At 37.8% G+C, this 576,716-nt stretch overlaps 3 protein-coding genes and 1 non-coding gene across 15 annotated transcripts; all 4 read right to left on the bottom strand.

Annotated features, from left to right (window-relative positions):
- Positions 1-84,392: 84,392 nt before the first annotated feature.
- On the bottom strand, positions 84,393-115,202 carry Tnfsf11 (TNF superfamily member 11). Its single transcript, XM_003477463.3, has 5 exons — positions 114,817-115,202; positions 109,673-109,840; positions 90,528-90,573; positions 90,350-90,448; positions 84,393-85,913 (listed from the first exon to the last, which is right to left on the bottom strand). The coding sequence occupies exons 1-5, from the start codon at positions 115,027-115,029 to the stop codon at positions 85,492-85,494; spliced, it is 948 nt and encodes a 315-aa protein (XP_003477511.1). The 5' UTR covers positions 115,030-115,202; the 3' UTR covers positions 84,393-85,491.
- A 145,174-nt stretch (positions 115,203-260,376) lies between these two features.
- LOC111753717 (small nucleolar RNA SNORA2/SNORA34 family) lies at positions 260,377-260,513 on the bottom strand. Its single transcript, XR_002788511.1, has one exon. It is a non-coding gene; the product is annotated as a small nucleolar RNA SNORA2/SNORA34 family (small nucleolar RNA).
- A 71,170-nt stretch (positions 260,514-331,683) lies between these two features.
- Positions 331,684-381,599, bottom strand: Akap11 (A-kinase anchoring protein 11). 3 transcript variants are annotated; one of them, XM_005007060.4, is made up of 12 exons: positions 381,470-381,599; positions 370,634-370,743; positions 367,391-367,507; positions 362,162-362,209; positions 360,377-360,511; positions 358,470-358,740; positions 353,451-357,906; positions 347,012-347,167; positions 343,059-343,145; positions 342,264-342,310; positions 339,180-339,340; positions 331,684-335,551 (listed from the first exon to the last, which is right to left on the bottom strand). In XM_005007060.4, exons 2-12 carry the CDS (start codon positions 370,691-370,693, stop codon positions 335,411-335,413), a joined length of 5,679 nt encoding a protein of 1,892 aa, XP_005007117.1. In that variant the 5' UTR covers positions 370,694-370,743; positions 381,470-381,599; the 3' UTR covers positions 331,684-335,410. The 3 variants fall into 3 exon arrangements, with proteins under 3 accessions (XP_005007117.1, XP_003477510.1, XP_012996489.1); XM_003477462.5 differs by having other exon boundaries at positions 343,059-343,142; XM_013141035.3 differs by lacking the exon at positions 343,059-343,145.
- Positions 381,600-401,491: 19,892 nt separating this feature from the next.
- On the bottom strand, positions 401,492-575,371 carry Dgkh (diacylglycerol kinase eta). 10 transcript variants are annotated; one of them, XM_063232725.1, is made up of 30 exons: positions 574,545-575,371; positions 502,847-502,957; positions 500,749-500,829; positions 476,687-476,791; positions 476,283-476,415; positions 471,844-471,950; positions 470,969-471,094; positions 468,129-468,231; positions 466,631-466,790; positions 464,480-464,588; positions 464,231-464,370; positions 460,170-460,254; positions 455,898-455,983; positions 449,126-449,225; positions 447,282-447,555; positions 446,072-446,158; positions 442,300-442,446; positions 440,361-440,478; positions 439,326-439,436; positions 439,090-439,186; positions 431,230-431,337; positions 429,124-429,237; positions 428,736-428,870; positions 427,570-427,733; positions 425,751-425,856; positions 423,990-424,082; positions 421,470-421,592; positions 421,019-421,127; positions 419,499-419,629; positions 401,492-413,987 (listed from the first exon to the last, which is right to left on the bottom strand). In XM_063232725.1, exons 1-30 carry the CDS (start codon positions 575,088-575,090, stop codon positions 413,898-413,900), a joined length of 3,999 nt encoding a protein of 1,332 aa, XP_063088795.1. In that variant the 5' UTR covers positions 575,091-575,371; the 3' UTR covers positions 401,492-413,897. The 10 variants fall into 10 exon arrangements, 9 of the variants coding, with proteins under 9 accessions (XP_063088795.1, XP_012996607.1, XP_063088796.1 ...); XM_013141153.2 differs by having other exon boundaries at positions 421,470-421,589; positions 574,545-575,370; XM_063232727.1 differs by lacking the exon at positions 401,492-413,987 and having other exon boundaries at positions 414,002-419,629; positions 574,545-574,724; positions 575,318-575,365.
- Between the last annotated feature and the right edge of the window lie 1,345 nt (positions 575,372-576,716).

Raw genomic sequence — 576,716 nt, 5'->3', positions numbered from 1 at the left:
GGCAACTGTGCCAAAGGATGCTAATGTTAATCTGAGAAGTAAAACCATAGGATGCTTCTTGATGCTTGCTAGGTACCTATAATCCTCACATGGATAGTATTATCATCACATTTGATTGACAAGTGAACTGTGTGGACCAAAGAGGAAAATACACCCCATCCTGCCCTTATGAGATGGCATCTACTTCACCATTCACTGTTACTCAAAAAACTAGATGATGTGCACCCAGGAGACTATCAGAAACAGGCCCTCCTTGCTGCCTTTCAGATCGGAGTTCTACCATTTGCCAGGCCTGTGCATGTATCTGAGGAAATCTGAAAACATACCTTGCGCCTTTCTCTTTGTAAATCCCAAATTTTTGAATTATACTATTTTAGCATTTTCTTTCTTCATAAAGAAATTTTCGGTAGAATGTCTTTTAAGGCAGTTCCACTAGCAACAAATTATTTTAATTTTTATTTGTTTTAGAAAGTCTTTATTTCTCTTCTACCTTTGAAGAATAGCACAGGGTACAGATTGCATGCTCTCAGTTTCTCTGTTTTTCTCTGTCTCTCTGGTTCTCTTCTCTACTATAAATATTCTAAGCCCACTCTCCTTGCTTGTATAATCTCTGAGAAGTCAGATATAATTTTTAACTTTCCCCTTCTATTGGAGGAGTTGTTTTCCATCTTCTTTTATAAATTTTTTAAATTTTTTACCATTAATTTTCTACTGTTTGAAATATACATCTATATGTAGTTTTGTTCTATTTTATTGTGCTATGTGGTCTTTGAACTTCCTGGATGTATATGTGGGTTAGTATCCAATATTACTTAGGGGGAAATTCTCAGTCATTGCTGTCTCATATATTTTTTCTCTTTCTTCTCCTCGATGTTACCATTATTTGTATGTTATGCCTTTCAGCATTGTCTTGAATATGACACTCTCTTTTTTCCCCCTCTTCTTTCAGGTTGTTTTGCTTTGTTCTTCAGTTTTGGAGACTTCTACTTACATATGAAGCTAAGATTATTTCATTCAGTTTTGTCCATCTAAACTAATAAACTTATCAAGGGCATCCTACATTTTTGTTATGTTATTTTGTCCTCCCTCTTGTTGATTTAACTTTAAGAGCTGGAGATCCAGCCTCTTAAAAAATATTAAGCATAAACACATTACTGTTGACTATAGGTACAGTGCTGTGGAGCAGATCTCTAGAGCTTATTCAACCTTCTTACCCAAAAATTTATGCCCATTCATTAGTCATCCCCACTTCACTCCTGTCCTTAGTCTCTGTCTTTCTACTGTTTGATGCCATCAGATTATGTCACGTAAGAGGAGTCATGCACTGGTTGTCACTGTGTTTTTGACCTTTAGCACACTGCTTTTTGGTTCTTTCTTAGAATTGCCATCTCTCTGTTTACACTGACCATCCGCTCATATAGACAGTCTAATTTAGGCATTAAAGTCCATGGCATATTAATCATAGCTGCTTTAACTCCTATTCTAATACTTCCAGCAGCTCTAGCATATCTGAAACTGATTCTGGTGCTTTCTTTCCCTTTAAGCTGTGTTTTGGCCTCTTAGTATGCCTTGTATTTTTTTTCTTGGTAGCTAGACATGATTTATTGGTAAAAGGATAGACTATAGGTAAATAGGCCTTTAATAATCTACTGGTAAAGATTAAGGTGTGGGGATGGATAGGAGAGAAAAATGTTTTAAAGTCCCATGATTACTTCTTTTTTTGTGAGCCCATGCCTTAGGGTTATGAACCTCCAAAGTGCTTCTCAGTTCTTTACACACACACATGCACACACACAGACACAGGCACGTGCGTGCACACACACCCATCCCCTTAAATGGAATGAGATGCCTACATATACTAGAGTTGAGGATCTGTCCCTTGCATAAACATAGTTAGACGCTGATAAAACCCAGGTTAGACTCTTGTTTAATAATTTTTCCTGAGGATAGATGTTAACAGAATTCCCACATATTTTAAAATATTCCTTCTTTTTAAATTTTCCTTGTTGTAAACCTGAAGGAATCTTTCTCTGATGTTCACTATAAAAACCAACTTCAGTTCCTAGAGATAAACTATCAAAACTGTGTAAATCTCCTATAATTGAGGGCTTTTTTTCACCTTTTTGATTGAAAAAGGTAAAAAAAAATTCTTAACAAAACAATAGGAGAATAATAATGCTTAGTACATTGTATATTATCATCTTCAAAGTAGTTACTCAGATTACAAGATATGGCCATAAAAATTCTCCAAAGAATATTAACACAAACCTCCTTTTTCAATGAACGAAGAGACATTAATAGTATAATTCCCTTTCATTGTTCTGCATTTTTCCATTCTTCCTTTCCCCTTTCCTACATCCTACTTTCTTTTTCCTTTGAAGCATTATTTCACATTTTACAATATCTACATTCTAGACAATATTTGCTCTTTCAGTTTCTCACACCAGGAAGATAATATGATATTTACATGTGTGAATATGATTTATTTCACTTCTGAATATGGTCTCGAGTTGCTTCCATTTACCTATAAAATTCTCAAGTTTTTCCATTTTATGGCTGAATAGTATTCCACTACACAAAGATAACACATTTTTAAAAGCTATTTCTTGGTTAATGGGCATTTGGGGTTTTCCCAACACCTAGCTGTTACAAATTGTGCTGCTATAAACATGGGTGCACATATATCACTATGGTATGATGACTTTAATCATTCTGGGAAGACATCCAGAAGTAGCTAAGTCAAATGGGACTTGTAATCCTGGCTTTTTCCACAGATTTCCACTGTGACTGTACCATTCTTCAGTCCCACAAACAGTGGAGAAGCATAAGTGAGATGGATTCTCAGTGTTGTTTTAATTTGTATCTCTCCAATGATCAATGATGTTAAATATTTTTTCATATATTTATTTGCCACTTGTATTTTTTCATCTGAAAACTATATATTCATCTCAGGTGCCCATTTTTGAAATGGATCTTTGAATTTGGTGGGGTGGTCTGGTTTTTTTTCAGTTATTTATATGTTCTAGATAAAAGTCTTTTGTCTCAGGTACAATTGGCTAAAATTTTTTCCCACTCATTGGCTTGTGTTTTCAGACTTCTGATGATTTCTTTTGATGTGTAAAAGCTTTTTTAACAAGATGAGATCCCAGTTGCTCATTCTTTGAAATTTTTCCCATGCAGTTTGGGTTTTGTTTATGAACTCTCTTCTTACACCTATGTCTTCAAGATTTCTATTTAATTTCTCTTCCAAAACATTCATTGTTTCCATTTTAATATTTAGAACTTTGATACATGTTGACACTAGTTTAGTGCACGGTGATAGATATGGGTCTAAATTTAGCATGTAGAGAGCCAGTATTTCCGGCACCATTTATTAAAAAGCTATCTTTATGTTTGGCCTCTTTGTTAAAGAAAAGGTGGCTGAGTGTGTTTCCAGTTGTGTCTGTATCTTCTAATCTGTTCCACTGATCTTTAGGTCTGTTTTGTTGTTTGTTTTTTTTTTTTTTTTTTTTTTTTTTTTTGTCTTTTTCGTTTTTACCGGTACCAGGGATCGAACTCACGACTGCCTGCTTACAAGGCAGGTGCTTATGCCGCTGAGCTAAATCCCCAGCCCCTGTTTTTTTGTTTTGTTTGGTTTGCCAGTACTATGCTGATTTTATCATGGTAGCTTTGTAGTATAATTTTAAGTCAGGGCTTATGATGCCCCATGCCTTACCTTTGTTTCCCAGGATTCATTTTGCTCTTCCACAATTTTTCTATTTCCAAGTGAATTTTAGGAATGTTTTCTATAATTCTGTGAGTTGTACTAATGATACTTTGATCAGGATTGCATTAAATCTGTAATAAGTTTGGGAATATGGCCCTTTTCATAATTTAATTCTTCTTATCCATGAACAAGGGATATCTTTTCATTTTCTGATATACTGTTTGGTCTCTATTTTCAGAGAACTGTGATTATCAGTATACAAATCCTTTATTTCCTTTGTTAGATTGATTCCTATGTATTTCATTTTTTTGGATGTTACTGTGAAGTGTGTGGTGTCACTAATTTCTCTCTCAGTGAGTTTGCTTGTGTACAGGAATGTTGTTGATTTTTGAGTGTTGACTTTGTATCCAGCTGTGTTACTGAGTTTGCTTATTAAATCTGAAAGTCTCCTGGTGGAGTTTTGGGGATGTTCTATGTTGTCATCTGTGAATAATGATAATTTGACTTCTTCTTGTCCCTGTCCATATTCCTTTTATTTCTCTGTCTTGTCTAGTTGCTCTGGTTAATGTTTCCATGCATCTACCCCCAAGCACAATGCTGGTTCACCTAACTTACTACCTGTTGGCTCATACTGTTAACATTGCTTCAGATTTTTGTATCCTGCCAAGTTCTCCCTATCTATCATGTGAGCCCTTGTGAGGATCCTTCTGTCTGGCTGGTGTTTCTCTGGTCTCCCAGTTCCACAGATTTGGTGTGGGAGGGAGGAGCCAGTCAGTTGGATTCCTCCTACTAGGCCATTCGCCAGGTCCCAGATTCTTCCCAGGCATAACTAAGATTTAATCTTCATTCTAATCTGCTGTGAGCCTCCAGAAACGTGTCAGTTACAGTTAAGGATTTCCTAGCCCAGAAGAGATCCTTGTGGAGGTTTTCATCCTGGGTTGCTCCTCTGGCAATCTATACTTCTCTGTATTTACCTCTCTCTCCAGTTTCTGGTCATCAGTTTGTCTGTGACCTCATAGATTTTTATAGGTTGGATCATGAATATCTCCCAGAGGCTTTGTGTTGAAGACTTAATCATCAGTTCACGATGAAACTTTTTTTAAAATGAGACCTAGTGGAAGCATTTTGTTGATAAGGATTTTACAAACTCTATTTTAATAATATAGCAGACTTCTATTGTCAAATCTTTATAATTCAAATAAGCTGAAAAAAATTGACTTTTGCCTTACAATATGATTATTGTTATAATGTACTTAAGCAAGTTGAGTAGGTGTGAAAGAATTAATAAACAAAGTTTTGGATTTTAAAAAGCTTTATTTTGAATATCAGGTCTTTTCCAGCTAGTTACTATGGTCAGGGTTGCAGCTTCTCTAAACTTCAGTTTCTCAGCTACATTGTGAACAAACTAAGGATTCTCCTTACACATGGAGGTTCTCACCATCATCAGGATCATCATCACCAACACTACCATCATTAAAGGTTTATTAAGAAGGTAGTTTGTTAAAGGAGGAGGAGGTAATTGATAGAATGATACCCTTGAAGGAATAAGAAAGAGTGAAACCCAAAATACACATGGAGAAGTTTCCCTGGGGCAGGAGGAAAGACACCTCTTCCCCTTGGAATCAATATTACGGGGGTAACTGATGGGTACAAACATAGGCTGAAATTGACCAGTATTGGCAGTAAAAGACAAATTTTCTTTCTCTTTTCTTGAAAGAAAATGATAAGATGATTTTCTATGTGGATTTCCTAGTCACAGTGTGTGCTAAACATCACATGCATTCCCTGAGCTGGTTCTTTAACATATAATTATAGAGACTGGACTCCACTAGAGTTCCACGTGTCATGGTTAGAGCACTTGTGTCTAAATTTAAGAGCTTGTTTACACGTGTTAGATATCATTGCATGTCCACACTCGCAGATTTGTATCATCATTCAAGTATTAGCATTTGGGACTCTGTGTTGGAATTTGATATCATATGCTCTGATTCTAAAGAAGTAATACAAAATTTTAACTTAAGGCAGCATAAGGCAGGAGTATCTATTTAAAGATGGCAGTTATTCTGCATATTGGCTTTATTTCATATAGCAATTATATACTGCTCAGGCTCAGAGCATATAAATAACCAGGGTTAGTCCTGTCCCTCACCAAGAGCATTGTAAGGAATTTCACTTTATTTAATAGGTCAGACATTGGATTAGAGTTCTCCAGATAAATAAAAGCAATAGAATGGGGAGACAGCATAAACAAAGAAATTGATTTGAATTTGTTCATATAATTATAGTGACTGATCATATTAAGATTTATAGGGTAGACCGGAAAGCTTAAAGCTCAGACATGTGTTGCTTCAATTTTCACTCAATTTTTTCCTTTTTTGTACCAGGATCAAACTCACAACCTCACACCTGCCAGGCGGGCTCTTGTGCCTCTGAGCTAAACCCCTAACCCCAATTTTTTCTTCTATTTCTTCAGGAAACCTCAGTGTTTGCTCTTATAATCTTGACTGATTGAATGAGGCTTACTTACACAAAAAGATAACTGTTTTTTACTTAAATTAAACTAGTTGTTGATGTTAACCACATATACAACATATTTTCACACCGAGATAACTATTTGATTTAATAACTGGGTACTATGTCTTAGCTTTCTATGCACATAAAACTAAACCTCATAAGCATGCAAATGGCTTATAGACAGGAGCACTTGTTAGACTAATTAGCTAATAATAATGCAGGAAAATTCCACCAAGCTCTTGTCTTGATTACTTCTCTCTCACTGCTGAGACAAAATAGCCAATGCTCAAAATTAAGAAAGAAAAGGTTGATTCAGCTCACAGTTTTAGAGGTTTCAGTCCACGATCAGCTGGAATCTAAGGAAGAGTGGCCTGGCAGAGGGGCAGTAGTTCTTGGTGGCAGAAGATAGCAAACGTTGTAAGAGCAAAAGGTGCCAGGGGATAAGTAGCCTCTTTTCCTCCCTTATGTTATATGCAGCCCCCCCCACCCCGCCCCAGGGACAGGTGTAGCCCTCACATCATCTCCTTGGCCTCCTCTTGCACAGGATGAGAATGTTTGCCAGTGTGGACCCTGGCCCCTGATGGACCTTTTAGTTACACTTCTAAACTCCTCAAATTGATATAATAAATAACATCCTAGAGAAGTAAGCAACTTTCTTCTATACACTAGAATGTAGAACTGCTATGTTAGTTAGTTAAGCTTCTAGAGTTCTCAAGTTGACACAATGTATCAACTGTTGCTGCCAGATAATCATAGACCTGGGCATTGTACTACCTCCTTAAATAACCTGAAAATATATCCTTTAAACTTTTTGAGCCTCAGTTTTTCAGGTAAAGCGTGATGATATTTTTTCAAATTGATTTATAAGATTATGTATTAGTCAGCTCTCCATTGCTGGGACAAAATGCCAAAGATAAACAATTTAAATGAAGGAAAGATTTACTTTGGTTTATGGTTTCAGAAGTTTCTGTTCATGGTTATTGTGCCTGTTGCTTGGGGCCTGTGGCAGGGCAGGATATCATGACAGGGACTGCTTGACAGAACAAAGCCTGTCACCTCACGGAAGCTGCAAGGTGGAGAGAGAGGAAAAGGGGGCCAGGTCCCAATATCTCCATCAAGAACAAGCCCCCGGTGACCTAACTTGCTCCAATTATGCCTCCCAGTAGCACTGTCAGATGGGAACCAATCATGCAACAATTGAGTTTTTGGGAGACATCTGGGAGACCATAGTAGATTTATGACATTTTGTAGAGAAGGAAACTAAAGTTTAGAGTGGTTAAATGATTTGGGGATGGCCCTATAAAAGAAACGAGGAGCTAGAATTCGAACTGAGGTATGTTAGTTTCAAAGCCTATGATTGAACTTCTTTATTCAAACATAATAATATTTGTTATGCATTCATGCTCACTATCTAGGAAATGGATGATCATATTCACTTTAAAATGCAGTATACAAGGTATCACACAGTTGTCACTTGATATGCAGCGTCAGGAACATCAAATGTTCAAGGCTATCAATGCATGTATGTGCACAATCTTTTAGGGAACAAGTCTATCCATGCTACTGTCATAGGTTTTCAGTATTTCTTCCCATCTAAGTGGTTTGCCTATGTCAGTGAATCCTATCTTTGTTTCCTTGGTATCAGTTCTTTTCTTTTTTTTTTTTTGTACCAGGTATCAAACTCACGACCTCACGCTTGCCAGGGAAGGCACTTATGCCACTAAGCTAAACCCCCAGCCCTTGCCGTCAGTTCTTTAGGAAATAGGAAATGTGAACAGATAACTCCAATGTAAGTTATTATACTGAAGCCACTTAGAGAATGTTATAAAGTGTTACAGTTTCAGAAAGAAGCAAGAGATAAAGACATAGACAAACACATAGACACAAACTTTCTGACACTTTTTCTCATAAAATTTCAGTATTATTAAATATACATAAAAGGAATCTTTACTGCTTCTTTGGTAATTATTTGCTACAAAACATGTAGCAGTCAACTCCCTTGCCACTCTTTTACATTGTGAAAATAATTGACATATTTCAAATGCTACCTACCATAATAAAAACCTCAATACTATTTGCTTTCTTCTGGAGTCACAAAGGAACTAGTTGTCTGAACATAGTTTTTTGCATAAAAGAAAAATGTTTTCCAATCTATAAGGCTCTTTTCTAGCCTTAGCTGTAAATGGCTTTGTAGGCGTGGGAGTAAAAGCTTTCCCTCCCACCTGGGTACGTGCATTAACGCATATGCACTGTCATTTCCTCATAACAACTCTTTGCTATTAGGAAGAGATTTTTGTCAAGACGTTTCTTTATTCCCATGGCTGTCGGTTCCCGCCTCCCTCAATCCTTGATGAAGCCATTCACTGGGTTTTGCTTCTAGGTCTATGCAGACCACACCCTAAATTTTAGCTAATAGGACTAATTAAACTAAACATTTGGTTTTCCTCCCTTTCCAGGAACATGGTAGCCCTGCACTTCCTTGCCTCATTTGGTTTAGGATTGCCATTTAACTTCTTCTGATCAATGGACTGTGAATGGAAGTGACTAAAGAATGGGAGAGGCAAACACATGCTGGTAAAATTATATAAGAAGGGCACCTAAAAAGGCCAACTGTCATGATGCCCTACTCCCTTATAGAATAATCTCTACCATCTCTTGGGATTATACAGTGTTATCAGAACTAGTTTCCTATTTGCCCAAAGAAAGTTACTTTTAACACTTCCACTTTTTGCTTCACAATTAATTTGAAAAACCAACACTTTTTAAAGTAACTGTTTACATCTGTTTTATTGAACTATAATTTGTATGTAATATATTAATCTGAATTCAAAAGCAATGCTTTCTCACAGTAAATGACCTGCAACTATCAGGGGTGCTTCCTGTGTAGTCACATTTAAAAGATCGTAAGTACTCACATTTAAGAATCTAGCTTTTTAAAATCAAAGTTAAATATGTCTCAATCACCCTTCTGCATTTTAATGATGTAAAAAGTGTTCCATAATCTCCCTTAAGATAAAAAATAAGTACTGAATAAGTAAAAGTTTTGCTGACATTGTAGTTATTATATATAACAGTTTAGGCATATTCCTTTGCTGAAAAACAATTTGAAGAGTTTGAAGAAGCCTATAATAAAGTGGCGGTTTGATTTGTGTTGAGGATGATATCGCTGCTCCATCTTAATTTAGTTCATTAATGTGCCCAGATAGTATAACGTTTGCAATTAAACATGATCGAAACACAAACAGTGCCATCTTTTGGACGATGCTTAAATTCAATGCATATATACAGATGTACAAGCTTATGTCAGGCTGTGTACTCAGTACCCCCAAGCATCCATCGTAAATGCGTGGCAGGTCCTGTTTTAAACATTAGTAAATTTCCAGGGTATAAAAGCTTTTACTGATGCCAGGGGAATGCAAACCACTATAGCTAAAATTAGTGTGCACTTGCACCTGTCCAACCTCCATGGACTAGTATGTTCACATTGATTTTTCAACATCTCCATGGAAATGTTACAGTGGTCATGTGCTTATTTTCTTTTCTGAGCATCTGAGTACATTTTTCCAATTTAAGACCCTTTCTAAATCTAGGATGAAAAGTATCTGCCTCAGATGTCATGTTTCAAAAAGCAGATGAGTAGACGTCATGTATAAAAATAGAAAAGCTATTGCTGTTGTGCGCATAACTGTTATTCATGACTGAAGTAGGAGAAGAGACAACATAAACCTGTATCACTAAAACTCATTTTCTGTTGAATATTGCAGATTAGTTCAGCATTGGGCAATATGAATAGGATGACCTGTACCTAAAGATGTATTTTGAAAGGAGCTCTAAATTATCATTCTAGTCCAGCTACCTAGTACCACTGTGAGAGCTAGTCCTGAAATAGTCTTATGGCCCCTAAAATTATTGAGACAATTATGGTTTAAGGACATAAGATAAAAAATATAAATGATGGCTATAAAAGGAAATAATTTTGATAAAGATCATGAGGCGTACAGCTAGCATTTATGGACATTTGCCATGTGCTAGACACAGGTAAATATTTTCATTTTGCATATACAAACTTGCTTAACCTTCATGAGGATTTAATGAAGTTATAGTTTCACTTATAATCTTCATTTATAGAAGGGGAAATCGAGAGACAGAGATATCTAATGGCATGTCCAATGTCATTTAGTTAGTGGCTACTTATTAGAAAAATCTCATGCCTAAAAAAATTGTTTTAATGTGTTTAATGTGTTTTTCCATGATGAAGAAGTAATGGGTCAAAGCCAGAATAAAAACATAAATAGCAAATTCACTCACTCATTCATAAAAAACAACTGTTTGAGCACCTATTCTAACCCTGGTGCTGTGTCAGAGATAAGGCCTGAAGAAAACAAAACTCCCTGACATCATGAAACTGACTTACACGGAGCGAATACTGCACAGAAGCTTGTTATAATGTCTTCTGAGCAGGAAGAAAGCAGGACGTAGCTAATGAACTCTTGGGGACTCTGTATTTGTGCAAATGACTATAAAGTGAGATACTGTAATTGACTCCTACCCCCAAAGCACTTTGATTCTAATGAAGAGCACAGATAGCCTGAGTGTAAAAATATGACGTGACGCATGCTACGGCACAGTAAGCATACAGGGACCCTCATCTATACTGAAGTGGAGTTTCCAAAGCTGATTTTTCAGAAATAGTCACTACATCCCTACTACATCTACATTCCTATTACAAGATGAATAGAATTAAATGTAAGGACATTTAAAGAAATAATCACAAAATTTAAATACTGTGTAAGATCTTGTAGCTAAATTTGGAACTCCTTTCAAAATACAGCTTTTAGCTGGGAATTTAGCTCAGTAGCACAAGCGCTTGCCTGGCAAGTACGAGGTCTTGAGTTCCGTTCCCCGGTACCCCAAAAAAGAAACAAAATTCATCTTTATGTACAGATCATCTCCAGAGAGCTCCATAGAGAATCTTAGAAGATGTGTAAGAAAGCAGCTGAAAACAGGGGTCTGGAAAGTCGAATAATGTCTACCAGGTCTCATGCCCTGAGGTGAAGTGGATACTAACCCTGCAGGTGTTACGGCGGGGACAGTGAGTCCCTGATGGGCAGTGATGTGACAGATTGCATTTTCTGCACAGAGCACTCCAGCAATGATAGAAGTAACGGGCTGGAGGCAGTCAAGACAAAAGCAGGAGACTGAGGATGGAACCTGTGTCTGCAACCTAAGAGAGAGATGAGAATCTTGAAAAGATTAATGTTGTTTGCAAAGCTTGGGTTTGAAGGCAAACAGAAAAAAGTTCAGGTCACTTCTCTGGGAAGATGTGTCATTCACAAAGAGAAAGAATGCAAAAGGAGAGAGAGATGGAAACCTTGAGGGCCTAAACACTGCTAGAAATTCCTACCATGCCAAACATCACTGCTTCTTTATCAAGTACACCACAATCTCTGTCTCCTCCAGGCATTTGGGAAGTCTGCAGCTCATGCATGTTTTCCATGACCTCCTGCTCCTGATCAGCTTCCAGGTAATCCTCCCTCATACCTCAGTTTCTAACTCCCACTCTTTCCTTCCTGGCCTTTACCACCCCACGCAGGATGGTTTCCCACTTTGTGCACCCTTAGCTACAGTTCTCTCGCAAGCGTATTCAAGTTTCTTTTCACTTGTCTCTTCTCTAAACTCAACAATAAACTCTGAACTCATTGCTACCCCGTGTTGCCTCATGGCACACCTTCCAGCAATACATAGATGCCTATATGAATGAGTATTCTGCCAACTGTAGATTTATGGGAGCTAACCTTGAAAGAGGGATCTGAAATTAGAGATATGGATTTGGGCGTCACCAACTGGCAGAAGCAATTTCCCTTCAATTGATGATCTCACAGCCCTAGGAGAGGGAAGTGTTTTTTCAACATCTTTCTGAAGGACTCTGTGTGTGTGTGTGTGTGTGTGTGTGTGTGTGTAATTTCCACCCCCCCCCAACACCTTACATGTTCTCTCTTTGGGTACTTCCTATTTTCCCAGAGAAGTAGATTATATTGTCTATTCATTTACCTTCTTTGTCTTTCTGTTTCCTTTCAGTTCAAATAAAAGATTTTCACATTAACAGCAAAAATAACATAGACACTGTGAAATTAAGCATAAATAAAAAGGTCTTTCCCCTCAATCTCAGGGAGTGACTTTCCTTTGAGGACAGAAGTAGAAGCAATCCTCTTTTTTCCCTTCTAAGTGCTCTTCCATCTCTGAGGCTCTTCATGTCTCTGTAGTGTTCCATTCCTGGGATCCACCGGGCCTGTTCCTCTTTAAGAACATTCAACCTGGCCCAGCTTAGCTGAGGACCCGAGGCCCCTGCTTGTGGAGCAGGATTCAGCACCGATGTCATGGCATCATTTCCCTACCAAATTCCTCCACCACGGTGAAGAGATGCAGCCTTCTGAATGAGGTTAATGGAGACACTGTTTCCGTGCACACCTTGTGTTTGGTGCCTGATCAAGATGCAGCCTGGTATGCTAATGAGTGCTAATTAGGGTGGGATATGGCATGGCCATCTGTCACATCAGTTTATATCATTGCACCCCTATGCTGGGAAAAGAATTATACTTTCCTACTCCTGTGGAGATTATTTAAATTCACTGTACAATAAGAAGGGGTTTTTTTCTCCTCAATTCATATCTCAGTAATCATTATTGCATACATTTATTTTGTGCCTTTTTCTATAGCCCCTAGATGGTTGAACATTGTACTCTCACAGGATGTGAAGAATAGTTTACGACTAATTAATAAAGATTAAATACATGCACAAAAGAAATATATACTCTTACACAGATATACAATTAAGTACATATGAGATCTTCCTGAAATGCTTTGCTGCAGTTCCTTTGAAAGACTCCTGAGTTGCTCGATACTATTTTTAAAATAATATATACTATAATATTTTTAGGAAAACTGTGTAATTTTTTTGTCAGAGGGTTATATAACTCAAAAACCTTTGCAAAATTATTACAATAGAAATTTTCAGACTCTGTAATAGAAGATTTTCTTTGTTAAAAAAGACACTTCATATGTAGTAGTGGAGCTCTCCCAATGATTGAAGGAAGGATTTCAGTGTAGACTGAAATGATTTTGCCAGGGTGCTGGCATGAGTCTCTTCCCAGTTCAGGTAGTACAGTAGGAGGCAGATCGTCTTACCTGTAGAATTTCAGTGTCTTGAGCATACCTCATTGACTTTCAACTAGAAAGGATATTAACAGGAAGCTTTTCCAGTAATTTCATTGAACAGAACTTTTGCTATGCAGATTCTCCTCTGCTCTGTCTCTCAGCTCTCTAAGAGGACTGAGGAGGACTGCATCTTACATCATGTCTGATTAGAGACTTTCCGGAAGCTACATAAAGTGTATTAAGCATGAGGACCAATGCCTGGCCCATGGCGGGGAAACCCAAGTTACCTGTGATAACAGGACAGTGATGGGCATGTCACTTTATAACAGGCTTGTTATGGCCCATATCACTGGATTCCAAGGGCAAAAGACCTGTGAGTTCATGAATGTTGTTCAGACTAGAGCTGGACCAGGGGAAAGACAGGGTAATCGTGAGGTCAGTGTTTCCCAAAAGTAATCAGAGTTAGTCAAGGAAATTTCAGTGTGTATGTAAGGCTTGCCGTAAGCCTTCAGCACAATGTTTACACTTTAGAAATCCAAGCTCTTTCTTTAACACATGTATAAACTACAGCCCAGTGAGTGATTTCTTCCACATGGAAAAAGATTTACAAAACACAACATCCAGCAGAATTACATCTAAAAAGTCTGGATAGGTTTCCCATCTGTTAAAGCAAACCAAATCTAAACCAACACATGCTGGCAACTTTCAATAAGCATCTTTGTGTTTGCAGGTCTGTTTGATTATCTTTCAGCAAAGGTCTTGGCACAGCCTCACAGAGTTGAATGGACAAAGGCCTAACTTACCGCTGGCTCAGGATGCCTCGGTAACTGACAATGATGGATTCATTCTCTTTCTACATTTGTGATGGATGGAGAAGAAGCAACAGCTGCTAAGCCCAGCTTTTAGCCCTGAATGCCGAAAGAAATCTGATTGAAGTGGAATGAAATAGAAGGTGAGAAATTATGACTCCTTGCACCATTTCAAGTCCTTCCCTTCCTGACACAACAAAACTTATTTATGCCCCATGAGAGGATGCATTATGTCTTTTCCCAGTCAATAAGAAAGAACTAGAAAGGCAAAACAATCAAAGCCACAGTGACCACTCGAAATTTCCAGATTTTGAAATAACAAGTTTCCAAAAGAATGGAAAATCGTATTTTGATACCTACACATGGATACATCTTATTTTGTGCAAGCTTACTATGATCTGGATCAGTTTTGCAGAAATATCCAAAGACTTAAAATTCATAGATTCATTCCTAGGGCATTTAAAAAATATTTCGATATATTTTCCTTCTATGTCAAAATCTTTAGATATGAAACATAGATCCCCTAAGTCTGCAGACTACCGTTCTGTTCTCTAATAAATAGCAAAGAGTTGTCAGAGGAGTATAGAAATCTGATTTTTCAAGAATACTATTATTTATAGGCAACAGACCTCAGAATAGATAAGTTTTTTTAAATTCTAAGTATTAATTATGAAGGATTTTAAAGATAATTAAAAAAACAGAATTTTCCTCACCTAGTGACCAGTCTACTTCACCATGTCCTGCAGCCTTTTCCTGTAGTCTAATGAGGCTTGTTTTAGACTCACTGCTAAAAATGTCCCTGCAGTGCATGGAGGCAGTTGCAGAGATGTTGGTCAAAGTCTATGAAATTTCAGGTAGACAAGAAGAATAAGATCAAGACGCCTATTGTACAACACACAGACTTTAGTTTATAAAAATGTAACATAATTGAAAATTACTCAGGTTACCTTATAAGTGTTCTTATCGCAAATAAATGAAAAATATATGCTATAATTTGGATCTAGAATGCTCCCAAAATGGCCAATTGTTAAAGTCTTGTTCCCCAGACCAGTATAATTGGAAGAATATGGAACCTTTAAGAGGTAAAGCCCAGAAAAAATACTTTTTTTTTTGTTTATGTACATAGGTGTAGTACATAAGTTTTACATTCCTTGTGGGGAGATGTTACGTGTGCATAACACATCTTAATTCCTTTTTTATTTAAAAAAAGATTAAGATAAAAGAGGACATAACATCACAGGTTAGAACAGAACAATTTTTTTTTTTTTGTCTTTTTCCTTTTTATCGGTACCGGGGATCGAACTCACGACTGCCTGCTTTCAAGGCAGGCACTATGCCGCTGAGCTAAACCCCCAGCCCCAGGACAGAACAATTTAAGCAACATAGTGTTTCACCACAAAACAATCCAAAATAACAGTAGCTACCATATTGTCTCTTTCCTTGAAATATTTGAGTATAATTTCGTGTACTATAGCATCAAACATATCAAGACATTGTGAAACTATTCAAGAGAATGAAAGTATTACAGGGTATTCAGAAACAACTAGCAGAAAATGAACAATGGTTTCTATATTATCTCCTTGTCTATAAAAATTTTTGTTTATACTATCACATATAATAAAATCTAATAAGACACAACATGATAAAACTGATGGAGACAGAAGAATAAAAGGTTGGTAGGACTTCAAAACAAGATAATATTAAATCAGCACTAGCTATTATGTTTTCTTTTCTTCAAAATAGCTGTTCATACCATCACAGACAATAAAATCAAACAACCCAGAATAAAACTATTCCAACTAATGAATGAAAACATTATAAGGCTTCAAAGCAATATAACGGGGAATCATGATTACCACATACTTTTATGTATTCTTACCATTTCTTACACTAGGGAAACTATTTGGTATTTATACATGTGAGTTTGATTTACTTCACTTATCAGTTATGATCTCAAGCTGCATCCATTTATTTATAAATATCTTGATGTGATCATTCTTTATAGCTGAGTAGTACTCCATTGTATAAAAATACCACATCTTTTTTTTATCCATTCTTCGGTTGATAGACACTTAGGTTGTTTCCAAGATTGGCTGTTACAAATTGTGCTGCTATAAACATGGGTACACATATATCACTGTGGTATATGTTTTCAGTCCTTCTAGAAATATGCCAAGAAGTGGACACTTTTTCAGGTATTTGTTTACCATTTGTATTTCTTCAGCTGAGAATTGTGTATTCATCTCAGATACCCATTTTTGGATTGGGCCTTTGAACTTAGGGGGTCTGATTTTCTTTAATTCTTTATATGTTTTAGACAAGAGTCCTTTGTCTGAGGGACAGTTCACTAAGACTTTTTCCCAGTTTGTGGATTTTCTTTTCACTATGCTGGAGATTTCTTTTGATATGAAGAAACTTTTTAATAAGACGTGATCCCAGTTATTTATTCTGGGAAGTATTTCCCGTGCAGTTTGAGTCCTGTTCATGAATTCTCTTCCTACCCCTATGTCATCAATGTTTCTACCTAATTTGTTTTCCAATAGATTTAGTGTTTCTGTTTTAATATTCAGATCTTTGATCCATTTAGATTTTAACTTAGTACATAGTGATAGGCAATACTGCAAAAATTCCACGAACACATGGAAACTGAATAACACATTCTTGAGTAATCAGTGGAATTACTGAATTTATTTATTATATCTAGGAGTCTTTCAATGGAGTTTTGGGGGTCTTCTATATAGAGTATCATGTCGTCCACAAGTAATGATAGTTTAACTTCTTCTTTTCCTATCTTTACCCCTTTTATTTCTCTTGCTTGTCTAATTGCTCTGGCTAATATTTTCAGTACTATATTAAATAGGAGTGGTGATAAGGGACATCCTTAATTGATACTTGATCCTTGTGCCTGATTTTAGGGTAAAGGCCTTCAGTTTTTGGCTATTTAGTATGATACTGGCTGTTGGTTTGTCATAAATGGCCTTTATTATATTGAGGCAAAGACCATCTATTCCAATTTTCTGTAAGGTTCTAATCATGAATGAATGTTGGACCTTATCAAAAGCTTTTTCTGCATCTATAGAAATGATCATGTAATTCTTACTTTTGGCTTTATTGATATGGTGGATTACATTTATTGATTCACGTATGTTAAACCATCCCTGCATGTCTGGGATGAATCCCACTTGGTCATGGTGTATAATCTTCTTGATGATTTGCTGCATCCTATTTGCTTTTTTATTGAGGATTTTTGCATCTGTGTTCATTAGGGAGATTAGCCTGTAGTTCTCTTTTTTAGTTGGATCTTTCTCAGGATTTGGTACTAGAATAATATTTGCTTCCAGGAATGACTGAGGCAGAACTGCTTCCCTTTCAATTTCATTGAAGAGTTTGAGGAGTTGTCAGCATTAAGTCTTCTTTGTATTTCTTATAGAATTCCGTGGTGAATATGTCTGGGCCTGGGCTCTTCTTCGTAGGTAAGGACTTAATTACATTTTCAGTTTCATTAATAGAGATTAATTGGGTTATCCAGCAGTTTTACATCTTCTTGACCAAGCTTTGGTACTTCATATGTTTCTAGGAATCTGTCTATTTTTTTCTGTGTTATCAAACCTATGAGAGTAGAGGTTTTTGAAATAAGTGTTGATGATCTTCTGTATTTCTACAGAGTCTGTAATGATTTCACCTTTTTCATTCCTTATTGCATGAATTTGAGCTTTTTCTTCCCTTTTTTAAAATAAGGTTGGCTAGGGGCTTATTAACTTGATTTATTTTTTCAAAGAACCAACTCTTTGATTCATAGATTCTTTGCATTGTTTTCTTAATCTCTATTGCATTAATTTCTGCTCTGATTTTTATAATTTCCTCTCTTCTTTTGGCTTTGGGCTTAAATTATTCTTCTTTTTCTAGATGTTTGAGGTGTAGCATCAGGTTATATATTTGTATTCATTCTTTTTTCCTGATGTGGAAACTCAGTGCAATAAATTTTCCTCTGAGGACAGCTTTCATTGCATCCCACAGATTCCGGTAAGTTGTATTTGTATTTTTGTTTTCTTGCAGGTATTGTTTAATTTCTTCCTTAATTTTCCCTTCTTTAATTTTCCCCTTCTTTAATTTTCCACTGATTACTCAAGAGTGTGTTATTGAGTTTCCATGTGTTCGTGGGATTTTTGCAGTATCTTTTATCATTAATTTCTAGTTTCATGGTGCTATGATCTGATAACATGCATGGGATAATTTCTACTCTTCTGCATTTATTTAAATATTTTCTTTGGTCTAGCATATGGTCTATTTTAGAGAATGACCCATGTACTGCTGAGAAGAATGTGTATTCTGATGTTGTTGGATGGAACACTGCATATGTCTATCATGCCCATTTGTTCACAGGTGTGATTCAGTTCTGTTATTTCTTTGCTCATTTTCTGTCTGGTTGATCTGTCTTTTGGTGTCAATGGTGTGTTAAGGTCTCCTGTTGTAACTGTGTTATTCCTTATTTGGTTTTTCATTTCTATTAATACTTGCTTTATATAACTGGATGCTCTGGAATTAGATACATATTTATTTAAGATTCTTACCTCTTCCTCTTGAAGTTTTCCCCTAAACAGTATGTAATAATGACCTTCTTTATGTCTTCTGCTCATTTTTGGTTTGAAGTTCACATTGTCTGCAAATAGAACAGCTACCCCTGCTTTTTTGGGGGGTTCCTGTTGCACGAAGTATTCTTTTCCATCCTTTGATTTTTAGTCTGTGAGTATCTTTTTGAGTTAAGTGGGTTTTCTGTTGACAGCATATGGTTGGATGTTATGTCTTGATCCATTCTGCCAGTCTGTTTCTTGTGATTGGTGCATTGAGACCATTTACATTAATGGTTATAACTATTATATTTTGGTTTATTGTTGACATGCTATCTTTCTGCTGTTGCATCTTTATCTTTCCATTCTGTTTAATTGTTCTGCTTTGCTTAGTGGTTTTTTCCTAAGTTTATCTAAACTGTCTTTCAGTATTCTTTGTAGGGTTGGCTTGGTGATCATGAAGTTCTTCAGCTGTTCTTTGTCATGGAAGTATCTTATTTCTCCATCCATTTTGAAGGACAGTTTTGCAGAGTACATCAGTCTAAGTTGGAAATCATCTTCCTTTAGGATCTGAAATACTTTTCTCCATGCTTTTCTTGACTTTATTTTTTGTGCTGAGAAGTCTGCTGTGTTTCTGATGTTTTCCTTTACAGGTGATCTGTGTTTTCTCTCTGACAGCTTTTAATATTCTATTCTTGTGTTGAATTTCTGGGATGGTGATTATTATATGTCTGGGTGTAGTTTTATTTTGGTTATGGCTATTTGGAGATCTATATGCTTCACTGATCCTGATGTCAGTTTCCGTTCTCATGTTTGGGAGATTTTCAGCTATTACTTCTCTAAATACCCTCTTGACATCCTTTATGTTGTCCCCTTCTTTTTCATTTATCCCTATCAATATTACGTTGTTTTTCTTTGCATTATCTTGCAGCTGTTGAATTGTTATTTCCTGATTCCTTGTTATTTTTAAAAGATCTTTCCTTTCCTGTTCACTAGTTGCAATCTTGTCTTCAAGGTCTGAAAGTCTATCTTCACTTTCATTGAGGTGGTTTTTACAGCTTTCAATGGAATTTTTGATTTTCTGTATATCTCTTTGCATTTGCTTTACGTATTCTGTTTCTTATATTGTTCATCCAGGGATTCTATCATTTTGTTTAGTTCTTCTAATTTTTAAACTGTGTCTTCTTTCAATATGTTCAGCATCTCTTTCATTTTTTTTTATCATTTCTTCTTTTACCTGGGAGATTATTTCTAGTCTGAATAGCTTTAAAGCGTCCCAGAGTTGCTTCTTTATTTTAGTTGCTATTATTTCAGGTATTTCAGGTGTATGGCATATATTTTCTTCTATGTACATAGCTCCTAAGGTTTCTTGGGATGGGCTAGAGGCTTGAGATTGTATTTTGGTCTTTTGTTTTGTCATTTTCCTATATTTCCGTGTTTCAAGTATTATTCCAAGGCTTCCCCTGGCCCTGTTGGAAATCCTCTTCTATGCCCTCCGCTCCTGGGTCTCTGGCCTCCCAGTTCCGTGGAGTGAGAGAGGGTCACTGCAGGTGGAACAGGCAAAGTGTGGCAGGAATCTGTGAAGTTCCTTGGCTGGTAGGAGCAATGATCCTAAACTTCTGGGCTCAGGATCATGCAGGGACACTCACCTCAGGCCACCCAGTTTCCAGACTTGAGGGCACAGGCAGGCCCAAGATCCCTGGAGCCAGCCGAGCATGGCAGGAAGTAGGAAAATTGGTACAGGCACGCCCAAGACCTGCTGAGCCAGTCCAGTGTGGCAGGAAGCCATGAAGTTACCTGGCTGGTGGGAGCAATGATCTTAAATTTCTGGGGCTCAGGATGTTGCAGGGACACTCATCCCAGGCTGCCTAGTCTCCAGAATTGAGGGTGCAGGCAGGCCCAAATTCCCAGAGCTTGCCAAGCCCTTAATTCCTTTTTAAATCCTTTTCCTTCCCTTCCTCCCCTCTTTACCACTCTCTGATCCTCTTCCTGTTTTCTTTGTACATGTTTACTGTACATAGTTTAATTTCTTATGTGGAGTTGGTACATATGCACACCACATCCCAACTCCTTTTTTCCTCTCTTACTCTTTCCCTCTCCCTCATCTCTTGATCCTCTTACCTTTGAGAATGATCTATCTCCCCACTTACTGTTATTTGTCTTTAATTTGCTCTTAATTTTTACTCTGAGTTTCTCATATAAGAGAAATCACATCATATTTAAACTCTGAGTCTGGTTTATTTCATTTAACATTATGATTCCAAGGTACATCCATTTTCCATGAATAAGTCAAGTTTATCTTTCTTTATGGCAGAGAAGTACTCCATTGTGTATAAATATCATGTTTTCTTTATCCATTTATCTGTTGATGGGTGGATGGACTGCTTCTAAAAGTTAGTTATTAGGAATTTTGTTGCTATAAACATGGATATATGTGTATCACTGTAATATATCTTTAACTCTTTTGGGAAGATACCTATAAGGGGAATACCTGGGTCAAATAGATTTCTAGTTTCATTATTTTGAGAAAAACTCATGTTGACTTCCATAGTGATGGTACTAATTTACATCCCCACCAACAGTGTGGAAGGATTCCTTTTGTCTCACGGCCTCTCAAGCATTTGTTACTGTTTGATTCCTTGATGGTTGCCATTCTTTCTGGGGTGAATGAAATCTTAGTGCTGTTTGTTTTTACTTTTGCTTTGTTTTCTTATTTTAAAAACAAAAAGAACACAAAGGAGGATACAGAATTTCAAAACAAAATATTAGGAGGGGGTCAGCAATGTTGAGCATTTCTTCATCTATCTGTTGGTCCTTTGTACATCTTCTATGAATCATCCATGCCCTTTACTTGCCTATTTTTTGATAGGGTCTTTTATTTGAGGAGGAAGGCTTTTTTAAAAATTCTTTATACGTTCTCCATATGAAATCCATCTCTGAGGAATCACTGGCAAAATGTTTTGCCATTCTGAAGACTGTCTTTTCACTCTGTTGGTTGTTTCATTTACTGTGAAGAAGCTTTTTAATTTGATTCAATCCTATTTCTTGATTCTCATAACTATTTTCTGTGCAGTTGGGGTTCTGTTCACAAAGTCTTTGTCTATGCCTATGGCTTCAAGAATTTTATCTATTTTGTATTTCAGCAGGTCATTCTGGTTAAACATTTAGTTCTTTGATCCATTTTCGTTTTAGTGTGGTAGATGGTGAGAGGTATGGGTCTAGATTCAATCTGCTACATGTTGATAGCCAGTTTTCCCAGTGCCATTTATTAAAGGGGCTATCTTTAGGAGCTATTTTTCCTCCAGTGTGTGTTTTGGTCCCTTTGTCAAATATCATTTGAATATACTAGGGGTTGTTTCTCCTCTATTCTGTTCCTTTGGTCCTCACATCTATTTTACAATGTTTTTTTTTTTTTTAACCATTGTAGCTCTGTAATATAACTTCAAGTCGGGATTGTGATGCTTCCCACTTTGGTCTTTTTGCTCAGGATTGTTTTTGTTATACTGGGTCTGTTCTGGTTCCATAAGATTTTAGGATTGTTTTCTCCAATTCTATGAAAAATGCTGTTGGAATTTTGATTGGGATTTTTAAATCTGTCTATCAATTTTGGAAGTATGGACATTTTGGAAGGCAGCTATACTCTCCACTATACCACCAACATGGGCAGTATGGGCACTTTGACTGTATTGGGTCTGCCTATCCAGAAAGAGGGGGTATCTTTCCATTTTATGATGTCCTCTTCAATTTCCATTTTCCATGTACTACAGTTTTCATTTAGAGGTCTTTTACTTCCTTAGGCTAATTCTTAAGTATTTAATTTTTCTTGGTGCTATGTTGAATGATTTTTTTCCTTAATTTCTTTCTCAGTGGGGTCATTGTTAGAGTACAGAAATACTATTGAGTTTTGTCTGTTGGTTTTTTTTTTTTTTTGGTTTTTTATTTTTGTAATGCTACATTACTGAATCTGGTTAAGGCTAAAAGTGTTTTGATGAATTTTTTGGAGGGGATCTTCTACATAGATCATGTCATTTGCAGATAATGATAATTTGACTTCTTTCATTTCTTTACATACCCCTTTTATTTCTTTTCCTTGCCTAATTACTCTTGCTATGTTTGAGTACTATGTTGAACAAGAGTGATGATACAAGATATTCTTATCTTGTTCTTCATTTTAGAGGGAAAGCTTGCAGTTTTCCAATTAACATGTTCATGATGGGGCTGGAACTCACGTCTTGCTGCTTGACGATTCTGATTTAATTTCCACATCTGGCTGCCGGGTGGCTCTGATTTGAATTCAATTCTTGGATATTATATACATAAATTGTGTACATATTTTTAATATAAAATGCTAAAATAAAAGTCTTTGTTATTTCATGGCAGGATTATTCATTCCTTGATGACTCTCATTCTCACTTAGGATTTTTGTTTGTAAGTAATATATAATTTTTGTGTACAACAGCAATTTTTCAGTTTTGAGGGTATTTCACTTTTGTGACTATTCAAATTCAAACAACTAATTGTATTTAGTTCATTTATATATTTTTAAAAATATCAATAAAAGTTATTAGACCCATTTGTATTACCAATGGTACAAGCCACCCAGTGAGACAGTCATGCATGTACCACTTGCATGGCTCAAGCTGGTGAAAGGATGTTGGTTTTTGTCAAAGGCTCTTTCTAAATCTATTGAGATGGTCAAGTGGTTTTTGTCCTTTTCTATTTCTGAGTGTATAAAATTTATTGCTTTGTATATGTTGAACCATCATTGCATCCCTGGAATGGAGTCTGCTTAGTCATAATGTAGGATTTGTTTTTTCCTTTCTTTTTTTTTTTTTTTTTTTTTTTTTTTGTCTTTTTCCTTTTTATTGGTACCAGGGATCAAACTCATGACTGCTTGCTTGCAAGGCAGGCGCTTATGCCGCTGAGCTAAATCCCCAGTCCCTTTCTTTTTTTCTTTCTTTTTGATGATTCATTGCATTCTGTTTGCCAATAACTTGTAAAGATTTTTGCATCTATACCGATTACAGAGTCACCAATCATCAATCTATACTGATTAAAGAGATTCTCCTTTTGTTGGAACCATGTCTAGTTTTTGAATCAGAATTTGGCTTCCTTTTCAATTTTATTAAAAAATTTGAGGACTATTGGTTTTAGAGCTTTCCTGAAGTTTTTGTAGAATTCAGCAATGAGCCCTTCTGGTTATAGGCTTTTCTTCTTATATGTCACTTTGAGTTTAGTGCCTGTTAGTGGATTGTCAGGGCTTCAAAATCCTTTTTGTTCAATATTGATGGTTAATACATATCTAGGAATCTATTTATTTGTACTGAATTTTCCAGTTTATTGGTATATAGGTGTGTGAGTACTTGTTAATAACTTTTTTTTTCTCAGCAGCATCTGTTGTGATTTTACCTTTTTCATTCTAGTTGCATTGATTTGAGTCTTTTCTTTCCTTTTTTTCATTAGATATACTAAGAGTTTGTCTAGTAGGTTTGTTTATTGTTTTGAAGAACTAATTGTTAGATTCATTAATTCTTTCCAAGCGGTGGTCTCAATTTCATGCATTTTTGCTCTAATCCTTATAATTGCCTTCCTTTTTAAGCTTTGGATTTGATTTTTTCTAATTTTTCTAGGATCTTAAGGTAGATCATCTAAGTAATTTATTTGGGTTACTCTTTTTGGGGGAATATATAGCTAGAAATATAAAGTTTATAACTTCCCTCGTAGGATTGCTTTCATTGTGTCCCATAATTCTGGCATGTCGTACTGGCATTATCATTCTAGACGTCATCTTATTTCTCCATTTATTTTGTAATTCAATGTTCAGTTTAAAATGTATTGTTTAGTTTTGATGCATTTGCCTAATTTTTGTTTTCTTTTGTCATTGATTTCCAGTTTCATTGCACTATGGTCTAATAATATGCATGGTATAATTCCAATTATTTTAGATTTTCTTAAGACTGGTTTACTGGCTACTATGTGGTCTGTTTTGGAGAAAGTTCCATGTGCTGCTGAAAAGAATGTGTATTCTGTTGGGTGGAATATTCTGTGGATAGCTACTAAGTCCATTTATTTAAAGATTTTGTTCAACTCCAGTATTTCTTAGTTGATGTCTTTTCTAGTCAATCTATTTGTGAAAGTCAGTATTGAAATGCTTCACTAAAATTGTGTTTTTGTCTATCTGATCTTTTATGTCCAATAATATTTGTTTCACGAATTTGGATGCACTGTTGTTCCATGCATATATGTTAATAATTGTTACCTCTTCCTGTTTGATTTTTTTCCTTACCCAATATTTAGTGACCTTCTTTACCTCTTTGATCAGTTTTATCTTGAGGTCCACTTTGTCTAAATATAAAGTAGGTAGACCTTCTTTTTTTCAGGATCCTGTTGCATGGAATACTATTTTCCACCCTTTGATCTTTAGTCTGAGTTCATTTTGGGTTCAGTATATTTCTTGTATACAGCAGATTGTTGGATTTATTTCTTGCTCCATTATGCCCCTCTATGTCTTTTGTTTGAAGAATTGAGACCATTTACATTGAGAGTATTACACGTAAATCTTGACTTATTGTATTACTTTCTTTTGTTGATTCCTTATCTTGTCCTTCTATGTAACTGCTCACCTTACCTGGTATATTCATTCTATTAGATGTTTGCCATTGTTAGTTTCATTGCCTTTAGTGTATCCTTGAGAATTTTTTTGGAGTACTAGTTTGGTGGTCACAAATTTCCTTAGGTGCTCTTTATAGTAATAGTGTCTTTGTTTTCATCAATTTAAAAAATAGTTTTTCAGGATATATCAGCCTGGGTTAGAATTTGTTTTTTGTTTTGTTTTGTTTTTGTTTTTGTTTTTGGTACCAAGGATCAAACTCACCACTGCACACTTGCAAGGCAGGCGTTAATGCCACTGAGCTAAATCCTTGGCCTGGGATTTGTTTTCTTTGAGGGCTTGAGACACTCACTGCAAACTATCCTGGCCGGTAAGTTTCATATGAAATCTGTTATAATTCTAATGTTTTTCTTTATAGGTGATTTGTTGCTTTTCTCTGACATTTCTTGTGTTGGACTTCCAGAATTTTGACTGTGATGTGTTGTGGAGAGGTTCTTTTCTGACTGTGGCTATTTGGAGTTCTATAACTCACTTATCAGTATGTTAAATCCTTTTACTTTATTTGGAAAGATTTCAGCTACTATTTTAGTAGATGAAGTAAGTTTTTTATGCCTTTGTATTATCTTCTGATTTTTCATTGACTTCAGTTAATCTTAGATTAATCTTTTCTGCAACAACTAGGAGGTGTTGGATCCGTTTTCATGTTCTCTTACGGTTTTTAAGATGCCTGCCATTAATTGGTCACTGACAATCACACTCCTTTCTAGTTGAAACTTTGTACTCACATTGGTCACTTCTGCTAATATTTTCAACTTCTTGAATTTCTATTTGAAACCCTTTATGGACTCTAATTGTTGTCTATGATAGTCATACATGTCTTGTATCATTTTATTTAGCTCTTTTTTTATTAGTGTCTTCTTTAGAGTTACTGATGATTTTTAATAGGTCCAATATGTTGTTACTAATATCTTTTGTGATCTTGCCAGTAACATCCTGTACTACTTTGTAATCTCCTCTGATACTATTTTTGAATAGTTCAGATGTGAGGTTTTTGGTTTCCTACCCTTTGATACCCCTTTGATCAGTTTTGGAGGAGTTGGAAGTTTGTGGAGGCATTTTCTTGGCTTGTCTTATGGTTCTATTTCTGTTTGTTTGTGCTGAGGATTATAGATTTACTGTAGTGGAGAGTTTTGTTTCCAGTATTGAGACCTCTTTAGTTAATGTCTTTTCAGTGGTGTCTTCTGGGTGCAGCTAACTACTGACTTTTGTGTCTATCCCAGGATCCAAAATCCAGTCACTACTGTTTACTTGAGATGGGATGTTACATTATGCTGGGAACAGTATGCAGTTCACCTGGAATTGATCACAGCATTGTTAGTGACCCCTAAGCAATCTAGATATAGATATCACAAAAAAACAATTAATAGTAAAAGCTATAATATCATACCTTGACTACAGTATTAAAGTCATCTTCAGTTATAGCTAAATATAAAGCAAAGATTGACAAACCTTAAGGACCAATAATGTACCAACTTTGTCCATAGAAATAAGATCTATAATTGTATATGACCACTAAGATAAGTGAAATATTGGCTTACTATTGATCCTCAGTAAATATCTACTAAGTAGAACAATTTTACCTCTACTAACAATAGCAGAGTACTCAAAAGCAGTTGTGTGAAGTTAACTGCTCATCTAGAAACTCAGAAAGCTTTGTAGACATTCCAGTCTTCTCCTTTCCCCCTTTTTACTTCCTGACCACAAGGATCCATCCCAGCATCATATGCTTCCTTACCTTAGACCAAAGCAAATAGGGTCAAGGGACCATGGACTGGAACCCCCCAAAACTGTGAGCCAAAATAAACTTTTTGGGGGGGCAGGGGTACCAGGGATTGAACTCATGACCTTGTGCTTGGCAGGTGAGTACTTATGCTGCTGAACTAAATCCCCAGCCCCCACAATAAACTTTTTCTAAGTTGATTTTTTTATTTTTTTATGGGAACAGAAAACTAATGGTAAGTGAGGTAAAGCATATGCTAAATAACTATTCATAGTATATGAAAATAATGAAACATCTTGTTGTACACCATAAATATATACAATTTTTATTTATAAATTTTTTTGTTTTTTTGAGACAGTCTCACTATGCAGTTCAAGCTGGCATTGGGCTCACTTTGTAGCCCAGGCTGGTTCAAACTTGCAAATGATTCTCCTGTGTCAGCCTCCCAAGTGCTGGGCTTACAGATATGCACCACCATGCCCAGCTTTCAAGATAAATTAATAAAGAAATATTTTAGGAATTAAAAATAAAATTTCACCTCCTTTTATGGTCGCTTGTTTTTCTCCCTCCTCCCTGGTTATTTCTTTATCAATTTCACGAAATGCATTTCTTTTTACTTATTATACTCTAAGATATTGTTTTACAGAAAGAAGACTCCTGTTCCTTTCACTCAGAGTTGATCAGATTAACCTCAGGGGTACATACTCTATGACTTGTTTCTCATCAATTTCTTCTCTAGACAGTGATCACATTAACCGTTACTTAAATTTTTGCAAGATCAGACCAGATTCACATTGTCAAGAACAGTAATAGATATTCTCAATCAGATTGTGTATTGTGCTGTCCCCTAGTTTGTTTCTTTTCTTTAAGCACAACAGAAATTCATGCAGATAGGTAAGCTCTTGCCTGCAGTATGATTTATTACTCAGTCCTTGAAGGATTTCCTACATTTTATTTGAATATTTGCAATCACATGCATGTTGTGCCTAATGCTCTGTATCTTGAATGCAAGACTCTTTGTAGTACTAACTAAGACATATTATTCACTGTCGAAGAGGTAGCAGAAGGATTGATTTATTCAGGTACATATTGCTCACCCAGCAGCTGTTGGAATCAAAATCATTTGCTTAGAAAATCCATCAGAATTAAAGAGCAAATTTCAAAATAAATTGTTACCATTTTTAACTGCAGCCTGGTTGCATATATTCGTCAGGTACAAAAGACCTCTGTGCCTAACCATTTCTTTGTACTTCTTGGTAACAGTTATGAAAACAACTGCCTCAGGAATTTTCCTGGTGACAACAGCCAGTGTTTGAGCCTGAGTTGTGGAGGTGGACTTTCAATTTCATGTAATAATAGCGAGATGCCTCATAAAATGAGTCAGAATGTTTGAATCACAGAGGCTTTCTCCTCTCAGAGGAAGCCAACAACCTAGCCACAGAAAATGGCTGCTCACCTATCCTGTTGAATGTTGACAGAAGTAAAACCCAGTGTTCTGTTCCACAGAGTGAGGCAGGCCTACTGTGAAACGTTCACCGGTGATTGGATGAGTCTTACTAGAAATGTCGATTGGCTCTTCTGCCTTCCCCCATTCAGCTTGTGTATCTCCCCCAGAGTATCTGACAAGGTGATTCTGGTTGTCTTACCTATTCACAGGGAGAGTCCAAAACACAGAAAGTCAAATTCAGAAATAGCGTGGTCAATACAAAATTAAATTGTCAGAACTGTGCTTACTGCAAAACTGTTACTACCTGATAGCAAATCGCTTTGTCTCTTGCTATAATATGCATCTTATGAGGTTTGAGTAAGTGCTCTAAGTGCTGGAAGAATGGTTCCTACAAGAGGAAGTGGGACCTTCAGAGTTAGATCCAAGAGGGGGCTCACTGAGTCCGGGGGGGGCATGCTTTCAGTGTAGATTAGGATAGCTTCTATGGGACAGAGACCTGCTTTTCACAGAAGTAAACTGTCACAGTAAGACACTTTCTTACACTTTGGATTCCTATCTTGCCATGTGGTCTCTCTATCGTGCACATCTTTTCTTTGATGCTCACCATCAGCAGATGATAGAGCCAGGTGATCCTTACCATAGACAGATCTGTTTAGACTCTGAATTCCATGGCTGAGCTAAATAAACTTTTCTTTATAAGTTATCCAGACGTAGGTGTTAAGTTATACTAATGAAACATAGACCAGACTTTAATCAGGACTCCAAGATCACCTGCTCCCATCGTTTAGATAAATGTAAGCAATGTTGTCTAGGGGTTAAGGGCTTTGGAATGCGAAGGCCCAAATAAATTTCTAGTTCACTAGTTGCCAACTACATGACCTTCATATGTTATCAGGAATATGAACCATCTGAGATATGAAATTGCCATGATAGGTCAAATAATCAAATATTAGCAATTTTTTATGCTTGAATTTCATTTCTCTACACAAGTTTCTTACTTTGGAAAAAGAGACAAAGTAAAAGAACAAACATTATGGAAATCAAGTGAGATGATGCCCGACAAGACTTAGTTATAATGACTGGTATTTTGAGAATGTAGCTGTTTTTTAATGGCCAAGAGAGACACTAACTCGGAGCCATACTTCAGGTGTACCTGACCTCAGATGAGTCTGTTCAAGCAGCCACTGTGCCAGATTTTAGTGTTCCAGAATATTGTGCAATTTTTTATATGTAAGTATTCTTTTGGAATGTTAGTAACATGTTAAAAATCTGTAACCTAAGTTACAAACTACACCTAGAGTGTTGAACACTGAGTTAAATTTTTAAATCTAGCAAAACTGCCATCATTGAGAAACCATTCTTACAACATCCTTCTCATTTAAAACCATGCAAAATAACTTACTGTTGTTTTAATTTCCATTTGCTGGACTTGTTGATGTTGGGTGTTTTTCTGTTTTTTTTTTTTTTGTTTTTTTTTTTGTTTTTTTTTTTTTTTTTTTGGTTTTGGCTTTTTTTTTTTTGACTCTTTGGTACCAGGAATCAAACTCAGGACTGCACATTTATCAGGCAAGTGCAGTGCTACTGAGCCATACCTTCAGCCTTGTTTTTCTGAATTCTTTTTGATTATTTGTATTGCAGCCAAACTCCATGCAGAAATAGGAGAGAGAAGGGAGTCTCTGGCTATTTTGCAAACATTCTGGAAAGTTCGCCTTCTCTACCCTTTTAAGGACGTTCTTTCTGCTCTGCTGCATCCTGCTCCCCACCGAGGAGCTGATCCAAGCTCACAGAGCCAAACTCCCTCCTTAAATAATTCACTTGTACTGAGGTCTTCTTGAATCAACATAATAGGTGAGACTCCCACTGACAGGCCAAGAAGTCTTGGTTCCAGAGCTTGGCTCTTTTCAGGTAGTGCATCATTAAAGAAGCAGGACAGCAGACCAAGGTGACCATATCTCATTTTAAAAATGATAGTGTGAAGCAAAATAAATTCCAGATTAACTCAGTGTTCTCATTTTGCACCACTATTGAACTAATGGATAGGGATTCTCATAAGGTCCACATTTTAATACAATCAACAATTGGTAAGTATCCACAAGTTCCTTCCCCAGCCTCAAAAAAATACCATAGCCCCTCTTTCCTTTAGAGGTTATTCTTTACTGGTAATAATCACTGTGTTGCATGACATTTATGTCAGCCATGGCCTTAAACATTGATTTCAGGCAACATAAATAGATAAACTAGTGAGTGCTACACTAGTGGTTGGTGGTGAAACCTTTAAAAATGCCTATTTATCTTAAAGCACATTAAAACTCTCAACCTGGGATTTCAGGACTCCGATTCCCTAGTTTATTCTCCTTGTGACAGTGAAGTTCCAAGCTCAGGGCTCTAATCCAAACAGCTCTCTGAAGGAAACCAGAATGTGTCACTCCAAAGTTTGCCTTTTTTGACATAAATATTTTTGAGCTTAAGAGAAGAAGCAATAAATGGAAGAAGAGCTTTTTCAATCCTCCCCGCCAACCCTGCTCAAAGCAGTATATAAATTCTCCTCTACTAGAGAAAACTCTTAGCAGCTCAGAGATGGCACCGGAAGAATCAGCAAACTTTCTCGACCAGCTTAATATCATGCAGCTGCTTTTCAAAGAAGCCTAAAACTTCTTTCCTTTATTGTGTCACTTCTTTAAATTTTAGTGTTTTAGGAAGTTAATAAACCAGAGTTTTAAGCCACTGCTCTGAGAAAACAAAGTCTTCACTTGTATGACGTGCAATGTACATGTTAATAATACATGTACTTATTTTTTTCTTGTTATTTGGTCTTTCATTACAGGAGTTTGTCCCAACTACAAACTTTGAGAGCTGAGGAGGAATTGCATTCCTGCCCCAATACATCATTGCTTCACCCACTCGGCATCTCGTGTTCTTAAGTCTGAGCCTCCTACTAACCTCTGGTCCTTCTATATGGTGTTTCTCCTCTTTTTCCTCTTCTTTCTGTTAATCTCCCTCTTCCTCATCTGCTGCTTCTCCTTTTCTACCTTTCTCTCCCTCTCTTCTCCCAGCAAGTTTCCACATTTCTGCCTAACCCCTGTAACTCCTACCTGCCCACCTCAAATAGGTAACAAATAGAAAAATTGTGACCCTTAAGTACTACTGTGTTTTGGTGAGATAGATCGAGTTCTTCTTTCATTTCCTTTCTTATAGAGTTTCATTTCTGTGCTGACTGCCTCAGTAAATCTAAAGCTCTTCAAGAGCAGAAGCTGTGTCTTCTCTGTGCTCTGATGCTCCCATGGAGCTCAATGCTCCGTACACAGTAGGTGCCCCAGAGTTTGCCGCTGACAGATGGATGTAATGAAAACTTGAACTACTTCATGAACCAATGGACCACAGAGTGGTGTCATCATGCTGCTGTTTGTCTCAACTTCCAAGGTCTGGGCAGAAAGCCAAAGCCCACCCAAGACGTAATGGCCTTATAACGACACAATATTTGTTTACCAGCCCTCTTAAGAGAAAGTCAGTTTGTAGCATCTAAAACCTTCTAGACATATTGTCTTATTAGCCCTCCTATCGTGGTTTGAGAGTGATACAGCCCTCTATAGAAAAGGAACAGCCACAAAGGAAATAGATATCACATTGCATGTGTTTTTAATGACATTCACAAGACAACTGATTGAAAAATCTTTGGTTCTCCTACTGTTTGATTTCCTTGTCCCATGGTGACTATTTCATAGTTTTAAACTCCTGTACTGTGCTGTCTGGAGTATACAAATATGTCTTTGGTATTTATAGCAATGAATAAACAATACTGGCCTATAACAATGACTGATGATAGTGAAGAAGTGAGTAAAAGATTTCTGTTATTTATGCCCTGAGGCAGAGGTCACAAGACACCTTTTCTTTTTAGTTTACCTAAAATGGGACAGTGATTAGAAAGCAATGATTCCTGTCCTTGGTCAACAATAGAAAACTGAGATGACATAAGTGCATTCCTCTTTAGGTCTGCACTGCTAGTTCTCCTCTGTTTTCCTTTGCAAATGGATATTAGCTACACTGAAACATGAAAAGTCTCAGTTCATTGGGTAGTGATGATATTAAAGTACTTAACTTGTTTTCACAGATCTGGTATGTTTCCATGGAAATAACAGTTGGAAGCCAGCAAGTGAAAAGTAAGAATTCTGATTTGTCCTCAGCTCTTAGCTGCTGACAGAAAGCCAGATATTCAAAAAACGTGAAAAGGCTCAGAATGTTTGCTCTGGAACTATACCATTTACTTTATTAAAACGATCGTCCATAGTATTTTTTGCAATCTTCTATTCACTTCATGCTCGTAAGCAATATTTAGGTCAACCTACAGAGCCAGTTTTGGGCCCACTATAGTAAAAGAAATAGTCCTAGTATATAATCATCAGAATACCTAGCTTTAAATCTATAAATTTCAGCAGTGGAAGTGTGAACAAATTATCTTCAAAATTCCCATTCTTCCTTAGAGAAATAGTAAATTGCTATTTTCAGAGTGATTATGACATTAAATGAAAGAAAGTACATGATGGATTCGGCACAGGGTACATAGTAATTAGTAGTCAATTAGTGTCCATTGGACCTTCAAGAAGAGACAGAAAAGCCAAATATTTATGTCTGTTTCTGCCTCTCCCATATTCATCAGTGATCTCACTAGGCTGATGAGGCTGAGAGGTAGCACACTCCTCTAATAGCATGCTGTAAGCCCTGACTCCTGTGAATTTCTTGACAGAGATTAGTCTCTTCTTGCTGCAACAAATTACCACAAACCTATGGCTAAAAACTGCATAAATTTATTACCTTCCTATTTCAGTAGGTGAGAAACTTAACACTCTAGTGGCTAGATTCTCTCTCAGGGTCACATGGCTGAAGTGGGCAGCTGGAGCTCAGTTCAATCCCTAGATGAGTGTCTTTATCCAACCTCACTGGCTGCCAGCAGGATTTCTTTTCCTCTCATACTTTCCACATGGCTCCCTCTATCTGCAAGTCAGCATTAACACATCAAATTCTTCTCATGCTCAGAATTTCTCTGACTTCTGCATTGAGCTAGGAGAAAGCTCTGTTTTAAGGTCTCATGCAAATGCATAGAATCCAACCAGAAAAATTAGCGCAATTTCTCATATCAAAATCAGCTGATTAGTAATTTAACTATATATATAAAGTCCCTTTTACGAGATAATACCTTTACAGTGTACATAATAGTGTAACACAAAGTTATGAAGTTTACAGAAGCTGAATTTCTGCTGAGCACATGATGTGTCATGGAGAAAGAAAATATAGGTTCTCTTTTTTGTCTGTTTTCAATGGAGAATCAGAAAAAAATATTGAAGTAACATTGTTCACCCAACAATGCAAGAGCTGAACCACGATAACTCAAGTTTCCTTTGATTATTTCTAATACCCTTGGGCTATTCATGCAAAGCTATTTCTATCTACTACCCCCTGAGGCTTACTCTTCAAGCATATTTCCACCCTCAGTGTCAGCCACATGCTTTATCAACTACAGTTTAGTTTTTCTTAGTTGTAAGAAAAATAAAATTCATAAAATGAAAATGAAGATAACTCCATTATTTTCTTAAATTTGATCATGTGACATAAGAATAAAATCTGAAAGTACAGTTATTTTCTCTTTGGAGAAACTCACAAGGAAAACAAATTTCAAAGGTACGACTGGTCCCATAGTAGACAGGCTTCCCAGGACACTCCTCATGAAAATGTCTTCAGAGAACCACATATTCTCTGTATTATTTTCCAAAGGTCATGAAGACTGTAAAGTTCCATTTTTGATTCTCTGATCTAAAAAGAGCAGTATGTTACCACTGTTCAACAAATAAGAGGACTGGGACTGGAGAAAATCTATTATCAGATGAAAAGGAAAAGATCTCAGCTAAGCCTATAAGGTCAAAGAACCTCAGCTCTTGCAATAAACCATCCATATGATGTATATGGGTGGGTGCCAGCAGATATTCTGAAGGTGGTGATATTTAATTATTTATAAGAAATCATCTGTATGGAAGAAACAAAAAATATGAGAAGAGGAAACAACAAGAAAAGGTCCCCAGTCCCCCATCCTGAGAACATCAATCCAGGAAAGGTAAATACAAAGGAGATTGAGGACAGCAAACATGCAATATCAGACATGCCACCAGTGGACATAAAGAGATATCTTCGGGACCTCATAGATGAGTTCAAAAGTGAAATATTTAACTAAGTAGAGCAAAATATAAATAGGTTAATAAAAGAAATGCTAAGCACCTCTCAGGAAGACACAGATGGAAGAATGGAGGAAAACAAAAAAGGAGAGAATCATTTGATGAAGAATATAAAGAAAACATAGAATACATGAAGCAGATTCAAAGAGATTACCAAGAAATTAAAAACTCCACTGAAAGCTGGCAAATCTGCTTGAAAGAAACTAAGGATAAATTATCCAAACTGGAGGACAAGTTTGCAATATGAGATTATGAAAGGAAAACTTCTTAAAAATAACAAGGAAACAAGCAATAACAATCCAAAGGCTAAAAGATGACAAGAGGATCTATAACTTGAGAATAAGAATGGAATAAAGAAGCAGGGGCACAAACAAAGGAACTACAAAGGCTATTCACAGAAATAATTAAGGAAACATAGGAAAAGGAACTGATACTCAGATGTATGAGGCATACAGAAATCCAGTCACCTACAAACCAAAACAGAGTCACACTCAGGCATATAATAATCAAGATCCCAGAAATTTAATATAAGAACAGAATATTAAAAGTGGTTAGAGACAAGAAACAAATCACCTATAAAGGAAGACCCACCAGAATTACGGCAGACTTCTTGACACAGACCATCAAGTCAAGAGCCTGGAGCAAAATATTCTAAGCCCTGAAAGAAAATAACCTCTAGATATACCCTGCTAAACTGTCTCTAGAAGTTAATGGAGAAACAAGATGCTTCCAAGACAAAGAGGAACTGGGGAAATTTGCGACCACCAATCCAACTCTACAGAGAATACTGCAAGACATTCTAGAAAGAGAGAAAAGTACCAGGATTCCAGGAACAGTGGCAAACAGGCCTCAATGAATGAAGCAGAAAGCAGACTGAAGAAGTCAAGCAGACAACTAATAGCAGGAAAAGATCACAAAAGAAACGAGGCAGAGAAAGTTGGTTATAATCTCTAATATAGATGGCCTAGACACACTTAATTAAAAAAAAGAGAATCACAGGTAGAGTAGATCAGGAGGTAAGGTCCACTGAGATACTCTTTATACGAAATATAATTAACCTAAAAAAGGGTATATGGACTGAAAATCAAATATGGGAAAACAACGCTCTATGTGACAAGGAACCAGAGAGTAATAGGGGCAACTAGACCAGTATTTGTGGATAGGTTGAAAAGACAGGCTTTAGTGGGTAAGAGAATACAACTAGAGGTCAAGTCCAGGAGGGAGAAGGTTCGGAACCAGTTAGGTAAATAACAGATTGCCCCCTTAATTTAAAACCAGGGGAATTGGTGAGACCCAAAAATGCACAGTGCACCCTGGGGAAGTGAAAAGGGAGGAATAGTCTTTAAAAAGATGGCAGAAGATATTGTTAACAGTGTATCAAGAATTAAAGCCCATATTACTCACACTGCTCTGCTTAGATAGATTTTATTCTGTTCCAGTTTGTCTACTTGCATTAAATTTGAGGGCACAAACAGCTATCCCCAAAACATCAGAATATTGCACAGTAATCATCTTTAATTCCCTATTAACTTAATCTGGAGCCCTGTATGACTTACACTGTTTTATCATGCCCGATCTTAGTTAAATCAGGTTTGTTTGATTGCTGCTTGGTATCGACAGATTTTATTCAAAACTGTTATGATTAATAGTATCAAGTCTGAGAGTATAGGAAACTACACTGAAGATGACAAGACTCACTACGATATCCATTTTGGTTTGATTACTACCTGTTTTTGACACTATTTACAAAGCTGAATTTTTATTAATACTGGAATGTACTGATATATTCAATTATACTATGTCTGATGATACAGCCAATTCTATTGAAGATAACAAGAGACAACACAGTAACCATGATAGAACTCCTTGTACAGTGATTTTATATGTCTTTTTCATTTCATGTGTTTATAGGAATGTTTTGTTTTGTCTTGCTTTGTTTGTTTCTCTCTCTAATATAGAAAAGATAGAAATACATGTTAAGACTTATGCATGCATAGAACCTATTAACAGTTTATGAGAACTGATCTTATGACACATGATGAAATGAACACATACTTTGAAGAAAAAGAGACACTACAGTACCCAGTGATGATCCCAGAATGTCATGATGTGAAACCCAGCAATGCTATTATTCTTTGTTCAGAGTGATTTTAGCCAAACTTGGGTTTGTTTAATCTCAACATAATTTAAGATTTGGATAACTGCATATATGTTTAAATGTATAAGATTGATAGCCATATTACTAAGTTTTTGTTGGATAGTTGAACAGAACAATTTGCAGTCTCGCTGTTTGAATTCCCACTTTATATGTTCCACTTTTGTATCTTGAATAACTATTTGTAAGAGGATGATATGTAAACATCAAATAGTGATTTCTTACTGTTTATTTTTTCTTTGAAAGTACATATTATTTCTACCCATATTCTGTTTTGTTTAGTCTCTTTTTAAATAAAATTTTAAAAAATTATCTATGAGAGGAAAAATGCCTCTTTTAGCTTTGTGCTTCCTGAAAATAAGTGGGTTAGGATAAGGTTTTCCAAGACATTGTGAATAAGGTTATAGTCAAATATAAACTTTCTCAGAAGTGGTTACCTGATTTTCTCTAGATAGGTCAGAAAACAAGACCTAAATTGAAAACATGACCTATTTCAGAGGAAACATCCCCTGAAGTCCCAGCACTGAGCCCTGAACACCCGCTTTGAACACTGATGCTATAAAGCAAGCTGTCTGGGATTGTAAATCTCCTTAATTGTGACTCCCTGTGAAGGTGCATTTACTTCTTTGCCACTCAGATTGTATTCCATCCTAATGGGCAGGAAACTAGAGTTCATTTTTTAAACACTACTTTATTGGCCTGGATAAAATGTATCAGCATTATCGAAAACCCCAAAAGCGTTTGCATCTTGGTCTACAATATTGTATAGTCACTAGGGAATACTCTTGTGCCCTATACATATATTTACAATGACTCAGAAACACCTGTCTCTAGAGAAAATGCCTTCACTTGGGGGTATTCCTGGAGTATTACAGATTAATCACAACATCAAGAGAGATCTGTGCTTACCCACCTAATTTAACAGAGAAGAGCGAGAAACAGAGGGAAAGGGAGAGAGAGAGAGAGAGAGAGAGAGAGAAATACAGACAGAAACAGAAACAGAGACAGGGAGAAAAAGACAATTTGAATTTACAGAAACAGAGTTAGTGATACTTCATGAACCTGGAGATTATATGAGTCAATTTTGGGTTAACAGTTATGACCCAAAACCAGTGACATTCCCATCTATCTGATTCTCATAATTCCCTCAATCCTCAATATTTTATCAATCAACTGATAGATGGAAAAAAGAAGTGAATTATGGAGTCCTGGGAGCTGAATGTGCACGAGCTGATTCCCAGGGCATGGGGGAAGTTGTGGAATGTTGCTCGCAGCTGGTAAGACCACACCCAACATCCTAAATTACCGGAGGACACACAGGAGATCCCTACAGGCATAACTTGGTCATGCCCACTGACCTCCAAGTGGCTAGTAGGGGGATGAATCCAGTCCTGGGAGCCTAACATGTGTGACCTGACTCCCAGCACATGGAGGAAGCCTTGGAACATCAATGACAGCCAGTAAGACCATGCGTAGAGTCCCAAATCACGTGAGGACTCAGGAGAGGTCCCTGTGGGCCTAACTGGGCCACACTCAATGACCTCTAAGTGGCTAGCCGGGGCCTGCATTCAGTCCTGGGAGCCAAAAGTGGGCCAGGTGATTCCCAGCACACAGAGGAAGCTTTGGAACATCATTTGAAACCCCCAAATATAGGAAAATGACAAAACAAAAGAACAAAATGTAATCTCAAACTTCCACCCAACCATAGCAAGCCTAAGAGACATGGACATAGAAGAAAATGCAAGCCATACACCTGAAATTCCTGAAATGATAACAACAGAAGTAAAGAAACAACTCCAGGAAGCTATAAAAGAACTCAGATCAGAAATAGTCCCACAGGTAAAAGAAGAAATAATAAACATAATGAAAGAAATGCCAAACACATCTAAAGAAAACATAGGTAAAAAATTAGAGGAACCATGCAAAAAGATGGAAATCCTGAATGAACAATGGAAGGAACAAATAGAATACATGAATCAGATTCAAAGAGATATACAGAAATCAAAAGTTACATCAAAAGTTGGCAAAACCACCTCAGCAAAAGTGAAGATAGAATGTCAGACACCGAGGACAAGATTGCAGCTAGTGAACAGGAAAGGAAAGATCTTTAAAAATAACTAGGAATCAGGAAATAATAATTCAACAGCTGCAAGATGATGCAAAGAAAAACAACATATGGTTGATAGGTGTAAATTTAAAAAATGGTGACAACACAAATGATATCAATAGGCTACTTACAGAAGTAATAGCTGAAAATGTTCAAAACATGAGAATGGAAACTGACATATAGATCAGTGAAGCATATAGAATTCAAAATAACCATAATCAAAATAAAACTACACCCAGACATATAATAATCAAGATCTCAGAAATCCAGCATGAGAACAGAATATCAAAACCTGCTAGAGAGAAGAAACAGATCACCTATAAAGGAAAGCCTATCCAAATCACAGCAGACTTCTCAACACAAACAATGAAGTCAAGAAGAGCATGGAGTGAAGTATTTCAGATCCTAAAGGAAAATGACTTCTAACCTAGACTGATGTACTCTGCAGAACTGTTCTTCAAATGGATGGAGAAATAAGATACTTCCACGACAAAGAACAGCTGAAGAACTTCATGATCACCAAACCAACCCTGCAGAAAAATACTGAAAGATACTCTAGATAGACACAGGAAAAAACCACTAAGCAAGAAAGACAATTAAACAGAGTGGAAAGGTAAAGAATCAATAGCAGAAAGATATCATGTCAAAAGTAAAACCATATATATTATATATGTATATCAGTTGTAACCATTAATATAAATGGCCTCAATTCACAAACTGGCAGAATAGATCAAGAAACAACATCCAACCATATGCTGTGTACAAGAAATTCATGTAACCATAAGGGAAACTCATAGATTGAAAGTCAAAGGAAGGAAAACAATACTTCATGCAACAAGAATCCCCCAAAAAGCAGGAGTATCTATTCTGTTTGCAGACAATGTGAACTTCAACAATGATTCAAAGAGATAAAGAAGGTCACTAAATACTAGTTAGGGGAAAACTTCAAGAAGAGATAATAATCTTAAATATATATGCACCAAACTTGGGACCACCTAGCTATACAAAACAAATATTAACAGAAATGACAAATCAAATAAGCAATAACACAATTATAACAAGAGACCTTAACAGGCCATTGACACAAAGGGACAGATCAATTAGACAAAAATCACCAAAGAAATAACAGAACTGAATCGCATCTGTGAACAAATGGACTTGGTGGACACATACAGAATGTTCCACCCAACAACATCAGAATACACGTTCTTCTCAGCAGCACATGGAACATTGTCTAAAATAGATCATATACTCTAGCCCTCATAACATGCTTAAGTAAATGCAAAAGAATTGAAATTATCCCATGCTGTTATTTGATCATAGCACCATGAAATTAGAAATTAATGCAAAAGAAACTGCAAAAACCTCACAAACACATGAAAATTGAATAATACACTCCTGAGCAATCAGTGGGTAATAGAAGAAATTAAAGAAGAAATTAAAAATATCTACTAGCAAACAAAAATGCAAATACATCTTACCAGAACCTGTGGATGCAATGAAAGCAGTCCTCAGAGGAAAATTTATTGTAGTGAATTGTCAATCAGGAAAACAGAATGAACACAAATAAACAACCTGATGCTACATGTCAAACATCTAGAAAAATAAGAGCAAGTTAAACCCAGAGCCAAAAGAAGGGAGGAAATTATAAAGATCAGAGCAGAAATAAATGCAAAGGAGATTAAGAAAACAATATGAAGAATCAATGAATCAAAAAGTTGATCCTTTGAAAGAATAAAATTGATAAACTCCTAGCCAACCTTATTTTTAAAAAGGAAAGAAAAACTCAAATTCATTCAATAAGGAATGAAAAGGTTGAAATCACTACAGAGCCTGTAGAAATACAGAAAATCATCAATACGTATTTTGAAAGTCTCTACTCTCATAGGCTTGATAAGAAATGGACAGATGGATTCACTGCAGAATTCTATAAGAAATTCAAAGAAGATTTAACGCCAACACTCCTCAAACTCTTCAATGAAATTGAAAGGGAAACAATTCTCTCTAACTCATTCCTGAAAGGAAATATCACTCTAGTACCAAAACCTGAGAAAGACACAACCAAAAAAGAGAACTACAGGCCAATCTCCCTAATGAACATAGATGCAAAAATTCTCAATAAAATTTTGACAAACAGAATTCAGCAAATCATCAAGAAGGTTATACACTATGATCAAGTAGGATTCATCCCAGAAATGCAGGGATGGTTCATTACACACAAATCAATAAATGTAATCTACCATATCAATAGAGCCAAAAATAAAAATCACATGAGCATTTCTATAGATGCAGAAAAAGCTTTTGGTAAGGTGCAACACTTACTTATGATAAGACCCTTCCAGAAAATTTGAATAGATGGTTTTTACCTCAATATGATAAAAGCCATATGTGACAAACCAATAGCCAGTATCATACTAAATGGCCAAAAACTAAAAGCCTTTACCCTAAACAGGGACAAGACAAGGATATCCATTATCACTACTCCTACTCAATATAGTGCTGGAAATACTACCCAGAGCAATTAGACAAGAAAGAGAAATAAAAGGAGTAAGGGTAGGAAGAGAAGAAGTTAAATTATCATTATTTGCAGAAGACATGATATTCTACATAGAAGACCCCCAAAAGTCCATTGAAAGACTCCTAGATATAATAAATAAATTCAGTAATGTAGCTGGATACAAAGTCAACACTCAAAAATCAGTAGCATTCCTGTACATTAACATCAAAATCACTGAGAGGGAAATAAGAGAAACCACACCCTTCACAATAGCACCCCCCCCCAAAAAGAAATACTTAGGAATTCATCTAACAAAAGAAGCAAAAATCTATTCAGGGAAAATTATAATACCCTTAGAAAAGAAATCTAAGAGGACTTCAGAAAATGGAAAGACATCCCTTGTTCATGGATAGGAAGAAAAGCCATTGTGAAAATGACCATTCTCCCAAAATCATTATATATATATATATATTTAATGCAATATCAATCAAAATATCACTAGCACACCTCATAGATTTAGAGAAATCACTCCTAAAATTTATCTGGAACCAGAAAAAACCTAGAATACCAAAGGCAATTCTAAGCAGCAAAGGCAAGGCAGGAGGCATCACAATCCCTGACTTGAAGTTATACTACAAAGCTACTGTAATAAAATCAGCATGGTACTGGAATAAAAACAGACCCAAAGATTAATGGAATAGATTAGAGGATACAGCTGCAACTGAAAACATACTCAGACACCTTATCTTTGACAAAAGGCCAAACACGTCCACTGGAAGGAAGATAGTCTCTTTAATAAATCATGCTGGAAAAATTAGCTTTCCATATGCTGAAAACTAAAACTAGACCCATACTAGTCTAAATATTAAATCTAAATATTAAAACAGAAACACTAAATCTGTTGGAAGACAAAGGTAGAAATCTTGAAGACACAGGGGTAGGTAGAGAATTCATGAACAAGAATCAAACTGCACATGAAATACTTTACAGAATCAATAACTGGGACCATGTCCTATTAAAGAGTTTCTGCATGTCAAAAGAAGTTTCCAGCATAGTCAAAAGAAAACCCACAAATTGGGAAAAAAATCTTAGTGAACTGTCCCTCAGACAAAGGACTGTCTAAAACATATAAAGAAAAAAATCAGACATCCAAAATTCAAAGACTCAATCTAAAAATGGACATTTGAGATGAATACACAGTTCTCAGATGAAGAAATATAAATGGCAAATAAATACATAAAAATATTCATCATTATTGGTCATTAGAGAAATGCAAATTAAAACCACACTGGAATTCCATCTCACTCCAGAAAGAATGTCCAGGATCAAGAAAACTACCAACAACAAATGCTAAAGAGGTTGGGGCGGGGGGAGGAACTCTTCTGCACTGTTGGTGGGAATACAGACTGGTGCAAACATTGTGGAGTTCAGTGTGGAGATTCCTCAAAAAGCTGGGATTGGAAAACCCATTTGACCCAGCTATTCCACTTCTGGGCATATTCCCAGAAGAACTGAAAACATCATACCATAGTGATATATGTGCACCCATGTTTATAGCAGCACAATTGGTAATAGCCAGATCTTGAAACAACCTAAGTGCCCATCAAATGAGGAATGGATAAAAAAAGATGTGGTATTTTTATACATGGAGTACTACTCAGCTAAAAAGAATGATCACATGAGATATTTATAAGTAAATGGATGCAATTCAAGACCATACTCATAAGTGAAATCAATCAAACTCAGATGTGTAAATACCATATAGTCCCCCTAGTGTAGGAAATGGTAAGAGTACATAACATACAAAATACTCCATAAATACAGCGAAAGGGTAAGAATTTGCTTATAGGGAAAAAAATAACAGGTAAAATGAAGAAAAAAAGAAAAAGGAAGAGAAAAGAAAAAATATCTAAAATCACATAAACACACTTAGGATAGCTAAGATGATTGTGCTACAAATTCTATGTTTTTGGAATGAAAAGTTAACATTTATAGGATTGGAACAATTGTGCATATTATTGTATAGTGATCTGAGGAACTCTTGAAGATCATTATGTAAAATAACAACCCTAGGGGCTGGGGATTTAGCTCAGCGGCATAAGCACCTGCCTTGCAAGCAGGCAGTCGTGAGTTCGATCCCTGGTACCGATAAAAAAAAAAAAAAAAAAAAAAAAAAAAAACAAACAAAAAAAACAAAAAAACCTAGTTATACTCCTACCACCTTGTTTGGAAGGCCAATATTGTCAGTGATTTGGGCTCTTTGCTATTGTTCTTTGTCTTTTTTGTTTCGTGTTTTCCTAGGAATTTGTTTTGTTTTATTTTTCCTCTAATACAAAAAGGATAGTTATACATATAGAGGCTCAAAATGTATAGAACTTCTCCTAAACAGTTTATGAGAATCCATTTTACAATGCATGATGAAATGAACAGCTACTTTGAAGAAAAAGAGTCACTATGATAATCCAGTGCTGATTCTGTAGCACCATCCTGTGAAATCTAGCAATACTATTATTCTTTTTACTTTGTCCTCAGGGCAAATGACCATCATCCAAGACATAATCTTAAACGCCTACTGCACTGATTTTAGTCTATTTTGTATTGTTTAATTTCAACATACATGAAGGTATGGGCAGCTATTTTAAATAGAACGAGAGACATTATGTCAGCCACAGTTGATTTCCCTATTGTCTGGTTTTGAAAGCCTATAATGCCTTCACCATTCTGTTCTGATCAGTTTAATACTATTTTGTTTTGTATGAATTCATTTTATGTGAAGATATGGACAACTATTTAGAAGAAAACGAGAGACAGTGTGATAGCCAGTGATGATCTCCTACTTACATTGTTTTCTTCTGATCTGCTTTGTTCTGTTTTATGTTTAGTTTTACTCTCTTTAAAATAAAATTTTAAAAAATGAAAAAAAAAATAAATGAATTATGGTTTCTAAATTACACCTCAAGCCACTCTGGGTGCTGCAGAGAATCCACAGGGGAGTCCAAAGACACCCTACATTTTATCATGGAAATCCAATAATATTCAACAACTGCTGGATTCTGAAAAACTGCTAGTAACATAGGTTTTAATTTCATCATTTAGTCATATTGCACTAATTTTGATAATGCTATATCTTTTGAATCTGGGTTTATAGCTATTGCTGGGGTAAATGGTGTCACATGAAAGCCATATGCAACAAGAAATGATGGTAGATATGTCCATGCTGATTCCAAATTTAAGCACTTATGCATGGCTAAACAGGCATACACTTCTTTCTAGTAAGTAACTGTGATTATTTAAGAACCTAATAAGGGGCTGAGGATTTAGCTCAGTGGCATAAGTGGCTGCCTGGCAATTGCAAGGTCATGAGTTTGACCCCCAGTACCAAAAAAAAATAAAATATCATTTGTGTTTTATTCACATGCACTCTTTTTAGAAGCACACAATTATTAGAACATAAATACTTGTTATGTTATTTAGACCTAAATACTTTGCAAATGGAACTGTTAGGTAGCTTTCTGGCTAAGAAGTACCAGAAAAAAATTCATTGATTTTCTGGAAGCATGATAGTCTGAGACTATATATTGTGCTGAAAAATACTGGAGGTCATGCTCAGAGGTACTATGTACATCTTCCTCCCATTCTACTGTCCAGAATCCACTCAAATATCTAGCAGCAAGTGTAGATGGGAATTGTAGACTAACCAAATGGATGGGAGAAAAGGGAAAATAATTTCATGAAAAACTTGTCATTTTCCACTGCAGCAATGAAAATGAGGGGCACAAAATTATCCCCCATCCCTAGTCTGCCTTGCACTGAAAACTGGTACAATCACTTATGTAATGTCTCAGAACGAACTCAGTCTTTAGAAAAAGCAAAGCACTGTAAAACAATGACTTCATTTATTCCTTAGAACTTCATAAGCCGGTCAAGGCAAGGATTGTCTTCCTCTCTATTGATAAAGAAATAAATTTCAAGCATTACCTCATTTTAAGACTTAGATTGTGTATTAATAATAGTCCCAAGTTTTAATCTGAAGAGTTATTTCTACCACAGTCAACAACCAGACCAGTGGAATTTCAGTGGGCAGGTGCAGGTCTTGGTGTTCAATGAGGGGGGGATAATCTGTTTGGCAGGAGGCTGGAAGAAGTAACAGGCTTTATAAGCAGAAGATGGTCATGCGCTGAAAACAACTTTGTCCTCAGGGAAAATGACCATCATCCAAGATATAATATTTTTTAAAAATTTTTTAAATTTTATTTTGAAAGTAGTAAGATAGAACAGAACAAGACAGAATAAAGCCAACTGAGACCGTGTAGTGAAATTGGTACAGAACTTCACAGCAGGTTACTGGGATAATAGTAATAGGTATCACAGTATATTTCATTATCTTTACAATAGTTGTTCTTTTAATCATGTATATCAAAAGAAAATGAAGTACAGAACATTATAGAACTTATCAAAACAGAATATTGAATAGAGCAGTACCACTAAACAGAATAAAGCAAAACAGTAATAAAAGTATTTGCCTTCAAAGAGATGGTAGCAGGAAATCTCCCTTATTTGCTACGGTCAGCCTCCCAAGAGATGCTCAGATTTCTGGTTCCCATTTGTTAATGAGGGGACAAGGAAAGGTGGTAGGGAAAATGGGATGTTTGATTCTAGGCTGTGCACCAGTAGGTTCACTATTATTTAGCAGGGAAGTAGGCTGGTTGCTTGGTTTCCCAGCATCCTAAGTTCCAACATGGCGCGGATCTCAGGAGACACTGGTGGTTCTCCCCCTGGAAGGGCCGCAGTCTGCACCAAGATATAATTTTAAACTCCTACTGCCCTGATTATGTGTCTACCATGTGCTTAGCTATCCATCCCCCAGTTCTGCCACTCATACGTTCTTCTACAGCCCGCTTTCCAATTCAGGAACAGGTCAGGATCTTATCTATCAATCGAGTGCCTTCTGGTGTTAGAAAATTTGTGATGATGACATTTTTCTAACATAATCTAGCTATATAAAAAGTGATCTCTCTCTTCTTTAAACTCATCATTATTAATGGAAAGAAGGAGGCTGGTCAAAAGCAGAGAAATTTTTTTCTGGGATTTAGGATCTGCCAGTGATAACCCACAACACGAGCAAGCCTTATGTGGTATGTCTAATAGAAGCAGCTGCTCAGCCTCTTAAATTCTCTTCTGCTCCAGTAAACAAGTAGCATAAAGCCGGAAGCACTGAACCTGAAGTTGCAATCTACAGTTTTCCTGCGTGGCATAGTGGGCATGTGGTGAGGGACGACTGAGCTATTGAGGACAGTTGAAAAGGAATTCTCTTGCATGGCCAATCTTTATGTTACTGTATTTTCTGTTTACATTTATTTTCTTCCTCGAGCTCTAAATGAAAGTCCTTAGAGGCAGAGATTTCATCACAGGGTGCAGGTCAGAGGCCAACTTGCTTTCTGATAGGTTCTTTTTTTTCAACAGTCAGCCAAAATATGCCCATTTGCGGACAGATGTAAGAGACAAGGCTCTAGAAAGAAATCTGAGTTCCCTGGTGCTCATCAATGATTTATTGCTGCTTCAAGCAGAGCTAGCTTGCCTGCAAAGCTATACTTACAGCCAAACCAATTGAGTCTGACAGGGCAGAAGCTAAAATTATTGATGAAAGTGCTCAGAACCCACATTTGAGAAGTTTATTCCTTGGATGTGATTTCCAGATGTGCACACAAGTGACACATTCCAACATTTATACCCTGCAGCTTTCTCTAGTGCAAAACACCAGAGCTCTGCGCCCCTATAAGGGGTACAGCATAAAAATCCCAGTTTTCTTTCCTGCCACTAACGAGAAATCTTGTGGACATTTTGTTCTTATAAAGTACATTCAGAGCAATTCAATATGTGCTCCTCGTAATCCATTCCACTCATAGGGATTACCGGAGCCAGCAGAACAGCATGACCCTTGTTTCTAAGTGTAGAAGAAAAAATTCTAAAGTTTTCAGTGACTGCATGAATTAATTTAATTAGAAAGAGATGTTAACAAACAAGGCCCCTGAGTTTTTACACCCTAAACAGAGCTTGCCACTGCATGAGTTTTACCTGGCCCTAGCTTACCACATTGCATTCATTCTCCCACTCAGCTCTTGGTCTAGAGATTTTCTAGGGCTTCCATAACAAAATACCAGAGTTGGGGGTGGCTTAAGCAATTACCTTTTCAGTTGTGGATCCTGGAAGTTTGAGATCAAGGTCCCAACAGGATTGCTGTTGAGATCTTTATTCCTAGCCTGAGATGGTCACCTTCACATTGTGTCCTTACAAGGCCTTTTCTCCATGCATATATCCTCAAATCTTTTACTCTTCTATTAAAGACCCTGCTCTGATTAGATCAGGCCTCACCTTTACCACATCATTTATCCTTAATGATCTCCATAAAGGCCCTGTTTCCAAGGTCAGCCACATGAAGCAGTGGTTAGAGATTCAGTGTATGAATGTGAGGAGACACAGTTCAGTTCATATCACCCCATCATCAATACTTTTTGAGAACTAACATTTACTAGGTGACAAATAAGATTCTTGGTATCATTGAATGCTCATATCAACATGAAAAGATGGATGTAGATGAAATCTATGCTGAGCACAGAGAGCAGATGAAAGAAAAGCTGTTTGACTCCAAAATCTATACTCCAGACCAGCATAATGAATAGCTCATTTTATCAGGCCGAAATAGCAACTTTCTATTCGTTTGATATTTGTGATGTTTTCTCAAATAAACTAAGTAGATCTTAAATTTAAAAAATTTATTGTCAATAATCATCAGATAAAATCAGTGTTAGGTTATTGCACCATCTCATAGATTTCAATAAAACTACTCATAGTTTCCCCAGTATTTACCTCATGCCTGTTCAGCCTTGCATCACTGTTTAAGCAGAATTATTGCTGTCCTGAACAACAACCACTAGAATTTCTCTGCTGTACCTTGTGTCTCTTAACCGGAGTAAATTGTGCCATGCCCTGTACCCAGCTATCCAACTGGGGTGATACCGTGTTCTAAACACATCACTGGTACCATAAGACTTGTCTTTAATTCAATAAGATGAAACATTCTACATGGATGGAATTTGGCATCTCACTTGCAAAGGTACAAATTTTCTGTCACAGACAAACTGAGGATCTGAGCTTAGGTAGAACTGGATACAATCTGGTTGAGTCCTGCTTCTGTGATTCACTGTGCAAACTACTCAGTGAAAAGCTCAACTACTTTTTATTTCAACATGCCTTCATCAAAGCAATGGCCTTACCAAATACAAAAGCACAAGTTCAATAATTGAGTTTGCTCAGTGGAGAGGAGAGAGGGATGTATGCCCTTTCTTCATGGATAGTCTTATAGTATAGTGTGTGTAGCTGTGTTCACAATATTCATACACCGTGCCAACAGGCACTTATGCCAATGTGTTCTTTACACAAATCTTTTGTCTGTAAAGTAATCTCGTCACCTCACAGAGAAGACATGAAATGCCTTCATTTCTTTAGCATCTTCCTTCCACCCTCTCATCCCACCCATGACTTGTAATTCTGTGATCCCTGTTGTGAGTTTTACATAACTATGCTCTTGTTACTGAAGATTTAACAATGTCTCTAAAGACAGCTCCACACAGTGGAATGGTAAAGGTGTAAAGAAATACACAGTCCTTTAATAGAACTTCAAAATTGGGAATAGGAGTCTTATACAAATTATTTACTCTCTTTAAGATTCAGTTTCACTGCTTTAAAAAAATAGGGAGAACAATGTCTTCCTGACCATCAGTTGGTTAATGCTCTACAAGTAACTGAGGCAATATTTGACTGAATAAAGTATGATGGTCTATATCAGACAAAACTGTCATGCATTGTATAGTTTTATTACTATCTCTTCTAAACTAGAAAAATTCAAAAAAATAATAGAAAACCTCAAGATTTTTATTTTCCACACTTAAAACAAAGCCTATTTTGTTTCTTTGACTTCCTATGATTCTTTAGGGATGGAATGGCTTGTATATAACATACAGAATTCTTGTCAAAGAACCATAGCTGACCATAGCCCTGCTCCCAGCATATGATAGCAGTTCTGTTACTGTCATCATTGAGTGAGGCTGTTCCTTGGTGAGAACATCTCTGGGTTGAGAGTCGATACCTAAGACAGTAAAAAATATTTATTGGATGAAATATTTGAGTTTGTGTTTTGTATAAAGCAATGAGAAAATACCAAAGACCCTTGGTAATCAGCAACATTACTGAACCCCTGATATCTACCAAGGCTCTAGATTCAACATGGAAACTGTATAAAAGAAATAAAGATCATAAAGACTTTGAACGGTCATCAAAAATATAAAGTGCTCCTAAACTTACCATTAGGTAGTACCTGTCAAGGGCCTTGTGGCATTTATTCAGTGAAGTTTGTTGAGTTATTATGTGGCAGATGCCATGCTACTCAGCTGAGGCACAGCAATAACAAGGAACAGTTCATCACTGACCTCAGTGAGCCCAGAGTCTAGTGCCCAACACAGGGGAGTGCACATCTTTAGTTCAGGACAATACATGCTATGCTAGTGGTAGACCAGAATGCCGCAGAAGCACATAGAAGATATTCCTAACTGCTGCTAACCAGGGTAGAAAAAACTTCCTGGAGTGATTTCCAGGCTGCTCCTGAAAAGTTAATAGGAGTTACTACCATAAGCAAGGACAAAACCATGTTCAAGGATGTTGGGGTGGCACATTTAGAGGTTCTGGGATGAGAGATTCAACTAAGGAACATCTGAAGAAGCAAAGGCATTCAGTCTACACAAAAGGCTGCTCACAAATGTTAATAGCAACTTTACTTATAATTACCCCAGAACAACAACAAAAAACCAAGATGTATTTCAGTAGGGAAACTGCACACTGTGGTACATCCATACGCTGCTATTATTTAGTGATGAGACTTGAGCTATCAAGTTGTGACTACACATGGAGAAATCTCAGATTGACTTTAGAGTGACAGAAATGGTCTGAAAATGTTCCATACTCCAAGACTCCCCCTATCGGATAATATAGGAAGTCAAAATTATAGGCACAACAAAAGATCAATGCCTCATTGGAACTGGAGGAGGAAAAGGGAATGAAGAAATAAATAGATAATGTAGGGGATGTCAGAGCTGTGAATTTATTCTGTATAGTACTATGATGGTAAACACATGTCATAACACATTTGTTGAAAGTCATGGAATGCATAGTACTAAGACTGAACCCTAATGTAAACTACAGATTTTAGTTAATAATAGTGTATCAATATTAGCTGATCATCAGTAATAATCAGTAACATCTTGCCACATAATGCAAGACGTTAACACTAGGAGAAGTGTAAGGGGTGAGAGTATGTGATAAGCTCTCCATCATTTTTCAGTAACTCTATTCTAAAGGTAAAGTCTATTAATAAATAGCTACATAAAAACATTCTGTTTGGCAGGACCACAGATTACCTGGCTGGGCGTAATAATGTCTGAAGAGGAGATGGGAGAGGTTGGCATTGAAGAGCGTGTGAGTCAGTGGCCAATCCCTTACGAATGACAGAAAACCATTCCCTAGAGCAGTGACAAAATCAGATATACCTTTTTAAAGGATGACAGGCTGCAGGGCATAAGCTTCATTAAAAGGAAGAAAGATGAGAGGCAAGTGCTCTGCAATCATCACAAAAGATAAAAGTAAATCGTGGTAATGAGGACACTCAGAAAGAGACAGAGTAGAAATGCTTTAATCTGCAACTGATGGATTTAGTGGATGTAGAAAGCGAGAAAGTAGGTTCTAAGCATGTTGGGAAAATGCGTTTTAAAAAATAATCATAAAAGCAACATGCAAAATACGTTTGCCAGAGGCTTTTGAAGAGAAAGACAAGCTGTGCTCCCGTGACCAACTGCCTGCTCTGTGGGCCAGCCAGCCTGCGTGTGTAGGTGTATAAAGGCCTTGGAAAACCAGTGGTAATCAGCTGGCAAGTGTTCATCCAGTTCTTCGTGAACGTTGTGGTGTTTTAGTAGATGCAACCAACTGTTGGTTGGATCTTGTGACATTAAAAGATAAGAAAAAGCATGTAGTGCTTCTTTGGAGAATTTATTTGGTTTGATGCTCCCAGCTTTGAAAAAGGGTAGAGTCAAAGCAAATATCAGTAAGCAAGTGTGAGCAGGAGAAATGAGGAATTTATGGCTGTTTATCTTTTTAAAATAGCATATATTGGTACCTGTTTATAAAAATAATATGTATGCAAAGCAAAAAGTAGAAAATATGAATACAAAAATATATATTATTCATATGATCAATAACCAGAAACGAATGATTTTATACTTAGCTTTTCCAGGTTTTTTTATGAAAATATATTTTTTTTAATTTTTGAAATTGTGACATATATCTTGAGTGTTTTGTTCTCTCAGTAGTAGTTATCGGGGAAGACTGAGTTTTAGAAGAGGTAACTGTCATAAAGACACACATATGTGTATATAGTTCCAACAATATTTAAGATTTCTGTTCTGTGATATAGATATTTCCACTTATGACCTGCCTGCCACTCAGGCTTACAAGCCATCCTTTTTTCTTTTTTGTACAGTTCTGCACATCTTGTTTTAGAGCTTCAGTGTCCTTTTTGGTATAGCAGGCCTCATACTTATAGTACTGCGATTTTGGCTGATGGTACTGTACAATCCAGATACTGTAGCTTTATTCTCTTATTCATTACAGTATCACATGCAAGAATTACTCATATATAAGCAATATCATCAAATTAGGTTCTCCTTTGACCATTTCTGTGTTCTGGATATTGTAATGTACATACCATATACAATTTCTCATCTAGCAACTGATTGATTTGTGAACAGAACCTGGTCATTGAATGAGGAATGCCTGGATAGGAAGGCAGTGGTGATCGGGTGTTCCAGGGTGCATAGGCAGCTCTGCCCCTGCAGTTGCCTAGATACCCAAGTCTTTATGTCCTTACCCCTTACCCTCAAGTTCCATACTCATGTATTCAACCAACTGTGCATCAAAAAATATTTAAAGAAAATTTTGGCAATGAACATGTGTAGGCTTTTCTGTCATTTATTTGCCTTAAAATACAGTATAACAACTACTAATACAATATTTACATTGTGTTAAATATTAGAAATAGTGTAGAGGCCAGATATAGTGACACATGCCTATAATCCCAGTACTCAGGGTGCCGAGGAAGGAGGATTGTTGTGAGTTTGAGGCCAACTTGGACCATAAAGTGAGGGCAAGGCCTGAACTGCATAGTGAAAACTTGTCTCAAAAAGATGAAATGATAATAATAATAATAATAATAATAATGCAGAGATCATGTAAAGTACACTGAAGGAGGTATACAGGTTATATGCAAATACTGTGCCATGTAAAGGGGTCTCGATGACTGGAGATTTGCTATCTTCAAGGGTTCCTGGAACCAACACCTACTGAGGGATGAGCGCACTGTCTTGTTCCAAATTTCCTGAATGTTGCTGTGTATCTGATGACAGAAGAAGGACTCCACACTCTATCTGTCAAAGGAGGAGAACACTGAGGAAATGGAAGACAAAATGCTTCTTCTTTTAAGTATGTGCTCTGGTATTTGCATACTTCTTTTCTGTCCACTTACCATCTGTCAAAATTAAATTACATGCTTACCCTTAGCTAGAAAGGAGACTGGGACAAGTTGATCACCCACTGCACAAGCCTAGATTTTGCAAAACTATGCGTTTATTTCTAAATGTAAAGGGGAAATGGATACTGAGCAAGATGGTCAGCCTCTTCCTCACACTAATACTTATTCCTGTGTACAGTTTTTAACCACGTGGGACATACTGTACTCACCTCTGCCCCAAGGGAAAAAGCCTAAAGAATCACCTGGTTATGCTTCCACTCAAAGTCTAAGATTTCTCAATGATGTAAAGTTTCTCCACCAGGGCTAGAGGTGGCCAGCTCTGGAGACTTATAAACTAATAGGCATTATTTTTCCTGACACCTTTCTCAAATTTAGGGTTCAGTAATAATCAGGCAGGATGGCTGCCTTTAAATCTTTCAACTGGAAAAGGGTGAATGTGAAACAGAATTATGTTTCTTAAGAATGATGAAATCTTACAGGGAAGAATTGTAGCAGGTCTTAGCTAGTGCAGAGGATTCCTGGGGCTATAGATGCTGGTCCTCCTCTTTGAAAGAAACTTTTTTGTCCACTGACCTCTTAGAAACTCTGCTTGTCCATTAACTTCTGTGCCCACAACTAAAGTAAATGTAGGAGAATAGGCCTTCCTTAGAGACCCACAGCTTTCCTAGGGGTTGCTTTGAGGAGCAGAAAATTATAGCTTTTGTGAGCCAGGTTAGTGGTTTCTTTGATCACATAATTTTTTTCAAAATTCTTAGCAGTTTTCCGGACTATTTGCTTCCAGTCATTTCTATGCATTTCCAAAGATCTTGTCTATTCAATCTTAAGTTTCTAGACACTTGTTTATTTATTTCTCTCTGAACTTGGACTATTTTCTCTCCAGCAGCAACTTTGAGGCCATCCGAAATAACAGGCTTATATGAGACAACAGTATGCTTAATTCTATATTTGCCATTGGATTGGCTCCTATGAGTCCATTAACAACAGGTCCCGGAGAAAGGCTCATAGACATGGTATTATTATTTTCTGTTTATGCTACTGAAGCAGTACAATTTTCCATCTCCATGACGCCTAAATTACTGGACTGTTAGTCTATTCATATTGCAGTCCCAAGCACAGGGGACATCCCCATCAACTCTGTATTTCCTTCCATTTTTGCTTGCAAACTGACAACTTTTTGCCAAAATTAATTTCCCTTATTAAAAGTAGCAAGAAGCAACCAATAGGAACTAGCTTTCTGATTGTGTCTCACTGTTCCCCCTGGAGTTCCAGGCTTTCCAAAAGGTAACCTGAATGCAGAGTTACCAAACTTTTACTAAATGTTTTACCTTGACTTGACTTCCAGTCTGGAATATCTTGCTTCCTGGCTGCACATCACACAATTATCAAACGATAGTGATATATTTGTAATGCATCTGTTAACCCTCAAAAATACTACTTCTGATATTGACTTATGTTTAGTTATGATTCAAGCTAATTTGCTTTTATAAAAGATTCAAAATGCAACATTCCAAAATGACGTAGTTCTCTCACAAAACAAAAAGTTAGAGGGCTGAAAATGTCTTTATTTATGAGGTCATCCAGGGACCCAGATCGCTTCTATCTTACTTATCTTTCACCTGCTAGGATACCTCCCTAGATGCTTGAGCTTAACTTCCACACAATTAGAATGCACAGTACACATGTGCATTCCAGCCAGGGTAAGCGGAAAGCAAGCAGTTCCTTTCTTTTGATAGGTGTTACTTTCAAATTGTTCATGTCACTTCTCTATTTCAAGGCAGATGGGAGACCACAAACCTTTGCAGTTTGGTGGAAATGGCTGTCTATTACTAAATTCAATGGTTGCTAAACAGATGGTCACTAGAAACAAGGAAAGCCTTTCCATACCAAGGAATGATGAATATTTTCCAATGATTAAGCCAACAAAATATTTTTATCATATCATCTTTCACTAGACATTGTTATCTGACTTGGGATGTGAGGATAGTGCTTTATTGAACATCTTTAATTAGTAATTTTTATATACATCTCTGGATCACTTAAGAGAGACAGATACCTGAGCACAGAAATGTTATGCAAGAGCATTTTAAATGATGTCTAATTACCTTTTAGGGTTGCAATAATTTTACTTCTAGCTACAATATTTAAATCTACTTCCTTTCTGTGTAATCTCCAATAGTTAATATTTTTATATGTTAAAATTCTTCCTCAATTTAATAGCTTTATATTTAAAGATGCTTTTCATTTTATGAAATAAAATCATTAACCACAAATATTTATTGACCCACTTATATAAATGATTCTTCTAAAAGACCTGTGTAAATAGAATGATTTCAAAAAGGCTTTACTTATTTTAAGAAAGTATTTGAGCAGTGGCAGGTTGGCAAATAGTCAAACTGAAACTAAACAGATTTTAAAATATACATGTTTGTATGTGAAAATTATTTTCAAATTTAAAAAATAAATACAGACTCCTGAGAAATTCAGAAAAAAAGAATAATGTAAAGAAAGCCAAAATAACCTCTAATTATCCGAGAATAAAAGAATCATCATTTAATATTTCATCATTTAATAGAATAGTACTTATTCTTCTTCCTAAATATATATATTTATATTTACACCTTTTTGTGTGTAGGAGTTTTAGTTTTAAACGTTTTCCCATATTTTTATTACTGCATATTGGTTATGCAGATCAGTGGGTTTCTTTTTAGCACATTTGTATATAGTTTAACCATTTCCCACCCCTGTTACCCCCTTCCCCTGGCCTCCTAGCTTCACATGTTTTGGGGGTATTTCAAATATATAATATATTTTGACCACATTTATGCCTTTTATTATCCATCTTTGTATCCCTCCTGTTCCCTTCTCCTTTCTCTTTTGCCTAATAATTACGTGTCATCTCTTTTAGGTTTCACATATTAAGAAAACATGATATTTGTCTCCCTGTCTGTTTTATTTTATGCAACATGGTGATTTCCAGATCTATTAATTTTTCTGTAAGTGACAAACTTCTGTTCTCAGTTTTCATATATATCTCACATTTTTTACTCATTTATACATTTTACAAACTTGATTTTTGAAGTACATAGCATTCATGTCATTTTCATTTACAGACATACTTTGTTTATTTCCTACAAATCCTTCAAAAACTTAATTTTTAGGGATCACAATTCTATCACTACGACATACACTAATGTAAGTGAAACTAGTACTTATTAAACACTTATTAAAATAGCAACCACTGAATCTAATCCTTTGAAATACAATTATATTACAACATCAATCATCAATAATATTGTAACCCCATCATTGTTCCTAATTCTTCACACACACACATGCACATACATATGAGCACACACATGCATACATACATACCCATAAAGCAGGGGCCAATTCTATGCATTTGACAGTGCCTGGAGACATTTTTGGCTGCTATACTCTGAGAATGCTTTACACAGTTGGTGTTAGAAAAAGCACAGGGATGTTGATGCACATCTGACAATACACTTGTCTTCTGCATCCCTCTCCTTGCATTCAGCCAATCACAGATTGACAATATTCATGGAAATCAGTGTAGAGTTTCCTCAAAAAGCTGGGATTGGACATTCCATTTGATCCAGCTATCTCACTTCTGGGAATAATCCCAGAAGGATTGAAAACATCATATCACAGTGATATATATGACCCATGTTTGTAGCAGGACAACTTATAATAGCTAAATCTTGGAAACAACCCAAATGCCCATCAACTGAGGAATGGACAGAAAAGATGTATTTGTAGGCAATGGAATATTACTCAGCTATAAAGAAAGAAGGATCACATTGAAGCTTTTATAGGGAAATGGATGCAATTTCAGATCATATTCATAAGTGAACTAAATGAAACTCACATGTGTAAATGCCATATTGTCTCCCTAGTGTAAGAAATTGAAAGCGTAAATAAAATACAAAATCTTCAATAAATATTGTGAAAGGGTAAGAAACTGTTCCGGGGAGAAATAATTCAGATAGGGAAAAGGAGAAAAAAGGAAAGGAAAAGAAAAAAGATAAATTTTTATATATACACTCTATATATACAGCTAAGATGATTATACTACTAATTCTATTAGTTCTTGGAACAAAACAGTTAGCATTCACAGGATTAGATCAATTTTCCATGTCTATAGCTGGTAATCTGAGTAACTCTTTTGAAGGTAACTGTGCAAAATAACAGCCTAAGTTATATTTCTACCACCTTATATTTGAAGTCTATATTGTTACTGTTTAGGAGTTTTTTGTTATTATTGCTTATTTGTCTCTTTTGTAACTTGTTTGTCTTGTTTTTGTTTGGTTTTATTTTGTTTTTTCCTCTTTAAAATAAAATTTAAAAATAAAATATTCAGGTAAAATTATATCTCTCTTAGTAAGTACTGCTTTTTGGGAGGTCAATATTCTCTAAACAACACAGGATAATAATTATGTAACATAGTACTTACAGGAATTAGGTATTATAAACTATCTAGAGATTATGTAAAGTATGTAGGAGGATACATGTAGGTCATATGCAAATATTACAGTATTTTCTACAAGGAGCTTGAGTATCCACAGGCTTTTGGTGTCTTGGCGTCATGGTAGTAACATGCTCTGCCCAAAGTCCCCCACAGATACCCAGAGACAACTGGCCTGTCTTTCTCTTACCATTATTTATATACCCTTCTTTTGTTGTATACCTAGGTTGTTGTCTGTATTTTACAGTTGCCAATAATGTTGTGGTAAATATTTTCTACACAAGTGTTTTCCATTTAGATTTCTGTGATAGAATTTTTTCATAAAAGGATATGGTCTTTTTTAAGAAACTAGATGCATTTTTCCTGCATAATTTTTAAGAGATTTGATTCATTCAAATAATTCTATTAATTAAGAAAATTATCATTAAATAACTGAATTTAATATGTTCCATAGCTAAGAATATAATTTTAGATCATGCATCAGAAATGTCCTCTTATGCAACATTTATAAAATTATAAACTGCTTGTGCAACTCATGTACCACAAATGGCCATGAGATTTTATGATAGTGCAACTTGTTGGTGCTTTTGTGTTATACGTCACTGGCTGCATCTACAGTCAGATATGCATTCTTCCTTGTGTCTGAAAGAATGCAGTTGACTTCTGTAGCAATTCATATGGGAAGCTACTTTTAGGAACGTTAGAGGAAGGAGCTGAAGATGGCAGAATAGTAAGCAGCAAAATAGGAAGCCTCTCTGAAAGAGACAGCTCAGATGCCAGAATAAAATATCCTGGATAAGCCCAGATGGAGGGAGGTGGATTCTCTCGACCCAAGAAGAAACTAAAGGAAAAGGAAGCAGTCACACTCGTGGGGGCGGCACTCTTGCTAGAGCCGCTCAGATCTGCGGTCACAGCGTTCTCACCACTGGAGCCACAGTTGCACTGAAGTCAGGGGTTGGCAAGCCCAACAGAGAATAGAATCAGTGTGGAGACCTGCACTAACCTGCGGTGAGTGCTCAGAATTTGACCCTCCCATGAGAAAAGGGCGACCAACTAGACGACATACTGATATTGTGCAGGACGGGCCTGAACAAGGAACAGCAAGCAGTGACTTCAGTTAGTTGCTCCCTGCCCAGAGAAGATTGGTGGGATCTGCTTGGGCTGGGTCATGCCCATGGCTGGGACCCAGTAGCCAGGGACAAAGTTGTCCCCAAAGTTGTCCTGAACCAGTTCCATCTGGGCAGCACACACTAACGTGGTAAAGGCCGCACTGATTGACGGGCTTGGAGGGGAGGGACCAGCCTACACAAACCCCGCTTGCACCTCAATGACCAACAGCAAACTGGAGAGGTCAGAAATCCCTAGCCAGTGCACTTCAGAAGAGTCATAACCAATAAAGAAAGGGAATGGGACCTCCACCATTTACCTGTATGGAAGAAATCAGAAACATGACAAGAAAAAGAAAAAAAAAAAAACCCTCCAGCCCCCAGTTAAGGGAAAATGGGTCCAGGAGTGGTAAATACAGAAGAGATTGAGGTCAGAAAACACGCAATATCAGACACAGCATCAGCTGACATAAAGAAATATCTTTGTGACATTATAGATAAACTCAAAACTAAAATTCTAATATAAGTAAAGAAGATATAAGAGGATTAATATAAGAAATGCTAAGCACCTCTCAAGAAGACACAGACAGAAGAGTGGAGGAACACAGGAAAAGGAGAAAAACATTTGATGAAGAATATAAAAATAACCTAGAATACATGAAACAGATTCAAAGAGATCACCAGGAAATTAAAAACTCCATTGAAAGCTGGAAAATTGCCAGAAAGAAACTAGAAATAGATTTTAAAAAAACTTGAAGACAGGTTTGCAATGTTTGAAAAGAAAGATCTCTTAAAAATAAAAAGAAAATAGGCATTAACAATACAAAGGCTAAAAGATGACAAAAGGATCTATAACTTTAGTATAAAAAATGTGAGTGAAGAAGCAGGGGTAAACACAAAGGAAATACAAAGGCTATTCCCAGAAATAATTAAGGAAAACTTCCCAAGCATAGGAAAAGGCAATGATATTCAGATGTATGAGGCATACAGAACTCCAGCCACCTACAACCAAAACAGAGCTATACCCAGACATATAATAATCAAGATCCCAGATATTCATCACAATAACAGAATATTAAAAGCTATTAGAGAAAAGAAACAGATCACCTGTAAAGGAAAACCCATCAAAATCATGACAGACTTCTGGACACAAACCATCAAATCAAGAAGAGCTCGGAGCAAAGTATTCCAAGCCCTGAAAGAAAGTAGCCTCCAACCCAGATTGATGTACCCTGAAAAACTGTCTCTCAAAATTAATGGAGAAACAAGATGCTTCCATGACAAAGAGGAACTAGGGAAGCTCATGACCACCAATCCAACCCTACAAAAAATACTGACGGACGTTCTAGAGAGAAAGAAAAAAACACCAGGATTTCAGGAATAGTGGCAGAGAGGCCTCAATGAATGGGGCAGACAGTGTAATGAAGGAGAAAAGTAGACAACCAATTGCAAAAAAAAAAAAATAGCATAGCAGAAATGAGGCAGAGAAGACTGATTATAATTTGTAACATAGATGGCCTTGATACACTAACAAAAAGAAACACAGGCAGAATAGATCAGGAGATAGGATCCACTGAGATGCTTTGTATAGGAAATATACTCAACCTGAAAGAGGGTTTATGGACCAAAAGTCAAATACGAGAAAACAATGCTCTATGTGACAGGGAACCAGAGAGAAATGGGGGCAACTTGTCCAGCACCTGCAGATAGGTTGGAAAAAACAGGATACTTTTGTGCAGTAGAGAACTACTCAGCTATAACGAAGGAAAACCTCCTGGCTTTTGTAGTTAAAGGAACACAATTTAAGACTAAGCCCAGGGGTTAAAAGGTTCAGAACCACTTAGGTAAATAGCAGGTTGCCTCTCTAATCTAAAAACTAAGGGAGTTAGTGGGACCCAAAACGTACAGTGCACCCTGTGAAAGTGAAAGAAGAACTGCCTAAAAAAGGAAGGCAGAGGACATTGTTAATAGTGTATCAGGATTTAAAATCCACATTATTCTCACTGTTCTGTTTAGTTTGATTATATTCTGTTCTAGTTTGTCTACTTGTAGATTCGAGCGCACTGACGGCTATCCCCAAAATAGCAAGATATATTATGGTAACCACCCTTAATTTCCTATTAACTTACTCTGAAACTCTGTATAACTTACATTGTCTTATTATGACTGATCTTTTGAATCTTGTTTGTTAGATCACTGTCTTTTATTGACTGATTTTATCTGAATCTGTTATGATTGATAGTACGAAGTCTAAGAGTATAGGCAACTACTCTGAAGATGACAAGATTCACTAGGATACCCACTCTGGTTTGACTATTACCTGCTTTGGAAGCCAATGTTTTGTTTTTATTAATATTGTTATGAACTGCTATGTTCAGTTATACTGTGCCTGATGATATAGACAATCCTATTGAAGATGACAAGAGACATCACAGTAACCACTGTAGATCACCTTGTATTGTGGTTTTATATGACTTTTTTCATGTTTTTCTAGGAATTTGTTTTGTCGTGTCTTGATTTGTTTTATTTTCCCCACTAATACAGAAAGGATAGAAATACATGTAGAGACTCATGCATGCTTAGAACTTCTTAACAGTTTATGAGAACTGATTATATAATTCATGATGAAATGAACAAGTACTTTGATGAAAAAGAGACACTACAGTACCCAGTGCTGATTCCGTAGTGTCATGATGTAAAATCGAGCAATACTATTATTCTTTGTTCAGAGTGATTTTAGTCTGTTTTGTTTGTTTAATTTCAACATATGTGAAGGTATGGACAGCTATTTTGAAGAGAATGAGAGACACTATGACAGTCATTTCTGTTTTCCCTATTGTCTGGTCTTGAAGACCTAAAATGCCTTCATCATCCTGCTCAAATTAGTTTTATGCTATGTTGTTTTGTATAAATTCACTCTATGTGAAGATATGGACAACTATTTGGAAGAAAATAAGAGAATATGACAAATAGTGAAGATCTGTGGTTGTCTTGTTTTGAAATCTGTGTCGCTGACATTGTTTTCTTATGTTGTTTTCTTCTGTTTAATTTTATCTTTTTTAAAATAAAATTTAAAAAAAGAAAAAAAAGCATGAGACCCAGTGAACCTGTCTAAACAAAACATTCACTTGAAGGTGAAATTAACAGCCATTGGGAAGCAGCAGAGGGGTTAAGGCTGGTTAGAGAGTGATGGGCTTTAGAGTGCTGAGGTCTAATGAAATGCATGCCTAAGAGTGACATATGAATAATGTTACTTTGCCAAAATAAGCCTCAGCAAAAAATAGAAATGTAAATGGTTCCCCAGAGCCAGCATGTGACCCCAGTGCAGACGACAGGATTTATTTTGTTTATTTTCACTTAGCATAACCACTTGTATCCACAGAACATCACTGTCAAACCTCTCCTCCCAATGGGTGGTGGTCAGCGGAAAACAGCACAAAATATTATCCAGCTTCCCTAAAGCAGGTAGATCTGAGTCAGGGGCTCTGTGTTTTAAAACATGTATTGTTGCCCTGAAAAGACAGCAAGGTCTGAGTCAGTCCCATCTCCTCCACCAAACTGCCTTCCCCATGAGCATCCAGCACTGTGAGTTCCCAGAATACTACAGAAGCCTGAAACCATGTATAAAGCAGACCCCTAAGCTTAGAACTTAAGGCTGTACCTCAGATGATTTAAAATTATTGCAAATTTGGTCTTTAATCTGTGTTTTACAATGTAAGACAGACAGGGGCTTGGAAATGATGAAATGAACAAGTACTGAGGAAAAAGAGACACTACAGTACCCAGTATGCCCCATTCCTGTGACCAATGCAGCCCCCACCCAAAGTGATCACTCTTCTTCCTCCTTCCCTTCCTTCCTTCTTCCTCCTCCCCTTCCCCCTCCTCCTCCTCCTTTTCCTCCTCATCCATCTCCTCCTCCTCCTCTTCTTCCTCCTCCTCCTTGGACAGCTACCAGTGACCAATCACTCTGTTGGGTATCATTTACACTGATTTGAGCAGTACAGAATCCCAATATTAATGAGGAAGCAAATAGGTAAGTAATAATTACAATTCAGACAGTAAGGCTGAACCAACGTGCCACAGGGAACCACATGTAGGACTGACAACCTGGTCGCCATGAGAACAAAGAAAGGTTCCCAGGGAAGGTGAGGTGTGAGGGCTCCTCAGATGATGAGGCAGAGGAAGAGGAAAGGCCGCACAATCGCAGAGACATGAAAACCATAAATGGTTCATGGGCAGCCCATGGTCTGGGATAGTATACACAGCTCTGCCAGAAGACAGAGATTTCAGAAGAAAAACTTACGAAAAGAGCTTGATGCCAGCAGATGTCTGTGCTTATTCCGTTGACATGGAGGAATGATGTGAGCTTTGGATAAGAGTGACAAGATTATGACACCATTTTAGAAAATTATCCTGTCAGATTCAGTGAAGGCAAATTTGGAGGTACAGAGAAGCAGGAGTCAGGCAGGAAGAGCAGACCAGGGCTCAGCTGCATCAGCTGCTGACATAAAATAGACTTGTTCAGTGGGAACATGTTTCTCAGTGATTTTATTGACCAATTTCTGTAGTCATTTGAACCAGTGGTACAGTTGATCCAAAGTAGTTGTTAAGTCATCTAGGAACCCGAAATGATTATTGGTATTTTTCTGAGCAGTCAAAAAAATTTACAAAAACAAGCCTTCAATAAGCTCTGTCAGACCAAGGATCTGAAGTGTGGGGGAAGGTAATTTTGAGGAAGAAAAGGAGAAGTTTTATTAGTGCATCTTTGTAGTACATAATGTTTACATTCCTTTGGTATGTGGGCATCTTAATTCCCTTTTTCATTCTCTTTTCCTTCCTTCCCTCTCCCCCCACCCATCTCTTGATCCTGTTCCCTTTTTTACTGAGTGTGTTTATATTACATAGCATTTATATTACTTATGTGAAGTTGGCATGTATGCATAATATAGCTTAAGGAATGTAGTTTTTATCCTAGATTCTCAGTGGATTGCCTAATAAGGAAATTTTAAAAGGCATTTCTGATTTCAAAATAATGTGCATGTACTAGAAATTCAGCCCCAAAAGCATCACTGGTAACCAAGTAAACAGGAGGAAAAGTTTAGGTGAAGGGTACACAATTGGGAGAGAATTAGTACTCGCTGGGCTTTATTGCAGAGAAACCTTCCAATTTGTGTTCTGCACACAAAAGTGGCATCAAAGTCCTTATCATTATAGTTTTCCATAAGTTAATCATGTTCCCAACTGCCTCTGCTCACCTTTGTTATCTTGACAAAAGATTGGTTTGTGAGAATTGCAATGCATTCTTGTCACCACTGGGAATCTCCAAGGGCACTGGTCCAGCAAGGGCTATTGTGCTCATGATGACTAACCATAAAGGGAAGTTTTCAAATCCAAGGAAAGAGGCAGTCTTTCTGTGTCTTTCCAACTGGGACCAGTCACTCTGCAACAACAAAAAACCAAAAAATGCAAAACAAAGATTTGCTTTTTATTCAGGCTTATGTGCCTCTCAGTTATTAGAGGGAGTCTCTGCCTCACATCATTCTTAAATTATAGAAGTGGGCTGGTTTTGTCCACTGCCCAATATGTCAATCCCCAAAAGGACAAGGTTTGAAAAGGCAAATATGAAGAGGGAGAGCCCCTGACTCAAACTCACCTTCCAGAGGGCAGGGTATGAGGCATTCATGGGATGAGGAAAACACAAGGATCTGAAGTGTGGGGGAAGGTAATTTTGAGGAAGAAAAGGAAACAGTCTACATATGTGTGAGATTTCACCATGGCTCTTCATAGGATGTGCCCGCAGGAACTGGCAGCTTTGAGGTGACCTGAGGGTGAGTTTCTGATCTTCTGAAACCAAACACCCATTGGTCAGCTGTACCAGCCTAAGTGCAAGGTCAGTGATCTCAGCCAGCTGGAAATAACCAAAAGCAACCTCTGAGCTTCTGAAAAACTACTTACCCAGCTGTTACCATAGTGACCGTGTTTCAGAAGTGTTACTGATAGCAAAACTAATTGGGAGCATCCTGCTTAACTTTGCAACCTCTAACTCTGGGGAGAAGAGCAAGTGGCTAAAAACAAGTGAAGCTAGAGAGTTTATTCAGGATTTCCCTTGCTTTCACTTACCGTAGGATCCAAGATGTTGGACGCTACTGACTTAGCTAACAAAGGAAAGAGATCACTACAGGGTTTTGCACCTGGAGTTAAATGATCTTGCCTACATGTCACTTAGCCTATTATTCATGATCTAGAACTAGTTATGAAGCTGGAAAGAGGAGAATGGAATGTTCGTGAAGACAAGTATCTGCTATCACACCTTGCAAAAACAGATATAGGCACCACTGAGCTACACCCCAACCATGCTTGCATGAAAAGAAACAGTCCGTGGAGGGGCTGGAATCAAACTGTCTCAGATGTGACAACTCCAATTAGTGAGCTGCTCCTTCCAGACCTCATTCTCAGTTTCTTCAAGAGCACACATTTCACTTTCTGCCAAGAAACAAGGCAAGTTTAAAAAATCCATAATTCAGGGGAATACTGGTGTAGACTCCACTTTTGACTGTTAAGTAGCTTGCAGGACTGCTCTGTGCTAAGACAAAAAATGATCAGGGAACACCAAGAACCTCAGCTTAGTTCTTATTCCTTGGGTGCATGTCTCTCTGTACCCCTTCTTCTCTACTACACTGCCGTTGGGGCTGCTTTCAGCTACCTAATGATTCTGTATTTTTTAACCTGTCACTTTTGCCACTTAAGCTCTACTCTCCATCCCTTCTCTTTCCGATCCTTCAGCTGCTTAACTCTCCTGCGATTTAAGCCTTGTCTTTCCTAAACGCTTTTCTCAATTTCCTGTTAGGCACTGTGCTCTTTTTCTGGGTTCCCCAGGCCTCAAGTGTACATTTCTATTGTAACACTTTTTAGGTTACATGGCAACGTACAGTCATGGACTCAGTTTCCAGAAGTCAAGAACTCTGTCATTCTTCCTTTCATTCCTACTGCCTGTCTGGCACTAATGGGTGCTGAATAAGTAGAGGGCTGAATTGCCCCTAAGCCTCTTGGCTCAAGATGGTGCCCACAGAGGTTCTGTGGGGGCCCCTCTTGTGCATTCTTCTGCATGGAAATTTCAAGCATCTCATAGTCATGTGCTGTAAACCTGACAAAGCTGTGGCGTTACCAAGAGCTAACAATTTATCACTAATAATAGAATGAGCACTGGGTAGCAGGTGAGTTTCTGAGCCAGGAAGAGCATTCTGGTCATGAGATTTGGAAGTTTTCTGAACAGTATCAAAACATTTACAGTTAATAACAACTCACCATGTGGTAAAGGAAAAGGGCAGAGGAAAGGAGAACGGAGAGCCTTGACCACCTTCAAATGCATCTTCAATTGCTGTGAACCCACGTGTTCTGCCCATGCACAGAGTTAAAAAATGAGAAGAATAAGAAAGGCATATGCACTCTCAGAAGAGGTGATATGTCCTAGTTTAAGGCATGCAGCTATGGTCTGGAAAACAAACAGAGCCCTGCCCCCTCCATCCCCCACATCACCCAGTCACATTGGAGTGACAGGCACTTCCCACTGGGGATTTAATCCGTGCCCTATCAAGTTTCCATAGGTTCTTTCACTGCCTAAGGAAGCCACCATCGAGTTTCGTATAAATCAACAGTTTATTGCTTGCAGCAGACCAAAAATGACAATATTTAAAATAAGAAGGACATGCATGCATTAAAGGAGTTACTCTATTCTAAAACAAGACATGTGCCAACTGTCCCAAAACCCAGAAACTTTCCTATTCTAAAGTAAAACAAAAATGGAAATTGTGCTGATTCTCTGAACAGATGGTAATGTGTTTCTTTTTTCATAGTAAACTTATACTATATGACCCTTGTACCATATGTTTGCCTTTGAAGTGTGTGTGTGCTTGTGTGTGTGTGTGTGTGTGTGTGTGTGTGTGTGTGTGTGTGATTTACCAGTTTCTCACTGAAAAATTAGTGGACTAAGGAGAATTGCCTGCAACTTCCACTGTGTAGAGATCCCATGCTCTGGGTCTCTCTGGAACTCAAAAATACAAAGAGCCTCCCACTCATAATCCCACTTGCACCAATGTCTTCAGACTTAGTTGAAGAATTTGTAGGACCCAAGACTCGGGATCGGCTGTCTGGTATCTGTCAAAGCTGAAGACAGGATATGTGCTACTTGTGAGCATGCTACTAGGATGAGACGTTGGAATTTTCTGCTCACTGAATGCTTCACATTCTCAATTTAGAATGAGGACATGCCGAACCTGAGACATGCAAAACTTTGGACAGAGAAATAACTTTAGGTTTTTGGGTTTTCATGGCAAAGACTTTAAGAAATGTTTATCTTTGGGTGCTTTTGCTTTGAAATGTGACATGTTACTAGGGTAAGACTAGCCACAATAACAAATAAATGCCAAATTATCAGTGGCTTAATCCAGTCAAAGTTTGCTTCTCACTCAGGTGGCAAATATTACTAACAAGGAAATGGTTTTCCTCCACATGCTTTTTCAGGGATCCAGAGTCCTTCCATCTTGTGCTTCTGTGGTTCCTTAGACCATGAAAGTCTTCTGTTTCAGACTACATACAAAGGAAAGAACACTTCGGAACCCCCTTATCTGGAGGGGATTTTGTTGTTGTTGTTGTTTTGCTTCTGCTCACATTCCCCGAGACGGACATTAGGACATGTAGTCCCTGGCAGGGCAATCACTTCCCAACAACAACCCAAAAGGAAAAATTGCACATTCCTGATGGACACATAGCTATTTGCAGCCTGGGTTGCAAATCTGAAAATCTTTTAAAATTCAGTCCCCACTTAAAGCTCTCAAACTTTCAAATTATTTACTAAAAGGGTTCAAGGATATCCAAGTGGAGTATGTTGCCTTTAAAATCCAAATTGATTACCACCTAGGAAGAGAAAGGATCAGTCCTTTTTTTTCTTTTACTGTTGGTATATCTAGTTTTGACAACCAGAACTGCAGGGACATCTTTTCTGCTCTCACAAGGGTAAAAACAAAACATGAAGAACAGAGCAGAAAACAAAAAAAGGGAGATCTGAAGCATGACATACTGCATCAGTAGCCAGGTCTACTGCTGGGTTTGTTATGTCACAAAACAAACTTACTAATTTTCTGACTGCTGAAACCACTTTAAGTAGAAGTCATCTGTAGTTAGAAAAGCACCTAAATTAAACCTCCTAAATACTCATGAACAACCACAGGTTCACATGCGTGCACACACACACACACACACACACACACACACACACACACACTAAATCTCTCAAATCAGTCCTTGCTGTCTAGAAGATTGCTCAGTAGATCATTCGTTTCACTGGAGAGTTTTCTTTTTGCCATAATGCACATATTTCTCATAGGTTCTTTGAAGTCTTTTTTTTTGAAGTGAATTTAAATTTTGTTTAGCAGGTTATTTAGTTCTTTCCAAATATTAAGACTCCAGGCTGGGATAATTATACACTAAGAAAAGGTCCAATAAATGGGGTGATCATCTTTATTTATAAATAAGGCAATAATTTACTTTTTTACAAATGAGAATAAATATATAGGCCACCATCTTCTTGGACTCCCTCGTTTTCATCATAAATTTCCTGCAGACTGATCAGATCCACCAGCAAGAAAGAAAAAGCAAAAAGTGCTTAGTGTAAAGGGAAAAGAAGATGAATTTGGCCCTGAGACTCTAAAGCATTGCTGCTTGGAGGACACTTTCACTTTGCTTGTTGGAAGAGAAAGTGATCCATCGCAACTGTGATTTAAGTGTACTTCCTCTCCACCTTCCCCTTCTCTTCTGCTTTAGAAAAAGAAAGATCAGAAGAGATGAACTCATTCTTGGGATAGAACAACAGGAAAACAAATCTGAATGTCAACTCAAAGTAGAATTAATTTTTATGTTATAGATTTTTAATTAACAGATAACATTGTATCTCTTTATCATGCACACCTTGATTTTTTAAATTATATATACATTGTAGAATGGTTAAATTTGCATAATTAACAGATGCATTACTTCAGTGCATCAATTTAGTGTGTGGCGAGAACACTTGACACCCACAGCTGAGAATATAATTTATTGTCACAAAGTATGGTAACCATGATATCAATGAGTCTTCTAACTATCATTATATACCCTTTGATCAATCAACACTTCGAATACTTGAGTCTTCAGAGAGATCAGAGCAAGACTTGACCACACTGATCCCTCAACTATTCTCTGGAATGATTGCTGGTTCAAGAGATGGCACCACATCCTTAGAAGTGATTACTCAACACACTTGCTGATCCAATGACTGTTGTTTCAGTGATTGCCGTGGGGTGCAAAAGAGCAGATGGAGAACTGCAGGTCAGGAAAGCACCTCGTTGTTTACTCAGTCAAATAATAATGTCACAAATGAAGGCTCTTAAATTCCTGTTGTGTTTTATTTTTTATGATGTGTTTCTTTTTTCTTTATTGTTTGTTTTTTATGGTGCTAGACACTGAATCCAGGGCCTTATACATGCTAGGTAAGAGCTCTACCTAGTTAATGACATGTTTGCACATTTTTGCTTTACATGAGATCTCAACAACTCAAGAAAGGTGATGTGACTATTATTATTTCAATTTTTTTAATAAAGCAGTGAAGTTACAGAGCAGTTAAATGTTTTGTCTGAAGTATGAAATGATCACTGAAGACACAGGGCTAGACCTCTCATCTCTCAACATCAAGATCAATCCTCTTCCTGCTCACTACATATCCTTGCCCTGGGATTCCCTGTAAGGGTGACACCCCTGAAAATGCTCTCAGTGTGAACATGGCTCTTGGATTTCATCCTCATCCTGCTACTCACTCAATCCTTTCTGTCCCTGGCAAGAAATTAGGTTTAGAATTCCAAAAGTCCTTAAGTGCCACACAACAAAAATTGAACTGTGGATGCTCACGACTGGCAGGGAACAGAGGCAAACCATCGCTCATGCACCTGAGGAGCCTGTGCTGTGTTTTTCTCTGCTCTGTTATGGCACAGAGCACCTTTGGGAACAGATCAGAAACAGAGAACAGGTTCCTCTATACTAAAGCATTTGTATCCTTTTGAGAGAAAGACTTAAACTCAGGAAATACTTAGAGGTAGTAGCAGACAAGACATAACCTAGCCTTAAATTTTACTGTTAAAACACAAAATACAACAGGAGCTCACCATAGGGAAAAAAAAAATCACTGCTGGATTCACTGGGTGGGGTAGGGCTAAGGTCCTCAACGATATGGAAGCTAGTCAGATGAGAACCTGGCCAGGTGAGAAGGTGGACATTTCAGGTAGAAAAGCCTAATCATTCATGTTGTTGGTAACAGAAAGACTACATTTAAATCCCAAACACAGCCCCCACTCAACACACTCATTCCAGAGGTCATCTGACACTTATGACTCTGTGAAGTTGAAAAATAGCTGATACCCACTGCCTAGAAATGTACCGAGAGGGAAAGAGCATGCGTGAGAAGAGCCTAGGATGATGCTCAGTGCACAGGTGATTCTCAGTACCCTTCAGATAATCTGAAAAATTTTAACCAATAGACATGTTGCCGTGGCTCTCCAGAATGGGAAGAAACAAGTTCAGATAGTTCTTAGCCCTGATTCAGGCAAATACAGCTGAATGAAAATTAGTTATTAGATTACGGATAATATTTGACAGTTTGATGTAAAATAGTTCTCAAGTCCTTTTTAGTGATGAGCTAGGAAACTGTTTTTTTTTTTGTTTGTTTGTTTGTTTCTAGATAACTGATGATTACCATCTTACCTTCAACAGAGACAACAGAGTGACCTACAAAAGTGGATGCCTGGGGTGCCAAAATGTAAGAATATGGAGGTAGAGAGAATATATATTATATATTTTATATAATATATAATATAGTTATATAATATATATTCTATACAACAGGAACTCACAAAAGGAGAATATATTTGTGTGTACTTTTATTATATATATGCTTTCCTATATACTAGAAAAAAGTTGATTTTTAGCTCATAGGGATATCCATATGGTGAACCTCCTGAGGGGATGCATGGGGGAAAAATAATAACCCCTACATGTGAAGAGACGAAGAAAGCTCGTTCCATCTGCTGCTTCCCCTCCCCTTCTCCCTTCAAATCCAACTAGGTTAAGTTTTAACTTCCTAAAGGCCATAAAACAAAGGCCTGAGGTACTAGCTCCTGACATCCTGGGTCTTTCCTATCTGGTAGCCCCGTCACAAATTGTGTTAATTGCATCAGATTGTATTAGATTGTACATTCTTCACAGAAATAGCTTCGTTTATATCATAGTAATACCTGTAACTGTAAATGTGTGTCTTTCTTTTTCCCTGGGTAAAAGATTGATATGTTAATCAATGCTCTCTTCTGTAAAGAATTATAAAATCTTACCCAATTGATATGTTAACCATTGTTGCCCTCTACAAATAGAAAGGTTGTGGTGCTAAAGTAAGGTAATTATGTCAGGAAACTCAGAGATAAAGTCTGCTGACTATGCTAATCAAGATTGGGAAGTATGTCAGAACCAAGCCACACAGGAGCTAGGTGACCTAAAAATAAGCTGTGCAAAACAAGACAGTTAATCAACTCTGACCCACTGGTCGCCCTGTTCTGCTCTAACTGCTATGATTGGCTTCTGTAACAATGCTTGCTTACTTTGCGGTTTTCATCCTTAAAAACACCAGCCTTGCCCCAACTCAGGGTTCTCTGTTTCCACCTGTTTGGAGGACCCCGTGTACACGGAATAATAAAAACCCCATTGTTTTTACATGAGAGCGAGGCCCTTGGAGTCTTCCTCGCGACACCGGTCTAACATTTTGGAGGCCCTAGCGAGATCAAACTGAGATCAGACCTCCTCGCAGAGGGAGACCCCAACGGCACCTCTCTGGGGTAAGTAGTACGGCCAGTTTTTGTTTACTTTCATTTTGGATCGATCCGCCATTTCCTTTCGCCCCAGGCCGAACTCCGGCTCTACTTCACGGGCAAATTCTGTTCTTGGGTGACCGGGGGACGCCCCACACGGTTTTCCGTGACTCACCGTCTGCGATAGGATTTTCCTATCGGTCTGGGGAATTTCATTCCCAATCTGTGGTCCGTCTGGGCCAATCTGGGGAATTTCATTCCCAATCTGTGGTCCATCCGGGCCAATCTGGAGGCACCCCCTAAGGTGACTCGTTTGATGTGAAACTAATGCGTGAAAGTGAGGTGGCCGGCCTGTTTGTCCTGTGTGTTGTGACTGTTGTGAACGGTTATTTGTTGTGTCGTGCGTACGCTAACCACTCTTTGTCTTCAGAACATCATGGGCCAGACGACATCGTCCCCATTGTCCCTCAGCCTCGACCATTGGTCGGAGGTTCGAGAGAGGGCTCACAATCTCTCCTTATAGGTTAAAAAAGTAAATGGCAGACTTTCTGCTCGTCTAAGTGGCCCACATTCTCCGTGGGTTGGCCACCGGAGGGGACTTTCCACCTTCCCCTCATCTTAGCAGTTAAGAACATCATCTTCTGCCCTGGACGAGAGGGCCACCCCGACCGGATCACCTACATCTTGGTATGGCAGGACCTCAGGGAGGAGCCCCCACCGTGGGTAAAACCCTTCCTTCCTCCGCCCTCTCCTTGGTTGCCTGTTTAAACTTGTTACTAACTTAGGGGCTTGTTGCCCATTTCTGTTGCAGGATCCATATGGCTTATTAGATTCAAGGTTCATGATAAAAAAAATTATTTCCTTTAGCTGACCAAACTATGCAAGAAGCTCCCTTTGTTTGTGTCTTTAATGTTGTGGCACCTTGTTTAATATGTAAGACTTCAATTGATTGCTTGCAACCTCAGCATGCCTTTTAAAAGGAGTATTTTTTTCCCTCTGGTGAAAATGTAAACATGTGCACATATATATGTATATCTATGGTTGTTAAGAGTCATGTCAACTTTGCCAAGTAAAAACCAGGTGGTACTATATTTGAGCCAGTTAAAAGGTTACAGTTTTGTTTTTAAAATACAACATTTTTATGTGGTAAAAAGACATAAAATAAGTATGTTTTAGACTACTAGAAGGTGACTTCAAGGGTTTTGTTGAGAGTTTTGATGTTGTCTGAGAAGTGAGAAAAAAGGTAATTGACTGGTAATAGTAAAAAGAGGGACAAAGAGAGTGGTCTTCAAGTAAAGGTGTCTGGCTATGCCAGAATGTAGAAAAAGATTAAAGCTTAGTTTGAGAGGTATTATTATAAGTTGTAGAAGGCTCAAGAGGATGTGAATTTTATTTGTCTTGGTTTATAGTACTACAAATAACAGGTTTGACAAAAAGTAAATGTGTTCAGAATTTGACAGTATTAGATCAGTTTTGGTAAAAGTATACATAAGATTGTACTTTGCTGCAAAATGTTTTCATTAAAATGAGATTATAGGTGATATTAAAAATAAGATACAAGTTCTTACATGTGCTGTGAACATCTGGGAGATTATACAGCACAATTTTGTTACCTATGAAAAAGCCCTTTTTGTTAAGAATATAATTTTAATAAAATGATGGCCTGTCACGTGACACCCTTGGACAAAAAGCAGTGTGCCATCCAGATGAAGCCGGCTCTCTGATCCGGAATGCCAAAACCATGTTCTCCTTTTGTGCCACCCTGACTGAACATCCAGAGGTAAGGAGGTTTCCCAATATCGCCAGTTGTACTCTTTGTAACTCAGTTGGCCCCACATGTTAGACAAAAATTACAAAGGTTTGAGAGGTTTAAGAAAATGCCCCTCAGCCAGTTAATAGAGATAGCACAAAAAGGTCTTTTGAGAACTAAAAAAATTTACAAAAAGATAGCCAAGATGTTAAAATTGCTCTACAAGAGAAAACTTTTAAAAAACAGACGAGCCTTTCTGGAGACAGTTGGATACTGTAGGCTAAATTTTACTAAAAAGCTTGCCTCTATATGACTCCCATAAGGGAGAAACTCAAAATTCGCTGAACTGGACTGATAAATGTAAACAGGCCTTCCAACAGCTCAAGCGGGCCTTGACAGAGGCCCCAGCCCTGGGACTCCCTGACGTTACCAAGCCTTTCATCTTGTTCATAGATAAACTCAGGGACATTGCCAAAGGAGTCCTAACTCAGGACATTGGCCCTTAAAAGAGGCCTATAGCCTACCTCTCCAAAAGACTTGATCCAGTAACAGGAGTATGGCCCCCTGCCTAAGAATACTAGCTACTGTGACAATGTTACTTAAGGAGACAAAGAAACTCGCTTTGGGCAAGTGATTTCTGTGGTAACCTCTCACAGTTTAGAGACTCTTATCAAAACCCCTCCTAAAAAAAGGCTCTCAAATGCCAGAATTCTACTGTCAAGCCCTGCTTCTAGACCCAGAGTTAATGATATTCAAGACTTCTTCAGCTTTAAACCCAGCCACCCTTATGCCTGATGATGATCCGGAGGAACAAAGGACACCTCTCCATGAGTGTGCTGACATCCTCGAACTGCAGCAGAACCTACAGGCTGATCTTACTGACCAGCTTTTGGGAAATGCCGACAACTGTTCGATGAAAGCAGCTTCATCCAAAACGGCAAACGAGTGGCCGGGGCAACAGTGACCGCCGAAAAGGAGGTACTCTGGGTTAAGCGGGTAGAGTCTGGCACTTCTGCCCAAAAGGCGGAGCTTGTTGCTTTGACTGAGAGGCTAAAACTAGCCACGAAAAAGAGGGTAAACATTTTTTTACTAAAGACATCCCTTTGCTACTGTACATATACGGGAAAGCCATCTAAAAATGCTCCACAGATTCTAGATTTTCTGGCAGCTGTCTGGCTGCCTCAATGGGTTGCTATTCCTTACAAGGCTCACCCAACCAGAGATGAAAAATAGCAACCACATCAGAGGGGTCAACCAAGAAAGTAACTGCTCTGATACTAGTCCTCTGACCTTGTCAGAACTAGTCTACACAAAGAAAGACCTACAGTTGACATCTCAACTTGGAATAAAGTCTCCCACCCCAAGGGGCTAATACCAGTTACCTGATAAACAAGTACTGTTACTGGAGGCACTAGGGTGGGAGCTGTTTCACCTTGCAGAATTGTTCAGAACTCAGTATTTTATTCCAAAACTCTACAAACTGACCACCTCTTCGAGCTCCAGATGCCCACAGTGCTTGTTAGTCAACTCAGCCAAGAGCTCTGCGTTGGAGACCACCCGACATCAAGAAATTGTTCCAGGAGAACATTGGGAAATAGACTTCATAGACATGGTAAAACTTAATTTACAGGGACACCGCTATCTCTTGGTATTAATAAACATTTTTACTGGCTGGGTAGAGGCTTTCCCTACTAAGTCTGAGTCAGCCTTAGTGGTAGTTAAAAGGCTATCACATGAGATCATACCTTGATTTGGCCTCCCACTATCAATGGGGTCCGATAATGTCCTGGCTTTCATAGCCCGAGTCACCCAAAAGTTAGCCCAGGCATTAAAGATTAATTAAAACTCCACTGTGCCTATCAGCCACAAAGCTCAAGGCAAGTAGAATGTATAAACCAAAGTCTCAAGGACATTTTAGATAAGCTGTTTTCAAAAAAACTGGCGATAATTGGATGAGCCTTCTTCCCTTTACACTGTTAAGAGCTAGATATACCCCATATGTTTCCAAAATTTCCCCCTTTAAAGCCATGTTTGGGAGGCCCCCGCCATTGGTTCCAAGATTGTCAGAAGACAAATTAGCTAAAATTACTAATTGAGATCTTAAGTCCCTGCAGACACTCCAACCTGTGTTGGCCTGGATCCACCAGCTGTTTAGACAAAAACACCTAAACCCGCCTTCAGAGACCCCTCTCAAGGCCCCAAGGACTCCAGCCTTGGTTCGATGTCATCACCATGACTCCCTCGAACCCCACTGGGAAGGACCTTTCACCGTGATGCTCAGTACCCCCACTGCCATCAAGGTAGCAGGAAAAACTGCGCGGATTCACTACACTCATGTAAAGCCACTGGAAACAGCAGACAACGAGGGACATACTCAGTGGACTACACAACAGACTGGTAACCCTTAAAGTTAAAAATTGACTAAAACATAGTTAGATTATGCTGGTCATGAACTGTTTTAGCTTGCTTGTTTTGATTTTAATAACATTGATGCCGACCTTACATGGCGGCTTTGGTCCCCCTGTAAGCAAAAAAAAACAATTGTTAAAGATCTTTGTATGGGAGCCCCCTTTAAAAAATGTAAAACGGAATTCTCCCCTATCTCCTTCCCTTGATAAGACCATTAGTGACCTTAATCCTAATCCTAGCCATTGTCCCTTGCCTCATTAACTGGATTACCCAATTCATAAGGGGACAAGTCTCTCAGGTCAAATTAATGGTCATACGTCACCAATATGAACCCCTAGCTACAACAAACCTCTAAGATTAGAGGTCATCCAAAAAAAAAAAAAAAAAGGGGGGGAATGAAGAGACGAAGAAAGCTCGTTCCATCTGCTGCTTCCCTTCCCCTTCTCCCTTCAAATCCAACTAGGTTAAGTTTTAACTTCCTAAAGGCCATAAAACAAAGGCCTGAGGTATTAGCTCCTGACATCCTGGGTCTTTCCTATCTGGTAGCCCCGTCACAAATTGTGTTAATTGCATCAGATTGTATTAGATTGTACATTCTTCACAGAAATAGCTTCGTTTATATCATAGTAATACCTGTAACTGTAAATGTGTGTCTTCCTTTTTCCCTGGGTAAAAGATTGATATGTTAATCAATGCTCTCTTCTGTAAAGAATTATAAAATCTTACCCAATTGATATGTTAACCATTGTTGCCCTCTACAAATAGAAAGGTTGTGGTGCTAAAGTAAGGTAATTATGTCAGGAAACTCAGAGATAAAGTCTGCTGACTATGCTAATCAAGATTGGGAAGTATGTCAGAACCAAGCCACACAGGAGCTAGGTGACCTAAAAATAAGCTGTGCAAAACAAGACAGTTAATCAACTCTGACCCACTGGTCGCCCCTCATGATCTGACCAATCACAAATGGACAAATCACCAACTGTTCTGCTCTAACTGCTATGATTGGCTTCTGTAACAATGCTTGCTTACTTTGCGGTTTTCATCCTTAAAAACACCAGCCTTGCCCCAACTCAGGGTTCTCCGTTTCCACCTGTTTGGAGGACCCCGTGTACACGGAATAATAAAAACCCCATTGTTTTTACATGAGAGCGAGGCCCTTGGAGTCTTCCTCGCGACACCGGTCTAACACATGTTTTTAGTTAAAATAGATCCCTATTATAAAAAAAGTTAATGAGAGAAAAGCTACATCCTTTATTCATGTGTGCATTTCATTTGTATTAGGAAGATACCTGGAAATTAATCTTCAAAGAAGCAGCTTTGAATTCCAACTTAGAATCTTCACCACTCAAAACAAATAGCAAATTTTTAGAGAATTGATAATGTTACAGGCAGCAGAGTAAGATAGAAATATTATAGGCAGTGAGACAGGATTAGGCCCTGGAGCCAGGGCAGAAGACGAGATACTTTGCAATTGTAAGGGAGAGAGTCACCTATGCTGTGGGCCAGACCTCAAGACAAAAGATAAATATACCCACATACTTCCTAAGGATAAATCGCAGCAGGAGTTGATATTCTAAATAGGTCTGTGTCAATAACCCAGCCTCCTACTGGAAGAGAGCCTGCTCTATATGCGTGCCTGCTTGCTATGTGATTTGCTTCCCCATTTGTCTCTGATTTAATCAACTTTACTTGAGCAATTAATCCTATTGGTTAGCTATAGTTCTGTCCCACCTTGTGCCAGCCTTGTGAGTTCCCGTGTTTTCTCCTCTTCAGACCTGCCTAGTATGTGGTTTTACTCAATAAAAGTCCCTAAAAAATAGTCTTTGGCAACCTGCTCGGGACCCCTCTGTCTCTCTCTCAGAGAGCAGCTTTGTTTCTCTCAATAAATATGTTCTGCTCTTAACTTCTATTGTTCCTAAAATTCATTCTTCTATTTTAGAGAACAGAAACTCATACCAGACAGTTAGTAGGTGTCCCTATATCAATAAGACAAAGGAACAGGAATTTCCATCTGTGTAGTCAGCAGCTAGGAGGGGGAAAATAAAAAAGAGATAAAGGTAGGCAGTAAAGTTTATAATGTAGATTTCTGTACCATCTCCAGGCTGTTGAATGCCTGAAATTATCTTCAGTGGTTACCTTTTGCTGTCCTTGGTAGAAGTAGACATCTTTTGTTCTTGCAAATTAATTTATATTCTGCTTTTAGTCACACTGAGTTCCCAAGCATCTTCATTAATTACATTCGGTTCAGTAATCCTTAGTATACTGGGGAGGTGTATTCAGGTCTATCATGGTGTTTTCCTCTGACCAGAAGGGCTGTCCCACTATCTTATTTTACTGGTGCTATACATGACTTTGGGCCAGCTCTGAACTGCTCAGGAGAGCTAAAAGGAGGCTTAATTCAGCTAACAGTGTTCTCTGCTCTGGACAGACATAGGGGATGAAATTTAACCTACTAGATGTCGCAATACAAGTTCATGTTCTCTAACATAGAACAATGAATTTTAGGAACAATGGAAGTTAAGAGCATAACATATTTACTGAGCAAAAGAAAGCTTCTGTCTGAGAGGGAGACCGAAGGCGTCCCGAGCAGGTTGCCAAAGACTCTGTCTTTTCCAGCAACTTTTATAGAGTAAAACCAAGAAGTAATGCAGGTCCAAGGTGAGGAAAACCAGAGAACTTGCAAGGTGGGCATGAGGTGGGACAGAACTGTGGCCAACCAATAATTAATTGCTCAGGCAAAATAGATTAAATCGGAGACAATGGGGTAACAGTCACATAGCAAGTGGGCATTCATAAATAGCAGTGACACTTTCTGTAGGGGGTTAGGATGGCGACTGCTGGCTTCCTGGGGTGATAGAGCTGTTCAGACTATCAGTCCTTAGTAGGTGGGTGTGTTTGCTTGATCTTTTGGTTTGAGATCTGGCCCACAGCAGGAGGTGCCAATCTAATCTCCTCCAAACTCACAAGACATTTGTTCCTCTGGGTTGGCTCCCTCTGGGGCCCAAACTTGTCTGACTGCCTATAACATCTCACTTAACTCAGCTCCCTATAACACTTTCATATACAACACTCATCTCTCCTAAACAAATCTTGAACAGACTGTTCAAAATATCCACTTAAGGAAGATTAAAATGGTCTGCACCTGTGATTCAGGATCCACATTCTGGTAGACCTGAGTTATTAAATGGCTTGTTTCTTCCAAGGATGCCAAAAAACATTTTTGAAAAACTCCAAATTCCTTGTAAAAAAAATTATGTCATAAAAATTGCTTATTTTAACAATGCATAGATTATAGACATTAGTGCGAATAGCATCCAATAAATTTGAAAGGTTTTTATTGTGAAGAGTAAATAAGAAAAGTTTTCTGAACTGTGTTTGCTTATTTCCTTCCCTGTTATGATTCATTTTAGGTGCAGATTTGGCTGCACTGAGAAATACCTATTTAGAGAATTGTTAGGGCTTTGTTGGGGTGTCTGTCTCTCTGGATGTGGTCCACAGAGGTCTCCAAAGAGGAGATGGGAAACTTACCTACCTCACCCCAACCACAGAGTAGTTTGTAGATTTCATAATGGAAAAAAGTTCAAAGACACATCAGTGAAAAGCACAGAGTTTTATTAGGCAGGAAGAAACATTGACTCAGAGGAGAGTGCAGACATTCAAAAGAAGGGTGCATTACAGTCCGGAATTGTGGGTTCTATGTGGTTTGAGGATGATTTTAAAGTGAGTTATCTAAGTTGTATATTCATGCTTACTGGCAGCCAGACTCTCCCAAGTCTGTCTGATGGGTTAAGTTAGAATGCAAACCATGTACTCATGCTTAAAGATTAGAGCTATGCTGCCCACTTAATAGTGATGCTTCCTTAGGATAGAAGGAAGAGCAATTTACAAGTGAAAAGCATGAGTGCTTCCAATTTATAGGTTTATTGTATCTTTAAGACCTTTAGGGATGTTTTTAGAATGAATTTTCTATAAGGGCAAAAAGAATTGTAACCGTGGGTAACTTTTGGGTCCTGCAACCCAATTTTTAAATTAAAATTTTCCTTGTTTCCTTTTTATCCTTTTTTTTTTTTCCCTATCCAACCTCATGTCTGTGAGTGTGTTTCCAGAGGAGATGAATATGTGCATGTGTGAAGGGAATAAGTACAGAAGACGGCCCTCAATGTGGGAAGGTAAGCTCCAGCTGTACTGGGCCAGATAGAACAAAAGCAAAGCAAATCGCTCTTTCCATGTCTCTGTCTTCCCCTCTCTCTGCCTCTGTGTCTGTCTTTGTCTCTGTCTCTGTCTCTCTGTCTCCTGGAGCTGAAATACACTCTTCTCCTGCCCTTGGATGTCAAATCTTCAGGTTCTCCAGTGTTTAGACTCCAGGACTTATCCCGACTTTCTCCCCAGTTCTCACGGACTGAGACTACTGGTATCCCGAGGCCCCCAGTTTGCAGATAGCCTGTCTTAGAACCTCTCAGCCTCCATATTGACATGAAACTATTCCCCTAGTAAGTCCCCTCTCAGAGAGAGAGAGAGAGAGAGAGACAGAGACAGAGAGACAGAGACAGAGACAGAGAGACAGAGAGAGAGGAGATAGGATAAATTATAGATAAAGATGATAAATAAACATACAGATAGACACCCACGACAGATAATGGATAGATTCTATTGGTTCTGTCTGTCTGGAGAATCTTGGCTAACACACTCTCTTTAACCAGCATCTACTGATGAAACATGAAAATTCTCACAATACTTTTCAGCCAGAAGCCTAACCCTCTTCGCAGGCCACAGAATGCATTGCAGACATCCACAGCCTGCTGTGCTACACTTCAGACTTTGGGAAACTAAGGATTCTATTTTGAAATGAAGCTTTTCTCACATGCTCTTTTTGTATCACACACACAAAAAATATACATCTGACTTTAAGTTCCTTTTAACACTTCACTAAAAAGCATACACACCTGATTAAATAGCCATCCCACAAAGATACCATCTTTACCTAAGCAGTTCACATGCTCAGGGAACATTTTGACTAATTTATCTCTCTTTGTTATGCTTATTCTCTTGTGGGTTTTTTGTTTTTTATTTTTTGTTTGTTTTGGTACCAGGATCAAACTGGCAACCTCACACTTGCCAGGCAGATGCTTATGTCACTGAGCTAAATCCCTGACCTGCTCTATTCTCTTGTTAATAGCAAAAAACAGGTTTTCAAGTTATTTTAAAAAATGAATTCAAAGACTTTTAAGTTTTTTTTTGTTTTGTTTTGTTTTTAAGGCATTTAGAAAACCAGTCACCTTCTTTCAGACTGCCCTGCTTCCTTCTCTTGTCTTCTAGATTCAGGAATAAAAGAGAGAAGGGGAAAATTAGAAGGGTATTTTGGCATGCTGGATGCTAAGCCTGGTTCCTGTAGGGATTTTAGCCTCCTAGATGCTTATATAATTCTTAGCAATGGTGTGAATAGTAAAAGACAGCTCTTGGGGAGGTGACTTCTTTCTCTACTAAAGAGCTGGCTCCTGACTCTTCCAGTTGATGTGGTTTTTCCCCAGACTCCCAGGGCAGTCCATTCAAAAGCCCACAGGCCCACAGCTCTGAGCCTGGATCCACTTACTACCAAATACCGCAGTCTCTTTTCTCTATTGAAAAGATCGGTTTCAATGCTTTTTACCATTGAATTCAAAGCTGCACACCAACAGTAGGGAAATTTTGAAAAGAAAATGTCTCTATTCCCTCCCATCCAACACAGTAACTTGCTTATGTTTATTTACCCTGAGGGTTGTCTATGCTATTCAAATTTTCTGAAATTTACAGCTCAAAGCATTTGAATCATTCTATATTTTACTTATGAATTTTCGCGATCTCAGTCTCTTCCCCTTCAGGAGCTATGGTGCCAAATGGGATGATGGCAAGTGACTGGATCCTCAACAGTTGAGAATGCGAGACTATACCACCAGAATGGGCCACCCAAAGATGGTGTACCATCTTGTTGGTGTACAATATCTTGGAGAATATTCCACCCAGAATGGCAGCCCCCAAAAGATGTCTATGTCCTAAACCCTATACCTTATATGACCTTTTCTAAAATGTAATTATAATTTATTGTAATTAATTATAAAATATTATAAATATATTATAACATATCGTGATATAGTTAAGAGTCTTGAGATGAGCTCATCCTGGTTTATCAGAATAGACCCTAAAACCAAAGTTTCTGTTCTTAAAGAAACAAGAGCAGCAAACACACAAAGATAAGTGAAGGTCATATAAGACAAAAGCAGAGATGGGAGTGGGGCAGTCACAAGGAAATCTCAGAGCTACCAGAACCCTGAAGAAGCAAAGGCCTCCTTTCTAAAGGAAAGGACCCTGCCAATGCCTTGATTTTAGACTTCTGACTCCAGATCTGAGAAAATACAATTTTATATTATTTTACACCTCAAAGGTTATGGTGATTTGTTATGGCAGCCCTAGTGAAATAATATGAAGCATAAAAATTTTTCAGAGTGTCAAGGACAGCCTTCCATAGAACTTTCCAGAATTGGCCCCTCAGAAGAGCCTGTCTGTCTGGCTCTTTCTGCCCAGAGATCACGGGCACCTGGGGTTTTCTCTTATGCCTGGGGCTTCCCTAATACCTTGACAGGAGAAGTACTCCCTGTATCCCTAGCTATCTGAAGTCTGGGTCACTTCTGGGGATTCTGCCTGTCTTCTTCCAGAGCTGAATCCCTGTTCTTAATCTGTTTGCCATGCAGTAAAATTATATCTTAATTCAAATACTAATATGTAGTTCTCATGCCTGAACTGAGATAGACTCCCACCTCCAAGTTGCAATCCCATCTAGTTCCTAAAGGCCAAACACCCCTTATTTGTATTCCTGACCTCCCTTAGAATCTACTTTTTAGATGTGTCACCTATGTTTACAGCTTCGATGAGGGGAATGAAAGTTGCTTTAAATGTCTCGGTGCATATCTGATGTTGTCAGGTCTTTCTCCTGCTAACTTTATGTGTCAACTTGATTGGGTTAAGAGATGCCCAGAATGGTAGCACAAAGCTTCTAGGGTGTATCTAGAAGACATTAGCATTTGAATGCTATCATCAGTGTGAGTGGGCATCACTCAAACCACTGAGGGTTTAGATAGAACAAAAAGAGGATGCAAGAGCTAATTCACACTCTGCTTGAACAGCACATCTGTCATAGGTCCTTGGACACAGAGATTTTTGTTACAAATAAATCACTGGTCAAGATGCGATGGTGGCACGCCTCGCAAAGACAATCTGTCAACAAGAAAGGGGCGAGGGAAGGGAACGGGAGATAACTAAAAAGTAGAATTGTTAAGTTACAAGAACAGAAAAGTAAAGGTATCATAAAAATGTTATTAATCAAAAGGATAGTTTTGTTTTATAGCTAAAAATCTAATACTGTGTTGCATAGTTTTTTATTATAGAAAGTGACACAAGGCTAAATCATAATAATGTGAATCAATAACTAATTAGCATTTATAAATGCAGCTATAAGAAACATATTTCAATTTCATAGCAAGGAATCTGGATAATCAATTAGCAAAGCCAAAAGTGAAGCAAATACATGCACTGTGTGCCCCTCCTGGTACTGTAAGCTAGAAGTAGGATTTCCTGTTTGAGTAAAAGATGTTTCACCTAAAGGACAAAGATAACTTGACACCATTACCTCAAACCAAGTCAACATCCAGGCACAGAAAGAGAAAGCACAAGGCATGAGAGGCCCAGCTTTGCACCGAAGCCACCCAGGAAATAAATCGTCTTTAGGTATTTTTCAAGAGGACTTAATGGGGTGAATGAGACACAAGGGAAAACATGGGAAGCAGAATACTAAACAAGAATCACTGCACACAATGCTTTGGAAAGATACAAGGACATACGGTACTGTATAGTTGTAAAACCTGATTTAAAATGACAGGTAACTTCAAATTTGACACTAGTATATCCACAGACTGCAGTAGTCTACCTCAGACTTGCTAAGTTCTAAAAAAATAATAGGCATAGTCTTTTGGCCAATGACTGAATCCCACACCATTACAGTTCTGCTGTTTATCATTTAGAGTTTCTTCTTTGTAACATCTGCTATTCCTTCTCTCCATCCACCCTGTCAAAACCATCGAGAAACATTTATCCACAAATGGCAAGTGCCTTAAATGATGGCCTCCTGTGTCTTCCCAAGCTGCTTGTTTGCTCGAATTTCCTTCACACAAATGACCAACTGGGATAGACAACTTGCCCGCATAAATTTTCATGAGGCCACTCTTTATCCTTCTTTACCATGGTAAGTGAAAATGTCCAAGTATTCCTCCAAGGGACATGTCTTTTTTTTTTTTTTTTCATAATATAAACTTTTCTGAACAAGAACATCCATTTTCTACCTGGTTACATCCTTGCATACAAATTCCTTGCAAATGATTTTTCAAATATCAAGGTTCATTAATTTAATTGAATCTGTTCCTAGTTTTTAATTAAATCTGCATTTCTCCCAGTAACCTTTGAAAAAAAGATAGAAGCCATATTATCACATTGGAAAGAATAGGACCACAAAGGGATGTACAAAATCACAGGCATATTTCATATAAATTTATTTTTGTACCAAAAGTTAACATTCAAAGGCAAAATTTTTATTGTACAGTATAAAATAACTTCTACTACATTACAAATTGGATTGCTTTCTGCTGATAAACCACTAGCAAGTTTTCTGTTTAAAAAAATTTACAATTTGCAGCACGTGTAGAAAAAAGACACCTGTTCAATAATTATATAAATACTCCTGACAGATTTCAGTAGCCTACTTTGTATCTTTTTTGGTTATGTCAGCTTTCTGAAGTCAATTAGTTTCTAAATTTGAAAGGTGCCTGGTGGCCAATATCCTGCTTGCTTTTCAAGGTATCCATTTTATTTATTTATTTATTTTGCACAAGCCTGACAAATCTGAAAATCTATTAAGTTAAAAAAGAATGAAGATATACACTACATTTGATATTAGGAAACAGTATTTCCCCTCCTTAGCTGCAAGTTTTCCCTAGGGAATTTACAAAGTGCACCAGTTAAATATGTCTGTACATTTAAAACATTAAATATGCCAACAGTGAGACATTTTTAAATACTTTGAATCAAATACTATAGCACAAATATAATTTACAATATTTTGCAAAGAAAACATTACATCTGAAATATAAATTTAGATATTATATAAAAATACATATTATTTTCTCTTCTATTAGAAAAAGTATTTGTTTGCAGGTTCCAGCATGATGTAACAATTCAACAGAACTTAACCCTTTAGATGATCATTCATTGTGATGACACCCTCCTCTTGAAGTGCATAGTGGCATACAACCACGGTTTAGACCCAGAGAATTAACCCCTGTCATGGCCCGTATGTAGATTTTCATGAGGGCAGTCATACTTGCTCTAATCTCGTTTAATCCTAGGAATTCATTACAAAATTGTAAAACCATTGTATAATACACCAGGAGTCCAACATCTCTCACTGACCGTAAATATACATGCTTTCAAACAATCTCAAGAATACAGATGAATTCTGTACCATTGTGAGCCATGCCTCTTAGTAGTCTTAAACACTTATATACATCCTTCTTGGCTTGTCTAAAACAGAATTTCCAAACATTTAGGAAATATTTGGTAAAGCTCCACAAAATGACTCTCAGTCTATATCACGAACTTTAAAAGCCCCAAAGTATGTTGCATCTTGATCTGGATCAAGCAGGGAAGGATTGGATACTTCAATGCTGATTTCTTCACCAGATCGTAGTTTAAAAAATCCTCCAACATTTATGGAATAAAAATGGAATTCAGAATTCCCTGACCAGTATTTGGTGCTTCCTCCTTTCATCAGAGTATGAGAACTCGGAATTTTGATGCTGCTTTTGGTGACATACACCATCAGTTGAAGATACTTCGTAGCTAATCCTCCTGATGTCTCATGATGTCGAAAGCAAATGTTGGCATACAGGTAATAAAAGCCGTCTTGATTAACCATTAGTTTTCCATTGCTCAAAGTCATGTTGGAGATCTTGGCCCAGCCCCGGTTATGGTACCAAGAAGACAGACTCACTTTATGGGAACCTGTGGAGAGGAAAGGTATGTGATTTAAATGAGAACATTCTCAATTCTGTGAGGTTAGAAAAAAAACAGAATAGTAGTCATTATTCCAATGGGGAATAACTTCTCGGAATTCGTTTTCTATGCATTCAGATATATTTACTGTGAGGCACATTTGAAGGTACAAAGACAAACACTCCCTCCTCCTGCTTCTCAGGAAGCTCCAGGACACCAGGGGTAAGTAACTAGCTCAGTTCAGATAATAAGCAAAGAGTATAGAAAAGACCTGTGTGTATAACTGCTTTGGGAATTCAAAGGATACAGAGATAATTTCCGCCCACAGAGATCAAAAATGACTTTGTCCAGTTGCTATTAGGCTTGAGAACTTAAAAAAAGGAATAGGATTCACTCACACAGACAGAAGCAGAGAGGTCATTTTAGGTTGAAGGAGAATTAGCCAAAGCCTAATGAGACAGGAAAGCCAAAAATGAATGTAGGAAGAGAGTTTCCATGTTTCAGACGTCTCAACCTTCTCTTTTGTTTCATGAAGAGGAATATGTAAAAGGAATATGTAAAAATATGAAAATCTGGGTCACAGTAACTTTGGGCAAACGCCAACCCCCAAAACTCAATTTTTATCACGATAGGCTCCAATGGCTCATAGGTCTCCAGGTTCACACACCTGGAAAACTACCCTCAGACAAATCCAAAAATTGTCAGCATTGCACTATCCACCTTAAAAACTTCACACAAGGGGCCAGGGATTTAGCTCAGCAGCATGAGCACCTGCCTGGCAAGCACCAGGTCATGAGTTTGACCCCTGGTACAAAAAAAAATAAAAATAAAAATAAAAATTTCACACAATTCACTGTGACCAAAAAGAAAATCTTTCCTGAATGAATTTTCATTTGGCGCCTTCTCATTCCTGAAATGAGGTGACAACTGATCCTTGTATTAGTATTTCTGGAGCACTGAACATTTTTAAAGAATATTCTAAATCAGCAAATGTGTCCAGTGATTTTTGTATTTCAGATCTTTAGCGTATTTTACTAGATCTTTAAAAACTGATGATAGCAAATGACTGGTGAAATAGCTCAATGGTAAGCACTTGCCTAATACCAGTGGTCCGTCAGTTCATGGCTCTATTCTTTCTACGATTCTGTTTGCAAACTGAGTCAGATGAGATCAGAATCAAATTCCAAAGTTAGGTTCAGTGGTGACTTTATGAAGAAATTTGATTCAATCGCATATAGTTCTTTTTCCAACTAGAATAATGGAGAAAATTGAGTTCATAAAGCGAGGCATCACTGTGTGTATGAGGCCCTGAGTCAATACCTAGTACCACCATCAAAACAAAATTAAACACTGAAAAAGACAACATGAGACTACAAGAGCCTATTCAGTGAATCGTCACTCCAGGCTGCTAAATAGTCACCGGACCCATAGACAAGGCTAATGAAACTGAAGGTGTTTCCTAGCTCAAGTTATATGTTGTTCTCCTCCTTATTCTACTGCTGTGGTGTAATCAATCTTTCATTTCGTGCAATAAATCATCTTATAGTTATGTCTTAACAGAGAGAAGCAGAGCGACTGAAATGAAGTCTACCCTTTAAATGGGATGACTGCCTCCTGTCTGAGCAACATGTGGCCAGGGCAGGCCACAAAGGGATACAGAATAGAACGGAGGACACAGAACTCCAACTGATCCTACCACCATGGCAGGCAACTCAGGTGGAAGAAGAAGTGTGTTTATTTCCTGTGAAGATCTCTATTTTTGTCCATTAAAGAAACAGATAAAGAATTCAAGTATCCACTGCTTCGTTCTGTTCATCTGGCTTAAAATACTGGTGTGGCGCTTTCCATGGCCATTCACATCCCTGTGATTAAGAATAATATCAAGCAGTATTAGCCTCATGATACCACTAAGAGTGGAGAAAAACAGAAATATGCATAACAAATATAACATTTTCATTTTTGCCACGAGATGACATGTAGACATTCAGTAATAAGAAACTGCCAATAAAAAACTACCCAACTTCAGGAGAGCTAGGCTCCATGAGGGGGACAGAGGAGCCAGAGGACAGAGGACTCGTGACAAATTCGGACACTTTGAGAAAAGGGAAACCCTGCAGGTGAGGAATCCACCTGAAGGAGTGGACCACACACGGCACCCAGGGCCGCAGTGCGCAAGCCAGACAGTGTGACTAGAAGTTGTGGAAGTAGAGAGCAGTGTCAAAAGAGTCAAGAGAAACATGCTGCGATCAGGCTGGAGGGCCTGATGTGGCAGCTGGGTTTCCATCACCAGTGAGCCACGCCATTGCTCTCCTCTGCAGCCTACACAGCCTCCCCTGCCCTGTGCTATGGTCCCCGCTTCCAATACCAGAAAAGAGACCTCTGTAATTATTTATTTTGAGCATCTCCCTAAACAAAGCCATATGTCTGACCCCGTATAACAGTTCTCAATGCATTTTATTCAAAAAGCTTTGAAAATGCACAAAGTAACTGTCTGTATAAGGCAGATTTTGCTTTATTATGTGTGGATTAACATAAAATAGAGCCCCAAAATGAAAACACAAAATTAAAGCTATCTTCTTATGATGCATCCAAATACTGGTTACCACTGGAGACTGGGCTCAAGGAGCTGTTGGTTCAGTTCTATTTTCTTAACCAGAAGCATACACTAACTCATTTCCCTGCCTCACAAACCCAATAACTGTCAGAAAATAACCAGAATTTTGCCTTGTTTTTTGGCGATGATTTGATTCTAGGTGCATGCAGAGAGAGCTTTATAATTGAAACATGCTTTCTATTGCCAAACAGACTTTGGCACACAGTCTAATGCAGTATTTATCATATGCCATTTAAAATAAACTGAAAAGATAAATGTAGGGTACATTCATAGCACACACAGCTGATGCACCAGCATTAATTTGATTGCCTTTGCTACCATGCAAAATACCACTCAGAGAAAATAAGTATAGTTCTGCCAGAAGGCACACACAGACAAAGAGAGAAAATCTGTTTATGAAGAGAGTAACTGGAATAGGATAGGTAGTTTAGAAAATTCCTCAAAAACCCAAGAGTTGGTTTCTCAATTTACATGTTTTCTATGAGAGACAGAAGGGGAAAAAAAAAAAAAAAAAAAACCTTTCCCATATCCTGTGTTGATAAATGACTCTGAAAGTATTTTCTAAAATTTGGACTATTTTTAACTCAAAACAAAACTTGCCTGAAGATATTTGTAAAATGAAGTGGAATAGATACGGTCATTGAATGAAGCTCAAATAATAAAAATAAACCTCACTCTCCGAGTGCTTGCATGCAAGAATGCAAGCACATGACCTGCCTCAGTCTTCACGGCTGGCACACAGGAAGGCACGATCACTGTGCACGTCTTAGATATGGTGAAGTGGCCCAGATTCCAGTAACCTGCGCATGGTCACAGAGCCACAAAGAGAGTAGCAGCAGTCAGCTTATAGAGTCCCTGCCATTAGACACTCTACTAATTTACTTTTTACAGGAAAAGAGAATACAAAAGAATTATTTCCTTCTGAAAAAGCCAACTTACCCCCATGCCACCTACTAGCCCGCTTATAGGGTAATGGAAGCATACAAAGCTTAGATTTGGGAATTAACCAGATTGGAAGTCAACTTGTGATACTGCCACCACTGTGACCTTGAACAAAGGACAAACTGTAGAAATCTTTGTGTCACCATCTGCAAAATATGAATAACTACCTAGGGACAATGAATATAGAGCAAAATGCCTGATCCATTGCAGATATTCAGTAAGTGGCACCATAAGGACAATAACGTTCAGCCGCACTCTATCCTAAATATTTGTTGTTATTTCTTGGATCCTCACCTAGCCCAAGGTGATAACTGGCAGGGTTATCTCATGTAGTACCTGGCACATTAAGACGGCTGCAGATCCGGAGCTCTGTGTTCTCTTGTTCTCAAAAGGGAACCAGGTCTCTGTTCTACTGAACTAAACGCACACAGGAAATGATAAGCTCCTAAAGGCGAGGGACAATGTCTCATTTTTCACAGGACTACTGTCTTTTAAGGATCACTCTGCTGAGTCCCTACCTGGAATTTGGCAGGAGAGCACTTAGTATCTGACTACCTAGATAAATTCATCCACCTCAGAGGTCAGCAGTGGGGAAGTATCCGCATTTGTAGAGGAAAAATAGATAAGAGACCATCCTTTCTATCCATATGACCCGGGAAGTCATGTAAAATTAGCACCCATTGTGTTGCGCTGAAAAGAAATCTAATGGTTTCAAGGCTAAGACTGTTTCCAGGATGCATATCAACTGAAGACTGATGAACTTTCTTCTGGTTTAGGTGTAAGAGCTCTCAAAAACCTCAGTAACAGTATGATAATAGGCCTGAGTATTTAAATGGGCTGCTGAGGGACTTTTGAAATATTTTTGAAGCTAGTTACAAATAGAACTCACCTGATGGGATGTTGGTGGCATTAATAGTGAGGTGAGCAAAAGGCTGAGTTTCCAGCTTGCCTCTCCTGACCGGCTCAAACCACGAGCTTTCCACCGTAGCTAGAAACAAAGGAAACCACATTAGCCCAAAGACCAGTGGCCCACGGGATTTCAAATAGTCATAAAGATTTGTGATTACCTTTCTCTGCTCTGATATGTTGTGACCCAACAATATGTTGTAATTCCTGAAATAAAAAGGAGAAATAATTGCATTTATAAAGTCATTCCTTCTGAAAAGCAGTACGAATATTTAAGACCCTTACATAGGCAGTAAATTAACCCCTTTCCTTCAAAAGGTGTCTGAAGTGAAGAGGCAGTGAACTTCCTGGATGTTTTAGTCAGCTATCAAAAGAAGTTCATCCCAAAGAACTGGATGTTGATATGCTTAAAAAAAAAAAAAACCAACCATATATATACCACAAAACAAACTCTTTGGACAATCACAGGACGTAAAAGACAAGGTAAATTATAAGACATGAAATAACTGAATATAATTAAAAATCTATAGCAGGTACACAAATGGAGATGAAGTTAACTAGGAAAATAACAATTAGACAGAATATATGACTCTCTTAAATCTTCAGGGAGGTGGTTTTTATGTCTCTTTCATTAGTGAATTCTGTTCCAGCACTGAAGCACAGCCCACAGGCAAGAGAATGATGCCTGGCTCCCAGTGGTTAATTTTTTACTTTAACGTCACAGCATATTTAAAGTACTATATGGGAGTCTAAGAGCTTTTAGAGTACCAATAATTAAGTTAAAATATTGCTGCAAATGGAAGTCTAGAAGCACAAGCCAGAAAAAGAATGAACGTTGAGTACTAGAAGGTAGGTAACTGCACATCTCAATTTGAGCCTGAGGATAAAGGCTCCAAAAGTAAGTCACATCCCCACCTACACCCAAACACTAGCTAAGGCTAAAGTGAACCACCAGGAGACGTACGTGGAGTGGCTGAAAGCTCAGGGTTTCACCACAGCTCAAATGCCTTCTAAACGCAGAGCATTAACAGCACTTCTGTCAGGTGGTGGTGAAGAAGATTAAAAGGTAATACAGGTAAGCACTTAGCTGAGTTCCAGTAAATTCAGATATCTAGATACTAGGGTCTCTCGAAAGATTAATTTCTCTGTTACTAGGACGACGATTCATGTTAACCATGTAAGCCATGGTGTTTAAAAGGTAGACCATATAGTTAAGTTTTCTACATTCTGGAGAGGAGAGCTATGAATTGATTAGATAGATCGATAGGTAGGTAGGTAGACAGATAGATAGATAGATAGATAGATAGATAGATAGATAGATAGATAGATATAGATAGATAGACGCAATAACGTAATTTCAACCACTAAGAGCTTGAAGGGTTCTAGAGATAACATTTGTTCTTTTCTGTGTCTTCAGGACTCCCAAGAGAGATGAGAGCCTATTCTATTTTTAATGACCCTTGGAGGACACTGCACAGCTGTCTTCACAGTTAACTATTTTAAAATCCTGAAGTCACAATGCGGCTGAATTCTTCAGAAACCTTAGGGATAAATCAAAAGTCACCCTCTGCTCTGTCCAGGCCCAGGGCACTGAACAGCCCCGGGAGATCCGTCTGTGGGATTTTCTAGGCAAATCGTGGTCTCTTTTGCACTAAACAACCCAGTAATCCCGTTGGGTTTCATTCTCCTCCCCTCCCCTGCTCGCGCTGTCTCCCAAGAGTTTTCTTAAGATTTTTGGATTCTCAATGGTGTCGCAATTTCTAAAACTTCCTGAATTGGGTTCCCCTGATAATTTTATGTATTTATATATAGACTATTTGTCTTAATCCATTGTGTGTATCTCATTATTACAGGAAGCTGAGTTAGTTAGAAATATTACAGGCAGTCAGATAGGGCTGGCCCTTAAAGGAGCCGGAGCACAAGTTCAGACACCTTGCAGTCTTGGAAAAGACAATCAGCTGCTGCGGACCAGATCTGAAGACAAAAGGCAGAACAAATACACCCACATCCTAAGGATCTGCGGTCCAGATAGTCCTCCATCACCCTGAGGAAGCTAGGAGGCAGCATCCCACCCCCTACAGGAAGGCTCACTGCTGTGAAGCATGCCGCTTACTACCAACGAGACTTGCTCTCTCATTTACTCCTAATTTAGTCAATTTTACCTGAACTTACTGGTTGACCAAAGTTCTGACCCACCTCATGCCTGTCTACTTTGCTAGTTCCCGGTTTTCCCCACTTTAGATCCACCTCACCTCGGTCTATAAAAATCCTGAGAAAATACAGAATCTTTGGCAACCCAGCGGGACCCTTTGTGTCTCTCAGACCGAAGCTTTCTTTCTCTCAATAAAAACATTCCACTCTTAACCTCCATTGTTCCTAAAATTCTTTCTTCGATTTTAGAGAACACGAGCTCATACCAGACATACAGTAGTTCAGGAATTTCATTCACCTATACCATCATGACATATTTATATGTATACAATATATCTCTACCTGATTACTAGCTCTCAGATATTGGAATAGGAACCCTGCAGATAGTAATTCAATGATTCGAGGCTACTCCCTCATCTGCAGCTCTTACCTGCCTACAGGGGAGAAGGAAGCACATAAGTGTGGCTTCTGTTTACAAATGCCCATTTCATGATTTTCTATGTAAACTCTTATTAACTAGAAAAGCAAGGATCATGCTTTTGTCGCTGCTTACTGATTCCCAAACCTGAATGTATGATAACCTTCAGGAGGGCCAGACCAGAGTTTCTGATCCCAGACATCTGAGCTGGGGCTCAAGAACTGCATTTCTAATAGGTAAGCTGGTGCTGCTGGCCTGGAACCTCATTTAAGAATGACAATTCCCTTGGCATCTGCAAGGATTCACAGACGGGCAAATGAAGGTGTTGTCTTGGAGCTTGAGATGAAGGCCAGAGCAGCAGCAGGTGCCAGCCACTATTACACGGGCAGAGGAGGGCCTCTCACTCTCCCCTGGGGATGAACTCTCTTGCCCATTTAATCAGTAGATTTGAGGTCAGAGCCAGTTAGTTATAAGAAAATTCAATAAGTGGCACCTCTCGGGAGCACTTTCAATGCCTTCTCTAAGGAAGGGGGGGGAGCATCATGTTCTTAAATCTCTGGTAAGGGACCATGAGGTGACATTGCTCTCAGGTGTCTAAAACCTTCAATTCCCCTCAGAAATTCTAAGGAAATGTGGAGGACCATGGGGAGGACTCACCTTGAACAGAGAGCAATTATCTCCATTTTGGCTAAACCTGGCCCTGACCCATGTACTGATATGTACAGAGCTGGCTAGGACATTTCCTTGTACCTTCAATTACATCTAAGCCATGTAAACAGGGCTAGCTGGAGTGCTGAATATTCACTGTTTCACCTTTCCAAGGCTCCCAAAACATAGTTTGGGGGACAAGGAGGGGGAATGGAGAGCCGCCCCCCAGGTTGTCAACTGGGATGAGCTTTGACCTAAAAGGTTATGATTTCCCAGGCAGAAAAGTTTGCACATCAGAGATGAAGTACCTGCCCCAAAACATTAAATGCCACCTTAACTGTGTTATGCAGATTGGTCTTTCTCTCTTTCTTTCTGCATAATGCAGAGGTGCCCAGCTCACAGTACTCAAGCATGCCCCACCATTCTCACAGTAACTCATCCTCAAGTCACTCCCTTCTTCACAAATTAATAAAATTCAGGGCGGGTCCCCGGTAAGGGCATTAGTTCCAATGAACCACTATCAAGGTAGATTTAGGACCTCATTGGCCCCATAATTATAAACATTATGTTTATGTGTGTTAATGTCTTTATTCTTGCCGTGGGTTGCACTGGAAGTGACAGATTGGAATTAACTCACTAGAATTCCATGACTTTCCCATGAGATTACAAATATAAATGTCTCAGACTGTGACGAGGACCAGGAAAGGCTCCCGATAAGGACAGTTTTAGTGTAAAAAAGAAGCTGACACTTAGTGACCTCAAATTACAAAAAAATGTATTCCAAATATGTGTATCTCCACCCCAACTTTTTGAACTTGAAAATCATTGTTACATATATGAATTCATAAACATAACGTTCTACCACTATATTTTAGGGTGTCTTTGGATTTGGGGACTATAAATGAGTCTTTTGTGGACAGACTTTGATGCACCCCAGTAGGAAAGCTGACTGCACTTAAAGGGAAGCCTCAGGGTTGCCTCAGTCCTGCCCACAGCAAATCTAATTGGATTAGTCTTAATGACTTGATATTTTTAAAAAGATGCTCCTAACCCCGTGTGGTGTGCCCTCAGGAGGCTGAGTCAGGAGAATTTTGCCGTGAGATTGAGGCCAGCCTAGGTTACAAGGTGAGTTCAAGGCCTGGCTAAACTGAATAGCAAGATCCTCCCCCATCCCCTGCAAAAAAATAAAAGGAAAAAGAAAACAAAATGCTCTCTGGTGATTCTGATATGCAGCAAGTGTTGAGAAACATTATTGCTAACTGGTATTCCCGTGAATGTTGGTGATACTTTCATTTAGTCAAAGGTTTTTTATATTCTCACCAGTTCTATTTCTTTTCTATGTACTGAAAAGTAAATACCTTTTGCATTTGTATCCAATCTACTGTTTTCCTTGAATCTCCTGGACTCTAACTGGCAACCTGGACAATGTATTTTTCAGACTTAGAAATGGGAGGCAGAAAGAGAGCATGAGCTCACATAACAAAGCTGAACCTCTATTATTAGATGCTCTGTCTAATGATTGTTAGGGCTGGTTCCATCCCTGAAGGAGTAACTGGAAAAGAAGGCATGCCTCGACAAGTACCTAGCTTCCGTGGAACTAGGGATCTCACAAAAGAGCTTAAAACACCAGGAAATATGATCTCGGATTTCCCAGAGGCTTCAAAAACACACAACCCCCGCGCCCCCAAAACACACAACTAGCTCAAAACTGGCCAAGACATGCTCTAGGCTAGACTGGTGAATCCCCCAAACTAAGGCCTACGGCCCAAATAACAAGGAGCAGTGCCACCCCCCCAAACAGCACACCAGAGACTCCACCGCACTGGGCACAGCCCTTCTGCTTTGCAATTTCCTCCCTGATCAGATGCTCTTCTGTGTGCATCCCAAACACAGATCTTACTTGAATGTCTCAATATTTTTCACTGTTGAGATTACAGACACCTTTCTGAAGGGGCACCCAATTTTCACACCAACTGACAATACCATTTGTGTACTATGCTTCACATTTACACTGATTTTTATCCACGTTTGTCTTCTACCTCTCTCAAGTTAATGACAGCATTTTAAAATCTGGAGAGTTCTTTATTCCAAATCTATCCTAACTCCTTTTTAAAGCAAAGTTATTCAGATAAAAGAGATCTTTACATTTTTTGCATGTGTTTTATCTTATTTTAAGCCAACTGCGTATTAATAAAAACTCTCTAGATAAACATATAGTGCAACCATATGTTACCTATACTACCATACCACGCAGATTTGCATAACTAAATGCAAGCAGCTTTGACACATTTCCCAGTAAACAGCCTGAAGAAGCAGCCAGAAGCAGGTTTCAGTGGGAGGAAGCTGGACAGTGGCACTTCCTACCTCCCGGCCACCAGCCACTGCGGAGTATCTTCAACAGAATCTAATGTTCTGCCCCCAGGAAGATCAGAGATCTGCCTTCTCAAAATACATCTATTTACCACCTGCTACATGCAAAGGGCCAAGAGAATTGCCTCTTGGTTTCTATAAACTACGACCATTATCTACAAGTTACTATGAAAATTGATACGAATGAAGAACTTGCTTATGATCAAACGATAACAAGTAGCCTTTTCATCAAATTCATCTGCTTTTGCATAAGAATAATCTAGGCCTAAATTATTCCCTTTAACCCTTCAAAATAGAACAAAAAAGGAAAACTCTACTGGAAACAGCCAAAGACATCACTGCCAATGCGAAGATAAAATAAACGCTCTGACACACTGCCACCTAGTGGACATTGCGCAAAACCGACATGCTTAGGACGCCACCTCAGACAGGCTTTGTAGATCTGGAGCTGTCTAAAACCAGGAGAAGAGGGAGTTTCACAACATTTAAGAACCTTTTTCATTGTGGGATCTTTTTATTTAGACTGCAGTAACTTTTCGTTTTGTCTGTCAGAGTGTATTTAAACAAACAGCGAAACAACCAATATGATTTCTTTTTCTTTTCTAAATCTCAACTTCCATTTTAACTCACAGAAAAAAACAATGTTGGGATTTCACAATTTCTCCTCCAGGAAACAAAGAACGCAAAAGATCAGTGTGATTGTGTAACCGTGGTCTCTAGCGCTGCCCTTCTTCAACCTCTCCTGAACTCAACATCCAAGAAGTGCAACTCCCAGGAGCATGATAAGGAAAACACCCCAGTCTTACCACCGGGCTCCCTTCAGACCCTTAAACATCTTTTAAAACGTTTTAGGACCATTTCCCAAATACAAGGCGCAAGGAGACATCCCAAAGCTGGCTCTGCCTTAGTAAGCTAGGCCTGCTTAGGAGAGGCTGTACTGGATAAAAGCAAACCTAAACACACTGTTACAGGCAGCTGAGTGAGACAGAAATATTACAGGCAGTCAGATAGGGCTGGGTCCTCAAAAAAGCCAGTGCAGAAGACCTTGCAACTTGGGGGAGACAGGCATCTCCACTGTGGGCCAGACCTTAAGACAAAAGATCAAACAAATATACCCACATCAGGATTGATACTCTAAATAGGTCTCCATCACCCTGAGGAAGCCAGGAGTCATTAACTCAACCCCCTACAAGAAGATCCCCTGCCCTATGTGTAGGCCCACTTGCTATGTGACTCAGTGCCATTTGTCTCTGATTTAATCAGTTTTACCTGAGCAATTAATCTCATTGGTTGGCCATAGTTCTGTCCCGCCTAATGCCCACCTTGGAAGTTCCCACGCTTTTAATACCCTGGACCCACCTCACCTTGGGGTTTTACTCTATAAAATTCTTAGAAAAGACAGGATCCTTGGCAACTCACTTGAGATCCCTTCTATCTCTCTTAGACAGAAGCTTTTTTTTTTCTCAATAAATATATTCTGCTCTTATCCTTCATTATTCTTAAAATTCATTCTTTGATTTTAGGGACTATGAACTCGTACCAGATATCCAGTAGTTTGGGGGTGTCTTTCTTCTATATTGTTATGAATACTTTCAAGTTCCTGGATAAGTTATATGAGTTTTGCTTCAGGTAATTTCAATATTTATGGCAAATAGTAAGCCCCCTTGGCAAATTATAACTGCCCCAAACATGACTGTGATAGCATTTCACTTCAGAAGTGAGTGTTATTAAGTTGGGCTTAAATTTCCCTTGATTGCAATACACTTCTTTTTTCCTTCATCCCACAAAATAATATAAATAGGTCTAGGTTCCAAGTGAGGACATTTCCCGCTGCAATGATTCTCTGGAAAGGTCAAGTTGCTGGAGTCTGGGATTATCAGACGGAAAACCCCACCTGTGCACTGCAATGTGAATCATGTGATCCACGTGGTACCTGTCAATCAGAGCACAGAAGAAGCAATTTGTACAGCCAGATGCTTCAGGAGCCACTGGCACCAGCTCGGAGCCGAGGTCTCAGGTGGCTGTCTCCCTCTGTAACGCCAGCAACAGCTGCAGGGACATCTGGCTGGTTGAACAAGGATTTAACACCCCGTTTGCCAGATATAATACAGGGTTCACACTCTTGTTAACATATGTAATGCATTCATTTTAACATCTTAATGATACCCATCATGTAATTCTTCTCCAACCTAGTTCCAATAGTGCATTCATCAGCAAGTGAGCACATGAATGCCACGCGAGTTGTCTCTGAGAGTGAATAGCCAGGTTTCTATTCCCGCAGAGATGTCCTGCAGACTTCCACCTTGCAAATAGCTCAGAAGCTCAGCCCTCTTCTTCAGTGGGTACGAATGCCTTCCTTACAACTTTCACTGCTTCTCACTGGGATTACAGTAACGGCTCTGCTCTACTTCCTCTCCCTGTGTCTGCCCTCCTCAAACTCGCCCATCTGCCAGGAGGTGTACCCTAAGGTTCAAGCAGGAACACGTCTCTTCTCTCCCTATAATGTTTCAGGAGCTGCTTGCAGATTTAAGAACAAGTCTATGGGCTTACGAGGCCCTGCATGACTAGGCTTGTGTGATATTGTGATATAAAAAGAAATAAGTAATTGGTCTTCATCCCAACCCCTGAACAGAGCTCTTAAAATTTTTGGAATTTCTTGAATGATAACAGTGGGATAGAAGCATCTTTTGTTTATTCATAAGATTTTTCTAACCAGACTTTAATTTATATTTGGAAGACAGGGTTAATTACCAGAGGATCCAACTACATCATTAGAGGATTGGAGTTTTTACCCTATCTCCTGACCTCTAGGAAGGGGGAGAGGCAGGGACTGAGTTTGATAATCAACAGCCAGTAGTTTGATCAATCATGCCTACATGACAGATTTTTTCTAAATAACAGCATTTGGGGAGCTTCTGAGCCAGTAAACACACCAAGGGGCCAGAAGGTGGCACTCCATGAACTGCCCTCCCATCCATTACCCTAGGCCTCTTATCCACTGGGCTCTTCCTGAGTTGTGTCCTCCATAATAAATGGGTGACAGTAAGTAACCACCTGTATGTGAGCTGTTGAAGCAAATTACTGAACGAGGTCCTGGGGGCCCTGATTGCAGCTGGTTGGTGAGAAGTGCAGGTCACAATCTGGGTCTTGTCACTGGGATCATAATTGACCAAGGTGTTGCTGTAGATTTACAAACTACTTAAGGTAAGGAAAAGGTTGGAACATGTGGTGTCAAAAGTGTTGTGAATGTCGGGAACACAGTACCTTTCATGTGGCCCTGTCACCCAGCAGGCTCTCCTGCTGCTCCTCCCCTGTGCCCAAACCATACTCCCGTGCAAGGATGCTCTGGGATGTCCTGGGGTCCAGCACAGGAAGTTAGTGACAGTTCTAACAGCAAGTACCTCACTCTCTGTTCATGCAACGTTGACACATGCTGCTTCCTCCTCCCTTAGGGAGGCACCGTAGCATTTCACCAACAGTGTCTCGTCTTCAACTGCAGAGCTTTCATGGCATTCTTGGCTCACAAGGTACAGAAATAACAGCAGCCAGGTATTGTGCAAGTAAAAGATGCGAGTCAGAATCTGTCTCAGCTTCTCTTCCCCCTCGGAAGCTTATCTGGATCTTTAAATCCACTTTGGCCCGAGGAGACACTTTATATGTTCTGGAGGGAGCTAGTGACCCTTAGTCCTTATGAAGAGTCAGTGGTGACCGCCGAAAGACTGTTTAATCTTCATGATTTAAACAAGGAAGCTTCTGCTGCAGATCTCCGCGGGCTTTCACAAAGGAGCCTTATGCTGGGAGAGTGGCTCAGTGTCAGACTGCACCAGGCCTGCGGCTCCATCCCAGCAGGGAAGGCAGGAGTGTGCAAAACAAAGAACTTTTAAGAGTGAAATCCATACAGCACAGGTGAGAGATAGCTCAGTGGCACAGTGCCTGCCTGCCAACTGCAAGTTTGATTCCCGGTACCAAAAAAAGAAGAATTCCATAGAATCTGTTGCTTAAATACACGCAGAGTGGCAACAGTTTGTGAGCCCAGGTCCCTTAGAGCAGAGCCCTGTAAGAGCAGTCAGGGGCACCAGTGAAGGGAAGAGGCAGCTCCTCGCTATGCTCAGGGGGAAAAGAATGAAAAGTGAGTAGTTTATCCATTAAGCAAGCAGAGGGGAAGGGGAAGGGAACCAGGGTACAGACTCCACTAACCCTGAAGGCAAGAGCTATCTCTGATGTAAATCTGTAAATTCACACTTTGATTCTAAAATTCTTTACTTTTTAAACATAGAATTACTGACTAAAAAAAGCATTCTCCAGAGCAAAGCCTCCCCAGCATGGATTCTACCACCTCCTCGGTGACCCCATTCTTCACCTCCTGATCTCTCCCCCTTCCTACCCACCATCAACACCACCCCACCAATATCTGTACAGATCGCCATTGAGGAATCTGACCAAGATGTAGCTTGGCTTCCTCTTCCCAGCCTGAATGAGACCACTTGGGTACCATTTCTGCCAAAAGAAGTCTGCTGAGTGAAGAGAAACATCTTAGCAAACAGCTAATGGACGCTACCCACCAAAGGACTGAGGCACAGCGTGTCTTTGTTTTCATAAAGCAAAGTGATCCTTTTCCTGGCAGTACGATGGGTATGCTGGGAATAGAAAATTAGTTTTTATTGTTTAACCTTCATGGTTTAAATGAGGGAGCTTCTGCTACAGTTAAAGGTCCCCGTGGGTTTTCATAAAGTAGCCTTATGACAGCAATATTAGTCTTCATAAAGAGCCCAATTTTAAAATGTCTTACACTATGCTACTCGTTAAAGCACTTTAATCTAGGGGCTTGGCAGGGAGGCTGCAGTGTGGTACCCTAGGCCCTCTGTGCTATTTACCACATCTCTACTTTCCTCTGCCACTTGAAAAATAATAGTGCCATTGAAAAATAATAGTTACATTGGCTGCGCTTTCTACATCTGCAAGGCCTCAGCTCCTCTGAAAAAGGCTTACTGTCACACACTCTCCCAATGTGTTTTTGGCCACTAAGAAGGAGAGTTAAAGGGGACCAGAAGTGCCAGGCCAGCCACTAGGACAGTGCAGTGGAGAAGGGCCCCAGCCTCCATGCCCCTGCTCATGCTCCTAAGAAAGAAGAAGCTCCTCTCTCAAAGAAGCAAGATAACGCCAGGCTTGGGAGTGACCACCATTCCTTAATGTATCTTATGAATGTCCCATGTGACTAGCTTCTGACAATAAAGTACAACTAGATGGCTGATCATACCCATAATAAGAATGGGCACAGAATATTCCGCCTTTAAATTTCTTCTTCAAATTTTCATTAAGCTGCCACTAGAGATAGATCACTGGCCCTACTTTTGGAAAGCCACATTTGGGCGAGCCAACCCCTAAGCCCATATGATCAGTGCTACGACAAGAAGTCCTGAGTGTGCTCAGAAGGTGGCCAGGCATCAGTGGTGGGCTTGGGGGGTCACTTTGAAAAATACTCCCCAACTTGGATTTTGAGAGATTAGAAAAAAAGACTGAAGAAAAAGGGCAGAGTGGCATGCATACAGCTTCTGATTCATCTATTCATCCATCTACTCTATAAAGTTCAGTGACGGCAAGAGGTCAGCCTCTTATGGGTCGCTAAGAATTCTGAGTTCACAGAAGAAATATCCCTGTCCTTGTTGTGCTTAGGTGGCAGCGATGTGGAGAGATAAAAGGATACAGCCAGGAAAAAATTTCAAGCACTGCAGTATGGTGGCACTACTGGGTACAAGCTGGGATGACATGAAGAAATAAGAATAGCCAAGATAATGAGCCTGAAAACGTAAGGGCTGGATGAAGGTTTCAGAACACAGAAGACTTTATGTTACATGTACAGCAGCTCAGGTTTTATCCTGACTACAGGAATCTACCACAAGATACTTTGGGTAGGAAAGCAAGTGACATTCGGACTTGCATTTTAGAAGTCACGGTTATGGAGAGGATGAGAAGAAGCAATGAGACCATGGACAGGATAGCCAGTTGCCATGATCCAGACAAGAAATAATGATGGACTCTATTCACAGGCTCACTATAGTGAACAGAATAAAGGAGTCCCTAAAGGGTTTGTAAAAAGAGAGGGAGGAGGGAAGAGAGGGAGAGAGTGAGAGAGAGAGAGAGACAGAGACAGAGACAGAGAGAAAGAGAGAGAGAATCATAGGATAGGGAGAGGGGAAGAGTTAGTTTGTAAGTCCATAAGACCATCTTCTGGGCTCTGGTCTGGTGTGACCAAGATGATGGTATCCCATTCACCATGGAAGGGTGTCAGATGAAGAGGCACTCTGGGTATGACAAGAGGTCCAAGTTACCAAAACTTTCTGATGACATAACAACCTTCTATCACTTTCAAGCCTACCTTTTCTAAACAACACAGATCTGATTCTATGTCACAAATATAATCCTCTCATTCACAAATGGCTTCTCTATCCACCAGTGGGTATTACCTCTTAGTATCCATTAAAGAAGTCACAGCAAATCAGAATTTGCTAGCCTGCCAAACTGGAATCTCTAATAATGGATCTAGGTGCCCTCTTAAAAACAACAACAACAACAAAAAAACAAGGATTCAAACTGAGCCTTAAGGTCTACCGCGTTTAGGAACACTGCTCTGGAGCATAGGTTTTTCTCTGGTTATGTGGGCAGGCTGTCTGGAAAGATGTGCCAGCCCTGGCAAAAGGCTATGAATTGTCCCTGACCCCTACTGTCCAATGAAGGACCATCAGCTCCACTAACTTCTGGAATCTGCTCAACGCCTCAGACCACGTAACAAATGTTCCTCTTTCAGACACATCCTGTCAGTCTGTTTCTTTACAGATGCTTCCTCACAATATGCTTTCTTCTATTCTGCTTGTAACACAAAATAGGCCCCACTCCGACCCACTTACTGATGCCGGTTGTAAACCTCCAAGCTCCTGTTTTCTCCTCTGGGTCTCCCTTGCAACTGACCACACTGTCAGTAGCTTACTGTTGGGCGAAAGGCAGTAGATGATCTTGGTTTTGTAGGAAAACTCTGTGGGTCTTACTTCAGATTTCCCATAAAGACAGATTTTATAAGTGCTAAATATGATTGGGGTTGAACTGCACTTTCCAAAACTATTATGACAAAGAGAAATGAAATTCTATTGGAAAACCACTACATGACTAACATCTTGATTTGGGAAGATTGGTGCCTCAAAACTCAAGTTTCTCTGTGGGTTTATGAGAAAGTTTCCTGAGACACATATTCTTGTATATAAAGGCAAAGAGACAATAAATGAGGTTTAATTTCTCCCTTTCCTTTTTTTAAGCAAAAAAATCAAATGAGAAATAATGGCTATATAATAACTCCAGTGAAGGGTCAAGGATAGAGCTCTGCGGTGTAAGTGCCTGCCTAGCAAGCACAAGGTCCTGAGTTTGCTTCCCAGTACAGGGTGGGGGGGAATTCAATGACTGCAGTTTCACAAGCAGATGCAACCTATTTAAATTTTAATTGTTTCTTATTTATTTTAAAATTGAGAATAGGGCCAGGGGATTTAGCTCAGTGGCCTAAGCACCTGGCAAGTGCGAGGTCGTGAGTTTGATCCCTGGTACCAAAGACAAAACAAAAAAATTGCGAATAGGCTTCTCATAATAATAAAGATTCTGAAGGGTTGATTTTACATCTGGGGAAAACACAATCACATAATCTGATGAGCTTTCGGATTTTATATAAGTGCTCCAAAATCTAGCAATGAACAGAAAAATGACAATAAAAGTTTAACTGACCTCACAGACACGTATGTCTAAGTAGATCTCTGAAACTTTCTCAAATGAGATGAATGCTGTTAAATCTAGTTCTATGTTTCTCTCATAGTCAAAATAATCCTCAAGTATTTGCACCTTTAAAAGTAAAATACTGACCATTATTTTTTTCATAGCTCTGTGTATTCTCAGAGTGTATTCTATTTTCTAACAGGCCAGGACACAAAGCTTATTGCACCCTCCCATCCATCCTCTCCTCTTTCCTGTTAGTTTTAGCCCACCTCCTTTTTCAAGCTTTATGGTCTCTCTCAGTGGGAGACCATGTCGTCCAGTCTCTCTTGCAGAGGAGAGTAACTCCTGGCCAACAGGATCATCCTGGTAATGATATCTCAAGTCTGAGATACTGCTCTGGCTTTTTCTATCACCCTTTTCCTCTCTAGAAATGACAATAAATGAAGAAATCAACTTGGACACACCCAATGGCGCATCTCTTAATTATTATGCAAAAAAGAAAAAAACTCTATGGGTCACTTTGTTACTACTTTGTTTAGACACCAAAAAACAGTGACTGTTTCATCAAGGACCAAAGCACTGAGAATCTTTGGGTTCTTATTACCAAAGGTGAGGTCGTGTTTACATTACGCATCCTAATTCACATTATGCACCCTAAAGAAGAGGCCAAATAGATACTGATCCCCTGGGCAATAGAAAAGAACTCCAGGTGAAAATGAGCTGTTAAATAACTATGGCTTTTGGATCTTGTTCCCCATTTGCCAGTAGGTTGATAGAGGGTGACAACCTTACACTTCAGATATACTAAGGAAGTCATTAGACTTAGTGGTAGTCATGAGAGAATTTAAAAACTTGCACTAATCTAAGGAGCCAGTATCATGTTTTTGGTTTGCATTACTGGCCTGCCTTTATATAGTGAACAGGCTACCAACAGTCAAACAAAAATAAGGAATATGTGACAAAAGTGAGGAATTTAGCAGCAGATAACTTCTAATGAATAGTACACTAACAATGATTGCATTAAAGCTTTATTGTCACAGTCACTAACTGCATAGTTATCGATTGTAACAATGATAAGGTCACATAGGAATCAGGTTTATAATATTTTTTTCTTTTCATTTTGAAACAGGGTCATGCTATGTAGTTCAGGCTGCCCTTGAGTTCACTATGTAGCCAAGAGTGGCCTCAAACTCGCAGCAACTTTTCTGCCTCAGTCTGCTGGGATTCTAGGTATGCACCACCACTGCCAGCTTATAATTTTCTTAAATAAATTGATCACATTTCATTCAAAAATATTAGTTTACAGACTTCAATAGTTCATCCCTCATTCACCTGTTCTTTTTTCCATTCATTTCTGAAAACAAATTAGCATGCAATATTTTCAAATATGTAGAAACTGACAATCCTTTTTTTTTTTTGATAAATCTTGAAACTTAACATTTCTAATTGTGCAGTTCTATCAAGGAAAATTTTTTAATTCCCTCAAGCATGCATATTTATTTACTAAATATTAAATAAAAATAAAAATACTCACAAATATTACAAAACATTCACAATTTGAATGCCATTTTTAAAAGGTAATACTAAAAAATAAACAAGCAAAGAAGTCCTCATGTTTCCTTCCTATCTCCTAGGGGATCATCTTGCATGCATCACACATCTCATTTCCAAGAACAGGGTGATTTATGCATTTTTTATTAATCTCTCTCCTGTATTAATTCTTTCAAACACTTCTTGAAAGTAAGTTTCAGAGAGTTTTTCACAAACAAATATCCAGGAGGGAATCAGTGACCTGGCACACTGCAATCCAGAAGAGCCGCAGTCACGAGCATTAAGGATGCGCTGTGAGTGCAGAGGCAGATACTGGCTCTCCACTGAGACTGACCGGGCGCTCTGAGGCCCAGGGTCCTCCTGCCACGCAGGACAGTCCTCGCTTAGGCCTGAGCTCACCACTCTTCCCACCCCCATGTGGCTGGCAGAGGCCAGGGAAGCTGCCAAAACTGGAAACTAGAATCACTTTACTAATCAGACACCATATTTGTACTAGTGTTTTCTTTATTGTCATAGACTGTTTTGATAGACTTTATAAACTGCGGTTGGTAGAGCTGGATCATTGAGAGGCTTTCAGAGTTCTGTGCTAAAGGGGAAAAAAAGCCAAGAAAACCTAGCCACAAACAAAAAAAAGAGGGAAAAACAGCATTACTTGTCTGACCAGAGACGGGCTGGGTAAACACCACTTTCTGCACACATATAATGTGATATTGTGCTTATGTCTGGTATTTACCACTGGATGGTTGATCTCTCAATAATGATTGCAGCCACACATGTAATTCTGTTTTATGGACTCACTCAATATCTATCTTAGAACTAAAACTAAGAAACAAACCTACTTACGTGTGCCTAGTCCATCCTTCCTATTTATATATCCATCCTATTTTCAGCACTGGCAAGAGAAATAAAAAATCTAATTTTTTTGGCAAATTGTACCGAATGTCACAGCAAAGTTTAACACATTTGGCAATTCATTAATTTGTTTGGGAGCAGAGACGAGCAGAGCCTTGGGTATAGCAAAGTGCCTAGAACAGTATGCACAGTTAATGGATGTTTGCTGATTCATTCTAATGACAAAGTATGGATAACACTCATTTTCCTAAAGATCTGATCTGGGGAGAAAATGACATCTCTTACTTCTGGAACAGATTGCTATATTATGATAACTGGTGCATTATACTAACAGACATGGCTGCATGATAACCGCTCCTTATTCTTTAGAAGGAATCACCTATATATTTTATTGTCCATGCAAAAAAGCTAACATCCTATGGTAAAATAAAAACAAATGTGAAACTAATGAAATAAAGTTCTACTTATCCTGTGAGCCATAAAACATCGATGTATAACTAGACTAGGTGCTTTTGTAAAAGCAGTTGATTGTTCTTGCTGCACAAAAATCTTCCTCCTTTGGGTGCTAAATCTCTCAATGTTAGTGTCACTGAGTCGGCATGAGGCATCATAGCTCCAAAAGCTGCTAAAACAGCCAAAATGCTACCATTACTGCTTATAAACATCTTTAATACAAATTGGTGGGTGATACCATCTAAGCAATCATTTAGAAATCTCAGAGGAAATGGAGCATTGGACAGGCAAGTTCTGATGAGGCACAAAGTGGAAGAAAAGTTCACTGAACGACAGAGCACGTTGGTGGGCTGTACTGTCCAGGATTCGCTTTCCTTAAAACATGATTGAAGGAAATAACATTTTAAAGATAATAAATTTTTCTAAATACCATTGCTTTAATAACCCAAAGTATGCTACCTGACTTCATTTTATGTTAAATCATATGCATGTGTATTACATTGCAATAAGTACTGTGATTTTACAGTTTTGTCTTTGTATCATCCAATTCTACATTTAAAATGTCTCTAAAGTTTTCTCATTTTATTCCTATAAGCCTTGAACATTTTTTGTTCTATTTCGTTTTAGAACTTTATTTTGCAAATTATGAACGTACTCTCTCATTCATGTTTTCTAGTGATTGTTGGAAATGAGGGGGACTAACTTTTATAAACTTATTTACTTTATTTTGCCTGTAGCCTTTCAGTTTCTGTTGAATTTTCCTAAGTATACAATCATATCACACGCAAATTATGCCTTCTCCTTTTCTCTAAATAATTTTTCTCATTTCACTGCCTAGTGCCATCACATTCGCCAGCACTGTCAGAACAATGCTAATAATGTAGGGACCATGGACATCTTCATTACATTCCTGACTTTTAGAGAAATACTCTAATTTTCATCATTAGTTAACTTTTAATTTGAGATATTTGTGGTAATACTAAAAATCTGTCTAACTGTATATTTTCCAATGGATCTTAAACATCAGAAATAATAGATGAAATTTTTTTCAATTACTTCTCAGGTTCTACGAGATGATAGAACATTTTTCTCTCTTGACCAATTAAGACTACTATTTCTTGCATTCTCATAAATAAATGTTAATGTTATCTGTCATTGTTTATTTTCAATAAACATCAATAAAATTAGAAGTTTATTCCTTCATTTTAAGAGGACACAAAGTGGGCCAGTCCAAACAGCAAATCAGGACACAATCATTTACCTACCCAGATGAATTTTTTACTATCTTAGTAAAAGATTCAGCTTTGGACTAATAGAGTAATCCCTGGTATCTGTAAATAATTGTTTATAGACAGATTATTCTGTATGTGAGAGGTAAGTTTACAAATGGGGTAAAAATTTGACTAATGATACACAAACAGAGCAATGAAAATGAATAGATTAGCAGAATCTTTGCCGTTACAGTTCAAAAATCATAATGTAAAAGAATCAATAAACTGAAAACCACATTTTATACATCAACCATATGAAGTAAAAGTGTCTTCTCACTAATTATATTGAAAAGATGATTTTCATAATTATACATAATAGAATATGTACCTTATTGATTCTATGATGCACTTATTTTTACAATGTAGAATTCTTGAAATTAAGATGCAAGCAGGATCTATTATGATCATGTTTAATTTTTCTTTCTACATTTTTAAGTAAACTAGGAATCAAACTAAGGATTTTGTACTTGCCAGGCAAGTGCTTTGCCATTAAGCTATATTATAGGCTCCTTTTTCTATCTTAGTGGTATGCAGCATAATGAAATAAGTCAAAACTTACTATCTTTGATTTGATAAAATACACCAAATCTTAACCTCATGGGTGTAAGACATTACATTTAATAGTTTTACAGAATAGCTTCATCTCCCTACCTCTACCTGTGACTGAAACATTCTTTTTTTTATTAAATTTTAATTTTTATTGGTACATATTTGCACCCTTTAAATAATACACCATGTGGATTTTTAGTGAACAAAATTTAGATCTAACGGCTTTGAGAACTTCACAGTGTACTCTGAAATGATAAGATAGGACACCAGGAGCTACAAAACAGGTTAGATATACAGCACAAACACATGTAAATATGCATACAGATATGCATTGCAAATGGGCATTCTACACTGGAATCAATGAGTTTCTACCCAGTTTTTTGATAAAATCAGTAAAAACAAAGTATCTACTTGTTAATTATATTGAAAAGGTGATTTTCATAAATAATGCCCCTTTCTTATACATATTAGAATATGTATTTTATTGATTCTATGACACACAATTTTTTTTTTGTCTTTTTCCTTTTTTATCAGTATCAGGGATCAAACTCACGACTGCCTGCTTGCAAGGCAGGCGCTTATGCCGCTGAGCTAAACCTCCAGCCCCTTATGACACACATTTTTACAATGTCAAATAATCCTAAATTTGCAAAATTTTCAGGTGGCTTTATTCAAGAAAAGAAAATAAGCAGTTAAATAGTGTTTCTCAACTGAAGCTACTAGTAAAATCATTTGGTCTTCTTTGTTCCCATCTCCTCTCTTGTAAGCCAACTCTCCCAGAAAATGAAAAGATAGACGCAGAATTTCCACCTCACGAGCAACATTTCCTGCTGCGCGTGCTTAATTTCTCACCACACAAGATAACGAAGGACCAGTTAGAATAGATTTTCATCAGAGCTACGGATCACATATGTGAAACCAAACACAAAACCAAATGTAAAGGAAAGGACTCCCAGAAAGTCCTGTGAACCAACCTAAGGAACAGTTTCTCTGTTTAAGGAATTCAAACTATCCATTGATGCATCTACTAAATACAAGCCACTTCTGTCCTCTTTCCAAGTGTGAATTTAAATACCATCTCTCAAAAAGAAAAGAATGTCTGCATAAATGTCTCTGGATGCCATAGCCAACTTCAAAAGAATTCTGCCAATATTTTTAAGACATTCTCTTCAGCTCTTTTACAAATTATTCAAAGAAAAAGGACAGAGTCAATAGCACTTAGCAGGTGTTAATATTGAATAACCACGGAGTCAGCAAGGTCCTTGACTTAGCAGCGTCAGTGTGGACTTACCTTTTGCACAGCTCCTTGAAAGGCCTGTTTAATTCTCCTACACGAGTCCGGTATTAACTTTGTGTCTTCACTCTTCAGAGCTGGGTCTTGCAAATCTGCATTTTCATGGAGTCTCAAAATTCTATAAATGCAGTGAGTACTGTCTTCTGATATTCTATTAAGATCCATCTGGGGGTGAGGGACAGACATTAGAGTGGTAATTAGTACTTATTCAGTAAAGTGTAATTTGAGAATGAAAAGTTCACTTTTACAATTAATAGCTAATATAATCCCCTTCCAGGGAATAAAATGTTGATTTCTAATTCATTTTGATAAGAAGCTGACTATCATCCATACAAAAAGGCACGGTTCTTCAGCAGATTTTCAACAGTGATGTACATGAAACTTTGGAGAACAGCCTGACAACCTGACAGTTCTCATATAGGGAGGGGCACCAGAGAAATCACACGTGACCTGTGCAGGTACAAAGCTTTTCATCCTTATGATACACAACATTGCTAGATGTCAGTTGTCCTGACATTTCTGCACAAACCATGAAGCCTACATTAATCAGGTAAAATTAACCTCATCTCTAATGTCTGCCTGGTCTTGTTCTTTATCAATGAATATCTAATCAATGAAAGCAAAGGAAGAGAAAGTCATTTCCTAGTTCAAAGCAAAATCTTAACTCAGGAGCATAAATTTTCTTTTAGGAGAACCTCTCATCAGTGTTTCTCAACCTGGAGTGTTTTGGAACACGTGTGAGTGATACTCAATGTCACATTAGGGTGGCCAAAATGTTGAGTGTGTAAGAGAGGGATTGTCCCACCTTATAGGTCTCCCTTGGACTTATCTGCTGACAGCCTGATGTAAACAAGCATAAAGGCATCCTTTTGCACCACTCTACATGTCTGCCTGCTCTTGCCAGGGCTCTGGAAATTTCCACCGAGGCATCAAGGGTAGCAATCATTAGCTACGGGCTGTGCTGATAACAATAGTTTAATCTTTTCTTTTTACCAAAAATTCAAAATACTTCATAGCATTTGCGTATTAAGATACAAACAGGGCAAAAAAGAAAAAAAATGACAAAGACAGGAAGAAAAGAAGGGTGGAAGGGAAGGAGGGAGCGGGAAAGAAAGAAAGCAAAGATACATAAGTTTACAATAACCAAAGTCACGATCAATACTAAGTCTTTCTTGTTCTGATTTAGTTAGATTTTTAAGTGTAATAAGAAAAATGTGCAGATTAACCAATCACCAAACTAGGAGGTACGCTACCCATATCTGAAATTGTCAAAATGAAACAATACCCTTTTAACAAATGTGCATTCCTTAATTTAAATGTTCTTAGCCTAGTGTTGAAAATACAATGATGATTTATAATCACAGAGATATTCCACTATGAAGCAAAGGTATCTGTAATTTGTATTTATTCCTCTACTATTCTTCAGAATAACTATAATTACTCAGAATATGTGAGTGTATAAGAAGTACAGCTTCCAATACAGTCTTTATTTTTTTTAAAAAAAGTACCTTATGCTAATTAATAAGTATGTCACTAAACCAAAAATGTCTGGACAGGTGACTTTAAAGGTCACTGGGTTCAGACTTCAGAAAAGCAGATTCATGCAAAGGCTTCAGTCAGCTCACAAATCATCTTGGAAGTTAGGGTCCATGTGGCTAAAAATTGAACCATCTTAGCTACTAGTGAGATAATTTACATATTATAAGTTAGAAATGGTCATAGATGTAGTGTTGCTAATCACTGAAAGATCTTTTCAGTCCATTAAACACGCCAAGAACTGTTCTACATGTTGTGAAAAAAGACATTGAGCAAAACAGGCAGTCTCCCAACTTCTGGACGTTACAAGTCAACAGAGGAACAGAGAATTCCTCAAAAGAACACAGCAACGTTAGCAACAGATGAGATCATAGGCATATCTGAAAATATGAAATCTCGAATAGTTGATTTAAAATGGATTTTTAAAATACATTCATCAGATAACGCCTGTGAAATGTTTTTTTTTTTAACTTCCTTGAAACGTAATCATTAGTAGGGTTAAATGAGGCAGGATGCTTGGTATCTGTGCTACTTCACTCTCTGTGTTTTCATACAGGAAGCCCTCACATCTTGGCATCAGGCTTTCAGCAGTGACTCCTATGCTGGTTGAAAGGCAGCCAGAGAGGCTGGTATGTGCACCTGAAGAGACCCAGAGGAGCTAAAAAGGGCAAAGAGCTTATCTTATTGGTAAACTTTGAATATGGTTATAGAGATGTTACACACACACACATTTTACAAGCAACTTTTTGGATAGCTTTTTTTTCCTTTTGTAAACCCAAGTATGAATGTTATGTGGTAAATACATAGCACAAGCCACACAGTATTTTCTTTGTGGCAGGGTTAGTAAGGAAAAGCCAATCTTCAGATTCAGATCTAGTACATACATATATTTTAAAAAATTTAATCCCAGGCAATCTGAAACATTCATTGTTAAATATCAAAACATGAATTAAGAAAAAAGAAATTAAGAAAATATTTCAATAATTTTACACTAGTATGTGCGTTCATCTAAATGCATTCAAAATAAACTGCTTTTTCTGGAAAATGTGCATAGCTTCTTTTCCCTATCTTTAAGCTAAAACAATTATACTGGTTTCTTTTATCATTTTTTTTTACTATACAGTGTAAATATTTTCACGGATGGTTTTATTTTTACTGAAATGCATCAGACTCTGCAAGTATTTGATCCACAACTTTAAAACAACTCCATTATGTGGGACCAAATTATAATTCATAAAGTCAATATAAGCAAAAATGCTAAATCAATGATAAGCCAAATTCTCTTAACTAGAATTATGAAAGAAAGTACTTAAATGTAAAAATCTGGGAAGTGTTGTAGATTAAAGTCCATGTACCCATAACCCAACTTCTGCAATTACCATCTCACAGCCAATCTTGTTTCTTCTACAAACAACATTGTCTCTATTCCTTCCCATCAATTATTTTCAAATAAATTCCAAACAACCTAACATGACATTCATAAAGACTCCAAAATCTGTTGGTAAATGATTTGACTCCTTTAGGTATCACAAGTAGGTAACCTTGCTGAGTAAAATATAGTCAGATCTCCTGGAATATTCATATAGACACATTACTTCTACACTACTACTTTACTAAAAGAGATGATCTTTTAAAAATGCAGCACAGAATTAGGTTCCGAATAACGATTAAAATGTTTTGCATCCATTTTAGAGAAAACAAATCTTTAAGGCTATTAGGAACAGTGTACCCAGATATCTAACTCTCCAAATGAAGATTGCCCAGTTAAGCTTATTAAATCACACATTTAATCTGGGAAAAGCTTTTGAGTATCTCTTTACTCCTGTGCCATCCAAACTGCTGGTAGCGTCAGAAGGACAGACCTCTCAGTGCCCTGGGCCACTGGAATGCCTTCCAGAAAGCTACAACAGAAACACAGCGGGTCACTCTTTCCTATGTGGTCATGCCAACGTCCATGATTCCTGGCAAAATAAATTGTCATGGTCCCTAGAACTTGTGCATTCCAGTGTTCTTTCTACACTACACACTTACTTCATTATCACTATTAAAAAAAACATCATAAAAGGTGTTTTAAAAAGATATAAAGCAGAGAACTACTGCATCTTTGGTCCTGAATGGTGCTCGGATCTTGGGCTAAGAATTCTAATTGCCTTTTGTTGTGGGCATCTTCAGTTAGCTGGCAACATGCGCAGAGTAAGTGGACACAGCGGATAGAATGATTCTTAAGTCACTCCATAACAGTTAAGAACCAGGCCCAGCGCAAGCTGTCAGTTGTAAACACTCAGAGGGGTTGTTAGCAAAATACTGCATGGGAAATAAATGGGCAAACCATTCATTCTTGACTGCAACATATTGCAATGAAAGAAGAAAGTTTAACCACTTTCATAGAATTGCGTAATCCATGCTGCAAAAAGATTGTCTTAGAAAAAAACATTCTCCCAAAAGGTAATAGCTGAGTTTATCAATGTACAAACACAAACTTTCTAAAGTAGTGTTCGTAGTATTTCTATTTTTGTTAAATTGATAACCACACTAGTGTTATAAAATGCAAGCTAGTAGATAATGAATACTTAACAAAAAGCCAATGGTTGAAACAAGCAGGCATTCAAGACCCGAGCCCTCCTCAAAAACCCTCCAGGCCAAGAAGTTCCATGTTTTCATGCGTCCAGTCTGGGCAGTAATCACCTCTGAATCTGAAAACCAATGAAGTCCAATTCCAACTTTATTTTCCCATAAAAAAAAACTGCACAGTCAGCCCCCCACTTCCTCTGAGAAAGAGTTCAAGCACCAGACAAGAATATTTGAATGAATCCAACCAACTGCAATTTCCAAGAACACCCAGAGCATAAACCACCAGAAAGCCTATTACACATTCACCCCTTCCTTTCTACTGCCGCCCTGCAGTTCTGTGTCTTCTGCAGAGCCTCTTCATCTTTTCAAAGGCCGGTGACTCCCGGAGCCAGGCAGGCAGTGCGGGTGCACACACCTCGCTTCCTTCCTCCGCCCACCTCGCCGGCAGGCACGTGGGCCGCTCCCTCTTCCTTCGCCCCTCGGCGGGTCTGGAGCCCGGGCGCCTCCGGCAGCGCCGTCCTTCCGCCCATCGTTCTGCCCACCTGGGCACCTGGGCACCTGGGCATGGGCACAGCCTCCGCGCGCCGTGCGCCGCCCCAGTACTGCGGCCCCAGGAAGGGAACCAGGGCCACCGAGTGATGGGCGGGAAGGGAAAGGCTCGATGCCCACATGCGGGCGCTCAGTTACTCAATTTATTGTCCCCTGAGTGGTCCTAAATTGGTTCTTAACTCTCGGAGAAAAATGGGAAGGGAGAAAGTGTGCGACTACCTCCAGAGGGGGGGAGCAGCCAGTGCTGTTTCCGGGACAGGATTCACCCCAGCGTGGCCCGGGCAGCCCAGCCTCGGTGCGCAAAGGTGCCACGCGGGAAGAGGGCGAGCGCGCCCTGCGCCCTGCGCCCCGCAGCCCCGCGCCGGGCACGCCGGGTGCGCGCCCGCTCTGCCTCCGTCTCTGTCCCTTTTCCTTCCCGAGCAGTCCCGATCCGCGCGGCCGGACTCAGTTTCCCCGGCAGGAGCCGGGCGGGAGCCCACACTCACCTGCGCCCGGAAGTACAGGAAGAGGGCCACGCTGCAGACCACCTGGCCCAGCCCGAGCCCCAGCAGGGCGGCGAGCACGCAGCGCGAGGCCGCGGGCGGCGGGGGCGGCGCGGCGTGCAGGGGGCCCTCGTGCGGGCCGCCCGGGACCCCGCCGCCGCCCATCTCCTCCGAGCCGCGCAGGTACTTGGTGCAGTCGCGGCTGGCGCGGCGCATGGCCTGGCCCTCGCTCCCTCGCTGCCCCCTTCCCCGCGGCCGGGGACCTCGGCGGACCTCGACGGGCGCGGGCGGAGGCCGGCGGTGGCTCCTGGGCAGGGCGCTCCGGGCAGCCCGATTCTTATAAACCGCGGCTGGAGGGCTGGCCCGGGAGCCAATCAGCCCCGCGAGGCTGACTCTTCCACTCCCACCTCGGGCTCCCCTTCCTTCCTCTCGCCACCCCCTCTTCCTCGCTCTCCCCGAACCGCTTCCTCCCCGGCCAGGGCCCAGGAGGAGGAGGAGAGGCTGCAGGTGGGTCAGCTCAGGGGCCCCCAGCTACCGGGGGAGATCCGAGGTGGAGATCCCAGGGTGGCCCAGGAAGCTGTAGGTGAATTCTTTCGGAAAGGGCAAGGGCTGCATGGCAGACTTTCCTCTGAGCCCTGAGCCTCTCTGGGCCCCAGGCCCCATAAGATTTAAAAAGCTAAAAATGGTGGGCTCTGAAGACCCTTCCTTGAGAATCCTTAGGATTCGATCTCTACCAGGATTCCAAATGTATTTTGGAAAACAGAAAATTCCACGAGTCTCTAGTTCTGCCTGTGCCAAGTGGTTTCGCATAAGGTAAGTCTGAAGGTAGCAGCCTGAATCTATAGACACCAACAGTGTCCCATGAGAAAAAGGAAAATTGTGTAGAAAAGGGGGTAAGGAATACAAAACCAGAAGCAGCCAACCTGGAGGACTCAGCAGCACTCAAGAAAGCGCCTACTCGAAGCTGATGAGAGTTAAAAGTTAGTTTGATTGTAAAGAAAACTTTCGAAGGCTTTTTAAATGCCTCTATTCAAGAATTGTGCCTCTTGGTGAGAAAATGAAAATATTAGCGTAGGACACACGTTCTTGTCTTCAGGGAGACGAGTTGCTGGCTGATTTAAACACCTACAAAACTAGAATATATATGATCAAAATACAGCATTATGCATGCCTGGATGAAACCTACTATCTGTATAATTAGTATGCACTAATACGAAAAGAACTCGGACATTTCCACCTTTTTAATAATACTTGCTTCTTTTACCTCTTCTCTGCCTAGCGTAAATGACATGTTTCTGAGTTATTAAAATACATCTTAATTGAACACTTTGACCTCACTACATGTTGAAGAAGAGTGACCAGGTTGGAATTAAAAGTAAATAAACCCATACAAACGAAATGATGTACTGAAATTCAAAAAAGCTTTATATGTGAAAGTTTAATAGGGAAAGAAAAGCATTTTCAGATTACAACAGACAAGCAATTAACATTAAGCTTCTATTCCACTCAGATCCTCTATTTATTTATTTAGAGTCAGGTCTTGTAGTGCAGGCTGGTCTTCAATTCAGTGATCCTCCTGCCTCAGCCTCCCAAGTGCTGGGATTACAGGTTTGTGCCACCAAGTTTAGCTATTCCATTTAGTTCTTGTCCTAGTCCTACCTTGCTAACTTTGGAAAGCAAGTTTGTCACCTTTCTTTTTTCTTTTTTCTCCTTGTTCTCTTCCTTTTTCCCTCATTTGGGAAATAATTTTACTTTCCCATTTCATATAAATCTTTATTAAGATCAAAGACTTTTAAAATATGTTATAACTAACCTGAAAATGGCTTGCCCTTCCATTCTGTTTGAGTTTTCACATAACAATATTTTATCTCTCTTTTTCTTTCCTCGAAATCATGGTCTTCAGGTTACAGGACAGTTCCTCAGATTTCTGAATCTCCTAGGTGACTTCATCTGTGAACTTTATATCTAGGACACTATATTACATTCCTAAGAGTTTTTCTTTGGACTTTCATAGTGCTTGGCAATTATTTTCCAAGAGTACACAAAAGATGTCAAACTATTGTACTCTGGTTTCCACAAGCTAAATTAGAAGCTCCATTTTTATCTACTGGCTGCACCTTCCAAGGTAATGTGTGGTTTTTGGCTATTTACGTATTCATTTGTCAGCATTTCACGCTCCAATTAATAGGGCAGCCCATATTCTCCAGGATCTTTTCTGCATCATTCCCTTCTGTAATGTTCACCAATCTAGAGTATCGCTCTGTATGGTAAGGACACAGTAGCTACTTGTTGAATAAAAAGACTGAAGGCGTATTCAAAACCTCTGCCACTCCTCCACCGAATTAGTCACATTTCCACACCTGTCCTACCCTCCTCACTTACCCCTGAACAGTTCTTGGTCATTGATCAGTCCTGTTTTTAAAAAACTAAACTGTATATCATTCCCATACCCAGAATGGCTTCTAATTGTTCCTGCTACGAAGTCCAAACCCTTGAGATTAAAACCCACCAGTATGAACAGTTATTTTGAAGAAAACAAGACAATATAATAGCTAGTGCTGATTTAATATCATCTGGTTTTGAAGTCCCATGAAGCTTTTGTTCTTCTGTCTCCATTGGTTTATCTTGTTGTATCTTACTGGATTTTATTATATGCGATAGTACAAACAAAACTTTTTATAGACAAGGGGATAATATAGAAACCATTGTTATCTGTTAGTTGGTTCTAAATACCCTGTAATACTTTCATTCTCTTGAATGGTTTTACACTGTCATGTTGTGTTTGATGCTATAATATACCTAGTTATACTCAACTATTTCAAGGAAAGAGACATTATGGTAGCTACTGTTATGTTAGGTTATCTTATGGTGAAACACTATGTTGCTTAAATTGTTCTGTTCTGACCTGTGTTATTGTGTTGTTATGTCCTCTTTTATCTTAATCTCCTTCCTTTTAAAAATTTTTTTAATAAAAAAAAAAAAAACCTGCCAGTGGTCCACCTTAAGCTGGCTCACACCCCTTCCACGTTAGCGCCAGCATCGCATGCTGCCTCGGCTGAAGTGTCCTCTCCGCCCCCACACCTGGGTGACTCTCCTCTCCTTCCTCTTCCAGCTCAAGTGCATTTCCTCAGGAATCCTTCTTTGCTGCCCTGACCCAGAGTGGCTCCCTCTGTCTCCCTGCTTCTGCGCACCTTAGCTTCTCTTAGGAGGCTCAGGCACTCATCATTCCGTCTACAGATAGTTAGAAGCCACTGTACTCCAAAGAACATGAGACCTTAGGGCATCCACGCTGGTGAAAAGGCAGTACTGAGCAAATAGTACACACACAAAAATTTTAAACAGGGTTTCTTTATGTAGATTATTAGTCAGTGTGAATTCAGTATGCAGCCCAGGCTGGCCTCAAACTCACTGGTATCTTCATCTCCCGCCTCCTGAGTGCACCACCACATCTGACTCGTGCAAATAATTAACAAAACTCCTAGGAGTACTTCAAAGACATACAAGTACAGGGACAACTTTATAATGATTGTAGGATCTAAGCTTTCTAGAGAGCCAGAGAAGGTTCTTAGATGAAGATAATGGTTGTAATTAATCCTAGAGCTGAGGTTTAGCTCTGCAGAATAAGCGTCCTGCATGGCAAGCGTGAAGTGGAGAGTTTGATCCTTGATACCAAAAAAAGGAAATAATCCTAGAATAACAACGACTGAGAAAAAGAAGAAACTGGTGCCTAATGTAAGCAGAGAACAGATATATTACTTGTTTAATATGTCTTCCCAATTGAATATGTCTGTTGTATTTACCAGGAATTCATAAATATACCATGTTAGTACATCATCTAATGATTACCTTATCAAACTAATGAAGTATTTAAGTCACAAATGATAGATATTAACAGATTTAGAACTAGAATGTAATTGAAAATGCAAAGCATATGTCAATACTCAACTACAAGCCATATAAATATTAGATCAACGTTTCTGTATATTTCCTGATATTCAAGTATATTAAATCCAGATTCTTATGGATTCAAGAGACAATTTATTGGTTCATGTAGTTGAAAAATATAAGATTAGGTCTACATCAGACTCTAGATATAGGCCTACATCCAGTGCCTTTTTCTTGAGCTAGAAGATTAAGAAAATCAAATGGCCAATGGACAGAAAAGAGATTGGAGGTAGTTCTCAAAGGAAAACTAAGCATAGATATAAGAAAGATGAGGAATTGATGCTGCGTTGCTGGGGAGACAAAACTAATAGTTGTCTACTCTCAGTAGTTTAACTAGATCAGCAATTTTCAGATGTTTTGGTCTCTGTATCTCTTTTCATTCTTAAAAATTATTGAGGACCCCAAAGAGCTTTTGTTTATATCAGTCATAGATATAATGAGAATATTAGTAATCCACAGAAAATTTAGCACATTGACATGTTAACATAATTTTATTTTTGAAAATCCAGGATTTTAAAATGTAAGAACAATGGTGTTATTTTACATTTCTTTCAGATCTTTGCCATTTGGCTTAGTAGAGTCTGATAGCCACTTCTGCACTTAACCTATTATAATGGTGCATATCATGCAGTCTCCACAGAATGCCACTGTACACTACTGAGAAAATGAGAATGAAAAAGAAAATATCTTATGTAGGGAGCGGCGCGACAGCCCCATTGCTGCCTCCCCATCTCTCTCTCCTATGGGCACATAATGCACCTGCCTACATTAACCATAATCCTCTCCTGCTTATGTCACATACCCGGATGTGACGATGACCCTGTTGTATTCATCCCCATAGCCTCTTCCTGTTCCACCAGCCCGCCCTTGGCCTATAAAAGATGTGATCACTTCCTGGCTTGATCAGATTCTCTCAACTTGCTTCAATCTCTCTTTGTCTCCCCCCTGTTTTATTTCATCCCCGTTCCCCTCCAGGTATATACCCCATGGATTGATCCGCGGGCCAGATCAATCTTATAAAGTACTTTGGGCTTTGCAAAAACTTTTGAAAGGGTCTCAGAGATTTACGGATTCCCTATCACACTTGGAAACTGTCTGGGAACACAACTTGCTCCTGGAGAGTTTATGCACACTGATCAGGCTTTTCACTGATGCTGGATGCTCATCTAAGAGAAGAGGCAGCTCCACGGCCAAGTTAGCTTTGAAAGCATTGTGTTAAAATTACTATGTTTAATGTGTAATGCATATCTTATTACTGGGGGCTTATATACAAAAATAAATCATAAATTTCTAGAACTTTCCAAACATCCTCTAATCTCTTTTTCCCTAGATGTATCAAAGGTTTCTAGAACAAGATATGGCTTTAGAAAAAAATTAGATGACATATATCTATGAGACATAGATAGATGATAAAACACAGGTGACCCAAACGTGAGTAAAATAATCAGTGGTCAGGGGACACACAGGAAGAAAAAAAGAAACAAAGTCATGAAGAATGTTGAAGACTGAAATTTATTTATTTGTTAGTTTTTGGTACCAGGGACTGAACTCATGACCTTGCACTTACCAGGCAAGTACCTGAACCACTGAGCTCAATTCCCAACCCCAAGTCTGAAAAATTGAAGAAAAGCATTCAAATTCTATTCTAAGCCTTGCACTGGCCACACCAAACATTTCCACACACCTTCAGTTTACAGTTTGTCCCAGTGCTTCGGGAACCCTTCAACACATTCACGATGGGGCTGTAATTTGTGTCTCACTGGCAGGTGGCTTGAGCTACTCATGGGACATGCATGACCATCCCATCAGGCAGCTTGTTTCATTGGTGGTACAAATGGGTCTTATCAGTCTTTTTATTGATATTTTTACTAATAATAGCTGCCTGATGGGACTGGCATTTCAGGCCAGTGGCAACATGTTAAACAACATTGGCCCATCAGACTCTAAAGCTCCACAGCATGGCATAGGTCATTCTGTAGTTCCTGGTCCTTTTACCACCTCATTTGTCCTCTCCAGCTCAGTTTTTAACATACACACCCTCTTTCCTCCCCCTTCCATCAACACGCAACTACTTGTACCATCCCCTTCCTTACCTCTGTTACCTTTAACCGTTCAGTCTTTTTTTATCTTCATATATTCAGTTAAGGCCATTTGTCTTTCATTTTTTGCCACCCTTTCCTAGGTTGGACACTACTTCTCCATGATTCTGCATTGCACCATGTGTTTATTTTTATTGTAGCTCTGACACTTCATTTTATTCTCTGTGATTGACTTCTTTATTTACTCTATCAAACCATAAAGTCTTTGCGAGCAGTACTATGATTTGGATATGGAAAAATTAGTTCCCAGTCTGTGGTATTATTGGAAGGCTGTAGAAACTTTAAGAGGTGGGGCCTAGTGGGAGAAAGTTAGATGGTTGGGAGTGGGCCCTTGAGGAGGATATTGGGACTCCCTTGTGCCTGACTCTGTTTCTCTCTCTTCCTCTCCATCTCTCATGCTGCCTGGCTACAATGAGATAAGAGATTTTGTTCTATCAAGTGCTCCTTCCATGATTTTCTATCCCACCACAAACCCAAAAGCAACAAAAATCATCTAACCATTGACTCTAAACCCATGAAATAAACTTTTCCTCTTTTTAATGTATTTATGTAAGAAATCTTGTCACAGTAACAGAAATCTGAGTAACACAGGCAATTGTTATTTTATTTTCCTATTATATAAACAGTGTTAAATGAGTATTAGTAAAATGAGTACATGAGTTTGAAAAATAAAATACAAAAACATTTATGGAATTCCTGCAGGTATCCTGGACCTGGGGAAGATAAAGTGTTAGAGGAGAGTGCTAAAGGAGTTCCAGGACACAGGCCCCCAGCAAGCCAAATGATACCACTGCCTCAGGCAGCGGGACAATGTATCCCAAGAGGTCCAACAAAACGTGCAGTTGGTAAGTGAGGTAAAGCAGTGCTGTGCTTCTGCACACAGATAAGCGGAACCAAAGTAGATGGAACAGAAATGCCATTTTACTACACAGGGAACTGGGTGAACCTTAGCCTGGGTTGCTTCACTGCCAAAGCACTGGAGTAAAATAAGGGATGAGCCATCCCAGCATAATAAATTGCTGGCAGTGGGGAAGCAGACTTGGGGGAATCTTCTGAGAGGTAAGAATTGGGAACACCCAGACTCCATTCAGGTGGGTACTAAAAGTCACTCTTAGCCCTCAATACAAAGGACCAGAAATACCCTTCCGGTCTGGGACCAACAGAACAACCCTAACATAACAGCACAAGCAGGCAGACCCATTTATCCTACTTAGTAGGACAAGGGCATTCCCCTGCCCTATGATCAGCACGTAAGTGGAGCTAAGGGTTGAACAGAGGAAGTAGGCAACTGTACAGAGCTCTGAGAGAAATCCCTATGTTACAGTCGGGGTTTGTAAGCGGAATAATTTAACACAGGACACATAATTTTTAGGATTATTTTGTACTAGTCACCCAAAATTTCAAATACAAAGGAGTGCAGGAAATCAGTCCACACACCAGAGACCCAAAGAATCTAGCTGAGTACCTGGTACCCACAGCAATGCTCTGTGTGAGTCTAGCTGAAGACCGACCTAGAGACCATGACAAAGTCCCCACAAGTCCAACTGGAGACTTAGAGCCCACAACAATGTCTCCTGAAAGTCTGTTTCACGGATCTGTAGTGGGAAAGCCCAGAGGTCTGTGGTGGACGCTAGGAAGTCTATGCCAGTGGAGTGAAGAATCTGCAGAAGCAAAGTTGAGAGATTTGCCCTGGAGCCAGGAAGTGATGCTCAAAGTAAGGACCAGAGCTTTCCTGAAAATATCACAGCCATCCTCAGCAACAGCAAAGTCCCAGGCTTCTCCATTGATGAGCTGAGTCCATATCAGGAAATCCAGAGTAACAAGCTTATCCAGGAGACTGAACAACAAACCATCTTCCCCTCTGGAGCCAGGAAGCAATGCTGGAAGAACCAGAGCTCCCCCCAAAAGCACCACAATCACCCTGAGTGACAATGAGGTCCTGAGCTCCTCCAGTGGTGGAAAGTCAGTTCATATCAGGAAAACCAGCCCAACAAGCTTCTTCAGGAAGGCCAGAACACATCAAAATAGAGAAAATCGGAGGTCACACATTGGATCTCTCTAAAATGATGGCAGAAGAAATGAAAAAATAAATGGATGTGGCTATAAAAAGATCTCTCAGGTAAAAAAAGAAATAATGCTCAAAATGAAAGGCCCACCTAATAAATCTATAGTGGACACATATAAGAAAATACAGGAGCTTAGGCAAATGATGGAAACCATAAATGTCCGATATAGAGAAGAAATGAAAACCATGAAAGAGATCCACATAGATATCTGGGAAACTAAAAATTCTATTGAAAGTATACACAATAGATTGCATGCAAGCAAAGTTATAAAAACCAGGTCTAGAAGATGATATTGCAGTTAGTGACCATGAAAAGAGCAATATCTTAAAAACAGCAAAGGACCATGGAAAATCAATCCAACAGCTGCAAGATAAAGGAAAGAAGAACAAAATAAAACTGATAGGAGTTAACAAGAAAGCTGGAGATAGGTCAAATGCCATGAGAAAACTTTTTCACAAAAGTAATGGCAGAAAACTTTCCACACAAGTGAGGCTTACACAACTCCAAATAGCCATGATCAAAATAAATCTATACTAAGGCATATAATAATCAACATCCCAGAAATTTAGCACAAGAACAGACTATTAAAAGGTATTAGAGAAAAAAAAACAGATTGCCTAAAAAAGGAAAGTCCATCAGAATCACATCAGACAATTCAATATAAATCCTCAAGTCAAAAAAAGATTGGAGGGAAGTATTTTAAATCCTGAAAGAAAACAACTTCCAACCCAGATTGATATACCCTGCAAAAACTATCTTTCAAAGTTCATGGAGTTATAAGATACTTATATGACAAAGAACAGCTGAAGAAATTCATGACTACCAAACCACCTTTCCAAAATGCTCTGAAGGATATTTTGGAAAAAGATAAGGAAGACTAAAATTCCTAAAATACCAACAGAAAGAAACAATCAAGCAGGGATAACAATTAAACAGAAAGGAAAGGCAGGGTACCAGCAGCAGAAAAATAAAGAGGAAATGCCAACATATATCAGTTATAATCATCAATGTCTCAATTCACCAATCAAAAGGAACAGACTGGCAGAATGATTCAAGAAGCAAGACCCAACAATATGCTGCAAAGAAGAAACACATTCAACCTCAAAAAGAAATTCACAGACTAAAAGTCAAACGATGGGAAACAATACTCCATGTAACAAGAAGGGATATCTATTCCATTTTCAGATAATGTAAACTTTAAGCCAAGACTGATTAAAAGACATAAAGAAGGTCACTATATAATTGTTAAGGGAAAACTCCAAGAAGAAGAAAAAACAATCATAAATATATATGGACCAAATATAGGTGCATTCAACTAAATAAAACAAATATTAACAGACATGAAAAATCAAATAAGCACCAACACAGTTATGATGGGGATCTTAACATTGCACTGTTACAAATAGACAGATCAACTAGTCAAAAAATCAACACAGAAATATCAGAACTAAACCAAATCTGTGAGCAAATGAACTTAGTAAATGTTTACAGAGTATCCTACCCTACAACATCAGAATACACATTCTTCTCAGTTGCATATGGGATATTCTCCAAAAGAGATCACATACTAGCCCATACAACCTGCTTAAATAAATGCAAAGGAATTGAAAATATCCTCTATGCATTATTTGACAATAGTGCAATGAAATTGGAAATCAACAGTAAAAGAAATCACAAAGCTACATAAATACCTGGAAAGTAAATTATACCCTCCTGAACAGCCAGTGGGTCACAGATGAAATTAAAGAAGAAATTAGACAGTTAAATGAGCCTGTAGAAATCTACAGTTAAATGATAATGTTGATCCAACATAAAGGAACTTTTGGGACACGATGAAAGCAGTCCTAGGATGGAAATTTGCATCAATGAACTGTCACATCAGGAAAATAGAACAAGCTCAAATAAATAATCTAATGTTGAATTTCAAACTTCTAAAAAAAAGAAGAGTACATTAAATCCAAAGCTCAAAAAAGGGAGGAGAATACAAATATAAGAGCAGAAATTAATGTAATTGAGACTAAGTAAACTATACAAAGAATCAATGAACCACAGTGTTGGTTCTTTAAAAGATTAAATAAAGTTAATAAAACCTTAGACAACTTTACCACAAAGAAGAAAAAATCCATGCAATGAAGAATGAAAAACATGAAATCACAATAAATCCTGTAGAAATCTAGAAGAATATCAATACTTATTTCAAGAACCTGTACTCCAGTAAAATGAAAAAACAGAAGATATGTATGTCTGAGGTATGTATGACTTGCCAAAATTTCATCAGTCAATGAAATTGAAAATGTAATTAAAAGCTTACCAACAACAACAACAAAGGTCCTGATGGATTCACTGCTAAATTCTACAAGAAATTTAGAGAAGATTTAATGCCACCAATGATGAAATTCCAATTGAAACTGAAAGGAAAGCAATACTCCCTAACTCATTCCTGGAAGCAAATATTACCCTGATACCAAAACCAGAAAAAGACCCAACCAAATAAGAGAACTACAGGCCAATCTTCATAATGAACGTAAGTATAAAAATTCTTAATAAGATACTGGCAAATGCAGCAAATCAGCAAGATGGTTATATACCAAGTAGGATTAATCCCAGGGATGCAGCAATGGTTCAGCATACACAAATCACCAAGTGAAATACACCATAACAGAGTCAAAGACAAAATCATATGGTTATATCAATATACACAGAAAAAGCATTCGACATAGTCCAAAACCCATTCATAATTTAAAAACCTACAGAAAAATGGAATAGGTGGTCTTTATCTCAATCTGATAAAAGGCATTTATGACAAACCAAAAGTCAACATCAATGACCAAAAACTGAAAGCTTTTACTCTAAAATCAGGAACAGCAAAAGCATGTCCACTATCACCACTTATATTCAATAGAGTGCTGGAAATACTTAGACAAGGCAGAGAGCAATTAGACAAGGCAGAGAAATAAAAGGAATAAGGCTAGGAAAAGAAAAAGTTAAATTATCATTATTTGCAGATGACGTGATACTCTACATGGAAGACCCCAAAAACTCCACTAAAAGACTATTAATAACCGAATTCAGTAATGCACCTGTATATACAGTCAACACTCAAATATCCGTAGTATTTCTGTACACTGACTACAAACATACTGAGAGAAAAATTATGGAAATCACACATTTTACAATAACATCTCTGAATATATTAATATCCTGATTTAAGAAAAAAAACATACAGGAAACTTAAGAATATAATATGCCCAGGAAATAAGGAGAAATAAATCTGTGTATTTTCAGTGCTAGTTTTGTAAAATTTAAAAACCAAGCTATAAAACTTAAGAAAATGTAAATTCTAGTGAACTTTATACTTTATGTAATTACTTGTAGTAGTAGTTCTCAAACTTTTAAGTGTCGGGACCTCTTGAATCTTTAAAAAATAGGGATCCCAAGCCAGATATGAGGGTGCACACCTGTAATCCCAGCACTTGAGAGGCCAAGACAAGAGGATTGCTGTGAGTTCAAGGCCAACGTGAGGTGCACGATGAGTTTAAGACCAGCCTGATCTACATGGCAAGAACTTGTCTCAAATAAAACAAAACATGACATTAATTTACAGTATTAGAAATTCAAACAAATGTTTCTTATTTGAAGTAACTGTTAATGAAAAATAACTCTTGAAAAATAAAACTATTAGTGAAATTAGTGAGTTGTAATCTCCTTTATAAGAGAACATTTCTATTTCATCTGCCTCTGTACTCAATCATAATACATTGTTTTTCTAGAAAAGTATAAAAATTTAGCCTCGCCAGGATTACAGGTCAGTGGTACAATGCCTGCCTGACAAGTGCAAGGTCCTGAGTTTGATTCTCAGTACAAAAAAATTTAGCTTCACATGTTATTAGACACATTAGAAGTTAGAAAAGTAAAGAATATTTATTACCTTTCCAGGTACCTGGAGTTCTTCTTTATGACTACACTCAAATTCAGCAGTGCCAATTTGTTAACTGTTAGTTGCCCTGCAAAACCTAAAACCATCAGTGATGTTTTCCTATTCTGTTATAACACCACCCACTTTCTACTTTTCTTTTTGAATGAATCTTTTATCCAAGGATAATTTATAATATCCAGCATTGGTTATTTAGAAAATATTGTTACAATCAGAAGTTGGAAGTAGAGAGAAGAGAGATGGGAAAATGAATTAATATGTATTATGTGCAGGTACCAAATCCACACAAGAAATATAAGTATTATGTACTGCAAACATGTACTAATAAAGAAATTAAAATAAAATAACTTTATGCAAAAAATACTGGTTCAAAGAGTTCTAAAGATTTTCCAAATACTGACACACTGTATTACACAATGCGGAAAAAAAACTGTATTTATGTATATCACCCTTGGTTTCATCAGGAAATACTTTAGTATAGAGTAACTAAGTTTACGGTGACAGAAGTTTCCCAAAGTTTTCATTTTCCCTTGAAAGTTTGAATTATTTCATTGGGAAAAAACTGCTAGCTGTTTCACTTAAATGGATGGGTTCACTTTGTTCATCTTCCAGACAATGTCCTCCAACTGTCCAAGTGTGAAAAATATAGTTTATGTCTTTTTTTCAGCTTGCAAATCAGTCACAAGGGCTTCCTCTTGAAACCCACCACACTTAGTCACTGAGAAGAAATGTTTTAATGCATGCTTCCTATGTTGCTCTACAGGACCTTTTATCAAAATATGTACTGAAATGTTTTAAGTGGAACTAGACTTTCTTGACTATTAAATGTGTATCAGTGATGAACATAACAGCTCTATCATTTTACCATCAATGCAAACATCCACAGAGGTTTTTCAAAAAGCAAATCATGCTCTTACTACTACTCTAAAGATAACTTTGATCTTGAGATTTCCCTGAGTGGGTCTCAAGAATCCCAAGTATGCCATAACCACATCTGGAGAACCATTGATCTTTGGATGGAGACACCTTTGGGCAAAGCTGTGCAGTGTTAAATGTTCAGTCAGAAACAAAGGGTCTTAGAATCATTAAAATGTAGAGATTTGAAGCAAGAAAGAAAGTTCTGTAACTCAGAGAAATGAAATAGACTGAAGAAACAAAAGGAGTGTTAAAATCAAGAAACACTGACCATCAGGCCACTGCTAGGAATCTTTCCCTATAATCAGATCTACATTCCTTAGTAACCAGTTGTGTCAGTCTACATTAGCCTCTAGGATTGGTTCTCCCCCAGCTATCTGGTGCTGCAACCAGTAGCCCAGTTTTCTATGTACCTCCTATGCTGCTTTCAAAGCTGAAGTGAGTGATTCATCAGAGCCACGGAACCATCACAAGGACAGATGCTAGTATGCAAGGCCCTATTTCAATCCAAACCAGCCAAGTTACATCTTTTATAAATTGTACTTCCTACTAGACTTGCATTTCAAGAAATTTACCAGAATTTTATATTACCAAAATCAACAAGCACTCAAATAAACATATTATGTGTAGCAACACCAAAAATAAATACAACTTGTAAATAAAAAGCCACTGTTGGATTTGAAAGTTGTATTAGATGGGCAAGCTAAATATATCACTGTGGGCATTGAGCTGAGTTTAGATTTGAGACGTGTCTGGCTGCAGGCAGGTAGACCTTCTAGGTATAAGCATCTGGCTCAGGGATGGTGATTGTTAGCCGGGCAGGAAGGAAAGATCCCTGATACTAGAGGCCTGTGGCCCAAGGCAAGACAGCCAAATGTACTGTTAACTATTGACCGGTGCCAATTGGTTTAAGCTCAACCTTGCTAGTTATCCAACCAGGTATAATTTATTTTACCTCTCTCAGCTCCCATTTATAAAACATGGAAGAAGTTTGGATTATCCACATCATAGCATTATGGTAAGAACTAAATAAGTTGATCTAGATAATGTGCTCAGAGCAGCACTTAGAGAGAGTGACTACAGTATTAGTGATTACTATATAAAACAGGAAAAACTTCATGAGTAGACAAGAAATGCAGAAAGTGAGAGAGTTAACATTTAAGCCTTTGACTTGAGTAGCTGGCAAGATCTTCTATATATATTTTTAATGTATTGCATATAATTACATACACATATAGTTTTAGTGATAAAGTATAAACAAATATGTAAACACAAATCCATGTGGAAAGAGAGAGATTAGATAGTAAGGATTTGGGAGTCACAAGGACCGAGGCTGAGAAGTCCTATATCACCATCTCTACAAGCTGCAACTCTATGAAAAAAGTTTCTGTTAGATGCTTTCAGTGAGGACCCTATACATTCATATTTAACACATTCAACATGGAATTTTAACCATAATATCTAAATTTAAATTTGTTATACCATTATGTGAAATCGATGCCTAGGTTTAGAACTCTGTGGCAATTAAAACCTATTGGAAGTCTCCAAATAGCAGAGGCCATGTGATACTTTTTACGCTATACACTATTGAAATTATACACTAATGACTTATGTGGTGTATTATTTATCTGAGTTTTTGATTTGGGAATAGTGATTTCTGGTTTAAGAAGAAAAAAATAATAATTGCTCAACTCTAATAAGTGGACAAAGATGATACAAATCTTTTCTATATAAAATAGTATCTAAATAAGTGTTGTTACAATTACATGAATGACACAACTCAAGAATCTTGCTCTTCTGTTTATTCTCTATTTGCCCAACTTGCTTTTCACCACCAGACCCATCCTTAGCCCCTCTCAACTCTTCTCTGAGCTCCCGAGACTCATCTCTGCTGCTTGTATCACTTGAGACCCTCCGGTTTTATTGCTATATCAGTTCAGCTAGGGGAAGGCATTGGCAGAGACCTAATGGAGAGAAGAGAGAGATCAAGATCTTGACTGTCTTCATTCCAAACTCCAGGCTGACTGAGATTCCATATATGCCTGTCTTTCTTTGTGGGCACAGCTCCCATCTGGTCCATCCTCCTCCACAGCTCTATCTCTTTCTAGGCTCTGATAACTGTTTTCTCTCTTATCCCTTTGGCCAAGCAGTATGCATTAGCTTCTTACTGATGATGTAACAATTCATCACAGATTTAGTGAGTTAAAACAGTACAAAAATATTATGTTACAGTTCTGGAAGTTAGCCATTTCAAAATGTGTCTACAAGACTGTTGTTTGGGAAGGTGTGTTTTTGTTGTTGTTTTGGCATCTATGGGGTGGGAGGAATTTGTTGCTTTTCCATTTTCTGCCTTCTAGAAGTTCCTTGCATTCCTTGGCTAAGAGTCCCATCCCTTGTCTTCAAGCTCATCATTCCAATCTCTGGCTCTCTTTGTATCCTTACATCTCTCTGACCTCACTCTACTGTCTTTCTCTTATAAGGAGCATTGTGATAGCACTTACCCTCTCAGACAATCCAAGATCATTTCTTCATTTCAGTATCCTTAACTTTAAAGCATGCATAGAGCAAATGATGCTATATAAAGCACCATATTTATGGGCTCTAAGGTTTAAAGTTGAGGAGATGTTTAGGAAGGCATTAGTCAGTCTCCTACAGTCTGAGAAAAATATCCTGCTTCTGCTAGTCTCTGGGTTCTTTGCCATTTCTTGTTAATTTACTTAGCCCTGACCACAACTCCTCAAAGTAACTCCATTTAAATTATTTGACTTTGCCATTTATGTCCTGCCAGGACCTGATGTAATATATTGCCATCCTTCTGCATCCATGTTTTTTGCATCCACGCATTCACTTGACCAGGGTTGAAGAAATATTCAGGAAAAAAATTCTAGAAAATTACGAAAAGCAATACTTGATTTTGACACTCACTAAGTACTATGCTGTATTTATGTGAACAAAGAGATACACAGGCTTTGTAACAGGTATTGTAAGTAATCTAGAGATGATTTAAAGTATATGGGAGAATATGCATAGGCTTTATGCAAATACCATACCAATTTTTTGAGATTTGAACCTTTATGGATATTGATATATGATTGTGCTTGCTAAATCTGAAACCAATTAATATATCAGCATGGATATTATAAAATACAGATGTATCTCTTCATGTTGATTTTCTAAATGTGTACTATTGTGATAAGTAGTAAGCACAAATGATAAGTAGTAAGTGCCAGCAGGAAGTATCAGAGACTCAACCAAACAACCCGTGAAGCTGGAATACTTTGTCTTCTGGACTTGATCTCTTCCATTATCCTCTGAGTGTTCCTGCCTGAGTGCTCCTTTTGATTTCAGGTGCAGGCTGAAGACTCAGTGAAATTTCTCACCTAAACCTTGACTTCTTCTGACTGTAAACCAGCACACCCATTCCCTTTTTACAGGAGCCTATTCCCCTCTCATTCCTTTCAGCTAACAAATGAACTAGCAAACCATAACAAACTAACATTGACTTCTTCCAGTGGACGATGGAACTAAAGTTTTGTATTGGCATCTCTGGAGATACACTGCCTTACTCCTGAGTACATGTCTAATAAAACATTCTTAGTCATCAGAGGATACTGCATGGTGAAATGGAGGAGAGAAAAACGTCATGGTCAAATTTGAATGAAGTGCACCTGTTCACAGGTGGAAAGCTCTTCTGTTCACAATGCTAGAAGAAATTGAGAGTCATTTTTACATTAGCCTTCTGGAAAGGAATTATGATCTGTTTTTAATTAATTAGAACTAGTTCAAACTTTTTCCCAAAATTATGTCATCCAAACTATTATATTTTTGAAATAAATTTCTAGAAAATATATAAATTAGTCAGATTACAGTTGTTACTGAACACATAATTGAGTAATTTTAAAAGGTCTTGTTTTTATTTCTGAAATTATTCTGACTCCTTTTCCACTTTAGTTGTGCTCTGGAAATAACTTTTTATTATATTTTTATTTCCCTTCTTGAAACTTTTATTTGCATCATATTAGATGTTCCATAAGTCACACTGTTTGACTTGTAGCTTTCATGTATTTTAAGTTATGTTTTCAACATGAGTATGTTCCTTCACTTGATCTTTGGATAATGTAGAAAAACGTAGGAGAAATAAATTCCATGTGAAAAACAATCTTTTTTGGGTGAGAAATGATCAACAGCCACATTCTCTCCCGGGAGGAGCTGTCAAGCACAAAAACACAAGCAGATGTATTGGTAGGTTTGCTGTCAGCAGAGAGATATTACTGGACAAGATAGAGCAAATTGACATCTGGAAGAACTACAAATGCCCAAACATTTTTTTTTCCAACTACTGATTTTCCCCCTCACAGGACTTTTGCTGCATATTGAGCTGCTGAGAGGCTAGGGAACTGGATTTGGAAAGCAGAGATCCTCCAGTGTGCAATACAGTATTTTTCTGGAGAAAGAAATTTGAAAAAAAACACAGAACAGGTATATCCTTTAAGAGATTTAAACTGAGAGTTGTCTTGAAACTAATTAAAACTATAATCCACTTCAATTCATTATTGGATGAACTCCTCATCTTCTTGGTTGTAAAACAAAGATCTATATTAGTTTTTTTTTAGTTTGTACTGGTACAGTGTCTGATACTCAATTTAAAAAAGTACATAATGTGATAAGCTGAAGTGTGTGATTCACAATGAAGAGGGAACTAACACCCAACAGAAACAGACCAAATGTTGGATACAGTAGGCAATAATTTGAAAGTAACTATTGGAAGTATGATAAATAAGACAGAGGAAAAGAGAAGTAATGTGGTTTTAAAGTAGGGAATATCAGCAGAAATATTGAATACTGAAAAATAATTATATGGATATTCTAAAAGAGAAAAATCAAATACAGTAGTCCCCCTTATCTGTAGAGAATATAATTCAAGCTCCTTGGTGAATGCCTGAAACCTTGGCTAGCACAAAAACACAAATATAGCCGGGGGTATAGCTCAGTAGCACAATGCCTGCCTGGAAAACGTAAGGTTATGAGTTCAATCCCTGGTACATACACACACACACACACACACACACACACACACACACATACATATGCATATTTTAAAAAAAAAAAAATATATATATATATATATATATATACACACAATTTTACCTATGTTGAAATGTGTAATTGTTACTGTAAATAAGAGAGGAAAAGAAAGTGCTCTAAAGGACACAACTGCAAGTGTGTTTAGGTGGGTTAGATGACCATATTACTAAGTTTTTGCTGGATCATTGAATACAACTGTTTGCAATCTCACTGTTTGAATGTCTACTTTGTATGCTTTAATTTTGCAACTTGAACAACTATTTCTAAGATGACAATATGTAATCTATTAACTAGTGATTTCTTACTGTTTTTTTTAAATTTTGTATTACTTGTACTCTTTTACTGTTTTGTTTTGGTTTTTTTCTTTAAATAAAAATTTAAAAAAATACCTATGTTGAAGCTTTATTTGTAGATTAGATGCAATATGAGCTACCAATTACAACTAATAAAAATAATGTAGCAATATACTATGATAAAATTATGCAAATGTTCTCTTTCTCTCAGGTGTCTTATTATATATGCTTTACTCAGCCTTCTTGATACAATGACTATGTAATAAGATTAAACATGGTGAATGACTTAGGTATCATGATGTAGTGTTAGGTTACTGTGTAAGAATTACTTGAACACAAGAACTGCGAAATCTAATTTTATAATTCAGACAGCAACTAAGAGACAAACGAGCACGTAACATATACACCCTAGATATGCTGAATAAAAGAATATTTCACACTCTAGCTCTCTTAAGATTTCATCCTGCTACTTATAACAGTACACAATTAAAAACTTATGAGTCACTTATTTATGAAATTTTCCATTTCATTTCTAGTTACTGCAGTTAATGGAAGGAAAGCAGAACCATAAGTTAGGGAACCAATGTATCTGAAATAAAAAGCCCACTGAACAAGCATAAAAACAGATTGGATATTACAATGAATTCAAAGGAGATCAATGAATTCAAAGACACTTCAAAAGAAGACCTCAAAACTGAGACATATAGCAGAAAAATAGATTTAAAATAAAAGAAAATGCAAAGCGTAGTAGGGGTGAACCTGTGGCATATGTGTTACTCAGGAATGCAGAACTGTCTCTGTCAGCATGTGAACCAATTCAGCGAACCAGCAGCCAAGCATCAGATAACGTTTTTTGTTTTGTTTTGTTCTAAACTAAAATCTCAGTATTTAGGTTTAATTGCAGTGTTAGCACTTTTCAGTAAATAAGTAGGTTTTGGATTACTTCTTGGGCACTTTGTTTCTAAAAGGTACAGAGCATTTCAAATGGTCTAACATATGTGTAATTGGAGTTTCCGAAGGAAAGACGAAAGACAGAAGGAACAACATCTGGGGATATCACAATGTGAATTTTCAAAACTGATTAAACACTTCAAATCATGAATTCAAAGGTCAGAAAATCCTAAATATGCATTCAGCATGTGGGCACACCATATGCAAATATCCCTCTACTAAATAACCCATATTTTTTCATTTAATTGGCATTTCATTAATTGGCATTCTCATGCTGGTGTCATAATTTCTTTGCTCACTTTTAGTCTTCACAGTACACTCAGGTCAATAATTGAAAGAAAACATCTAGTTAAATAATAAAACATTAATTCTATTTAAAGTTGAATGTTCTTCCCATCCATAATTCAGAATTGTTAATTGAGAAAATGTATGTGTTGTGGCAGTGCTGGGTAAGAACTTACAAAATATCAGAAAGGGCCTGTTTGAATGTTAAATTTATAATCTGGTTGATTCCTTCTGGATTTGGTAAAAATGTTCAAAGTTAAGTCTTTCAAGGATAACTTGAATCTTTCCTTGAAGTGTTTTTTCCTAGAAATATCTGACTGAAGCTCTTTGATAGCTTACAATTTCTCTCCTCCCTCTCAATTTCTATTCTAATAGTATATTATCTTCTCTTTTTCTCTGACCATAAACCTGCCTCCGATGGAAAGCAGCCTGCCTCCAGACTTGCTTTTTTGGATGGGGTCACTGTAAAGTTTGTCTTCAGTCTGACCCCTTCCAGCTCGTCTATGTCATGTCCCTGGTACACACTTCAGCCCGGTTGTCAAGAAAAGCAGCTTGTTTTCACTGTGTGCAGATTCATCTTAGCTCTACCACCAGACAGGCAGCTTCAGCCCACAACAATTCACATTTGAACTTCTTAGTCATGAGACAAATCACAGCCTCTTTGTTATCTCAGACTTCCCAATGAATTTCAACCTTTCCATCAGCTTATTTTAAAACTCCTTTCAAAGTATTTTCTGATTACATATGAAATTCTATACATACCTTAGCCTAACTTATAGACTCCCTCTTTGGAAGAAACTTCCCTTAAAAGTTTTTGCCACCTCCTATTTAATTTCCCTTTTAATATGTGGTTACACAAACAAACAGCCATTTGCTATATTGTGTAATTAATAAAATGTATCTTGGAAGCACATAAGAGTTCTTAACCTAGATTTGAAAGTACAGAAAAGACTTCTTGGAGGAAGCCATACTTAAAGTGAGACTTATGGGAGAAGAAAGGCTAGAAGCAACACAGGCCGTATTCAAGTAGCTGAAAGCTTAGAATAGCTCAGCCAGAGTGTGAGAAGAGAATGGTAGATAAGACTTGAAAATGGACAATAATAGAGTAGTAAATCCTTGTATCTCCTAAAGGAAATGTCTGTTTTATACTGAGAAGAATGAAGAGTCACCAAAAGATCCTGCTCCCTGATCCCCATCCTGAAAATGAAAGGTTTGCGGTTTTGAATGTGCTGGGCTGCACTGTGCAGGATGGGACTGGAGAGGGTGGTGGTAAGAGATGGGCAGAGCGAGCCTGGCCAGAAGGTCCATCATGAGGCCACTGAAAACTCAGGCAAGGAGCAGTCACAGTGGGCAGAAGTGGTGGGGAGCTCGGGTTGTCTCAGAGTCACTTAGGCCTGGAATGGATTTGGCTGGATGAATGGCTGGTCATGGGAACACAAGAAAAAGGAAGGAGTCAAAGATGCCACATAGGTTGGTGCCATTCTCTGAAAAATGAACATCTAGAAGGAAGAGCTGAGTGGACAAGACTCTGTCACTTGAGGTCTGAGAAGACTGTGAAGTCTTTCCTGTTTCTGTTTTTAAAATTTTCTATTTAGACTTTAGTCTCAGTCCAAATCATATCTCTTAGCTTTTCTCAAATCCCAAGATTTTTCCAACTATCTTTCCTTTTCTTTCCAACCTCTTTTATCCTATCACTTTCTTCATTAGCAGGGCCTTAATGAGTTATACAAATAGCTCCTCCAGTAGAGAGTAAGAACATGGAGAACTGAATCTGTATTATTCTTTGTGTGTACCCTCATCACCTATCAAAATTCCTGGTAAATAATAAGCATTTCTTCAGTGTTACTGAATAGAGTGGATCCCTCTGCATATTGAAATAATTAAACAACAGTACAGATGCAAAAATATTTGTGATGAGGTATTTCTGAGCAATCACATTTCAGGAATAACCAACATGGCAATCATTTTCACAAAAACAAACATGTGTTGTGTGCTCAACTCAGACAAGGCCCTAATAGCCTTCTACAAAATGTAAAAGATTAAAAACTGAGATATTCAAGTAAGTCTTTGTTCAAAAACATGTATTGAATGTCTGAGAAAATGTCCTTTCAGTGCTGACTATGGATTTCATGTTCTTACTGCAGTTACAAGTTATTTCTTAAAGAATAGCATACAAGAGAAGCCGTGGTGACCTGTTACCCCAACTGGAGGACCTTGGTGGCCTGGTAAGGGCCACAGGGATCCCTCTCCCTACAAAAAAAGGAGCTCTGAAGACTGGTGGGAGCCTTAGTGACCCCTCTCCTTGCCTGGAAGACCTCAACAACTGACAAGAGTCCAGTTGAGCCCTCCTTCCATCTGGAGGACCTTAGCAAGCTGGCTAGAGAATGAGCGAGCCTTCCTTCCACCCAGAAGACCTCAGCAGACTGGCTAAAGAATCTGTGAGCCCTCCCTTCACACAAAGGAACCTGAGAGGGCCCGTGAGAGTGCCAGTGAGAACTTGCACCCGAAGGAACCTAGGTATGCCTGCAAGATGCCCAGTGATACAGGAGGGCCACAGCTGGGGCCTACACCAAAAGGTCAGAAAGGTAGCCTGAAAAGGTCAGAAATATCAGTAATACTACCCGATAAAGATTGATTCACATCAACACTCAGGTTAGTCAGCCCAAGGAAAATCCAAGACTCACTGAACTGACCCCACAGGAGAAATTCTTGCCCCTCCCCTGCACTGTGGGACCCAGAAATTGAGCAAATGCTAGCCATTTCATAGGTCCTTGACTAAGATGCACATGACAGACAGGCAAGATCTGACAGTGAGACTGAAAAGAACAAAATATGAGCCAAAAGGTGAAAATGACAAGATGAAAAACCAAAATGCAATCTCATACCTCCAGTCTATTCAGAACAAGTAGAGAAGAAATCAACATAGAAGACATTGGAAGATGCACATCTGAAATTTCTGAAAAGATAGCAAGTGAAGTAAAGAAAAAAATCCAGCAGGCTATAGAGGAAGTCAAATCATAAATAGCCTCTCAGGTAAAAAAGAAATGACTAATGAAGAAATTGCTAGGTACAGCTAAAGGAGACATAGATAAAAAAAAATACAGGAGCATAGGAACATGATGGAAACCTTGAATTAATAGCATAGGAAAGAAATACAGTGCATGAAATGGATTCAAAGAGATATTCAGGAAATTAAAAATTCCACTGAAAGCTGACAAAACTGCTTGGAAGAAATTGAGATAGATTTTCAGACCTTGAAGATGGGATCACAGCTAGCAGCCATGAAAAGAAAGATCTCTTTAAAATAACAAGGGGCTATGAAATAACAATTCAACAGCTCCAAGGGGATGTAGAGAAAAACAATCCAACACTGAAAGGGGTCAGTGAAAAAGCAAGAGTCAACACAAATGGTATTTGTGAGTCATCACAAATGATATTGCAAAAATAATAGCAGAAAATCTCCCAAGCATGAGAAGAGAATCTGACACATAAGTGACACATATAGAAATCCAAATGGCCATAACCAAAATAAATGTACACACAGACATATAACAATCAAGATCCCAGAAATTCAGCACAAAAACATAAAATGAAAAGTTGTTAGAGAAAAGAAACACATCACCTATCAAGGAAAGCTCATTAGAATCATGGATGATTTCTCAACACAAACCCTCAAATCAAAAAGCATTTGGGATGAAGTACTTCAATCTCTGAAAGAAAACAGCTTCCAACACAGATTTATGTTCCCTGCAAAACTATCTTTAAAAATTAATGGAGAAATAAGATACTTCCATGGCAAAGAACCACTGAAGAAATTCGTGTCCCCAAAACCAACCCTAGAAAAAAACACTGAAATATATTCCAGATTGAGATAAAAATGACCACAATTCCCAGAAAAACAGCAGAAAGAAACCACGGTCAGGACAAGTAATTAAACAGAGGGGGAAAGCAGGGAACCAACAATAGAAAAATAACATGACAAAGATAAGCCAACACATATCAGTTATAAACATCAATGTAAATGGTATCAACTCATCAATAAAAAGAAACAGATTGGCAGAATGAATCAAGAAATAAGATCCAGCAAACACATTTCACTGCATCCAAAACACATTTAAATTTTAAAAAAAAGCTCATTGACTATAAGTCAAAGGATGGAAAACAATATTCCATGCAACAGGTACCTAGTAAAAAGCAGGGGTATACTCTGTTTGCCGACAATGTGAACTTCAAACTAAGAATGATCAAAAGAGATAAGAAAGATTCCTATATACTTGTCAGAGGAAAAGTTCAAGAGGAAGAGAAAACAATCATATATACATATATGTATATGTATATATATTTACCAAATATGAGAGCACTCAACTATAGAAGACAAATATTAATAGATTTGAAAAACCAGATAAACAGTAACACAATTATAGCAGGAGACCTTAATATCCCAGTGTCACAAAGAGATAAATCAACTAGACAAAAAGTCAGCAAAGAAATAACAGATCTGAATCAAACATGTGAACAAATAGACTTAATAGACCTTCACACATAAATGCAGAGGAATTTAATTTATTCCATGCATATTATGTGATCATAGTGCACTGAAATTGGAAATTAATGGCAATAGAAACTGCAAAACTCTATAAACACATGCAAATTAAATAATATCTTCCTGAACAACCAGTGGATCACAGATGAAATTAAACAATATCCAGAATCAAATGAAAATGCAAATCTAACATACCAGAACTTATGGGATGCAATGAAAGCAGTCCTAAGACGCAAATATATAGCAGTGAACTTTCACAGCAGAAAAACATAACAAGCACAAATAAACAACCTAATGCTGCACCTTAACCTCATAGAAAAAGAAGAGTAAGTCAATCCCAGAGCTCATAGAAGGGAAGAAATTATAAAGATTGGAGCAGAAAGTGATACAACTGCTATTAAGAAAACAATATAAAGAATTAATGAATTGAAGTGTTGACTCCTTGAAAATCAAAATAAAATTGATAAACCACTAGTCAGCCTTATCAAAACAAAAAGGAAAGAAAAAACAAATTCGTACAATGAGAAATGAAAAGGGTAAAATCACGACAGATACTTTGGAAATATAGAAGATCATCAATATCTACTTCAAAAATCTTTAATTACATAAGCTAGAAAGCATGAAAGAAAGGGACAGATTCCTAGAAACTTAAGAATTACCAAAGTTGAATCAAGAAGATATCAGAATTTACTCAATGTCAGTGAATGAAATTGAAAATGTAATTAAAACTTATCAAGAAAAGCTCAGGTCCTGATGAATTCACTGCTGAATTCTGCAAGAAATTTAGAGAAGATTTAATGCCACTAATGATAAAACTCTTTAAAAAAATTGAAAGGGAAACATTTCTTCCTAACTCATTCTTGGAAGCAAATATTAGTCTGATACCAAAACCAGAGAAAGATACAACGAAAAAAGAGAAACATAGGCCTATATCCCCAATAAACATAAATGTAAAAATTCTCAATAACGTGCTAGCAAACAATTCAGCTAATCACCAAGATGGTTATACACCAGGACCAAGTGGAAACCATCCCAGCAGTGCAGGAATGACTCAATATACACAGATCTATAAATGTAATACACCATATCAACACCATCAAAGACAAAAATCACATGATTATCTCAACAGATGAAGAAAAAGCTTTTGAAAAAATTCAACACTCATTCATGATAAAATCCTAGAGAAAATAAGAATAGATGGTCTCTACCTCAATCTGATAAATGTCATCTATGACAAACCAACAGTCAACATCATACTTAATGGATAAAAACAGAAAGCTTTCACTATAAAGTCAGGAACAAGACAAGGACGTCCACTATCACCATTCCTATTCAATACAGTTCTGAAAACACTGCCCAGAGCAATTAGACAAGACAGAAAAATAAAAGAATAAGAATAGGAAAGGAAGAAATTAAATTACCGTCATTTGCAGATGACATGATATTCTACATAGAAGACTCCCCAAAATATCACCAAAAAGACTACTAGAGTAATAAGCAAATTCAGCAGCGTAGCTGGATACAAGGCCAACACTCAAATATCAATAGCATTATTATACACAAACAACTAATTCTCTGAGAGAGAATTTAGGGAAACAATATCTTTCACAACAGCATCCAAAAAAATGAAATACTTATGAATCAATCTAAGAAAGTGATACAACTGCTACACTTCTTGGGGACAGCAATTACAGATTTAAAAGACCTAAATATTGAAAATTATAATACTTTCAAAAGCGAGATTGAAGAAAATATCAGAAAATGGAAAGATATCCCTTGCTCATGGTTAGAAAGAACCAACATTGTGAAAACATAAATGACCATAGTCCCCAACCTCTTATACAGATTTAGTGCAATCATGATCGAAATACCATTAGCATATCTCACAGATCTAGAGAAAACATTCCTAAAATTCATTTGGAACAGAAGAAACCTAAAATAGCAAAGGCAATCCTGGGCAACAAAGGCAATGTAGGAGGCATCACAATGCCTTACTTGAAATTATACTACAAAGCTACTGTGATAAAAATCCTCATGGTATTGATAAAATCATCATGCTACTGGAAAAAAAAAGCTAGTACTAAAACTAGACACATGTCTATAATCATGGCATGTGATTAAATATTAAAACAGAAACACTAAAAGACAAAGGAGGTAGAAATCTTGAAGACACAAGGGTAGGTAGAGTGTTCATGAACAAAACCAAACTGTACAAAAAGTAGTTCAAAGAATCAACAACTGGAATCTCATTTTATTTAAAAGTTTTGCACATCAAAAGAATTCACCAACAGAGTGAAAAGAAAATCCCCAAATTGGGAAAATAATTTTAACCAACTGTCCATCAGATAAAGGGCTTTGATCTAGAACATAACTAAGAATTGAAAAACATCAAGCCCCCAAATTTAAATGCCTATTCCAAAATTGGCATCTGAGTTGAATATACTCTTCTCAGATAGAAAAATATAAATGGCAAATAAATATATGAAAAACTGCTCAACATCACTGGTCATTCAAGAAATGAAAATTAAAGCAACTCTGAGATTCCATCTCATTCCAGAAAGAATGGCCAAGATCAAGAAGTCAATAACAAATGCTGATGAGTCTCTGAGGAAAAAGTAATCCTTTTCCACTGTTAGCAGGAGCATAGACTGGTAAAACCACTGTGGAAATCCATGTGGAGATTCCTCACAAAATTAGATGTGAAGTTCCCATTGGACCCAGCTATTCCCCTTCTGATTATTTTCCCAAAAGAATGCAGTACAGTGTTACACATGCACCTATGTTTTATAGCAGCATAATTTGTAATGGATAAATCTTGGAACCAACTCAAATGCCCATCAACCATGGAAGTCATAAAAAGATGTGGCATTTTTATACAAGGGAGTACTATTCAGCTACAAAGAAGGATAAATTTCAGGCTTTCTTAGGTAAATGGATGCAAACTGAGACCATATTCATGAGTGAAATATTTCAATCTGGTGTGTGTAAACATCATATTGACTCTCAAATGTAAAAACCTGTTATACATTATAAGATGTATAACAGATGTTATGAAAGTGAAAAGGGAAGAATTGCTCAAAACGAAAGAACAACTGGGATAGGGGTAAGGAAAAAAGAAAGACGTGGGAAGGTTACATATATATGCATATGCAAGATAATTAAATTACTAATCTCTGTTAGCTCATCAAAAGGAATGGTTTGTACTCTCATTTTTTCATGCCTATATTTTGTAATCTAAGTTACTATCTTGATGATAACAACTTGCAATATAGTAACCATCATTAATCTACTGTTTTGAAATTATCATTGTTTTTACTCTTTTTTTCATTTTAAAATTTAAAAACATAATGCACAGGTTTTCCGAAAGTTCTTCAAAATAGAGAACAGAAAAAGTGATCATTTTAAACATGAGTATATTCATTCTGGGCTATCAGATGAAAGGCTTTAGAAATCTGCCCTAACACAAGGTGGTTAAAAACAGAAACTGTGAGGCCACATGTCCTGTGATTAACCCCAAGCCGTGCTGATAACTGGCTGAGTGACCTCACTTCTCTGTCTTAATTTCATCACTGAAACATAAAGTATGCAATAGGTTGTTCGCCAAATCGTTGAACTGATGTGCCTCAGTAGTGAGATTGTCCAATTAGGAACTCACAAGGTTAGGATTTCAGTATGAGTCAAAGTCTACAAAATCTCAGAAGTGGAGCTTAATAAATTCTTGTTATTCGTCTCACCATTCCTTTCTTCTTGTTGCTATTATTATTACTGCAACTACTATATAGCATTATTACTCAGCCAGTCAGCTTTTTGTCTTGTCTTTTTAATGTAGAGATGAAGGTCTTGCCACGTTGCCCAAGCTGGCCTCAAACTCCCGAGTTCAAGGGATCTTTCAACTCAGACTCCTGACTAGCTGGGACTTTAGGTGTGTGCCACCATCCCCAGCTTCAGCCAGTCAGATCCCTACCAGTACCAGGAGGGGAAGTAAGAGGAAGGGCACTGAGCAGAAGTGTTGTCATGAGGTCTACACTTCTTGGGGACAGCAATTACAAATCTTAGTAAAATCATCAGGTCCTGGTCTTTGAAAATCTGGTATATATGAAGAGAAAGGTGTTGAAGAGGGAAAAGCCAACTAATATCAGATGAAGTGATAGGAAAGAAGAGTAAGGAGAATTATAGAAGCACACACAGACAGAGTAACTGTAGGTCCCGAGCCACTGTGCCTCCGTGTTACCATGCCGACGATGTCAGACACTGAGAAAAAGCTGCGGGACCTCAGCACACCTCATTTATCCAAGCAGAGACATTCTATGGGAACTTTTCTATCATGATATATTATATTTCTCAAATACAGATGTTCTTTTAAAAAGTAAGTTTAGTTTTGACTTGAGGAATTCATTAATTCCAATTTTTTGAGGGAAAAAAACTAAGAAATGCATACGATCATTATCAGTAATAAGTCATTTGCTTGGTTGTTTTAACAAGTCCAAAAGTGTTTGTTATTATCATTACAAGGAAACCACAGGACAAGTAGGCAGACGTAACATAACCTCATTTTATTTTTGACATTTGCATTCACATTTGACATTTACTCTTCCTATATGCAATTTTATGGAAATTGTATGACTCATCTGTAAAGACATTTAAAGGAATATGAAATTCTTTTATAGTTTCAAGGAAAAAACAGCATTTCTAAGAGCTATGTATTGAATTATTCCAACCATTTTGAACCACAGGGAATTCCTGATAAAAGTCACTGCTTTGCAAGGTAGTGTCAGTTGCTAGAACTGTGGAGCCCTTTCTTGACAGTCTGGGTAGAGAAGACACAGAGTAGATTAAGGACCAGATGGATTACTGAGTAACCACGTAGGTTGTTTGAAGTCCTGAGATATAAAAATTTTAATTGTCCTTCAAATGTCACAGCCTACAGTTTGCAAAATGTTTTGAAGTGAAAGACATTTTAAAAAGCCCATTTTTGGTTCATTATCTATATCTAGAGAGATGTTCTATAATGCTGAGATGTTCTCCATATATGCTGTTCAATATGACAACCTTCGGACACACATGTCCTGCAACACTGGGCAGTCAGTTAATGGAGCTGGGTTTCTTCAGTTCCTCACAGTGCCTCAGTTTGCACTAGTGGCTGCCACATCAAAAATCACAAATATATGTTGACTTTTTAAAATCTCTGGTTTATATTTGTTTAATAGTATTTGCATTTTATAATCTTAAAGCACTATATTTCAAGTACTCTGAGGATCGGGATCACTCAGGGACTCTACAGGCAACTAACGGAGTAGAGCTCTTCATAGAGAGAGAGAAAAAGATTTTCATCCACTCCAGGAGCTTAGCACGGTGCCATCCATTCACCACCACTGTCTTAGCAGATACAACAATTAAGAAAACCACGCAAGTTTCTGCTTTTATAGGCTTTGCAGTTAATAAACGTGCCGAGACAGTACAACCCCAGGCTGAGAAAGGAGCTGTGAAGAAAGCTCCTGGTAGGAAGGACGTAGTTGGAATCAGCCCTAGATTCCAACTTCAGAGAGGCTCCTTTGGGAAGAGACCTTTGTGCTGAGACCTGAACAATGGGCAGAAACCACACAACCAAGAGGCCTGCGGAGGTGGAACGAAGGAAAAGAGAGTGTTTTAAGCAATACAGTGGCATGAACAATGACCCTGTAGTGGAATAAAGATGAAAAAGACTAGATCCAGGAACCGGAAAAGGATACTAACTGTAGAACTGGCGAAATCCGAACAATGGATGGAGTTTAGTTTAGACGCAGCCCTCCTTGAGTATTAGACACGTAGTTAAAAACCTCCCTGAATCTTCTTAACTTAAAGCAATTCTGTAGACTTCTTTTAAAGATAGTATCAATTTCTTGTTTCGTTTTTCACTGTGCAAGAAATCCAAGGAAAATAAAAGTTCAAGAACTTCATGAACCAGCTCAGCACATGAACACCGAGATTAGTCAACAATTTAAACAAACAAGGCTGGCCAGCTGGTCCCTGCTCTGCTTTACCACAGTCTGGCTCAGGGACGAAAGCCATTGAGGAAATGAATATTTCCCTTTCTTCACCATCCACCCCCCCCCCATTTCATCAGATGAACTTGCAAACTTTTTGGCAGATGATAAGGAAGATGTCAGCCGGTCTTGGGGACCGTTCCATCCACCCTACAACTGTCCTCAAGAAGATCTCTTTCCATGAGGATCATGTGCGCCCACATCTCCCAGGGCCACATTTTGGTGAGATTTTGCATGTCTCCCTGTATTTATATCTTCCTGTTAGTCTGATTGAGCCTCCCACCATAGACCTGCAGCCACAGACAAGACCAGGGCAGCTGCAAGAGCTCTCACATTTTGGCATTTAATGTCTAAGGGTGGTGGTGGGGAGGGGGAGTTTTGCAACACCAAAAAGAGCTTAGACAAATAAACATGATCAAGACACACTATAATTAATGGGCTCCACCACACAGCCAAACTGCCCAGCTTCATAGTTTCAGACAGTTTGGTTTCACCATAGGTCTTTGCTTCCTATTCCACTGCTCTATTTAGGCTTTCTAAGCTGGGAGACAGAGGTGGTTCATTCAGTGCTACTAGTCTGGGGTCCTGTACTTCACTGATTCGTCATATGTCAGCATTTGCTAGCTGATTTTCCCACCCCTCTCCCTCTGGTGAAAAATGTTGGGGACTCAGACATAGAGAGGTCTATATGTTGAAGAATATTCTTTGCCACAGATCACCATAGACATAAATAAATAGATTTCACGATGGGCTGAATTATGTTACTCAAGTATCTCAGAATGTGGCTCTATTTGGAAGTAAGGTCTTTATAGAAGAAACTATATTAAAATGAGGACATTCAGATGAACCCTAATCTGGTGAAACAATCTGCAAGAAGAGAAAATGTGGGCTCAAACAAGGACAGAGGAAGATGGCCACTAAAACTCCTAAGAGAGACCGATGGAACAGACCCTTTCCCGTGGCTGATATTCTAACGTTGGACTGCTAGTCTGAATTGTGAGCAAACAGATATCTGTTGTATAAGCCACACAATATGTGGCAATTTGTCACAACAACTGTGGCAACAGGCTTCTTCCAGTCCCATTTCTGTAATATCAAAGACATCTTAGTAGAGACAGGGCTCCTTGCCTGGGCTCCTCCTTTATTATCATGAATATTCTACGGAAAGAACCAGACCACTCCTCTGCCCTAGGTCCAGGTTATTTTTATCCCATTGACACCTTTATCCAAAATATAGCAATTAACTCCAGAAGGAGGTCTCTAGTGGGAGGAATGGGTATACCTTTCTTCTTTTGCATCTTCTTCCATGGCCTAGAATAAATTCGTCTTTAGACTCCTATGAGACCTCTCCAGGACCCAGTCTTCCCAGGGGGAGGACTTCCCTTGGGGATCCTAAAGTCCACACCCATTCTTCCAAATTTAGACCTAGGAAAACCCAGGCTGCCATGGAAAGTAGCTTTTACCAGATGCATCTGGACTAATAGTACCTTGTCAGAATTCACAGGAATTATATATGACTGTGAAATGCCTTATCCTGTGTACTACCCCCGACATAAAGATTATTAACAAATTGAGTGGTGATTACCTTTAATTTTATTCAAAAGAAGAGATGCCTTTATTATATTACCCATTCACAAGTATGTGATCGAGTATTTCCATATTATTACACATACATTAGAAAGTTATTCATATTGAGAACTCCAATTCACATAAAGGACTGAGGAAGACTTTTCTGCCCTTTCATGAGATCTGCTTTAGTCTGACTCTGTATCTGTGAGAAAACTGAATCTAACAGATTGAAAGTAGGGATCAGAACCAAGCAAGAGACAAAAGAAAAAAAAATAGACTGCTTCTGGCTTTGTTATCTAAACCTGTCATTTAATTCATCAGCATGACTTAGGTGCCTACTCCTGTACAGAATATAGACAACTATGGAGGAAAGGAAACGCCTCAGACAGATCTCTAGTAGGGGAGAGGTAGACTGAAGGTATGGAATGGATGAGTACGGAATGGTGGCAAAAACAGGGCCATTTTAAGACAAGACGTTTCTACAATATCTTGGTGAAGGCTAGGGAGCCAACTTTCTTGGAAAAACGTTTGCCAGGAAAAACACACTATGGCTGAGTGCTACAGTGGGCAGTGTCTTGCTGTACACACTGAGCTGTCTTTGCTCTGTTTCTACAATTTTACAGATGTTTTGAACCCAAGGGATATTTGGTAGCCCAGTATTTCCCATCCCTCACACTACCTAACTAGGCATTCGGTAAAGTGCCTGCAGTTTCTTTTCTGTCATGACTTTTCAGAAGAAATAGTCACTCATTTTACCTGAATAACTCATCAAGTATTAAAAACAATTTCCCATCAATAAGTTAGTTCAAGGGCTGGGGATTTAGCTCAGCGGCATAAGCACCTGCCTTGCAAGCAGGTAGTCGTGAGTTCGATCCCTGGTACCGATAAAAAAAAAAGGAAACAGAAAAAATAAGTTAGTTCTAATTGACTCAGTTCCATCACTCTTGATCTTAATCATCTTCTATACTTTCAATATAAAACCGTACTGGGTATAAACATATAAAAAGAATATATACCTATATAAAATATAAACATTAAGAATATAAGTATTCATAATTCATCACTGTGGAAAATTAATTTAGCATATGTATATAAATAATTACTTTTTACAAATAAAATATTTCTAGATAAAAGCTTGGTTCTATTTTTTACATATGTATGTTAACATTCACAGAGACTGGGTGACACTAAATGAATTTTTTACTATAAATTATAAACTATTTGCATATCAAACAACTTCATCCTATTCTAAAATCCACCCAGTCATTAATGCTTCTGGGGTTAAGGTCAGTGGAAGAAAGGATCAGGGTTCTAGAAATGGGGTATTAAACACATCACTTTTTTTCAACTTAGAAATGCAGTATTTTTTTTTTCTTGAAGGATAGAACAATAATAATAAATGACCTGATATTCACTTCAATCACTGTATTCCAAAATTTATCTGAGCATTGCCAATTGCTGGACATTAAAATTGTTTCCAAATTTTGATTCTCATATATCATGACATGATGCATTTAACTAGGGGTGGCTGTTGATTTCCATAGTTGAGCCTTAGATATCTTCCTAGAAAAATGACTAGATAAAAACGTAAAATGTTAAGGCTTTGGGTTCATACACGAAGCTATAATTTACACTCCTGCAGCCAATGCTGCCTCCAAAAGAGAGTGAACTTTCCTAATCTTAAAGTGTGCCATTCAACTCCTCTCACAAGACCTACTAACTTTCGTTTCTTTAAACTTTAACCTTCTCTCTATAGAAAGATAAGATTCCAGGCTCCCCAAGAATTGCAGTAATCCTGGATGAAGAAGGATGCACCCTCCAAGAGTTACCAAGCATGATGTAAGAGTCTGTGCAGTCCGTTTTGTCTAGGAAATCACACGTAGCATTCACACGTTGCTCTCACATGCGTGTTCTCCTCGGGTCTGGCAGGGGTGCTGTCCTTGCTGCAACAGTAGAAAGGGACAAAAGATGCAATGTTCATATTGACGGAGCCTCTTATTCTGACAAATACAGAATGCATGTAGGAAGACAATGGAACTTGCGGAATTTTAAAACCAGACCAGTCCAAATTGATATGTACTGAGTCTATTTACAGACTATCTATTTATTTATTTATTTAATGGACTGACTCTAAGAGTCTGATACATACCTGGGACTGAAATGGGTGTTGGATATACACTGGCAAACAGCACAGACAAAGGTGCCGCCCACGTGGAGCTTAGTCTATATGAGTGTGTGTAACTGGTACCATGATGTGGTCAGATAGGGGAGCGTTCTGCCCACCTGGAAAGCCTGTAAATGACACACAGCCATTTGACTCTTTTGCCATCTGCCCAAGTGACCCTACTGGCTCCACTCACTCCACCTATCTACCTCCCACGCCTTCAGTCCTTGTGAGGTGATCTTGCTCTTCTAAGCTGAGCAGAGTCAACACAGCAAGAAACAAGGCACAGCATCAGCTTTAATTGCAGCTGAGAATCTGGAATCATGGGAGGAGGTTGCTGTACCCAAATGGCTTTCCACACCCACATTTGATACTTCCATGAAGGTAGCTGGTAAACAGGAAAACTTACCGCCACCCAACTGTGACCTACTATCTTTGAGGCCAGACTGGCAAGTTTCCTGTGCAAATAAAGCTCCCTTGCTGTGTGTCTAGGGCAGGTTTTGTTTGCAGAGCAACTGGCCAAATCGTAGGGCTCTGGTAAGACCTTCGTGGAGCTCACCGTGACCCCAGGTCGTCCTGATCACGTATACTCAGAGTACTAGTCCATCCAGGGGTGTTTGCCATCTGTTTCTTTGTTTATCTATCTTTTCTGCGAATCTTAGCAATTCAATAATAAACACCAGAGACTGAGTGCCACTGAAAATATTCACAAACACACTCTACCCATACTTAATGCAGTTACAGCCAAGGAACGAGGGCTGGGGGAAGCAGGGTGTTGGTGGGCGTTCCCAGTTCCTATGGTCACAGTTTAGCCACAGTCAAAACACACAGTATCAGGTTTTCAGCTAGCCCCCTGGGCGAGGATGCTGGGAGTTTCTGACCTCCTTTGGGGTTAAGGCTGCTGGTCTCATTCTGTGCGTAAGCGAGTGGTCACAGTCCTTAATTGCAAGGGGGAAGTGGTCAGAAAACACACTCTGTCCTGGCGAGATTGATAACTTGTAAGACTTCTTGGAAGAACGCCAGGAAAGAACAGTGCAGTTTTATGTGAGACTAAATATACATACATCACTTACATGTTTGCTCATAATTTCTGATACATTCTGAAAAGAAAAGGAAAAAGAAGCAAGCAGAAGTACAGACGCTTAAGTGAAGTTCATAATGAAGCCAATATCATTATGCCATTTCCTTTCTCTAGTGAAGAGAACACTGAAATAGTAAGACCCAAAATTAAACGCAACAATTACCGTAATCTGGGTCCTGATGAACACACTTTTGGTGCAGTAATTCGCAGATCTATCAAAACAACCCTATACAAATCCTTTGTCACCATTTTACAGATAGTGACATTATAAGGTCATGTGTAGGGGCCTTAGGATCTAACATGATAGCCAGATTTTGTTCCCAGGAAAATGGCACCAGGTTCACCCAGCGCTGTTTAGGGCAGAATAATTCAAGTTCAAAATGAACTTAACCCAAAGAAAAAGCATGTATGTTTTAGATCATGCTGCTAAAGAAGTTGTTGCTATCAAAACCAAGTCACAAGGATTAAGAGAAGTTTCAAATTGGATCATTGGGCTCAGTGAGACCCAGGAGCTGGGAAGCATATTTTTTTCACATGGCCTTCACATTTCTTAAGGAGGAAGCAATCTAGAGGAATGCAGTAAACTTTGACCATATGCAGCCGCCAATGTGATGCTAAATGGTTTCTGTTTGAGGCCACCATGCCACCTGAGCTGTCATTTTTTTCATCTGACCTAAAGTAAGGAAGGATTGCCATGGTGTGCTACAATACTGCTCTTAGAGTTCAAAATATTTGAGCCTAGAAACAAAATAAAACCTTACAAGTGGTAGACAATGAGACCACAAAAACACACTTGGTGATCATATGCCCACACTTTGTCTTCCAGGAAAAACATGAGAAAGAGTTAGACTGCCTTTATGAGCTGGCTTTGCTTAAAATAAAAATGAAAACTCTTTGCTTTATGTCTGCAAAAACTAGTAAAGTTTTTGGAGCCTGTTTGAAAGCCTTCACTGGGTGACCTGGAAACTGCATTGTCCAACAAAAGCTTATGATCAACCGTATGAAGAAGACTCTGCTAAATGTGGAGCACACAACAATTGAAAAGGCAAAGGTCCTGCCTTCTAAGAGCTCATAGAAATGACACCATCATGACTGTCACCATTAGGAGGCCATCTGAGAAAAAAGTGAAGCCTGGAACTTTAAGTTACAGGAGAAATAACTTAGCTGAAGAAATGTCTTTGGGAAATGTGGGGTGTAAACTGGATTTTGTGAGTGAATAGGATGTTAATGGTTGACTGAGGCAAACAGAAACATTCAGGTAAAGAAAGCATCTAAAGCAAGAGCATGAGGGAATACAGGGTGAGTCCCACCCAGACTGAAGGGGGTGGACAGCATGGTGGGTCTCAGTGTACACAGACTAACCTGTATGTGCGTGTGGGCACAAAGATGTGGATATTCTTCTGATCCAGAACACATAGACCAGGGCAATGCTCTGTAAGGTCCTGAATGTTAGGCAAACAATTATGGACTTTATTCTGCATGCCTCGTAGGGAAATGATCAACCAAGCTTCTGAGCATAAAATGACATGATCTGGGTTATAATTTAAGATTTGAAATGTTATGAGAATGTACACACAAGTCAGAGGAGTGGCAGCATCCCCGAAGTCTGCTTTTGGTGTTGACTTTGGTTCCAGTGTGGCCCTCAAACTTCAGGACAAATGGAAAGAGTCACTTTGAGGATGGTTTCTCCCTCTAAAATAACGGTGTAACCAATATTTCACCAACAGTATAACAAGCACTCCCTGTGCACACCAGTCCTATGCTCATTTATTTTTATGGAGCATGAAGCCTGAAAAGAGAGACAGTCCTAATTCAGTAGCGATTGTAAATGGTACATCAGATGGACCCCAAGCTCCAGACTTCTACACAAAGTTTCCAGGTGAGCTGCATGCTGGTTACTTGGGTGAGGCATGGCAAACAGTATAACCTCAGAAGATTCCTTTGCTTGAGCTGTGTAACAAAGTTCCACAGACCAAATAGTTTAAGCAACACAAGCTTACTTTCTCTTGAGGCCAAAAAGTCAAGATCAAGGTGTTGGCAGAGCTGATTCCTCCTAAAATCTGTGAGGGAAGGATGTACTCCAGGCCTTTCTCCTTGACTAGAAGATGTCTGTCTTCATGTTCCTGTGGCGTTCCTCCTCTAAGCTCCTGTGTCCGACTTTCCTCTTCTTACAAAGATTCCAGTCTACAGACTTAAGGCCCACATTCATAACTTCATTCTAAATTGATTATTGCTGTGAAGGCCCTATCTTCAAAGTAATCACATCTAGAACTTCAACATATGAGTTTTAGGGGGATGCAACTCAACATCTAACACTTTGATTTTCTTACTTTTGAGATGTCTTTAGTAAGATGATCTACCTATTGTGTGTGTTATGAAAAATAAAGAGGTCCAAGCTTGTGAATTGCTCAGACCATTCTTGCTACATCTGAGACACTCAGAAAGGCAGGTTGATTGACAAGTAAGTACCATCAAAATTCTGTTCTGGTTCTTTATGGTAGTGGCTCTTAGCATACCTTTCACAGCTTCTAATATGTATATTCTTTACTGAACACAATGCTTTATTATAAATGAAAAGAAGCAGACAATTCTTTTATTTTTCTCTTAGAAAATAAAAATCTCCCTGCACTTTTAATGCAGTCTGACAGCATCTGATTGATGACCTTTTACCACCAAGGCCAGTTAGGGCTGCAACCCTGGCCCACGTTGCCTAAGCATCCCTCATGCTAGACGGAGCAGCCAGCAGAGCCCTGGGAAAAGGCTGTGTTTAGCTGCTAGTGCCGAGTCAGCAACAACCGTGTAAAGATGGTTATTTGTGGGAGGCTCCAAAGAGTGGCTATTATTTTAAAAGAAATTCTCATAGAAAGAATGTTAGATTTAAAATAAATAAATGCACTCATGAATAAAAGTGTAATGGAAGTAAAATGCTGAGCATTAGATCGGGCCCACCCACAATTCAGACAGACTATCACAAGTCCTGAGCTCTCAGTTCTTTCTAGGTTCACGAGGCAATGCACAGAGGTTATGAAAGAGAATGCTTCCAAACAATAGTGCATATTATTAACAATGCCTACTTTATAAAATTTAAAATCTAGCTCACATTGGACATGGTCCATGACTTGTTCTGACAAAAGACAAGATGTACATATGTGTTTTGTTATTTTTTGCACAGTCTAATATCCCTGATATCCATAAGCATATTAAAATGCACATGGTAAGAAGCACTGTATCATTGCTTAATTGGCTGCATTTTTTCCTTTCTTTGTGGTACGTAAAAATATTGCTACAGCTAACAATCAATAGTGGTACAGATCCAGTGAAATACAAAAGCAACTCTCAGCTTTTTTGAGTTTCTTTTTGAAGTAGAAATATGACTTAGTTATACATATTATTTCTCCCTGTATTTCTCCTTCTAAACACATATTGTGCCATAAAAACTGCTTCAAACTATAAATGTTAAGATACAGAGTTTAGTGCTCTAACCAGTATCACACAGCAGATTAGCAGTGGAGAATTCAGACTCAGACATAGTGGAGTGATTCCATAAGACCCAGTGATGGTGAAACCTTTAGAGACCCAGAACCTAAAACCCACTTACTCGTTGCAAAGTGCCAACACTGCAGCAAAACCTGGATACTGAGGTTTTAGTTTAGGAAAAACAACTCAGGCGTTAACATCTTTGTCTTAAAAGAAAGACAATAACATACAAGCCTTAGGTTCACCGTGACTGTACTAGATCGTGTAGATTAATGAAAAAAGGATAAAATGGAACGAATAGCCACGAAACTGCTTGGGGTGTGTGTGTGTGTGTGTGTGTGTGTGTGTGTGTGTGTGTGTGTGTGTGACTTTGTAGCTTCAGCAGCATGATAGAGCCTGGAAATTTGAAAAGAGAAATAAACTGAAGCATTATAAGTAAAAAAAAAAGGACATAAGAAGCCCCTGAGTAGCAAAGGCAGTTTCAGAGGTTCTGAACTTGTGAGAAGAATCTGAACCCAATCTTTTTATTGTGCAAGAAGTTGTCCTTGACTATTCTGTTGTCCTTATGTCCAAATTCCCACTCCACAAAAGGGAGCAAGCATTTTTATGTCCTGACAGCCTGAAGAGGGAAGCATTTAATTCGTGTATAATGGATAGCTCCTTTTAATAAGAAAGAATTTATACCATATTCCTGAGATGATATCTACCATACACTAGTACAGAAAGAAAAACAAGGAATGGATTATGAGGAAAAACACGGAGGTTTTTTCCCTATGCTGTTGAAAAATTATTCTAGTGGAACTCATTTCCACTGTCGTGGGAGGCGAAAAGAAAATGTTTAACTTGTTCTCACAAATTAAGAACTGATCACTGCTGTAAATTCTGTTTTTTTTTTAAACTGTCTCTTAACTCTCAAATCTAAAAGTATCTCCATGTTACACTAGACTATAGTTTTCAGTAGCACAGATTTTGTCTTTATCTAACAGCACTGTCCAATTTTAGACATAGACATAAGTCTATTTAAGGTCAAAAAAGAAGTGTACTTTGAAACAGAAAAAGAATTGGATAGTTTTCACTGTGTGACTCCAAGGAAACCAAACTTTTTTTACAAATTTCTCTAGCTATGCACAATGGAAATAATAGTAGTTATTTAAGAAAGCATCTTTAAAAAAGGTTAAGAATAATGTAATTGAACCAGAATATTTTGGAGGTGTTTTGTTTTGTTTTGTATTTTTGGTACTGGGATTAGAACTCAGGACCTTGCACTCGCCAGGCAGGTGTAATGTCACTGAGCTATATTCCCGGCCTGAACAAGAAGTATTTTTAAGGAAAATAATGACAGCTTCTTTGTTGCCTTATTTTTCACATTTGGTCTTTCATGATAGTTTTCCCATCCATCCTCATGTCTGTTTACTTGCTACACACAGAGATAACAGACAATAGGCTAAGAACATTAACTACCTAGCACTCTGCTAAGCCCTAGGATTATGGTGTTGAAAAAGCAGATGAAATCCCTGTAAGTGTGAAATTACCAGGATAGCAAACAAGTCTCCCATCTTGTTCAGTGAGCATTTTTTCTTGGATTTGCAGAACAAACAGGAGCCTTGCCCTGACTACTTACTCTAGAAATCATAGTGCAGTGGGCCCTCCAATGGACAAGAGTATCTCTATCCTCTTAGCCTGAAGCTAAGATTTTGTTTTGAATTTTATCTTTGAATGCCACAAGTATCTTTGGAATGCAACAATGGAGGTGAAAAGTGTCTTACAACATATAGAGATCTTTATCAAGATTCCATTATTTTTTGCCTTATTATTGTTATTACTGTTATTATTAGCTCTTCATTCACGGAACTGTCATATCAAGATGCGATGAATTCATGCCTTTATTATCCCTTGATGTAGAGCACTTTCTAAAGCTTTTATGTGAAAGTAGTGAGTCTAACGGTTTACAGAGACTGAAATGGGAGAAAGATAAAATGGAAACAGGGAAAGCTTGTTCACAGTGAAACTTTGTGGAGGAAATAGGCTTACACTGAACATCAGTGGTGGAGTTTTAAATCAGTAGCCATCTATTGAGTGATGTATATTTTTACTGACACCCTTTGATCCTGTAAATTACATTTATTGTCTTGGGAAATAGGATTTGTGATGAGGAGGAATGGCCAAGAGAAGAGGTCTATTATTTTATATGTCATTACAGACTTGGGATGGAACCACAAACCAGAAACTGAGGAGCCAGACAAGGTCACGACCTGCCAGCAATACCACTCTCAGTCATTGTCACTGAAGACTCTTTCTTTTGCCTTCTGCTAAGATCCCTGCTACAGTAGGGCTTGTCTGGGGAAAAAAATAGTGTACTGTTAATGAGTTAGAGTTTCGCTTTTTCGCCACTATCTAATTTTTTAAATTCTCAATTATGCAGGCTAGAGCCCTGGCCACACTACTACAGTTGGGATAGGATGGAAGGCTCAGGACTTCCTTTGCTTTGAACAAAAGACAAGGGTTATGTCCTCACCTTGGTGGAGTCCCACAAAAAGAACTTCAGGTGGCATCTATCCAGCAGGTCATATTCCTTCAAAAGTCTGTGTTCCACAGAAAGGGGGCTGGTGGCAGCTAATGGTAGGGTACTAGCAAAGCAGGTGGAGGAATAAACAACTGAGAGATATCATAGTTTAGAGAGCCCCAGGACCATGTACTGGGCTCTGCAGCTCCTGTAGATCTGTGCTCACAAAAAATGAAGGAAGGACAAAAGTCAATTAGTGCTCTCCTTTCACAACCCAGAGGAAGAGATAGATGTTAACTGCACAATTATGCACTAATATAAATTCACAACCATACGTGCTGTAAAGGATCCCTCTGTAATTGATACAAGGGAACAAAACTCCCAACCTATGAGGTGTCCAGTAGGAGTTCGTGTTCTCTAAAATTGAAGAATAAATTTTGGGAGCAATGGAGGTTAAGAGCAGAATATATTTATTGGGAGAAAGAAAGCTTCTGTCTGAAAGACAGAAGGAGTTCTGAGTAGGTTGCCAAGGATGCTGTCTTTTCTAGGGACTTTATAGAGCAAAACCACAAGGTGAGGTGGGTCCAAGGTGAAGGGAGCCTGAGAACTTGCAAGGTGGGCATCAGGTGGGACAGAACTATGGCCAACCAATGAGATTAATTACTCAGGTAAAATTGATTAAATAAATCAGGGCTAGAGGGAAGCAAGTCACATAGCAAGCATGCATGCTTAAAGAGCAGAGGCTCTTCCTGTAGGGGGCTAGATTAGTGATTCCTGCTTTCCTCAGGGTGATAGAGACCTGTTTAGAGTATCAATCCCTGATATGGGTTTATTTGCTTGATCTTTTGTCTTAAGGTCTGGTCCACAGCAAAGATGCCTGTCTCCCCTACAGTTGCAAGGTATCTGGTCTTCTGCACTCGTTTCTTTGAGGGCCCAACCCTGTCTGACTGACTATAATAATTTCTATATAACTCAACTGCCTATAAATACTGACACTGGGGTGCTTGGCAGGAGTGGCCTAGTCCTATCTGAGGAGTCCGAAAAGTCTTTCCCAAGATGTGAGGCTTTAGTTAACAAATGGGCACCTATATTTTGACCAGAAGGGAGAATGTCTAAATCAGAGGGGCAGCATATGCCAAGGCCATGTGGGTGCATGAATCACAACCCACTTGAGGATGAATGAAGAAGTGAGTTGTTAGAGCCAAAATGACAAGGATGTGATTGGAGGAGAGAAGGCTGCAGAATAGTTGCTCATGCAGGGACATGTCAGGCAGCAACAGATTTTCTCTTGCTCCTAAGAAAGTGGGAGCGCCCAAAGGGCTAAGAAAATGAGGAGGCCAAAGGGCTTTTAACACAAGACAGACGTTTCTAAAAAGATCACCCTAGCTACAGTATGGAGAATAGATCCTTTTGGATAGTACAAGAGAATAGAGAAGACAGAATAGAGGATAGAGAGAATAGATCACAGAAGTTGTCCAAGCTAAAGAAGATAGCAAAAGATAGATTTGAGAGCTGTTTAAGAGATTTTCTATTTGTCTAGCCATCAGGTATCTACATCTCTATCTACATGGTGATTACTGCAATGCACCAGTGTCTCAGCCACTGTTCTTGGTTTAGTGGAAAGTTTCAAACTGCCATATTTCAGTCTAGACCAGTCATTCTCAACATAGGCAGTTTTATCTCCCAGGGGCCATTTAGCAATGTCTGCAAATACTGCAGGCTATTGCAGTCTGGCGATGGTACTACTGGCATCTAATGGATAAAGTCCAGCGATACTGCTGAACATCCTACGATGCACAGGACAGCCTCCAGGAAGCAATGACATCCAAAATAGCACCAATGCCAAGTTCTAGAAACTCTAGTTTAGATCCTTTTTGTCCCCACGTTGCATCTTTGCAGGTGGGCAACCTCAACCTTCACATCACCCTTGTGAGTAAGAGAGATATGGAGTGGGAATTGTCCTTAGGACACAGAAAGAATGACAAGTCAGTGGCTATTCAGCCTCTGCCAAGCTCCAAGTTCTGGTAAATGATGTTTTCTGTTACCAGTGGGAGCATTCTTCATTTCCCTCATCACTCTGTGCACATATCACAAGATCTAGGAAAGTCCTCTGCATCTCATGCCTGGCATTTTCTTCGATCCCACCTAGTGTTTGAAGCCTGGAAAATTTGTGTGTGGTATGGAATGTTAATCATTTCTACCTGTTGCATGCATAGTTTTGGGAGGGAAGAAATACACCCATGACCCATCTCTGAATAGACCCACTGTCTTTACAAAGTTATACCAAGGTCACTCTTCCTGCTCACAGAGTGGGTGCTTTATGCACCTTCAAGCCCAAGAAAGAGGAAACTTTCAGGATAAAACAGAGAGACTTAGAGGTACTGAAAAAGAGGAACAACTTACTCATTAGTACTTTGCGTAACTATCTCAACATGTAATAATATATTAAACAGCAGTTCGTCTCTCTTGGCTGGCTCCATGGTATTTGACATATTGTCCATACCATTTTTAAATAAAACTGAGGACTCCATCGAAAATCCTTCATTCTTTTGTATCTTCTCTTTGACAGTCTCCTTCAGCTCGCCATCATCCAATGTTCAACCTTCTCCACGTTGCTTTGAGGAAAGTGGATTCTCCACCAGCTCTCTCAAAAGGTTAACTATGCCTTCTTTTTAAAAATGACTCACAGTCCCTTAAAATATCTCTACCACCATATTCCTAAGTGAAGTAAATCAATCTCACATGTGTAAACATTGTATTGTCTGCCTGGTGTGAGAAAATGAGAGAGTAAATAAGTTCTAAAATGTACAGGAGATATTGTGAAATGGGAAGAAATTATTCACAAGGAAAAAAACTAGGATGGGTGACAGGGAAAGGGACACTAGAGAAAAGGGGACAATGTGAGCCAGTTGTACTATTAGCATCTCTTAGTTTTTTAGAAAGGAACACTTGTACTAATATCAATTGGAGAAAATTTTATTCCCATATCTTGTACCCTGAACAAGTACTTTAAAAATAACATGTAATACAATCATTATTGTTATTTTCCTATGAAGCTTTTTTTCCCATTAAAAAACCTCTCTCCCAATTGTTTTCCTCTATCAGACTTCCTTTCTCTTTCTCAAAGAAGACTGCCTGGCTTATCCATTTCTACTTCAAGATATGGAGTCATAACCCCTGCTTCTTGTCACATATCATATAAACAGACTCACAAGACAGACAAAAAATGGAGAAAGGACAGAAAAGCACAAAAGGATGAATAAGGACAAGTGACTGTCCAAACACCAACAGTACAAAAGAAGTATGTTCTACCATGTTCTATCAATGAACATAAATTTTTTACATTTTCATGTAGAGAAAACAGTACCCCCATAGTACTAGTATGCACTGTAGAAACCAGAACCATTGGTGTTTATCATATCCCAAAAAGAGTTCATTTATTTCCCAAAGTCCACCTTGCCCCTACATCATTCTCATTGTTCTACTATTTCTGAAAGAATGCAGTATTACCTTGTAAGAACAGTAGTAACTCTGGAGGATTCATTGATGTCAGCCTTTCAGATGAAAAGCTAAAAAGAAAAAAGATTTTGATTTTGGACTGATTCATTTTTTTTCACTAATGTAATGGGTAGAAGATTGGCTTTCCTCCAGGAAATTTCAGAGAAAAATTTAATTTTGTTTCCTTTCATACTCTTAGGGAAACAATGATTAATGTTTACCTGGTTCTTGTGATGATTATGATGAATAGGTGAATTACACTGATACTAAAGGCAGATGCAAAGAGTGACATAAAAGCTGTTATTATTTATGTAATATTTTCAAACATGAATACAGAAGAATAAAAGAATTGTGTACAGCATGTGCCAATACATACTGTAGGCAGAAAATAAACTCAAATATGACCTATCCTGGGGCCTATCTCATAAAAAAAAGAATACTGCTTGTATGAAGTGAATTCAAGGTCACTAGAAAGTATGCTTTAACCCTTTGCTGGCTCCCTTATGATATTTAGAAAGGTTCACATTGCTAATGTATTGAATCCTGAGCTAGGTATATAGTTCAGTAATAAGAGTGGTTGCCTAGCACACATGAGGTCCTGGATTCAGTGCCCTGCATTATAAAAATATAAATAAAAATAAAATTGAGCCCTTATTAAAGTGAAAATATTAACCAAGTAAACTAAAATACTTATCCATTATTAAGATTTACACTATATTAGCATTCTCTATTTAGGAGTTATAAAGAAAATAGCAAGAAGAATAGTAATATTGATTACTTGCTAGATACTATTCTAATATCTCTATGTACTAATTCATTTAATTTTCCCTAAATAAAATAAAAGTGGTTTTACTTCTGTATTCTTTTTATACATTAAAAAACCTAAGTTTTAGAGAGGTTAAGCCATGTTCTCAAGGACACACAATCAGAAAGCAAGGCTGAGCTTTGAACTTGCCATTAGAGCTCATACTCATGAACACAATCTCATCATCTCTGAAACTGCTACTGAAGATTCGATTATGTTGCTCTATGTTCCCTGTCCCTATATGTACAATATGTTCCTTTTAGTACCAGGAAAAAGATTATATCTCCCAAGGATCTAGTTTATTTAGATGAATCAGATAATGTAACCTGTTTGGTTTTCTCCTTCTGCATAGTTTGCAAATTTCTTCTTCAATAGCTTTTGTTTAGGAATGCTTCTTTTTCAAGTTATCTCAGACTCTATCTGTAAGTAGAAAGGGAACACATTCTAAAAGATGTGTAGAATTTTACACATTATGTTATTGCTTAAATAGTCGAATAGCTATAGATACCAAGAAATTTCACATTCCGAAAGACGTTCTATCTCTCCTCTAATAGCAATGGTTGAGGCTCAAACACCATGCTTACAGGAACTCGCATTCCAAGATGCAATAGATGTAGACTAGAAGAGTCCAATGGAAACTCCAAGCTTCAGAAGATCCAGCACTCAGAGAAGCCAAGCTTCCTGAATCAATTCTACATGTGTTCACCTGGCAAATACTAAAAACCACATAAAATCCTTAAGAGAAAGATAGGCGTAGGGAGTCAGGGTCTTGTACCTCCAAGGCAAGAACAATGCCAGGAGGAAAATCAGTGCAGCTGTCTGTGGTGTACTGGCAAAGCAACAAGTTTACTCACTGAGATGGACTGACCAGTGGTTCTACTTCCCCTTATGTTCATGTTTCTAATGATTTTGTTTGTTGCCCAAGCCCAGTCTAAGCTATCCACTCTCCAGTCTTGAATGCTGAGTATTGAATCTAACTTCTACAACCCTCAAGGGGCTTCTCACCTGACACTGACTTTGTCAAATGTCTCCCAGCAAATCTGTCCACTCTCCTGCCTCCCTGACTGCTATAGACATTCTATCTTAATTCCAGTATTATGTGACTCAGCACACCAATGCTACAGCAAAAATATATCTTTGCTGCAGCCCTTCACAGTGGGATGGCAGCTCCCACACTGCCCATGGTGCAGGGCAGAAGAGCATGGTTGTAAATCACATCTACCACCCAATAATCCATGACCAGCGCTATCACAGAGACTGTAGAGCCCCAGCCGTAAGTTCCCCTGTCAGATGTGACAGGACTCGGCAATGCTTGGTAAATTGAATTGTAGAAGGAGTTGTTGATAGGGAACTCTTCCCTCAATAATCTGAGTTTTTACACAAGTCAGCTAGATATCAGTGGATCACATTCTCCACGTGCTCTGAACCAACAACTAAAGGTAAAATGAGGTTTAAATAAAAACCTAAGGCCCAAGTTATGAGACAATCTGGGAAATCCAGAGAACTTTGCTGAGTTACAACTCACGCACTACACACAGTCTCCAGACAATAAAACCCCAGCTATATGCTGTTTTTTTGTAGTGGAATGAGGATACTGGGACACACAAATCTCAGATTTCAGTGGCTGCTGAAAACCAATGTACTCATTTATTTACAAAACCTTCAAAACTTTGACCCTTTTGTGTTCATAGTCCTTGGGATACTGTGGTCAGGAATAGCATCACTCCTGGGATAATTCTATGGTCTCTGAGTCTCAACAATGAGTCATTATGCAGAGCTGTGGGGACCCCCCAAACCAGAACTGCACATATGAAGCACCACTCAGATCATCTCTACCCAAAAGTGCTGTGACTAACAGGGGATACCTGGCTTTTGAAAGCTTCCTGGATCATCCTCCTGGTTGATTGCCATCAGCCTCGTACTAGTTCATTGTCTTCTCCTTGAGCTCTCATCACAGAAAGAATGACAGTTAGGTACTTACAATGGGAAAAAATGCACAAGTATGACTTTTTTTAAACTAGGGAATGAGTCACACTAGGTCAAAAGGTATATATGGATGGAAAATTTGGAAATGTGAGAGATTCTGTGCAATCCTGCACTTGAAAATTATCTGTGTAGTTGCAAATGATAAAAGATCAACCCAAATTTTCTTAAATAAAATAGAATCCACATATCTACATACACACAGAATCTAATCATGTGTTTAGTGGCTTCCAGTTCAGTTGGTTTCAGGCACCAAACAACATCAAGATCTAGTTTCTTTCCCTCCTCCCCCTTTCTCGTACTCCATGTTGGCTGTAGGCATGGAGTACACATGGCAATAAGAAAGTGTCAGCAGATTCTGCTCATATCTTTTTGGGTTTCATATCCAGCCAGAGATCTTGGAATACTATGCCATTGTCCCTGGTTAGCTTAATTTGAGCCATCCCTGAACCATTCCCAGGCACTAGGGAATGGAGAGAGAAACTGACTTAGTTTAGCACATGAATTCCTGCTAGCATCAAAGAAAGGAGTCAGCTTCTCTAGAATCACATGCACAAATACTAAGGCAGGATCAGGTCTCCTAACAGAATTGCAGTGCGATTATCACAGAAAGGAAGACCAGATGCTGAGTAGGAAAAATAACAAAAGTTAGTCCCAAATTTCCTTTATCTCCTCAGAAAAAATACCATATTTGTTTCTATGTTCCTGCTCTAACACGAGCCTTGGCAGGCCTTGGTCTGGTCTTAAATGTTTTTGAGCATTTCCCAGTCTATCTGATCTTGCTGACCCTGCCAGAGTTTTTACTTTGGTCAGTCACTGTCTATTGGGCACAATTCTATCTCAGGCTCACTGAGTCCATGCACCCTGTCCAACTGAAGTCTGCTATATGGCATCTCCAATTTGAGCCTCCTGACTCTACTTGTAACTAGTCATCGTAAAAGAAGGCATGGCCTGAATTTCTATGTCTCAAGCCAAGAAAGACAAATCTAAACATACCACTTAGCAGATAGCTAAGTTTTGGATCATTGAAAAGACTTCTTCAAGGATGAAGCCTGGGAAGAAAAAAGATAATTAGACAACAGCTATAGGGGAAAAAATTGCATGTAACAGAAACTTCCTTGATAGTTGACTGCTGGATGTGTTTATACTGTAGAAACAGCTGATATTCACATTTGGGGTTGTGGTGGTGGTGGTGGTGGTGGTGTTGATGGTGGTGTTGGTTTTGATGGTGGTGATGGCATGTGTGGGTGTGCATGTGCATGTGTATATGCGTGTGATGTGTCTTGGAATAGCAAAAAGGCAACTAGGAAAAAGAGCATCGTGGAAATCTTTGTTCCAGTGTAATCTCGTATTCCCTCTAAGAAGGAAATGAAGGCAAGCTCTGAGTTTGTTGCTCTTGAGTTGGATCTGACCAACTCTAGCATATCCATCACAATCTCTGAATGGGGAGATCAGTGTTACCACGCTAGTGTTAAAGTGATATAGTAGCACACTGGCTACTTGAATAAGACTAATACCTTTCAGTAAAGGCCTGGCTTTGCAAGATGGGCTGGGGGAACTAAGTGATGATTTTTTCTGTATACAACAAGGAGAATTTACACACTTTACCTCCACTCCCACTCCTGGAACTCATGAATTTACTCTAATAAAGTGCATCAAGCATATACACACATAGCATATGTAAACATAGTATACATAGCATACATAGACCCTTTTAGGGCCTAAAGTTAAAATAAATAAGGAAAAAATAATTAGGGTGAGGATAGCAAAGTCTATAGCTGGGGATATGATATGAAACAGACAGAATGGAATGTCCACTCTACAAGCTTTAATTTTGTGACTTGAACAATTATTTCTAAGATGGCAATATGTAATCCATTAACTAGTGATTTCCTACTGCGCATTTTTTTCTTCTGTAAATCTGTATAACTTGTACCCCTTCACTGTTTTTTTTTCTTTCTTTTCTTTTCTCCTTAAATAAAAATTAAAAAAAAAAAGAAGAAACAGACAGAAAGCTGTTTGTTCTCAGCAAAAGTATTACCATTTCACATTGTTTGCTATATTTATCATCTAGATTCAGAGTCCACACAATGAGATAGTTACAAATCGGACTGAATTCTGAGAAACACTTTTTTCGCAGATGGGGTTTGTGTGGCTATATGTTTTTCTTGGTTTTATTTGCATGAGAAAAAGAATTTAAAAAAAAAACATACCAAGCACAGCTTAGGACTTTAGTTTCAATGAAATATTAAAATTGCTTCTCAGTTCAAAGGGTAAGTTTTATTTTTAATGTGACTATATGTAAAAAAAAGAAAAAAGAAAATAGCCCTATAATTTTCTTCTAAATTTAGGTTATTCTGCAGATTTTTCAGTATCTTTCACTTAATCACCCAAAATGCTTGTGTAAGTATGAGTTTAAGAGAAAAAAAGCCAAGTGTGTTTTATTCCATTCCTTAAAGGAAGAAATTTTGGATTTATCACTTCAGACATGATTTTTTACATAGATTAACTTTAAGTGGAGAATGATTGTGAACAACTGTTAACCAGTTTTCTCTCTAACTTTTTTTGGTTGTTTGCATTTCTCATTCAGTAAATGACTTAAATCATGATTTAAGTCATTTCTACTTCCTTATTTATAAGCACGTATTATTTGCTATGAGTTAATGTTTTTTGTCACAAAGATGTAATAAAACATTTTATTCAAGTTAATGGTAGAGTAAAATTGCACATTGTTGATTGGAAAGCTAGGCTTGGAAAGTATTGGCTTGACCTTTTGTGTGTCTAACTTGAGGGTCAATGAGTGTCTTCTGAAGTGGAAGAGTGATCACCCTTGAGGAAGTGAAAGTTGATGTTTCTCTTGAAGATGCCCTTGATGATAACTTCCCTGCCAAGCACACAAAATTGGCTAGAAAACAAAGTTAGTTGCAACACAGTATTGGGAGAAGTTTTTAAACTATAACAAATTTCCCTATTCTAAGTAAAATAATTTGGCTTTGGTCTATGGAGACTCTATTTGAAAAGAAGATGAACCTTCAATATAACTCATCACTGGCTGCCAAGTCTCATGAAGCCAAGTTTAGATCTAAAATATGGTACCACGCTCTAAGAATTGGTATTCAACTGTGAAAGCCAATAGACCATAGAAATCAAAGAAAAGTCTTTGTCCAGTTGGAATCTTGTAGTGAAACTAAAGATACCATGACTTTGTGCTATTTGAATCTTCTGGAAAAAAAAGAATGCCAGAGCATGTCTTCTAGACAAAAGAGGGGAAACCTTCTAGTGGTTATTCTAGATGTCTAAGTGCTTGCCAATTTTGATCTTTTAGAGTTGTATCTTGTAAACCTGTATTAAAAGTGAACATAGTGTTACTTAAGGGTCTCAATTATCATTTAAGGAGGTTTTAAAGGTACACTGGCAAGAATGATAGATTTTGTCTGTGTCTTCTTTGCTAATCAGTTTTGCCTCAGTTTAAGAATTTTTCAGTCTAAGAATTTTATTTTTCACAAAATAAAGCACTTTGATTTACAGTTTCAGTAAGTTAGCAAATCAGAATATTTCTCTCCCTCCAGATAATGTGGTATAATAGACAGCATATTCACTTTGGAAAAAGAGATGGACTGAACATGATGTTGTCATTAAGAGCTACAAGAATATGGACAATTATGAACCACCCATAGACTAGCACTGGATGGTTCTCTTTTGTACAGTGACAAAAAGTGACTTAATTTAGGTTGCTAAACACTAAAAGGAGAGGACACATGTAAAATATCTGGTAATTCTTGGAAAATAATGGGTGCTGGATAACTATTATCTCTCTCTCTCTCTCTCTCTCTTTCTCTCTCTCTCTCTCTCTCTCTCTCTCTCTCTCTGTCTCTGTTCCAATGACCCTTATGTCTGCAAATTAAGCAGATTCACACTTAAGCTCTATTGCCAGCCCTCACTTGTTCTCAAGTCCTGCCCCAAGGCCAAATTGCCACACACATTAATGTACCTACAATACTGCTCCTCTTACCATGCAGTGAGCCCCTGTTGACCACATTTTCCTGCAGGCCACAAGCTTGAGGCGCCAAGGTAAAGAAGACTAAGGGAGATAGGCAAGAAAACTAAAAGTTACACCGCAATGTTTAAAGTTCTGTCTAGAAACTATATTCAGAGTTTTTCTAGACATACCTACAATGTTTGAAAGAAGAGAATATAAACTTCCAAGTGGCACCAAGAGAAAGAGATCCAAGAATGCCTCACACGAGTCCAGACCCACCAAAAATACTAGTTAGGCAAGAGAAAAACAAGAAGGCACATAAATAGGAGTGTTCCAGGTGAAGACAAAAATTACATTCTTTTTGGTAGCACAAACCCCATTACGCAGAGTATCCATAGTCTTGTACTTAGGTTCATCACAGATAAAGATATAGAAACTATTTAAGCATCTGCCCTGGCTACAATATCTGCTAAAAGGTTGTGAAGACTGAATTAATGTTTTCATGACTTTAAGCGGGCTTGCAATCTAGCTGGGAGAGTAAGATACACACAGGCCCATAACCCAAGGCTGAGTCTGACACAGTTACCCATGATTGAAGAGCGCTACACAGTGATTTATCTCACTTACGCTGCAGGATGAACAGCTTCCCTGTGGCTAAAGGAATTGAGTGTGAGTGTGTTAGTGCCTCAGATTTCAAATCCAATCTCTGAAGTAAAGTTGGAATAGATACGAAACACTATTTCAGCTCAAAAGAGATGTTTCTAAGTTGAACACTTGAAAGTGAATGAATTGTAACTCATCTTACATTATGAAATAATAGAAAAGTTTTAAGAATGAGAGTGGAAATATTAATCAGTGTTGAAGAAAGCAGCTGATAAAAGATATTTTCCCTGGATTCTATAATACACACAAACATTATACGCTAGTTGTTCCTGCAATGGGTATGGGTTTGCAATTCTCAATCTATGCATAATAGAGTTGATCTCACAACTGGAGAAACAAACTCCAAACAAGAGAAGATGAGTAAACTTCGTAGTGTTGAATTTGAATTGGAGAAGTCATTGTGAAGTGACTTTTAAAACACGTAAGCACAGATAGATGCAGAAACATATGTAAGTACATACACATGTACATATATAAAATGTGTATCTGTGAATGAATTAGTAGAGATAGGTAATTCTCTACTTTTATCTGCTGAGAGATTCAGGAAGCAGTGACATCTCAGGAGCAAAGAATATATCTGATACACAGATTTTCATTTCTAAATGTTTCTGCTCAATAAAAGGCACTCCTTGGAGAAGTGCTTGGCAGGGAAAACACAAAATGAGCTGTACCAAAGAAATACAAATAAAAAATGAGCATAGGCATGTTTAAAAGGGCTCCCAGTGACAAAGTCTAAATCAATTTGAACCAAAAGAATGATAGTACTGGATCACAGCCCACAAGATAAAATGAATACCCTTGAGTCATACTGATATAAATAAATAACTGCATAAATAAATAAAAGGCAGATAAGGAACAACTTTTCCTTAGAGTCTCATCTATAATTTAGAAGGAGTAATGGAACTAGAAATTCCCATGATTATGCCACAGTGGTAACTGCTACTTCATTGATGGATGATAAAATTAGTGAGCAAATGTTTAAAAGGAAACAGGATATGCACACACATTCAAAGTATATCTCCCAGAATACACATGTATTTAAAGAGAAAGATGGGAACTTTCCAGTGGAAAATGCTTTAGTCAAGTGACTAAGTTTAATGTCAGTAATAAGACAAAGAAAGCATCGTGAACTTCTGTGATATGATTCTTTGAAAAAGGCACATTTCTGTAGTGTCATTTGCAATGATACATGGCCTCAGTTTAATCATGAGGAAACACCCAACAAACCCAAAATGAGGCCCTTCTGGAAAATATCAATATTCTTCCAAAATGTCAAGGTCATGAAAAACAAGAAAAGTTAGAAACTGTCATAGACAGATGGAGATGAAAGTAATAACTGAAACACAGACAGAAATAAATGAAACAAATAAATGCAAAATGGAATTTTGGAAAGAAAGAAAAAGACTTTTGGTAGAAGAAAATGGGAAAAATTATAAAACCTGAATGAAGTCTTCAGTTAACCGTACTGCATCCAGAGTAATTTTTAATACTGATCATTATACTACTATTATGTACAGTATTAGTGTATTAGCCAGGGTTTTACTAGAGCAGCATATAACACAAGACATACAAATGTAGGAGAATTTACAAGATTGGCTTATCATGGTCAGCCACAGAGTCATGAGAAAGTCTGAACACTGGAAACTGAAGGATTCAGTCCAAGGTCTGGAGTTCACTGCAGTGTCCCATGCATGTCCATATAGGGAGACCTGCAACAGAAGTTTGAAGAATTTCCACTGGAAAGCTGAAGAATCCAAGGCAGATGCTGAAGTGTCTACACTGAAAGCCAGGAGACAATGTCTGAAGGTGAAGACTGCAGCTCCTCCAAAAACAGAACCTCGTCCATCCTTCCTTCTTCCTTTGTATGCCATCTGGGCAAGGAGCCACCCTAGCGCACGTCTTCTGTATCCTAGAGTGTAGAATTGCTAAGCTGATTTAATTAAACTTCTAAACTTCTCAAGTTGACACAATCAACCATTAAAGTTAGCATTATAAAAAATTGCAAAAAGGCTATATAGAAGCCCCATTGTGATTTACAATTTTTCTGTAAGTCTAAAATAACTCAAAATAAATATTAAAAATAAAACAAAAATATTAAGCAGCATGTATCTTCAATCTACAAAGGATTTCAGATCCTTCAAGCTCTATATTAGTTTCCTATTGACTGCTATGACACATTGTCAGAAAGTCCCTTAGAATAACACAAATTCTTTGCCTTACAATTCGGTAGGTTGGAATCCTACACAGATCTCACTAGGCTAACATGTAGATGTTGGTGAAATACATTATTTTCTGGAAACTGCATGGCAGCATTTCCCTTGCCCCTGTCAGCCTCTAGGGACTGCTTGCACTTCTTGGTTCCAATTCTTTCCTCTATCTCCAAAGTCAAATACAGCCTGTCACACTCACCTTCTCTACCTGCTTCTTAGTTACCTCTCTTTGACCCTAGCTAGGAAAGCTTTCTTCTTATAAGAACACAGACTCTTAAGCCCACCTGAGCAACCCTGTCCCTGGGCTCTTAACATCATGCCATCTGCAAAATACTTTTTACCATTCAGTGTAACCTAGTCATACACTTAGAGACTAAGACCTTGTGGAGCCAAGCTCTGTTATTCTACCACAACAAGAGGGAAAACAAGACAACTCTTTCCATGCCAGACTCCCCAGAAAGTAAATGAAAACGACTCCCAAAGCTTGCCCTTTAAAGTTAGTTGAACCATCTTATACACTGTCTAGCACATAGGATAGTCTTAATTAATGATTACTAATTTTACAAAGATAAAATTAATACTCTAATACCTCTAGTCCTTCAATAAATGCCCATGTCTTTACAAATAACATTCCTTTGTCCACTGTGAAGGCTCCGCCTTTTTGTGATCTGCTTCCCTAGGACCTGTTAATCTCAAGAAGGGCTGGAACTGGGGTGGAAGCATCTTAGGAGTACCACAAGTTAAGAATCAGTTCCCTTCGCAGTGCTGGGTACAGGGTATTTAATGGATGGTTGTTGAAACAAACTCAGAGTAGATTCAAGGTACCCCTCCAGGTCTTTGGGTTCACCATCTGCTGATTTAACCAACTGAAGACAAAAATAAAGTGTTTTAAAATGCATCTCTATGGAATATGTTCAGATTTCTCCCCCGCATCATGATTCCCTGCACACTACAGTACGGTAGCTGTTTGTACAGCTTATATAATGTGTTGGGCATTGTAAGTACTTAAGAGATGAATTAGTGTATGGGAGAACGTGTGCAACTTACACGTGAATATCAGACAATTTCACACAAGGCATTTGTGCAGCTGCTGGGGCCCTGGAATCAGTCCCGTGTGGGCACCAAGGGGTGACTACATTTGGTTCTGCTTTCTGTGCAGTGCCCATATGCATACTTGGTTCAGATGTGTTTCAGCCTATTAAATCCAGGAAACGCATTTCTACCCTGCTTCCAGAAGAAGACTGAGAAAGGAGCAGAAAACCATCCCTCCCATAATTTTGGTGTGACAGAACAGATGTTTTTATTATCAGTCTTTGATGCAAACAGAAAGTGTCAGGCTAACGTAGGTTCTCGCTATGCAGTTTAGGCTGGTCTCCAGTTCACTTTGTAGCCCAGACTGTTCAAAAGCTCTCAGTGATCCTCTTGCCTCAGCCTCAGTGCTGGGACTACAGGCGTGCACCATCGCTATGCTGATCATCTGTTTAATCATCAGAAACGAATGTGTAGTTGTAGACATATACTATCTATTTACTCACTTAAAAAATATTATCTTGCTGAAAAAGACATATAAGGAATAAACAACTGGGCATCTGGGTAGAAAAAGAAAATGTCACCAATATATGCAGTGAGGCTCCAGAGCAGCAGCTTTCAATCCTGGTTTCACATTCAAATAATCCAAAAAACTTTCTCTCTCTCTCTCTTTCTCTCTCTCTCTCCCCCACCATCCCCCCACCCCGTGAGTTTGTATTACTGGGGATTGAACTAAGAGCCTTCACACTGACCTACAATCCCAACCTTTGGGTTTTTTTTTTTTAATTTTGAGATAAGATCTCACTACATTGCCTCATAAAACTTGTGAGCCTCCTGCCTTGGCTTCGCAAGTATTGGGACTATAGGCCTGAGCCACCAGGCCTGGGTACAGAGAACTTTTGAAAAATGCTAATCCCCTTCCTAGGAGTCTAATGTCATTTTCTGGGGTGAACCTGAAAATTTGCATTTTAAAAAGCTCCCCCAATAATTCTAGTGTGCAGTACGATTTGGGAGCCTCACTTTGTGGGCACACAGAGAGATAGGCCACAGTGTACACTACCTACCAGATGTAAACTGCCCAGCTGGTCAGGACAAATGTGGTTAATTTCAGTTCTGAGGGAAGAGAAGAATTTCTTCAGCAGATCTTCATAAAGGAAACACTGTGGGATGTCAGCAACCACATCCTTAACAACATCCCTGCAGTAAACAGAAAAATAAGTTCATAGAATTACTTCCTATGACACCCCTCAACTCTGCCAGGTTCTTTCCATCTGCTACCACTTAGTGCAAGCAGGTTCTGGACAGGGACAAATTTGGAGAGGAATTTTCCACTTTGGTTAGTGCATCTCTCCTGAGGAGGCACTTGGGGTAAAGATTGTGGTTGGATACTAGGGATACCAGAGAATACCCATTTTATCTATTTTCTTTATTGGGGTTCCCCAAGAAGTTCTACCTAGCTAAAAGTTTCTATAGCAAAAACGTGTTTAAAAAAATCTGTCTCTAGTCTACAGGACAAAAGTAAATCTCTTATTTTGCAACAAGTTTAAGTTAATCCCAATTGAACCCACAATACACCTTGACCTCAGAGTCTCAGAAATAATTAACTTCACTGCGATGCTCTCATGCAGTCAAATCTCAGATGGTGACTCAGTACCCAAGCAGACTGTACACACCTGACAGATGTGACATCCTGGGCACACCTGACAGATGTGACGTCCGTGCTAAGGTAGAGCTCCTTTAGCTGATCAGGTCTCGTCAGACCATAGAAACAAGTTCCTCCCCCATGGCCACAAAGTTGAGTGACAGGTGCCTATAACTGATCTCCACCTCACAGTCGGTTCTTTTCATCTCTTTATAGCTCTGTAGAGAAATTTTCTAAACTCTTGAATCTGCAGAAATGAATATGGAAAAAATCTCTCTTGATTCATCATGCAAAAATCCACCAGACAGGCCAAATTACTGGGGTTCTCCCCTAAAGGGTCCAACCTGGCCATCCTGAACCCTCAGATGGTACACCCCATGTCACCTAGAGCATCTCCATACCTGGGTACAAACACTCCTGTGCCTGCTTACCAACAGGGCTTCAAGTTGAAGTGGCTTCTTTTTTCCACATTTTTTTGCCCATAAGCCTTATAAATAACCCAGAATGTCAGAGTTTAAGTTGTTTGATAAAAGATTTCTCCCCATCAGTTATGATCTACTAAACTCCTTGGTTATTGAGCTATAATATAGTGCAACTCCAATGAAACTGACTAGAATAAATACAGTGTGTACTTCTATTACATATGAATTGAAGTATATTTCAAGGACACTACTTTTTAACTGATGAAGAGCACCTGCTGTTAGCACAGTAGAACAACTCTAGAGGTGACTGAATAATTTATATTGGAGCTGTATTAAAAATCAAGGAAACAAACAGCAGCAGTAGAGTATACTCTCCAAAGTGAGTCTTTATATTAATCTTAATAAATACAAACACTGTTTACAGAATTAGAGTTCAAGGAAACTCTGACTTAGTGCTAAAAGAAGAAAACTTGTATCTGCTGGTCAGTTTGAATCATTGTTATTATAGCAGCCTTTGGCTCTTGTACACTTGGCCTTAAACAAATGTATACAGAAAACCCTTACGTTGCAAAAAAGAGTTTTACTTTTTTTTAAGGATCAGGATGTGTGACTTGAAATATATATCCATTTCAGTATGTATCACCCCCATTTCATTTTTCTCCAGGAAGCAACCACTCTCCAAGAATGGAATGGAAATAGGAGGAAGTCACTTTTACCTGGTAGAATTTTAGAGCCAACAAGGCATGCTGTCCTCTCCAGTTTATCAGTGCCCGACTTCTAGTAACGTTGAGGGGTGGACAATCCTACAGAATTCTTTCTGGAGAGAAAAATCTTGATAAATCAGAAATATAAATAAGATCCATGAGCATGAGAGAAAAAATAAAGCTACTAAAGTAGGTTAAAATTACAGAGTAGATGAAAGAGCAAAGGTTGAATACTTTACCAGCCTCTCACCTCCTTACTCTGTCCGCTCTGCCCTAATAGTAGCAGAACAAAAATGGCGCAATTCTCGTCAGAGCACTGAAATTACTGCAGAGTGTTAACGCTTCTGGGCTTCCTCACTTCCTTATTTATCTCTCCTTGTCACCATTCTGGCTCCCCCGGATGCTGTCCCAGTCCGGTGGCTTGGGAAGAAGTAGTATGAGACAGATTTTGCCCCTGAAGTTTGGTCAAGGCCTGTACAAGGTTTACTGGTTACTGAGATAAAATCTGTTTTCCTCTAACTTTAAAGTCTGTTCAATGACAATGGGTGGAATAAATACCTGACAGTTTGCCAAACTCTTCACCTCGCTTCAAAACGATAAACCCTTGGTTGAGACAAGGCAAGGACAGGTGTGAGATTCTTTTTTCCATCCTGAGTGACGGACAGAACCAAGAAGTTTAAGGGAAGGGCTCCACTAGAGCCAGGCTGAAGATAAGTGAGTCTGAAGCTGGACTGTATAAAATCTCAGTCAATCAGCTCTGAAAATTGGCTTTCCCCATCCTTCCCCTAAGGCCAGAGAAAGTAAAGTAAGGAATGGGAGGTTTTATCAAATTGGACTTCATTATTCTCACTATTTCATGAATTTGCCACTCTGCAGGGTAACCTCCCCCAGGTGATGCTTTTTTAAATGAAGTGTCTTTCTCAGACTTTTGTAATCAAAATTCATTGCTAAGTACATAGGAAGGCCCAGAGTAAAGGGGTAAAGCTTACAAAAGCTTTGGAGATAAGCCTGAGGTGTTCTCAAATTTGTTAAAACTTTTCTTTATGAATTTGTGGTTGATATTTTTCTAAGACAGTCTTTTTTTAAAAGATTATTAAAAGCATTTTTGTCTGACCATAAATTTTTTAAAAACTGTATTTAAAGTAGAAATTGGCCATGAGGAAGTATTTAGAAAAGCTGACAAAGATGTGCATACAAGGGAATTCACCACTGCATTATTTTTTATTCCAAAGCTGTAAAGCATATAAATAGTCAAAAATAAAGTTTTGATAAATACAACTATTCTGTGGATTATTTAAAAATAGTTTAAGAATATGCAACAGTGGTCACAATAATTTAAAAGGGCAAATACAAGATTTAAAACAACATATACATTATTATCTTATTTACTTTGAAGAATTTATAAATTAATTTATTTATGGAAAAAAAGGAAACTACTCCAAAATGATAATATTACAATTTCTTGTTCCTAGAGATTTTTAATCTTATGTTTTTCTGTAGTCTATAAAATGCTTGTAATCACTGTGTATTATATTTAGAATGAGAGGGAAAAGGAATGTTTATTACTTTCAAATTCAAACAAGTCAGTTAGGCCAGTGCCTGAAGAGCTAGTTGTGATCTGTAACCTTGCAACAGGATGATGGTTCCAAGGGTCCAGTTGGTCCTTTGGGAAGCCTCGTCTTCAGTGGGAGAGAAAATATCTGTCCCTTTCTTGTAAATGAACTAAGTCAACTCCTACTCATCTTTCAAGCTATTTGCTTTCTCAAATTCCCAGAATGAGGAGATATTTACTCCCTGCAAAGCCTTTATTTTCCATCTTCCTGGACCAGGAAGGAAGGAAAGACACATTTCATCACCTAGCTACTTTGTCCAAGAACAGACTCTCTGCTTCTGAGGTTATCTTAAAGGGGCATTGCCACGCCTACCCCTATCACTGAAAATAACATAGATCAGCACGAGTTTATTCCAGAGCACACGTCCAGGCCTAGAGCAGGTTACGGGTTCCAAGTTCTGCTTTCCCAACACTGTACTCTTACACTCTCATTTGCTTATAGAAACAAGGGCACATTTGAATGAGAAAAATGACATACCGAATATTTTCTTTTGTGTCAAATCTGCATCTCCCTATTTAACATCACTTCCAGCGCAGTTAGCCACTAAGTCCGTGTTGTGGAACTTGGATTTCAACCTTCACAGATGTACTCACCCTCATCAGCCGTTCTAATTGTGCACCTGTTCTGCAGCTGGCGAAGTCACAGGAATAAAGAAATGATTGTGACTTATCTGCCCAAAAATATTAAAATCGAGGGACACTTACATAGCAATAGGAGCGTGTGAGCTTACTGTAGATAGAATAATATTTTGGGGGGAACTTCTGGCTTTTTATTTTAAGCCATACTAGTCTGTAATTAAGTAAAATAATCAGAATAATCTTTGTTTTATTATGCAAGATTATCATTTTTAAAAATATTGTACTCTCCCCAAATCTCAGCTTTGTGAGAGAGTAGGATTTAATTAATGTAGCTATTTAGGGTTACAAATCAGCTCTCAGTTTGCTTTATTTCATGAGGACATTGAACTTAATGATATCATTATCCTCCCTAGATGCTAACATAGATTACTTACGATCAATCCATTTTATCCAAATATCTTTTGTACTAAGATTTTATGCAAGTGGAAAACTTAATGCTAACAAAAACAAATTTGACCACACTTTTAAAGTTATAGGATAATTGCTAATTCTGTGGTCATCCATTCCCAAGCCATAAACTCCAACACAGGAAACTATGAGAAATGTAACCACTGGTAAAATTAAACCTGCAATTAAAGCACCAATTTCTAGGATATGTTGATTTTTCTTTTTCTCTGTTTTGAAGCATGCACTCAAGTATATAAAGTTTTCTCTTTTATTTCTCACATGTTGACTTTGTCAATTCAGTTTTGCATATTGTGATGGTTTTAATAATTTAGGACAGTTTTTGACCCTATGTGTAAATTTTCTTAGTCAATGATTTTTAAAGCTGTCATCTAATACAGGTATAAAATACTCAGTGTTATAGTGCAATCTATTCTTGAAAACACTAATTTAAAAAAAGAAATGTGTGTAGCCCCTTGCTTTATCTTAATCCACCGTCATTATAATCAATGATTATATTTATCATTTAGCCTTTGAATCAATTTTCATATTTACATCAAATTCTCATCACATTCTATATTTTAACTAATATACACTGTCTACATCCAGAATTTTTCTAGATACTATTTACTTCTTTCACCCACTATTCTTAGCCTATCCCAGCTCTCAGGTCGGGTGTTCAGGATTTCATTATAGCCTTACCTAAAAGCACTCAAACAGATCCAGAATTTTCCTCATAGGTCAAAAACTTCTCTACCAGCATTCATATTCTACTATCATTAGTTGCATAATTTGTCTTTTTCCTTTTCTGTGGCCTTAGGAAACTATTAATTTAATGTGTTTCATTCAATTTGCCTTATGTGTTACAGGTCTTCTCTGAAATAGTATCTGTAGTTTTAAAGTATTGGTTCTGTTAATGGAGTGCTGGCTAATTCAAATGACACAACTGATTTAGCAACTCACTCATGAAGTGAGTGGGAACACTAGAAAGAATGAACATTGAGTACTTAGTGCTTTGCATACAGCTATCTGAATTCAAATCGTAGTAGTCTAAATGTGAAGCCACCACTTTTAACACTGCACTATGCCACTGTAATGGGGAAGATAAAAAGCCAGAAGGCAGAGGAGGAGGTTGGGGGTGCAGGCGAGAAGGTGGAAGCGCTGTGGTTAACTCTCTGGTTGTAGAAAAGTCCTGGAATAGAATGTTGACTCGGTACTTACTATATGGCTTAACTGCAACATGTTTGGAACAAATGCAAAGTCCCGTGCTTTGTGCGGTGCACTGCCTGCTGCACACCTCTTAGTGAGCAAAAACTCATATGGGTTCTGTTTTCCCAGAGCATGCAGTTTAGGGACAGAGAAAGGTAAGAGAGCATAGGATGCAGAGTTAATGAAGCAATGTTTGAGGTGCTCTCTAAAAGATGACAAAAAGAAACAGAGAAAGCCATCAAGCAAAGGAGCCAGCATGTTTAATAGTCTCAGCTCAAGTAGAAGAGCAAGGTCATTAAAATAGGGCAAGAGAGCAACCAAGGCAGTTCCTGCTGCACGACAATAGTTAAGATTGTTAAAAGTGCTGATGGTGGTCATGGGTCACAGGTGACCACAGCTGTGATGGAGGAATGTATCTTTTTAGGGGGGAAGAGGTACTGGGATAAAACCCAGAGACTTTGCACTCAGCTTACATTCCCAAAGATTTTTTTTTAATTTTTAAATTTTACAATTCCCAGTACCATTAATTAATTAATTAATTAATTTTAGACAGGATCTAAGACATAAAATTGCTCAGGCTGGGTCACACTTGAGAGCCTCCTGCCTTACCTCACAGTGTGCTGGGATTCCAAGCACACACCACTATTCCCAGCTTTTTAAGTCATTGCCATCAAATTTTGTAGCCAACATAAAGACAATCAACTGAAGTTTATTTTACTCCCAAATTCTAATTCACCATCTAATGAAGGCATTTTTTAAAAAGTGCATTTCTTTAAGGACTAGCAAGAAAAACAAAAAAGAAGGAAAACTCAAAGTCCAGATCTTGAACATATGATTCATCTTTCTCTTATTTGTAAATAATTTAGAATACAATGTGATAGGGCTAGAGCGTAACTCTTTATAAATGTAAGTAACAATACAGATGATCTATTGTGTTCATTAAAATATGGTTATAACCTATTCTTCAGAAAAAAATCTAAATGGAAAAATTAAATGAAACGTTTAGCTAAAACCTCAATATTCTCAGTAGTAGCAGAAACAAGGAAAAATACATCTTCTGAACTACACCCCTTTCAGACCACTTCTGAAGGGTGACTGTTAATAGCAATACAAATTTTCCACAGACTTTCAGCTAATGTGGAAATCTTGGTCTATTCCTTTTCCGTGTACCATCACCTTTACCAGCCATCTCAAATAGGTACTTACTTGAAATACATCTGAATGCCATGCTAAAATATGCAGTGAAATGTGATTTGCATGGATGATTAAACCCCTATCCATGCCCTTCATCTCTTCGCAGGTGCTATACAAAAACAAGTTTCAAAGGATGAGAAAATCTAACAGTTATAAATACTAGACTCTCATACCCAAAAGATTTCCATAAAGCCAAGTAAAAACATACTGAAAAGTGTGGTTGCTCTCTCATTTATTTTGACTATTTTCTATTAAGCTTCATGCAGTTTGTTTATAAAATTATTTCCAATAACCCTGAAAGAACAGAAGATGGTTCCATAAGCTTGACCTACAGAAACTATAATCTTTCTACCAAAGCCTGTGAAATAAATTAATTCTCTGAAGCAGTGATTCTAGCTTTACTGTGCCCCAATTATGAGACTATACCCGAAATCGTGTCTTCATATGCAAAAGTGACTTCTCATCACACCTCAGACTTGAAAATTGAAGTCATTATTTTCTTTAGACCATCATTAGAGCTCATTATCTCAAAAAAATGGTTAATACATCACCAAAAATTTCTCCCTTCTGCTATTACTTTACTCAACAATATTGAAACATCTAGAAAAATAAAAGGGAAGCACCTCTGTAATTGCTCATCCTGACCAAAGAAAATGTTTAATGTATAAAAATATTATGGATGAAAAAGCGGGAGTGGTGGCTCATGCCTGTGATCCCAGTACTCGGGAGGCTGAGGTGGGAGGATCGTTGCAAGTTCGAGACCAGCCTGGGCTACAAAGTGAGCCAAGGCCAGCCTGAACTGCATAGGGAGACCCCGTCTCAAAAAAGACAAAATATATATATATATATATATATATATATATATATTACGCATGAAGTAATCACTTGTTCAAACATGGGAAAATATCACTGAGACAAAACGGATAAACTGGATACATGATCCTTTTTAAATTTTTTTTTTCAATTGCTGTTTTTAAAAGTTAAAAAACTCTGGGCTGAATGGACTACTGTGTGATATCCTCTGACAAAATTCTCTTAAGGTCACATACGGGACAGGAATTTAAGTGTTGTTTAAAAAATCACCATATTTACTGGTATCTTCTTGCAATTTTTGCCTGTGGATTTTTGGGGTTATTCTGTCTTTTCCCTTACTTGGTCTTTCGGCCTTGCTCATTTTTCCCCGTGATATTTATCCTTCAATGATTGTAATGCTAAGTTTCATCAAAAATGGAATGTTGTAGATAATAACTGAGTAAATATTTATCTATAATCAGTAATATATACTGAATATATAATCTAGCAGTTCCACGACAAAATGAAATTCTTTGTTTTGTTTTGATAAGATGATACTCATTATTCACCTACACAGAAGTAATGAATATCTTGAATTCACTCTCTATATAATTTTCACAAAGCTCATATTAACTGTATGATGTATCTATCTTTTAAATATATCATAATGAATGGTATGCTTTGTAAAACGATAGAAAAAGAGAAAAAGGTAGGTTAAAAAAAGTAAATACCTAAAGAACTCTCTCGCTTTTGGGTGAGGAAGATTAGTAGATAGAATCTGTTGTCTATACATTTATACTTTTTTCAGTGTAACTACATTGTTTTAAACCACATACATTACTATTCTTCTTTTTTAAGAACAGAATATATTTATTGAAAGAAAACTTCTGTCTGAGGAGAGAGAGGCAGAAGGGGTCCCGAGTAAGTTGCCAAGGACTGTCTTTTCTAGGGACTTTTATAGAGTAAACCTCAAAGTGAGGCAGACCTAAGGTGGGGAGAACATGAGAACTTGTAAGGTGACCATGAGGTGAGATAAAACTATGGTCAGTCAAGTAGATTAAATAAATCAAATCCAGGACAAATGGGGAAGTGAGTTGTGAATAGCAAATAAGCATGAACACAGAAAGTGACTCTTCCTGTAGGGGATTGGCTTCCTCAAGGTGACAGAGACCTATTTAGGATATCAATTTCTGATGCTTATTCTTAGGAAGTATGTGGTTACATTTGATGTATCTTTTGTCTTGAGCGCTAGCTCACAGTGGAGATGTCTGTCTTTCCCACAGTTGCAACGTATCTCATCTTCTGCACTGGCCCACCCTGTCTGACTGCCTGTCCTATTTCTATCTAACCCAATTGCCCGTAACAATCTCCCACTGAAATAACCCAAACTGCTGAGGGAGTAATAAGCAATGACTGATCTGGCTTCTTCAGGATGAAGAGAATCGTAGTTGTTGACCAGCCATTAGGGATACGCTGCAGAGGGCCTATCTAAAGGCTGTCAATAGACATCAGGCATTTTTTATCTTGAGTAAGCATTAAGTGTCCATCCAACGATCTCAGTGGAAGACCTCTAGTTGTTCTCTAAAATCGAAGAATGAATTTTAGGAACAGAGCAGGATACATTAAGAGGAAAAAATGCTTCTATGTAGAGAGACCGAAGGGGTCCCAAGCGGGTTGCCCTATATTATTATTCTGCTCAAAATAGAGGAGCAGGCTGCAGGAGAGGGCAGTGGCAATGGCACAGCACAGAGAAGAGAATGGTACAAGATGAGGCTGGAGAAGTTACACGCAGACAATTCAGGTTAACAAATTGAATCTTCAATGGAAGTTCATTCAAGACTTTGGAGCGTGTGTGGTGAAATAATTTTGAAAGCACTCTGGATGCAATGATTCAGCGGGTTTGGTGGTTGCAGTAGTACATAAAGACCAGTTGGAAGACTACTGTTATAAGGGCGTGTGAATGTTAATTTTGTGTCTGGCTTGACTAAGTTAAGTGCTACTCACATAACTCATACAGCATTGTTCCTGGTTGTTTATGAAGGTATTTCTGGAGCATATTGTCATGTGAGTTGCTCGAATGAATGGAGAAGATCTGCCTTCGATTGGGACAGGCACCAGCCAATCAACTGTGGACCAGGGCAGAAGAAAAAGACAAAGGAAAGGCAGCCAGTGGAAGCCCAATTCACCAACTAAATTAGTTCCACAATTCTGAAAAACATGGTCATACTAATCTTTATGCAAGAAATATGGCCATGACCATGTCTGTCCCTCAATGCAGAGTTCACAGACGAAAACGAAATTTGCCAAATGCTGATGTTTGTGAGCCAAATTGTTCACAAACAAAAGGGTTTGTGAACTGCAGTACTCCCTTATTTGCTCTGTCTTCTCTAGAGCCAAGACAGCCTTCTGCCCTTGGCCATCAAAACTCCACTTTCTTAGCGTTTGAACTCTAGTCCTTACCGTACTGACACCACACTACTGGCTCAGGCCTTCTGCCTCAGACTGAGTCACACCTTCATCTTCTGAGGCTTTCAGATTTGGAGAAACCCATACCGCCAACTTCTCTAGTCTACACTTTGCTTATGGCCAGTTATGAGCTTCTGAACCCTGATAATTGTTATATCCAATTCTCCAAATGAATCTTGTATCTATGTATCTGTCTGTCCATCATCTGTCTATCATCTATTATTTATCTTCTATTGATTTTGTCTCCCTGAAGGACTCTGACTAATACAGATGAGATATAATGGTAGCTTAGGTAAGTTAGTAAAAATAAAAAGGATTTTGTAGATTTCAGTGAAATTTAGAAATTAAGAGTAATAGGTTATAGCAATATGCGAAAATAAATAAAGAAGGTAACAATCCATACGATGGGGAAAATAGTTTAAATAACTTTAACATTGTTATGCAAAATTCACCTCATTTTTACTGGGATTGTACTATTACCATACTCTCCAACCAGATAGTTTGATAGGAACAATAACACAGGAATGAAAAATAGCCTTTCCCCAACCAGGGTTCCACAAAAGAATTAAGCTATACAGAAACTTATTTGAAAATTATTTTTTAATTCTCCAAATGATGAATTGCTGGTATCATTGTAGATGTATAGCCTGTTGGAGATTAATTCCTTTACAAAACTCCAGTTGAAAAGGGTTAGTCTTTAAACTCCAGTCCTTACTGTACTTACACTATAAGTACGAAAGTTCTTGTATGAATAGTTCCTGATCTGATTCAGTTCATATTTTCTTCTAATGCACAATTCTATTGTTCTGTGGTTTGATATTCTGTTCATTGTGGGCCACATCGAAATAATCCATTCACTGATTGAATACATGTATACGTTTTTAGACTTGAAGTTCCCTAAGGACAATATTTTAATTAATTGCATTGCTAGAATGGCAAGGTCATTGTCAGGACAATTCTCCCAAGTTATTCTTGGTCTCCTTCCATTTGCATAGTAAGATTATACTTACCTGAAGCATTGAAGTTACACAGGACCATGTAACTTCTTTTGGTCATAAAAGTGATAGATGCCTTTCCAAGTAAAATCTTCAAAAGCTAGTACATAATTCAGTATATTTCTCTTTTCCTGCCTCAGTGAATATTGACCCATACATTGGGACAGAACTTGAATCTCAGAGTAGCTACAATAAGAAGTCTCTAAAAATCTCACCATGACCATGTATGATGGGAATCAGGGGAAAAATTACTGTGTTTAGCCACTGAAATTTTGTAGCATTTGTTACTACATTTGGATTTATGTTAATGATTCTACCCAACACGATGCTTCTTCTAAACACTCTGAAAAATTCTTACCCTCGATCACTTATATAACAGAAGTGATTTAACCTCTGCAAGTTTTAGTGATCTGCTTTGTGACTTCCTTCAAGCTTAACACTTTATATTCTTTAAGTCAGTTAACTGTTTCTGTCCTCAATGCCTATGTGAAGGACCTTTTGCTTACCCCTAAAAATGTACTATGTGGGACAATTGGGCTGTTTGATCCTATACAGGAAATAGCAGGTTGCGTTGTCTGTTTAGATTTTTAAAATAGTAATAAAGCCAACTAAAATGATTGTACATTTTATTACCACCACATGACTGCAATGCAACACAGTTAAAAGTGCCAGTTGCATAGTATGTTGTAGGAATTCTCCAGAGGTGAACCCCAACCAGCTGGGTTCCAAGAAATTATTTACTCCTTTGTCCAGCTTCTCCCAGGTGCAAGATACAGTGCCATCCACTGCAAATTAAGTAAAAAATAGCACTGACACATTCTTAAGCTCATGGATTTTACCCTCAGTGTTCAGGGAAAAGAATGCTACAAATGTGCAAATTGTCATGAAGTGCATTTTTCCTTCTTCTTGAAAAGATGACCCTTGAGTTAGACCAGAGTGATAGGAATAAGCAGCTATGCAAATCCTCAGAGGAAAAGCCCCCCAAGAAGAATGGCCATCAATCCAAAACCTCAAAGCAAGAACAAAGCCATGCTGCCAAAACATTGTGAATGAGTTAGTGAGTGCAGACCAGCAACATCCTGCAGCTCATTCATCGTAAGAGGTCAGAATTTGAATCTGGTTGAAAAAGGGAACTTTAAGGAGGATGACTATCTAACAACTTGTTCTTAAAGCCCCTCTGGCTACTACGTGAAGATGGAGAGATAAGAACAGGACCAGAAACCAGTCAGGGGGCTGTGGCACTGGTCCAGACAAGAATGATTATTTTTGAATAAAGATTTCAGCAGTGGACTGATGGCAACATTCAAATTCAGGAAATGTTCTGGGGGAGAGCAAGGATAAAACTTAATGATGGATTAACTATTGAATGTAAGTTAAAGAGATGACCCTTGGTGAAAATTTCACATCCAGTGGCTAATCGCTATCAGTTACTGAGAAATATTCTTAGCTTGTCCTTTGCTTAACTAGGAAAAAAAGCCCATCCTCCTTCACCAGCTTCCTCTTATAATGAGAAAGGAGGAAAGAAAAGAGAGAGAGACAGAGAGAGAGAAAGAGAGAGAGAGAGAGAGAGAGAGAGAAACTTTGTTCAGGCTACCAGACAATATCATAGCTCAAATAATCCGGTATTTACTAACCCAGAGTGTCCAGAACTGAACACAAACCAACGATTTGATTGGCCCACAGTGATGTCATAATTGTATTTCAGAATAGAACTGAAGTCTGGAGGTTCATGCCCAGAGCCTGAGGTCTGACCACCCACGGCTCCCTGAGCCCTCGGCAAAACCCATGCTGTGCTGAGACCACTCTTTGAACAGATAAAAAGCTGTAGATGGCTGGACTTTAGGTTAAGAGTTGTGTAATGCAGTCCATAATGGCAGTGGAAGTAAGATTAGAAACCAGAAAATGTATGTCAGTGTGGTCTGACCCCTTCCTGAGTTCACATCAAAATCCCATTTGCTTTCCAGAAAGTAGTGGTGCAAATCATTATTCTTGTTCATGGGCTCTTTGGGACAGTCCTTCTAGGACACGGTTTTCCCTTGCACTGAAACTATTTTTAAAGTAAACAACACAAGACACCGCTATTTTTTGTAACTTTTTTTTATTAGTACATGTTTGTAGTACATAGTGTTTACATTTCTTTTGGAGAATTGGTACATGCATTTAATACATCTTAGCTCCTTTTTGTATCCCGTTCCCTTCCCTCTTTCCCTCTCCACCTGTCTTTTGATTCTCTCTCTTTTTTGTGCATGTTTGTAATACATAATGTTTATATTTCTTGTGTGGGGTTGGTACATGTACATAGCACATCTTAACTTCCTTTTTCATCCCTTCTCCTGCCCTTTCCTCTTCTCTCCCTCCATCTCTTGATCCCTTTCCCCTTTGAAAAAGATCTATCATCCTACTTTCCCTTATCTATCTTTTATTTTTCTCTTTATTTATACTTCGGGTTTATCATATAAGAGAAATCATGCAATATTTAAGCTGATGGTCTCACGTACAACTATTTTCATACAAATGACTGAGATTTATCTTTCTTCGTGACAGAGTAGTATGACATTGTTTGTAAATACTATGATTTCCTTATCCATTCTTCTGTTGGTGAACAAATAGGCCACTTCCAAGATTTAGTTATTGTGAGTTGTGCTGTTATAAACATGAATATGCGTGTTTCACTTTAACATGTTGTCTTCAATTCTTTCAGAAAGATACCTAGAAGGAGAAGGATATCACTATTGAAAGAAAAGCTAACTGTAACATCCTTCTCAGAAATTTTGTTGCACAAAAAAAGGGTTAGCAAAATGTTTTATTTATATCTACAAAGGAAACCATGGATTCTCTGGCCACACTCACAAGACCGAATTAAACAGTGTCATTTCAAAAAGACAGCAAAGGTTCCCAAGCAGATTTCTTCCAAGAAAATGGGCTCTTGTCCTTGTCAGTTTAGAAGCAAACTCTAATGGGCTAACCATGTTCAAGGATTCAGAGCTTTCAAAGGCCATAGATTTATTCAAACTTACCTTCAGTAAATCTGCAGTTCAACAAATTGCTACACAGTTTTCCTCTTGTGTGTGTGTGTGTGTGTGTGTGTGTGTGTGTGTGTTTTCAGTACTAGGCTTGGAACTGAAGGCAATTGGGAACCATAAGGCAATCCTCTTGGCTTCCGTTATTGCAAGACCATTCTGAGCACCTGTATTACACTGTGCTTGTCCACTCATGGGTCATGAGCTACTGCAGCTGGGGAAAATGAGCCATACCAGGGAAAATGAGTCAACAAATCCTTGGGTGTGTTAAAGGGGTCTCTGCTTCCTGGATCATAGTTTATCTCTGATTAAGTCACGAGAATAAGATAATGAATAATCACAGACTGAAGAATGAGCACAATGCAGTGTAAAATGGAGCCACAAAATCATAACAATACAAGCCACAAACACACAACAGCACCGAGAACTACAGTAGACCAGTAACAGCGGGCAGGAGAGCATAGTGGTTAAGCCTTGGACTCTGGAAAGAGGCTTCCTGAGCTCAAATTTCAACTTCTTATTAGGTACATATATGAAATATTGGCAAATCTGTTAAGTGGAATGACAATAGAATTAATCTCACATGATCATTGAAATGATCAAATCAATTAATGCATGAAAATTACAGCACCTGGAAAGCCCAGGGACCATACAAACAATTGCTATTAAAATCATTATACTATTTTATTTTGTCTAAGGTCATGCTACTAAGCATCCCCTTTATGACTTCGTGAATTATCAAAAATTGTCTTAAGAATACAAGAAGCTAACATAGGCTGGAGATATAGATCAGTGACACAGCACCTGCCTGGCAAGCGCAAGGTCCTGCGTTGAATGCTCAGTACCACCCTACCCTCCCCCACCAAAAAAAGCAAGAAGCTAACATGTATTAAGCCTCTACCATGTACCAGTCACTATGCTACAGAATGTGCATACACTTTCTCTAAGTCTGAAACATTTTTCCCAGCTGCAGTGGCTGAAGACCCAGGAGGAGAATATAGTAAGTTACGTAGAATGCAATAAACTTGGCCTAGATTTAAAATCCATCTCTGTCACTAACTAGATTAATGACCTTAAAGAATTTACTTCAATCCTTTGAACCATCAAGTCCATACCTATAGGACAATATAACACCTAATTTTCATGGTGTCTATAATGTTCTTACGAGTTCAAACGTGTAGATTAATGTGGTTGGCACATTAGAATAGCTAATAACTTTTCCTGCTCTGGAAAAATTGAAAGTCAATAGTCATTTCACTATTTAAATATAGTTCATTATTATTTTGTCATAGAAAAATACATTTTATACCATCATTACATTATGTATAATCATCACATGTATAGTGAAAGAAAAAATAAATGGTATAAAGATAGTGTTAAGTTTCCACTAGAAATGTACTTTATACTTACGATATATCCACTTTCAGCATGATCTATTTAACCATATAAAATTTCCTCTTTTAATTTTCTGCATACTCATTTTTAAAACCAAAGGAAACAACTTCATTGGGGTAATGAGAAAATGAGACCCTGACCTTTAGTTCTGAGTGACAGGCATTGATGGCTTGTCCAGTAGATTTATCCTGACTCCTTATTTTAAAATTGAGTCTATGGCTTTTCAACCAAATCCTAATACTGTGAGGGTTACAGTTCTGTAAGAACGGGTTAGACTGCTAAATGGTTCTAAGGAGCTAAACTCTAAGATTTGATTACGTTTTGTATCATTGCTCCACATTTGATTCTAAAGAAGTGATGGAGATATACATTACACAATATATAAAATTAAGGATTCCAGAGCTATAAACATGCTTCTATTTACTGAAGCCTAGCACTGAATAAGGGACTGGTCACAACCTACAAATCCAGCCAATGTTGGCAAATGATTACATAGGGTGCACTGAACTGAGTAGCCAAAGATGTCAGAGCCCAAGCAGATTGACAGAAGCTGGAGTTTAATTAAAACTCAGCATCAGGACAGGTAGGTACTCAACAGGGTACATGAGCATTGAGAACCAGTAAAAAGAAGCTAGCAGAGATCAGGAATAGACTGGGAGAGAGACAAAACTCAGTGCACCACATTAGGAAAAAGACCTAACTTTTTAAACTGCAGTCCACTCTTCTGATGACTTATCATGATATCCCAGCAGGACTGCTGAATACTAAATCCAAGAACCAGGTCATTCAGGAATATATTCATTCTACAAATATTTATACAGTACCTACTGTACATAAAAATGTCAAATTTCGATGACCTAATGGTGCTTACATTCTAGCAAGCAGAGAGAGAGAGAGATAATAAATAATTTAGTATATTAGAAGATGAAAATTGTTAAGAGGACCAAAAATGTATGGCAATATTAGGAATATTAAAGAGCTATAGTTCAATGATCAAGGCAAACGTGGTGGTGCATACTTGCAATCCCAGCTACTTGGGAGGTCAAGGAAGAAGATCACAAGTTCAAGGCCAACCTCAGAAAAGTTAGCAAGCCCCTGTCTTAAAACAAACAAAAAAAAAATAATAGAGAAGTCTAAGAATGTAGCTCAGTGATCCTTGAGTTTAATTCCTAATATTGCAAAACACAAATGACCAAACACAAATATGGTCAGTAGTATTAATTGAAAAAATGATTTTCAGCAAACATTTTAAGGGGTGGGGAGTAAGGCACACAGCTACTTGAATCAAGGTGACCAGAAATGCCAGTGCAAAAGCCCTCAGTTGGATCATTCCTAGAAGGCTGGTGTGACTGGAAAATGTCACAAGGGAAGCAGGAGTTGATCAGAAATATGGAAAGCTGTGCAAATTTAATTTCACTGAGTGGGAAGTGGAGCCCTGCCAATATTTGAGTAGAAGAGTGACAGTATCTAACTTTTAAAAAATTAATAAGCTGTTTCAAAAATCCAAGTAAGATAGAGTTCAGATCATAGTGGTTAAAGCAACAGAGATGATAAGAATTGGTCAAATTCTGGATAATTTTTGAATCAGCATTTTCCATGGAATTAATGCTGGATATAATAGAGAAAACCTCTAAGATTTGTGGCCCAAAAAACTAGAAGATTGAAATTGCTATCAACTGAGATTTGAAAGGAATAGATATGGGGGAAATATCAGAAGTTCAATTTTCAATGTGATTGTGTCTGTGAGATCTGAAAATCAAAGGTAGACATTTTTGTATATGGTGAACTGCAGCTCAGAAAACATATCTATACTGGAGATACACAGGCACAGGCTTTGTGGCCAGATGAGATTTCCAGTGGAAGAGGCTGGCAAAGAGTCAAGGATGGGGCTTTTGAAAAGAATGAACCAACCAAAGAAATGGAGAAGGATTGACCAGAGAGACGATCCCCTTTCAAATTAGGAAGGAGAAAGTTCTCAAGTAGTGGAAAGGAGTCATTTTCTAGGCAGTTTTTGCAACTGGAAATGTGTGATTTGGGTGATGTGATGTGACGTGACCTTGTGTATGGCTCACGGTGGTTTCATGGACTCTGAGGTTGAGAAAAGCAGCCTGGATTATGTTATTGTGTGAAAGCATTCAGCATCTTTTGTTTGTGTGGCTGAATGGGGCTCACAGATCCCAAGAGATAGAACCTCAGGACCAGGGAAGCCCTCTGAGGAAGCCTGCGAGGGACATCTTCTTCTCCTCCCACTCAACAAAAAAGAAGAGGTTTTGTTCTGTATTTTGTCCATTGAGAATATTTTTAAAATAACTAATTACCAATGATGTGCTAATATGAATTGTGTTCTGTGTAAATGGTCTACAAAAGCCTTTCTTCTGAATTTAGTGTATCCACCTCTTCTTCAGAGAGGAGGTATTCCTAAGATGCTCGTTGAGTGTAAGTAATTTTCTCTTCTTTTAAAATTAATCCTCTCCACTAATGTAGATCCTTTATTGTCACTGTTATAAATGGTGTACTACTTCTTGTTACTTAGGCATGTAATTAAGAGTTATGTCTCACCCATTCAGAGATATTTGCTCACCAAACTGATTCAGTTCCAATACTGAAGCATGAGATATTTTAAAAATTTTATTTAAAAAAGAGAAAAGTCAGAAAAGAAAAACAAAAAACAAAAGGCATAAACAACAACTAAACAAGTTTTGAGTAAACTCAAAATAATAAATAATATAGGTTTTAAAAACAGAATGAAAGAAATTTAACAATGGTTGTTATATTGCATATTGTTCTCTTTTTTGCAAAGAAAGAAAAGAAAACTAAAGAAAAACAGAAAGGAAGGGTAGAACAATACCGAATTCAAAAAAATTATCACCATAGAATCATTAGTTGATACATTACTCATTGTGGTCTTAAAAAATAGTTGCCAAAGTCACAAAATCAAAGCATAAATAGTGGCTACACACTCAAACATTGACAGTGCAAATCCTTCTGTTCAATGCTCCAACAGAAATTCAGTAACATGGTCATCTACCTTACACACACTATACATACCGTTACACTCTTTAGAGCACTTTCCTTCCCTTTGGCTTTCATAGTATCTATTACACTTTTTGGATCCCATTATTCTGTCAGTTTTTATTATTTTTTATACTAGAGAGACAATGTGATATTTATAATGTGAGTCTTGTTTATTTCACTAATGAGGATATTTTCAAGTTGCCTCCATTTACCTATAAAAGCCTCAAGATCATCCTTCTTATAGCTGAGTAATATTCCATTATATAAAAATACCACATGTTTTTCATCCACTCTGCAGTTGATGTGCATTTTGGTTGTTTCTAAGATTTAGCTATCACAAACTGTGCTGCTATGAACATGGGTGCACATATATCTCTGTGACATGACCTTTTCAAGAACAGTGGATTGAATGGAACTTCTAATTTTTTGAGGAATCTCCATATTGATTTCCACAGTGGTTGGACCAGTCTGCACTCCCACCAACAGTGGAAAAGTGTTCCTTTTTCCCTGCATCCTTGCCAATATTTGTCATCAGTTGTTTTCTTGATGGCAGCCATTCTTTCCAGAGGGAGATGCAATCTCAATGCTGTTTTAATTGAATTTCTCGAGTGACCAGTGATGGTGAATATTTCTTCATGTATTTATTTACTATTTGTATATCTTCATCTGAGAACTTGTGTGTGCATCACTAACGCCCATTTTGGAGAGGGTCTTTGAATTTGGGGGTCTTGATGTTTTTCAATTCTTTGTATGTTCTGAATATAAGTCCTGAGGGATTGTTGGCTAAAATTCTTTCCCATTCTGTGGGTTTTCTTTTCACTTTGTTGGTGATTTCTTTTGAAGTGCAAAAACTTTTTAATAATATGAGTTCCCAGTTGTTGACTCTTTGAAGTATTTCCTGTGTGGTTGGCATTTTATTTATGAATTCTCTCCCTACTCCTATGTCTCCAAAGTTTTTACCTACTTTGTCTTCCAGTAGATTTGGTGTTTCTGTTTTAATATTTAGATTCTTGATCCATTTTGACTTTAGTTTAGTGTGCGGTGATAAGCATGGGTCTATTTTCAGTCTTTGGCATGTGGAAAGCCATTTTTTTTCAATACCATTTATTAAAGAGGCTATCTTTTTTCCAGTGAACACATTTAGCCCTTTTGTCAAATATCAGTTGTCTGAGTGTCTTTGTAGTAGTGTTTGCATCTTCTAATCTGTTCCATTGATCCCCAGGTCTATTTCTTTGCCAGTACCATGCTGATTTTATCATTGTGGCTTTGGAGTACAGTTTCAAGTCAGGGATTGAGATGCCTCCTGTCTTGCCTTTGTTTCCCAGAGTCACCTTTGCTATTCTAGGTTTCTTCTGTTTCCAGATGAATTTTAACAATATTTTTTCTTGATCTGTAAGGTATGTTGATGGTATTTTGATTGGGATTGCATTGAATCTGAATAACAGTTTTGGGGGTATGGCCATTCTCACAGTGTTGGTTTATCCTAACCAAGAGCAAGAAATATCCTTCCATTTTCGAATATCCTCATCAATCTCCTTTTTTAGAGCAGTATGATGTTCAGCATACAGATCTTTTACATTCGGTTAGGTTGATTCCTAAGTATCTGATTTTTTTAGATGCCTTTGTGAAAGGTGATATTTCCATAATTTCTCTCTCAGTGAATTTTTTGTTTGTGTACAGGAATGCTACTGATTTTTGAGTGTTGACTTTGTATCTAGCTGTACTGCTGAATTTGTTTATTACCTTTTAATGGGATTGTGGGGTCTTCTATGTAGAGTGTCATGTCATCTGAAAATAATGATAATTTCACTTTTTCTTTTCTTATTTTTATTCCTTTTATTTCTCCTTGTCTGATTGCTGTGGCTAATATTTCTAGAACTATACTGAATAGGAGTGCTGACAGTGGACATCTTTGTCTTGTTCCTGATTTTAGAGTGAAGGCTTTAAGTTTTTGTCCATTTAGTATAATGTTGACTGTTTGATTGTCATAAATGGCCTTTATGAGACTGAGGTACATACCATCTATTCCAAATTTCTGTAGGGTTTTTATCAATGAACATGTGTTGGACTTTATCGAAAGCTTTTTCTACATTTATTGAGATGTTCATGTGATTTTTATTTTTGACTCTGTTGATGTGGTGTATTAAATTTATTGATTTGTGTATGTTGAACCATCCCTGAATTCTTGGGATAAATCCCACTTGGTCGTGGTGTATAATCTTCTCAATGATTTGCTGCATTCTATTTGCCAGTGTTTCATTGAGAATCTTTGCATCAATCTTTATTAACAAGATTGGTCTATAGTTCTCCTTTTTGGTTGAGTCTTTCTCTGGTTTTGGTATCAAGGGTAATACTTGCCTCCAAGAATGATTTAGGGAGAACTACTTTTCTTTCAATTTCATTGAAGAGTTTATGGAGTGTTGGCATTAAATCGTCTCTAAATTTCTTACAGAATTCAGCTGTGAATCCATCAGGATCTGAACTTTTCTTTGTTGGTAAGTTTTTAATCACATTTTCAATTTCAGTTGCTGATATTGGGTTATTCAGAATTGTTATATCTTCTTGATTGAGCTTTGGTAGTTCATATGCTTCTAGAAATCTGCCCATTTCCTCTGTATTTTCCACCCTTATGTGAGTAGAGGTTTTCATGATCTTTTGAATTTCCATGGGATCTGTAGTAATTTCCCTCTTTCATCCTTATTGCATGGATTTGAGTTTTTCTTTCTCTTTCTTGATAAGGTTGGCTAGAGGTTTATCAATTTTGTTTATTCTCTCAAAAAACCAGCTCTTTGATTTGTTGATTCTTTGCATTTTTTTGCTTCAATTGCATTAATTCCTGCTCTAATCTTTACAATTTCCTCTCTTCTATGAGCTTTGAGTTTAACTTGCTCTTGCTTTACTAAGAGTTTGAGATGTGACATTAGTTTATTTATTTGTGCTTGTTCTGTTTTCTTAATGCAACTATTTATTGCTATATATTTTCCTGTTAGGACTGCTTTCATTGCATCCCCTAGGTTACAGTATGTTGTGTCTGCATTTTCATTGTATTGTAGATATTGTTTTATTTCTTCTTTAATTTCATCTGTAATCCCCTGGTTGTTCAGAAGGTTGTTATTTCATTTTTGTGTATTTATGCAGGTTTTGCAGGGGTTTTTGCCATTGATTTCCAATTTTAGTGCACTATGATCAGATATTATGCATGGGATAATTTCACTCCCTTTGCATTTACTTAAGAATGTTTTGTGAGTTAATATATGGCTATTTTGGAGAATGTCCCATGTGAAGCTGAGAAGAATGTGTATTCTGATGTGGCTGGGTGGAACATTCTGTAAACATCCACTAAGTCCATTCATTCACAGGTGTGATTCAGTTCTGTAATTTCTTTGCTGACTTCTTGTCTAGCTGATGTATATCTTTGTGACAGTGGGGTGTTAAGGTCTTATTACAATTGTGTGTGTGTTCTTGTGTACTTGATTTTTCATATCTATTATTGTTTGTCTTATATAATTGGGTGCTTACATATTTATAATTGTTATTAATTGTTGTTAATTTATAATTGTATTTGGTGCTTACATATTTATAATTGTTAGTTCTTCCTCTTGTAGTTTTCCACTTACAAGTATGTAGTGGCCTTCTTTATCTCTTTTAATCATTTTAGGTTTGAAGTTCACTTTGTCTGCAAACAGAACAGCTACCCCTGCTTTTTTCTGGGTTGCTGTTGCATGGAATAGTATTTTCCATCCTTTGACTTTTAGTCTATGAGTTTCTTTTTGAGTCAGATGTGTTTCTTGTATACAGCATATAGTGGGGTCCTGTTTCTCGATCCATTCTGTAACCTGCTTCTTTTGACAGGTGAATTTAGCCCATTTGTATTTATAGATATCATTGATATGTACTGGCTTGACTTTGCCATACTATGTTCCTGTTGCTGGTTTTCTGCTTTCTTCCTTTGTTTAATTTCTTGTCCAGCCTGGTGGTTTCTTTCTGTTGTTGTTCTGGAGATTGTGGTCATTTTTATCTCTTTCTAGCATGTCTTTCAATACTCTTTCTAGGGTTAGTTTGGTGAATATGAATTTCTTCAGTTGTTCTTTGTCATGGAAGTATCTTGTTTCTCCATTTAATTTGAAAGAGAGTTTTTCTGGGTACATCAGTCTGGGTTGAAAGTTGTTTTCTTTTAGGGCTTGAAATACTTCACTCCAAGCTGGTCTTAGCCTGAAGGTTTGTGCTGAGAAGTCTGCTGTGATTCTAATAGGCTTTCCTTGATAGGTGAGTTGTCTTTTCTCTAGCAGCTTTTAGTATTCTGTTTTTATGCTGCATGTCTGGGATCTTAATTATTATATGTCTGGGTGTAGATATATGTTGGTTATGACTGTTTTGGCATTCTATATGCCTCACTTAATTGTATGTCAGGTTTCTTCCCCATGTTTGGGAAATTTTCTGCTATTACTTCTATGAACAGCTTAGTTATGTCCTTTGCATTGTCTCCTGTATCCTCACTAAATGCCTATTAGTCTTACACTATTTCTCTTGGCATCATTTTGAAGCTGCTGGATTGTCATTTCATGCTACTTTGTTGGTTTTATAAGTTCTGTCTTTTCGTGGTCACTACCAGTGATCCTGTCAAAGTCTTAAATTCTATCCTCAGCTTCATTTAAATGGTTTTTCCAGCTTTCGGTAGAATTTTTTGTTTCTTGGATATCTCTTTAAATTTGTTTCATGGATTCTGCTTGTTTTCCACATTGTTCATTCAAAGTTTCAATCAATATCCCATGCTCCTGTATTTTTTAAATCTATTTCTTCTCTAGCTATGTTGAGCAAATCCTTTACTAAGTTTGTTATTTCTGTTTTTACATAAGACATTACTTCTAATTTGATTTCCTCTATGGCCTCATGGATTTGTTTCTTTAATTATGTTTGCTATCTTTTCAGAGATTTCTGGTGTATGACTTTTAAAGTCCTCCATTTTGCTGTCACCTGTTCTTGCACCTGATGACTAGATGTTTGAGATTGCATTTTGATTTTTCATTTTGTCATTTTCACCTTCTGGGCCAATATTTGGTTATTTAATCCCAATAGTCACATCTGTTGGCAGTCTGTGTCCCAGAGTCCTATTGTATGGTTGATGTCTGCCCAACTGTTGGGTACATAGTAACCAGAACCTACCAGGGTCCTCTGTCTGGATGAGGGTCCACCAAGTCTCCCGCCACACAAGCATTGCCAGTCCACCACAGTTCAATGTTCTGGGAGGGAGAGTGGGAATCAAACGTTCCCAGCAGTGCTTGGTCTGAGATGGGGGGAGGGGTAGTCGAGGGCAGCTACCCTCGTTGGGTAGGTGCGGTGGTCCTCTGGGCCAGCACACGGGAGGAGCGTGCTGGGTTGCAGGCATGGCTCAGTGGCTGAGATAGGAAGGAGCACGGTGGTCGTCCTCTGTGCCGTGGCAGTGACAGGGTGCCAATGTGGGCAGGCCTGGCTCAGCTGCTTGAGCTGGGTGGAGTTTGATGATCTTCCTCTGTGGGGCAGTGGCAGAGAGGCACGAGGCACAGAGGCATGCCCAGCGACCGAGCAGAGGCAGAACTTGGTGTTCACAGAGGCTGCGGCAAGCAGTGGCTGGGGTCACTGGGGCACTCAGGCATGCCCAGCAGCACAAGCTGGGGCACGCCTTGGTGTTCTTCCTCCACACAGTGGCCAGCAGTGGCCCGAGCTGAAGCATGAGGTATTATATTTCAGATCTTTCCTAGAGGCCAACAATGCAAAAGAATCTAAATTCACATGCTTATTCTCTTTGAATGAAAAATAATTATATAGTATCTAGATAGGCCAGATCTAATTGGCATCTTCTCAGCAACAAATTGTGAGGGTGTTATCTACATTAGTATTTTACACATAAAGAGAAAAAGAGTTACAGAGAAATCAAGTTCCATGCCAAGCGCACACAGCTGGTAAGTGACAGAGCCAGAGCTGGAAAACAGGCAGCTGGGCTCTAGAGCCTTCATCACTGTGCTATTCTATCCTATGCTATGCTATGCTATGCTATGCTATGCTATGCTATGCTATGCTCTGTCTCTTTCTTGGTAATTTTATACCATATAAGCTTTTTTTTTTTTTTTTTGTAGAAACAGAACTTCATATCTGGCACTTTTAGATCACCCTTTAAGTTTCCAAATAGCATCTGAAATTGGCAGTGTGATGAGCCACTCAGGCCATGGCCTGGCCATGACACAACCAAGTGAAGGGCCTCACAGATGGCACTTCCTCATCTACCACCCCAGGGGCAGGTGCAGCTATACATATCAATATTGCTAATTAGAGCAAACATCATTAAAGCATAAGTGGAAGGAAATCAAATGGGAATTGCTTTGTTATGCAGGAAAAGTTGGAGGACAAGCTAGAAAAGTTAAAGGGCCTTAATGGGGTTTCTGGCAAAGTTAAACCTCTGCTATAGAGAGTAACTAAGAAAAGCAAATGAAGGGAGAGCTGACAATGCTGGCCTCCCTCACCTCATGTCAATGCTCAGTTCCTTCCTCCTTCCACCTCCAATTAAGCACAGAAAGAAAGTGAGGAGAGGGGCTATATTATAAAAATTTGTTCACTATGTAAAATATGCGCTAACACCTAGACACACACATATGGCACATATGTCTATTATTATTCTCTTAACATATTAATGCATTAGAATCCACACACATTCATCTTTCTAATTCAGCCTCAAATGTAACTGTTGTAAATCTCTCACAAGATAAGCACCAAGACAGCACAAAAAGAGGAAATAAGCACTTATCCAAGAATGTACACGTAGGCAATGGAAAGTGCAGTGCCAGATCAGCTGTCTCAGGGCCCAGAATAGCCAGTCACATTATAACAACTCTCAAGGGGAGAGTTTCTCACCATGTGATAAAAGAGGCTGAGAAGAAAGACCCCCGAGTGCCAGCTCTGGGATTCCTTACTCCAACAAGGTGGCTATCTATCTACTTATTCTCTCTTTTCCCAATAAAGCAATTTTGTTCCCCTTTTTCCCTACCAATAAAGTGTTTTTGTTTCCCCCTCTGGATTTAATCTGTAATTCTTTTCTTAATGTAGGTTTTTATGAACCTTAGATAAATATCTACCCTCAAGAGATAACATTACGTGCTTCTGCCCATTCACAACTCAGTGCTTTTCATAGTGCTGGACAAATCCATTCAATCAGATATGCCCAAGTCCAGGTAGAAATATGTCACTTTTAAACCATCAATGAGACTAATGCCCCTGGGTGACATTCTTAAAGACCATAGAACTAGATCTTCACCTACATTGATTTTAGCCCTTGATGCCTGAGACTGATACTCCTTGGACATTTGAATCTCACCTTCCTTCATAGCTGAGGAAGAAGCTCCTTGTGGGCATTACCCCCAACACATCCCCATGGCTGTGTCTTTCCAGGATTTAGCTGAAAAGGCTTCCTCTTTACCTGCATAAATTGTTTCCTTTTCCTTCCAACCCTAATTCTCCAATCCTGCACTCTGATTTTACTGGCTCCAGATACTTACTTAATTCTTCATTTTGTGTATCTGTAACATCTCCTGTCTCAATACATTCTAATCTCCAAGTCAGAAGATACTTAGGAGACATTCTATACATTGTCAAAAGAATAGTGAGTTTGTTATCACCTTCTGAGATAACAGTAAAGCTATTTGGTAAAGATTTCCTTTTAGAAGACAGAGTGGTTAGTCACCTTTCTGACTCCATCAATACTGTGGGTTGAAAGGTAACCAGTTCACCATATAGAAGGATATGTTAAACTATATGAAACATAAAACCATGTTTATAACCAAAATTTCACTGTTTGAAAGGAGCAGAATTTCCAAGGTTTCTAAATACTATTTCCTTCATCTTGATCTGATCTTTCACAATGAAAATTAGGAGAACAAGACTCTGATATCACAGAAAATGAAAGAAATAATTTCTGCTGGCAGAATAAGTTGTATTTTTTCCCTTACTTCTACTGACTGATTCAAAGTCATAGACTTAAAATAAATAGGAAGTGCTTAGATTCCATGACTCTTCTGGTCAAAAATGCTTTAAAATATGAGTCAATCCAAGCTTAACCTAAAAGAAGGGGAATTCTTCCTAAATAAACCCATCTCTGGTGTACATTTGATTAAATATAGCCACTGATGTTATAACCCATAAAATTACAAATGTGCCACTGCCACATTCATATTACCTAAGTATACTGAAATTCTTGAGGCAAAATAAGTCTTTTTACCACTTTTTCCCCTTGTGTTCACAATTCAAAAGTATTTGCTCATAGGAAATGAATGTAACAGGAACACATAATTGCAAATTTAGTTCATAGTCAACCATAAATAGTCATCACCCATACTATAAACCCAAAATATCAGATTATAAATTTGCACTATAGAACTCACCAACATTACATTTTATGTGCTTACTGAATATATAATACTAAATTATCACTTTTTAAATGAAATAAGAATGTCAGTCTTAGTTGCCCTGTATCATCATGTGAATTCTACCATCTTGTCATTTATTTTCATTCAGACAGTTTCAATCTTCTGCAAAATAGTTAAGCTAAACTGTTTGTTTGGCACATTCAGTTAATCTATTATTCATGAAAGAATTTAATACTCTAATAATTATTTTATTGGAATACATTCATTGCTTTTGGGAAAAGGGCCCAAAGAAGCAGCAATAACTACACTGATAGAAGAAAAAGCAAAAGGTTAAAACAGTACAATCACAGTGCATCACATTGTGACTTGAAAAAATAGAGGTAAGACCCCGGTTTTCTTCTTTATAGATAATATCATTTCCCTTGACATTCTGCTCCTATCTGCCATCAATTAATATTCATCTAAGAAAGTCTAAATTTTCCCCAGGGGAGGTCTTCAGGTCTGTCTGAATATGTTTGGCAGTACATGAGAAATTTTATTTCAAAAATAATCATTTCCATTATGTTTCCTGAGGGGTACAAAGGTCAGGATAACCAGAGAATTTGCTTCACAGCACACATTTTTCTCTACAATTATTCTCTTCAATAAACATATTAGAGTTCTAGACTTTTCATTACAAGATTCACAATAATAGAAAAGTGTAAGGCAACTCAAATGTCCCAATACCAGGGTTTAGCTGAATAAAACATGATACACACATTTCAGTGGCATATTATAGCACCCAAAATTAAATGATGATGTTCAAATATATTTATTAATGTGAAAAGATGTCCATTGAACAGAACATATTAAATAAAATTTTCTTTTATACATACATAGATTATAATACATAAGAGAAATAACACTATGTGTCTTAGTCACTTTATGCTAGTCGCTGAGACAAAATAGCTGATGCCCAAGTTGGGAAAGGAAAGGTTTATTTCTTACAGTTTTTGGAGGTTTCAGTCCATACTCAGTTGGCTCCCAGGCAGGCGGGCATGGCTGGGCCCCCTTTCATGGTGGCTGCAAACAGCAAGCAGGAACCGTCAAAGAGCAAGACACACCTTCTTCCTGCCATTACATCACATCCTGGCTCCACCCCTTTGTGGGTGGAACACTGACACCATCAATCCAAGCACTAGACAATGAACCAATCACAAATACACAATGCAAACTCATGAGGCCTGGGGTACACAGACATAAACCATGACACTGTGTATAGTATATGAAACTTTGTATTACGTGAAACATTTTATAATATATAAAATAAGCTAAACCATGTATGTAACATATTGTTTCTTTATGACAGATTTTTCTAGCCCCAGGTTGCATCATGCTCTCCTATTGACATCTTCTAGTACATTGTCTTTTCTCCCACTAGCACTTATCACAATTATAAATAAGTATTCAATTGCTTCCTAGTTGTCTGAATTTCTCCCCACATAAACTTAATCTCCTTGAAGGATATGTTCATCTTATAACTTCTATAACTAGCTGCATCTTGTTTTTGATAATCAGTTCAAATTCTCTTTGCAGAGTGAAAGAATTAAAATAATGAATGACTGAGTTCATATTTTAGAAAAAAAGTCTGATTCATGTTCCAGCGCTGGGATCATGGGTGTGAGTGCTACACCCAAATGAATGTGGTCAACATACAACACAAGGAACAAAAAGACTCTTCTCTCTGCTTTTGCTGTCTTTCATTGCCATGAACTGTCACCCTCTACCATATGCCACTCTCCCTTGGAGCCAGATATGGACTGAAACTTCCACAAACTGTGAGCTAAATAAACGTTTTCTTCCTCAAGTTAGAGCACTGGGTATTTTGTCTCAGCAAAAAAAAGTGACCAAAACATAAAGCATGTCTGTAGACATAGCCCATGGCCTCTGAAGGCAACACTGCTTTTAGTTGAAAATCATTAGTTTCCTGGGAGATAGACATCTGGTGTGAACCACTGAGGGCTTTTAATAAAACAATTTATCACATCCAAAAACTGATGCAACATCAGCTTAGTTTTTCTTTGCTATATTATTAACTTTACATTGTGAGACTATTAATGATTATTCCTGTTGAGGCATGGGTTTTCAAAAGTTCTTTTTAAATCAGGGATTTAGGTTTTGTTTTTATTTTTTTTCCTTTTTTTTTATTTAAGGAGAAAAGAAAAAAAACAGTGAAAGGGTACAAGTTATACGGATTTACAGAAGAAAAAAATGAACAGTAGGAAATCATTAGTTAATGGATTACATATTGCCATCTTAGAAATAATTGTTCAAGTCACAAAATTAAAGCTTGTAGAGTGGACATTCCAACAATGATACTTCAATCAGTTCTGTTCAATGATCCAATAAAACTCTGTGATATCATTTTCTATCTTATACACTTAAATATACATGCAGTTATATAGTTTAGAGCACTTTCTTTTCCTCTCTTTTGTACAATGACTATTACACATTTTGGGTTTCATTGCTCCCACGGTTCTTTTTGCTTTTTTGGAAGAGAGAAAAACCAAATGAGACATAACAGAACAGAATCAGTCAAGTCAAAAGGCTGGACATAATAGATAATATAAAAGCATAATACAAGGTAATCAACGATGGTTTAGAGCTTGACGTTTATGACTGAGTTTTCATAATGCAAATATGTCCTCCTAATTTTGATTATGGAATTAAATTACTTTTTCAAGTGTTACTACTTAGATCTGAAATGTTTCCCCAGGAACTATATGTCAGGAACTAACTATGAAAGACTTGGTTCTCAGCCCATGACACCAGTGGGTGTGGAGAAAACTTTAAAATATGGGGGCCAGTGGGAGAAAGTTAGGTCACTGGAGGTGTGCCCTGCACAGGGATATTGGACGTTGGGCTTTTTTCCCACTTGTTAACCTGTCCTTAATTAACCTCCACTTAATTAACATCTTACTTAATTAACTTCTCCTCTTTTCTTGCTTCTCTTCTTCCTCCATGCTTACTCCTCCGTCTTCTTCCTCTTCCTCCTCCTCCCCTTCCTTCTTCCTCTCTGTCTCTCTGTCTCTCTCTGTCTCTGTCTCTCTCTGTCTCTCTCTCGCTCTCCTTCTCTCTCTCCCTGCTACCATCAGGTGAGCAGCTTTCTCCTCTACATTCCCCTCATCATGGTGTGCAGTGCCATCAAAGCAGCAGAGCTAGTGACCATGCACTGAAATCTTTGTAAACAATAAACCAAAATAAAACTTTCCTCCTTAGAAGTTAAGTATCTCGGGCACTTGTTATGAAAACAGAAAGAAAACTAAGTAATCCGTCTAGGAATAACTCTTGGTATATGAAAGTATCCAAAGCAAAAGAAAGTCATTCTAGTCATAGACTCTGGAATACTATTTTTATCAACCCCTTTTCTTATAAATTTTCACCCTGAATATTCTAATTTGCAGTAAATTTTCATATACCAGAATTCCAGCTCATAAGACATAGGTCTTGATAAAGGGTTAAATTTAACTGAGTAATATGTTCTATACAATGTAAATGTACACAGAACAGATTGATGAGAGAACATAGAAAAGGAAAAATGAATGACTTAATGAATATAGAAATATGTACATTTCAACTTCATTCAAGAAAATCAAAACTACACTGAGATAGCAATTTTCACTTACAGAGCTACCTGTTTGTTAATAGATTGTTTATGGAACATAAACTGATGGTGACTCTTATTCATTGCTGGTGGGAAGAATAAATTGTTTAAACAACGAGAAAAAAATTTACCAGGAACTACAAAATTTTATCAATGTGTATACACTTTGCTTTAACAATTCTATTTCTAAAATTACAAATATACACATAAAAATTATATGTGCATTAAGATTTTCTGAAACATTGTCAAAGGAACAAATGGAAGTAACCTAGTTGTTCATTAGTAGGGAATTTGTTAAATATAGTACATCCACATAAGATATCCTTTGTGTCTTGGTTACTTTTTACTCATTGTGGAACCAAATACCCAATTTTCAAAATTAAGGAAAGGTTTATTGAGCTCACAGGTCATGGAGGTTTCAGTCCGTAATCAGGCGACTCTAAGACAGAGAGCCATGGTGCAAGGGCAACAATTCAAGGTGGCAGAAGACAGCAAAAGCAGGTAAGAGTAAGCCTGTTTTTCCTCCCTTATATTGTAAACAGCCTACCTACCTGTGGGTGGGTGTAGCATTCACACCATCTTTGTGCCCTCCTCTTGCATAGGCTCAGGGTGTTACAAATTGAGAAGCTGGTCCCAACTAAGTCACTTAATTAAACTTTAAAACTTCTCAAATTGACACAGTGTATCAACCATTACAATTCACCCCTTGTCAATCTGGGAGCTAGATACATTTATTTAAACTCATTTCCAGATAGGAAGACATGCTTATTATTATCATTTCACAATTTAAACATTATAACAAAGCTTTAACAATCCTTAAGAACCAGTATTAAGCCTTTCCTCATTATATTACATAAGACCCATGAGATTTTGTCCCTGGTCTCCCCCCTGCAAAGACTCATGTACATCCCTTTATGCAAAAGTCATTTATTCCATCTCCATGAGTTACCAAAGTCCTAACAGTTCCAACATGACTGAAAAGTCCAAGTCCCAAGTCTCCTCCAAAATTTAAGGCAAACTCTTATCTGTAAGCCTCTGTACAAATGAAAAGTTAAACATTCTAACATTCAATGGTAAAAAATAAACATTTTTGTTCCAAAAGTTACAACAGAGAAGTACAAAAAAATGGGACCAAAGCAAATCCACAATCCAGTAGGACAAACATCTAAAGTAGTCTGTGGCAAGTTATAAGCTCCAAAAGGCTTGGATGGCTCCACGTCTATGGAACTTCTGGTGGTTACAGCTTCCATGGCTTCTTTGTTAGGCATGCTCTGCTCCGTCTTTGCAACTTCCCTTAGACAATCTACATTCCTGGATTTTCCAAACTTTGGGGTCTCCACTGTACCTTTGTTTTAACTCTTATGGCTTCACATACTGCCTTCTCAGGGGCACACTGTCTAGCTTCCTAGGCCTTCTGAAATTGGGGAGAAAGCCTTCTTAACCCAACAGCTCTTGCATTCTGCACACACCTAAAGCCAGCACCACGTGGATACTGCCAAGGTCTGCTGCCAGCTGGAACAGTAGCCAGATTTTTCTCTTTCTTGGTTGTACAGGAGTGCTTGGGCACTCTGAATCCGAGGGACAAAGTTTCTATGCTGTCATCATTCTGGAATATGGTGCAGCTGCTGCCATTCTGGAAATAGTGTTCCCACCATTTTCTCCTCAAAGCAAAATCTTTGACTTTTGCAGTTTTAAGGCTGCAAAGGGTAGAGATTTGCTGCTTCTTGTGATGTACTCAGTTCATCTTTTCTATTCTCTTTTTCCTTCTCAGCAACTGAATACTCCTGAGTTTGATCTTTGTAGTCCATACCCTTTATTGAAGCTTCCTTTCTAGTCAAACTCACAACATTTTAAAGCATTCTGCTGGACTCTCTGTTCTTCATTGTCAACATAACTCTGGCTAAAAGCACCCAACAGTGTTGAGAGTGAATAATAGTAATATGTCTTTTATTGTGATAATTTTTAAGCTTTCACCATATATTTTGTTCACACCTCATATTTCGATAAAGTGAAGGAGAAAAGTATAGAATAGTGTGCAAAATATTTAAAACATAGAGGATGTTTCTAACTAGATGAAATCCTTACAAGGATAAACAAGAGCTGATTCAAGGTGTAACAGTATAGAGAACCTGGAAACCAAGTTGACACAAGATAGGGTTAAGACTAAAACTTCCAATAAATATATTTATACTTCTTGATATTTGAGCTATGGGAAGATAATTCTCTTTGAAAAAAAGAGTTTATTTTGTATCAAGAGTGCTGTAATGCTCGTTAAAGATGCTTCTTCGTATGAGTGCAGCCAGAACTTGTATTTCTTTATTTCTAATTGCCGTATTATGTATTATTCATAGTGGAATGAAGCCTCTGCCTATTTTTAGATGCTTTTTTACCACATAAGTTTATCTGTTCCTCCCAAATATATATATTTGGAAAAAAACAGAAAAATTTAATTTTTTTATAAAATTATGTGCCTGAAGAAGAGATATTTGTTTTGTATTATTTTTAATAATTAATGTCTAGGATAACACATATTAAATTTCTTCTACTCTCAGAAATTATTGAAATACCAAACTATGTGTAACAACAAAGCTAATTTCTGTGAATCATGCAAAGATTATATATAATTATATAAATAATATAAATAACATATTATAGAGATTATATTTGAGGAAAATTTTATTATGTGTATAGGTTGTTACTGTAAGTACATATTATATTATATAGGTGTATACATACCCGACTAGTTTTCCAATCAGTCTTGATGGCTTCAGCAAATAAGCATGACCACCATCTACAGATTCCACCTGGGGAGTAAAGAGAGGCTAGAGATAGATCCAGGGCTAGGGCATAGGAGGACGGGGAAGTTCAGCACATTGTGGGGTACTTTGTCTCTGCCCACCCAAATCTCTCCTACATCCCCACATGCACATCCTACCTCCTCCCCGTTAGGCCACATCCCAAGTGTGGCTCAGCTACATGTTCTGATCAGCACCCAGAAACGGATGGAAGCACCTGGAAATAGGGATACAGAGAAACAAAGAGAGAAAACACAGGTTAAGGAAAGAAATCCTATCCAACAGCATTTGTTTCAAAACCTAATGTGGGAGAGCATTAAACTCAGAGATAAGTGACCATAAAGCACTGATTAATGAAATATAATCTAGGAAAATTAGAAACATCCTATGTTCAACCCCTATTAAATAAAATAATAACTCTATGTATGTTAATACATATGCACCCCAGTTTCTCCCATCCATTAGAGTCTATGTCAATCCTTCACTAAATCCTGTCAAACATGTTTCCAAAATCTACCTTAAATGTGGCACTTGCTTCTCATCTCTATAGCCACTACCATCTTCCTGCACAACCTTCTCATCTCCTGATTTCCACCCCTACCTCTTTACAGTAAAGTCTCTTCAGGTTGCCAGAGGTCTTCCTAAAAAGTATGACCACACCATGTCAGTTTGCAGGTCAAAACAGGTCAGTGCTCCCAGTTGCCCAAAGGCTGGACTTCACCCAGCAGTATGACTACTGAGTCTCAAATGTACCCAACACTAGCATCTTGGCCTTCTCCCAGCCCCCACCTTGAGCCAGTTTACTCCCCTCCTGACGTCTTTCATGAGCTCACCTCTCTTCCTGAAGGTCCTTTCCACAACCAGTATGTGCGAATACTCCATCCTCATTCTGCAGACCTTAGCTCAAACATCACACAGAATCACTGGAATCCTGTTAAGTATTAAAATGTTAGCAGTTCTTTCTGGTGAGAGAGATTCTGGATGGTTTTTATTTTCTTTTTCATTTGAGATTTTCAAGACTTACTACAATGGCACTACATTACCTTTACACTATAAGAGCTCCGATGGTCACTTCCAAGCCCATAGGGTGCTGTTACAATCGCTGATCCCCAAAATTCTGTAGGGTGAGGTGTTGCAGACGCAGCGGCAACTGTAGGTTCAAACCCTGTGCCTGCTCCCTAACTTTCATCAGAAGCCACCATCGCTCCATTTCCAGATGCTCTTTGGCTGCCTTTTGTGCCCCCAAAATATTCATCTTGTGCTCAGAACGCACCCACTGGGTGCTCCTGTTCCAAACCTCCCCGTACCTTCTGGCATTCCACTTATTTTTTTAGACTCAGCTCAAAACATCACCTCTAGATGGAGCTTCACATCCCAGCAGGATAAGTTGTTGTAGCCTACACATTCCTGTGACTGGAGGTTCTTATCACTGTAGGATAGTTTGCTCTTTGTCTTGGGATTTATCCCTGAACAGTCTCTGTCCGGAGGGACAGGATCAAAACCCAGGGAGTACTCAACAGAGGGAAAATGTTCAACTGATATTGGCTAAATGAATAAATGATCTGTATTATAAGGATATAAAGATAAGAGATTAATTTGATGAAGTTGCATGGTTTTTCCTTTTAATTTGTGAAATATTTCTGTATGAAATAGAGCTGTTAAATAACAATAGGGAAAAAATAACAGTAAATTGAAAACATGGAAAGGACTCAGATTACAAACGGTAAGCCAGAACGTGCAACCAAGCTTCCATACTACAAGCATAGTACTTTCCACAGCACCACACTCACACCAAAAGTGGGTCCATACAGTGTGTTGATTGGGGGAGGTCTAGTTCTTATTTATTGTTTAGGTGACTTCAGTCTTCAGGGCTGAACCAGAATGCACCCAGGGCAGCATGCTTTCCCACTAATATTTTGCTACAGGCAGGGCTGTGAACCTATGGCTGTCATCCAATGAACCTCCTCAGTTACCACAATTGCACAATGAAGTGAATACCACGTGTAAACAAAAGGCTTAAACACAGAATGTAGACTTACAACTTACAGCCGCATAAAGCAGCCAGCTGCACTGTCCCTGTGACGGTGTTCTGAGTACACAGAACACATTTTTCCAGCAGCCACTTGGCTCCCAGAAAGCAGCTCCCCGACACAACTTGGCAGTACTCCCTGGGGCTGTGCTCATTCCTGGTGGCACCAGGCAGAGTGCCAGGCATCACTCTCTGCATTCGAGACAGCAGGGCAAGGTGCCCAAGGCTAAGAAACAAAAACATCTGCCAGAGTCACCGAGTTGCTGGTTGCCTGACTTCACCCACAGAGAACTGGGAGAGTGAACTTCCAGGCCATTTCCAGGATTTGTCCCTGTCCCTGTCCCTGTGAAGAACACTGCAAACTCCACAACCCAAGACAAAGGTCAGCCAACATAGAAACAAATGCCTCCCCTTCACCGTCAGCAAGTGGACACACTGTCCTGCTAAAATGTCACCAGACTTGAGCCACCGCTAGATAACAAGCAACTGGCAGGAATATAAAGAAAATATCTATCATAATCACGTGCGTGTGCATGTCTGCGTGTGTGTGTGTGTGTGTGTGTGTGTGTGTGTGTGTGTTTAATAAGACACCAAACAACAAATTGTTCATTTTTCTCCAGAAAATACTGGTTCTGGGGATGAAGTCTTTCTTATTTCCATGATCTTAGAACAATTCAAGGACACAAGACTCCTGACGGTCATCCTTTGCTGCCCTCCTGACCCATGAAGTGGCAGCAGGTTTTCTGCAGTTACACTGCTTCTCGCCTTTTTAGCAGAGTCAACAAAACACTGGAAGGAGTCAAGCAGAGTCAGCCTTAGCTAAAGCAAATGAGCACACTTTACTGAAAGGAGTTTAAAGTTCAGAATCAAATTCCTTACAATAAATTCCATACAAAAATATGCTCAGTCACGTAGCATTTTCTGATACACATTTCATCTTTAAGTTCTGACTTATACCTATGTCATATAACATCTATGGCTATAACATGATCTGTGGAAATAATGAGATGTTTTGAACGGCAAAATTACCACCTCATTTCCAAAGCATCCCATTTGCTATTCAGGCACTGAATAAGTATATAGTGACCATATTTGAATGGTTTATTTCACACTGGAATATCTAAATTCATTTGTTTATTCAATAAAAAATACTTAAATGCCCACTGTGGCATTAAAACTTAAATGGACACTGCACCAGAACCTAGAGTTATAAAATGCTGAGTATCGTGGACAGCACCTCCCTCGGAAAGTGTTAGTAAAATCCAACAAAACAAAACAGAACAAAACCAATCAAAACAAAGTAGCAAAACTGGTACAGAACTTCAAAGTAGGATACGAGGAAAATAACAATAGTTGCCATAGTGTATCTTGTTATCTTCACAATAGTTGCCCATTCCATCAGGTATAGCAAGAACAAAACTAGTCAAGACAGAGTTTTGAATAAAGCGGAACAATTAATTAGAACAAAGGAAAACAATGACAACTATACTAGACGTCAAAGACAAGATAGAAGAAAATCCCCCATACTGGCTATACTGCATACCTTTATCCTCCCTACAGATGCTCAGACCATCAGGCCCAGGCCTGCAAAACCAGCCAAACAACACAAGCACTGAGTTGCTATGTGCCTTAGTTGCTATCAGCTCAACCTGTGCTCTGAACCAGCCAGTTGCTTGTGTGTGTGTGGGACATGGAATTTGATTCTTAGCCCACACACAGTAGACTCATGGGAGGCACTATCTGACTTTTTTCTCCCTGAAACCCATGTAGCTTGTGTGGCTTAGGAGAAAGGCTGGCTAGTTGATTTTTTGGTGGCTTCTCCCAGGCCCAGTATGGTCGATTCTCAGGAGACACTGGCTTTTCCCTCCCTGGAACCTGTGTAGCTTGCTGAACCCAGGGCCTTTATATTGAGACACATCTTTAGCTTTTTTAAAATTGTACTCATTTTGAGACAGGCTCTCACTAAGTCACTAAGCTGCCTGGGGTTGGGCTTGCAGTTGCAAACCTCCTGCCTCAGCCTCCTAGAGTGGTGGGATGGGATGACAAGCACGTGCCATCTGCTCATATCAAGCTGAGTGGGAAATTCTGCATCCATCAAATCAATGAGATGTCAATGCGACACAAATGTGGAAATTCTTTGTGAATTCTAAAGATGGCAGAAGAGAATTCACAACCATTCTGGCTGTGTGCTTGCTTCAGAGAACTTAGGGGCAAGGTTCATTTAAATAACACGTAGCTTTTCTACTTCCTCTCAATCACGTTTAGTCGGGTATTAAACTCTTGAAGATTCAAATGCTTTGTCATCACAATCCAATAGCATAGTTTTGCTCATGTGGAGATAAAAAGTTGTTGTAATGCTCCCCAAAGGAAGAATATCATATGCAAGTAGTACCCCTGAATTAAGTGACCAAGTCTAAAAGCCTGAAGCAGATTGTAGCTAATAAAGTTAGCTGATCCACATATAAAACCAGAGCTGTGCTGTGGAACTGTAATGGTAACCCAAACTGGGGATTTAATTTTGATCGGTATAACATATCTTAAGTGTTCTCCTGCTCACTCTCCTCAGTATGATCTCTATTTTATGACACTTGGAAAATCGTTTTCTCTTGTGCTTTCATCTGTATAATTCAGAACTTCTTTGCTAAATGGACATTTGGCTGAATTGTTTGGTTCACTAGTATAATAAGATAATAGAAATGTATTCTGCAAATCTATGCTTAGCCTATGGAGAAATCCCACTCAGCTGTACTGAGTTTCACAAGAAGCTAGCTGCTGGGTTAAGAAAACATATAGCCAAACATACAATGACATCAAGCTTTTTCCCTGACGCTAGCTGGGTGTTTGATGTGGTAGCACTCTGAGGCCATGTGATGCCAGTTTCAGCTGCATGATTCACATTGTTAATCTTTGAAAATGCTGAATATAAATGAATGATCCTAAATTCTACCCAGCTGTACAAGAAACACTATTGGTCAATAGTCTCTTCCCTGCCATCATCTTCTGACTTAAAAATCCTACAGTTACTCAAAAATATAGATAGTTCTATAGTTCATTAATCAACTACTGTCACAAGTTTAACAGCTATAAGTCAGCTCTCTTTTGCTACTAATGAATGTAATTCAAATTTTATCTTATTATTACTCACAAACAGGTGCTTAACAGAAAGACGTTTGTCAGAAGCAATGGCTCCAAGGTTTTGAGGCCAACCAAGCTCCCTTTATGCTGGTATCTCACCACCAAGAAAGAAGAAATCTTTTTTGCCCATTATGGTTTAAACATATAAATTCTTTTTTTTTTTTTTTTTTTGTCTTTTTCCTTTTTAACGGTACCGGGGATCAAACTCACAACCGCCGGCTTGCACGGCAGGCACTTATGCCACTGAGCTAAATCCCCAGCCCCTAAACATATATATTCTTAAGCTCTTTGTTCATGCAAGTATGTACACAGTGTTGAAAAAAATGGATAGCAGCATCTTAAACTTATTCCTTGTTCTTTCAGAATGAACCATAGGAGCCTCAGTGACCTATGTTCAGAAAAGTCACACATGATAACATTTAATTTGCAAATTGTTTTCATGAAAAACAGCTTTGGTGATATCCATTTTAAATGTTTATTTCAGTACCACGGAAAAATTAGTGACCATGTGCCATACAACCAGTATGAATGTCCAGTGACTCCTTTTGACAAGGATAATGACAGCAGTCAAAAGTCGATAACGATATTATATTTCTGAGGGTCATCTTTGGTTTCATTCTTTATTAAAGATTCTAGAAACAATTATGGAACAATAAAGAGAACAAATAATTTACCCAAATTAGGTCTTTATTGTATTTTTCCACATATTTATCATTCTCAGAGGTTCAATCAACTTGATCCTTAATTTTTCCTACTTCAAGATGCCTGTAACCCAGTCTTTCTAGAAAGCATCCATTTTAAGAATTCGGTGAATTCAGGATGTCATCATAGCTGCGTATCTAAATAGCCACCTGACACTGGCTGTTTCCTCTTTGTTAGTCACTGTGCTTAGTGCTTTGTGGATCAGACCATTTAACTTCACTCTGGCCCCTCTATTTTGTACACTGCACTGCATCATACTATATCATCTATTATTATTCTCATTTCTTAGATGGTGTGACTGAGTCACAGAGATCTAATAAGCTCTCCATAGTCAGACAATAAGTAAACCAGCGTGAGGGTTGGGAGTCACTTTGAAAAGCCTATGAGATGTTTAAACACTCAACCCCTACATGTATGAACTCTCAGGGGCTATTTTAGCACCTTCACGTTTAGTCCTGCACAAAGAATACAATGTTACTCTGCTTAATTTGTTTCTCATTGACCTGTTGATTGAGATGTGATAGAAGAAGCTGATGCTCACTGACAAATGCAATTTTCAGTCAGGAAAAGTATGCTGATACACTGCCATGGCAACTGACCAGCATTTCCTGAATGTAAAGAAACTTCTGGGGCAAGAGAGAGAGGTGGTTCCACTGGGTAACTGTCTTGCTTAAAATAGCAGAAATTTTTAAAGACATAAACTTGTAGCTATCCTAATCAGAGATTATTTTCATTATGTTTAATATTTTAATGTATTCTGAATTTCATTACATCCCCAGTGGAGATAAATTATATAGACTAAATGCAGCTAAATAACCCACTTGACTGAAGTTTTAGCCAGTTATTCTTCTTTATATAAGAATCTAGACAGTAGAGTCCTAAAGTAAAAACACCGAAAATTAAGAAGAGGATGCTAATGTCAGACATGTGTGAAAAAATAATCTATTTAAAAGAATAAGAGCCTAAGAAACTCTTTTTGTCAAGTGTCTTCCAATTACAGTAGCAAGTACACAACCTGAATGGGATTCAGTGAAATAAGGAAACAATGAGAATGTTTTATCAGCTTATTTAACTAAAAAGTCAAGGGATACATCTCTCTTGTACAAATCAGGATGTTGGCATTTTATTCATAGGAATCTGTTTTTCTTCACTTCCCAAATCTGTTTTCCTTTCTATTACTTCCTTCTCAGATTGCTTTCTTTAGATAATCCAGGTGATCTTTAGCAACTCTAGGTTTACCTTCTATCTACTTTACACATATAACAGAAAGAAAGCATATTTCTTAAGACCTTCAACAAAAATCTCAGGACAGGTTCCCATTGGCCCACTTGAGTCACATGTTTATTCCATACCCACAATTCAACAATCCCTGTTGGGAAAAAAGGAATTATCTGGCTCTAAGTCTGATCAGAGGAGAACATGGAAGAAGGGGTATCACTACAGGAAAACCAGGCTGCCATGACGAAAGGAAGAAAGAAACAGTTTTGAAGACAAACACAAGAGATTCCAGAGTCAAAATAATCACATTAAAATGCAAATCCTCCATGAAGAACCTTGATTAACGATCTGGGACATTAAAATTGAGAGAAAGGAGAAAGTCAGAGGTTCTATAGAGAAAGGTTAAAGCCTACTGAGGAGAAAATTTGCCAAACACAAGTTCACTTGGTGCCAATCCAGGCAATAATCTTTGTGTGTGTGGTACTGGGGACAAACTAGGGCCTTGTTTATGACTGGCAAGCGCTTTACCACTGAGATACACCCCCAGCTTTAGGCAACAATCTTCGTATCTGTCTAGTGACAATGTAGCATGTATTTATATTCAAATCTACAAATATACCTATTTGACTATCCCTATAACTATTTTAGTAAAAAAAAGATACTGAATATACTCATTTTAGGAAATTTGGAACGCAGAGATAAAACAATATAAAATTTAGTTGTTTTCCTCCAAATCTATAATCTTATGCTTATTGCAAGAAAAACATCAGACAAATTGCAGTACTGGGGAATATCCGACTAGTACCACTCAAAACTACTAAGGTCAACAAACCAAAACATATCTGAGAAACTGTTACAGTCAAGAAAAGTCTAAGGAGACATGGTGACTAAATGGAGGTGGTATCCTAAGTGGGATTTTGAAACAGAAAGAGAACACTAGGTAAAACAAGCATGAAATTTGGTATACTAACACTGTACATCAATTGTAACAAATGTACCCAAACCAATGAAAAATGGTAAAAATAGGGAATACTGTATGTGAGATATAAGGGAACTTTCCTGTACTATCTTCTCAATTCTGTACATTACAGAATCTGTACACTGTTACACTTAAATCTGTTTTTAAAACTAAGGTTTTAAAATTTCACCTGTAATTTCACCATGCAGAACATGTTAATATATTGATAATTGCACTTCTAAATGTTTTGTCTATGCATAAATTTCCCTTTATCAAGAGTAGATTTGCTGTTTTGGATTGTTTCATTGCTCTTAACAATAAATTATAAACATTGTCAGAATCAACAAATTTTCTCCAGTCCTACTTTAATGGTTGTTTATGCACATGCTTAAATTTATTTAACTACTCCCCCACGGGATAAGTCTTCTAATACTAATAATAATGTTGTTTAAAGTTTTGCTCACCCATATTTTAGTGGTGTTTTGTTTTGTCCAAGTCAAAGAATATGAACTACAAGAAAAAAGTCTAAATTGAAATTCTTACATTGCTTTGACTGACAGCTTTGTTTTGTCATATTTGACTTTATTCTCTTCCAAAAAAAGTAATAAGAACTATGAGAGTAATAAAACCCAAAATGTGTAAATTTTGTTGTAAAAAAGAGTGGAAAAAAAAGTGCCCTAAAGGATACCACTGCAAGTGTGTTTAGGGGTGTTAAATAGCTGACCATATTACTGTTTTTGATTGGATCATTGAACACAACTGTTTGCAATCTCACTGTTTGAATGTCCACTTTGTATGCTTTGATCCTGTGACTTGAGCAACTATCTCTAAAATGATAATGTGTAATTTATTAGCTAGTGACTTCTTACTTATTTTTTTTTGCAGTTCTGTATTACTTGTACCCTTACACTGTTTTGTTTTTTCTTTTTCCTTTTAAATAAATAAATAAATCCCACTCTCTTTTACCCCCCCTTAAAAAAAAAAAAAGAAATTCTTAGATTGTGTGGTTGACAATGTTCAGAGAAGTGTAAATTGGAATATTGTAATTAAAGAACATAGACTTACATCATGAATTAAACAGAGACTGAACTGAGTAATTCACATTAAGTAAATCACAACCAGAACTCTCCTTTAATTATTATAAACTCTTAACTAGCAATCCCCCTCCCCCCATCTATGAGTTATGGCTCCGAGCATGCTCTTTTCTTGGCTCTCGTTCTCTGTTGATTTATTTAGGGGGTCACTACTGATTCCTGTTATACCCTACCTGGGCTTATAAACCACACCAAACATCATTAGATTGTATTGATTACATACAAGTCATGTAGAATCCCAGGCTTCTCAAGTGATTATCAAAATCGTTTTAATTTTTAAAGTGCAATTTTTCTCCCTTGGTTCTAACCATGTCTATTTTTATGTGCTTCTTCCTTGGTTCTAACCATGCTGTTTCCTTGATTCTAACCACATCTGTTATTTGCAACTTTAAAGATCCCTGCTATCTAATGAGAGAACTATGTAGCATACTGACTGTGGCACGTAACACTTACTCAATAAGTATTACTGGTTGCTATGATCCAGACAAGTGTTGTAAACATTTGTTTACCTGAGTCTGCAGAATTACTGCTATAAAATGCCTCGCGGGAGGAAAATGGATTTTAAACTCTGCAAGAAAGGATCATTTTCTGATCTGCATAGTTCCTGCAAGACTTTCAGCCCTTCCATTTTTGCAGTTATTTACTATGTATCTCTTCTTCTTACAATATCTCTCCCTAACAGCTATAATTATAGTTAGAGAGTAAACTTCTCTCTCCCCAACCCCATCCTGCAGCATGCTAATCATAATGATATGTATATGTAATTTACACGTCAGATCAAAACTACATTTCAGGCACGCAGAAGTGCATGGAATAGTTAATACAAATCATAATCCAGCTGTGCCTTCGTTACTCCATTTATAGACTGGAATAACAAAGTGTTTGCAACATTTTTGTTTGTATAACAATTTTGGAAATATCAAAAAACAGTAATTATGCCCAGGTGAATAAAAAGCCTTCAGAAAGAAATGCTAAAATATATGAACCTCACTTATTAACATAGTGTGGTTTTGTTGCTATGATAATTAGACACCAGCTCTTTTTCTGCACACAAAAAGAGCTCTGTCTGCATAGTTTGACCTATTTCTCAACACTAATTTTCTAGAGTATTAAAAAAATGTTTCTAGTTTCATTTCACATTTACTGTGACTCACCAGAGCAAAGTGAGGAAGGAGGCAAAGTCCTCCTGGGCCTGCTCGGGCATCCCTAGGCTGTTTAAACTCTCATCGCCTCCATATTGATTGCTCTTGTTCCAAAAATTCATCTTCTCCCTCCCTGTTCCGGTCCTATAGGGCTTCCCCTGCCTACTGTATGCTAGTGTGTAAGTGACAAGGAATGAGTCATCCTACTCAGGTAAACAACTGCGCTTTAAGGAAAAGCCTCTGGAGACTTGTATCCCTAAGGAAACCCGCTAAAGGAGAAATATCCCAATAAGAAGATCGTTGAAGAATAGGCATTTGAGGGGCATGTAGCTTTCAGTAATTGCAAATGTAAGCAGTTCTTTATTCTTCTTGAACATGTCTGACCTCATGTCATATTCATCCTGGTAAGACCTGTCATCAATTGCAAAGTGAGAAGAAATAGAAGCATGTCAATCTCATACACATTAGGCTGCACGGAGAGATAATCAGTAAGTACAGAATTTATTTTTCTGTTTCTGCATAGGAGGGGAGAAAGGGAATTGACATGTATTAAAACTCAACTATGGGCTAGTCATGTTGCTAGGAACTTCATATTGACTATTGAATTAATCTTTAAAAAGCTACCATCTTAATACCTACTTTTGCACCAAATCTTGGAATGAATTTTAAATATATTATTCATTTTAATCCTCATAACAGTCCTAAAAATAAGTATGATTATCTCCCATTTTACCAGCTAGAAAATAAAGTCAACTGGCCTAATGAATACTTCTAATGAATAGTACAAGCAGAATCAAACTTGGACCGACCTCCAAAAATGATAGTCTTCACAGAGTTTTGCACAATAACTATTATCATCCAGTTTTTCAGAAGAAAAAACTAAGACTCAGAGAGGTTTAGCAATTTGTTCTGTTGCAGTGCCAATCAAAAATCTACCTGTTTCTTCAAACCGAAAACTACCTGAGAATAAATCCAACATGTTCCCTGCTTGCTGAGACTTGGCAGACACTGAAACAATATCCTCTCCCCCAAAACTTTTATTCAAATGTATTATTCCAAAATTAAATAATGTGGGTAGAAAAATATGTGCATAAAGAATAAGAACCAGTCCTCAAAATAATAACTTATCTAAATCTTTGGAGTCTAATCTCTGGGAATAATACTACACTGATCTCCAAATCTTTCTGTAAATTTCCGCATCCTTGCACTTCAACATATGATGAGAAGGAATTAGCTTTGGAAGAAAGGCTCCTATCATGGCAGTGGCTTGGGTTTCTTATTCTGATGAAGCGAACAATGGTAGGAGGTACAGTCAGTGTGGAAATGAAATGCACAACAAGGTCAGATGAGTAACACAATTACTCTGTTGGAAGGGGTTGAAAGGAGAGATCTGGAAATTTGTAGAAAGAATGACACTTGAGAGGGAGCTAGAGGAGGACAGAGAGCAACAAGTTTCAAAGCAGTTTATAACAGGAAGTTTAAAAACACCAGTTTCACCTCCTGTCTGGAACTGTCCCTGACACCCGCCAGCTCCTGAGCTCCCCTAAAGTTGCCTGGGGACCTTGCCCTGAGCTTCAGAGGCTGAGTTTGTGACCTCCCTTCAGGGACCCCGCACTTATTACCATGGCTGGGAGCATCTAGACCTGGCTGGTCCTCCTTGAGTTCACTACAGATGATCATGTGGATGACTGCACGGGAGGGTAATGGCTCAGGGAGAGGACACTGATTTGTGAGCCGGTAGATTAGTTTTGAATCTTGGCTCTTTAAATTCCTCTGTGCCTCAGTTTCCTAAGTCTGGAAGAATAAATGCATGGATGTATGTGAAGCCAGTTAGCATAATGCCTGGTACATAACAGGTCCATGTCCTCCCACCTCCCACCTAGGTTCTTTTAATGTAAGGAGACATAAATACCACACCCTCTGGTTTGAAATGACGGTGAACTGTTTTATTTTCTCCATACATTTTAGATGAAAACAATAGCCCTCTTCCAATCCACATGAAATTGTTTTTAATATTTTCATGATACCAAAATCATAAACTTTTCATCACAGGCTCATTTTTGAGAAATACTCCCAAATCACTCAACACCAAATACGATGAATACACTGATAATCCATATGTTTCTAGTTTAGAAATATGGATAGGAGGAAGAGAAGAAAGGGAAAAACAGAAAATGACTCAGACTGATAAAGTAATGGTCCAAAAGGAAGTTCTAAAAAGCTTGATCAGTGGCAGTAACTTGAAATAAAAATCTACTTTGAAAGGAACAAGAAGCCAACATTCATTTGGAAATACATGTTCCTTCATACTTGACTTTTTAAAAAAGACAAGCAGTCTTACCCTGTAATCCTCTTGGACAAAGAGAGGGATCAGGTGATGTAAAATCTCCCATTCTCTGGTGAGACCTTCCTTGCTGTCTCTCTATATCTCTTTAAGGGAAAATACACTGTAATGCATTTCCCCCTATTATTTATCTGGGTTGTCAAGCCAATTTGACACAAATACATCAATCTAAAAAACTGATGTTCAAATCAGAGGATCCAATGTGACACTGGATGTTGCTTATTGTCTCTGAACCTCAACTGCTTCTTTGATTCACCTGTAAAATGGTGGGATTCTAAAAATAGACCTATTTTTAGAGTGGTTTTTGCTGTTTCTATTTCCTTCAAGGGAAGCAACATAAATCTCATCTTCTATAAATACATAGGTAGATTTCCTTGAAAGTAATGAACTCTGTCCACTCACCTCTATAGGACCTTCCTGTGTCCAAGAGGTACAGACTAGTTCATCTGTTGGCATCACAATTATTCTCATTCCTTAAAATTCATTCTCCCTGTATTTCAGTACAAAAGGGTCAGATATTTTGTAAAATTTGCCAAAGTACATATATTGTAATCCCAAATATTGAGTGTTATAATTCAAGTATTATAATCCCTTTTCCAGTCTTATTCATAATCCAAAAATTTATAATCCCACCGAGATGTTATTGGAATCTCAGCAAATTAATTCCGATCTACCACCCCCCATGCAATCCATGGTGACAGTAAAGTCACCAAGACATGTTCAAAGTTAAGGGCAGCCAAGGGGTCCTAAACCCAACCCCCATAGGGATATGCAGACAAAGGCCCCCCTAATCCAAGGCCTCTCCCAGAATTTATTATCTTGTGAAGAAGGGAGTGGTTTGTGGATGAGTGACAGTGAGCATGGTGGGAACTATGTGAGTAACTTGGCTGGCTAGCCAGCCAGGTAGGGAGAAAAGCATCTCTGCAAAATGCAGGGAGGATGACATGGAGAAGGATCAGTCTGCATAATTCAATTTAGACAACATTTGAGTGGTTTTAGGAGGCTTTTGCTTCAGTTTCTGATATACAAACTTTTGTACCCTGGGGAGTCATAGCCTCTTGCTTTGAGGCTCCTACCCAGCTGACATTTCTGAGCTGAGTGGCTCTACCAACCCGCTGTGCTCATCTTTTACAGAGATTAGTAATCATAGTATGCTAGGAAACGGTAGACTGATGGCTTAGGGATTACATACCAGCACTTCCTCAGCGGGCCTTATTTGCAACGTTTAGAGCCAATTGAAGAGAGAAGGAAATGCCTTAGCCAGCTCTGCACATATCAGTATATAGAAATAAGCCTCAATATAATCAATTGTTCTGTATTTAAAAGGGAGTCACTCAAGTCATCTCCTACAAGATACATTTGCATATTTTTTCTTATAGAGGTTCCTCACATTGTTTAAGGTACTAACTCTCCAAATCCAAATCAGGATATATGTCTTGCCAAACTCACCAGTAAAACTAGAGTGTGTCTAAAGTGTCCCAAAGCACCAAATGATCAAATAATTAAAGTCCTGAAGGCAATTTTAAAAGCCACCAGTTTTTCCTCTTTTTTTTTTAATCTCCCCTTTTCCTTGTTCTTGTCCCTTTAAGACCAAAAAGTTGAGATCATGGACAGCAAAACAACTGACCCAAATTCACAACCTGCAGGGAAGTCCAAACATGTACTGCTAATAGAATACTGCTGATCTCCCCGCTGTGACCAGGGGCACCAAAAACCCTGAAGCATGTGGTGATTAACTTCACTAACAGGAAGTCACACACTGGGTGGCACAACCAGCAAAACTGGAGACAGCCAGGCAGCTGTCATTCCTAGAAGGCGGGCTTTCACATTCACCTCATATTTTTCTACATCATTCAAAATAGAGTAATTGGTGGCTGGTTTTCAGGCATGACATATTATTTTATTCTCAATTATAGTAACGAAAACAGCAAAAACTGCTGAGGGAATACAGAATGGACTGGTGTTTATTTAATTGTGTTTTAAGATGGAGTCAGACTTCATAGAAATTAGCTTCTGTGTGTGTGTGTTGCCACCCTGTCGCCTGATGCACTGTGTACTTTTTCTTTCTAAAAGATATCTTCCCACCCATGCTTCTGGCTTTTCTTTGAGGTTCTACCAGCAACCTGTGCTCCACTGGAGCTTCAGAGGCTTCCCCAGACTCCCAGAATTCACACCAAAGTGACCACAGTCTGTCAGGGTGCACCCTAGCTCCTCTCCTCCTGCGGGGACATTAGCCATAGAGCATTCCATCCCAGAAGAAGAACATCTTCCGCTGCCAGATGATTTCTAAATACCAATTCTGAATCCAGCTGTGAGGAAGCCAGGAGAAGCATCCTTAGGGGGCAAACTACACACAAACATATTTATTCAACTTGTTGGCAATGTGAGCTGTGATGTGATATTTCACAAGCCACTTTTGCAATGGCCAGTCTGCTTCCTGAAACTGATACTGTTGGTGGTGTAGGCAAGAGACGTATAGGAAGGGAATGTTATGCAAGTATTAAGCTTCACATTCCTTTGTCCTGGCAAATTATTGCCTTCTGCTCTCTTGTCCCCTGTCAGGCCTCTGGATCCCTTGCTCTTCCTTTACCCATTGTCTCCTGTAGAGACAACTATAGTTTTCAAATTCATTTAGCATTCATTCAAAAATATGTATCAAATGACTACTTTTTGCTAATACTTTCTTGCTTGGAGAAGCACAAAAGACACAGTCTCTGCTCTTATCCAGAGCAGCCTTCAGCCAGTACCTCAGCTAGCCTTGTTTGCAATGTTTAGAGCCAGCTGAAGAAAGAAGGAAATGCCATAGTCAGCTCTGTACAGATCAGAATATGGAAGCAAGTCTTGGTATAAACAAATTTGCAGCGATCGTTCTGCATTCAAGGGGAGTCACTTAAATTGTCTGCTGCACTCTCCATCTTCAATCCAGTAAAAGTTGAGTGAATCCTTTTTGTATTTAAAGTCTCTTTGACTTCTGTTTTCCTCTTATGATATCAAAGGCTCGAATGAGTATACCTGGTCTACTTAGGTATTTTAGAATAATTTCCCTTCTTTAGGGTCAACTGATTAGCAACTTTAATTACATCTGCAAAGTAGTTTTGTCATACATATCCTTAAGAAATCAGACCACCACCAAGAGCAGGTATCATGGGAAACCAATATTCTGCCTTCTTCAGTCTACCCTGTGGCCCCTATGATTCATACCTAAGCCATTAGAAAATGCATTCAGGAGAACATGGCACACAAATAACAGCAGCCACGGAGGCTCTCTGAGATTACCAGCTTAGAATCCAGGAGCGGTGCCATGTAAGGAGTCCCACGCAAGGGGAGATGTACTCTGCTGACCCAGGAACAAAGTAAGCTGAGAGAAACCAACTGGAAATGCAATCCTGATGCTATAACAGGAACAGATAAAACCTCAGTGCGGAAGCTGGATCCCACACCATTGGAAGCCGTGATTTGAATTTCCTGCTGCCGAAACTGCATCCCAATTCGCCCGGCAGGGAGAGAGGCACGCGAAAGCTCTGAGAGCAGGAATCGGCCCAAACGGCATTGAGAGCGGTACTGGCTCAACCTGCAGTGAGTGAAATGGGGACCCTTTCATAGACTGGGAGGCTCAAACAGAGGACATCCTGGGAACGGGCAGACTAGCCGGAACAGGGCCCTGCAGTGACTTTAGTCACATATTCCCCTCTCAAGCGGGAGTGATGGGGAGCGCTTGGCCTGCTGACGCCACGGACTAAGATCCTGTAGGCTAGCCCAAACCAGGTCTCTGCGCCTGGCGGTGCACTCTAGCAGTGAAGCCTTCACTAGGTTGACCAGGAGGGACGGGCCCAGTAGAGGCTGCCCAGGTCTGTGTCTCCCTAGTACACTGCAGTGGGCGGGGACACTTAGCCGGCGGACCCAAACAAACTGCCACAGACAAAGAGAAAAAAAAAACTGAGCCTCCTACATACGCTTGTATGGAAGGAACAAAAAGTATGGGAAAAGGGAGCAACAAGAAAGCTCCTCAGTCCCCAATCCTGAGAACACTGATCCAGGAAAGGTAAAAGCAAAAGAGAATGAAGACAGAAAACATGCAATATCAGACACGGCACCTATAGATATAAAAACGGTATCTCCGGAGCCTCATAGACGAGTTCAAAAATGAAGTATTTAATGAAATAAAGCAAGAAATAAGTAGAATAGTTAGAGCAATGCTAAGCACCGCCCAAGAAAAAACAGATGGTTGAATGGAAGAACAGAAAAAAAGGGGAGAATTGTTTGATGGAGAAAATAGAGAAAACATAGAACACGTGAAGCAGGTTCACAGAGATTACCAGGAAACTAAAAACTCTATTGAAAGCTGGCATAACAGCTTGAAAGAAACTAAGGATAGATTATCTGAACTGGAGGACAGATTTGTAAGGTGGGACCATGAAATGAAAAGCTTCTTTAAAATAACAAGAAGACAAACAGCAATAATACAAAGACTAGAAGATGACAAGAGGATCTATAACTTAAGAATTAAGAACATAAAAGAAGAAGTGGGGACTCAAACAAATGAACTACAAAAGCTATTCACAGAAATAATCCAGGAGAATTTCTCTAATTTAGCAAAAGGTAAAGATACTCAGATGTATGAGGCATACAGGACCCCAGCCACCTATAACCCAAACAGAGCTACACCCAGGCATATAATAATCAAAATTCCAGAAATCCAATATAAGAACAGAATATTAAAAGCCATCAGAGACAAGAAACAGATCACTTACAAGGGAACAACCATCAGAATTACAGCAGACTTCTTGCCACAAACCATCAAATCACAAAGAGCATGGGGCGAAATAATTCAAGCTTTGAAAGATAATAACCTCCAGCCAAGATTGATATGTCCTGCACAACTGTCCCTAGAAATTGATGGAAAAACAAGGTGCTTCCAGGATAAAGAGGAACTAGGGGAATTTGCAACCACCAATTCTACTCTACAGAAATTACTGCAGGATATTCTAAAAATGAAAAATACCAAGATTCCAGAAACAGTGGCAGAGAGGCCACAATGAATGGAGCAGAAAGCAAAATGAAGAGGACAAACTGACAATTAGTGACAGAAAAAAAGCTCAACAGAAATGAGGCAGAGAAGGCTGGATGGTAGGAACAGCCATTTTGGAGAAAACAAGACATCATAATAGGTAGTGCTGATTTAATATCCTCTTGTTTTGAAGTCCCATCAAGCTTTTGTTCTTCTGTCTCCATCGGTTTTAACGTGTTGTATCTGATTGGATTTTATTATATGTGATAATATAAACAAAAACTTTTATAGATAAGGAGATTATACAGAAACCATTGTTCATTTTCTGTTAGTTGATTCTAAATACCCTGTAATACTGTCATTCTCTTGAATGGTTTTACATTGTCTTGATATGTTTGATGCTACAGTATATGAAGTTATACGCAAAGATTCTAATGGAAGAGACACTATGGTAACTACTATTATGTTGAGATTATCTTGTGGTGAAACACTATTTTGCTTAAATGGCTATGTTTTGACCTGCACTGCTTTGTTGTTATGCCCTCTTTTTTTTATCTCAATCTCCTTTTTATTATCTACTTTTTCATTTTTATCCTTTTAACTAAGGAAAAAATAAATAAAAAATAGCAGGATATATTATAGTAACCCACTTTGATTTCCTATTAACTTGATTTGAAATTCTGTATTGCTCTCACCATCTTGTTTTGACTGATTTTCCTCTATTCTGTTAAGCTAGATAGTACCAAGTTTGAAAGTATAGGCAACAACTATGAAGACAATAAGATCCATTGTGACGCCCATTCTGGTTGACTATTATCTCCTTTTGAAGTCCTCTAATGTCTCCAATGTTTTGGTTTTATTGGTCTTATTCTTTACTGTTTTGTTCAATTTTATTATATAGGCAATTCTTTTTAAGATAACGAGGCATTATGGTAACCATTGTTGATCACCTTGTATTTTGTTTTTACATTATGTATTATGTCCATCCTTTTGATTTGACTGACTCTGTCCTGGTATGTCACATTTGGTTTTACTTTCTTCAAAAAAAAAGTAATAAGAATTGTGGGAGTAATAAAACCCAAAATGTGTAACTGTCATTGTACAAAAGAAAGGAAAAGAAAGTTCTCTAAAAGATATAACTGCATATATATTTAACTGTATAAGATAGATAACCATATTACTGAGTTTTGTTGGATTATTGAACAAAACTGCAGTCTCACTGTTTGAAAGTCCCCTCTATATGCTTTAATTTTGTAACTTCAACAACTATTTCTAAGATGACAATATGCAATTAACTAGTGATTTCCTACTGTTTATTTTTTCTGAAATTCTGTATAACTTGTACCCTTTTTCTGGTTTTTTTTTTTCTTTTTTCTCCTTAAATAAAATTTAAAAAAAAAAGAAAATACATTCAGCCCACCTCAGAATTTCTAAGTTTTATCCCATTATAGCCTCAAACCTCCCTAAATCTGCTCTGTCCAGAAGTTTCAAGTCTGATCAGCATCTAAATCAGCCACAGATGAAGCATTGCTGTGTTCCATTAAGTACAACTCCCGGCCACATCTGGGAACAAAGAAATGTTACTTGCTTCCAATGTACAGAAAGAGAACCAGCTTCAGACAATAGTCACACACATTCCTATTTTTAAAAAGGAGACAGCGAAAGTAGAAAGCGTTCACAAGTCCAAAGTAGTGTCAAAATCCAACCAGGCAGACACCGTTAAGTCTCAATGCCGGTAAATAATTCTCCACAGCTTTTCACTCTGCCCTGTAGTCATCACAAACTGAAACAGTGTTCCGTTCCAGGCAGGGTGCGAAGGCCTGCCACACACTGAGTCATCTAATCCTCCTATCTACCCTGTGAAGTACAGTCAATCCTCAGTATCTAGCAGGAATTAGCTCCAGGGTCCTATGTAAAATGTCATAGTAGATTTGTATAAACCTATACACATTTTCCTAAATACTTTAAGTCATCTCTAGATTTCTTTTAATACCTAATTCAATTTAAACACTATGTAAACATTTGTTATAGTGTATTGCTTTGGAAATAATGACAAGAAAAAAAGAGTACATTTTGAGTACTATTTGTTTCTCAATATATCTGTGGTTGTGTGAATCTACAGATATAGAATCCACCAAAACAAAGGGCCAGCCCATCATTGCTATTATTTATCTTCATTTTACACTTGAGAACACTGAGGCATACATGGATTATATGTTTTTTCCAAGGTCATACGGCCAGATAGTAGATCTGGATTCCAACCTAGGCAGTCTGACTTCAGAATAATTATACTGCACTTTACTAATGTGTAAAATCAGTAATAATTTTAAACCACTGAATTCTGCTTAAGAAAGTAGGTGTCTGGGAACTATTCCAGGCTCTCCCAAAACACTTTGTCATTTCCGCTAAGATATGTGGGTGTGCTTGTGTATCGGTATGCAGTGCCCACATGCTCTACAGGAAGCTGAAAGAACACCTGGCATCTCTGTAGGGGGCACATAAGGAGAGTAATAGGGAAATCCCAAATCTTATATACTGGAATGCGAAACACTTCTCCGGAAACAATGTACAGCATGTTTTTGTGTATGAATATTTTTCCTACCTCCAAATAATTTATTTCTTCTTCTAAGAAAAGAAAATGCTAACTCATCATTTAATTATAAAAACAATTATTTTCCAGTTAGCCTTTAGTTTGGCCCCTGATGGAGGAACATAATTCTTTAATAGCTCCTCATGCAGCAGTAATCGCAATGTAGTTAGGGGAGATGGCTCAGGCATTGGACTATTGGGGTTTAATTTCTGGTCCTACCTCTTCACAGCCTATTAACCCTGGGTTAGTTATTTAACACGTCTGAGATACTCTTGTAAACTAGGGATAATAGTAAGACCTACTTACTATTAAATGTATAGATGTACTATATGCCTATCACCCAGAAAGCCTTCCATAAGCCTTAATTAATATTATTTTTTGTTTAAAATCTTTTCCTCTGCTTTTATTTTGTACCTTTTGTAATTACTTTCAAGCTAAATTCCATATAAATAGATGCAATTCTATGAATCAAAGAAGTATCATTTATTTTGTGTTGTATTCGTTTTACTCCTTGAAATAGGCATGTGTTTGAAATTGCTGTTTTGAAAATATACTTTGGAAGATTTATATAGGGAAAGTTATAATATCCTGAAAAAAGAAATCGTAGAAGATCTCAGAAAATGGAAAGACATCCCTTGTTCATGGATAGGAAGAATAAATATCGTGAAATTGGCCATTCTTCTAAAACTGTTATACAGATTCAATGCAATTCCAATAAAAATACCATCAACATACCTCATAGATCTCGAAAAATCACTCCTAAAACTCATCTGGAGTAAGAAGAGACCTAGAATAGCAAAGACAGTTCTAAGCAACAAAGGCAAGGCAGGAGGCATCACAATCACTGACTTGAAGTTATGCTACAAAGCCACCATAGTAAGATCAACATGGTACTGGAATAAAAACAGAGCCGAAGAGCAGTGGAATAGATTAGAAGATACAACCACAACTACCAACACACTCAACCACCTTATCTTTGACAAAGGAACCAAACACGTTCACTGGAAGAACAAGTCTCTTTAATAAATGGTGTTGGAAAAACTGGCTTTCCATATGCCGTAAACTAAAACTAGACCCATGCCTAACACCATGTACTAAAATAAAATCTAAGTGGATCAGAGATCTACATATTAAAACAGAAACACTAAATCTATTGGAAGACAAATTTAGTAAAAACCTTGAAGACATAGGGGTAGGTAGAGAATTCATGAACAGGAATCAAACCTCACAGGAAATACTTCCCAGAATCAATAACTGGGAACACCTCTTACTAAAAAGTTTCTGCATGTCAAAAAAAATCTCCAGTATAGTGAAAAGAAAACCCACAAACTGGGAAAAAAAATCTTAGTGAACTGCCCCTCAGACAAAGGACTTCTGTGAATAAAGAGTTCTCAGATGAAGAAATGCAAATGGCAATGGTTAAGTTTTCCCAATGTTTTGTCTATAGAGTTTTTGTTCCAACCTAGAGCCCTCACGCAGTGAATAATCTGAATTTTGTGGAAGTTCAGTCATGAAAATGAAGTCTACAATAGAGACCAAAAAGTTTTTCATCGTGCAGCTCATCCATGAGGATACCTATTGCTTCAAATTAACAACAAACATTGGCAAGGATGTGAAGGAGTTGGACCCCTTGTAAAATGGGGGGAGTACTGTGGGAAACACTTGGAACTACTATACAATCCAACAACCCCATTTCTGGTTATAAATATCTGAAAGAATTGAAAGCAGCATCTCTTAGGAATATTTGCACACTCATGTGTACACTAATATAATTCACAACAGCCCAAAAGTGGAAGCAAGCCAAAGATTTCTCAGTGAAGAACGGATAAACAGAATGTGGTATACATATACAATGAAGTAGTCCAAGGCCTTAAAAACACACTATATCCTGTCATTTGTTACAACATGGATGAATCTTGAGAATGTTATACATGCTAAATGAAATAAGGAAGCCAGAAAAAAAATGATGTGTAGTTTTGCTTATATGAGGTACCTAGAATAGCCAAACTCAAGAGAATAAAAAGTATCAGGTGAATATCAGGGATTGGGGTAAAGGGAAATGGTGGCTGTGTAACATGAAAAAGTCCTAGGTATCTGTTTTACAAGGTGAACTACTTAGCACTATGGAGCTACATGCTTAAAAATGGACGCAGAGTAAATTTTATGTTGTATTGTTTTTATCATAATAATAAAAATCAGTGAATATACCATGCCAAGAGTGAATTGCAATGTAAACCATGGACTTCAGGCGATAATGATTTGTCATTGTAGGTTCACCAATTGTAAAAAAAAAAAAAAAAATGTGCCTCTTGGATGCTATATTTGCATGTCACCATGGGAAGACATAAGCATACAGCACAGAAGATGGACTCTCTTGTACTTTCTGATCAATTTTGTTGTGAAGCCTGAAAAGTAAAACTTTTATCTACTGCTCTGATTTCTAGACTATGCCAACGTTATAAACAACCAACAATCAATAATACCTTCGGAAAGATTGCGTCATGGGTGAGGATGTCAGCAGAAAGCCTCAAAGACATCATCAGTGTGCAGTGACACAAGCTATAACCAGTGGTCCAGTCTTACTGCCTTGTGAAATCACTCCTTGGAGACGGGCACGGTGCCTTGTTTCTTCATCTGTAACATTAAGTGGCCACATCAAGTGACCACCGAGACCTATTTGATCAATACGTAATTTTTACGGGTATGCATGTAGGTCTTTTACGTGCTTTTCATTGAGTAAAAAGTTATAAAATGATGATTTAAGCTGCAATTTGTGTTTGTGATTCATGGTTATGTAATGTTTCCCAGATTTCTCATTTAAAATGTAACAAAAATGACTGCTTCAGTGAATTACCATTTGGCTGTATATAACTCAAATTTTCACATGCAAGACCTAAATGCAATTAAGCTTTTAAAACTATGTAGATCTAAAACACAGGTCTTCACAAGGTTAAAATGATCAATATTATATAAAATATATTTCATATCACAAAGGTTTATTCCTTTTCTTAGCTTTTATTAGCCAAAAGAATATTAGAAAGTATGTGGAAATTAAATGATCACTAATCAGTGTGAAAGAATCACAACAGAAATCTGAAAATATCCTGGACCAGAAAACAACTTTTGTGATTCAGCAGAGTTCACAGGTAAAATGCATGTGATTAAAAAAGAAGATTTAAAATTAGCCTAATTTTGCAACTCAAAAAAACATAAAAAGAAAAAAAAACTAATTCTAATGTTAGCAAAAAGGAAAAAACTAATAAAGATTAGAGCAAAGATTAATGAACAAAAGAGTGGAAAATACAAAACCATATTAAAACTGAGTTTTTTTAAAATCAAAAAAATTGACTTTCTTCAACAAATATTGTTGAGGACATTAAATATCACATGCAAAAATCAGAGCACTATTGTAATCCATATACAAAAGTTAACAAAATGAAATAAAGGACTAATGTAGAACTCAAAATGTAAAGCTTGGAAAAAAGGGAGAGTGGTTCACAGTAGGGGATTTAGGAATGATTTATTTGACATGACACTAAATACATAAGCTTCAAAAGCAAAAATAGATAAATGAGACTACATTAAATTAAAAAAACTTTTGTTCATCAGAGGATAAAATCAACAAAGCAAAAAAACAATTTATGAGAGGTGAGAAATTGTGTGTAAGTCATATATCTGATCAGGGACTGATATCCTGGATAAAGAAAGAGCTCCTAAAAGTTAGGAACAAAACAATTGGAAGTGCATATAATCTCAAGAGACTAACACAGAAGGATTACAGTTTGCACTTAGCCTGAATAACTCATCAAAATTCTACCTAAGAATAAAAATTTTTTAAAGGCTGGCAATCTCACTAATCATTATCTGGGTTTGATCCCCAGTATCATACAGGAAGAAATCAAGTACACTTAAAACATGAACAAAAGAATTGAATACACATTTCTCTAAAGGTGATACCCAAGTGACCCAGGAGCATGTTTAAAAGATGCTCAATGTCACTAATTATTAGGAAACATAGATCGAAACCATAATGAAGCCTGACATTGTGACATATGTTGGTAATCCCAGCATTCAAGGATGCTGAAGCAGGAGGATCACAAGTTGAAGCCTAGTCTGGCAACTTAGAGAGAACTCTGTCTCAAAATGAAAAATTGTTAAAATGGTGGATGTAACCCACTGTCAATACCCAGTAGCACAAAAACAAAAAAAAATCAATCTGCTTTCTATTTAGTTCTATTTTTAAAATTTGCCAGCAATAGAGGCTGTGGGGAAAAAGGAACTCTCCTGCACTGCTGGTGGGAGTGTAGACTGGTACAGCCTTTGTGGAGATCTGTCTGGAGATTTCTCAAAAAGTTGGCACTGGAAATCCCATTTATTCCAGCTATTCCACTTCTAGGCATATTCCCAGAAGAACTGAAAGCATCATACCACAGTGATTTATGTGCACCTATGTTTATAGCAGCACAATTTGTAATCGCCAGATCTTGGAAACAACCCAAGTGCCCATCAACTGAGGAATGGATAAAAAAGTTGTGGTATTTCTATACAATGGAGTATTATTCAGCTATAAAGAAGGATCACATTGAGATATTTATCAATAAATGGGCGCAGCTTGAGACCATACTCATAAGTGAAATAAATCAATCTCGCATGTGTGAATACCGAATAGTTTCCCTAATGTAAGTAATGATTCAAATATATAAAAATATGTGGTAATCATGATTCCCCATTAGGTGGCCTTGAAGCCTTATAAAGTTTTCACTCATTAATTAGAAAGGCTTTATTCTGGGCTTCTTGATATAAAAATATTTGAAGCTAGAGTATATGAAGTTTTACCCAAATATTTCAAGGAAAAAGACACTATGGTAACTACTATTAAGTCAGGTTATAAGGTGGTGAAGTACTAGGTTATTGAAACAGTCATGCTGTGACCTCTACTGTTATATTGTTATGTCCTGTTTTATCTCAATCTCCCCCTTATTGTTTCAAAAAAAATTATTTAGTCATTTCTTATGTTTGTCTTAATTAAAGAAAAAATTCAAAAAAATTAGGATATATAAATAGTAACTCTTTTCGATTTCCTATTAACTTGTTTTGAAGTCCTGTAGTACTCCCACGATCTTGTTTTGACTGATTAGACTCTGTTCCATTTTATATGGTAGTATCAAGTTTGAAGACATAGGCAACTACTTTGAAGACAATAAGATTCACTAAGATACCCATTCTGGTTTGACTATTGTCTTCTTTGGAAGTCCTGTAATGTTTACAATGCCTAAGTTTTATTGGTCTTGTTCTGTTTTGTCCAACTTTATAATATCTAATAAGATAGACAATTCTTTTTAAGGAAACAAGGGACAACGTTGATAACCATTGTTGATAAACTTGTACTCTGTTCTACACCATGTGCTACGTCTATCCTTGGTATTGACTGACAGCTTTGTTTTGCCATATTTGACTGTATTCTTCCCCCCCCCCAAAGAAAGTAATAAGCACTAAGGAGTAATAAAATCCAAGATGTGTAAATTTTGTTGTAAAAAAGAGAGGGAAAAAAAAAAGAAAAAGAGCTCTAACGGATATAACAGCAAGTGTGTTTGGGGGTGTTAAATAGCTGACTTTATCAATGTTTTTGGAACATTGAACACAGCTGTTTGCAGTCTCCCTGTTTGAATGTCCACCTTGTGTTCTTTGATACTGTGATTTGAGGAACTATTTTCAAGAAAATAGTGTGTAATCTACTAGCAGGTAATTTCTTACTGTTATGGTTTTTTGTTTTGTTTTGTTTTGTTTTGTTTTGTAGTTCTGTATTGCGTGTACCCTTACGCCGCTTTGGTTTGTTTTGTGTTTTTCTCTTTTTCCTCTTAAATAAAAAAAAAAAATTTGCCAGCAGTACACAATTTATTAACCATTGTTATTCTCCTATTTTGTTTTGAAATTGTTTTCTTTTTTCTTTTTTTTTATTTAAAGAGAAAAAAAAACCCACAGCAGTAAGATGGTACAAATAGTACAGAATTTCAAGAAAAAAAATAGACAGTAAGAAATCACTAGTTCATAGATTACATATTGTCATCTTAGAAACAGTTGTCCAAATTACAAAATTAAAGCATACAAAGTGGACATTCATACAGTGAGATTGCAGACAGTTCTGTTCAATGATCCAACAAAAACTCAGTAATATGATTTTCTATCCTAAACACGTAAATATACATGCAGTTATATCCTTTAGACCACTTTCTTTTCCTCTGTTCTTTACATTAACAATTACATTTTTTTGGGTTTTATTACTCCCACAATTCTTATTACTTTTTTTTGAAGAGAATAAGACCAAATGTGGCAAAACAAATCAGAGTCAGTTAGAACAGAAGGATGGACATAGTATATGATGCAAAAATAGAATACCAGGTGATAAAAAATGATTACCATTATGCCTCTTGCTACCTTGAAAAGAGTTGCCTATAAAATCAGGTATAATAGAATTGAACAAAACAGTACAGAACAATACCAATAAAACCTACACTGGAGACCTTACAGGACCTCAAAAGAAGATAATAGTCAAGCCATAATGGGCATCATAGTAAACCTTATTGCCTTCAGAGTGGTTACCTATACCCTCAAATTTGATACTATCAAACAAAACAGAATAGAGTAAAATCATACAGAACAAGATGGGGAGAGCAATACTGGGGTTCAAATCAGGTTTATAGGAAAACAAAAAAGTTACTGTAATATATCCCGCTATTGGTATTTTTTATAAAATAAAAAAAAATTGCCAGCAAATAACAAATATTGGAAATAATATGGAGAAACTGAAATACATATATACTCCTAATAGAATTATAAACTATTGTAGTTGCTATGAAAACGTCTGGAAGTTCCTCAAAAAATTAAAAATAGAGTTATCCTCTAACCCAGAAATCCCCCTTCTGGTTGTATGTGTTCAAGACAATTGAAAGCAGCATCTCTTGGGGTGTATTTTCCCATTCATGTTCACAGCAGCACTATGCACAGTAGCCAAGGAGTGGAAGCAATCCCAATATCCACTGATGGATGAATGGATAAACAAAACATGGTAAATGTATGCAGTGGAATGCTATGCATCCCTAAAAATGAAGGCAGTCTCATCACATGTACAATGTGATTGGACCTTAAGGACATTTTGCTAAGTGAAATAAATCAATCACAAATGTATAAATATTTTGTGATTCCACTACAGTGAGGTATCAAATTCACAAAGACCAGGGACCAGGAGGAGAGGGAAAGGGGAGCTTCTGTTCACTTGTGATTTCATTTCTTCAGGAAGGTAATTTTCTGGAGCATCTCACAACATGAATATGCTTATCCCTATCACAATAAACACTTAAAAATCTTAAGACTGAGGTGCTTTTTTAAATTTTAAAATGAAAAAAAAATTTCAAAACAAAATAGTAGGAGATTAACACTTGTTAATATATTGTATATTATCTTCAAAGTAGTTGTTCAGATTACAAGATATAGGCATGAAAAAAATGATGTGTTTATGTTGAAAAATACAATTCAGATTTTTTCATTACAATCAGATAATGAAAAATTGTCCACCTCTGCCCTAAAATACACTGATATTCACTACAATGTGGGAGGATGAGACCTGTGAAAAGTGTTAACAGGGTTAAAGCTACAGCCAAGAATGGGCTCATAAACTAGAATCCTGTGGGCACCAGAGGATGCTGCATATTCCCTGCCTCCACTCTCATCTCGTGTGTGCACAAATCACCACGCCAGGTTATTCCATCAGTGGAAAATATTTTCTTACAGTGACCAGTCAGAGCTGGATTCTATTCATATCGCCAGGATCCCAAACAATTTTTCTCCAATGTTCAATGTTCTCTAAGATATATGTAAGTTTTATCATACAAAATAGTAGTTAGTATGGCAAATCTTACCATCAAATCCCCCACCTGTTGTCTATTTGCAGTCACATAGGCTTTGCTCAAACTCTTTCTATGAAAATCTCTGTTGAATTTTCAGTGTCTAGGTTACTCTCAGGGAATAATGACATCTACAATATACTGAGTCTTGCCTTCCTTAGCAGAGACTGTATCTGCACTTCAAAATATTTATATTCTCAGTATTTATAGTTTTCTCTATAAACTCATAAGGAAATCTTAGGTATATTTAGTGGTATTATTTAAGGCACCTTATACAATTAATTGACATTCTAAATGCAATCTTTTTCCACACTCTCAATTTTACTATAAATTCTTATAAGCACATACAAAAAATAAAATGGCACAATAAACTCCAATGGGTTACTTCTTCAAATTCAATGGTTATCACATTTTATTAATCTCCCTTTGACTCTGTTCATTCCTTTAACAAATACTCTGGGAGTGCTATGTGAATTATAATTCACTTCAAGAAAACACACAGATTTTTGAAAGCAAAATGTAGGATATTTCATCCCCCAGAAGATTTTCTCCTGCCTTTTTGCTATCCCCCCATCTACGACTTGCTTCCCCCCACCTACAACAATATTAGTTTTCAAGAAAACTGTAACTACCCCATTGTTATAGATTAAAAACTGGTGATCAACTTAATGCCAGTGGAATTAAACACCATGGTGCTGAGCATAGATGTTTCAACTGGGGAAAGTTGCCAGCATAAATAGAGATGGAGAGAAGGAGAAGCTGGGCGTTGAGGTGTTGAGGTATTGTGGGTTCTCCTAAGTGTTGCTGTTTGAGTTGTTGCTTCTCCTGGAGCTCTGGTCCTCACATCAAGCATTGCTTCCTGGCTCCAGAGAGGAAGACGTATGTTGCTTAATCTAGGATGAACTCATCATGCTGGCTTCCTGGCATGTACCCGACTGGGCTTGTCATCAGAGGAGCTCAGGACCTCCACGTCCCAGCTGAGGATGGCTGTGGTGCTTTTTAGGACAGCCCTGGTCTTTGTTGTGAGTGCAATTCTTGGCTCCAGCGTAGAACCCTCATCCCACCAGCACAGCTCCTTCACCCTGCTGGCATAGACTTTCTAGCTCCCACTGCTAACCTTTGGGCCTTCCCGGGCACGGATCCATAAAAGAGATTGTCATTAGTCCTTCTTGTGGGTTCTGGACCTCCAGTTGGACTCGTGGGAGGCAATGTCATGAGCTCTGGATCTTCATCTGGACTCATGTGGGACATTACTATGGGATTCAGGCCCTTGGCTTAAATATTCTATGTCTTTAGTATTGTGGACAGATTTCCTGCATTTTCTTGTGTTAACTCCTGGTGACCATCATATAATAATATAAACTCCATGTCCTGATTCTAATTCTTCTCCTCACAACCCTTAACTATAGCACCCGTTTACTCTTTAAAAATTGTCCAGTCTTCTTCTCCAGATACGATTACAATTAAGCCTCAATTTAGATCATGGGAAAGAGCTTGATTAAATCATTTTAATTTGTTCTTATGACCACTAGAGACCACTGGAGTTCTGCATGGTCTAAGTCCTAACTGAAGGTTTTCTGGATGGACATTTGAGATAATAGCAAAAGAGTTCTTGCCCAGTCTGTCCCTCTTAAGTCAATTACATCTGCCCCAGCATTCTCAGACTTGATATGATGAACAATTTTTTTCTGGCATCAGGAATCAAACTCAGGACCCTCACTTTCCAGGCAGATGCTGTGCCACTGAGCTATATCCCCAGCCCCACCACAGACATATTGAGCTGGATAATGCTGTACTGGGAAGGGTTTTGTTGTACACAGTGAGGTGTTCACTAGCTCACTGGCCCTCGTCCACTGGATACCAGTAACATACACAGTGGTGTTAACTGACAATGTCTCCAGACATTGTCACATGTCCCATGGGAGGAATGGGAGGCACAATTCTCTTCAGTTAAGAATCACTGATGGAGAAAATATAATTTCAACCAGATTAAAAATATTGTAATTGAGACTAGTAACAAAATACAGTACTTCTCCGCCTCTTCAGAAAGCTCCTCAGCTGCCATTCTCTTTGTTCAATCAGAAGTTGCTGAAGTTCCCCCACCAGCTCCTTAGCATCACCACTGTATACTGAAGCCTATGGACCAGCAAGTTATGGACCAGCAACTTTAAGAAGTTAGCTGCAACCTACAGACTGTTACAGTGACAGTGTCATCAACCACAGGGTTAATTGAAGGCTCAAGCTCCTCTACACAGCCTGCAAAATCTTTTTTCTGTGTAATTTCAGGCCACACTTTTCTCCAGGAAGATCTCAGCATCCTTAGAAAAACATTGGCCCTGGATTTCTCAATTAACCCCACACAGGAAAGGATGTTTGTAATGTCCTCCCAGAATTCTGTATCTGAGACCACCTGGAAGCACATCAGCAATGGTTCCTTAGTGTACAGCTTCTTGAAGTTAGCTATACCCTGCTGGTCCACAGGCTTCAGCAGAGGAGTTGTGTGAGGTGGGAGGAGCTTGACTGAGAGCCATGAGAATTCTTCAGCCAGTTTTCCAAATCTCGTGGATGAGCAGAAGCGTAGTCCATGGTGAGGAGACCCTTGAGGGGTAAACCTTTGTCCTCTAGATATTTCCTAACAGTAGGACAGAAAGCCTTCCTGATTCACTCAAGAAAAAGTACTCTTGCATTAAATGACCCCTAGGATATATTTTATGACTGTATGTTTTCTAAACACCATAGGAGTCTCAGAGAGATAACCCAGGAGCGGATTTATCTTGAGATCACCATTTTTACTGGCACATAGCAATAAAATTATGTGCTTCAAAGACTTGTGGCCCAGAACTTTTTTTCTCTTATTAGTATTGTACATTCTCCTAGGATTATGTTCAAGAAAAGGCCAGTTTCATCACAGTCAAAAACCTGATGAGAGCAAAATCCAGTCACAACTGAGTCACAGAGAGGGCATGGGTTAGATATAAATTTCCCCGAGAAGTTCTGTCTCAGACTGGGAAGGTCACAGGGTCCTGCCTTCCAGGCTGAGAGCCAGCAGTCATTTGTGGCTTTTGGAGGATCCTGTGGTTGAAAGTGTTGGCATTAAGTCTAGTGGACTCCTTGACTCCACCCCATCCCTCTCTGCAGCTAACATCCAACACAGAGCTCTGTGATCTGTTCGCACTTCCCATCTGCCAATGTGATCAGGGTTGTGCCCGAGCTCGGATAATTGCAGTAGCCTAAGGTGTATGGACACAGGGGCTCTGGAGTAAGTAGGGAAGACACATCACAAACCCACAGTCTGCACGCTAAGCACAGAGAGCTATGGGGAGGGGTGTAGGGAAGGACACAGAGTCAGAGAGTGGGCAGAATGACTCCAGCCCTGGAGTGAGCACCATTGACCTACCGTGCCCAGCAGGGCAAGGTGGGACAGCATTGCGCATTCACATCCAAAAAACATGAGTGTAGGGACCAAACAGGTCTCATTCACTATGCCTTCCCCCTATCTGGTGAATTCCAGTACTGCAGACTCCAAAAAGAGCCTACACACGCAAATATATGGAGGAATGGTTTTTGCTTTCTTTCTTTCTTTTTCCTTCTTCTTCACTTGTTTGGGGGTGTGTGAGGATTTTTTTCTTCTTTTTTCACTGTTTTAAAATGTTGCTCTTTGTGTTGACATTTTGTTCTTTTTTATCTAATTCCATTTTCTTTGATTCCATAATAGGGTTCTTTTCCTTATGTGTCTCTGCTCCTTCTCATCTTCCTCTTTGTGCTTTTTCTTCTTTCATTCTGCCATTATCCACCTCTCCATTTTCTGTTTTTATTAGTAATATTTTTAAGCTTTAGTAATGTTCAGGCATTTAATTATGCTATTTGGTTGATTTCTTTTCTATTGTTAATGGTAATATAGCCGTTGCACTGATACTTACGTATGATAATATTTAGTTTGCCTTTGTGTTTATTATGCTTGTGCATGCCTCTTCTATGGTTAGAAGTGGTACAGTGCTAGTTTTTATTGGTTATGATGGTATGCCAATATCCATTTGGTGACTTTGTTGCTATTACCAGAGTGGCAACTTTCTTTTTAATGATTGTCTTTCTACTGCCTGCTAATATCTGATTTGTCTTTGTGTCAATACTGCATTTCATTTCCAGAGAACTGGGCCTACACTGCATCCCCTCCTGCTACATTACTTAATATAAGGGGTTGGGTTTTGAGACAGAGACAAAAGCCTATAGTTAGCCATGCTAAGAGTGCGTTACTGAGAAATAGACACTAAATAAAGACATTTCCATAGTAGCAGTAGTCTTTTCACTGTAATCAATCTATAGACTTCACCACAAATTAACAAATAATAAAAATACAAAAAATTGTATTGGAGTACAGATTTTCAAAGCAGTTACAAGTATATTCTGGATTTTAGTGGTGTTTGTTGTGATTTTGCCTTTTTCATTTCTAATTGTATTGATTTTGGTCTTTTTGATAAGATTAGTTAAATGTTTATTCTTTCAAAAACACAGCTCTTCAGTTCATTAATTCTTTGTAGTGTCTTTTTATAAAGATAAGGGTAGAAAACAACAAAGTTAAGACTAAAAAGGCTGATTGCTTCAATAAACATAGACACAAGAGTTCTCAACAAAATACAAATCACATCTCAATATACACATAAAAAGTTTTTGACAAAATTCAATATTCATTTGTGAAAAGTACCCTAAAGAAAATAGGTATATAAAACAACCTTATATTAATTGCATCAAAGTCATATATGACAAATCTACTGTCAATATCATATTAAATAGAGAAAAATTGAAAACTATCTAAAATCAAGAACAAGACGAGAATGTACATTATCACCACCCTGTTCAACATAGTACTTAAAACATTAGCCAGAGCAAGCAGACAAGAGAAATAAATAGGAGGGTTACCTATAGGAAACAAGTCATTATTTTTGTTTGCAGATAGCATGAACCTTTTCATAGAAGACAAAAAATTCCACTTAAAGTTGCCTAGAACTAATAACGAATTCAGCAAGGTAGCAGGATGCAAAATCAACAAGTAAAAGTCAGTAGCATTCTTTTACTGCAATAATGAACTCACTGAAAAAGAAATTTGTAAAACAATACTACTCACAATAGCATCAAGAAAAAATTGAACGCTTAGGAATTAACCCTAGGAATTAACAGGGAGACTGCTACAACAAAGCCTACAGCACTCTGAAAAAGGAGATAGATGAGGACATCAGATATGGAAAGATATCCTCTGTTCCTATATAGACAGAACCAATATTGTCAAAAAAAACTATACTTTCATAACTTATACATAGATTTAATGTAATCCCAAACAGCATACCAATAGCATTCCTCACAGAACTAGAGAAGACAATAGTAGTATTCATGTGGAACCAGAAAGCAAAAATAACTGTGGACAACAAGAGCAAAGCAAGAGGCATTGCAATCCCAGGTTTCAAATTATATGACCTCCAGGCATGGTAGAACATGCCTGTAATTCCAGCACTCAGGAGGTGAGGCAGGAGGATTACCCAGAGTTTGAGGCCAACTTGGACTACACAGTAAATTCAAGGTTAGCCTGACCTACAAAGTAAGACTCTGTCTCAAAACAACCAAAGGAAAAGAACACAATGTATATGACAAAGCTACAGGGATAAAAACAGCATGGAGCTAGTACAAAGACAGACATGAGGGGCTGGGGATTTAGCTCAGTGGCATAAGCACCTGCCTTGCAAGCAAGGCAGTCATGAGTTCGATCCCTGGTACCAATAAAAATGAAAAAGACAAAAAAGAAAAAAACAGACATGAGAAGCAATGGAACAGAACAGAAGATGTGGGAAACAACCCCCAGCACATTCAGCCATCTGACCTTTGAAAAGAAGCCAAAAACAATGGAGGAAAGATAGCCTCTTTAACAAATGGTGTTAGGAGGATAGGGATATAGCTCAGTGGCACAGCACCTGCTAGCAAGCACAAGATACTGAGTTTGATACCCAGTATCAAAACAACAACAACAAACCCGCTGCTAGGAAAAGTGGCTATCTACTTGCAGATAACTGAAGCTAAAACCATCTTTCTCACATTTTACAACAATAAAATCAAAATGGATCAAAGACTTAGATATTAAAACAGAAACACCAGCTGCTAGAGAACGCAGATAAAACTTCTGAATACATCGGCATATGCAAGATATTTCTGAGCAGAAACCCTATTGCATAAGAAATAATATAATGAATCAACAAATGAGATCATATCAAATAAAAAATCTGCACAGTAAAGGAAACAACCAAAAATTTGAAGAGGCAATCTAGAGTGAGAAAAAAAGTTTGCCAGCTACATTTCAGACAGAGAACTAATATCTAGAATATAAAAAAATTCAAAGAAATAGACTCCCTAAAATAAAAGACATAGTTTTTAAAAATGGAAGTTGCATAAGGACTCTCCTGTAGATAACCTGCACTGGTGGGGAGAGGTAGCCAGCCCAGCCCTGGCATATATACCAGCTGCCATCAGGACTCTGGTGAGTAGCCAATGTGAGTCAGGAGAACCAGCCAGGCACACCTCGGAGAAGTCTTGAGTGTCTGGAGAAGCTAGTCGCACAGCTCAGCACCTCCTGGGGAACCTGGAATAGGAGAAATCCAGGTGCCTGACCCATGCATTGTGGATGGGTAGCCAACATAGGAAGTGCCTGGGATCCCAAAACCCTGCTCATCCAGAGGAACCCAGGAAAATGTCACGATGAAGAAGCAAAAGGCAATCTCTGGTCTCCAGTACAAACCCAACAAGTCCAGGAGACATGGACATGGAAGAAAGCAACAATTACACACCTGAAATTTCTGGGATGGTGACAATTGAAGTAAAGAAACTACTTTATGAGGCTGTAAAAGAAATCTGATCAGAAATAATATCTCATGTAAAAAAAGAAACAACAAATATAATAAAAGGGTTGCTGAGCATATCTAAAGGAGACATAGATTTTAAAAAGAGCATAGAAGAGGGAAGAAAACTTTAAATGAACAATGCAGAGAAGAATTGGAATGCATGAAACAGACTCCAAGAGAGATCCAGGAATTTAAAAACTCTTTTGAAAGCGGCAAAACTGCTTGAAAGAAACTGAAGATAGACTTTCAGCTCTCAAAGACAAGATGGCAGCTAGGAAAGATCTCTTAAAAGTAACAGGGAACCAGGAAATAACAATTCAATGGCTGTAAGATGATGCAAAGAAAAAAAATTAAGAATAATAGGTATTGGGTCAGGGATTTAGCTCAGTGGCATAAGCTCCTGCCTGGCAAGCACGAGGTCATGAGTTTGATCTCCAGTACCAAAAAGACACAAAGAATGATAGGTGTCTGCAAAAAAATCAGAGTCAACACAAATGACATAAAGAAATTATTTGCAGAAGTAATAGAGAACTTCCCAAGCATGGGAAAAGGACCTGACATACAGATAAGTGAGGCATTTAGAGCTCCAACTAGACATAACCAAAATAAATCTACACCCAGATATGTAATAATCAAGATCCAAGGAATTCAGCACAAGAACAAATATTAAAGGCTGTTAGAGAAAAGATACAGATCACCTATAATTGAAAGCCATCAGAATCACGAAAGACTTCTGAACACAAACCATCAAGTCAAAAAGAGCTTGGCGTGAAGTATTGCAAGTCCTGAGAGAAAACAGCCTCCAACCCAGATTGATGTACCCTGCAAAACTATCTCTCAGAATTAATGGAGAAATAATACACTTCCATGGTAAAAAACAACTGAAGGATCTCTACAAAGAGTACTGGAGAGTATTCTAGAGACATAAAAATGAGCCAGGTCCCAGGAACAGCAGCAGAGTGGGATTGCTGAGCGGGGCAGGCATCGATTGGAGGGGAAAAGCAGAGAGCCAGCAGCAGGCAAAAGCATGGCAGGGATAAACCAGTGCATGTTGGCTGTAGCCATTAGTGTGGATGGCCTCAGTTCACCAATAAAAAGAAACACAGGCAAAGTGGGTCAAGAAACAAGAACAATGCATATGCGGTATACGAGAAACACGGTAACTCAAAAGGAAATTCATAAATTGAAAGTCAAAAGAGAGAAAACAATGCTTCATGTGACACAGAACCAAAAAAAAAAGGTAGCTTGCTCATCAACTACAGAATGTATAAGAAAGTTATGGCATTTTTATACAGTGGAAAGCTATTCAGCTATAAAGAAGGGTAATCATGAGGCTCTTACAGATAAATGGATGCAACTTGTGATCATGCTCTTGGGTGAAATGGTTCAGACTCAAACAGGCGAACACTGTGTTGTCTCCCTCATATAAAAAACTAAAGGAGTTAGTGGGATTCAAAATATACAATAGATATTGTGAGAATGAAAAGAGAGGAAACATGTAAAAAGAGAAGGTGGTAGCCATTGTAAATTCCCTATTATTTTGTTGTAAAGTGCTGTATTGTTTTATTTTGATTGGTTTTATTCTGTTTTGTTTAGTTTGATTTTATTATATCTGATGGCATGGACAGCTATTTCAGTAACAAGATATATGATGACAGCCATTGCTGATTTTCTATTATCTCATTTTGAAGTCCTGTATGGCTTTTACTGTTTTTTTAATGGCTTTATTCTGTTTTATTTTGTTTGGTTTTATTCTCTTAAAACATTTTAAAAAATAAGCTGTTGAAATAAATAGATACTTATTAGAAGTACAAATAATCAATCAATATATTTTTTAAAATATTCAACATCACTATTTAAGAAATGCAAATTAAAACAACACTGAGATTTCACTTTAATACAGAAAAAAAAGGTTGTCAACAAGAAATCAAAGAATAATAAACTCTGAAGGGGCTGTAGGGCAAAAGGAACCTTTGTATTATTGGTGGGAAGTAAACTAGTACAACCACTATGGAAATCAGAATGGAGATGACAAAATCTAATACTAGAGAGCCCACGCAACCCAGCTGTTCTCCTTCTAGATATTTTTCTGAAAGAGGTTTAAGATATTATATTACAGTTATGCATATATATCCATGTTTAAATCAGCAAAATTCCTAACTTTTGAAGTGAGCTATCTGTCCATCGGCAGGCAAATGGGTAAAGGAAATGTGCTATATATACACATTGGAGTCTTATTCTTTTATAAAGAAGGGTGAATTAGAGCCATTTGTAAGAAAATGGATACACCCCGAGATCATAATGTTAAGTGCAATAAATCGAATACATGTTTGAATATAACATGGCTGCTTCTATAATATAAGAGATCCAAAGTATAAATAAATTACAGAGTAAAATAAATGATTGATAATAGGAAACATGATAGATTTTCTGCCAATGGGAAAGGGGCCAAGAGATAGAAGAAGGATCAAGGAGAAAAGAAGAAGGGAACTAAAAGGAATTACGATATAAGTACATGTATGTATATGTATATTTCCCACAATGGATATAACCAATATGTACTAATAAAAATAAAAAATGAAACATTTTTTAAAATAAAAATAAACTATATGGCTTTAAATGGAAAAATCACTGATGGGGAACAACGTCAGAGACAGGCTTCTGGAAGATCCAGGACATTTAGAATCGAACAAACATCAATGTACTCCCATTGCCCTTGGAAAAAGGGGCATATTTAACTGCCACTGACCTTATTCCAATAGTCAGTGACTATCCCTCTGCTCTATCTAGCCTTCTTCAGTGGGTAATTACAGAACCCATATTTTTTAAGGAATGATCCCATTCATATAAATAATGAAATACAACTGCTCCATCCAATTAGCTAATATTCAAAAGTGGTACAATGAATCAGGGGTGGATTTTATTTTTTGTATTGATTTCTGGAAACTTCAGTTAAAGATCATTAAGATAATGTATCCTCCTTAGGAATCAAAAGGAGTTTATCGAGGTCTAAACTTTGGAATGGAGGCATTACCAAGTTTATAAAGCTATACTTTCAAGTCTAACTACATACTTTTCTTCTATGTTCAGTTTTTAAAAGTCACAGCATCTTTGCTTACAACTGCATAGAAAAAATGATGAAGTTTTATACTTGATCTTAGCCAAAAGGCTAAATAAAGTTCTGATACAACAAGGTAAAGGTGGCAAATTAGTAAAATATCAGCATCTATGTGGCTCAGGATACATGTCAGTTTTCACAGGTCTGGTAGCAGAATGCCATGCCGAGCTTAGAAAGAAGTCTCCTGGTTTGTACTGTTCTGGAACACATTCAATTCCTCATTCACTTTGGATTTTGCTTCTGGAGCAAACACCTCCCCTGCATTGCATCTTCTGCTAGAATGACATACCAATCACATCTTCAGTCCCTCCCCTTCCTTCTCCTCCACACCCACTCCAAGTCATTTCTGTGAGTTTTCCAGTTCCATTTGATTGCAGGTGTAAAAGAGAGTTGAATTTCTAGGCAACTGAAGTCTTTCCTCAACCTCGCAGTCAGGGCAGACTGGTACATAAAACATGATGGTAAGTCGTGGTTAACATTTCTGAGAGCTCAGCATATATTAGGCTTTGTTTAAAGGTCTTTATATGTATTATACTTCTTCCCTATACTCTTACCCTTGTTTTACAGATGTGATAACCAGAAAGGGAAAGCAATGTATTCAGTCACACAGTCAATAAATAATGGAGCCATTTTGTGAACCCGAGTACCTGACTCTAAGGCCCTGCCTTTACCTACTGTGCTATACTGCACACTGAAATAATTTCACTTGACTGGACTGTTTATCTGGAAGCCCACCAAGTGTCATTCAAGCTCCATTATGTTTTATAAAGCTGACTCTGCTTGTATTGTATGGAGAAAGATTGGAGGCAGAGAAACCAGTCCACAAAGATGTTCTGGTGACATGACGGATGTGGTGGCCTGCAGTGGGACAGTGCCAGGGGAGAAGGGAGGAGGAGACGAAGCCAAGGAGGCTTCTGGAGGTTGATGTGCTGTGGGTATTGATGAAGGGAATTGAGACTGAGGCCCAGATATCAATTTGTTGGTCCAAGCACTGGTCCAAGGAACATAAAAAGTACAAAAAGAAGGTGAATTGGTGAATGTGAGATGTGTTGGAATCCTCAAAATGTTTTCCTACAGACAGGTTTTTGCTGCAAAGGACACTTGCAGGGGCAATGGACCTAAGTAACTTGCTTTTGATTCCTAGGGAGAGTCCATCTTCTCACCATTAAACAGGGCAATGCTGGTCTAAGACTAGCCTAACAAACATGCAGCATCTGTTGGCAGCTGGTGGTACATGTGTATGGGGCTCATGACAACAAGATACAAGTCTGAAAACAAACAAAACAGGAAGCCTGTGGAGCACTTACAGCCAAGTTTCAGACAGGTATGGGCTGAGTGATCAAAATCAATGACGGCTATGACACCCAGCCCTCACTTTCCAGGGCCTCCCGAAACTCTAGACTCTGAGTTTAGTGGGGAAAAACAAAACTTTCACAAGTAAACTTGAGAAAAACAGTTAGTGAAGCTCCACTGTCCTGAGGGAATCCGAAGTATAGGGGGAGAAGTGAGAAAGAACAAAAATGGAGATACTTTTTGATATATGGAGTTTTCGTGAGCGTAAAGGGGATTTCCACTTTCTGTGGAGCACATAGATCTTAAGGCATGCTGAGATATCAGCTAGTGCCCCCATCACCCCCTCTAGCTGATGTCTGGAGAGACTCACTGCCAGAAGATATATGCTAGATGTTAACCCCTTTCAGTAACAGCTGCCTTCTATTGAATGAAACTTCAGACATTATGGAAGGAAGGGAGAAAGAAGTTGTGCACTTTTAGCACACAGAAAATATAAGTTATCCAACATCACCAAAATTTGTATAAATGATATATAGAGCATACGCTAGTGCTTATTAAAACAACATTTATGGAATTATTAAGCTCTGTGTTAAGTGCTTTCCATTCACTAACCCATTTTATTTTCACAATAAGGTAGATGGTTCTAGTGCCATCCTAAGGAAACTGAAGCTCAGAGAAAACAAGCAATATAACCAATGGCATACACAGATAATAGAGAAAAAGTCAAGATTAAGCCCAGGACTGTCTGATTCTAGAGACTGAGCTCCTAACCACAGTACCATTTATGTGACGTAACTGGAAAATCCAAGCAGAACTCCCTTATACTAAATGGAGAGGAATCTATTTTCTGCTACAAGAATGAGCCTTCTCTCTTCTCCTAGAAGAGCAAGGAGCTTCCAAAGAAATGTAGGCTCATTACATTACTCATATCCAGTTTTCTACTGCCTTACATTTGATAAAATAGGAATGGAGATACTTCATAATGACTATAGCAAAGCAGTTGGGCTTCCCTTTCTGTCACTAAACTCTTTTTTGAAAGATATATACAAGAAAACAGTAGACCATTAAGGAAAGAATTTGAAAAGATGCTGAAAGAAGTGGGCTACTACAAAGCTAGTGTAGTCATTTCTTTTTACCCATGAACTCCAGAATGTATTGGAACAAAATCTGAATACATTCAGTAACTTTCTCTGATTATCTGTGTATGCCATTGGGTATATCGCTTGTTTTCTCTAAGCTTCAGTTTCCTTAGGATGGCACTAGAACCATCTACCTGTTATGTGAAAATAAAATGGGTTAATGAATGGAAACTTCAGTGACTTTCACTTGGACTTACACTTACCTAAGTTTTGACCAAAAAAGTCGAATTCTCCAGTTGTTAGATTGATCAGGTTTTGGAAGCCAAAATATTCAAAAGAACTACTGTGAGAAGTCTGTGGCAGCTTCGCACCTCTGACTATTGTGATATGAGGGCCTCTTTACTTATATTAACATTTACTTGGCAGCAAAGGGACAAGGGCTTCCCTTTGTCTTCAAAACAAATAACAATAGAACGTATGCTATGTGCTAATCAGCTTTCTGTTGCTGTGACAAATTACCTGATACAACTAAATGTATAAGAGAAAACGTGGACTCACAGTTCTAGAGGTCTCAGTTCATATTCTTTTGACTCTGTTGCTTTGGCCATTGGAGACAGCACATGATGGTAGGGAACATGTGTTGGAGCAGACCAATTCACTTTGTGGCCAGATATATAAAACAAAAGGGGGGAAAAAAGCCAGAGTCCCTCATTCTCCCATTGGCAGACATTACCCCAGTGAGAAAACCCTACTAGTTTCTGCCTCGTAAATTTTCCACTACCTCCCTGTGGTAGCAAGCTGGGAACAAAGCTTTAATACTTTGGCCTTTGTAAGACATTTGTGATCCAAACATATTACCCTGTAAAATACAAATGCATATAACTATCGATATATCTGTCCATCATGCAAATCTGCCAGTGTGCTTTTGGGTGATCTAGTCCTTCCTACTTTCAGTCTTAAGATTTTCTTACTTTTATCAAATAATGAATCATACAGTCATAGTAATTCTCTATTGCTGCTGTAAAAATCTGTCCCACCACAAATATTATTACAAATATTGTGGCTTTAAAAGCACAAACATTATTTTTCCATTTCTGGAGATGTAGCACAGTGGTAGAAACATTGCATACATGTGCAAGCCCTTGGGTCTGACCTTAAGCACTGCAAAATGTAAAATAAAATATAATCACTGTGTTTCCACTATGTCTATTCTTCTATTTCCTATGATTTTTATTCTGTTATGTTATTTATGAACCTGAGCTACAAACACATTAAAACACCAAGGATTTTCTTGGTTTGTTATGATTTAAATTGCTTTCCAGCACTATATAATAAATGTATACAGGCATAAATATATATATTTACAATATCTTATAAATATTTAAAATTATCACAATAATAGCTCCATTGACTCAATAAATTCTGTGCATTTGGTAGGGACGATTGCCAAACTGATAATCCAAAAAGTGGAAAACCCCGTTACACTTCATGACCTGTTAGCCCCAAAAGAATATCTTTCTAATTACTGGAAAAGCTTGAGGATTTAAATTTAGCCATCTTAGATATTCATCAACTTCTTGATAAACATCCTGAAATTTACCTCTTTGAAAGATAAGTTAAAGAACTATTTTCTGCTGAAGAATTTATTCACTCGATTGTAGCCTAAAAGTCAAATAAAGTTGAGGAATTTTTAGGCAGTGTATTAAAAAATAAATCACAGAATCACAAAGGGCTTGCCATGCATGAGAATGAGAATGGAGAATCCCAGGCATGCTGGAGGGTAGAATGGCTCACAGATGAGCCTCTGCAGCCTCAGCAAAGAGCCTTGAGTGCCATCCAGGAGTTCAGACTTGATGGATAATGTCAGTGGTGCTCAAAGGGTGACCCTTGAATTATCAACAGCATCCAGGAGTTCACAAGAAATATAAAGTCTCCAGACACAGCTTGAGCATAGTGCACCAGAAACTCATGGGCTGGGGTGCAGCAATCTGTGTTTCCACATGACCCTAATGTACCCTGAGTTTGAGAATCTCAGCGGTATGAGAGATTATTCCATATACTGGAATAATCTAATCAAATCTAAATGTGCTGGTGGAACAAAACTGATCAGAGAGAAAGAAACTGAAGACAGGGAGGACTAAAAATGAGCAATCCATCCAAGGAAGGTGGGTTAGAGTTTTGTGTTTTATCAAATCTAGGGTGTCATCACTCATAAATCACACCATTCATTATTCATCTTTAGAAAGAAAAATTCTGCCAATTAAACAACATCACCATGATTATTAACAGTTGGCATTCCCATTTTACATTTACTAAAAGAAATCTTTTAGGCACACAGATTTCGTTATGATGTTTATATTTTTATATATAGAAGAGGACATACAAGAAAAGTAATTTGCTTATATAGTTAAGACATCCATAACCCCTTTTCCATTCAAAATCTGACTCTTTCAAAGTACTTTCCACTCAAAAAACACTAAGAAGGTGAATTATGCCTCCTTTTATTTTGTTTCTGGGATCCTCTTCCAGGTTTACAGACTCATGAACAGATTAAAATATCCATCTCATGACTACTGTCTGGCTGACATAAATTGTAACTTACTTCTTCATTCTAGAGATGGAAAACATGGGAGGTGAAAATTAATGACACTCCAGCTAACTCCAGCTAACTCCAGGGGCGTGACAGGACTAACAGGAAGGGAACAGAGGTCAACATTTCAGACGTGAATTCTAAAGGTTGTGTGACAAGAGATGTTAACCAAGTGACTTTGTGGTAATGCCTTTAGTCAAGAGAAGTAAATGTTTAATAGCATAAGAGAAGAAGGTGAGAGTAAAATGGGTTTAGTTTCACACTTTTTTAATTGGAAGCCCCTAAGGGATTTCCAAGGAAAGATAACCCAGATGTAGCTCAAGGCAGTAGAAAGAGCCATAGTTCAAGAGAAATATTTTCTAATTACAAGCCAATTTGGTCATAGTTAAAACCAGCAATTATTGAAACTTGAAATTATTTTCCAAACAAAATATATACAAATATTGAAGACTTTTCAAGAAAGTTGATGATAGAATCAAAGCAAAAGAAGCAATTAGAGATAAACAAGAGGGAGCAATCAGAGAAAAAATGTTATGCTTACATATCTTACCGGTACTTCAAAGACAAAATATGCCTTAAGTAAACTCTGAATTCCAAGGAAGATGTTTAGCCTAGTAATGTTTTTTGAACTAACATGAAAGCAGTAACTGTAAAAATCAAAATCCTTAACATTTTAAGAAGGAAAAAGTGTCCAATAATATCAAATATTAAAGTTCACAAATAGAATAAAATGATTGAGGGGCCACTGAATTTAGCAAATCCCATTCAGGTTGTGTATTCTTTCCACACCTTCATTTTACAGACAAACAAAGGAAAAGTCGGAGACATACATGAAGATAACCAGGTCCCACAGCTGGATAACAAATAAGCCAGAGAGAAAGATCCAGTCTCCTAACTTTTGTCTTTGGTTGAGCTTCTCCTGTGGGAAGATGTTATATCCACTGCTGTTAAACCTCTGATTCAGGCAACCTCACACAGGCTCCTACTGAGCACACCCACCCAGAAAGATGAACTCCACCAGCAGCTGCATCACCCAGGGGCAGGGGGCCAGTAGAGGATGCAGCAAGGTGTGTGGTGGAAGCTGGCCTTCCAGATCTTTCTCTCACACCTGGATATTCCTGATGAAGCACCCCCTAAAAAGCAGGATTTGAGTGACTTGAATCTATAGGTCACATCTTGAGACAGAATTGTCTCTGCCTCTGGCTAATATATGAAAAGACAGAGGTGAAAGAAAAACAGAGCTGTCATCTTTCCATGTAATGGGGTTGTTTACCAGGCTATTCACACAAAGTTCTCTATATAGTTGAGCAAAGTTTGAATTTGGTGAGCTCAGAAAAAGATACCAATGTCATTCTCTTTAGTGACATTGTACAACTGTTCATTAAGTTTATGGTATTCTGAAATAATGAACGATTTCTTAAAAACAGTGATTCTACAGTATAGGAGCTTATCAAAATCAGTAAGACGGGCCCTCCTTTAGAGGTCCTGGGGTAGGACAAAGAGGGCTTTGCTGTAAGAATCCAAAACTGTCTGAAGATCTGTTCCAAAAGAAGTTGTGAACAGGATATTTCCCACATTTCAAAAGTCAAAACATTTAAAGATCAGGCTCTACCACTCATTTCCTTCTTTGTGATTCTTACAGGCCCAGAAGGTCAGCAAGCTGAGGCATGTGTGGCCACAACCCCTGTGGCTTCGATGTTTTTATTAGTAGAGACACGAACATCTGTGTAGAGATTTCCAGAAGCACCCGTCTAGCAAAGATGACTAATGGGGTTTTCCTATGGACATCCTAGCAAAGGTACTGGAAGTGTGTTCATTTTGGATCACAGCCCTACCAGGGTAGATCTTCCTGAGACATTGCCCTGATGCACAGCTTATAAAAGGAAGCTTTTACAGCCCACACAGTGCCCACATGTGACATCGTAATCTCCACAGTGATGAACACAGAAATGTATATCTGACATGAACCTCTGAAATGAACCTTTTCCAACAAATGTCAAAATCTTTCTATAAGCTAGTAAGAGTGGAACTTTCCCTTCATTATACGCTTGTGATTTTCACCTCCCTTTATATTCTACAGCTAAAAAATAAAAATAAAAAGCAGGCTCTAGTTAGAATTTATAATCAAAGAAGCTCCAGGTGGGCCCAGAAGCAGATGCAAACTCGTGCAGATATTACCGGCTGGTTGCTGAAAATCATCAAAGGCTTTCTTTTAAAACAGTGGGAAGGAATTGAATACTGGGTGATGTATTCGTTGCTGGGCTCTATCTAGTTAGAGCCTGCAAAAATATGAGTGGAGAAATACAGAATATATTTACGCAGAGCCCACTCTTACAAAGATGAACAAGATTTTAAATAAGAGATAAAACTTACATTACCATTGACACCATCCTAGTTCATTAGTAATTGTTAATTTTTTCGGCTTAGGAAGAAGTGAGCCAACAGCCTTAACAGGAGCGTGGACTTAGCAGGAACATGGTCTGGGCTATTAGAATGACTCTGGGAAAGTCATGTAACTTTGCTTGACTTCAGTTTCTAAATAAAATACTGTACTAAGGGGGGAAAAAAAGAATTAAGGTGTGTTATGTACACGTGCCAACTCCGCATGAGAAATGTAATTATTAAATAGTGCAAATGTACCAATAAAATAATGAAGTACTTACTCTCTAAAACTCCGTCTCTCTGAAGTTCTGTTTCTGTAACTAAGGGAAAATCAATTGTTGGCAAGTTTCACAGAAATATAAAGCATGATAAAATTTTTTTTATTTTTAAAGATAATAAAACAGAATAAAACCAACCAAAACAAACCAGTATAAGAGGTACAGGCCTAAAAACATTACAAAATCAACAATAACTACCATAATGCCTTTGATGTTTTTGAAATAGCTGCAAATAACTTTGGACATGGTAAAAAATCAAACAGAACAGAATAGAACAGAAACAATAAAAACAAAACAATGCAAAAAAGGACTTCAAAACAGGCCTATAGTAAATCCAAAGTTGCTACCGTAATATATCTTATCTTTGAAACAGCTGCTCCTGCAATTGGATTTGACACAATCATACAAAACAAAAGAGAGTAAAACGCAACCCAACAAAACAATGGAAATGAAATAGAATTTCCAAACCAAGACCACAGGGACTCAACAATGGCTGTGACCCTCAGGAGATCCCCCCAGATGTCACACTGCGTACCAATGTCCTCTGAACCCATGGTCAGACCACTGGCCCTAGGCCTGCAATGTCAGTGAAACATCAAAGCACCACAGGCATCCGATCGTATTTTACCTCCATAGCTACCATCACAGCCTGTGTTTCTCCTCGCTTAAGGCAGAGGGTGGGGGGGATATACAACTTCTTTGCCAGCCTATGCACCAGAAGATTCTGGGGCCCGGCTGTCCCAGTTGGGCAGTGGTGCACTCATGATTCTGCTTCCCAGACGAGGTTTGCCTGCTTACTGATGTGCCTTTTGTTCTCTTACCCCAGGTCCATGAATGGCGTTGACTCACAGGCAGAGTCTGGGGTCTGGCTGTTCCAGTCTGGCAGTGGTACACTCATGGCACTGCTTCCCAGACTGTAAAATATATCTTATAATAACAAAATAATTAATCTTTCATCAGGGACAGAAACACAGATAAATATGACTCTGAAAACAGCATGTAAAGGAATTGAAGAATTGTAAAAATACAGGAGGTACTAAACAAGACCCAAGTATGCCATATTCCAATGGAGAAATCCATTTTTCCCAGGATGCCAAACTGTATTTTCTGAACAGTGTCTTACAGAACAGTAACTATGCGTATTAAAATGTTTGAGACCTGAGCAAAGTTAAATAAGTTATTTTACCACAGAAGATCTCTGAGCCTTCCCCAAACTGCCCAATACAACCTTCTGCAATGATGGAAATGCTCTAAGTATGTCCATCCCAGTGTAGCAGACACAAGCCACCTGTGGCTATTAAGCTTTTAAAATGTAGCTAGTATGACTAAAAAGCTGTACTTTTAACTTTATCCATTAATTCTAGTTAAGTAACCAGTTGGAGTTAACATTTGTGAGGCTAACTCTGAGAGACAGATAACACATGCAACCTTTCCCAAACTTACTGGGCCAACAATTGTGCTTTCAAAGGACTGGAATTCTATTCAAAACCATTTGGGAAGGATGAGGTATGAGCCTTTTCCTAGGAGTTGATGCCCCCAGGAAATCACTCCAGCCTGGACACTCTAGTTGGCCTTGGCCATCGGTCACCACACAGTGACAGAGGCCAAGTTGTCATCTGTTCTCTACATGAGATACTCTTACCTCACAATTCAGTTACAGTAAATTTTCCAGGTTCCAGTCAATTGCTTTTGCTTCCCTGTGCAGACTGATTACAAGATTCAACCAGTGTTAAGTAACCAGCTATTCCTTTCCAATCATATAAATCCACTGTTAATGTCCCTTACAGTTGACCAGAGACTGTTGGACATATTGGGATGCTTCGGTATCTCAATAATCAGTGAGATAAGTGACATTCCACTTTATAGGGGAGAAAAAAATGGAATTTAGATGGCTGGAGTTACTTGGTTGCTCAAAACGCCACATTTAGTAAATAGGACTTGGCCTCAAGCTTTAACTCACATCTCAGCAAACATTTAACAAATCTGTTTAAAGTGAATATTTTGTCAAAATATCTAGGGCCTATAAAAATATTGAATTAACATAGTCTCAAAATACCAAAACAAAACATACTCAAAAAAGCAATTTGTTCTATAGGTTTGCTCACACATAGCTTTAGTTATGATACATACAAGAAATGTTTAATGATAACACGAAAAAAACACCAATGGCTTATTCACAGACATATATAATTTCTATTTTCTAGGGAAACTTCAGCTGAACTTGGAATAATTTTGTGCCTGGTAAGAGAAAAATCCACATTGGTGTGTAAATAACTATTTAACAAATTTCATTTGTCCAATTATTTCTCCTTTCCTGAGCATGCAATCAATTTGGTGATTTTCAGCATCATTTCTTCAGACCACAGCTACACACACAGCTCTTCATTTTTGCAATTCATGTTTGGCTCTTTGATAACTTCTGGCCAAAGTTCTTGAATCAATGTATTATTGCATTAGAAATGAGTGCATTTGACCTTGATCTAGACAATTACAGAAACCAAGGGTTTTTCAACCAAAACAATCTTCCTTCCTTTAACCTTGTAGAACACTATGATCCAGAGTTCCAAGTCCAAGCATTGCCAGAAGATGATGCAGACCCCAAAACAGTATGCCATTGAGACAACATTACAAATTACAAAGGCACCGCCAACTATTGGCAGAATTCATTTTACTCAGGCAATCAGTTGCAATCAAATACATGACAGTCATTATTTTATGTGTTGCTATGGCTTATATCTAAATGTCCCTCTATAGCCTCAAGAGTTCGTATGTGAGGCTTTTGGGAGATGGCTGAGTAATGGGTATATGACACTGGATCAGTCTACTGATTGGTTTAGAGTGGTTCTGGGTGTGATTGAGTGTATTTAATGAAAACAGAAGCCCCATCCTGGCTGTGGCTGGCACAAATAAATACATTTGTAGCCTGGATGGAATATAAAGGGGAAACTTACTGCTTGCTGCTTCCTGTCTGCCCTGCCATGACTGCTTCTCCACTACTATGGTCCTCTGTCATGCTGTTCTGCCTTGGAGCCAGCTGACTATGGTCTGAAACTTCTATAAACTATGAGCTAAAGTAATCCTTTCCCAGTTTAACTTTGGGGTATTGGATATTTTGTCTCAGCAACAAGAAAATACCTAACACAAGTATAATAAATCTGTGTATATTTATTAATCAATAATATTGGATTTATTATGACAAACTTTGAAAAAAATCATACTAAAGTTTTCAATACCATATTACATACAAATATGTCATCTACTGTCAAATCAATGGTCCTGCCAAACTTAAAGGAAAGTAAGTGATAAAAAAGCAATGAATGAAAAACAGGAGGTTGACTGGAAGAAGATAAAAGTGAGTCTGAATATAGAGGCTAATGTCTTGGTTACTTCTTTCTCGTTGCTGAGACAAAATATCCAGCACCCAAAGTTAAAGGAGGAAAGATTTATTTGGCTCATGATTTGTAGTAATTTCAATCTATAATCAGCTAGCGTTAAGGCAAGATGACATGAGAAAGAGGAAACCATTCATGGCAATGGAAGACACCAAAAACAACAAAAAAGGAGGAGGACAACATGCCTTTTTCTTTATCATATAGTGTGTGCAGGCTTCCTCCATAGAGTGGATGTGATACACCCTTAATCCCAGCATTATACCATGAATCAATCATAAACTCTAGATTCAGCCCCCTCTGAAAACCTTCCTCCCCATGACTACATGAGGCTTTGGGAAGACATCTGTACACAAACTATAATATTCTGCCTCTGCCCCCACAAAGACTCATGTACATTCCTTTATCAAGAAAAGTATTTAGTTCATCTCTAAGTTTTCTCAAAGTTCTGACAGTTTTCAGCATTGCTGAAAAGTCCAAGTCCTAAGTCTCCTCTGATATTTAAGGCAAACTCTTAGCTATGAGCCCTTGTGCAAAGGAAAAGAAAGTTAAATACTTCCAACATTCAAAGGTACAAGATAAACATTTCCATCCCAAAAGTTACAAACAGGGGGACACAAAGGAATGGGACCAAAGCAAGTCAAAATCCAACAGGGCAAACATTGTCCTTTAGTTCCATGTGCCACATCTAAGGCAATTTGTGGAAAGATTTGAACTCCAAAGGGCTTGAATGGCTTTAGCTGCAAAGAATTTCCAGTACTTGTAGCTCCCTTAGTTTCTCTCTTGGGCCTGCTTTGCTTCCTCCTTGCCATTTTCCTTAGATTCACATTCCTGGCTTTTCCAGACTTACGGGTCTCCACTGCACTTTGGTTTCCCACTCCCAACTTCATGCCGTGCCTTCTCAGAGGCACACTCCCTGGCCTCCCCAACCTTCTGAAATCTGGGCAGAAGCCTTCCTGACCCCACAACTTTTGCATTCTTCATGTACCTAAAACCAGTACCACATGGATGATGCCAAAGTCTGCTACCAGCAGGAGCAGCTTGCAGGCTTTCCTCTCTCTTAACCGTAGGGGTCCAGTGCTTGACATTCTGAATCCAATTCTGAGCAACAAATTCTCTATGCTGCCACAATTCTGAAACATGATACCCTGAGGCTTTCTTCTCAAAATAAAGTCTTTCACTTTTGCAATTTTGAGACTATGAAGTGTAAAGTCCTGCTGCTTCTCATGATGCCCTCAAGCCATTTTTTCTATTCTTTTGTTCCTATGCAGCAATCAAGATCTCTGCTCTGTCTTTACAGACCACAGCTTCTGGAGCTTCCTTTCTGGCCAAACTCACAACACTAAATCATTCTGTTGGGCTCTCTGCTCTTGAGTCTGATTATAAATCTGGTGAAAAGTATCCAATAGTGGCTATGTCACTGCCTCAACATTCATCTGCCTTGAAATTTCTTCTACAAGATTAACTAGTTCACTGCCTTTACTTTTAGTCTCAGGTAAAGTCTCTGGACTTGAGTAAAACACAGATAAACTTTCTGCCAAGCCATGACATTCATTGTCTGGAGTCCAACAGTCAGTGCAGTCCTTCTTCTGAGCAGAAACCTTCTGAGCATGGTCTTCATACTGGTCTTTACCAGTAGAATTTATAACAGCCTTCTGGTCTTCTGAGATCTGACCAGACTTTCACATACAGAATAATCTAAGGTGTTCCAGCTCTACTTTTTCTTCTGTCTTTTTTTTTCAGATCTACTTTTTCATCTGTCATCTCTTAATCTTTCAAAATTCTTCCTACAAGTCATTCCTAAAGGCTCCCAAACACATGGTCAGGTATAGTCACAGCAACAACCCCACTTCTCTGGTATTAAATTCTGTCTTAGTTACTTGTCTCTCACTGCTGAGACAAAATATCCAACACCCGAAGTTAAGGGAGGAAAGGTTTATTTGGCTCACAGTTTTTAGAGGTGTCAGTTCATAATCAGCTGACTCTAAGGCAGAGTGGCATGGCAAAGGGGCAGTTGAAGATACCAAAACAGCAAGAAAGGAGGAGGAGAGCAGGTCTCTTTCTGTCCTTTATATTGTATGCATGTTCCTGTCCTAGGTTAGATGTAGCACTCACACCTTTAGTCTCAGCATTAGACCATGAATCAGTCACAAATTCTAGATTCAGCCACCTCTGAAAAGCCTGTCCTCCATGACCACATGAAGCTTTGGGGGAACTTCAAGACACAAACTGTAACAGCTAGATTGTTAGTAAGAAGACCCTGGACAAAGTGACTGACCACGCACACTGAAGACAGAGAAATCTCAGAGAGAAGATGACTTAGTGGCATGCTCAAAGGTATGATGGAAATGATAAGGAAAGCTGTGTGGAAGGAAATGACTGGTTAAAGAGAGGTTAGAATCACAAGAGTGAGAAGAAGACACGGAAACCAAAACAGCCTTTGCACAAATCCTTCCAGCACCCGAAAGGCTCGGGCAGCCTGGAGGCTGGGGAATCTTGGGTACACCACTGCCAGCCCTTTGCACCTCGAGTTTTATTGATAGCACCAGCTCCTATTTTCCACTCCAGGAGTCTAGGAATCTGTGTTTTTAATGAATATTGACAGGTGATTCTCATGATAAGCAGTTTTGAAAAACAGCACTAGTGGAGAATGGCATAGATGAATGGATTATAAGACTGACACCCTAAAATCTGAATCCAGTCTTTACCATTCACCAGCTCTATGAACTTAGAGAGGTATTTAACTTTCTGAGCCTTGCTTCTCTCTTCAATAAAAAGAACACATAACAATCCTCCCAGTTCTATATTACTATCATCATGCCCACTTTACAGATTATTGATTAAATAATTATCTCAAAGTCATGCTATTGCTAAATGACTGACTTGGTACCAAAGCAAAAGATGCTGGCTCCAGGTGCCATGCTCTCAGCCCTGACACCGTTCTGCCTCTCCTCTCAGAGAAGAACATGGTGCTGAAAAGATAGGGAGAGAAATTTTCTAGACAAAGCACCGTATGTTAATTCTTATTCACATCAGATGACAACCAACATTCCACTTATAAGAGTTGCTCTATAAACAAGCAAAGTTTACTCAAATTAATTTTTGAATTAAGCTTGTCTTCCCCAAGATCAATAATTTATAGATATGAAGCCATGTCTCCACTTTAGAGACAGCTAAAGCATATATTAATGCTTCAACAAACTTCACAGCTAATAATGATACCACAAATGGTAGAAATGAATGTTAAATAAGAAATCCAGGATCAGGGCCAGACTCAAAGAGAATATTAAGTCAAACACCCACAGAGTGCAACTCTAATGAAGCCTAGGTTAATGGATTCACCATGTAAGGCCATCTACTCAAGAGGACACACCTCTGCACTGCTTTACATAGGCTTTAGTTCCTCAATGTATTCCTACCCTGAAAAGCTCCACTCTCTTTGAAATCAAGCCTTACTAGTACATTTCTCATGATACTGAAGCATATATCAAAACGGAAAGCTAATCACTGGAGCACATTTATTTTACCAGGATGTGTAAAATGATTGTTTCTCGTTTGTCATTCTACCCTACACTCAGGCTGAAAGATAGGACATGACATCAGAACATAACTCTGATTTTTCTGTTAAAAAATTTATATATATATACACAGAATTTATTGAGGGCATTTAAAAAAAAATACTTCCCGATATTTTGACAATTAGAATAGGGAGAGGAAAGACAACAACTTTGTGGACAGAATAAATGAAGAAATGTTCAAAGCAAAGTGAAGATGAGCAATTAGATAAGAAAAGGGTGGGTTATCACAAAAAAAAGAATATTCCTAGGGTGAAAGTAGATAGCGGAGATAGAGACCTACAAGAGAAGAATCAAATTCTCCTTTCTTTCTGAAGGGCACACTCTCATAACTAGGAATTGATCCTTTCTTCGGTTTAAGGGTGATACTCTAGTGCACATTTTAATCTTTCTCTTTCTGTATGCTTTTTAAATACTGTTTCTACCTACGTGTGTACCCATGTGCCCTAAGTTGTGGTTGACTGAAACAGACTTACATGTGACTCAGGGAGAGTCAATCCAAAGGGGAATGTGCCAAAGTAATTATTTTCCCAACTCAGAGCTAAGAGACACAGAGAAGACAGTAGGCAGTTAAAAGATAAGTTCAGATACATCCAGGAGTGGAAGCAGTGAGACAGGGGACAAAAATTATGTAGAAGCAGTATGGAATGAGGGGGTGGCATAGGAAGCTATTGTGAATGAAGCATAGACTAATGAAGACACATAGAGGAAACATCATGAGCTCTATAATACTGGTTTCAAATTTTCTAATTTCAGCCTGGGGATTTAGCTCAGTGACATAAGCGCCTGCCTGGCAAGAGTGAGGTCGTGAGTTCGATCTCCAATATCAAAAAAAAAAAAATCTAGTTTCAGTTTCAAAGTTCTGCCTATACTTCATGGTTCATAAGAGTCAATAAACCATTATATTCTCACCCCACATCTTCCTTTTGTCTCATATTTGTATTTCTTATTATCAAAGAGACTTAATTGAATATAAGTAAATGCAGCATATATTGACGTTGGGGGAGAAGGCTTTAATGCCTACTTGGCATTAAAGCCAATTTCTACCATTCTCATATTGCTTCCAAGAATTTTCTGGCCATATTGAGCCAAACATAAAAAATTGGTTTTCTCTCATTTTCCATCACTGACCTTCTGGGGTCTTATCATTCCATTTAGTTATTGAGTTTTTAGTGCTAGAAATTGAACCCAGAGCTTCATGTATTGTAGGTAAGTACACTACCACTAAGCTACATCCTCAGCCCTTCATGTGAAACATTTAAAAGTAGACTTCCTGTTCCGAAATGCCAGCTAGCAAGCTTCCTAGTATAAGATGTATGCAAAAAAAAAAAAAGTTATTTGATTGTATGGTAAAAAAAAAAAAAGTGCAGCAGACAAAAATCAAATGCCAGAAGGATATTTAAACAAGCTCGTCTTCACTTCCTGGCCTTCCAATTTAGGATCATTTGGGCCCCTTTTGTTAAACTGCAAAGACCCACTTCTTATGTCTTGCTTCCCACAACATGTCCTCACATTCCACCAGCTGCATCATCTCGTTCTCATGTGGATCGGAAACATTTAGTTCCTCTTAATAAGATGACCATCAGGACTGAGCAGATGTGCTGGGACCAGTGTAGAATCCCCTGGGATTGCCACCTCTTTAATATGCACTCCCTTTGCAGAAGCTACAAATAGTGGCTGGAGAGCACTTCCTATTACTGAAACTGCTTCACCCATGGCTCCAACTGACCTTGGAATCACTTTAGCTGTCCAAAGTGGTAGCAACTTGAATATAGATTTTAATAGGAGGTTGGAAAAGGAAGCAGTCTTCAGTGGATTACCAGTTGGGAGAAATTCTGGTAACTTGGGGAGTAGTGACTAATGCACGGAGAAAAGGGATAGGAATCTTAGCTTACTGAAAATTTAACTCATCTGAAAGACGTAAATCTGTTTTCTTTCTGGCTGACCTGGAGAATTCAGGACCATGGAGACAACCAGTCCAAAATCTCCAGAACAAAATTTTCACCTGCTTTCAGCCTAAATTACACCAAACAAATCCCTTTAACCCTGCCACATCTTTACACCCCACAGTTTATTGTCTCAGCATATATGAACACTTGATATCTAAATGTTCCACTATGGAAACATTGTTTGGTTCAAAAGTAGAATCAAAGGAATCAACACACAAGAAAATACAGCATGATGCAGTGTTGGTGTAATAGAAGGTTCATTTAAGATAGGAATTAGTAATATGTCCTCTACAACTAGACAATGACAAGATCAAACGTAGCCCCCCCCCACCCAGATACTAGTATTAAGACAGAAGAAGAACCACTGCAGATTCATGATACTTTAGATTCAACCTATCAACCACGAATGATTGGCCAAATGATTTTCTTGGAAATTTCTCAGCTTCACCCTAATCATACTTCCACGCCATGTATGCAAAAAGCTAAGTCACAAGCAAGTATTCAAAGCATCTCAAAGGAATGCTAACTGTATCTCTTTGTTCATTCATTCAAAAGTAGCAGTGTCTACAGATCTAAGGAAGCACAAGAAAGTTTTTTCTCTCCAATTTAAACCAAAGCCCCATAGAACTAGGGTCACAAGATATTTCCACACTAAACAATTCAATACTGCATAATATTTGGAAATGCTTGTCCCAAATCCAAATGAATGGTAAAAATGAAATATTCTGTAGAAGTTTTTTTCTTTTTTTAATTTTATTTTAAAGGGGATAAAATTAAACACAACAAAACAGCAAAATAGGACATAAAAACAGGAATGTAAGAGATAAAAATTTCAAAGCTAGATGACCTGAGATCTTCACTGTGTATCATATTGTGTCTTGTTTTCTTCCAAACAGTTGCCTATGTCTTTGCATACAGAGAATTCGTACAAAACAACATAGTCTAAAACTGATCTGAACTGAATGAGGAAGGCGTTTTAGGTCTTCAAAACCAGACAATAAGGGAGTCACTAATGGCTGTCATAGAGTCTGCCATTCTCCTAAAATAGCTGTCTATACCTTTATGTATACTGAAGCTCAACAAAACAAAACAGGCAAGCGGGGAGGGGCTGCTTGGTTTCCTGGCGCTCCAGGTCCTAGCATGGCCCAAGTCGCAGTAAATGCTGGTGGCTCCTGTCCTGGGCCACTGGAGCCTGCCACACTCACAGCTGCTCACTATGGAGGGGAGGGATTGCTTGGTTTCCTGGTGCTCCAGGTCCTGGCATGGTGCAAGTCCCAGTAAACAGCGGTGGCTCCTGTCCTGGGCTGCCAGAGCCTGCCATGCCCACAGCCATTCACGGTGTGGGGTGTGGGGGAAGGGTTGCTTGGTTTCTTGGTGTTCCAGGTCCCAGCTTAGCACGGGTCCTAGTGGACACTGGTGGCTCCTGTCCTGGGCCACCACAGCCTGCCACACTCACAACCGCTCACCAGTGGGGGAGGGGTTGCTTCAAGCTGTTTCTTTCTAATGAATTGACCATTTCACTGCCCAAGTTCTGAAAAGGCCAACAGACCATAGAAAGACATCTCTTTAGGCTCCTGCTTGAAACCAACAGCATCAGGAAGCTGCGGGCCTTGATTCAGGGCCAGTCTGTAGAAGTTTTAAGGAGAAGGCTGAAGTTGACCAGCCACAACCTCCTAAAACCCAGATAATTCGAACTGAATTATGAAGGATCAATCTTACAAGCAGGTTATAAGATAACAGAGGAGTTGGTTGCCGTTTCCACTGTCAGTTTGAGGGAATCGAGATCGTCACAAGCCTGAAGAATTGTGTCTTAGATATTCCCAGCAACTCAATTACAGCATGCAAATTTTCCATGGAGTGGACTTCTCAGCTTCAGGAGCCACGCACAAGCTCCTTTGGGCTTTTTGCATGAGGAAAACATTGTTGGGAAAGAAGCCTGAGGACCAACCACTGGAAAGTGCACTCAATAGCACTTTGGTTGAGATAATTGCTGAGTTTTTTTAAATTGTAGGCTTTGGAGATGGCCACAAGCAAAATTTGTGACAGACATTTGACACTGAGAAACTTTGCCATGTATGGGTGAACTTTTTCACAACCCATCCCCCCCCCAAAAGCTGGTTTATTGACTAACAAAGGAAAAGTATCTAAAACCACTAGAGTATGTTAGCCAAGTCTTTTCTTTAGTCATAACACTCTTGAGCTGGCAGCAAGATTTAACACTATATGCATATGCAGATTCCTAACAAGATAAGTCAGTTAAACTACACTGCAGAGTAACTGCAGCCGCACTGCACAGATTTAGTGTTTCTCTGTGACAAACATAAAGATTTGCAGCTAGACTTCTCGGTCACTATGGGCTCAGTGGACCTCAGTCCACATTTGCTGCAGAGCTGCCGTCTGAACCCCTGAGCCAGATATTCTCCTTTGTCCTTCCTGCCAGAAGCAAACTCTGTCCAGAGGAACACTTAGAGTATGACAGGCAAAGAACATAAATCCATTAAGTGAAAAGAAACACAAGCCAGAGAAAATAAAAAACAGCTTCTGAGACACTTAGACACTCATGGCCATCAGGACCCTGTGATAAGAGGCATGAAGAAGAGAGCTTTGACTGGCAGAGTCCCAGCACTGACTGGATCTGCAGGTCCGGCAGCTGATAGGAACTCACCAGCAGTTGGCACAGTTGTTCTCTATTGTCATTTTCAGTAGGTTCCAGGCCTATGAAGGTGTTGATTCCTAAACTGGCTACCAAAACTGGAAAAGGAAGTATCCCTGCTTCCTGGCTTTCTTAACCATTCTACTTATTATAAATATGGCATTGTGGAAGAAGTATTAAATTAGGACTCAAGAGCCAGGGATATAGCTCAATGGCACAGGTGCCTGCCTGGCAAGTACAAAGGTCATGAGTTCAATCCTTGTACAGAAAAAAAAAAGTTAGGATTCAAACTGATTCTAACTGCAATTTCCTGGCTTAGCAACATCAGGAAAGTTCTTTGTGGTTTAGTTCCATACTTTAAAAATTATAATACCCATGTGCTAGAGTCCTTGAGAAGATTCAATAGGACAATGGAGATTAAAATACCTAATGTGGGTCTCCCCTATCATTTCATCTAACAGTTAGTAAATACATAAATACTTTAGCAAATCAATTGTAAAACGTTTCCAGAGTACCAACTATGCATTAAACAATGAAATTCTATGTTAGTTAATTTTCTATAATATAACAAATACTTGAGATAATCAATTCATAAAAAGAAAGATGTTATTTTGCCTGATTTTTGAAGGTTGCAGTTCATGAATGATTGGTCTCGGTGGTTTGGCGCCTGGGATAAGGCAGCATATCATGCTTGGAGCATACAACAGAGCAAAACCATTTGCCTCATGTCCTGAGAACAAGACAAAGAGGGAGAAGAAAGATCCCGTGATCCCTTTTGAGGGCACATTACCTAAAGACCTCCCATCAGGCCCCACCTCTTAAAGGTCCCACTACCCCCAGGCAGTCCATCCTTAAGGACCACACATATAACACATAGGCATTTGGAGGTCATTTAAGATCCAAACTGCAACAGTAAATTATAAAATCAATGAAGCATTTTCTTCCACCAGTGAATTTTTAGACTAGTTAAGAGGATGACATAAACATGGACAAAGATAACAAATTTAAAAGTATTGAACAAGCACCAAAAATAGATGTACGTGGCAAGTACTTTGATAATTTCAAAGAAAGAAGAAGCCAGGCAAGTAAATGAATCAAGGAGAGAGGAATTCTAGCAGAAGTGCAAAAACTGAAGGTTCTGATGAGAAAGGAAGATACCTCAGATGAAAAAAAAAAAAGGCCTTTAGAACAGAGAAGCTACCTCAACTGAAACAAGACATACAGGAAAACTTTAGTCCCCCAAGAGTTCATCCAATGACAGTCCGTATTCCATGAATCAAGTCTTTACATCTGAATACTCATTAAAACTCAAGACCAATCCTAGTAAACAAAGAAACATGTTCTTATTATTTCCTCCATGGTAGCATCTTTGATTCAGTACAGAACAGGGGCAAGAAAAAAGAAAGCAGAAAATAAAACATTCAGAAAGATAACCATCTGTGTTTTCTGGTTTAGTCTTCCTTTCAATGTGTAATTATGATTCCAAGAGCTGAGCTGGCCATTTGGAGAGCTGATGGTCCAGATCAAGCAACTAACCCGCAAAGGAAGAAATCAACCTACAGACAATGCAAGGTATTTGCATGTTTTTTCTCTTAAAAGATACTTGTATTTGCTAACTAAGAACTAGATACTCTCATGACCTATCTTAATTGGTAGGAAACATCAAATTCACAAGCATTCGGAAAAGGCTAAAAAGTGGTGCCAGACACCTCATCCCTAGAATAAAACACAAGACTGTATTATTTTCATTTTATATGAAGCATTCAAAGTTCAGGGCTGGAAAATTGTGTGTGGGCTGATGCCTGATGGTGTAGCCAGTTATTATGTGTGAGTCACAATAAATTTCCAGAGCTACCACACCTTAAAGTTAAACTCACTCAATCCAGACAGTAAACTATTAGTAGGGATATTTTTGTAACCATAATTTCTAGCCTTTAACTAATTTTTTTAAAACTTGTTACATTGCCAGTTTTATAAAAGCCAGAGAGCTCTCTTTTCTCACATCAATATTTTGGAATATTTATCTTTTTTAAAAACAGTACAAAATAAAAACACACTCTTAGGGTATTTTAAGGAACTTTTCAGCAGACCAAGCTTGGTCAGTGAGCATCACAGTGGAGCACTGGATCGGTCCTGTCAGCCAACCTAGCTCCTCGTCACAAGGGAGACCGAACAAAGGACTACGATGGCCACAGCAGCATCTGTCCCATGTACCAAAAAGGAAGTCTCTGCATGACAAGACCAAGAAGCAGACAGCACCACGCAGGAAGAGCTACTAATGAACATGAGGGTTCCAAGAAAGGCGGTTAGCACAGAGTTGGAGCTACTAAGCGGTCCTGTGACTCAGAACAAGGCGGCTAATAAAACACTCAAAGTTCAAATAAAGCTCACAGACCTCATCATAAGCCCAGGTTTGGTCACCTGCAATAGTCACACTTCACATGCCCAGCAGAAATCCACAATGTGGTCACATCTGTCGGTGTCTAAGAGGCCAAGGCTGGCAGCTGCTGTTGGACGTAAAGATGTGTACAAAGCATCCTCTGAATAGCTCTGAGAGAGACTCAGTCTGGAGACTTCCTTATACCATCTGGATCAACTGGCTTTTCTTCATTTGTTTTTAATTCTCTTAATGACATGCTACTGGGGTCAGCAATGTAGAGTATTCACTGGACTCTATATTTCTGAGGTTATGGTTTTACACAGACATATGTATTATTCAAAAGAAATGAGTGAAACAAATAATTTATAATATGTATTTGCTGTCCATTTATTCCAATCTCTGACATGGCAAAGATCTCAAATGTGTCACAAAACTCATTCTTAGGTTACTATCCCCCATTCTTTTTATTTTTAATTTTTAAGGCTTTTTTTTTTTGTGTGGCAGGAGTGGAACTCATGACCTTGCACTTGCCAGGGATGCACTTATGCCACTGAGCTAAATCCCCAGCCCTTCTTTCTATTTTTAAGAGAAAAAAATGGAAAAAAATCAAGAAGTAAACAATTAACAATGACAAATGCAAAATGATGACAACAAAAAAATGGCAATATAAGGTTTCAAAACAAGATGAGAGGAATTTGACAATGGTTGTTATATTGCATATTGTTAACCTCAAAGTAATTGCTCAGGCTATCTGATATGCAAGATGGATCAAGCAGTAAAATTTCCTTTTGAGCATTTTCTTTTGCTTTTACTATATCTATTGTAACCTTTTGATCTTATTTACTCTTTCAGTTTTTTACACTAGTGAGATACTGTGTTTACACATGGAAGTCTGATTTATTTCACTTGTGTGTATGGTTTCTGGTTGCATCCATTTACCTAAGCCTAGAGTATATTATTCTTATGGTTGAGTAGTACTCCCTTATATAAAAATACCACATCTTTGTATGTTGTTTCCAAAATTTAGCTATTACAAATTGTGCTGTCATAAACATGGATGCATGTGTATCACTATGGTATGATATTTTCCCCCACTTTTTTTACACATGAAATTAATGGAATGAATAATTGGATTGTTCTGGAGACTTTTAAAAACTCTCCCCACTTAGGGGTGTAGTGAGGATCCCGGAAAGCCCTTGATCTTGAAGAGGTGAGCCAGGGGGCTTCTTGTCAGCCAGGACCGGTCAAATAAACCAAATGAACATCACTGGGTAGGGCAGAGGCTGGTAACAGGAGACATAGGAGGACCCCAGTGCACAGCAGTGACAGCATGGAGTTTTTTCTTGGTTAGGAATACAAATTGTACCTACACCTCAGTTAACACTTCTGGAAAAGCAGAATCAGATACAGGAAATTAAAGAGTTTAGAGAAATCAGAAAGGTAAGAACAAAAGCCACATCCATTTCTCTTCCCAGCTTAGTCCTGATCCTGAGCTGACTCAGGGCACCCTGGGATTGAATGAATCTTTCACAGCCGCAAGTTTTAATTTAAAATCCAGGAGTGATAGAGTTTTGATTACACAATATAGGAAAACAAATAGAGTGTGCCAGCCTCACAATGATGTCTGCTCCTACACAGGTAAGTAAAGCCATATTCCTCATCCTGTTCAAATGACAATCATGGTGTTAGTTGCTTATTTCACTGCTGCAACAAAATACCCAATGCCCAAAGTTAAAGGGAGGAAAGGTTTATTTAGCTTACGGTTTGTGGAGATTTCAGTTCATAATAAGCTGACTCCAAGGCAGGGTGGCACATGGCAGAGGGGCAACCGTTCAAGGCAGGAGAAAACAGCAACAGGAGCAAGAGGAAGAGCAGATAAGCCTGTTTCTATATTGTGTGCAGTCTGACATGCTTCCCTTATATTGTACGCAGGTTACCCGCTCTAGGGCGGGCATAGCTCTCATACCCTTAATCCCAGCAGTTAACTATGAATCAATCACAAACTCTAGATTTAGCCTCCTCTGAAAAAGCCTAACACTGCATGAAGTTTTTGCGGGTGGACATCTAGACACAAACCATAACACATGATGAGGACTAATTAATTCTGTGGGACCTTCTTGGGGTAACAAATCCCATAACCTTGTCCTCTGCATTCTACCTGAGTCAGGACCTAGGGACTGAAGTCTCCCTAGCAGCCCGTATTCCATGACTGGCTCACTTTGAGGGCAGATACTGGCTAACAATCTTCACTTGCTTTTCTCATTCTTTCACCAAACCACTTCTTTTCTATCCCCTGCTGCTCCATCCTCCAGACACCTCCCTGCTATGCTCTCTAATGACAGCTTCAGTGTTTCTGCCAAATCCACATTAAGACTTAGGATTCCTTTGGAACATGACACACAGCAGGGAAGAGCCAGATCCTAATCATCCATCAGTCCCTCATTCTTCATTGCCCATGCACTGCTTTCTATGTCTTCTTTCTCTTCACGGGCTTCCAAACAGCCTTACTGCACCACTGCTCCGAAGTCAAAACTTCCATAACTTTTGAAAGGAGGAGGCAAGCATACATGTTCCCTGTGCTGTCATCCTCCTCTTGAGCATCTAGAAAGCCCACCTGATCACAGAAACTACACAGACTACAAATATGGATATTTCTCTTTATTTGTAGACACTTTTACCTACTTTTGCCTTCTGAGTGCTAGGTTACTTTTTCCCTGAGGCAGGAAATATAGTCTCATCAGCTTGGAATTTAAGAGAGCTGCATTCTCAGTTGATCTTACTCTAGGATAACTACTTTGATTTCAGAGGTCAAATGGTACTTCAGCAACCCTGGGAAAGTGACCAGAAAGCATGTCAGGCATCCACAAGGAACACCTCCAGCTGCTGGTCTTTTTTGCAAAAGGCATATACAATGGCTCTGCTTCCTGGGTGGCTCCTGGGACCAGCAGACACCCTGATTCATGGTCTTCTCCTGCCTCTTGTTTCCCCCAATCTTGACACTTTGGCTCCTTCCAGCTTTAGTTGATCAAAGAAATTCAAACCTTACATATTCAAAAGTTAGTTGTTATCCAGTAATATTCACGATCAGCTGCACTGGGAGTATTTCTGGGCCAGATATACATCATAAATATCTTATTTAGGAATGGGATATGATGCTATCAAGAATTCTGACAAATGACTTTTTACTCCAAAATCCTGCATATGGAGTTAAGACATTTTCAATCCCAAATAATAGAAATTCAACTGCAGTTATCAAGAAAGAAATCTATGGGTTTGCATAACTGAATGCATTTGACCTCAGGCAAGGCTGAACAGAAGGTCTCAAACTGTCATCAGAGCTTTTCTTCTGCCTCTACCTGTTGGACAGGTGCTCTGCAAAAGACAAGGAGATCATTTCCAGCTAAGAATCTCAGGAGAATGACAGTATTTTATGATAGTTCCACCAAAAATGCCCCCAGATGATTCTACTTGGGTCCTGTCCCCATTCCAATACTATACCTGGGTTATGTGGTCTCTTCCATGGCAGAGTGATCTTGACTCAAGATAGGGGAAAGTATTCTTCACAAAAGAGATACATCAAATTCCTAGAAAGATGTAAATGCATGCTGGTCTGGGAAAATCACCGAAATCTCCTTTATCACCCTGGGCCAGCCACAAATCAAGTCTATAGAAGCTCACAGCAGTGGGTTCCCCATGTGCCTATGACTTAGTATTCTAAATCATGTTTCCAATACCAGCAAAAATCAGGGCCCTGTGCTAGCTAGATAGTGCATAACACTGTGGCAGCTGTGTCTTTCTGTAACTAGGTAAAGCTCTTCTTGCTTGATGGAGTTAAATATAAATAGCTATAAACTTTGCTGCAATCATCAAAAGATTTCTATAACTCATGAAATAAGAAAAACACATAGATGAGTCAAAAGTATACTAAAATTCAACTGTACTCATATACTTTGGTTCTAACAAAGTTTCCTGTTAGAGCACATTAATAACTTCTTTTTCTCCACAGAGGTTATTTCATGAGTCTCTTCTATGCATTGAAGTCTGATTTTCACACAGATCAATGTCATCTCAGCAATCAGCACAGCTCCTGTCTCAACCACTAAACCAGTCTGCTAAAGAGAAACACTAACCCACTGGCCCAAAAACCCAAATCTGGGAACACCAAATCATCTGATGAGCCACAAAGCAGCTTAGAAGGCAATGGTCTCTTTAATCACTACCAATAAAGCCTCCTTAGTGGATGCATATACATTTCTAAATCAGGACCAGTTCTCTCTCTAGTAACAAAGACACTTTAATACCTTCATACTTTGCTAGGAAGCAGGGCCATCTAGGGTAGGCCTTGTAGCCAGAAAAAGGGTCCTGGATGCAGAGTTTTCTCAGACTTTGTGGTGACTTGGCTGTGCTCACTATCAAGCCTCTGTTTCTGGTAGGACTATATCTCAGTGATAGCAAATCTGCAAGGGAAGGAATACAAAGATTCATCTGCAAGAAGTGTACCCAGGTTCCAACTCTTAACTCTGTACCAAGCACAGAATACATGTATGAAACATTTTGGTACATATTGAAAACAATACCACACTGAAAAGTCATATTAATATTTCCATAGAAGAGAAACACACAATAATAAACCAAGTTGAATACATGGGCCTCTTGGTCTCCCAGTCAAGACAGCAGAGATGGCCAAAGTTTGCTTTCTCTGTGGAAACAGAGTATGCCCTTTCAGGCATAGTAAAGAACTTGAGTCAGGATTTCTGTCTGAAGCCAGGAGAAGTACGAGCTCCCTCATTTGTAAAAGAAGACAGAAAGTCTACAGCCCCCAGTCTGAACCACTAGTCTTTGTATAAAAGCCAGGACCCACAGTACAGTGGGAAGCATCCTGGGTCAAGCCATCTAGCAATTTAATGGCAGCATCTGAACTGGGTCTGGAACAGAGTTCCTGACAGCCAGGTAGAGGCAATGTCAAAATCGCTAACTGTGAAAGAAAAGTTAAGAGCAAAGGAAGGAGGAGAACAAAATCAGAGACCAGGGGGTCAGGCACTGTGCTACTGATCTTTTGTATCAGAGATGTTGAGGCCCCATCTCAGACAGCTCTGGGGTAGGGCTAGAGAGAGGACAGGAGGTCTAAGGGACATACAAGAGGAAGAACTGATGGACACACTGACCAACTGAAGCAATCAGAGTTTTAAAAGCCTCCTCAGGAAGATCAAAAGTTTTATGTTGAGTGTCATCTACTGTGGTGGTTAAAGTGAAGGTACTGGTCAAAAGATAGAAGGTTAAAACCCAAATACTGGTCCACATCAACTCTTAAAAGATACACAAAGAAAGAGGGCCAACCAGGAATACCCAAGACCATAAAGGTCATGAGGCAATGCTATCATATTAGTCACTGATGGAAGAGGGGACACCAAAATCAGATAATTCTAGAGTCAAGTAAAGCAAAAACCAAGAAGAGTATCTTGAATTTGATAATGTGGGTGTCACTTGGGAGTTCTGGCCTCATGGATCTAATGAGAATGGTGTCAGGTTGAATCTCAAAAACTTGTTTCTATCTACCCACAGATTCTACCCAGGTGACACTGAGTGTTGATCAGACAGTTTAATATCCATAATTAAATGCAATTGTTCTATAGCCAGAATTTTCCCTACCACTCTTGAGTAATATTAGAATTTTGCTCAGTCTTTAAAAGAAAGAAATCCTGTAATTATGCAACAACATGGATGGAGCTAGAGGATGTTCTGTTAGGGAAAATAGAAAGAGAAATGTTGACTGATCTTACTTCTATGTGGAGTCAAAAATAGCCAAATTTATAAAAGCGAAGAGCAGGATTGTGGTTGCCAGAGACAGGAGGAATGGGGTGATGTTGGCAAATGGGTGCAAACATGGCAGCTCTCTAGAGGTGACAGAATGCTTATTAGCTGGAATGTGATGAGTATCTCATAGTGCACACATGTATCAAAATATCAGATTGTGTACCTTACATGTACACAACTCTTATCTGTCGATTACACCTTAGTAAAGTTGTTTTTAGAAATCAGCTCTTCCCAGATTCCTATCTTTCATCAACTTCAAAGCAGTTAGCTTAGATGACAGATCTCCAAGTTTCATTGCCTGCCTTCTGCTCCCCTATTTTCAGAATTTTCTCACTTTGAGAAAGAGATGAGGCCTCCTATGTTTTGGAGGAGCGGAGGGACTCAACCCTCCTGCTTTTATATTCATAGCAGCCAATGTTTACCAAGCTGTGAGGAGTTTTCATGCATTTTTGTCCTTACAAACCTGTGGTGAGGAGCCACTGTGCTCCTATTTTGCAAAAGTAGATATTGTTCAGCTAAAGTTTACAACTGTTGCTTATTTTCAGCTAGGCACTAAGAACTCAGCAGAGGCCATCGTTTGAAGACAGAAGTTCTGCTCTATCCACACCAAACACGCATAATATCCCGCGGATCCAAGTACCCAAGCCAGAGTTTTAAATTATGAATAAGTTTTCAAACACTTTGGGCATAGTCTTTGAGTGAAACTACTCAAGGAAGGGAAGGAAAGAAGGAGGCAGAGGAAGGGAGAAAAAGCAACAAGAGGCTGTGGGAGTCATTGGGAAAACTCTAGCAGAAACTGGGACTTGAGCCAGAAATGTACAACCACCACAGGAAATACTGCTCAGGACCCAAACAGCCTGCCTGCCAGGAAGAGGAGGCAGCTCACACCTGGCTTCAATAAAGAGCCTTCCTTCAAACCCAGCCTTGGTTTTGCATGGTCATGAAATACTGGGTTTTTTAAAACCCAAAAGGCAACTTGCCTGGCACTCTGCCCCTTCAGCTCCAATCTCTGTGTTTTTTGGAAGCAACGAATTTATTTACAGTCTTCTTATTAAAGTTCTCTTTGAAAGAGAAGGGAAAAGTCTCTCATTTAAGATGCCCAAAGTGAAATTCTCTTCTCTAAAGAAAAGAATGCAGGTTTTAGAAAAAAACCCACTGATCATTCAATGCTCGCTTGCTATATTTCTTAGTGGACCATCAAACCAGACAACTGAAACTGCCCCCCGCCAGCCGACCCCTTTACCTTCTGCTGACAAAAGCACTTGGTTTTAATGGTCTTTCTACAGCCTCCTTCTGGCACCTCTTGCATCGGTATTACTTGAATACTCAGTTTGTTGTCTGGACTTCGGAAAAATGCCATTATCTGTCGGGTCACTCACCGTTTTTTTTAACTTTATGATTAAATTAGCAAAATTCTGTTTGTAATGACATCTAATTTAAGGTCTCAAACTCTAACGATGTATTTCCCTTTGCCTTCATCCAAATGATTCTACTTGTCTTAGAGGCTCTCCAGATCAACAGTTATAATCTCTAGGCATCCTACTCAGCAATTTAAAGAAACTGCCGTAGGATTTTTCCACCTGAGACCGCAATTTCTAAAACCACTTCCTGTCCTCACACTCCCTGACCCTTCTCTCAGCAGCTGGCTTTATTAACCACACTGTCCTTGAAAGCTTTTGTGTGTGTGCATGATGGACAAAGATTCTGGCATCAAACAACCTGAATATGAATTGCAGCCTAACACCCTCTACCTGCAAGACACTGAGAAAACTGCTTAAAACTGAGCCTCTGTCCCCACCTTTATAGAAAAAATGATAATCCCTATTTCATAAGATTTGTGGTAAAGACTAAAGAGCTGCTGTCATGTATTTAAAGACACATCATCTCCCTGAAATGACAAAAGACAAGTCTTTCCTGCTTCCCACTTTCTCTCCTCTGCTGACTCATAAATCGATATCATTGCCCACAATACAAACTTCAGCTGATTCAGTCTCCAGCCCTTGCCAATGCCCTTCCCTTGCCACACTTTGCATATGTCTCCCACAGCCTTCTCCACCAGCCCAGCCCTCACCTGGACGCCAGGAGTCTTGCCCAGCAGTCTTACATGCACAACATCCCCTGTGGAGGAATGGCTACGCCTCGGTTTCCACACCTGTCGCTGAGTAGGTGAATGATAAGGTATAAGTCTCTCTCTCACTTTTTTCTCAATAAATGAAGCAACTTTCCCTGCCTCTTCTCTATCCCTCCTTCCTATCTTCCACCCTTCTTCCTCTCTCTCATTTTGACACCTGGACTAACATCTGGACTGTTGCTCATTTTGGTTAGAAAATAGTGACAGTCTTTGTCTCTTAAATTTGCTCCCTCCATTCAGTTGTGGCTTTGGAAACTGAAGCCACTCGGAGGCTTCTAATAGAATTGGTTTTGAATACTCTTGTATGAAATTTAGTCTAACTCAGTGAAGAACATACAATTCAGAAGTATTTCATTCATCATTATTGTGAGCTACATATGTTAATAAATCATTTTCCTGGGACATTAGATTTGTGCAGCCATTCTGGCGCTACTTAAGCAAATTGACTACTTCACTATACTGACCAGCAATTTGACAAAAGGCAAAGTGTCAATAAGGACCCTGTATGAGACTGATGACCTCAGCAGGGACTAGGAGACAGCATTGCAGGCCACTCAGTGAACACATAGAAAAAACAGTGATGTACACCATGGCATACTCTTCAACAAATAGGAAGTAAGAGCTAGATGTGGATAAATCTTTTCATAACAAAGTAATTAGAGAGTAAGAGTAGTTAATGCACTGTGTATCATGATCTTAAAAGAATGGTCAAAATGCTTCTGGGTGTAAGTCACAGGGGAAAACTCTTACAAGGACAAAAACAAATAAATAAAAGGACAAAACTTTCTTTTCATTGAGCAAAGAGAAATTAGTAATATGAATGAAACATTAGCATATACCTTAACATATTTTTGAAGCCACAAAATATATAATTTGGGGAATTTTTGAAATTCTCCTTACTTCGTGTTTATCTCTCTTGCATTTTGCTGTAGAAATGGAGATGGAGCTGGACCTAGAGCTAGAGATGATAGAGATAATAGTGACCATAGAGATCATAGAGCTAGAGATAAATATCTGCTAACCTGATTGCATGTTTTGAGGACTGTGTTGAATAAGAATGGTGATAGTGGACATCCTTGCCCTGTTTCTGATTTTAGAGAAAAAGTTTTTGGGATTTTTTTCACATTTAATATGATGTTGCCAGTGGGTTGGCCATAAATGGCTTTTGTCAGACTGAGATGAAGTTCTTTTTTACCTGTTTTCTTCAGTTTCCATTATAAGTGGATGTTGGTTTTTATTATGAGTGGGTATTGAATTTTGACAGACTTTTCTGTGTCTATGAGATTATTGTGTGATTTTTGTCCATGCTTGTGTTTATATGATGTATTTAATGATTTGCATATGTTAAGCCATTCTTGCATGCCTAGAGGTCTATGATCTTTTTTATGATTTGTTGCCTTCTGTTTGACAATATCTTGTTGACAGTTTTTGCAACTATATTGATTAGAGAGATTGGTGTATAGTTCTCTTTTGCAGCTGTATACTTGTCTGTTATTGGAATAAAGGTAACATTCGCTTCCAAGAATGATTTGGGGAGTATTCCTTCCCTCTTGATTTCATTAAATAATTAAGGAGTATAGATCTTCCCTGAAAATCTTTCAGAACTTAGCAGTAAATTCATCATGTTCTGAACTTTTCTTAATTGGTAGGGTTTTTGTTTTGTTTTGTTTTTTCTGCTTCAATTCAATTGCTGTTATTGGATTTTTTTCAAGATGCTTAACTTCATTTTGATAACTTATATGTATCTAAAAATCTATTTCCTCTGAGGGTTGTTTTGTTTTGTTTCGTGTTGGATTACAGGTATGTGAAGCAGTTGCTAATGATTTTTTGGATTTTGAGTGTGTCTATTATTTTCTCACCTTTTTTATTTCTAATTGCATTGATTTGTGTCTGTTCTTTCTTATTTGGAAAGACTGGCTAAGAGTATGTCTATTTTGTTTATTCTTTCAAGGAAGGTCTTTAAATTCATTGCTGCCCTGTATTTTTTTTTTTTTTTTGAATCTCCATTTTATTGATTTCTGCTCTCATCTTTTTACTTTCCTTCCCTGTAAAAGCTCTGGATTTGGAGTGTTCGAGTTTTTCTAGGACCTTGAGATAAATCATTAGGTTATTTACTTGAGCACATCCTGTTTTTCTGATGTGGGCATTCACAGTTGTAAACTTCTCTCTTAGGACTACTTTCCTGTGTCCCATAAATTCGGGAATGTTATACTGACATTTTCATTTAGCTCTTGAATCATTCTTATTTCTTCCTTAATTTCTTCTATGGCCCATTGATTATTCAAAAACATGTTAATTTCCAAATGTTTGCATAGTTTCTACGACTTCTTTTGCTATTGATTTCTAGCTTTACAGTACTGAGATCTGATAATATGCATGTACATTTTTTATTCTTTTCTATTTATTTAAACATTCTTTATTAGCTAATATGTGGCCTATTTTTGAAAAAAGTACCATGTGCTTCCAAAAACACATGGTGCAAATGTGTGTTCTGTTGTTTGGTAGAACACTTCGTAGACATCATCTATTAAGTTCCCCTTGTTCAAAGGTTTGGTTCAAATCTGGTATTTCTTTTTGATGTTTGATTTAGTTGTTCTGTTTATTTGTGGTATTGATCCCCCACTATATTGTATTAATTTTATTTGATATTTTATGTTCATCAGTGTTTATTTATGAAGTTGAGTGCACTGTGGCCTGGTGTATAGATGTTTATAATTATTAACAACCAGTTGAATAGTTCCATTAACCAATACATAAATCAGATTTGGCTTGAAGTCCATTTTGCCTGAAAATAGAGTAGCTAGTCCTCCTTGTCTAGGTTTTGTTGCATGAAATAGTTTTCCATCCTTTGATTTTTAGTCTATTAATTTTTTGTGTGTTAAAGGAGTTTCTCACATGTAAAACACTGCTGAACTTTGTGTCTGCATCTCATCTGCTAATCTGTGTCTTTTGGATGGTGAAGTGAGTCCATTCACATTGGTCTGAATTGATAAGCTTTGACTTATTCATATCATTGTATTATTCACTCATTACTATTTTGCTTTCTTTCTCTTCTGCTTAATTGCTATCTCTACCTAATACATTCATTCTCTAGGATGTTTTGACATCTTTAGATTCATTGTCTCTTTCTAGTATGTTTCTGAGAACTTTTTAGAGATTAGTTTGGTGGTCGTGAATTTCTTAGGTGTTCTTTATTATAAAAATATCTCATTTCTCTATCAATTTCAAAAGATAATTTTGCAGAATATATCAAACTTCTTTGGTAGTTGTTTTCTTTTATGGTTTGAAACACTAAGCTCTTCTTATCTTTAAGGAGTGTTGAGAATACTTATAATTCATTCATTGATTTTAAGTTTCTGTTCTTACGTTGGATTTCTGGTATTTTAACTATTATGTGCTGTTCAGTGGGGGGTTTTGTTGTTTTTGTTCTGATCATGGCTATTTGGGGGGTTCGGTATGCTTCAGTTAACTGTATATTAAGTGATTTTTTCCATGTCTGGAAAGTTTTCTGCTATTATTTCTATAAATAGATTTTTTTGCCCTTTGTGTTGTCTTCTAATTTTTATTAATTCCAGTTATTCTTATATTAGTTTCTTTGAGTCATCTATCAGCTATTGGATCCTTTGTCACACTCTCTTGCAGTTTTTAAGGTATCTTTCATCAAATGATCGGCATCCATCACCCTGTCCTCCAGATCTGACATTTTCTCCTCACATTTGTTGCTTCTGCTGCCCATATTTTAATTGATAACTTTAATCTCCTGGATTTTTGTTTGAAACTTTTTATGGATTCTCATTCTTTTCTATGCCTGTTCTTTGGCATCTCCTTTTTTAGTTCCGCCAAATTTTTATTAGTGTCTTCTCTAGACTGACTCATCATTTGTCTCATTTGTGTAATCATCTGTTTATTTGTATCTTCTTCGAATTCACCAAGCACCTTATTGAACTGTTTTCTTACTCCCATTGATACCTTTCTAACACTTTGGCTATGTGGTTTATGTTTTCTGCCTCCCAGATCAGCTCTGGAGAGTTGAACTTTTAGAGGCATTTTGTTACCTTGTTTTCTCATGTTTCTATTTATTTGTTTACTTGCTTGCTTTCCATGCTGGAGTTTGCAGCTTTTTTAGCTCAGTACCAGCTTCTTGGAAAATAAACCACTGTATTGTTTATGACTTCCAGGCAGTTCAGATACAAAGAAAACCAATTAACAGCATCAACTATGTCAGCTTGGCTGTAATAGTAAAGTCAGTGACAACAAAGGCTTCAAATATCGCTGGGCACTGACAAACCCTAAGAACCGTTCATGAACCACACGTAAGCCAGGACAAGAAGTCTATGATTTTAGTGTAGACGCTTAGGAAGCTCAGATAATGATGTTTAATAAATCAGATCACTACTTTCTGCTGCATATAGGCAGCCATCCAAAAGCTCAAGCAGACCACTGAACAAAATGTTATCTCCTTCATATTCTCCCCCTCAAAAAGTTATGTCCACAAAACTTGGCCTCCTCCCACAGAATACAGGCCCCATGATCTTCCTGGCCTGAGCTTGAACTTTTCAGGGATCTCAGGAGATGACTGATGAGAGCTCCAAACGTGTCTCCTAACACTAGTTCTCACTCAGTCTTTGAGGTAGGGTAACACTTAAGTTTGGGATGTTGGTTCCATGCTCGATCAGTCCAGTCTTTTGCTTATCACCTCTGCTGAGGTGCAGAGCCAGTTAAGTTTTGGCAGCTTGATCACTCTAACTCTCTTCCTCGCCCGTATGTGACATGCAGTGTTGGGAACAAAGCAGGCCTCTGTCCTTTTCTCCAGGGGAACAGAGGCAGTTTATATCAGCAGTGGGGGCAGGGTAGGGCCTCTCTTCTCTCCCAAAGGTGACCTACAGTAGCTGGTGTACATGAATTTTAAAGGCATAGTACTGAATTTCTGAAAAATGAGTGATCCGAATGTAACATTCAGGACAGCATCATTTCTGTAATTAACAGTACCACATAATTGGCCAAGAGTGACGTATGTAAAGGAACTGACTCAGTTTTGAAAACTTGTAAATAGAAGGGAAGAAGACGCAGCATTTACTCTGACTTCCCTTTTTGAATTATTCAATGAAAAACCTAACAATATGAAGATAAGTTTGTTTCTTACAGAAGTATTCCAGCTAGTAAACAAAGATGGGACACTAGAATCAGAGTGTCACCGTTTGGCAAACCTGCTTGTGGCAGAAACTCTACAACAGCCCACTTGTCCTACAGAGTCACACTCCTGTGCAATTCTCTCCCCTTGAGTATGAGTGTGACCTGTGCCTTGCTTCTAATCAATGAAATATGTAAAAGCAATAATATGTCACTTCTATGACTAGGTTACATGTGACTGTAGCCTCCATCACGCCAGCACAATTTCTCTATAGACTATCTCCTTCCTGACTTTGATGAAGTACGGTACTCTGTGGAGAGGCTCATGTTGCCAGCAACTACGGGTGGCCTCTGAGCAACAACCAGTAAGAAACGGGGGCCCTCAGTCAGGCAGCCCCCAAGGAACAAAACACTGCCAACAGTCACGTAAGCTTGGAAGCCGATCCTTCCCCACGCAAGTTTCAGGTGACCCTAGCTGACATCCTGTTTATAAACAGCTTGGCTAAGAAATAAGTAATTGTGTTGTAAAGCATCAAGTTTGTATCAATAGTGTTACTCAGCAATAAATAGTAGACTAACGGCACTAATTACTAATAGCTGTTAATATAATATATAAAGAAAAAACAATTAGATATCATGTGTATCCTGGTGGAAGAACACAAAACAAATCATGAAGACTTCTTGCCACAAAAATTAAAGATAAAGCTGTTCAGATCTCTAGATTTAGCTATCAAATCTACAGAATTTGAGCTACATCACTGAGACACGATCAATTTAGTTCACACTTGGGTGCACACAAGACAACATTAGGATGTGCTGACAAATACTCTGTAATAGAAAAACTTGATTCAGTGTGAAATCTACTAACTGAAAGAGAGTCAAAGAAATATTAACCAATCATTATGTATGGGGCCTTACTGGAATCCAGATTTACATATGCAAAATGAAAAAAATTAGTATTTATATGAGGATTGGAAAAGTTGAGCACTGGTGATGTGGTGACATCGAAGAACCGTGATTATTTCTAAGCTGTTGTTTAGGGTATTGTGGTTACGTGCTTTTTCAGAGATGCATGCTGATAGGTGTATGGGTAAAATGACCCAGTGGTGTGGGAAGGGTGGGTGTTGATGCCTTATAGATTGGGTAGGATTGACCTCAGGCTGCTAATAGTCAAGGATAAATAATAAACACAGGAAACCTGTTATATTCTTCTATCTCCTTTTGTGCTGCTTAAATTTCCAACATAAAAAGGTTTTTTAAATTACATGAAGAAAACACATTTTGTACAAACACTTTTTGGGCACAGCTGTTAGAGTAGTTGCTTATAGGGAAGGAAATAAAAGTGGAGAAGAGAGATAAAAAGAAAGGAGAAAACAAGTTAATGTATAAATAAAATCAAAGACAACCCTTTGCAGTCAGTGATGATGGTGGTTAGACAGTGAAGAGCCTGCTGAACTCAAGCCAGTGCATCAGGTCCAACAGGGAAGAGAGAGAACAGCAACAGAAGGGGCCATTTCCACAGCTGCCCACCATCCCAGGCCTCGAGGCCATCCCAGGTCTCCTGTCCTTTGTGCTCCATTCTCTTCCAGAGATCTTCCCTGGCCGCTCTGCCCACTGCCTCCATCATCTTCCTAAATTAGAACTGCACCACTCCTCTGTTAAAATTCAACATGAATTTTCAGTCACCTGCAAGCTACAATTAAAAATTTCTCCAATACTAAAGGGCTACCACAATGGAACTGAGACTCCTTTCCCCGCTTCATCCCTGAACACTTGTCCAGATGAACTCAGCACCCTCCTCTTCTTTCTGCAAGTGCCTCGCCCTCCCCACCCCCCACCGGGTTCAGATGCTCCACACCAACCTAGTCACATCCTACATGCACACACTCACATACACTCGCACACACACACTCACAAACATGCACATGTGCACACACAGTGCTCCCACTGACTGGGCTTTCACATCACTCTAGATTATCCAAACTGGCTCTAAATCTGCCCCAATTAGAGTGTTAATCTGACTGACCACACCTATATCAGGGGAGGTGACTTACATCTCTGGGGTAGGTCTGGCTCTAGGGCACCTTAGCTGAAGCCTTAAAGCAGAAAGAGACACTACCTCCCAAAAGAAACTGAACTCTCTCTCTCTCTCTCTCTCTCTCTCTCTCTCTCGCTCTCCTCCCTTCTTCCCTTTCTCCTTTGCTCACATCTCCTGCAACAGAAAGAGTAAACTGAGGTAGGACACCTGTTTTGGACAGGCCCAATCATCGTGCCCTATGCACCCTTCAATGAGCACTTGGTGCTTAGAGACAGGTCAGTACGAAGAGAGAGCACTTTTGCTTATGTCATAGGCCTGTGCGGCTCAGGCCTGCTGCATCCCACTGATCAAAGTAGTAGAGACAGAATTAGAGTAACAAAGAAGAAGTTAAAGTAGCAAAGAGAGCCTCATCAGGAGGAGCCATGCAGCATCTAAATGAGATTGATGAAGATGGATTTCTTGACTTGCAAACCTTACCAATTCATCATGCATATTTCTCTCATCTAAACTGCCTTAAAACCTGAATCAATACAAAAGCAAAAATCAGAGCCAAAATTACCCTTAACAATTCCTTAAATTGCTGCAAGAATTCTGCCTAGAATAAAAGGATGTGTGCTCACAGTCTCCTGTCTTCCCAGAGTTTTGTTGGTCAGCGTTTGCCGATAGTCTTTAGCTGATTTATCCATGTATTTCTTTGGGTGCCACCTTCTAAAAAAAGAGCTTCCCTTCTCTCTTGGTGGCTGGAGAATCATTAAATTCCTTTTTATGAAAGAAGCAGGAGACTGGGGGTGGGGTTCTGATCATGTCCTATTCTCAGTCTGGGCCGCGTGGTGACACAGGTGTGTTCACGCTGGCTTTGCTCATCAAGCTGAGCACTTGTGATTGGTATACTTTTCTGTATGCAAATTATACTCCAATTTTTAAAGTATGTTTTTAAAATATACATTATTTTCTTGGCTTTTCCAGTAAGTCATAACCATTTCTGGTTTGATTTTTCAGCAGCCATCACAGGCAGCAGAAAGGCAGGAGAATCATGCTATTTCCAGTAATTGAAGTGTCTTTCTGTTCTTTCCTTCAATTACTGAATTTCAGGAAATTCATTAGAATCTGATGAGAGTATATTATAAGGCAGGAAAAAAAGTAAATAAAGCATCTCCATTGCTGACTTCCTGTAACTTCATGAAAAATTATGTAGCCTCTCCTCTGTAAAGTAAGAATTATAATAGTCGCACACACACACACACACACACACACACACACACACACATACACTCACACCTCCTGTTGTTAAAAAAGATTAAATGGCAGGTACATAAAGTGTTGGTGCCAACACACAGGACACACTCAGTGCATGGGATGTTTTGTTATTTCTAATTTGTCATCTATCATTTTTCCTGCCATATATTTCGATCAAGGGCTTCATCAGGAAGAAGAACACAGCATCTAAGAGTCACAATGGTAGGACCTCGACTCAAACCTTCCCAGTTCATCTAACCCTGATCTCACATCAAAACTGCCTCTGGGCCCCACTTGCTTCTAACTTCTAAATGCTCCAGTCCTGGACTCTCTGTCCTTCCTCTGAAACTGGCATGGTCCTGAATCATTGGAAACCAATGTGACTGTGACTTTTGCCTGCTTTGTCGAAGATGGGCTACTCCGGAGTCTCTCAGGCACTAACGCGGGTCTGAAAGACCTGTGTCTTTCAGAATCCAATGGCCAGGGGCTGGGGATTTAGCTCAGTGGCGTAAGTACCTGCCTTGGAAGCAGGCAGTTGTGGGTTCGATCCCTGGTACCCATAAAAAGGAAAAAGAAAAAAAAAAGACAGAATCCAATGACCGTAAGTGAAAGGTCTGAATCAGAAGTTTGCTACCAGCTTCTGTCATGACTCTATCCCTGTCCTCCTTGGCTTCCCCCTTTCCCCTTCCCAGGGACAAGTGAGTACCCTGGCACAGTTTACTTGTTTCCCTAACTTCTTCCACTCCACAAGCAAGATTCCATAACCAGACATTTGCACTTGCTGATTGAGCATCTCCACCTTTGCTTAAATTTTTTTCAAACCTTCAGGTTGCTCGGCAGTGTACTTCTATTTGAACTCCTTAACTACCTTTACAGAATTGTGGGGTTTTTTCTCTAAGAAATTTCAGTATCAGTAGACAGATGATAACCTTTTGGGAAGAATATTCTGAGTGGTTTATTCCATTAGTGGAGATTCTAATTCAAAGCTATTACTTTGCTGAGCAGACATTGGTGCTGTATGTATATGTATTATCTGACTTAGTCTTAATCAACAAGGTCATTGTTATTCCAGTTTTACAATTAGACACTGACATTTAGAGAGTTACTTAGAATAACTAAGACCACCAGAGGTTTAGTTTGTGTGTGGCTGATGAAACTAGAGCTCACACTCTTCTTGCAGATAGGTATGGATGTTATCAGTTCTCTCTGAAATGCTTTTTGGGGTTCTAGGGTTCTGGAGAATTTGGGTAGCTCTGGTACATAGCCCAAACCTCTTCACTAAACATTTTTTCCTCCACTTCCTATCACTTTCCTATCACAACAGCTTGGAAAATGTTTAATTCATTCCATTTAATAAATATGCAATAAGAAAGCATTGTGTGCCAGATGGCAGCGCAAAGAACCCAGGGGTTATCAGATGCAGTCCCTGACCTCGTGTTGCCCATGGTCTGGTGCTGGGCGCAGGTGCTCAACATACCATACCCCACCCAGGACTAAGGACCACGCCAGCTTCCGCAATGCGCTACGTCCCTCTCCAAATTAGCCACCCCGTACTCACTTCAGCTGAGTATATTAGCCAGAGCCCGCGTCTCATTCCAGCCCTTCCTCCTCGTGGCAGCCTGATTGGCCACAGTCAGATATATAAGCCAGAAGCCGCAACAATAAAGTGGGCAGTTCCTGTTACCACCTGAAGTGTCTCCTGTTTCATTGGGGCTGCGCCGGTCAACTGGTGGCCTGTACGGGGAGCGCTGAGACCCTCTCTCCGACAGTACGGGGAACACTGAGACCCTCTCTGCGACAGTACAGGGAACAAGACTCTCTCTCTCCGATGGAACAGAGCGTCAACAGGTAAAACCGTCAAGCGCCGATAGCGGGGGGCTACGCAGCGGGCGGGGGCTGACAGGTTAAACTGTTCAACAGGCAGCGGGGGCTGCCGGGCCGGATGGCGGGGGCTATTGGGCAACCTTGGGCGGACGTGTCGCAAGGGATTGAGGAGCTCGTAAAGAGAGTTCCAGGAGCCGTAAAAGGCGGGATTGAGGAATTCGTAAAGAGAGTTCCGGGGGCCATAAAGAGGCCGGTTTTGGGGGCACCGTAAAGGGGCGCGGGGACTAAGCTGTCCCTGTTAAAAAAAAAAAAAAGGAAAACAAAAAGAAACTCTTGAAATTCCGATTAACATGGGTAACACCGCTACTCAGCCGCTGTCAGTCACTTTAAACGACTTACTGAAAGAAAAGGGATTAAAAATGAAACAAAAACAAATTCAAAACTTCCTCGATCAGGTCGATAAGATAGCACCTTGGTTTGGTCCCACGGGGTCCATTACCATCCCCAGCTGGGATAAATTAGGGAGAGATCTTGACTTTGCAGCAGAAAATGGCCTCCTGGAGCCAAGAGTCAGACCCCTTTGGGCAGTAGTGCGGAGCTGCCTCACAGACGCTTCTTGTCGTGACCATATAAGGGCTAGCGCCATGGCGCTTGATCACCATCAGGCAGAATCCTCCCGTGAGCAATCTCGCGAGCCCAGTGTCGCAGGCGAGGCGACTGTCAGATAATGAGGGGGAGGAAGAAGAAGTACACAAAATGATGGATGTAGACACCACCGAAAGAGGGGAAGTCACACACATGCAGTCGAGAGGGCCCTACTCTGAGGCCATAAATGAGCTGCAACACATGATTTCTCAGAGTAAATGGGTCAGTGAAAGCGAGTATGGGATCCCAGGGCCGCCCCGTATAAGACCTACAGCTCTACCTCCCGACCCGCCAGATTATCATGCTTACCCGAGACCCTGCCATCAGCTATGTAGCTGCCCACAACGGGTCCAGACGTCCCCTGGGACATTCCAGGAAGACCTTTGGCATTTGGGCAAGGGTCCTCCAGTTTACTGCTTGTGACACCCTGGATGGATACTCCCAGGAGATATTATGGGGATTCTCCCTGGCCACCATAAACACCACAAATATGACTTTTCTAAATTGCTCCACCGCAACCTGTTATATGTTACAATGTTGGGATAACAGTACACTTTCAGCTGTCATTATGCAGGTACTCCGGTTCGTACCGATTCCAGCTATGGTGGACCCATACGAGTTTCCTGTGATCCAGCTCGGGCCAACTCTCCAATTGGATCCATAAAGTTTTCTCTTTCATAAAGGAATAGGCAGGAGTGGGGGCTCTGGCTACCATGGCTACATTTGCCACATTCGGCAGTTTACTTCTGCTCTGTCGGATTCGCAGACAAAGGAATAGGGACAAAGTAATCATCAAACAAGCATTGCTGGCCATGGAATCTGGTCAAGGCCCGGCAGCATGGCTCGCCATGCTGTGACGCAGGTGTGGAGCAAAGCATCACAGGGGGTGTCGTCCTTAGCCAGGAGACACCCCGGTCCCCATGTCAGCGAGCATGCGGGTTGGGCTCATAAAACAATACTCCCGCCCCCTCCAAAAGAGCACCAACGAGTAGTGAGGCATTGTCATGACTGCAGCGTGACACCTCACGAGGGGCGCCGACCTCTGGAGACCCTGTGTCAGTTATAAAGAAAGGGGGAGATGTTGGGCCCAGGTGCTCAACATACCATACCCCACCTGGGACTAAGGACCACGCCAGCTTCTGCAATGCGCTACGTCCCTCTCCAAATTAGCCACCCCGTGCTCACTTCAGCTGAGTATATTAGCCAGAGCCCGAGTCTCATTCCAGCCCTTCCTCCTCGTGGCAGCCTGATTGGCCACAGTCAGATATATAAGCCAGAACCCGTAACAATAAAGTGGGCAGTTCCTGTTACCACCTGAAGTGTCTCCTGTTTCATTGGGGCTGCGCCGGTCAGTCTGGTCCTATTCTTGACTCTATGTGATTCTCTCTCTTTATAATATCTTGCCCATCTAGCCCTCTAGCCAGGCAAACTCCTAATAGCCCATCAAGGTCCAGCACACAGCTTTACCTTCTCCTTGCCTTCCACAACTCCTTGGGGATAACATCCAAACTGTTTAACAAATTATCTAGCAGCCAGAGTCTTCTATCAGCTGTGACCTACTAGCTTACCAGTGTACAGCCTGAATTTCACCCTGTTCTCAACCTTGACCAGAGTTAGGTTCCCCACCTACGGGACTCCTCAGACTCTTCTTACAAATACTGAAATATTGTCCTGGATCTCTTCCTATAGGAAATCTGCCTTGTTCTGCCCAAACCCTGTCTGCTGCATTCACACCCACAACCTCACCCAGATGTGACTGGGAGCTTCTGAAAGGCAAAAATCTTTTCCTAGTTATCGAGTAGTCTAGCACATCCCAGCTATGCATCAGAAGCTCAATAAATTTCCAAAGAGTCAGGGTAGGAAGACATCCGGCCTGCATCCCAGACGCCTCCCTAAAGTAACTACCAGGCCCTGGCAAGATCTTTATCTATTTTAAGAATCCCAAGTCACTTAATATGTTTTGGGCCCATTTTTCTTATTTTTAATTTTATTCATAATCAACAAATAATCATATATACTATACAGAGCAAAATGTGAGCTTTTGATATATATTTATGTCATGAAATGACTGAGTCATGCTATTAACCTATTCATCACCTCCCATGGTTACCATTTTTTTGAAAAGAGAATATTTATTCTTTTAGTAACTTCAAAATACACAATTTGCTATTATTAACTATCATAATGAAGCTGTTCAATAAGCCTCTTAAACATACTCATATTAGTTATTATTTTTTCTTGATGGTTCAAGTATATAAATTCCAAGTATGAGAGGGACATAAGAAATAAAGCCAAATTGTTTTTCTTGATGCCTTTCTATGTTGCTTCCTACATTTCTACCTCTAGTTATCAAATTATAATGCAAGAGTACTATTGTAACCTGAAGTGTTCTTCTTGTTTAATAGAAATGAATTTATATTGAGTTTTAGAAAATTCATATTCTAACCTCTGATACCTCAGAATGTGACTGCATTTGGAGATAGGGTATTCAAAGAAGTCATTATACTAATATGAGTCATTGGCTTGGGCCCTCATCCAATACGATTGGAGTCCTAAGAAAATATCAAGTCCTACCGTGCTCTTGCTCTTCTGTTTCCATTGGCTCTATCATGTTGTATCTTATTGGATTGTATTACATGTGAAAGTATAAACAGATCTCCTATGGAAAATGAGATAATATAATAGCCATTGTCTGTTTTCTGTTATTTTTATTACTTCAACCCACTATTCTGTGCATTAGTACAACAGTCCTAAGACACTAAAGTAAGTATCGATTTTCCTTGAACTATTGCTATAATAAATAATACTGATTTTCATTGTATATGCAGTGTCTCTAAGTGAACTGAAAATTTTTTGATGTTAGTGAACAAGACTTCTATTTCTTATAAAGAATAGCATCATTTATATACATAATAGATGCTCATAAATATGTAGAACCCATTTCTTAAACTACTGAGCATAATGGCAAAACATCTTTGTCTTCATTTATGTCAGAATTTCTCAAGCCTAGTATTGAAATTTTGGGCTGAAAAAATTGTTGTAGAGGGCTGTGCTGGGCATTGTAGGATATTCCACAGCTTTCTGGCCTCTACCCACTGGACTCCAGTTGTACACATCCTCACCCCTGTGCTGTGTCAACAGTGTCTCCAGACATTGTCAGACGGCGCCTACGATTCAAGCCACTCCTGGCTGAGAACTATTTATTTATTGTCTTCCTGTCTTTTCCTCCTCTTCGTAGATATTTTGTGTAACTGGTTCAAGTATAGGGATTCCAAGTATGAGAAGGGCACAAGAAATAAGCCAAATTTGAAGGAAAGGAGGTTGTGTGATACACCTTGGAATTTGATCTGGTGGGGTTATTTTGTCAAATTTCATCTTGACAGTAGGACAAGACCAAAGAAGGGCTAAAAATGTCAAGACGGTGGTTTCTTGCTGAGTCAGAATCCCAGGCCTCTATTCCCAAGATTTCACCTCCTGGTCACTGGTCACTAGCTAGGATCAACACAGACAAGAAGTTATTTCTATCTTCAGTAGGATTGACTATTTTAAATGAATTTGTGGTTTGGGGTCATCTCTTAGTAGACAAATCCCCACATCACAAAAACCACCACAGAAATGGCCACTAATTAGCATGCTTGTTAACAGCCTTCATAGAGAAGGCAGTGGCTGAAAGGGCTGGGACCCTAGAACTGTGGTCTCTCCTCTGAAGCTGGCCAAGAATGAGCAGACAATGCGGCTTCTTGCTTCCTAGCTACCTCCCTCCCAGAGAACCATCTCAGGATCTCAGGATTGGCCTTGAGACCTCATCAATTCATGCCAAAGTCCATCATGGATGAAAATAAATTGATCCATTCTGTATGACAGTATCAACTTTGAGGGTATAGGCAACTACTTTGAAGGCAATAAGATTCACTAAGATGCCCATTCTGGTTTGACTATTGTCTCCTTTGGAAGTCCTGTAATGTTTACAATGCTTAAGTTTTATTGGTCTTGTTCTCTACTGTTTTGTTCAACTTTATAATATCTAATGAGATAGACAATTCTTTTTAAGGAAACAAGAGACATTGTTGATAACCATTGTTGATAATCTTGTACTCTGTTTTACATCATGTGCTATGTCTATCCTTGGTTTTGACTGACAGCTTTGTTTTGCCATATTTGACTTTATTCTCTCCCCCCCAAAAAAAGTAATAAGAACTAAGGAGTAATAAAACCCAAAATGTATAAATTTTGTTGTAAAAAAGAGAGGGAAAAAAGAGCTCTAAAGGATACAACAGCAAGTGTGTTTAGGAGTGTTAAATAGATGACCATATTAATGTTTTTGGTTGGATCATTGAACACAACTGTTTGCAGTCTCACTGTTTGAATGTCCACTTTGTATGCTTTGATACTGTGATTTGACCAACTATCTCTAAGATGATAATATGTAATCTATTAACTGGTGATTTCTTACTGTTGTTTTTTTTTTTTTTTTTTTTTTTTTTGTAGTTCTGTATTACTTGTACCCTTACACCGCTTTGTTTTGTTTTGTTTTTTCTCTTTTTCCTTTTAAATAAAATTTTTAAAAAAAATTGATCATTGTGAAGGTCCCTCTAGCTACTAGGAACCTGCAGGAGAGGGGTCATGCTTTGCACATTCATGTAATCTAATCTGATACAACTAGTCTGATGGTTCCAGTGCCTCTACTATAGGGCACAGAGGGGGCAAGAAGAGGCTGGAAATAAGGCACCTGAAGTACCAGTCTTCTGTGATACTTAACAAAGGCCTTCATGCCCAAAATAAGGAATTTGGATTACTTCTGCCCTCGTAGGCTTCCACGTAAGAAGTAATTTTCTCTGATGTTTCTAGGGGAACAGTGGTTGGTAAAGACGCCAATCATTTCAATAGATCACAGGAAATCTCTGCAATCCTGATGCTATTAAATTCCAAATAACACATTTGTATACGTAACTATGACCTGAGATGATAAGAAGCTACCTTCAGAGGAAAAAAGGAAACACATATTCCCCAAACCTCTCTAGACACAGAGGAAGTACTTTTTTTATGCAAAGCCAAATAGCAGACACAGTAATGCTTTCCATTTCCACTTTCTGAATGAGTCACTCCACTACTTGCCGTCCTAGAAGTATCAAAGGTAGCTATGAGACAAAACCTTGCCTCTTAGGGCTCAAAGGAAGTCTGGGCTACCTCTCCCTCAGTTCTGCCATGGGTGACGGATGCAAAACGTAGACATAATCCACACCTCTGCACTTGAGCGAATACTCACAGCCCACAGACTAAATATATCAGAGGGAGTTTTCTAGAGGTCCCACAGCTTCCCCATTTCCTTCCAGCCAAACAGCACAACTTAAGGGGGTTTTCTGCTTGTGGGATACAATATGGGGATTTGACAAATGCAAGAGATTGCATCTCTTCCAAGAAGGACATGGCTAGGTGCAATAACCCTGAATGCCCAATGCAAACTTCCTCATATGCACAGCACTGCAGTTGACCTTGTCCTCCGTGCCGTTGTCTGGGACATGTTAAATCTTCTATGCAGAAGTATGTTTCCATAGTTGCTTTCCTGTCTTACTACTTAGCTAGAAAAAATGTCAATAAGGATCAATTTTGTTTTATATTTATAACAGTTTCACTGATTTTTGTACTAGGTTATAATGACCACAGGTTGGTCATGTAAATTCTATTTGATATAAATGGATAAATAAATACTCATCAAGGACATGTAATATATGAAAAGTATTCATCATAGGAAGCTGAACTCTGACCTCTTAGAAGTGATCAAAAAGGGGCTGGGGATTTAGCTCAGTGGCATAAGAGCCTGCCTTGCAATCAGGCAGTCGTGAATTCGATCCCTGGTACTGATAAAAACAAGACCAAAAAAAATGATCAAAAAAATCCCTTCTAGCTTATTTTCAACACAGTCTTTTTACCCAAAGGGAAAGTTGCAAATGTGGAAAATTTAGAATATTTCTAGTAACCAAGACATAGTCCAATTTGCTATAACATAGCTAACGAAAACACAGTCCTTTAAGCTAAACTGAAATTTACATTCTTTAAGCAGGGAGGACAAAAGTTGTGGACAGGACAGGAAACTGATGAGGTCCTTGAAGTCCTCCAGGGTCCCAGAATGATGGTGATGGCGATGATGATGGTGCTGGTGGTGGTGATAGTGGTGATGGTAACAATGGTGATTGTGATTTCTTTTCTTACTATTTCTGTATTAAAGCCAAGTTTGCACAGAGCTAAATTCACATTTTCAAATACACCCTTCCTACTTGTTCCCGCCCCCCTGCTCCCCAGAATAGCATTTTCATCTGCAACACCTTCTCTTCCCTCCACCTATGGGAAAAGCAGAAAGGAGTATAGAGCTCCTGGTTTCTTTCCAAAGAATGTAAGAAGTTGCAGGTCACATCCTATTGACCAGAATTAACCACATACCTAACTTAAGGAAGCCTAGGAAACTGAGTTTGTGCGAACAACCAGAACTTGGAAATTTTTATTCTATTACTGATAAATAAAAATAAATAAAATTAAGATACTATGTCACAACACCAAACTCCTGAAAGAACTTAGGGCTAGATTCTTTGTCTTTTAACAAATAAGACTATAGTACTAGAGCACAATTTGCAAGTAGTCAAAAAAGCAAATGTTTCATGTAACAATATCCATCTTTGTTGTTAAATTTTGTCTATCTCTTATTTCCATTTTTCCAAAGATATGGATCAAGTAAAAGCATGAAATTTTCTGTCAAATACAAAGATGGTTACTAGGTAGTACCTATTATTTCCCTTTAGCCCAATCCAAAATTTATCCTCGATCACTCCAGCAATAAAATAAAAAAATGTGTGGAGTGAGAGCCTCCAGCCTCAATCAAGCATTTCTGCAATGTCTGTTAAGTATCCATAGTTCAGCATTAGTATCTAACAATGACATCGAATATCTTGTGCTGTTTTGAATCAAATGTTTCCTATGCTATCGGCTATGAGACTTAATTGATCTCAATTTCCCATGATAACTATCAAAATGGGAGGATAAAGTTCTGCAGAAGGTCAATTTTCCTTTAAGTATCTGCTGCAGCTGATGAAAGCATGCCTAACTGTTGACAGAAAAAAATGTCCAAATGAAAGAAGAAAATTAAAAGATTCCTTCACTGTGTAAATTAAGAGATTTTTACGATGTGTCTGCAAAGCAAATATATGATAATGTCAGATCCAAATGATCAGAAAAGTCAATGATACAATGTTTTATCTGCTTCAAAAATGGCCCAAGACCAGTACTGCTATAATCCACTGTCATGATGCTTTGCACTGATGGCTTAACATAAGTAGGTGATCCTCAGTCCTCAGTGGTAATCATGACAGCAATACACCACTAGCACTAGCTGCTATGGTTTCCTTCATTGTATTACTTATTGATCATTATAATAATACTTTTTACCTAAGCTTTCCTATCATTTTCCAAAAAAATATTTTAAGGTAAATACAATAGGCACTATTTTGACTTTAGATTTAGAAAAATTTGCCTAAGCTGACCTGGTGGTGTGGCTGTGATGGTGAGAACCAGGATATTTTGAATGCACCAGGCTGTGCAAATACAGTGAAGATGACAGTTCCTTCCCTGGTGTCCTTGTATGGTGCCTACAAAATGAGAATTTCAAGAACACAGGAAGAAACCTTGAGTTTTCAAAGAACATAGGCTTTATGCTGCCATAGACAGTTATTTAAATTGCTTTAGAAAGCATCAAGTATGAGCATGCTAACAAAGCTAGCCACAACACATCATTTTAACCAAACAACCATGAGATGGTTATCCATTCCATCACATAGAGCATCTGCCATCTCTTGTAACATGGGGCCTAAGCTCTGGCTACAGAAATGCTGGAATGAAATTTATGGCCATCAACAAATGTGCTTAATTCAAATGCTCCATGTTTGTCTGAAGAAGATAAATGTAACATTGGAAGGAATAACATATCCAACTACTATAATTTCAACATCTCCCATCCAAAACCCAGAGATCACCAACATGATAAGTTTAGGAGGTGGGGATTTTAAAAGGTGATTAAGCCATGAGGGTTCCTCTCCGTAATGGAGCTAGGTGCCTTCATTAAGGGACCTGACGCAGGAGTCCTTCTGGCCCTTTCTCCTCTGACCACGTGAGGACATGGCAGCTGTCCCCTTTGGAGGCTGTAATGGTCAAGGCCAAGTCCACCATCTGGGAAGCAGAAAGCAGCCTCACTGAAAAGGAAACCTGCAGGTACCTTCATCTGGGACTTCCTGTCATCTGTAGCGGTGAGAAATAAATTTCCCAGGGTCAAGTATTTTGTTGTAGCAGTACAAAATGAACTGAGACTCCCATATCTTCAAATACTTGAAAAAAGTATTAAAGGGAGCCAGTATGAACCAAGCACCATGAGAAGACAGTCCGTGTCATTTTAAATCTCTCCCAGTACTCAGCGCATTGCCTTTCCTATTGTCAGTGCTCAGTAATGCTCAGCAAATATTCATGATTGATTTTGAAAGAAAGAAATTGGATTGACCGCGTAGCTCTTTTTATCCCTTTCGTGAATTTTAAACAATTGGTCTATGGCTACTAAATTGAGCAAAGATACTTGGATATCTGATTAAACAACTGCAATAATGCTACCCAGAAAGGTTAAACGGCAGACTTCTCTGTTGGATTTTTCTACACTAAATATATAGTAAAAAGGAACCTCTTAATAATAAATTTGTATTGTAATAGCTTGACTAACTCTTCTAAATATAAAGTTCTGTTTGTAAGCTATGTAGTGCTATCAGGGCTGGTAGCATCCTGGCACTTTGATAAATATAAAAACCCAATGAGACTCTATGATGAAGTGGTTACAAATATTTTGTGTTAAATATTACAAATATTTAACACAAAATATTTTACCCAAAAATAATAATGTCTATAGGTTTGTGTCTGGTGGTTTTCCAACTCTTTAGTCTTAGAACTCTTTTATACTCTCATAGCTTATGGGTGAGGGTAAAATTAATATTCACTAATAAAATTATATATTAAAAATTAGAGTTGATAAAAACTATTGACAATAATTTTTTTAATTATTTTTAAGATTTTAAACAAATTGCATGTCACCTTAAATAACATGTTCTTATGAAAACTATGTTTTTCAAAAAAAAAAAAACAGTGAAAATTTTGCTTTACATCTTTGTAGTGTCCTTAATGTTGGGCTTTCAAAGTGGAACTATCAAATCTACTGGGGCATTCAGTTTGTTACAACATATGATCTTTGGTTGAAACATAAAGAAAATTCAGCCTACATATATGTGAATGAAAGAGGAAAGCATAATAAGAGCCATTTCAGATCATTTGGAAATTCTTCAATTCTACATCAAATCTTAACAATTGGTAGTTTCTTAAAGAATAGCAGAGATGTGGAATATAAAACCATTACATTAAAATCCATTATTCTTCTTTGCAACTTGAATTTTATAGCATCATGTGTTGATCCTTTGGAAAATATCAGCAGATCTTTGAAATGCTGATATTTCCATTATACAATATTAGAAATTCACATCACTCCTATCCTTATCAGAAGAGTCTTTACATGTTGCAAAACTACCAAGCTCATGGTGGCAGATGCAAGTTTTCCAAAATTCTAATTTTCATTGAAGGCTCAAATTTTATGTTTGGCTATAAGTCTGTCATTTGTCTCCCTTGAGGTATTGGACTCGGGTTCCTGATAATTGCGAAATGTCCGCCAAATACACAAGTCAGAATAGCCATGGTTTGCATGTCAATCATCCTTTCAAATAAGCACGGTGTTCCATAGAAATTCAACCAGCCGGCTTAAAATTCAAATCATTGAAAAGCGCTTTTTCTCAAGAGCCTGCATATCATCCAAAATGTAAATTTCTGCTTGCAAAACAAGTTTAATTAGTGTAAGAAAAGTCATGATGATGGCTAACCCAAGGCATGATACTTAAAAATCATATGGACAGTGGGTAGCAGCAAGGAGCACATTCATACTATTTGGTAGTTTGATCTACTACCAGTTCAAATTTCAACATAGTGACGTGGACAAATCATATCTTTAAATTGTTATAAAGCAATATTTACCTTCGGATATCATGAAAAAGTATCATGACTTCAGTTTGAAAGCTGCCAGTGCAGAAGTAGCTAACTTATTGCTCTTAATTTAAGGATTTGGGGTTCTTAGTGCCTCTTGACTTCATTAGCCATCCACTGACTATTAGCTCAAGTGTAATCTTTTTTAATGTCAACCAATTATACAACAATGCTTCTGTACTATTAAAATTGGTGTTTAACAATTTTCCACAGCAGCTACTGTTAGGTGCTCATCTTTAAAGGCAAAAGCATTTTCTGGCTTTCTTTCTCTACATTATCCTGATAGATGGCTCCCAATGAGTGAGCCCTTGAGTTTAGCAAACTCTAGAGTGGTGATCAAGAGAGTGAAAGAGGGTTAAATGTTAGCAGGCCCACTTGCTGAGATCAGAAGGTCCAGCGCTCTAGCACTCAGATTTCTTTTTAAAAGCCCTTTTGTCAAGTATGCCTGCGTGCTTAGCATAGACTCGTTTATAAGCAAAAGTAAATCAGAGATATATAGCAAAGCATGCCCGGAAGCGGTTCTAGCTTAGGTTTTTACCCTACAAACTGCTCCCTTATATTGCAAAATACCCAATTCAGTATTTCAGGTATTTTACATAGAAAAGATTAGATTGCACTAATAATATACTGCATAGGAACAAAAATGTTCACCGTTCTAACTATAAAGACAGCAGTCTGACAAAAACAAAGCACATGTTGCAAAGAAAGTTAGTAAGTGGCTCATCAGGAGTCTGTCCTACCTGGTGCTCACTCAGCCATCTGTTCTTGCTGTACCTTGTTACTTCTGTAGTGAAGCAACATCTGGTTTCCCTTCCCAAAGAAAAAGGGAATCCTTTTTAAGAAAATTTATCAGATTAGATTTTTATAAAACACTTTTGTTACACGGAAAAATTGAGCAAATCATATAGAGCTCCTATATACTGTATGCTCCAACAGAGTTTACCCTACTATTTTTGCAAATGGAAAGGAGACAGAGATGAAAGGAGATTGGAGAGAGGGAAGAAGAAGGGGAAGGGAAAAGAATTAAGACAAGGGGCTGGGGATTTGGCTCAGCGGCATAAGTGCCTACCTTGCAAGCAGGCAGTCGTGAGTTCGATCCCTGGTACTGATAAAAATGAAAAAGACAAAAAAAGAATTAAGACATGGTATGTCCATGCACCAGTTCCCCACAATGAAGGCAATTGTTATATACTGCAAAATACTAATAAAAAATTAGTATGCTATATCTGGAACAATTAATGAATCAATACTGATGCATTGTATTACAGTTTATGTTTATATTAAGATTAAATTTTTGATTCAGTTTTATGGGTTTTGAGGCACAGTACAGGATGCCATGGATTCTCCAAGACAGTACACAGAACACTTTCCCCATTCTGAAATTCCCTGGGCTTCATCCAGTTTTCTTCATGCCTTGTCTTCCTTTCTTTTCCAAAGCACTGACTTTCATTAATCCTTTTACCATCTCTACAGTTTTCTCTTTCCAAAACATCAGAGCTTTGAGTTTCTCACTATATGGCCTCTCTTAGCTACATGAATTCATTCACAGAGCGATGGTCATTCAACTCGCCTCCGTGTCTTCTCAAGCTTTCATAGCTCAATTCTTTTCATTGCCGAATAATATCTCACTGTGTGGCTATAGTACCTGTGTTTACCATTCCCCTTTTGAAAGACATTTGGTTTCTCCAGTTTATGGTTGAGAACTAATGAAACTATTATAACCATCTGCATGAAGGATTTTATGTGACCATAAGTTTTCAACTCATTGAGTAAATACCAAGGGACATAATTGCCATGTTGTGTGGCAAGACTGTATTTAGGTTTGGAAGAAATTGTCGAATTTCCAATTCCAAGATGTCGAATTCCCCATCTTCCAAGACAGCTGTACAGTTTTTACTCCCACAAGCAAACAGTGTGAGTTCCTGCTGATTTGCAGCATGCCCAGAATTTGATAGTGTCAGGTTGTTTTGGGTTTTTTTTTTTATTTTAGCTTTTCTAATAGTTGTATAGTCGTATCTCATTATTGTTTGATTTGCTTCCATCTGCAATTTCTTAATGATATATGATGCTCAGCAACTTCTCATGTGTTTATCATGTATCTCCTTTGAGAAGGTATCAGTTCAAGTCTATGCCCACTTGTAAACTGGCTTGTCTGTCTTACTGTTGTTTTAAAAATTCCTTGTATAGCCTTCCAGGGGGAGAACCAGCAGTGTCTCCTGAGATCTGCGCCATGTTGGAACTGAGGACTCTGTGAAAACAAATGACCATCCTGCCTCCCTGCTTAGCAACTACTGCTACATAGCCTAGAGTCAAATATCCCACTTCCCCTATCCTCCTTCTCCTCCCCCACCCCCCTTCCCATTAGCAAATGGGAACCAGAAATCTGAGCATCTCCTGGCAGGTTGACCATAGCAAATAAGGGGGACTTCCTTCTACCATTTCTTTGAAGGCAAATATTTTTATTACTGTTTCGTTCTTTTCTGATTAATGGTACTGCTCTATTCAATATTCTGTTTTGATAAGTTCTATAGTGTTCTATATTTCATCTCATTTTGATATACATGATTGAAAGAACAACTATTATAAAGATAACAAAATATACTGTGATACCTATTACTGTTATCCCAGTAACCTGCTGTGAAGTTCTGTACCAATTTCACTGTACGATCTTAGTTGGCTTTATTCTGACTTGTTCTATTGTATACTTTCAAAATAAAAAAAAAAATTCCCTGTATAGTCTGAATGCAAGTCCTTTATCAGATATGCAGTTTGCAGATATTTTTCCAGTCTGAAGCATATCTTGTGTTCCTTTAAAAGTAACTTCTTCAGCAAAGTTTTTAATTTTAATGAAGCCCAAGTTTAACTTTCTTTCATAGATTATGCTTCTGATGTCACATTCAAAAACTCATCATCAAATCCTTTCACTTTGTTGAAGAAGTTTCCCCTACTTCTAGTTTTCTGAGAGTTTCTTTTTAAGCAGGTGGTATATTTTTGTCAAATTATTTTCCTGCATTTATTTATGTGATCATATCATTGCTCGTGAGAAGTGACTGAAGCTTGAGAGATCATATGTGCAGGGCTAAAGCTAGACCAGCCCTAAAAACACAGAGCGCCAGAGGCAAGCTACGTGAACAAGCTGTTCCAGCTCCAAGAACACAAGAACACAAGGCACTAGAGGTGATCCAGGCAAACAAGTGACTAGGCAGAGGGCTTTCAATAGCCTCCTGAGTGCATGACCGCACTGCAGTCATTGAGTGACTCTCTTCCACCAGGAGAGGAGGTTCCACCTGACCTCAGTTTTTTGTCTCTTGACTCTTATTTCTCTCCAACCTCCACCATGCCACCTCTGGCATTTCAAGAACTGTGCCAGAGGCAGCTTTGTTCTGCTTTAGTCTCTTAACTAAAGAGAACTTCAGATTTTGCACCAGCATCACATACTATCATGGCTTGCATTTAGATGTCCCCCAAAACCTCATGAAGTCATAGATGGGACATTTTCAGAGAGGGGTGTAGTTGAGGCAGGTAGTGCTGGGACTGATTCACAGTGCCATGTTAGGACTAAATGTGTGTGATTATTAAGTTAATCCACTGATTGATTTGGCACTCACCCTAAGCCAGGCAGCCCAGAATATAAAAAGTACAGAGAGAAGCTGCTTTGTTGCTTGCCGGGTTCTACTTCACTGCTGGCTACTCGCTGCTTCCTCCTTTGCCATGGACTGTTTCCTTTTTGAGATACCTCTAGGCCATGCCACTCTGCCTTGCCTGAGAATAACCCCAGAACCCTGTTGCTAGATAAGCCACTATATAGGTTCTTACTGCTGCTATAACAAATTAAAGCCAATTTTGTAGCTTTACATTACAAAAATGTAACCTCTTAGTTCTGGAGATTAAGAGTATAAAATTAGTACCTTTGGGCTAAAGTCAAGGTACTGCCTTGAAATGGAAAAATCTATTTCCTAGCCTTTTTCAGCTTCCAGTGGTCCTTTTTGACATCTTTAAAATGTGTCCCTTCAACTTTGGATTCTATGATCACATCCTGTCTCCTGATTCACTCCTCCTGGGCTCCCTTACAAGAACTGTTGTACTTATAGCAAGTCGACCATTTCATCCAGGACCATCTCCCAGGCTCAAGAGGCTTAACTCTGTCACTTCTATGAAGTCTTCTTACCATACAATGATAAGACAAGTTCAGAGGACTTAGGTATAGATGTATTCAGGAGTCATTATTCAGCCTACCACAAGCCCGTAGGCTCAAGGAGACTGAGAAACTTAGATTAGATTAGACATTTCTAATCACTGGCAGATAGATGCACTGGGAGAGAGGTGGTTAGGAAGCGTGAGCTGAGATTATAGATGAGATTTAACTTTGCCTATAAAGAGATGCGTGGTACAGAAGGTGTACTGAAGACACACTTGGTGTTGAATACAGAATTAACCAGATTGAAGGTTTACTGTCGTCATGACCAGCTCTGTCCCCATGGCAAGTCTGATTGAGAAGGTCCTTCCAACCCTGTAGCTTTGGTGCTGCCATAGGCTTGATATGAGGATGATCTGATATCAATCTTCCCCATAGGGCCGATTCTGTGTTACAACTTGAAAGTCAGAATGGAGAGAAATGATATGAAAATGGAAAAAGGCTAGCTCCTTTTGTCCTGGAAGAGTTCAATTTAACTGGGCATGGTGGCATGAATTTGTAATCCCGATACTCTGGTAGGCAGAGGCAGGAGGATTAAAAATTTGAGCCCAGTCCAAGCGACTTAGTGGCTTAATGAACTCCTGTCTCAAAATAAAAAAACAAAAAGGACTATGAATGTAGTTACCTGCAACAGCCCCAAGTTCAATCCTGAGGACAAAACAAAGAAAAATAAGAGTTCAGCATAGTAGAAGAGACAGCTCTATCAAACAGTAGAGAATAACGCCATTGCTTAGACAAGGTGGTCTGAGTCACCAGCAGCCCCCTGGACAGAAATTACACACAATGTTGCCAACCCCAGTGGAGAAGAGTTAAGGGCAGCCCTTGCAGGAAAAGCCACCGCACAAACAGGCTGCAAGAATCCCAACACAGGCTGCAGATGGGGAGCAACTTGAACTTTCTGGCCCTTTAAGTGCCTCTCTCCGCCTTCTGAGCTCTTGGGAGGGGACTTTTCCAGCCAGATCCAAGCTTCTTTCTTCCTTTCCCTTTTTCCTTCCCATTTCCCCTGTAAGGGATTGAGGGAGGAGACATTACATCCCTTCCTTCCACTCCCCTCAAGTCCTTACAACAAACCAAATGTCAAGGGTTTAGCAAGAAACAGGAAGGAAAATCAGTTGCAGTATTGTTGTCAGCCCTCGAAAGGCCCCTGGCCACCTTTTCATCCCCGGAAGCTGTTATGTTGCATTGTTACATCATCTGCCTTCAAAGGCCCAAGAGCTCGCTCTCAGGTTTGCTCCCACACCTTGAACACCAGCAGGGCTCAGCCCTCAGATCTCTGCTTTATAGATGAGAAAGCGAAGCCTATGGGCTCTCCTGCACGAGTCTGTCAGGGAGTTGTAGACCCTGTGGAAGCAGAAATACCCTGACTCCTGGCACTGGAGCCCAAAGAAAGTCAAAGCACACTTTAGCCCCATCTCTGCTGTTCCAAAAGAGACTCTGAAAATAATGATTCTCCACATTGGCTTGAGCCATAGCCTTTTTTGCACCCCTACCCTGTTGCTAGACAGGAAAAAAGGGACTGAACAAGCACTGCCTCTTCTCAACTTCCTGTACTGTGTTTATTTCCACATCTTCAGAGCAGGAACACATTAAAATTGAAAAATGACCATTGTATGGTACCAATGGGCAGACACCATATAGCTCAGACCATTAATAGTGTGGTTCTTTCATAAACACCCACTTGAGAAATCTGCAAAGAACAGAGTCCCTTCCTGGCTTGCAAGGAACCCTTAACTAGACAAACAAAGAGCACCCAACTCTGGTGTGACACCTGTGTGCACACTCCTTCTTTGGGAGAAACAGGGTGCTGCCCACGTGGTCTGTAGAGCCCCAGCCCTGAGCCCTCCGACTATGTGCACCACGAGACAGTGGGAGCAGGCCTCTGCAGCATCCATCCCCAAGTTCACAGTGGTACTCGCTGCCAGGCTGTGCTGCTACCAGGAGCTTGCCCTCATCCATGCCATCAGACTCCGGGGCTCTATGGTTCCTGTGCATTACCGGGAACAATGCAGGCAGACCAGGAATGACACCAGCTTTGCCATGACTCAAGTCCTGTGCAGATGCCCAGCTACAGAGAAGGGAATCTGGCAGTTGTCCCATTGTGGACTGACTGGTGACATTCAGAAAACCACCATCACAAGTTGTTATGGTAATTGTATTCACAATTTCCATGGTTTGCTTCAATGAGTTATATTTGCTCCATGAATTACACAGAATGTACTGCCATGTTTCACTCCAGATGTGCAATTAAATCCTATTCTTTCAATCACATATTTCCTATGATTAAAAACAAAGCCTTGGTTGTTGTATCTCATAGGGGCATTCCAAGGAGCCTGTAGTTCCTAAGCATTTGATTTATATGCATTTGTGACACTGAAGGAAATAGCAGACCCCAACAATATGAGGATTTTTAAGACCATTGATAGTCTTTGAGAGCATATTTTGTAAATTTCAAAAGAATAAATCCAAGCCAGGCATGGTGGTGCAGGCCTGTAATCCCAGCACTCAGGAGGCTGAGGCAAGAGCATTGTTGTGAGTTTGAAGCCAGCCTGCCCTACATAGTGAGTTCAAGACCATCATGAACTACATAGCAAGACCCTATCTAAAAAATAAAAAGAAAGAAAAGAATAAATCCAGTGATTCTTAGCTTATGGAATTGTATTAAAATTTTTTAAATGATTAAAATACAAACTGCCCTCTACTATCTGTGAGGGCAGGAGCCCGATGTAACTTCTTCATTGTCCTTATTTATTTTCTCTTAGGATACTTCATGCAATAGGCACAAACTGAGTTTCTTCTCTCCATTCCTTCAAAACGCTTTGGGGGCATTCATTATGAACCCAGCATTTGTAGTATCTGGAGACACAACAGGGACAAACAGACAAGAAAATAGCTGCCTTGTAAGTCTTATTTTTCAGTTCGTTCCAGATCATGGCCAACAGGACAACTGGGATCACAGACTTTGTATGTACTTTGGCACCACAACGCTGCCCTAATGACAAGGATAGAAGCCCAGATGAGATGGAATTCATGAGACATGGTGAAGTCTTAATTTACTGAACCCATTGATGAGGCTTTTGTAAAATTGGTTCTTTCTTCAACTTTCTTCTCTGTTTGATCCTTTGAAGAATCTCTGAATAATTTCTTTTTCACCTCAGAATTAAGGTAAATTTTTTAAAATCTTGTTTTAAATTATGCACAGCAGTTTTGCTAATTATGTGTATAAAATTCAACTAGTCCAGTAAAAGAAACCTAACTCAAAATATTTAAGAAAAAGGAACATGTTAGCTCATATGACTGGCACATCTAAGAGGTCACACTAGGTCCCAGAATTTGGAAAACTCTCCTCAGGGTGTCAGCTGGTTCCTAGTCCCTCAGCAGTGTCTCCTGTTGTTGGCTTCATTGCTAGCAACCTCACTCACATGATGGCAAAGGTGATTCCTTATAACCTCAGGTCTTGGCAAGAATTTACTCGTGTGATCTGGAGGACACGGGGACTCCAAATGTCCCCAGTTAGAGGCAGAAGCCAGAACAGGTCACAGCGAGATCCAGTTTAGTTTAGATACTCTGGAAGCAACGCTGGGGGAAAAAAAAGCTAGCTCTCCCACTCAGCGTTCATAGCAAATCTCTAGGAGGAAGCCTAACCACTAGGCCTTGGGGACGCCATACAGCAGCTGGCAGACCTGGGTCATGCGTCTGACTGGAGCAGGGGAAGGTTAACGGCAGGTAGAGCCCCCAGACACAATAAATTTGTCTCCACCCCAAAGGATTTATGCTGCTCACAGGAAAAGGACCAAAACTTCTCACAGCCCTGCCTCAGTTGCACAAGCAGAAATACAATTCTCCAGTGCTCAGTGGCCACCTGTGACTACCATATGGACAGTATAGTCCTGTACCATTGGTCTGGGATCACCTATTCCCTCAAGGAACTAAAAGAACATATTCACTCTATGCAAAAACAAGAAAGTATTGTAATAGCTTCTTATTGGTGCTGTAACAAGTAACTATAAACTTAGTGGACTAAAACAAAAGAAGCTTATTGTCTTATGTTCTGGAGGCCAGAAATCCAAAACAGGTTTCACAGCTCAGAAACCATTGTGCAAGCATGGATATATTCCCTCAGAAGGACCTAGAGGAAAGCTGTTTATGTTTTCTAACTTCGAGAGCTGCACTCATGGACCAAATACACCTTCCTCAGCCTTCAAAGCCACACTATGACTTCAAATCTCTTCTGCTTCCATCAGCACATTGGCTTCTGCTGTCTGTGTTAAATCACCCTCTGTCTTCCTCTCATAAGTGATTACTCTCTGGGCTCACCCAGGTGCCCCAGGATAATCTCCCCATTTCGTGTATCCATGTCTGCTGAATCTGACACAATTTAAGGTCACAGTCACAAGTGCCAGTCATTAGGCACTAGAAACATGTGAGTTTTTCTTTAGGGAAAATGCCAAGCCATTATGGTAGGGGATAGTAGTACATTTGCATTTTTTAAAAGATCACTTTATTTGTAGTTTGGAGAAGGGAACGGAGCAGAATGCCCAGAGAGTTAGTTCAAGAAAGACCAGGTTAGTTCAGGAAGGCAGCTATCTCAGTGAAAGGTGGTGGTGGCTTAGACTTCAGCAGAGCAGCAGAAATAGGAGACAGAAAGGAGAATTAGTGGCAGCACCAACTGGAACTGATGGTGAACTACTGTTAGGGGCAGAATGATGGAAAGGGCAAAATAAAGGGTGAGTCCTGGTTTTCCAGTTTCCATAAATGTTGAGGGGCATCCATAAAAACAGGAAGGGGTGCTGGGAGTATTGGGGGTACTGAGAATAGGGTAAACTATATGCATTTTATTTTTATCTAAATATTTAGCGCCCCAAAGATGTTCAATCATTGTGGCCTAGCACTTAGAGATATGACTTTGGGAATCATCAGCTTAGTCACATCCTAGATGGTAATGCTTTGGAAAGAAGATAGAATGAAGAAGAAGCAGTCTCAACCAAGAATTAAGAAACACTAATGCAGCTGGGCATGGTGGTACACACCTGTAATCCCAACCCTCCAAGAGGCTGAAGAAAGATTGAAAGTTCAAGTCCACCCTGAGCAACTTAATGACTTAGTGAGGTCCTGTCTCAAATAAAAGAGAAGAGAGGATGGAGATTGTTATGGTTTGAGAACTGGTGGTCAACTTAACGTCAGCTGGATTACATCAGCATGCATTGAGAGAAGATGCTCCACCTGAGGGGGGTTGCCAGGATAAATAGGTGGAGAGGAAGGGAGGTGTGGAGGGCTGAGGCGTTAAGGAGGCATTGTGGGTTCTCCTGTGAGTTGCTGTCTGAGCTGTTGGTTCTCCTGGAGAAGCTTTGGTCCTCACATCGAGCATTGCTTCCTGGCTCTGGAGGGGAAGATGTGTGCTGCTTGGTCTCCAGGATGAACTGTGCTTGTCGGAGGAGGAGCTCGGGGCCTCCGTGTCGCTGAAGATGGCTGTGGTGCCTTTCAGGACAGCCCTGGTCTTTATTGTGAATGTGACTTCTCAGCTCCAGCGCAGAAGGCATTGTCCTGAGCTCTGGGTTTTTATCTGGACTCATGTGGGACATTGTTGTGGGGTTTAGGCTCTTGACTAAATAATCTATGTCTTTGGTGTTGCGGATAGATTTCCTGCATTTTCCTGTGTTAACTTCGGGTGACCATTATAAAAATATTATAAACTCCATGTCCTAATCCTAGTTGTTTTCTGTGTACAACCCCTGACTATAACAGAGATTTAGCTCAGTGTGAGAACCCCGGGCTCAATCCCTAGTAAAAAACAAGAAAGAGAAGAGAGAGCCTGAGACAGATACAGGGAGAAGAGAAGGAAGAAGAGGCAGGAGGAAGGAAGGAAGGAAAAAAGGAAGGAAAAACCAAAGAAAAGAGAAAAAATGCCAGCGCTTAATGGCTCAGCAGACAAAAAGAATCATCACAAGAGACTGAATAGAAGTAGTATGAAGAGGAGAATGTGTTAAAAAGAAGATGCATCTCAAGGAAGAAGTGGTCAACCAGGTCAAATAGTGGTAAGAGGTTATAAATAGGATGAAAACAAAAAACTACAATGAATATGAATATAGCATTTACATACTGTGTTTTCATAAGTTTCTCGCTACTGTCAGTCATACACATATATAATTCACCTCTCACATAATTTGTATTTATTAGATATTGACGTTTCCATTATGGTATATATGTAGATATCCCCCCAAAACCTAATGTACTCAAAGATGGGACTTTTGAGAAGCGACTGGATTGTGGGTGTGTGACACTGACCTGGTTAGCATTCATTGGACCCTGGACAATTGTTAGAAATGTGTCAGCATCTCTGTCTGAGGACAACAGTGATTTCTTCCTTTGAATCATAAATGAGAGAAAATATTAAGGTAGAGGAGATCCATTAATCCTAAGGACAAGGACAGATTGGGATAATGCAACTTAATGATTTAGTAAGGTCCTGTCTCAGATAAAAGGTAAGAGGGGATGAGGATTTAGCTCAGTGTGAAGACCTTGGGTTCAACCCCAAATAAAAAACAAGAAAGAGAGGGGAGAGAGAGACAGAGACACAGAGAACAGAGAGAGACAGAGAAGAAAAAGAGAGGAAGAAGAAATTGGTTACTCCTACAAGATCTGGGTGAGAACCAGTGTTACAAAATCTCCACATTAAAACAATAAACAAAAGACTGAGCCTGGTTGTGGCAGCGCCCATCTGTAATTCCAGCACTGAGGAGGGTGAGGCAGGAGGGTCACCATGAGTTTGAGGCCAGTGTGGGCAAAACGATGAGCCCACGGATAACCTGAACTACATAGCCAAACCCTGTCTCAAAAAAGAATAAGAAGCTCTGTTTTTCTGCCGGCCGGGGAGACGGCAGACATTGACACAGAGCATGGTACCAGAAGCAGCCGACTGTCTTCCAAAACAAGAAGAGGGTGCTGCTGGGAGAAGCTGGTGAGGAGAAGCTCCCCAGGTACTACAAGAACGTTGATCTGGGCTTCAAAACCGCCAAAGAGCCCACTGAGAATCCCCCTTTACTGGCAACGTCTCCGTCCAAGGGCGGGTCCTGTCTGGTGTGGTGACCAAGATGAAGATGCAGAAGACCACTGTCATTCGCAAATACAATTGTTTTGAGCAGTGCCACAAGAACATGCCCGCGCACCTGTCCTCCCTGCTCCAGGGCGTCCAGATCAGCAACCTTGTCACAGTGGGCGAGCACAGGTCCCTGAGCAAGACAATGTGCTTCGACGTGCTTAAGGCCACTGGAACCAAGAAGTTCCAGAAGTTCTGATGGTGCCTGGCTGCACCCCAAAGGGAATAAAGTTATTTTGGCTCTCAAAAAACAAAAAAGACAAATTCAAAGCCCATAATTGCAAGAATATTCAATACACAACGGGTGAAAGTGAGTTAATATGTAAAATATGACCCTCAATATTTCAGGTCCATTTAAAAAATGATAAAGGATTAGGGGAAATATCCAACTCAAAACAGAATCTATCATCTTAAGCGGTTGTGATGAGTAACTTCTTTGGAAGTTAAATTTTAAAATCAGAAACAAAAGTGTACCACACACCAACTTGTTTGGAAACAAGTAACAAAATTTGAAGATACTTAAGTCTGTTTGTCTGTTCTAAGAGTAAAACAGAAGTTATTAGCTTTGTAAACTATCTTTATAGACAGTAAAAATATAAGCATCTGTCAGCCCCTTTCTGAACTACAAATTCCAAGTTGAATCCAAATGCATTAATTTGGAAAGTCCCTTGAATTTTTTGGAATAAAATCAGACCTGTGGGTCATTTTTCTGAATCTCTCTATGGACACTATTGATATTTTATAGAGACATTTTTTTAAACAATTTGAACAAGGAGGGAATACTGTAATCAAAGAGAGTTAACCAAGTAATAAACAAACAGATCTGTTTGAAGATAACATTTTTAAAAGGAACACTGTACTAAGACAACTAAATACAACAAAGGCCTCATTTATCCAGTATTGTGAAGCCATGAGGCTGTGATACATTTTCAAAAGAGCAGCTGATTTCCCCTTTAAGTGACATTTCAGGGGCAATCTTGATGAAATTATTTTAAGATGTAATACACACTTGTTTGATGGCTGCTTGAGCTAATCTATATGTCTTTGCCAAACCTTTCTTTCAATGATTCAAGATCCCCAAATACTAATACCTATTGTGGCATCTATAGTACAATTTTATCCACAAGGTTGACTGCAATTCCCAGGAATTTAATTGTAGACTCAGTTACTTTCATAATCTGATGAATCCCCTTCCGCTGTCTTCTCTGTTTCTTAAAAAACTGTCATTTGCCTTCCTTGAGTGTACCTTTCCATATATGTGTTTTCATTCTGATTGAGGGAGGATGCACAAGACACTTATAAGTGGCCCCCTCAGGTGAAGAGGTTTTTTTGGCGGGGAAGGGTCTATGGGTTATTATTCACCCTCTGGTACTAACAGAGGGTTGTTGCTTCACCATATGCATGCGTTACTTTTTACAGAAGTTTGAATTCATTTAGTTTTTAAAAACATAATCACAATGGTGGATACCTGCTTTCTGTACCAGGACTTAAGATTTCATATATGTATAAGTCTGTTCAGCCCTCACAGTCACCATGAAAGTGATATAAAACTCTTACCATCAATACACAGATAACGAAACTAAGGTACAAGGCAGAAAATAAAAAATAGGGACCTCTAGGATGCAAGAGGGTTGAGATTTAAACACAGGCAGATTGGCCCCAGAATCTGCGTGTTTAAGTCCTAAAATATGCAAGCACAAAGCAAAAATAAAGGCATGAAGCCATTTTCAGAGTCAAAATAAACTTCACAATAAAAGAAAGTCTTCCTTTAGGAAAAAGTCTCCACACAAGTCCTAGACGACTGGTGCCTGTTTTTTTCTACTCTTTAAAGCTCAAAACTAAAAGTAACACAATAGAGATGACAGCTAGCTATGTAGATGAGGAATTATGTTGGATATTTTTAAAGTGTGTAGCATTCTTTTTATGCAGTTAACATTGGAAGAATTGGGAAAATGCCGCTCCATGAGGAAGGGGGTTCAAGAGCAGCTGATTTAGGTCCCTTCTCGTTCCTATTTCCTGCACTTCTACATAAGAGTCAAGTAAGTCCACTCAAGGTCTCTGAGGACAATCACTGCCTGACGTGACCCATTTCTGGGCTCTGCTCTGTCTGAACTGCACTGTCCTGCCCATCCTGGGTCTAGATGTCTTTCAAGGTCATGTCCAAATCCCACTTCCCATGAGGAAATGCTCCTGTTCGTCTACATCAAAGCTCATTTCTCCTCCACGAGTTCTTTTTTAACACTCTAGTCACTGGAAAAACAAACACAAATAAAGAATGTAAAGGGAGTATAGATTACGGAAATGTTTACCTATATCTTCCTTGCAATGGGGGATTCAGGAGAGCAAGCACAATACCTTTATACCGTTTAGCACCAGCAGCCTCACATCGTCTGCACAATATTTCGGTACCTGTTCACTAAGGATTGCAAGAAATGGAATATCATACAAGGAAGGGCACAAGTCATTGGGGAAACATGGGGTGGCTAGAAGCAGGGTAAATATGAACAGCCACACTGCGTTTAGGGATGTTAGTCATCTGTGCTCACTCTGGTGTGAAACACAAGTGTTCCTCATACTAGAAGCAGGAGCTACCAAAGGAAGTGCATGTTTTATGGGGGAAAAGAGGGGCTTGGGGCACCTATTTCCTGTTGTAGTGGGACTTATGTAATTCAAACCAAGACAGAACTGGGAGTCCTCCAGGGTACTAGAGAGCTAGCAACCAACGACGGAAGAGGAGTTTTGTCCTCGTCCCCTCTTCACTCCTGCTCTTCCTGTTATGTGTGTTTAGTGGGACGGTCTTTGCATAACCTGCACCCAAGTTTCACTTTACAGAGAGGATTTTGTTTTGTCTTGTTTCATCTTGTTTGCTTTGTTTTGTGGGTTTTATTGGCAGCAGGAGGATTGGTGGCAGAGCCATTGTCTCTGAAGAATGTTAAGGATCCAGAGTTTGCAGTAGTCTTGCCTAAACAAGAAAAGGAGCCATCCTTGCTGCATGGAGCAGAACTGTGGAGGACAAAGAAAGAAAAGACGATAGAGGCAGGTGGAAGGCTCTGGGAACCACTGCAAGAGAGCCTTGCTCTCATCCAAGGAAACTCTTAGAGGAGCCCCATGGCAATGTCTGGGACCCCTCAAGGACCCCACGGGAGAAGAGGCCTTCTTGATGGGCCAGGCTGTCCTATGGGCTTTTCAAACCTTTGCAGGGTAGGACCCAAGAGCCAGGTCACAACTCGGAAATGTTTCAAGAACCCAGGCTTCACTGAGGACCACAACCTGCCTTAATTATTGATAGCTATTGTTTTCTGAGCACAGAGAAGAAACCGGTGAAGCCTTGGAGTGGAATCCTATAGAGACCTTGGAGGAAGGGTGGAGGAGGTGACTGCAAGGTCAGAACTCCCTGGCCGGAAGCCCAGAGGGACGACCTTGGAGAACAGACAGGAAAGTACCACCTCACTGGGAGCAGGCCACAAAGGAACAGAAAACTCAGGCAGAGCCACCCGGGGCCACAGAGGATCACCCAGAAGAAAAGATGAGGAGAAAAATTCTGGGCTGAAGCCCTGGGTCACCATCCTAGAGGCAACACTAACAGCTCTGCCTAGCGCTTTGGCATCTGCACCCACTTCACACATTCCATTCTAACTGGTTGTTCAGCTTGATCGGTGCAGCTTTCCCACCTAAATTATCATTCTGTACTCTAGGAGCTTTCTGAAGAAGAAGAAAATAATCCGCGTAGAAACTCCAAAGCCTTCTCACTGAGAGAGCTCATACAGACACGGATAATCACACCAATTGCTGGAATTGCTGTATCAGAGTTTTGGGAGTTGTTTAGCACAGGCTGGCATTACATTCTGTCAGATGTGTTTCTTTTTTTTTTTTCTGTAGGAATGAAATGACAAATTCTTCCCAGGTGGCAGCAAGAAAATTAAAAGTACAGCCCATCTGCACTCTTGCTTTCAATGGGGGAGGGGGGAGACCACAGAAATCCCATTTTAAATGAATCTCTGCCAAAAACTCTAGCTCAGCAACAGATGTGTAAAATCTCTTTGAGACAAAACACAACACCCCGGCCCCCTAATAAAAATAATCGATACTGGCTACCGTGCTAAGTGGCGCCCTCATTTCCAGAATGCTAGTACAGGCTTCGCCAGGAGTCATACCTGGGGTGCAGCTGCTTGTGACACTGTAGTCTGCAGGGGGCAGGTTACCTGCAGGGATTCTCACCCTTCCTCTGCAGACCTCAGGAAGACTGTGTGAGGTTTAAAGCTGAAGAAGTAGTGTGGGGTAGAGAAAAGAAATGAAAATCAAAATGGATAAAACGGGGGTATACATAACAGTAACCCACACATGGTTCTCAACCAGAGTTCAGTCATTTAGTTCTTGAATGTCTTAAAGCCGAACAGTCCATGTAATTTGTTATTATTACTAAATAGAAACACTGACAGATGTGTTCAGAAAGGTAAACAGATGTTCAGCTATGGCAAAGAGTCAGGGTAGATATGAAAACCAAGGAAGAGCCAAGATACCTGTAATGCTGGGGTGGCTTTGTGTGGTGTGGTTGCATGTTGATCATCCCTGCAAAATGTGGAATAGGAATTTGAAATCAGTCCTAGAAGTACATCTATAATTTGTCATGTCTACATACCATGCACGTTCTTCTGTGACTGGTATCAGTCTAATACAGTTAGAAAAAGAAGATGGCAGTATTCAAGGTACATGAAAGAAATATGTGTCATGGACAAAGACATGGACACACATCTGACACCCTCTGCAAACACAGTCCCCTTCCTACAACCCAGGTTCACTTCCAGCCTGACTCTCTTCTATTCAATGACACGTCAGCCTTACTCCCTAGCTAGCTCTGCTTTCTACTGTGCCTGAGTCTTTTCTCTGCAGAACTGAGAGAGAAATCAACAGAAAATCCCAGGGAAGCGTGAGCTACAGCTCATGCTCCTCCTTAAAGGAACTGGTGACCTCAGAACTACTACAGCTGCCTCAGTGATGTGTCTGTGGCCCAGAAGCCCTGGAACACCCAAGAAAACAATTCATTAATTGGTCTTCTTTTAATCTTTCTCTAATTAACAATTATTTGTAATCAGTGAATAAAAATTGTATATATCTATGATGTACAACATGATGTTTTGAAGTATGTCTAAATTGCAGAATGGGTATATCAAGAAACTAACATATACATTGGCTCAGATACATTTTTATGTGAAAACACTTAAAATTGACTCCCTTGACAATTTTCAAGTATACAATACATTATTAACTAGTCACTGTGTGGTATAATGGACACCTTGAACTTCATCATTTCTTGACTGGATCTGAATGATCACCTCTGGCTGGAGATGTTACTGAATAAACTAAGAGAGATTTCAAAGACACCTATGAGATATTTTTACTACTGTGTCCCACACCCACCAATTAGAAAGACATTTGGAAATATCGGGTTGTGATGGTTGAAAATGATAAATTTTGAATTTTAGAGAGTGATATAACTTGCTAAAAATGTACCATGTAGTGACAGAAATGTGCCAAAAGTGTCCCCAGAAACCACAAACATGAGGTTATATCTAAGAAACAAAAAAAAACACAATAGAGCACCTAGAATTAAACTCTTGCACATACAGCCAAAGGATGTTCACAAAGGCACCATGAACACACACCGGGAAAATGTCAGTCTTCAATAAATGATGTTGGAAAATTGTTTCTCCAAATACAGAAGAATGAAACTAGATCTTTATCTCACCAGTTACAAAAATCAACTAAAATGAATTAAAGACATAAATGTAAGGCATGAAGCTATTGAAACTATTAGAAGTATATACAGGAAAAGTTCTTCAAGACATTGGAACAGGCAAAGTAGTTTGTTTGTTTGTTTTGGACAAGGCACCAAAAGCAAAAGTAGACAAATGATATTACATCAAACTGAACATTTTTTTCACAACAAAAGAAACAATTATCAGGTGAAGAGACAACTTACAATGCAAGCCATGCATCTGACATATCACATGATCTCATATAAAGAATCTAAACTGTTGGTTTCATGCAGATCAAGAGTGGAATTTGGTTACAAGAGGCTGAGTAGAGAAAGAGGAAGGAAGGAACAGAGAAACTGATCAATGGGTAATAAGTTATAGTTAGATAGAAGCAAGAAATTATGTGTTGCTGCACAGTAGAGTAGCCATAAATAACAGTTATGTACCAGATATCTCAAAAAGCTAGGAGAAAAGATTTTTGAATGCTTTCACCAAGAAGAAATTATACGTGTTTGAGGAGATCAATATGTTTAACTTGATTTAAGCATTGTACAGCCATCACATGATATCTTATTAAAATGTATAATGTTTATTTTTAGGTATCACTTTGAAAAACAAATTTAAAAGCTAATCATGGTGGTACATCCCTATATTCCTGGCTACACAGGAGACAAACAGTAGGATTGCTGGAAGTCTAGCAAGACCAACTGGGCAATATGGCAAAGTACCATTTTAAAAATAAATAAAATAAAAAGAATCTTAAAGAGATAATAGAGATAGAGAAGAACCAATTGAAAGAGTTGCCAATGGATAAAACTGAAATCATATGAATAGCAAAGTAGTTCTAGATTATAATCCAATGTCCATGAGTCCATGCTAATACAGATAAATGATTGAATAAATGAATTAGGGGAATAGAGAAACCACCTCTAAATTGCCTAATTTATATAGCTTACTCCTACCTCAAGGAAGTAAAATATAACCTCCAACTTCTTAAATATGGATTACCCACAATGTCTTCTTTTCCAAAGAGTTAAAAAAAATGAGGAAGAATCGCTTTACAAGGAAAACATCTCAGTCAAGCAATCAAGATTAAGTAGCATCAAGACTGAGTTATATTACTAGTACGTGACCCTAATGGGCATTGACATTTTACCTCTATGCCTTTCTTCCAAACATCCCAGTCCAACCACGAGAAAAGCATCAAATAAACTCCAACTGAAGAACATTCTACAAAATACTCTCCAATATTCTCAAAATACTCAAAGATCATTAAAAACAAGGAAAGCCTCAGAAAGCTAAGAGGAGTCTATGGATATGTCACTATTAAATACAATGTTATATTCTGGACGGGTTTTGTCATAGAAAACTATATGAAGTGAATAAAGAATGAACTTTAGTTAATATTAATAATTTACCAATCTTGAATTATTGTGATAAATATACTATATTAATATATAACATTAATAAGGAAAACTTGGGTGAGAGGTAGATGGGCACTCTCTTGGTGATTTATGTATCTATCCTGTAAACATTGAACTATTCTAAAATTAAAGATTTCAGGAAATATGTAGGTGTCCCATTCCCAGAGACTGCTTTCAACTTGGTAGGTCTAGTATAGAGTTCATCAGTCCTGCAGGTAGAGTAGGTAAACCAGATGATTTCATTCTAGACTGCATGCAGTCTTTTAAAAGAGTACAACCCAAGATTTATTTATTTGAGTACAAAACAATTGACCAGTGAAACGTTTATGTTCCTTTACACTCAATTGCCAGTTGCAGCAAAAGACTAAAGTAACCGCCTATGACTTGCCCAACCCATGAACACCATTCCAATTTGAGCCACTCTGAAAATTTTATACTATTATTCTATGGTCATTTGCCAACAGCTACTTCTGCTCACGTTTTGGCATCCCCAAGAAGAAAGACAAGCTTTCCATAGTAACGATGATCACAGAGTGTCCTGTGCCCTCCAGCTCTATAATTTGTAGAGATAAAAGGAGAATAAAAGACATTACTTCCAGAAACCCATAAATGGAACATCACATTACAGAAGCAAAAGCTATTCATCCATCAGAAAGGAAGCAGAAGAGGCAGGAATAAGCACAGCCTCAAAGTTTGGCCAGCTGTGTTTAGTTGAGCATGGTCTAATGAGTCTCCACAATCTTAAGAAACTGATTTTGTACTTAATCAATTAAAATACAATTTTAGTTAATGGGATAGTTTTCAATATTAAAAAGGAGCCTTGTGGCAGCTATTAGAATAGTGATGTTGATTATAAATCTTGTAGGTATTACAAGGTTGCTATAGGCTATTATGGGGCAGATGGATTGTGTCTTAATTGTTTTCTACAGAGGGTATTTAATGCCTTGATCCCTTCATTTACAGCCTGCCTTTTGGCAGGCATGATATTCATTTCCCACAATTATGCTGCTTTCACAGTGAAGGAATGGTCAGTCACCCTGAAGCCATATCATTTGTCTGCACGTACAGACTTTCTAAAAGCAAGAGAATAAAATTACTAGTGGGGGATAGGGGTGCAGGCACATGTGTCAGTTTAACCAAACCAAGCATACTGTCTGCTGAAGGCAGCCCTTGAAGCAGGAGCTACAAATGCAAACACACGGTGTCTTCAAAAACCAGGCTATCAGCATCTTCTCCCTGGTCACTCAGACCAGGTCCCAGCCAAACTAACGAGCTCGGCCTGTGCACCAGGCAACCGTCTCCACTGACAATATTTTTATTCCTAATTCTCATTCTTGCTACTGGGATTAAATTGTAACACTTTCTGGTTTTGACCAAAATGCAATAAATTCTCAGCCTAACCAACTTCAAGAAGACTTACTGTGGTTTCTAACAAGCTATCATTCTTTTAGAGGGCTCTTGAGCAGGTTTGCTTTTGGAAAACAGCCTAAATTTGGAGATTTCTGGTCTGAGGTAAGAAATGTAGAAAAAAATTTATTGAAGAAATTTAGCCCAAATCCATCTTGCCAACCTCAAATGATTAGTTTCCGTATAGAAAACAAAAATAAAGATGAGGACAAGATAAAGTTTATTCCCCAGACTGCTTTACTGCATGAATCATCGCAACCAAGTAACCAGGATATTTCCGTCCACAATACCTCAAAACGGACTCAAATAGCATTGAAAGAAATTGTACTTCCCCATTTTTAATGGCATAAAGTTCATCTGAGTTAAGCAATGACCTCATATCAGCATGGGGCAGAGGCTGGGGGAAGCAGTGACATTTAGTTTTAAGTTTTATTTTATCATAGTGAACACTTTCAAATATGGTAGTTTACATATATAATAGCTGTCAAATCACAATAGAGGCTACAAAAAGTTGTAATTAAGCAACTGATAAGACTCCCAAATTTCTTTATCAGGATAATTTGTCATGGAGGCCAATTATTCCTGATAGTTTAAAAGATACTACTAAGTAGAGTCACTAATTAATCCTCACAGTTCTCAGTTATGTTAAATATCAACTTCTGCCTCTTTCGGCAGGTGTGATGAAAGAAATTACAGGCAATCTAAATTGGTCAGAAAGCAAATCAGGGGAGAACCAATATTTCAAAGTTGGCCTAATTCTGAGCTCAACATGTTTTTCTCTGCATTGCTGAGAAATTGTCACAGAGAGAGAAACAGACCAGACAGAAATCACTACATTGAGGCTCAGACTCCTGAGGCTGTCTTTTGTTTTTGCTTTTTGACATTTTTTCTTTCCTGGAAGTGGTAAATGACCTATTTAGGAGGGGTAAGGTGGCGCAACAAATACTAATTACAGAAAAGAAGGTCCAGTTTTGAATCCTATTTCTTGTTAGAACAGAGTTCCTAGGTCCTTGAGGGCATCTGTGCTCAGGATGAATTTACCACTCATCGTGTTTTGTCAAAGCGCTTTCTAGGGTCAGCTAAATCAAATGCTTGCTCTGCATAAACTTCCTGACTGTGCCAGGCATCCTGTTGGATGCTAAGGATGCAAAGACTAACGCAACATGTTCTCCTTCTCCTTCCAGTAAAGGAAGAGACAAAAACGTTTAACCTTTTCTCTAAAAACCTGTTACCTGAACACAAGCATCACTCACCACCTGGCAGATCTGCCTGCTGTTGAAATGACGAGTTTGCATTCTTGAGGGATGCTCTAGTGCACACAGCCCATAGAAAGATCACACCGGCCTTGAATGCAAGCCGTGTATGTGACATAAGTCATCTAATATGACACACAAAAATGTGACACACAAAAAGTCACATTCTTTTTAAAGTTTTACACCTAGCTTTGTGGCACCCAGTGGCATATATCTGTTATCTGAGCAACTTGAAAGGCTGAGGCAGGAAAAGCATAATTTCAAGACCAGCCTAGGCTACTTAGCAATACTGTATCTCAAAACAAAACAAAAAAACAAAGAATGAGGATGTCTCTTGGCTCAGTACCCCCTGTACTCAATCTCCAGTACCAAAAAAAGAATTTTTTTAAGTTCAACAAAGTTTAAAATTTAAACAACTCCAAGTGTATTCAACTATTTGATCTTTGATAAAGGGGCCAAAAACATACAGTGGAAGAAAATTAGTTCTTCAAGAAATGGTGCTGGGAAGACTGACTACTCACAGGCAGAAGATTGAATCCAGGCCCATATCGCTCACCATGAACTACACTAAAATTAAAATGGATCAAAGAACTAAACACTATAACAGAAACACTTAACCTGCTAAAAGAACAATAGGTAAAATTCTTGAACTCACAGAGGTAGGCAAGGACTTTTTGAATAGAGCCCTGGTCACAGAGGAAATAGTACCAACGATCCACAAATGAGATCATATCAATCGAAAAGCTTCTGCATGACAGAACAAACAACCAGTAGAGCTAAATTTTTACCTGCTATACTTCAAGCAGAGAACTAAAATATGTAAAGAACTCAAAAAGTACTTCCTCCCAGTAAAAATAGAAAACCAATCCAAAAAAGAATAAATGAAATGAATATTCTTCTCAGAAAAGAAATACAAATGGCCACTGAATCCATGAAGAAATGTTTAACATCACGGACCATTAGAGAAATGCAAACTAAAACAACACTCTGATTCTATTTTACCCTTGAAAGAATAACCATCACCAAGAAATCAAATAATAGTAAATGCTGATGACGCTATGGGAGGAAATGAACACTCTGTATCATTGGTAGAATCTTTTAGATATCGTCATATATTGACCCATCTATATAGCAGCACAATTCCTAATGGCTAAGTCTTAGAAGCAGCCTATATGGCCACCAAAAGATGAATGGGTAAAGAAAATGTAGTGTTTATCCACGGTGGAGTACTCCTCTACCATCAAGAAAGATAAACGTAAGTCATCTGTAGGAAAATGAGACAAAATTAAGACCATAATGTGAAGTGAAATAATACAGACACAAAAACTTTTATATCACATGGCTTGTTATATGAAAATCCAAAATATAAATAAACAGTAAAATAAAAGATAAATGATAGAAACTAGGGAGACAACTCTTTGTCAGATGAGAAGGGGATCAGGAGATGATGAGTAGATAGGGAAGAGAAAGGAGGGGAGGGGATAAAAAGTAATTAAGATGTGTTACGTTAAAATGTGTTATGTATACACAGCAATTCCCCATAAGGAATGTAAACATTATGCCAACATGACCTAATAAAAAATTAATAGTTAAATTTTAATAATATTGTTTAAGCCAATAAATTCAACATGTTAACCATTTTAATATGTAACCACTATGAGTAAATTGACACAATACGAATTACATTAAATCTTTTAAATCCAGCTTCATAAAAACTAGCCATATTTCCCACATTTAGCAGCAGCCTATAGCTAGTGCCTACCCTATCCACAACCTGCTGTTCTAAATTGCTACAAACTTAGTTCCTTAACACACACAATTTTTATTATTTTGCTGTTGTGGAGGTCAGAAGTCTGTCGCCTGTCTCACTAGGTTAAATCAAGTCTCCTCAGGGCTACCTTTCTTTCTGGAGGCTCCAAGGAAGAAATCTGTGTTCTCATTCCGCTAGAATCCACCTGCACTTGGTGGCTGTTGGCCCTTCTGTCATCTTCACAGCAACAGTGTCGCATCCTCTGACTGTTCCTCTGTGGTCACAGCACCCTCTGGCCAAAGCTGGGAAAGTTTCTCCAGTTTAAGGAGAATGAGCCCACCTTGCCAATCCATGTTAATCTCACGCCTCAAGGACCGGAACACTATCACATCTGCAAAGTCCCTTTTATTGTGACACAATTATAGATTCTGAGACTAAAGACCTGGACATGCTAGAGTCGCAGAGGACATTAGCCTTGTGTACCACATGTAGTGTCCAGTTTTATCTTATTTTGTTTTCATTACAAAGAAGAAAAACCTATGAAATTGGAGGCTTGGAGAATGCATCAAACTGCACCAGAAAGGCGTCACCCTCTGCTGTCAAGCTCACTTCATGGACCAAAGATTCTTTCCAGTGAATAAAATAAAATCACTGTCTTGAAGTCCTACTTGTGTCCCAGGATCTGAAATTTTTTTCTCTCTCTTGCATGTTACTGATCATCAGACATTAAACATATTTTAATGTCTTCTAGATGCCAGACATACATCAAATCAATAAAATAATCACAGCCCAATTTGTGAAGAAGAAGATTGTGGTATAATGCAACAACTTCTATTCAGAAGTAAGGGGTCTTTTTAATTAAAAGTTTATTTTGAAATCTTTTATCATATCACAAGCACACTAAAAGCATATCTCTAGCGAGAAGAAATAACATAGGAAGAGCTCAAATGAAATATAATTTTTAAAATCCTCTTTGTCAGAAAAAATAAAATTATAGTGCAGAGTTAAGATGTAAATATAAGCAAAGATCAGTATATTGTATGTTTTCTTAGGAAAAATAAAAGCTTTTGGCAGTGGAGATTAAACCCAGGGCCGTCACACTAAGTGACATCCCAGCCCTTTTTCTGTTTTATATTTAAAGAGGGTTCTCACTGAGCCGCCAAGTAGCCAGGGTTAGACTCAGATCTGCAATCTTCCTTCCTTGGCCCCTCAGACTCTCTGGGTGACAAGTGTGTGCCCTGTACCCAGCTGGCAAAACAATTGTTAAAGGCAATGATTATGGAAGAATTGTGTGCTGTTCACATATACAAATGCATCTTTAGACTGTAGCTTGGAATAATTTCCTGCCAACAAGGCAAACAGTCTGTCACCTGGCTTTGGCCTTGTCCCTTTCCAAGGCTAACATGAAACTAAGAACTGTCAGTGCGTGAAGGGACTACAGGCCACAAAGTCCAGCTCACTGTATATACTGTACAAAGTTCAGCTAGCAGGAAGGCCAAGTGACTTTGCTCTTCAAGTCCACTAGGGCACAGGTGGAATCAGACTCCTAATATGCTGCTTTCCCACCAGCCAGTTAGCAGAGTAAAACTCTCCTCCATTCATTTGTTCGTTCATCCATCCATCCACCCAATTAACAAACATTAGCTGAGTGCCTACTTCCTGCCAAACACTGTTGCAGACCTGGGGGCTCAATGGAAAACAAAACTGGCAAAAAACAAAACAAAAAAACCCACCTTCTCAGAAACCTTATGCTCTTAGGGGTGACGGGACAGCAAATATACACTTATGTCAGGTTGTAGAAGACCTAAGGCAAACAGAACAACATAAGGAGACGAAGAAGCCAGGCATAGTGATACACATCTGTAATCTCAGCATTTTGGGGGGCTGAGGCAGAAGGATTTGCAAGTTTGAATCCAGCCTGGAAACTCAGTGACTTAGTGAGACTCTGTCTGAAAAATATGTATATTTTAAAGGTGTGTTAGGAGGTGTTTTGAGAATAAGCTCAGTGTAAAGACTTTGGGTTCAATTTCTAGCACCACCAAAAAAAAAAGTGATGGAGCACTCAAAGAAGATCGCATGAGTATAGTAGCATTTGAGCAGGACAGTGAACCTTCAAGTAAAATTCAAAGAACACTTAGAATAAAAGATAATTAGAAATGGTGTCGACATAATGGAAATTTCCAGAAATGCTAGTGAGGGGTGGCTGAGAATGTGGCTGAGGGCGAGGGGAAGAGGTGGGAATGGGTGAGGTAAGGCAGGTGCCCACAGAGGAGGGCTGCACTCCTTTGCCAGCCTGAGTCCGTCCCCAAAGTGCCACGTGACTGTCCCGACCCCCTTGGAGGTGTGGAGCCTGTCCTCAACCTGGGTACAAAAGGAGTTTCCTTTTCCGTGTGACCAAAAATTAGAAAAACAAATCCCTTCCGGCTCTGAATAGAAGCAGATAGGCCTACTAATTCTATTAGTTCATTAAAAAGAACAGTTTGTGCTTATATTGTTTGATTGATTTTCCATGCCTCTACCTTGTAATCAGAACAACTTTGTTTATAACAATATACAATATATTAACGATTGTTACTCTCCTATTATCTTGTTTTTAAATTCTGTATCATTGTTTTCGTTATTTTGGGGGTTTTTTTTTCTTTTAATCTCTTGAAAATAAAATTTTAAAAAAGAGGCCTCACAGGCTGCTGACATGGGGAGCTTGTCTGTCTCTTTCTCTCTGTCGCTCTGTCTCTTTCTCTCTGTCGCTCTGTCTCTTTCTCTCTGTCTGTCTCTTTTTCTCTGTCTGTCTGAGTGTCTCTTTGTCTGTCTGTCTTTCTCTTTGTCTGTCTGTGTCTGTCTCTTTGTCTGTCTGTCTGTCTGCCTGCCTGCCTGCCTGTCTGCTTGTCTGTCTGTCTGTCTGTCTCTTTGTCTGTCTGTCTCTTTTGTCTGTCTGTCTGTCTGCCTGCCTGCCTGCCTGTCTGTCTCTTTCTCTCTGTCTGTCTCTGTCTGTCTCTTTGTCTGTCTGTCTGCCTGCCTGCCTGTCTGTCTCTCTCTCTCTGTCTCTTTCTCTCTGTCTGTCTCTTTGTCTGTCTCTTTCTCTCTGTCTGTCTCTTTCTCTCTGTCTGTCTGTCTGTCTGTCTCTTTGTCTGTCTGTCTGTCTGTCCGTCAGTCCGTCTGTCCGTCTGTCCGTCTGTCTGCCTGTCTGTAGCGCAGGCGCAGTCAGGGCAGGCTCCCACTGGCCTGCGCTTTCCAGGAGCGCGGCCGGCGCGGTGAGCTGTGCTGCTGTACCACCTGGAGGCGCACAGCGACACTGCAGCGCTGCAGAGCGGCGCTCGGGCTGCTCCCAGACCGTGTCCAGCCCCCCCCCCCCCCGTCCGCCCCGCGCCTAAGGCTCCCTCTCGCTGTGCCAAACGGCTTGCGCCCCGATCACTCCCGCGTCCTGTCCGCGGTGACCAGGTGGGGCTGCGGGGACACCGCGGTGCGCAGCGGCCGTCCCGCCTGCAGCCTGTGGAGGTCCAGCTGGCCGGGGGCGGACGGGAGCCACCGTCCGGAGCAAGCGGCCCCTCACGGCTCAGGACCTCGGCTCCTGCGGGCCACAGGCCGACCACTGTCTGCCCTTCACCCCGCCTGCCGGGGCGCCCTGCCCTCGCACTGTTACCCCAGGCTGGCTGCAAGCCTCCCCCAGCAGCTCCGTCCCTCGCCCTGCCCGGCGGCCTCCTCCAGACCTCTGGCCCCCAAAGACCACCGGCCCTCCGAGCCCGCTGGGGGGACAGGGGATGAGAGCTGGGGTCAGGGTCAGCAAGCCCTCGCTGTGATCTCCAGATGGTGAAAAAACCCAGGAGCTAATGCAGGAAGTGTAGGAATGCTTTCTGGCTGTTTTTAGGGTTTCTTCTTTTTAATAAACCACCATCTGTATGTTTAAACATGATTTCCCTTCAGGTTTTGTTTGATTTTGGTTGTGTGTGTGTGTGTTTTGCAAAAATTTCAAAAATCACCTAATAATACCCACAACCCTTTTGAACAAATCCTGTTATGAAACATTTTAAGAAACTTTTCTATTATGGATTATAGCTTACATTTAAATTTTATAAAAGGTTGTACATAATTTGAAGAAAAAACATCCAGGGATGAGCAACTCATCAACAGTATGTCACTGGTTACTTGGGGGCCTCCTTCCTTCCCCCATACCTGCAGGTAATGACTATCCTGGACTTTGTATGTCGTTTCTTTACATATAATAGTAATATATATGTTTACACGTATGTATGTGTGTGCATGTATGTAAGATAGTAAAAGGTTGTGTGTATATAGGGTGAACTTTTTTAAAAACTTCATTACAGTAAGAGACATTGCCATGAATCCCCCACAAGGTACCCTTTGCTTCAAACACACTTATCTTTTGTTCTTGTCACTTTCTGAAGCAGTTCTAAAAGGCCTTTATTGTGTCCTTACCAGGAGTGATCAAAAAAATACAGCAAATGCTGTTGCCAAGCGCCATAAAAACAGACGGGATCATTAAAAACATTACAAGGAGTCCTCGTCCATCTTATTCACTGGATCTGGCACCATGCAACTTGTGGCTCTTCCCCAAAGTCAAAATGAACATGAAAGATAAACACTGTGAATGGATTCAGACATCAAGGCAGCACAGCAATGCAGCTAGACACTCACAAAAGGAGACTTCTGGAACTGCTTCAGAACTAGGAAGGCCAATGGAGGAAGTGTGTTCAAAGTAAAGGAGTATTGGGAGCAGTCTGTGTCATACTATAACCAATTTTTAAAGCTTAAAGTCGTATTTTTTCATACCTTGTAACACATGTATGTACACCTCCCGAACACGTTGTGTTTTTAAACCTTACATAAGGGACTCACTTTTTTGGTACCTTTTTGTGACTTGTGTTATTATTTTTTATAATGCATCTGTTATGGTTTAGATCCAAAGTGCCCCTCAAAGTTCTCATGGGTTCAGAGTGGGGTTGTTGGAAGGTTAACTGGATCGAGGGGCTGCTGTGCTCATTAATGGAATAATCCACTGGTGAGTTCATAGTGAATGTGCTAAGTGTGGGTCACTGGGAGCCTGGCCTGGAAAGGTACATTCTTAGGAGTGTCTGGCTTCTCTCCTCTTCTCTCCACTTGATCTTTGGCACTGGATAAGCAGCCTTCCTCCCCTAGGACCTTCCACCATGCCATTTCTGTCTTGGAATTGGCCATAGACTGACCATCTGAAATCGTGAGCTAAATAAACTTCTCCTCTAATCTGTAGATGTCAGGTTGCTCCAGTGACAAAAAATGACTAATACAGTATTTATGTTGATGTATGTAATTGTAGTTCTTTTTTGTTGTTATATTAAAATTCCATTAGATGAATACCACTGACCCTTGATATTCATGAAAGATTGGTTCCAGTATCCCCTAGATACCAAAATCTGACTCTTTAAACCTTTTTAATGTAAGATGGTATAGTATTTGCATATCCTTCCATAAACTTCAAATCATTTCTAGATTTTTTTATAATAATACTAAATGCTAAATAAATGTTATATTGCTTAGGAAATAATGACAAGAATAATTCTATACATATTAAGTACAAGTGAAATTTTTAAATTCAGGTTTGGAGAAAATCTCAGATGTAGAATCCATGGTTATGAAGAAACAACAGTTTATTTGTTTATCCAGTCCATCATTGATGAATATTTTCATTGGTTCTAATGTGTTCCCACTGAGAGAATTTCACTCAACAATTTTGAACATACCTCCTGGTATGTATACAAAAATTTCTCTAGAGGTTATATCTGACAGTAAGATTGTGTCAGAGGGCACACAAAGTCCATGTAACTAAGTAATACCCAATCATTTTCCAAAGTAGTCATCCTGATCTCTACCCTTTCAGGCTGGGTTGCCCTGGAAACAGATGCATTTTCCTGTGTGGGATTCTACTGCAGAAGAAACAGAGTTTATACTTGCCACCTTGTTGAAGTGCTTCCTATTTTTGGCCTTTTCCTATTTTCATTTCTTTTTCTATCGTTTTTTCTCATTTATTTTCCCATCTTAATTTTGAATATACATAATTTATTTTTATTGTTTTACTGATCACTCCAGCAATTTTAGTTTGCTTACTGAGTAGTCCAGGAAAGTAGACAGATACATGTATAGCTCTCCCTAGAAAATTTAACTTAATTTTTGCTTAAGAATTATAAGGTTTCTTGAGTCTGTAGATGGTTTTTATTTCTGGCTATATTCCAGCAATGATATCTTCAAATATTAATTAGGCCCAATTCTCTCCTTCTTCCTCTCCTTTTGCTAAATATGTGTCAGATCCTCTTCCTTTCAATGTATCTTAAATTTTCATTTCTATGCCCCATTGTTGCCATTCTGCATCCTGGGTAATTTTTTTCCATTTTACTAATTCTCTCTTGGTTCTGTCTCATCTGCTGCTGAACCCAACTGCTGAGTCTTTCATTTCAACCCTTTTAGTTTTCATTTTCAAAAAAATTTCTGTTTTTACAAGGTTTTTTATGCTCATCTTTATAGTATTTTTGATGTAATTTACATACCAAGAATGCAATCTTTAAAATAAACAACTCAGTACTTTTTAGTGTATTCGAACAGTTGTATAAACAACACTAGACCTAAATATAGAACATTCTCCTCATTCCAAAAGAAATCCTGTACCATCAGCAGTCACTCACTTCCCCTTCCCCAGCCTCGGCATCCGCTAACCACTTTTCTATTGCTATTTGCTTATTCTAGACATGACATATAAATTAATCAGACACAATCTTATCTCTTGCCTGTCTTCTTACACTTAACATGTTTTAAAACCTTATTTATGTTGTAGCATGTACTTATGCTTTTTAAAAGTTGAGTATTTCATTGTATTGACAAACCACATTGTGTTTATTAGCTCATCAGCTGATTAACATTTGGGTTGTTTATACTTTGGAACTATTATGAACAATGTTATGAACATTCATCTATGTGTTTTGCAGAGATGTATGTTTTCATTAAGAGTACTGTCACGGTTTATGTTGGTGGCCCCCAAGCCTCATGCAATTATATTATGCATCTGTGATTGGTTCATTGTCTAGTGCTTGGATTGATGGTGTCAGTGGGGTGGGACCAGGATGTAACATAATGGCAGAAAAAAGTGTCTTGCTCTTTTGATGGTTTCTGCCTTGCTGTTTGCAGCTGCCACAAACTGCGGCTCTGCCATGCCCCTCAGCCTTGGAGCCAACTAAATATAAACTAAAACCTCCAAAAACTATAAAAAATAAATCTTTCCTTTCCCTTGGACTTCAGGTATTTTGTCTCAGCTATGAGTAAAAAAGTAACTAAGACAAGTAAATTCTAAGCAATGGAATTCATGTGCCATATAGCAACTCTCTGTAATTTTTGAGGAACTGTCAAACAATTTTCAAAGTGGCTACATCATTTTAAATTCATACTAGCAATCTATATGGGTTCAGATTTTTTCCCATCCTTTTCAACACTTGATATTTTCCCCCTTTTCTCTGGCCATCCTAGTGGATGTGAAGGGGTTCACTGCAAGTTTCCCTTTTATGTCTTTAAAAATATCAAATGCTACTTTATATTCTTTATCTTTGAGGTAGTTTCCACCCCACCATTTCCACTCATAATTTTAGAATTACAAACTAATTACAAACTAGATTACTAATTTAGAATTAGTAACCTCTTTTCTTTCTTTCTTCTTTCTTTCTCTTTCTCTTTCTCTGTCATTATTCAGAAGCCTACAGTCAAATCGAAGCCTAGAGTAAAAGTGAGCTCCCCAACATGATCTCTCTTTGCCTTTAAAGCTACATAAGAAGATTAACAGAAAAATGTTAAATTCTCAGTTTGAATTTTTTATATACATAGGCAAGTTAAATTTAGACTATAGGTTCACATGAGTGTTCAAGATATTTCAGGTAAATTTTCTTTCCTCTTAATTCAAAGTTTAACGTAAGAGTTTTCTTCTAATCCCTGAGGTAGGAGAGAGTCCCCCCACCTTCCCAAACTCACTCTCTTAATGTGGGCATGGTTTTTTAAATTTGAATTTATATTTAACTGGCACATATAAACATGAAAACTGCACATATTTATGAGGTATCTTGTGATGTTTCAATACAAACATACATTGTGAAATGTTTAACGTGTTCATGATGTAACAGTTAAGCATACCTACCTCCACAAATATTTTCTGGAAAAAAAAATCAAATCCCTTTCTTCTAGCTTTTTGAGATCTACAGTGCATAGCTATAATCTACAGTTACCCTCTTGTGCCACAGTACACTAGGACCTTTTACTCCTAATTATAAATTAGTAGCCATCCCAACATGTGAACATAATCTTTGGGGTCTATAGTCAAGTATGTCTGGATGCTGCTATAAAGATATTAGTCTCTGATTGTTAAAATGGTACATTCTGATGGTAAAAAACATTCCAGCAATTCAGAAACATTTAATGAAGTAATTACAAATGGCCGGAAACTCCAGTACCCAGCACTGATGATACTCTTTTAGTTGACTTTTTGTCTGTACTCAATTAGTTTGACCTGGGAAGCAGTTTTTAGATGAGATGCACATTTCAGTCAGTGGCCTTAAAGTAAAGCAGACCATCCTCCATAATGTGAGTGAGCTTCCTCCAGTCAGCTGAGGCCTCAAAATAAAAAAACAGACTGAGTTTCTGCAGGATGGAGGAATGCTGCCTGCAGACCTGAAACACAGCGTCAGCTCTTCCCTGGGTCTCCTGCCTGCTTCCCTTCCCCTGCAGGTTTGGACTTGCAAAACTTGATGACTACATAAGCTAAATTAACCTATTTCTCAACAGACAGACAGATAGGTACATATGTAAAATGATCCATACAGGTCATACAGGTTCTGTTTCTTTAATATACCTTCTTTCTTTCCATGCTCTGTGGTCAACCAAACCTGAAGTTCAAGTTCACTGGGTTCACAAAAGCCTTCAAAGCCAAAGTCAACTTAAGCACCTGCTTACATTTCTACTTTGAGACAGTGACTTGTTATGCAGGCTGAGCTTGAACTCAATATGTAACCCAGGGCTGGCCTTGAACTCGAGATGATCTTGCCTCGGCCACCTCAGTGCTGGAATTACACGCATGTGCCACCACAACTGGCTCAACATTTCCATTTTCATAAAGTTTTTGGCCCACACCATATTCTCTGTCTTCAAGCTAGCCCACAGACACATTTAGGAAAATTTTTATATTTTGTCCGGAATGATTAATTACTTCCAATAGCAGGGAGAGTTGGTTAGACTGCATCATCTGTCACACAAGTAAAAATGAAAGTAAGCAATCCAACTGATAAGACTATTTAATTATGATTCTGACTCACGTCCAAGGGACTTTTATCATCTGGATTTTACTGAGTCATCTCCCTCTCGACAGACTGAGCACACTACATTCAATAAATAAAGTACTCATGATTACACCCACACATATCTGATTTAAAATCACAAAGAGGCAAGATAGATCTGTGTCACAGCTACATGCTGTGGTGATAGGGCTACATCACATCACGTAAAAACATTTCCTAATCATCTCTTAACCCTTTACTCTCTCTACCCATCTTTCCCTCCTTTTGGAGAGGGGGAATGGAAGAGAAAAAGAGGCCCAAGATAAATAAGATTAGTTCAAATGACTGAATGATGCATAGTAGTATACATAGCAGGTGCCAGTTTGCTGGAGCAAGATGAGGTTGATTTTCAATCAGAGGACAAGACAGAGAGTCGTCTGGCAACTGAAAGGGGACGTGATCTTGGAAAGGACATTTGTTCTTTCTGTAACTTTTTCCTCATACCAGGATGTATCTAGGACATCGAAGTCATATATGAAATAGCCTGTACTGTTGTCAGCTAGAGAGAGGAAAGTCATAGTTAAGCTAATAACTTCACCTGGTTTCTGTAAGCCAACCAAACATCTATTTTTACATATCATCTTTCTCAAGTGATCTAATTAGAATTGTTACACTGCAAAGAAATTGAAGTTCAAAACAAAGATACTATAGGTACATAATAGAACAAAGAGCTCTAAGATAGCTCCTGCTAACAGAATGATAAGATCTAACTTGGAAAGCCCACAGAGCACATTTTTTAAAATGTCTCTAACAAATATTTATGAAGTAAAAGCAAACATGATTGTTGCAGATACAAAAATACAGGAAGGCCAGGTGTGGTGGCGCATGCCTATAATTTCAGCACTTGGCAGGCTGAGGTAGGAGGATCATGGAGAGAGTTCAAGGCCAGCCTGGGCTACAAAGTAAGTTCAAGGCCAGCCTGAACTGCATAGTGAAACACTGTTTCAAAAAAACCAACCCAAAGCAAAACAAAAAACTAGGGAAAGAACTAGAAGGAAGTATACCAATTTAAATAGTTAGAATAGTTATTGTCTGAATGTTATTACAGGTGATTTTAATTGCCATCTTTTCTATGTTCTTGTTATAAACGTAGTGAGTACAACGCAGAATATGGGCTTTGAGCCTGATGGCCTTGAGCATTAATTACCACAATGGCAAGCAAGTAAGAGACTTAATCTTCTTGAGCTTATCACATAGAAAGTGGAAATACTGATGATAGGGTGGACGTTGGGGTCAATGACACGAAGTATTGCCTTAGAATGCAGGAATTGTTATTTAAGCAGGTATTATAATTAGATGGTCACCCTCATTTTCTATTTTAATTATTACTTTAGCTAGCTGCTAAGGTTTGTGTCTAGATGTCCCCCCAAAGCCTTATGTGGGTTTTTCAGAGATAGCTGAATCTACAGTGTGTGATGCTGGGATTAAGGGTATTAGTAAATCAGGCTACCGATTGGTTTGGCATAGTTCAGGCTAGGATACAGGGCATGAATGCTACATCCACCCAGGGCAGGTAGCCCGCATATAACATAAAGGACCAAGAGTCTTGTCCTTCCCTTGTTGCTTTGGCTACCTTGTAGGTACCATGAACTGTGTAATATCCTCTGCCATGTGCCATTCCTTGTTGGAGCCAACCAACTATGGACTGAAACCTCTACAAACTATGAGCTAAATAAACTTTTCCCCATTTAACTTTGTGTGTCAGGTATTTTGTCTCAGCAATAAAAGTAACTAACATACTGGGTATGGTAGCACATGCCTATAATCCCAGCACTTGTGAAGTTGAAGCAGGAGGGTCACCATGAGTTTGACACCAGCCTAGGCTACACAGTGAGTTTAAGGCCAGCCTGAATTACATGGCAAGACCCTGCCTCAAAAACTAAAATGATAATATTACTTTGAACATTGTTTCTTCACTATTTCCTTATAAACTTGATTTCTTTCTTGCAAAAGTAGTATATCCTTTAATAGTTTATTTTGGTACATTTCACTATAAGCTCCTTCACTCTATTAAATACTACATTCAATACTTTTTCACTCTTGGAAAATATGAAGTTCTCGACTTTTTAAAACCAGCACTTTGAAGATATTATTTTCTTGACTCACATCAAAACCACTGAGCACACTGATGTGAATCAATTTTGTTTTCCATCTTTTCTTTCTGGTCATTATTAAGATCATCAGCTTTAGGGACTGGGCATTTAGCTCAGCGGCATAAGTGCCTGCCTTGGAGCAGGCAGTCGTGAGTTCAATTCCTGGTACCGATAAATAGGAAAAAGACAAAAAAAAAAAAAAAAAAAAAAAAATCATCAGCTTTTCAGTTGTTTTTTAAATATTGTATGTGCACATGTATTACATGAAATATACAAACAAAACTACATTAAATCTATCAAAAGTGTAACTACCTTCCTAGTCAATAGAATACTATTGGCACTCCTGTAAATCTTTCTACTTCAGAAAAGCCACTATTTTGATTAAATGACTGTGGTCATTATTTCCTGGTTTGTTTTTTTTTTTTAACACTTTCAAATTCACTGTAAGTTACAATAGCCAATTCAAATTTTGAAACATCCTGTAGAGTGTAGTGCTGGTGGGACAGAAGCTGGTAATAGTGATTGTCTCTCTGAAGAGACCCTTGGTGACTGGAAAGGGTGAGAGTCACCCTCGTCACCGCATGTTTTTATGTTTTCTGGGATTTAATGCCTTATGCATATATAGCCCTTTGAAAATAAAAGGGCTATCAATGGTATATCACATGGAAAGAGACAGACAGACATAGATAGAGAAAAAGGAGGGCAGGTGAGAAAAATCAGTATGAATTAAAATATTAAAAGTAGGAGAAGCCATGCTGGTTCTAGGAGGAGCACAAGAAGCCAGTTTGCCCTTCTGGGAAGCCATGCAAACCACGCAGGGCTCAGGAAGAAAGAAGCCAGTTCACACTTTCTGTGAGCCAACAGATACATGGGCTGAGGATCAAGAAGGCCCCTCCCTACCCCGGGAAGCAACCAGCTCATCATGGAGGTACAAAAATAACTAAATGCTTGTACTGCTTGATTAACTTTTCAGATCTATGGCTGGTAGTCTGAGCATCTATTAGGAGGATAACAGTACATAATATAGCAAATATGTGGGATTTCCTTGTTTTGTTTTAGAAATCCAGTATTGTTCTGTTTTATTTTGTTTCAACTTATTGTTTTATTTTACTCAATGTTCTGTTTTGATTGGTTTTATTCTGGTTTATTTTGTTTGCCTTTGCTATATCTGATGGAATGGACAACTATTATGAAGATAACAAGATATATTATGGTAGCCATTGATGATTTCCTCTTATCCTGCTTTGAAGTTCTGTTCCATTTTCACTTGTTTTGATTGGCTTTATTCTGTTTTGTTTTGTTGGGCTTTATTCTCTTTAAAATACAAAAATTATAAATTGGAACTGGCGGAAAAGTTGGCTAAAGTTATGAAAACGTCTTAAAAGCACAAAATAATTCATCAGCCTATTTCTTATATCGTATAAAACTGTACCAGAATAGCATTTCAGCAGCCTCCCGGGCAAGAAAAGCGAAAGTCAATGTTTTCCACCACCAATAACAAAAGGATTCTCATAAGTCACCTATTCTTTCAGCCGGAATCCCAAAGGATAACGTAACCCCTTCACACATAGGAGCAGGCCCTGGGCTGGATATTCAGCACAAGGTCAAGCCACCTCAACAATATGATGAGCCTTTTAAGGATGAGTGCCCAAACTACAACCCAAAACCTACTCATTTATCTCAAAGTGCCAATGTTTTAGTTTAGAAAATACAACTCATCGATTTACGTTTTTCATTTAAAAACAAATAACACATAATGACACAAGCTCACCACCACTGCACTGGAGTGATTCAGAATATGTCAACACCTGAATCTAAATTAAGGTGCTAGAAAACTAGCTGCACCCAGGTACCTGCAAGAAGTCAATGAAAAATCCCTCTGCAGCAAGTCACTGTCATATAGGACCTTGGTGATAGGACAAAATTTTCCCATCATGTTCTTTTGATGCCAGAGTCCACGATCTTACTTTACTAAACTACAGTGAGAAAAAAAGTGCATCAGAAAGGACATGTGGAACACAAAGACCACCTAAATTCAAAGTCATGAGCTGTTTGGATCTTTTTTTTTTTTTCCTTTTTTTAAAAAAAATTGTTTGGATTTCTTATTGAAACTTAGAACAGGGAGAGCAGCCAGCACTGGAGAACCTCTCTAGGACAACCTTACCCCTTCCCATTCAGGCTGGATCTCATTTTGCCCGGCTCCAAATTTGAAAACACAAACTGAAACTCACCACTAGTATCAACCCAGCGGCCCATTTCCCTTTCTCTGGGATTACAACGTTCAATTTATGTCCAATAAAAGCTTCTTCATAAATTTTAAATACACTTTTGAGGTCAGCCCCACATCTTTCTTTAAACGGCTTTTCATTTGGTAAAAACTTGATCAAAACCTTTTACCTCTTTTACCACATTAGTCAGTCAAGGACCTAAATGGCTGCATTCACCTCTGTCCAGTTATAATGGCACTGAACACTAAATGCAATCCTCCAAGCATGACCCAAAAAGCAGAAGTCCAGCAAGAGTCACCTGCTATACCCTGGACTTTCACTGCTGCAGTGTAGCAAACTCCACTTACGATGTGCAAGTGTTGTTGAAGATGTGTCAATTCACGCTCCATCCAAGCTAGTCTCCGCTTTCTCAGACAAGCTCCTCTCCTCGGGCCCCTTGGGGGTACCTTGTGCTCTATCGGAAATCTCACACACAGACACCTTGTCTGGAGTGTTCCTATCAAGCTCAAATCTAGCTTAAGCTTCAGCTCTGACTCAATTCCTGTTTCCAGCCCCTTCACCTCAGACAACAGTCACTAATTAATTACTCACTTGATGATTCTCTACCTCACCATACAACAAGCTCCATGGAGGCAGGGATTTAGGGTGGGCAGTACAATTACCTGTAGCTTCTTCTTCATTCAGACATATTCCCAACTGCTGCTGAGAATCATTGGGGAAGGACACAAAGATAAAACTATAAAGCTATCATCACAGCCAAATAAAAATAAAGCTAAGAGTGGCGGAACACACCTGTAATCCCAGCATGCAGGAGGCTGAGACAGGAGATCTCAAGTTTGAGACCAGCCTGTGCTATGTACTAAGTTTTAGACCAGTGTGAACTACATGGCAAGCTTTTGTTTAAAAAAAAAAAAAAGAAGAAGAAGAAGAACAAAAACCTCAAGTGAGTTTTACAAACATCAATATATGTCTACATAGCACCCATTACATCCCTGAAATTTGGGATTCTGTCACCAACTGACCAGTCGACATTTGGGTATCACCATATCAATTTTAACATGCAAAATCACCTCCTGATCTGCCATCCATCCCACTACATTCCAACCCTTCGCCAGTGCTGTGCTTAATAAATCACACATCTGGCTCTTTCAGGTGCAGCAGACAATTGCAAGTGGGATGGTGGTGCAGGCGACTGGCACTGGCCTACTTACCCTGGCACTCCTAGTCCGTAGTTGTAAAAGTCTACTGTGTAACACAGAATTTCTCTATCTTTACAGGAAAATGTCAAATTCATAGTTCAAAGAATAAGAGGAGGAAACTGACCTAGAGCTCCTTCTCCACTCCTCTCATTTATGTCTCCTGTTTGAATATTGTCCTCTGATACTGCTGCAATGGCATGCCAGGAAAGCTCTTGGACACCAATGATCAGTGTATCCCAAAGAAATCTTCATCACAAGTCTGTAGAAAGGCTAACCATGAAGTGGCCCATAACATATCACAGCACTCACTGCAGACAGACAGTGATCTAGTAGTCCTTGGGGATAGTCTCAAAACATGAGAAAGTCATGATTGTTCATGTCTCCTCTCCATTCAAAAATGTATCAAAAATGCCCTATTAAAATCTAGATACTATCTGGTGTCCTAAGATATCAGAAAAATCTTACTGAAGAATGAAGTGTAAATCTGTGTGTTAAAGAGTTCAAATGTCCTTTGCCACACTTCCCATTCTCTGGAGTCGTTTCTCCTTTCCAGAATCAGTCTATGGAATCTTGCTTAGTATTTATCAGCAATCTGTTTTGTGACTGCCATGTATTTACACTTAAGTCTTCCTATTGCCCGCTACTACTTCCTAGCATTTTAAAACATTAATGGAAACTTCAAACCTGTTCTCTAATTTCTGGATTAATAGTATGTCAGATAAGAAAATAAACTACTCACATGCTTCTACAATGGTGGATACATGTCATTATACAAACCCACAGAATGTACATGCTCATGCCTACAGCAATCACAATGTTCTACTGTGCCGTAAACCCAAAACAGACTGCACAGAAAGGCTTTTAAGTCACTTATATCAAGATTCAGAGATACCTGCAAGTAGATGTCCAATTAAAACATATTGCTAACTTCTGTTCTCAAAAGCCCAGATATGAGCATCCAGATTGTGTGTCTTCTATTATAGAAGGGGTGTATGTGTTAGAGCCTCGCCTGCCTTCTGTCACAGCACTCTTGCAGTACTGAGTAATTAATAAAGCATTACAGAATGAAAACCAAAGGTATACATTTCTTAAATTTATTGAAGAATTCTTAGTTGGGAGAGGAAATCACAGGCTTAAACGACTGTAAAAGAACAATTAATTGCAAATTATTACAAAAGTAATTTTCAAAACTTTTTTAAAGCCACTACTAACACAAAAGTTTAGTGCAACCTGAAATTCTTATTTTGGTAAGCAAACATTTAATTACTGAAGAGCAAAAAACTTACTGTTACATGGTGTAAGATCTTTACATAATAACTGAGCACAGCCAAATAAACAGTTATAATTATTCAAAGCTTCTTTTTATATACCTGGTAATTAAACAAGAATGTGGATTACTTTTTAACACTGCACAAGTAACCAAAGGTAGCAAATTCAGCAATATTAAAACCTGGTATTAAAACAGTATTCAAACATTACAACAACAATAACAAATGAGAACTTCTAGAACTACAACTCTAAATGAAAGGAATGTACATGGATGGTAAAATAAAAATAAATTAATTAAAGTGACAAGAGTGACTAACACTGTATTTGCATCTTCAGAGCAAGAATACAGTAAAGGATTAAATGTTCTGCAGGATTTTCTGAAAATGAGAAAAAACGCATCTCGCTTTACAGTACAACTTCTCTAATTCCCACTGATGCTCTAGTTCTCTTGTGCAGTTAACAGGTGGACAGGGTTTTAAATGCAAAGGCTCTTTCCTAAACCTTGAGTATGGATGCATCATTTTTAAAATTCAGTGTAAAGTTTCTTTGAAAAACATAAAATGCAAAGTGATATACTGGTGGGAAACTGATGATACTAACTGTGGAATAATATTAGCTAAGAAATTAAGTAGTTATCGTCAGACAGGACTCTGATGAGCAAAAACTACACTTTGCATTTGGGGAACGTGTAGTAATGTGAGACAGGTAAATGATCTTTCATTTTATACATACCTTACTTAAGCAATTAAATTCTCCTACCAGCAATATAAAACCCTTAAGTAGAATTAAATTACTATGAGTCAATTCACATCAAATATATGAGAGGGTAAGTGCAACGTTTTTTAAATATAAAGGTATCACATTTGTTCACTGAGTTACTCTAAAAGGTTTAATGCCACTAAATCATATTCATTCATTCATCCAAAGGACACCGTCATTTTCTTCCATGATTTATAAATGAATCATTCATTTTTATTAAATGAGGAAGCATTTTCAAAATTTATATTAATAATGCCCAAAATACAAATTAATTTAACCTTGGCTTAGGAAAAGAACATGAAAGAACTGCCCTATTTTAGACTGAAAGAATGTTGTGAAAACCCTTATTAAGAGGTTTCACTCACTTTATTTCTGTGGATCACACAATGATTTCAAACTGGTAAACAAAGAATTCAGCTCACTGCATATCACAATTTTAATAATTTTGAATAAGACATATTTCATTAAGACCAAAATGTACAGAATGGCAATATGATGATGTTACAATATAAATATGTCAAGCAGCTTTGTAGTAAAGCAAGACAGAGCTGCCCGCAACACAGCTGTTTTCAAGACTGAGCAACCAAACAGATCTATAACATCTTTGGAGAAATCAGAGTCTTTAAAGAAAGTTAAATTTAGACTGTACATGATTAAAAGATATCGTTCTAATGTTCTCTCTATACAAGGAAGCTTAACTCACGTTTCTTTTTACATATACCAATATTTAACATTTTTCTCAATGTCCCTGCACTGAATTGATGCACACGTGGAGTTCCACTGTTGTCATCATCACGCATGCTAACACCTCACGACTGGTTTTTCCCTAGGTAGTGGTGAGACAATGGAACTCTGAACCCAGCACGGCTCCGGCAAAATGCAAAGAAAGTAAGAATACGTCAAAAATTTTACCTCAAAATGACTGTATCATTAACATAAATTAACATAAGCATTTCAAACACAGAAACTTTTACAAAATATATCGTCACTTTAAAAGAAATTCGGAACCCAGTTTCGTTGTTGCTCCAATCCATATTTACACTCAAATTACCAAATACAATTTGATAGTTACTTGTAAAAATGTAATCTGACCTTAATCAATTAATTTACAACGAAGAAGAGCAAACATTCCAAGTCCTAACATTTAAACTCCAATCCAGTGCGGCCTCATCTCAAATTCTTAACAACTAAAGGCAGAAACAATCCTCATGATGTATTTCCTTTTGTTTGCCTCAAAAGACACCTGAAGGACTTTTAGGAAACTTTATGTTTGAGGATCATCCTATACCTGTGTCTTAAATTGAGAAAAACCAAAGCCCGCCGTGTAACCTCAAAATATTTAAGTATTTTGATGTATTTCTTAAAAAGCAAATCTGAATCTTTCACTACAAATCATATTTCTCTACCACAACTACTAATTCAAATTGCTGTAATTGTCCTGATTCTGTATTCCCTGACAGATGCTATGTCTTCTACACTTTGTGCAGCTTCCAAAATAATTTTTGGAGGGAAACAACGTAGTAAAAAAAACCAAAGCCTACAGGAAAAACTGATTTATCCCACATTACAAAATGCACTACTGGAAGAATTAATAAGTTGCACATACATACCTACACATGTAAAACCAAGACACAATCTTGGTCCTTCTGTTCAGGTCACCTTGCCTTTTCTGAAGATAACGAGTAGGAAATGTGGAGCCCAGAAAGATCATGCAGAGAACTTCACAAAGTATTGCAGATACATTGTGTTTGGGGAAGAGGGTCACAATTTTTCTAGATTAACTAATTCTTGATAAGCAGGGTTTTATTTTTCTCAAAAATTCTAACAATGAAAAATATTAGGCTCCTATGAATTAACATTACTTTTTAAATTTCATTGTTTTTCAACTTGAATTTTCATTTTTAGGTAAATTCATAATGCTTACTGCATAATCTTACAGACATTTTATTTTAAAGCACCTTTTCAATGTTAACAATGGTTTCTAACTAAGAAAAGAGTAAAATAAAAGAGGAAACAAACCAATGACAAGGTTAAAGTCCTCCTTTACACACATTCAAACATACTCACACACATACACACACACACACACACACACGTACACATTCATGCTATAATGATTGGTAGTATTAGCAAATAATGTCATTTGACAGTAGGCCTGAGAAACTATCACTCATGGTAGTTACAGAAATCTAAAATAATAATATTCCTGCTAAAAAATTAAACAGTTTGGAGGGAACCAAAAATTGTCAGCAGCTGAGCTAATGACAAAACTGATTTTTTAAAACAGGATAAAAAGTCTAAAAATTTGCCAAAAGCAAACCAACCAACCTTAATTTTATTTTTTGGTTACCGATGATGAGTCATGAGTCAGATATCACTTGCAAAGGAGCGGTTATAACTCTACCAGGGGCCACCTCCCTCTCCACCACCGCAGTTTCAAGCAGGACTCTTTGGATGCGAAACAAATGTGGTCAGACAATGTCCCCAGAAACCTTATGGAAAGACCTTCCGACCAACTGACCGACTGACCTTCCTTCCTTTACACATATGTTACACACACTACCTATGTGCACAGAAGAACAGGTAAAGATAATATTTTAACAGGGATTACAAAAGTATGAACTATATACACTTTGTGATGACAGAAAGCACTTAAAAAGCTGTACTTTCCTCCCAAATCACCTAAAATGTTCATATTTACTATTCAAATTTACCCTAAACATATCTTTTTCTTCCCCTTTCAAAACAAATAATAAAATATACTGGTTTGGGGTTTATTCTATGCATTTTCCAAAAGCCAATCAAACAGTGACTTGCATCTCTCCTCGCTGGAAGTTTTTTCCATCACTTCATAGTATTTAAGCACAGTCTGCAGGAGGTCTCCCACTTTCCATCCTTTCTCTTGTAACCGTTTTGAAATCTAAGAAAGAAAAATGTATCAAACATTAACAGAAAACAAATTTCTAACAATTTTTTATCATTAAATAAAACTCAGAATCCTGTTGTCCACAACTAAATATTCTTTCCCAGGTACAACAATGTCTTCTCCCCTAAACCACCATCCCTTTACCCAAATGAACCATTTTCCCTTCCTGCCTTTATAAACACATCTCCTCCACAGAATGACACTTTGTGACTGTTGGTGACTGCTCCACAGACCTCATCCATCGGCAGTCTAGTGGGAGCACAGAGGCTAAATTACTACAGGAAATTCTTCACCTAATTAAATAATCTGCCACACCCTCAATCAGGAACATGAAATAATGAAGACAACATCAAGCTTAATAAAAGGATGTGGCTGTGCCATGTTGAAACTTAGGGCACTGGGAAACCAAGCAACCAGCTGCCCCCCTGCTAAGCGGTAGTGAGCCTCCCAGCATTCGGGCTGAGAATCAAACACCCGCCGTTAGCAAATGGGAACCAGAGATCTGAGCATCTCTTGGGAGGTTGACCATATGCAATATAGCAAATAAGGGGGATTTGCTTCTACCATCTCTTTGAAGGCAAATATTTTTACAACTGTTTTGCTTTATTCTGGTTAATGGTATTGCTCTATTCAATACTCTGTTTTGATGATTTCTATAATGTTCTGTATTTAGTTTTATTTTGCTATACATGACTGAAAGAACAACTATTGTGAAAATAACGAGATATACTATGGCACCTATTACTGTCATCCCAGTAACCTGCTGTGAAGTTCTGTGCCAATTTCACTACACTGTCTAAATTAGCTTTGTTCCATCTTGTTCTGTTGTATTTTACTACCTTCAAAATAATAAAAAAAATTTTTTTTAAAATAAAAGAATGTGGACTTTCCTCCCACAATATACAGTGTGAGGTTTTTTTCTGGAATAAACTCTCTAGCCTTGATGGAAACTTGGCTTTCTAAGTTAAGAAATTTTAATGTTTCAACAAAAAACAACTAAAAAAGTAAATAAATACTGGGTTTAAATAAATTCTACCACAGCCAATTGGCCATGATTTCACTTACTTTCTTAGTTCTGTAAAAGTTGTTCAATTTTGAAAGAACTGTAAAGCTAAATTCTGAAAAACTATCTTAATTTTCAGTATTATAAATATTAATATTTTTAAAAACAGCTTTATTGGGATACGATGCACATGCAATGACTTTTCGTATTCTATCCAAGTTGAATGCACCTAACATCACAATTGATATCAGAATACATTCCCTTATCACACCGAAGAAAAGTCCTACCCAATCAGCAATCAAACTCCTCGATTCTAGGCAACTTTTTGGTGTCTGTAGATTTGTCGATTTTGATCAGCTCACATAGATGGACTCATATGTGTGATCTTTTATGATCTTCTTTTGCTTAGCTAATTATTTTAAGCTGGGTTAGGACGTGTTAGTACAGTGGTACCTTGGTTCATGAACTTAATTTTTTCCACAGTTCTGGTCATGTATTGATTTGGATGAGAACTGAACTAACTTCACTGGTTAGGTTCTATGCTGACCTTATGAATAAATCTGATTTGGTTCTCATCCAATTTGGTTTGTGACTAGAACTGTGAAAAGAAGTAAGTTTATGAACCCCGGTACTACTATACTTCCTTATCTGTATTGACAAAGCTCCACTGCACGGATATATGACATTTTACTCACTCATCAGCTGATGACATGTGGGGTGCTCCCACTGTTTACCTATTAGGAATGATGCTGCCATCAACATTTGTGAGCCAGCTTTTGTGTGGACACACCTTCCTTTCTCTCGAATGCATCAAGCATTGGAAATGCTAGATATCATACTAGTTTTTGAAGAACTGTCAGCTTGTTTTCCAAAGTCGCTGCATCCATTCAGGCTTACCGGCAACAGAACAAATTCAGTTTCTCCACATCCTTGCTAACACTTACCACCTTTCAGATTAAAGTTATCCTAGTGGGTGTGAAACTCAGTAGTTTTGATTTATATATGGCTAATGATGTTGAACACCTTTTCACGTACTTATTTGCTATCTGTTTTCTTTGGAAGAGCCATAACAATGATTCAGATTCTCTGCCCATTTTTTAATCAGATTTTTTACATTTTTATTGTTAAATTGTAGGAGCTCTTTATATATACTATGTGTAAGATCCTTACCAGATAAACAATTTGCATTTCCATCTGCTCTGTAGGTTACCTTTTCACTTTTTTGATAGTATCCTTTGGAATACCAAAGTCCTTAATTTTTATATATTTTTGTCTTTTTTCATTTATGTAGGTATACTTTTGTATTTTCTGGTTTCTATACAATTATCTCTCATCTATTTATGATTATGGTAATAATGCTTATTTATTTTATTTAACAATGAAACTACCAAAATTAATAGTATATTATCCAGAAAGACAAAAAAAAAGTTATTTCTATTATCTTCATTATCACTAAAAATATACCGTACTGCACATTAGCTGTTCATAGCTTCCAAGCAGTCCTGTGGGGTTCTAACCAGGCATGGGCAACAAATATCATTATTTAAAATAAACAGTAAACGTAAGAAGGCATTGTCATCCACATTTAAGCATCCCATTTCACTCAATAATCAGGCAAAGACCCAGGCTGCATGACATGGTGACAACTATTATTTAACTCACAGCTCCACAAAAAGCCTTCTTGCAGGCCTCAGTTTACCTGAAAGTGACTCTGGAAAATGTTTGGCTCCCAAAGGTCAGTTCTAACAATTCCCCTACTCATTCTTGCCTTTTGAGAATTCATTTCCTGAGCATCCCTTTCTGTCTTATTTTCTCCTTTTACTTCAAATCAAAATTTATGTAAATTAAAAAACGTAATTTATGTAAAATGAAATAACTAATTTATGTAAACTAAAAATTTAAATTAAAATGACCAAAAAATTTCAATTATACAATCTCATATGTACTCCTTTCAACATCTTCATAAATTCTGAACCAGAAAATGAGAGTAACTTGAATTTATTTTCACTATTGAACAATATGTATTTGTTTATTCATTGGACTACTTTATACCCTATGATAAAAGTAAAGTTTTCATAAGGACAAAAAAAGAGGACAAAAACTCTTAAGACAGTAAACTTACTAGACTAACAAAGTATTTGGACCACACTAAATGCTCAGTAAAAGTATCTTCTACTTTCATTGGCTTTTGATTATGCCAACTTCTCATATGCATGGAGCTAATATTAAAGACCCATATTAATTATTAAGTACAATTATGAATCAACTAGAGAATAACTTGATCTTTTCATAAGAACGATAAAATATTTATTAATGAAATCTAGGTATATGCCAACCATTACACATTTTCATTTTTATAGTATTAAATTGGATCTTCACAAATCCTATAAATTCTATGCTCATATTTCAATAGTGCAACTAAAGAAACTAAGACTTTGACTGGTCAACTTGCCCACGATTTTACTGCTGGGGGGTGGCAGAGCTGGCATCTGAACCCAAACTGTTGGACCCACAGACCATTCTGCTTTCAACAGGCATCTTATTAAACCAGCAATCTAACAAGAATATTACATACTGTTAAATATACCCTCATAACCACTCCATCAGGCGGGTACTTACTAATATAAATTCCTTCTTTGCAGAATCATGAAAATAAAGTTCTGTAACTTCAGCTTCAGAAGCAATGAGCCACTGAAGAATAATCCTTAACTGGGGATCTACTGTACATGGCTCCAAGTCAATATTCGTAATCAGCAAAGTCTTTTCATCTCCCTCCAAATCTAATAAATGTAAACAACATGAAATAAAATTTAATTCAATTCTTAATACTGATTTCCAAGTACATATATATAGTTTTTCCATGTCATAAATTCCAACAAATTTTTTGACATATCATAACATCAACTAAAACATTCCTTCAAAAGAGAAAAAAAATGCTCAAACAAGGATTAACTTGGATCACTTGTACAAATGTAAAATAGTATTTTAATGTACTGAATTCAAATACTACTAATGCCATAATTTGGGTCAAATTAGGACCCACAAGGAAAAGGAAAGAATATAAAACTATCATTGAAATCAAAATAAAAATTAAATACACGAATATATATTCAAATAAAGCAAAGAAGTAAACAATTATATAACATATATTATACAATTGTTTGTATAATATTGTTTTAGGCTTTTTTATATAAAAAAATTCCTTTAACCTTCACAAGTATTCTATGAGCTATGAAGCACACCAAGAGTCTTACAGTGGGATTTGACTAAGACAAGCTATGAACACAGTATATAGCTCTGTGCTCTTCTCATTCTTCAAGTAAAACAGGAAAAATACATAACTACTTGTATCTCAAAAGCCAGACCAGGGAATTCTCTAGTATGACTCTAATATAAAAAGGATGCTGTTCTCAAGTTTATTTTATAATTAACAACAATTCATTTTCAACATAAAGAAGGATGTATTCTTGATGACTGCAAAACTAATGACCTAGAGGCCAATATTACATATTTAACATTCCTTCTGAGAGTGTTAAATACTGGGCAATACTGATTGCTGGGCCTGGAACTCTCCATACCCTACAATAAAGGGCACACTGGCAGACTTCATGCCAGTCAATACTCACTAGTAATGGAAATGTTGGTGATGGATATCCCTGGTTTTTTGCTAAATACTCTAAATCACTACTAATCATTCTGTGCTGGTCCTTAATGTTTAACTTTAAAAAACTGGTCTATGTTAGTGTCTAGAACTAAATTTATTGCTCTTTCCTTTCTTTTCTCCAGTAACTCAATCAAAAGCAGATCAAGTACACTATGGTATAAGACAAGGTCTTAGTCATTTTATAAATCTTACAAAGTTCATGTGGTTGGAAGTCACCTAGCACTTCTCTGTATTGCTGGGCTTTCCTAGTTGGGGTTGCTGATTGATGGTCTGAGAAAATTTCCAATAGCTCTCTTTATTTTAATTTTTTTCAAAATAGCTCTCTTTAGAGAGGAGACTGACCAACGGTAAAAAAGACTTCTACGATCTTTAGTTATTCTATAAATCCAAGCCAATCTGTCTTTTAAATTAAATATGAAAATTGACTATTATTTTCTACATGAGAGATGCCTATAATCTCAAAAGTTGAGTAATGTCATACATGCATATCATTAATCTCCTGATTCCTACCTACTCAGAAAAGAAATTCTGAACAGCCTGCTTAATGTCAAAATGAAATTTTGTAAATGAATTTCTTATTTGTATTAACTTGCATCTTCTTTTCTCTTAATCATTCCTCAGTAAAGTAAGTTAAAGTAACAATTATTAGTTCATTAGAGAAACACTTATCACATGCACTGGTACCACGGTAGTATCTGGGATAGCTTCGCTCACAGACATGAAATGGGAAAAAGTATACAATTTTTAAACAAAGTCAACACTCTTAGTGGAAATTAGAAAAAAGACACCCAGAAAGTAAGCATTACCTAGCTTATCACTAATTCTAAAACTGCTGCTCTAACCTGACTCTATTTGATAAGAAAAATAGCCCTGGTAGATTTATACACAATGTTTACTTACAAAGACGTAAGACACAAGAACATTTTATCTTAAGTTAAATATTGCAGTTTAAAATTGATACATGACTTCCCTAAATAAGGAAGTACAAACGGTTAATAAACTGAGGTGTCATAAAGCATTTTTCAAGAAATTCTCCTCAGTATTTTCTCAGCTTGCCTACTTCTGAAAAACAACCCAAAACTTCATTGCTTCTGAATCAAGTATCTTGAACAGTGTAAATATTTTTTTTTAATTTACATGTGTTACTCTACAGATGTTACTAGCATTTTTATAATTAAGGAAAAACTCAACCAGTATCTGAATATAATTACAACTCAGCTTCAATGTGAAAAGTTTCTGGACTCATTAGATATTCTAATATATGAACTAAGGATTACAAACCATGGTCTAAAACTGAACAATGATACCTAGTGGTGACCTATTTAGAACTATGTTCATTAAAGGAAATTTTGAATATTTTCTTCAAATAAGTACATGCATGACTCTTGGCTGGAGTTGGAGGAGGGAAGACTGTGGAAGGATTTTAAAAACCCTTTTCATTTTCACTTACTGATTTGTGCAGTGTGATAATATGAAAAACTAACTTTAAAAGTTACCAGATTGGAAGGAAAATATTATGAGAGTAACATGCTGTAATTATAATAAATTATATCTTATAACATAAGGATATATTTTATATTTTTAAAATATGATTATAAAAGAAGTAAACATTTCTCAAATAACTGAATAATTCTTTTAAAATATTTTAGTCTTAGCCAGGCATGGTGGCACATGCCTGTAATCCCAGGTTGGGAGGCTAAGGCAGGAGGATAACTGTAGACCAGCCTGGGCTACAAAGTGAATTCAAGGCCAGCCTGAACTGCACAGTGAGACCTTGTCTCAAAAAAGACAAATAAATTAATAAATAATAAAATAAAAAAATGTCTTAGTCCTTACACTAATGAGCACCTCAATAGTACGGCAATTAACACAAACTGCTCAACAAAGGGTGTAAAACTGGCCCAAAATACAGTAGGAATACCCTGATTTGCGATGTCTTACACTACAAACCTGACAAAACGTACAAATAGAAACCATAAAGATTATTCCCGAGACCCTTACAGTAACAACAAACCCTCGGAAAACAAATTGTCACTTACGTCCCACATCGTCCTCATGCTCTTCATCTTTATCATCCGATTCATCACTTTTTGAAGAAAATAGAAGTAGTTTTTAAAAAACAAAAGAGCTCAATTAATAATGTATTAAAACTCCTTTAAAATGTAGTTAAGAAATGAATGTTACAATGTGACATGACATTAAGACAGGGGAGAAATGACAGTAAGAAGGAAGCTTTGCTTCTCACATCATTTCATGTTAAAAGCTGCATTGCAAATGATGGCGAGCTACCAGTCACCAGGAAGTCCTGCCTCACTGTGTTCACAGCCAAGGGATTTCTTATACAATTCAATTTCAAATAATTTAAGGCTGAACTGTTGTAATTTGACTTCAGATAATAAAACATTTGAGTATCAAAGAACGTAATGGATAATGAAACATTAATGCTTCTGAAGATGCCACTTCTTTTTAAACACAGTTGAAAATACTTTTCTATACTTTCTTATATATAAAACAAAGCTGCACACAAAAACAAAATAAAATAAAAAACAACAGAAATCCTGTAGGAAGCAAGCTCTTTTAATGAAATAATAATTGGAAGAATGAAAATAGCAAGCAGAGCAACCCATGCATAACAGTCAATTAGATGTCAGTCAGACCTTAGCATAGTTGAATTTTTCCATTAGATGTAAATTTAACAAGCAGAATCATGTCAAAATACAGAAGAAAAGCAGGTTGATGCATACTGGCACTGTAACCCACATTCTCTTAGGATATGACATCATGCATTAGTGGTGAAAGACTCATCAGCTTTTAACCTTCCAGGCTGGACCAACCTGTCTGATGCTGGAAAGGATAAATTGTCCTCATACAAATCTCCTTCTAAACCAAGACTGCTCCAGCTACTGCTGTTACCACTACTGCTGGAGGAAAAAAAGAACAGAGCTGAACTAGAAAATGATTAGCAAAACCACCTTCGTTTTCCTGGGACCAGCTTCTGTCCTGGGTTACTGCAAATTCTGAAGCTGCCATAATGGGGCATCCAGGGAGGGGATGAGACCATCACTGAAGCTCTTTAAAGAGCACTTGCTTTGCACAGAGGCTGGGGAATTTCTTCCTCTCTCAATACATTATGAAAATTATTCTAAAGTAACATTTACTTTGAGTATTAAGAAAACTGATTTTTAGGACACAATAAATTTATGATGAAATTAACAACTTATGGCAAATTTTAGGATATAATTTGTAGAAAGGTTTCATTTTGAATCAAATTTAAAAAGGAAAATATACTTTAAGACGCTCCCAAGTTTTTAAGTAGTGCGAAACAGGGATAGGATCGGGTGAGCAGTATGGAGGAAATCCAGTGGGTATACTGAACACAGACTCAAGTTTTGCTTTTGATTTTTAAAATATTCTTATTATGCCAACTACCTTTATTTCATAGATTATGGATGACTTGGTAGGTAGAAAATAGCAGTCACTCTCTTCAGAATAGAGCTGAAATAACCAAGGCTTGTCAGTGAGTCACTAAAGTCACACATATAACTTCTCACATCACCTCACCAAAGGGAGAGAAAGCAACCACACTGTACAACTACAGCAAAGCAACTACTTTAAAAAAGCAACCCTGTTCACAAACGAATACGATTTTTCAGAGTAAAACTTTTAACATGCAATTTTTAAAGATTCTAATCATTCTTAATTATTAAAATAATTAGTAAGCCATTAGTTTGCAGTGATAAGCAGCTATATTTCCCAGTGTCAGGCGAGGTAACTATAAAAACTAATATTTATACAAACTAAAATTTTGGTTCCAAAACATGAATTAGAATTATTTCATGTATACCAGTAAGTGTTGACAGGTTACCAAAACAAAAGATGACTAAAATTCTAAATAGTTTCCAAGAAATCTCAAATAATTCACATTCCGTATTGACTGTAACACTATTAAACTGCCAAAACCAATAATGTAATAGAGAATAAAATATAAAATTGAAGTTTTTTTCAATGTAAGTTCAACCAAATATAGCTAAATTACAAAACCATTAAAACAACCAGAGTTTTAATGTAGTGTGGTCAGACAAACCAAAAATGAGAAAATACAGAAATACAGAATGATAAGACAGCTATCAGCCAAAGAGAAATAGGAAAATGATAATCTCAAAAATAACTGTAGTTATTTTATTAATAAACTAGTTATCTAAACAAAAATCACAAAGTTGAAATCTTACCTATGTCCTAATAGTGAGTCCTGCATTAATAACAGAAATCCATCACCTAATTATTAGTTGAATCACAAAAAGAACAGCTAAACAACATAAAGACTAAAATTTTGAATTCCCTAACCTCATTCCCTCTTCCTTTATGCACCTAAAAATGGGTCAGATTTAAAGATTAAAGTTATTTATAAAATACGACTTCTAACTAGAGTGACCATGTAATTTTTCATATAACTTGGGTACTTTTCAAATTGAAAAGGAGTCACAACTAATAATTACACCAGAATACCATAAGTAAATTAGCACTATCCTGAATAAACTGAAACATATGATCACCCTATATTAACTGAATTTCTTTAAAAATCTTAATTTCTTGACTAATAAACTTCCTACTTCATCTTGAAACACTGTTCTGCTTCCATCATTTTATGCTTTTCATATTCTCCGTGTCTAGAATAGGAATACCTGTATCTTGAAATTAGTGGTGGTCAAATACTAAAATTGTTTATGTTGGCTGTCAGCCATATGAAGATTACTATCAACCCTGACACAGCTCATAAGAATTATCTCAAGAGTTCTACAAGTCTGGCCCCATCTCTTTAGAGATTCATAAACCATTTGAAATATTTTTAACATATTAACATTCACAGGCCATTATCTTTCTGATCAAATAATTATATAGTACTGTGAAAATCTGAAATCATTTTTAAAAATTGTCATCTACTTAAATTCCTTAGAGTGAAAGTGCAAGGTATTATCTCTCATCTCGATCCCTTTACCAGAAAGGAACAGTACTTACAGCAAATGTCACCAAAAGATCTAATATTTAAAACAATCTATCTTAATTGTGCCCTCCAAAGCACCTACACTAAAATTACGAAAGCATCTTCAAGGCCTTCCACTGACTTACTGAATCGACCTCTGGATGTGAGGTCCAGGGAACCATATGTTCAGCAACTGTCCTGCCAACTTAGGATAGACCTATCTTGTTCTTTGTGCTTGAACCTTAACCCACATAGCAATGGTAGTTCCCCTATTTTTCTGACAAGAAGCCATCAAGCCAGCTTTACAACCTAAAGGCATTTATTCATATTAAGTGTAATCATTTTAGTCTCAGCCTGCCTTGATCTTGGTTTTGTTAACAGGATTATTTTTCAGCTTTGTTTTTAAGTTATTCACAGATAAATAGTTTTTAATACTGTTTAAAAATGCTTCTTTTTTCTTTTTAAATAAAAATAATAAATCTCCCTTTAAAAAAAAAAATGCTGAGAAGAGAATGAAAGACAGAGTCTGATACATTATTCTATTATTCTTACTAAATAAGTTAGACCTCTGGAGGGTGCTCAACTGACTACAAGTCCTTTTAGGACCGCTGGCTTCTACCACAGTTCTCCTGTTCTATACCAGGATTTCCTACGCAACAATGTCACCTCTCACTGAAACCCCAGAAGCTTACGTTTCTCAAAGATGAGAGAAAGAAAAATTACATATTAATACTGTATTCTAGATGAAATTATGGAAAAGGACCAAAACAAATTGTAATCTGTGACATGGCCCCATTTGCTTCTACCACTTTTAAAGACTATTTTTTGAATCTAGATTTTAAGAAATGCTAGCATTTTTCTAAGCATTATAGCAAATTATGACAAAACATGTACTTTATAAAAATATTAATACTGGTTAATCCAAGCATCAAGCAAACATTCTCTAGGTGGAAGGTGGAAGGCAGAAGGTCCTCATCCCCCTTCCAACAGTCTTCTTCTCTCTCCCTGTGACCCAATTCCAAGGGCTCAGTTCAGCGGAAGGCTTATGGGATCTTTTCCATTTACATCTCAAACCTCAAGTATGCTGAGAACTCCTTACCCTCCCTAAAGCGATGGATAATATCTACTACTTTCAATTATCAGCTCAAGTGGATAAAAAATTTTATGGGAATTTATAGGTCAGTCATGAATGTCTTTAGTTTGGGATAATATGAGAAATAAATACTTTGTATAATTAATAAAATATTTCAAAGATATTGTTATGAACAAAGTGAACTAAGAAAGGTTGCATGTGAGGTAAATGTCTTCTGGTATAAAAAAAACCCCATATTTTTATAGTAACTTTGATTTATGTACTTTTAAATCTTTCAAGCACATATAAATGCTCCAGTGTATTTTGTTTCTAACACTAATACAAGGGGCCCTTTCCTTTCCCTCCAAAAAATTGTATTTTAATTATCATCAAGAATCATATGGCTATTTTGATCCCTGTCCTTTTTTCTATCCTCAAATGAAAACAAAAAAAGTCCCCTCTAAAGTTTCTACAAACATGTTCCTGAAAACTTTAGAAAAGGCTTAGAAGATGAAAAAAAAAGTCTATACTATTTCTCAAATCAGTTATTGGTACACCCAAAGAAAATGAGCTCAGTTAACTACTGCATTAAATAAGTGTCCAAGCTAAAAAAAACATTGTATGTAAAATACACTTTGATTTCCAAAATTTAGGATTTTTAAATACAATCAAAGTAAATTTACAGCTCATTTCTGAGGTCTCAAGACCTAAACTACAGAATTAGCTGCAGTTACCTTTCACTGAGGTGGTGAAAACTGCTGCTTTCATCTTGGTGTTCATCCTCAAAACTTAAATTGGACCAGCTGCCAGTGCTGTCCTCACCAATACTGAGATTCATCTGCTGGCTACCAAGCGACTCAGAGGACTGAGCGTCTTCTATTTCCTTTGAACTAAGAAAAAATAAATAAAAATAAATCATACTGGAAGCATCACAGATTCTGAATTATTTGACTACAGAGTTGATAAAGATGACAAAACAAAAGTTGTATTCATAGGTCAGTGGTCTCTCAAACCCTTTATTGTATCTGCTAATACTGAGACCATATTAATTTCAAAGCTAGCAGAGGTACCCAACAGTCTACTATAGATCCATCCCTACTGCATCATTTATTAAATTGTGTTTAAAACAGTTCACAATTTCAACTGAGATATTTTAAGGAAATACTGTTCAAAGCTTAATCATCTGCTTCGTAAAACAATACTCGTATCTGTAGGAAAGGAGCTCTTTCTGGCTTTAAGAATGAAAATTCTAGCTGTGTCAATCAGGACTGTACTGAAAATTAACCAAATCTCTTCAGGATTCTGAGCATTAATCACAACTCTTTTTCACTCTTTCTCTAATGAATAGACACTTATATATTTGTTCCTTTATTACAGAAAAGTATATTCATTGCTCATCTACTGTAAGTGCCCTTTTTACACATTATTTTCAACAAAGTAATTAAGTAATGTTTTTAAGATGTAAATCTTCTGATCAAAATCTTCCAATGGCTTCTCACTGATTAGAATTAGAGCCCAAGGGCCAGGGATTTAGCTCAGTGGCTCAAGCGCTTGCCTAGTAAGCACAAGGTTGTGAGTTCTATCCCTGACACCAAAAAAAAAAAAAATTAGAGCCCAAGTTCTTAAAACACACTGGCTGGTCCTGATTCAGTGGCTACTACTTTATCACCTACCATTTTCCCAGGTTGGCTCCACTTCAGCAGTACAGACCTCTCTGTTGTTCGGCCAATACGTAGTCCTCCGCCTTCACCTGGAATCTGTATCCCTCTGATCCCTACATGGCCACCTTTGGCTCTTGGCTCAAACATTACTTTGCCAGCATTGCCTCCACTGCTACCTATTCAAACCTACAAACCGTGGCCACACTCAACCGCATTAGCATTCTCCAAGTCCCTTGTGTTTTCCAAGGCACTTGGCATTAAGGGACAGAAAATCCACTTTACTTATCTAGTGTCTGTCTTACTTCACCCTAACACAAGCTCCAAGAGAACATAGCTTTTTGCTTGTTTTCTATTCATCTACATCCCCAGTATCTAGAAGAGTCCAAGAGGCTGCCGTTCTTTTATAGGCATTTCTCATTTTATATTTAAGATATCCCAACATGAACTGTGTAAGGCAGTTTGAGGATGGGCATTAAACGTAAGTGCTGAACAATACTTTCTTCTTTTTGAACACTTTTCCTCTTATATGCCACACTATAAAGAAAATGACCAACAGGATGAGGTCCAGAGCAGACTACTAGGTGATTTTGGAAGGAACAGCTTAAGAATATAGCCTACCTCCCATGGTGACAAAACTATAGCATGCATGTCATAATGTTTTTCTTTTAAAACAAAAGATATTTTCTAATAAAACCTCAGTTTTCAGGTCTAATTGCAGTACTGGCATTTTGCAATAAATAAGTTGGTTTTGGGTTAGAGTTTGAGCACTCGTCCATAGGTTTGCCATAACTGTCCTAGACAGTTTGTTCTTCTTAAAAAACACCGTCATATAGTTTTCGATCTGACATTCAGTTACAAACCCAGTGAATACTACAACTTTGCGATGTATTTATGGTTAGCTTCATAAACCAACTTTTATGAGAAAAGGGACATTAGTGAAATAATCCAAACATCTCATAGAATAATCCATTTGACCAAATCTCTCTTCTTCTGAAAGACAATTTTTATTTCAGAAACTGAAAGTGTGAAACAGTAAACTATATATACCAAACTCAACTCTTACTTGATATGTCTACTTTACTGGATTAAAAAACACTTAGCAGATTAGTAAAGCACACTTTTGGGTGTACTGGAACACATGGAGGCATGACCTTGGGTACTAAATATGGACCCTGGGTCTTTCCTCTCCGACACTGTTTCCCTGCACTGCTTCCTGGCCTCCGTGAACTGAGCAGCTTTGTTCTGCCATGACCTGCCATGACTTTTTTGCCTTGGAGCCAGTGAACTATGGACTGACTCTTCTGAGACGGTGAGCCAAACTCAACCTTTTTTGCTTCAAATTGAAGATGTTGGTATTGTATCCAGTAACAGGAAAAAGTTTTCCAGCTAGAGAAACCTGGTAACAGAGAACTGGTGTCACTGTGATAACCGTGCCTCAACATAGCGAACTAGTTTCCTGGAGGAGTCTGGAAAGGTTTGGAGATGTGGGCAAGGGAAGCCTTAGAATGCAGTAAGCAGAGCCTGATGGGTAATTCTGGGCAGAACTCAGAAGATCAGAATACTGGTAAAAATGCACAGAGGAAAAGCCAGGCTCAGGAGGTTTCAGCTGGGAACAAGGCTTCCACTGGAATTTGGACTAGAGGACATGTATGTTACACTTATGCAGAAAATTTGTCTACATTTTTCCCATGTCCTGAGACTTTGCAAGAGAAGAAATTAAGGATGTGACTAATCTGGTAGAGAAAATGTCCAAGACAGCCCAACAGTCAAGCTGTAGCACAATACTGCTGGCTACTTTTAGCCAGGTTATAATGTGAATCAGGGGCAAAAATCAGAGCAGAAAAATTGGAAAAAATTTAATTTATGCCCAGACAAGTCTGTAAAACTTGGGCCAAAGGTGTGACTGCTAAAAAGATCGGCACCATTTAAAAGAAACCAAGTACTTTGTACCAGGAATAAGAAAGATGCTGCTTAAGGGCATCTCAGTGATCAACAAGCTCTTACCTACTGCCCACTCAAGGGAATTAAAAAGTCAGTATTTTATCAGAACAAAGTCCCTGGACATCTGCTTAAAATTGGCCTATGTTCAACCACCGAGACACTCAAAGGCAGCTGCACCCATGGTGTAAGGGGTCCTGGCTATTGCTTCTGCTGACTGCAGACCTTGGTGTTGTTCATATAATGCTGGTGTTACTGGTATGCAAAATGCAAGAGCTATCGGATCAGAGGCTTCCATCCATATTTCAAAGGAAATCTTAAAAGCCCAGCCAAGGAGACCTACAGGTCAATAGATGAAGCCATGGAAGTAAAGATAAAGGCATAGTGGAGAACAGCGGAGTTTGGAGACTCAAGAGACATAGAATGTTTGCCAAGGAAAGTTTCCAACAAGAAAGAAGCCATCCCACGAGAGAGGGCAGATGAGCTGCAACCAGCTGTAAGGTTCAAGATCACTCAAGCCCAAGAACCCATATCACCTTCTTCTGTCCCCGATGCTAGACATGGAGCTATGGGGCTTAATGTTTGCCTTGCTGGATTTCAGCCTTGTTTTAATGTGATTTTTTTTTAATCCCCTTATTCCTGTTTTGGGACAGGGATATTTAAAAACTTGCCACTATATCCTGAGATTATGTAACTTGCTTTGATTTTTACAGAGTTTTGCAATTAAGAGTTTGCCTTGAGGGCTGGGGATTTAGCTCAGCAGCATAAGCGCCTGCCTTGCAAGCAGGCAGTCGTGAGTTCGATCCCCGGCACCGACAAAAAAGAAAAAGACAAAAAAAAAAAAAAACAGACATTATGGGGGCTGGGGGTTTAGCTCAGCGGCATAAGCGCCTGCCTTGCAAGCAGGCAGTCATGAGTTTGATCCCTGGTACCGATAAAAAAGAAAAAGACAAAAAAAAGAGTTTGCCTTGAGGTTCAGAGGAGGGTTGGAATTTTGAAAAATGCTGAAACTGTTGAGACTTTGAAGAACAGATTATTCTGTTTCTAGTTCTACACGGGACAGCCGTACAGTGTTAAGCAAAATTAGGAACTTACTATTGTCTTCGTTCAAAGAGTAAGTATGGCTTGAGAGTTACTTGGGTGTGAAGTTGACAAGGGATGGGTTTGTATCGTCAATCCTTCTACGTCTACTTCATTGGATTAAGAAACGCTTAGCACATCCGTAAGGCATACTTCTGGGTGTCTGAGTGGGTCATAAAGGCATGGCATGGTTCTACATGGTGGTACTCAATTCACAAACTCTTGTTTATGAATAATTTGGTTCAAAAACAGAAGATTTGGCAAAATTTTGTCTTTACTACCAAACTCTGCATCAGGTAACAAACACACCTGTGACTATTTTTTCCACACACATAAATATGACCTCTGTTCCAAAATCATAGAACAAATTAAGTTCATGAACCCAGGACCCACTATATATGGCCCCTGACTCATGCCTCTCAGGCACTGTGCCTCTGTTCTGCTTCTTGGCTGCCAAGAATGAGCAAGTCTGTTCCACCAAGGCTTTATATTACAATATTTCTACCTCAGAACTAGATGACCATGAACTAAACTTTCTGAGACTGAGAGCCAAATTAAGCCTGTCTTCCTTTAAGTTGTGCAAGTCAGGTATTGCATCTAGCAATAGGAAAGCTGACCAATATAAGCACTTACAACACTAAACACAATTATTAAAAAAGAGAAGTCAAATGTGGTGGCACATGTCTGTAATTCTGCTGAATTAGGAGGCTGAGGCAAAAGGATCATGAATTTGGGACCAGTACAGGCAATTTAATGAGACTCTTTCTCAAAACAAAATATGGGCAGAAATATAGCTCAGTGGTAGAGTGCTTGCCTAGCACACAAGGCCCTGATGTCTATCGCTAACACTGCAGGGGAAAAAAGAAGATAAAAGAAATAGCAAAAGAATTACAAGAATTACCAGTCTGGAAAAAAGCTGACTTGCCACAAGAACTCGAATGGTAACTATCTTTTACCAAGCAACTCTAACAAGGAAAAATGATATACTGAAGAATAAATAAAAAAGTATTGGCTACATTTGTTGATCCCTGGGAGCCACATCTTACAAATCTCAGACAGTTTTCCTCCCATGATGTTGGGGAAAGGGCTGGGAGTAAAAGAACCTGAGGCTACCACACGAAGGTTGTTTCAGTATTTTTTTTTTAGTGGGCCTAGCTTACTACCATTGATTCATTTTCAATAATTACCACATATTGTATCGTAAGTAGTTGTGAACAAAAAAAAGTAAACTGTAGGTCTATGATAGAGATTCATAAACTTTGTCTATAAAAGGCCAGATAGTAAAAACTTAGGTGTTTTCAGCTATTCATCTTTATTATCATAGCACAAAAAAGCCACACAAAACATGTAAATGAATGAATACCGCATATCCAATGAATTTCATGAAGGTTGGAAATCAAATTTTATACGATTTTTATATGTGACAAATGTTATTTGATTTTCTCAACTATTAAAAAGGTAGTCTAGTTTGCGGGCCATATAAAATTGAGCAGTGGGCCACAAATGAGCCCTAGAGCATAAGTTCCCTGACCTAGAGGACTGTCAGCCTCCTAATTAAGTCAAACCCACATCACCTCTCTCCTAAGAGACTTCTAAGCATAACTGGACTCAAGAATTCTGGACAAACGACATTTCCCTATTTAAAGATGCCTTTTTAAAAAAAAGTGGCAGGCTTTGTCAGAGTTTTGACTGAAGCTGCGTACTCAAAAATTTGGGGTATCATGTGACTCAATTAAAGATCCACCTCAACTCAAAACATTTTCTCTTTCTTTTAGGACTTACAGATAACTACTACAGACTAATAACATGAGTTACTCCTGATATTTTTTCAGATAGAAAAAAGATTAAAGATGAAAATGTTAACTAAGTTGTTAGGTTCACTGAGCAAAAACTGAAGAACAAGACACTATGGAACAAAAAGGTGGCAGCACTGACAGAAGTACATGGAGATACTTGTTTTCTTCCTCAGAGCAGCATGATTATAACAAGCTGCTGTGAGAACACTTAAATTTGTAAACAGGAAAAAGAAAACTATAAAACATTTCATCTCAAAGTAGAAAACTAATAATCGTATACATTTGTTATATCAAATTCTCCAGTTGTTAAGTCAGGTGCGGTGGTGTATGCTGGTAATCCTGGCATTTGGGAGGCTGAGGTGAGTATCATAAATTAAAAGTGAATCAGCACAACTTACGGAGATCACGTCTCAAAAAAATTGACAAGGGTTTGAGATGTAACTTTGTGCAAAGGTCCTGGGTTCAATTCCCAGTACAGAAAAGAAAGAAAGAAACAAATGTATGATACCTTTCCTAAAAACATATTGAGAGAGAAAATACATGAAAATCACACGTATGAAACCATAGACAAATGCAATAGGAAAATGTTCATTTAATATTTTGTAAAAGTCATATACTTGCAATCAGAATTTAAGACACAGATGAGCAAGTTTAACTTTTCAGTTTATATTAAGACCACCCAAAATTTTGAAACTTACCTGCTAACAGCATGTCCAACATTCGTCATGGCTGATGTTATTATTTCTGTAGTAAGGCTTTCAGCAAAACTAATGCCATCTTGTCCAATTCCACTGTCAGCTGCCAAACTGGTATTATTCAGCTCTCTCTCTGCTCTTTCAATTGCTTCAGCTACTATCTTCTCAGCAAGTAATGATTTTTTATCAAGATTTACATGAATCTGAGGAACATCGAGGTGAAAAATTCTAGATCTCTGATAGATGTTGCTAAAGTTTGAATTTGTAACGATCTTACTACTAACATGTGAATCCCGTCTGAAAGAGTGCTGAGATGAATTTCCAGTACAATCATGGAACTCCTTAAGGTCACAATATCTGCAATTCTGATTTATAAGAGGTGATAACTTTTCTGCATAGGTGATCCTATCTACTGATTTTGTGGTCTCAGATGCTCGGAAAACTTTGGATCCCAGACCTAATTCTAAAGTGTCATCCACTACTTTTTTAGCATACTGTTCTATAACTTGAACAACATTCTCTCCACAACCATGTCCATTTAAACTGTCTGTACTGTGGCGAAATCCTTGATTTCGTGAGGAAGGTTGAAGAGGCTTAGAAAATTCTGGTTCTGCGAGACACTCAGTATCTTCAGCATATCCAGATTTTTCAAAAAGGCAGGTATCTGTTAAAGATTTTTGTGAATCAACTTTAGGTGCCGTCAGCTCTTTTTTAACGTCTCTTGTTATGCAGTGAGCAAGGGAGGCTGAAAAACTGTATAGGTGAGAGTCCTCATTCCTCCATGTCTCTCTTGTCCTTTCGCAAGTTTGATTTTGACAAAGGTGACTTCCATTTCTTTTTCTTTTACTTTTTTTACCTTCTTCTTGGTGGTGTTCTCTGTTTGAGAACATTAACAGTTCGCTGTTTATTTGCACTTGTGCACTTTGCACAGGGAACATTTTTGGGTTGCACTTCATTTTGGCTGTCTTAGCTGCTTCTTGTAAACCTGACTTAATGGACCGATAAGCAAGCCTACTGGCATACTGATCCATTATTAATTCACCATTACCGCCCTCCTGTTTTAATATTTGGATAACATGACCTGCATATTCATCTGTCACACTTTCACAACTGGGATACTTGTATGTCAAACCTGACATACAAGAACTTGTTGGTAGTGAAAGAGTAAATGGATCTACTTCTCTAGGATATGCTACCACCTCCATATTCAACTTCTCTTCTGATTTATAATCTTGGTCCCCATCAATAAAACAGAGATTCTTCCTTTGCTTGTGAAGTACAGAACTTCTAACTTTTGCTATTTTCTCAGCTTCTGCAATGATTTCTGCTGCCATATCACTTGCAAAACTACCTGTCTGAAAATTTTCATCAGACTGACTTAAAATAGTGGGCAATGTTCTTCCTTTACTTTGCACATTAAAGCAAGATTTTTGAACCTCGGGTTCTTGTATTATTTTGTGATCTAAATGGGAGGCTGCAGTTTCAGTTGCAAAAGAAATTATATGTGTAGCTAACGCTTCTGCAAACTGCACTTTCTTCCCTGAGTGCTCTGGCTTCATACTCATTTCCGGATGCTCTTCACCTTCACTACTTTCAACCTCTTCTGAAAGAGATCGCATGAGTTTCAACATGAACTCTTCTTTTTCTATAGTGTTCTGTTCATTTTCAGACAGATTACCAACAGATGAGTTATGAGGCGTAGAAGGTGGTGTAGCAGGTGCAAATTCTTTGGCTAACTCCCCTTTGAGCTTTTTGGTTAGCTTCTTGATATCCCATTCAGAACTAGCCTGAGATGGAACTAGAGGAGTTGATGGAGGAGTACCAGGTATTACATTTCCGTCTCTGATTTTCTGCTTATCTTCCACGTGCAATCCATCTACACAGGTAAGCACTGTTGATGAGAAAGTATGTGAGTGACGGAAAGGGCTCTCCTGCCCAAAAGGCAAGGGCTCAAGTGCTGTATCATTCAAATTATGCTTTTTCACTGGTTTATCCTTAGAAAGTTCTTTCAGATCAGGTTTCTGACTTGCCATCATTGGACAAGGTGGTAGTGTCTCTAAAGAAATTCCATGAGCCGTCGCATCTTTACATTCTGGAACACAATCCCTTCTCATGGAAAGTGAACAGCAAGGTAAGTGATCTTGAGCATCAAGAAATTTAGGGAACTTTTCTGATGTCAACTGTGATTCCTTTCCAGCAAAAGGCAAGCCTTCCTTAGGTACTATATTTGTATCTGTGGTTAAGTTCATTAATTTGCTTGTATCTGTAGAATCTTTAATAACAGATTTAGATAACAGTTCAGCAAACATGTCCTTACTGCAAGCTTCCCCCTCTTGTGGTACTTCCTGATGACAAAGAGAGGTATGTCCTTTCATTGTTTTAGTCAAACAATTAGCATGTTCATCAGCTGCTTTTGTAACTCTGAATGGTGTCACTGACTCTAAAGTTTCATTTACTATTGTATGTACCATTGCTGCAGAAAAGTTGTTAAATTCACTTGTTAATTTTGAAGAACTTTGAATTTCAGTATCACTATGAGTTGGTTTGCAATCATTCTGCTTTTCTACATGGGGTTCTGGAGGTAAACGAACCTTTCTGAGACAAGCTATTTCCTCTTCTTTGTTTATCATGGTAACATGTGTTTGGGTAGAATCACCATTTGAATCAGATGACAGACGAGAATCTGTCTGACATACTGTAGAGGAAATGTGATAAGGGTGAAGGGCACTTCCTGCCAAGGGCACTGGAATAGAAGTGACAATTCCTGAAGTACAAAACAAGGCCTGTTGCACGGTGTATTCTTTTTTATATTCCGGCACTGGTTTTGTCACCATAATGGCTTGATTGTTAAGAGAAGGAGAAAATGTGAGGGTCTGTGTAGATGGTGCTACACTTTCTGCATTCACATACTTGATATTATCTGTAGAAACACTAACTGCTGCCTTTGTCGTGAAGGGCACATCAACTTGGGATAGCTCAATGAATGCTTCCTGTATTACAGACTCAGACAAATCTTTTGCATATGATTTCACTACTTTATCTTCAAAATCAAAGGACTGACACCGTGGAGATGCAGGTGTTGAAGGATATGAAAACTGACACACTTCCATGATGCCTTCAAAAACAAGCTCTTCTGCAAGATCTGCAGCAAATCTAGCAACTGTGTTTGTAAATATCTGCTTCTTTACATACTGTAGATCTTTTAAGGCATGTGATAAGGCTTCACTCACCAAAAAATTAGCAAAGCCACTAATGGCACGTTGTTTTAGTGAAAATGCATGCTGTCTCCTCAGTTCATTAAAGGCCATCTGAAAAACAGACGATGTCAATTTGATGGCTAAGTGGCACAATGCATTGGTGCATGAAGAAACTCCTTTCTGTAAGTCTTTAAATGCACTGGCAAAACTTTTTTCCACAAGATCTGCAGCAAATTTCTGAATGCTATCTTTAATCATTGAAGATTTACTTTTAGATTTACTTTTTTGATCAAGGTTTCCATGGTTAAAAGCTATAGCTTTATTTTCTCTTTTAATACTATTAACATTTGACATTTCATTAGTATGTGGGTTATGAAGAACTGACTGTAGCACGTCACATGAAATGCTATTTGCATAATCTTCGTAGGTGTAATAAACAGAATCATGAGTCTGAGTCCCACCAATATCTGTTTGGCAAAAGCATTCAGTAGCAGTACAGCTTCCAAGAGGACTAAAAGCAGAGGATCGAATAGGGCTAAACAAACCACTGTCATCCCCTGAAACTTTCACCGGACGTGGAGAATCTGGAGCATCACACAGGTTGCTGTATGGAGATTCTGGCTTACGAGGAGTTGGCTTTTTAACATCAGCTGGAAGAGCTGGGCAATCAGACTTGAATTTTTGAGGATTCATACAAGATTTTTCATGTTTGTGCCCTTTCTTTCGTAATGACTTTCCTTCAACAGGATCATTTATAAACAGGCAAGAAGTCTCTGAAGTTTGTTCTAGTTCATCAAACTGATCAAAACTATCAAAAAACTCACTCACTTCTGAGTCTGAATCTTCTACATCATCTTTCATCACAGGAATTTTAGGCAGCTCAAGTTTTGCTTTTAAACATTTCTGATATCCTTCTTCATCCAAGAAAATAACAGGACTTGGACTTGAGCATTCTGATTCTGAAGAGTAGGCAGGAGAAGAACAAAAAGTTTTCTGTGCTTCATTGCCTTTATCTGAAGTATTCGATGACCTATAGAAACTCCTCTGGATCCAAGGCTCTGAAATTGAAGTTGTGACTGAAGTTTTCACAGAATGTGGTTCTTTACGTTCCAGAACACTTACTAAGGGCGATGAGGCTTTAGCCAATGTCTTCTGTTGTCCAGAGCTGACTAAAATCTTTAAATCATGGGTTTCCAAACGATGACCACAAACAGTCTGAGAAGCCATATCGCATTGGCTCCGCAGTGTAGTAATGTTTATTCCTATAGTAGAAAAAGAAAATGGTTACATTATTCCAGAATTTTTAAAAATTTAAATCAAGTTATCAAACCTTTATCTGTAATACATCTTCTGTATTAAGTTGTTTAAAAGAAAGATATGCCCCAAGTAACATTTAAAGACAAATACATCTTTTACTAAAATACCACCATTTTACCCAATGTCTAGAGACATCTAGTGTTGGAATGCTTAGCTTGTTGTCATGCATGTCAGAAACACTACTATGGTGACTCTGGCAGCAAATTCTTGTGAAATTTGTACTAGACAGGTTCTGAACACAAGGTGATAAGGTAAACAAAGCTTGACTAGTACGACCTAAATAACAAGTAGTAAAACTAAAAACCAGGTAATGATGAAGCTAAAAATCTCAGGAAAACTCCTCTCTGCTACCATAAAAAAGGTTAAAATGTTTAAAGTGGGTAAAATTTCAACATAAATTTCAAAGGATCAAGCTGCCTTATAACTTTCAAAAGTGAACTTTCAACTTTTCAGAAATATTAACTCTCTAGGGAAAGAGTCTGGTAAAAAAACAAAAACAAAAACAAACCATCATTATATGGCTTTGAAGCCTCTTCTTCCTCCAACTGCTCAAAAGCAGTGACAAAGTCATCCTCTATGGAAGACACAGACTGGTTAGTATCATCATCATCATCATCTTCATGAGTGGTCTCAAGTTGGTGGTTCTGATGCAAGTATGTGTCCAGGGTGTATCTTATACCAGTTGCATATTTACTTAGGAGACTAAAGATAAAATCAATTCTGAGTCTTGGTAATGTAGGTGACACTCTCATGACACAAAGCATTCCAGAATGATGACTCTTGGGAAAGAAGAAAAATGAGAAAAAACAATTTTAATTTTAAGTATGAAACTTATTATCTGAGCGAGGCCTTGAAATAAAACCTCAGAGGGGAAAAAAGCATACATCTTTAAAGGCTCCATGATTTTGCAATGCTTTATTTTTCCTTTACATTTCTCAATTCCTAGTCTCTTTTTCTCCCATTTTCCTCTTACCCATCTCCTCAAATTCTACCTAATCAATCTCCTTAATTGTTATAGAATCTACTATTTATTCATTTCCTTGAGCAATTATGTTTTCTTGTATAACTATATAGTGTTGTGATTTGTATCATTTTTCACCATTCACCTACCTCACCACCTGCCTTGTAAAAGGCTTGAGAACAGAAAGTAGGCTGTGCTTTACTTTTTGTCAAGGTTTATGTCCGCGGCCCCCCAGCCTCATGCAATTATGCATTTGTGATTGGCTCATTGTTTAGTGCTCCAATTGGTGGTGTCAGTGCTACACCGCCCAGGGGTGGAGCCAGGATATGATGGGATGGTGGGAAGAAGGTGTGCCTCCTCTCTTGCTGGCTTCCACCCTGCTGTTTGCACCAGCCTTGAATGGCTGCCTCGGAGCCAACTGAGTGTGGACTGAAACCTCTAAGAACTGTAAGAAATAAACCTTCCTTCCCTAACTTTGGATGCCAGGTATTTTGTCTCAGAAACGAGTAAAAAGTAACTAAGACACTTTTTATCTCATTTTTTGTGGCTTCTAGGCTGATTCCACTTGCCTTCCTTTTGATCTAAATACCTTGTAGTAAAATTTCCAATACTGTTCACTGTTATAAGAATACAAGTCATCAGTTTTTTCCCCAAGTAACTTTAAAACACAAATACTGACAAAAGATACATTTAAAAAGTAAAAACCAAATATAAATAGCAAGCCACTCCTACATCCTAGTGAATAAAGCAAAATAAGTATGGAAGAAAAACATGAGCCAAGTAGTTCTATTTTTTATCAACAGACCTTGTAAGAACACGTAAGTATTTTATACTGCATAAGTAATACAAATTTTAATACATGTTTCATCTGTCTTACTTCCTAAAACATAGTACTTGCCATCATGTACAATGCCCTGGCTTCAACTTCCAGCACCATGATTTAAAAAAAGCAAGGATTTTTTTCCTTTGATATGTTATCAACAAATCACTCATAGTCATAAGCTAGAAGCTGATTACTATGAAATTAACTACCTAGCTGAGATAATATTTTATTTATAAATTAAAATACATCATCATATAATCACTATGCCTAAAAAGTTCCAGCCAGAAATGAGCTGAAGCGCATGCTCCACAACATGTATCACAATATTTAGATAAATCTGGACTTGACCATCAAGCAGAAAAGCATCTCTGGTTTATATAAAGGTAGTAATTAAAGAAATCCAGAAATAATTCATTTTCATTAACAATTAGTATGTACCTACATATCACATAAAACTTCAGAGAAAAAAATTAATATATAAGCTATGACCAAAATTCTCTGCATCAGGTATGTCAACATTGTGTAAGTTAGATTAAGAGGTGTACAGCATTGAAAGAAAAAAAAATCCCAACTTTTAAAAATTTCATACTCTTAAGTAAATGTTATAAAATTTGTCCTGAAAAAGTGTTACCTGATTTAAAGGACCCTTGTTGATATCTGATGATCTATTTATATCCTTCATACAAATAATTTCATTTTCATTTAGACTGCAGAAGTGGAGTGAATTCAGAAGATCTGGAAGCTCCAAAGACACTGCTGCTAAATCCTAATTTAAAATAATAACAATGAATAACACAAAATGGTCTTCATCTGAAAATCATTAAGGTCAATAAACTGACTTATAATAGTACACACATGCAGTCTATTATCCATAGCTAATCTAATTCAAATATTAAAATTATTTAATACTATTCTTGTAGCTTTAAAAATATATTGCTATCAAGCTATACAATACAATTTAACATGCTACCTCACATATCTATGACAATTATGCATTCAACTGTTTTCAGCAAACATCAACCTATAGTCTTCAAGTTTAATTCTGGAATTTTATACATAGCCTTCTTGGGTATTGAATGCACTTCCTCAGAGTTTAAATTCTAACTTTGCAAAATACAGGCCCATTTTGCTGTTTTTCCTTTTGAAATTACTGTTACTCTTTTGACTTAAAATATTATGAAAGTTTAAGAGAAGGAAGCTAGCTTTTGTTTTTTCATGTTTGCTCCTTTTACATCAATATTTTATCTAGGTAAAGAATTGTTGACATCCTTGACCCTTCAAGAGCATCTTGCCATGTAAAATAAACATGTTTTTAGGAGCAGGGTTTAAAAAAAAAAAAGAGCACTGGAGAAATCCTGTGGAACACTTGTCTTTCTAGCCACACACCCAGGAGTATGTCCTCTTGATTCCTCCGTCTGAGCTCTTCAAGCTATGACATTCAAGTCACATACTAGTGTTTTCAAGTCACATACTCATGACATGCAGTATTCAGAAAGAATAATGCTTTGTCTCCCTCTATTAGGAAATGCTTTAGTATCAACAAAAAAAAAAGGAAATGCAGCAAATTTTCAAGCAGTAACAAGAGGATACAGTTAGTACACCTGCTGGACTCTCAACCACACTTGACGTAGCTGCGAGGCCTTCCTTTTTTATTCTAATCTCAAACAGTCCCTCTATAAATGCCTAAACCAAACAGGGTAAAGTTTTTACATTGGTTAACGATGACTTTCTACAAGTTTTGTCTTTAATATTTAACTTTATCCCAACTAAAATCTTTTATTGTTGAAGTCAAATTACAAAAACCATCAAAATAAAGAAACAAGCACCACATTCCGTATGATGCACAGAATGCAGAAAAAGCCTGCAACCTTCTCAGACAAATGAAGTTGGTCCACTTCAATACTTCTTTCTCAAACAATTTTCAGTAAAAATATTAAAAGCAAAAATGTTCCAAGCACACTCATAAGCTGACTTCAAAATGTCACCTTTGAACTTTAAAAAGAAAACATAACAGAAAAATTTAGGGGAAATGTGGGTTAAGGTTATTTTTCATGGTATCAAAATCTGTGTTGAAGGGAGAGGAGGGAAAAAAAGAAGAATCAACACACACCACGTACAGGTGCAAATTCCTTACAATGAATGCGACCACTATGTACATCAAACATGTATCATATGCCAGGCATGGTGGCGCATGCCTATAATCCCAGCATTGGGGAGGCTAAGGTAGGAGGATTGTTACAAGTTTGAGACCAGCCTGGGTTACAAAGTGAGCTCAAGACCAGTCTGACATGCAAGGTCTTGACCTTGTCTCAAAAAAAAAAATAAATAAAAAACCCGTACTAACAAATTAATTTATAAAAAATATTGTTCCAGATAATCTCTTGCAGCGCTTTCCAATTTGATAAATTGAGTCTACCTGTATATGAGCAGCATCTGTTTCTTCATTAAAGCCCAGAAAAGTGACCTGAATAATAAAGGAATAAAACTTCATTAACTTGAGTTTTTAAGTCTTGCTTGGATGGTTGGCAGAGCTGAGAAATAGAAAAAAAAAAAGCACAGTATGGCATTAAAACACTGACTGCCTTGGACAAGACAATATTCTCTAAGATGAAATGTTTTCCACCAACATCTAGCTCTTATAATGCAGTTTTAAAAATTTTTTGTATTTTTAAGAGAATAAAACCAAACAAAATAAAACAGAATAAAGCCAATCAAAACAAGATAGTGAAAGCAATACAGGGCTTCAAAACAAGATAACAGGAAACCAACAATGGCTGTCATAATGCCTTTTCTCATCTTCTAAACAGCTGCCCATACCATCAGACATATTAAATTCAAACCAAATAAAACAGAAGAAAAGCAACCAAAACAAAAAAGTGAAGATGATACAGAATTTCAAAACAAGATAAGAGGGAATCGATGATGGCTACCATAATATATCTTGTTATCATTGAAACAGCAGTCCATGTCATCAGATATAATAAAGTCAAACCAAACAAAATAAAACAAAACCAACCAAAAACATAGCAATGAAAACAATGCAGGACTTTAAAACAAAATAGTAAGGAATTAACAAGGGCTACCAGCTTCCCTTTTCACACATTTCCTCCCCTTTTACCCTCACAGTATCTATTGTACATTTGGCATCCTACTAACTCCTCTAGTTTTTTTTCTTATATTAGGGAGACAGCATGCTGTTCGCCTGTGTGAGTCTGAACCATTTCACCCAAGAGCATGATCACAAGTTGCGTCCATTTATCTACAAGAGCCTCATGATTATCCTTCTTTATGGCTGAATAGTTTTCCATTGCATAAACATGCCATCTTTCTTACCTGTTTTGTGGTCAGTGGGCAAGCTATCCCTGCTTGTTTTCTGGTTCCCTGGCACACAAAGCATTGTTTTCTCTCTTCTGACTTTCAATCTATGGATTTCCTTCTGAATTACTGTGTTTCTTGTATACTGCATATTGATAGATCTTGTTTCTTGATCCATTCTGTTTCTTTTTATTGCTGAACTGAGGCCATCCACACTAATGGCTACAGCCAACATGCACTGGTTTATCCCTGCCATGCTTTTGCCTGCTGCTGGCTCTCTGCTTTCCCCCTCCAATCGATGCCTGCCCCGCTCAGCAATCCCCCTCTGCTGCTGTTCCTGGGACCTGGCTCATTTTTATGTCTCTAGAATACTCTCCAGTACTCTTTGTAGAGATCCTTCAGTTGTTCTTTACCATGGAAGTGTATTATTTCTCCATTAATTCTGAGAGATAGTTTGCAGGGTACATCAATCTGGGTTGGAGGCTGTTTTCTCTCAGGACTTGCAATACTTTACGCCAAGCTCTTCTTCACTTGATGGTTTGTGTTCAGAAGTCTTTCGTGATTCTGATGGCTTTCAATTATAGGTGATCTGTATCTTTTCTCTAACGCCTTTAATATTTGTTCTTGTGCTGAATTCCTTGCATCTTGATTATTATATATCTGGGTGTAGATTTATTTTGGTTATGTCTAGTTGGAGTTCTAAAATGTCTCACTTATCTGTATGTCAGGTCCTTTTCCCATGCTTGGGAAGTTCTCTATTACTTCTGCAAATAATTTCTTTATGTCATTTGTGTTGACTCTGATTTTTTTGCAGACACCTATCATTCTTTGTGGTTTTTTTGGTACTGGAGATCAAACTCATGACCTCGTGCTTGCCAGGCAGGAGCTTACGCCACTGAGCTAAATCCCTGACCCAATACCTATTATTCTTAATTTTTTTCTTTGCATCATCTTACAGCCATTGAATTGTTATTTCCTGGTTCCCTGTTATTTTTAAGAGATCTTTCCTAGCTGCCATCTTGTCTTTGAGAGCTGGAAAGTTCTCTGCTATTACTTCTGTAAATAGTCTCTTTACGTTATTCGTGTTGACTGCTTTTTCACTGATACGTATCATTCTTAAGTTACTTTTCTTTGCATCAACTTGCAGCCACTGAATTGCTATTTACTGGTTCCTTGTTATTTTTAAGAGATCTTTCCTTTTGTGACCGCAAGCTCCATCCTGTCTTCAAGATCTGAAAGTCTATCTTCGGTTTCTTTCAAGCAGTTTTTCTGGCTTTCAATGGAGCTTTTAATTCCCTGGATATCCCTTTGAGTCTGTTTCATGCATTCCCATTCTTCTCTGTACTGCTTATTCAAGGTTTCCCTCATTCTCTATGTTCCTTTCTTTTTTTAATCTATGTTTTCTTTAGATACACTCAGCAACCCGTTTATTATGTTTACCATTTTACCTGAGGTATTTATTTCTGATCTGATTTCTTTTACAGCCTCCTGAAGTTGTTTCTTTACTTTAGTTGCCATCAGCCCAGAAATTTCAGATGTGTGACTTCTGCTTTCTGCCATATCCATGTCTTCTGACTTGTTCTGTTTGGGCTGGAGGCCAGAGATTGCCTTTTCTCCTTCATCTTGGTATTTTCCTGGGTTCCTGGGTTGTGGGATCCCAGGTGCTTCCTGTGCTGGCTACCCATCCACAGTGCAGGGGGATGGCTCAGGCACTTGGGTTTCTCCTAACTCAGGTTCCCCAGGAGATGGTGGGTTGCAGGGCATGCCTCTCCAGACATTCTAGGCTTATGCAAGGCATGGCTGGCTGGTTCTCCTGGCTCGCACTAGTTACCCACAGGAGAGTCCCAGTGGTGGCCCGTGTGCACAGGGGCTTATAATGCAGTTCTGAACTTCATTCACATCCGCCTCATTTGTGATTCTAACTCTAAAATGTATTTCAAATACATCCACTTCTCTATTTCTCATGTCTCCCTTTCTCATCTGCACTATTATAGTCTTCTTCCAGGCAATCCCACTGTCATGCTACTGCCCTGTGAAACATCTCTGTGCTTCCCAGAGAAAACTGCTAACTGGCGATTAGCTAATCCTTCAACCTTCCCTCACTTTCACTGACACACATGGGCCCTTTCCAGCTGGAGAACACGCCCTGCACATTTCTGCCTAAGGATCTCAAAGTCAAGCCCCTCAATCTCGATCTCTCTTCCACGGATGTTTACCCGCCTTTATTCACTTTTTAACTCAAATCAAATGCTACCTTCTCTCTGGTTAGACCACCACGGCCACTTTTTATCTATGATACTACAATTTTTTTTTTCCTTTAACACTCTCATAGTTTATTCACTGAAGTTTACAGAAATTAAATTTCTAAGGAATATATAACAGCAAGAGGAATGTTACATTATTAAGTAAAAAGAACAAATAATGAAAAACACGGACTATGCAATTTCAACCTTGTATTAAAAAATATATATAAAAATAATACTGGAAGACTACTCAAATCTATTAAAAGTGATTAACTCTACATGATGTAATCACAGTCACACCTCAAAATGCAATTGCTTTGGTACTCAATTTGTTAAACTATTTTGTCCTAATACTCACTTGCTTGGTATTAAATACACAAGTTAGAACTTGGTGCTGACTATCTTGTGACTTGCTACTCATCCCAGCACAACTTGTATGATACCCATCATTTTTGGTCCTGCCATATCTCTTGGAACCATTTAATGTCAAGCACCAAGGTACCATTGTTTATGTGATCTTATTTTTCTATTTGTGCTTTTAATTCCTAATTCACAATTATAACACATTCACAATTACATCACATTTTTATACTTTTGTGTAGTTCTCATTTTTGTACAAAGAATTTATACTACTTTTGCAAAGTAAAAATGGTTATTTTAATAATTTAGTTTGTCTTTATGACATAAAATTTTTCCACTTGAAAACAGACTAGTAAACTATTAAGTTTAGAGCTGAAAACATAATAATTAAACAATAGCAATATATAATCAGTCATTAAGAATGAGTGAAGTAATAGCAGAGTTAAAATATAATCAACATTGAATATACTTTTAATCTCTGTCTGACTGATAAGCCAGATGTTTATTCTGGTTAATAATGGTTATTAACTCAGAGAAGTGTTGACTTCCAGGCATCTAGGTAAAAAGTTAACATCTAGGAGACTATTCCTCATCTACAAAACTTTGGGCAACACAACTCACTCTAACACATACATATAAGCACTCAATAAGGAATGTGTATTATGTTAAATGACAAATTTCTTTCCTTTCTTCCAACAGAGACTTTGAGATAGGCACACCCTGAAGTGGCACAGAAATTCCTGTAGAAATCTTTCAAGTTTCCTTAACATGAAAGAGAAAATAAGCTGACATGGGGTGCTGAAGACACCAGAGAAGCATTCTATTGCCAACTGATTAGGAAAGTCTTATCCGTAAATGTGAGCTGTATAGACACATGAGCAGCTGGCGAGACGTGGGCTGCAAAACTGTGAAGAACAGAATGAAGGAGACTTGTCACACTTGCCAACATATAATTAGATTAAGAGTGACTCAACTTTACTAAATACACAGGAACATCAAAAAAGATAAATCAGGAGCCACAGAAACGAGACAGAAAGACAAACAGAAGAGGTGCAGGTGGCAAAACAGTACAGGCCCCAGAAGTACTTCCATCTTCCTACAAAATACAATTGAGCGGAAAATTTCTCAAGGAATGTGAAAACAAAAAAATTCCTCTCAATAAGAATAATCAAGGCTTTTATCAGACTCCCTCATTTCAAAAAAAATTTTACCTGAACATATGCTTTAGTTTTAAACTGCAAAGACCCAATACCACATGTCATATATGCGTATATGAATGTGAAGACAGACTATTGATATACTGCTATATGATTACATTTCTTTATATATAACTATTGCCATATTTTTTAAATGCTACACTTTTTCATAGTAACAAATTTAAAACAGACTGAAAACAATAAAGCAAAGAAATAGCTGAGCAGACTGTGTATCTTCTCAAGTAACAGAGGAATACCTTAATTTCAAAGATAAATTTATCACTAGCTTTCACTATAAATGAAAGTACTGAAACAGCCATGAAAATAACTCAAAAAATGAATACGGAAAAACTTTTTTTTAATATTTCATAATAAAACACTGAAAAGTGCTATATGTTCAATAAGCAGTCAATAACATTTATGCACATTAGGACAATTATGTTAGCCAGTATTTAAACATGTATCCTACACAAACACATTAAAACACACTACACTTTATTACAAAAGGATTTAGAAAGTAATATGTCTAACCTCAGTTATCTTTGCGTGTTCATCCTGCTTTAAACAGTCCTCTCCTGATACACTGCATAAGTCCTTCTCACTTTGTAATAAAGACTTTACAGACTGGAACACATCTTCACTGAAGCTCTGCAGGGGGAAAAGACATTCTTAATTTATTCTAATTCTAAGACAAGGTAAGAGATCCTGCAGATGTTTTAGTTCTGGAAGAAAAGCCATCCATTCTCCAATTAATATTCATTTACTGCCTTTTGACATTGATTGAAGAATTCAATTTAGCCAAGAAAAAAAGTTCCATTCAGATGAAAAGGTTAAACAGGAGTTCCCTGTGCCCACAACACAGAACTATACCAGAGGCTAGGCACTTAGCTAACTGAAAGATCACAGAGGACTCTGAATAAGCCATAGGTTTGCTTACTCTTACTTTAAACTAAAACTAACAGATTACAGATCTAAATTCCACCCCCTGACAGAACAGAGGGAACAATTTACATAATGAGTGAAACAATGTGGGAGATAACAATAATAATTATTCACGTAATACAGTTAGAAGCAGAAAAAAGAGACTCTAGGGATTTTTGGCGGGAGATGGCTACAGATAACTACATTTGAAAATAAGGGTTTTTACAGATTTGGAGAAGGGGGTTGTCACAGGATAAAGGACTAGAAGAGACAATAATTTACATAAAGAAAATGAGTATTGCAGTTGAACACTAATGTTCTTTTACCTTACTCCCTGCTTTGATTTGAAAATGTACACTTCTATCAATAATGTCCTTACAAAGTCCTCCTTTATAGAAAGCTCACCTTAAGATCTGAAGATTATTCCCATCCCTTGAATATTAAGATCATTTAATCTAAGTCATAACATTTTATAATTACTATTCTCATATATGTTTGTCTTTCCTATCCATTAAACCAAATTATGTAGGTCAAAGTATATTTTATTTTCCCAGATTTCAGAACTTCAAATACTATATGAAGTCAATAAAGAGTTTCTAATTTTACTAAATTAAATTAATGCAAATCTTTGATTTAAAAGAAAAGATACAGAGCTGGGGATATAGCTCAGTGGCACTGAGCCTGCCTGGCAAGCACGAGGTTGTGGGTTCGATTCCTAGTACCAAAAAAAGAGACAGATAAATAAAAAATCAAAGACTTCAAGGAAAAATGTAAAATGGTTTGAGTTCAACCTATCAATATGAGCCCATAGTGAAATCCGCTAAATATATACCACATTTTTCCATTAAAAAGTCTTGGAAACAACAACCCTCATTAGCAAGGAGCGCACTCTATACCCAGAGTTTGGTTTCTAAATAAAAATCAGCAATAAAACCAACTAAAGCATCAAAATGACAGTTCCAGACTTGGGCAGACAAAGCAAAGAGTAAATCTAGAATATACATCTTTACCAGAATGTAAAGAAATGTTCTGACTAATTGGACCATTTCTAAAGAGCCAGCTTGAAGGAATTCCTCCTGGCCAATTTTGAGACACTCAGCCATTAAAAAGAGAAAAACGAAATGGATTATAACTGCTCGGTTTAATCATGGGCACTCTACCCATAAACACTAGCCGACAAGTATGAACAAAATGACTAAATTAGAAAATCTCTTTTGTAATACCAAATGTAATTACTGATTTAGGAAAGAATCATCAGGTATCCTAAATCTAGTAGGTTAATAGCTTTTGGGGGAGAGGATATTCATACTATCACAAACTATCACTTAATAGGTTTACTAACCTTATAATTACAAAGGAACTATTTATATCTATATTGGAGATACTGGATATTTATAAGCTTAGCCACCTGGTAAGCATGAAATAAATGCAGGATCATCTTAGACGTGTTACTGCTGAACCTAACTGCAGGAAAACCAGATGAACACAGAAGATGAGGATGCTTTACAGGACAACTAACCTAGACTCTTTCAAAGATCCACTGTCATGAGAAAAGAATCTAAACCATTAAGGTCTAGAATGAAGGAGATCAAAGAGACAAAATACTACATGCAGTATGAACCTTCACTGGACCCCAGACAAAAGGCAAAGCAAAAGTTATAAGGACATTTGAGACAATCAGGAAAGTCTATGTATGGGTGGCACGTTAGATGTTACTGAATTAATTATTTTCTTAAAGATAACAGTGCTGACATATTAAATAATGTCTGCAGGACTGTTCTCACAACTGCAAAAGGAAAGTGTGTTTGTATGTATTTACAGAGAGGGGTACAAAAAAAGGTATGGCAAAACATTAACAAAGAGTGAATTAAGTAAAGAATATGAGATATTCATTGTAAAACTGGGATTTTATACCAACTATTGGGGTAAAATGTCAATACTAAAATGTTTTCATTAATGAACAGACATTTTGATGCTAATTTATACATACACAATTAAAACAGAAAATACATAAAATGTGAAATCTAAACCTGACTTATCAACATAAACTCATGACCCTGTACAGCACGGGGCATTCCTCGTTCTCAGATCTTAGTTTCTAAATACTATCCAGGCTGCTTTGAAAAACAGCCCATTTCAGGTCTGAGGACGGGAATGTAGGTCAAACTTGGTCATTCGGTACCAAAGGGGATAGGTCTGGTCAAGCCAACGTGCAGCCCAGATGAAGGTCAGAAAAAGGACAATAAGACTGGTCTGTCCTCCAGTCTCTGCTCTTTTCTGCTTCAAGAAATGCCTCAAATTGTTACCAAAAACAAAATGTCAAGGAACAGAAGACTAACCACGAATGCTCAGGGTTTTGCTGTGTTCTGACTGGGGTGCTGGGACACTAAGCCACAACCCAGCTCTTTCTATGTTTTATTTTGAGACAGGGTCTTGTCAAGTCACGAACTTGCTCAGATTGCATTTCAACTTGGGATTCTCCTGCCTCAGTCACCCAGATGCTAGGGTTACGAGCATGTACCACCATGCTAAGCTCCAAGTTGTTTTAAGAGGGAAAATAAGGGGTTCTTTCCCAGATTAGAAAGAAGAAAGGATTAATAACTGTATTTCATTTTCTTAGCAATTATGCAACATCTAGCATAAGGCTTAAATAGCACTAAAATTGTGTTCACCAAATGAATAAATGTAATTTATAATAATTGTGTTTACCAAATGAACAAGCCTTTAGAGTAAAGCTCAAGGCATATAGAATACTCATTTAAAACTAAATGTCATAGCAATAAGAATTTTAACAAAATGATCAACAATTATACCAAAACTTTCATAAAAAGGAACCTAATACAATGAACTTACTTTTCTGACAGACGCTCTCGGCTTCACATGACTATTTCTGAAAGGCTGGAAAGTCGCCATGATTATGTTAGTTTTGTATGTAATCACTGAAGAATAGATGCACAAAACACCTAAAAATATATATATTAAAAAGAAAAATGTATTACTCTTAATATTTCAGACAGGTATTTTGTTAGTTTCTTTAAACTCAGTCATTTAAAGAAAAATGAAAAAAACTGATTACTAAAAATTATCAATCCAATGTATTTTGGAAAATTAGGTAAATATCCGTACCTTATGATACAAAGCATTATGATAATCTTATTTTTAGGTTCAAAATAATAAAGTAGTTTACTCTTTTCTTTACAACCTCACCACTCTCTTTAATTGCAAAGACTCAGGAAGAATTATCTGCAAAGTCTTTTTAAATCTTAAATACAGCAATAAAAAAGAATCCTAGGATTCCTGCCTCCAAAGTCACTCTTATCTCCACAGTAACAGTAAGTGTTACCCAACAGGTATTCAGCAGAAGGTTGTGGTAATACACAAGTCATAATATACAATCTGCATGCATAAAATTAGATAAATAAAATTAAATGAACTGAAAATATGAATTAGGAAGTAACTGTATTTGCATAGTTAAAATGAGCTGTTAGCTCATTCCCACAATGAGGTAATACAAACATGAAAAACAACATTGAAGGACAGAAGGATGGAACACTTTTACAGTGCTGATTCCTAACCTTTCCTGAAGTGGGGGTTAGGGGAAAGAGATGAGAACAGCAATTATCTTTGCAGCTGCTGACTTAAGTCATTCTAATCAGAGGTAAACACTACCTCGCAGGATAACACTAGTTATTTAGATGAGCTGCCCACCCTAAGGTGAGATGTGCTCAGGGGAGGGAGTAGCTGAGAGCTGAGAAAACACCCCTAGCTGCAACAAGAGACCCCAGTTAACCCAGTTTACAAGGCAGAGATACAAAACCCAGTATGGAAACTACAAACAACGTTTACACACAAAATACATGCAAAGAGAAAGAAATCCAGACAAATCATAACCCTCCATATTACATTATCCAATAGTACCTTGGAAATCATACCCCTGTTTAAAATTAATAAGGATAAAAAATTAGTTCTATACTTACATCGTGCTTCAATCAGGAACGAAAACTAATTTACTAAGTCATACTCTACCACTTTGTGTTTACAGTAAAACACTGTTTCACACAGAACATAAATCTACAAAAAAATACCTCTGCAACATCAAAGTCAATCCAGTGAGATGGTATGGCATATGTGTGGTAAAGCAAAGCAAAGAATCATCTTCCGAAATGATGTAGACAGACAGGGGCTGTTGGGGGAGGGAAAACACTGGATGTAGGGCTTCCTCATCATTATAAAGAATGTAGTTTTAGATTGCTCAAGAAAAGCAAAAATACACTATTTCCCAAAAAAATCTGTATTATAATAAACTTTTCATTTAATGCTTGTTTTGTGCTTTATTCTGGGTAAATAAAAAAGAATTCTAAGCAGGGTGTTATAATAAAAGGAATGAAGTGAACCTAGACTTGGAGGAAAACAAAAGCAAATGAAAGACAAATTACAGAACAAAGAAAAAGTCATTAATTCAAAAATACTAATGCACCCTCTTATTACCCAGCTGTTGGAGAATGAGTTCAAATAATGCCTACTAATGTGTAAAAGTAAGTTTGTAGAACTGTATAATCAGGTCTACACGGAATCTATAAATTCAGATTTTTAAGAACTATGTAATGTGGGCTGGGGATTTAGCTCAGCGGCATAAGCACCTGCCTTGCAAGCACACAATCGTGAGTCCGATCCCAGGTACCAATAAAAAAAAATAAAAATAAAAAACTATGTAATGTCTGATTGAAAAACAATTTCTATTATATTGGTCTCCTTCCCTCAATTATTTCATAACTTGTTAACTCAAACATTATTTCCTTACCTTCATTCTTGTCTTCTGGTTTTCATTCCATTTAGCTTTCCAAAGATAATTTGCTTCTACCTTTGCTTTTAACTATGCAAATACTTACTCCCTAACTTGTATTTTCAGTTCAGTTCAGTACTTGAGTTTCAGTTTCTTATATCCAATTTTCTATTAAACAATTCCAACTGAATTTCCTGCTAAGGATAATATTCCTGGTTAGAAGTTCATAGGCTGGAGATCTGGTCACCAGTACAGCAGTGCGAGGACGCAGTGGGACTTAAGAGCTGAAGGCCAGAGGGAGGTAATTAAGTCCTGCAGCACCACCCTCATGAACAGCCTCATAAAGTCCTATGCTAGTTCTGGCATTCACAGAACTAAATTAGTATTCCAAGGGCAGGTTTTACAAAGGGTGTCCGCCCCTCCCTGTACTCCAGTTTCCTGTCCCACCGTGATTGCTTTCTCTCATGCATACAGTCTTCCCATGATGTCAACCACCACACTGCAATACATGCAGAAGGTCCTCAACCGAGGCTCAGCATATAGGCCTGCCAATCTTAGACATTCGGCCTCGAAAGCTGAAATAAATAGATCTCTTTTCTGTATAAAGTATGGGAGACAACTCAACTCTAGTGACTCCCCTTGAATGTAAAACAATTACTGTGACTTCGATTATTTGGAGACCAAGCGGCTATAACTCTCCAGTGTATAAGAGTCTGCATATCAGAAATCAAAGCAACAGCCTCCCAAAACAATTTTGTTGCTACTTTAATTAGATTATGTAAATTGATCCTTTTGTATATCTTGTTCTCACCTGGCCAGCCAGCTCAAGTTACTCACATAATTCCAGCCATCTTCACTGTCACTCATCCCTGAGCCACCCCTCTTCTTCACAAGATAATAAATTCTGAGAGAGCCCTAGAATCAGGGCCTTTGTCTGCATGCCTCCCTCCTGGGGATTAGATTTAGGACCCCTGGGCTGCCCTTAACTTGGATATGTCTTGGTATTTTTACTCTTGCTGTGGGTTGCATTGGTGGTGATAAGATTAAAATTAACTTGGGGCTGGGGATTTAGCTCAGCGGCATAAGCCAGTCGTGAGTTCGATCCCCGGTACCGATAAAAAAGAAAAAGACAAAAAAACAAAAAAAATTAACTTGCTGGGATTTTCAATAACGTCTCAATGGGATTATAAATATAACTTTTTGGATTGTGAGGAAAACTGAAAAGAGGATTACAATACTCACTTAGATGACTATACACAGTATTTGGGATTATAATATAAAGTACCTAACCTACTGATGGAGAATCTCTCAGAAACTGAGACCCCAAACTGCAACTCCAAACCCAATTATTTATCACAAAGTGCCAACACTGCAATTAAATCAACTGCTGAGATTTTAGTTTAGGAAAAGAAACCTGATACAGTGTAACACCTTTTTTCTTAGAAGAAAAACACAGTAAAGCTTGTACTACAGGTTTGCCACCACTGCCCTAGCCTCGGGTATTTTGTTATACCAGCCAAAAAAAGGACTAAGACAAGCCGATGTACTTCAAAATCAGTATGTTAAAATACAAATGAAACTTTCTCCCTAAAGAATCTACCCCGTTTTTATCGGTACCAGGGATCAAACTCATGACTGCCTGCTTATGCCGCTGATAAAAACGAAAAAAAAAGACCAAAAAAGACAAAAAAAGAATCTACCCCAGTATTCACTATCTCAGTAAGGGCCAATAAACCCACCCCAAAGAGAAAGCCAAGCCTTTCTCTCAATTTCTACAATCACAACTAGTAAATTACAGAGTCCTAATCTGCTCTAAACTACCCTCAAATCCACCCTCTCACTTCTATCAGCTAACCTGCCACTTAGCCTTCAGGCACAAATTCTAGGACCTCTCTCTTTGCAGAAGATGAGGCTCCCCTCTCCTTTTACCCTTCTTGCCCAATTAATAACCACTTCTTTACGGTTCCCAAGTGGTATGTCCTTTAATCCTTTGCTACAGTTGCTTGCATACTTTCCTCTTCCAAGTTCCTTGCTGGCTAATACTGTTTTTTACATATTTGTGTTGTAAAGTAGCAGGCATTCAAACACTTGCTGAAAAAAAAGTTACCTTAAAAACCAAACTATACCATACTAACAAAGCCTAAAACCCTCAAAAAAACCCAAAATCTCCAAATAATCTAACTGCACTCCAAATAAATTCAACACTCTTGAGGATTACAAGTCAAGCAGGCAACAGAGTACAATTCAATAGCTGACATACACTGCAAAATTATTAGGTATGCTAAAGGGGAGAAAATATATGACCCACTGGCAGAAAAAGTCAATAAATACAGAACCAGCCATGATAGGAGAGGACATAAATAGAACAGAACTATAAAACTATAGTATAAATGTGTTCCATATTCAAAAAAGAAGAAAACAGGATGATCCCAACTGGAGGTAAACAAGAAACCAAAAACTGAATTTATAGAGATGAAAGCAAAATATTTCTAAAATGAAAGATAAAATGGATGCAGTTAACAGCAGACTAAACAGGAGAAAAAAATAAGTGAACTTAGAGACAGCGTCCTAGAAACTATCCAAAATAAAACTGAAAAATCTTTTTTTTTTTTTTCAGAGAGAAAAATCTTAAACTCAGACCCTCGGTGACTGACTTAGCAAATTTTTTTAAAAAAGGAGAGGCAGATAATTGGAGAGCCAAGAAGCAGGAAAGAAAAAACAGAGGAAAAAAATTTTAAGATAATACGGTACACAATTTACCAAATTTGTTATAACAAATAGTGTTATAGATCAAAAAAAAACCTCTGTAACACTAAAAAAGAATAAATAAGCCTACCCTCAAGGTACATCATAACCAAACTGCTAAAAAGGAATGATAAGGAGAAAATTTTAAAAGCAATCAAAAGAAAAAAATGTATAGATTACATATACAAAACAAAGAAGGACAAAAGACTTCCTATCTAAGAAAGCCAGAAAACAAGACAATGGAGCCACGATTTTAAAGCATCAAAAGGGAAAGAAAAACAAAACAAAAAAACTGTCAACTCAGGTTATCTATTGCTTAACAAAAATAACTTCCAACAATCAAGGTAAAATTAATTTATTCAGAATAATAGGAGCTGAGTATTCATCACCAGTTGGTCATCATTGGAATAACTAATTCTTTAAAGAAAAGCAATACCAGATGGACCTAGTACTTCAAAAGGGGTAAAGGATACCTAAAATGGTAAATTCAATGGTTTAATATAAAAGTTACCTTTTCACTTTTTAATCTCTTTTTTAAAAGATATTAAAAATAACAACATATAAAGGAGTTTGCAACAGACACACAAGTAAATTTATGACAAATGTCACAAAAGATGTGGTATGCGGGAAGTAAAACATTACCAAAAGATCCTATACTATACATGAACACACTATAAAAATGGAATAGTCCAATGAAGAAAAGTGGAGCCAAAGTGACGTTGTCCTCCTTTTTGCATAGTAGGAAGCTAAAGCAGCACTACTGTCAGAACTGCAATGCAAGAAAAGATGGAAAAACAGCGCCTGCAAGGCAGGAACTCAAACTCTGGCGCTCCTTCCTTTAGTCACAGACCTGCTGTCAACTTCAAAAAATTCTAAAAATATCACAGCTCTGTTATGCTGTTTTGCCTTTCAAAACATTAATCAATTATGTCAAAAAGATTTAAACATTCCACTATCAATCAAGATACTTCCTTGCTTCTGCAGTTTCTCCCTTCTTTATTTTTTGATTTTTTTTCTTTTGGTACAGTGGGTCAAACTCAGGACCTTGCATTTGTCAAGCAGGCACGTGTACCAATCACTATATCCCCAGCCCTCTCTTACTTTTTCCTTAAAGCAACCTCATTCCTGCATGTACAATAAACATGTTGTTGTTACTTCTACAGGGTTTCTCAAGCTCAGCATTATGGACCCAAAATGTCACCCTTTGTTGTTGGGCAGGTGTCAATGTATAATAGGTAGAACATTTTTCGGTACTCTTGGTCTCAATCCACTAAGCCCACCTACCTGTGGGAACCAAAACTCTAAACACTGCCAAATATCCTTTGGGAACCAAAACTGTCACTGCCATACTTTACCACTTTTAGACTATAGTGACTCACATAGCAGCTAAATGGATACAAGTCTTCGCCCTGCATTAGACTGTAAATATTAACATTAAATGTCTAAAAATTATTGACTCAGACACAATAGTGAAAAGTCCAGCTATCAAGAGCATACATTCTAAGGCCAACTGCTTATTCGTCTCTCTTTTCCTCAAAGGCCTTGCCCACAACAAACTACTATTATTTATTGAATTAAAACAGCTGGAAGTTGAAGGGAAATCTCATCAAGAATGTGAAATTCAGAGCGGTATTAGATGGCAGGGCAGACATCATTAAACAGAAAACAGGGCCACCTACCAAATGACTTTTTGAAAAATTAATACAAGGATTTTTATTTTGCCACGTTTTCTCAAACATTCATTTAAAAAGTTATTCTTTCAATTGCATTCCAGGGTGGGACCCATTCTTAAACCATGCTGGAACCCCATCAATCATTGGTATTTAAAATATCAGCATGTACTTCATTGATAAATACTAAGTTTAAAGAGGCTACTAAATCAGCTGGGGGTTTAGGTCAGTGGGTAAGTGCCTGCTTGGTAAACACAAGGTCATAAGTTCAATCCCCTGCACACACAAAAAAAACAAACAAACAAAAAAAAGAGGCTACTAAATCTAGAACTTAACTGTATAACAATAAATACAAGTCAAACACACACCAAATTAAAATCCTGAGATTGTGCTTTCAAGGTGAATACACGTCTAAGTTGAATTTTTTTTTGATACCAGGGATCGAACTTATGACCTCACACTTGCCAGGCAGATGCTATGACGCTGAGCTAAATCCCTGGCCCCTTTCTTTCATTTATTTTTGGTAAGTTGAATTCTTAATCTTAATACATAACCCATATTTATGACTATTCCTGACCAAAAACACGTCCAGAATTTTAACTCAGGAACACATGTGACCATGCAACTCCATACTCTAACGCTGTACTACTAAAAAGCCATTTGAGATGCTCTTGCAAATGTTAAGTTTCTATCCTAAGCAGCCAATAGCAGAAATGTATAAAAAGATGTGTTTTACCAACAGTCCAGTGCCTGGAAATACCCTAAATGCCCACACAGAAACTATTAACTGCATATATAAGGCATTAAAACAAGTGTGAACGATTTTATACCTGGGGAAGCAAAAAAAAAAGGCAGATGGCCTTTGCCAATGAATTATGGAATAATTAAAAGGTAGTATCTAAAATTAACAGATTGAGTTGGGTCAGACCTTGAATTACTACTCTAAGGATTATCTACATACCCAAAGGCTGAAAGCTGACCCCAGGGACTGGGAAAAAACAAAAAAATTAACAGAACTCTAGGGGGACAACTGTAATAAAGGATTCAAAGACAAGAAAAAAAGGAACCACAAATAAATGCAGTCTGAAAGGTAGGTGCCATAATTTAAAGACTTCATCCTACTGATGTCAACAAACCGTCTCAAGTGAGTGGTCAGCACTAACTTCTTCCTTCCTCAGGGTAGAAATGGTGAAGAATCAACTCCAGTCACTCTAGGAGCCCCATTCAGAATCTGCCCCTTGAGGCACACTCACACTCGTTGCACTGAGCCTGCCACTTTTCAAGTAGACACCGTTAACTGTTTTACATATATGAACTCATAATTGTCACAACGGAGATGTTAGTATTATATTCATTTTATACACAGAGAGCTAAGGCATGAAGCATTCGAGTAATCTGCCCTCACCCACACATCTAGGGGAATTTGTCCCGAAGGGGACCACTGGATCCACTTAGATCACTTTTAAGCAGAGAGCGAATTCAGTGTGTTACTAATTAGGAGAACTACAAAATGTTAAAAGTACAACAGAGGTACCCAACATTTCCTCCCTCTTCACACTCCTTTTCTTACAGAACTTCTTGTGGTTCTTTGAGAAGTGCAGCCCTACAAACTGTGAGACACACAGATCTCCCCCAGCTACTTCCTATGTTGCCCCACCTCCAACAAACTCTACAAGTGAACAGCTGACCAGTCAAGTTTTCTTTCTATAAGTTTAGAACTGAGATTTGGAGATACTTGTTAGGAACCATGCTGCAAAGTCCAAGCGAGGCAGGTTCCTTCCGGTGCTCTGCAAAACCAAAATGAGGCACAAACCAAGACCTTCTGTAAGAAGGACACCATAAAAAAGCTGGCATGGGCACAGAGCTAGCAGAAAACTAAGACCACACACGTTCCCAGAGAAAACTTAGGAGAGTAACTGACTTTAACAGGAATCACACGATGGACTTTACAGGCAGCACTCCAAACTTACAACAAATGCCTTTTTTAAATAAGCTAATATAAATGGTTTTTGTTTCTGGCACCAAAATAATTCTCAAGCCACTAAGGGAGGTCAAAGCAAAAACACTTGTTAGCAACTACAAGGTGCTTCAGATTAACTTTTACAGTAGTTATCTTAACTCTCATTTCAAGCATAGAGAAAACGAGACTGAGGGCATTTGACAAGTCTGACTCCAAAACTCAAACTCCATGTCTCACTTTCACTCAAGTAACATGCTTTGTTCTAGGGCATTTCACTGCATTTTTCCCCTCATGACACATTTCCACACTAACCAACAATGTTAATTTTTCTCCTTTCATCATGTCCAGTTTCTACACATTTATATGGCTTTAATTCAAGAAATACTTTTAATGAATGTATAAAAAAGAATGAGCATTAAAATGAAGACATTTGGATCTGAACTGCCAGTTTTTAAACTGATAAAGCATTTTCCTTTCCTTTATCATGTTATCACTTCAAATATCCTTAACTTAAACTCAAGCTAAACTTGCATTTTTTCCTAACCTACCCCACCCCTCATTCGCCACAGGTAGCTAATTTTATTATTAAATACAGGCCATCTGACTAAAAAAAATCAGTTTATTTAAGTAATTATTAATTACCCTTCCCATTATTTCAATTACTTTTCAAAGACAACACAAACAAATGCCTCGGGCCTAGAAGTATAAAACCCTTTGCCAAAAGGTTATCAAGAACCAGCCACAAACTTCGGTTCTCTCTCTGAAAAGCAGTTTGAACAATGAAATGGGAAGAAACTTTTCTAATCCAGGCTCCTTTCCTAATTCACAAAAAGGCGTTTGCTAAGCTTTACACATTTTTTTTTTTCATGTAGGGACATAACTACCCTATTAATAACTGGAAATTTCTCTTTATATGACCTATACCACACTGTCTTAACTGGTCCGTATTTCTTTTCCAGACAGTAAGTTCCTGGAATTAAAAAAAATTTTTTTTCAGTTCTTCCTTTTTTAGTCCCTAAAGGAGAAGGAGGATTCCACACTTCGCCTAGAAGCAGTGGCTGGCCAAGCTAGACAATTTCTTACTGTGGTTCTTGTGTATTTTCAATTCCTAAGAAGTACCACTGGCCCAGGAGTATACTGCAAAGCCTTTGATAACTGTTACCAAATAATGCAATTTTGTGGATATGCACACTAATCACAAGATCTGCTTGGGAACCTAGATCTGCTTGGGAACCCTGACTCCCTTATTATAATCTTTGATTCCCTTATAATCTTTACTTTTGTAACTCATTGTTACAACCACAAATACTTGTGAAAGTCAACGCCAACCCTTGGGTCACAATTTTGCCTGAAGGAACATAAAAATATATGAATAATCAATATTACTCGAAGAATATTAATGAGTTGAAAAAGATTTATTACATTGCATTAAGGCACATCAATCATGTCACACACTGGGCTGTCATTCACTCTAAAATAAAAAACAAGACATTAAAACAAATCATCTGTGCATAACCAAGTACTCCAGTTTCTCTGAATAACCTATGTTTACTGTGTATTTTTTAAAATACAATAAAATCTGTATCAATTAACAGAACATTTCTTTCAAGGTGTGAAGCAGCTTGGGAAATTTAAGAATGTAGAAAGCGACTGAATAATTACAAAGCTAAGAATAGAACTGGAATTATTTACTCCACTATACACTAAAGCTGTGTATTACATCAGTATTCTTCACCACGAAATGCCTTTGTATCTTAAAAGAAAACATCTACAATTAATAAGATTATAGAGGGAAAGTAACATCAAGTCATACTACTGCGATGGTTTACATTTTACTCTTATTGTCATTTTGCCTCCCCTCTCTCTTCCTCCCAGTCTCTCTTTAATGCTTTAATTACTGCTACTTTTTTTTTTTATACAGCAGTTTACATGCCTGAGATAACAGAAGTATTCCCAATCCATTCGGAATACTAAGTGCCTCCATTTAGGTCCTTAACAGCCTGGGAAAGAATGTGACGGCAAAAGCAAATATCAATACCCCAAGGGGCCACTTGACATCTTCGATTTCGGTCACAAGATTTTGCGGGAGCGCCTGGTTCCAGGACTCAGAGGTTCTGACAGTGAAAGATGCAGTTTGGGGACAAATTGCAACGTCCTCCTCTTCCTGCATAAGCTTGTCTGAGCGCACTACAGCCACAAATAAGCACATCCACCACCATGCCCCGAAGGCCCGGTCGGAAGACCACAGCGGGGTGAAAACCGTGTCCGTCATTCTGGGGGGAGGACCTCCGCCGCAGAGCTCGAGACCCCAGGACGCCCCCTCCTCTGGCCCTACGGCCTTGGGCTTCCAGCCCTGCCCAGCTCCTCCTGCGCTCTGCCCATCGCCAGGCGGAGGTGCGCGCTCGGGCGGCCAGAAGCCCGGCTGGAAGCGCGGGCAGGGGGAGGTGGCTGGTGCCGCCGAGCCCGGCCGCCGCATCCATCGCAGCCCACATCCCCCCGCCCACCGCCGCGGGGCCGCTCGCTCCGCTCACCTGGCGGCCTCAGCCTCTGAAGCTCACAGGCATGTCACCGACCCGCCGCCAGCCTGCAACGACCAGAAGCGCGAGCGCGGCGAGCCAGCGGACGCCCCCTCCCGCCTCAGCCCCCGGCCCTCCCCCCTCCCGGCCCTGCGGCCCGCCCCCGCCCTGCCCACCCCCTCGGCTTCCGCCGCAGCTCCAGCCCGCAGTGCTGCTGCTCCCCACGCCTCCCACTCGGTCTCGCGAGAGCAGTCGCTCCTCTCGCGAGAACAACTCCGCGGTCCAGCCCGCGCAAAAGTAGGTGGGCTCTTAGAAGGAAAAGAAGCCACAGGAAAAAGCCTTCCCACGTGCTCCGAGACAGCTAGCGTCACGGGACCGGTCCCATGGCACTGAAGGGACCGCTCCATTGGTCACAGCCTGCTCAACCCTGGGAGCTTAAAACTCAAGGCTGACCTAAGAACCTGCGGCGGATGTCTTGCGGGCTTCCTGGTCCGTTGCCTTGGAAACAGTTAACCTTTCCTGCGGCAAAATACCTGGGCCTTGGCTTCTTCGGAAGGTTTAGTCCTAGCCTTTCTACCTTTGCTGCGACCCCTTTGGCTTACCGCCTGCGGCCAGTGAGGCTCGTTCGCCACGAGGCTACCTTTAGTTTCCTCTGAAGTCCCAGTGGATCTGGCAGCCCAGTAGGGCCTATCTCCTCGGATGGCTCCTCCCCTTTTCAGCCTTGTAAGGAAGGACCATTTGTTTCGCACCAAACTATCAATCCGATCCGACCCCCAGGAGTCAGCTCTGGGGATCTTCAGGCCCTGATGCTCATTCTAAGCATGCTCATCCTACTACTTACTGAACTAGTAGATCACTGCCGATTTACTTGGAAAGGCCAGGCCATTCAAATTGTACTGTCTCCCAAAGGGTATCCATTCCTCAAGCTGGAAATATCTTGACAGACAAGAAAGACAATTTTAACTGAATCTTCTATGAGATAAATCTGGGGGGAGATGGTACATTCGTGTGCTCACTTAAACGAATTTTTGTTGTGTTCCTATATATTTTAGCACTGATACAGGCTGTGAGTTGAGCAGTGATGAAGACAAATACTGTAATTTAGATACTAGAGAGCTAGGGAGGAGGAAAAAAGGGAACTTATCTGTCACTGATAAGCAAAATAAATTGCAGTAACTGTTTTAGAAGATCTTTCCTATAGAGAATGAATTTTAAAGAGGCCAGAATAGGGAGATTAGGAGAGTTGCATTACAGGTAAGAAAGAGTTGTGAAAGACTTGACTAATGACCTTGATCCCTTAAATCAGAGCCTTGGTGTGGTGTGATGTCTTTTGTTAAAAACATGAATTTCTGCTTAACAGGAGAAATAAACGGGAACTTTCTTACTTGAGAAAACTAATGACCTAAAAGGAAGGGCCCACCTTTGGTTCTTTCCTCCATTTACACTGCACAGATGAATGAATATCTCTTCTATAAGCCAGTTCTAAGAAAAAAGGAATATAAAATGATTTTTTTGTTTAGATACTTATTTCTTTAGTGTTAAGTTTTGAAAACTCGAAGCTGAAAGCTATGAAATGAAGACAGAATTTCACTAAAATTCAAATCAGACTTGACTTCCAATGTGAAGCCTGATTTAGCAGTGACACAACCAAATCAAGGCTTCTTATCCCTGAGTCTCAACTTCCTCATACATAAAACAAGACAATTTAGCCTACAGACAGAGCAGTTAAGCCTGAATTACACTTTGGCATGCACACACAAGTAATCCGGAAGCTGGAAAGGGAAATGAAATGAACCTTTATGAAACCCTAACCGTATCAACACCACCACCAGCCAAATGAAATTGGACACACACACCAGCTGAGGAACTATGAAACTGATTAGTACAGATACCAGGAATACTTTCCTAAGAAACACTGGCCTTCCCAGAGTGTCAAAACGGAAGCATCGCCACCTGCTCAACCTCATTTTCCCTTTCTCTGAATCTATTTTGAACCTATGTAGTATTTAATAAATGATTCGTATGGTTCTAAAAGTTAAGATTTGGATAGACAATAAATTTTAAGCTAGCACCTTAATGTTAAAGAAAACAAGATTTCAAGAAATAGGAATACTTTTAAAACAAAAAAAATGAGGAGATTTTAACAAGACTTTAAAAATGCTAATTGAGTGCTTTTAAAAATGTTTACAGCTCTCATGATTAACAAAAACAGCTGCTTGGTGTTGCTAATTCAGAAAAACAGTGGACTCAACTCTACCATTCTAACATATATTAATGGAATCATAAATCCTCCAAGCTCATCCTAAAAGAAAGTATTGTGGTCTCTTGTTCTAACTATAGTTATTTGGAGTACAGTAAATATGAAAGGAGAAGAAATTTAAGATTGAAATCTAGTTCCACAATGTCTAGTTCTTGGATTGCTCCTAAAATTATTTTTAAAGTTTTATTGCAATATAATTCACTTGCATACAATTCAATGTTTTTAAAAAATATTAATAGGGATGTGCAACCATCATGAAAGTTAATTTTTAGAAGTTTTATCCCTTCTTAAAAAAAAAGTAAAGCTGTACCCACTAGCCGTCAATTCTTCACCTCATCTCCAGTCATAAATCATCAAACTTTATGTGTCTATAAATTTGCCTATTCTGGATATTTGATATTGCATACAAATTGAGTAAATATATGGTCTTTGGTGTCTCATTTCATTCACATATTTTCCGAGATCCATGTTACAGATTGTTTCAGCACCTCATTTTATTGCCATTTGGAATGATTCCATTCTATGTATATGGCATATTTTATTGATCATTTTAACTGTTCATAGACATTTGGGTTTAATGCTACTGTGAACATTCATGTACACATTTTGTGTGGATGTTGCTTATTTTTTTGATACTTTATCCTTCAGCATTGTTTGTCTTTCTCTGTCCATCCCCTTGAGCCTCTGAGTGCCCATGAATTCTTTGACTTTCAGTTCTCCTGTCATCTCTCCAGGAATTCAGTCCTAATTTCCAGGGCTAAGTGTCTCTTTATCCAGTACAGTCTACTTTCTCTTCAAAGCATAAATCAATTTATAATTATTTTTCTTTGTGTGATTATTTGGTTAATGTCTGTCTCTTCCATTTCTATAGCATTCATGAGCAGCGATCATGTCGTTTTTTTTTTACCAGCTCTTAGCATACAGTAAGTATTTAATAACTACTCATAGAAAGGAGAAAGGAAGAAATGAGTGAGAAAGGACAGTGTCTCCCTTGAATATTATTTAAGGTTTTAAAAATTTTTCGAGACAGTTAAGTAAATGAAAGGTTTTTGCCCCAGATGGGATACTGTAGTGGGTGAAGCCTTGGAGGCAGAACCAAAGGGGCTCTATCTTGAGGTCACCTTTCCCTGCCACTAGACAGTTTACCTGTGGGGCAAAATGAATACCAGTGGGCTACCTGTGCATCACTAATGCCCCTTAGGCACCACCCCAAACCTAAGCTACATGTATGCCCCCATACCACGTGTCTGGCGGAGAGAATGCCAGACCCCAGAGGTCATGCAGTCTCTCCCCACATTCTTAAAGGTCATTTATATTTCATACTTCTTATCTTTTTAGCCATGCCAAAAATCCTATCAGATGATTCCCTTCTGCACCAAAAATTCTATCAGTAAATTGCCCAGGCTGGCCCTGAACTTGCAATCCTCATGCTTCAGCCTCTTGAGTAGCCAGAATTACAGGCATGCAGCACCATCTCAGCTCTGGCTATCTGTGTTCTATTTCTCTTGTTTTGCTAGGAATCTGTGGTTAAGTGTTGATAAATGATACAAGCCAAATCTGAGCTGTCCTAAAGGGAACTAATAGCAAGGCCTGTTCTCATGCTTTCAGTGGTGCAGCAGAGGAAGAGAAACATCATGTGTCCATGCTCCTCACAGAAGAGGCCAGTGTCATACAAAGAATCCAAAGCTGAACTATGCCAAGTCAGAGAACATGGGATGAAAGCATGTGAAAGTCTTTCAGATGCCCCTGGAAACACGTTTGTGGTTTGCTTTAGAAATCAAGTTGATGTCTTCTCCACTGTAATTTTCATAGTCTAATAGAAATGTTACTTTCACATGTAGGCATAGTCTAATGGACCCAAGACATTTAAGTTATAGGCTCATGAAAGAATTATCACCCAGCTAGGTTGATCTACTTGTTCTAGATCACCTCAGGTACTAAATGTCGTGGTTCAGACTAAAATTAGCTGGTTTAGTCTGGTCCTACTGTCAATGAATCTAAGTGGTACTACACAAATCTGGTCTTTCAGTTTAATACCACCCCCCAATCGCTACCCCCCATACACATGTGAATACACACACACATGCAAACACACACACACACACACACACACACACAGATCTATGACTTTCTGACTACAAAGGCAGGCATCATCTTTCCCCAGGAGCTTTGGAGCTTTACACTAGCAACCTCTGACCACCAGAAGCAGATTCCATGGTGCTTCCTGTTTGAAAACTTAAGTCTCCCTTTGGCCCGCTTGCTGAATTCCTTCCTGAGTGAGGTTTCCTGCCTGAGTGATGGCTGCAGCTGGCAGTTCATTTGTGAACAAGAGATGTCAAGCTCTTCCTGTCCACATTCCTCAGTTTTTTGGATTTCTTTCTTTATGATTGTAAATCAACACTCATTCTACACTCACGTAGAACAATGGAAAGTACAGAAAAAAATATCTCTTTTGGTAGTTGCTGTGCATGTATTATTTCATAATAAACCAATATAAACATTGTGGCAGTGGAAGAATATGAAATTTATAGCAATCATTTAATATGTTTTTAGAGTTAAGAAATGAAAGATCTCCCTCATATTTTGCTGCTGTTGTTGTAGGTTGGTGGTGGTGGTTTGTTTGTTTTTGTTTTTTATTTTGCACTCTACTACTGAGCTAACTCCTCAGTTTTCATACCTTTGTTGTAAAATATATATATATATATATATATAATATCACAGACTATTATAAAGTTTATAACATAAACCTAATGCTTTTGTGATGAGTCTCAAGCTGTAGGAACACATCTGCACTATCATTATAACATGCCAAGTAATATTTTAATGTATAGAAAGTGTTCATTAAGTACTCAATGAATTCTAAATACATGACTACCGTTATTAGTAAATACTACAGATGATAATTGGAAGGGTCACTCTAAACTAAAGACCTGAACAACAAGATAAATGTGAGTGCTATTATATATCATACTCAAATATAATGACTCTTCTGATTTAAATCCTCCTAGTCATAACTTGCAACATGTAAAACACTGATGTACCCTCTTTTAAAAAAATGTAATATATGATTATCTGAGATTAAAAAACAAATAATCATGCCTACATGTAATTACTTTAAAAAGGAATTCTTTAAATATCATTGCTTTGTTGATTTTAAATGACTGATACACACTTTAGTTAATTATAAAATAGAAGCAAAATGTCTTATGACAAGCTTGTTACATACTTTACTAAATCAGAGAAGCACACATGCTACCAAGCATTTCAAAAGCACTTAGTGTAGGTGAGTGGCAAAATAATTCAATTTACAAAACAAAATTTTATACTCAACTTTTTTGAAATGTCTTTTGGAAAAGGTGAGACAGACTCCCTCTTCATATGAGTCAACGGCACATAGGCCTACTTTAAAAAAGGTATTAGATAACTTGGGGTTATGCTTTTAAAGGTCAAGGGCAATCTTTTGAATATTGTCATAGCTTTTTAACAACATAAAACAGACCCTAGAACAAGTTGTTCCCAGTGCTTGGTTACTTTGCTTTTAAAATGAAACATATTAATTTAACTGGTTGATAAGAATCTTTTTTCTACTGCAGCCCTTCCAGGGGGAGATCCAGCAGCAGCTCCTGAGATACGCACCATGTTGGAACTTAGGACGCTGTGAAACCAAACAACCAGACTGCCTCCCTGCTAAGCAACAGTGAACCTACTGCCCCCCCCCAACCCGTTAGCAAATGGGAACCAGAAATCTAAGCATCTCCTGGAGGTTGACCATAGCAAATAAGGGGGACTTCCTTTTACTATCTCTTTGAAGGCAAATATTTTTATTACTGTTTTGCTCTTTTCTGATTAATGGTACTGCTCTATTCAATATTCTGTTTTTGGTAAGTTCTATAATGTTCTGTATTTCATCTCATTTTGATATATGTGTTTGAAAGAACAACTATTTATAAAGATAACAAAATATACTGTGATACCTATTACTGTTATCCCGGTAACCTGCTGTGAAGTTCTGTACCAATTTCACTGTACGATCTTAGTTGGCTTTATTCTGTTGTATTTTACCACTTTGAAAATAAAATTTTTTTAAAAAGTCTTTTTTCTTTAGTTAAATGAAGTTCAACATAAATATTCTTATGTGATTATATAATTACATAATACTCATGCACATGGAACATGAATATTGTTTGTATACTTCTGGTGCAGAAAATCTTTAAAACATTGGTGGCTGGGAGACATAGCTCAGCAATGCAGCGCCTGCCTGGAAAGCGCAAGGTCCTGAGTTTGATTCCTGATACCAAATAAATAAATAAATAAATACACTGACAAAAATTTTGACTGAGAAATAGCAGAGCTTTTATGATATCTTGAATGCCTCTCAGCCTAAACTTTAGAAAAATCTCTGTTCTATTTGGAATTTTAAGCCATTAAGTTATTGTATACTCCAGATACACAGTCTGGCCTCACACTAGTTTTAGCTTGTTTTTGATTCTTTAGGGACATCTTGAACAGACTTGTTCCTTTCTCCACAATGGAATGTATGATATCAGCCAAACTGTGAAGGACAAACTAGGATCCCTCCTTGCCAGTCTTCATGAATACCAAAGTAATTCACCATTTCCACTTTGTTGGTTCACTGGCCCACATCACTTCATAGTCTAGCCTCCTTTAACCTAAGGATACGGCCACCAAAAAATAGCAAATGAAGCTTAGTCTATGTGAATGCTATTGTGCTTTGAAGAAAAAATGTCCTGCTCTACCCTGAGCTAGGAAATCCATACCAGAATTTACCAAGACAGCTACGACCAGATATAAGATGACAAAGAAATCTATCCTATGAGAAATCTAACCCATTGGAATATTTAATCTAATGAATGGAAGACTCAGAGGAATATCAGAAACTAAATTGGAAGGCCATCATACAAGAAGTGCCTTTGATTTCCTCTGTTCTTCCAGAGGGAGGAAGCAGATTTTAGATCACGTATAAAAGGAAAAAAATAATAATAATTAGAACTGTACTAAAATGGAATATCTTTATAAACAATGGTTCTGCAATTATTTTTGGCATCTATGTAGTTTATTTTTAAAATACACCTTTTAGCTTCCAAATTTATAAATCTTAATCTCTTGTATGGTGCTATTCTGCTCTTATCTCTAAATTGATTTAAAATTCTTCCTTTTTAAGTGTGTCCTTATCTCACATTTGATTGTACAGGTTACTGTCCTTATCAGTTGGTGTAATATGATTCTTACAAAGATCTTGTTATCTTCCAGTAACCCAGTATCAGTAGATTGGGTGTAACAAGATTACTGCAGAGCTCTTGTTTAAGAGTAAAAGGTTCTCTATTATCTCACTTCTTTTTAGATGGTCTATAGCTATTCTGAAACTTCATATAAACTCCCGATGAAAGTCAGAGCTATGTTAAAGTAAGTTCTGGTAAAATATCACAGTGATCTTCCTGTATGATTTGAGAAAATGACTTCTCTATAGGAAAGAGATTACTGTACAACAGTCACAAGTTGCACCTGGGCTTACCTATCAGACTCTGTGCCCTTCAAACTTTAACATTAGCTTACTTTTGTTTTCTAGTACTGGAATTGAACCCAGGGCTTTTTCATAATGAGCTACATCTTCAGCTCATTAGTTACTTGGTTACGGATGGGGTCTTGCTAAATTGTTCAAGCAGGACTCAAGCTCGTGATCCTCCGGATTTTTCCTCCTAAAATTCTGGGATTACAGGACTATACCACCATACCTGGTTCTAGATACATCTTTACAAGTGACTTTTAAAAAAATTCTCAGAAATATGCCTTGACTACTTTACTCTTTATGGAGTTGTAAGAATTCTCAATTAAGTTGCAGGGGGAATAAAGTCCTCCATCACAGTCTGCTTATTTGTCTATTACCCTGTTTGTTTCTTGATCATTATTTTTTCCACATCATTACATGCTTGTGCTTATCTCCAGCTATATGGTCCATGCTGCTTTCTACAACAGCAACTTTTCATTAAGACGTGACTGGATGATGCCATCTTACAAGCAGAGAACTCTCTCTGCAGAAATGGCAATTGACTTTTTAGATACCATACAGAGTGTCTGTATGCAAGCCCCATCTGCCAGGCAAAGCTTTCTCTTCTTGTTTTTAGTTATCTGATTCATTAATTCTGTGGAGCACAGTGTTCATCCTATGATGCAGCCTATATTGAACTGTTTGTCCCTCATCTAAGAACAATATATTAAGATTCCAAGCTAAGCCTCTGTGTGCTCTTGGAGAGAAGCCTCACTCAAACAGCATGTATGTCATAAGATTGTCATGAATCCTGCCCTCTGTTCACTTGTTCACTTTGGTTGACTTAATGTTCTACTTTCTTTGATTCATGACTTTTGATAACTCCAGGTCAAACAGTAAAAGTATTGGAATGCAATGATGTATACACAAGGGCAAGCACTTGCTGGGGTAAGCCTCAGGTTTCCTGTACTCCCTTCCAAGCATGCAGTTTCACTAGGCCGTCTCTATTATAGATTCCTCACTAAACTTCTTCTTAGTAATGTGATATCACCTACATAGCTGTTGCAAGAACAAGCAATTCACATGCATTTGTACCACAGCATCCTTACAGGAATCATTTGGATAATCACTTGGTGGTCTTTTAACTCTATAAATGGATCAACAAAATTGCTTTAGTCTGAGGACTCCTATGTATTTATGTTCAGGGTGACTTGACTTGTTATTTTTTCTGGTGTAATCACTATATTTGCCTACTGTTAGAACTTTTCCAAACATAGTATAGAAAAGAAATTATACAAGTACTTCACTTATACCTTGCCTTTAGCAGAAACTCTTCTTTGCTTGCATGTCAAAATGTCCTGGGACACCATGCCCATCTCCTGGTCAGGCAGAAATAACTAGCCAAACCCTGAAGCTGTACCTCAGTGCCACTCTTCCCACTATCAAAGTAACTAATTGATCATTTCTCTTTCTCATCATCTAGTTCACTTATTTAAATCTCATCCACATTTATCTCTAAACTCCAAGCATTTAAGAACTATATTTGCTCACCAAGGAATTTCTTGGGTTTATTCGCCTTGCAACTGTGTAGAATACTTTGAGGAATTCTAAGCCACAAAGGCTGTTGCAATTTTCAAATGCCATGTTATCTAGGGGAATTCCTAAAGGCATGTTATTAGTCTCAACAACATTTTGATAGCTTCTCTCTGTACATCACCCTTCACAAAGCTATGTAGTATGGTTCCTGTTCTCATCATTATGACCACCATATTGGTGATACATTTCTACAGTTGATAATGCTGTCAGATTCTACAGTCTACTTGCTTAGTCCCTTCTCGATCTAACCAATTCAATTCCTACTATTCCTACTAATAAGCATACTGCACAATCTGTAGTTCGTGTCACACCAGACTCTTGGTTTCACTAGCATTTCACAAATGGAATGTAATCCACAGACCAGGGATGACAGCCTGTCATATCATGTCTGTCTGCCATTTGGGGTCCCTGGCCCTACTTACAAGGAGGATGCAGAGATCCATAATGCTGGAATTTTTACTACTATAGGGCCCTTGGAGAGTGCTTTAATCAGGTCAAAAGAAGTAGCAAGCTGATGCTCTTTAAAAATTTCTGAAAAGACATTTGTCAGGTAGCCTGCATGGCATAAATTTTCCAGGTCCACCTCCTGCTTACAATCATTACCTGTGTTTCTACACAGCACATTTGATCAGTGTGTCACTTAAAAGGCAGTCAGACATTGTGTCTTGTTCATCACTGATTCCTGAGGATCTGTCACAGAATTTGGAAATAGGCATCAAATGGACAACTAACACATCTCTGCTGTTCCACAGTATCATTTAACTCTTTGCTTGGGCTTGACAAGCAAATTATGACAAAATGGGATGGAGCTATGGCGTTCAGAGTCTGTGGCCTTGAAGATAATGGAGACGCCAGTTTGAGTATGGTTCAGTCACTAAGGAGGCTGAATCAGATAGGTGTGAGCTGTCTCTAAGAGGGTAATAAACAGAAGGAGTTAGAGAAGCAAGAAATAGAGGGAAATTTTCAGATAGCAGAAGGACTACGTGTCGGTGTCACTCCCGGCCGGCAGGAAGGACACACAACAAAGTCTGGCAGTGGACAACCTTTTCTTTTATTTTCCTTCTCCGTACAGCCTGCCCCGGGAATCCTCCCGGCCGAAGCCTCTGTTGGTCCGCTCCCCGCGGCTCCTTGCGTGCTTCTCCCTACAGTCTGTCCCGAAGCCTCTACTGGTCCGCTCTCCGCGGCTCCTTGCGTGCTTCTTCCTACAGTCTGTCCCGAAGCCTCTACCGGTCCGCTCTCCGCGGCTCCTTGCGTGCTTCTTCTGCTTCTTCTTTCGTGGCGGGAGAGGCACTCACTTTTATAGGGTTACAGTGGCCAATCAGTTCAAAGCGCGCGATGCGGGCTGATTGGCTAACATCAGTTGTTGCTAGGCAGACTATCTTACAGGGCGGGTTGTGAAGCAGGAGATCTTACAGGGCGGGTTGTTTACCAAGCAGGAAGCAGGAGATCTTACAGGGCGGGTTGTTTACCAAGCAGGAAGCAGGAGATAAGCGCCATCTTAGCACACTCGATGGGAGGGGTAATCTAGCTCAGGCTTTGCTCTTTCCTACAGGCCTCACGTCCGCCAAGTAAGGCGACCGGGCTCGGGGCTGCGGCTCCCAACAACTACGCTATCCAAATGCAGAGCTAGTTAGGTGCCAAAGAAAAAAGGTTGCTAATAGATGCTACCTTTCATAAGGCAACTAGCTATGGGGTGTGCCTCATTGGGTGCATATTTAAAGGACACAAATGTCCCTACCAACTCAAGACAAAAGATTAGTAGTTCTAAGAAGTGCCTTTGGTCTTAAGAATGAAAAAGGTAATGAGAGATAGCTGTGTGCTAATAAATCTTCTATTTTAGGGGCCTAGATCTTGAGTGTTTTATTTGATCATCCCAACACAGGTTAGGAAGGAAGTTAAAAAGCTTAGCAAGTGCTGAGACCTGTAAATTTTCATCACTTTTAGTTGGGGCTTTCTATTGCATACGTATGCTGTATTGGGACAGGGTTTAGGTAATGGAACTCATAGCTGCATATTATATAGTATGAGTGCAGCAGGTGCCAAGGATTTAATACCAAATATTCTCATATAAAAGCAAAATACAGCAGAACAGAACCTTGATTCGAGACACTCAGATTTCTATGTAATCAGCAGATGCATAGAAAGTTAAATCAACAGACAAAATGACTTTTAACCATCTAGGTACCAAAAGAAGACACCAGCTGGAAAAAAAGTATGGTCAAAATGAAGGAAGCTTGCAGTGCTTAGTTCCAAGGGAAGTCAGCTTCAGTGAAAAGCAAGAAATGGTCTATTAATCAGGAACCAGTGTTAGCAGGTCAGAGGCAGAAAATGAGTGATAGAAGCAACACTTTATGATTTTTGTGTAACCTAAAGAGCTTTTGAAGTAAGGGTAGACCCTAAAGCCTGACTCAGGGATTCCTCACAGGCGTAGAAGCAGAAGATGGGAATTAAGAAATGCATCATTTAAAATTATGAAATATTTAAAAATTTTAAAATGTAACAGGGTTCTTTAATAAGTAATTTTTGTTTTGGTACTGGGGATCGAACTCACAACCGTGCGCTTGTTTAATAAGTAAATTAATATGTTAAAACCAGCTTTCTACTCTTGGGTAAAGGTATGGGATGGATAAATGTCAGGTTTATCTGTACACTGCATGCTATAGTGAAAATACTTTTGTGCTCCCAGAATTCAGTGGTTGAAACCTAAAGCCCATTCACCATTCTTCTCCCCCTTCTTTTTTCTCCTTATGAAGTCACCATCTTGAAATTCATGCATTTTGATATAATGAATGTTTTTTTTTACCTTATGCATACAAATTCTTAAACACTCTTTTGAGTGTTTTTTTTACATAAATAGTATCATAGTTTTACAATCTGCTTTTTAAAATATTGTTGAGATTTAGCCATACTGATTTGACACATTGATCTAATTCACTCACTTATATTAGTAAATGAGTTTATTTATTCTCCTACTATTAAATATCTCCTTTCATTAACTCAATCTTAAAATAAACATTCTTGTACACATCTCTGTGGCTACATGTATATACTATCTAGGAGTAGGATTGTTGCATCATAGACAAGGTGTATCTTAGGTTTGTGACTTAATATAATCTAGATCACCAACTAGTTATACTGAGTTACACTCCCACCTGCAGGATGTATGAATCCTCATTTCCTCTTACTACCTGCCCCAAACACATAGATGTTTTATTTTCTGGTATCTTTCTGGCTACTAGTCTAACAAACATATACGTTGCGATGTTTATTAACAATTCTGAATGCCTGCAATGGTTTGAATGTTTGTCCCCTCGAAAACTCATGCTGAAATTTGTTACAGTAATATTGTTAGGAGGTGGTATATAGGTAGATGTCTTTTGGATCTGTCCTCACATGGTGGAAAGGTCAGGAAACCTCTTCATAAGGTTAATAAAATTACATTCTGTACCCCATCACCAAATACTTTGCAGCTAGCTTTCAATCACTGAATTCTGGGAGCACAAATATATTTTGACTATAGCATGCAGTGTAAAGATGAACCTGACATTTATCCATCCAACACCTTTACCTGTTTGGTAAAAAGCTGTTTACCTACCTGTTTTGGTAGAAAGCTGGTTTTAACATATTCATTAAAAACTTTTGGATCAAAGATAACATCATAAAATAAATTACTAAATGCTTTAAATTGCATAATATTGATACTACATGCTAAGACTGTGGGGAATGGGAGGCTCAGCCTCTCTAGGGCTCTGCTCCCTGAGGGTTAGTGTGTGGAGTCAGCATGCAGTCGCAGCTGTAGTGTGTACATGGAGCTTACTTCAAAGCTGAGCTCCCACAGAATCCCTGAATGCTTGCTTTCTCCTGCTTTCACTGTGCCAGTCTAGGATGGTGAGTGTAATTTTGCCTGGGTTTTCTGACCACCTGTTCCCTTGCTGGGGTTAGCGCTATCCAGTCTCAGCCCAATTATTTGCCCTGAGTGATTGAACTTGTCCTTGAGGCTCCTGTACAAACAGATGGCTATCTTGAAATTATACATAGTCCTTGAAATAAATTAAAACAAATTATTAAATTAAATTGAAAAAACTGTTAGATGCAGATTAAAGCAGTACTCAGATGAAAAATGGTAGTTTACCTACCTACAAATAAAAAGACAATATTAAGCATCTAACCTAAGGAAGGAAGAAGAAAAGAGAACAAATCCAAGAAAATAAAGCAATAACTGTCATAGAGTCAAAAAGCAGATAACTCTACTTTACAAAAATTCTTTCAGATTAGAAAAATAGGGAATTGTCAACTCATTTTATAACCTACTGTAACCTTGACTCCCAATCTAGAAAAAGACATAATGTAACCTGCAAGCATAGAAATGAATTTTAAACAAAATATTCTGAGTAAGATATTCTCTTCACCCACCTAAAAGACATTTATTGAAGATCAGAAAGGAGCCAACTTACGCAATGTGATGGGAACAGGATGAATAATATATGCTCTCTGCTTTCAACAAATGCTAATTTAGGGTGAAGATAGCTGGGTTAATAATTATGATACAATGTGTAATTGCTCTAGCAGAGGTGTATAATGGGAGCAAAGTGTCATGGAAATGCAGAGATGAGGCTGTCTGACATTTAGATGCTCTTAGTGAGTCTTAAAAGACTCTGCTGGAGGATCCAGTGAGCTGACTTTGTGGATGAACAAGGGCTTCCTAGTTGGATAAAGGGTGCTAATGGTGGTAGAGAGAAGACTAAGTGATGGAATTTAGGGAAATGCGTGTGTTCACGTATATGCACATCTGTTATGTAGTAGATACAGAATGGAGAATAAGAAGCAGACAAAAATGAGGGAAAAACAGCAAATCAGACAAAAGCTTGGAAGTGTTCCTTTTGTTCTTACGCAGTAGACAAAGGAAATGTGACTTCTGTTAATACTTAAAATATTCTGTAATTAAAGTTAATATGAATATTGTTATAAAAAGAATAACTATAAAAGGAATGAAAGTAGAAAATGAATATAAACATGTATTTATGAAGATTTACACTGGGTTTTAAATTAATCTTGTTTTTCAAATTTTTGTTTTTTGTGTTTTTTGCAGTATGATGCATTGAACTCAGGGCCTTACATATGCTAGATAAGTACTCTACCACTGAGGTATATGCCTAGCCCTTAGTTAATTTTTGTGGTGATTTTCACTTATTTTGTTTCAATATATTGAAATCTGTATAAAGTCTATATTAGCTTATTTCTATCTGATGAAAATAGAGACCAAATAATACTTTTTAAACTGAGTACTTTAGGCCAAAAAATATTAAGCATATTGTCAGCATGATATAATCACTTTTCAACCACTGATATGCTTTAATAATTTGATTTCTAGCTGAAATTGCATAGTTCATCAAATGATAATTAAGCTGATTAAAGTGTTACATATTAGAGTTTTTTGTTGAAAATTTATTGTCTTGAAGTATGAGCTTTTATAGATTTAAGCCTTTGGGATGAACAACCTTTTGTAGTATCTTTGACATGTATACCATTCTGACCATCACTTTAATGGACATTGGCCTCTGTCCTTTAATTGGTTATCACTTTCTGCTGAACTGCTTCAAGTTACACTGTACAAATTGAAAGGGGTGAGTCTTATGTCTGGTTATTAATTTCCAGTGCAACTCTATGGTGGTAAGATTTCTGGTTTATATTTATGGTGGTTTATATGATCTGGATGCTGTGAGTTTTGTGACACTTGTTTATAGTCCTCAACATAGCCTCTCAGGCCTTCCGTTTATTGTCTCTAAAGTATGTGCTGGAGGGAGGAGACAGTTCCGGTCAGCGATTCTTAAATATGGCCACATGTTATGGGTGATACAAATGATAGGGTCCCGCACTCTTTTCACAGGGATTCTAGTGCATAGTTTTAAAATGCATCTTCACATTTTAAAAATATGCTTTCTTGATGAAAATCAGCTGAGCATGAAAGCTGTTGAAGTAGCTCTGTGTTTCTAAATTAGTACTGTGAGACTAGGGAAGTTCCTCAGTTAGAGTGTGTGTTTACCAAGTGTGAGACCCTGGTTTCAGTACCCAGCACCACATACACACACACACAAAAGATTGTGGGCCATGAGGTATTAGAGCAGGGCCTGTGCCAACATCTATCCTTGTAAATAAAGTTCTACTGGGACACATGCCCATTGCATATGGTCTAGGGCAGCTTTCCTGCTATAGGACAGGGCTGAGTAGTCCTGCCAGGGACCACATGACACATAAAGCCAAAACTATTTAATATCCAACCATTGGGCATCAGAAAACATCTGCTGACCCCTCCTTCACTAGGGGGTTAAAGTATCAGTGTAAAAGATTGCAATCAGTATTTTAAAAACAGAATAGAAAATATTGAGGCATGTGACATATAGATAAGTGTTTTTTTAAACTTAAAACATAAACAAATTACATATGCATATATGTGTATGTGTATGTATGCATACACACACATATAGATACATCTATATGTACTGAGGTGATGGCTTGTTTTCGCTTGTTTTTTGAGGTAAAGTCTCACTATGTAGTATAAATTGGCCTTGAACTCACAGTGGTCCTCCTGTCTCAGCCTCTCAAGTGTTGGTTTTATGGGGGTGTTATTGTCAACTTAGATGTACTGGGATTGTCAACTTAATTGTCCTGATAGAAGCCTTGGAAATTAGTAAAGCATACTTTTAAGTGGCTGGGCATGTTTATGAGGATGCTTGCAGAAACCACTGGCTTGTAGGATAGTGAATCCAGAGGGGAAGACCCACCATGAGCCGAGGGGCCTGAATGGAACAAAAGCATGAGGAGGAGGAAGCCTGTAAGCACATGCTCCCGCCCTGCTTTCTGGATGCTCCCACACTCTTCTGCCATGGTTCCATCTTGTCACAGGCCTAAATACAAGAGTCAGCTGACCAAAGACTCAAACTTCTAAATCCGTGAGCCAAAATCTTTCCTCCTTTAAGTTGTTCTCAATTACTTTGTTACAGTGGTGTAAAGCTGACTAACACAACTGGGGAAGATGGGTTTTTCACTATGAGTAATAGTCAAAAAAGAGTGAAACGTATGTGAGAAGATCCAAGGCCTCTTTCACTTGTGGCCTGTCTCAGTTGTGGCAGCAGGAATCTGGTGGGAGGCCTGAGTAGGGAGGAGATATGCAGAGAACATGCTTTGCCTGACTCTGCGGTTCTTATGACTGCTTCCTACTTGGTAAGTCAGTATTGCTCTTCCAAATTGGGTGGTGTCCATCACCCAGATTTATCCAAACTGTCTTTGCTAGAAGCGGAACCTACTCTACACCCAGGGTGTTTCAAATGGGGCTACTACTGACTCAGTAGTCTGCTATGAGAATTATTGTCGATCTATAGCTTAAACTAGGGCATACTATACATTGCTGGGATGCTACATTATGTAGTTTGGTTTTGAGACAGGGTATCACTATGTAGTTCAGGCTGGCTGTGAACTATGCAGCCCAGGCTGGCCTCCAACTCCTTGGCAATCCCTCTGCCTCTGCCTTCCAAGTGCTGGGATTACAGATGTACACCCACCCACCTGGCTTTAGGATAGTAGTTTTTTTTGCAGTAGCTTCTCTTTCTTGTGGTTAATACCACCATCCCAGTCTTGCTTTGAGAGGAGCTTTAGTATCAGGGATCTGGCCAAGATCCCTAACTGCCTGTATGAGGGGTATGGCGAAAGGATGAAATAACAAATTTAGTAATACACGAAGGGGTCTGGGTGGTCAGTGCCTCAGGATGGGTGGAAACAAAAACACTCTAAACCGGCCACTACATACCGGGTGTATATCATGATAAAAGGAGTTAGCAGAAGATTCACGGTTGGAAGAGCACTGGTGGGTTTTATGCTAAAAACGAGTTGGCCCTGGAGTGTTTTAAATCTTAGTGGTCTTAGTTTAGTCTTAGTGAGACAGGATGGCTCATCCCCAAAGAATCAATGGGAAATCTCAAAAGGGCGATGATGATAATCCCAAACCTCCATTTATTCCGTAGGGAAGTATGCAAAATTAGCCATGGTGAATTTGTGGTCCCTAACACCCTAGAATGTTGTCCACCAGAGGCTAGATTGTCACAGTTTGTGAATATACCAGCATGGGTTTAAGAAGTAACAAACATGAGGAACAGAGTGAGGAAAGGAAGATCCTTAGATGGCTTAACGCTTTAATTTTTACATCAGAAAGAAGTTTAGATCTCCTGGTGAAAAATTTTGATTTTCCAGCAAAAACTATTAGCTACTAAGATTAGGGAGTAGGCCTTATAATTTATAGACTTACAGCTATATAAACAGATTTCTACTTTAAAAAGAATTAGTATATAATAAAATATAATTAGCATTTTAAAGTAAATTTAGTAGGATGACTTAGAAAGGCTGTCAGAATCAGGTAGTGCCTCGAGGCCATTGTAAATATAAACACATTGGCTAATGATTTGCTTTCAAAAGGATAACAAAAGCTGGACAATGGTGGCACATGCCTGTAATCCCAGCACTCTGGGAGCTGAGGCAGGAATACTAACTAGTTTGAGCTCAACCTGGGGAACATAGTGAGACCTTGTCTTAAAATAAAAAATGAAAAAAAAGAGTGGGGGATACAGCTTAGTGTGAAGACCCTGGCACAGTCCTTAGCACAGTCCACTGCCACCACCAAAAGCAAAACCAAATAAAACCTACTCCATTAATGTTTTTGGAATTTAAATTCTCATGTTTTCTAATCAGTTAAGATTGCCTATTTTGATGTGTCCCATAATCGGTTGCAGGACTGAAGGAGACATAAGGTTATCCTACCTCCTGACCATCATGCTTGTATTACTTTTAATCCATTTAACAAACGAACATAGACACACTGCCCTCACATTCACGTTCTCATGGGCACCAAGGAGCAGGAGTATGGTTGCCAGCCTCTTTTGAATACCTCTCCAAAGAAACTCATTTCCTATCATGGTTTTAGACATCAGGTTTTGGTTTTGTTTTGTTTTTTGTCAGTTTCACTTACCTCATTTAGAATGAATGCAAACATACTTCACGGTGACAATCCCTTAAATATTTGGACAAGTGTTTACATATAGGTTCATCTGCTCTGGTGACCCCTTTCCCGGTCCCTAAATGCTTTTTCCAAGACTAAAAAGCCTCCATTGCCTCAACTTTTCATCCTGGGGCAGCTTCTCGCCCCACTGACACCTGAATGTGCCCGAGATGTGTATGCTGTTCTTTAAGACTGCATTTTTAGACTTAGGGCTCACCTGCCAAGCTTATGTGTCTTGTTACTAATAACATTTTCCGACACTCTGCTCTGTAATGCTGCGGTGGGAACACAGCACTTCTGTTTTGCTAGCTGGTTTCCTGCCCGTTCTGCCAATAGGAGACTGACGGCCGGAGGAGAAAGGCCACGCTCTTCTGTTTTGTTTTGTTGCCAGGTCCTAGTGGCACCGGCCCTTACTCTGGCTCAGGCAGCTGGTTTCATCCTTCAGTAACTTCCCCCGTCACTCCCAGAACCACCATCGGTGTCTGCTCTGAATCCCAGCTCTGCGAGATCCTTGTGTAGAGTTCCTGAGGCTCTCAGAACAATTTCATCTTCTATAATGGCTTCAATCCGTGAGGATGACTCCCAAATCTGTATTCTTTCCATTTACGCCTGTTATTGTTCAGATCTGCACCCTTTTATTTACACTAAAACTCTTCTTAAGAAGTTCCTCATCCTCTCTTGCTTAGCCTTCTCCGATACTCTCTAATCTTACGCATGACCCTTTTTGAACCCATCATACCCACAGACGTCACTGGTGTGCCCAAGGCTCACACGTCACCACACAGTTCTCATCTTCCAGGACTCCAGGGTCCATCTTCTGTGTTTCAGAGCTCTATTCTGTTACTACTTTGCTGCCATGTAAGTACTGTGTGCCACACCTGTGCCTCTAGTCTGTTTCACTTTCTTTTCTTCAAATGTTCTCTTTCTCACACATGGATTTCACCTGGCTAAGCAATTTAAGATGCAACTTAATGTCTGCAGTCCAGGAAGATGCCCTTAAAGTTCTTTCCTCCATTGTGTGTGTATACACACGCTGGTGTATCTTTATCACCGCCCAGTGTTACAATACTGCTGCTCCTCAATAGACAGTGACATCAGAGAGCTACCTGTGGACAAGACTTACCATTCACTAGGCTCTTAGCAAGAATATTTTGGTGAATTTTAAGAAATAATTACTGCAAAGCTAAACCAAATTACATTTTTGCCACTAAGAATTCTACCAGCTGGAATACTACTGAGCAATAAAAACTTAATAGAACTACTGATATAAACAACAATTTGGATGACTCCAGGGAATTACTGAGAGGGAAAAAAGTCAAACACTACCTGATTCTACTGATATAACATTCTTGAAATGATAAAGTTAAAAGGGCAATATAAGGATCCTTTGTTGATCTTTCTGAACAGTTGTGTTCAGCATCTGGACCTTATCAATGGTCAATGTCCTAGTTTTGTTACAGTACAGTGTATGACTGATTTCCAAGATGTGACCACTGTACGAACATGCATATAGGGTACAAAAGATTATTCAACTTTACTTCATACAGTTGCACATTAGTGCACAGTGATCTCAAAATTAAAAGTTTAATTAAAAATATTTCCCTCCAGAAAGAATGCAGACCTCACACATTCTTCAAACACATTCTTTTTATTTGAGAAGGTCAATCTCAAGACAGTGCCCTTTGGGAAAGAGCTCTCTCACCATCATGTACATCAACATCAACCATTACTCTCAGCAAAGTACAAAAATACACACACCAGTGGCTTCCGTACAATAAATACATAATCATGCATCCCACAATAAAAGGCACCTAATACTGGTCACTTAGTAGTCATAAAAATTACTAGCTACATTAACAAAGCCACCCAAATTATCTGTACAGGAAATGTAATAATATATCCCAAAGGTGAAAACACATAAAACATCTTTAAAATAGTATGCAATAAATATCTCAATTGTATATATTTTAAAAATTATGCCATTGTAAACAACATGTAAACAAACAAAACTCATGTTGTCTTATCATTATTAAAATAATTAGAGCCAAAGTTATAACCTCTGGTCTGTCAGGTATATTTCACTGGCAAATGTGCTAAGCAGTTAACAGTTTCACTCTTTTCTGCAGCAAACAGAGCCCGCTGTGTAACAAATAGATACACATTATCTGCATATTCCAGATACAGGTACTTTAGTTTCAAAATAGACTACCAAAATGTAGTAAATTTTAGCTATAAACATGGCAAGGCTAAGTTAAAACTAGTTTTTGCAACACTGGGAACAGAAGGAACTGTAGTGTTAGGTTTTCATCAGGATGGTAAACAGGAGTCAATTTCTGATTATCTTTACTAAAAGGTTAAATGAATGTGTTGAATGTGAGGGTAAAGTGTTCAACTTTCTGAGCATCTAAGTTGATCTTTTACAAAATTGAACAAATATATCAAATAAAGAATTTTGTGTTTCTAGAGCATATAGAAATGGTTGCCACTTTTGGCGATGAGAAACACTTTTAAAATATACCTATCAAAATATAAATACATACAGTATGATTTCCCCATACTTACTAATAGTAAAGATAAGGACAGTTTCTGCCTTCTTATGAAGGGATTCTATACCCTACCCATCAATAAACATTCAGAGGTAATTTTCTAACTCAAATATTTTTGTTTTATTTCATCTATGTACACAGAGCCTTGTAGCACATGAATACTACTGGCCCACTTACTACATGCTTAAATAAGCATGTTATCTGTTTATTATTACTCATTACTCCTCATCAAAAATGAAGTGAAACCACAAACCTTTAACACCAACAACTTTAGAGACTTTGAAATCTACTGGGAAGTATTTGTTTATAACTCCTTTCCTCTTTTGTGGGTTTGCAATGTATACTTTCTGTATATTTTGGAATATGTGTTTTTCTTTCAGTTGGATCATACGTTATCACCTACAGTTGTGAAAACAGCATTCTACAGGATTACAGAAACACATACTTGATAAGAGATGATCCAAATTATTTGTGGCCAACATAAAAATACCAAAAATGTGGACATGAAAGTGAAATTACTTCTCTAAGACACACAATGTGGTTAGTTGGGGTTGGGTGCAAGAAGCAATCTCCTTCCCTGAACTAACCTGAGCCACAGTTTTTCCTAAAGCTCTAATTTCTTAAACTGACAGAGAAAAATGATCATGAAGACAAGCGAGCTTTACCAGAACTGATACCTAATTTTGTTTGTATCCCGAGCCTCTAATTGACAGCCAAATGTACAGAAGAAAATGTTGAGTCAGGAAGAGAACATTTCCTTTAATTACGTATATTTTGACTAGTATTTAATTTTAGAAATTAAAGATACTTACATTTTAACTTTTATTATTATTTGGGATCCTGGTAGAAAGGTTTTATAGAATTACAAAGGAAAAAAGACATGTAGGTATTTGTTTTTAGCCTTTGTATTCTGTAAATAAATGTTGTTATATTTTTAATCATCATTAACTATAAATGACCTGAAATCACAAAAATCTAAGTCTATCTATATCTTAATGGCTGAACATTAAAGATTTCACTTTAAGTATTGCTTTTCATTCTTTCTTATTATTGTATGTAATCAGTACACGAATTTATGAAAGTTGTGTAAATTTTCATATGCATTTAGAAAAACTGTACATGCTGAATGTAAAATGAAATCTTTAGGGAACACATGAATTTCAAACAAGAATTGGCAGTTATGTGAAAACTTGCAACTGTTTTTAGAAATAAGAACTCATATTTGATCAATATTGCTGATGACAGCAAAAAAATGATTATGCTTCGTAAAACCAGGGCTCTTCCTTGTATACTTTTTGTTTCTCATTCAACACTTAGAATTTCCAGGGATTTATAAGCTTTCATTGGTCAAAGTATAAAAATATAGAAAGAACAGAATTTTATTATCTTCATTCAAAAATATCAAGAGTCTAGGGGCTGGGGATTTAGCTCAGCGACATAAGCGCCTGCCTTGCAAGTGTGTGGTCGTGAGTTCGATCCCTGGTACTGATAAAAAAAAGAAAAAGACAATTAAAAAAAAAGAGTCTATTACATTCTAGCTAGACAATTAAAAAAAAAGAGTCTATTACATTCTAGCTAGACGCTGGGCCACAAAAATAAGAGAAACTCAGTGGGAGCGGCAGGTGTGTGCATGTGAAAATATGATGTTAGCATAAACATTTTTTCTTTTCTTTGTTACGTACTTATTTATCTTGAGATGAGGTCTTGTTCTGTAGGTCAGGTTGCCCTTGAATTCACTATGGAGTCCAGGGTGATGTCGAACTCACAGCCATCATCCTGCCTCAGCCTCCTGAGTGCTGGGTTAGCTGGGCGTGTGCCACCACGCCCAGCTAACATAAAAACTTTCAAATTACTATGGAGCACAGATGAAATACCTGCCTATAAACATCAGGCAGGGCTCCAGAGAAAATGAAATGTGAGCTGAGTCTTAAATGAGTTGCTCTATGGCAGGCGATTATGCTGAGGCACTGCGTTTTGAGCAGTTCCAAACTCTTGAACTACAAAGGTCAGCGGTAAGTAAGGTTGCTAAGCAGTGAGAAGAGGCAAGGTTACACAGATTCTTACCCATTTTGCTAAGAGCTAATTTGCTATTCATAAAGAAAAAAGAGCCTACTTAAGAATTTTTAGCAAGGAGATGACAAAAGAAATTTGTGAGACATACATTGAAATAGGAAAGCTATTTGCTGAAAAGCTATGGCCAAAACATAGGGGAAAGTGTTAAAGGTCTACACTGATAAAAGGCCTAAGCCAAGGCAATAAAATCTTTAGTTTATTTCAGGTAATTCAAACAGAACAGAATTCAGCTCTTGAAGCGGTAAATAATGAAAAATATGCATCTGCATATTAAAATTTACACAATTCAAAATCATGATTTTTATTAAACATTTGTTCTTTATTTTAGTTTATGAGTTCTTGGTAGAAGATAATTTATAACATATGCATAAAAACTGTGTCACCTTTCAAAATCTTTCCAAGTAAAAAAGAAAACCAAAGAACTGTTCAAAATTGCTGCTTTCATCCTCATCACTATATAAGTTAAAACTCTGCTGTACAGCTAATTCTGTAAACAGGGAATGTTCTAATAAAAATTGTGATTAATTTCAATTATTCTAAGGTCAGCTGTATATCAGGTCATCACAGGAAGCAAATTCTCAAGAAACTGTCTTCCTGTCACTATATGAAATCATTCTGGAATAATCATTTAGAGGTCTGTCATCATAAAAATTAAATTAGATCAAAATACAATGGTGATGAATTCCAATTCAGTCCATTTCTTCATATCACACAGCAATATACTTTCCTATAATTCCAACATTTTGGGGGAAGGGACTGCTATGGGAGCTCTGAATTATATTGTGCTATATTAGTGCATCTTCTGAACACAGTGACTAAATTCAAATGGCATGTCAAAATAAGTCATCATGTGTGTTCCCTTATATATAATTTAATTATTTTAAGGAGGTTATTCTAATGTCTAATTTATGTTCTTTAATTGTGCTCTAAGTCTCATTTTGTGTCTCTGAAGGGACACTGAATCAGAGTCTCCCATAGTCTGAGGACACAGAAATCCTTGCTCTGGACTCAAGACACCATTCAAAAAGGGCTCAGTATTGAATTGAGAAAGTGACACCACCAGAGAAAACAAATGAAGGAATCCTGTACTTTATTTTTGAAACCCACTGATCTAAAGAGATATTTTCCCCTCCAGAGAACATAAAGATCTTAACTTAAAAAATAATTGCATTCACATTCTATGAAATAATTTGGGTGAGTTAGAAAAAATTACTCAAAAAATTTGAAGATTTTAGAACATAAATTTTCAGTCTATCTTTAAATAATACGAAACTATAATATGCAAATAAAAACATCCACAATCTATCCTAGTACAGACGATGGAATTTAATTTCCCTTCCTCTGGTATTTTGTATTTTTAGGTGGCTCTGAAGATTGAACCTTAGGCCCTATGCATACTAGTCAAGTGCTACACCACCAAGTTGAAGCCAGTCTTTAACTTTTAATTACAAATGGAACATGAAGGAACTTTTAACTTTCATGTTAGACCTGAGATTCCTTTCTTTATCTCTAAAATGATAGTGGGAACGAAATGACAAATTTAAATACAATCCACATTTCCATAGTTCCTATTGTAACAACAACAACCAAAAAATTACGAAGTAGTTAATAATTGATAATACTGTGGGCATTTCTAATTGGGAAAAACTAAGATACCAAACATGTAGTTTGCAGAATGGAGACAAGGAGCCGGGGCTGAAGTTAGTTATGGAACCCAGTAAGCCTGAACCACACTCCCATCTCCAGAATGACAAAATCAATCTTTTTGCAAATATTATAAATTTTTAATACTTGTTTCAAATGAAAGGAAAATCCATCACTGCTAACACATTTCAAGGCTTAGCAAGTTCATGACAATCCCTTTGATCTATATGGTATGGGCTGATATATATTCACCAATGTTCTCTGATTTCAAAGGAACCAGCTAAGTTCCTCCTACAGCTCTGACGAGTTCTTCCTGTAGCTATCACTGAACTGCGAAAGCACAGACAACAGCCTCATGTGCTAAACACTTGTGCGTGGTACATCAGATGTCCTGAACGATTAGGTCAGCAGAACTACTTGCTTAACTGACTTCTAAATTTCAACGGTAGAACCATCTCCCTGAATTCACTGTTTGTTTTAGTGAGATCTAGATAAAGTTGCAGATTTACCATTGTACCCTTTTTTTTTTGGTTTTGTTTCGTGGTATTGTGCTTAACATATCTCATATGTGCTTTTTTATTTTTATAATATAAAGCAAAATTCATCTATTCTACAAACTATTTGTTTTCAAATGAGCCAAACTGCCAACTCAAGCTCTTTTTTCCTGTAATTTCTATATGTTCCTCACTTCTTTTTCTCCAGCAATTGCCGTGGAACAGTAATATAAAAATTTTCAGTTAATTATTAATTGCCTAATATAATTCTTAAATAGCTCACGATTAGCCTACTGGAAAATAGAGATTGTTAAGGTGGTTTGATTCTTTTGGTTACATCACATGCTTCATATTAAGTTTGAAGTGCTTTTTTTCTTGAAAATGAGTGATTTTATTCTGTGTGGTATGTTATGCCACTATGTTTGAAATTTGTAGGCTAACAGTTAAATTGAGAATATATTTAAAAGTGATTCAAGACTCAGTTAAAATTTCATTGCCTTACTTGACAGAAACCAATTAACCATTATCCATCCTGGGTACTATTTCTGTGAAATAGTCCAGAGTCAAATGCAAATATAAATACAACTATATACATTGTCGGAACCAAGAGCTGGCTGAAAGAGGTATGTGATATTTTTAGGGATTCATGATTGTTAATGTTCATTTAAATGCCATACTGGCAGTATAATTATAAAAACTTCTCATATGACATAAATTGAAGGTTCATCACAGGAAAAAAGTTACAAAGTGAAGAAGACATATTGGCAATGTTTTGGGTACATTAAACACTTAATATTGGTCATTTCTTTTGGCTTTATGCTTTTTTGATATTTATTTTAGATATGAAAATTATTTTTTTACAAAGTTCTTGTCACTGTTCAGTTACCTATGCTAATAAAGAATATTTCTTTTTATAAGGAAAAACAGGGCATCTGTTTGACAGAAAGGAGTATTTCAAGTATATAAGTAAATCATCAACAGACTATTACATTCTAGGCAACAAGAGTTAAAAAGGAAAAGAGCTATAATATGCATTTTGTATAAAGAATAAGTCTCACAATACAATAAATAAATGCACTGAATTATACAACTTGTGAAAACCTTTTAATGATTATAAGTAATACTGCCTATGATTAACTATGCTGATATCAACACTGCCTCACATAGAGAAGTTCAAAGATAAAATTCTTGTCTTAAAGCCACAAAATATACAAAGCTCTTATATTTGTTATTAAACATTTTATCTGCCAAAAGTTCTGCAAACTAAATACAACTTGGCAGTTTGAATAACCAGCATGATAATTATTTTGGTATAAAAAGATAAGAAACATTTTAATATGAAAATTAATAACACCAGAAAAGGAGAAACTTGTTTTATAAATAGACATGTTAACATAAAAGACTTTCATCTCTCTCAGGAGAAAGAAAAAAATTTGATACAACTTACTTGAAGATTTGAAAATAATTATATTTTCCCAGCTCTAGATAAATATATTATTCCGATTTACTAGTCATCTTCAATATACAACATGTAACTCACAAAACAGGGAATGTTATAATAACAAAACGTTCACAGCACGAGTTACCAGTTACCAGAACTGTAAGAAATTTTTAGATTAGCTTACTACTTAAGAGTATAGAGATAAGATATGGCTAAGCTGTATGAAATAGTAGTGCAAACAAATATTAAGGGTCACAAAATATATTTTTTTCTTTTTAGCTTGTATATCCAATTGCACTGTCCTACTTTAATAGCAGTATTAACTGAGTATTACAATCCTTTATCTTAATACATTTTAAAAGTAACTGAATATTCTGTAGATTTATTTCATGTTTGAAATGCAGTTACCATGAAATACCCAGACTACAAATTCCTATATAGAATAAACAATTTTTAGCTAAAGATAAATATTTTATGTGGGGTTTTAAAAAGTGTTAAACAGTGGCTTGGTTTGTATTTTCCAACTAAAACTTGGAAGTGCATAAAAAATTAGAAGAGCATGTAAATAAATAAAACATCTTAGTTACATAAAAGGAATTATTCAACTGCATTATATAATATGGAATTTATCCTAAACATTGCTACTGAGTTAATGCAGTCTCAGTTACTCTGTTAAACTTCTTATCCTGAAAATAACCAGGAAGAATTACACAAATAGGTACAGTCCAGCTGTCTCTGATCTCTCTGTTCTCTTTAATGATAAACCTTTGTAGTAGTTTTTCTTCATTCTAACATAAATGTCCCTAATCAAAACTTGGAAAATATAAAGAGAAAACAATAATGAAGAAAAAAACGAATGCTTTGCTTGTTATAGAAACTAGTAACATTGCCGGGGGATTAGCTCAGTGGCAAAAGCACCCGCCTGGCAAGCACGAGGTTGTGAGTTTGATCCCCGGTACAAAAAAACAGACAAAACAAAACCCACAAAGCAAGACAAAAAAAAAAAAAAAAAAACCAAACAAACAAAAATGAAACTAGTAACACTGCCTTTATGAAGTTTTGGTTGCCTGTTTAGGAGGGCATCCTGCTGCAAAGGCATCATATTGCTCTCCTGACACAGAGATAGCTACACACAAGGCAATCGAGAGTTGCCACAGCAGATAAACAGATCCGCACGTGGAGCAGGAGGAGTATGGAACCAAGCAATGGAACCCCAAAGGCGGCCAGTACCCTAGTCACACTTGCCTGGAAAAACTTTCCTCCCCACCGCCCTTGTGTTAGGGACAATCTGGTGTTTTAAAATTGTCCTTGTATTACCCAACTCTAAACCCTATCCAATGTATATCAGAAAGACGAAGGATGAATTTGCCTCGGAAAGTGATGGAGGGTCAGGGATATAGCTCAGGGGTACAGCACTTGGCTGGCAAGTGCAAGGTCCTAAATTCGAGTCCCAATACCAAAAGAATAAAACAAAAAGAAAATGGCAGAGCAGGAGACATCCTGGATGTCCAAGTTAAAAGACATGTTGTAGTAATTAAAGAATTCATATCCTTAGAACCGACAGCTCACTGTATTGTTAGTCCAGTTAAAGATAGCAGATGACTTTACCTTAGAAATGAGGTTTAGATGGAACTACCATAACTTGCTACGTGATATTTTATAGGAATATTTCATTTTTAGGTTCCTAATAAAGTAACCTCAGAAGTCTAAAATGTTTATTCATAAAAATCAACTACAGATTCTCTAGGCAGTTATGTATGGGTAAATCCTATCAGCATGTAAAAATTATTAAGTGAAGGATTCCTGACAATAAGTCATTGTAAAAGATCTTATTAAAGAATTAAAAATTTTGCAATAGGGAGCCAAGAATGTGCTACACCATTTTCAAGCACTATTTGAAAGAATTATTAACCATGTGAAATAAAGATAAGTTAGCTATGAAAAACATTCAAATCTAGCAAAACATGTTTCCTTGGAGGGTTTCAATGACACATTCACTTTGCTGTAATCAATTGGATCTCCCCCTTTTCCATGCCTAATGATCATTTAATGTCTGTGCTGCTAACTGTCCTCAAGCATGAGCTATGTCTCTGATAAGAGAAAATGAAAATCTATGAGTTGCAGAAGATCCACCAGTGTTTACTTATCTCAGTACACATTCTTCTGAAATGTTCCCAGCCTAACATGCCACACGAGTAACAAACAGAATGAAAGTGGATTGTTAGTAGCTTGGAGTTGGGACTGGAGAGAGCCCAGCTGTGTTGTTCAGCCACTGAAATAAAACCACTAGAATTAGTGATAAGGATTGAGAAGAAAACTTGACTACGGTGATGAATGAGTATCAGCTTATTTCTAGGATTACTGAGAGAACTGATAGGAACAGTGGCTTGAGGAACAAGCTGTTGCAGGGACCTTGCAAAGACCTTAATTCCTAATACCTAGTAAGGATAAATGGATGTAGGCCAATGCTAATTATTTAAGGAATCTTTGCAAAGACGTTTTGACTTGCTATTCCTGGGTGGACCTGAGGTTCTACATTTCTATAACCTCCCAGGTGATAGTCACACTGTTGGCCCATGGACCACATTTTGAGTAGGGACAATATTCTAAATTAATGCTGTCCCACAAAAGTTTTATAAGAGTGGCAATGTTCTGTATCTATATTGTCCCCTATAGTTGCTGTGGTAAGTGCACATGAGAATGAAATTTCTAGTTAAACAGCCTCAGGTGGCTAGTGGTTATATTAGACTGTATAGACCTTCTCAGCCTGAGGAATGTATGTTACACTCCCCAAATGATCTAACCCATCGATTTGCTTAGATTATCTAACAAGTATGCTTTTATAACATGCAAATATGAAGTTAATTTAAATGGTTTTCTTTCTAATGCTTAGCTAAAAGACCCTTTAAAAGTAAGAAGACACAAAAGGAGTCCCTTTGTAGGTGTCAGTTGATGGGGAAAGGAGAGGAAAAGGCAGTGAAAGTTTGAGCAGTTGTTTATTACTGCTCAGGGAAGACGACAAAATGGAAAGGCAGGAAGCAGGAGAGAAACTCAGAAAGGGAAGTGGACAAACAAAGGAGAGAAATACCAAATACTCTGGAACTGCACTTAGGCAATGTCCTTTTCCTTCTTAAAAAGCAAGATTTTTTTTTTTTTCAGGAAAAACAAAGTGAAAGGAAGCAGACTTTGGCTGTGACTCTCTAGCCTACATTCCAACCATTCAGGTCAAGACAGCCTAAGAGAACAGGAGATGACAACTACAACCGCAAGCTGCAGCCCCGAGGTGTCTGCACACCCCAGGCTGATGCGATCCAGGAAAGAGCACTTCATAGCTCGTGTTCTTAATGCTATCTGGGATAAGAAGAAGGTTTCCCCATGACACTGACAAGGGCTGAAGGAGGCCCCAAGGACGCCATATTGGCAAACATATCAGGGAAGGCATTTGAGTCCTGCAAAGATATGTGCAGACAATCAGCTCTCATTTAGCAAGAACAACAAAAATATCCAAATTGTCATTTTAAAGGATTTCCCCATCTAAAAAAGCCATTTTAGGAAAATTCTAGAAAATTTAATTTTCATTAACTGAGACTTTAAAGAAGTACCCAAGAGTAAAAAGGTTACCAAACAAATAACAAATTCAACCATTTATATCATACTCTGAAATTCAGAAAACATGATAGCTTAAGAACCTTTTTGATTGGCAACTGGGCATCAGGAAGGTGAAAATCAGTAAAGCTTTTCACATTAATTCAATCTTCATATTACAGTTCCTCCCCTGATTACCCTTTTGTTTTTCCTAAAGGCTGGGCAGGGATCTAAAATCTCAGAAAAGTTCTGGAAATCTGGCACCTGGTACTATGACTTTATAGGAAAGTACTTAGAAGATGACAACATGTTGGGCGGGCACTACAGAAGGGACTGGACAAGGAGACTTCTGCCTCCATCAGTATGGACATTAAAGTAACTGAGTAGATTATTATCCTTTTAAACTACTTGATATAAATTACCTTTAGAAAGTTTCCATTTGTCTAGAACTTTATATAATCGAACCTGGTAGGAATCCAGTATGTTCCTCTGATTTGCGGTGGGGAGGCCTGAACTTAAGGCTTCAGGCATGCTAGCTAAGTGCTGACCCACTGAGCTGCAGTCCTAGCCTTCATTTACTTTTAAAAGATCTAAAGTTTGTATTTTAATTGATAATTAGTCAAGTTATAAACTAGAATTAAGTGTCAAACAGCTAAATTCTTTGAGATACTTGTATGTCTAACAATATTTTTCTTTAAACACTGGGCAAAATAAATATCTAGAAAATACCAGTGATATTATTTCTCAGTATTTTATGTACATAAATGTGTCTATACATACAAATGTATATGTGTATGTCTACATACACATATATGTGTGTATGTGTATCTATTGAGCACCTACCAGGTTACAGAAAATTGTCATCACTAGGTTAGTACCCTGTTTGTTTCTCTTTTAAACAACATTTCAAAAGTTATAATTAATTTCTTGGCATACAATGGCTAAAGAAATCTTTAAGGATATTTTTATAAATTTTTTATATAGTGCCTTTGGTTTTCAAAGATTTGATCATTGCAATGTTGACTTCTAATGAACAATACTGATGAAGAGTGGTTTAGAAAAAGGAAAATAATATCAATCTGATAGAATATAAAAATTACACAAAATAATAACAATAGTAATACCAATATAAAGTCCTTAAAAAATTTAAATTTCTTCTGTTGGGGGTTTGTGTCAGAAATTACTGTAGATAGGGAGTGACACTGGGTAACTGATCAGTATACAAATCTCAGTTGAGACTTCAGACAATTCCTGGATGGCAACAGTCTGTTTTAAATTCAAACAGAAAATTTCAATTGAAATGAAAAGAAAGCGGGACCAAATGTGGGAATGTAGTTTGGAAAGCTGTCATAAATTCTGTTACGCAAAAGAGCACGTAAATTTATGAAAATACAGAGAATTCCCTTAATGTGCACACACACAGTTTATGACAGACTGAAATAAAGCTGGCTTACATAAGATATAGACAGGTTGTTGGTTATGGCACAGACATGTACTTACTGAGTCTTAGGCATATATATTTGCAAAAATGCACATTAAAGAACAGAAAAGTATGGTAGCCCTAGCCAACAGAAAGGGTATTTGGGAAATAATAAATAAATTCCATTAAAATTGACATTAAGAATATAAAATATTACAATATTACATATGACATGCAAGAAAAGGAGAGACAAGCCAGGCAGGAACACCGTGCATCATCCTTTGCATTATTTATAGTATTTGGTGTGTTTGTTTAACCATATTCTTTGACCGGTGAGTGCTGGGAACCTGAGGTGATACCAATCTAAAATTGAAAACAATTTAATTTATATCTTGCCTCCTAACCAATGAATTTAAGGAAGAAGTCAATGCCTCCAATAATGAAAGCTAGTAAGTTTTTTATCCACGCACTACTCCTCTGGTGAACAGAAAGAACCTTTTCTGTCAGACCCGGCCAAAGGAAAGTAAACAGCAATTTCATCTTTTAGACATTGTCATCATTTCTGATTCCTATTTTTTTAACGGTTGTGAGCATATTTAAACATATCAGGTTTGCACAATAAGAAAATGACTTCATGGAATGTATTTTTGGCACAAAAACATTTTCTTATACTTCCAATCAAACTTTTCACCCACAGAAAAATATTAAGCCATAGAGGTGCTTCAGTGGTGCTTACTTATCTATGCAGAAAACCACAAGAACAGCAAACTGCTCCCAGGAATTTTGTATTTACTATCAATTTCTTCTCTTCCAAGGAATAGCACCAGTGTGATCACACCTCGGCCTGGGCGGTGCTCCTGCCAAGCTCTTTAATTCCCTGGAGAATTCGCTTCACATGGCCCACCTTCGGTATCCCCAGGTCCTAAAGAGTAGGGGGGGAAGGAAAGAAGGCAGGAAGAAGGGAAGGAAGGAGAAAGACAAAACAAGTTTACTGATAAGAGAAAACACAGTATTAGATATTTAACCAGCAAGCACATAGATGATATGCAGTGTATCCATTTTAATTTGTATTCAATGATTTAGGAAGCAATCGCTAGAAAAAAGAAGTTAATAATTAAAAAAAAAAAAACCTGACACTGAAAAATTACTAGCTGGTTAAAAAAATCCTATGCAAGCTCTGCTTAACTGTTATTTTCATAAATTACGTATACTGGGCCAGTTCTTGAAGAGTCAAAACCAATACACTTTTTCTATTCTTTCTATATTGCATGGCAGGCACTTGGCAAATACTCGCTGCAGAAATGAAACAACTCATGCAAGACAGCCAAAATACCCACCTGAAAAGCTGCAGGAAAGAGGGAAAGCCTCTGAAACCCACAATTTCTTAAGTGTAAAAAGCATAATCAGTTTGCTAGTGTGAGAGATCAAATGAACTCTTTACAAAACAATGTATAATATTTGAAAATAAGTAAATTAGTAGAAAATCAGTAAAGTTACTTACAAAGCAATCTAAAAAATAGAACATATTTCTCAGAAAAGATAGACTCCAAATACTCACCTGATTTTGTAATGGAAGAACATTGTTTTGAAATGTTTAAATAAAATAGATTAGAGTGGATTAAGTGTTCTCTCTCTCTCTCTCTCTCCCCTATCCTTTATGAGCTCTTTAAATTCTACAAGTAACAATGTTAGGCCTGATTCTGAATCCTGGAAAGTATAACTATACATCTTCTGGGTATATGATAAATATCACAGGTATTTTTAATTATTAATTTTTTTGGTACAGGGAATTGAACTCAGGACCTTGCGCTTGCCAGGCCTGCATTTGTGCCACTAAGCTACATCTCCAGTCCCAAATGTCACATTTAAAACCAAGGCCAACTCCTAAAGGAAGCTATCAGTGTTTGTTACCTAAATTCAGAATGTAAACACATTTGTTATTACACTTACGCTTCCTTTATGAATAGAATATTTAGGTAGTCTTTGTGATAACAGATACCTGCCTATAAAAAACTAAATATTTTAGTACTCAAATACTAAATATTTTATTTTAGGATATGTATGCACTGTATTCTCCAGAATAAAAACCTACCCAGAGGAGGCAGACTCTACTTCAAAATTAGTACTTTAGTTAGTATAACAAGATCACTGTTTTCTATAATTTAAGTTACATTAACTCCTTAGCTTTCTCTGTCTGTCTCTGTCTCTGCTCTCTATATATTTTGGTACCAGGGATTAAACTCATGACCTTATACCAGCCACACAGGTGCTCACACCACTGAGATAAACCCCAGCCCAAAGCTGTATATTGTTTACTTCTATTTCAGTGTAGTGCTTTTAGGTCTTAGAGGCTAGGTTGTGATGCAGTTATCTAATATTTGTTAGCTTTTTCTTCCCTTTTATATATGAGCATGTTGCTTATCACATGTTATGTACTTATTATTATTGTGTTCTTTACTATTGGCTTTTTCTTCCTTTGGATGAAGAAGCCAACCTTTGCCAAAGAGTTTTTTATTTTGTAGACATTCAGTTATTCTTCCAGCCATACACAACAACTTTCCAAACTGGAAAAATAACAGAAAACCCCACCATGCTTTAAACACTTTCTCTGACGATTTCACCTTTTCCTACTTTCCTCTCCTGGAGAACTGTCCCTTTTGTTTCTTTAACAGTTAATGCACATTAGAAGCTGCCTCTTTCTCATCTAATCACGCTGCTATCTCCAGTTGCTTTCAGTGACAAAGAAGTACACTTAAGCCAAGTTCTCACCAAGCGTTAGCCAGGCAGACAGGGAGACGCAGAGCAGAAGAGGGCACATCTCTAGGGTGAGGAAATATTAGGCATTTTCAAGCAACTGAAATCTTAGGTCAAGTGGATGGGGCACAACCCATCGAGGGGCCAGAGACTCCCTAGGAGGAACAGTAAACAGGTGGAGGAAGCTTTCAAGCCTCCATAAAGATGGGAGTCTTTATTCTCAGAGAAATGGGAAGCCACTGAAATGTTTTAAGTGATACACTTGATGGACGATGTTAACGTACCACGGTGGTTGCACTGTGGATTACGGAGAGACGATGGACAATGGATTGGAGGAGAGTGGAAAGGGTGGGTAGGAGGCTCCTGGCCAGATGTGACATTAGTGTAGTACAGGGCTGGGACAGGCGATGAGAGCAATGAATGGAGACCAGAACCACCGTGAGTTGCTGAGAGGCTGGACAGGTTGGAGCAGGAGATGAATTCATCTCCTGCTAAATGAGTCTCTGGGCTTCTCTGCCTTCAGCACCTGGAGGACCAGACGTGTGACGTACTAAAATGCAGAGCACTTGAGCGGCAGAGGAGATCAACAGTTCGCTTTTAGACATGCTAAGATTATATCCCTACGTGTCATCCAAGTGTCAAAAGAGACTACTGTGGGAGAGGGAGAGATACAGAGGCTCTGTCGCTGATGCAATCCTGAAGTTCACAAAAAGGTCAGGCAAGATGTTTCAATTTTCACTGTGCTGAAGGTCTGGCTGCCAGCGGATGGGATCTGGGGAGTTAAATGGATCACAAAGGCTCTAATTTTTTAAAGTAGATTAATCGATCGATGAGTTCATAGCTCATAGGGCTTATGAGAATGTGGAGCCTACTGGGATGAGGCAGGTCACTTGGGACACACCTCTGCAGGGTGGGCCTCGTCCCTGGTGCCTTCACTCCGACCCCTTCCAACTCGCTCTGCTTCCTGGCTGCTTCCTGGCTGCGGGAGGTGAGCAGCTTTGCTGCCCACGCCCTTCTGCCAAGTTGTTCTGCCTCACCGGGGGCCCACAGCCGTGGAGCTCGCAGACTGAAACCTGCACAGCTGTGAGCCAAAATACATCTTCTCTACTTTAAGTCGGCTTTATCAGGAATCCTCTCACAGTGGTGCACAGATAGCTCACATAACGGTTCTGTGCTACACAAGGCTTTTCCTGTACAATTTTCTTTTTCATCCCCCTCATATCCTGTTTTAGAACAAAATAGATAAAGTTAAAAACAAAATGTCAATACAGATGTCTAAAATAAAAGTTTTAAGGCAAGGAAATACTTTGCATTAAAAATAAAAACAAAACAGAACAATAAAAAGCTAGTAAGTTCACTAAAATAATCCTCAATCATCTCCTTTCTTCTTTTGGTCTTTTTGAGACCGGGTCGCGCTATGCAGTTCAGGCTGGCCTTGAGCTCACTTTGTAACCCAGGCTGTTCTTGACCTCACAAGGATCCTCCTGCCTCAGTCCTCCAAAGACTGTGATTACAGGCATGTGCCACCATGCATAGTTTCTTATTCTTTTTTTTTTTTGGTCTTGTTTTGTTTTTTGAGACAGGGTCTCACTAAGTAATTCATTCAGGCTGGCCTTGAGTTCGCAATGATTCTCCAGCCTCAGTCTTCTGGGTACAGGATTTCAAGTGTGTGCCATCGTGCCTGGTTTCTTAGTGTCTCTTCAACACAGTTCCTTTTACTCTGACTTTGCATCACTTTATACATGTGCTTTAGCATTATGCAAATGCAGGTAGTGTTCATGAATACTTTTGTTTACAAACAATTTGGTCTGCAAATGGAAGCGTCTGACAAAACTTTGGGTTTGTTTGCCAATTCTGCACTAGGTGACAAACACAACTACAGCCATCTTTCCCACACAAACATGAATGTGGTCGTCTTTCCAGAATTGTGGAACTAATTAAGTCCATAAACTGAGGTACTGTATTTGTTATAGTATGTGTGCATGTGTATGTGTATATCTGTGTTCACATGTTTGTATGGATTTATACACCATGTATATGTATTTATATAACACACTAATATTTTATGTGTGCATTCTTTATACAGTGTTTTCCTTGAATACATGCTTATTTCATGGACAATGAGATACAAGTCTCTAGAAAGCAGACATCATCTAGAGAAGCTGACATAATACTGTAATCAGGACTGATGTACAAGGATTACAGCCTGTCAATAATTTGAGAAGCTACATTAATATTTGATTATAAGATCTCCTACAATTGCTGGGGATGTGGGTCAGCAGCATAGTACCTGCCTGACAAGTATGAGGTCATGAGTTAAATCCTTGGTACAAAATAATAATAATAATAATAATAATTTTAAAAAGATCCCCTACATTTACCTTTTCATGTACTCATTCCAAGTTTCTAAGTCAGTCTTTGCTTTATGAACTTTATTTACTTTATTCTGCTCCAGAATTGAGATTCTGAATCATGGTAATGAGCTAGCTATTGTTTTATTATTATTCTGGCTAAGATTTTCATATGTGAGTGGTGTCTACTCCTTGATGTGCAAAAACATTGATTGCTCAAAGATCTATCTATACATTACCCAACTATTCATCTATTCAAAGAGCTCCACTAACTTATAGATGAAGGCATAATAGCCCACCAATATATAAGGAATTTGCTGTTATAATTTTCTGCAATCTAGAACTTAGTCTCTAACAAAAGCATCACTTCAACAGTGTTAATCTGTAGTTTTCAAATGCTAGCATATGGTAATACTCGTACCCTGGTAAAATTCTATTTTTAACTTTTGTACAGACTAAGGCACTTTGGCTGTTTCTACTATTGAGTCTCCACACAAAGAATAAAAGAGAATCACTAATGACTATCAGTTAATGATTCTTCTTCTGTATCATGAATGACAAGCCCTGAGTTGCTAAAAAATAAAAATAAATAAACTGTAGGGAAATACTACATTTATTTTGAGAATAACAGAATATTAATACCCTGTCATGGAAAGGGAATTTTAATTTATTAGTCTACTTATTTGTGTAACCCATGAACAGCCAGTTTAGAAACACAGCAAAATCACAGGACTATCTATAAGTAGTCACTGCTTATAAGTAACTCCTCTAGTTCCACATAATAACCTTCTCCCTGAGCTACATTTCCAGATCTTTTAAAATTTTTTATTTTAAGAGATTTTGGGATTTTCCTGCCTCAGCCTCCTCTGCAGTGTTGGGATTATAGGTGTGTGCCACCATACCTGCCTAAGAAGGCTTTGTTACAAATATTTTAAATTGTTTTTAAATTTTACATTAGATGTTTTAGTCTTTGCCAGCAAGAACTGCAACTTTCCATGCTGACCCAATACAATAAACTGATAGAAACATGATCCACGTAGAAGGATTAGCACAGAAACAGTCACAACAATGGATGCAGAGAAAATTCACTAAATTCATGCTGCATTGTAGCATAATAGCCAGAAACCGATTTTGACAGGAAAATATTGTTGACATTCTTGTTTAGAAAGCACACAAGAAACTCAGACTCCAGGGCAATGAATGTTAGATTATTGCAAATTTGCATAACACAAGCCAGGCTGAAAGCACATAACAGAAGAGGTACAGGAAAAAGGATTCTGTTTTGCAAGAAAATTTTCAAGAGCAGAAGAATAGCACAAAGGAAATACCTTAAGATCTCGCCTTTCCAGATGCAAAAGTTCAGCCCCTCTGATGTCATGACGGATGAAGATTTCTTTGTACTCTCCCAAATTGAGCAGATCCAGCCAAGCAGCAACTTCCTCTGTGCCCCATTTTTGAACTACCAAAGTTAAGAGCAAAACCCCCTTAATTTCTACGTGCTCAACGCATTACAAAGCAAAGGTTGGCCATAGAAGATGCAAAACAGAGTGCAGAGGCAGTGCTAGCAAAGGAAAGGTCAAAAGTGGTGCTTCAACAAAACGAGGTCCTTTTTTCCCATGCAGGTTACCAGTCAACACAAAGATCTCACCATACAGAGACACTGATGACCGTGCACCCATGCTTAGTTTTTGTCAAAATCTTCATTGAAACTATCCAGATTACACAATATGCATAAAAAACTTATTTGCACCATTAAGATTAGTGGCGTAAGTTTTAAATAAGTGCTGATGATTTCCTTAAGTTTTCCTGAATAAAAACTGTTATGGCAAAAAATGAGCTAAACACGCTAATTAAAGAATTTGAAATCTAAAACGGGGCACTTAATTTTCACACACGTCCTGCTTACGGCCTTGCTGGCTTCACGTGTGGCTTTTATTAATTCTACTGCTGTTAATAACTGCAGCGATAAATGTGCTGTGAAATTAATTTGATGTCATTTAAAACTGTCAGTACTGATCTCTTAGATTAGTGATGGCGAACCATCGGCATGTATATCATTGTTTTTCCTTTAAGATTAAAGATGTTAACGTAGAGTTGGTTTTTTTCTAAACTAAAACCTCAGTATTCCGGTTGAATTGAAATGTTGCATTCTGTGTTAAATCAGCGGGTTTTGGCCAGCAGTTTCGCACTCAGTCTCTAAAAGGTTCACCATCACAGTGTGTAGTCATTCTCTTATATTTTATTCAACATTGTGTAGCTAGTTATTTGTTGCATTTGGTTTTTTAAATGCCTTCATTAGCTGCTCTATAAATATCACAAGTAAGATTTGTCTTTTTTTAAAAAAGTGACAGAACTTAGAAAATTCCTATAAATAAAGAATTTATGAGATGATGTGATTGTGAAAGGCAGCTCTCACAGAATTTGATGGTGCCTCAGTGCTTGCATAGCAGTAAGTTAACCTCCAAAGAAGGTGAGAAAGGAAGAAGGGTTTTTTTGAGAATGCAAGTATCACAGCAGATGGTCATTATCAGGGGCGTGAACTTGGGAGATAACTGTTTTAAGAGGAGAAGGAGAAAATATAATTTAAGCGGAAAATATATTTATCAAATTAAAGGAGGTAAGTGAAAGTTTCTATGTTCCACTTACCAAATGATCTCAATCTTGAACTTTAAGGAAGAAAAACAATTAGATTCCAACCAAGGTTTTGCCATATTAGGTTGATACCGTACAGTTCCATGATGGTTAGTATATTCATGACACTGGACAACGCTCACCGCTCTCGAGCTCTGGCACACTGGTATCACCTCACTTTCGAAAGTCACTTTTCCCCATCGTGTGGGCTACCTACCAGGCTGTGAGCTTGTCTTCTGCTTCTGAACCTTGTCCTTTTTAAACTTTGGCACTATACGAAATACTGTGCTTCTGTTGTTTCTTTTTGTGCAATCCATTGGAGGCTCCTGTTCACATTGAGTGAAAAAGAGATTTATTTTAGAATATTAAGAGAATAAAAGCCCAGTCTGTGAATAAGGACAAACGGGAAGAATTTATAAACGCTACACACTAAAGAACAGTGGTAACTTTTTCAAAAAGGCTCATGGTGTACTTTAGTACTGAAAATGTTCTGCTTGCAGTATAGTGCCGAGGGTCACAAACATGCTTTGCCCCCCTTATTTAAGAACAGTTCTATTTGAAAGTAATATTCCAAAGTTATTTTTCCTAAATGTTTCTTTTTCAAAGGTAAGTTCAAATTCTACTGTTTAAGTCTATATTCATAAGGAAACAGTCTGAACTGTACGTACCTCATTCTCATTGGGGTGTAAGATATAATACAGCCAGGGGATCTCTGTGAGCTTCTGTAACTCCACCTCCACAGAGTGTAAGGCACTGGACACTCGCTCCTCGTGCGGAGATTCTAACTGCTGCTGACCAGCAGTGAAAAGCAAAACGAAACAGGACTCAGTGACAACTTCAAATAGAACGACTTTCATTTTATGGCGAACAGCTTATTACGTTATTTTTAAAAAAATAAAACAGTGTTTAAAAAGAGCAAATTCTTTTGTATTTTAATTCTTTAATATCTGGATAGATTTACTCTAATTCGCATTTCTCAAAGATGATGTTCATAACTACTATGCTGATTTCACAATACAACGTTACTTTTGGTGTCCCTTCTAAGTAAGTCTTCTTGTCTCTCCCTTTCTCCCCTTCTGTCCCTCTTTCCTCTTTCTTTTCTTTATTCCTCTCTTCTAATTATCCATTCCCAGTGAAACTGTGTCACTTTTTGATTTGTGCCAAAAATTGTTTTGATTTACACAAGTCACTACAAGAAATAGTATTTTTTTATATTAGCAAAACATTTGAAAAGTTCTTGAAAAAATTAAAATAATTTTAAGAACATCCCCCAATTTTGAAATAAAAACTATTATAAAATCAAAGCAATGTGAAAAGTGGTTAATAAGCTGGACTACAGTTTGGATACTTTAAAGAAAATTTAGGGGCTGGGGACTTAGCTCAGCAGCATAAGTACCTGCCTTGGAAGCAGGCAGTCGTGGGTTCGATCCCTGGTACCGATAAAAAGGAAAAAGACAAAAAAAAAAAAAAAAAAAAAAGAAAATTTAATTGATTACCTGGTATTTACAGTAGTTTATTCAAAGAAGTTATTCAAATGTACTTACAAGTTGAATAAATGATTCAAAGGTGATTTAAACGCTGTATGCCCAGGGGTGGAAGGCAGTTGACTGGGTATTCGACCTGCTTTGTTACTAACTACAAACTAAGGGAAAGTTAACTGCTTTCAGGAGTCTCACTTGCCTCTTCCAGATATAGCACAATATGACCACATTACTCCTGAGGTCTCTTTCAGCTAATACTTTTATAAATTACTTTAAAACTGTAGAGAACCCATATAAGTATCCACAGAATTTCAGAACTCAAAATTCAGAAAGAATATTATCATTTATTATGATTTTTTACCTTCTCCTTGTTACTCAAGGTATCAATTTTCTCTAGTAGTTTAAAATATGGAGATTTTCTACCCTGTTGTATAAATTTACCACTTTCTTTTGTTGTCTAAGAATATATGCTTTATAACACCGATAACATGCTTATTATATAGTCATTCCACAATTGACTTCTCATAAGGAATAAACTATTTTAAAAATATACTTAACTACTGTGATACTATTGTCAAAGGATTTGATAATATTCACTAGAATATATTTTAAATCAAACATCCATTACTTGTCAATGACAGATAATTAAATTTGTGTGTGTGTGTGTGTATGTGGGATTCCTTCCATTTCAACACAATACGTTGATACATGCTAACAAAGAATAGTTACAAGCAAGGAAAAGATGATTAATGCATTCATTAGGCCTCCACACAACAGCATGTGTGAATATGATCAAATCTAACACTAGGTGGCGACAAGATTCAAACGCTAGAACATTTCCAAGCGGTGAGGTTCTTTTAAAGAAAGGCTGACTCTGGGCTAGCACTTATACTTGAGGTCCTCGGACTATGGTCAGATGCAGATTTGCCTAAATTTGACTTCAAGGAGTAAACTGAAACTAGGGATAGTTTTGGAATACAGATCTGAAACACTGCATCTATAAAGTGTCTTTCTGCAAGCACATCTAGAGGAACACGTCAATCGTATTTCAAATGTTAACTCCAAGAACAAAACCCATGATTTCTTCTGTTTTTGAGCAAAAACCAATATCCAACTACGTTTTATATAGCCCAAAGCTCTGAAAGCCAACTGGAGAGACCAGAATAACATAAACATGTGATGGCATTTATGAGGGGAAACACCCTCTACTCCTTGAAGGTACTATGTAGCCCAGACTGGCCTCAAGCTTGTGGTGATCCTCCTGCCTCAGCCTCCTTAGTTCTGGGATTGCAAACATGTGATAGTCATTTTAGCTTGAATGTTTTTTTGCTTAATCACTGTTTTGTTTTATATTATTTGTTACTACTATTATTGTCTTTTTTGATACAGAGTTTTACTATGTAGTTTAGGCTGGACTTGAACTCACTTTGTAGCTCAGGCTGGCCTTGAACTTGCAGCAATCCTCTTGCCTCAGCCTCCCAAGCGCTGAACGCAGGCATGCATCCCCACACCTGGCTAGTTTGGATCTTACCTCCAAAGTTTAGCTGTATAATTTCTGGAAGATGAAAGACTAACAAAACAAGAAGATCCAAGGATGGAGGCAAAAAGCAGCTTCTGCCTTTGGATCTGCTGCATGTAGGTTCCCTGCTGCAGGTGAAACCCACAGATTTCATCATTCTTATGTTATCAGTCATGTCTTTTCCTTACCAAAGGAACTCTGCCAACCAGCAAGGATTCTGTTTCATTATACAGTGCCTTCACATTGATGGCTATTTCAGTAGCGGTATCTCTTGTAAGACTCTAGAAAAGAAGAATGTCAAAGACACATTAATTTTGTACTACATTGAAAATACACCATTAGTAGTTACTTTAAATTTTAATCTTATAATTTAAGTTCCCTTTACAAATAACTTTTTAAAATCTACCAAAATTCTATAATTGCAAAATTTCATGTTTCTTCTAATTAATATATCACAGAAACAAAAGAATGCACTAACTACAGTGAATATATTCAGGACCACATTTCCACCTACAAATATATGTATGATGGCATCAGTATCTGCCATTCAACTACTTTGAAGATCACAATCCACAACACATTAACCACTGCCAAGTATCTTGATTTGAAATTCTGTATCCTTGCTTTTATGTCCTGAAGGGGCATTATCTGATCATATAGATCCTTGAACAACCTGAGTATGAAACACCAGAAATCTACTTATATGTAGATTTTTGCACTGTGTATATGTGATCAGTTGAAAAACTTGCAGATGAACTGCATAGCCCTGAAATACTGAAAAAAATTTGAGAAAAAGGTAGGTTATGAAGTTAGAAAATATAGGAAGGGAACAGTTTAATTTATGACCATAAAATAATGCACAAACATAATAGTTTAAAATTTATCAAAATACGTAATACAGACCTCACACGGTACCATTTGTAGTCAAAAGAAATGTAAACACAAAGATGCCATATTAAGTCACAACTGCATGAAATTAACTGCAGTACATACCGTACTACTGTCATAATTTGCAGCCACTTTTGTTGCTACTGCAGTGAGCTCAGGTGTTGAGAGCGTCTGCTTAAAATGCAGGTGATGCTAATCATGTTCACCTGAGCAGTTCATCGCTCCAGTAAATTAGGCATTCTAGTAAAAAATGATGTCTCATGAGTCTTGCATATTTTTTACTATGTGTAATACACACAACATGCAAAATATATGTTGACTGACTTTTTGTGTTATCAGTCAACGGCAGCTAACTGTAGTTACATTTTAAGGGGTCAAACATTATGCAAGTGTTGTGCGGGGTTAGAGTCCTTAACTCCTATATTATTCAAGGGTCAACTGGAGTTAGCTCCATCTCAGTAGTGCCAACCAAATTACTTTGCGGAATTAAAGAAATAAAATAATGTATCAGTTTTTTTCTACAACATATTACTGTACCATGTTTCATATTTCAAGAGTTATATTCTATCCACTCCATTTTATAATTTAGGAAAACAAAATGAAGCACAAATAGTGCCAGTGCACAACACTAATAAATAAAGCTGACACTTTCTAGGTTTGTCCTTTACCAGAGGGCAGGGGAGACAGTAAGAGGAGGAATGAGGAAAGATGGCAACGGTTAAAAAGAGATAGACTTGGGGGTGGGGAGGAACAAGGCGTTGGGTTTGGTCCTCAGGCAGTGTCAGTGATTAAAGGTGAGATAGAAAAGAGAAAAGAGAGAAGAGAAAAGAAGGAGAGGGAGAGGGAGAGGGAGAGGAGAGGAGAGGAGAACATCTATAAGCAGAAATCAAAAAATAGCAGGAAAAATAAAACAAAAATTTGGCCACAAATTTACTCTGAGTTCTGATAGACACACATACGGTATACACAGTGTTTATTTGCACGGCATATTTTGTAGTGTTCAAATACATGTGTAATACTAAAAGAATCTGTAGAATGAGAATTTACCATTCAGTCCTCACCTCCGGGCACCGCGGGTTGGCTTTGTTCAGTGCGTGTGAGCAGGCATTCACGGCGTGGGCCAGTTCTTGCTCTAGGAGACAGTGAATTGTGGCTGCTTCACAAATCCTGTGAGCAAAAATAAAATAAATGAACAAAAAAATTGTGGAGCATTGCTGATATTTTTATGGGGAGCAGAGTACTGAAGTAGGATAAAATTAAAAGCTATGAAGATTAGCAAGCAGAAAAAACATTTCAGTGGCACTCAATTATGGATTTTACAGGGTAACCTCACACCTCATCGCCACAAAAGATACTATATTGAAAATATATACATATACATATATAAGACTTTTTATTAGACAAACATTTCTAATGTGCTATTAACCAAATATAGTGATACTACTAAATTTTGCCCTACAATTGGAAAGTGAGAGAGGTCATAAATATAGAGTAGAAAGTTATGCTTTATTCAGTGAAATTTCAAATACATTAGAGGAAATGCAGTACTATATTTGCCATCCATATATGAATGTTTTACACAAATTAAATCTCACAGTCTTACAGAGCTATGACTCATTTTTCCCACTTTATAGATGAAGATACTAAGGCTCAGAGAGATTACAACCATATACAGAGTTTGTAACTGGGAAAGCCACGATCTATATCCATCCCACTCCAAAGCGTTTCTGCCACACTCCCTGACACTCAAAACTCCAAGAACAGCCCTGGAAAGACAAAAGCCTGTAAGGTACCAAGAGCAAAGAAGAGAACAGAAGAAAAGTTCCACCAGTTGCTAGAAAGTGATGTAAGGCTTACAGAAGCAGAAAAAGCAAGGCCATCCAAATACTTCTCACTTCTGACATCTGCAAGGATAAAAGACCTGCACTCTAGAAAGGACAGACAAGAAAACGGCAGAAGTCCTGCACACTTGAATCAAGAGTACAGGGCAGCAGTTTAATTGGTAAGCATTGTATTACACTCCAAAGCACAAAGAGACAACGTAAATGAACCTCAACATTACTAACTTAGAAATCATAATCGTAAGAAACTTTGGAGAATGGTTAACTTACTAGGAGAAGAGAGGTAGGTAAACGGTATTCTAATTTTCAAAGAATGAAAAAAGCAGACCAAATTTGACCAACCTCTCTAACTGTCAACTGCAACCGTCTCTTGGATATTTATAATGTAATTTAAGTTCTTCAGTCCAGCACAGAACCCATCATAATTTCCCTTTCCAATCTGCTTATGTACTTGCCAGGCATATAATTTACCTCTAGAGCATCAATTAATTCTTACAGTAAAGTAGATCTTATCAGTTCCCCTTTGATAGGTAAGATTTAGGTGAGGAGTTAAGACACTTGTCCAGGGTATCTTCTCCTCACTGAAACTTCATTTCTGTCCTCCAAAATTGGTTTATGAGAGTCTCTAAATCTGTTTCATGCTTGCCAGAAACTAATTCTAGGACTTCTGATTCTCTTTGGGAACAGGCTTCTCTCTGCATTCCATAAACATTCATTAATAATTATAAAGCAGTATTTTAAATGGATATATAGTGTAAATGTCATATATAAAATAGGAAATCATAATGGAAAGCGTACTACGTGGCAGAGAAAAAAAGTGTTTCTAGAAGTACAAGATCTGGCCTGTGGAGAGTGAAGAGGCGTTCAGACTGAAGGGTTCCTAGAAAGGAGCACAGCAACTATTGAGGTACAAGAGGCAACAAGTACCCCACTTTTTGATACCACCCATGGCTGGAACTACATATTCAAACTAAATCAAAAACAAAATAGGCTGTGATCAGAGTTCTCATGGTCCAGAGAGCCCGCAGGACCACAGTACCTGGTAATTAGCTCCTCTGCAGCCTGGGAGCAGAGCTGCATCTGGGACACCTCTTCCGTGGCCAGGTCAACAGCGTGCTGGATGTACAAGTGGGTTCGAAGGACCTGCTTTCCAGAGTCACCTTTCTGTTTATCTTCCCAAGATTTCAGTGTGCTCTCGAAGGCCTGTGTAATAAATGTTACTTTAGAATCTGAGACCGAGGTAAACGTATATTTAGACATTGAGTCTTTTGAAACTGTGATTGCTTTTTCTCTAATATAACATGTCATTAAATATATCACAAGTATTAGAAAGGACATTTTAAATGGGGCATGGTGATGAATTTCTATAAACCTGGCATTTTGGGAGGCTGATGCAGAAATATCTCAAGTTTGGGCCCACTTTGGAAAACTTAGCTGTTGTCCCAAAATTAAAAATAAATAAAGGGCTGAGGATGTAGCTTAATAACATCTCGCTTAGTAGTTCAACCTCTCAGCACAAAATAAAAAGCCATTTAAAATTTTCCTATTTGTAGTAAATAAAGGCAAATACAGTTAAAAACTCTCCATGTTTTGATTCCTTTTTACTATTTTACTAGGTAGCATGAATATTGTCAGACTTGTTTATTAAAGGTTGACTCTAATTAAAAATACATAATCTGAGAAAGACAAAATTATGAAGGTAGTAAAAAGATCAATGATTGCCAGGAAAGATGAATCTATGGAACACTGGGAATCTGAAAACAGTGAAACTATTCTACATGACACTGAGTGGAGCATACAAGTGATTACATATGTGGAAACCCATGGGGACACGACACAAACAGTAATAATAACTAGCACTCTCGTTAACAGTAATTATTAAAGTTGGTTCATCAGTGGTGACAGATGTGTCACACTGGTGTAAAATGTTAGTAACGGGAACTTCTGTGTGGTGGGGAGAAGGAAGCATGCAGGAACACTAAAATTCTCCGAACTTTCTACTCCATCTTTCTGAAAACTTAAATCTTTTTTTAACATTTAAAACAAAACTGAATACACATTTGTTCATATTTAAAACTACAATGACCTAAGTGATACATCTCAGAGACAATTTAAATCTCCCTTGTTTTCTATTATTAATAATTTATTTTTAAAAACAGCTTGACAAAACTACGGAAGAAGACTTTCTTTGTTGTTATTACGTACTCTGTCCCTTGTTAGCATCTGAGCTCTGTTTTTATGCACAATTTTGATAATTCCTGGAGGCTGAACCCATGCTTCACCATCCACCTGCACTGGGACTCCTTCATCACCGAATATAGTGATTTTTACTGTACGGCACTGAAATAAAACAAACACATTACTTCAGAACACAAATCGTCCTGAAGAATGGACACAATCAATCTCTGATTAGGCTTGGGTTTTCGTCCATGCTGTGGGGTTGAATTCCAATGCTTTACTACTTGTAATGACAGTAACAAGCAACATGACAAGAAAGTCGATCTTCTACAAAAGGGTGGGCGTCATGTGCCACAGCTTCCCTCATCCCTCCATGGCCCAAGAAGTGAAGTCAGATTTGATCAGGGAAACCAACCTGGGCTATTCGATGATGCTGCAGTTTAATGACCCTTGACACTGCCATTTGCATGCTATCAAATATTGCGACAACCTCCAGGATTTTGTCATCAAATGATGGTGCAGTAAATATCTGAAAGGAAAAGCTGCATTACATTTCACCAGAAGACTGGGTAAAGTGGCTAACTCCAATGTATCTACCAGGAGCTAAGCGACATCCCCAGAACCCATATGTATTATATGTATCCATTAGCAAAAATGTAAGTATTAGATAATAATAATCCAAAAAAAATCACTGACAATGGCTTAAAATAAACATAAGTTTTAAAAAGAGTTTTGATAGCCACATAGATATAATAATCTCTCATAAAGCATTTTTTGGACTAATACATTTCTAAATGTGTTAAACATCCATCATACCCATCTAGATGTTTTGATAAGATGATATATGTAGTTTTCAGAAATCTAAAACCCCAAAATGTGACAGAGTAATATAACTTCATAGGGTTAAAGTTAATAAACATGCAAATTTATGATCCACTTTACTTGGAATGTTCTGACAGACATATTGTATATGTATCTTATATCTTAACATAAGAACTTTTTAGTACATAAGAGTATGAAAATCGTATAAAAATCATCTAGACTGCCTTTATCTTACATATATTTTCACAAAATTAATTTATTCTAAAAATTAAATTTAGATTATATAACTGCATTATTTTGCTTCCCTTTATTATATCATAGTTATTGCTCTGAGAAAAAAATCAATAAAATTGTAGCAGGCTAATTAAAATTTTCACTGAAAATATCAGGTTACAAATTTACCAATCATTTCTCCTAAGTTTGGTTATCAGAATGTGTGCATTGAAATCCTTTCTGCTACTTACTGAGTATGGAGACTTTGCCTCCATTTTTCTGCAGGAATAAAATTTAGATTAAAAGTTGGATATTGTTTCGGGGTTGACTTGCCTGGCATTTTCAAAGCCCTGAGTTCAATCCAAGTACTACAACAAAAGTGTATATTGTAGCAAATATGAAACTCTTAAACAGTTTAACTGCTTAGTAGGTGTTCAAAGAATGTCAGCTTGCTTTATTTTAATCTCATTGATTTCTGCCCTTTAAAATATTTAAGAGTGGTAACAGCTGGCAAAAAATGTTGACTGTTAGTATAAATTATATTTCAGTAGAACTGGAATATATTCATATCATAAATATTAAAAATACACTGCAATTTATTTTATATGTAATCCCTGTAAATTCATTTAAGAGCCACTCTCAAATAGGTGAATAAAAGCAAAAACAGCCCTAACCTTCACTAGCCAAATATGCCTTCTTAATATTTCTAAAATTAAAAGTAGTAGTAATAGACATATAAGCTAAGAAAATTAAAAGTACTGAATGTCATTATGGTGTTAACTCCACCTACACCCTAAAAATGTTCATGGACGATGTTACCTAACTTGGCAAAAGGAACTTTGCAGATGTGATTAAATTAAGGACTTTGAGATCGGGAGGTTATTTTGCATGCTCTGTGTGGAGTCACTACAGTCACAAGGGTTACTAACTCTAGGAGGAGGCAGAAGAGGAGACCAAAATGGTACAGTATGAGGCTTCAATCTGCCTTGGTTAAGACAATGGAGGAAAGAATATGGGCAACTTCTAAAATCTGGTAAGAGCAGGAAGTGGATTTTCCATTAGAACCTCCAGAAGGAACAGACTGCAACTGATTCCTTGATTTTTGGCCCAAGGAGACTGTGGCAGACCTCTACTACACAAAACTGTAAGATGACACATGTGTTGTAAAATTTGTGTTAATTCTTATAGCAGCAGAAAAATAATACTTGGGATGCTATTAAAAAGTTTCTCCCTTTTATCTCCCAAAGTTTACTTTGACAGTGTGCATTCATTTTTGTTTATCCAGAACATTATTACCTACATTCCAGGATAAGAAATTTTACAGTATATACATGAGTATTCAAATAAAATCTTAAATCTATTCTACTTCTCACCTCCCCAGTGTATTCTCACTTAAAGTGAACATTAAAAAGCACATTTTAAAAAGAAAGTATTCCAGTAATACAACTTGTGAGGAAACAAATCTCACTCCCATTATGCTACTTACATCATCTTCTTTGGTTCCCCCCCAGAAGTTGGTGCCTCCAGCATAACTAGGGATGTTCAACACTGCGATGCCTTGAAGACTAGGGAGAGGAATATACTGCCCATCACACTGCGAGATACAAAGGTCAGAGGTTAGACAAAAATAACAGGAGCATCATTCTGCAAGACCCAAGAAAAAGGGTGAGGGAGCAAAGTATGTTGACAATGCTTGCTCATTTGTAAATACTTCTTACACATTTCTTCATAAAACAAGCACTACTAGACATAAATGATCATATAAACAGTAACACAATTATATTGGGAGACCTCAATATCCCATTTTCACTAATAGATCAATTAGACAAAAACAAAGAATCATCAGAGTTGAACCAAACCTTTGAAAAAATGGAACATATATAAAATGTCCCACCTAGCAACAATAAAACACATATTCTTTGCAGCAGCACACGGGACTTTTTAAAAAAAGCTCACATTCTAGCTCATAAAACACATTTAAGCAAGCACAAAAGAATTGAAACTATCCTGTCTGTGCACATTATCAGATCATAGTGCAATGAAACTAGAAATCAGTGGCAAAAGAATCAGAGAAATTATGCAAACACATGAAAATTAAACAATACTCTCTTGAATAATCAATGGTTAACAAAAGAAATCAGCCGTTTTCTAGGATCAAATGAAAATGCCGGGACAATATAAGGAACTTACAGGACACAATGAGAAAAAGACCCAACCAAAAGGAGAGAGAAAGAGAGAGAGAGGGAGACAGAAAAGGAAAGAGAGTGAGAGAGGGAAAGACAGAGACAGAGACACAAAGACAGAGAGAGAGAGATGTTGAGACCCACGCCAATCTCTTTAATGAACACATACACAAAAAGTCCTCAAGATACTGGCAAACAAAAGTGCTAATTTATAAAAAAAAAAAAAATCATACATCGTGACCAAAAATTCATCTCAGGGATGCAAAGGTGATTTAATATATGCAAATCAGTAAGTGTAATAAATATATCACATAAACAAAAGGACAAAAAAATTACAGGATCATCTAACTGGACTTAGAAAAAGCTTATGACAAAATCCAATGTCCATTCATGATAAAAACTCTGAAGAAAATAGGTACTGTAGAACCTTATCTCAATCTGATATAAGCAATTTAAGACAAATCAAAGGCCAGCAGAGTATTAAATGAGAAAAGGTTAAAGCTTTCCTTCTGAAATCAGGAACAAGATAAGGATGTCCATTATCACCAGCCCGATTCAATATGGTTCTCGAAGCATTATCAATGGGACAGAATAAAAGATCCATGCACACTTAGCTTTCTGATTTTACAAAAACGATCAAAGACATAAACCAGAAAAAAGACAGCCTCTTAACAAATGGTGCTGGGAAAACTGGCTATTCACATGGAAAAGATCTAGAACTATTTCTCTCACTGTGTACTAAACTAAAATCAAAATAAATCAAAGAACTAAATGTTAGAACAGAAACACAATCCACTAAAATAGTTTAAATACTTAAAGGATAGGCGAGGACCTTCTGAACTGAACACCAACTGTATGAGAAAAAATATCAAGAAAAATAGTATCAATATCAATAATACTAAGAATCAAAAAATAAGATCACAGCAAAGGAAGAGGCAGCTTATAGAAAGGAGGTAAAAATTTGCCACCTATTCTTTAAACAGAAGACTAATATCTAGAATATATAAGGTACTCAAAAAGAATATCCCTCCAATAAAAGACCCAATCAAAAAACAAGCAATTGAGATGAACATATACTTCTCAGAAGTATAAATGACCAATAAATACATGAAAAAACGTTCAATATCTCTGGTCATTAGAGAAATGCCAATTAAAGAACACTTACATTCGATGTTTTATAAAATTTTTTTTAGGTTCCATCTTACTCCAGAAAGGAAAGCTATCATCAAGAAGTCAAATAATATCAAATGCTGGCAAGGTTGTGGGAGAAAAGAAATTCTTCTGTATTGTTGGGAATGTAATAGAACCATTATGGAAATTACTATGTAGATTCCTAAAATCTGAATATTGAAACTTGAAATTTCATTCCACTGAGCTCTTCCCCTTCTAGGTATCTTCTTGAAGGACTTAGAGCTATCATATTACTATGATATACATTTATACCAGCACAATGCATAATAGCTAAACCTTGAAAGTAGCCCTTATGTCTATCAACAAATGAGTAAATAAAGAAAATGTGATGTTTACACACAATGGAGTACTACTTGGCCATAAAGGAGAATGAATTTGAGCAATTTGTAGAAAAAAAATAGATGCCCCGTGAGATCATAATGTTAAGTGAAATAAATCAAACACACATACTTAAAAATTGCACAGCTTTTCTTATATGAGAAACCTAAAATATAAATAAGGAACAAAATAAAAGATAACAGGAAGCAGAGAGACAGACCTTTTGCAAGCAGGAAGGAGAGCAAGAGATGGGGCAAGGATGGGAGTGAAGGGGATTGTGTCCTGCACACGCGTCACTTCCCCATGAACAGTGTGATAATTATGTCGGCAAACATGGACCAATAAAACATAAACATGTGCAAAGAGCCTTATTTTAAAAAATGGAAGCATTGGGCTGGGGATTTAGCTCAGCGGCATAAGCACCTGCCTTGCAAGCAGGTGGTCCTGGGTTCGATCCCCGGTACTGATAAAATAGAAAAAGAAAAAAAAAATGGAGGCATAAATAACTTACATAAAAGCTGTTATTTAAACCTGTTTTTTAAAGAATGTTTTCTCTCTTTCTCTTCCTCTTCAAATCAGCTTTTATTTTTCTTGAGCCTTCTTTTGAGGCCACTTGTGAGACTCCTACTGGATGGTGGTATCCTATGGATTTGTTTAAGGCATCATTCTGAAAGCAGGCCAGGCAGGGGCCAGCTCTGCCTTGCTCCTCTCACCCAGCACTTCTCAGAGCCTGTGGTACCTGCCAATGCTCTGTAATTAAGTGGCGATGGCAAAATGCAAAGCTGAGCTTTACAAGTATTTTAGAACCCAGGTCCAGCCAAACACATGCTCGGGAAGCATTCTGTATTATTTTTCTTCTAATTAGTCACTTACATGAAAGTTAAATTACCAGTTAAATACATAAAGGGGGGTTTGACTGATGACATGGTTATACATGATGCGAATACATGTTTACAATTGTTGCCTTCTCATAAATGTTCAGGTTGATTTAATTTTTAAATTTATTATTACTATTTTTAATTAGTACATGTTTGTAATACATAGTTATATTCCTTGTATGGAGTTGGTACCTATGTACTTAACACGTCTTAATTTCCTGGTTCATCCCCTTTCTCTCCCCTCCTTTACTCCATTTCTTGATCCCCTTCCTATTCGAGAAAGAATTTTCTTAAAATAGGGTTTGACTTTTTAAAAATTACAGTATTTTTATACACTGCCTTTAACATGTATGCATTAAACAAAATACCCAGAGTTCAGTGCTCAATATTCACTTCATAGAAAAATTAGTGCTTACAACTCACTTCATATTTTTCATTGGGAAAAACATGACCAAAACAGGTTACATAGATTGTTGTGTGACTAAAGAAGATGTTCAATAGTATTACATCTTTTTATAATCTTCCCTACTGCTCTGCATTTCCATTTGGGGCCCATGAGGTTGCAAAATGCCTCAATATTCTGTTTACTTTGTTGTTTTGATTAGTGTTTGCCTTTCTTTGGCTCCTTTGACCAGGCAATGTGGTATAGTGGGAAACTGATGGGCTTGTTTGTTTGAAAAGAGAAAAAAATATAAAAATAACAATAAAAAAGTTACAATAATTAATATACTGCATATTGTTGCCTTTATAGTAGTTAGTCAGAGTACAACATACAGGCATGATATCTTGTTCAAACAATATTAGCACAAACTTTTCAGTGAACTAAGACAAGCTACCTGTATAATTATCTTAACTATCATATATATATATATATTTCCCCCTTTTTCTCTTCCTCCTTTTCCCCTTTCCCCCCTTACAATTTGTGTTTTCTTTTAAATATTTTCTTCCATGGACTTGGTTTGAATTATCACTTAGCACTGGGTAAGTCCCTTAAACTTTCAGAGTTTCACACTGCTCACCTGTTAAATGGATTAACAGTTCCTAGAACACAGTATGGCCAATAAGGAATAAGAAGGTTCTTAGAACACATCATAATTTCTTTCTTTAATTAACGTACTGTTATCTTAACAAAAGAGTTGCTTTCTTGAGCATGTGTCTTTCTTCTCTGACTTGATATTAACACCTACTTTATAAAGTTTTAAGAAGATAATAATGTTGAAATAATTCAGTAAAATTTAATTATTATAAAAGTTTAGCCAGTAGTTATAATAATCATTTGTGTTAAAATATAGAAAATTACCATTATGCAATAAACAAAATACTTAAGTTTTTAAAACTGTATAGATTGTGGAATTATATGAAATAACCAAAAATGCAAATGATACAAGTATGTATCCTCTATCATCTGTTTCATCATAGCCTACAGATGAACACTGCTTTTAAGAAGTTACTTGTTTCCTTCAAGTTATTTTAATACTTAAAGGATTCAAAAGAGTATGCAATCATTATTTCACTTAATAGAACAAGCTGCTTGACATATGTGAGTTATATGTAATATGAGCAGAAAGTTGCCTTTCTCTTTCTTAATTGAAATGTTTAATGAAATGCTTGCATTTATATGTCAAAGTTAGTTTGCTACTGTAAAAGTAGCAAAATGTGTTGGTATTATTCTGTTGATGTTATTCCATCACTGGAAAGAGAATTATAAATATTAGTGATACTGGAAGTTAAGAACATATAAAACTAAAAATTGCTACATCTTGGGAAACAGTTTATATTTGTATAGCTCTTTTAAGTTTATGGAGTAATGTTTTTTTCCTTAGCTCACTGAATTCTAACTTGCACAAAAGCATTATTTCATTCATTTTGAAGATAGAGAAACCATCATCTTTTTCTTTCTTCAGCATAAAATCAAAGTCAGGACATGGAATCAGTTTCCTTCCATACCACAATATAAAAGAGAAAGAAAACTTAAGGGAGCAAAAGAACCATTTATTTGCCAAAGACTGTCACTGATGCAGGAATCTCTCTGAGAAAACCTTCCAAAAGTACAGGTTTCTTTTCTCCACCTTTATCTCAAGTGAACCATCATTAGGAAAATGAGTATTTAGGCAACAGGGCTTGCATCAATGATCTGTTATTTCTAGGAGGATATTTTTCTTTGATTAAATAATGGAAAAAATTCTCTACTTTTTCCATATATTAGCATGTTTTCATGTATTTTGTTTTAGGGGTTTTTAAAAAGATCATTTAATGGGCTGGGGATTTAGCTCAGCAGCATAAGTGCCTGCCTTGTAAGCGCACATTTGTGCGTTTGATACCTGGTACCAAAAAAAAAAAAAAAAAATCATTTAACATCTACATAGAAATCAAAGGTTCTTGAAGTTCAGAAATCAGTTACACAGGGTTTATTAACTTGATGGTAAAAATATATCTCTTTGCGCTAACTTCCAAGATTTAGCACTGCTCTCAGTTATAAAAGTTGGAAACAAATCAGACATAAGCAGCAGCTACGCCTTGTCAACAGATATGCAGACTTTCTGTGTCACATTACAAGATGTTTCAGATATCATTTATGTTCATCATTCCTTTGAAATTAGACATGCCAGTAGATTTTTTTTTTTTTATCTTTTTCCTTTTTATTGGTACCAGGGATCTAACTCACGACTGCCTGTTTGCAAGGCAGGCGCTTATGCCGCTGAGCTAAATCCCCAGCCCCCTTGCCAGTAGATTTTTGATTTGGTAATGATGAAACACATATTACCCTTTAACAATGTAAAAAATAGTTTGTTAATTTAACTATTAGCTTCTTAGTGTATTACATATAATACATTTAAAAATATTTGTAGAAGGGTTACATAGTTTCTCACAATGTCTAAAGGTCCATAGTGTCAGGCCCTTTGCAAGTGGAGATCAAAAAACAGCTGTACCCCTCAAGTGTCTCATCTAAAGCCTGAGCCACCAGCAGAAGCTGCAAATTCACCTGAACTAAGACCATCTAGTGAGTTTGATCTCAGAGATAGTAATTCCATAATCCTTAAGGTGGCTGGTTATGGGGCAGAATCACAGCACACTCAAACTTAAGAAAGGATAACAGTATTACCGTCAGCCATTCTAATTTCCATTTGTAGTATTGTTTTCAATACATTAGTTTCAGATGTTCAACATTTTATTATGAAGTAGGCTTTGTGTTATTTTGCTCAGCTCATCTAACTGAGGAGTCTGTGAAATCTGAGAATGTCAGAATTGGACCAGAACTGGGTAACTTAAGTGAAGAAGCCCACTAAACATCCTGTTCTAAAAATGCACTTCACAGTTCCACCTTTCCAATGGGATCCTGTGCTACACAGCAGCCCCTTATCCGCAGCTAATGATAATCACGGTTAAGTGTTCATAGTCAATGTCTATACCGCCTTCAACATACAACTGACACTTCCACATTTTTCTTTTTTTTTTTTCCAAAGAGATACACAGGAAATCAAAAGTTCCATTGAAAGTTGTCAAAAATTTGCTTCAGTTCTGATATTTCGTTGTTGAATTTTTTGTCTATTTTATCTATCTATAATAGTGGGGTATTGACGTCCCCCATTACACTTGTTATTAGTACTTAGTGATTTTTATGTCCATTAATACTTGTTTTATAGAATTGTGTGTACTGATATTTTGTGTGCATATATATTTTTGTGGTTGTTATCTCCTCCTCTTGGATTATTCACTTTGCAAAAATATAGTGATCTTCTCTATCTTAATCAGTCAGACTTGGCTTGAAATCCATTTTTGCCTACAAATAAACAGCTGCCCCTGCTTTTTTCTAGATTCCTGTCACGTGGAGTATTATTTTCCATCCGTTGACTTCCAGTCTATAAATTTCTTCTTGAATGAAAGTGTTTCTCATATTGCTGGGCCTTGCTTCTTGATCCGCTTGGAAGCACCCTGTTTCTTCTGACTGGTGAATTGAAGCCATTAACATTGATGGTTATACCTACTATGTATTGACTTATCCTTGCATGTTACTTTCCTGTCTCTGGCTTCCTTTTTGTCCCCTCTGTTTAACTGTTTGCCTTGCCTGGTGGGTTCATTCTGCCGGGGTTCATGGAGTTGTAATCCTTGTCATCTCTTTTTAGCATGCCCTTCAGAATACTCTGGAATGTTAGTTTCATAGTCATGAATTTCCTCTGGTGTTCCTTGGCATGGAAGTATCTTATTTCTCCATCAGTTTTGAAAGATAGTTTTGAGGGGTAGATCAATTCGTGTTGGACGTTTTCTTTTAGGGCTTAAAATATTTCACTCAAAGCTTCCTTTTTTTGAAGTTATCAAAACAGAATATTGAATAGAGCAGTACCATTAATCAGAATAAAGCAAAACAATAATAAAAGTATTTCCCTTCAAAGAGATGGTAGAAGGAAATCCCCCTAATTTACTATGTCAACCTCCCTAGAGATGCCCAGATTTCTGGTTCCCATTTGCTAATGGGGGGCAGAAAAAGGAGGATAGGGGAAGTGGGATGTTTGACTTTCAGCCCGTGCACCAGTAGGCTCACTATTGCTTAGCAGGGAGGGAGGCTGGCTGCTTGGTTTCCCAGCACCCTAAGTTCCAACATGGTGCGGATCACAGGAGATGCTAGTTGGTGGTTCTCCCCCGGGAGGGGCCGTAGCCCACATTTTTCCTTGAATGTTTAATCATTAATCAGAGGAACTCAGGTCAAATTAGCTCACTCATGAAATTACTTTTCTACATAAGATCCCTGGATATGTCTTTACTTGAAGATGAACTTACCTCAAGTTGAACCCTTTGTTCTAAATTCTTATAAGATCTTTGTAATAATTCCCGGGTCCCAAGGACTCCATACCACATCAAATTTTTAGTTCGGCTCCTGAAGAGAAATATTGGCAAGGAATCTCAGTAAACTTTATTTATTTGCTTCTTAAAGGCTGAGCAAGCAAAAGAGATAATAAATGAAATTAAGTAAAATTGCCTTCATGTAATAACATTATTGCTATTTTCACAATTACCTGCATTTTTCAGGGTGTTCTTCTCTCTTATTATTAAATTCTAATGAAATTTTTGCATCTAATCCAATCCCAAAGTAATTGTTCATAACGCACTTCTCTGAATATCCATCTCTATGAAAATAAGGAAAGGTAACATAAATTCACTATAACGTGACATTTGTTCACAAGAAGGAACTTAAAAAATGATTTTAAATTCCTGTGAGGCTCCTACTCCTCATAAATCATGAAGGTTAGCAGGAGTCATTCTCTGCACAACCACAATACACGAGCACACGTGACACAAGGGGTGGTGGCCAAGGCACAGCAGTGGCAGAAAACCTGGTTTCTATTCAATGTGGCTTCTGCCCCCTTTGCAAGCCTCTTACTCCACAGACAATTAAGGATGACTATGGAAGGCTTCTACTCCAACGCCAGCATGCCCCTTAATTATTAGAAAGTCTCCAGTATATTTAGAGCAAAAAGCTTGTAGTTTTAATCCCTTCTTCTAAGTATTTTTGAAAGTTTAAAACATAAGATTGTCTTTGAGGAATCCCATTACAGAAATAAGATACAACAAAAGCAAAATTAAATGCAGGTAAGAGAAAGAAAAGTGTCTCGACCTGTCAGAAATGTTTTTAGGAATTTTAAGAAGGGAGAAGATCAATGTGGGCCAGAAGCTTCTCGAAATCAGTAAACCTAGATGCTGCATATGGAAAAGGTGGCAGATCTGGTCAGACTGAAAGAAAAGCAGCTGAAGGACGGCATAAATACAGGTGGAAAGGGACTACAAAGTAAACGTCTCCAGGAAAAAGTGAGAGAAGCCATGCCTTCCTTTGCCAGGGTTGCTCTTGCAGAGAACAGGCTGGAAGGGACCTGCCTCAGAGACAGGCCACGAAGGTCTCACTGTGCCAGCACGATGAACCTCTGAAATTGTCAGTCACTCTTTTTTGAATGTGGAGCCAAATACACTGTACTATATTTAAAATGTTACAAAATGCATGTAAAACAGAAGTAAGCAAAGCCAAAACAAAAGTAATTAGAAAAGCATTTTCTTACACTGAATCTAGGTCGGGGTCAATAAAAGGCGTTGCACCGAAAGGATCAACATTTGCTAGTAACATTTTGTTGATAATAGAACTCCCAGCAATTGAGGCAGCTAGTCCTGCTCTTAAACCTAAATGAAAGAATAAATACATAAAGGATCACAACATGTTCAAGAAAAAGGAAAGACCAGTACATTCAAGGCTCACATCAAAATCACTCCCAAAGTATATTTTTCAATGCCTACTCATCTCTATCAAAACTAGGAACTGTAATAGTTACAAATACAGGGTTTTTGATAACTTCTAAATATGTTATCTATATATTGTCAAGAATTAAAGAGATGAAGCTGTGGAGTCTCTTTGTGACATTTTCTCATTTACCATTCCAGTAACTCTGTAACTTCAACAAATATATATTGCTTTCTTTGTTGCCAATAGCATAATAATGTCTACAAGGAATCTACAAGAAAAGCTGAATTACCCAAAATGTCATGGAATTAGCACTTTTACATTTTCAAAATGTAGATAATACTAAGTTTAAATTTAAAATTTTAAAGAGATGTATCAAAGATAAAAACTCAGTGTTATTGACAAGAATAAAGTAAAATGAGATTGCTACTTTTTAAAATGTGTGGCTGAAATGAGATTAATATGTTGCCTTATTGTGATTATTCCATGAATGGTAATTCATGGTATTTGGAATTCCAAAACTGTTTTAATTTCAAACCTGAACACTGGAGTCATCTAAATTCCTCACAACCAGTTGGTCACTCTCAGTCGCCTCAAGTTCTGTCTTCCTAAGAAGCCTTCCTTTTCACCTGTCATCTGCTCAGATCTTCATAGTGTTCCCACATGCAGCAGCCTCTCTGCACCCTAATTTGTGTCTTCTTATTCCTTTGAAGTTCAGTGATCCCTCTCCACAGCCAGGTATGGTATGCGTGCCTGTAATCCCAACACGCTGGGAGCCTGAGGGAAGGATTCTAGCCACAATGGGCAACTTGTGGACTTAGTGAGACCCTGTCTCAACTTTAAAACTAACAATAATACAAAAAAAAAAAGGGACAGGGATGGAGCTCAGTATAGAGGTACTGGTTTCAATTTCCAGCACCATGGTGGGGGGTGGGGGAAGAGGAAGAGGAGGAGGAGGAGGAAGAGGAGGATGGGCCGGGGGGGAGGAAGAGGAGGAGGGGGAGGAGGAGACTGTATACATATGAATTCTACAGTGCATAGATTGAGTGTTCTCAAGTGCACCTTTTAGGTACCCTATTTCCTTATTAAACTTCTGTGTAGTTATTTTGTCCACTACTGAAGGTGAGGTACTGGTCTCTATTATCATTCAACTGTGACTCATCTTTAACAAGAACTTGTATAAGACACTGATTTTAGGGTTTAACCTACCTGAATGAAGCTGGGCGATTTTTTTTTTTAAGTGAAAACAACTGGTATTTAAATAGACCTATGAGGTATCAATGCTTTTCTCCATCTCCTGCTTGTAGTCCTTAATACTAGTCTAATCTAAGGTAAATTTATTTTATTGGTACTATAGTAAGATGTTCAAAAAATAAAACAGTATCACTAGGCTAAAAATGTCTACAAAAAGACAAGTGACTTAAAACCAAAAGAAAGCTGTGAAGATACGTGCATTTAGAGGTCACAGTATAGAGAAGCTTTACTGTGAATATTTAATAAGAGATAACTGAACTCCCTTCCAAAAATAAGGCATTATAATTTCTCAGAGAAGGGTCAAGAAACATGTGTTTTCATGATTCCTAGCAAACTGTGACACACAGAAGAATCTAAAGACCTGGATCCCTACTGATAAGTATGGCAAAAACATTGTCTTAGGAACATTTATCATTAGGAATAAATATATTTGAGTTCATGGGAAATGAGTACTTATACATTACCACAGAAATACTTAACAAAACACCATGCTTCAAAATCTGTACTACCTGGGCAGATTATTCTAGTATTGAGTACAGGGAGATTTTCTTTGGTGGCTGCCACAGCTGGACCAGGGAGAGAATCAGTTTGGGAAGGACCACGACTTGCCGGAGCATCTGGAGACCGCGGTGCAGCTTTAACTGTTGGCAAAAAGCCTATATTAAAAAACAAAAACAAAAACAAAACAGAAAGGTAAAGGATAAATTATTACTAAGTGCCTATAAATTCAAAATGTATCTCTTTTTGAGACAGGGTCTTGCTACGTAGTGCAGGGTGGCCTTGAACTCACTACATAGCTCAGACTGGCTTTGAACTTGTGGCAATCCTCCTGCCTTGGCCTCCTGAATTACAGGCACCCACAACCACTCCCGGCCAAGACCTGTTTTAATCAGGCAGAAGAACTAAAAATGTGAATTGCATCTAAGTATTTTTTTACCATTTTATTTTCATTTTCTTCTATACCTGCCAATGTAGATGTTTTGACTTCTAAGCTCACATAGAGGGACAATGGTAAAAACCAGACATCTTCCATAATTAAAGGTCAGTAACACTCCTAACGTCAGTGTGATAAACCCAATTTAAAAAAGCCTGATGATTTTTCAAAATAATGTATACTATAAATCTAATGCTTGTCTCATAACTATTGAGTGAATTATAATATTTAATTAATGTAATTCTCAGAACACATGAAACATGCATTAACACTGTCTCCTAAAAATGGAAGAAAAAAGAAGGTAGTCTTTTATTTCAATGGAACCAAGGTATTTTTTATGCATCTTCCAATTATTTACTCAAAATAATGATTTGCCCAAAGCAGTCACTGTTAAAAAAAATAACAGAAAATTTAATTCTATCTAAACTGAGGTAATTTGATAAATAGTAAATAGTACCTTTAACTAATTTAGGGGTTATTAGTAGGTATTTTTAAAGTTCTCAAATTAAATTTAAAAGTACTCTAAAATTTAATCATTTTCATTCTCCCTTTGGCTAATTACAAATTAGCACACACTTTATTTTTTCTGCTAAAACTGGTTTAGTTGCAGTAAAGAAAGTAACAGAAGAGTCACTCTTATTTTATTTGGACAGATGTGACTTCTGTGGCTAATTTCTAATAAAAGCCACGTTTGATGCTCCTCTCTGATAAAAAGCAGACTGTACTAATAACTAACACTGATCTCCCACCGTTGGTAATTAAAACTAACATTTTGCTTGGCTATGGTGATGCACAGTTAAAATCCCACATGAGAATCATAAGTTTGAGGTCACTCTGAGCAACTTCTCAAGATCTTGTGCCTCAAAATAAATAAATAAAAAATAAAAAATAACAAAGAGCGAGAGACGTTCCATCAGTGATGGGATGCTTGGTGATGCCCTGGGCTCAATCTCCAGTGTGTAATCAATCATCAATCCATCAAAATATAAAAATAACAAAAATTAAACTTAAAAATTAGTTTCATGGATATTTTTAAATAAAACGCCTGATTATATTAATACATTGTATTTCTCACTTCTCTATGAGTTATTACATAATTTAAATGATATAATGAATGTGCTTCAATAAACCAAAAAACTTGTTATTGCCACTGATCTCCAGTAAATCAATATTAAGATATTGATTTATTGGAGCCAAAATTAAGATTTTAAAATCAAATACTACAACCTTAAAGATTTTCCTATGTCCATCCCAGTATCAAAATCTGTATCACTGTCTGTATTTTTTAATTAAATGAAAATTTTGAATTTATGAGAGTATAACAAGATGAGATGACATTTTATTGGAAACCATTAACAATGAGCACTGAAAAAAAAAAAAAAAAAAACAATCCTCCTCAGAGAGCCACTACTCAGGGGAAATTAGCAAGTGGTATACTGTTAAGACCACAAGGATACTCTGGCAAGCCTCACTTTGATTTTTTTTTTATCGGTACTGGGGATTGAACTCACGACCACACACTTGCAAGGCAGGCGCTTATACCGCTGAGCTAAATCCCCAGCCCCGTCACTTTGATATTTTTTAATGGAAGAAAATGTCTAAGACCTGATTGTCAGATTCACAGATGAAGTAAACTTGAGAAGATAAAATCAAGTGTCAAAAGATTTTGACAGGACCCAATGATAGCCAAAAGATTTTTTGAAAAAGGTAATAAGGAGAAATGTAAAAAAATAGTACTCTTTGTGATACCCAAATGCGCAGAATGAGTACTGAATTTGTGTATTCATTCTGAGCTGTAACTCTACAGAAGAATGTCTGGAGAATTTTGTTCAAATTGGGCGTCACATTTTAAGATAAATATTAACTAAACAATTTGAACAAAAAATGAAAACCATAAAGTTTGGAATCCTCAAGTTGAAGACTGATACAGGAGATAAGACAGATCACGTGAACAGGGGACAGATGTGCCAGCGAAGGTGCGGCCAGGAGAGCTCTTGTCAATCTCAGGGCTGCACAGGGAAGAAGAGTAAGCCGCGGCTCCAGAGCCAGATTCTTCTTCCATCTAGTGAAACGCTGAATGTAAAGTTGCTTTTAAACCGAACCTCAAACACTATACAAACGCCTGAAGTTGTTAGTGTCAACATTACCATACACAGAATCTGACAGTATCTCTAATTGGTAACTTGAAATTTAAGAGAAAAAAACGCTCAAAATAATAACTTTTCTAACAATTACAGCCAACTGTTAAGAATGGAATGTACTGGAATGTATTGAAACTCAGTGTCCAAACACCTGAGGGGCATCTGTAAGAGTTCAGGGGTACGTCTTTACCGAGCTGGATGCTGGCCATACGAGATCTGCTGATTTTGAAGTCTGATTTTGAAGTCTAAGAGTTTTAAGTACAATTAAGGAATATTCTCTCAAAGTTAATGTACTTAGCAGCAATGACAGTAACACTACTAATAATACATACAGCATTACAAGCCAGATGCTACGCTAGGTATCCCACATACAGAGTTTGTCTTGACTTGTACTAACTCCAGTGAAATTGGTATATTATTATTATTTTATAGAAGAGAAAACCAGAGAGGCTAACTGCCCAACTTTATATAGAGTGAAAGGGACAGCAAACATAATGAATTCTCAAATGCAAACATTTCTGATATAATTATGTTGACTTTTCTCAAGTATCATTTATATTATCTTCATATCTTCATTTGTATTTTAACTTCTTTATTTCATTCCAGTAAATTAGAAACTTTTTGCTTATGTAATACAAAATATTAAAAATGTAAATTCATCTTAAATGAAAAGCTGTAAGGTAGGCAGTAGTCTGAGCAATTTTACATTTTCATAAAAATAATTTTGTTAAAGAAAAGGGTTGTAGCTGTGATTGAAAGCTTAATTTAGAGACAAGGATCATGAGTCTAGAAGGTCGGTCAGTGAAACCTAGAGGACTCCTGAGTAGTTCAAAGGCCAGATTTTCGATATGGGGGGCCAGTGGCAATTCTTAAGGGAATCTGAGGTCTGAAATAGCCTAAAATTGGATGATATAGGTGTTTCTCCTCTTCCCACCAGAAAACTAAGGTTTTTAATTATCTTTGTCTTGTAGACCTTCATTCTCTCTAGAATACATGTTAAGAGAAGGATGTGAGGGTATCTGAGTACAGTTTAAATAATTGGTTAGCATTATTATTTTAGAATTCATGAATATAAGCTTTAACTTACAAATAGCCACTTCAAAAATAAAAATATAAAAAGTTTAAATCAAAATGGCTAACCTTCTGAAAACTGGACATAAAATTACATTTTATTCAGTTCCAAAGTAAGGTTATCAGTGTTCTTACCAGTTAATGATTCTCTTGAATCTTCTTTAGATTCATCCGTTTCCGTACTATCATAATCAGTGCCGATCACTGTCTGCTCTTCCATAACTTTAATAGAAAAATATACTTGGGTAAGTGAAAATAAAATCCATCCATATTAAGACATGCTTAAGACAGCGAAACTAAAACGTTTATCAAGTTTTTTTTCCTTTTTTTTTTTTAACACAAGGTGTCACTATGCAGTTCACACTGGCTTTGAGCTCAGCCTGGTCTTGAACTCACAACCATCTTTCTGCCTCAGCCTTCCCAGGGCTGGATTACAGGCACACACCACCACATCCAGCTTCAAAAGAAGTTTTACATTCACAAACACTATTTAATAATAAATTTGAGGGTCATGTCTGGAAGTACCAAAGATTATAAATTAAATAAAGTTGTTAAAATTATATATGTATGTTTATATTATATATATTTATTTATAATATGTAAATATCAGAATAAAAGTGTATTATACCAGAATGAACATTACTTACCCATGTTAAAATTAATTTTTAGTTTACTAAAATTCTAGGAAGTATGGAAATTACATTAATATAGAAATTAAAATATACAGAGCAATTTTGTGCATTCTCAAAAAAAAGCTCTTACAAAATTAATGTTAAAAATATTTTCTGTATTTTCAAAATAGTTTTCAGGTTAAGGATTCAACAGCTTCAATTAAGTAAAAAACATTTAAAACTTTAGAAATTTGGCCTAAATGACTTTTCTTTGTAAGGTAAATATAGAAATGTTTATAACCTTAATTTATTTCTGAATGTAGCTATTTTTTCTGGAGGGTGGTATTAAGGACTGAACCCAAGGCCTCCTCACTGAGCTACAATCCTGGTCCTTTTTTCTGTTACGAGACAGGGTTTCATTTGGTCACTAAGATGTCTAGCCTAGCCTAAAGCTTCTGATTCTCCTGCCTCAGCCTCCCAGAGTGCTGGTATTATACACACGCACTACCACCCCCGACTCTATTTCTGAGACTTTATATTATGTGCCATTAATATGTTGATCTTTACTACTAAAATAATAAATAGGACTAAGTTCTTTTTAGTGCATTTATCTTCCTCTCTTGTGTCTTAAATGTCCTTTTCAGCATGTCCAAGCTGATTATTATGAAAACTCTATTACACTTGGACTAGGAAAGCTGCCAACTTCTTCCAAAGCTAATTTGCTTGATGTATACCTTTTCCAGCTTCTTCAATGACTTGCCTCACTGCTTTCTTTAAACTGTTTGCTCGTAACATTATTTCCCTTGGTTTGACGCCTTTCTGGGAGGAAGGTTTTGTAATGTCTTCTGTAAGCTGGTCCTTGCTTTCCCCCAAGGATTCTTCACTTGAAGATTCCACAGCATCTTCTTCTAGGATGACAGCCCCAACACCCGGGAGCGGGGGAGTAGCCTGGAAATCTGTGTGCACAGCTTGCAGCAGTTGTTCAAGTTTCTCATTTAAGACCGAACACTGAGAAACAAAACAAACAAAAAAATGAGAATGAGCAACAAACTCTAACAGAAGAAACATCAACAGACAAAATACAAGTAGTTTTTATGTAAGGTGTGTTAAAGGTTCCATCACGAAAGAGAAAAAAATCATTACTATGCAACTGGTTATTATCTCTTATTTTGTAAATGTTTTGGCTTGAGAAATACTGATTTTAAAATTTAGTGGAGGTGGAAAATGGTAATTTAAATCAGTGGGTTTTGATTTAAAAGGAAGATGACTATATTGTTTACTATAAATTATTCACCTAAAACAATTTATACTTTAGACCTGCAAAGTGAGGATTTTATAATTTGAAAAACACAAACTAGCACAATTCTTATGTAAACTTATTGGTTTATGCTTCCAGAATTATGCAAACCTCATTTCATAGATTAAAATCCTTATAACCTTTGTACAGCTATTTTTCCTTAAAAGAACACAACAAATAATTTAAAATAAAGCACACAAAAATATATTATACCAAATAACCCTCCTTTTAAAAAGGTGACTCACCTACGGCCCCGTTTAGTCTTAATTATCAAGCTGGCCTTGAAAGCCCTGATTTGCAAAGAAGTGAATCGTGCCTACAGGATTATTAGCTCAAATAACAAGGAAAATGCACAGGAATAAGGAGAGGGGAGAAGTGGAAAGAAAAAGCAAGCCCTTGGCCCACGTTTCTTTCTACTTTTCTCGTTATACTAGGAGGGAAGAAACAATTAGGACTGAAGCTGTCAGTGCTACTCCTAATAGATCTTCTATCTCCACACAACTTCCAGTCTTTTTTCCTTTCTTTTGTTTGTCTTGGTGACACAGCCTAAGACGAAGTTACAGGGCAAAAGCAAGAGTAGAAACAAAAACACGACTAATGGAGGATTTCTGTTTTCTGAAACTCTCCAGAGGAAGAACACTTCCAATGTCTGTTTATTTCCACCTTCTTTTTCTTTCCAGTCCAACCATCTACTGCATGAATTTGGGGAAGTAAAATTTCCTGCAAACCCAAGATACCCAGGCCTTTTATAAGAAGGCCCTCCCATGAGCTTATGAAAGTAAAGACAGTGGCTTTTAATTAAGCTACTCTTATTTTAGCATTAGAAAGCTCACGAAGTTGTTAAAGAAAAAGGCAGAGCAAGAAATATAACTCTGCAAAAGACCAAAGACCAAGAACCCAGGGGGCCATGCTGGTAGGAAACTGGACTGGCCAGAGATCACCTGGACATGGGCACTGGCAGCTGGACAGCACTCTCCCCTGCAGTCCTGGTGCCTGCAACCTCCTTCCAGATGCCAGTCACTGGAGAGGGGTTGTGAGTTATAAAACATGGTCTGTCCCATGTTTTAACAAGGTGATCTCAGCATGGTTGTTTTTCTACATTTTATTAGATAGCCACAAATGAGAATATATTTTTTAAAATTCTTACATGTATTTCATAAGCAATGTTTTGCTTGATTTACAATGCTTTGGCAGAGCAACTATCTAACCAGTGTGGCTTTAAAGCACAATCTGACGTTAACACTGTCAGTAAACTTTTGTGCCCTGAAGTGTCCGCCTTACTTTGGTAGCCACAGCTTCTGCTACAACGGCGTTTTCCAATGTTTTATCATATGTTTTCTCTACCTTGGAAACGAAGTCCTTTATGGTTTCACACAGTATCCTGGGAGAAAGAAAATTAAAACTGGTTTGTTTACTGTGATTTATAAACATTTACAAGTATGTACAAATGGAGAGCCAGTCAAAATATCTAGATCATTAAAAAATCAATTCTTTCATCTGTAGCCTATGTCCCAGAAAAATTCAATACACTGTATGTAAGAAATGGCTATATGAATAAACCTTGCTTTTAAGGTTATAACAAGCCCTTCTGAAATATTTTAAGCCTTAAGTGTATTTTTCAGTCCCTTTAAAAATAATGTATCACGTCTCACAGTTTATACATTTGTATATCTGAAACTATAGCGCTGACCAGGCAGCCTTAGATTCTTCACTGTCAATCTACTGTCCGTCATACATTTATATTGATAACGTGCTCTTCCTGAAGAGGAACACAGTTGTGTACTATGTTGCAAACCAATCTGCCACTTGAACCGAGTTATATTCTCTGTAAATCTACTCATTTTCTTCCTCCTAAAACAACTAATACAGTAATATACAAGGCTAATTTAATTCAGGGCTCATTAGTGTCAGTGATATATGGTTTACTTGTTTGGTTTTTTAAAATTACATTTGGTTTCTTTGCAGAAGAATTACACCGAAAGACAAAATAACCTGGAACATTAACAAGATCCATCTTTCAAAGGTCTTTGGAGCTGGCGATGATGAGTTTAAAACCACCAACAGAATGGTATAGGATTTGTTTGTATACAGCAAGATTTTATGCTGTTTATTTTAAAAGTACAATATTGCGGTCTACCATTTTTATAGATTAAAAAATATGAAGAAAAGAAAAAATTTGTGGCAGTTTTTTTTCTATTAAATTCACAATTTCTCTCATAGGTGAGTGCCATTCTGATATGCTTCCAAATACTTACATATTACGATATTGAGCCTTTTGGTAGATATAGAACACACATATACTGCATATATTTACATGTATGCTAAACTTTCACACCTGTCATACAGGAAGTAAAAACCATCATTCCTAACAATGTTTATTTGCTGTTTTTTGGCAGCTATTTCTGCATTGGCTTGGACAAAGGTAATGTCCCCTACCCTTGAACTTGATAATTTTTAATCAATCAGTTAATTAATTATTTTTCTGGTGCTAGGGATTGAACAAGCTAGGCTGGTGTTCCATCCCTGATCTACATCCCTGGCCCTCTATGTTGGCTTTTTAACCTCAAACATCTGCAAAGAATGTAGCTCACCATTCACTAGAAAAACAGTCAGGTACATCAAGATTTTTCTTCTTTGTTGATAAATGACGCTTTTATGGAATTTCTCAAACTATTAAGCCAGATTATTGTGAAATGTCTTCTAGGACTTCACTGAAAATTTCTCTACATGTCCTATTTCTAGAGAAAGGAGACAAGTACTCCCATCTTTTTATGTAACTCCAAAACAGAAGCCTGTCTTGCTATTACAGTAACTTGGCCTACTTTCCTCTTGGGTTGGTGAAACTGCACATGCCACAATATTATCATCACCACTACTTCGGTTGGTATTTACTCCTAGGGACAGGAATCATGCTGCCCATCAGCCTAAGGGTGAAAGGGACAGCAGAAGTATCCTTCCTCAACCTGGGCCACATGGCTGAGGGAGACAGAGGCGAAAAAGGAACAGATTCTGTGAACCTGGTGCCACGAGAGCTGATAAATGGAAATATGGTGAACATGAATATGCTTGGCACATAAATTGTGAAGAATCAGTAGAATTGCTCAAAGCTCTGCAGGATGGTCCATTAAGCTAAATATTTCAAAAGGAATATAGGATATAAATATACTAAAATATAAATATTCTAGAAAGTGAATTAACTTTTATTGTACCTAAATACTGAAGGCAGTACCTAAATACTGAATATTGTACCTAATACTGAATATTGTACCTAAATACTGAAAAATAAAAATGATACATATACTCAAAAAATAGCATGATTTTAAAGTGGTGCCAACTGGAAACTTGCAAAGGACAGAATAATAATTTTAGGATGTATTTACACAGTAACACAATACAGGCTCTGTACGTACAATTTTCTATTTTACATTAAGGCTTCTATAATACATTAAGACTTCTAGAAAACACTTAAGAATCAAATTCAAGTAGAACATAATGTTAAGAACAGTAAGTAGGGGCTGGGGATTTGGCTCAGTGGCACAAGCACCTGCACGGCAAGCACAAGGTCATGAGTTCAATCCCTGGTACCAAAAAAACAAAAAACAAAAACAAAGAACATTAAGTAAAATAAATCAGATATACAAGATTAAATATTGCATGGTATACATGAGAAACTCAAGGTATAAGTAAATTAAAAAACACAACAGAAGATAATAGGAAACTAGGAAATAGATCTTTTACAAAAGGGAATCAAGAATCAGAGGGACAAGTCAGAGAGGAGGGAAGGGTATTTAAAAAGATTAAGATGAGTTATGTACCTGCAACAACTCCTCATGATGAATATAATTATGTACTTCACTAATAAACTTAAAAATTTAAAACATGTACTAATAAAAATACAAATTTAAAGGGTAGCACACAGATTTTCACATAAGAGCAAAAAACTTTTAATCCCTAATTATATCCTCAATGTTAAAACTTTGGATACTTTCAAAATTTTACTCAATTTTGTTCTTGTCCTTCACAGTTAAATAATCAACTGTGTGCACCAAATATTCAGGGAATCTAATAATATACTGTATTTATACTTGATTACCATCACTTCAATTATATTTATGAGACAGTTTTCTCTTACAACTAGTATTAATATCTTTACTATTTTCCATTAATTTTTTTAAAAATAGGGGAAAGAACAAAAAAAATACTTTATTAAGTATGACCATGATGGCTTCACAGAATCAGAGTGGCTGTGAGGATGATCTTATGAAGACCTGAAAAACCCATTTTTTAAATCTAATTAAGAAGTTCAAATTAGGAATTAGAAGTACTAATGCATAATATAGTCTCTTTGATATCTATGTGCATGAAGAAAGATGTTTTTAATAATCATGTTTTTTATTTCATCTATTCAAACCTAATTTAGATTTGCCTAAATTACCTCTAAAGATGATTCCAGGGCCATTTAGCTCAGTGGCATAAGTGCCTAAACTTAGATACTTTATGAGTTCTTCTATGTGTGGTATTTTTTCTAATCATTGAGTAGCACCCTTACGAATTGGAGATTGTATATATATCATACCACAATAAGATCTTTTTTAAGCAGAAGGAAACAAGATACACATTTAAAGTGCTAGTCATGAGTTCAATGCCTGGTACCAAAAAAAAAAAAAAAGAAGATTCCAAATCTAAATTCTATTTTATCATGCCAGTTATCCCATCTTCTGGAAGTTTTATATACAAACATTACATTTATTTTAAAAGCTAAGGATGAGTTGAGTTAGTACCAAAAAATCCAAAGTAACACATACTATTAGAACTAATAAAGTTTAAAACTATTGCTTAAAGTGGGGTGTGTGTACACGTTGGTGTATGTGTGTGTGTGTGTGTGTGTGTGTGCATGTGTTGAGAGTATGACTAAATAAAAAGAGTCATTTAAATTATAGGTATCGGGACTTATTAAAATAGTTGTGTTCTCCCTTTTATAAATAAGTGGTCTCTATCATTGTTAATTAGAACTTTGATGACAATGCTACAGTACTGAACTGATTAAAATCCCCAAAAGTCAAAGAATAGTACTTGAAGTTAACCCACATTAACTACACTAGTTAATCTAAATATTAACTATGTTTAAGGAACAGATTTCCTGTTAGTATTTCAACACTTTTAAAATAGCAAAAATCAATTATAGTTACTGGGAATTGTTATTTTATGAAAATAAAAATCAAAATATATAAGAAAGTTAATATTCTTTAATACTGTAGTCTTTAAAAAATGAATAGCATTAACAAAAGAAAGGAACAGTTTATTTTATATTTTATCTAAGTGGTGGTTACATAGATGAGTTCTTCTATGCGTGGTATTTTTTCTAATCATTGAGTAGCGCCGTTATGATTTGGATATTGTATATAAATCATACCACAATAAGAACTTTTTTAGCGGAAAGAAACAACATGCACATTTAAAGCTTAAAGACCTATAAACCAAATGCAATATATGAACCTTGTTTGGACTTTAATTTGAATAAATCAAAAATAAAAATATCTTTGAGATAACTGAGAGAAGTGGGAAAAGAATTGTGTAATATTTGGGGGGAAGGTACTGGAGATCAAACTCACAACCTTGCACTTGCCAGGCAGGTGCTGTGCTGCTGAGCTATATCTCCAGCCAAGAACTGAGTAAGATTGACTGTAGTAGAAAATTGTGAGGCAGAAGGATCACCATGAGTTCAAGGCCTGTACTACAAAGAGAGACACCTGCCTCAAAAAATAAAAGCTAATTCTATTTCCAAAAGATTTTACATAAACACACACGCACATTTGAAAATGTGGTAAAATCATTTCGTAGATTTGTCTAGATTTAGCAAAATAGAGTGAAAATAGATGGGAAAATGTTGGTAAATACTAAAGCTGAGAACAGTATGGTGAGAAGTTATTATACCAGTTTCTCTACTTTTATCTGCTTGAAAATGTCGTAAAATACATTAAAAATATATTACTGGTACAAAGGTATTGTTTTCTGACCTCTCCTTTGTCTTTTAAGCTCTTCAGACCAATCCCTGTCTGATTCTAATACGGGGCTGCCATGAAAGGACAGCAGCAAGCCTACGATCGCACAGTGACAAGAGGGGACCAGGCTGGGAACAGAATTACTCAAAGCAAGAGAGATGGTTGAAGAGAAACTCGAATGCAGAGCTAAGACCAGAGGTGAGAAAAGCAGCAGACCAAGATCATACACACAAAACATGGAAGTCTAGTTGGATAAAGGAGATAATGCCACCATGAGTTTCATGCAGCAATCTGTAATTATATTCTCTGTATTTATTATGTATTTAATTCTAATAGCTCCATGAAAGAAAAATAATAGACATTCTCTCATTTATACATTGGTAAAAATACACACAGGCCATAAAGCTGGCAAATGGGTGTCAACAAGACCTAGACTGCCTTAGTTTCTAAACTGTTCTCTAAATACTTCAAGAAATCTACAAGGGCTTATTATAAATTTGATTTAGAAATACAGCAAGTAATACTTGAAATACTCAAACAATCGTGAGAAATATTGAGACAAATAATATTAACATTTTCTTTAGAATTTACTAGTTGTTATATATATCTTGCATTAAATAATCTGCCACATTATTTAACTGATCTTACAACATCAGAAGACAATATCCTTACAATTATGTAACCAAAATTTAAAAAAAATTGGAAATAGCATCAAATACGACTGCAGTTGTCATCTAGAAACTTATTAATTTTTCATAAGTGGCTTTAATTTTATCCAGCTTATTAATAATTAACAAAATAGATTGTTAATCTTTTAATATTACGATCTTGTGCAAGATTTTATTTACAAAAGGCTTCCACTACTAAGAATGCCAGACTGCACAGCTATTAAGAATCACGCCAGGTACAGCTGTCATTGCATATCTATATTAAAGCAACTGAGGAAGTCGAGGCAGGAGGATCAGAAATTCCTAGCAAGCCTGACAACTCAGTGAGATCTGATTTCAAAATTTAAAAAGGGTCAGGCATGGTAGTGTACACTAACCTCACCAACAGAAGGCTGAGGCAGGAGGATAGCCGTAAGTTCAAGGCCTGCTTGGGCTACATAATGAATTCAAGGCCAGCTGAACTACATAGCCAAGACCCTATTTCAGTGAATGAATGAATGAATGAATGAATGAATGAATGAATGAACAAATAAAAAAATATAGGGGTGCAGGTTAATGCTTAGTGCATGTAACCCTCAGTACCCAAAGAAATAAAAACAAAATGAAACAAGGTTAAAAATGGTAAGTGAGTCAAGGGTTGGCAGCTGTCATAATGATACTGTCTGCAGTTGTCCATATTTCATAATATGAATTCCATTTGATTAAAGACGTAAAACATACACAAGGCAGTGATCAAACATATTGAACACAAGAAGGTGAATCCGGCTTTGCTAATATTCAGCCTTTGTAGATGGTAGGATAAAATATTCACTACAGTTGATTAAACAAAGAATAATTATTTTATAACATACTATACTTTTTAAAATCTCTTTCTACTCTCCTTTTTCAGCAATGTCCTCTAAACATTGAGACGATGCGGGAGGTGGGCACGTCAAATGCGTTCAGAGACAAGGTAAGGAACAGAGATGAGCTAAATAACAGATGTGAGGATTGGGATGGGGAGGAAGACTGTAGGGGTGCTGAGCCTGGAACAAACTGGAAATCTGTGCATTTCACTGTATAGCATACAATTCATTAAACAACACAGGTCAGCTGGCATGGGTCACTGCCTGCTGGACAGTGCAGCCCATCTCTGCCTGCACCAACCACTGTGTTTCTCTTGCCTGGAGCCAGATTTCCTTTTCCTACTGGTCAATGCTGTTTCCTGTGGCTGGAAAGAATACCATCAAAAGCAATTACCATGATCCATATGCAACCAATTCCATAAGCAACTTCACAGATATTTCTTGAAAATAAAAATCAAAAGGAATTAATAAAGAAGCCGCTTTCCTTCTGTTTTTACCATTTTACTACTCATCTTGACTTAAAGACTCTACAACTCACTTGGCAGATGATAGGACCACCGCATGTTCATCAGAATTGAGGATTTTTGAAAGATGAGTTGTAACTGAGTCTTCATAAATCGTCATCTGAAAAAGAAAAATATCTACACTGTGTTATCATTTTTGATATTTATAGACTCAGTTATTACTTGCTTCAGAAATGGAACCATTCATGACACACATAAACAGAACAATAGCTATAATAAAAAAGTCATTAAGCAAAATGGATAAATATTTCCTGTCTGTGAAAGACTCATTTTCAAGAACACTTTTTATTTTTAGAGAAATCCATAAGAGTTAAATGTCTAGTAGTTTAAAATACTATTAAAAATAAATATAATAAAAATTCAATTAAAAATGTGCAAAAGAACTTAAGAGATTCCAATAGAATATCCTAATGACTCATAAATGGATGAAAAGATATTCAACCTCATCAGCCACTTGGCAAATGGAAACGAAACCACCACGTAGTACACTGTGTATCCACCAGGATGAAAACAGCAAAAACATGGAAAAGGCTATGTGTTAGCAAGATCGTGGAGCTACAGGATCCTCACACATTGCTGAGGGGAGTGCAGATTGACACAAACACTCTACAGAACTATCTGATAGTAAAGCCTATTAAAGCTGAACATGCATAGCTGGGTGTGGCAACGCATGCCTATAATCTTAGTGCTCTAAGAGGCTGAAGCAAAAGGACTTAAATTTGAGCCCAGTCCGAGGATCTCAGAAAATCTCTGTCTCAAAATAAAAAATGAAAAGCTCCCCAGATTTTGCACTGATGTTGGTTCAATCCCTAGTATCAAAAAAAAAAAAAAAACCATAAAAGCAAAAATTTAAAAAGCTGATCATATGTATAATTCCATAGGACACAAAAACTATAAGTGCTTGTATTTGCCCAAAAGAAATGTAGATGTGTGTTCATCAAGACATATACTAGAATAGCCACACAGCATTCACTCGATATTGCAATAGAATATTATAGGACAATGAGAAGAAATAACTCACAACTACACCATGACATAGATGAACCTGATAAACATGTTGAGTAAAACAATCTAGGGGCCAAAGGATACATACAATATGACTTTATAAAATACAAAATGAGACACAGATAACATATGTTGTTAATGGTAGTTATTATGGGCTGGAGGAGAGAGGTAGTGGTGACTCAAAGGGGATTTGGGTTACTTGAATGTTGACCTGAGATCTGTTTAGTTTGTGCAAATGTATCAACCTATACATCTATCATCTGCACACTTTTTTGTATGCACATTTATATTTCAATTAGTTTTTCAAAAGTAGGCATACGCTATATGTAATCATAAATCATGTGATAAATATTCCTCTTAATAAAAAATGTCAACCCTATATCGCCTTTTTCTACGCTACACTAACTTTTTTTTTTTTTTGTCTTTTTCCTTTTTATCAGTACCGGGGATCAAACTCACAACTGCCTGCTTACAAGGCAGGTGCTTATGCTGCTGAGCTAAATCCTCAGCCCCAATTCTACACAAACTTTAACCTCCTGTTGAAAGAGCACACTTTCCTAATATGGCAAGATATGAACAACATTTAAACAGCCTCATATAGAGAAACATCAAATGTTTGCCTCATATATTCCTTGTTACACAGCTCAAAATTTTCCTTTACAAATGAGATGTCCTATTCAGGTTGGTTCCTAATATTCTTGTTTCACTCAGAGGTCTTTTCACTGCTTTTTACGACCAAGCATCACTTTACTCTCAGACTTCATGAAGATTCAATAAATGTCACTTCTTCCATGATGGCTTTTTGACCACCCTCCTCCTCAAAGCAATCTCATTCCTAACTTACTATCAAGTCCAGCAGTGGCTGGTCACTATGCTACTCTTAAATTTTTGTCTTATCCTTTTTAAAGGCAGACCTCTTGTGGAAAAGCAATTTTACATAAAAGAAAAGAGAAGAAAACAGGAACCCAAGAGTTATACTGTTAAAACAACCCACAAATCCACATTACCCATATTAGAAATATTAAAAACTGTATCTGTAAAGGTTAGAAAAATGAAAACACACCTTCTAAAAATCCAAAAAAAGGAATGTTCTCCAGAGATTACTTTTATTGTCTTCCCTTCTGGGTAGAAAATATTTAAATAACCAGTAATGCCATTAACTAATGAACCAATTAGTTAATTGCATTTAGTTAACTATAATTAATCAACTGATTATTTAATGTCATTTAAGAAATGCCACTTTAAATTTAGATCTAAAAATCCAAGTTTTTATTCATTAAAAATATTCAAAAGAAAAACATGCTACTCCTTTCAGAGGAAAACAAAGTAACTTCTATGTCCAAGGATAAACCTGGGCCGCAGCTCGTGCGAAGCCCTTACCTAGTATGCTCGATCCTTTGTCCCACAGAGGGCAAAAAAAAAAAAAATTACAGGTGTCACTTATTAACCTACTACAGAATCACTTACCAGGGTCAGGAAGGTAATAATTAGAGTGAACATATTTTCTTGTGCTTAATCACTCTGGGTATTTTTACACCTTTAATGCCATGTTTTAGAGTTACGGAAGTGCAGACTAGGATGAGCCGAGTGCTCTGCCTAGGATCCCAGCCAATGAAGTGCAAACGAGTCAAGAGGAAAGACTGCTTAATTTTAGTAGCTTTCAAAGTTAAAAAAAAATTACACACAGTAAAGTGTATTCCAGATTTCAACCAGACGTTGTTTTTAGTTTCCAGTCACATAAAATATGTACTTCCTCTGTAATCTTAATGTATACTACCCTTCTGTCATGATAAAAAGTTTTAAAGAACAAAAGAATCATTCAAAACCCATTTGCACTAAGAAAGTAAGAGATTTTCTTCATGTATTTATACCCCAATTTTAAAGTGATTACATATAAATGACAGAACTTATTTATCTATCTTTATATGTTCGGAAATAGATGCTTCCCTGGTAAGTAAAACAAAAGAACTGATATTTCCAAAGTAAAACAGAAGAACTCTCCTTTTTTTTCCCCTTTGGGAAGAAATAACATTCACAAAAAAACTGAGAAAGACTGTTTTCCATAAAAACATGTATGATGGCTATAAAAGCATGTATGATGAAATAGCATAATAAGAATGCTGTTGGAAATAAGCCAGCAAACATATTAATCCTAAATATCATTATCCCTGGGAGGTAGGGACTGTGATTTTTTTTTCCTTTATCACATAATTTTCTATTTTTAAAAATGTGTAGCAGCAATTATTTTTACTTTTATGTAAGAAAAATTTTAAAAATACAATTAGTTTCTCTACAAAACATTCACTTCTAATTTTCATTCCCTGCCTTAGTTTTAACAAGATCATAAATTATTAATAACAAGACAAAGCTTCAACTGTGAAATATACTGATGTATTTTCCTAGAGGGAAAAATAAGCTATCACAGATCAAATGGTCTTAATGAGTCAGAGAATAATCCTCTGAAAGTTGGGTTCTATTTTAAATCTCTGCTGCTTTGAGGTGTAATCAGAATGCCGAATCCTTAAAATCTCTGAAAAGCTGAAACGTTTGTGGTCTACAGCAGGGACAGAACGAAGTGAGCTGTTTTTGTGTTCTGTGGATCAACAAGCTTAATGCTGTCTAGTGCCCTCTTCAAAGACCAGGCAAAGAGCTAAGAAATTCTGTGTACTATTCTGGCTTCATGTACTGGGCTGTATGGAGACTGCAGAGAGGAAGGGGCTAGGCTACCACTTCACAATCGGATGGGTGCTCACAACCAATGCAGGTGAAGCAAGAGGGTGACAGGAAGCCACTGCCAAATGGCTTCTGTTGGAGCTCTTCTGATGAACGGGAAAGAGGCAGGAGACTATTTAGGAAGAACTACTGGGTCACCAGAATGGGACCTTGCACACCTGGGTGCTCCACACACATGGTTTTTTGGGTTTGCTTGTTTTCTTTTGGTACCAGGGATCGAACTCATGACCTTGTGCTTGCCAGGCAGGTAGGCACCTGTGTTCTTGAAGTAAACGCCTAGCTGCATCTGTTGCATCATTCAGTCCTCACAAAATTATACTCTCACTTTAAGATGAAGTAACGAAGGCCCTCAAAGGTGAGCGACTTGGTTATGGTCATGCTCCCAGTGTGAGTGGTCACTGGCGTCAAACTAGAAGTCAATAAAATCACACTGCCCATGAAAATAAACGCAATACACACATTATTACAAACATTAGGCGTAAGTTTTCTCATTTCTCCCGAGCTATCCACCCCACTTCAAATGGTAAGTAGGCCGAGTTAAATCTTACATAGAATTCTTCAGGTGCTTCCGGAGGTTCAGGAAGTAGAGAAGCCTTCGGGGGCAATTTGAGTTCATATGTCATTATACTCCACCTGAAGGGAGAAAATTCTTTGGTCTAAAATTTCTTTAAAATTTAAATATATATGCTATGATTTAATTCACCTTAACTCAAAGGGTACGAAATTTTGGTAACCTCAAAATATTGGATTCCCATTTTATGATTTCCACATTTTCCACCATTTCCCCAAATTATTGACTTCCAAACATTTGAATACCGTCCACTGTAAGGAATCTTCAAATATAACAAGTGTATCCCTTTTCACTAAGGTGCCATGCATTCTGACTTTCTTCTGTTCTACTTTAAAAATAATGTTCACTGCAATTTTACTAACTAGATTACAAAGTATTAATGAGTCACAACCCAAAGCTCTAAAACAACGTGTGAGAATTCAGTGGTGCCAAACCTATGGCGTGCATGTTGTTGTAAAGACGAAAAGATGTTAATGTCTGAGTTGTTTTTTCTAAACTAAAACCTCAGTATTAATCACAGTGTTGAGGCTTTGCGATAAGTAATGGTGTTTTTATACAAAGACTTACTCCTCAGGCTGACATACGGGGCTCTGTTAAAATACTGATCTTGGTATTCACCTCGGCTCCATCACTAGCTTCAGCTGTTTTATGTTTTTCTTAAAATATACTTGTAACAGTAATGCTTTTATAATGCTTTGTGTGGGTTTTGGGTTGCAGTTTGGGCAGTGGTCTCTAAAGTTCTGCCATTACTGTTAAATAAACGTATACTACCTGTTACCAACCACTTCTTGTCAAAGCAGATTATACATACATACACACATACATACACACATGCATACATGAAATAAAAATTAGGTAAATACCACTTCTTAATTTAAGAAAGAATAATTTGAGAATGGGATTGAAGAAAATATCTTAATGGAAATATTATTTGATTCAAACATACTTGTTTCAATTAACTATAAGTATTAGTATTGAAGCAAATGCTGAATCATGTAATGTTAGAGAAAAGTAAACCATTGAGGATAGTTCCAGTCTTCTATCTAAAATAATAATTTCCAAATTTTGGAAGAGCAATTGGGCCAGAATCTTAATATAGACTTCCAAGAGAAAGATAAAGATTTTACACAGACACAAAGCATTGTAAAAGCGCTGCATAATAAATACATTTTAAGCAAAGCATAAAACAGCTGGAGCAAGTGATGGAGCCCAGGAGAATCCCAAGATCAATATTTTAACAGAGCCAAGTGTATCATCCAGATGAGTAAATCTCTGCAGAGAAACGTGAATTCCAAGAGGCTCTTCTAATAGTCCAATGTCATGTTGTAAGATATATAAAGTGAAGTTACTTGGAGCTACTATACAAATCTTCACATAAAAATATTATAAAGAAATTCACATCTGAGCATCAAAAAACATTCATCCATTGATCCATTCCTCTTTGCCTGCCACAGATAAGATCTAGAAACACAAACGTGAAGAAGGTTTCCCTAAATGACGCACATATTCTAGCACAGAAAACAGGGATAAGTAAGGAAACCCAAAAAAAGTGAATTTGCAAATATCCCAACAGAGAAACTATGAGTGGAGACATTGAAGTTAAGCCTCTTACAGGTGGATACACGTCACTGGCCAAAATTCAGTTAAAGAAAAGGAAAAGAAATCCACCCAGCATTACGCCTTCTGTGCTGTGCCTCCCTCCTAGGCAGGAAATGGGTGCAGCTGAAGAAACAGGACGTGGTGGCCGGAGAGAGGAAAGATTCAGGCAGAAATGTGTATCAGTACCAGGTGCCAACGTAGAAACCAGAAGGTTGGGCTTCTCTGGTACACACTTTAAGGGGTGACGGTGCAATCAACGTCAGGAAAGAGCCCGGGAACTGAGGTCTGGATTCCAGGGTAGAGCACTAGCTCGAGTACCCATTAGCGGTGTGACTCGTCATGTGAGAAACCTCCGAAATGGAGACAACAGCGCTGGTTTTCACTGAGTGCAGCGATGAATGATATCAGCAGACACAAAAGTCAGTTGTTTTGACTCCCATGGCCTCCACAAGCCTCACCTTACAGTTTTTGTAAACAGTGATAATAATGCTTTTCTAAGTCATCCCACCGTGTTGTTTTGAAGATCAAATAACTAAATTTATATACATACATACACACACACACACACACACACACACACACACACGTATGATGTAGAATACTAAATAGTGATTCTTTTTATGACTTTTTGCTTGTGGCTCTCTAGTGTCACCCACCAGTTTTGTCTGCGTGTTTGCTGCAGTACTGGGGACGGATCCCAGGGGTGATCTACCACTCAGTCGCTTCCCGGCCCTTTTAATTTTTATGTTGAGGCAGGGTCTCACTATATTTCTCAGGCTGGTCTGGAACTTTCAATCTTTCTAATTCAGTTTCCTGAGTAGCTGTGATTATAGGCATCTATCACCGTGCAGCCTTTTTTGTTGTTGTTTATTTTTTTAATAAACAGTAAATTAGTAAAGAAAATGTAGGAATCAAGCATTTTTATATTTCAAATAATGATCCTAGGCTTTTGAATGCACACTGATTTTTTCTTGTGTTTTTTTACAGGCCTGCTGGTATCAAGGACTTTCACCATGAGGGTGGTATTTTTCCACTAACCAGAGAAATGGGTTTCTATAACAGCCAAAGGAAAAGGAATAGAGGAAATACCCAGTGGTATGTTCTGGGATGCAGCAGGAGAGGTATTAAATCTTTAAGAAACTATTTAAAATATTCTGTGTTGTTTGGTAAACACAGAATTGTACAGTTGTCCAGGAAATCACCTCCAGGGGCTTTACAAATAACAGGGATTTTATTTACTTACTTCTAGTCTTGTGTTTTCCTCAGCTTTTTTTTTAACATTGACAAAAAAATTTGTTTAAAGTATACAACTTGATGTTTTGATATACCTACACATCATGAACTATCACCACAATAAACCTAGACAACTTATCCATTATCCAAAGTTATCTTTTTTAAAAAAATAGAATCCCGCTCTACCTTAGATCATAAACCTTTATGACACATCCAAATGCTGGAGTGTCTCTCTTGATATTTTGAATAAATACAGACAAATGTTTTACTGCTCATCTTTCTCTAAATATTCTGTCAGCAAAAGAAGCATTACATTGCCTTATGACAGACAAAGTTAAAATCAATTAGGTTATAGCTTGCCTTAGAGTAATTGCATTTTAGCCTGGTGGCTCCCTGATGAGATTTTGTTATTTTCGGGAAGAGTTCCACAGATGGCTAATCCTATCAAAGTTGTTTTGATTCGTGCCAGCTCAAGTCTATTATGATATTTTGACATTTGTCTTCTCCTCACGGTGGTTGGGTAATTACTACTTACTGAAGCTACTGCTCCCTGTACTTCCTCCAAACTCATCCTCTACAATACTCACGCCACACTTTTTTGATTTTGGTTTTACACACGGGTCATTCAGAAAGAGGCTATGATGTGACAGAGGACAGCGTAAACACAGTGATAATTCCTTCATCCACAGCTGTCTTCCTAATACGTCCCTGTACACAAGGAATGGGAGCCTTTTTAAATAATTCTTTATTGGGTCCATTCATAATATGTAAAATCAAGAAAAGACGTTTTAACAAACCTAAAGTTTGTATGTCTTCTTAGCTTTGCTGAAACCACAAAACAGTAGGACTTGACTTTTTATATTCATGAAAAGCCTCCGTATGAAATTAACTAGTTGAGCTTTCCTACTTGAAAGTGACTGAAAGTAATTAGTATCAACATAATCTTCTACCTATAAAATAATGGATCCCTTAAAGTAAGTTATTCAGATTTTAAAAACCTTTTTACTCAACTCAAAAAACATCTTTAGTGAGAGTCCACTCAGGAGAGCTCTGTTCTCTATCTCAGGGATCAAGTGGTGGACTAGACCAGATGACCAGCAGTACCTGCCTTCAAGGGGGGTTTACAGTGAGTACAATTTAAATTATTAAAAAAAAAAAAAGATTTCATCGTGCCATTTTCAGGCCAGTGTTAGAATTTTCTTTTACCTGTCCAACATTTTGGTACTCGCCCGTTCCAGCTTCTCTAGTATCTGAGGAAGTTGGGTGTCATCATCATATGAACCTCCCCAGCCAAGGACCCGCGCAAGGTCATTGCCTGTGCCCAAGGGCAGTACTCCCAGCTGACACTGCAATGGAGTGCAAAGGAGAGACTTGCAATTACATCTCTGCATCCCTCTCGCTAAGTACGTTACTACACATTCACATAAACTAGCAAGAAAAAGAATTAGTACTTGCCTGTTTATTCAGGTTGAGCTTATCAATTTCTGACAAAACCCAACCCACACTTCCATCTCCTCCACAAACAAGAATCCGGAAATTGTCAAACTTCTGAAATAATCTTAAACTGAAAGTAAAATATGTTTTATGTTAGATTCATAAAAATTACTTTCCTGAATTTTTTGTCATTATGATTTCATTGGTGTTCTAATTTCATTTTAATTTAAATACAAGAACTTTACTTATGCATTCGTTTTTATATTTACTATAAGATTTAATTCAAGTGTAATTTTTAACTCAAGAGAATGTCTCAAAAGCAAATTATAAGCAGAAATAGAGACAAAATTAGAAGGAAAGGGCACTGAGAAATGAGAAAACAAAAAGGAAAGCAGAACCAAAGGTAAAGTCATATGAAGGGGTAAAAGCAGTTGTTTTCTTTCCACTACAAGGATGTTATTTCCTTAAGACTGAAAACCAGAAGGGAATTCAGGATGGGATGCTACTGAGCTGCATGGAGTCAGTTCCTAAGCAGAAGTCCAAAGCCTGCCAGCAGACGGCCTTCAGAGCTGTCAGTTCCTCAGGTCTGCTCCTTCCATCCTGGTCCCAGGCTAATAAGCCTTTTACCTCAACTTTGACACATCCCATCTCCTGAATGTGCCCGTCTAAACCTGAAGCACTGTGAAAAATATACTATAGGAACCATCTCTGAAGATTTCATGGGGATTTAGCTCAGTGGCATAAGCGCCTGCTTGCAAGTGTGCGGTTGCGAGTTCGATTCCTGGTACCGATAAAAAAAGACAAAAAAAAAAAAGATTTCACAAAGACAGATCCTTGGAGGCTTAGAGGATGAATGGGAAAAATAATTCTGTGGTAGAACACCGGCTTACATGCATGAGGGCTTCTGTTTACTCCCTAGCGGTACTATAATTTAAAAGTTTAAAAAAAAAAGACAATGGAACTATAAAGGATTATACAACAAAACAAATGTTTTAGAAACGGGGACAAAATTATCCAGTGACAGAGGACACAAAGAAGAGAGGCTCTAAGAGGAAATGCTAGTCTGCCAATGAGAAAGGAAGAGGCTGGGTATAAATGGATTCAACTAACACCCTGTTACCAGACAGCCTGAGACTCGGCAAGAAGAAATGACAAAAGACCTTAAAGGCACAAAAAGAGACTGAGAGAGAAAAACAGAGAAAGAAGAAAGTATCAAATTATAAACCAAAAATTGCTTTTCTAGGTATTGGTATCTATATTCTCCATTTCTTTCTTTCTTTCTTTTGGTACTGGAGATCGGACTCATGACCTTGCCCTTACCAGGCAGTGCTTATGGGACTGAGCTAAATCCCCAGCCCATTATATTCTCCATTTCTACCTCTGTGAACATGCAAGGTCATCAGAATACATGAGACAACCAGGGTGGCCTAAGCAAACTGTACAGAGATTCACAAAGGTTCCTACATCAGAAGACAACCATCGCCTTGTAAGAAGTTGTATGTGTAGCCTAGAAATGTATGAACTGTGTCTCAAGGCATGTGTCTCAGTGAAAACACGATTCAATATTTTTAAGAATTTCAATTATATGACCTTCTAGAAAGACAAACAGAACACTCAACAAAGCATTTCTTTGGAATTTATGTGTACCAAGTCTGAAACCCTGAAGAACTGTCCTTGAGAAAACCAGTATCAGCCTTTTATGCTAATAATTTTATATTTATGTACTAGAGTTTTTGGAGCTAAACAAATTATTATTGTTTGATATAAGGTATGTTCTACATCATTTTCTAAACAAAGTATTGGAAATTTCAGAAAAAATTTGGATTTTATATAAAGAAGTTAAGTAACTGTCAAAGAGACTATTAAAATTCACAATCAGGAGCCGGGCGTGGTGGTGTACACCTGTAATCCCAGCGCTCAAGAGGCTGAGGCTGTCACTGCAGTGAGTTCAAGGCCAGTCTGGGCTACACAGAAGTTCAAGGTCAGTCTACGACCTGCATAGTGAGACCTTGTCTAAACACAAACAAAAATATCTTTTAACCAAACAGGGCTTTAAACAAGGAAGGGGCGGAAAGGACACAAAGAATCTATAATTTTCAAGAGCTGAGAAGTTAGACATTTCACATCTAATGCTACATTTCTTTTAAATAAGATTGGTCAATAATGAATTACCCTAAATGAGGGCCTCCGTTCATTAAATCAAACACCTGAGCCGGATTTAGCAGCTGTTTAAAACGTCGAAGGAACTTTACGCCCTGATTATCTCCACTTTTAGAGTTGACAAAAACCAACAGAGGACTAACACAGAATGAAAATGTTGCTCTACAGAAACCTGAAAAAAAAAAAAAAAAAAAAAACAAAGACAGAAATAGATTAGCACATACAGCTTCTCTCTTACATTATTAACACACAATTCAGAAAAAGATAAACTCTTAAAGAACCTTCAACACACTCTAACCTTAGTATGGCAGCACATACCTGTAGTCCTAGCATTCTAGGAGGCTGAGGCAGGAGGACTGCAAGTTTGAGTTCAGCCTGGGCAACTTAGTAACTCTGTCAGACCCTTATCTAAAACAGTATTTTTAAAAAGATTGGGCATATATCTTAGTGCAGAGACCCATGATTTAATCCATCGTCATATACACTCTTAATATGCACCCACACACACACACAACACACACACACACAACACACAACACACACACACACACACAAAAGAACTTTATTACTCTATAACGAAAAATCATACCAAAACAGGCAAAAGTACATAAATCACAGATACTTTGAGAATACTACTTGTTAATAATACTTACTTATAATAAAAACTAACTACAGCCTATGAATACACATTTATCAAAGAATGTATGCTTTTTTCTTTTTTTTGTTCTGAGAATGGAACATAATCTCACACTTGCCACGCCGGCACTATGCTGCTGAGCCAAGAATCCCTGGCCCAAGAATCCATGTTTATAATTAGTATTTAAAGTATTTTAACTCCTCCTTGCTGAGGTCTTAGAAAATATTTAAAGTCTATAACAAACAATACTGGGGAATGGAGCTAGCAATAGCACAGGCTAAAAAAAAGTAACATCCTTTAAACTTTATATATTTATATCTAAGATAAACACTGGAAAAATTCTTATAAAAAGTTTGAAAAGAATAAAGCACGAGGTTAACATAAGACATTAATAATGGTATATAGTAAAAGCCCTTGTTCATGTGGCTGTTTAGAGGAAATTATAACTAATAGTATGCTGTCCCCAAACCAGCATTTACAAACAAACAACCTGGAATACTGGAAAAAGTGACTATATTTTTAGGAATACAGATGACAGGAGACAAATTTTAGTAACAGCCGTGGTGCTCAATGATGACGAGAAAAAAATTAATCTTTCTAGATTGCCTTTTAGTATTGAATAATGATCTTAATTTATTGAAATGTAAAATCTAACAGTCTTACAGGTAATTTTACCAATGTGTGAATAGCTATTTTACAAACTCCATTGAAAATATTCTTTTAAAAATTAAATGTACTGCTCAGCAATTTAAATGGATTATAGAAAAATTGATCAGAATAATCAATTACAATTACATGTATTCTAGGAAAATAAATGTATACAGCAGCATTAAATATACCAGAAATATACATACTTACACTACTGTTACATACCGTCAGAATCAGTGCTGTTCAGTGCAATTGGAGGTATGATAGATACTTTACATTGGCCAAGTGGACATACAGGGTGGTATAAATCTTTGCAGGCAGTATGTACCTAATAGCAAATAAACAAACCTTCAAGAATCATAAAAACAAATCAACGTTTTGCTATGTTATAAACTCCATCTACGGAACTAACAATTTGGTATCAATGGCATCACAAAATGTTTAGTAATTCATAAATTACTTTAATGTCACTATATTTATACTTCCAAGGAACAGACTAAGCATATTAGGGATGGGAATTTGATTTGGGTTTGTGCAGTCTGTGCGATTGTCTCAAACAAGATATACAGAGAGATACATGAATGCCTGATGCAGTCAAGGAGAGAAGAATAGAAGAGAGGATGCCCAAAGAAAAAGAAGGGGGAAGGGGAGTGAGGAAAAGAAAAAGGACACACTGAAAGAGGGAGAAAGTGGGGACACTAGCCGTAAGTCAATACCATGCACACACCGATGGACTCTACCTTATAAAAATTCTAACAAACAACTAAGATTAATGTGCTTGTGCGCCTTCCTGCAGGGACCCTGTAACTTGCATTCACATTTTTCATGGCAGTTTGTAGTATTAGTTACAAGCACATTAATGCTTATTTTCTCAACTGAGCCGCTGCTCTGAATGGAAAAGAAATGACACACAGTAAAGGCTACAGTGAATGTGCTAACTCTGTAGAAACAAAAAGCTTCAAGGTCGCTCAAGAAACTGTGCAGCATAAAGCAGGGCTAACCCCAGATTAGGAGCTGGGCTATCTAGAATTCTTTATGTATTTACCTAGAAAGTCTTCTAAGTGTTTTAACTAGCAAAAGCATATGTTTCCTGAACCATTTATTTTATATATCTTTATTTCAGTTATTTAAGAAACTGGTATACTAAATAAACTTCTATTTATTAAAACTTTTGAGAAGATATCTGAGATTCAACAGTGATTCTTATTCTATTGATGACCTGGTTTTTACCACTTGCCTATCATGGTTTATAATAATTAACAACACAAACGCATTTTTAGAAAAACTAGTATGCACGGATAGTTTTAAAAGGAGTTAAAAATGTCTAAGAATCTTGGAGCAAAATGGAAAGATATTTACAATAATGCTAAGTAAAAAGAGCAGAAGATAAAACTGTATTTTTGCTGTATCTAAAATTACAAGTTGGATTATTACAGTTGTGGATCTATGGCCTATTGGATTTGGGTTTTGTTGTTACTGAGCTTGGTTTTTTTACTGTTTACAGGAATAAAAACAGCCTGTACTTTAGAAACATTTCTTTCCTTCTTTTTCTTCTTCTTTTTTTTTTTTTTTCAGCACTGAGAAACAAATCCAGGCATGCTTTACCTGCTCTTTTATTGTTTACTTTGAGACAGGGTCTCCCTAAATTGCTCGGGCTAACCTTGGATTTGTGATCCTCCTCCTTCAGCTTACAAATTATAGAAGATCCAAGGTGCCTGCCACCATTCAGGGCTAGAAACTGTTACTTTTTATAATTTAAAAGTCTTCTTACTTTTATTACTAAATGTTTACAATACATCGTGATTTCATTTAAAGTTAGAGATGAATAAAATGAACAAGTAGAGAACATACTGTTAAGGTTAGCAGTGTTTAGAAACTACTGGCTAAATATGTAATGCATACATATGCAGATAAAAACAATTCATATACAATTTGTCTAAATCATCTCACATGGTATGTTTTATGTCAAAGAAACTAGAAATGAACAACTGAAGCTCAATGAGTAAAGAAGTAAACTTCAGTAAATAAATGTACTAATAAAAATAGTAGGAAATTACATCAGTGCTTATTCCCAAACAAAGAAATAGGAGGATAATTTAAATTCTTGTTTATGAGCAGCGTCCCTTTAAAATAAGAATGGCATAAGAGGCCTTCATGAATTAGCGATACACTCCAAAGTCCAAACAACAGACGCCTGTTATAATCTACGTATTAACTGAATAAAGAATTAAAAATCAACATAACTATAGGCAAATAAAAGAAGCAACTGATGAAGAATAACAAAATTATCAGCACACACTGAATCCTATTTAATTTAAAAACTAAAAGGAATCATAGACAACTTATCAGCCCTCACAGAAAAACTGTAGGACTTACTGTCCTCTGGGATACAAGCAGTCCATCTCATGGATCAGGAAACTGATACATCGCATTCACATCTTTTGGGCCTATTTATCTACATCATACTCACCAGAAAGACTGGCTTTTCCATATTGGTAAAGATTAGGCTGACTTCCAAACCTGAACCAGTAACTTTAAAAGACCAGTCAAGACCGAAGCTATTACTTGAGTGACTCAATTTAAGCAGTGTCGGTGCTGCAGGACAGCACAGACAATAACAAAATAAGAAGAGCATGGACAGGAATAGCATCGTGGTCCTGAGGGCATTTAGCTCCTCATCACCATCTGCATCTTCTTCTGATTGTCCTCACGCAACCCAGAGGCTCGGCCTTGCTGCGTGGCTTACATGAGTCCATTCCTTGCTGCTGACTCACGTTTTAATGTGCTTTTCACTTCCTCCTTACACACGCAAATGTTTATTTGTATAATGTAAACATATATAATTTAAATCATATCAGTGCATAGCTTACTAGACATAAGGGGCTGCAGCAAAATTGTATTTTTAATGTCAACTAAAATCTGGTGACACACGAGAAACGAGTCCACTGCATGCACGAGGTGGTAAAATAGGCCTGGAGACAGCAAAGCACTGCTCAGGGAAAGCACAGGGAGAACAATAAACCGCAGGAAGGAGACTTTGGGAAACAACCATTCCAAACCCTCACCATTGTTTTACACCAAAGGCATCTCCAATCTTGCAGACGAAGAACACTGCCACATGTTTTGTCACAGACAGCACACTTGGCGCTCACAGGCAAGTTGCCCTCCAGCCACTGGTGAGGCATCGCAACCTGTGGGGCACGGAGAAAGGGCAGCCAAAGTGAAGACTGTGGAGGACACCATTCTTACCCTAGGGAAGATACGGAATGGTTGCTTACTCTGTGGACTCAACAGTACGCATCACGCGTGGCATTCACTCATTTATTCTCCCATTTATTGAGCATCTATTGTGCCTGACCCTGCTGGAATACAAGGGTAAGAAAAGCCCGCCCCTTTAAGATTCATGCAGAGTGCTAGCCGAGAGAAAAGCAGGGTCACCAAGGGCTACCAGAGATTTGGATGGAAGGCACAACAAAGGCAGCACCGGGGTTATGGCTGAGAGGAAACTCCAGAATCTGAAGAGCGATCATCTCTGCTGGGCTTTAAAGATCACAGAGTTCAGCAGGTCAGAGTCTGTACACCAGTCCTGCCCAGCAGTCCCTCCTAGACCCTACTCATGACTCATTTCCCTCAAAATACAAGCGCTGACGGAAGCTACGAAGTAATGAATTGAAAATAAAAACTCAGAAGCAACTAACATCTCTCTCTCTTTTTTTTTGTCTTTTTCCTTTTTTTTATCGGTACCGGGGATCGAACTCACGACTGCCTGCTTCCAAGGCAGGTGCTTATTCCGCTGAGCTAAATCTTAATGATAAACTCTCTTGCTGAACCGTCATTATTTTCCACTTTCACTTCTCTGTCTATCACTCACTGTCCTTCAAAAGAGCAGACATGCAGCGAGCAGGGAGAGGGGTGAGGGCTGAGCGAGAAAGTGGCTTACTCCATCTTCGTCCTCCATGATGTCCTTCCCGATAGAGGCCAGCGTGGTCCACTTGCAGTTATTTGTTGCTCGCACGGCGCATCTTTTGTGAGCCTTGAATTTGCACACTAAAAACAATAAACTGAAATAAGCCAGCATTTTAAAGGGAACAATTTCTTTTCCACCAAGGATTAAAGGAAATCACAGCATGAAATTCTAAAAGAAGACTTGAAAAGGAGAAAAGAAAAATGTTTTAAAAAGTTTAAACTGATCTCCAGTGATGGTTAATGGTATTTTTAAAAGCTCATATGCTTTTGTATTTAGGAAGAACTTACAAAGTTAACAGACTGTTACCGAGAAGAACAGAAACGAAATAAACACAAAAGAATGAGTTCTTGAGAAGGGAGAAACATGCACCGACGCACACAAATGAAATAGAGTAATCAGGGTTCTGGAAACACCCTATTTCTTAATCTGGGAGATGATTACATGTTTACTTTGGGACAACTCATCAAGTTTCACAGTTCTGGTAACTGCTAATAAGTCTGAAAACATAAGTAACAGACAGATAATTCAGAGGAGTATTTAAGTGGAAGAAAACAACCAGGCATCATGGAAAATGGGTTGAAGAGGACCACAAAGATGGTGCTGTCTTTTGAGAGGACTGTATCATAAACGCGGACAGGAGGAATGATGAATTAATACGGCCACTACTGCCTTCCCCGGCTCTTCCTAGCTGCAAGACCATAGAAGGGGTTATAAAAGGAGCAGTGAGAAAGGAAAGAAACAGCATAAAATGGGAAGATAAGGAAACCACACGTTAACCGAAAAATTAATCATAGTTTTGAAAAATAGAGATTGACTACTATTGAACACATTTATTTGTCTAACAATACAAATTCTCCAAGCATTAGTGGATGCTCAGCACGCATCAGTTTCTGACTTGTCAGATAAATAGCTAAAAGTAGAGATCATTTCAGTGGTTTTAAGAAGGTTACTGTTACTAAATTTAAATGTAAGATGGCTTTTCTTCATATGACTTTTAAAAAATTCTAAGTCATTAACAAATTTTCAATTTTACCTACTTCACATTCTGAAGAATTCTAATTTGATGCATATGAAAATGAAAGGTTCAACTAAAATAACTAAGATGTCTAGAAATCAAATGTTCAAAATGCCTCAGGTTACAATGACAAGCCTATTCACAAACAGCTACTTAGCTGAACTGGTCTGTCTTTTAAAAATATTGGTCTATACACATCTGAAATATTTCATTTAGTGCTCTGAACCTCTTATGCACACTTTGAAAAATTCTTCCTGACAATAATGTTCTTTTTGTTATAACTATGAGACGCAAACACAACTTCATACAGAAAATGATATTTTAATTGAACTTTGTTGATGATAATAAGGGTGAAGACAAGGCACTGTCAGAAGTAACCTTAGCTTGGAAAAATTTTATTATCACCTGTGTCTCTAGGTCTTAGGGTATTTCTCAAAAGCAGTGCCCTAAAACTTAAAAGGACTCTCAGTTACCTTACAAGTACAAATACATATTTGATATTATTAGTATCTGATTTTTAATAGGGAAGAGAAGGATGTATAAGACTAGCAGGGTATCATTTCATGTCACCTCCCACTACTGGTGCTCTCAAGTGAAGCCATGTTAGGGGCCGGGCTATGCTCCCTCTGAGCAATGTCTCCAATCCTTTCATGGCTTTTTAAAAAAATTTACATTAAAATATCAAACAGCTCATCAAAAATAAAATCACACTTTTGTAATAATAGTGTCTCATGTAATGAGTCTCGTGACTTATAAAGTCAGTTATTATAATATATAACAACAATAATAATAATAAGCCAGACTGCTTTTGGTCACTAAGAAATGAAAATAATTAATGGGCACCCTCATTTTGTTGAGTGGTAATTAAAATCCTCCTACAAGTTATTCTCAAATAACGCACTCTTCTCTGAGCTGTAAAGATAATATTCAAACCTAGAGAGCTTAAAAATATATGAAAAAGTATGATTTTTATTGCAATATTTAGTCTTTACCACAGTGAATTTTTGTGTTAAACTACAGATAAAAATTCATAAGTACCTGGTATCCATGCTAACATATTTGGTGTTGCTGATTTAAAGGATTGCCATTTTACTCTTTTGTGAAGTTACTGTTTAACCATGAAGGAAAATTATGCTCTGAAGTTATAATTAACATTCACAATTAATTTAGGAATTATGAAAACAATCTTAAGTCTTCTATTTTGATCAACATTTTATATTTACAAAACTTAAAATTGTAGTTATTACTCAACACAAATCTAGGAGACAAAGCAGCCTAGCCTCATTCTATGGTCAAAAACAAGAACAGAGAGAGCCAATAAATTCAGTGATGGCTTCGATGGATTTCACTGCTGACACCGAGTTACTAACTGTTACTACTGAGTAAATTTTTATTGTATTTCCGATTCCAATACAACTTATTTTTTATGATGATGAGACTGAACCCAGCACCTCACCCATGTTGGACAAGCACTGTAGTTCTGAACTACATCCCCAGACCTTTCATTCTACATTTTAAGACTCTTGAATGCAATGTTGTCAGTTTTACCGAGCAAGTAATTTATTCATATTTAAGGAAGAAGTTTAGAGTTTAATTTAAACTATGATAAGGATTTTCAGAAGAACCAGGCTCTCATTAAAAAGGCAACTTTTCCACATTTACAAAAACTTAGGGATTTTAAAATGAACTTATGCTATAATTCTAAAAATACAAATGTTCAAGATATTGCAGATTTAAAAACCTATTACCAGTAGCAGACATAATCTTCTAAATAAATTTTTAAATCCAATGATGAGCTTAAAAAAAAGAAGACATTACTTATAGAAGCATATAACATATTTACAAAGGCTTTTAAAGTTCTTATTATTGTCAATTTAAGTGGTTTTTATTTTTCTATGAAAATGTTTAGAAAAATATTCATTTTTTATTGACTCAATTATTATATAATTAAATGCATTGAATAATGTCAATCTCAAATCACAAAGATCTGATCTCAGACTTCGTGATTTTTTATTTTTTTGTATTTTTGGGATGAGACAGTAGAAAAAAGCAGCTAAAAGATCTTCAAAATAACATGATGCAACATTACAAACCTGGAAGGATTTTTCAGATTCATATGAACCCTTTGGGATTACTAAAGACAGAAATACCAAATTTATCTTTGTTTCTAATCATTTCTTATGTCTAAAATACAAATGTTTAATCACTTCTCCAAATTTTTACTTTCATGAATTTTAATGCATCAAGTTAATGATGTAATCTGAATTTATATACTGTATTAGGTAAATATCTTTGCAAACTTCCACAATTCAATGGACTATAGAAGTAATTTTATTGGATGTATCCCTTCATTTAATTTTCATAGTGACTTTATGAGACAAAGGACTATCATCACCATTTGACAGATGAGGAAAGGAGACTAAAAGTGTGTTTAACTCTCTCTCCTGGTAATCATTTGTAATGATGGTAATGGAAAAAAGTTGCACCTGTTCTGTTCCTTTCTGTTCTTCATTACCGCACTGCATCATCAGAAATAGCTGATGGTTATCACAGATTTCACTATTTAAAATCAAGTAAAATTTTGACTGTTATTTACTATTATTTATACTCAAAATTACTTAAGATATTTTTGTATTAGAGAAAAAAGCTAATGTTGGCATGTTGGTTTTACACATAGGTCAAAAAGCAATTCACAACACTTACATACCTCACCTCCGAGGCACAAAATTACACCTAATGAAGTTTTAGGTAAGTATTAATGCATTTATCTTTGGTAGTTACTGCTCCTAAAATTAAAAATGACTCAAAAATTCTATAGCAAAAACAGCTGCATGGGTTTTATTTTTAGAAAACTTACAAAAATTAAAACAATATCAGGGCCTTGGGTATAGCTCAGTAGATGAGAGCTTGCCTTGCATGCATGAGACCCTGGGTTGAATCCACATCAATGCAAAATTAAGTCATAAATTAGATGATGTTCATTTAAATAACTATTTCAGTAATGCAACAGAAATAACAATCAGTAATTCTGCCAAACACAAACTGTCCTGAATAAAAGTTTTGTTCTCCAATATCCATCAGAGTAAAACATTTTTTAAATGGTAGTTCCTAATTCCTTAAGGGTGCAGTACTATATTTTGATTTACACTTCCTTTCGGATGATTCTATGTTATCTTTCCCAGAGCAACAGTGCTTCCCAAATTAGTCCTATGTGTGCAAAGTGCAACACTGAGCTACAGCAAAGCTTGAACACTGTGTTCCAGTTGAGATGCTTCCAGCCACAGGCAGTGTTTTCCTGTGGGGAGAGTGTCTGTTCTTAAAATAGCACAAAATCAACAGTGGCACGTCTGTGGTACCATTACTACGGGGACAGTACACAAATGGGGTGTTACAGTACCTTCACAGGACAGGCCATGGGAAGTGACTCCAGAGAGACTCTCTCGGCAGACGTTGCAGAAGGTGGGGCGGGCATGGGAGCAGGCGTACCAGTTGTGCATCCCTGAGAAATGTTCCACGTTAAACTGGGCCACCTAGGAAGGAACCGTTGGGACAGATTGGCAAAACAAAAAAAACAAGAAATAAGGTAAGAGATGCTGAACTATTTAGAAAGTATATACTGTAGTTACATTTTCAAATCCATTACTTTTAACACCGAAACAGTTTAACTTAAAAAGAAAATCTGGCTTAAAGAACGTGCTGAATAAATCTACACATAAAAAGGGAAGGGAACAGTACTGCTTTAGCTCTTTGCTTAATGTTTATGATCTAAGAACAAAAAACAACAGAGAGGTGCTGTTTTACCTCGTAAGGTTCTCTGGTTTGTACAGACTTCAGTGAGCTGATCCAATCCTCCATCTCTTTTCTGTTCTCAGCACACAGCATTAGCCTCCTGAATGGAGTGATTATCTGAAAGGGATACTTCAGTGTAATGACTGTTAATAACCAACAAAAAGAATTAATGGAAAATCCAATGTTTTAGGAGGCAGCTCCATTTCTAACATGATCGTTTTATTTCTTTCATAAAGAAGATAAGAGTCTCAGTAACATAGGTGAATTTTTTTTTGTGTGTATGTTATAATGTGTTGAACAAAAGGGAAATTTTTGGAATTTTTTCTTGTCTTTGATCTCATTACATTTCCATTATTTGGTTATTTAGCCATTTTCTAAAGGCTATGAGCCCAAATAAACAATGTTTTCATATTTCATGCAGTATATACTTAAAATTGATTTTAAATATAGTTCATAGTAATATATAGTTAATGTAGAACTAATGCATAATTTTCAATATAGAAAATATTTTTAAGTAGAAAAATCAAAGAAATACAATATTAAATGATTTTTTAATTGATTTATTATGGTATCCTGAAAATTCTGGTAACAGTCAAGTAATGCTGAGTTTACACATCAATTCTACTGCTTATTTAGATGTGATTTATAGGAAGGATTTCCTTTTTTACTGTGTAGAAATCTACAGTATTACTTTTTATTGGAGTACGGAAGAAGAGTTAGCATAAAAATACATTTGTTGCCTTTAAGGAAGAAAATAATTGTGACTTTCATCTTTTGTATGCTACTAACTAAAATAAGCAAACTGACTGCATTAAGAACCTTAAAGCAAGTGCAGTGAAAACTTCAAGCTGTTATAGCACAAAAATGGCTTCAAAGATGCTGAATTGACTTCAAAGAAACCCTTATTTGCATTTAAATACAGTGGTTGCAACCTTGAAGTTACTAAATCCTAAATATTTTTGTAAAAAAAGAACCATTTCTGTACCTGTAGAACAAGAGCAAAACATTGCAACTGTAGCTCACAACTATTTCCAAATAACATTACAGATTTATTTATATAGCAAACATAAAACTTTCCCAGGTTAAGCAATAAATCTAAACATTATATTGCATTATCGAGCAGATTTCACAAGGAATGGAAAGAAAGTAATCATCTCTTAAAAAAATTAGGGATCCTTTTCAAAAGAAGGAAACTAGCGAGACTAAATCATTGTCACAGGTCTTAGAAAACAAGTCTGCATTTCCATAAGAGAAAAATCAGTCCAATCTTAGCCACTCACCAGTCATTGCTTCCTGTCCTGTCACTGGTTTAGGCCACACTGTCCTTGCGTAAGCCCAGAAGCTTTTACTACATCTGACAGACACTTGCGCTTATATGTAGTCAGCCAAAGCCACGTGGTACAGGGACTCCAACCACTCCACTTTGGGTCTTGGTTAATGCACATGAAATCAAAGAGAACCTCACTTTCCCGTTTTCTTTTGTTTTAAATGACTCTGTTTGAATAATATTAGCAGTTGGTCACTTCTCTTCCTGAATAAATAGTTAATGTGAAGAGCAATGCTTCCATCATTACTTAGGAGCCAAATGGATGCTTTATTGCTTCAGAATGTTTTTCTAGGACAGCTCATCAAATGTAGCATAATATACTCCTGGCCCCAGCGGTTGGTGCAGCATTCCAGAAATCTCCTGAATCACTGTTATCTGAGTAAGTATAGCCACTAGTGTTTGTTTGTTTTTTGCTATCCTATATGATGTAACTATAAGGATTCCTTCTCTTTTATTAGGGTTTTATCATAAGAACAACATTTTGAGACAAACTAAGCTTACTATTCCATTCTTTGATTTTTTCTTTGTTAAACTTTAAGTAGGGCATGATGACTGATGGTTTTAACCACCTTTAATGCCTTTAAACTGAAAGTCTTTAACTGTCAGTGTGAATTCAGCAAAAAAGGGAGAACAAAATAGGTTCTAGTTTTTAAGAGTTTTTCAAACTATCCAAATGACTCAATTCAAAAGAGTTCCAGTATGTATAACTCAGTTATGTAAATAACTTATGATGATGAAAGTACACATATACATTTACAACGCTTCATTTTTCATAAAAATTTGTCTTAAAATACACAGTAATAAGTAAAGACCAACAATGTATCTTCACTCAAAAGTAAAGCTTTTCTGAGGCAAAAAGAAATGCTAACTGTTTTGACGTATAGGCTTTGTGATTAATTATAATTAAGACTGTGATTATAAAATTACATTATAAGGAGTCAGAATGAAAACTAAATCCTTCACAATCATATAATGCAAAGATGTCTGGCTCTGTGGCGACATTACCAAAATACCTCCACAAGCGGCCCACAGTTGTCTGGGCTGCTTCACAACACGCCCAGATCTCTCAGCAAACCTACACATCGACCAGATTGGCTCTTTTGCGTTAGGCTGGCCTGCAGTGGGCCTGCCATGCTCAGCCTGCCACACTCTCAACCTCCTCCCTACCACCTGGGCAGTCACAGGTGCTGACCAGTGTTAGCCCGAGCTAACCAACCATGCCACTAGAGCTCCTCGTTGCTAACAGACTCTGGTTATTCCCTAAACTGAACTCCATTACACAACATAAGTTTATCAAATTTTTATTCAGACAGTGCTGGAGGAAGAGAAATTCGGCCAATTAGTTGAAAATATATCTGAGTCAGCCTCTTTATTATGACCGAGTAGGCCAGGGGAAAAGGCCATAACCCAGCCCCTTCCCCATAGTGGGGGAGCATACTATAACCCAGGAGAGTATGAATGCATTAGGGACCAAATCTGGGAGGTTTCTGGAACCAGAAGGCTTTGTTACGCTTTATCTCAGTTACTTTTCTCTTGCTGCTAAGACAAAATACCTAACAATCAAAATGAAAGGAGAAGTTTATTTAGCTCACAGTCTGTGGAGGTTTCAGTCCATAATCAGCTGACTCTATGGCAGGGTGGCATGGCAGAGGGGCAACTGCTCATGGCGGCAGAAGATAGTAAAAGCAACAAGAGCAAAAAGGAAGGAGCACAGAGAGAAGACTCTTTCTGTGCTTTATATTGTATGTAGGCTCCCCACTGAGGCTGGGAGCAGCACTAACACCCATCATCCCAGCACTGGACCAAGAATCAATCATAAATTCTAGAAGCCTGCCCCCATGACTGTATGAGACTAAGGGGGGCATCCAGACACAAACTATAACACTCTCATCAATTTCCACTCCACTCTTACTGTCTCTTCCTATTACCCTAAAATTCCTCAACGGCTTTTTTCAGGCATATCTGAACTTACTTCATTAATTAATTTTTTTGAATTATGATCTCCCCTGAGATCTTGGAACATACGTATCTGTCCATTCATTCAGGCATTTACTGAGCATTCCCTGAATTCCAGAGCCAGGAAAAAACCACGTGGGCTCTACCTTAAGAGTCTCTAAAGGATGTAAGAAGAACATAAAAGACAAATTTGTCTGGAAAACTGGCATACAAGACTAGGGAGCAAAAGAGGGACGTCTAAATCACTTTAGTTTACAGTGCTTCACACAATGTACAAACTCCCTATTAATGGAAATATTGTTCCACTTTGAGACTCACCAGTTTATAAGGATTGGTCAAATGATATGATTATGTATATATAAGAATCAAGAATTTCTGAACCTGGTCAAATATACAAATGCTATCAAACATAAAATGGAACCTGGTACTAAATATACAGAATTCTACAGAATAGTAATTTTTAATTAAAACTATAAAAATGTACACAGTGCCAAAAGGAAAAAAAAATAAAGATATACTGTTAAGGGATTACAGATCCTTTTAACTAATTTTTTGATTTGCTTCTATTTTCTAAAGCAAATATACAGTATTTCTGTAATAAAGACATTATTTAATTTTTGCTGACAGAATTTAGAATTTAAAATTTTGTCTTGTTCCTAAGCAGTACGATCACCTGGAGGACTGACTGTCTGACTGGCTGATATAAGGTAGTGGGGACTGAATCCAGGACTTTCCAGATGCTAGGCACCCCAGTGCGTAATTATGTCCCTAGCCTTCACTTGGAAGATTTTTAAAAATCTGAATGTCCAAACATGCAGCTGATTCCCCAAGCACAGCCAAGTTTGAGATTCAGAGTCTAAAGATATTTACCACAATGTTAGATCTTAAAAAAAAAAAGGCAAGAAAGAAAAGAAGCTTATGAAGAGAAGTGAATTAAAGGGCTCTGTTAGTCTTCAAATACCTATTATAAAGGCAGAGTTATTCAGGGCATAACTCTGTAGCCACACTGAGCTAGTCTGGATCCCATCAGTACCCTGGCTTGCCTATCTGGCTGTGGACATGTTCCCAGGCTCTCTAAGCCTCAGTTTCTCCTCTGGTATGTGGGATAAAGAATGCGGTAGTTACAATGTTAGTCAAAGCTCAATAAATGTAAGCAAAACACTTTTTTATTAGCAGTGACAGAAAGAGCATATGTATTTACAAATTTTTTTTCTTCATGTGCATATTTTTGGTTTCAGTGTGGCCCAACATAAAAGTCAAATGAGCCTAAGTCAGAAACCAACAAAATAGTCACTGACCAGCAGATCAGCAACAGAGGAATAATGGTAATGACATACTGATCTCCTTAGATGATATAAGGAAAAGATCAACCAATGAATTTAGAAAAAATTGACATCCCCTATTGCATGCGTTTATATTTACCATAACAGGAGAACCAAATGTAAAAAAGGGCTTGCAAAACTTAAGAGCATCAAAGTCCTTCTATAGCTCTGAAAGAACTCAGTGTGTCATCTCCAGTGGGTTGCATACCTATTCAAGGCAGATGGCTACTTATTTTAAATAAGGTTTTGGTTCTGCAGTGAAGCAAATTCTATAACCTGCTCTGGTCATTTTAAATGGCCAACAACTTTTTATGTTAGAAAATTATTATTTCTAGCTAAAGTACTTTCTAACAAACTGATTTCATCTGCCCTACTGTAGGACTCACTGTATTTTTAGTGATTAATACAAAATTGCCCTTATTGGAAAGCACAAGTAGAAAATTCAATTGTGCTTTAGCAATTTTTATTGTATGTATTTACTACCGCTTAGGAATATAATTTTACTTTAGTTACAGTCTAATCATATATAATTATGTGCCTTTTAAACACCAGCTTTGGAATTGCTGAAGCTGCCAACCGCTCAGTCCTAATATACTTCTTCCATCCTCCCTAAGAAAATCTATATGCAACTCTTTAATTATGTATGTTGCTTTTTCATTCTTTTTTATAGAAGGAAATAATTCACCTTGACAACATAAATGTGCCTAACTGCAATGTGATCATGCATCTGAAGTGACTCTATTGGGAGAAAAGAAACTCATATTTCCCACTGTAAGCTGGGTCCCTCTACCATTCAGCTCAGGTCTGCAACAGCATGTGTGCACCTGAATCAAGATAGACCCAACCAAACTCTGAAATGTACCTGTAGAACCAAAGTCCTGGTTTGGTGGTGGTGGTGGTGTGGAGAGATGAAGACAGTGGCAGATGTAATGTTAAACTTATTATAGCAAAGTTACACAGGTGACTTGGATTCATTTCTGTTTTCAAGGGAAATGTCCAACTTTCTTATTAGTAAAGGCAGAATCTGATTTAACCTATGTCCAAAGAAAAAGTACTCTTAAGTACTTTTCAGCACCCTATTGATCCAAACGCCTAGTGTTCTCATCCATCTGCAATAGAATTCCTTTGTGTAGGGCCAGTCTGAAATAGCCGTCCATCTATTGCACCCCAAGTAATATAGTAGAATTCACAAAATTAAGACCATCAACAGTGTTTTTTTTTTTTTTTTTTTAAAAAGGCTTAAAATCTATCATATTTAGAGAGGTACAAGCACAAGCACCTTAAATTGACTTTCTTCAGTATCCACATAGTACATTTATATTACCTAGTGGTCCCTAGGAACCTTTAAGTATGCAGACCAACATCAGCTCTTCCAGTTCATTTGACTTCTAGGGATAGTATTTCCTTACTTTATTATGCTGTTGCCTCAAGCCCCATTTATTTTCTAAGATGATAATTATTTACCTAGAAGTCAATTTTTCTAAGGTATTAACAGATAATAAAGGTCTCATGCATATTTCTTCCAAGGTTACTTGAATTTTAATAGAAGAAATTATATTATATCATATGACCTATATAATGGAAGAAGTACTATGTCATAATAAATGCCATTTTGGCACTATGATCAAAGACAATGCCACAGATATTTTCAACAGACAGTATAATTTAAGTGAAGAATAGAATTTCGGCTTAAGAAAGGATTTCATCACAAGACTTCACAATACAAGTGTACTACCACTCATGTTTATTTTATAGATGTGAATACTGTACTATGTGATGTACACTAACTGCTCAAGAAGTAGTTTCTAAAAGTTGTCAGACACAAATTTCACGATGAGGTAAAGTAACTTAGAAAGATATAACAGATGAATGATACAACTGAGGTTGACTGGTAACCCATACAACTACAACAACTTCGTTTTTAATCTATAGGTGAAATTTATAAAGAAATTCTGCTATGCCTCTTACTAAGTAAACAGGAAACTAAATTACACTGCTTGGTAGTTGAACTAAGGTTTCCCCCACTCCCTTTCACAATGACTAAAATTCAATTCAGATGCCAGCACAGAGCCATGCTTAGATCTGTACATCAACAAACCTACTCCTGAGAGTCAAAGGAGATCTTTGAAAGTCAGACCCTTGGTTTGGGCTGACCATCCTTTCACCAATCAGTCTCCATAGCTGAGTAACAATTCTGATCCTGGGGGAGAGGGCATTGCTGTCACTAAGTGTAGGAGTTTCAAATTTCAAAATATCTCCACAGGCACTCAAAATGGAATGAAGCTTTGTCATAAACATGAGGACAGCTACACCAATCCTGTTATTTACCCAAAAAGAAGTTAAGCATCTTCTAGAGGCAGTATTTGTTTTAAAAATCAGACTACAAGTCACGTAATTATCTATATAGATTGACAAAAGATAACTGAAAATTCTGCGCTATAGACATGAAACACTACTCACTTGTGACAGGGTTCTACAAATAACTCTGAGTCCTGAAAATAATGTCTGGCAGAAAATTTTTGTTAAGTACATAATACAACACAATTATTCAATGAATAATTGAGACATCAATGAAATCACAGAGGGAGGGAAGACCTCTGAAAAACAGAACATTTTTGCTAAGAGTATGGCTTTCTCTAAAGGAATACTTGACTACAGACTTAAGGTAAAAAAGCAGTATCAACTGGTTGTTCCATTATCTCTGGAAATTAAGTATGAATTAACTTAATCACAATATATTGATGAGAAAAATGAACTGTCCACAATTCGATAATACATCCCTTATGTAAATGAAACTAACTTACACTAAGGAGAAACTCAATTTACTACACAATACTGAACTGCAAAACAGTGCCTCCTTTAGCTGATTCTTCTCTTTCACAGTTTCTGTGCTTCAGAAAAAAGGTGGAAAAGAATAAAGAATTAAAATCTGGCAACTATATATTTTTAGAGATGAATACAAAGAATGCAGACAGAAGTGCTGTGCTGTGAAAATTCTGCTTTACTAAAATAAGGAAAAGATAAAAACATGAAGCAGGTGGTACAAAAATCTAGACAATACTAGGAGCTGTGGGGAAGTGGGGTATATTCCATGGTTATTCTGAGACTATGTATATTTGAAATTTGTCACAACTATTTAAAAGGGGGGGAAATGACCTATGTATTTGAAAATCCCTACCATTGTTAATTTCCTATTATCTTGTTTTAAACTTCTGTATCATTCTATTTACTGTTTTTCTCCTTTAAAATAAAAAGTAAAAATAAAAAAAGACTTCTGACCACCGATTGACAAGATGGAATGCACTAAGCTAGAGAGAGCTATCAAATCTTATTGTCAAAGTCTCTGAGCCTCAAATCTGCTTAATATCACTTTCATTCATAAAAGTTCCTTCTCCACTAAGGAGCTACACTTTCATTATAATGTGCCCTTCCAAGTTAATCTGACTTCCTTCTACAATGTTCTCATTGTCTTAATGTATGAAGTACAAATTCTGATATATGTTTCCCCAACAAAAAAGTGACACAGGTTTCATTGTGCTCACTATAAATATTCTCCCTGTATACATGGTATTTTTGCATAAGTACCGTATGCCAACCAGTGCGCCACTGGAGCCCTGATACACAGTATTTCTATGGGACCACAAATGCTAAAAAGCAAATTTTTCTTTAAATGTAAACATTCAAATATATAACAAAAATAGATTCTCTTGAAAAGAATTTAATAAAGATATGCGAGGTGGCAGAATTCAACATTTTCAAATCAACAACTGAAATCAACATTGTATAATTTACATCTGCAAAAGAAAGCAGTCTGTTTACCACTTTTCTGGGGCTATTAAGAATTGAAAGCTGTGTTTTAAACTCACGGACCTAACTGCTCATTCCCAGAAGCCTCTGGTGAAGCAGAGGGTCAAAAATAAAAAGACACTTGTAACGATGGCGGCCAAGACAGTCTTTCTGCAGGGTGTGCGTCCCTGGCCTGTCTTCCCTAGGAAAAGGGCATGGAGAGGCCTCTCTGAATCCACCAAGAAAGGTCTGAAGTGTTACTCATTGGGATATCCTTTATATATAAGTTATTATATGTGTGTTGTTGCATAAACCTCGTCTATATGATTACATCACTTATGTATGTAAATGTGTAATAAGCCATTGTTTCTGGAGACTAATAAAGTTTGAGTCAAATCAGTGTTAACTCTCTTAAATTCACACAAATTATATTTATTAATCTTTAGTCAATTCCCATTAGTTTATTGTTACTGTAACAAATTATCCTAATTTTAATGGCTTAAGACAATACAACTGTATATAACATTTTCTCCCTTCCCCGATAACCTTACCTAACTCTCTCCTTTCATTCTCTATCACAACACACGATTCTTAATCTTTGAAGCATTTCCCCCCAATTACACACTAACATCTAACATGTTTCTACTGCTGCTTACTTCATGTCTCTTTCATAACTGTAGTGTAAAAGCGAAATACAACCACAGAACAAAGTATGTTAATGTAAATGATGGGCAGAGATGGCGAGTTAGAGAAGTTATCACATTTTTAAAGAAGAAATATGCTGAAGGCTACCTTTTGTGACAGTTTAAAACTGACATTCTCCACTTGAATCCATCATTTCATCCATTAGAAAGTGGAAAAAGTGCTTATTTTTGGCCACACAATCACTGCAGCCCACGGGACACAGAAATGAAACTCAAGTCTGTTCAACTGAGGAACACCCGTACAATGGGAAGCAGAGACAAACAAACCTAGCTTCTGTCATCTTCCAAACCACTTGGCACAGCTTCCAGCTTCTAAAATCCTTTCCAGATCTGAACCTGATCCATGTTGTCACTGTTCAGGGCACCAAGAGGACACAGTGAAAGGGCAACTTACAAAGACCAAAGAAAGAAGCGGTGCTTTGCGTGAGAAGAGGGGACGCAGCCAAGGAAGGAAGGAAGGATAAGAGAGTTCAGTGTCATGTGTGTATCTACGGGAGGGAAGCCAACGAGGAGCAAAGAGAAGGTGTGGGCACTGCAAAGTAAGGGACACACAAAACAGAAGACAGCACTGAACAAGAGTTAAATATCAGAAATAGAGTGATGAGACCACAAAGGTAGAAAATCAAAATAAAGTTGGAGAGGAGTAATTATGGAAAAGTTTAACCATGCAAAAGGGTATGGATTTGCTCGAAAAGGGCCTGGAGCACTGTTATTAAAGAGCTTTAAGCACAATGGAAAAAAGAGACAAAAACTAGCCCTTCGCAAAACAGTAGTACAAGACAGGTTGATGGCTGGAATAAGAGGAGGAGACTTTTTTTGTTGTTATTTCTGGTACTGCAAATTGAATGCAAGGCTTTTGTGCTGTGCTATATCCTCAGTCCTTTAAAAAAATAATTTTTTGAAACATTTTGAGTTAGGGTTTCACAAAATTGCTAAGCTGTCAATTCTCATGCCTCAGCCTCCCAGAGTGCTAGGATTACAGGCACACCTGGCTGACGGGCAGAATCATTAAACTTCACAAGGAATGAGAGGATATGAGTTAGGGTACAGAGAGGAGGCTGCTGCATGTGGGAGCACTCTATGACCTGAGCAGATGACAGAGGTGAAAAGCACAGCTTCTTGGGAGACAGAAGTGACGGAACTGAGTGACCAGCTGGTTGTGAGGAATCTGGATGACTCTAGTATTCACATTTGAAATTAAAATAATTTTGCAAGTCCAAATACTGTGAGTTATCATTTTCAGGGTACTTGAATACGCCACTTACATAATCTCGTTTTGTCCACACAAATTAAAAAATATGGCACAGAAAAGTGTATAACTGGTTCAGGGTCACACTACACAGTTAAGATTTAGAATTAAATTTTTAATGTCTTTTTAGCCATCTACTACAGAACAAAGGAATGGCCAAGAAGTTACTGACATCATCCTGGAAGGATGGGCAGAAAAGGCTACATGTGCTGTGCACTTCTTTTTCCTTAAAGGTAATACTCAGGGATGCTGCACAGTTGCATCTTCACATCATAGATAGTTGTGTTATTCCTTAAAGGTAAGCAAAAAAAAAAGACAATATAAAAGTGTTGTTGAATGTTATGGCTGATATATACATACCCCTCCCAACTCCCAAGCCTCATGTGCTCACAGGTGGGGCATTGGAGGGTGATTGGATCATGAGGGTGTGATACCCAATGGATTAGTCCACTGATGCAATTACAGCTGACTGTGATTTGGGAAGTAAAGCCTGGTTGTAAGAGGTGGATCACTGTGGCCATGGCCTGCAAAAGGCTATCTCTTTCCTTCCTGCCTTGCACCCTTTCTCCCTGCTTCCCACTGCCACCTCCTGAGCTGTGTCTCCTTTGCAATACCCCTATGCCACGCTGCCTTGCCTTGGAGCTAGCAAACTATGGGCTGAAACCTCCACAAACTGTGAACCAAAATAAACCTTTTTCTTGTAGGTGTTGGGTATTTTGTCCAAGCAAAGAAAAGGTAACTAAGATGGTAAATAATAATAATAATAATAATAATAATAATAGTAATTTTACTAAAATAGGACTCTAGCACTTTCCGAGAATAAAATATTTACAAATACATAATATCACATGCAATACTGTATTTGAAATATTACACTGAACAAGAGAAACTGTGTTTTTTGGTATTAATCGTAACAGAAAGCATCACGGTGATTTCAGAAATTATTTATGCAAGCTGTCACATACACTCCCATTGTAAATCAGTGGTTTCAGTTAATGGACACATTAAAAGTTTCACCATTTGTTTAGTATTTTCAGACTGTTCCAGATATTGGAACAATGCATTAGTCTCATTCCCTTGGCACAAGCTCTTTGGTTTGTAACAGTAAATGGCTTTGTCCAGGACATGTATGAAATAGAGAATCTCAAAACAAAATAATTATCTTGTTTTGTATTGTCATCACAAAATGAAAATACTTTTAAAACCTAAATTTTCCATTACTCCATAATCAAACTTACGGCATGGAGAAGAATTTGAAATACTAGAAACTCTGAAAGAGCCATGAAAACAATACTAAAAAATATTTAAATCCATTTTAATAGTGTTAAAAGCATCTCCCCTCATCACCTGCTAACCATCCCCAGGAGCTCTTTACCGTTATCTCAAATTCACAAGGTTCAGAAATGAAGTCCTCTTTTCAGCTGCCATGCCCTGCAAACCTTTTAGTCCCACATTTGCTCCCCATAATTAAAAATACGTCATAAATGGCTAAAATCTCCACCCTCTACACAACTCTACAGTAAATTCACAACTCTACATTTTCTTCTTCCATTTGTCGCCTCTTTGTTCATGGTTTTCTAGATTGTTTGTTTGTTCATTTGTCTGTTTTGAGACAAGGTCCTGCTATACAGAGTGAACTAGCCTTGAACTTACAGCCTTCAGCATTCCAAATGCTGGGATTGCAGGCATGTGCCACCAGCAGCACACACAGCCCTCTGGGCTTTGTGCACAAGGCCTGTCATTCACTCCTTCCCTTTTCTTTGACTGGTACCCTCACCTTATTTCCCTGGACACTGCAGTATTGTTCAACCTGGTCCCCAGGCCCAAATCTCCTATGTAATGATTTTAAACCTTTTTAACATAATACACATTTGTGATTTGAAATGTATTGAGACACCAAATGAAAATATTTTTAAAACCTCAATTTCTTCTAAGCCCGCCCTCAGCTACCAACTGCCCTCCTTGAAGGCAAATACTTCTCAGCTTCCTCTGTAACCTTCCAGAAACAGTCTACCCATAAACAATAACTATGTGTGCTCTCATTTAAATGTACAAAAATGTGGCTGTAAAACAAACACTTGCAGAGTAACAATTTATAAATTCAACCACCCCATATCTGCCCCTAGCAACTGAATAAAATTTGGGAATTCACTATGTACTGCCCAGTTACATGCAGAGCTGAGTCACTGTTTTTAATGACTTCACCGCATTACATTGTGTGCAACGTTTTACAATTGGTTCCAGTTAGTTTAATTTGCACACTGGGGTTGTTTGCCATCATTTGCTACAGTACTCCATTGTGAAATCAGTGTCTTTGTACATATGGCTTCCAGTAGATGTAACTAGGTCATTTTATCACTTCTCATTCTAGATACTAGGGACAGTGAAGGCTTTGACATTCTGAGACCTGCAGAGTTTTCTTTACAGTGTACCCTGTAAAGTGTGTATTTTGCTCCCATTGTGCTAACCAGCCGGTTAAAACCTGTTAGAAGTTCTTCTGCATTTTGAAGATATGACAGTAATATTAGTGCTGTTAGAGAGCCATGTTTCTCCCCATACCAAAAGGAATGTACACTAAAACATTTTCATATGATGAACACTTTACCTAGATAAAAATAATTCTTATAAAGGTCCCAAAGAGAGAATAATCTGCTTTGCTGAGAGCTTTTTTTTAAGCACTGCAGTACTAACAAAACAGCTGCCCAAATAACACTGTTGAGCAACGAGGTAAAGTCATTAATTTTTTTTTTATTGAAGGTATACTGCCAAAGAAAATGGCCAAGATTTGAACACCAATCAGATCACAGAGGCCAAACACTCAGCCTATTGTTTTTATACACATGTGACCTGCAGTACCTGTGTCATTGTGACTGTTCACAATGAACATGTTAGTGGCAGGCCTCTGTGGATTCTGGTTACTCCTCAGTAGCTACCACGGTCAGACATTCATATCAGTATGTGCTGAATAACTACAAAGCAGTAATGAACCGAGTAAAAGTGCCCAATTAACAGAGACAAGAAGCCCTACTAAGTCATCCCTATGGACTATGTCACCACTGGGCAACGCCTGGTGCTAGATCAAGCCAGGACACCCCTCAATTATACTGAGCCTTATCAAGTCCTGATGTCCAGGGACGGGTTTATTAAGTAACCACATCTTCTACTTAGCTCTCTTCAATAGCTTCTTGTACTCATCTGCTTTTCCCCAAGACACAAAGACTAACTCTTCTGTGAGTTCCATACACATACGGGCAACTTACTGGAAGCTTCTGACAATATTCCACAATGGCTTGTTGACCCTTCACTCTAACCCTGATCAGCTAACACAATCTTAGGTCCAAGCCTGTCCAAAAGCCGTTAGCTCTGAACCAGCAAGTCTCAACCTACGAAATCAGCAAGACTAAAAACTAAAAATTCCCAACTTGTTAAACAGCACTCAATTTATCTGTTGTTAACAGGAAGATCTTTCTTCTGACCTCACTTGTTTATTACAGACTGGCTTATAATCTGTCTCCAATAAACACAAACCCACTTTGGCCTTCATTTATTTGGTCATGGCCAAGTTTAAAGTAGGTTCAGAAACCACAAAAATGGGAAGGTGGAAACTACTGAACTGAAGTCTCTTTCTGTTAGACACTAAACTTAGTGACTTTCTTGTCAGGATTTTAAAATTCTAACCTGATATAAAAATTCAAATATCCCATCTTGTCCAATAAATATAGACCAATGACACATAAGAATCAGCACTGTGCATCCCTAACCACTCTCCTGGTACACTATTGAACACAAACTTTACTCTTGTTTGTGGGTAATGAGGGTTCACCAAGAATAGCCAGACTGGGCAAATCCTATTCAAAAAGGTAGGCCTTTACCTAATTGCTCTGACTGATCCTTAGTCATAGGAGCTAGAGAATCCTAGTATACTATACATTCTCATGAAAAGAACTCAGTTTAAATCTTAATTATACTGCTTGATAACTATATAAATGTACATGAATCAAGTTCTCTGAATGTCACTTTATCTCTGCCCAGTTTATAGTGCTTTATTTTTAAATTTTTGCCAGTAATATTGCCAGTTTATTTTCTCATCTTAAACTCCTATTCCAGGAATTGGTATATAGTACATTTTGTACAGAATCTGAGGCTTCAGTCTATACCACAAATGGGAATCAGAAGTCAGAGTTAAGCTAAATGGATGTGGAGACTTCAACTAAACATGTCAGCCCTAAAAAGGCCACAATGATGTTCAAGCAAATTCTGCAATTCTCCTTCAAAAAGTGCATCAGAGGGTGAATCAGGCTGGCAAAGTGTGAATAAACCTTTTGTAGTCTGCATAGCTCAAAAGCCTCTGCACGGCTGGAGAGCTGGTGGGACTGAGAGTGCTGGTTCAAAATCTGGGCCCCCTCACCAGTCATCATGTGTCATCTTTCAGGGCAGGAGACAGATTCTAGAAGTCTAGCACTATACAGCCACTAGTGCTGACTACTGGACCATGATGACAGTTGAAAGCATCAGCGCAGGATCATCCACTAGCAATAAAAGGCCTTGTATGTGGAGTATATACGTGAAATGTGTATCAGGTTTATAACTAGTCTCAGGACAAGGAGGCTCTGTGGCATGTGGCCATTAACTGAAAGTTACAATGTTTCAGAAAGGTCAGTCTCCCAAGATTCAAGGTTAAAACTGAACAAATGTTTCATCTGGGCCGTCTTTACTAGCCATGTACAACCTGTGTAAGGCTAAAGATTTCCTGGGGAACCAGCTTCATGACATCAGCATTCCAGGATCAGCATCACCATCCATGGATGGTCTATGTGGCTGTCACTCAGAAATGCTGGCATGGGGCATGCTGGTGAAGAGCAGACCGAGCTGTCCCACAATCTGCCTTTGGAGTTGGGGAGGGTCTGGGCCTCAAGCTCTACGAGGCTGGGTAATCCTCTCTCTTTCCTACAACCTAGGCCCCTGTGATGGTAGTTTCTAGTCCCAGTTCAGAGGGAGAAGAAATCACCCTTTTGTGTGTGTATCCTAAGAATCCTATTCCCAAAGCTGTACACTTTTAAGGACAGGCCCCTGTCCCTGAAGGTACCATACTCGTAAATTTGTTTAAATCCAATCTAATTTTTTAAAACATGCTACTCAATAGCCAATTCTTCTGTTATTCAAAGTCAGTTCCAGAATCTAGCACAGTGTCTGAAGCATAGATCCCAATAAATACTGCCAAATGAGTTCTAACAGCAACCCCCAAAGTAATGGAGGATAGGGTAGGAGGGGCTGCTGTGTACAGCCTAGAGAAAAAGTGCTAGAGACAGCAAGTCAGAGATTACTGATCAGAAGTATCACCTTATTCCTAAATCATGGGCCATTAGCAAAACCAGACAAGGCAAAAGGTGTAACTCACCATAATGCTCTGTCTGGGCCTCCAGGCAACCAGGTCTTTAGCTGAGAAGCACCCTCCCCCAACCTACTGATAGAATCTATTCAGACCACAACAGACTTTAATGAAGTTTATCTATGTGCTAGGATTTATTTCCATGATCTGATTTTTGCAAGCAAACCTGAAGTTCTCGGAGTTCCAGAGCTGGCAGCATCGTCAAGGCATGCTCACATGGTCTTGCCTAACTTTAGAAAGTCCACGTGAAAGGCTTATGTTTGGATACTGGTAAAGGTGGGGACTTTGAAAAGTCTATTTCAAAGACTTACTGAAGATGGAGACAAAGGATCTTCTGTTACATCTTATCTCCACCCAACATTTTAGTCTGCTAAAAAAGGACCAATGATACCTTACTTCCTAAGTCTTTGATCTATAAAATCCCATAATAACTTTAAGGGATAATTTTCTGGGTCATAGTCTTGAAAAAGATGCTCTATCACTAGATGAAGAACTATGATGCATCCACAGAGACCATGACAAAACACCTCATTCCTTAGACATAGATAAAAGGATATAATTTTCAAACATATAAACTATCAACTTTTATAGTACAAAGCCATCAAAGATGTATATAAATCAGTTTTTAAAACCAAAAGAACTTCTTATATTTTACCTGACTTAGATATAAAAATGTGAGGTTTGCTATCAGGTATCTCATAATTACACAGGCAAAGTCAAGATCACTGCAATGACTCATGAGAAACAACAGCCATGTTTCTAAGACTGTTGTAAAAATAGTCTGAGTCCTTATATAAAGATTTCACAAGGATGCAGGCATTTATAGGTATATTACATAACATAAAGCATCATGGAGAAAAATTAGGAAACTGCTCCAAGCTAAAACATAAAATGATACTATCTGTCTAAAGAAAAACTAGGATTTACAAATATTATTCATTAAACAAAATAACTTCTTTCATCCATTCAGCAAATACATCTTGGCTTTCTTCTTTGTGCCAAGCACTGTGTTAGCCTTCAGATACCAGGGAAGACACAGTCTTTGCATCTCCAAGGAAATCTCAGTCTCTCGCTGGCCTCCTACTTCTCCTGCACCCTTGTACCAGGTCAAGCACTCTCTAACAGCGCTCCTAAAGGTTGGTTGTTTCACTCGCGCTAAATGGTACAGTGACACAGTGAAGTCTAGCTTACTGCCCAGCCATCTCTAAATCCATTCCTTCTTCCCACCCCAACAAACACCAAGAGCCACAAATTTGGTGCTAGTTTTGTACAACTATTAGCCATCTGACCTTGAGAAAGTCATTTCAGCATCGAACCTGCTCTGACAACTCTCTTCTCTATGCCCCTTTAGCACACAGGGAAGATGACTAAAGATTTCTAATAATGGGCACAGTCGTTACCTCACAAAGGGACCTGTTCTATCAGATGACTCAAGTTAGAAAATTCTTTTTTATGTCGAGCTGAAATTGTCACTCTGTGAGTTAATTAGAGCACAGGTATTTGTTCTGTGCATTGTAATAACACAATTTATCTACTGCTTCTCAGACCTAGTAATTTCCTAAATATTAAAAAAAAGTCACATTTCCCCAAATCTACAAAGGAAATGTTAATCACCCTATGATTTCCAGATAATAATCAATATTATTTTTATAATATTGATTACCTTCCTTCTCCCGTGAGCTCTTTAGCCAGCATTTCTTTTTAAGACAAGGTGTCCAGAATATAATGTAACATTCTAGATTGTTGTCTGCCTAGCAAATGATTATTATATGTCTGGCAGTGTAGCCTACAAAGCTGGACAATGAATTCTGCTCATTGAATTCGAGCAGGAAAAAAAAAAATGAACAGGGAATAACCAACCAGAGAAATACCATAAGAACCACACTCATTAAAAACTCCAGAATAAAGAGGCAAGGTAGCAAAGTGGTCAAGAGTACTGATCAAGGCCAAATGCTCTAGACGAGTTTTGATTCTAGTTATTCCATATATTAGATGTTGGTCTGCCTCACATACCCCATCAATAAACTGGGGATTATAATAGTTCTTATGGGGTTGATATAGAGAATTAGATAAGTTAGGCATAGAGCATTTAGAACAGAAACATAGATCCAACAAACATCAAATAAGGTCAGCAGCATTTATCTAAGTGATTATTCAAGGGATGACCTAAATCCCTTTTGAAAAACATGCATTCACAAATGATATGAAAAAGAAAACAGCTTCTAGTTATTTCCTTTGGAACTAAATACTGAAATATTAATGGATAAAAACAAACTAACACATTCTTAAGTTCAAAGGATGTAATAGTCCTGTTCAGAGAGATGAACTGAATTATGTCAGCTGAGAGGAAGCTAACAGGAAAACTGAGTAAACAAAAACCATTTTTAAAAAAATATGCTCTTGAGGACAGTTTTCCCTCCCATTAAAACCCAGCCTACTTATTTCAGTAATACTATACATGTATAGTTTCTTGTATTTTATGTGCCATAAGAGCATACTCTTTTTTATTGATTTAATTGTATGTTTAAGCCCTCATACAGAGTCATAATCAAATGCTAATCAACTTTGCAGCACTCATTTAAATCTAAAAGTAAGTGTGCTCACACAATGCCTGAACTTACCCAGCAAGTAACCCAGGTAGCCCTTGAAGACCACGCTCTAAAATGCTAAGGGTGGCTATATTAGCCAACTAAGTGACTATTTCTTCTAGTTAAGCAAACAAATATGCACACAACAGAAAGTATACATTACTGTCCCTACAAACTTTCATAAGCAGTTTTAACACTGTGAATACAATAATTTCTTTAAAATGATGGCTCAATTATTTAAAGTTTAGCTTACTCTTCATTAAAACTTAAAGAAAATAGCTATTTGAACAGTACATTTTGAAAGCCAACCTCTTGTGATTGCGAAGACTTTCATATCATTTAAAAAGCTCTTCTTTAGCAAGTAATATTTACCTATATGGTACAATTATCTTTATTCATTATCTATAGTTGTTTATCCCAATAATACCTATACTTATTAATATAAAAGTATAACTGAATCTTAACTATACCTCTGAAAGACAGAAAGGATAGAATGTGTTTCAAGATGATGTTCATTCACATATCCTTTCAAAATTCCCAATCTTTTAGGAATTGGGAATTGAGAAGGAAACAAAAGGGTGAAACACTCTGGATAATAACAGGCACTAAACACTTAATAAACTGCATATGCTTATCACTGTTAGGTATTTAAGTGTGCTATCAAATTAATTTGATTTTCACAGACCTATGGGGCAAACGGCATTGCCATCCTCAGTACAGGTGAAGAAAGTAAGATTTAGAAAGGTTAACTAACTGCCCAAGGTCACATGACTATCTGTGGCCAGGCCAGGATCCAAACCCAGACTTTTTGATTGCTTAAACTAAGCTTATCTTCTACAATTTGGTACGTTTTTAAAACATGAGGATATGAACAGCAAGAAAGACACAAACACAGCACTGGATATAGGAAGAAAGAAGAATGGAGGAAAAACTCCCTAAATGCAGAGGCTACCGTGATAGGAAAGAGCCTTGGGCAAGACTCGAGGAGGTCTGGAAGCTCTTTCCCGGGTGGCACCAACAGGAAATCAATTGTTTCCAGCCACAAATGGAACACACTCAGACACAACACAGGGTTATGTTAATGATAAACATGTTAAAGTGAAAATGAAATGCCAACACCATACAAATATATCAATAAAGTTTTAAAAGAATCTTGAAACAAATCACAAAAAATAACATTATAGATTCTACAACCATAGAGATCATCATGGTAGAACTTAAACAGCCAGTATGATAATGAACCATCAACCTACATTCTTAAACAGTGACAATAAGGCTACAATGTATGATCACATCACTGCCAACTAAAGTTGCAAATGCTTTCAGAGTTTGTAGGGTTTGCTGTTGTTGCATAATGTAGAAGATACTTATAAAAACACAAAATCATACTGTGGGAAAAGTAGCCCAATTGAAGGCCATTAAAAGTCAGTTCTGTGAGCCACATGTAGTGATACATGCTTATTATCACAGCACTCTGGGAGGCTGAATCAGGAGGATCACAAATTTGAATCCAGCTCAGACAACTTAGCAAGATCCTATCTCAAAAAAATTCAAACACAGGGCTAGAGATGTAGCTCAGAGTGAAAGTCCCGGGAGCAATCACCTGATGCTGATTGTTGGTGTGCTGTGCTGATGATGGGAGTGTTTCTGTATGTGTGCAAATGTGGATTTTAATTTACTACATTTAAAAATGTAGACAAAAGGATCCTAGCTATGCTATGTGACTAACAGAAACTGTAAGACAAATAGGATTTGTTTTAAGCTAATTCAATTGTGGTAATTCGCTACAGAGCAATAAGAAACTCATAAAATACCTACGGTGACTTGGACAAGTGAAAAAAAAAAGGACTAACTCCAAGAGTGAAGAGGAAGGTTGTACAAGAAAGGAAAAGTAAGTGTAGTGTTTGCAGGTTTTAAACCAGCCCACACAGCTTCTGACACTGCTGTCTAGGGAGTCTATGTTCTCTCTACCTCCGGCTGGACCAGCCCGGTCATTTGCTCTTGCCTAATGATGCAGAAGTGACTCTGAGTAGTGTCTGGATGAGGTCAGCTGCTGCCCTTCTTTGGGGGACACTCACTATGGAATCCATTTCACCAGAGAAATCTGCATTGGGTTTTCAGGCAAAGCACAAATTTTCCATTTGCCGTTTATAGATTTTTCCATGTGCTAGTGCTTTTTGTCAGTATACCACCCTTACCGACTTAAAGGAGAAGACGCAGGGTTATAATGAAGCAGGATTTAGCCATTTCTGGATTCTCCAGCCACAACACCATCACGCTACACCATTAACCTCTGACATGAACTAGCTAAAATAGCAGTGTCAATAGCAACCACTATAATCTTGGGAGGCAGCATATTTAAAAATTTAAATATAGAGACGACTGTCAATTGCCAGTTGAAAGCGTGTCTTTTGCTCCACTTTATACCCCAGAAAGTTCTGCCAGTTTCATATGCTGTAAAATGCTAAAGCAGCTGCCTAAGTTTCTGATCCTTACATTTCTAGCCCAGCAAACTTCAGAAGTAATGTTTGCTTAAAAAGCTTTTGAAAATATTTCAACACAGTCTTCTCATGCCTGCAATGAACTTTCATCTTAGTAATTAAAATCTAGAAATATGGATCAGGCACTGTGAGGTAAAAAGACAGCACAGACTCCCTATCCTCAAATGCACTTACCTAGCATAAGCACAACAGCGTAAATCCTATCAGAAAGACAAAACAGGGCGCACTAATGGGGAGCAAGACACAGCAGAAGAAAGGATTTGAACAACCTCTGCTAGCCCAGGCTTTTCAGTTCCTTTGGCCTCTGTCTGCTGCAAACCCTAGACCTTACCTTAACCTTAAATTACTCTATTCTTCAAATCTTATCTTTTAGGATGCTTTTCTCAGATTAACTCTAGTTCTTAATTAGGAAGAACTTGTGTTCCTTCCTCCACCAGCCTCTACCAAAGTCTCACTTTCCAGGGGAACAAACTGACCAACTCCTTCTGGCCCCCTCTACCCCATCTTCCCTTGGGCGGAGGAGGAATAAGCAACATCTTGACCTCAGGCCTCCAATCATTTATCAGAAGCTCCATATTGAGGGGTCAGTGGGTTCTGCTCAACTGTCTCTGACTCCTTGTTTTATTCTCAAAAACTGGGCTGGAGAGGAGAAGATGAATGAGTTGATCCCTCAAATATCCGTCAGTCCAAATCAGGAGATGAGAAGCTTTTTGTCCCAAACGTGCTATAAACCATTAATTCTGGATCTGTTCACTCGTTTGTTCTCTACTCACATTTAAAGAATATTCTGTAAGCACAGAAACTGAGGGCATTATTAAAAGTGCTATCCAATCTTTGGTAGGCAATATTGATACCCAGGATTTTCTGCAGGTCCCAGTTCATTTCCAATACTTTCTCCAGAAGTTATTTCAAATCCTCCTGAACTTTCACCTGTAAAGAAAACTTTGTCTTCAATTTCACTGAGAAAATGGTAGTACAAGGGTTTAACATATATCAATTCCCGGCTTTACCTGCTCCTATACCTTCTGTGTACCCAGTTTTTGTGTGTGTGTGGGTGGGTAGGGGGTGACTGTTCTAAGGATTGAACTCTGAGTTCCAGCTCTTTTTAAATCTTGAGATACAGTTCACTAACCTGCTAAATTTCCCAGATTGGGCTTGAACTTCAGAGCTTCCTGCCTCAGCCTCCCAGAGTGCTGGGATTGCAAGAGTTTAACACCTAGATACTTAAGCATCAATCACGCTCCATCAATTATTACTTCTCTCCTGAGTCTTCAGTTCTTGGTTCTAGAAGTTCCTTCCTTTCTTCACACTTACAACCCATTTTTTAAAACAAAACAAATGAACAATGATAAGCCACTCAAACATTTTCAGCTGTACCTGTTCTCTTTTGTAATAGCCAGGCTTTATAGCAAAGCTAGTTCTGTGTGCCTTCACTTGGCATTCACAGTGCAGTCAAATACATGCTGCCCCTCCCTGAAACTACTCACATCAGTGTGGCCAAACAAGCTCCAAGTTCATACAGTCAACAAGCATGGCTCCAGCTCTTCCTCGACTTGACTTCTCTACGGCATAAAATGTTCAACAAATTCCATCTTTAAACTCTCCCTCTATTGGGTTTTTACGACTTTATTGCCTTGCAATTCTTCTTCTTTACTCAAGAATATTTTCACTCACTCTTTACTGGTCAAACCTTACATTTTAACATTTTCCCAGGATTCTATTCTTGGCTTTCCTCTTCTCAAACTAAACTCTCCCTGGGGAAGAGGGAGAGGAATATTTACACTATGAATTATCCCACATGCCCATAAATCAATAAGACTAAATCTGAATGAATTCGCCTCTTTCTCCCTCCTTCCCCTCCCAGAGCTCACCTGCACCAGGCACTCCCCGGATTCCTTTACCTGCCTGTCTCCCAGCTCTGGCTGGCAGTTGCGGAAAACAGCCACAGCATATTAGTGTCAGTAGTGGTGGCTTCCTGCAGTGGGGACTGGGCATGTAGATGGGCATGACAAGAGCAACACATCTCCTCTAAGATGTATAACAAGAGCGGTGAATCTTAGCGCGTCTAAGGAACATGCAGCCATATAAAGTATCCCACGTGAGCTCCACTGAGCTACCTTGTGAAGATCTAGAGGTAAATTTTATATCTTATCTGTAAACACTACATGTATGCATCTCTGAATTTGTGCTTAGCACAAATGCCTAACACATAGTAGGAACTCAGTTCATATTTTGTGAATGAACAAAGTAGAAGAATAGAGTATCTGTAATAAATTTTGAAGACGTGGTAAGATTTTTAGCAATTACAGATCTGGGAGAATTCATTCAAGTAAGAGGGAACAGCAAAGGATTGCAGGCAGACAGAAGAATGAAACAAGTAGGATACATACAAAGAGAAACAGGTAATTATCAATAACACTAGAATGCTGAGGCATGATCTTGTATGACTTTATGGCTGAACTCAGAGGGAACTGACTGGGTCCCTCCTCTCCCCCACTCTGGTACTGGAGATTGAACCCAGCACCCTAGCACTGAGCTATATTCCCTGGGAACCCTTGTCCTATCTTTCTCCCTCCTCCGCTCCTCCCAATCCTCCTCACCCACCTTTTCTTCCTCTCTCTCTTTTTTGAAACAGCATCTCACTAAGTCACTAAATTGCCCAGGTTGGGCTCAAACTTGTGATTCTCCCAGAAAGCTTGTGTTTCAGGCATTTGCTCCCATGTCCAGCTAAGCTAGGTGTTTTAAACAATGAATCTGTAACTGGACAGAAGAAATTGAAAGAGGACACTTCTTAAATAGCTTTCAAATAAATCACCTATGTGAGAGGAAACCAAGGCCTGAACTATTCACTATTATCAACTGCCTGCACAATAGCAACTAGAACAAAAAAAGAATGAGAAAGTGTTGTTTTTGAGATTGTTGATAAATGCTAAATTTTTGCATATTCAAGAGCAATTCAGGTAACTGAAGTATTTAAAGGAAGTGAAAATTTTTAAAGCACCAAAATTAAAAAGTCCAAAAAGGAAAAGATATGTTTAAAAAATTATACATGAGCCTTAATTTACGGAGTCAATAGATCATGAATGGTATTGGGTATTAGAGTACATCATAAAAGTACAGATTATATTGTGTTACTAAAAGCTCAATACACCTAAGTTGGCATGCAGTTGATAATTGGATAAGGCATCTGAACATGTTTAGGAAAAGCCATTATGAAATTCCTGATAGAAATTTAACAGAAGGTAACCATACCGTGAAGCTATTGTTGGCATTTTTTGTGCTTGCTTCAGCAACACTGGCATCTGAGAGGTCAACTTCATCAAATATCAGAGACTGTTAATGAAAAGAACATAAACACATTAGATGAATACCTGGATCTATACACGTCAACCTGTTTTTATTATCAGGTCATAACCATGAAAACTACATCAAGTATTATTAGAAACAGAAAATAAAGAAACTATTAAGTTAGTCATGTTTTGCAATTTCTTTTTAGAATAGATAAGCAAACCCATACAGCACAATTCATGAATATAAAACTGAAAGATATTTTGAAGAACCCCAAAGCACTGTTTGGAGCAATGCTGTGTGCTTTCGGGAAGCACAACAGGGATCACGCATATGGAACTTACGAACAGTGCCATGTCTACATGATCACATGAACGCACGAAAATTTGTAACAACCCTGCCAAGAAGTAGAGGCTACCCTACTGCTCCCAGGTGGGGACTGAGAACTAACCCTTGCTCAGATCACAGTCAGCTACCAAACATCTTCCTTTCCTCACCTATAACCAGGTGTTTAAATGAGATTATGAATGTGCTATACAAATAGAAAATTTAAATCAAACATGTGAGTAGTAAAATCCCCATAGAACTGAACAACAGGGAAAAAAAAGTCAGCCGTAAGGAAATTCTAGCAAATAAATGTATTCTTCCCACTTTAGTTTGTTCACCCTTATCTAAGGCTGACACAACAATGCTCCTCTAGGACTTCAGAAAATGGTTTCCCCTTTTTCTAATGGGGAAACATATATCCCACTTCCTGTCCAAATCTCCAGAGGACTACAGTAGTCTACTTAAATTCAACCAATCAGGCACTGACTTGTCCTCTAACCGGAATGAATTCACAGTCAAGCACAGGAGATGAACAAACAAAAACCAAATGTAACAGAACACAGGCTATTAAAAGTAGAAGAGAAAAAAACACAAAGAAATGCTGTAGAGGGTTATTAATGGTTTTTCCAGTAAAAACAAACTCCTTCTCTTATGAATAACAGAATTTAGAAGGAGACTGTAAAGAACATGGGGTTTCATCAAGTGGAGACAGAGAAAAAGTCTTTCTGCAGATGGGAAACATGGGCCAAAGATGAAGGCTGTCAAGCACTCAGTGATTCTAGAGATAAACATGAAAGACACGATAGAGTCAGGTCGGGGTTGACCTTGAACATCTTGACCTTGGTTATTATTTCTACATAAATACTTCATTATTACTTCTATTGCAGCTGCATAAACTAAGAATTAAGTTTGCTTTTATTTCCCTGTTTATGACTCTACTACTTATGTCAGGAATATAAATTTTAAAAAATGGAATGATTCAACAGGCATAGTAATAAATATTTTTGAGGTAATCCTAAAATATCAGTTTTAATGGGCATTCATCATAAATTTTTCTCCCAAAGGTACATTGTTATTTTATTAAAATGTAACATAAAAATTAAAATTATTTTAAGTGTTGATTTTTATTTCATTATGATGTTTATTCTTAATTGCTAGCATACCATCTGTGTTATGTCAGATACTATGGAGGTCTCTGATGTACATTATTGCCTTTAAGCTTCCTCTCAACAACACATCCACTCAATGAAGTTTGCTAAATTTGAACAGGAACCCTCATCTGGATTCTAAGTATAAGTTGTTTGCAATTATTTCTCTCGGTCTACCTCTGGCTCTCTCTCTCTGGCTTTATCTTTCATACACACACACACACACACACACACACACACACACACACACACACACACACACATATACCTTCAGGAAAAAAAATTAAGATAAAAAGTATCCGAGATCCCAAAATTTGAGTTTATTATATTTAATAAGGTTATATTTGATGTGTTATTTTAGTTAAGCAGGAAGAAAACTGTAGTACAACCTTCCTGTAAGTTTAGTCTTAAAGACCTGTTATGGGACTAACTCAAAAAGCCCTCTTGGGGAGGGGTCCAAGATGGATCATAATTACATGGTACCCATTTAGGAGCATTAATGGTATGGTGAGACTCCAAGACACCTTATACAATCACAATTTAAAAACCATGCACAATCTCAAGCACTTAAAATTCTTTTGAATTACCTTTGAGTCCTTTGCGTAATAAAGTGTTCGGCCTCGAAGTTTAAAGTATCGTTTTTTCCACCTCTGGAAAGAACTGGTTTGCTTTAGTAGCTGTCCTTCTTTAATACTGGTCTGGGGAGAAGCAAAAATACAATGGCATGATTAGAATGATATCTAAAACCAGAATCAATGTCACACAGTCATTAATGTTTTGAATAACATTTCTTATGTTTTAAAAATTACAAGATAGAATATTTTAATTTCGTTATCATGCAATCTAGGGAGCACACGTATAAAGCCCATAGAGCAAAAATGAACTGACAGGTTTTCTGCCTTCAAAGAAGTCGCAAAAGGCATGAAAGACACTTGCAAACCAACCAACATTTGCAATGCGGTGCGACGTGCACAGAGTCTTGTAGGCAGTAATCACAGCACAGGTGGATAACATGCTGATTATGAAACCAGACAGTACCCTTGTGCTCAATTCCTAGCAATACCACAGAGAGCTGGACGATTTAGACAAGTTACTACACTTCTTCATGTCTTCCTTTGTTCATCTGTAAAATAGATAGTGAGCAGGGCAAACCTTCTAGGGCTGCACTGAGGAATAACTAACATGTAAAGAACACACTGCGTAGCATGTAATAAGTGTTCCTTTAATGTTGGTAATTACAACAAATGCGGGTACAAAACATCTCCATATTTTTTCCTATCCTGATCTTATTACCCATCTCCACAAGTGTCTATCTTCTAATACGTAACACCGTTTACTTATTTATTATGCTTATTGTACTACTCCTATTAGACTATAAAGGCCCTGAGTTTATTATATCTAATAAAGTTAAATTTATTGTTTTGTTTTAATTGGGAAGAAAAGGAAAAGGGGAAGAGGGAAGGGAGCAAACCACAGTGGAGCGTTGCTGTCAGAGTGTTTTTAGGGGGCAGGCCGTAAGATCTGCTCAAACAGACCCCACCATGTGGGGGCCAAAACACATACACCGAATTCAACAAGTAATGATGATACGGTGAGCCTGTAAGATAAAAACGGCTGAGAGAAACAAAGTTTTAACTCATAGCACTGAACTGCACACTGATATAACTTCAGAGCCAAGAATACTGTTCAGCATACATGATAACTAGGTCTGTATGAATAAATAACAAGTGCTGAGATTAGACTGTCTGTTAGACCCCAGAGTTAATTTGCAACTTTCACATTGTATTGTCTCATTATCAATAAGACATAAAATATTCAGCAAAGTTTGTTTTCTTCAGGAAGGTATTTAAGTTATATTAATGTTTACTTTCAATTTCAATAAGAGATATCCTCTAGAGCTTGCTCTATGAGTATCGTCCTGGATTGTGAGATCATTGAAATTTAATAGTAATAAAATACTTTTTAAAACTTCAGTACCAAAGAGCTCATTTAGAATCGGACACACAGTCCTCTAGCCAACTCTGTCACATACTAGAGTATGAACTCGGCCCATTACTCCAACTCTCTATGCCCCAGTTTCCTCTTCAAAAAATAGGAAGAACAATGCTAATTCTGCAGGCTTGCTGCAGCTAATTTCATGATAAGATAATGCCTGCAGAGCACTTAGTACACTGTCTGGGTTACAGAAAACATTCAATAAGTGGTAGAAAGTGTTATGGTTATGATATCATTATGCTATTAAGTTCAGGGAGCATTTTCCAGGCATTGAATTATAAGAGCTTCTTGGGAAAAGTAAATAAGCATTCGCAGGCCACTGTCAGGGCAAGTAACAGCTGGAGTGGACGGAGAGTATCAAAAGATGAGGTTATGAGAGATGAAAGCCAGGACACATTGGCCATGACAGGGAGTCTGCTTTTTATTCAAAGTGCAAAAAGTTAGTAAAATGCTTGGGGCAAGAGAGTCATTGGGGAAATAGGTTCAAAAGGAGGTAGAGAAAGGGGGGTTGCTGCAGGGGTCCAGGGAGGGACAAGCCCTCCAACGCAGGAGTTCTGGGGAGGGACAAACACTCCAAAGACATCTGTAGCTTCGTTCATTGAGACGGAGGGAAATAGAGGAGTTGGAGATGTTATGTGGAGGAGCAGCTACTGGACAGGCTGACTGACACAAAGGACAGAGGAAAGAAAAGAAACAAGGAAAAAGTTCATATGCATTTGACTCAGTCAGCTACAAAGGCCTTGACAGGGAGAGTAAACTGAGAAACGGAAACTAGAGGGAACCCTGGCTCAAAGCATTTGTTCTTTGTAAATTCTTATGGGAGTACAATAGAGAGCACGTCACTGAAAACTGTGAACCCATTTGAAACTGAAGTGCCCCGCAGGACAGTCCTAACCCACTCAGAGCAAACCCCATTTTGAAATTGGAGGAAGTGGGGGCCATGCATTAGGGTCATGCACCCTAACAGAGCTCTACCAGCCCACATTTTAGCAGCTTTACTGGGCTGTACCTGGGAGTAGTGGTTGAAGGTTCCAGTTCCCAAGCTTCCACCTCTCTCAGAGACACATACAAGCACGGCTCACCTCATTTTACGATGCAGAAATCTCATAATAACATCTGATGCTGCCACATGAAAGATATTTGTGTCCAAATAATTAATTGTGGTACAAAAAACCTGTACCACAGTGTAGCATCATATCAAAGGGTGCTATTAGCACATGCTTCTCCTTCCTGCTCAAAGAGTAGCTATGAACTGAAAGATTATGGAGTGAGTTTGAGTTAAATTATACAATGGGACTTAGGTTCCTATAGAGTTTAAGTAAAGACAAAGAGGATGGGGGAATGGAGTCATTGACTAGCATCCTCAAAGCCCTGGGTTCTATCAGTAGGAAAGAAGAAAGAAAGAAAGAAAGAAAGAAAGAAAGAAAGAAAGAAAGAAAGAAAGAAAGAAAGAAAGAAAAAGAGAGAGAGAGAGAGAGGAAAAAAGGAAGGAAGGGAAAGGAGGAGGGGAAAGGGGAAAGGGAGGGGTGGGGGGAGAGTGGAAAAGGAGAGATAGATTTTCCATTAGAAAGAAACCTGGTCATAGATCTTGAAATTGTACCTCCCCCCAAAAAAGGGCAAAATGAGTGAGAATCAATACTACAATTTTACAGGCTAAGGGAAAGGCTATGAATGAAACTTAAAACTACAAGTCAACAGGAACAAACTAGAGAGTGACAGGGCGTGAAAAAATAAACTTCAACCAGAAACTAAAGTGGAGGGACAAAAAGCCATGTGTGCCGCCTGGAAAACCAGAAGGAAGCCAAACAAAAAACCAGTGTAGATATTTAACACAACATAGACCGAAACGAAAAACTTAGAGAAATGCCATGACTTCACTGGCCATGATAACAAGGAACACTTTTAAAGACAACTGTATATTTTAAATTTCTGCCAGGCTAATTACGTAATTTACGAGCAAGCATATAATTTACAATCTCTAATGCTATTGAAGAAATGGTTCTCAAACCTGATGGTATATCCAGCTACCACAAGTACTGATTCCTCGGTGCCACTCCCAGAGAGTTTGATTTCATTAGCCAGATGTTCAGCCAAGGTATCAGGAATTTCCACGTGCCCCAAGTAATTTTAATGTCTGCTAAAGTGGAGAATCGTGGGCCTAGGGGAGGGTAAGGTCATTCAAGCCAGTTACAATTGGTCTTAATCTTTGGATTCAACCAACCGCAGATTGGGACCATTTGGGAAAAAACAGTTACTGTAGTCTACATGTGTGTAGACTTTTCTTATCCTTATTTTCTAAACAATAGAACTATTTACATTCTTTAGGTATAAGCAGTCTAGAAATGATTTAAGGGATATATAGCCAGACTGCATAGGTTAATGCAAATGCTATGTCATTTATGGGGTCTTAAATCATATTTTTTTCCTCTTTTATGGGCATATGTTTGTAACACATTGTGTTTACATTCGTTTTGGGGGAACTGGTCCATCCGTATAAAACAAAAGTTGACCATTTTCAACAATCTTTCACCCACTTCCCCCATCTTTACTTTTCTTTTTTATTTGTATTTTAGATTTCTCATATACAAAAAAAAATGCAATATTAAACTTTCTGTGTCTGAATTATTTAACATTATGATCTCAAGATCACCATTTAAAATAATCTACCCATTCCCTTACAAATAACATGAATTCATTCTTTATAGCTGAATAAAATTCCACTGTATACATCTACATGTTATATCCATTCACCCATTGATGAGCCTTTTTTTGAGCCCAAAAGAATCTCTTTCAAATTATTTGGCTTAAGTGATTATAATTCTTACTGTGAATTCAAACATCCTCAGAACATGCCGTCCCTTCATTATATTCTCTGAAGGCAAAACACCCCCTACTCATCTGTATAACTGAGCATATCTTCTTGATCCATGTTCAGAATACAGGTACACTCTGTGCACAACATGATATGATATTTAAAAGGTCTATCTGGACCACGATAAAATGTTAAGAATACAAAGAAAGACACTGTCACTCTTTAGGTGACATGAGATGCTACGTGTGACATTATGCCGCACCCGTCCTCTCTCATCTTTCTACTTGCCTTCTTCCACCTCAGAGCTTTTAGATTCAACCAACCAACGTAAGTAACTTCTGCTAGAAACTGTGTAGTACCGGTCAAGAACTATTATGTGTCTCATCAAAGGCTAGTTAGGTAGGACAGATACGGTTTCCATGCTGCTCCTCAGAAAGACGTCTGATGTATAAACATTTTGAATGCAAATGACCAGTATTAATTAAACAGTCCTTTCTGGTTCACTGTGAAAAGGTCTCTCTTACAGTACAGGTGAGGCAGAATCCCCTTCATTACCTGCCTCAGAGGCTACTAATTAGGATCCAGGGCTGAAGCTCTGTACCAAGAACCTAGCTACCACGTCACCTTAGTGGTCAGGTCCCCAGGCTATAATAGCTTGTGTCCAAAGTATAAGAACACTGGTCATATTCTCTATGGGTATGATGGGTACACCTTGCTGCAGAGGGAAGAGAGGCTCTGTCCTCTTTCTTACTGAACCCATGATGATGGCAAGGGGCTCTCGTTTCCCCAGCCTTAGAACTAAAGCTCTAGCAGGGAGAAGAAATTAATCCTGATGCAACTGCAGAAAAATAAACAATGGTAAATTAGGAGTCTGATCTCACATGAAGATCAATTTCATGTGTGTTTTCATCTCTGGTTTTATTATAAACCACAGTCTACAACACACACACACACACACACACACACACTCTCTCTCTCTCTCTATACATCTTTCATAGAAAAATGGGATCTTAATTCCCAACAGTTCATAAACTACTTCCAACACAAAATCTAGCTGTGATTTGGGCTCTGTATGTAAACAAGAAAATGGACAAAATAACATCAGGCATTGTAGTTTCTCATAATTTGGTTAGGTTAAGAAGCCTTTTTCAGATCTGACAAGGTTATAAAGCCTTTCTCCAGAACTATGCTGTCTCACATGCTTAGACACTTAAAAATTACACAATTTTAGGAGGTTCATGAACTTTCTGAATATACTATAATCAAAAATGATGAGTTATGGTAATGGTGGCAAATATTTCTTTAACTTTCCCTTCAGTCAGCTTAATAGTTTCTAATAGGATTTAAAACACGGTTAATTTAATACTATTTAAAAAGTTAAGGAGCAATAATTTAAAAAGCTGGGGTTCCAACTTTCTGTTGCAGTATCAGCAGTAGTTAATAATTATAGCTCATAAACAAACATATTGTAAAGTAGACAGCCATTATCTAATGTGAAACTTTAAATATGCTAATTTGTTTAATTTGAAAATCTGGTATTTGATGACACTACAGTTTTATATAGTTGTTATTCTCCCCAAGACAAAAGTCATAATAATGGAATGTTTGCCCTAAGGAAAATTAACTTGAAATACAATATTCATTCCTTTAACACACACACAAATGCAGTGTTTTCATTTGTCCCCTACCCATTTATTTTTCAAACTATGACTAGAGATACGGGATCATCAGGGTAACAGGACACTTTTACTTTCATACTACGGAATCGCTTACCACCCCACTTCAATGATCTAAACAGCCAAACGACAAAGTTTTAATGTGCTGTCCAGTCTTATCGTTTGTTGATTCAGTGTCCACTTGTGGCTCATAAAAGGATAGTACCACGAAGAGGTAATATGGGAGGAAATATACTAGAATGCAGAAAAAAAGGAAGTATCAAAGATTATATAGTTGAAGTACCAGTGAGTACCTTTAGATTTAATAATTCTAAAGAAAGGTATGGTTCAGTATTTATTATTTAAGAGAGAATGCTGCAACAAAATGAGACAAGATAGAAAAAGTAAGACTTGATAGAATATTACATAATAATATTCCCCCGATTAGAAATATGAAATACTAGTTTAACAGAAAGTTTACATTGTGTAGCAACATGACTATACTTAATACTACTGAAATACACTTTTACAAATGATTAAGATGGTAAATTTTATGTTATAAATATATAAAACTTTTTTAAAAGAGAAAGGGGTTATGAAACTCAGTTAAACAGTTCAGAAATGCTTGGGATGATGACTAAAAATTCTTTAAAAAGAAATAGTCCCAGTCTTCTAACCAAATCAGGAGTGGGAAGATAAAACCTCACTGACTGTCACAGAGGAACTGCATCACCGAGTGCAGACCTGAAGACTTGTACCTGGCACCTACAGCGGGGCTGGCTGGGAGGACCAAAGAGGTGACCACCGACACCACAGGAAGACAGACCTTGTCCTCAGCCACGAGATGCTTCTCTGCTTCACCATGGTACACAATACTAGTACTTTTTACCTTGAAAATCCTGATGATGTACTAATATGAAATATTAGTTTAATAACTAAAATATTCAATAATAACTAAAATATTCAACATAGTCTTATTTCAAGGAGCTTTGAGGAGTCAAGGTGGATTAAGAAGAGTTATGTGTCACATTACTGTAGCATCTAATGTTACCTGGGTTAGGGAGCCTAGAATTCTTAACCACAAATACAAAGCGTTGAACTGCTGCCCAAATCTAATTTGTTCAAAGACTTCATCAATTGGAAATTCAAGTTACAGAATGCATATTTTTTATAAAGTTCTGTTTAAGGCAATAAAGACTAAAAGTTAACATTTGATCTATTTGTGTTAGATAAGCACTGTTTTATGAAACCACAAATAACCTACTCCACTCTTCACATGGTGATGAGTAAGTTTCTCAAATGAAAAGCAGATTGTATGATGCCATCGTGTAAGGCCCTTTGTTAGATCCGTTTTGCCCTCAGCATCAAATCTGCACTCAAGCAGGGATCAGACAAGGCCGTGTTAATGTTGGGTCTCCACATTCAAGCCTGCCTCTGCCTGCCCTCTTTCCTCGGCCTTAAATGTCGTTTCCTCTATCTTTTGCACGCCCTCCCACCTCCCATTCCTCTCAACTCTGATCCTGTCCTACTGGCCTGCAAAGGTTTCCTCGACCCTTCCAAGAAGAAGTAGCCACCCCCACTCGTCTTGCTGTAATAAGCCTTTCTCCTCTCTGAGGAATAGCACCTGTGACACTCAATGCCATTGTTTGTAAGTATGAGGGTCTGGGTCTTGCCCAATTTTATAACATCAGCACCGAACACATTAGGTGACCCATCGTAAGGCCTCCGTGAATAAGTATCAGTCAAGCTTCAGTCAACAACTTTCCAAGAAAGAATAAAATCATCTGTAAGGGAGCTTTGCATTTCAAGAGAAGGGAAAAATTAAAAAGTAAAAAAGCACTGGGCATCTGACTGAGAAGAAGTGTTTCCAATAGGTAAACAAGAAACAGTGACTAGAAATAAATTTCAGGTGTCCAGGTCTGGTAGTTGGTACCTGTTCCTTTTCAGGTGCAGAATACCTGTTTATTTTCTAAGGCAGATGCAGCCTACCAAGGTAGGTGCTGGTGCCTGCAGAGGCACCTGGCTGGGGCAGGAGAGTGGTAGAGGGACAGAAAATGTCTATTTGTACTAATTTTAGAATTATTGCTCATTTAGAAATGTTCCTTACATAGTCACTTTCACAACAAATAATTTATCTGGGTTTTTCCCCATTACTATTATGTTCTCACAGCTTGTACAAGCATGGATTGCTCTCTTGCAATGTGTGAGGCTGTGGAGAATATGAAGATATGTAAGCTACACTCCTCGTCTCCGTGGATTTACAAACTCCTCCATGTTACAATATACAGACAGTTCATTTTAAATTCTTGAACAAAAAAGAAAAATCTTTTTTCTTCCTTTAAGGGATGTGATGTGAAAGATTTAACTGGGAGACTATTATTCTCATGGAAGTTAATCCTCAAAATAAAATTCATGTTTATATGTGCCCAAACAAATACCTCGTATAAAAGGAGCACTACTAATTCATCACAGCTCTAGCAAATATGATGATATGATCAAGTGTGCTTAAGGAAAAATTATGTGGAGGACAAAGTGGTTCCTAAAATTTCAACATAATGAATAGACCAAGAAGGGAACAAGGAATCTTTTTTGTTTTAAATCACATCATTACTGTCATTATTAATGTTCAATAGAAAATAAAGTTATTTACAAATATAAAAATAGTTATGATCAGAAAGTGATGACTAAGATGCTAAAAATATTTTTATTTCCTACACGATTTTCAGGATAAAGTATCAAGTCTCTCCTCCTCCCATAACAGACCTACAAACATTTACATTTAGCTGTCAGTTCATCAGATAATCTGGCAGATACAGTTTAGTACTATTTAATCCTTATTTAAAAAAATCAGTAAAGCCTTATAGATTCCAATTGTAATCCAATAACTCCATTTCCAAAATTTCTGCCCCATAGTAAAGTACTAGCTAGTTCCAGTATTCCATGCTTTTTCAATGAGCTGTTCCTGGTACTCTGTATTGTCTTCTACTTTTCTTCCAAATCCCACCTCATGCCATCATCCTTCAAGGCTCAGGCCACCAGCACATCCATGGTAAGCCCACAGTATCACGCCAAGCATCATTGATGGCATTAATCATGCTGTAGAGGAATTTTTTAAAGTGTGTTTCTCCCTCCTATAAAAATGTAAGTTTCTCAAGGATAGAAACTTCATGGTTTTTCTGTCCCAAGTATCTCATACTTAGAAAATGTTAATAGATTCACTGAGTAATCAGGAAAAGAGTAAGAAATTAAAATGGTTTTTAAAAAATTTGTTTTTCTTTTTGACTGCTAGGAATGTGAGGATTTCAAAGGACAACAGGTTTCAAATTTCTTTCCAGTGAGTTAACATATGGGCAGAATGTACAAAACAAATAGTCTAAACTCCTCAAAAGAGTCCATGGTTGGGTTCTACGTCTGTCTCCACCATTTACTAACTCTGTGACCTCATAATATCCTTAAACCTAACTTTCCCCACCTGGAAGAGGAGGAAAAGTGTCACCTGCTCTGCACTCCTCAGATGTGTTAGGAAGAAACAAAATGAAGTGTCAACATCTCATGAACTCTCAAACACTGTATAAATACGAAGTATCATGAGCCAGGCACTGTTTTAACAGGTTCTACTTCTGAGAAAAGATACTTTAAATGGATTATAGTCCTCAGGAAGGGCTCACGAATTCTACTTAGAGAAAGTATGGCATTTGACCCATGTTCAATCACATAAAGGACAGCAGTCCTCAAGTGTACAGAATTTTCTAAACATTAAACATAAAAACTGAAATCAACTATGAAACTGTGTTTTAATAATGGAATGCATTTTACAACATGTATATAATATTATCATTCTTACAATATGTATCAATCTGATTTGCTGCTAAGAATTAAGACATGGCTGTAATTACTGCCTGATACCTCCATCCAAAGCCACGATATCACTGGCTCTTCAAAATTTAAGCAGCCCCGTCTGACATCTGTCTCCCCCACCTCATCTCAACTATGTTCACTTTATTCACTGTATATAAAACCAGCTCTTACATGGTTCTCCCTGATAATAATAGTTCTTAATAAATATTCACTGAACAAAAAGATTGACATTCAGATAAAGTCACTGGAAGGGCTTTTAGGGGAATCTGGTACAGTAGACTATGGATAAGAGCTCTTATGGGACAGGCCGGGCAGGAAACCCAGCATCACTCTCAGGACTGGATCCAGAGGTGCTCAACTCATGGCCAGCCATCTTTCTCACTTACAAATGTCCCTGTGGCAAATGTAAGCATTCATTTGTTGACTACAATAGAGCTTCCTTCCCAAATTAAAAGCCAATCTGCTTTTATACATTATCATTTTTCATCATTATAAAGGGAAGCAAACTGTCCTGTTAGTATTAACATTGTCTTCAGGCAATAAACAGAAAGGATAACTTTATACAGTGTGTACATCAAGTATTATTTATGTATAGCAAAATTAAAACATTGTAGTTTTTTATCCTTTCATATTTTATCCAAGTTAAAGTTACATAATTTTGCTTGACAGATAATAAAATACAAAGCACCAAGACCCATGTTTCATCTCTAAGAAGTCTACGATTATGTTTGCACTTTACTGTCCCATGTTTTCCACAACAACACGAATTTTATTTTCTTAGCCCTAGATATGTACTGTGAGATTATTAAATGTGAACTGTCATGAGTTAAAGTTAGGTAGGAACAAGAAGTTCTAGCATGCTATTGCATAATAGGGTATCTTGGTAACAGATATGTACCCTGTATCTCAAAAAGCTAGAAAAAAAGGAATTTTAAAAGTTTCTGGCATAAATGATAAAGGTTTGAAGAGACTGATGTTTACCTTGATTTATACATTACACGACGTATACAGGTATCAAATACTGCATGGTACCATATCAATTTTTTATTTTTATTTTTTGTTTTATTTTATGAGAATAAAACCAAGCAAAATAAAAGAGAATAAAGCCAATCAAAGCAAAACAGTGTGACACAGGATTTCAAAACAAGCTAATAGGAAATCAACAATGGTCACCATACCACCTCTTGTTGTCTTTCAAATAGCTGCCCATATATCTAGATACAGTAAAATCAAGCAAAACATAACCAATAAAAATAAAACAATGAACATAATACAGGGCTTCAAAACAAGAGAATAGTAAATCTCAATTTTTTATTTATCAGTTAAATTTGCAAAAAATTGCAATTCCTCAAAAATTTTTAAAACCAAAAGAAGAACTATTTCCCCCACAGCATGCCGTGCCATCTGGACGGCGCTGCTGCAGACGCTGCTGCTCCCTGAGTGGCTCTGAAGGTAAGCCACGGGATGGCATTCTGATTCCCTGTACACCTCTTTCTTCAGCCAGGTGTGAAATTGCTTCAAGCCTGGCTTTTCTCTCAGCTTCCAAACCCTTCCATCACACAATCCATTCTTTTTTACACCAGTTCCATTTAGCCATGTGTCTTCTTTCCTTTTGCCCTCTTGTGAATTTTATCCTACCACAAATTTCCTTTCTTAAAAATAAATTCAACTTCCTTATTAAAATAAGTACAAAAAGAGTAAATAAGGTCTAGAACATACAACAGATATTGTAGAATGGGAACTAACTGTTCAAAAGGAAAAGGGAACTAGGAAGGGGAAAAAGGAAAAGAAGAAAAATGCAAAGCAGCCATTTGTTCATTGATAAAGAATGTTCGCGCTAATATCGACTGGAGAATTTTTTATGTCCACATCTTGTACTGAGTAGCTACTTTGAAGATGAGAATATGCAACACATTAACTATTGTTATTTCTATTATTTTGTTATAAAGTTGTTTTACCTTTTTTCAATAAAATAAAAAATAGAAAAAGCACGCATGCATTAATTACACTGCACTCTACTAGGCCAGTTGTTCTAAAATCTGGCTGAGGTTTAGGGAAAGAGCTTACCCAGATTAACACGCATTAGCTCATCTGGGAGAAAGGCACAAGAAATTACACATACTAAAATCTGTTTCGGTGATTGGGATTATAAGTGGGCTTAAAGATAATTTTTAAAGTATAATTTAGATAACTCTTTTAAAAGATATAGTTGAATACGCCTGGTCCTTTTTGAAATCACCTTTACACACAATAATTTGAAGCATAACAATGTGCGTAAACCCTTTAAAAACACAATTTGGCACTTTTAGTCCTTTTCTTAATTCATCTTTAATTGGTATTAACTAATGTAACAAATCACTTCATTTTATCTGGCCTTGAACATTTTTGCAACCTGGCATCAAGTTCTTCCTAACATACACTTAGGAGACAAGAAGGCCCTGCATTTCGCCACTCTTTCCCTGGGTGCCAAGCCCCGGGGTCTCTCTCCATCCCCAGCTCTGGCACCCACCTCCAGGGAGGGCAGAAGCACAGCAAAGCATACTGAGCACGCTCACTCAAGCTCTGCCCGGCTTCCTCGAGAGTCAGCTGACCCCGAGAAACCAACGCACACTTAGCTATAGTTTAGATTAAAGCCAGATTTCAGAGTACATGAATACTAGAATAAGACTTGCAGGTAGAAGCGTTCCCCTCCCCAAAGTCTTCAGCTCCATGCTGCCCTCCAAAGTTGATGCTGGCACTAGACCGCCAGCCAGGAAAACAAAGCTTTTTGAAAAATGAAGATATGAAGTTTCTGTAGTCAACATTTAATAAAATAATTACTTTTACATGTAGAACACAAGTGCACACACTTTCTGATTCTGGCTGGGATATTCAGGGACAGGAAATTGTAGTCTCACCACCCACCAGCCCTGGCAGCAGGACACAGTGTCATAACTGCCAGAGGCTAAGTCAGGGGCAGCATGCTATAATACCATGAATGGCCCTATAGCTCTGCAGTTTCTCATCCTGTCATGTCCAAGGCAGAGCTATAATCTCTTCCTCATTTAGGAAGGAAAAATTTAATCTTCCAAACAACTGCTAGTTCATACCCAAAAAGTAGTAAGGTCTGGCTTGCGAGAAATCAAGGAAATGTATATTCAAGGAAACAAATGAAGCAAGGTTTCCCAGGGGTAAAGAAGTTCTATTTTTTTTTCTTTTTTTTTTTTTTTTGGTACCTGAGATCAAACTCACGACCATGTGCTTGCAAGGCAGGCGCTTATGCCACTGAGCTAAATCCCCAGAGATATGTTCTAAACACCTCCAAATAATTTTAAGTGTCTGCTATTTTTAAAATGCTAATATTTAGGATACTTACTTTTACATATACTTTAATGCATTCTAAAGCAAGACAATGGAAACTATCCAACATATTCAAATTGTCCTTGATATTAATAAACTACCCAGTGATTGTTAATCTACTCTGTCTCTTGTACTGGTTTATAATTTTCTTGAGGAAAATTATATAAAGACAAAATTGCCTTTTGAGGCTGTACTTATTTTGTGAATATGTTAATTCCTACAATCGAGTGCTCTCCCCTTTAATATTTACTTTTTTAAAGAGAATTTTCAGAATTTCTTAATTAATATTAAAGAGGTAAAATATATGGTTTTATAGAGTACTACAAATACTGAGAGGGTAGGAAATATGCCTTGTCAGATCTCCCTCCATAAAATGCAGTGAACCACAGAATCTTACCACGAGGTGGCAGTGGTGTTATGCTAATACTCAGTATATTTTTGTCAGAAATGTGAACATTGATGAGCCCTTTTTCAGAGTTACATAAATCCTTGCCTGTAACTCAGGAGTGGCATGTAAGTAACTGCTGTAAAGAGGTTAAACAAAAACCTCCATCTTTTCAATACCAAATTAACTTTTTCCTTTATCAAACGCCCCTACTCACTTCCAAGAATAATCTCTTTGCCCACACATGACATTTTGGTGGAACCACTTTTCCACATGGCCTCAATGGTACAACTGTCTTCGTGTAGGGGCATTTTTATGTGACCAAAATAAACTACTTAACATTACATTTATTATTTTTCAGCTAGTAACTAATATACAATACAGACACCCTCACAGCAGCTTTCCTAAGGTTCATAGTACTTCTGTGTTCCTAAGGTTCCCACTTGCAGAATGCAGGTCAGGGCTGAGGAGGTGCTAAGGGCAGCGGTGAGGCCAGGGGTAGGTTGGACAATGGGGTAAAGGCAGGTTTATCACAGAAAACCATGAGTAATACACAACCTTCTATCTTCACCTCAGAAAGAGCTACAAATCTTTCTGTGCAACAGATCAGCCTGTTTTATAATTTCAACTCTATCTCCAAAAGCTGGCTTCCCAAATTCTTTAGGTCTTCCCTCAGATGATGTAGATCCTGAGTACACAGGAAACTCTTAGAAATCCACCAGTTCTCCACATTCAGACATAAGGAGCTAGATTTACACACTCACACACACACACCCACACACACGTTTCATTTACTATCATAAACCTCGTAACTTCAGTGATAGTTTTGATGAGCAAGATTGATATCCCTCAAACAACAGCCCAGATTTTTAAAAATACCCTAATTGTTCACAGAAATCTATAATCCCTTTTGACTGTCTTTTGTGATTCAGATGAGTCAGGGGAGAGGTCAGAAGTGAAATCTGTGCAAATCACTAGATAAAACAGCCCCGCCCCACCCCCACACACAGCCACCATTCACATGGGTTTTAGAGTTTCGTACAGTAGTGTGCTCCTTTACCAGGATTCAGTGTGTCTTTCATTTATTCCTCTTCTGAGACCTTCCCTATACCACTCTGTCCACGGCCAGAAAGAGTTAACCCCTCCTCCTACTCTATGCTATTTCTGCACATTATCCTTACTTCTGTCTTTGCATCATAGTGCTGTTTTTCTATATAATTCTCAAAAGTGCCATGGCCTGTGCTCTTGTCTTGACCACACAGCTGGCTAGTTGACAGTCTGAGCAAATCACTTAACCTTCTGTGGTTGAGTTTTCTCTTCCTTATGGACACAGTAACTCACTGGGATGCTATGCGGACTAAATGGGTCAATACACATGAAGTATTTGCAACCTTCTTCAAACACAGTGCTCAAGGGATTCATCAGGCATCCCTGTTTATTCTTGCTTTGTCTTTTGTGTAAACTTCCTAGAACGAGGATCATACTTCTTTGTCCATGTCCCTTACCACCTAGCACTATGCTGATTATCTCAATGGTCCTCACACTTTACTAAACTAAACTGAACTCCCTGTATTTACTTGCTATTTTTTTCCTCCTTGGTGTATTTCACCTTAAAAACTTTTTGACCTCTTGAATGCATCCCACGTTAGAAACTATACCTTCCTCTTCCTTACTCAAACTTCATTTCAAAAAGTAAAAAGTATGCTACTTTTCTCTCCTTTTTCAGGAGCTTCCCTGTGGCTATTTCCAAGTATAGCCTGTGTGCAAATCTCTAAATCAACTCTTTTCCATAGTTCCAGTTATTTCCTATTTATATATAATATATAAAGATATATATATATATAGCTAAATAATTGGAACTACGGAAAAGAGTTATATATATCCTAAAATAAATGTCTATATTTATTCTGATTTTTTCACTTCAGCTCCCTTTACAACTGCCTACTCTACATCTCCACCTGGAAATGCTGTCACCACCAGAAATAACAAGAACATTTTATTTCACATAATATAAATCTTAGCATTGTAGACAAAAATATTGGTCTGGTTTCAGGAGATCTAGATTCTAAAACTTCCAGTAACTAACTTCATGACACTTAGTAAAAGTCATTTACTGGGTACTGAACTCAAAAAGAACTCATTACTTGGCTGAGGCAACTCTGCTCCTCTTGCTGTGACTTCATGGTTAGCAACAGCATCCCTCTCCCCGGACCACAGCTTCCATACTGTCTTTTCTCTCCTCTTGCCCTCCATGGCCTAGCCTGCCATCAAAGTGCCACTGCCCCAATTCTAGTTGTCATTTTTATGTAATCACGGCAATGACCTCTTATGAAGAAATGCTTTCAGGACCAGCCCTCAGGAAGCCATCTCCTCCTGGAGAGGAGAAACCACTACCTGCTTGCCATCAGCACCCTTCACTGGGAGGTTACTGCTTCCCCTTGAAGTTGGAGCTAAGTGTGGAAGATAATCCTATTTTTTTATTTTAAAGAGAATAAACCAAACAAAATAAAACAGAATAAAGCCAATCAAAACAAAACAGTGAAAATGATACCGGACTTCAAAACAGGATAATAGGAAATCAACCACTGCTACCATAATACCTCTTGTTATCTTCAAAACTGCTACCCATACCATTAGACATAATAGAATCAAACAAAACAGACCAAATAAAATCAATCAAAATATAACACTGAATAAAACAAAATAAAATGGATCAAAACAAAACAGTGAGAACAATATTGGATTTCAAGAACAAGACAGAATAAAATACCCCATGGTTGCTACATGGCATATTGTCAACCTTGAAATAGATCTTATGCTACTGGCTTAAGACCTGCAAAGTCAACCAAACACTAAGTTGTTTTGCGCTTCAGTTGCTCTCAACTCAGTTTGTGTTCCTCTGAATCAGCCAGTTACTTGGAGGGGCATTTGGGGATGGGGGTTGGCTCTTTGTCTCCCAGCCTGGCTGCCAGCTGGAGCATAGGAGGAAAGGTGAATCGGCTCCCTGTTTCTCCTTCCCAGCTCGTGGCTGCCACTGGCTCATGGGAAGAGCGTTTCTTGTTTCTAACAACGCTATTTTGAAGTAATGATTATCTTTTATTTTTTGGGTGGTGTGTGGTACCTTGCATGTGCTAGGCAAGTGGTTGCTACTGACACATAACATTTTACATATTTATGGGGTATCATGTGATGTTTCAACACATGCAGGCATTATCAAGGCTTAAATATGGGTAAATATGTGGATGTTTATCACTCCATTATGGTAAAAAATTCAAAACGTTTTTATCATTTTGTTTATCATTTCATTATGGTGAAAAACTCAAAATGCTTTCTGTTAATGTTTTTGAAATACAGCACATTGTCATTACCTGTAGTCACCCAACTCTGCAATAACATACCAGAACTTTCTACTTCTATGCCACTATAACTTAGTGCCCACCAATCTACCTTTCCCTTACAGCCTCTGGTAACTGCTATTCTTCTCTTAATTTTTATGATACTAATCTCTTTAGAGTCTATGTAAGAATGAGACCTTGGAGTCCTTATCTTTCTGGGCCTGACTTACTACACTAAACATAATGACCTGCAGTTTCACCTATATTGTTGCAAGTGTGACAGAATTTCACGCTTCTCTATGACTTCATAATTTTTCACAGTGTCCATACTGTATTCTTATAACTCAATAAAGCATAGACAAGACAGATAACTCAAACAAGACTTCACTAAAGAGAGGTGAGATGCACAGAGAGCGCTGCTGTGGACAACAGAACAGAATCCCTGGTGTCCTTCATGCCCATGAGCCTTGAGAGACTTCAGGACACCTTCCTGCCTCAGCCCTCCTTCGGAGCACACTAGTTGGTCCCCTATAGTCAAGGAGCACCAGCTCAAAGGCACCGTGCCCTAAGGCTCCACAGCAAAGCCAAGATGCTGAGCCCTCTCACTGGGCCAGGCAGTTTGTCCTCCCAGCTCTTGCATTGCTGCTTCATACAACAGGCCTCACTGGGTCAGCACAGCCCCATAAAGGAGGCATCATACATAAAAGAAAGTCACACAGGCAAGAATGTGAAAGACACACGTCTCTTACACTCCCTCTTAACACAAGCACGCGCGCAAACACACACACACACACACACACACATACACACACACTCACAAAATTGCTTCCTTAAGATGCAGAGCTCATCTGGTCATTTCTATGTTCAGAATCTCTGTTGGTTGTTTGTAAGTCACAGAATAAACCAAAACCCGTTATGGATGCATCGACGGCCCGTGACTGCCTCCATCTTTCTTTTTTTTTTTTTTTTTTTTGTCTTTTTCCTTTTTATCGGTACCGGGGATCGAACTCACGACTGCCTGCTTGCAAGGTGCGCTTATGCCGCTGAGCTAAATCTCCAGACCCTGCCTCCATCTTTCTTGCTTTGATAGTTCCCTCCGGACGCAGCTTCTGTCCCAACTCTCCTTGCAGGTTACCCTCCTGACATCTGGCCTATCTGCCACCAACCCTCCTAATGTGGGTGCCTTTCCACAAATCCAAATGCTCTCCTCCTGCTCACTCACCCTTAAATGCTGGGTTTAAATGCCTACTCTTCCAAATGCCATTCACACAGAGCTCACTCCTTTATAATTCCATGCTATTCGTCTACATAGAACTCTATTTGTAAAAAAACACTCACTCATTTTTCAGTAATACATGAGTTCTGAAATTTATCGTAGAGTATAAGGAGAACATAAATCACAAAACAAAATAAATTATTACACTGTCTTTAAATGCTTGTCTAACCATATTTTCCTAATTCTGAAAGTTATCCTGGAATCCAAAAGACTTTGTTTCTTCCTCATCCTACCCAACTCTGCTGCACTGGAAATGTCAGTGTTTTTTCGTTGGGGTGAAATGGAATTATTTCCCTTCCTCCCCCCAGTTCATAAATCTTTACATGCTGTATGTCTGTGCTAGGCCGTATCATGTAAGTTAGCTTTCTATGCCATTCTCTGCATAGCGTCTGATGAGGTTATGCAGAATCAGGAAAGATTCAAATGCTTGCAATGCTTTTCTTCCCTTACAAGGTAAACATTATCAAGCTTGAACTGTTTTACTGATACACTAATTCATTAAATGCATTTAGTGAGTATCTACTACATGTGGGAACTGCTCTGAGCAGAGGACATGGAGGAGTAAAGAACACAGATAAAAATGCCTGCCTTCACTGAGCTATTATATTGGAGGTCATACTTAAAATTTTAGAAAGTATTTTTGTTGTTGTTTGGTACCCGGAATCGAATTCAGGACCTTGGACTTGCCAGGCAGGCACTTACGCATCTGAGCTATATCCCCAGTCCAAGCACTTTTTTTTAAGAGTAGGAAAATGTATTGGAGAAAAGGAACAGGGAACAGAAATGAGGACTAGAAACAGCTCCTGAGAGCTAGGAGGGGTCCCAAATAGGTTGTGAAAGAGCTAAAAAGGATTTTAACAACATCTAATTTTACTTTAGCTACATAGAAAAAAGTTCATGCGACATACTTATCTATTGGGGCTGGGGATTTAGCTCAGTGGCATAAGCGCCTGCCCTGGAAGCAGGCAGTGATGAGTTCGATCCCTGGTACCGATAAAAAAACGAAAAAAGCCACGAAATCCTTATCTATTTACAAACCTTACTGAATGAGTTGTGGATATGACCAAAAAGATCTGAAAACAGTGTGCAGAAGAATAAACATCAGGAATAACATCCTGTGGCTCCTCAAAGAATAGCTTTTCAGATAAGAAAGTGAGCAGTCACCATGGAGTAGCGGAATCAAAGTTCAAACAGGATTTCCGAGGAGAACCTATTAATTTGTTGTTTTTTTTTTTAAGATGCTCGTTGTCTTATTTAATTTTTTTAAAAAATCAAACCTTAGGTCACTGCTATGGTTGAATGTAACTTCCAAAATTCATGAATTGGAAACTTGATCGCCAGTGTAGCTACTTACTGGGAGTGGGTTCCTTATAAAAGAACCAGTCTGGGCCCCTCTTATCTTTCTTCTTCCCCCCTCCTTTTTCCCCACACTTCCTCTCCCTCTGGCTGCCTTCTGCCATGAAATAATGCATCAAAAAGTCCCTTTCAGATGTTGTTTACTGGAGTTTGAACTTCCAAGCCTACAGAATACTAAGGCAATAAATCTCTGTTCTTTATACATTCCCCAGCCTCAGGTGTTCTGTTAGAGCATCACAAGCTAAGACAATCATAAAAATTAAAAACTATACAAGTATGTGTACAATATATAGCACAACAACACAAGTTTTTTCAAAAGTTAATTTCACGTACATATTTCATGTATGTAACTAGTACCTTCTGGAAAAAATCATTAGTAATAACTCTACCAATATTGCTTCCATACTGCCATCTGTCTTGTCCTGTGGTGGCAAGATGGCAAAGCAATGGTAGGTGCTGACTGGATTTAGAGAACACTGTGTAACTCGTAAATGAGGTCTTTAGACAGATACTGTGAAGAGCAGAAACCACTGTGGGAGAAAACGAGCTGCTAGTCTACCATAATCAATTCCTTGCTTAGTCCTGTGCTTGGTCTCTCAGCTACAAATTACATTTCCTGACGTCTCTCACATGCAGCCGTGAGGTTATGTCTAGGCCAATTAGAGGGTGTGAGTAGAAATCATAGGTGCAGTGTCGGTGTTGCCTTAAAAACACCAGGCCTGTGTTTGGACTCCTCTCTCTCTTTCTGCCGGTTTGCAATAATGATGGCTCAAGCAAACCCAGAAACTGTTCTGTACCACATTTCCTAGGCTTTTTCAGGTATGACATTCCCGCATGTCTATGTGTTGCCAAAAAATGTGAGAAGGAATGGTCACCACCTTATCCTGAGCTTTATACACGCACTGTATTCTCATTCTTATTCTCATTCTCCACTTTCTAATGGGAACCTAAAAAGGTGACACCACTTTAACCATACCAGCAAGATAGAAAGAGCAGGAGTAGAACTTTGGTCTCATGCAACAGGAATGCACTCAACTCTGAAGCTTTCCTTGGGTTGTGATTATGATATGAAATTTCTTTGTTCTCTAAGTCTCTGAATTGAGATTGGGAGTTCTCTGTTATTACAGCCCTAAGACTCTCCACTAGTTCTGGGCCACATTTTTGAACTGTCATCCATCATTGAAAGAGAAACAATTTTTTTGATGTTATTTAACTCACTATCTTTTGTGGTTTTGTCATATAAGTCTACACATGTTATATGCTTACCATCTAATCTACAACTAGTCATTTTATAATTATATTAGCCATTGTATGTAGTTCTAGGAGTAGATGCAAGACTCTAAGGCACTGTCCATTTTCTCTTTCCTCCTTCCTACCAGAACTCAGATATGGTTTAGGTATCAACTCTTCCACCACAAGTCATGTATTTAGGGGATGATGACTCGATTCCTAGCTCTAGCAAGCATATATTAGTTAGTTTTTTTTATCGGTACCGGGGATCGAGCTCATGACCACCTGCTTGCAAGGAAGGTACTTATGCCGCTGAGCTAAATCCCCAACCATATTAATTAGTTTAGAAAATTGCTTATGAGGATTCCTTTTCCCCTTGCCATTAGTAAATAGTTCAGAAATGAGATATGATCCACTTCTACCCAGTGAGATGTGAACAGAGGTCTCCAGAAAGATTGCTTTATGAACTGATGTAGTCAGGGTTTGCAAGAAATATGATTTAATACAGGACACATAATTTATACAATTATTTATAACAGTCACCAAAAGAGGCAAACACAAAAGATGCAGGCAATCTGTCTATACACTAAAGACCCCAAAAATCTAGCTAGGAGCCTATATCCTATGGCAATGTCCTGCATGAGTCCAGCTGAAGACCTAGAGCCCATGACAATGGCCCCCTCAAGACAATGACTCATGCAAGTCTGTTTCATGATCTGAGCTGGGAAAGCCCAAAGGTCAGTGGCAGAAGCTAGAAAGTCTGTGCCAGTGGGGTAAAGGATCTGTGCCAGTAGACTGACGGTTCTGCACTGGAGCCAGGAAGCAATGCTCAAAGTAAGAACCAGAGCTCCCCCAAAAAGCACCATAGCCATCCTCATCAACGATGGGATCCCGGGCTCCTCAGATGGTAACAGCCAAGTTCACATCAGAAAGCCAGTGTGACAAGCTTCTCCAGGGGATTGAACAGCAGACCATCTTCCCCTCCAGAGCCAGGAAGTGATGCTTAAAAGACCAGAGCTCTGCTAACGTGAATCACAGTTATTCTCAGTGACAAGGAGGTCCTGAGCTCCTCTGACGATGAGAACAGCCAAGTTCATATCAGGAAAGAAGCTCGACAAGATCCTCCAGGAGAACCAATATCAACACTCAGGAGAAACAGCACCACAGCTTCCTCTTCAGTTCTCCTTTTGTATGTGGTGGGCGACAATTCCCAGCTGGACCATTCACACTCAGCACCATGCAGGTTCAATTCAGCTGGTGGTTAAGCTGACCACCAGTTGTCCATCCACCACAGGGACACTGCAGAAAGAGGCCATTTTCTGTCTACTCTCTGCATGTGACCACCTAGAATTGATACAGGCACTCTGCTATAGATACAGTAAATATAGAGAGGTTGTAAAACCTTGAGAATCACAAAGAGAAGGAAATCAGAGCCACCCCACGCCAATTACTTAAACCAACCTGCATTAGAGCTTCTATCACCTGCAGCTGATGGTCCCCTAACTGATGCTGAGTGACAAGAGACCTAATGCAATGCACACACAAAAACCAATTCTAGAGACAAAAATAATACACTGCTCACATTCCATTCATAATACACTGTTCCCATTTCAAGTGTTAAAAAAAATGAAAACACCTATGCAATCATCCTAATAACATCAAAGGCTACTCAGACCACCACACGTAGAAGAAAAGTCAGCTCTATGAAAGAAGCACTCTGCATGTACTTTATTCTTACTTCAGAATGTCACATAACTATAAGGCTTCAGACTGTCAGAGCTATAAAGTACATATAAATATGTAACGATCTCTTCTTTATGCGAAGTTACATATCACCCTCAGAAAAGGAGGCAAAGCTCCCACTGCATTGGTCCACCTACTGTCTGTGTTTCTCAGGAACTAGGCACATTTCAGATTATTATTCTTTGATTTCTTAGTACTTAACACATCTCTTAGAGCTTTTCTAAACTTTCTGTACCTTATGAAACTCCAACTCTGTACAGCCAAGTGAAGGTGGGCAGCAAAAACCTGGACTCTTTTTCCCACACACCTTTAAACTCATCCAGAACCCCCTGTTAATTATTTGTTCTACAGGAAATCTATTCCAAGACTTTCCTGGCATTCACAACAAATTAGTCCTCTCATCATTACTAGGCACAAAATGTTTCAGTAGGAAAACACCCAGGTCCCATCCCAAACTTTACTCCTGGCCTTCCACCTCCACGCCGCTCCAAACTCAGTGGTTTTCTCTCACCCCTGCCCGTTCCTTCCTTCACGGGTCACAGTGTGTGGCTCTTCAAAGGGGGCCGCTTCACTGGCTTTGCTGCTATAAATAGCCTTCTGCAGCCCCAAGGCTCAAGGGTCTCTCTTCCCAGTGATCGCTTAGAATTCGATCCACACTACATCTGCCTCTGAGAGTGACATCCTCAGCCTCTACTGGCTTGCAAGAAGGGCTCTCTGGGTGGGCCAATTATAAAAGACAGATACTGACTCTCTCCTGGTCAATGGCAAACAGACTGAGCTACCTTGCTACCAATGAAAGCAGAGCTGCCCCCTCCATGGGTGTCTTTCCTCGTTCTGTAGTCAGCCAGGCAAGTGTAGCTCCAGCAAATACCGACCTTTGACTAAGACTTACAAGTCACAGCTACTTACTCTATTGTCTGCAACATTTGGGGACCTCAGCGAAAAGAGAGACAGAATAAAATCTGTGTCACTTGTTTTCCCACCAAAATGCCTACCTCCTCCTGCATACTCTTCCTCCAACACTGAGAAAAGATCAGTCTTCACTATCACAACTTTTTTCTTTGCCTTTAAGAATCTTCTTTTCCTTTCTGTCTGTGTGTCTTTCTCCCTCTCTTCTTGATTATCATCTTTCTCCTTGTGTTTTCTTGCCAGTTAGGCCTCTAAAATTAAATGTCTATACTCATCACCTGTTTCTTCAAACGATTCCTTCTGAACCATCTGCATGTATATTTCTCCTCGACAAGTCCCTACAAGAGAATTAAGTAACAAGCCCTGTTCTACAGATCTTTCTGCAATGATGAAAACTTTTCACATCCACATTGTCTGACAGAATAACCAGGAACTACTGACTGAGAATCTGAATTTTTTTGCTAACCATAATTTCAATTGAGTTTCATTTTAAATACCCGCCCATGGCTCTCTATACATCAAATGGCTTGTTCCCAGTTCTCGACCTTCCTTTATACTACAGAACATTAATAATATAGCACATTTTCTACTGCTATTGTTCTTCCAAAAAATTTCCTTTAATGATTAGATTTTAGAAGACTATCCAGAGTTTAAATCCTAAAGAGGCCAGTCTGGGCTGGGAAAATAACATAGATACATACAAAGCATAATCAATAAGCACAGGAGAGGGAAGAGACATAAATGGAGCACATGACCAGACTAAAATACAGGACAATGACAGAGTTTGAGGGTGGGGGTGGGGATGGATGGATAATCTACAGGCGGATGTAAAGGACAGAGGGGAAAGGTACGCCAGAGAAAATTTACAGCAGGGAAGAAACAGATGAGAAAAGTTTGCTTAAGACCACAGAACATTTGTGGCAAGCTATACTGTATGTACTTCTACGTTCTTTTATAACGGGATTTGAGTTCCAGGCATTTAATTAAAGCTTCAATGTTTTAAGAAATGTAACTCTGGCAATGATACGTATGAGAAATTGGAAGAAAGAAAGAAGGTGCTGAAAACAAAAAGGAGTAAGAGTGTGCTGAATTCCTAAAAAGTGATTTTCAAGTAAGTTTAGAGTAGATTCTCATTCCACAAAATACACATGTGAGATATTTCATTATAGTAAGTTTTACCTTTAGTTTTAAGTTTAAGTTACCTTTACCTTAAGTTTCATTATAGTAAGTTTTACCTTTAGTTTTAAGTGAGTAGCATTATGTCAATATAAATAAAATTGTTGAAATCTAGGTTTTTCTAAACATAAACTACTGCAGTAGCACACAATACTTCTTTATTTTGGTGATATCCAATGTATAATGAGGATGAACACAATGAGAGAGAAGACAAGGCTGCAAAATTTTAAAGCTATAAAGCAGATGGACAAATGAGAATCAATTTAGCAAACCATCAGACAGCAGCAGGGAATAGCTGAGAAACCAACCCACATGAACAAACAATCCCCAAATGGCTCAAGAACTGGCAGCACCAGGTACCTCTGGGTGCCAGGGTAATGATGAAGCTAAAAAGAACTGAGAGGAAATCTGTTCTAGAATCATGATGTTTCCCTTCCTCCTTCACCCGCTCCCACCATCTCCACTTGCAATTTTTTCAACTTTGAATAGCCTGCGACTGCCCTAACCCCCTCTGGAATAAAACTGGAGGCTTATTCTAGGAAGGGACACTCAAAAAATGACTGGAATGGAAGACCCAGCAATAACCAAAGCAGAGATTATTACTGAACACTGAAATATCATACAAAATCTTGCACGTTGAATACTGACAGTTCTCTAGACTTCCTGCTCAATGGGCTTCCCAGTTGCTAGTAGGCTGGACCACACTTTCACTGGAATGATCTCCTCTGGGATCTGACAAAGTCAAAAGAAAGACTTAAAGAAACTGATATCAAAGTTTACTAAGAAAACAACCAGCCAGATTATACAGGGAAGCACACAGTTGACAAGGCCCACCTGAACAGACATAGGTATTTTTCATGTAGAAGCCATGGGCTCCACACACAGGGATTTAAGCAAATGCAGATAAAAAATATTCAGGAAAAAAAATGGATCTGTACTGAACATGTACTTCTTTCTTGCCATTATTCCTAAACAATACAGTATAACAACTATTTACATAGTATTTAGGTTGTATTAGTTATTATAAGGAATCCAGAAATCATTGCAGGGATACAGGAAAATGTGCACAGTTTACATAAAAATATGCATAATACATAAGAGACTGACTACAGATTTTAGTTTCTATAACTTTTGGGAGAACCAACTCCCCATAGATACTGAGAGATAAGCAGACACACACACACACACACACACACACACACACACACACACACACATACACGAAAAATGCAGAGTTGAAAAACAATCAAGAAATGTCTAAGAAAGCAGAATATAAAGGCCAAAAGATAGAAAATGGGGGACTTGAGGGGAACAGGAAAATCAGAAGACAGTGGCAGATGTCCAACCTCTACATAACAGTGATGCAAAAAAAAAAAAAAAAGGAAAAGAAAAAACAGAAGGAAGAGTTAATTCAAGACAGTTTCTCAGAACTAAATACTGAATGGGAATGTAAAAAGCCCACACATAGATGAAAATAAAACCATGTGAAGCTTCAGATCTCTGAGGAACAGAAGATCCTGAAAGCTTCCAGAGAGAAGGGGGTGGGAAATTTTATACTAAGCATCAAAGATCCAGAGTGTAAAGGATTCCTTGGTTCTCAAAACTAGGAAAAAAATGGAGCAACGTCTGCAAGTGTCTGAAAGAAAAAAGGCTCCCGTTTGGAACGCTAAACTCAGATGAACCTACTGTATACCTTATAATAACTAACACACTGTAGGTACCAAGTAAATAGTTGTTACACTGATGATGAACCATCAATCTGCTGTGAGAGAAAAACAAAACCGTCTTCAGACATGGAAGCCCATCTGTGCAGGACTGTGCTGCTACACAGCCAGCCCATTCCCCACCAGCACCACACACACAGTGTGGTATGTTTTGTCCCCACTGTGTGGTTCCCTCAGCTCCACATCAGATGACAGACACGCCCACCTTAAAATGGTTCTCATCAAGTAACAGAACATTCTCTCCCAACAGGGTAGTAATCTTCCTCATCTTTCAAAACCCCACTGTGTGGAGTGTGTAGTGTGTTCCCTGTCTCAGTAAAGTTACTTGAATTCATGGATAAAATAGGAAAGTGTGGAGTAACTGTAAACAGTTCCAGCATAAATGGGATCTGGATTGAATCTGAAGTCTCTCAAATATCACCTGTGATCAAAACTGATTTATATCAAGTTATTTTTAAAAATTTAAAAGTACAATAACATAGAAACAATATAATTTCAAAACAAACATTTGCAAGTATGTTCCTGTTCTCTAAATTTAGACACTCAGTTCAATTAAATGTGATGTTTTAAAACCAGAATACCAAAACATCAGTGAAGAAACAACAGAACTGAACCAAACTTGTGAACAAATGGATCAGTAGACATTTACAGAGTGTTTTATTCAACATCAGAATAAACATTGTTCTCAGCTGCACACAGGAGATTGTCTAAAATAGACCATATACAAGCCCATAGAACATGCTTGAGTAAATGCAAAGAAATTGAAATTATCTCATGCATATTATCTGACCATAGTGCAATGAAATTGGAAATTAATGACAAAAGAAACCACAAAAACTTCATAAACACATAGAAATTAAATAATATCCTCCTGAACAACCATTGGGTTACAAATGAAATTTAAAAAGAAATTAAATAATATCTATAATCAAATGAAAATGCAAATGCAACTTACAGGAACCTGTGGGATGCAACAAAAAAAGTTCTAAGAGGGGAATTCACAGCAGGAAATTTATAGTGGGAAGCATATACATGGAAAATGGAATGAGCACAAACAACCTAATGCTGCACCACAAGCTAATAGAAAAAAGAAGACCAAGTCAAGCCCCAAGCCCAAAGAAGGGAGGAAACTATAAAGATCAGAGAATAAATTAACACAATGGACACTAAGAAATGATAATGAAGAGGTGAAATCACTACAGATCTTGAGGAAATTCAGAGGATCATCAGTCTCTTCTTCAAAAATCTTTACTCTCACAGGATGGAAAGCACAGAAAAAATGGACAGATTACTACACATGTATGAATTACCAAAGCTGGATCAAGAAGATATAAAATTCTGAATAACCGAGATCTGTTAATAAAGTTGAAAACATAATTAAACACTTACCAACAAAGAAAAGTTCAGGTCCTGATGGATACTCAGCTGAATTCTACAAGAAATTTAGATGATATTTACCACTAATACTCCTCAAACTCTTTAATGAAATTGAAGGGGAAGCAATTCTCCCTAACTCATTCCTGGAGGCAAGTAATACCTTGATATGAAAACAAGAAAAAGATCCAACCAAAAAGGAAAACTACAGGCCAATCTTCCTATCAAACACAGATGCAAAAATCCTTAATAAAATACTAGCAAACAGAATGCAGCAAATCATCAAGAAGATTATATACCATGACCAAGTGCGATTCATCTCAAGAATATAGGGATGATTCAATATATGCAAATTAATAAATGTAACACACCATATCAACAAAAAGACAAAAATCACATGATCATCTCAATAGATGCAGGAAAAGCTTTTGATAAAGTCCAACACTCATTCATGATAAAAATAAACCCTACAGAAAACCAGAATAGATGGTCTTCACTTCAGTGTGATAAAAGCCATCTATGACAAACCAATAGTCAACAACATAGTTAATGGACAAAAACTGAAAGCTTTCAACATGAACTCAGGAACAAGACAATAATGCCTACTACTACCATTCCTATTAAATATACTTCTGGAAACGTTAGCCAGAGCAATTAGATAAGAGAAAAAAAAGGAATAAAGATAGGAAAGGAAAAAGTGAAATTATCGTTATTCGTAGAAGACAAGATTCAAATTCAGTAGCATAGCTCAATACAATGTCAACACTCAAAAATCAACTGCATTTCTCTAAACAAAAAACAAATACACTGAGAGAAAAATTAGGGAAAACACACCCTAACACACACAATAACATTTAAAAAAATGAAATACTTAGGTATCAATTTAACAAATGAAGTAAAAGAATATTCTGAAAGAAGAGATCGGATTCTCAGAAAATGGAAAGACATTCCTTGCTCATGGATAGGAAGAACCAATGTTGTGGAAATGGTCATACTTCCCAAAGTGTTACAGATTTAATGTAATCCTGATCAAAATATCATTAGCAAGCTGGGTGTGGCACATGCCTGTAATCCCAGCACTCCAGAGGCTGAAGTAGAAGGATAGCTGCAAATTCAAGACCAGCCTGGGCTACAAAGTGAGCTAAGACCAGACTGAACTGCATAGATGAGACCTTGTCTCAAAAAGAATTATATATATGTGTATAATTCTAGACCTAGAAACCTAGAGACCTAGAAAATTCTAGAGACCTAGAAAAAAATTATGAAAATTCATCTGGAACCAGGAAAGACCTAGAAATAGCAAAGGCAAGCCTAGGCAACAAAAGCAAGTAGGAGGCATCAAAATTTCTGACCTGAAATTATACTACAAAGCTACTGTGATAAAATCAGCATGGTACTGGAAAAAAAAAAAAAGACCCAAAGATTAGTGAACAGAATAGAAGATGCAGATACAACTACAAACACATTTAGCCACTCGGTCTTAGACAAAGGAGCCAAACATGTTCACTGGAAGAGAGACAGCTTCTTTAATATACAGTGCTAGAAAAACTGGCTTTCCACATGCAGAGGACTAAAACCCATGCCTATCACCAGATACTAAACTGAAGTCAAAATGGATCAAAGATCTAAATATTAGAACAGGAATACTAAAGAGATTTCTATCATGAAGACATAGGTGTAGGCAGAGAGTTCTGAAAAAGTATCAAACTGCATGGGAAATATTTCAAAGAATCAACAACTGGAATCTCATCCTATTAAAAAGTGTTTGCACATTAAAAAAATCACTGACAAAATGAAAAGAAAACTCACAGAATGGGAAAAAAATTTTAGTCAACCAACCCTCAGACCAAGAACTTCTATCTAGAACATATAAAGTATTAAAAAAAAAAAAGGTCAGACAACTCAAATTCAAAGACCCAATCCAAAAGTGGGTATCTGAGAGGAATACACACTTCTTAAACGAAGAAATACAAATGACAAAGGAATGCATGAAAAAATATTCAACATCACTGGTCATTCAAGAAATGCAAATTAAAAAAACACTGCCTTAGTTACTTTTAACTAGTCACTGAGACAAAATACCTGATGCCCAAATATGGGAAAGGAAAGGTTTATTTCTTACAGTTTTTGGAAGTTTCAGTTGGCTCCAAGGCAGAGTGGCATGGCTGGGCCACAGTTCTTGGAGGCTGCAAACACAAGATAAAAAGGGCAAGAGACCAAGACATGCCTTCTTCCTGCCATTACATCACATCCTGGCTCCAACCCTGGCCCAGTGTAGCACTCACACCCCCAATTCAAGGGCTAGACAATGAACCAATCACAAATGCACAATGCAAATGCCTGAGGCCTGGGGACCACCGACATAAACTATAACAAACACTGAGATTTCATCTCATCCCAGAAAAAAATGAATATCATCAAAAAATTATCCAATAACAAATGCTGGCAGAGCTGTGGGGAAAAGGAACTCTTCTCCACTGTTGGTGGGAGTGTTGACTGGTGCAACCACTGTGGAAATTAGGGTGGCAATTCCTCAAAAAACTAGGATTGGAGGTCCCATCAACCCAGCTATTCCCTTGAAGAATTAAAAACATCACACAACAGTGATATGTGCACCCATGTTTACGGGAGCACAATTTGTAATGGCTAAATCTTGAAAAGAATCCAAAATGCCCATCGACCAAGTAATGGATAAAAAAGATGTGTTACTTTTATATAATGGAGTACTACTCAGCTGTAAAGAAAGGCAAACTCAAGGCATTTATAGGTAAAAGGATGTAACTAGAGACTATGTTCATACATAAAATAAATCAGACTCACATGTGTAAACATTGCATTATCTAGTATAAGAAACTAGAAGAATAAATAAGATCCAAAAGGTACAGTCGACATTGAGACGGAGAAAGAAAAGGAAAGAACAACTGGAATGGGGGAAAACAGAAAAAAACGAAGGGAGAAAACACATATATACACAAAAGATAACTAAGATAATCATTTTATTAGTTCATTGAAAGGAACAGTTAGTACTTACCTCGTTTGAGCACCTTTGCATGCCTCTGTCTATTAATCTGAGCAACTATTTTGAAGACAACAATATGCAATATAATAACTAATATTAATTTCTTATCATCTTTTTTGAAACTTTGTATCAGTTTTGGGTTTTTATTCTCTTTAAAATAAAAAAAAAAAAGAAGGTCACGGGGAAGAGAACCAGATGCCAGCCCCTTCCAGTGTACAGGCTGGAAGACAAAAAGAGCCAAAGGCCCCTCCATCAAGTGTATCTCTGCGATAGCAAGAACAGGTTATGAATCCTTTCTGAAGCATGAGAATTCAAAGCATGACTGCTTAGATAACAAGAGCATCTCTGTGAACTACCTGATGCTTTTTCAGACTCATGTTAAATTCTAAGATTTCTCTAAACTTCAATTATAATTTATGATTGGAAATATACATCTACAAAGATCCAGATTACAGTGATAACTCTGAGTCAAAGTGTACTTTGTAAAACTGCTTAAATCTAAAAGTATAAGCAAAGTATAAGATCTGATCAACTGTTGCCAAATATTAACATTGCCTTTAAGTAATTTCTGCAAGTGTTTTTTACTAAGATACAATACATATAAAATCTACCATCTTTAACCAACTTTAAGTGTACAGCTCAGTACTATTTAGTACATTCACACTGTTGTGAAACTAATCTCCCGAATTCCTCATCTCGCAAAACTGAAACTAATAACCATGAAGAGCTCCTTGTTTTTGGTTCCCTTTTCCCCTAGTCCCCACCAATGAACCTTTCCACTTTGTGTCTATGTGAAATTGACCACTCTAGTTGCCTGGAATCAAAAAGTATTCATCCTCTTGTGATTGCCTTACTTCATTTAGTTTAATGATCTCAAAGCTCATCTATGTGATATGTCAGTTTTCTTGCTAATAGCAGTAATATTCCACTGTATTGACATCACACTTCATTGACTTTTGCATCGTTTCTACCTTTTGGCTATTGTGAATACTAATGTTATGATGAGGGTTTAAAAGTATCACTTGGAATCTCAGGATTCTATTCCTTTCGGTAGTTATCCAGAAGTGGAGTTGCTGGACCATATGTTAATTCCATTTTTAATTTTTTGAGGAACTATCATACTGTTTTCCACAGTAGAGGAACTATTCTACATTTCCACTACCTGTGCATCAGGATTCCAATTTGTCCATCTTTATCAACATTTGCTTTTCTTCGAAATTTTCTAAAAAATAGATATAGATAGATAGATATATAGTAGCCATGCTACTTAATGTAAAATGGTATTGCATTATGGTTCTTATTTGGATTTTCCTAAGCATCAGTGATGCTGAGCACCTTTCTGTGTGCTTATTGACAATTTCTTTATCTTCTTTAGAGAAATGTCTATTCAAGTCCTTTTCTCCTTTTTCAATTGTATTGTTCATATTTGTTGTTGGAGCTCCTAATTATTCTAGAATTAACCCCTCACCAAGTAAATAACTTGAAAATATTTTTCCATTCTGCATTTGCCTTTTCACTCTGATGATTATATTCTTTGATACCGTTTTTAATTTTGACATATTTGTACCTTTCTTTTTATTATTTTGCTTTTAACAGCCATAAAATTACTATTGCCAAATCCAGTGTCACAAGGTTTTTTCCGTATGTTTTCTTCTAAGAGTATTACAGTTTGAGCTCTTAACATTTAGGTCCTTTAACCATTTTGAGTTAATTTTCACATACTGTGTAAGATTAAGAGTCCAATTTCATGCTTTTGCATGTAGACATCTAGGTTTTATAGCAACACTGCTGCTCAATGTCCTTTCCCTACTGAATGGTTTGGGTACACTTGTTGAAAATTACTTGAACAAGTCTGCACAAAGGTTGCACAGGTTGGGTTTTATCATCTACTTCATCAGTCTACATGCCAGCCTTTGTGATAATACCACACTGACTCAATTACTGCAGCTTTATAACAAGTTTTGCAACCACAAAGTGTGAGATCTTCAACTTTTTTCTTCTTTTTTAAGATTGTTGTCTTGTTGGGGTCTTTTGAAAATCTATAAAAATTTTAGGACAGACTTTCCTATTTCTGCAAAAGATGCTAATGGGATTTTGGCAGGAACTATATTGACATCTCAGTAATATTAACTCCAATTTATGACACAAGACATCTTTTCACTCATTTGTGTTTTATAGTATTCGTTATATGGGGTTTTCACTGTGTTAACAAATGTACCACTAGGTACTTCATAATTTTGACACTATCTCATGGAATATTACTTTAATTTTAATTGTTAATTACTAACATTTAGGAATGCTTTTGATTTTTGTGTATTAACTTTGTACTCTGTGTCACTGTTCAACCTACCATTTCTAATAATTATTTGGTAGTTTAGTTCATTTTCTACATAATGATGTTATCTTTTAACAAAGATAACTTTATTTCTTTCTTCCAGTTTGTATGGGTGTTTTTTCCCCAATGCACTGGCTAGGACTTCCAATATGAAGCTGAATAAGAATAATAAGATTAGATATCTTTCTCTTAAATCTGGGGATGTATCATTTAGAACCACGCAAGAGGTTAGCCTGTTAATGGCTCTGTGCATGCTGACAAGAGAAAAGAAATCAGACTTCTGGGTCAGAGGAAAAGGGTGTATTAAACACAGCAAGTAGTATCAGCCTGCTTGCACCAATTTCTCTGTTCCTCACTCTCCTGTGCGATGTGCACTGGCCCAGATGGATGCCTGTGCATGCAGAAGATTGCGTAACAGAACAGTGAGCTTTGGGAATCCACCACATCATAGCAAGCAATAAAAAGCTTACTCTATTCCATAAAGATATATTATCTCTTCCCTCATCATAGCTCCATCCAAAAACACTGAGGAATGACACAAGTAGAAAGTGTTCAGGGGACTGCATTCCCAGCATACCAACAAGATGTACAAAAGAGCACAACGGACACATGGACTATCTCTGTCAACAATACATTCCCTTTTCTTCCGCCATCTTGGATTCTGGCAAAGTTTCATGAGAGTATGCCACTCAGTTGGCCATTCTAATTAATGTGACTGACAAAGGCTGGAACCAAATCTGTTTAATTTGTTTTACACAGGATTTACTGAAAGCAACTGTCAAGAGGACTCTGAGCAGCAGGAAGACGCCAGCTATATTACTGACACCAGTTATGCCTTCTGGGCCTGAGACTCAGCCAAATGTGCCTAAGTCTTAGGAGAAAGGATGATCAGAAGGTCTCATTTTATAAACCTCGACTGTAGCCTAAGAGAAGATAGCCTATCAACTACTACAAACTCTATAATGAAATTCAAAATGATCTGCTGACATTTGTAATGTCACTAATTGTAGGAGTAATACAATACAGCAGGCTCCACACCCAATGGAGAAACAATACAAGGTCAACTCCCCTCTACATCACCACATAGAATATAATTGGAGCTCACTGCATTTGGGTTTATTGTTAAAACATGACTCTTACCACAGTGACACTGGCTTATTTAAGTCACATGGGCAGCAAACAGCTAACCTGAGACTTTTGGGGCCACAGGAAAAGCAGATCAATTTGTATTGGTCAGATAAAGACAAGCTATGCCAAACCATGTGTTTGTAATGCATGAGGATTCCATGTCCAGAACTCCTGTTGCTGGCATCAGGCACAGCAGAGTCGCTGTGGACTCTCCATAGCCACATACATTTTTGTCTGTTTATTTGTTAGTTTCACAGCATGTGAATGAGAACAAACAACTCAGCAGACTCAGATCTGCTGTTATTTGATAGGTAGATCATATGAATGTTTTTCCAGGTTGTGACAGGAAAAAAGAAATATTACAACACTTAATCTCTTGGATGGGGCTGGGAATATAACTCAGTGCACAGTACCTGCCTGGCAAATGCAAAGTCCTGAGTTTGATTCCTGGAACAACAACAACAAAAAAAGAATTAATCTCTCGAAGTGAGCAGATTTCCTTCCTGTTTCAAGGACTGTTGCTTCACTAAGTCAGACGGCCCAGTTTCAATAGCTATAGGTTCACCTTTATTCCAGGTGAGGTATTAGCCTACTAGTTCAAATGTCCTTATACTTACTACATGTGTGATTGCTTCTTCAACCTACTGATTATGTACAAGTATGTTGTTTGATTTTCAAACATTTGAGTATTTTCCAAATAGTAATCTGATTATTTTCAGTTCAATTCTCTTGTGGTTAAAGAATACTTGCTATACTTTTACTCATTTTAAATGCAGAAGGCAGAATCATATCCCATCCCATTAAAAAAGTCCATGTCTTAATCCCTAGAATCTGTGAACATATTATCTTACATGACAAAGGGAAATTAAGAGCTCAGAGGCAATTTAAATCTGCCACTTTAAACTTGATCCCACAAGGGCAAGACTATCCTGATGTACCTAAGTGAGCCCTGTATAACCAACAAACTGCTTACAAGGAGAAGAGGGAAGCAGCAGAGAGAACTAAAGACTGGTGTGAGAAAAATTCAGCTAGATATTGTAGCTGTTGTGGTCTTCATTTCACCTTAACATGTTGAAAGTTGAATGGGACCACTTACCAAAAGCGTAAGTGACTCTAGAAACTGGAAAAGGCAAAGGAAATAGATTCTCTCCCTAACGAGAAACTGTAGACTAGAGTTTGTGGAAGTAGGAATCCATCCAGGAATGGGGGTAGATGAGCAGGAGGATAACTTTTCTGGCTCCCTGATTTTAGCAGTGAGACCCATTCTGCAATTCAGACCTCCAGAACTGCAAGATAATAAATATGTGTTAAACTAGAAAATTTATAATTCATAACCAGAGCCCTCAAAAAATGAAGGTATTAAATTTATTGAGACTTTTTACTCAGATTATGGCCTATGTTAGGTAATACACTTGAAAATAATGTTGATTTAGCTGTTGTTGGGTAGAGTACTCTGCAATTGTATCACTTCATTGAGTGATTCAATTCATTACTCAATTCAATTCATTTAATTCATCACCCATGATGAATTCATGATAATACTCATTTCTTACTGATTTTTCATCAGCTTGTTCTATTGGTTATTGGAAAAAGGGTGCTGAAATTTCAAACTACAATTGAAATTTGTCCTTTCAGATCTGTTAGTTTTCTTTTTTTTTTTTTTTTAATCGGTACCAGGGATCGAACTCACGACTGCCTGCTTGCAAGGCAGGCGCTTATGCGGCTGAGCTAAATCCCCAGCCCCAGATCTGTTAGCTTTCTCTTCATGTATTTTATAGTTGCATATACATTTGGGATTACTGGGTTATCTTAATGAATGGACTCTTTTGTAATATTCCTGTAATATTCCTTTGTTCTACTGTCACTTCAGATTTTTTAACTTGTTTATAATCTCATAATACATTATTGGTTTTGCTTTAAAATTTTAATTATCAGCTTAGCATGATGGCATATGCCTATAATGCCAGCACTTGGGAGGCTGAGACAGGAAGATCATTGCGAGTTCGAGACCAGCCTGAGCTACAAAGTGAGCTCAAAGCCAGCCTGAACTGCACAATGAGACCCTGTCTCAAAAAAACAAAAATAAATAAATAAATAAATACATATCCTTAATTTTGAAAATAATCAGAAAAGGACTCTGCAGTATACAAGAGAACTATATCTGGTGCTCTGCATTCCTCTCTAAACTTCCAGCTTTTAACCTTGATTTCTTTTGCCTACAGAACTTCCCTTAATATTTCTTGCAGGGAAGATCTCTGCTGATGAATTATCTCAGGTTCTGTTTGCCTAAATGCTTTCACTTCACCTTCACAGGTAAAAGGTATTTTTATGGCTTCTATAGTTCTAGTTTGACAGCATTTTTGTTTTCGGCCATTTAAAATTATCTAACATCTTCTGTCTCGCATATTTTCAGCTGAGAAGTCTGCTGTTTTTCCTATCTTTGTTATATATGCCTATTATCTTTATTTGTCTGATTGCATTTAGAACTTTTGCCAACATGATTTTCAGCTTGTTGATTTTGATGTTCTTTTACGCTGTTTTCTTCAATTCTTCTGATGGGAGTTGACAGAGCTTCTTAGATCTATATATTTATAGTTTTCATTAAATCTAGAAAACTGGCCATTATTTTAATCTCTATTGAGTCTCCAATTATGCATATGTAAGAACCTACGATCATCTCATAGCTCATTAAAAATAGAACTTTTCACTGTTTTATACTGAATTTTTCCTTCTTCCATTTTTAATACATGCTTACAATATATAACAAATACATTCATCATGGAGAATATAAATATATATGTAATTTACATTACATATATGTATATATGCAGCATACATATATATGTATATATGTATATATGTTATACATATTGCATTTTGAGCTTTTTATTTCCCTTTTCCCACATTTCCCTCCCATCTACCCCCATTCCCAGATTCATTCCTGTCTTCATAAAGTCTAGCTCCCTGTTTCCTATCAACATCTTCTATTTTGCTCCTACGTTACTTTTTATTTCGGGTTTCTCTTTTCCCAGAATGCTATGTAAAAAAAAAAAGAAAGAAAGAAAGAAAAAAAATATTTCGGGTTTCTCATTTTAAAAATGAGATAGTTAAACTGTGCCTTATTTCACATAACATTATGATCTCAAGATGGACTCATTTTCTATAGATGATTCAAATTTATCCACCTTCATGCTAAGTACAACACACACACACACACACACACACACACACCCCACTTCACATGAAATAACTGGAGGATTCTCCAGTTATCCCCATAGTGGTTGTGTTACTTTCTTGATGCTGGGAAAAAATATTTGATAACCACCAACCAAAGGAGGAAGGATTTATTTTGGCTTACAGTGTGTAGAGGTTTTGCTCCAAGGCAGGCTGGCATGACAGAGAGGCGTGGCAGGAAGGATTTCTGTAACGTGGCAGGGGGAAGCAGAGAGCCATCAAAGGAGGATGAAGGACATATACCCCCCAGACCACATCTGCAGTGACCCAGCTCTTCCCACCAGGCCTCACCTTCCAAAAATCACACCTTGCTATAAACCCATTATCACATCCATGATCCAGTCACCTCCCAAAAGCCCCACCTATGAGCACAGGATGCTTTAGCAAGACATCCAGATACAAGCCATTAACTGGTTATACTAATTTACATTCCCACCAGCTGTGTAGGAGGGTTTCTTTTGAGCACAGCATTGCCAGTCTTTGTTACTATTCAATGACAATAGCCATTCTTCATGGAGTAAGACTTGTTTTAATTTGCATTTCTCTAATGGCCAGAGGTATTGAAGATTTTTCATGTACTTATTGACCACTTGTACTTCTTCTTCGGAAAGGTATTCAAATTAATTGCCCATTTTTATTGGATCTTTGACTTTGGTGCTCTATTTTTTCAGTTCCTTAAATATTATAAATACCAGTCTTCTGGCTAAGAGGTAACTAAGAGTATATGGCAAAAATTTTTTCCATTCTGTCGGTTGTCTCTTCATCCTGTTAGCTGTTTCCATTGCTGTGAAAAAGCGTTTTTATTTGATAATGTCGCAATGGTTGATTGTTGGTGTTACTACTTATACAAATATGGTCCTGTTCAGAAAGTTCTTAACAATGCCAGTATCTTTAAGAATTTTACTAATTTTTTCTTCTAGCATATTCAATGTTGCTAGCATATTCAGCTTTTATATATAAGTCTCTGGCACACTGTGATTTGACTGCAGTGCAGGATCAGAAACACTGGGCTAGATTCACCTTGACACCAGTTTCCCCAACATCATTTGTCAAAGAGTCTGTCTTTCCTCCAGTGTGTTTTTCGCCTTTGTTAAAGATTAGGGTGGCTAAAGGTGTACGGGTTATTTCTGCATTCTCAGTTTGTTCCACTGATAAACATGCCTGTTTTTGCTGCAGTGCCATGCTCTTCCCATCACTGTAGTTTTGCAATATGCCTTGAAATCGGAGATTGTGATGCCTCCTGCTTTGCTCCTACTTTTTTTTTTTGGTGGTACTGGGAATCGAACTCACGACCTCACACTTGCCAGGTAGGTGCTTATCCCCGGCCCTTTGCTCCTACTTTTGCTATTCATACTTTCTCTACTTTTGCTCCTCTGGTTCCATATAAATTTTAGGATTGTTTTTCCAGTTCTGTGAAGAATAATTTAGTATTTTGATTGGTATTGCATTAAGTCTACATATCATATTTTGTAATATGGTCATTTTGTCACTACTGGTTCAGCCTATGTAGGAACAGGGGATGCCTTTCCATTCTCTGATGTCTCCTTCAATCTCTTTTTTCAGAGCATTATAGTTTCATTACAGAGGTCTTCACTTCTTTGGTTAATTCCTAGGTATTTTGTTGTTTAGTTTTGTTTGATGTTATTATGAAGGGAATATCCCTGATTTCTTTTTCAATGGATTCACTGTCAGAATATTAAATATTTTTAAAGTCTATGCTTTAAAATTCACTATTTTTCTGCAGTATTAATCTGCTATTATTCCCATTTAGAGTATTTTTTTTAAATTGTAGATACTGTATTTTTCATCACCAGAAGTCCTTCTGTGTCCTATTTTGAGTCTTATTCTCATAATTATTCTTTCTCTTTGAAGACAGATGAGATTTATAATAATTGTTTTAACAAACATTTTGACCTTTTCTATCATTTCTTTATTTTTTAAAATTTCTTTACTTTTTTAATTAAGTTTCTAATGATTACTTTTTCTCCTGTCTCTTGACTGCATTTTCTTGCTTTTGTGTGCCTGAGTATTTTTCACTGGAAACTGAACATTATCAACTTGATGTTATTGGAACCTAGATTTTTGTCTTAGTTCTTTAAATAGTACTGGTGTTTTAGAGTGCAAAACAATGCTATGAGTCAAAGAAGTGTCCTCCAAAAGACCATTTATTAAAGGCTTAGTCCTCAGAATGGTAATACTGTGAGGCGTGAACCTTTACAAGGTGGGCCCTGGTGGGAGACTTTAGGTCACTGGGGAAGGCCTGCAGTGGGGGTTACTGGATTTTAACCTTTTCTTTTGTCTATTTTCTGGATCATGATGTAAGTGGTTTTGCTTCACCATACACCTGTGCCATTTGCTACCTTGCCACAGATCCTAAACTATGGGGCCATCTAATCTTTTACTAGACCCATCAGAACTGTAAATCAAAGTAAAATTTATTCTTTTTATAGTTATCTCAGGTATTTAATTATAGTAACAGGAATCCAATGCATAAAGTTAAATTAATTTAAGGCTCAACTTTCAGCTTTATTATGGCATGTCCAAAGTTAATCAAACAGATTAGGCCAGAGCTAATCTGTTTTCATCAATGAGGCAATATCCTTCTGAAGATTCCATCCAAGGTTTTCCACTCAGTCCAGTTACAACATGAACTATTCCAAGGTTTTTTTGTTTTGTTTTGTTTCTTGCTGGTTTGTTTGTTTTGTATTGGCAGTGGGACCGAACTCAGGGCTTCTTCACTGAGTTATATCCCTAACCCTTTTTTATCACTTTTTATTTTTGAGACCTGATCACACTAAGTTGTTGAGTAGCCCAGCCTGCACTTAAACTTGCAATCCTCTTGTCCAATCTTCCCAGTGAGCTGTGATTACAGGTATGTGCCACCATCCAGATCTACGTGATCATCAAAAAACACTTTCCTACTCCTTAGTTGTTTTTTTTTATCCTGATGTTTCTTTCATCAGATAATTTTCAGTCATGCACTTATGCACAAATTGAGTAACTCCTGACCAAAGACTAAAAGTGACTCAGCAGATTTCTAGAGTTTTCACCATATACCTACTTTTCCCCACAAATTCTGACCACCTCAAAGTCTGAACTCACCAAGACCACAGGGCATTCTGTGTATTTCCCTTACAGCACTATGATCTGGAAATTGTCTAGGCAGTAAGTTGGGGAAGTAAGAGGGCTGACACTTTGGTTTGGTTGGTTTCCTCCCTTTCTCTGAAGGATCCCTGTTATATGCTTTCTGTTGTTTGAAACCACTATCTAAATATATCTCTTTAAAAGAGTCTCCTACATGCCAAAGATTAAACTAGACCCAAGTTTATCACCATGCACTAAACTAAAATCAAAATCGGTCAAAGATCTAAATATTAAAATAGAAACACTAAACTTACTGGAAAAGAAAATTGGTAGAAATCTCAAAGACAAAGGTGTAGGCAAAGAGTTCGTAGGAACAAAACCCAAACTGCAAGGAAAATATTACAAAAAAAATCAACAAATGAGATCTTACCTTATTAAAAAGCTTTTGCACAACAAAAGAGATCACCATCAGAGTAAAAGACAACCCACAGAATAGGAAAAAATTACAGCCAGTTGCCCCTCAGACAAAGGACTTATATCTGGAACATACAAAGAACTGAAAAAATCAGGACCCCAAATTCAAAGACCCAATCCAAAAATGGGCATCTGAGATGAATACACACTTCTCAGGCAAAGAAATACAAATGACAAATAAATGCATGAAAAATGTTCATCATTGGTCATTCGAGAGATGACAATTTAAAACACTGATGAAATCTCACCCCAGAAAGAATGGCTATAATCAAAATCAACCAATAATAAATGCTAGCATGGCTGTGGCAAAAAAAGTAAACCTTTTCCACAGTTGGTGAGAATACAGACTGGTAGAATCACTGTGCAAATCAGTGTGAGATTTGACCCAGTTATTCCTGGTCTGTATAAATTCCCTGAAGAAAAACATCACTACAGTGATGTATGTACATCCATCTTTATAGGAGCATAATTCATAACAAATAAATCTTGGCAACAACCCAAGATTGGGAATCAACCAAGGGATAGATTAAAAAGATGTGGTTGTTTATGTAATGGAGTACAACTCAGCCATAAATACAGATAAACTTGAAACTTTTAAAGGTAAATGAATGTAACTTGAGACCCATATGTGTAAACATCATACTGTCTCTCTAGTATAAGAAACTGAATGAGCAAAAAAGATTCAAAATGTACAACAGATACCGCAAATTGGGAAGAAAATATTCAAAAGAAAAAAAAATTGTAATGGGGAAAGGGGAGAGGAAAAAGAAAAAAATGTATTTATACATAAGAGTTAAGATAATTATACACTAATTTCTCTTAGATTTCATTGAAAGTAAAGGTTTGTGTCAAAATTGTTTGGACAAGATATCATGCCTGCATCTTGTACTCTGAATAACTACTCTAAAGACAATAATACACAATATATTAATTATTATAACTCTCCTACTAACCTGTTTTGAAACTGTTTTATTGTTATTTCTTTTCCTTTAAAATTAAAAACAGACAGAGAGAGTCCCTGGTCTTCTATGATGGCCAAAGGCAAATTATTTTCTTGTTATCAATTAAAACTTTTGTTTAATTTCTCTAAAGAGTATTTATATCAAATCAATTTAAAGGAGAATACCCTACAACTAAGATTTATTGTTTGCTTGAGGAAAGAAATTATATTTGAAAGGATACATGTTAAAAGTAATTTTTCTTTAGTGGACAAAATGATAGAAAAAATAAGAAAATAATATTCAGGTTGTAGCACACAATATTATAATTTGTAGGGCTGTCCTTTTATTAGTAAGAGCTACACAGTAAGAGTGACTGTAGAGACTTGCTCACCTTATTCATTAATAAACACTTGCTGAATATCTTTTATCACAGGGAATGCTTTAGGCACAAAGATACATGAAAGATGTCTCATCTTTTTGCTATTATCAAAAAGTCTACTGAGATAAAAACACAGTCATTACAGAAACACATCAGTACACAGTAAATATCTTTACCAAGATATTTCTTAAATATTACATATATTCATACAGGAAAGAGATCACTGAGATTACAGACTCTGAATATATCTGGATTATCCAAGAGTTGAAATAATTTTTAAAGAACCAACATCTCAGCTACACTAGCATCAAGTAAAAAGCACAGGATTATGTCTGATTCAAACTTTGGCCTTGTTTTCTTAATTTTAAAAAAGGATGGTTTTATTACACATTTTTCCCAGAAACAATCCATTCCACTCACACAATTGCTTTAAACCTACCATTTGGAGCACTTCTTTCAACATTTTAAAATCTACATGTGCTATACCATAGTAGCTACACTGTTTATATCTTGAGAACTGTTGGAGATTCCAAATTCTCATTGCTACAAACTCCAAACCACAATCACTGTATTTTTCATTTCTGTCAACATATCTCAAAGTATATTCCAGAGCTGGGTGTGCGGCTTGTCTAATATGTGTGAGGCTCTTTCTTTGATCTCTAGCTCTGTCTGAAAAAAAAATACATCCAATGGAGATAAGGCCATCTAAGTTTATGAAGCAATTCAAAGCCTTATGTCCTTATAGGTGGGGCTTTCAGGAAATGTGATAGTGGCGGGGTGAAGCCTGGTGGGAGGAAATGGTGTGGCCCGAAAGGGTCTGTATCTCCCTCCTTCCTCCCAAGATGAGGCTTTCTGCTTCCTGCCCTCCATGCCGTGAGCCAGTCTCCTCCGCCATGCCCCTCTGCCTTGGAACCAGCTGACTAAGCTGAAACCCCTGTAAGCCAAAATAAACCTTTCCTCTTTTAAATTGTGGGCGTCAGATATTGCGTTCCAGTGATGAGAAAGTAAGATAGTACGGTTGGGAGAAAAGGAGGATTTTGTTGTGCACCCATATTTCATATATATGAAGTACAGTATTAATTATGATTTACATATTCCTATTATATTCTCAAAGCTTTCACACGCTCTTTAAACTGGACTAGTAAGTCCCAGCTATTACTCAGTTAAGGATCCAGCATGTCTCACCTAAATTTTTGTATCATTTGAATTTTTCTTACACTATATCATAGCCTCAATTCATAAATCAGTAGTTCAAAATGGGTATCAGCTTGATGTTTACAAGTAGGAATATACATGGCAATGTAAAGTATAATAAGCAAAAATGGGAAACAGAAATCCACTATGCATATGCAATATCTATTTATAGGGTTAAAGATTTTTTGGCTAGGAATAACCATTATAAAAGTTATTACTGGGTAATAAAGCTAGATTCATTTAGCCACTAACATCTGTTTCCAAATTTGTTATACATCTCAGTTACACTCAAAACCACGGCAACTACAAAATTCTTGGCATTTTGTCAAAATACTGCCAACCCAACTTCTTATAGGTATAATGCAGGAAACAGACACCTAGCACATTTAGTCTATAGGCTGGGGGGGGGGGGATCTAATCATTCGTTATTCCCTACAAACCTACACAGGATATTGGTAACTATCATAATGCAAAAATACACTGGTTGGGTAAAATATAACCATCCAAGTTGATTTAGTATTTCTTCAAACTAAAAAAAATTTCATTTTCAGTGTTATACTGTGCTAAAGCTAAAATGAATTAAAATACAATTTCAGGTTATGCTTATAAGTTAACTTTAGTGTCAATTTTTAATTGTAAGACTCTTTAAGATGAATGAGGCTATTGTGAATGACTTCCTGAAAAAAATCTGGTAGTTTTAAATATTTACACCTAAACTAAGAACACACAAGCACTCTTATACACAACACTGAATAGCAGATGGGGTCATTTCCTATGATGTAGTATCAAAGAAAAAAAAAGAACAGATTGTACTATTTTTGTTTGGACAGCAATACGATGAACAGCAAAGAACATTCAACAGATACCTGTGAATAAACAGAGAAAGTATTTTTTGTTAAATCACTTTATGGTGCAAGCATCTGTAAATATATAAAGTTGAAATATGTGTAAATGTCTATATTGCCCTTTATTGTGCACATTTAATTACATTAATACAGATGAGTCTTTCCTATCTTTGTTCTTTAGGAAGAAGCCCTAGAAAATTCAGCTTTACTTAACAGTACTAGGACTTATTTTATGTCTATAATTACATGCAGACTGTGATTAAAGTTTAGTGGCCAGTTTCTATTTATGGCTACACCTTAATCGCTTATTTCCTCACTCCTAAAACCTGGAATGCCCAGGGCTTGTTCCTTGAAGAAAATATGATTGGTTCCTGAGGGCGTGTGATTGGTTCCTGGGTGTGTGTGTGTGTGTGTGTGTGTGTGTGTGTGTGTGTGTGTGTGTTGTTTGTTTTCAGAGGAGGGAGCAACTGTTTCATTTTTTCACTGTCTTTTAAATTTTAAGACCATGAAAGCTGTCCTAGTCATCCTGCCTCCCTCATAAACTGAGCTCCGCAGCAAGAAGAGGTTCAAGGATTAAGGAGGAAAGGAAATGGGGTCATTGATTAAGACAGGGTGGACCAGTGGGGCAGCCATGAGTTCACCAGAGGTAACCTGCTGCACAGGAAGGCCACAGAAACCCCAATTTAGCCGCAGGAAAGAAGGCAGGGACCCTCCCTGTCAGCACCAGGCTGGAGAGGTAAAGTGTCCCCTCCCATTCCCGCAGTCCCTGGGGCTGACAGCCGATTCCCAGCTCCTCCACGGGTGTGACCTGCCTGCAGCGGCAGCCACAGGTGAGATGGCACGGTCAGGACTCTGCCTTACTAGTAAAATTATCTATCCTGGCAGGTACATGGCTCTTCATGCTTTCTCCTCTTGAACATTACAGCTAACTAAAATAGAAAAGAAGAGCTGATAGGCCAGCATTTCATTAACAGAGAAGTGTGGCAGTGACCTTCTAGGTCTGCCTGCTATTTCCTGGGACCACTGCCCCTCCAAACCCCACCAGCACCCCTGCCATCTTTCCCAACGTGAGTTAAGTTTTTTGCGGCAAGAAGGAAATTTGTTCCCTCTTTTTCTTTGGAAGCGGGGTGGTGTTTTGTTTTTTGCTTCTCAAACATTTAAAAAGGCTTACAACTGGTAATGTACTAAGAGTACCATCATTAAAATAAACATCCTTATTTATATTCATTAATCTTTAAAATTCACATGATCCTAACAGTGTCTGTTTATACAGAGTTTGAAGTCCTACCACATATATTTAAGAAACTGAGTGGTAAAGCTGAATTTTCCAGGGTTTCTTACTAAAGAACAAAAATAGGAAAGAGCACCAGCAGCATGAGCCTCTGGCATAAATGCTGTCATCTCTTCAGCATCCCAAAGATCCAGAACAAACTATCATGTCCACACTTTTCATTTCAAAGGAATTTCAATCAGCCCTGTCTGGGCTGGACCCCAGAGATACTTAAACAAAACAAGCAAATTTGGGGGGCTTTTGCGGGAAAACAAACATAAATTGACACTACAATCCGCAAGCATAGGGCAATGTGGAATTCTAATGATTCTGCAGAACGGGCATCTTATGCTTTCTAAGAGATGTCAATGCGGAATGCTCTTCTTTTAATAAATTAAAAGTAGTATTTTAGAACCATATAAAACTGGTGATTTGAAAAAGTTACCGACTGCTTAGAACAAGTTAGCATTATTTTACAAACAATAATTCTACTACAGGATAAGCAATGATGGCTCCAACAAAATCACTGTTAAAAAAAAAAAGTTAAAAAGTTAAAAAAAAAAAAAACGGGCCTCTGCTTCAGAAATGTATTAATGCTGGGGGAGGGGGGACTACAAAAATACAAATGATGGGAAACATAATTGAGATAATACGGTAAACAACAAGAAAATAAAAACTAAGGAATGTGAAAATCCTAAGAATACTGAGGTCATTGAAGTACAACTGGGAGGTCTAGAAAAATATTGCAAAATTAGCTTTATTCATTCTATTACCGGCAATAATAATGTAATGTTTCTCTTTGCTCCTTTAATAACACAGTCCAAAAGCTATTAGATGGGTCTGAGCGAGGTAGGCAAGCACAGGGTGCCATAAACCAAGAAGGATAATAAAGGTCTCCTCATGGCCCAGAGTGCATGCCAGTCTGAGCAGAGTGAATTACTTTTAATGTAAAATACCATGTTTTGTGAAACCTTAATTATTTTGTCTATCCATGTATGCAGAACACATGTCTAGAATGATGTACCTAATAGTAATGTTATTTCTAAGAAGTGGATTTTGAGACTTTTTTATTTTTCAATTTTATGCTTTAGCTGGGTTTTGTCTGTGGCATTAAATGGCAACTTAATCCTCCTGGCCCTCTCAAAGAACAAGACTCTTTTGCCAGACTCCCTTAGGTTTCAAGTTCATTTAGACTCATCAGAAGCCCTAGATTTGGAAGGCTAAAGTGAAGCAAAAGCTACCTTCTACTTTTTATTACAAGGCATTCGTCTTGACAGAATCTGACTATTCAGATTTAAATACTGTCTATCTCCACTTCAGCCAACTAGAATCAGGATAAAAATATCCAGTATAACTTGAATACAAAGGGAATTTGGTTACCCTTGTTAAGAGCAGTCAAAAACCAAGGTCCAAATATTTGCAGTGACTACCATCCGTAATCCAGAGTCCAGACCCTGGCCCTGCAGGAATTCGACAGCAGTATCCATGACAGGTGGTGAGCCCAGAAACAACAGCAGCCTTCTGACATCTGGATGGCATGTGACAGGCTAGTGGTGGCCTCTGATTTACACTCACCCCAATCTCTGAGGGATTCTATAAGGACCCAGTTCACTTGATTAAATCCTTTTCTTCTTAATATACCTAAAATACTTTTGTTTTTTTGACTGATGCAATATTCCTACTTTGATTCTCTATGTTTGCATGTGCTGTATTTACAGTTACAGAAACAGCAATTTTAGTTCAAGAAAATGAAGAAGAATGGAAGTAAATACAGTAAGATATTCATACTGTTTAATTTTGGATGGTAAGAATATGAAGGACTGTTCTCTTCTTTTTGCTTTTCAATCCTTTTTTCCAACAATACTTCTCATTTAAAGAAATAAGATAATGGCATGTGCGCCTGCGTGGCAAGCACAAAGTCTTAAGTTTGATTCCCAGCACCAAAAAAAAAGAGCAAAAGAAGATTACTTTAACTGTAGAGAAAGGACCGGAGGGAAGCAAGGCAGAATCAGGAAAACCACTTAGGATGTTGATACAATAACCCCAAACTCTCTTTGCGGTCCATGTTATAGCTGGATGTTTTTTACTCTAATTCCATTTGGCTGAAATGCAAGTAGCCATCTAAATCTGGATGGCTGGCAGTCCCTTCCGTCTTCTTTAGAAAGAAGATGAGTGTCTTGAACCAACAGCCAAACTAGTCTTCAATGTCTCTAAGTAGGCTGACCTATTACATTAACATTTCCATTCAATACTTAAAAGGTCAAGGCCAGCACAGAGGAAAGTAAAGCTGATTTCCAGTTTCGGTTCTTGCTTCATATGCCCAATATTCAGAAAACTGTTTTTAGAAAATAAGACATACTACTAATTCTATAGTAAAAGCATTACTAATCCTATAGTAAAAAAAAAAAAAAAAAAACAAAAAAAAAAACTTTTAATCCTGATGACTGTTAATCCTGTTTTAAAATCGCTAGGCAACTGGTCCCTCACTCCTTTGATCAATCGGAGAGTCTGGTGAAGAGTGGTCCCAGCACTGGGTATGGCAGACAAGTGACATTTTTAAATTTTTCAATTTCTGAAGTCTACCCTGTGCCGCACAAGAACAAATTTACCATTCTAGAAGAAAAAGACCAGTTGTGACCACACAACCATGATGTCCCAGAGTCTGATCCAGGCTGGCGAGAACAGCAAAGAGACAGGAAAAGGACTCTAGAAGGGAAAGAAAGGCTTCCAAAGAGACGGAGAGGGTGACGGCCCCAGTATTAGAATCAGAGTACAAAGACTCATCAGCACGAGACAGGAATGAATTTGAGTTTTTGAGGGAAAGGCAGGACCTCACATTTGAAGAAATAGTGGAGATCCTGACAAATAATGTAAGGGAAATTTTAAAAGCAAAATCAAAACATCTAAAGTGAAAAATTCAAAAAACTCCTGTAGCAGAAAGGAGAAGCAGGAAGTAAAAGATTTAGCTTCACCAAAAACAAGAGTTGGTGGAGAAGACAGAATACGCCAAAATAGGAGAGGATGCTGAAATCGTGACCTTTAAAAGAAAACCAAATGAGCTGAGTAGAAAATTAGACAAAGCTAAAAATCACAATGTGGGGCCAAGGCAAGAAATTTCCTCAAAATAACAAAGTCGGAAAAGGACAGGAGGAGCCTCACACACTAACAATCACAGAGGGAGAAACTGCCATGTCCAGGTAAAAGTTCCAGAAAGAGATGACAGAGAAGGCAGCATGTGAGCCAGCAAAAGAAACGGCGGAGAGATGACATGAAGAACAGAGAGAAGGTTCTAAAAGAAGAAACAGCACCGAGTGATGAAGGCTCTGTCCGGACCCTGGCTGCAGACTTCTCATTCATAACACCGGACGCCAGCAAGCAATGGGGTCGTATCTTAGCACTTTGGGAGAAAATGCTTTTGACCCTAAACTTCCATGCAAGGTTGAATTAGCATTTAAATGTGATGGTGAAATAAAGACATTTTCAGACCTGCAGAGCTTCAGAAAATCTATCAGCCACATGGTTTTTATTAAAAAGTTGCTGAAAGACGTTCTCGCACAGAATGCAAACTCACACGGAGGAAAAAGACCACATGAGATGCAAAGAAAGGGGCACAAACCTCTAAAAGCCTCAAAGTGCGGAGCTGGAGACCAGGCAAGGGATGGCTTGCACTTCCGGTTCATTAGAGAGGTCAAAGTGGCTAGACTTCAGGGGGAGCTCAGTGTCTTCAAAAGGGAAAAGGAAAGCCCCACGATGGAGCAGCAGGAGGCCTCCTGGCTTCAGGAGGAGGAAGAAGAAAACTCTGTGGTGGAGAAGGAAGAAGAAACCTAGGGGGAGGGAGAAGAAAACTTAGGGACAGAAGAGGGAGAAGGAAACTCAGAGATGGAGGAGGATCAGAAACACGAAGAAAATTCAAGGAATACACAAAGAGGAAGAGAAGCAGCAGCAGGACAGAGAAAACCCAAGCCCAGAGGGAGAAAAGCGCTGGCTGAGGAAGTTGCCTGTAGTTATTTGTTGGGGAGAAGGAAAAGTTGGTGCAGCCCCAGGAGACACCTAAACCTGAGCAGGAAGAGAAAGAAACAGCTGCTTCCAGAGGTCAAGGAATTGAGATATCCAGACCAACTTTGCATTGGACCTCTCTCTCAAATTGCCAGACAGAGTTTGATAAGCATAAAAAGTGTTTATGGGCAAATCTGAGTGCTCCATCAGGAGGCACTAAGTTTTCATGGAAAACAGAGAAAGAGAGAAACAAGACTCTACAAACACAAAAGCTAACATGAAGCAGTCTTAATCCAGGAAACAGAAGAAAATCTCAGAAGGGTGTTCAGCATTTTCAGGGAGATACAAGAAGAGATTGAGAATATACTGAAATACCATCCAGATATCTTGGAAACTATTTACTAGATAGGATGCACTATCACTTAAGGAAAAAAGAGCAATCTAGATGACCAAACAGAAGACCTATGTAAGGATACAACACAAAAGTCCAAAAAGCTGATGAATAATAAAAAGCTGAGTCAGAGGACAAATTCAGAAGGTCCAACATCCAAGTCATACAGGAGTTCCTGAAAAAGATACAAAAGAAAATGGGACAACAGATATGATTAAAGAAATAATTGAAGAAAATAATTTTTAGAGTTAAGGAAGGACTTGAGTCTTGAGGTTGTCAACGGTCATCAAATCCCCAGCAAGGTCAGTGAGAGAAAACTCCCAGACACATGTTGGTGACATTTGGAGCTCCAGAAAAAGAAAATCCTAAAGTCATCCTGAGAGACAGAGATCACCGAAAGGGGACTGAGAATCCTGACGGCAGACTTCTTGCTGACCATGCTGGATGCTAGAAGTGAGTGGGGCAACATCATAAAAGTCCCGCACAAGAAGAGCTTCTACCGTCGAATCCAGTATCCGGCCAAAGGACATTTGACTTTGAAGGAAAATCAAAGACATTTTTTGATAGTGATGAATTTAGAAAATTTGTGTCCCCCATTCCCTCTTTGAAAGAATTATTAGAGAATGTATGTTAGCAATCTAGCTTGGCTGCAACAATCTAGGTTGGTGCTTTCCCCCACCAACACAAACCAAGAAGTCAACAAGTGAAACATTACACCTCTACCCAGAAGGGTGGTGTGGCCAGCCAACAGCTCTGTGACTGCAAGGAAAAGAACAGTATTACCTAGATGCTTCTGATGCTTATATTTCTTAAAAATGAGAACCATCACAGCTTGTACAGGAAGTTTGCTTTATTATTTGATTTTTTTTTTGCTTTTAAAGAGAATAAAACCAAGCAAAACAAAACAAAATAAAGCCAGTCAAAACAAACCAGTGTGACACAAATCTTCAAAACAACAGGAAATCAACAATGGTCACCATAATGCCTCCTGCTGTCTTCAAAATAACTGCAGACACCCTCCGACATAGTAAAACTCAAACAAAACAGAACAGAATAGAACCAATAAAAACAAAACAATGAATGCAATAAAGGACTTCAAAACAAGATAATAGTAAATTCAAAATGGCTACCATAATAAATTTCATTATCTTCCAAATAGCTGTCCATACCATGGATACAATAAAACCAAACCAAACAAAACCCAACTCAACAAAACAATGAAAATGATACAGGACTTCAAAACCACAATAGCATGGTTATTTTTTGATTAGATACTGAACCAAGAGTTTTTGCACTGAGCTATGGTTTTTTTCCCCCAGTTTTGAGACAAGTCTCACTAAATTACCCAAGCTGAGTTCAAACTTGGGCAAGCTGATCCTCCTGTTTAGCCTTCTGAGTAGCAGCACCCCAAAAAAACTCAAGAGGAGGACTATTATCATGTATCACAATGGAAATCAATGCAGATTTTGCATTTGAAAAATAAATAAACAGAATTTCTAGGGTGAAGAATTTTATTTTTCTTGGTTTAAAGCTAAGTCATAATCAATAGGGAAGTTTCAGGAACTTTTCAAATGTTCTTACAACAGGCTTTGATGATGTATTTTCATTCTAAAGTTAAACATCATCTTTTTAAGTATTAATAAGATGGAGATCTAAACCACATTGGCACAAATACTGTTATTTTTAGAAGTGTTAAATTTATAATATGAGCAGAATAATAAACCAACTTTTAGTGTTTCTATATACGATCCAGTTTCCAATCCAGTTTCTCAAAGATGATAATACAGAACTTATTGACTGGTCTAATGCAGGAATTATTACAAATATGCACAATTTAAAAGAACTAAGAATATATAAACCAAACTTGAGTAACTAAATATGAGGAAAAGTGATGCAGAACTTTATGTTTTATAGAAAGTTGGTAAAGGAAAGCTTTGATCACTTTTTTTCTAATAGGATAAAAGTCATATTTACAAACTACAAAAACAAAAATATACAGAGAAAAGAAATTTTAAAACATAAAAACATTCTAATAACCTATAACTTCTTTCTCGATGCTACAGATACTGGAGCTATATCAGTTACTTTAATTAGCAGTTCTAAGTAGTTTCTTTTAGATGAACTGTACTGTCAGATGTCTAAGAAAGAAATTACTGAACAGCAGTTTTTTTTAAAAATCCATATTTTGTTACTAACATATTCTTAGAAAAGCTATAGATTAGTTTTGAAAAAATTAATTTCTTACTATTCTAAGTTAAGATTCTGTGGTCACAGAAAACAGAAACAAAGTTAAAACCAAAGTCAACTGATAAGAATAAGTGGCTAATCTAAACTTGAATAGCCAAAAGATTTCTAGCTGGACTTAAAAAAAGAGGGTTCTAGTGTTTTTTTTACAAAATACTTGCTGACATAAACATATCTTTCCCGTCCAATCTTTATGTTGGGAGACTGATTCTCCCTCCTCTCTTTCACTGGTCTCTGTCCAAAAGCCCAGCATGAAAGATCTCCTTAGATTGCTTACATGCAGAAATATGCTGTATACAATATCTTTTGTTCTTTCGGCCAATAAAGAACTAGTTATCTTCTACCCAACACAGCAGTCTGTTACACCAGCAACAAAAACCATCAATAACAGTTTTACTAGTCAGGTTTTGTTTTCTGTTTTTTGTTTTTTACTCAGTTTGTGTCTTGGTACTGAGAGATTTGGTTTTTTAAAACCATGAACTAAATTTTGAGCAATTTATTTATAAGAACCATTTGCACAATATTTACAAACACCATCTGGAATTTTCAGAAAGAAGACTGTAAGAGGACCGCATATAATGATCCAGAGTGGAAGGTAGAATCACACGGAAAGTGGACTCATATTAAGAGGAAAAGGCTGCTATTGCTTGAGGTTTTAAATTATTGTTTAAAATTGTTCAGGAGATTCAGTTCCTTCAAAAATAAAACATAGGAAGTTTCAATTAGAAGCATAGTAATGAAAGATGAAATCAAGATACCACTGGTGGAATGGAGGTGACAGTGTGTGAAATGCAGATGGCAGTCTGAATATGGGAAGGAGTAGCAGGAAGCCGCTGAGACAGGTAGCAGCCAGTATTTACCATGGAAACCGTGATAACCGGTGAACATCCCTCGTGGCACAAGGCTTAAGAAGAGGCTGCACTTGCACCTTCTGTGACTTTCAGTAATTGGCCCCGGCAATCCTGCAGACATTAATAAATAACATTTCCACAGACTAAACAAGCCCGCAGCAGCAACAGGGGCTAATCGACAAATCTGTCATGGGCTAAATTTCAAAGGGACTTCTGAAAGACTTGCAAATCAAGGAAAGAAAATGACAGTAATTTATTCACGGGAATAATGCAAAAATAATGATAGTGGAAGTTGAGCCAAAAACTTAATGCACTTTTACACTTAGATCTGGTACTCACTGACGTCCTTGATCCCATGAGACATGCTGTGATGAAGTAAAAATCTTAATAATAAAGTTATTTCATTGTAGATCAGTAAGAAACTATGCAGATGAATGTCACAAATCTGCCAGCACAAAATTAATATTCTAAATATATTGCCAAATTGGAGGGATTAGTGCACCTTCCAACATATTAAGCCTTTTCTACTTTGAACTTAAAAAAATCACAGAAACATGACCCACAGCAAGGAACAGTACAAAAGAGACTGTGGGACTGAAGCTGACTTGTACTGAGTCTTTCAATCTGCATGAGAATCCAACAAGATGAATCTTAATTATCTCTATTTTAAACTTAGAAAACCGAGGTTTGAAGATGTTAAATAAATCGCCTACTACCGGACAAATAATAAGCATAAGAAATAGAAAAGCATATTGACCTTAAACACTAAACAATATCCATTACCACCTATTGCTACTCTAATGCCCAACAAGAGACAAAGACCAGCTAACAAGCATCTCAATAGTGGCATATACTTTCAAATTTCTGGTTCTCTTTTTCTAAAAATTGCATTTTTAAATAAAACTACACATTTATTAGAAGCACGTCTTCTGCTTTTGTAACTGCACCAGATAGTGAAAATACCTATGTGTTTTCATTAGTCTTTGTAATTCCATTACATCAGTGAAACGTCTGTGGAAGATGTTAGGAGATGAGTGGATGGATGGGTGGAAGGTGGGTGGGTGGGTACGTGAGGAGAGTGGCAGGCAAATAGTAATAGCCGTTTTGAAACATCATCTAAATTAGGAAACACAAACACATGCTAGCCTATACGTTAAGACAGGAAAAGGACACCTTTTTTGTCCTTTCATAATGTACATTATTTCAAATGACATCTAAATATTTTAATATAACGATGATAGTTCCAAGGAGAAACACAGATGAAATGTAAGTGCTTTTTCATAGCTGATTTTGAGAGAAATACCTCAACTGTCATCATTCTCAGGATAATGTACTTTGATGAATGATTTAGAGATCTGACAGAGGACAGCAAACTAAGAATTAATGGACTTAAAACAGCAAATTACTCTTTTAAAATGACTTCAATAATATCCCCTGTATCCAAAACACAAAAACGCAAACAAATCAGCTTCCTTCAACTGTTCCTCGATTTTCTATTCTCTGTCCCTTCAGATCATGACAACTAGGTTAAAAAGAAAAATCTTTAATTCAAAATTCTGTATGCAATCATGATTAAGGTATAAGCAGATACCAATAAATTTGCTAGTCTTTTCTGTGTGTGGATAGCCTCACAAAAATATCCTGGTTATTTCTATAAGAACTCCTAAAAAATGTGCTATGACTTTAATGGACATCAAGTATTTTCAGGTGAAGGAAACTGACCATGGCAGAGTACTAGAAAAAGTCACCGTGGCGTTCAGTCACACTAGAATGCCATTCTCTCCCTTGGGGCTGGTCTTCCTTACTCTTCTGCAAGGCAGGTGCTTATGCCACTGAGTTAAATATATTGCCAAATTGAGGCAATCCCCAGCACTCTTCCTTACTCTCCTGAACTAACGCATTCAATATGACCTCCTCTGAAAGCCACCCATATCTGCTCAAGAGTCCACACACATTGTGCACAGCTATCTCCAGTGCTATAAGAAAGGACTTTATCCTACTGATTGTATATTCTCTACACAGAATGCACCCTTCAGAAATGCCAAAGGATAAGAAGATATTAATATGCTGAATACATATTAATATGTGCCACAAAATACTACAAAATACATATTAATGTTAACTAATGCTACAAAATCTTGACAGTATATTAGGCAGGACACTGGCCTAATGTCAGTTTGCTCTTCCCATGTGGATATCAAAAAGAAGCGTGAACATTATCACAGCTGCTAAAATATAAGAAGATTTCTCAAAGCCAGAACTATTTTTTATTTATTCAACACAATTTAAACTACTCAGTATCAGAAAGTGTTCTAGGGACTCAAGATAATAAAACAGAAAAATATCCTTCCCAGCCACTGAGCTTCTCTTTAGTAGTAGAGGTGAATATGAAAGAAAACTCACCGCCTGGTTTATTTGGATGGGCAAAAGTAGGGGAAAAGGGAGCTGGGGCGAGCTATGCTGGCAGCAGAGGTTGCCATGCTGGACCGCACTGCCAGGGCTGGTCTTACCGAGATGTCATCTCAGGCAACCGAAGAGTTTTATTAGATAAAGATATTTTTCTTTTCTTTAAAAATGCATTGGTTAAAAACATTATGTTCTATAAGATGTTAATTATAAGAAAAACACACGCATTGTTCTGTCTAGACTTTCATAATGAAATTTCACAATCTAGTAAATTTAAAAGCTACAACAGAACTAGTGGAAGCTGTTACCTAATGACATTGGGCAGATCTACTATTTCCTTGCAAGGTAAACATTTTTTTCTTGACAGTCACACTTCAACTTTGTTTTAGATACTGATTTTACGTTAAGCACCAAATTTGCTATGATACATTCTCTTATTCATTCTGTGTATGTTATCTATCAACATAATCACTGACTTGTTTCAAGAGCCAAATATGTTCCAACTACTACTCTAAATAATCATTTTAACTAAAAAACAACTCTCTGAGGAAGGTATGATTACTGTCACATTTTAGAGGTAAGTCTGGTTTAAGGGAATTAAATAAGTTTTCAAAGTCACTCAGACAGGAAGGAAAGTGGGATTTAAGACCAGGCCTTTCTCAAATTACAAAGTCCATGCTTTTAACTGAAACATCCTACTGCCTCAAACATGACAGCAATTACGTTATATAGCATTTCGGTGTACAAACAACATAGAAAAAAACTCTCATAATAAAAGTTTTAATGCAAATATAAAGCAAAACAAACCCACAGAAGCAAAATACAGCCACCGCTTTTAGAGACCGCCTTGGGAATCTATGATGTAAACATAAGTAGTGGTGCCAGAAGGGTCATTATGATAGGGAAATGGAAATAAAATGCACTGATAAAAACAAAAGTAAACCACATCCTTCTGTCTCTAAGAGCATCTCTAATTTCAAAGATGTTCCTTTTAAATGAAACTAGCATAAAAAGGAGAAATGTAATATACATCACTAGATCAATTATGGTGATAATTATTAAACCCACTGATTAACAACTAGTATAAAGTTAGCACGCATAATGATACATACTTGTCATTCCAAGCCTGTCTGATCTTAGGATAACAGCCATTTTTCTATGATATGAACAGACTACTCAAAGCCAGAAAATTGGTTTCATGCTAAGGAAAATGAGTCTCCTTAGTAAAATAGATAATTCTGTATCTTACCTTCAAATTTCTTCGAGTTGAAAACTAAAACATAAATTTGTTTTTATTGAAAGGGATTTTTTACATACTATTATTTTTGATAGGTTCCAAACAGATGAGTTTTAAACAGATGGTTTTAATGATACTTTTTCTTTAAAATAGCTTAGTATACAGTTGGTCCTCATTGTAAAAGTTATATTCTATAAAGGCTCTGCAACACTGAATTAACAGACACTGAACCACGGGCATTAGAGGAAATACAGAATTCAGTTCCTGCAAATCTTTGGTCAAATTTTCAGCAGTTAATCAGTATAAAACCTTGCTATGTAGGTGTTTCTGTCTAAAAAACATCTTTTTCTCTGAAAAACATGTGTGTTTGACTTATTACATTGAACTCAGGCCAAGAGCACTATAATCCATGCCAGTACAAAGCTTAGTTTTCAAAAGGCCTATCATAACTTTGTTTGTAGGAACATTGGAAGCACTTCAGCACTAAACTGGAGACCGTGTTAACCAGCAGAATCACCAACATAAAGCGTAACAATGCTGGATAAGTGTCACTAAATGGATCATGAAAAGGGTAACTGTCTACACTATGAGCACTGACATAAAGGCAGAGTGTCACACGGTTCACCCCCAGCCGGAACATGTACATTAAGCAACTTAAATTTTCACTTTCTGCATCTCCACTAAAAACCACAGAAACACCACAGAACTGGTTTTGAAATCAGAAATAAATTTCAGTGAGTAGCCAAATTAGCAAACACGGAAGATGCAAGAAGGATCAAACGGATAAAACGTTAAGTTCACATGCAGTGTTTTTTAATGTGAAGGATAGCAAATATTGTGTTGGATTTAATAACATCAGCAATTTGCAACAAAGATTGACCCACACCTGACTTCTGACCTCACAGTAATATAAAGTCACCGTTTTACTAATATTTGTCACATGAGATAAGCCATTATCAATCTGGGCCAAGTATTATGTCTTACAAACTCAAAATAAATTTCAATGGTTTGTGTATATAAAGCATTTCTAACAGACATGTATACTTTGCTGAAAAAAAGCAATGTTTTTCCAAAAAGTACATTTTATCAAATGAGTTCTCAGTAATATTCTGTCAAAGTATAATCATTTCCTAAGTATTTTTGTTCAAATAGGTTTGACCCAATAAGCAAAGCTTTCTATTATCAATGTTTTCTTAAAAAATTATAGTCAACTTATTAAAGAGACAAATTAAAAACCTAGATCATTCCTCAAGTTAAACTGTTTACAGATCACCTTATTCTATTTACCAATATCTGGCAAAGATTCAACAAATTCTCTTAACAGTCTTTTGACTTTATTATCAATATTTAACCTTTTGCTAATAATAAAATGTACGCTATGCAAACTTTTAGCTTTTAACCTCTAAACAGCATCTTCACAATAATTATATTTATGAATGTGGATCTCACACCTATGGGTTAAATAAATAAATATGGGTTAAATAAAAAAGGTTTTATTTTTACAAAAAGTTTAAATTGTTGAATTATTATCATTCAGTTCTTTATATAGAGAAAGAAAAATTGCATGGTACTAGGTGATCATCACCCAACTTCTCACTCCACTGACAAAATCTCAACAGTCGGAGAACTTGCAGAAGTACCTCCCCTATGGCTGTGAACACTGAATAAACCACCTGTCTGCAGAGCAGACCACCTCCTCACACCATGCCTGAGTGCAAGAGGACAGTGCCCAGGCCATTCTCCGTTTACTTGCCGCCCTAGTCTTCCCTCTCAAAGAAAGAAAGGCTCTTTCTCCTTAAAAGGTCACTTCACTGCAAGAATGCCCTCACTTGTCCTCCAGATCCCGCTCCAGCTAGTGCTTCGTTCGTTGGAAAGGATTTGTTTCAAAGTACTATTTTGTTGTTTTCATTACTGGGTTTGTTTACCCAGAGTCAATTGTTCAGGATGGTCTTGAACTTGTGATCCTTCTACCTCAGCCTCCTAAGTAGCTGGGATTACAGGTGTGTGCTACTGGGTTCAGCTGATTTTACGATCAAACTTGCAATGGAATTGCAACTGTACTTCTTTAATTAATACTCACATAACTAGCACTAAGTGCTATCTGCTCACCACTATGCTAAACCATCAGAGAAACTATCACAGCAACCTGTCCCACCCCCGATCTCTGTGGCTGTTTCTGTTCTTGCTATTCAGTTCTTGTTTACTCACCTCACCCCAGTAGCACTTATGTGAACATTTCATGTGCATATATCACAGGGCCTTTGCATGCGCTATTCTTTCTGTTTGCTATACTCTGCCTCCAGTTAACTACATGGCACTTTCTCCACAAAAATAAGTCCACATAGTACACTGTACTAACACAAGGTTCTCCAAATGTCCCCAAGAATTTATCAGGGGTCCAGTTGGCAAACATTTTTTAAAACCCTGGTTATAGAATGATTTCACCATTTTTTTAGGACTGATCATGAAATACCAAATTTTTCTTCCCACAGTAGCAAAGAACATACTACTCAATCCACGCTTTCAATTGCACCTGAAAAAAACGAAACCAAACAAAAAAACACAGCAGATAACTTTGAGACTTTACATTTGGAAATATTCCAGCAGACACTCAGTTTAACAGACAGAATTTTTAAATACACACAGTGTATTCCATCTTCAAAATAATCTGGATTGTATATTTGAAGTTAGCCATAACTAAATATGCTCTACTTAAATCTCCTATAGAATTGCAGTCACAAAGTCAAAATCTAGATTATGTCTGTGTCATGCAAGAAAAAATGTGGCAAGCACCTCCCCCAAGTCTATGTTATATAGGTGATGGGAATATCTATTTCATTCCTCATCCCCACTCTGCAAAAAGCAGGAAAGAAAGAAGAGGAGAGGAGAGGAGAGGAGGGGAGGGGAAGGGAGGGGAGGGAACCACACTTCTTGTCTCTCCAAAAAACACCGGATAGCTTTTTCCTACTAATCTGGAGAGCACTTTTGCCTTTGACAGTAAAATTTTATAACTATTCTTGCTGTTCTGCCTGCCAGAAAGCTTAAGACCAAATTTACAACTTATCTTTAACTGTACCTGACACTCTGTATATTAACCTACTAGCTTTCCTCTTGATCTCATAGTCCTCTTTAAGTCATATTTTACCTAAGCTTGATACGCAGAGTGGAAGATGAGAAAACACAGTATGTACAGATAAATCAGACAGAAATAAGAGAGGATGAAATGAAGTACTTCCAAGGTATGAAGACAGCTGTCTTACTTGAGGAATAGAAGGGTTTGGCATGCGGAGCAGAGGAAGACAGTGACAGAGAGCACGAGTGGATCGCCACAGCACTGCCTGGGCTGCTCTGAGACGGGATGTCTTTACAGTTTATGTCAATTCACTAAGATACCTGTTGAAGTCACCTGATCAACAGTACCCTTACCATTTCTACCAAAATATATTACACACATATGCATATGCACACATTCTCTTTCTTTACTGGTTTACTTTCCTTCATTAGGCTTATGAATCTACAACGTGTATCAAATGAATTTGTTTTTTATTAACTTCTCTCTTAAAACAGTACATACTCTATAACAGAGATTTTTGTTATTTTACCATCCCAGGACTTACAGTAGTACTCAATAAATACTGACTTAAAGAACAGAAAGGTAGATTAGTTCCACACTGAGAAAGATTTATTAAGCCATGCTAAGAAATTTAGATTTTATCCCACGAATAGTGGGTAATGTCTAAGAGCTTACACAAGACATATTATATATCATACTTCCCTTTCAGGAAGATAACTCTACCAATGAAGTACAAAATAAGAGTAGAAAGGAAAACCATGGAAAAATCCAAGTGATAAATTATAAAGGTTAAGTAACATTAGGATAAGCAACATAGGGAAGAGAGATGAATTGATGAGAGATACAGAGCAAGCATGGGAGGAACAGAACATCATACTAGTGAAACCAAGCATCAAACAGGTCACATGATTACTGTGTGGTCCTTGGACAAGTTATTTATCTAATTCTTGGTTTCCCCATTTCTAAAATGGGCAGAATCACTGTACTTACCTCTTGCATAGTTTTATTAGGAGGATTAAATGACATCTGTATGAGAATACAGAATCGATTGATTTCAGTAACAGGGTCAGTGAGTGCACACCATGAGGACAGGAGCTATGTTTTGCACAATGTTGTACCCCAGAGCTTGCACTCTGCCTAGACAGCAGGCACTGAACACATATTTGTTACAAGCAAGTAAATTAATGAAGAGGATTAGCCAAAGAGTCAAGGTTATTGAACAATAAGTCATTTTCTTCCAAAGAATGTAACAGTAGTGGAGAGAAATCTGACCAGGGATCGAGGAGACTGCACAAATCTGCCCATTTGAGCACCTGGAATGTGAAGGCTCCCACTATAGGCGGTGTCTTGTAAGCAAAAGAAATAAAGACCCAGGACTCAGCAGAGGACGGGCTGCAGGAAGACTGACACAGACTAACCTCGTTTATTAGGTCAACTAAGACACAGATAAATACCATTCCTAGGAAACATATGCCACTAGAAAAAGGAATCAGGGATACAGACTCTTTAGTTATAAAGCTAGGAAGAAAGGTAAGAAAACGTTTAAGTTTTGAAAGCAGAAGAAGATAGGAGGAGAAAAGAGTCAACAGCATCTAAATTTGGCAAGAAACACAGCTGAGTAAGAACTAAAAAACACCCCTGAAATTTTAGCAACTCATTATTAAGGAAGTTTGCAAAAGAAGTTTCATGCAGGGGAGGGCAGACCAAAGCCAGCCAGCAGTGGACAGAGGGGTAGATACAGTTCAGTAGGGCAAATGAGGCTTCAGGAAAAAGATCAATATAAGATCCAGTGGAGTTAGCCTCAGAACCACTCAAAACCTGACCAGGCCATTTACTCCACCAAACCTCCAGGTGATCCTTTAAGGCCAGTAGTGCATTTTATAAGACATACTTTGATGTACAATACTCCAGAAACAAGTTAGCCCTAACCAAAGTCATCAGATAGAGTGAGCCTATCTTTACCACCCCTATAGGATGACTTTGGGAACATTCAGAAAACCTTTCAGTAGTTTGCTTCACAGTAGGAAGACATTTTTTAAAATTACAAAAATAATGACCAGTGAAAATATAACATTTTTATCAAACCTTTTTGGTAATCAACAAAGGACAGTAGCCTTTATACTCTACTAATTAAAGTATTTAAAAGATACATGTATCAGGAGTCACTGAATTGCCAAGATTTTAGACAAAATCCTAAAGCTAATTAAAATTATACACAAAAAGTATACTGTGCATTTCTTTAATCATTATCACTATCCTACAAAGTGTGAAACACTATATCCATTTTGCAAATGCAAAACCCACAATCCAGACTGATAAAGTAGATAGGTCGGAGAATGCAAACTGCTATTACAAACAAGGTTTGTATGTCAGGGGCTCAACACAATTAAAGTCTATCTCCCTCTTTGGTCACACTCGGCTGTAACTAGTAGAGGTTGAAGGGAGGAACACACAGATCTCAGCTCCATGAAGTCATTCAGGGAAACAGTATTTTCTCACTGGATAACCTGTACCTAGCTGGCTCTGAGCAAAGAAGCAGAGTGCAAAGTGTTCTCCAAACAGCTGCAGAGGCCAAGCGACAGATGCCACCCTAACCTGGCCAGAACCATACATCTAATCCACTCAACTGCAAGAAAGAAATGAAGTCTAACTGGAGTCCAGGTTGAACAAGAGAAATACAGAAACGGATGGGCACCGCATTCCCTGCCACCATGCGCCCCATTTTTGAGGTCACCTCACAGTGTATTGCAGCGCTGACAACCGTCCATACCCACACTGTCCAACAGCTCTCAGGCTACTCTGTGTTGCTGCTTATTTCATTTACTGAACCTGCAATTTTAGCATTACTTTTATAATGCATAAAGTACAGGCTAAGCACTCTCTGCAGTAACCTACCCTGACTGTTAACTCACTGCCAAATTTCTAGCAGCTTCAACCATTCACCACTTTGTCCCTACGGACCTCTGCCTTACGGTTCACACCTTGTCTTTGTAGCTGTGGGTCTTTCTACTTAAAATACTCATCCCCCAGTGGTCCACACTGCCTAAGAGATTGTCACCTTCTCCTTCACAACTCCTTCCCTGTTCCCCACTCCCCCAGCTTTATTTTCTTCAATAACACTTCTTATATACTGTGCTCTCTACCTTTCGGTAAATTCACGATTCTCCCTATATTCAAAGATAAGTTCCAGCCAGGGATGGCAGTACATACCAGCTACTAAAGAGGCTGAGGCAGGAAGCACAGCAAATTCAAAAGCTAGGCTGGGCGACTTCATGAGATTATCTCAAAATCAAAAAGAGTAAGGGCTGGGATGTAGCCCAGAAGTCCCTGGGTTCAATCCCCAGTACTGTGGAGAGGGGACGGGAGGAGAGAGGAGGAGGCGGGAGGAAAGGACAGGGAGAGGAGCAGAAAAAGCCACATGAAGCAGAAGCTCTTGTCTGTTTTGCTCACTGTTCTATCCCTGTGACAGTGCTTGGAACGCTGTAACGATTTTTTGAGTGTAAACTGAGGGGCAATACAGGAATAAAAGGGGGAAAATATACACAAGCAGGCACGTGCTGTTGAAGATGCTCTCATTCCGAAGCTACATTCATCATGCCCATTTCACCACTGTGCTTCACAAACTGCAGAACTATTTATATGCTTACACATGTAACAAATATTACAAGGTTACATAATTTTGAAGTGTTACAGGAGTTTGTACCAATAACCTATTTCAGCACACTATACTTTGTATGCTAGCATGCTCTCTGCTGAGGTATATATTCTCACACACTTTTTTTCCAGATAAGGGTCAAGTGGTGAAAACCGGGCCCACAAAAACTGTGATTTTCATTTCTTAGCCAGTTAAAAATAAATGTTACTCTGCTTCCTCCAATATATCTTAACAAGCCAAATGGAAAATTATATAATATTTTTCAAAGCTGTATTATGATCTTTGAAAAGTAACATTTTGCCTTACAGAAGTAAAACTGTTTCCTCTGAAATCCTGTTTGCAGAGTTAAGAACCTAGAAGCACCTTTCTTAATTAGTTCTGAAGATTTTTTTCAAATGATTCAACTACACTGCTAAATTTTGTTATTAAATCTACAAGGTTTTTTGTTGGAGTTTTGGGGTCTTCTGTGTAGAGTATCATGTCATCTGCAGATAATGATCATTTAACTTCTTCCTTTCCTAGCCTATTACTTTTATTTTTTTCTCTTGTCTAATTGTTCTAGCTAATGTTTCTAAACTATACTGAGTAGGAGTGACGATAGTGGACATTCTGTGAGACTTTTATAGCTAAATGGATGTAACTTGAGATCATACTCATTAGTGAAATAAATCAGACTCAAATGTGTAAACATCATCTCACTAGATGATGTAGTGAAGAAAAGGGTCAATAGCATCTAAATTTGATGCTCACTGAGAAGCTGAACAAGTAAATAAGACCCAAAATGTACAACAGATATTGTGAACTGGGAAGAAAGTGTTCAAAAGAGAAGAGAAACTGTGATGGAGGAAAGAGGAAAGAAAGAAAGAAAGAAAGAAAGAAAGAAAGAAAGAAAGAAAGAAAGAAAGAAAGAAAGAGAAAGAAAGAAAGAAAGAGAAAAGGAAAAAAATACGTATTATATATATAAACAAGATAGGTAAGGTAGATATACTGCTAATTTCTCTTAGTTCATTGAAAAGAAAGGTTTGTACTAATATTGTTTGGGAACTGTCTCATGCTTATAATTTGAACCCTGAGTAACTACTCTGAAGATAACTATTACTATGCAATGTATTAATTATTGTTACTCTCCTATTTTGTTTTAAAATTCTATTTTTCTTTGTTCTTTTTATAATGAAAAAAAGTCCAGTGATTCTTTGTTCATTTTAATTAAAATCAATATAAATTTCAGCTACAGTTTTCAATTCCAAATCAATTTCAAATGCTTACTCTTAGGCTTGTCACTAAAAATAGGATTCAAATGTATAATGGCACAATGGAATCTAAAACAAAAGGGAAGAGAGATGCTCAGAGATTAATAAAATTAAATAAAGACAGGCAGGAAGAAGAAAACAGCAGAAGAGAGAAGGAATTTCAGGGAGAAGGGAGGTATGGAGAGGCCACAAGAACATCACAGGCCAGTTCTGAAGCTTTGAAACAAGGCATGCAGGGCAGGCATCTGCTGACAGCCTCTGAGACCAGGGAAGGACACTACTTAGAAGGCTGCTTTTGAGGTCTAGCTCTCCCATTCACTTAGCAGGTAATCTCAAACTCAGGTTCCATCTTCTAATTTTAAAAACACAGTTTTACACAACTGTTAAACAAAGACCATCAGCTCTGTAAATAATAAAATGCTAAGTAGAAAAGTACTTTTAAATTTCTGAAATAGCTGGACATGGCAGCGTACATCTATAATCCCAGCTACACTGGAACTGAAGGATCATTTCAGCAGGGAGTTCGTGGCCAACTTAGGTAACATAACGAGACCAGACTTTTAAAAAAAATTTAATCTGAAATAAATGCATCAAACTTATACTTAAAGAACTTATTATACTAAACTACATTCTGGCAGTATGGAAAGTCCTGGTACTCAAATGGCTCCACTGGAGGTCAGTGACTCCAAATGCATGGATGGTAAACTAATCACATTTCCTCGACAAGAGTCAGACTGAACATACAACTCAGTACTGGAGTGCTACCCTGGCATGCAAAAACCCTACATCTAATCTTCACTACTAGAAGAAAAAAAAAAGCCTATCACATTTCAAAATACCTTCATAGCAAAAAGCAGAGGGTATATTTTCCATCTATGTTCACGTGGGGAAAAAAAGGCTTTACGTAAATGGAAACAAAGTATGCTGAATTCTAAATTAAAGTTATTATTAATAAGATTTGGTTGCCATTTTAAGCCATTGAACCATATCAAAAGTATAACTGTATCTCAAGTGACTAAACAGAGTAAAATATTCAATATCCAAAAAAAACCAAACCAGTTTACCAGAGAAAAACATAATGTACTAACATGTTATGGTCTTTTTCAAAGGCCTATTTTTAGATGTAAAACAATCTCTCTTTAATTAAAATCTTTGCTTATAAACATGTTTCCTGAGTAAGTAAAGCCTAACAGATCCACTACAAGTGCAATGCCGCACCCTGGAAACCGAAAGGATTCCCGAGTCATTTATAATGCTGGTTTCGTATAACCTTTCACCGCCTCCACCACGACAGCAAACATGCAACCTTAAACTAAGTAAAAGCTTTCTAAATTTAGATACTTTCAAATAAGGCATCTTAAGTTGTATGTAAAGGTTTAGTAAATTATTTATGTCTCTTATCTTTAATAATGGGATATCATGTTTAATTTGTAATCAAAATGGAAAGAAAGCTGTTATACCATATATTCCTGGACTAAGAGTCAGAATTTCCAGTCTATATTTAGTTCACATTAAAATGGAAGCAAAGACACAAACCCAGCTAAAAATAAAAAGTTCTGCAAAGATGAGATCTTTTTTAATGGACTGAAAGTTAGCTTTATTTGGTCCCACAAATGCTGATCATGCTTAGCAGCACCTTAACTCGATGCTGTTCTGCAAACCTAACTTAACTATCTTCTCTCTCCCCGAACAGAGGGCCAGTCAACTACAGTTCACAGACCGGGTCCACTGGACACATCCTCCCAGCACCAGATTTTATTTAGTCAACAACTGGGGGTTTTTACATGTTTAAATGGGTTAATACAAAAGAAAAAACCAAGATTTTTAAAACCTAAAAATTCACATTTAATTTTACTGAAACAGCACTCCTACTGAACTATCAATCGCCTATAGCAGCATATAATACACCGGCAGTGGTGGGTAATTATTTTTTTCTTTATTAAGGTATAACTGACAAAAACATACTGTCTGTGGTATATGACATAATATTCTGTCATCTATATTTTGTGAAAGAATTATCTTTCTTTAAGATCTACTCAGCACTTTTCAAGCATATAATAAACTATTAACCACATTCACCAAGCTCTATTACAACAGCGCTTATTCTGTTGCTCAGAATAAGTTCCAGAACTTAGTTCATCTTGTCTCACTGATACCACAAATTTTGTAATATTTACTAGCTGGTCCTTTGTAGAAAAGTTGGCCGGCTTCTGCACCAGATGAATGTTAATTATTACTTGAGATAGCTTCCTACCTCTTTGCTGATCAAAATGTAACTTTCCATTTGTCTCTCACTTTGTACTGAGTTTCTGAACCATAAAGTTGCCATTCCCATTTTATTTTCATTTCTTAATAGTATTCTGGCCATGTTTCTGTTTCTTACACTACTTGGATCATTACCTACTTATAACATTTCCGTCTAGAATTACAGCTAAAAGTTTCAAACAATATTTTCAGCCTTACTCTGTTTCAGTTTTAAATGCTGGATGTGAACCATCATGACCACCTAATGTGCTGCCACCTACAATTTGAGAGGCACTAAGCAAATCTTTCCTATCTACCAAGGGTTTATGGTAAAAACGTTTTAATTGCATACACTTTATCTTACCAAGTAGAGAAACATGCCAATCAGTATTTTCACATGTTGCCTTACCACAAAGGTACACAAAAGTTTATTTGCACATTCGTCATGTTAAACTAAAATCAACATACAAAAAAAAAGGAAAGAAAGAGAAAATGAAAGGAAAAAAAGAAAGAAACAAAAGAAACCAACATGTTAGATAGGCATGGTGGCACATGCCTATAATCCCAGCACTCTGGGAGGTTGAGACTAGAGCATCAAAAGTTTGAGCCCCTCCTGCACAACTTAGTGAGACCTTGTCTCAAAATAAAAACTATGAAAAGAACTAAGCATGTAGCTCAGTGCAAAAGTCCTGGGTTCATTCCTCAACGGCAAGGGGCCGCATGAACGACACATACTAACTGAAGAACTGATCATTACTCTTTTTCTACTGGCATTAAAAAGAGGTCTATCGGGTATGTTTTCCCTAAATTTAAAAACTCATTTATGGATGCTGTAACTAAACGCAAGAATACACACAATTATAAAGAATAAAATGAGAATAATGATATACCTAAATAGGAGGTATTTTTAATACGTGAAACATTAGAACCTTTGCTAAGAGGTCTCAATGACTGAAAATCATCATGGTGGTCTCCATTTATTTGTTCACCATTTGGCTTATGACACTTGAGCAACCAACCCTGACCATTCCTGCAAAATGAAAGATTGTTGGATTCATGAGTCAACAAAAAGCACACAGAGCTTTCCTATTCATGTTCAAAACCCAAATGGTCTGAGTTTGCCTTAGCATCATTTTAAAACGTCTCATTCTCAGTACTTACTTGTGAAATTCTCCACAATGTCTGAGCACAAAATCCACAAACTCAGAAATAACAGAAGAGGGTGAAAAGGAGAAAGAGCTGAGAAGCATATTCCTGCTCCTGCGTGGCTTTCCCACACCAGCACCACTTTGGCTTGAGTGTGGTATTTTGCATTTAGGAAGTAAATGCAGCCAGTAAAATTACCCAGCCTTCACCACCTGGGGATCCACATCCGCCTACCTGCAATCCCAGTCAGCTGATACAGAGAAAGGGAAAAAGTCAAAAACAGAAAAACAAAGAGGACAGCAAAAACGCACACAGAAACCAGGGAGGGAAATGGAAATGGAACAGAGTAAACACTATGGGGATGTGACACGCTGCTACGAAATACATGAGGACAAGCCACACTAATTTTAAAGGCACAGGAGTCCCAGTCTATTTTAAAAAGCAACATAGCCAAGGAGAGCGTGAGACTATAGTTCAATTACTGGTACCAAAAATAAAAAAAATTTTAAAAGCAACATATCCAAGAGGAGAGGAAGGCGAAGTACAAGGAATTAAGATGTACTATGTACATGTGCCAACTCCACACAATGAGTGAAATCATGATGTACCACAAACGTGTAGTAATAAAAACACATTTAAAAATAAAATAAAAAGCAACATATCCGCTACACTACACAAAAAACTAAGGTTAGTGTGATGTCCTAGAACAATGCTTACTTGATAGAGAACTTGATAGAAAAATCACACAAAATTCCTGTATTTGATCGTTGGATGTAGTGGTAGCACAATTTCATATGGTTCAGCATAATATAATGCAATATGCCACCATTATTAAAAATTACATATATGCTATTAAGTCTCCAAGGAAGAAACAAGATTATACAATGCTTCCTTAGAATTTTTAAAGTGTAAATATCATACATATGTATGTCTTTAAATAAATATAAATTATATTTAAGATATATACATGTACACTATATATTTTGCATATCTATATTTTTATGTATCAATATGTATCATAAATATATTTATACATATAAACAGCAATGTACATTATATATACATACATATGTAGCACATGTTTACACACACAAGAATTTTCTGGAAACACAACACATTACCAGTGACTGTCCTTGAGAGGGAAACCAAAGGTCTGAGGGAGAAGGAGCTGACTTTCACTGGATACTCTCCATAACCATGTGGCTCCTCATACTAAATGTTTATTATATGCAACTATTACAGCCTTAATTGAGAAAAAGTCTTAACATTTTGAAATGCCACAAGTAATTTAATGTCCTTTTTCAATATTCAAATCATTTAACACATTAATTCATTCTTGTATTCAAAGGTAATAAATTGGTGGCTTTTTCAGTCCAAATGTAAACTAGCAAGCAAACAGCTTCATGAGTCTAAAGACCTTAAAAGGAACTAAATTGGCTACAGCCTGTGTTTTAACAATAATATTCAAATACCCGATGCATTATACGTAAGCATGCATATACGTAGATGGTCATTCAGTTACATTTTTTTTACCTCTGTGTACACATACTCTGCTTTAGGGTTATGTATATTTATGCACAAATACTTAAAACAATATGCATATAAATACATACACGTAAGGATGTGTGTAACTATAGGCAAGTGTGTAAGACTGAAACCATTACTAGTAATTTCAATCTATCTGACTCAGTGATCCCTCGGGAATCTTCAGGATATGTGAACCAGTGTTGACTTAACAATGACTAGACTCTGTGGTAGAGTTAAAGGCCCCCTTCTTTCAGGTTCTTTAATCTTACACACTGATGAAAGTATGATGGAGTTCAAGACAAGGAATATTCCCTTAACACTCATCTAGATTATAACTGAATACTGGTAACCAAAAGTTAAATTGAAGAATCTTCATTCTACAAATTCTCCAATTGCCCTCATCTTATTCCCTGAGGAGATATTCCCTGGATTGTGGAATGTGAGACTGTGAGGCTTACTGGTCTCAGCAATCTAAGGTCTGGTGTCAGGTGCTCATACACGAAAATCCTGATAAACATGAATCCTTACAGTCAATGTACATTGAATTTCTGACATTTGATACATCTTTTGAAATTTAAGTATCATTTCAATGATTGGTAATTATCTATTAATCCTGACAAAATATGCTTTTATTACAAAGTGTAACAAAAAAATGTTTTCTACATTTACTTTAGTCTTTACAAACGATCTCTGTGCTAAACCATGGATAACACCAAACTTAAGGAGCTCAATTTTAGCTATTACCACAATTCATAAAATCCACAAATGTTAGCATTATTACCAACGAACTTTTTTGACTTTATTTACTTGATTCAGCTCAGAGCTATCTCCAAATTTTCTTTCAAACAGTATAAATTCTAATTCATCTCGATTTAAGTATGGATGTATATACGTACGCCGTTTTTTATATTTTTTGTTTATATGTTCCAGATACTTAATACAGTCATCTTGGGAAACTGGTACATATAGATATGGTATCTGGTTAATTTTTACTTCCCCTTCTCCTCCCCACATACCATTTTTAAAAACCTGCTATTATTATCCATTATTAACCCAGTTTTACAAACTTCAAAAAATAGAATCCAAATATTAAAAGCACTATTAGGAAAATCACTATATTGCTTACCCTTTATCTTCTTTAAAATGCATTAGATTTCAAATCTTTTATTAATTAAAAATGCTATACAACTCGTAAATATCTTTATTAAAGAATGACAAGATGTGTGCTTCAGAAAAATAACTTAGTAAAATGACTTCAATAAGAGCACGCGTTGAGTCTCTAACAAAGACATTTCAACAGTTATTCACGTGTATGCTTCCACATATTTTAGAAAATTAGCAGACCACTACAACAAACACTAATCCATAGGCATACAATGAAACTTGTATTTCCATACAAGAGTCCACTGACCTTAGGAAACCAATTGCCATGCAAATAGCTGCAGAATGAATTAACTTTTTAAAGAGGGCACCTAATCCTAACATTTTATTGATTCCTTCTTCAAATTCCTAAGATTTAAAACTAAGATGAACATTAGACTACACAATTCTTTGCTAACCACAAGCATTTACTTCATGTGTATGACACACAGGTCGACACAAGCTCCACACAGGAGTAACAAACACAACAAGCCAATCTTCACGGAACTAAATGTAACTGTCTATGTACTAATAACCGCACAGAGGGCTCCTGACAGCCCACCCCGCGGCTCCCCAGGACTGACACAGCGGGAGGCGGACACTGGGGGGTCACCTCCCGGCTCCGGCTGACCTGGCCGCGAGCTGCAGCCCTGGCTGGCCGGCCTGCACACACTACCGACCCAGGGCACTGCTGGGAGAACACTCCTTTTAAGTTCGTAAGTGGAACTCGCAAGGGCGCTTCCGCTTTTTCCCACGCTCCCGCCAGGCCGCGCACTCCCGGCACCTCCGCCTCCGCCGCCGAGCTGTGCGCACCGCGGCTCCGGAGCCCAGCGCCGGCCGCAAAGCGCGGCCCCGAAGCCCCGCCCCTCTCGGCAAGCCCCTCCCACTCGACCAGGCTCCGCCCCGGCCACGCCCCATTCGACAGGCCCCGCCTCGCGCTCCAGATTCCCGGGAGCCCGGCGCGCTCCCTGCGCTCCGAGCGCGCTCTCTCCACCTTCCCGCTCAGCTACCTCCGGCTTTCCCGGCCCCGCCGGGGCCGCCTACCCCCGTCTCACCTTGGTCCGGAGCTGCCCCGAGGTGGACACTTTGCGGATCAGTTTCTGCGGCCCCTCTTGCTCCACTTCGCTGTCGGACGAATCTTCTCCCGGTCCCGCCGAGCCGGCCCCAGAGGCCGCTCCTCCCGCGGCGCCCGGAGGGTGGTGCTGGCTGCCGGCCCCGGCCATCCTCTCCGACTCCTGCAGGAACACAGCACCGCCCGGCGGGGCGGCGGAGGCAGTCAGCCGGGGGCTCTGCCGGACCCGAGCCCGGATCCCCGCGCCCAGCCGCCGCCATCTTCCACCCCCGTGCGCGAGGGTCGCGGGGCCGGGCGCCCTCCCGGCGGTACGCGCCGAGCTCCAGGTCTCCGCTCCCCCGCCGGAGACGGGGGATCCCTGCCTGTCCGGGACCCCTGCGCACACAGCCTCGGGATGCGCCGGGAGGGGGTCCTGACCCGGACTAAGTGCACAGCTGGTCGAGAAGACGGGAGTGACACAGGGATGGGGCCGGGACCCTCGGGATGGACGAAAGGGCGAGGGAGGGTGGAAACCTACACCGCCCACCATTCTCTCGGTTTAGGGCCGCAGGGACAAGAACGGCACCTCGGAAAGAAAGGGAAGCTGTAAATTCTGATTCCCTGTGATGCACCAGCTACCTCCTGTACCCCAAATCGCTCGAGATATATTTGGGCCTTGTTGCATGGTTCCAACTGAATACAGGGCCCTTCTACCCCCTCGAGCTGGACAGGAGCTAGTTTGTCGCAGGACCCTGAGTACCAATACAGAGACTGTACCTCTCCGGCCTCTGCCTGGGAGTTTGGATCCTTTCAGCTCCCGCGACTGAGGTGTTTAGTTTCTGGCCCACCCCCAGCCCCATCCCCACCCCCATCCGGCGCACACGGAAGAGAAGAGCATTTTCCGGGAGGTTCAACTCTCAGAACTTTGCGTTCAGAAAGAGCGAGCGATCGCCTTTGGCTAACAGGAAACTGGGAAGGGCGTGGAGAGAGCGCAGAAACAAGAGAGGACAAGCAGCCCAAACGACAGACTGCTAAATAAATGTCTAAGGTGAATTGCTAACCGAGACTGTCTGGAAGAAAACAATGCACTAGAACCATTTGAACATCAGTGTCGGAAAACACACACAACACACACACTCTCTCTCTCTCTGGAAGTCCTGAGACCGCCGCTCCCTAACTCGGACTACAGCAGGAAAAAATGGGATCAACAAAGCTGTAGCCACCACTCAGGACTCTTCCCTAGCCAGCTGGTTTTGCGGGCATTTGGGAACAGCAGCCTTGCTGCGGGTAGTGCTTACTCAACATCAAAGAGCCCCCTACAGATGGGGGAGGACTAGGGAGAAGATACTCAAATGACGCGTACCTCCTGTTATCTAAAAACTCAACTGGTGTTAGCTATAGTTTTGAATAGGGTAAAAAATCCCTGCTAGACTAGAATCTCTTCACCTGGATAAAGCATTCGATTTCTTGTATGTCTCTGCTCTTCAATACTCATTCCTTTCCTATTTATTCAGTTGACTTGACCTTTTAAGTTTCCTCCACACCAAGATTCTGGGTATTTTTTTCCTAGTTGCAATCTTATTCACAAAATCCATCTGATTTCTCAGATTATTAGAGTTGATAGTTACAAGAAATTTTAAGAAGAAACTATGCAAACTTAATATTGCACATTACACTATAGGTTGAATTCTTTAAATTGTAAATGTGCTGCTTAAATCTTTAAATCTTTCAGGAGATTGCTGCCTTGTGATATTAACACATGGACTTCCTCTCCAGCTTGTCTTCTTTAGGAAAGGATGAAGTTAGACTAAATAAACTTTAACTGTTATGGCCTATAAATTTGTGCACAGGAACATATTGCTGGGAATTCTTTTAAAAGAAAATAATTTAATAATGGCCTTTATCTCCAACTGGTTGTTTGACCAAGAAGTCTAATGTAAAAATGTTTAAAAACTGTAAATGTAAAAAAAGATACCTAAAAGGTGCCTTTTGAAAGAATAACCTTAGTCCTTTGGCATAATGGCACAAAATCAAAATTGGGCCCAAAGTTAAAATCATATTACTATTTTGATGTTCTACTTCCTGCACTAATATAACAAATCAGTTTCTCAGTTATTATATATTTTTACTCATATTTTATGCTTTCAAATGTTATATAGCAACATTTTCCAGAATC

The sequence above is a fragment of the Cavia porcellus genome, unplaced genomic scaffold, assembly GCF_034190915.1.
Source record: "Cavia porcellus strain 051 isolate PalLab524CR breed Dunkin Hartley unplaced genomic scaffold, mCavPor4.1 scaffold_21, whole genome shotgun sequence".
Taxonomy (NCBI): Eukaryota; Metazoa; Chordata; class Mammalia; order Rodentia; family Caviidae; genus Cavia; species Cavia porcellus.
This window is presented reverse-complemented; position numbering and strand designations above follow the sequence as displayed.

What these genes read in the sequence shown, in the direction of transcription:
- Tnfsf11 (XM_003477463.3), bottom strand. Translation starts at nt 115,029, where the DNA reads ATGCGCCGCGCCAGCCGCGACTGCACCAAGTACCTGCGCGGCTCGGAG. An exon ending in ACATATCAGAGCAGAGAAAG is followed by an intron (nt 90,449 to 90,527) that starts GTAATCACAAAT and finishes CTTTGTTTCTAG; the next exon opens with CTACGGTGGAAAGCTCGTGG. An exon ending in TGCCACCAACATCCCATCAG is followed by an intron (nt 85,914 to 90,349) that starts GTGAGTTCTATT and finishes TCCTCTCCACAG; the next exon opens with GTTCCCATAAAGTGAGTCTG.
- Akap11 (XM_005007060.4), bottom strand. Translation starts at nt 370,693, where the DNA reads ATGGCGACTTTCCAGCCTTTCAGAAATAGTCATGTGAAGCCGAGAGCG. An exon ending in TTCAAAGCCATATAATGATG is followed by an intron (nt 357,907 to 358,469) that starts GTTTGTTTTTGT and finishes TTTCTACTATAG; the next exon opens with GAATAAACATTACTACACTG. An exon ending in CAAAGAAGGAATTTATATTA is followed by an intron (nt 335,552 to 339,179) that starts GTAAGTACCCGC and finishes TTTCTTTCTTAG; the next exon opens with ATTTCAAAACGGTTACAAGA.
- Dgkh (XM_063232723.1), bottom strand. Translation starts at nt 575,090, where the DNA reads ATGGTGGGCGGTGTAGGTTTCCACCCTCCCTCGCCCTTTCGTCCATCC. An exon ending in ATTACGCAAAGGACTCAAAG is followed by an intron (nt 500,830 to 502,846) that starts GTAATTCAAAAG and finishes TTTCATTAACAG; the next exon opens with TCTCTGATATTTGATGAAGT. An exon ending in AAACCAGAGAACCTTACGAG is followed by an intron (nt 476,416 to 476,686) that starts GTAAAACAGCAC and finishes GTTCCTTCCTAG; the next exon opens with GTGGCCCAGTTTAACGTGGA.